This window comes from Callithrix jacchus, chromosome 8 (genome assembly GCF_049354715.1).
Source record: "Callithrix jacchus isolate 240 chromosome 8, calJac240_pri, whole genome shotgun sequence".
NCBI lineage: Eukaryota > Metazoa > Chordata > Mammalia > Primates > Cebidae > Callithrix > Callithrix jacchus.
Genome location: NC_133509.1, coordinates 88,513,563 through 89,071,349, shown reverse-complemented (window position 1 = coordinate 89,071,349; position 557,787 = coordinate 88,513,563). Strand labels below are relative to the sequence as shown.

General features: G+C 40.3%; 4 protein-coding genes, 1 long non-coding RNA gene and 3 pseudogenes across 20 annotated transcripts; 5 read left to right on the top strand and 3 right to left on the bottom strand.

Annotated features, from left to right (window-relative positions):
- Positions 1-17,611: 17,611 nt before the first annotated feature.
- Positions 17,612-31,730, top strand: GMFB (glia maturation factor beta). The gene is made up of 7 exons (XM_035260553.3): positions 17,612-17,721; positions 22,207-22,303; positions 24,036-24,085; positions 24,770-24,819; positions 25,282-25,364; positions 26,072-26,145; positions 28,027-31,730. Exons 1-7 carry the CDS (start codon positions 17,719-17,721, stop codon positions 28,096-28,098), a joined length of 429 nt encoding a protein of 142 aa, XP_035116444.1. The 5' UTR covers positions 17,612-17,718; the 3' UTR covers positions 28,099-31,730.
- Positions 31,731-73,825: 42,095 nt separating this feature from the next.
- On the top strand, positions 73,826-90,925 carry CNIH1 (cornichon family member 1). 2 transcript variants are annotated; one of them, XM_054239954.2, is made up of 6 exons: positions 73,826-74,036; positions 78,521-78,589; positions 78,833-78,880; positions 82,678-82,790; positions 84,985-85,128; positions 87,581-90,925. In XM_054239954.2, exons 1-6 carry the CDS (start codon positions 73,956-73,958, stop codon positions 87,606-87,608), a joined length of 483 nt encoding a protein of 160 aa, XP_054095929.1. In that variant the 5' UTR covers positions 73,826-73,955; the 3' UTR covers positions 87,609-90,925. The 2 variants fall into 2 exon arrangements, with proteins under 2 accessions (XP_054095929.1, XP_002753965.1); XM_002753919.6 differs by lacking the exon at positions 78,833-78,880.
- Positions 90,926-101,321: 10,396 nt separating this feature from the next.
- Positions 101,322-127,467, bottom strand: CDKN3 (cyclin dependent kinase inhibitor 3). Its single transcript, XM_002753918.6, has 8 exons — positions 127,381-127,467; positions 124,182-124,264; positions 122,438-122,493; positions 111,685-111,729; positions 108,497-108,719; positions 105,606-105,637; positions 103,594-103,697; positions 101,322-101,560 (listed from the first exon to the last, which is right to left on the bottom strand). Exons 1-8 carry the CDS (start codon positions 127,387-127,389, stop codon positions 101,474-101,476), a joined length of 639 nt encoding a protein of 212 aa, XP_002753964.1. The 5' UTR covers positions 127,390-127,467; the 3' UTR covers positions 101,322-101,473.
- Positions 127,468-127,617: 150 nt separating this feature from the next.
- Positions 127,618-503,864, top strand: LOC118144943 (keratin, type II cytoskeletal 8 pseudogene; annotated as a pseudogene). Of its 11 annotated transcripts, XR_013521223.1 has the most exons (13): positions 127,618-127,688; positions 127,957-128,003; positions 149,358-149,476; positions 149,557-149,685; positions 221,798-221,869; positions 252,459-252,566; positions 333,469-333,599; positions 334,298-334,406; positions 336,405-336,649; positions 337,706-337,790; positions 342,477-342,547; positions 435,245-435,322; positions 503,489-503,864. The product of XR_013521223.1 is annotated as a keratin, type II cytoskeletal 8 pseudogene, transcript variant X3 (transcript). The 11 variants fall into 11 exon arrangements; XR_013521224.1 differs by lacking the exon at positions 342,477-342,547; XR_013521222.1 differs by having other exon boundaries at positions 337,706-342,547.
- LOC118144944 (uncharacterized) lies at positions 148,108-155,129 on the bottom strand. The gene is made up of 3 exons (XR_004729911.3): positions 154,821-155,129; positions 153,079-153,214; positions 148,108-148,882 (listed from the first exon to the last, which is right to left on the bottom strand). It is a non-coding gene; the product is annotated as an uncharacterized LOC118144944 (long non-coding RNA).
- LOC118145178 (U2 spliceosomal RNA) lies at positions 312,581-312,658 on the bottom strand (annotated as a pseudogene).
- Positions 503,865-504,377: 513 nt separating the features above from the next.
- LOC118144942 (ATP synthase F(1) complex subunit gamma, mitochondrial pseudogene) lies at positions 504,378-530,305 on the top strand (annotated as a pseudogene). The gene has a single exon (XR_013521220.1). The product of XR_013521220.1 is annotated as an ATP synthase F(1) complex subunit gamma, mitochondrial pseudogene (transcript).
- Positions 530,306-543,991: 13,686 nt separating this feature from the next.
- BMP4 (bone morphogenetic protein 4) lies at positions 543,992-551,063 on the top strand. Of its 3 annotated transcripts, none has more exons than XM_035260550.3 (4): positions 543,992-544,058; positions 547,392-547,516; positions 548,618-548,941; positions 549,899-551,063. In XM_035260550.3, exons 1-4 carry the CDS (start codon positions 543,997-543,999, stop codon positions 550,753-550,755), a joined length of 1,368 nt encoding a protein of 455 aa, XP_035116441.1. In that variant the 5' UTR covers positions 543,992-543,996; the 3' UTR covers positions 550,756-551,063. The 3 variants fall into 3 exon arrangements, with proteins under 3 accessions (XP_035116441.1, XP_002753963.2, XP_003734050.1); XM_002753917.7 differs by having other exon boundaries at positions 548,565-548,941; XM_003734002.5 differs by having other exon boundaries at positions 543,992-544,267; positions 548,565-548,941.
- The last annotated feature ends 6,724 nt before the right edge of the window (positions 551,064-557,787 follow it).

Genomic DNA, 557,787 nt, shown 5'->3' with positions numbered 1-557,787 from the left:
TGGCTAAAGCATAGTGAGTGAGAAGGAACAGGGTATGTTATGAAGATGGAGAGATAGGTAGGGCTCAGACCATACAGGAGTCATGCCATTTTAACTACATAAATTTACACTAAGAACAATGAGAATCCACTGACAAGATTGAAGGGGTATGTGTGACAATCTATTTGCATTTTGTAGCAATCGCTTTGGCTATTGTATGCAAAACTAATTGGAAAGAGGCTAAGGCAGATACAAGTAAATATAGGGACATTAATTAATAGATTCTTTCAAAAGGCCAGGCAAGAAATATTGCTACCTCTGATTAGCAAAGTCATCAGGAATTGCAGCACAGTGAATTATTAACTGGAAATAATTTTATTTGTGAGGGACAGAAAATCAACAAAAATAGTATCTTAATGACCATAAAAGTGTATTTCTCTCTCAAGTGAAAGTCCAGTGGTAGGCAATACAGGGCCAATGTAGTGCTGCACAGTGCAAGGGACCCAGGCTTCTATTTCTCTCTACTATTTGCAGCTTCCATTCCTAAGATCACCTCATGATCCAAGATGGCTGCTCCAGCTCCCGCCATCAGGTTCATATTTCTGTTTGCAGGGAGGAGGAAAGGGTGGGAAAATCAGACACCATTTCTATTTAAGGATACTCTAGGGACACACCATACATCCAAATTCAGCATCATGCCCACATTTAACTGCAAGCGATGCTGGAGAACACGGTCTTTGTTCCAGATAGTCACGTGCTTTGCTACACTAGAGAGTCCTATTACTTATAGATGGAGGAAAAAATTAAAAGAGAATAAGCGTCTCTGTCATAGAAGTACATAAGACTTAATGCTAGATTGGACATGGCATAGGGAGAGAGGCAGGAGTTGAGGGTTCTGGCTTCTTCCCCAAGAAGAATGGATGTCTACCTTTCACTAAAATTGGATTCTAAATCTCCAGTCTCTCACCATTCATCCTTGTTCCCCTTCCCTCATCTTCTCCTCCTTACAAACACTAATCTTAGCCCCACTGAATTACCAATCTTCTAAAACACACTAGAGATATTACAGATGTAGATTTTCAAGGCGTGAAGCTCATACTCTTTGGGTGACCCATTCCAAGAAGGTGAACATAAAATTGCAATGACAAAATTAAGCATAAGGTCATAAAAAGGGCCCAGGCAAACTTAAACTTCCTTCACACTAGCATATTTTAACCTGCACCTTTACTTTATCACCAATATTAAAAATTATAAGATGCCATGGATTTTTAGGTGTGTCCTGACTTCAGAAAAGCTAAAATTTGGAGACTGGGGAGGGGGAAGAGGACACCAATCTTTAATTTAGTGAAATGAGCCATTTGCAGATCCCAGAATTGGCCGTGCATATTACTTCCCTTGTCTGGAAAGCCCTTCTTTCCTCCCTGTCCTTCTCCTGGCTAACTTTTAGTTACCTTTAAGGACTCGGTTCTGAAACTCCATTCTCCAGCAAGCCTTCCTGTATGCTTCCAAACCCTTGCAGAGATGCCTTTTCCAAAGCAGCCAGTATGTGACTGTATGGGAGCCCTCCTATTTCTGGTGTGAGCCTCTGCTCACTCCTGTATTTAGCCTGCTAGGTACCCAACTCTCTGAGCACAGGAATGACACCTAATTAATATTTGTGCCACTAGTACCTAGCAGATGTGGGGTAGTCACATTACTGAATTAATAAAGGAATGAAAGAAGCTTTTCTCCATGAGATTATTTGGAAGCACAAAGTATCTATATTAGGGTTTTTTAAAAAAAGTTTGACTCTCAGATGAGCAGGAAGAATGGCAGTTCTTTATTATCTCTAACTGATTTAGTTTTGCTTGAAACCCCACCCTAGACCTAGCGTGGTGACTGATGCTTGTAATCCCAGCACCTTGGGAGGTCAAGGCAGGCAGATGGCTTGAGCCCAGGAATTGAGACCAGCATGAGCAACATAGTGGGACCCTGTCTCTAAAAAATTGATAAGTTAACTGGGTAAGGCAGGAGGATTGCTTGAGCCAGGGAGGTTGAGGTTGCAGTGAGCTGTGATTGTGCCACTGCACTCCAGCCTGGGTGACACAGAAAGACACTGTCTCAAAAAAAACAAAGAAAAAAAAGAAAGCAGCAAGACCAACCCTGTCTCAAAGAAAGAAGAAAAAGAAAGAACCACCCACACCCCCACCAACTATTAGACAGGGTAAAAAGAGAAGACAATGTGAGCTTAAATTTATCAATAAAAAGTATATTAGGCCAGGCATGTTGGCTCACACCTATAGTCCCAACACTTTGTGAGGCTGAGGTGGGCGGATCACCTGAGGTCAGTAGTTCGAGGCCAGCCTTGCCAACATGGTGAAACCCTGTCTCTACTAAAAATACAAAAATTAGGTTGGCTTGGTGGCGGATGCCTGTGATCCCAGCAACTCGGGAGGCTGAGGCAGGAGAATCGCCTGAACCCGGGAAGTTGAGGTTGCAGTGAGCCAAGATTGTGTCACTGCACTCCAGCCTGGCTGACAGAGCAAGACTCCGTCTAAAAACAAAAAAGTATCTTAGACTCTTCAAGTTTAATTGCTCCTTTTAGGAAGCTGGTCAGGTTCAAGAAAATTTTTAGTCTCTCCTCTCTCTTCTCTTGATTCTTCTGAAGACAATATCTGATTGTACAAGGTGTTCATATGACCTGATGGTGGGGGTCAGGAAAATAAGACCTCAGTTCTGCATGACATCCGTAGATCCTCACTAAGGTGAAGCAGGTTTAATCTGGCTTTTTGTGGTACCAGGCTAGTCCTCACTGCAGAGATCCAAGGTTCTAGCCATTTACCTGTGATTGTAAAACCCTCATAAACTATGGCTCCTTAGCTCTACTAGTTCACCAGACTGCTCACCATCTCCAATGTTACTCACACTGGAATAGGTAAACATGTAGATTCTTGCGTATGTCACATGTGGTCTAGTGAGAACCAACAGTTATCTCAGGATACCCAATCAGGCTACCTCTGCCACTGAACACCATTGCTCTATGGTGTTCACACCACTGAACACCATAGTGCAGGTGGTGTGAAGCCAAATGCAAGGCCTCTCCTTTCCTTGAGGGAAAGTGGACTACCACCTCCAATCTCTTCAGTTTCTCCAGTACCCCACCTATTTGTTTTTAAATTTTGTAATTTTTCATTTTTGGAGATGAAGTCTTGTTCTGTTGCTCAGGCTGGTGTGCAGTGGAGCAGTCTCATCTCACTGCAACCTTTGCCTCCTGGGTTCAAGAGATTCTCCTGCTTCAGCCTCCCAAGTAGCTGGGACTATAGGCACCCACCACCACACCCAGCTAATTTCTGTATTTTTGGTAGAAATGGGGTTTCACCACATTGGCCATGCTAGTCTCAAATTCCTGACCTCAAGTGATCCACCCACCTTAGTCTCCCAAAGTGCTGGGATTACAGGCGTGAGCCACCACCCCAGCCCCAATACCCCATGTATTTGGATGCTTCCACTACAATCACCCGCCTACCCAAATTCCAGTCTGGAGGGAGATGGAGACAAACTGACTTTATTTTGTTTTCTGAGACAGGGTCTCACTCTTTCACTCAGGCTGCAGTACAGGGGCGTGATCACCACTCACTGCAGCCTCAACCTACTGGGCTCAAGTGATTCTCTTGCCTCGGCCTCTTACAGTGATGGGATTACAGCGGTGAGCTACCAAGCCCAGCCAAGTGACTTTATTTTAAATGCTAATCTGCCATGTAACTTCTGATTAACCCTGAGTCGAGAATGCCTTCAAAATATTTCATTGATGTATTACGCTTTATGCAGAAACGTTGCTGGAAAAGACGGTCCCAATCCAGATCCCAAGAGTAGGTTCTTGGATCTCCTGTAGGAAAGATTTTGAGGCAAGTCAAAGAGAACAGTGAAATAAGCAAGTTTACTGGAAACTACCCTGTTACGAAGTAGGAGTCTTCAGCAGAAGGAGAAACACTCCATCCTTTGTTAGTTCCTCTATACTTACAAGAAACTACAAGGAGCAATAATAAACTTGGAACATGCAGATATGCTGGCTAAAGGTAGGGGCTATTGGTGTTACAGATGACCATTAATCCTTCAACCTAAGCCTCCTCATTAATGGTATCTTTAAGTAAAGTGGGCTGCACTCTTAAGACATCTGGACATTCTGAAGGCTTTGTGGGAGATGCTCTGTATGGTCATCAATATTCTGCAATTATAAGTGATGGTCAGCTTGGATTGTGGCTACTTTCATACCAGAAGTATTAACCTTACAGGTGCCTTGTGAGTGCTTAGCTACTCACTCAAGATGGAGTCCCTCTGGCCACGCTTTATTAAACCAGAGGCCTGGAAAGCAGGTGTTTCTCTAACAGGAACACCTATTCATTGTAAGTTTCCTCCAAAACAACCCTCATTGCTGCAGAAATCATAGGCTCTGCTCTGACACCCATAGCCATCTACACATTCCTTCCAGAGCACATATGCTCTTTTCCCAAGATATAAACCCTGGGTCTGGGGTGTTGTAGTGCAGAGATCTAATTGTCTTGCGGCTGTCCAAGACAACATTTCTGTGTTTCCCTAATAAATCACACAAGACCAACAAACTGGATTTGTCTGGCTCCTTCTTTGGTTTCTCTGCTCCTTCAGACTTTAGGAGCTCCTCTGCATACGTGGCCATTTCACCAAGGGGAAAGCCAGAATGTGGATGTGATCCGGCACTTACTCTAGCCCTTTCTCCTCCCCACGCTCCAGCAGATCAGAAGCAGAAGACTTGCCTTCCTTCCCACTCGGCAGGTACTTCCCTGCTGTATGGCATACGTTAAATACCACTCATACTGTTGCCAAGGTCTTGATTTTGAAATGTTAACTGAACTGAAAAAATTTATAAAGGCTTTCTTTCTTGGTAGTGTCTGGCTTTTTCAAGATGACTGTGTTTCTGGAGATTCAAACATCTTATTTTAGAAATCAAAAGCTGCTTTTTTTTAATTTCTGACATCACAGTTCTATTTATTCTTTGATGCTGATAGATACTTCTGACTGACCAAGGAGAAGGTCTCATAAAAGAAAGGTGATTTTTTTTTTTTTGAGACAGAGTCTCACTCTGTCGCCCAGGCTGGAGTACAGTAGTGTGATCTCAGGTCACTGCAACCTCCGCCTCTTGGGTTCATGCTATTCTCCTGCCTCAGCCTCCCAAGTAGCTGGGACTACCAGTGCACACCACCACGCCTGGCTAATTTTTGTATTTTTAGTAGAGGTGGGGTTTCATCATATTAGCCAGGCTGGTCTTGAACTCCGGATCTCAGGTGACCCACCTGCCTTGGCCTCCCAAAGTGCTGGGATTATAGGTGTTAGCCACTGTGCATGGCCGAGAAATGCAATAAATATTAACATGTTTTTGAAAGTGATAATCTCCCTTACGTATTTGATGGAGCTGCCAAACCTTTCATTCATATGGTTTTTCTATAGTCCATATTCTTTCCTGGAAGGTCAGATTTATCTAAATTTGGAAATATCAATAGGTAGAAATATAAAAACTGTCCTAACTTTGAGTTTCAAACTTTGAGAAATGGGCAAATGGAACTCAATGTGCAATTTTGATATCAGGTCATAAATAACAGAAACTGTGAAAAATCTTACAGTAGTTAGGCAGAACCTAACAGCTTAACTCTTTATAGCCCACTGAACTTCCAAGTCCCTGAAGTTCTCCTGGTTTCAGATGTCGGGCTTCTATTGTCTATAACTGTGAAGTGACAGTTATAGACAAGGCTATCTGAAGGCTATCTGAAAGCTGCTCCAGCTAAGCTGACACTGATGATCAATGTGGTGTTTAGTCTGTGACCTAAAGCTTAGGACATTCATCTAGAACAGTGGTTCTTAGCTGGGAGCGCTCCTCCCTGCCACTTCAACATTTGGCAATGTCTGGAGACATTTTTGTTTGTCACAACTAGGAAGTTGCTACTGGCCTCTCTAGTGGGTGGAGGCCAGGAATGCTGCTAAACATCCTACAATGCATAGCGCAGCCTACTCACAACAAAACATTATCCAATTATCCAATGTCAATATTGCTGAGGTTAAGAAACCCTGGTACAAAAAATTCTGTGGTCCTGGGCACTTCTCACCAAAGCACTGTTTCCACCTTGGTCCAGGCATGTCTTTTCCTGGGTTACCAGAGTAGCCTCCTGAATAGTGTCCTTCTGCCCCTGCTCTCCACAGGCTATTCTTTTTTAAAAAAAAATATTCTTTTTTAAAAAAATACTCATTTAAGGCCAAGCACAGTGGCTCATGCCTGTAATCCCAGCACTTTGGGATGCTGAGGCTAGCGGATCACAAGCTAAGGAGTTTGAGACCAGCCTGGCCAATACGGTGAAACCTTGTCTTTACTAAAAATACAAAAATTAACTGGGCATGGTGGCAAGTGCCTGTAGTCTCAGCTACTCAGGAGGCTGAGGCAGGAGAATCTCTTGAACCAGGGAAGCAGAGATTGCAGGGAGCCAAGATCGTGCCACTGCACTCCAGCCTGGGTGACAAAGAAGACCCCCTCTCAAACAAAGAAGTATTTAAAATTTAATTTTTCATAATCCCAGCACTTTGGGAGGCCGAGGCGGGTGGATCACAAGGTCAACAGATCGAGACCATCCGGGTCAACATGGTGAAACCCCGTCTCTACTAAAAATTACAAAAAATTAGCTGGGCACAGTGGCGCGTGCCTGTAATCCCAGCTACTCAGGAGGCTGAGGCAGGAGAATTGCCTGAACCCAGGGGGCGGAGGTTGCGGTGAGCCGAGATCGCGCCATTGCACTCCAGCCTGGGTAACAAGAGCAAAACTCCGTCTCAAAAAAAAAAAAAAAAATTTCATTTTTCATTTATATACAGTAATGTTCACCATGTTCGCTGTGTACAGATATGAGTTTTTGCAGATGTATAGAGGTCATGTAAGTGTAGTCACAATCAAGATACAGAAGGGCAGCTCAGTTTTCAAAGTCTCTGCTCTGCTGTCTGAGTCTGCTTCTCTGATTCAGCCTGCTTCAGTCAGAGTCAGACAGTAAAAGAGAAAAAAATAACTAGAAAACTTGGGTGTCATTCTAGTCATTCTCCAGGTTTTGACTTCCTGTGGTGCAAGTCCTGAAGTTAAGGGAGTATCCCACCCTCTTGAGTACCCCACCCACTACAAAGCCTACCTTCTACAGCTTCTGATAGTTCATTCTCTTCCCAAGTGCAGCACCCTTGGGCCATGCTGTGTCCTGTTCCCCTGGACTGGAAGTATAAAAGACCAATAAACTGCTGTCGATCTCACCTGTCCAGTGTCAGGTGGAATGTGTTCAGCCATCCCCATAACCCTACGGTGGGCAAACTCCTTATGATCATTTAAGGAAGCCCTACGTGATCTAGCCCTCCAATCTCTACATGACCTCTTGTCCTACAACTCACCCCCAGCTCATTCTGCTCATCATTTGATTGCCTTCTTGTCCCCTAAAACAACATACACGCTTCTGCCTCTTGACCCTTGCAGTGCAGGTCCCTCTGCATAGGATGGTCCTCCAGATATCCACATGGCTAATTCCCACAATTTCAAAATCTCTCTCTCTCTCTCTCTTTTTTTTTTTTTTTTTTTTTTTGAGGCAGGGTCTTGCTCTGTCACTCAGACTGGAGTACAGTGGCACAGTCTTGGCTCACTGCAAGCAGCCTTGACCTCCTGGGGTAAAGCGATCCTCCCACCTTAGCCTCCCAAGTAGTTGGAACTACAGGCACACACCACCATGCTCACATAATTTTGTTCATTTTTTTGTAGAGATGGGGTCTAACAATGTTGCCCAGCTGATCTCAAACACCTGGACTCAAGGGATCCTGCTGCCTTGGCCTCCCTAAGTGCTGGGATTACAGGCATGAGGTGCTGCACCCAGTCCCCCTTTTTTATTCTCAGTTTCAAATATTGGTTCAGACATGACCTTCTTGGTGAGGACTCAACTATCCTATTTAAAACTGGAAATCCCTCCTCCTTTGTATTCCCAACCTCCCCTTTTCTATTTTTTCTCACATAACACTCACTAATCACCTTCTAACATACAGTATTGTTTGCTATGTTCTTGTCTGTCACTTCCTTGTTCCCATTAGAATGTTACTTCCAGGAGAAAAGGGCTTTGAACCTTAGCGCCTAAGAAGGATACAGAATAGGCCCTTGAAAACTATTTGTTGGCCTAGCGCTGTGGCTCATTCCTGCAATCCCAGCACTTTGGGAGGCCAGCGAAGGTGAATCACTTGAGCTCACAAGTTCAAGACCAGCCTGGGCAACATAGTGAAACCCTGTCTCTACTAAAAATACAAAAAATTAGCCAGGAGTGGTGGCACATGGCTGTAATCCCAGCTACTCAGGAGACTGAGGTGGGAGGATCACTTGAGTCCAGGAAGCAAAGGTTGCAGTGAGCCGAGGTCACACCACTGCACTCCAGCTTGGGTGACACTTTCTTATCTCAAAAAAACAAAAAACAAAAAACAAAACCAAAACAAAACAACAACTATTTGTTGAACTAATGAATGTGTGGGAAAACATAAAGAATGGTGTGAAAAGAAAAGAAAATTTCAAGACTTTACAAATTAATTATGCCAAGGGGAAAGTTCAGCCCTGGAAACTGAGTCACAGAACACAGATCTTTTTCTTCTCTGGTGCATGACTGTTGCTTCTTGACCTTTGTGTTGAGTTGTTATACATTAACCAGACTCCCTATTCTTCATTCAAACCTAGACTAAATGAGGAGATAGACACCCTTGTGATTGTTACCTCTTTCCAATAGAATGTTAAGGAACCCCTTTAGAGTGTAATCAGTAATAGCCAATCAAATCTTGTGTCTGTATGTTAGCCTTTCTATGGACCATGTTATAATTCCATTCAGCACGTCCATTTCTGCCTAGACAAATGAAACTAATCTCCATTCTTTTATGTCTGTGTCCGTGGACAGCAGCTACCCTCATTCCTTGCACTCGAATAAACTCTTAACTGGATCCTGATCTTCAAGATTATTTCAGATTGACGTGACAAACATACTAGCAAGGCCGCTAATTCAGAGAATGAAGAACTTTAAAAAATTCAAGCCAGAAATCATTAATCTACTTCTGATCTTTCCCCAATTTTTAATTAGACGAGTCCTTCCCTTTCTACCCTGATCTTGTCTTACGTCAAATCTTTTCATAAGATAAAGCACATTTCGTTGACCTCAACATAGCTTAGTACTGATGGATTCTTGAGTTTGCTACCTTGGTGACCTAGGGCTATTTTCATGGCAGAAAAGTGCTGGAAAACATGCTGGAACTTGCCCCTTACACTACAATAACCCAAGCCAGAATGGCATTCCCAAGCCTCATTGTAAGTAGACATGTATATTTTTTCTGATTAAATATAATCAATAGATTGAGTTCAAATAGTCTATATTCATTTCACACCTCCCATACAATAAATCACATTTCCATCAATTTGGCCTTCTTGTCAATATATCACTTTCTGTAGCCTCTGCCCGCTTCAGCCTCCCAAAGTGCTGGGATTACAGGCTTGAGCCACCTCACTTGGCCTATTGTCTTGTTTTGATCCTTTTCAAAGGCAGTTTATAATCAGCTATAGACTGATGGATACTTTTAAATATAGATCTCTGATACCTTTGGAGACTGGGTCATCAAAATAGAGGGAAAAACTTCCAGGGCTTTCTTGGAGAGCTAAGGTGTCAAATATCGAGCAGAACAGAAGTTAATTACACGGACTGAACTAATAAAAGATTAAAACAATCATTTTATGACTTTTTGCTTGAAATGTTTCTGATCTTTTTGTTTTTCAGAGTCAAGAAAACTTTTTTTTTTCTTTTGAGCTTTTTACAGCTTTTAACAATTGAGTAAGGTATAATCCTGTGAACAAAATTTGGAGCATATTTCTTCCTATCTGATTTCTCCAGAATTTGGAAACTCTTCCTGAGTATTCTTAACTTATGGCAATATAGTTATTTGCATAATTGCAATAAGAATCTATTTCTTTCATAACAGAACATAAATGGAAACACTGGTTATTTTACCAAGTCTTTCACTGAAATGACATGCTTTCAAATATAAATAGACCGCTTTAGGGAATCAAAGTTGACTTATAGAGCCCATAAAATCCCCTTAGGAAAACTGATCTCATAGTTTATGCAGTCCCTATAAAGGGTTCCCAACCCATGGTAAGTACGGAATGTCACTTTCTTTTTATTATATTTAATTTATTTATTTTGAGACACCGTCTTACTCTGTCGCCCAGGCTGGAGCAAAGTAGTCCGATCTTGGCTAGCTACAATCTCTTCCTCCCAGGCTCAAGCGATTCTCCCACTTCAGCCTCCTAAGTAGCTGGGACCACAGGTGCACACCACCATGCCCCACTGATTTTTTGTAATTTTTGTAGAAATAGAGTTTTGCCATGTTGCCCATGTTGGTCTCAAACTCCTGGGCTAAAGTGATCCACCCATCTTGGCTTCCCAAAGTGCTGGGATTACAAGTGTAAGTCACTGCACCCATCCACAAATGTCACTTTCTAACAGGCCCAGAGCTCCAAATTATCTTAGGATGTCCAGAGGAGAGGAATTCACCCAGTTAATACAGGTATTTGTAGCCCAGCCTACTCGAGGCTTTAAAAAGTCTCATCTGAGATTCCTTATGGAAAAAGTTCCAAATAAGCCAATTTAAAAGTGGTGGCTTGCTGTCTTCATCCCCCCCCTCCCCCTGTTGCCTACATCAGGCATTTCTCCATGTGTTATCTCTCCCCATCCTCCGCACACCGCCTTGCTGTCCCTCCCCTTCCTTCCCCTCCACTCCCCTCTGTGAGTGTTGTTCTCTTCCCTGTGCCCAAGTGTTCTCATTGTTCATCACTCATCTATGAGTGAAAACATGCAGTCTTTAGTTTTCTGTTCTTGTGTCAGCTTGCTGAGAATGATGGTTTCTAGATTCATCCATGTCTCTACAAAGGACAATAACTTGTCTTTTTTATGGCTGCATAGTGTTCCCTGGTGTATATGTGCCACATTTTCCCTGTCCAATCTATCACTGATGGGCATTTGGGTTGGTTCCAGGTCTTTGCTATCATAAACGTGCTGCAATGAACATACATGTGCATGTGTCTTTATAATAGAATGATTTATAATCTTTTGGGTATATACCCAGTAATGGGATTGCTGGGTCAAATGGAATTTCTATTTCTAGATCCTTGAGGAATTGCCACACTGTCTTCCATAATGGTTGAACTAACTTACGCTCCCACCAACAGTGTAAAAGTGTTCCTATTACTCCATATCTTCTCCAGCATCAGTTGTCTCCAGATTTTTTAATGATCACCATTCTAACTGTCGTGAGATGGTATCTCAATGTGGTTTTGATTTGCATTTCTCTAATGACCAATGATAATGAGCATTTTTTCACGTTTATTGGCTGCATATTTGTCTTCTTTTGAAAAGTGTCTATTCATATCCTTCACCCACTTTTGAATGGGTTTGTTTGCTTTTTTCTTGTAAATCTGTTTTAGTTTTATGTAGATTCTGGATATTAGCCCTTTCTCTGATGGGTAGATTGCAAAATTTTTTCCTATTCTGTTGGTTGCTGGTTTACTTTAATGATTGTTTCTTTTGCTGTGCAGAAACTCTTAAGTTTAATTAGATCCCATTTGTCTATTTTGGCTTTTGTTGCCATTGCTTTTGGTGTTTTAAACATGAAGTCCTTACTTGTGCCTATGTCCTGAATGGTGTTGCCCTAGGTTTTCTTCTAGGGTTTTTATGGTGTTAGGTCTTACATTCAAATCTTTAATCCATCTGGAGTTAATTTTTGTATAAGGTGTAAGGAAGGGGTCCAGTTTCAGCTTCCTGCACATGGCTAGCCAGTTTTCCCAACACCATTTATTAAACAGGGAATCCTTTCTCCATTGCTTGTTTTTGTCCAGTTTGTCAAAGATCAGATGGTTGTAGATGTGTGGCATTGCTTCTGAGGCCTCTGTTCTGTTCCATTGGGCTCTGTTTTGGTACCAGTACCATGCTGTTTTGATTACTGTAGCCTTGTAGTATAGTTTGAAGTCACATAGTGTGATGCCTCCAGCTTTGTTCTTTTTGCTTAGGATTGCCTTGGCTATATGGGCTCTCTTTTGGTTCCATATGAAGTTTAAAGTGTTTTCTTCCAGTTCTGTGAAGAAGATCAATGGAAGCTTGATGGGGATAGCATTGAATCTATACATTAATTTGGGCAGTATGGCCATTTTCACAATATTAATTCTTCTTAACCATGAGCGTGGAATGTTTTTCCATCTGTTTGTATCCTCTCTTATTTCCTTGATCAGTGGTTTGTAGTTCTCCTTGAAGAGATCTTTTACATCCTTGTTAGTTGTATTCCTAGGTATTTTATTCTCTTTGTAGCAACTGTAAATGGGAGTTCACTCATGATTTGGCTGTTTGTCTGTTATTGGTGTATAGGAATGTCTGTGATTTCTGCACATTGATTTTTGTATCCTGAGACTTTGCTGAAGTTGCTTATCAGCTTAAGGATGTTTTGGGCTGAGATGATGGGGTCTTCTAAATATATGATCATGTTGTCTGCAAATAGGGACAATTCGACTTCTTCTTTTTCTAATTGAATGCCCTTTATTTCTTTTTCTTGCCTAACTGCTGTGGCTAGAACTCCCAATATTATATTGAAAAGGAGTGGTGAGAGAGGGCATCCTTGTCTAGTGCCAGTTTTTAAAGGGAATACTTCTAGTTTTTGCCCATTCAGTATGATATTGGCTGTGGGTTTCTCATAAATAGCTTTTATTGTTTTGAGATATGTTTCATTGATATCTAGTTTATTGAGAGTTTTTAGCATAAAGGGCTGTTGAATATTGTCAAAGGCCTTCTCTGCACCTATTGAGATAATCATGTGGTTTTTGTCTTTTGTCCTGTTTATGTGGTGAATTACATTTATAGATTTGTGTATGTTGAACCAGCCTTGCATCCCCAGGATAAAGCCTACTTGATCATGGTGGATAAGCTTTTTGATGTACTATTGGATTCTGTTTGCCAGTATTTTATTGAAGATTTTTGCATCAATGTTCATGGATATTGGCCTGTAGTTTTCTTTTTTAGTTGTGTCTCTGCCAGTTTTTGCTATCAGGATGATGTTGGTCTCATAGAAAGAGTTAGGGAGGATTCCCTCTTTTTGGATTGTTTGGAATAGTTTCAGAAGGAGTGGTACCAGCTCCTTTTTGTATGTCTGGTAGAATTTGGCTCTGAACCTGTCTGGACCTGGACTTTTTTGGTTGGCAAGCTATTAATTGCTCCCTCAACTTCAGACCTTGTTGTTGGTCTATTCAGTGTTCAACTTCTTGGCTTAGTCTTGGGAGTGTTCAAGTGTCTAGGAATCGATCCATTTCTTCCAGATTTACTGGTTTATGTGCATAGAGTTGTTTGCAGTAATCTCTGATGGTGGTTTGTATTTCCAAGGAATTGGTGTTGATCTCCTCTTTGTTTTTTTTTTTTTTTTTTTGGAGATGGAGTTTCACTCTTGTTACCCAGGCTGGAGTGCAATGGCACGAGCTCGGCTCACTGCAACCTCTGCCTCCTGGATTCAGGCAATTCTCCTGCCTCAGCCTCCTGAGTAGCTGGGATTACAGGCATGCACCACCATGCCCAGCTAATTTTTGGTATTTTTAGTAGAGGCGGGGTTTCACCATGTTGACCAGGATGGTCTCGATCTCTTGACCTCGTGATCCACCTGCTTCGGCCTCCCAAAGTGCTGGGATTACAGGCTTGAGCCACTGCGCCCAGCTGATTTCCGTTCTTTTTGTATTTGCTGAGGAGTGATTTACTTCCAATTATGTGGTCAATTTTAGAGTAAGTGTGATGTGGTACTGAGAAGAATGTGTATTCTGTGGATTTTGGGTGGAGTGTCCTGTAAATGTCTATTAGATCCGCTTGGTCCAGATCTGTGTTCAAGTCCTGGATATCCTTGTTGACTTTCTGTCTTGTTGATCTGTCCAATATTGTTAGTGGAGTGTTAAAGTCTCCCACTATTACTGTGCAGGAGTCTAAGTCTCTTTGTAGGTAATTAAGAACTTGCTTTATGTATCTGGGTTCTCCTGCATTGGGTGCATATATATTTAGGATAGTTAGCTCTTCTTGTTGTATTGATCCTTTTACCATTATGTAATGCCCTTCTTTGCCTCTTATGCTCTTTGTTGGTTTAAAGTCCATTTATCAGAGACTAGGATTGCTACCCCTGCTTTTTTTTGCTGTCCATTTGCTTGGTAAATCTTCTTCTATCCATTTATTTTGAGTCTATGTGCGTCTTTGGATGTGAGATGGGTCTCCTGAATACAGCACACTGATGGGTCTTGACTTTTTATCCAGTTTGCCAGTCTGTGTCTTTTGATTGGGGCATTTAGGCCATTTACATTCAATATCAATATTGTTATGTTTGAGTTTGATTCTGCCATTTTGTTACTGGCTGGTTTTTTTGCCCATTAGTTGACGTGGCTTCTTCATTGTGTTGTTGTTCTTTACCATTTGGCACATTTTTGCAGTGGCTGGTACTGGTTATTTCTTTCCCTGTTTAGTACTTTCTTCAGTAGCTCTTGTAAGGCAGGTCTTGTAGCGATGAAATCTCTCAACAATTGCTTGTCTGTAAAGGATTTTATTTCTCCTTTACTTATGAAGCTTAGTTTGGCTGGTTTATGAGATTCTGGGTTGAAAATTCTTTTCTTTAAGGATATTGAATATTGGCCCCCACTCCCTTCTAGCTTGCAGGGTTTCTGCTGAGAGATCTGCTGTGAGTCTGATGGTCTTTGCGGGTGACTTGACCTTTCTCTCTGGCTGCCCTTAGGATTTTTTCCTTCATTTCAACCCAGGTGAATCTGACAATTATGTGCCTTGGAGTTGCCCTTCTCAAGGAATATCTTTGTGGTGTTCTCTGTATTTCCTGGATTTGAATGTTGGCCTGCCTTGTTAGGTTGGGAAAGTTTCTCTTGGATAATATCTTGAAGAGTGTTTTCCAACTTGGATTCATTCTCCCCATCACATTCAGGTATACCGATCAAGTGTAGATTAGGTCTTTTCACATAATTTCATAGTTCTTGGAGGCTTTGTTCATTTGTTTTCACTCTTTTTTCTCTAATCTTGTCTTCTCATTTTATTTCATTGATTTGATCTTCTATCTCTGATATCCTTTCTTCTGCTTGATCAATTCAGCTGTTGAAACTTGTGTATGCCTCGCAAAGTTCTTGCGGTGTGTTTTTCAGCTCCACCAAGTCATTTATGTTCTTCTCTAAGCTGGTTATTCTAGTTAGCATTTCGTCTAACCTTTTTTCAAGGTTCTTAGTTTCTTTGCATTGGGTTGAACATGGTCTTTTAACTGAGAAAAGTTTGTTATTACCCACCTTCTGAAGCCTGCTTCTGTCAGTTCGTCAGATTCATTCTCTGTCTTTTTTGTTCTCTTGATGGTGAGGAGTTGTGATCTCTGGGAGGAGAAGAGGTGTTCTGGTCTTTGATGGTTTCATCCTTTATGCACTGTTTTTTTCCCCCCCATCTTGGTGGATTTATATCCCTTTGATCTGGTTTCCGGAGGAGTCTCTGAGTAGACTTTTTCTTCTATTGAGGTTGGAGCTGTATCTTTTTTGGCCTTTAGAGGGCGGTGCTGGGCTCTCTTGAGTTCAGTTAGGTCGTTGGGTGGGTGGTCCTTCCCTCGAGTTTGTTTGCCCTTGGGATTGGCTCCGCCTTCCCAGTGGCGTCTCTCCCAGAGCTCGAGCTTGCTGGTTGGGTTCAAACTGGTGTATTTGCTGCCTCTCTAGCGAGGGCTTCAGTTTGAGTTCTGCGGAGGTGGGGCCTGCCAGGCCTTATGGTCTGTTTCCCTGCTTTCAACTCTGCCTCCCACTGTGGGACGGTCCAGCCCGTTGGCATTAGTCCAAACTTCCCCCCCTGGTCTGTGTGACAACTTGCCGCCCCAGGTGGGAGCCGCTGCTCAGATTTGCATAGACTACGGCACCCCACTGTCTGGCAGGGCTCTCGTGGGCCGTGGGTTTTATGAGGGATGAGGTAAGCACAGGATCCGAATTCGAGCACTGAGGGAGTGAAGTCCCCCCTCCTCCAAGTCTGCTGCACATTTCAGGTGCGGACACGCCACCCGCTCTTGATTCACCCGCTGGGTGGCTCTCACCCTGCGGCGTCTGCCCTGGGCTGTTTTCAGTGCCATATCAGTCCCACCGAAATGTTTGGAATTGTGAAGTCCTCTAGCCCTCTGCGTCTCATTTGCTGGGAGCTGCATTCCGGTGTTACCTTCTCTCTGCCATCTTGGCACCCCTCCCTCACTGGAGCTTTTTTTTTCATGCATCCCCACTCGTTTCCCACGCCACTACATTACTGCTAATAGTCATTTTACTTAAAGAATTCCAGTGACTGGCCTTAGGAGATAACCAAGGTTGCAGAATGTCCCACCTCGAAGGAATGTTGAACAATTGATTCACAGCCTTGTTGCCACAAACCAGACCCATTATTCATGACAACCCTTGCAAACAGATAATGCTGACCTGCATAATCTCCTAATTTGTTGTGCTCTTTCTGGAAAGTCGGTCAGGGAATTCTCTCACTCTCTTATGCTGCCTCCCTTATGCCCTGGCATAAGCTCCAATGAAACCTTGCCTGGAGAAAGTATTTGTCCTCAGGTCAATTTGCATTGAGAGACCAATAACCCATGGTCATAACAAAATGAGGTACTGCCCCAGGCAGTTTGTTTTATAGAAGGCACCTGTTGAATCCTAGAGCCTAAACTTTAGTTCTTCCAAATCACTTTCTTCATGTATTCAATACTGGACTTGTTCCACTGAGTCTGCATCTGGGACAAAGATTTCTGGATGTTCACTTAGGCAGTGGCCCATAAGAGTGCTCACGAAAACGCAAATCATCATTCAATCATACTTCAGTAAATAACTTGTATGGCGAAAAGAGATGGGCGTAGTGACTGACGCCTGTAATCCCAATACTTTGGGAGGTGCGCAGGAAGATTGCTTGTGACCAGGAGTTCGAGACCAGCCTGGGCAAAAAAGGAACACCCTACCTCTACAAAAAATTAAAAGATGAATCGGGTGTGTGGTGGCACGCGCCTGTAGTCCCAGCTACTCTGGAGGCTGAGGTAGGTGGATTGCTTGAGCCCAGGAGTTTGAGGCTGCTGTGAGCTATAACTGTGCCACTGCACTGCACCCTGGGCAACAGAGGCGGGGGGGGGACGGTGGGGGGGAATGTATCAACCGAGTACTAGATGGCGGCAGTGGTCAGAGGTGGGGTTCTGGAGAGGCTGGGAAGAAAGGAGGGGTGTGTCTAGATTTGGGGGAGATAAAATTTGGAAGTTAGGCTCCGGTCAGTACACACATTTACCATTGAAATCATTAGTGTCAACCGTGACCATGCTGTCAGAGCTTGAAGACTGTTAAAACGGTCTGGAGAACTGGCATGGCTTTTAAGTACGCACTTTGGGTTTGTTTATCGCTTGCAGCCAGGCAGAGCATCCTCCTCTAGAGGGCACGAGGGGGAAAAAAAAAAAAAGCAGGCGCTCGCGTTCTGGCTAATTTTGAGCCGCGCCTCCTGCCGTCCGCCATCACGTGCCGGCCCGCCAAAGCTGCGTTGATAGGTGGGGGCGACTGGGCCCGGCACCGGGCAGGAAGGGAGGCGGCTGCCGAGCCATTCTGAAAGGCGCCCGAGTGAAGGCGGCAGGCAGCTGACGGCCGGAAGGAAAATGGTGAGTTGCCGCTGGGAGGGCGGGGGCCGGAGGGCCGGGCGAGCCGGCCAGGCGGGCTTTCCTGATTTCCGGAGCGGGCAGCGGCGGGCAGCGCCCGGGAGGGGTCGGCGGCCGCTTCCTTCCTGGCGGCTGGCCAGTGCCCACAGCCAGAGACTTGGCCTCCGCCACTGCGCCTCAGGGCAGCATTCTCTAGCGGGGCCTGGGGTAGACCCGCCCAGCGGGCCATGGGACTAGGGTGCGGCCACGAGCCGGCGGGTAAGGGGGAGACTCGCCAGGCCCTTCTGAATGGAGAGCTTCAGCTTCTGAGCTGTAGATCGGAGGGAAAGGGGTCTGCCCCATCGGAGGGCTCCCCCAAATCCCGCTTTTCCTGCCAGGGCCGTGACCAGGTCCCAAGGGTTGGTGGGCTCCGAGCATCTTCCACCTGGCGGTGTTTCGGGGGAGGACTCGAATTCTTATTGAATTCTCTCGGCCTTGCCTAAGGCTTCTTTCTGTGTTCTCCTTTCCCTAGCCTCCCACAGAGGGTTTCTCATTATCTTTGCTTTCCTATGGCAGTTGGAAACCTTTCGACCCAAAGCTTTGGTCCCAGACCTTAAAGTAATTGTCAAAAGCTTTAGTTTTGTTGGTTCTGGGGGCTATGGCTTCTGTTCTTAACTGGGCTGGACCCCAAGCATAAAAATAAAGTGGAGAATTAAAATATATCGCCATCAAGGATCTTTTGATCTATTCCATCAGGTTTTTAAGTATGTGTAAATTTCATTAGAAACAACAACAAAACACTACTTTCTGACCATCTACTCAATTCCCAACCCACTTTTATCGAGTAGATCTTGTCATGGTCGCTGAATCCAATGGATTATTTTCAGTGTTCGTCTTTTCTGACCTTTCAGCTGCATTCCAGAGTGTTATACGCTCGTTTTTGAAGCATTTTCTTCATTCTTCCCCCTTGGCTTCTGTGATACAGAACTCCTCCTACTTCTATTGGTCTATTTGTCTTGCAGACTATTCTCGTTTCCCTGGACAATACTCGAAGGAGTCCCAGGCTTTATCATAATCCATCATTTTCCATCCTGTATTCTTTATCCTAAACTATAGCTTCATTTACCACCTATTTTCAGATTACTTGTAAATTTGCAGCTCAGAACACCTGGCTTCTGAGATCCAGTCCAGATCTATATGTCCTTTTTTTTTTTTGAGATGGAGTTTCACTCTTGTTGCCCAGGCTGGTGTGCCATGGTGCGATCTCGGCTTACTGCAACCTCTGGCTGCTGGGTTCAATTCAAGCTATTCTCCTGCCTCAGCCTACCAAGTAGCTGGGATTACAGGGATGTGCTACCACGCCTAGCTACTTTTGTATTTTTGGTAGAGACAGGGTTTCATCATGTTGGTCAAGCTGGTCTCGAACTCCTGATCTCAAGTGATCCACCCACCTAGGCCTCCCAAAGTACTGGGATTACAGGCGTGAGCCACCACACCCGGCCCCAGAGCTATATATTAATATTTCAGTATTAAGTTAACATCCCCTGGGAAGCTTTTTCCCCATTTGGGCACCATTAAAGCCACCTCAGTTTGTAAATAGAACTCGTGCTCTTTCTCCTCAAACCTGGTCTCTGTCATTGTTCCTTAACTCAGTGAAAGTTTGTGTCATTCAATCTGTTATACAAGCCAGAAGCCTAGGAGTTATCTTGGTAACCCTTTTTTTCCTCACCCACACCCCACCCCCACCCCAAATTTCCAATCTGTCACCACCTCCTTTGTAGTGGTTAAGAGAGTGAGTTAAGATAGGCTTGCCTGGGTTGAATCCTGGCTCCACTAGCTGTGTAATTGGGGAAAGATGCTTATCCTCTCTAAACCTGTTTCTTGCAAAATGGGAGTAATAATAGTATCTGTTTCATGAGATTGTTTTGAGCATGAAGGGAAATCTATGTAAAGGATATAACGGTGTTTCTCTCATAGGGTCTGATACATGTTAACTATTACTAGGACTAAATTGGAATTTTTTTGCTGTTGAGTTGTTTGAGATCCTTACATCTTCTGGTTATTAATTACTTGTTGAGTGGAGAGTGCAGTTTTTTCTCCCATTCTGTAGATTGTCTCTTCACTCTTGTTTTCTTTCCTCTCAGAAGCTTTTTAGCTTGATGTAATCTCATCTGTCTATTTTGCTTTAGTTGCCTATGCTTTTGGGTCTTACTCAAAAAAAACTTTGCCCAGACCAATGTCCTGAAGCATTTGCCCAATGTTTCCTTCTAGTGGTTTCATAGTTTCACATCTTACATTTAAGTCTTTAATCCATTTTGATTTGATTTTTGTATGTGCTGAGCGTTGGGGTCTGGTTTTATTCTGCCTGTAGATACCCAGTTTTCTTAGCACCATTTGTTGGAGAGAGTGTCCTTTCCCCAGTGTATGTTTTTGGCATCTTTGTCTAAAATGAGTTGGTTGTAAATGTGTGGATTTACTTCTGGGTTCTCTATTCTGTTTCTTTGGCCTGTGTGTGTGTGGTTTTATGCCAGGATCATGCTGTTTTGGTTACTATTGTTTTGAAGTATATTTTGAAATCGTGATAACTCCAGCTTTGTTCTTTTTCCTCAGGGTTGCTTTGGCTCTTCACAGTCTTTGGGGTTCCTTACAAATTTTAGGATTGTTTCTTTCTCTTAAGAATGTCATTAGTATTTTGATCAGGATTGCATTGAATCTGTAGCTCACTTTGGGGTAGTATGGTCATTTTAGCAATGGTATGTCTTGTAATCCATGAGTTTGGAATATCTTTCCATTTTTGTATGCCCTCTTCAATTTCTTTCATCAGTGTTTTATAATTTTTATTGTAGAGATCTGTCACTTCTTTGGTTAAATTTATTTCTAGATTTTCTTGTAGCTATTGTAAATGAGATTGCTTTCTTGATTTCTTTTTCAGATCGTTTCTCATTGGTGTATATAAATATGTAATTTATCAGCTCTAACAGTTTTTTTTTTAATGGAGTCTTTAGCTTTTCCTAATTATAAGATCATGTTGTCGTAAACAAGGATAATTTGACTTCTTTTTTTCTAACTTGGATGCCTTTTATTTCTTTCTCTTCCCTAACTACTCTGGCTAGGACTCCCAGTACTGCGTTGAATAAAAGTGGTGCAATTGGGCATCCGGAACTTAGAGGAAAGGCTTTCAGTTTTTCCCCATTTAGTATGCTGTCAGCTATGCGTTTGTCATATATGGCCTTTATTGTTTTAAGGTATGTTCTTTCTATACCCAATTTGTTGAGGGTTTTTATCATGAAAGGATATTGAATTTTATAAAATGTTTTTTCAGCATCTCTTGAAATGATGTGATTTTTGTTCTTGAATCTATTAATGTAATGTATCACATTTATTGATTTGCCCATGTTGAACCATTCTTGCATCCCTGGGACAAATTCCACTTGATCATGGTGGATGATCTTTTTAGTGTGTTGTTGAATCTGGTGGTCTAGTATTTTGTTAAGGATTTTTGCATCTGTGTTCATCAGAGATATTGGCCTATAGTTTTCCTTTTTTGTTGTTTACTTGTCTGGTTGTGGTATCGGGGGTAATGCTGGTCTTGTAGAATGAACCTGTTGGTATTTTTTTTCCCTTCAATTTTTTGGAATAGTTTTGAGTAGAAGTGGTATTTTAAATCTTTGGTAGAATTCAGCAGTGAAGCCATCAGATCCTGAGCTTTTCTTTGATGGGAGACTTTATTACTGTTTCAGTCTTATTACCCATTATTGGTTTGTTCAGTTTTTCTATTCATGGTTCAGTCTTGGCAGGTTCTGTGTCCAAGAAGTTATTCATTGCTTCCAGGTTTTCCATTTTATGGGAGTATAGTGTTCATAATAGTCTCTAATGATTCTTTGTATTTCTGTGGTTCAATTGCAGTATTTTTTTTTGTCTCAGCTTTTATTTCTTTTGCACATTCTTAGTAGCTCCTTTTAATATCTCCATAGTTATTTAATTATAATATAAAATGTTATTGGTCTTAATTCTGATTATAATATGAAATGTTATTGGTCTTTATTCTTAGGAAGTTTTTTTAACACTTTCGTGGCTTGTTTTGTTTTTATCCCCTGTAATTGTGAGGGCGAAAACGAATTTATTAATTCTAAGTGTAATCAGATTATTTTCCTCTTCTTCCTTCACTGTATAAAAACAGTATGCTTGCTTTACGTTCTAACAGCAGACAGTGATTCTTGACTTTCCCCATATTCTTCTCTTCTTCTCCAATTCCGATGACATTGCACATTATTATGTGAATGGGTTTTGAGACATTCATTAGCTAAGGAGAAAGTTAAAGTATACTTTAAAGTCCTTTTATGTGTTCACGTATTTTACTTTAATGCCTTCACTTAATTGATATTTGTGAATGTCAGGGTGCAGTATAATGGTATTAGATATTATAACTAACATGATATATATTGTACATATAACATGTAATATATTGAAGTCATGGCATTTTATATGTATGTGTTTTTTCTTTTACAGAGTGAGTCTTTGGTGGTTTGTGATGTTGCTGAAGATTTAGTGGAAAAGCTGAGAAAGTTTCGTTTTCGCAAAGAAACGAACAATGCTGCTATTATAAGTAAGCTAAAAGTGATTGCCTCTAGGTTACATGTTCTTAGTTTGTTTTTAATCTTGTAGCTACATTGAATGAACTGAACCTTTGGAACGCAACCTTACTTCTGTTTCATTTCCCCAGCGCCACCTTTAGATCACTTTAAAAAATAAGTAATAGCTAATTCTAATGTCACAAAACAGAGGTGGATTGTCCCACCTTCCCCATAGTTCTCCTCTCAGCTGCCCGTACAGCTCTGGAGGTGATCATCTTGGTCACTTGGGTAATGAGGATTTCCATTTGCAGTGACCCATCCAACCCATCCTTCTTGGGGGACTGAAAATAGCCTGGCCAGGCCAGGCGCAGTGGCTCATGCCTGTAATCCCAGCACTTTGGGAGGCCGAGGTGGGCAGATCATGAAGTCAGGAGAGCGAGACCATCTTGGCCAACCTGGTGAAACCCTGTCTCTACTAAAAATATAAAAATTAACTGGATGTGGTGGCGCATGCCTATAATCTCAGCTACTTAGGATGCTGAGGCAGGAGAATCGCTTGAATTAGGGAGTTGGAGGTTGCGGTGAGCCAAAATCATGCCACTGCACACCAGCCTGGGCAACAAGAGGGAAACTCCATCTCAAAAAAAATAAAAGCCTGTGCATTCATCCTCAAACAGAAACCTTTGCCTACATCTAAAATGGCAAAGTTCAGCATTGTGTGCAGAGTGACTTTGTACATTATTCCAGTTGTAGACATGAACTCTGGTTTCAGGGAGAGTACTTTTAAGTGGCACTGTCTTCTGAAAATGGAAAAAGTGATTTGCATATTGTTTCTCCCACTGTGAGCTATATCTGACATTATGCAGATTTCCGTTGTATTCATAGGCAGTATTTAATATGTAGGTAGTGATTTAGAAAGATGAGGGAACTATGAGGGGGTGAAAATGTAAAACTCTAGAGACCATGCTTAGCAGAGATGCATCTGGCAGATGTGATTTAACCAGAGGTCGTGACAACTTGTCATGAATTCTGATTTCATTATAAATAAATACTACAACATCGACGTATAGTTCTTAAAAGTGAAAATGTGTGTTTGTGCCATTTTGCTGCAAAAACTGAAGCTATTTGAGATTATATTATATCTCAGGATTTACTGTGAAATTGGTACAAAACCAAACAGGGTCAACTTTGCCAGACTAACAGGAAAGAATAGAGGCATAGAGTATCTAAACTTATTTTGATTTAGCTTTGGATTACATTAGACATAGTTGAATGTAGCTATCACTGCTATTTAGTTATTCACTTTCTCAGAATAATAATACTGTGCCATGAAATTCTGACCTTGGAGAAGCCAGGAATTTTGAGGTTTCTCTGTTCTGATCCCTGATCAGGCACTTTTTCCCTCGTAGTTCTGATCATGTTGCATATAGACCAGTCTCAATCATAGTCACCCTTTCAGGCTTTTTCTTATTATCTAGGAAGTTGCATTTGAGTTACAGAGTTATTCATATATACAGGAAATGTAAGAAATTGACATAAAGTTCTAAATAAGCAAACTAGGTACTGGGAATTATGGGTAAAAGCTGACTGCTTGAAAAGCAAAGCTAACTAATCAAATATAAACTAAAACTGTGAATGAGTTATATACTTGTGTTTCTTGATGTTTTAATTTTAGATGTCCGAAAAAAGGCTAAGATTGTGTGGGTTGGGTGGCTCAAGGTCACATTAGAATCTCAGCTTACTCATACTCGATTTTTATTTTAGTGAAGATTGACAAGGATAAGCGCCTGGTGGTACTGGATGAGGAGCTTGAGGTTTGTTCAATGAACTAAATACAGTTTTATACTTAAGTAATTATTATTATTCAAAAGATGCTATATTAGTTACATGTGCTTCTAAAATGAGTCTTGGACCTCCTTTAAATACATGTTCATTATGCATGAAAGGCATGTGCTAATTGTGCAGTATGTTATGTTGCTAATTTAACTACCTTCTTTAAAAGCATTAGTGAAGTACCATTATTAGTGGTATAAGTTGGGGTTATATAACTAGTAAGAAGTGAGTCAACTTTATAACTTGCTTATACATTGCTTGACTAGTACTTAAAACCCTGCAATTTAAGTATTTAGTTTGTCAAAGTAAGTAACTAGAGTGAAAATAATTCAATTCTTTTTTCTGAAGTCAGATGTTGTTGTTTCCGCTAAAATATTGGCTTATGTCATTCAGTATTTCCTGACAGCTGGAACATAAGCATAGAATCTGCACCTCCCAGCCCCATATTTAGTTAATAAATAGAACTAAACCAAGTGGGCAGAAGGAGGCTTCTGTTGGATTGAGAATTTAGTAACCTGAGTTTATGTGTAATTTGATAAGATAAAATTTTACTTTGTAGCATGTGGTAATAAATATGTAACTGTTAGTAGAATGGGTGCTTGGTGTATCTTTTAAGGACTTATGGGTAAGAAAATGTTTGAAAGTTGCTTTCTCTATGGTGCCAGGGCATTTCACCAGATGAACTTAAAGACGAACTACCTGAACGACAACCTCGATATCCTTTTCTTAGTGCTTTAAAAGATTGATTTTCTTTAGTGGTCAGACTTGTTTGTGAACTCATTTGTTAAACACCTAAAAGTATCCTTCTGTGTCATAATCACAGTCAAATTAAAATATGTATGCTTATATTGGATTAAGAAAAATGGAAGGTTGGTTTATTTGTGGGATGAATAATTTTCTTTTTTAAACTATTTCCTTTATTATGTGTACGATAAAAATTGAGAAGAAAATAATCCATATTAAGCCTGGACTTTAAAAAGTTTTTTTGTTTGTTTGTTTTGCGAGATTATGTGATTTTTTTAACTTATCTTTGGGACTCCTTTAATTTTGTGGAAAGTTAATAATGAAGGTGTGGCCTAAAAGAATAGGATAGAAACCTGCAGCTCAGTAGCTCCCTGGGTGCTGGTAAATACCTATCTCAGAGCAGTAACTTTAGTTTCTTTAACTTGAGAAAAACCTTCATTGTGTATAGTTATAAATATCAACATGACGATGGAAGAGTTTCATATCCTCTGTGCTTTATTTTCTCCAGTCCTGTTGGTAAGTGAATTTCTTTAAATAATGCATATTTGGCTCAGATTCAATTCAGACATTTTATACTAGACAAATTTTTGCTGTTTTTAAAGATGGACAATGTTGAATGACTTAAATTGAGGACGGTCTGTGTCTGTATGTGTCCTTGCGCCTGTGAGCACGTATCCCTAGAAAGAATGAAGCATCGTCTCTTAGAACTTATATTCTTAGGATAAATTTCTAGATGTGTAATTGCTGACTCAAATCATACATACATTTTAAGGATTTTGAACCGTAATGACATTATAAGATATTACAAGTACTTTATTTTTATATTTTAGTCTTTTATCAGAAACTACTATCAGAGCAGATCTCCCTGCCCCACTGGTCCACTACCATCCCAAAACCTTTTATATTTTAGCATCCATAAAATTGATCTTGTTACTTAGTGTCAAAGTGAAGATAGCAGAAAGTTTTTACTTGTTTGCAGGGCTCTAAAAGTCAGAATCTACAAATGTCTAGAATCTTTATTTTTACCAACCTGTAGACTTATTTACAACTTAACTGTCTCTTTCTGTAGGCAGTGTGCAATGTAGGACTCAAAATACAACCCATATACATTCTGTAAACTCAATAGAAATCCAAAATGTGTCATTTTAAAAAATAAAAATAGTGATAACCCATAACTTTCTTAAAATCTGTGTCTCATTTCTACACTAATCTCTCTTTTCCAGGTTGTAAGCCTGAACAACAGATGATGTATGCTGGGAGTAAGAATAAGCTAGTCCAGACAGCTGAACTAACCAAGGTGGCATTTGTTTTTCACTTACTTGTTAAGATAATGTTTTCCTTTAGACTATAGAGCAATAGCTAACATAGTCAAAAGGGGTATTTTTAAAATACAGATGAAGTTAGTTAGCCAAAGTCTTTTAGTAACTGGAGATAGAAATGTTTGAACCAAAGTGTTTTTTGGATAAGTTGGTTGGAAGAAATCACATTCAAAATATAGGCAGTTTTAAAAAGCCACTGCAACTATTAAATCTACTGAGAATTATTTTATCTGCCATAAGATAATTTCTAATAGATAAAGGTCACCATTGAAGCTTCTTGGAGTCTTTTACCATAATCTAAAATGAACCAAGTTCTGTGCTGGAATTCAGTATTATGCAGTTAATTGTATTGTTTCCAAATATAAAATTATTAAGAATATTAATAAAGTTAGAACATTCTATATTATATGAGGACTTGCTTTTAGATTTAATATGTTCCTATTTTATGGTATTTTTGAAAGTTAAAGGTAAGAGAGGCACTTGGCTTTCAAACTTTAACTTCTTCATATTAGTTTGAGTTGAAAAATATACACTTAAGGTTTTGAAGTAGAATGTTATATAACTAAAACTGTATTAAATAATATTTCCTTTCAAGTTTTATTTTAAGAACAGTGTCAGTATTTTCTTCTTAGGTGCTTAATCATCAACTCTGGAAAGCCTTTAAGTGCCCTCTGCTATTTCCCCTTAGCCCATATGATCGTGACCACCACTTTATAGACATTACTTTTTCCTAATTTGTAACATAGGAACACTGGAGTTGCTCTAACGATTTGGGTGGTTAAGAAGGAGCTGTTAAGAGTCTCAAGTTGGGCCAGGCGCGGTGGCTTACGTCTGTAATCCCAGCACTTTGGGAGGCCGAGGCGGGTGGATCACAAGGTCAAGAGGTCGAGACCATCCTGGTCAACATGATGAAACCCCGTCTCTACTAAAGATACAAAAAAATTAGCTGGGCATGGTGGTGCGTGCCTATAATCCCAGCTACTCAGGAGGCTGAGGCAGGAGAATTGCCTGAACCCAGGAGGCGGAGGTTGCGGTGAGCTGAGATCACGCCATTACACTCCAGCCTGGGTAACAAGAGCGAAACTCTGTCTCAAAAAAAAAAAAAAAAGAGTCTCAAGTCTGTTCTAATCCTGGGCATGCCCTACAGTGCTGGAGTTGAGACATTACAGTTTACAAGTTACTTTTATAGTTAATCTTACTGAACCCTTACAACAGCTCTGTGAGATATTCTGTGGATAGGAAACCCAGAGGATGAATGAGTTGCTCAGGGTTGCATAATGGTAAATTTAAACAGAGCTAGGATTTAGCTCTGTCTAGGACTTATGATTCACATCTGGCTCCAAATCCCATTCTTTCTGCTGTAATATATTGTTTTTCTTTAGCCGTTATACTTTCTGGGCCTAATTCAGATTCTTGCTAGAGATTTGTGGCTAATCTCCAACCCCATCTGATATTTTGATTTGACATTCAGACTCCAGAAGACCAGCATATGTTCCTCAGTTCCGAACTAGATTGATTTTAGTTGTGTAAACTTGGGATGTCTTCAAGGAGATAAGATTTACAGAACTGCTCTTTTAGACTATTTGTGGCTTTGTGCTTTTGATTTTATGTATTTATTTAGATGTTAGTTTTGGTTTTATGCTGTTTTGATTGCTGTTCTTTGGTAACTGAGTACTTAGCATTTAAAAGAAATAAAGTACTACCTGAAAGGTATATCTGATTTACATAGGTTAAGTCATGACCAATATGAAAGGAAGCACAATTTGGTATTTAATACTCAAATATATAATGTGTTTGCCTTTTCTTTTTTTTTTTTTTTTGGAGTATCAAAGTATGACTTAAGTTTGTTTTTTTTTAAGGTATTTGAAATAAGAAATACCGAAGACCTAACTGAAGAATGGTTACGTGAGAAACTTGGATTTTTCCACTAATGTGAACTTCTGTGTTTTTAAAGTATTTATGTATTAACCTTACCATACTGGAACCAGACATAAATACTTATTTATGCCTAAAAATGCACTGTTACTTACAGTTTGTTTCCTGCAGTAAAGAAAAATTCTTCATTTGTGCAAAGTTTGAACAAAGAGGAAATCATCTTCATAGTAATGAAACTTTGTAAAGTGTTTCCTTATTTTGGTAATTGTTAGGTGGACTACTTTTCCCCAGGGACTTTTTGCACTCTTGTGACTAATTTCTATAACTTAAGGTTCAGAATTTGTTACTATTTACAGACACCATTGGAGAGTGGATATATTAGATTGTGAGAGACAACAGTTGCCTCGTTTTGACAAATACTGGATATTAGCAGTTTATTTATGAAAATAGCATATTATCACTTGTCAAGTCATTGAAATTAATTTGGGGTCAAAGACTTGAGTGACCCAGGATTGAGCCATGAATAATTTACTGTAGTATAACCTGCATTACAAGTACATTGATCAATTCTGTATCTTCTTTGGTTCCTGTATCTTTTTAATCTAGTCTAGAAACCGTGTTCCTCAGTCACTCTTTTAAGGTGGGGAAGTTAGATTTTATGATAGAGTTATGACTGCTAGCTTTTCTCCTTATGGAAAATAGCATCTTAGTCTTAGAAACTGGTGGATTGTAATAATCAAGGGCTTCATTCCTTTTATGTCATTTCTAGACAGTTTTGGATCTAGGTTAATAACACTTATTTATAAAGCACCTCTTAATGTCCTGTGAACACTTAATTATTTTAAATGTGTTAATACTGTGCCTTTGATTTGTTAGCTTTAAAGTTAGTTTAAGACTTTTACACTGCCAGTATTCCAGATTTGGTGAAATTAATACTTTTTTAAAGGGTCCAAATAAAATAATTTTCTAATGTGTATATCTGAAATTTGTAATAAAGTCAACTTCATATTTTAAAAATTCCAACTATCTGCTTGCAATGGTGAATATATGGCAGTTGAGAGTTATAATTTTGGGTATACTTGTGATTAGTTTTGTGCCATAGGAAAAAATTATCTTAAAACTTTGGCCATAGTTAATAACATTAACACAGCAATAGAAATCACATCTTATATCCTAAATGTCAGAAGATGTTCTGAACTGGATGCCTGAATAGTTAACTATAGCAGTCTTGTTAGATGATGGTATTCTTGGCATAAAGCAAGGATTCTGCTATTTGGCATACTAGTAAAAACAAATATAAGTAACCATTGAACATTAATTTGGTAATAGGTCTAGAGATTAAAGGCTAACTAAATTTTGTGAGTGAATTCTTATCTTAGGCATCTCAAAACTAGCAAAATTTAAATTTTGGCATGTTTTCCATTCATATGTTCTTTGCATTTTATTTTTGAGGTTTCTGTGAGAAGTAAAGATAGTTGGAATTTTCATGATATTGAATAGAACATCTTCTGTTCCCAACACTGTTTGGCTTCACTAATTTAGAAGTCAGGAAGCAATAGAAAGTTGGAGATGAGGAAGTGCTAGAGTAGGTGTTTGTTTTGGTTCTTGGAGGGAAATGATTCTTTATTCCAATTTCCAGAAAGACAGAGAGAGAGAGAGAGAGAGATTGAGAACTCACCCAGGAAGTTTAAGAATTCTTTAAACAGGTATTTTGATATTGGAGCGTAACATGCATATAATTCTGTAGAAATGCAAATGTAATTCAAGTGAGTGCAGAGTGTTTTTAATGTTTTTGAATGAAGGAAATGAGATTTTGTTTCACCTAGTTTGCAGGAATAAGAGAAACTAGTGCTGCAAGAATGTATTTTTTAAGGAACTTAATGAAGTTCCTTATTTTGTCTTGCATGTTTTAGTTTCGTTTATTTTTAAACTTGGAGGTCCTCCATAATGTCAGATAATATTAACCTGTCATACATTAGAACTTTTAGTTCTCCTACTCTCTTTAACAGGAGCAAAGAGCTGTGATAAACCATGCTTTTTTGAGCTTGTCTGACTCCTAATCAGTAACATGTTTTTTGCAAGACAATAGATTGAGGTTAGAGGATCAGTAGAACATTTTTATTCCATCTGTCCAATGGGGAGATTTACAAATCCCATGCTCTAAAGTGTTCTCAAACATTTGTATAGATTTCCCTTTCATCGTACTAGATTTTGCATTGTTCTTTTCAAGTTATTTCCTATTTAGTGTCTTTTTTCTACCATCCCCCAAATAATAACTCCAGATTTCATAATTCCAGTTTTTACATTCCGTATCTTTCTGGTACAACCATTCCCATTCAGCCTTAAATCTTAACCTTTACTTTTAGGCAGCAACTTTTTTCCTGGGACCCTCCTGTGTGGTCTTCTCAGTCAATGTTAGTTTTGAAATTGTTGGCCCTCCATAAGTTCTGCATAGTATCTAATGTCAAAATAGAACCAACTGGTAATCACAATATTATTTAATGTGGTTTCCATGACAACAAAAATACACATGAAGAAAACTTCTCAGGTTACTATGCTGAAATTCCAAAATGTCTGAGTTTTGAATAGTGATCACTTTGTTCTGGTATTCATGCAATTATATTAGGAAAAAAGTTGGTTGATTGTTTTTATTTAATTGACTTCTAAAATAAATGTTCAAATTGTCTAGTTCTAAAAGTTTACTAAATGCCTTGTGCAGTTAAACATGCTCTTGTTTAAGAGTGTGTTGCTAAATTTTTTTACTGTCATTACTAAATAATCTGTGTGGCAAAATGTGTGTCAGCACTTTTCCCTCCCATTTTATCTCCTATTTTCAGGAGTCAAATGTAGCCATAAACTGTATCCTTGTCTGACACTTTAGCTAAAAATTACCAGTTAGGGGAGTTTATTGCCAAATTAAATTTGGCTGTTTTCCCCCAGTCCATACTGATATTAAGAAAGGTGTACTTAAAAAATGTTTGGATTACTTTTAAAACCTGAGCAATGTCATTAATCCATATGTGGACTAGTGATGAATAGATATTTTCATAAGAGTTTAAATGCTGATATTTGGTGGAAGTAGAGAGTAACTCATATTCTATCAATTCAAATATTCTTACTATGGTTGCTTTCCCTGTTTATTTGATAGACTAATAGTACTGGAATCTATAGCATTTGAGCCATTAAAACTTTTGTGAGGATGTGTTTCAAACATTTCTGGACAAATCTTATTTTGTATTTCTGGAAGAGTGTAATAATCTTCTAGGCCACTTAAAACCAATGGTCCCAAGCTGAATATTCTTGAGAAATTTGTTTTTGTTATGCCATTTGACATTTCAAATCAGTGCTCATAGACAGTAAACTTGTGATCGAAATTGTATTATCTTGCTTTTTGAAGTATAATTCATATAAATATAATTACTTGAATATTGTTTGCGATCATTAACATGCCAGGGCAGTTCCCACTGATCTAGATGGTCCAATATAATCTCATTCAGGAGGCTTGAAACATTAATGGTTTAGTCCTGTGAATTTTAACAGTTCTCTGTCAACGTTCAACAAAACCAACTGGCACAACTTCTTAAGCTGTGGTTTCAGTCTCTGCTAGTTCATATTGCATGTTTATTTTGGACAGTTTTTTGTTAAGCATGGTGCTTGTACTGGTTTAAATAAAATGTTAACATTAAAAGACTTCTAGCTTTTCTTTTTTACTCACCCCTTTCCCCCTTTGGAGTTACTGGCACCTACCTGGCTCAGTTTGTGTGAGCCACAAGCTTTATCTGGACAAATTGAGAGGCAAAAGAAACAAGAGTCATTTGGCAGCTCGTGGAAGGAAAAGATAATGAGGCTATAAAAATTTCTAAAACTCGGTCTGATGCTAAAATGTAGAAAATGTCAGTGAACAATAGTAGGGACAGAGAGAGCTATTTCAAATGATGAATGCTTGCTTTCAAAGGGAAAGTTAGAATTAGGACAGCTGTGTACTTCCTAAGAAATCAGATTGAAGGGTTTTTTTTTAATTGAATATAGTTTATCACTATGTATTAAACACTGGCAACCCATCCTACCTTTATTACAAACTTTACCATATGGTATGTGTTTAATAGGTTAATACTAAATGAATACAAATCACTAACACATAGTTTTTAGTTTGCTATTTACTTCTGTGATAGTCACAATTTGTTATGATTGTGAAAGGAGTAGTTTATGCCTTCCTGTCTTCAAGAATTTCACAAGGAGGATTGGCCCAAGCATGGAAACATTTATATCTTTCTTATTTCTCAAATTTAGCCACCTACCTATTTAAACAGCTAGCTTTTAAATTTTTTCACCTTCACTAAAGAATATCTATTGTATTTTTGTCCTTTTCACTTTTCAGCAACAAAAGCATGTGTAAGCACTTAGCTTCAGAGCATGGGTGCATTCTTGTGACCACCCAATGGGTTCTCCTTGCCCACTGCCCAGACAGAGCCAATCTATTAAGACAGGAGAACTGAAGTCAAGAGTTTTTGATTCACTAGACCTGGCTGTATGGAAGACCTGAGTTTTATTGTTACCCAAATCAGTGGTCCCCCAGGTCTGGGATTGGAGATTTTAAGGGTAATTTGATGGGTAGGGGGTTGGGAAGTGAGGAGTGCTGATTGGTCGGATCAGAGATGAAATTGTAGGGGGTCAAGTGGGCTTTTCTTGGTGTCTTCTGTTTCTAGGTGGGATCATAGAACTGGTTGAGCCAGATTACTCACCACAGTCTCAATCCTGTGGTACTTCAGAACACAGAGTCTGCAAAAATATCTCAAGCACTGATCTTACGTTTTACGACAGTGATATTATCCCTAGGAATAATTTGAGAGGTTCCAGAATCATGCAGCCTTGACTGCAGTGACTCCTAGACCATAATTTCTAATCTTGTAGTGGCTAATTTATTAGTCCAACAAAGGCAAACTGGTCCCTAGGCAAGAAGGGACGTTTGTTTCACGAAAGGGCTGTTACCATCTTTGTTTCAAAGTTAAACTATAAACTAAATTCTCCCCAAAGTTAGCCCATTCCCAGGAATAAACAAGGACAGCTTGGAGGTTAGAAGCAAGATGGAGGTGGTTAGATCAGACAGACCTCTTTCACTGTCATACTTCTCTCATTGTTAGAATTTTCACAAAGGCAGTTTCATTTGCATGAGGGTACACCCTGCGTGGATACTGTTTCCTTGCAGAGTGTGTTAGCTGTGTTGAGGAGCCAGTTAGATTACAGACGTCACTGCTGAGCACTACGGAGTTTTCACAGATAATCCTCTTATCTTCTGCTTGAGATCAGCTTCCAGGCTATGTGAAAGCTCTGCTGAGGTTGCTGCCCTCTTAATTATAGGAAAGAAAGAATGCCTTGGTGGCATCCAAATGCCACCATGCAATGCATACAAAGCAGAAGGAGGGTGTAGGTGTGACTTCCAAAGTCACTGTTACAAAGTTAAGTATAGATTCTCTTACTCTGGAATTTAAGGCTCTTCATATTTCTGCCCATTTCTTATCTGCACTGGACAGTTGTCTTAGTCCATTTTGTGCTTCTGTTAACAGGATACCTGACACCAAGTAATAAAGAACAGAAGTTTATTTCTGACAGCTATGGAGACTGGAAAATGGAAGATCAAGGTACTGGCATCTGGCAAGGGCCTTCTGGATGTATCCTCACAAGAAAGGGGCGAACCCGCTCTTGAAAGTCCTTTCTCTGGTGGCGTCAGTCCAGTCATGAGGGCTTTTCCCATAAGGCTCCATCTGCCAACACTGTTGCATGGGCGATTAAGTTTCCAACACATGAATTTTGGAGGACATCTTCAGACCATAGCAACAGTTAAGGCTACATATGCCCACAACCCTTTGTTAGGTGGAAATGCCCCTGCACCTGGCTGTACTTTCCTGTTCTAAGCTGCCTCCCCACCCACAGTACACACAGGACTCTTGGTATTTTCAGCCCCAGCTAGTTGAACCCAAGGGCAGCCAACCTCTATGATGTTGCCAGGCTGGTATCCAACAAGTTATGCCAATCACTTTCTTGAGGGAGGCAGACAGCAGTGTGAGCTGACTAACCTTGAAAGAATGCCATTAGATGGAGAAGAGGGAAAGAAGATGCCAGGTGGGATAGTGTAGAATAAAGCAGGCCTGGCCGGATGTGGTGGCTCACACCTATAATCCCAGCACTTTGGGAAGCCCAAGCAGAAAGATTGCTTGAGCTCAGGAGTTTGAGACCAGCCTGGCCAATATGGCAAAACCCCATCTCTACTAAAAATACAAAAAATTAGCCAGGCGTGGTGGCACATGCCTGTAATCCCAGCTACTTGGGTGGCTGAGGCAGGAGAGTCACCTGAACCTGGAAGGCAAAGGCTGCAGTAAGCCAAGATTGTGCCATTGTACTCCAGTCTGGGTGACAGAGTGAGACCCTGTCAAAAAATATAATAAAAAAATAATCAGGCATGTAGAGAGTAGCTGGATTATGTTAAAGATGAAGCCCCAAATTGAGGAGCCCCACTCCCGCCTTTTAGGTTTCTAGAGCTCCTTTGATCCAAGACCACTCTTCATTGTCCCTTTTTCTGAGGCCTGGTTGGTCAGCTTTTTCTAGGTTCCTCTGCATGTCTGTCCCTACCAGAAGCCCTCTGTTACTTGTTAACATGGGGATGTCTGTGTACTTAACGTACAAAAGCACCTAACTTCAATGCTATGTCTGGTTTCATCTGCCACTGTTCCCTACATTTACACTAACTCCAGCCTAACCAAATGAGATGGTTAATTTTAGGTGGCGTCTGAGTGCAGTAGCGGAGGAAGATCCACCCTCAGTGTGGGCAAGCACCTTCCAGTCTGCTGGGGGCCTGGAGAGAAGAAAAACAGAAAAGGCAAATATGCCAATCTGTCCGGTAGAACTGAGATGCACTCTTCTCTCCCGTCCTTGGACAAGAATTCCAGGTTCCCTGGACTCTGGACTCTTAAGACTTATACACCAGTGGCTCCCTGGGTTCTCAGGCCTTCATCCTCAGACTGAGAGTTACTCTCAGTTACACCACTGGCTTCCAAGGTTCTGAGGCCTTCAGACTTGGCCGGAGCCACGCTATCAGCATCCCAGGGTCTCCAAGTTGTAGAAAGTCTGTCTTGGGACTTCTCAGCCTCCAGAATTGTGTGAGCCAATTCACCTTATAAATTCTTCCTATCTATCATCTATCTATCTATCATCTATCTATCTATCTATCATCTATCTATCTATCATCTATCATCTATCTATCTATCTATCATCTATCTATCTATCTATCTATCTATCTATCTATCATCTATCTATCTGTCTATCAATCATCTATTTATCCTGTTGGTTTTGTTTCTCTGGAGAACACAGACTAATACATCCTTTCATACAAACATGTCCTGAGCCTCATCTTCCTCCACCAACAGAAACACTTTTCTCCCAAACTGCTGCCGCTGCCTGCCAAAATCCCCAGCCTTCAAAAATCACCCCAAATGCCATTTAAACCATGAAGTCTGTTGTTTGCTGAACTAAATATAGTGCCTTCTTTAAAAAAGCAACAACAAAAAGAAAACTTTCAAACAACAAATATCATTAGAGAAAAATCAGAAAATGCAAATAAGCAAAATGAGACAAAAATTGTATCACCCAGAGAACTCCACTGTGGTTTTTGTTATCTTTCCCTGTCTCTGGAGGAATTCTCTGGTCTCATAGCTTTTCTGGTCGCACTTAAGTATTATGGAATTACACTCATTTTCTTTTCGGGTAACAAAAATTCCAGTCTAGTCCAATGTTAAAACTTCAATATCTGACTTTCTTTAAAGCTGTCTCCCTTGCCCCATCCTCTCCTCCAACCCACCTTCTTTAAAAATATGCTTCATGTTGGGAATCCACAGTGGGGAATGGGATGTGGTTCATCCCTCATTATTGCTCCTCCTTGCTTCCTCATTGCTGGTTGTCTTTGGTTTCTCTGGGGTTGGAGGAGGAGGGGTAACCTGAGAGAACAGAAGAAAAGATTTATTAGCCTGGTACAGATGTCATATGGAGTTGGTACCCTCTGAATGTGGCCAATGTCAAACACATTCTCCCATGAGGTGCTTTTGTGGGTTCCTTGCTGATTCCCTCACTGGGAATTTTGGCTGCAAGTCCCTTCACTTGGGTCATGCCTCCTCTGGCTAGTGGCTGTACAACTGCTCCTCCCAGCTCTTGGCATCTAGTAGTTGCCTCTCTGTTATAGTCGCCTTGTTCCTCCAGGCTGGCATCGCAGCCAGGGTCCATTGTTCTATTCCTTTGCAGTGTCTTAGTTCATTCAGGATGTTATAATAAAATACCTTAGTCTGGGTAGTTTATTTAAAAGTTATGGCTCACAGGCGGGGCATGGTGACTCACGCCTATAATCCCAGCACTTTGGGAGGCCGAGGCAGGTGGATTGCTTGAGGTCAAGAGTTCAAAACCAGCCTGGCCAACATGGATAAACCCTGTCTCTACTGAAAATACAAAAATTAGCTGGTGTGGTGGTGGGTGCCTGTAATCCCAGCTACTAGGGAGGCTGAGGCAGGATAATTGCTTGAACCTGGGAGGTGGAGATTGCAGTGAGCCAAGATCACATCACTCCACTCCAGCATGGGTGACAGAGTGAGACTCCCATCAGCAATTATGGTTCACAGTTCTGGGGGCTGGGAAGTTCAAGATCAAGCTGCTAGCAAAATTGGTGTCTGGTGAGGACCTATTTCTCATAGAGGGCATCTTCTGGGATCTCACCTGGCAAAAGAGACAAACAGGATCCCTCAAACTTTTTTTTTTTTTTTTTAAATAAGGGCACTAATCCCATTTGTGAGGGAGAGCCCTCATTACCTAATCAATTCCCAGATGTCCCTCCCCCAACACATTGCACTAGGGATTAAGTTTCAACCTATGAATTTTGGGGTGACACAAAAATTTGGAGGGGGCCCCTGCCCCCTCCTAAATTAATGTCCTCACATTCAAAATACATTTATTCCATGCCAATAACTCCAAAAGTCTTAACCTATTCTAGCATCAACTTTAAAGTCTAAGTCTCATCTGAATATTATCTAAACTAGATATTGATGAAATTCAAGGTAGGATTCCTTCAGAGGCAATTCCCCTCCAGCTGCCAGCTGTGAAATTAAGTCATGTGCTTTTAAAATACATGGTGAATTAGGCAAAGGATAAACATCCTTATTCTGAAAGAGAGCAATGGGACAGAAGAAAGGCGTAACAGGCCCTAGTTAAGTCCAAAACACAACTGGGCAAACATGAAAGTTTTAGGCCTGAAAATAATCTTCTTGGACCCCGTGTCCCAACTTCCAGACACACTGGGGTGGGGTTTGGGCTCCTAAAACTCTGGTAACCCTGCCTCCATTGCTTTGCTGGGATAAGTCAATGCAGCAACTGTCCTGGGTTGGAGTTACATGCCCGTGGCTCTACCAGTCAGGTCTCAGGGGTGACCCTGCTGCCTTGACTCCACTAGCCATTGCCCTAGTGAGGACTCTCTGCAGTGACCTCACCCCTGGGGCAATTATCTTTCTGGGCACCAAGGCTCTTTGGGCATCCTTTGAAATCTAGGTGAAGGTAGTCATGCCCCCACAGCTTATATACTCTGTACACCCAGAGATGGCCCTGTGTGGATACCTCCATGGTTTACTATCTGTGCCTTTCAGAGGGATGGTCTGAGCTTCAGCCACAGCTGCAATGGCCATGGAGTGCTGAACTAGAACATGAAGAGTAGAGCCCTAAAATTCTTCTGCCCTGGCCTTCTGGGTCTGTGATAGATAAGGCAACCTCAAAGGTCTCCAAAATGTTTTGGGGGTAATTATTTCATTATCTTGATGAGTAACACCTGGATCCCTTCTAGCCATACAATTCTTATCAAACATATACTTGGCCCTATGCTTGGCATTCTCTCCCATGGTTTTTCATGCTTTATAACAGGGCCAGGCTGAGAAATTTCCAAATCTTTGAGTTGTACTTCCTTTTCAGTAATGGATTCCATCTTTATTTTTTAATTTTTTTTTTGGCTCTTCAGGTGGAAATAAGGATTCCATCTTTAAATCACCTCTGTCTTCTCACATTTTACCACAAGCACTGAAGAGAATCTATGCCATTTCTTCTACACTATGCTTAGAGATTTCTTCTGCCAAATGTCCTATTTCATCACTCACAAGTTCTACCTTCTACAAAATACTAGGACATGAACACAGTCCAGCCATGTTCTTTGCCACTTTATAACAGGAATGGCCTTTCCTTCAGTATCCAATAACATGTCCTTATTTCTGTCTGAGACCTAATCAGAATGGTCTGTTCCATCCATATTTCTATAAATATTCTGATTATAACCACTTAGGTAATCTCTAAGAAGACTGAGGCTTTCTCTACAGCTCTTCTCATCTTCTGAGGCTAACCAGAATTTATCCTTGGGGCTACTTTCATGGCAAAGTACCTCAAAACTCTTTCAGTCTCTATCCAATACCTAATTCCAAAGCTGCTTCCACATTTTAAGGTATTTATTATAGCAGCACCCACTTCGGGTTTCAACTTGTGTCTTAGTCACTTTGGGCTGTTACAACAAAAAACCTTAGACAATTAATAAACAATAGAAATTTATTACTTACGCTTCCAGAAGCTGGGAAGTCCAAGATCAAGTTGCCAGCAGATCCAGTGACTGGTAAGGGCCCATTTCTCAAAGATGGCACCCTCCTATATGCCTTCATATGGCAAAGGGCACAAGGGGCTCCAAAGAATACACCTCTTAATATTATCACAGTGGGTATTAGGTGCCAATATATAAGTTGAGGAGGGCACATGTATTCAGACCATAGTGCCCAGGATCCATATCTGGCGCACAAAATGCATGCATCTTTGCCTTCTGCCATCAGGGAGAATACAGCTGTGGTCTCTACCATTAGGGTCAGCTCTCAGGTCTGACTCCTACTTATCTCCTGAGCTCCTTTTGTCCTGTTTTCCTCCAAGCACACTTTACCTGAGCCATGTTCAGTTTATTTTGTCCTCACTAGCTGTATCTTCTTACTGGGAAGATTGCCCACTCTCCCCTCACGCTTCCCCCGATATTTCTGTGGCTGGCTCCTTCATTCTGAACTGAGCTGTGTCTCATAGGGGATTTTCCCTATCTTCCATCCTAAGGTAGCAACACATTCACCAACACATCACATCTACATATGCTTTGTATTTCTACAAATGCTACATAGCATTTACCTTCATCTAAATAGGATTCTAATTTCTGTAATTGGTCCGATTGAGGGCTCTTAAACAGAACAGTGTAACAACATTGCTTTAGTTGTGTTTTTAAAAGCTGCTATTTCTGTTCTCTGTGAAACTTCCTTTTCCCTGTGGTTAGAGCCTACTTCATGATATAATATTTCCATAATATTCCAGTCAGTTGGTTGTTAAAAGTGCCTTGTCTGTTACTAAGATTCACTTCTGTTCATTTTAAAAATTCAGTCTCATATTTGATTCAAACATCTTCCCTAAGCACAGGCTAAATTTGTGGCTCTGGGTGAAGGGGCTGGGGAAGGCTATGTCCTCATGCCCTGCTCTCCTGTACTACCATGTTCTTATCTGTTGGTGTTGGGAAGGGGAGGAAAAAACAGGTTAAAGATTATGTAAACATGCAGATGTTGCTGGAAGGAAGGTTGCTATTCTTTTGGATGCTATTGCATTCTAACACTAGCCATAAGTTCCAAAAGTGGGGCAAATATCCAAATGATGGGTTTTTCCTAGGGAATATCTTTTGGATCTCTGGATGGCTTTTCAGGGTTTTTCTCTATACATGATTATTCTTTCTACAACTTTTGTTTTACTTGGATTAATATTTTTATCTCATTTTAGTTTTCTATGTATTAATTGCTGTTTCTTCCCAAATACGGTAAAATGTTTGTCAAATGCCTAGCAAGTTTTACCAGTGCTTCAATAAATATGATCATCTGTCCATTCATTTTTTCAACTTGGAGCTTTTCTTCCTCACCTTCCATCCTCCTTCTAAAATCTGGATGAATTGTTGTCTGAGACACAGTTGTCATCCTGAAGTACCCCTTACTTGCTTTCTCAGTTTGAGCCCCTTGGTTGCTTTCATTGTATTCTTTATCATATTGAAACTAATTCTTTATCATATCAAAACTAATTCTGCCGAAGCTCTTGGTACACGAGAGGTGAGCCTTTGTATTTCTGAAATGTTTCTCCTTCATACCAAAACTGGTTAGTGGTTTGGCTGGTGTACTGGATATTTTTGTTTTGCCTCTCTAGGACCACTTTCTGCCCTCCTCTACTCTGAGTTCTGCTCTCAGGAGGCTGAGCTTTAGCAGCTCTATTATCTGGTTCTCTTGACCTCTGGCTGCTGTTTGAGTTCAATCTCTAGGGTGGAATGGAGAGTGAGGACAGGATAACTGTTCTATCAATCACTCTATTAGGTCCTCCTTGGCTGACCAAAGATCTCTATTGAAAGTCACTCCCCCACTCAGGACAGCCCTTTTTCATGATCCTTCTGAATCTTGGGAGCCACTACCTCCCATCTTTTCTTGGGCCTAGTGATGATAACAGCTCTGCTCTTGCTAGCACCTTTGAGTTCAACAGTATTTCCTTCCCACTCTTTGGAATAGCCCTTTATCAAATCCTCCTCAAATTATCCTAATTTGAGTGAGTGTATCATCTCTTCCCTGCATATTAGATTCTAGAGTAGAAATCATTTTTCCTTGGAATTGTTAAAGGCATTGATCTTCCTGCTTAGCTTGCCATATGCTGTTAAGAAATCTGATGCCAGAAATCTTACACCAGTTCTTTTTGTTGTTGTTGTTTGTTTGTTTGTTTTAAGACAAGGTCTCACTCTGTTGCCCAGGCTGGAGTGCAGTGGTATGATCACTACTCACTGCAGCCTTGATCTCCTCAGGCTTAAGCGATCCTCCCGCCTCAGCCTCCTGAGTAGCTGGCACTACAGGTGCACACCACCACACCTGGCTAATTCTTCTAATTTTTGTAGAGATGGGGTTTCACCAAGTTGTCCAGGCTGGTCTCGAACTCCTAGGCTCACACAATCTGCCTGCCTCGACCTCCCAAAGTGCTGGGATTATAGGCCTGATCCACCATGCCCAGCCCAATGCTTTTGTAAATTGCCTTTTTTCTTCTTTCTGGAGGCTTTTGACATCTTCTCCCTATTTCTGGTATTCTGAAATGTCTATGATGAGACTGTTTTTATGCATTGTGCTAGATCTTTGGTGGAACATTGGAATCTGAAGATTTCATACATTTCAGCTCAAGAAAATTTGTTTCTATTATTTACTTGATAACTTCTATGTTATTACTGTCTCTTTCTAGATCTCTTATTGGTTTGGATTTTGGACCACTTGCTTTGATTCTCTAATTTTCTTATATTCTATGTTGAACTCTTTTGTTCTTATTCTGGGAGAGTGTCTTTAACTTTCTGTACCAATCTCCCTGTTAATTTAAAAATTTTAGTTTTTTTTAAAGCCATATAATTTTTATTGGTAAGAACTGACTGTTAAACTGAGCAAAGAAAATACTTAAAATTTATTTGTAGTCCATAAAATATTTTTTTAAATGCTTATCTATATTTTAAGAAAGGACATTTATCTTGGAATAGGCAACTAACAGAATCTCAAAACTTAAATTCTTTATAAATACATTTTAAAAGATGCTACTATATGTCCTGAAATTTATTTCTTTTTATAAAAATGGAAATATTTTAAATTATTAATGAATCTTTAGTTTAAAATAGTTTTTCGAGTTGATTTAAATTGTCTAAGAGATAATAGAAAGACGCTTATACAAATAAAGCATTTTTTGCTACATCTCTTTATATTAGATTTATTAGTATGTCAACAACTATATGATAAAAATTTTCCCAAGTCTGTCTATGTAAAATCAGGGAAACACTCAAACATTCTAACTCTCTAAGATATTTTATATAGCAGGTACAACATGGCAGTAAATTTCTACCAAATCAAATCAAATTTTAAATTAAAATATTTGCATTTTTATGTAGCAACATATGCTAGAAAATGTATATATCAACTTGATGGAATTATAATAGTTGATATGATTTAAGGGAAAATTATTTCAACAAAATTTATGATATGTAAAAACTTTAAAAGAAATTATTTTTCTTCTTTGCCTCTGCACATTGCATGATTTTTCAAAATAAAGACATTTTAACACTTCTATTCATTAATTAGAAGCACTACTTATAAGACACTTCAAATAAAGGTCCATTTATACAATCACAATACAATATAATACAAAATGATAGAACTTTGATGTGAATAAAGTTAAATTTTCTTCAGCAAATAATTTTTAAGGGAAGAATTGTTAAAAATATTTAATCTCAAAATAGTAAATGAAAACATTTATTTGCCAAGACAAATAAAGGATTGTGCATTAGTACACCAGTATTAAAAAACATAAAATCCATATCATATTTTTTAAATCCCAAGAAAAACTATACTTTATTGCTTCTCAGAGGTGTAGTCATAAATGCAACTATTTACATCCACATGAAGAGAGAGAATGGGAGGAAGCAAAGAAAAAGGAAAAGGAAAGGAAGAAAGAAGATGCATTTAAAAAAATCTCTTTGCTGAAAATTTGTTCCTAAAGATGAATGTGTGGGTGCTAAGAAAGTCATCACAGGTTAAGTTTACAAGAGCTTTTACTTGTGCCTGGACTGTTCCTTTTCCATAGTATCCTGTTCTGATTTCACATACACAGTATATTCTCTCGCTGGGTTTAGCATTTACTTATGATTTCTGCTTGGGCAAAGTGTCTTGCCTTTTGTTTGTTTTGGCTCTCCCTTCCATGGTGGATGTGCCTTTCCTCAAACATCTGGTTAAGTGGCAATTCATTTGGATTTGAGCTCTATGGACGAAACTGAAAGGTTAATTAGAATCTCTGTGTGAGTCTCTGTTGGGTAGTCTGCTTCTTTGTAGGGTGATCAAGCAAGAAATTGACTTTGGGGTGGGGACCCCTAACTACCAGCATGAGGCCTCTGTCCATTTTCATCTCTGATTAGAGGACATACTTGGTAGCATTGTGAAGGAACAGGAACAGGGAAGAAAGCAGAGAATTTCCCAGTTCAGTATAGGGACTTTCGTTTTATCACCCTGTTTTCAGTCTTGAATGTCATCTCCTATATATCTCCTCTCTATACCTGGTGTATTTCATTTCAGAACCTCTCTAGTTGAATTTCTCCAGAGAATACATTCGGAGAAAGTAGGGAGGGAACAGTTACTGGGCTTTTTTGTGAGTTGGCTTCAGCCAATGGGAGGTGAGAGTGGGAGGAAGGGAGATGTCACAATATTCCCCACATTGTTCCTTCCTCTGATGTAGGTTGCATTTCTTCTGTGGTTCCAGCTCAACCTACCCTGACTAGACCCACTGTGGTTCCAGCTTCCTCTGGGTGACCTTGGCTCGTGGGTTCTAATCATTCTGTCTCTTCCTTGGAAGGATGGTTATTTATTACTGTGCATCTGTCTTTGGGGTCTCGGCTCTTCCATTATTTGCTAATTCCCTATGTTAAAATGTTTTAAATCAATAGAGTAGTTTCTGTTTTTCTGGTGGGATTCTGACTGATAGGGGACAGATCCTGTATAAATGGACAATACTTCATATTTTGCCAAAAGTATCAAAGTTTTCAGTAATAGGTCAATTTCTAAACTCAAATGGATAGTGGCTCCAAAGACCTAACCAACTCTTTAGGCTATAAATAAGTGTAAAGCTAGCCTGTACTCCCAAGCTGGTATCACCCTTGTGTTGGAAATTTAAAAAAAAAAATATATATATAAGAGTTTGTTTTAGTTTTAGTTTTTTGTTTGTTTTGAACAGGCTAGTGCAGTGGTGACATCATGGCTTACTGCAGCCTTGACCTCCGGGGCTCAAGTGAACCTCCCATTTCAGTCCCTGGTGTAGCTGGGACTACAGGCACATGACACCACACCCGGCTAATTTTTTGTATTTTTTTTTTTGTAGAGACAGTTTCACCATGTTGCCAGGCTGGTCTCGAACTCCTGGGCTCAAGTGAACTGCCCACGTCAGCCTCCCAAAATGCTGGGATTACAGGCGTGAGCCACCATGCCCAGCCAGATGTTGCTTTTTAAAATCCAGTATTGATTTCTGGTAATATGTCAGATCCCCGAACACTAAGGTGTTACTTTGCCCACCAAACATATGTTCAGGTCTCAGACTTTTTAAAGTCTGTTATTCAAGAATGTTAGTCATCCTAATTTACCTTGGAAAATTGTCATTGCCTAATGTCTGGAGTGCACAATTTTTAAGTTGTTCTGTTTTTACTGAAGTGGAGGGGAAAAAAAGTGGTTTCTTCCTCTTTTTAAATAACTGCCATTTATTGAGTGCTTATTATATACCAGCCACTCTGCTAAGTGCTTTACATATGTTATTTCTTTTAATCCTGTAGCAACTCCACTGCCTGTCACAGTCACACAGTAGGAGGTCCATAAATATATTTTTAACATTTTAGTTTGAAAAAAGTAAGCATATTTCTGAGAATAGCATAATGAACTCCTCTGTATCCCCCACCTAGATTCACTGTTGGGAATTCTTCATGGAGATCTCATTTTCTCTACAAATGGAAGCACTGTCAGCCTTTCCAAGACTTTTCTAGACTATCTTTTCAAGGTTCTTTGACTAGTGAACAGCCTTAGAAAACAGTGTCTCCGTTTGGAATGAGGGACTGGTTTGTTTACTGTTCAGTGTAAGTATAATGTCTTGGCTGGGCTCAGTGACTCACATCTCTAATCCTAGCACTTTGGGAGGCTGAGGCAGGAGGATCATTTGAATCCAGGAGTTCAAGACCAGCCTGGGCAACATGGCAAAACTCTATCTCTACAAAAAAAAATACAAAAATTATCCAAATGTGGTGGTATGTGCCTGCGGTCCCAGCTACTCGGGAGGCTGAGGTAGGAGGATGGCTTGAGCCTGGGAGGCGGAAGCTGCAGTGAGCCAAGATCATGCCACTGCACTCCAGCCTGGGTGACAGAGTGAGACCGTCTAAAATAATAAGTATAATGTCTGTCTCTGTTGCAAAAGTGTGCAGGGTTGCTCGAAACTCATTATAAAAGATTGGGGGTTTTGGTCAGGCACCCTGGCACAGACCTATAATTGCAGCACTTTGGGGGGCCAACACGGGAGGATTGCTTGTGCCCAGGAGTTCAAGACCAGTCTGGGCAACATGGTGAAACCTCATTTCTATAAAAAATACCAAAAAAAATCAGCCCAGAGTGGTGGCATGCACCTGTAGTCCCAGCTACTTGGGAGACTGAGGTGGGAGGATTGCTTGAGTCCAGGAGGTTGAGGCTGCAGTGAGCCTAGGTCACACCACTGCACACCAGCCTGGGTGACAGTATGAGAGCCTGTATTAAAAATAAATAAATAAATAAATAATAAATGAGGTTTCCTAAGCTCAGGAATTCTCATCTATGACCTAACTACACTGAATGTGCGGTATTTAGTTGGGCCATTTTCCGTCATGCTGATGGGACATGAGAAGCGAGAGAAACTGATGTGAACAGAAGCTCATGCTTCTTGCAGTGCTGTGAATAATAAAGTCCTTAATCACTGACCTAGGAGTCTGATGTCTTCTGCCAGCATTCAAAAAACTATGGCAGGGCTGGGCATGGTGGCTCATGCCTGTAATCCCAGCACTTTGGGAGGCCAAGGTGGGTGGATCACTTGAGGTCAGAAGTTTGAGACCAGCCTGGCCAACATCGTGAAACCCCGTCTCTACTAAAAATACAAAACTTAGCCAGGCGTGGTGACGTGCACCTGTAATCCCAGCTATCTGGGAGGCTGAGGCAAAAGAACTGCTTGAACCTGGGAGGCGAAAGGCAGAGGTTGCAGTGAAAGAATATTGAGCCACTGCACTCCAGCTTGGGTGACAGAGCGAGACTCTTTCTCAAAACAAACAAAACAAGAAACAATGGCAGGCTAAATTTTTTTTAAGACAGGGTCTCGCTCTGTCACCAAGGATGGACTGCAGTGGTGCGATCTTGACTCACCACAACCTCAGTCTCCTGGGCTCAAGCAGTCCTTCTACCTCAGCTTCTGGAGTAACTAAGACTACAGGTGTGTGCCACCATGCCCAGCTAATATTTTGATAACTTTTGTAGAGACAGGGTTTCCCCATGTTGCTCAGTCTGGTCTCAAACTCCTGGGATTACAGGCATGAGCCAACATGCCCAGCCAGCAGGCTAAAGTTGCTAGCTTGAAAGTATCATGCAATCTCAGACCCTTTACATTTCTTCATAGTAACAGTTGTTAGCACCTGGCCATAATTGCACTCTCTCTCTCTCTCTCTCTCTCTCTCTCACTCCCATCTTCTTTAAGCCTGAACAGTTCCATTTTTCTTGGCCTTTCTTCACATCAACATTTAAAAATGGTACAAGCCAGTTCTTGTTTTTTGTAGTATGCCCTTTAAGTTTTTTGGGGAGGTTTCTTCATAATTAGATTCCGATTAAGCATTTCTTAGTAAGAATACTATATAAATATGTTCTCCTCAGTGCATCATATTAAGAGGCATGTGATATTAATTTGCCACATCATTGATTGATGACAAGTATTTGATAAATAATTGAATAAAACTCTAAGTAAGCATTATCTGCCCTATTTTAGAAACGAAGGCTCTAAGGCATAGAGAAATGAACTTGCTCAGGTTAGCAGAGCTACTGGATGGCAGAGCCAGACTCCAGGGTAAGTGGGACTGGACCCCAAACTGTGCTCTGAACCACATGGTGTTCTGCTTCTTTCTCACTTTATTTATTTATTTTTGAGGAAGAGTCTCACTCTTGTTGCCCTGGCTGGTGTGCAGTGGCATGATCTTGGCTCACAGCAACCACTGCCTCCCGGGTTTAAGTCATTCTTCTACCTCAGCCTCCCAGGTAGCTGGGACTACAGGTGCTCACCACCACATGGCTAATTTTTGTATTTTTAGTAGAGACGGGGTTTTATCACGTCGGCCAGGCTGGTCTCGAACTCCTAACCTTAGGTGATCCACCCACCTCGGCCTCCCAAAGTGCTGAGATTATAGGCATGAGCCACTGCACCTGGCCTTTCTTTTTATTTTTTAACATTTTTGTTTTTGTTTTACTTTTTAAAAATTGGGATAGAATAGACCTAATGTAAAATTTAGCATTTTAACTATTTTGTGCATTGCTGTGGGAATGTAAAACGGTGCAGCCAAAATGGAAAACAGTATGGTAGGTTTTTTGTTTGTTTGTTTTTGTTGTTATTTGTTTGTTTTGCTTTTTTTTCCGAGACGAAGTCTCTGTTGCTTAGGCTGGAGTGCAGTGAGTGGCACGATCTCTGCTCACTGCAAACTCTCCTCCCGGGTTCAAGCCATTCTCCTGCCTCAGCCTCTGGAGTAGCCGGCATTACACGCACGCACCACCACACCTGGCTAATTTTTGTATTTTTAGTAGAGACGGGGTTTCACCAAGGTGGGTTTTTTTTATGGTCGTTAACACCAGTAGTATTCACTACATTCATAGTGTTGTGCAACTGTAATACTGGGGTTCAGGGGTGTCCCCTCAGTTCCCCTGAGAGGACATTTCTCCAGGTTCTTGGTCAATCACTCCCCAAGAATGGATGAGGAGACAACAGCGCAGTGCGCAGTGAATGCCAGACTCAAGAAGTGTTGTAGAAAGTGATTTTATTTAGGTAGAGAAAGAAAAAGGAGAAGGGGAGAGAAAGAAACAGTCAACTCTCACACTGGGTGAGAGAAAGAAAAGCCGCTCTCACACTGAGTGAGAAGAGTTCCCAGAGGGGGAGAACTAGCGAAGGAAAGCTCTTCTCACACTGAGTGAGAGAATCCAGAAAGATGGAATCCAGGAGAGAAAATGTTATATTGGGATTTAGGAGGGCAAGACAAGCTTCCACGAGAGAGTGTGGAAGGGGACTCCAGAGGGAAGATCCAGAAGAGAGGAAACAGCTTCCACGATTTCGGGGAAGGGGCTCCAAACATGCAGTCTGAAGCAGTATGGAAGAAGGGGATTTTAATCTGGGAGGAACCCCACCTCCTCTAAGACCCTTGGCCAATGAAAGGAGTTCCTTAGAACTGCCCGCTGGAGTGATTGCCTCTTAGTTTCTTCCTGCGCTCTTGAAATTTTAAACATAAACGTTAAATCTCCCGGATGGAGAGAGATGGGAGGGGGGCATGGCGCTGGGAAGTTCTTGCTCTGAAAACTACGCTCCCTTGTGGACCCGGAAAGGGAACGCATTCCCTCACGACCATCACCACCAACCATCTTAAGAATTTTCATCTTCCCAAACTGAAACTCTGTACCCGTTAAATAGTAACGCCCCCTATTTCTCTCCCCTTAGCACCTGACAACAGCTGCTCTATCTTCCATCTCTGTGAATATGCCTATTGTGGGTACTTCATGTAATTATAAAATATTTGTGTTTTTGTGCCTGGCTTCTTTCAGTTAGCATGTTTTCGAGGTTCATCCATGTTGTAGCTTGTATCAGAAGTCCCTGCCTTTTTAGGGATAAGTAATACTCCTCTGTGTATCTATGCCACATTTTGTTTTTCCACTCACCTTTTGGCTGTTGTGAATAATGCTGCTGTTGGTGTACATCTGTTTGAGTCCTTGCTTTCTATTCTTTTAGGTGTATATCCAGAAATGGAATGGCTGGGTTATGTTTACTGAGGACTTACATGCAGAGGCTATCCAGTGGCAGTAAGCTGGACAGGAGAACCACTATTGTTTGTAAAAAGTATGCAATTTATATTGCATTTTTCCTGGTACCCTCCACCTAGCAACTTCCATTTAACCCAAAACAAAGGGCTCCAATCCCCTGTATGGCCTGACTTCCAAAGCATGGTTCAGGGATTCAGATGAATTATATGTAAGTCCATGTTTAATTTTTGTTGTTGTTGAGATGGAGTTTCACTTGTGTTACCCACGCTGGAGTGCAATGGCGCGATCTCGGCTCACCGCAACCTCCACCTGCCGGGTTCAAGCAATTTTCCTGCCTCAGCCTCCCCAGTAGCTGGGACTACAGGTACATGCCACCAGGCCCAGCTAATTTTTTTATTTTTAGTAGAGACGGGGTTTCACTATGTTGACCAGGATGGTCTCGATCGCTTGACCTCATGATCCACCCGCCTTGGCCTCCCAAAGTGCTGGGATTATAGGCATGAGCCACTGTGCCCAGCGAGTCCATGTTTAATTTTTTGAGAAATCATCCTGTCTTCCATATCGACTGCACCATTCTACATTCCCACAGCAATGCACATGGGTTCCAATTTCTCCACATCCTCACCAACACTTGTTATTTTGTTTTATGATAGTTACTGTAATGAGTATGAAGTAGTATCTGATTGTGGTTTTGATTTGTATTTTCCTAATGACTAGTGATGTTGAGCATCTTTTCATGTGTTCAATGACTCTGTCTCTGTTTTGTGGTCCGGTGTTATTGTGGTGTTGTATATGGGGATGGAGATAGTTCTTATAAGCCTGGGCTAAAATTTTTTTCAATCTTGAATGCTGGACACAGTGCTGTGCACCTGTAGTCTCAGCTATATAGGAAGCTTAAGTAGCAGGGTTGCTTGAACTCAGGAGTTCCAGACCAGCCTGGGCCTCATAGTAAGGTCCCATCTCGCTGTCCCTCCAAAAAAGAAGAAAGCAAGCAAAAGGCAAAAGAAAAAAGAAAAGACTGCTAGCAGACTAATTTTAAGATTTTCTCCCAGTAGGTACACTTTAGAGGAAAAAAGTGATTAGATAGACATTGTTAGTCTAGAAATAACAAGAATAACAGGAAAAGAAAGTCTGGTCAAAATATCCTTTGCTCTTAGTCAGCTGATGTTCAACATGGTGAATTGACAATGTTTCCCAGAAGTCTTTTTTTTTTTTTTTTTTTGAGATGGAGTTTTGCTCTTGTTGTCCAGGTTGGAGTGCAATGGTGCAATATCAGCTAACTGCAAATTCCGCTTCCTGGGTTCAAGCGATTCTCCTGCCTCCACCTCCTGAGTAGCTGGGATTATGGGTGCCCGCCACCAGGCCCAGCTAATTTTTTGTATTTGTTTTAGTAGAGACTGGGTTTCACCATTTTAGCCAGGGTGGTCTTGAACTCCTGACCTCAGGTGTTCCACCCACCTTGACCTCCCAAAGTGCTGAGAATACAGACCGTGGCCGGCCCTCCCAGAACAAGTCTTCGTGCTATTATAGTTTATCAGAAAAGTGTTTAAGTATTTTATCAGGAATGTACTGTCTCTATGAATTAAAGTATAAGAAAAAACTCTGACTCAGACCCAGTTTGGGAAAGTTTTAAAAAAAATCTCTTCTGTATATATATTTTAGTCTCTTACATATTTAGACCAGTGGTTCTCAAACTTCAGCTTACATCACAATCACCTTGTTAGACCCAGATTCCTGGCTTTAGCCCCAGAGTTTCTAATTCAATAGGTCTGATATGGAGCCTAATAATTTGCATTCTAACAAGTTTCCAGGTGAAGCAGATACTGCTTGTTTAGAGACCACACTTTTGAGAACCATTGATGTAGACAATCTTTAAAGACATGTCTTGGCCAAAAGGTGAGTCTAATTGTGTTTTTATGCTACAGTCACCCAGTCAATCACTTTTCACATTTCTGGTACAAATCAGCTAGAGTTTTAATTGACAGAATACATGCATGTACGGCAGATACACCTGGCCACAAGAACTCAAGCATCCCTTGAGAATGAGCCTATGGTCTAAGAAGAATGCTGACTTGGAATCCCAAGCTAAGGAAGGTGGGAATGGCCAACCCTAGATTCACTTCTTATCTGTGAAAGACATCTGAACCCCTGGCCCATGCCTTGGAAGTCAGTACATACAGGGGATCAAAGCCCTTTGTTTTGGGTTAAATGGAAGTTGCTACCAAGTGAAATGCTATATGAATTACAGGCTTTTTATAAACAGTAGCGGTTCTCCTGTCCAGTTTACTGCCATTGGACAGCCTCTGTATGTAAGTTCTCAACAAATCCCATGTCTCATTTACTGGCTTCAGGTCTCTTCTTCCATGTCTTGGACATGGGGTCATCTCTGTTAGTCACTTAGTAACGGTCTGGCATGACAATACATAATCATGATAGCAATCTGTGTGTTTGTATACCTATTGATATTTTTTCTTGAAGCATGTTTTCTGCTTTAGAGAAGGAATCTCCAAATAAAACCGCACCAGTGGCTTAGTTTCAGTGGTTAACTCTTCATGTAGTTTGTAAATGTAGACTTTTAAACTGCGTGTGTTCTGTGTGGCATGTTTTATTTATAAAGATGTTAATGGAAGGTGTTGATTAACACACAAAGATGTCTTTGCTCTCTGGTCACCTATACTAGAGCTGTATTAGTCAGGGTTCTCCAGAGAAACAGATCCAGTAGGACACACACACACACACACACACACACACAGAGAGAGAGAGAGAGAGAGAGAGAGAGAGAGAGAGAGAGAATCTATCTATTTGCAGAATGTACAGAATATATGCATATATTTATTAGAAGAATTGGCTCACATGATTATGGAGCTGAGATGTGTCATTATCTGCCATCTGCAGGCTAAAGACCCAGGAAAGGTGGGGATGCAATAGTAATCTGAGTCCAAAGGTCTGAGAACCAGGAGAGCCAATTGTATTAATTGCAGTCAAGGACAAGAGAAAACTCATGGCCTAGCTTAAGAAGGCAGACAGGAAGTAGAGGGGAAAATTCCTCCTCCTTCTGCCTTTTGTTCTATTAAGGTGTTCGATGTACTGGATCACGCCCATCCACATTAGGAAAAGAAATCTACTTTACTGAAATCTGCTTTAAAGAAATCTAGTTTACTGAGTCTGTGGATCCAAATGTTAAATCCATTGCCAACATTCTAGTAGACACACCCCAAAATAATGTTTAATCTGGGCACCCCTTCTCCTGATCAAAATTACCCATAGAATTAACCATCACTACAACCGTAAGATTAGTAAAGCTAAAGTATTAACTTCTATCTGGAGATTACCTAGAAGATGCCAAGGCTATTCTAATTCATTCTCTCTCTCTCTCTTTTTCAATCTCTTCCCCGCGCCCTTCGCCCTGCCCCGCCGCCCATTGTCATCTCCTTTAAGCCCAGAATTGGTAACCCTTCTCCAGTTTGATCTGCAGTATTTCTTAATATGGGAGCACCTTTCTTTCTCTGGAATCCTCACAGTTTGCCAATGTTTCCAGTGTTTCTGGCCCACCTGGAAGTAATATCCATGACTGCTTGTAAACTCCTAAGTCTAGAACAGATTCCAGACTAGTCCCTAATGAGAGGCATAAAGTGGGTTCTTTGTTCTTTAATAGTGGCCCTGTGCCAAATTTAATATTTTAGTGGACAGATTTTGTTGTCCCAGTTTTATTAACCCATTGATCATTGAGCACATAGACATGCTCAATGATCAGAACCTAAAAATGGCTTTATATAATATTATATATATAGTAGGTATATTCACATGTCATAGAACCTACCTAAAATGTGTTTACCAAAAGCAATTCTATGACTTTTAGCATATTCACATAATTATGCAGCCGTCGTCATAGTCAATTTTATTTTATTTTATTTTCAGATCTTCCGGAAAAGAGGCTTTGTTTTCTTTTCTTTCTTTCTTTTCTTTTCTTTTTTTCTAAGACAGGCTGGAATGCAGTGATGTGATCACAGCTCACTGCAGCTTCAACCTCCCTGGCTCAAGGAATCCTCCCACCTAAGCTTCCTAACTAACTGGGACTGCAGGCACATGCTACCGTGCCCAGCTAATTTTTGTTGAGATGAGATGTTGCCTTGATGCTCACTCTGGTCTCGAACTCCTGAGCTTAAGTGATCCTCCTTCTTTGGCCTCCAAGGTGCTGGGATTACAGGAATGAATCACGGTGCCTGGCTTCACAGTCAATTTTAGAACATTTTCATTATCCCCAAAAGAAATTCGCTGCTATTAGCAGTCACTCCCCGTTTTCCTTCTGTCCTCAGCCCTAGGCAAACATTAATCTACTTTCTATCTTTATAAATGTGCCTATTCTGTACATCACGATATACAGAGAGAAAATCACTTAAGTCATATAAACGGTCTTAGTCACTAGTTTCTTTCTCTGCTTTCAAGGTTCATTCATATTGTAATATGTCCTTTCTTTCTCTCTCTCTCTCTCTCTCTCTCTCTCTCTCTCTCTCTCCTGACAGAGTCTCACTCTCGCCCACCCTGGAGTGCAATGGTGCAATCTCAGCTCACTGCAACCTCTGCCTCCCGGGTTCAAGCAATTCTCCTGCCTCAGCCTCTTGAGTAGCTGGGATTACAGATGCCCACCACTATACCCAGCTAATTTTCATATTTTTAGTAGAGTTGGGGTTTCATTATGTTAGTCAGGCTGGTCTCGAACTCCTGACCTCAGGTGATTCACCTGCCTCAGCCTTGAAAGTGCTGGGATTACAGGCGTGAGCCACCATGCCTGGCCACATTCTTTTTTTTTTTCAGAGTCTCACTCTGTCACCCAGGTTGAAATGCAGTAGTTTGATCTTGGCTCACTGCAACCTCTGCCTCCCAAGTGCAAGCAATTCTCCTGCCTCAGCCTCCCATGTGGCTGGGATTACAGGCAACCACCACCATGCCTGGTAATTTTTGTATTTTTAGTAGAGATAGGGCTTCGCCATATTGGCCAGGCTGATCTTGAACTCATGACCTGAGGTAATCTACCTGCCTTGGCCTTTCAAAATGCCAGGATTGTAGGTGTGAGTCACTGCACCCGGCCCATACTTTATTCCTTTTTATTGCTAAATAATATTCCATCGTATGGCTAAATCACCTATTATTTATCCATTCATCAGTTGGTGGGTTGTTTTTATTTCTTGGCTGTTTTGAATAATGCTGCTATGGACATTCATGTTCAAGTTTTGTGTGGCCACATGTTCTCATGACTCTTGGGTGCGAAGTTGCTGGGTTATATGTTGCTATTATTTGGATATGGTTTGCCTGTTACCACCAAAACTCGTGTTGAAGTTTGATCTCCAATACTGCAGTGTTGGGACATGGGATCTACTGGGAGGTGTTTGGCTTATGGAGTGTATCTTTTGTGAATAGATTAATGTCCTCTAATGCCTCCCACTGGAGTGAGTGAGTTCCTACAGGAATGGATTATTTCCCAAGAGAACTGTTTGTTCAGTGGAACCTGGCCTCCTCAGTTTCACTCTCTTGTTTCTCCCACCTTGTGATCTCTTTGCACATACCTGCTACCCTTCTGCTGTCTGACAGGAATTAAAACAACCTGAGACCCTCACCAGATGCTGCTACCTAATCTTGCTAATCTTGGACTTTTCAACCACCAGAATTGTGGGCCAAAGAAACCTCTTTTTAAAATAAATTACCCAGTCTCAGGTATTCTGTCACACAAAACAGACTAATGCATATGATAACTCTATGTTTAACATTTTGGGGAACTGCCAGACTGTTTTCCAAAATGGCATACCATTTTGTATTTGCATAATCAATGTATGATATTTCCATTTTCCCACAGCCTTGCCAACACTTATTATTGTGTATCTTTTTGATTATAACAACCCTAGTGGGTTGTGAAGTAGTATCTCATTATAGTTTTGACTTGCATTTCTTTGATAGCTAATGATTTTGAGCATCTGCTTATGTTTATTGTCATTTATAAGTTCTTCTTTGAAAATAGTTGTATTCATATCATTTTTCCATTTTAAATTGTGTTATATGTTTTTTGTTATTGAGTTGTAATGGTTCCATATATGTGCTAGATAAAAGTCCTTTGTCAGATATGTGATTTGTAAATCTTTTCATTTTTTTTGATGGTGTCCTTTGAAGCAGAAATGTTGTTAATTTTGATAAAGTTAATTTATTTTCTCTTCTCTTGATTGTACTTTTGGTATCATATCTACCCCCAATGTCACAAAAATTTACTCATGTGTTTTCTTCTAAGAGGTTTATAATCTTAGCTAATACAATGATGTGTGTGATCATTTGAAATTCATTTTTGTGTATGGTATAGAGAAGTTCAACTTCATTCTTCTCTACATGGATATTCAGTTGTCTCAACTCCATTTATAGAAAAGACTATTCTTTCCTCCATTAAATTGTCTTGACACTGTTACTGAAATTCAATTGACCATAATGTGGGTGTTTATTTCTCGATTCTCAATTCTATACCACTCATCTGTGTATCTATCTGTCTTTATGGCAATGCCACACTGTTTTGATTACTATAGCTTTGTAGTAAGAGTCACACTTGGTAATGTAGAGCTGGGTGTGGTAGGTCATGCCTGTAACCCCAGCAACCTGAAAGGCTGAGGCAGGAGGATTGAGTGACTTCAGGAGTTTGAGATCAGCCTGTGCAACATAGTGAGACCCAATTTCTGAAAAATGTTTAGAAATCAGCTGGGCATAACAGTATGTACCTACAGACTCAGCTACTTGGGAGGCTGAGATGAGAGGATGACTTGAACCCAGGGCTTTGAGGCTACAGTAATCTATGATCACAACACTGCACTGCAGTCTCAGTGACCAAGTGAGACCTTGTCTCTAAAAAAATTTAAACAAAATAAAACAAAATTGGGAATGTGAATTCTTTATTGACCAGACTTTGAAGCTATTTCCTTCAAAGTTTGTCCATTGACTATTTAATTTAACTTTAAGTAAGCTGCTGGATTTTTCAGTTATCAGTGTTCTTATAATAAAAAGATGTTAAATTTTTAGAAAAATGCCTTGCCAGTTGTATTAGTCTGTTCTCATGCTGCTACAAAGAACTGCCCACAACTGAGTAATTTATGAAGGAAAGAGGATTAATTGACTCATAGTATTGCATGGCTGGGAAGGCCTCAGGAAACTTACAATTATGGCAGAAGGTGAAGGGGAAGCAAGTACCTTCTTCACAGGCAGCAGGGGAGAGAAAAGCCAGCCAGCAAGGAAGTGCCATATCTTTAAAACCATCAGATCTCATGAGAACTCCCTCACTGTCATGAGCACAGTGTGGGGGAAACTGCCCCCATGATCCCATCACCTCTCACCAGGTCTCTCCCTCAACATCTAGGGATTACAATTCAAGATGAGATTTGGGTGGAGACACAAAACCTAATCATATAATTCCACCCAAATCTCATGTCCCTTTCACATAAAAACCAATCATGCCTTCCCAAGAGTCTCCCAAGTCTTAATTTATTCCAGCATTAACCCAAAAGTCCAAGTCCAACATCTCATCTGAGACAAGACAAGTCTCTTCCACCTATAAGCCTTTAAAATAAAAGACAAGTTAGTTACTTCCAGGATACAGTGGGTGTGTAGGCATTGGGTAAATGCTCTCATCCCAAAAGGGAGTAATTTGCCAAAACAAAGGGGTTACAGGTTCCACGCTAGTCCAAAATTCAACAGGGCAGTCATTAAATCTTAAAGCTCCAAAATGATCTCCTTTGACTCTATATCTCACATCCGGGTAATGCTGATGCAAGGAGTGGGCTCCTATGGTCTTGCAGGGAACAGCCCCCTCCTGACTGCTTTCATAGGCTGGTGCTGTTTGTGGCTTTTCCAGGCACACAGTGGAAGCTGTTGTGGATTTACCATTCTGGGGTCTGGAGGGCAGTGATCCTCATCTCACATCTCCACTAGGCAGTGCCCCCGTGGAGACTTCGTGTGATGGACCTCACCCCACATTTTCCTTCTGGGCTGCCAGAGCAGAGGTTCTCCCCGAGGGCTCCACCCCTGCAGCAAATGTCTGCCTGGACATCCAGCCATTTCCATATGTCCTCTGAAATCTAGGCTGAGGTTCCCAAACCTCATTTCTTGACTTCTGCACACCTGCAGGCTCAACGCCATGTGGAAGCTGCCAAGGCTTGGGGCTTGCACCCTTTGAGGCAATGTCCTGAGCTATACATTGACCCCATTTAGCCACAGCTGGGATTCAGGGCCCCAAGTTCTGAGACTGCACAAAGCAGCCCTGGGCCCAATCTACAAAATCATTTATCCTCTTAGGACTCTGGGCCTATGATGAGAGGGATTGCCATGAAGACCTCTGACATGCCCTGAAGATTTTTTCCCCATTGTCTTGGCAATTAACATTTGGCTCCTCATTACTTATGCAAATTTTTGTAGCTGGCTTGAATTTCTCCCCAGAAGATGAGATTTTCATTTTCTATCACATCATCAGGCTGCAAATTTTCTAAACTTCTATGCTCTACTTCCCTTTTAAACATAAAGTCCAATTTCAGATCATTTCTCTAAAGTTCAAAGTTTCACAGACTTCTAAGTCAGAAGCAAAATCCCACCAGTTTATTTGCTAAAGCATAGCAAGAGTGACCTTTGCTCCAGCTTCCAATGAGTTCCTCATCTCCATCTGAGACCACCTCAGCCTGGACTTCATTGTCCATATCACCATCAGCATTTTGGTCAAAACCATTCAACAAGTCTCTAGGAAGTTCCAAGCTTCTCCCTATCTTCCTGTTTTCTCTGAGCCCTCCAAAATGTTCCAACCTTTGCCTGTTATTCAGTTCCAAAATCACTTCCACATTTTCAGGTGTCTGTATAACAGTATTCCAGTCCCTGTGGTACCAATTTACTCTGTTAGTCTGTTTTATTAAACTGCCCAAGACTGGGTAATTTATAGAGGAAAGAGTTTTAATTGACTCACTCCCATAAGGCTGGGGAGGCCTCAGGAAATTTACAATTAATGCAGAAGGCAAAGGGGAAGCAAAACACCTTCTTCACAGGCAGCAGGAGAGAGAAAAACCAGTGAGTGAGTGAGTGAGTAAGTGCCACACTTTAAAAACCATCAGATCTTGCAAGAACTCCCTCACTATTATGAAAACAGCATGAGGGAAACCACCCCATGATCTGGTCACCTCTCACCAGGTCTCTCCCTCAATATCTGGGGATTATAATTAATGATGAGATTTGGGTGGGGACACAAAGCCAAACTATATCACCATTCAGATAATTTGTTATATGAGTACTACTTAGATATTAACTACGTTGTATCATGTTTGGGTTACAGATTGGACAATAACACATTTATTGAAAATTGAAAAGGAGAGGCAAGTCAAATTTTAGTTATTTGAGTTTGAATTATGAACATATTACAGAAAAGGGTTGAAGTCTATAAATGATGCATTCTTTTGAATAAAATTAATATTCAATTATATAAGAATCTTGGACTTCCTTTGGGAATTTGCTCCAGGGTAATAGCAATTTTATCACTTGTTTAAACATTATTTGTGTACTTAAAAAAATAAATACTTGATAACCTCAGAGTGCCCTCTAGATAAACTCTGGATTGAGATCAAATTATAGTCATGCATCACTTAACAATAGGGATACATTCTGAGAAATGTGTTATTAGGCAATTCCATTGTTGTGTTAACAACATAGATTGTACTTATTCAAACCTAGAAGACATAGCCTACTGCACACCTAGGTTATACCGTATAGCCTATTGCTCCTAAGCTTTTAACCTGGATGGCCTGTTACTGTCCTGAATACTGTAGGCAATTGTAATACTGTGGTATTTGCATATTTAAACATATCCAAACATGGAAAAAGTACAGCAAGAATACAGTATAAAAGATAAAAAGTGGTGCACTTATATAGGGTACCCACCATGAATGGGGCTTGAAGGACTGGAAGTTGCTTTGGATGAGTCAGTGAGTGAGTGGTGAGTGAATATGAAGTCCTAGGACATATCTATACATTACTGTAGAGTTTATAAATATTATATGCTTTAGCTACACTAAATTTATTAAAACTTTTTTCTTCAATAATAAATTAACCTTAGCTTATTGTAACTTTTTACTTTATAGACTTTTAATTTTTTAAAAAATGTTTTGACTCTTGTAATAACAGCTGAAAATACAAAAACAAAACATTGTACAGCTATACAAAAATATTTCTTTTCTTTATATTCTTAGTCAATAAGCTTTCTTTCTTTTTCTTTTCCTCGTTCTTTCTTTCCCTCCCTCCCTCCCTCCCTCCCTCCCTCCCTCCCTCCCTCCCTCCCTCCCTCCCTCCCTCCGTCCCTCCCTCCCTCCCTCCCTCCCTCCCTCCCTCCCTCCTTCCTTCCTTCCTTCCTTCCTTCCTTCCTTCCTTCCTTCCTTTTCTTTTGAGAGAGAGTCTCACTCTGTTGCCAAGGCTAGAGTGCAATGGTGCAATCATGGCTCACTGCAGCATGATCCTCCTGCCTCAGCCTCCTGAGTATCTGGGACCAGAGGTGTGGCCACCATGCCCAGCTAATTTTTAATTTTTTGTAGAGATGAAGTCTTGCACTGTTGCTCAGGCTTGTCTCAAACTCCTAGGCTCAAGTGATCCTCCTGTTTCCATCTCCCAAAGTCCTGGGATTACAGACATGAGCCCCTGCACGTTTTTTTCTTTTTTCTATTAAAAACATTATTTTAACCTTAAAAACTTTTTTGTTAAAAATGAAGACACAAACACGCACATTAGTCTAGGCCTACACAGAGTCAGGATCATCAATATCACTATCTTCTAATTCCACATCTTGTCCAATAGAAGGTGTTCGGGAGCAATAACATGTACTGAACTGTCATCTCCTACAATAACACAATCTTCTTCTAGAATACACCCTGAAGGACCTGCCTGAGGCTTTTACAGTTAATTATTTTTATAAGTATAAGGAGTACATTCTAAAATAACAGTAAAAGATATAGTATAGTAAACATGTAAACCAGTAATACAGTCATTTGTTATCATTATCAAGTCTTATGTACTGTACATCATTGTATGTGCTACACTTTTATACAACTGGCAGGACAGCAGGTTTGTTTTCATCAGCATCACCACAAACATGTGAGTAACAGGTAGTGCTATGACACCTATGATGCCGTGAGGTGAAAGGCATATATCAGTCCCATTATAATCTTATGAGACCACTACTGTATATTTGGTCTGTCATTAACTGAAGTGTCATTATGCAATGCATAACTGTATCTGCATACTTTCTTTCCTTACAAAAATTATTGAAAAATATTTTTTGGAGCTGGGTACAAGTGGCTCACACCTGTAATCCCAGTGCTTTGGGAGGCTGAGCTGGGAGGGTCACTTGAGCACAGGAGTTCAAGTTCAAGGATGCAATGAGCTATGTTCACACCACTACACTCCAGCTTGGGGGACAGAGGGAGAACAAAACCCCGTCTCTCAAAAAAAAAAAGCATTAAAAAATGTTTTAAAATTATGAACCATATGGTAAATATAGAAATATAAAAATAGGGGAAAATTCTCATTGCACCCTTTAATCACTGTTATCAACTTAACATATATTAGTTCCCTTTCAATCTTTTTCCATGTATTTAAAAAAGACATTATGGCCGGGTGCGGTGGCTCACGCCTGTAATCCCAGCACTTTGGGAGGCTGAGGCGGATGGATCACGAGGTCAAGAGATCGAGACCATCCTGGTCGACATGGTGAAACCCCGTCTCTACTAAAAATACAAAAAATTAGCTGGGCGTGGTGGCGCGTGCCTGTAGTTCCAGCTGCTCAGGAGGCTGAGGGAGGAGAATTGCCTGAACTCAGGAGGCGGAGGTTGCCGTGAGCCGAGATCACACCATTGCACTCCAGCCTGGGTGCCAAGAGGAAAACTCCGTCTCAAAAACAAAAAATAAATAAATAAATAAGACATTATATATGGTATGTATCCAATTTCATATTATGAGTAATATAATATAAACATTCTGCCTTAAAAAATATGTGTAGTTAGTCTCAGTATTTTTGAGTGTATGTATCATGATTTACTTAATAATTCCCTTATTATTTGATAGTTTAATGGTTCAAACTATTGCTAGAGATATTTTGGTATTTTTTTAATATATAAAAAAGGTGTATTTTCTATACATAGGATTATTTTGAAGATGCTTATTATATTGAAGTAGACCCCCAGCTACTAGGGATAAGGGAGGCTTGCCAACACCAAATATTTTCATTTCTTTAAAGTATTGCCTAATTTGATTGAACCAAATAGCTGTCTTTATTTTTCAACTTGCTTTTCTTTGATTACTAGAGTGTTGACTGTTTCTTTCAGGTTTTTAAATCAATTACATGGTAAACAGTGTGATCCTGCCCTTCGTCCATTCATAAACTGGGGTTTAGTAGCACTGATTTTAGTGAGCTTTCAATGTACTTAACACTTTGTCTCTTTTTGCTGGTAATATTTCAGTTTCCTTTTTTATTTTGGTGTGTTATGTTTATAATTTTTATGTATAGTTGAATCTGTTGGTTGGGTATTCGTTGTTTTTTATTTTTTTGGGGTGTGTGTGTAATTTAGCACTTTTTAGTTCAGAAAGTATGCTCATGCTCAGAACTCTTCTGTGTTGTCATTTTCTGGCTAGCCTTGGATTTACTTAAGTATATGCTATAACTAGAGAATTTAAATTAATAATGTACCTCAACAAAGGTCTAACACCATTCAAACTATTTTTCTCAATAATTTGGGATGATTCCTTTAAAAAATACACAATTCTTACATGGAATGGGATCTTTTTCTGGGATAATTATCTTAATGTGTGGATAACTGTTGATTCTTGTGCCTCATCTGTACTTATAATTACCACAACTTTATAGAATCTGTTTCAAATATTGTAAGGCTAGTTTCTTTTCACCTTTCCTTATTTTCAAATATTTGTTTGGTATTTGCAGGTATTTATTCTTAAGGTGACCTTTAGAATAATTTTGTTCCAAATATCTTAAGGATTTTGATTACAATCATGGTAATATAGATTAATTTGAGAGAAAATGACATCTTTATAAACTTAAACCATGGAAAATCTTTGATTTTGGGCTTTTATTTTTCTCAATGAGGTAGTAAAATATTTTCCACATTGATGGCACACATTCCTGTTGAAGTTTTTGCTATTCATTTTACTCAAGCTCTTAAGATTGCCAGGAATAAAGATTCACTTGGGCAACTTTTAGTCTTGGGATTAACTATGAGATTAGTTATCATAGTAAAGAGACTGAAACTAGGGGTGGCTATACAGCCAAGCCTCATAGAAATTTGAATGTGGCCTGGGAGTTTTCTCGTTTTCACTTCAGATGCAGAAGTTTATTGATCACTTGTTATTAGGGTAATAAATCACTTCCCTGTCTAGTTCTACTATTCCTGCAGACAAATCACTTCACCCTCTACTTCATTTAATATTTTCTTCATCTCATTGCTTTGGCTTACTCAAAACTGACCTGCTTTCCCTTCACTCGGGTCCATTTGAGTCCTCCTGCCTCATCGCCTCTCTTGGAATATAAATCATCTTTAATACTTGTAGGCGTGGGGTGGTAATGGCTTCTGGTTATTGGGGCCACAGTGTACCGCACCTTATTAGTTTCCTCCCACCTTGCCCACACCTTTGCAAACAGTTTGGTGGATTGCAGTGTGGTCCATGTCTGGGCTGGTGCCTGCCTCCTAGACTGCCTAGGATGCAGCCAGGCTTCCAGAGTTAAGACTCCTTATAATGCTAGAAGTGAGAGGTGCAATTTCATTGCTGTTCTTCTGGCCTGTAGGCCTGAGAAACAGAAATGGAGTTAGTCTAATTGAATCAGAGGAAAATGGGTTCTTCTTTTAAAATCACAAAATTTTTACTTAAAAAAATTACAAATGTTCCTAATAATGAAAGTATATAAAAATTTAACGGCTAGGTACAGCATTTTACACGTGTAATCTCAGCACTTTGGGAGGCTGAGGCAGGAGGACTGCTTGGGCCCAGGAGGTTGAGACCTGGGTAACATAGCAGGACTCCATCTTTACAGAACACTAAAAAATTAGCTGAGCATGGTGGTGTGTGCCTATAGTCCTACCTACTCAGGAGGCTGAGGTGGGAGGATCACTTGAGCCTGAGAGATGGAGGTTGCAGTGAACCATGATTGCACCATTGCACTCCAGCCTGGGTGACAGAGTGAGAACCTGTTTTGGAAAAAAAAAAATTAAAGCATACAATTTAAAGGTTAATCACAAAAGAGTATAAAATTTAGAGATTAATGGCTGGGCACGGTGGCTCATGCCTGTAATCCCAGCACTTTGGGAGGCCAACGCAGGTGGATCATGAAGTCAAGTGTTCGAGACCAGCCTGACCAACATAATGAAACCCTGGCTCTACTAAATATACAAAAAATTAGCCAGACATGGTGGTGGGTGCCAGTAATTTCAGCTACTTAGGAGGCTAAGGCAGGAGAACTCCTTGAACCTGGGATGTGGAGGTTGCAGTGGGCTGAGATCGCGCCACTGCACTCCAGCCATAGTGACAGTGTGAGACTCTGTCTCAAAAAAAAAAAAAATTAAAGATTGACAAAAATAAAACATATATCCATGCGTTATTATCCAACCTAATTACTGCATATAGAAGCACTGAGAATGGTGCTCAGCATCAGCTGAATGGCACCTCTATGCACCAGGACATGCTGTTTTACCTATGCAGAAGTTTGCTCTTCTTGTTTTCTGAGCCAGATGAGGTACTAGACTCCCAAAGTCAAAAGGTTGGTCTAAATTGACATGAACAGGAGATGTAAGTGGCAACCAGACAGTGACAACAAACTTATTTGCAATGGTCTGAATGTTTGTGTCCCCTCCCAAATTCTTAGGTCGAAATCCCCTTAAGTGATGATATTAGGAGGTGGCACCTTTGGAAAGTGATTAGGTCATCAGGGTGGTACCCTTGTGACTGGGGTTAGTGTTCTTATGAAATAGGTTCAAGGGAGTTCATTTGCCCCTTCTGCCAGTGAGGACACAGCTAGAAGGCTTTATTTATAAATCAGAAATTGGGCTCTCACCAGATGCTGAAGCTGCCAGCTCCTTGATCTTGGACCTCCCAGCCTCCAGAACTATGAAATATATAGCAGCTTGAACAGACTAAGGCAAGATTGAACCTTTGACTATTATTGATTCTCAATGGCTTCCCGCTTTTTTCTTTCTGAGACAGGTCTCACCCTGTCACCCAGACTGGAGTGCAGTGGCACAATCTCAGCTCACTACAACTTCAATTTCTTGGGCTCAAGCGATCCTCCCACCTCACCCTCCTGAATAGCTGGGACCACAGGTGTGCATGCACCACTATGCCTGGGTAACTTTTGTATTTTTATTAGAGATGGGGTTTTCACCATGTTGCCCAGGCTGAAGACCTGGGCTCAAGCGATCCACCTGCCTTCGCCTTCCAAAGTGCAGGGACTATAGGTGTGAGCCACCATGGCCCCAGTCTTTTTTAGGAAGGCAAGCACATGCCTGTTGGGGAAGTGGCTGCTTCTGCTTAAACGTGGTTTTGATCTACTCACCACTTCCATTATTTATGGTTTCAACTTAGTCTGGAATTGCGAATACTCCTGGGCTCTGTTGACTGATTTCTCTTTGAGTGTCTCTCCACCTGTGGCCTTGCTCTCAGTTACTGAATGTCCTTGTATGTCTCACATTCAAACTCCCTGAGAAACAAAGGATCTTCATGTTCTGCTCAGGGATGTTGTATGGCAGATGTATCTGCTGAGGCAGAGCATCACGGAGGTGACCCCCATCACTGCTGCTGTGTCCTTGTTTCCGTCAGCTGGTGGCTTGATTGGCAGGCCCTGATGCAGCCTGGGTCCAATCAGCTGTCACAGGATGGTTGCATGGTCAGTCTTCCTCAGAAGATGCTATGAGTTTTGCAAGCCTTCATAACTTAATGAACTTCTCTTCAAGTTAGTGAATGTCTGAACATGACTTTGGATTTCTTTCTGGGTGTGGATAAATGTCTTTTTCCTAAATATACAGTTTTTCACTTGGGCTCTGAATCTCACCTCTTCCCCTTCCCCTCCTTTTTTTTCTGAAATGGAGTTTTACTCTTGTTGCCCAGGAGGGAGTGCAATGGCGCAATCTCAGCTCACTGCAAACTCTACCTCCTGGGTTCAAGCAATTCTCCTGGGATTCTAGCTGGGATTACAGGCTCTTGCCACCATGCCCAGGTAACTTATTGCATTTTTAGTAGAGATGGGTTTCATCATGTTGGATAGGCTGGTCTCGAACTCCTGACCACAAGTGATCCACCCATCCTGGTCTCCCAAAATGGTGGGATTATAGGTGTGAGCCATTGTGCCCAGCCAACCTTCTCTCTTTCCATCTTTGATTTTGCACTGAAGTTTTCTTTCATCAAACATATTGAGTCTATTGTCTTCTTGGCAGGGATTACTGTCACTTTTATTTATCCAAGCTGAACACCTTTATACCTCATTGAATCCTTAAAATAACTTTATGAGGTAGGTGTTTTTATCTTCCACATTTTTCAGATAATGAAACAGACTTTGAGAGGCAGAGTTACTTCTCCGAGGTTACTCTAGAGTGAGGAGGAGTGGAGCAGTGATTCTTGACTCCAGTGCTGCCCTTTTCACCCTCGGCAATACTTCCTCACAGTTGGTTTCAATGTCGATGTTTAGTTCTTCCATAAGGAACTGGTGGTGATAACCTATGTGGCTAGGGGAACAGTTTAAGTGGTAACTTGATTCTCTATTTTCAGCTCCTGGGGATCTCGTAGAAGGTCCTACACGGTAGTCTCATTTCCCACTTACTAGGCTGGAATTCAGAAGCCTTTATTATTCAGTTTTTAGGTTTTGATTATGTATGAGTTCAAAGTTAAAATTCAGAGTCTTTACGGATCAGTGTTTCCCAAAAGCTTGGTATCCGTCTTAGGTGCTCTGCAAGCTGCTGTCTGCCAGCTTAATTTAAGCCCATGCCATGGTTTCAATGTGTCCCCTCCAAAATTCGTGTTGAAACTTAATCCCCATAGTGGTGGTATTAGGAGCTGGGGCCTTTTGGGAAGTGATTAACTTACGAGGGCTCTGCCTTTATGAATGGATTCACGTTTTCTAAAAGGACTGGAGGGAACTAGCTTGGGCTCTTTTTGCCCTTCCTTTGTTTCCACCAGGTGAGGACACAGTGGTCCTTCTCTTCAGAGGATGCAGCATAAGGCGCCATCTTGGAAGCAGACAGCAGCCCTCACCAGACACCAGTCCTGCTGGTGCCTGGATCTTGGACTTACCAGCTTCGAGAATTGTGAGAAATACCTTTCTGTTGTTTATAAATTATTCAGTGTAGCAGCACAAATGGACTAAGACTGCCCAGAAATTGCTGCATGATGCTGTAAACTTGCGTTTGCTAAGGTAGGTCTAGGTTCCTATGGGGGTTCAACACTCACTGAGTTCTATGGCCCCTGAAAGCTGCCCCTGGGCCTGAGATAATGTTGTTACCATAAAAATGTGCCTCTGGAATGAGGGACGACACATATTAGTCACTCAGAGGCTCTCAGGTTCTGGGTCAGTGGCATACCAGAGTCTTTTAAAAGGCTGTTTGCAAAGGCTATAATCCCTTCCTAGCTCCTCTACCTCTGGGTATGTCCTTACGGTAAACCTCTGTAGAATGATGAAACCTGGGCATGACTCTGTTCCTTGCTACCCCAGTGAGCCTGACTAACTCACTCACAGATCAGATGGTAAAATCCTCAATAAAGGAAATTAGAGGCAGTATGTCCCATAGCATCATTCTGTTTCTTTCAAGGATTTCAAAACTTCTTTCATTCAACACAGGACATTCAGTTTACAACTTCAGGAAATCAAATGTCCAAAACTACCAAAAATAAGATTGAGTACTCCCTGGTTCTTAAAAGGTGGCTAAAGCATTTCTTGAACTAATTATTGGTGTTTTCCTCTTGTGTTCCTCTCTCCCTCCACGCTTTGACAGTGATCAATCCCTTCAGCCTTCCTTGCCTTGAGAATGTTTGCAGGAAGTACAGAGAGAGCAAGCCATCTGATCAACGGCTCTTCTTGCCTCTTGTGAAAGCCCTCATTTCCCTGAAGAGAATTTCCTAGGTGTCCCAGAGCAGGAGGGTGGTGAGCAAAGTTTTTGGGGGTCCAGGAGAAAGGAGAGAGTAGCTAATTTCCTAAACTGGCAAGGGATCAGAGAGAGAGATCTGTGAGTCCTGCAGGCAGTAGGGACCCGTGCCCTGTTCTGCAGGCTGTGGGGAGGCAGTGGCATCATAGGGAGGACAACCCTGGGGCTCCTGGAGGTACCAGAGTTCCCAACCTTGGCACAGACTCTAATATTTGCCTGTTCTGCCACAGTGGTCACATACATTTCCAGGACTCTAGTATGACTTTCAGAAGGGAGGCTGCCAATAATGCCGGAGACAGATTTTTTTTTACTAATCCACTGGAAAGGGAATTGGAGTTGTAATAAAGCTACTTAAACATAATAAAGAATATAGGCCAGGCGCGGTGGCTCACACCTGTAATCCCAGCACTTTGGGAGGCTGAGGTGGGCGGATCACAAGGTCAGGAGATCAAGACCATCCTGGCTAACACAGAGAAACCCCGTCTCTACTAAAAATACAAAGAAAAATTAGCTGGGCATGGTGGCATATGCCTGTAGTTCCAACTACTTGGGAGGCTGAGGCAGGAGACTCGCTGGAACCGGGGAGGCAGAGGTTGCAGTGAGCTGAGACTGCATCACTGCACTCCAGCTTGGGCAACAGAGCGGGACTCCATCTCAAAAAAAAAGAAGAAGAAGAATATAGTACCGTCTTGCCATAACCCAGCAGTTTCACTCCTGTGTATCTCCCCAAAAGAAAATATATATTCAGAAAAAAATATAAGAATGTATGTTATAGTTGTCCATAATAGCTCCAGATTAAAAATAGCCCAGATGTCTATAAATAGGATACAGAAACAAATTGTGATGTAATCATACAGTGGAATGTTACAAAACAATGAAAAAAGAAACCTTATGAAAACAACATGGGTGAATCTCAGAAATATGCTGAATGAAAGAAGCCAGACAAGAGTAACCACTATATAATGTCAGTGATATGATACTCTAGAAAAGGCCAATCTAGTCTATAATGCCAGAAAGCACATGAGAGGTTGCCTTGGGTTGTGGGTTAGGAAGCACCATGGTGGAATTTTTTTGGGTATTGTAAATGTTGAACATTTTGATTGTGGGTGGCTGAGTGTATAATTTTCCATACGCTCATTGACAGTGCCCTTGAAATGAGTAAATTTTATTTTCTGTAAATTATACCTTAATAAAGTTGATTTTTAAAAAAGAAAATGAACTGCTGATACATGTAGCAATATGGATGAGTATTGAAGAAAACCCCCAAAGATTTTGCTGAGCCAAATCAAGCCAGACACAAAGAATACATATTATATGATTCCATTTAGTGAAGCTGAAGGACCTGTAAAACTCATCTATGGTGCTAGGGAGCAGAAAGGTTATTGCCTAGGGGGTGGGTCATGAGGAAACTTTGTGAGGTGATGGAAATGTTCTCTCTCTTTAGGAGGAAGGTTACATAGGTGTATATGTGTATTGCAACTCCTTGAATTGTACACTTAAGATCTGTGCATTTCGCCGTCTTTATGTGGCTTTAGGAAAGACACAAAAAATAAGAACAATAGGCCTGGCAGGCTGGCTCACACCTGTAATCCCAGCACTTTGGGAGGCTGAGGCAGGCAGATCACGTGAGCCTGCCTCACGTGAGGTTAGGAGTTCGAGACCAGCCTGGCCAACAGGGTGAAATCCTGTCTCTACTAAAAATACAAAAAAAAAAAATGAGCTGGGTGTGGTGGTACATGCTTGTAATCCCAGTTACTCAGGAGGCTGATGCAGGAGAATTGCTTGAACCCAGGAGGCGGAAGTTGCAGTGAGCTGAAATCACGACACTGACTCCAGCCTGGGGGACAGAGTGAGACTCAAAAAAATAAAAAAATCAGCTAGGCACAGTGGCGGGCACCTGTAATCCCAGCTACTCAGGCGGCTGAGGCAGGAGAATCACTTGAACCTAGGAGGTGGAGATTGCAGTGAGCCGAGGTCACGCCACTGCACTACAGCCTGGGGGACAGGGTAAGACTCTGTCTCAATAAATAAATAAATTAATTAAATAAAAATAAATAAAAATAAAATTAGTGGGAACAGTGGTGGGCACCTGTAATCCCAGCTACTCAGGAGGCTGAGGCAGGAGAATTGCTCAAACCCGGGAGGCAGAGGTTGCAGTAAACTGAGATCATGCCCCTGCACTCCAGCCTGGGGAGTGCCTCCCAAAAAAAAAAAAAAGAACAATGCGACTTTTTTTGCATATATAAGATTGTTGACTAAGTCATTTCTGTACATTAATTCCCTTCATCATGGTTGTGTAACAGGCACTCCCAAGTGCAAAGGGCAGAGTGCATGACACAGCCACCAATATTGAGAAACCACATCCTGCTGGACAGCCTGAAGCTCTCTTCTGCATGCTGCCTTAACCCAAGGTTTTGGAGATGTATATAATAAGCAGAAAAAAACATGAACACTTTGTCAGCTCTGCCACATACAGAAAACAACTAAGAATCTCACATTGCTCTGGAGGGGGCAGAGCTACTTTTTCTCATAACTTGGACTTGGGAAGGGCTTGTCTTCTGAAGCCTTGAACAAACTCTGAGCTCTGCCAACAAGAAGGAAATGGGGGTGGGGTTTGGGGGCAACCAATACTTTCTGTTACATATCCCACTTTTCCCAGCTTTCTAACTATTCTTTTCAAGTAGTATGTCCCAGTCACATGCCCAGATCCATAGCCCACCCACGAACCGCCGCTAATTACCAGGTGAAATTGCTTCTTCCCCAAATATGCAAACCTCTTCTGGAAGACTGGGGACTGCTGGCCTCCAGTCTTCTGGGCCCAGGATTCTTTCCTCTTGCCTCATTATTCAAGGCAAGGGCCCAGATCCTCCAAAAGCATAGTGGATTGGATACGGCATTTGTAACCGGGATGAGATGTTCTCCTATTATTCTCCGTTTGTGGGAGTCCTCATGTTAGTTGGTTGAGGGTAAATTCACACCAGTGCAGAGCTTTCCGTTTATATTACCACCATGTCTCTAAGCATCCTACGCCCTCACTTGCTGTGCCCTCGGTGCGGGAGGAATGCTGGGCAGAGTGCCAAGCCTCACTCCCACCTGGATGATCAGTGGCAAAGTATGGCCTGCTGTCAATTGGCAGAGAACCCGAGCTGAGCTGCCAAGCAACTCCCTGGAATTTGGCATGGTGGTGCTTGTTCCCGTGGAGGCTTGCAAGTTTCTTGAGGTCACGTTCTCCCAACTGCTCAGCGCCTCCCCTTCCCCCTTCCTCAGTACTGGCTTTATCTAGTTGGGGGCTGGCAAATTTCTCAGGTGGGTATATAATTTTTTTTTCTGTGTTTTTCTTAGACTAGATGCTTTGTATTTACCAGCTTTGTTTTCCAGGGCTCCAAGCAGCTGACTTGTGTCTAGCTGTTCGGGTTGGAGGCATGGTTAGTGGGGGCAGTGATGGTAAATTGATGGAAAGAATTTGAACAAAGGAATTTGAGGGAAGGAGGAGAGAGAGAGAGAGAGAGAGAGAGAGAGAGAGAGAGAACAAGCATATAAATTAATCCTTCTTTGAAATATTATCCAGCCCCATTCATACATACAAGTTAAAGCAGGAACTTAATTCAGTCTTTACTGCAAAAGTACTCCCAGGGGCTAAAAGAACTGATGCAAATTCCAAAGAGTACAAGGAACTGTTTGAATACAGAGGATATAGATTTCTCACTGTTTATAATGGCTTTCCAAAATGTCAAGTAAACTCATTATTTTCCTCACTAACTACCTAGGTCTTGGTTGATCAAATTAGCCCTTTATCCTCATTAAAACGGGTGTATTCTCTAACAGATTGTAGCTGCTTAATGTTGTCTAAAATACTGCTGTTCAATACGACTTTCTGTGTTGGAGGTATCCTATATCTACGCTGTCTAATACAGTAGCCACATGAGGTTATTGAGTGCTGGAAATATGAGCACTGAAAATACGGCTAGGGTAGCTGAGAAACTGAATTTTTAATTTAATTTAATTTTTTACTTTTTAATTTAAAAATATTTTTGGAGACAAGGTCTCACTCTGCCACCCAGGATGGGGTGCAGTGGTGCAGTCATGGCTCACTGCAGCCTCCAACCCCAGAGCCACAAGTGATCCTCATGCCTCGGCTTCCTAAAGTGTTGGAATTGCAGACATGAGCTACTCCGCCCAGCTTAACCTAATTTAAATTTAAATAGTCACATGACCAGTAGCTTCTGTATTAGATAGCACAAGTCTGAAGTTTACCTGTGTGCTCTGGTAATATGTGAAGGAGGCTTCATCCCACTGCAGCTTCAATGACTGTGTGAATCAGTCAGTGCTTCACCTGGCATAGAAAAGGTGCTCGATAAACCATTGTTGAAATACCTAAAATGCTACCCTTGAAGAAAGGTGGTGGGGGAACCTGGTTTTTATGTAACTGCAGTAGTGGGGGTTGAGGCAGGCAAAATTCCTCTTACAAACCTCCTCTTCCTCCTCATGTGAAGTAGGGGTAGCCCCTTCTAATTAAGGGTGGGTCCCAGGGAGACAGTTTCATTCTATGAGATAAGGAAAATATACATTTCAAGTGAAGCTGGAGAAAAGCTTGTTGCCACAATGTAGGATATCTTGGTATCTGGTGATGAAACATCATTTCCCAAGTTGTAGATGGGATTCATTTAGATAAAGAGGGCTGGATCTCATGGTTTGGCTTGAGTAGTTCCCTGCAAACTCTCTTTCCTCTGAGCCCAGGAAGCTGCATCTGCCTTTCATTAGATTCTGAGTTCTCCTACACGAATATTGCCCAGTGCTGTGTCCTGCCATGCCTCTGTGGCCTGAAGTAATGAATTAAATCATATTTGCTTCCTTCCTTTCACCGGGGTATCCAGTTAATCAAGTTCGGCTGAGCTTGTCTCCCAAATACTATCAAACATGTTCACCCCTTTCCTTCCCAGCTTCCACTGCTCTAGTTCAGATCCATAGCAACTTTTGCTTGGACCATTGCTGTCGGCCCCATTTCCAAGCGAACACTCCTCTAATCAGGGTCATTGTGCATGGTTGGGCAGTTTGTGTACTGCACATAGGTGCCTGGGCAAGGAGGTTAGTGGGCTGAAGTGTAGCCTGTATTCCTATACTCTGGTGTGGGCCTCTGTCCAGCTGGCTAAAGTAACTTTGCAAACAATTTTATTGGATTTTATTTTATTTTTTAAAAAGAAATAGAGATGAGGTCTCATTACTTTGCCCAGGCTGGTCTCAAACTCCTAAGCTCAAGTGATCCTCCGGCCTTGGCCTCCGAAAGTGTTAGGATTACAGGCGTGAGCCACTGTGGCCGGCCAAAAGTAACTTTATAATTTGTATGTAGGTGCAATCCTGGTGGCACAGGCCTGCACTGTGCAATACACTAGCCACATTTTACTTAATTAAAATGATGTGAAATGTAAAGTTTAGTTTCTCAGTCATGCTAGAAAATTTACAAGTGCTCAACAAGGTCAAATGTGTCTAGTGGCGACTGTATCGAGCAATATAGGTATAGAAAATTTTCACCATCACAGAAAGTTCTATTGCACAACACTGGACAGACCCTGCTTCTAAACCATTCTACACAATTTGCTAGGTCAGTGATCTTTGATGTAAATCTAAACATGGTCTTCTTTTGCTCAAAGGCCTTCAATGATTTTCACTTCCATCAGTAGCAATCAGTCAACAGTTTTTTTCCTTTCAAAAATGGTTGTAATGGAAAGTTAATAGATTTTGAATCAATTTTGTGGGTTACAACCAGCATTAAAAACAAAAAAAATAGCAAAAGAGAGTAGAAGGAAAAGTACTTACAATTTTGTGAAATTTTTGTTTCGGTTATACATATATTTCTTTGTCTCTATATCTAGATTTCCACTTCTTCATAACTTGATATTCCGCGAGGATGCAATGAAAAAAAATCTATCTAGTTGCCTGTGGTGAGCAAAAAAATGGGAAAAATTTGGGCTCATGGGTTTTTTTTTTTTTTTGAGACAGAGTCTCGCTCTTGTTACCCAAGCTGGAGTGCAATGGCGCAATCTCGGCTCACCGCAACCTCCGCCTCCTGTGTTCAGGCAATTCTCCTGCCTCAGCCTCCTGAGTAGCTGGGATTACAGGCACGCGCCACCGTGCCCAGCTAATAATTTTTTGTGTTTTTAGTAGAGACGGGGTTTCACCATGTTGACCAGGATGGTCTCGATCTCTTGACCTTGTGACCCCCCCTCCCCCGCTCATGGGTTTTGAAGTCTGAGCTCTGTAACCCAGCGTGTAAGGTCCTCTGTGATCGGATCCCTCGCTAATTCCTTTCTAACTCTCGCCACTGTCTTGCACTTACATTGCATTAATAAAGAACTGCTGCTGGTTTCACCTGAGACACAAAGCTTTATTTTTCTTTTCTTTTTTTATCATCTCTGTGCTTTTGCTCATTCGGAACCGTTTCCTTGGACTTCTTGCTCATTCTGAACCGTTTCCTTGGACTGCTAGTTCTGTCTTCTTTTTGCCTGGAGAACTTCTGCTCATCATCTAAGGCCAACTTATGAAACACTTACAGCAGGAATTCTGCCTAAATGCTTCACAGCGGGCTGGCTGTCCTTCTTCGACCTTTCAGAACATCCCACGAACATCCGTTTACGGGGTTATAATACCGTAATTATTAATTTAGGTGTTCATTTCCGGCATTATACTAAGTTCTTTTAATGCAAGTACTATCTTGTTCGTATTTGTATCTGAAGCAAGAAGCGCGGTGCCTGGAACAAATTAGGCACTCATTCAATAAATATTTGTTGAAAAAATAAACGCGAGAAGGAAGGAAAAATCAATCAATCAACTGTGCGGATAATGTCAGTGCAACGCAGGCTCCGGTCATCAGAGGGCGCCAGCGCGGCTGGGCTGCTGCGCAGGCGCGCTGGGAGGGCGGGCGCCGCGGTGGCGGCGGAGGCGGCGGTCGTGGCTGGGGCCGGGGGAAGTGAATGGTTTTACCCAGAGGGCCCTGCGCCGCCTTTCTCCGCTGGCACCGGCGCCGCTCCCCGCTCCTCCTCCCCGGCCATGGCGTTCACGTTCGCGGCCTTCTGCTACATGCTAGCGCTGCTGCTCACCGCCGCGCTCATCTTCTTCGCCATTTGGCACGTGAGTAGCCGGGGCTAGGGGAAGGAGGGCGAGGCAGCGGCGCAGCCTCTTTTCGCCCCTGGCCCGCGGTTGGGGCCGCCACGGCCCCCAGGATCTGCGCGCCGGGGATGCGGCCGGGGCGGTGCGGACTGCGCGGCGAGGGGTCTGCGCGCCCTCTCTCTGCGGTCTGGAGGCCGTGGGTACTGGAGGAGCCGTGGCGCGCGGTCGCCGAGTGGATGCGCCCGCAATGTCTCGGCGCAGGCCGCGCGCACCGCTACTCCTCCCCGGCTGGGTGGGGCGGTCGCGGTCCAGGCGGCCCTTGCCGTTCCACACTGCCCTCGCACAGACCTCGGCCGGCCCGCGGCCCCGCGTCCTCAGCGAGGATGCCACTGGCGAGGTGGTACGGGGGTAGTGTGAATGTTTTCAGAATTTTTATTAATACCGACTGCCTTTCTTTTAGGGTTTCCACAGGACTCTGGCCAAAATGTAACCTACTTAGGGTGAATTTCCAACTCTACTTTTCAGCATCTGTTGGGTGCACTTCAAATAAAATCACTTGTTTTTCTTTTTCCAGATTGTTGTTTCCTGGTGAACTTTGATGCAAGTTGGATTGATTACTTTGTTGATTGCATGTTCACGTTTCCCCCTCAAATCATACTTTGACCGCTGGAGTTTCAACCCGCAGCCTTCCAAGCCACCCCTATAGTCAGGATTGCTTGATTTAGTAGAGGGAGTTTTCATTTGATTTTGAGATGCTCAGAAACCTTAAGCTTTTCTAGAGCGGTATTTATTTCTGTTACACACATCATCACTATTGCAGGGTGGAATCACAGTTTCACTGGTTCCTGTAAGGAAAAAGTAGTAAGTTCCCTGTGACATAGTTCCACAGAGATGTTTAAGAATTTCTGTTGCTCGAGCACAAAATTGAAAGCATTGGGAGCCCTCTGGGAATCAACATTCATTAAAAATTTATCTCATACTTGCTTCTATTTTCGCCATATTCCAGTACCTTCTGGAATATTGCTTTTAATTTGAATGAGCATGTTCACTCTGATGTAGATTTCAAGTCAGGTTTCATGATGTCCATAACAAGGATTTCTATGAAACATAAGGAGGGGCAGAATGATTAAATAGCAGCAGCGTCTTGTGCAAAAAGGTCTCCAGAATGGAAGGAATCACAAATCCATTTCTTTTTGCTAAGCAGTGTGATTGTAATTCTTTTAGGACCTGACTGCTTATTGTAATCAGGAATACTTATGTAGGCTATTAACTGTGTCAGAAATAACTGCTAACTCAGAATGTTTGTCAGTAGGAAACAGTACTTTGAAGAGCATCTTCAGCTCTGCTTTGGTGGAAGAACAATACGTAAAATAATTTGGGATACAGACTAGCTCATCCTTAGTAAGCCTCTGATGAAAATGTGTGGTTCCGTTTCATCTGTAGACATAGCTTTAAGTCACTTTCTGCTTCATGGGTGTTCCTTTTTTCTGGGATGAGGGATTCTTAGAGCTGTGGGGTAGCCTTTGTCACATTTTTATGTTTTGAACTATGTATTTGGCTTAAGGAAAACCTGAACTGCACTTTCAAAAAATGGGCAATTTAATTTCAACTTTGAAACGAATACTTGTCGGGGCAAAGTAGATAATTTTAAGTCGTGTTATAGAATTAAAAAAAATTTATACCACGGATTTGTGGAGAGCTTTTATGCTTAAGGATTTCTTCGTTCAAAGAATTAGTATCCTCTTGAAAGCAATTCTAAATAGATAGTTTTAATTTTTCTATTATCCATAAAACCTTATGTTTATTTTCTTAGGTAGTATCCTAGTCCATTTGTTTTGCTATAAAGGAATATGGGAGGCTGAGTAATTTACAAAGAAAAGGGGTTTATTTCCCTCAAGATTCTGCTGGCATTTGGTGAAAGCCACAGGCTGCTTCCACTCATGGGCCGGGAGCAGTGTGTAGAGATCCCACAGTGAGAGGAAGCAAAGGAAAAAGAGGGGGAGGTGCCAGGTGCTGTTTAACAACTGGTTATCTTGGGTACTAATAGCAGGAGAACTTACTTATTCCCTCCAAGATGACACCAAGCAATTCATGAGGGATCTGCCCCCTTGACCCAAACACCTCTCATTAGATCCAGCCTCCAACGTTGGGGATGAGATTTCAACCTGAGATTTGGAGGAGTTAAAAACCCAACTGTAGCAGGTAGTTGATGTACCTTTCAGAAGATTCATTTTACAGTTTTAAAATTACATTCCCAAAATCTTATTTACATTAATCATTGTATTAGAGAATGTTTTTTCTGCTGATGATTGTATTTGTCTATTTAGTCCTAATTCACATCTTTGATTCTCTGTGGAGAATAGAGTTGGGAACATAGATCGTTTGAAAAATTGAAAGTGCAGAAGTCATTCTTTAAAGATATGCATCAAATTGGAAGGTAGCCTGAATTTTGTACTTAGCATCTTTAAGGACTTATCTGTTTTATTGTTGTTATACTTCTGTGGGAAGTTTTGTGGGTGTCTTTGCTCAGCCACATAGCTGCAAAAATATTCGAAAACCATTAGTTTAGAAATCTGCTCAGAAGAGGTTCTTAAACCCTAGCCTATAGCACTCAAACAGAAGCCCATTCAACAACATACTTAAAAGATCCCTTGTGGCCAAGCATGGTGGCTCATGCCTGTGAATCTCAGCACTTTGGGAGGCCAAGGCAGGTAGATCACCTGAGCTCAGGAGTTTGAAAACAGCCTGGGCAACATGGTAAAATCCTAGCTCTGCAAGAAATAAAAAAATTAGCCAGGCATGGTGCCATGCACCTGTAGTCCCAGCTAATCTGGAGGCTGAGGCAAGAGAATCACTTGAGCTAAGGAGGCAGAGGTTGCAGTGAGCTGAGATTGTGCCACTGCACTCCAGCCTGGATGACAGAGTGAGACCCTGTCTTAAAAAAAAAAAAAAAAATCCCTTAAAGTCACCTGAAGAAAATGTCCAATTAAATGTTAGTATTAAATATGTGTTTTGTATTCTGTTAAGTTAGATCTTGTTATAGACAAGTACTTACAATTAGGATCCTTGTCTTGAACTTGATTACTAAAACGCACTGGAGATATACCGTGGCTGATGTCAGGTAGCTGACTAATAATGTCCATAAGTAATCAGAAAGTATTTTCTAATTACATATTTATATTTTTAACGTTTGCGTTAGGTGTTATTAGCTGAGGAAAATCCCTCCTGGTGAATGCTGTACGATTTTAATCCCTAGTGCTATTTTTTCACCCCCCTCCTTCCATGTAACAAATATTTATTGAGCACTTGATGTGTGCCAGGCACTATTTTATATTTTAGGCCCTGGGACATAATAGTAAATACAACAGTCTTGGTTCTTTCAGATACTACATTTTAATGTTTTATTATTTTCCTTCTATTGCTCTTTGGTTGGAGTTTTTATTAGGGTAGGTTGGTGAATTTTATAAAACTCTAGAAATTAAAAGAAAACATCTTTTTATGAAACTAAGAATTTTAATAGGGAAATAAGCAGTCACGTTAAAAGATGCAAATGTATAACTTTACTGATTACTGATAATATTGATCAACACCATTTTACAAATAAAGATACTATTCCTAACTCATTAGGGGAAAGGGTAGCTTAGGTTGTGTGTCCCTGGGGTGAGCGGTGTTAGCAACTAAAATGACTCTCCCATCAACTTGCTCCCTTTGTCTTTCTTTGACACCTGAATTGATGCCATAAAGTGGTATGTAGTCCCTATTTTGACTTGTAACGTACATTCTAGTGACCCTTGAGGTTGAAGTCACATTCCCCCAGCGTGTGGACAAAAGCATCCTTAGGAACCTATGTGTTTGCGCACAAATGGGAACAAATTGAAGAGTTTGAATACATCTCTAGTGTCCCACTGAGCACTGTGCCAAGGGAGGAGGAGCATGCACAAAGAAATAAAAATGGTCCTTCTCCCTGAGAGTGTAGAGGGGCAGCAGACCTGTATTTAAATACCACACTCCAGTATGAGAAAAGTCGTATCAATGGCATTATGGAGTCCTGTGCTATGTGGAGATGTAGACAAGGATGCAATTCTTCTGCCCAAAGGAGTTAGGAAAACCTACAGAAAGCAGTTGGCATAGGAAGGTTTGTTGTTTTTTTAGGATAAAGAGGAATTTGGATAAACAGTTGAAATGATTTTTCTACTTGGAAGATTATATCAAGCAGAGATAAGTTACAATAACTTGAGCAGAGGCATTGAAGATGTTGGAAATTGAAGATGTTTAGCCAGTGATACCATATCATTTTAGTGATACTGACATAAGAGTGTTTTTACTTCTTTAAGTCAGATTCTGGCTCTTTTTGTCATATATGAGTTTGCTGTAAATTGGTACTTGTGATGCTGGTGTACTTTTGTTCTTGTTTTATTAACTTTAATAATTATTTGAAGATAGGGCAGGTTTGTTTCTGCTTTTTATTAAAGTGAGTGGTCCTAACTGTTTTAATTTTGTTTTAGATTATAGCATTTGATGAGCTGAAGACTGATTACAAGAATCCTATAGACCAGTGTAATACCCTGAATCCTGTAAGTTATAATATAGGATTTATCTTTAGATTTTAAAAGTATATTTGTTTTTAACTTGATGTAATTTGAAAATGGCCCGTGTTCTCAGTAGCATGATGTATTTATACTTTTTGAAGTGGGTAGAATTTAAAAAATCTTTTTCCTGTCGTGCTTGACTATTCTGACTATTATTAATCTACTGGTGATCTTGTCAGCTGTCATACTAACATTCTTCCAATCTGCTTTTTACATTGTCGGCCAAAGACAGTTGAAAAGGTCAAAAAGATTAAAAGAGTCAAAATTGCATTAAAGGTGTGTACTGCTTTTTAGTTTAATGTTTTAATGCTCTATTCATTTCATGGGGTGGGTTGTATTTGTAACGTTTTGTTCAATGTGCTCGTTCATACGCCTGTTGAGGTTTATGATTTCATGAAATGTCATATTTTATGCAAATATATGCTTGCTGGCCCAGTCAAGTAGGGAAAGCTGTTAAATGCGTATGCATTTTTTATGTTATAAGCCATAGGCACTTCTCTATGAAATTATTTGGGGTAGTACTTGAAAGTTGGTTAACATAAAATGACCAGCAGATGGTGAGATTATTCTCGAGTTGTGACTTACTGTGAGGTGGTATGTGAGTGAAATCTTTAGTATGGACTTATCTGCCGTATCTAGTTTTATCTTTGGTGTGTATATTCTGGAATACATGAGTCATTCTTTCAGCTGATGTTTATTCAGAGCCTGTTAGGTGGATAGTTCTGTTCTGGGTGCTCTGGGATCTTGCAGTAATGCCATTCTTTGGACTTAGGGTCCCATAATTTTGTAGATAACAATTTGTACACAAATGTCTATGTAGTTATTTCTAGTGTGTATCTGCTTTATATTTCTAAAACAGGCCTGAATTACACTAAGTTCTGAGCCATCATGAATTTAGTGGTAATGTGGCTCCATTGTGCTTAGGGGTTTTGAAAAAAACGTATGTATGTATTTTTAAGTTTTGAGGTGGAGATCTCGCTATATTGCCTAGGCTTGTATCAAACTCCTGGGTCAAGGGATCCTCCTGCATCAGCCTGCTGGGTGGCTGGGATTACAGGCGTACACCAGGGTACCCAGCTTGTTTTTTATATTTTTGACTGCATTTAGGAAGATTCCCCTTTAGCCCATGTATTTGATTTTGCCTGATTGGTCAGGAATGGAAATGTTGTTTATAAGAAAGCAGTGGGTATGTCTTCAAGAAATAAACTACAGTAATTCAGCTTTAAAAATTACTTAATGAAGGGGAGAGTTTGTGTAGATTTTAGTTGTCTAGCATACTAGTGTACTAGCACTAGTGTGCTAGGGGGATTTTATTTGGAAAAGCATCTACAAAGTTAGTTTGCTACTTTATTATTGTTTCCCAGATAAACATGGATGGTGGAAGAGATTTCTAGTTAGAACTGTTACAGTAAGAGTTGATGTAGGTTCAATTAAAAGTATTAACTTATTAGTTGTTTCTTTGCTCTTGTGAAACAAGACATGAGATGAATTTGCCTTCTGTTGGAAAGTAGTGTTAATTGTAAAACATCTTAACCTAAGTAGTTGAAGTTGTTACCAAAAAATGAAGAAACTGAAATTTCCCCTTTTGATAGCTGTTTATTAATAGTATTCTATGCTGTTTGTCTTTTCATCACTTCAAATAACCAAATGATAATGAAGGTAAAAATACCTGAAATCAGATGAGGATTTACCTGGGTGCTGGGCTCTGTGCTAAGCACTTTGCCTAAATTTTTTCGTTTAATTCTCATGAGAATCCTGAGGTAGGTATATTGTTACCTTATGAATAGGAGAATAAACTGAAGCTTTGCCTGGTTAAAGCACTTTGCCGAAGGTCATACAGCTAAGATAGAGTCAGAATTTGAACTCAGGACAGCCTAATTTTTGAAGCTCAAGCTCTTGTATTTCCCTAATGTATTATAAATTTAAGAGGGTCTGGTTTAATTTTAACATGTAATGTGTGATTTCTGGCTTTCCTTAATGGAAGGATATTCTCACTGAGAAAAAGACATGTGCTTGGGACATCCAAATGCTGCAGTAGGTTGAAGGACGTTTTCATAGCAGCACAGGTTGTATTTTGGATAGGGTGCCGATAATTGGCTGAATAGCAGTGCATCTGACAGTTTTCCCTATTTAAATTTGTTTTGACAGTTCTGCCAAAGTATGGGGGAAGACAAATATCGCTATTTTTTAAATTGTGATCTTTAACAAGAGAATATTATGTTTTGCATGTTTAAATACTATCATTTCAGCCATATTTGCATGAGGTATATTTTTTCTGGATACTAGTTTCTATTTGAACCTTGGTTCCTAAGTGGAATACTGTTTGTGTCACTTACGGGGAAATTTCGTCATTAAAGAATGCTCGGAGAGGGTTGGTTTTTAAAGAGAGATTGGTAGTAAATGTTTCTGGACTCCTTTTGAGGAGAAGGGAGGGAATGACAGTTGTTTCATATTAGAACTGGTAGAGTTGTAGATTATCTTTATTAACACTTTTGTTAAAGTATATTAAGAGTGGGGTGGGGCGGTCATGCTTTCAAAATTATTCTTTCCATATTTCAGTCTGTAAGTATAGGATGAAACCTTGTTTGTTAGGTATCAGTTGGCTTTATAGGGCTGAAATAGGCTTGTTATATTTTAAAGACACTTCCGTAATTTAAGTTACGGTTATAAAAGCAACTCTAGTGGAACTCTTAAAATGTATATTTTTCTTGGTTGGTTCTGTTTATAGTCATTGAGTTTCAGAGTCCTATGACCATTTTCTTGTTTAGAGAACTTTGATCTTAAATAGATGCCAGCTTAAATGTTAGTTACAAGTTTGTATACATATGTACAGTTTATCTTTTATTATTATATTGCTTACGCTGTAGAAAATATTTGGTTAGTGGTGTAGATCAATTGTTTACCTGGATTTCATTTAAAATACTATTCATTAAAAAGTCCCCTCTACAGCTTTAAATTGGAAAGAGTAGTTTGGGAGTATGAGAAAATGGGCTCCAGTATGTAGTATGATTATATTTTATCTACAGCCATAGTATCCCCTCAGGAGTGATCTGATGATAATAAGTATTCATATGATTTCCATTTGGTATGAAGTAAACATTTGAGAAACTGACTTTGTAGCTGTGACTTAATAGGAAACTCTTTGGCTGAAACTTGCAATGAGAGGTTTTGGTGTTTTTATTTAACAGAGTCATCAGGCTGAAATCTGTAGGATGAGAAAGATAATTTAAAATAAAGCATTAACTCCTGTTCATTTTATAAAAAACATGTTACGTGAATTAATTTTTCCTCACTTAATATTACCTACTACCTACTTACTATGTTTTTGGGTTCTGAGTTTCTACTGGTCTTCTGTTGTATCTGTAGCATTTTGCAGGCGTAAAGAAACGGAAAGGCCATCTAAGAATGAGAACTTGGGAACCTGGAAAATCCTAATTTCATGGTTAAGAACCCAATCTTTTCCCTCCTACATTGCAGAAAGCAAATCTTTTACATTTGTGCACATTAGTGTTCTTCCCCCCATTGTGCTGAGATTATTGGCTGATTGGCTTTCCATAAAAAATGACTTCTGTGGCAATGTGATGTGGTTTGCTAAATATTGTGTATGTAGCATTTCTGGTTTCTTGAACACACTAATGTGTAAAATTCTAAAGGGGAGTTTTGTTTCTGTGAAATTTTTAATATGCTGCATGTGATCAGATATCTCATTTTTGTGCTTCTATTATTGATAAATGGTGGAAAGAAAAAGTATTCTAGTTGGCTGGCAAATTGTTTAACAATCTGGTTAGTAACTTTGTGTAATTTGATCTATTACTCTTAAGAATTTGAGCTTTAAATTTTAAGTTATATATCTTACTGTGTTAGTGCAAGCTATATGCTCTGGTCAGTTTGCTTGTTATCTTACTTTTGGTAAAAAATTAAACATGGAAATAAAACTCAGTAGCATCTTTTATTTTGGAGTCCAAGAAAATAGTGATTTTTCATTATGGAAACTTGGTTGCCACCTGCTTTCCAGATTAGCAGTTGACTTAATGACAAGGCATTTTGATAACTGGCTTGTGTTTTCCTTCCAGCTTGTACTCCCAGAGTACCTCATCCATGCTTTCTTCTGTGTCATGTTTCTTTGTGCAGCAGAGTGGCTTACGCTGGGTCTCAATATGCCCCTCTTGGCATATCATATTTGGAGGTAATATTTAGATATACTTTTAATATTTTTTTAAATTGAAACTTAAATATACTGTGGTTGATATGGTTATCTTACATGCTAGTCACCTACATAAAAATTGAAGATTAAACTGGGCACTGTGGCTTATGCCTGTAATCCCAGCACTTTGGGAGGCCGAGGCAGGCAGATCACGAGGTCAGAAGATAGAGAATATCCTGGCCAACATGGTGAGAGGCCCTGTCTCTACTAAAAATATAAAAATTAGGTGGGCGTGGTGATGCGTGCCTGAGGCTGAGGCAGGAGAATCACTTGAACTAGGGAGTTGGAGGTTACAGTGAGCCAAGATCGCGCCACTGCCCTCTAGCCTGGTGACAGAGCGAGACTCCGTCTCAAAAAAAAAAAGAAAAAAACAATTTGAAGATTAGTTGACATTTATTTTTTAAACAATCAAGTAGACGAACAAAAACTTAATATCTCTTACAGAACTTAATTTATTTGTTTTTTGAGACGGCGTTTCGCTCTGTCGCCCAAGCTGGAGTAGTGGCTTGTTCTTGGCTCACTGCAACCTCGCCTCCTGGGTTCAAGCGATTCTCCTGCCTCGAGGTGCTGAGTGGCTGGGATTATAGGCGTGCGCCACCCCACCTGGCTGATTCTTACGTTTTTCATAGAGACGGGGTTTCACTGTGTTGGTCAGGCTGGTTTCAAACTCCTGACCTCATGATCCACCTGCCTTGGCCTCCCAAAATGCTGGGATTACAGGTGTGAGTCACTGCGCCCAGCCAAGCTTACTCTGTTTATAAAGGATTTTTTTTAAAAAGTGAGGTATAACTTAAGGTGTTGTGCACAAGTCTGAAGTATATAGCTCAATGAATTTCTACACATATATACACACCTGTTAAACTACCACCCAGATCAAGATACACAATAGGTGTAGCCTCTAGAGCATTCACTTGTGCCCCATCCCAGTGAGTTACCCTCCACACTTCCCAAGGCCACTGACCTCTATCAAATTAGATTAGCTTTGCTTGTCCTTGAACTTCAGATAAGTCAAAATGTACAATGTGTGTCTCATTTCTTTGTGTTGATAACTAAATAAATTTTGTTATTTGTAAAAGATAATCACATTTTATAACTTCCATAGCCCTTGATTTTAGGAGATAAATACTGAATAAATATTTAGGAGTAAAGTGGTATCATGTCTACAATGGTCTCTGAAATGATTCCGAAAAAAACGTACTTGGCCGGGTGTGGTAGCTCATGCCTGTAATCCCAGCACTTCGGGAGGCCGAGGTGGGTGGATCACGAGGTCAGGAGTTCAAGACCAGCCTGGCCAAGATGGTGAAAACCCTGTTTCTACTAAAAATATAAAAATTAGCTGGGCATGGTGGCAGGTGCCTGTAATCCTAGCTACTCAGGAGGCTGAGGCAGAGAATTGCTTGAATCCTGGAGGCAGAGGTTGCAGTGAGCCGAGATCGCGCCACTGCACTCCAGCCTGGGTGACAGAGCGAGACTCCACCGAGGGCCAGGTGCAATGGGTCATGCCTATAATCCTAGCACTTTGAGAGACTGAGGCAGGCGGATCACTTGAGCCCAGTAGTTGGAGAACAGACAGGGCAACATGGTGAAACCCCCCTCTCTACCAAAAATACAGAAAAATTAGCCAGGCATGGTGGCAGGTGCCCGTAGTCCCGGCTACTTGGGAGGCTGAGGCAGAAGGATTGCTTGAGCCCAGGAGCCTGAGATTGTGGTGAGCTGAGATTGTACCACTGTATTCCAGTCTGGGTGACAGGGAAAGACCCTGTCTCAAAAAGAAAAAAAAAAAGTACTCAGAATGAGAAACAGAAGGTTAAAGCAAATGTAGTAAAAATGGACATTTGGAATATCTGGGTGAAAGGTTCTTACATCTTTTCTGTAAGTCTAAAATTATGTCAAGAAAGTAAAAACAAAACATCTATTTTTACAGTTCTTCCTGTTTTTCTTGGATTTCTCAAAAGGCAGAGACTAGATGAAACCTGTTTAGCTGTCTCATTCTGCTCATTTAGGGGCTCTACTTTTAAAATTAAGATGATAAAAGGAAAGCATTTTGCCAATAAGTAAAATAATGCTTCCATGTATGGACCACCTCTAGTAACAGATGTTTCAGAAGAAGGACTCCCTGTCTCATCTGAATGTTTGCTGCCCTTTCTGAATGCCTAATAGACTGTGTTTATTCCAGGTATATGAGTAGACCAGTGATGAGTGGACCAGGACTGTATGATCCTACAACCATCATGAATGCAGATATTCTAGCATATTGTCAGAAGGAAGGATGGTGTAAATTAGCTTTTTATCTTCTAGCATTTTTTTACTACCTATACGGGTAAGTTTAAAAGGTAAAATGAAATAAGATTTCACTTTGCTGTTTTAAAAGTTTGCAGGCATTATGGTTTGAACACCTTAAAATCCACTCGAAAAATAACTTAGTGTCTTAAGTGTGCATGGTGCACACAAGCAAATTCACACACATTGATTGTGGCCCAGCTGGTGCTTGTCAAGGCAGTAAGCCAGCTTGCCATCAGAGGCAGAAGGTTTGGTCAGGGATGCTGCTTCCTAAGTTTTCAGACACGTTCAGTCGGTAAAGGATGGTCCTCATTCTGCATGGAAGAGTGATGGCATTGAAGGATAGGATGTGTGAGTTTGTAGAAGTTTCTGCTTGTCTTCAGTATCTCTCCAGAGATTGCGTTTCTTTTTGTCCTTGTCATTCGTCATAAGTGGTGTGCTCTGCCCTTTATTTTCTGATTTGCTTGATGTCAGTCGGATGAATGAGAGTAGTAGTTCTACCTTACAGGGTGGTGCATTTTCTGATTTTTATCCTTTTTGTTCCTTTTCTTTTTTGAGATGGAGTCTCACTCTGTCGCCCAGGCTGGAGTGCAGGGGCGTGATCTTAGCTCACTGCAACCTCTGCCCCCTGGGCTCAAGTGATTCTCCTGCCTCAGCCTCCCGAGTAGCCGGGACTACAGGCATGTACCACCACGCCTGGCTAATTTTTATATTTTTAGTAGAGATGGGGTTTCACCATGTTGGCCAGGCTGATCTTGAACTCCCGACCTCAGGTGATCTGTCTGCCTTGGCCTCCCAAAGTACTGGGATTACAGGCATGAGCCACTGCGCCTGGCCTGATTTTTTTCCTTTTATACTCTGATGGACTCATCGTTGTTTCTTTAGGTTGGGGTTTTTCAACTTCGGCACTGTTAACAATTCTGGGCTGTGTGGCAATTTCCGTGGGAAGCTGTCCTGTGTATCATAGGATGTTTAGCAGCGTCCCTGGCCTTTACCCACTGATGCCATTAGCACCCGTCTGCCCTCCTCATGACAACTAAAAATGTCTCTTGACATTGCCAGATGTCCTGAGAGGCAAAATTGCCCTGGTTGAGAATCACTGCCTATAGGTGTGTTGTAGGTGCAGTGAAATGAATGCTTATTAGAACTAGAAAAGGACACTGTTAAGTGTGAAATTACAGGTTTCTTTAAGTTATATGAATATACTTTTACACATTATTTACATATTCTAGAAAATACCTTCTCATTTTTATTGATATATATTCAACTAGAGAGGGCTTTCTCCCTGATTTCAAAATATTTCAAAAAAAATCTGTAAACTTTAAAAAAATAGCAGCTTCCATTCCCTCTCTTTTTCATGACTTGAAAACTTGCTAGGCTAGGCTTTTATTCATATTCATATTTCTCTTTATACATAAGTTTCCATCATAGAAAAGGATGAATGGTTAGACTGAAATTTAGGAAAAAGCTATTTTTATGCTTTTAGAGGCTACTACTGTGAAAATGAGTATCCTTTAGAGCATATACAGATATAACTCATCTATGAGACAAAGAAATGCTCTGAAAAGTGAAATTCCATGTGTCATTTTAATTTCCTGTTAATTTTCACTTTGTAAGTTTCCATAGTAAATGTCTGGAACAGGGTTGGCATATTAATAGGCATGTCAAATGTATTTGTTGAATGAAAGAAATGAAATGATCGAATAAATGATAAAGTAGGAGATTTGCAGTTGCGGGAAAACGTTCACCAGGATACGGTAGCACCAGGACATTTGTTCTGTTTTAAAGTTGTCTATCAAGTTTGTTCAATTCCTTGCTTTGTATTTCTGTTTAGAGATTCATACTTTTTGAACCATGCCCGGGTACCTTTCCCATATCATTCTATGTAGAATGGCCCTTGGCAGCTCTTAAGCCTAAGTCAAATGGTTACTGCCTTTTATTTTGCTGTTTCCTGCCCCCCCTTTTTTTTAACCGCTTCCTAAAAGTTAAGCTCTAAGCTCTTGCTTAGAGCTTTTGTCTAGTGGGAAAGATCCTTGATTGATCATTCCCTTCTATATAATGGGGTTACATGTGGTACCTGCCTTCTAGGACTTCGTGGAGGATTAAGCAAGGTAATATGGATAAAAGACCTAACAGGGCCTGGTGTGAAGTGAGCCCTGCAGAGATGCTCACTCCTATTATTAGACACAACTGCAGAGCAGAGTGGTGTTTGGATAGCTTCTTTAAGCTCTGATCTCCCATTAAGCTTTCAGCTGTGCTGTTCTACTTGCTAAAACTGGAAAGGAAGTAGGGGACAACTACAGAACATGCGCTGAGCCAAGTCCTATGTTAGGCAAAAGTCCATAAATGCAAATGAAAATCACTGTGAACTTGTCATTAGTCTTTTCATTTTCTCTGATACTAGTTTGCTATAGAAAGCATATTTTCTCATGCTCTGAGTTTTTTTTTTTAATTAGGAGTATTAAAATTAACAGCTTTTTTCTTCTTTTCAGCATGATCTATGTTTTGGTGAGCTCTTAGAACAACACACAGAAGAATTGGTCCAGTTAAGTGCATGCAAAAAGCCACCACATGAAGGGATTCTATCCAGCAAGATCCTGTTTCCAAGAGTAGCCTGTGGAATCTGATCAGTTACTTTAAAAATGACTCCTTATTTTTTAAATGTTTCCACATTTTTTGCTTGTGGAAAGACTGTTTTCATATGTTATATTCGGATAAAGAATTTAAATGGAATTACATATAAATTAATATAAAATGATTACCTCTGGTATTGACAGGTTTGAACTTGCACTTCTTAAGGAACAGCCATGAATCCTCTGAATGATGCATTAATTACTGACTGCCCTAGTACATTGGAAGTTTTTGTTTATAGGAACTTGTAGGGCTCATTTTGGTTTCATTGAAACAGTATCTAATTATAAATTAGTTGTAGATATCAGGTGCTTCTGATGAACTGAAAATGTATATCTAACTAGTGGGAAACTTCTTGGGTTTTCTCATCTGTCATGTAGATGATTATATATGGATACATTTACAAAAATAAAAAGCGGGATTTTTCCCTTTGACTTGATACTATCCCTGTATATTGCATGAATGAGAGATTTCCCATATTTCCATCAGAGTGATAAATATACTTGCTTTAATTCTTAAGCATAAGTAAACATGATATAAAATATATATGCTGAATTACTTGTGAAGAATGCATTTAAAGCTATTTTAAATGTGTTTTTATTTGTAAGACATTACTTATTAAGAAATTGGTTATTATGCTTACTGTTCTAATCTGGTGGTAAAGGTATTCTTAAGAATTTCCAGGTACTTTAGATTTTCAAAACTGAATGAGAGAGAAAATTGTATAACCATCCTGCTGTTCCTTTAGTGCAATACAATAAAACTCTGAAATTAAGACTCACTTTCAGTGCATTGTTTGAGATTACAAATAGTATATCCTAAGCTTGCTTAATTCATAATAAGCTGTCATTTTTTTAAAAAGAGACAATTTTTAAGTGCCGAGCTCATTAACCTCTTTTGTCATTTGACAAGATTCATAAATGTGGATGGCATAGCATCATCATTTCTCTTACCAATTAAGAAAAATTATGGTGGCACTTAAAATATTTTACTTTTATTACTCCTTTTGGAACGGTCGGTTTTAAGGTAAAATGGCTTGCAAATTTGAGTTTTTGCTGATCCTTGTAAGGCAGGCAAATTATGGCTTGCATGTTTTCATAAGCATAAATAAATCTTGTGCTTTATTTGGGATGAGGAAGTTAAGGCAGTTGAAAATAGTATTAGTGGTTCAGAAGTTTCTTGAGAAGAGGATTGAAAGAAAGAGAACCAGTATATAGAAATTTTACATAATGATCAAGGGAGTTTATGGATGTGTTTGTGGAAATCTTACTCTAATAACTTGTTGGATTAGATGCTATTTTATTCTCTACTAGTGAAAAAAAATGCCTTATTTCAATGCTTTCCCATGGTTGGGAGAGAGTAGCTGTTAACTGTTCTTGTTAATGGGGTTGAGTATGTTGAGGAAGAGATGTAGAACCAGAAGAGTGAGGAGACTCGAACCGTTCCATAACAAGCAAATCTTTAAAGACCTTGTATTTTACACTCTGGCGAACTCCTTGAGGGATCTGACTCCTCATCAGTTCATGCAAAAAATTATTTGTTGAATAATTGCTGGGCTCTGAAGATTCATACTTTGAGCACAATCAATCATTCAGTTTCCAGTCAACCTAATTATGTCAGCATCCATTTATTTTTCTTTCTTGTTCACAAGGGCTTTTGATCATGAGAGACCTGGCCAAGTCTTCTGTAATCCTGATGGGTTTCCTGGGGCTGTTACTTGAGTATTCCTGTCAAAATATTTTCATGAACCTGCCTCTCTTAACAAGCACTACTTTCCTTCATAAGTGTTAACAAACATCCTTTTAATAATCTATTCCAGAATAGTCTCCAGGAGTAAGTTTATTGGTTGGAATTCGTGGAAGCCACTTTCTCAAGTTTCCCAAATTAGATATGTAGTCCTCAGCTGATTCCTCAAAGATGATTGACAGTGAAGTTCACCCATCTCTGTGGTAGGCTAGGCACGTAAGTGATTAGAAGATTGAGTACCTGCTGTCCTAATATCTACTCACTTTTACCATGTCAGTGTTTTATGAATTAGATCTCTTACCAAGAGAAAGCAGAAACAAAATACTTGAATCCAACAGTATCGGACTGGCTCTTTTTATTGCTCTAGATTTATTTTCCACATTAATCTCTTTGCGGGTCCTAGCCTATTATTCCTGCAGGTTCAGCTGAGGCATAGTTAGCCAGCTTGGGTTTATAATGCAGTTTGTGTTAAACATTCCCTGTGCATCAACAACTGTTCATTTAGGTACTCCTTTTTTTTCCTATTACACTTACTTTTGGTATTATCTGCTTATCTTTAAAAGCTTTCCAAAAAATTAGCCGGGCATGGTGGCAGGTACTTATTGTCCCAGCTATTTGGGATGCTGAGGCAGGAGAATTGCTTGAACCCGGGAGGCAGAGGTTCCAGTGAGCTGAAATCGCACCACTGCACTCCAGCCTGGGCGACAGAGCGAGACTCTGTCTCAAAAAAAAAAAAAAGCTTTCTATCTCTCCAAAACTGTTTTCCCCATTTGTGTCTATTTTATTGTATCTAGTGTAAAGCTGTGGTTACATCTATATCAACAACTTTTTGTTGCTATGCTATGGGTACTATAGATTTTCCTGAATTAAAACTCTTTAATATCATAAATGTAGTCTGTTCAGCATTTACTGAGTAATACTACTATATCATGGCAATATGGCCCCTTAATACTAAGGAGGTATATGGTAGAAACTATTTGAACACTCATCTAAATGTAATTAATGATACTTGGTGGTTTTCTCGATGCTTAATGATGTTCCTCACTTCCCATTCCAGGATAGGGGAGGGTTTGGTTCCAGGCTGTGGACAAACTGCTAATTTGTTTGAAGTGTGAATTATTTTTCATGGGAAAGGGAAGTGATAGGAAATGACCAAGGCCATCCACTTTTTACTTGTATATGGATTGAGTATTAGTAGTTTCCAAGCCTCCTTGATTGTACCATGAATGGACAGACTTGCCAGTCAAGTTCATGTACCCAGATAATGGACATGGAAACAAAGTGTACAGCAGTTTATAGTATATGTCTCTCTTCAAGCCAGTTCAGTATTTTCACCTTGATGATCACTCCTGCTAACAGTTCTTATAAAACCCTTCTCTGCTCCCCAAATCATTGTATTTTGAAAATATGTCAAATATTTACATAGAAAGGAAATAAAGTTGTGCTTTGAAATCAGCAAAGTACTTCCCTTTGTGCAATACCTCTCTTTTCCTTCTGTGTTTATGAATAGAGAGTTCATGGAATATTATTGCTGTGGTGCAAATAATGACTTCTGTGTGTCACTTGTACCGTGTAGGGGTGAGTTTTCACTTTAGGGGTGGTTATATCCTAAGAGTGCATCAAGCTCACTCAAATAATAACCTATATTTAAAAGAATATGTCTAGTTTACTTACTTATGTTATTTAACATCCATAAGAGTGCATCTCCCAATCAGTTGTATGATTGCAAATCAGAAATTTTGATGGCAAAAATATTCTAAAACATTCTGTAGGGCAAAAAAAATATTGATACTTCGTCTAGCATTGCTCATAAGAGTACTCATGTTCATCATTTTTGGAAACTATTAATCATGCCTTAAAATCATCTTAAGGTCCTTTGCTCAAACCAGTCGTTGATCTGCAGTATGACCAGCAGCTAGTAAGCCGGTGGTACCACCAGTATAGCTTAGAGGATGTTTCTGAATTAATGCCTAAGAATGATGTCAGAAGTAAAACAGTGGTTCTATTGCTAAATATGTCAACCAGCTTACTTTTAACAACTTGCTTTGAACTTCAGAGTTCTAAAGCTAAATGTCTAAAAAAAGTAACTGCAGCTTGTTCTGCTGATTTTGAAAATAGCGTTAATCATGTAAGATATTTGGGTTGGAGTGAAGGTCTTATCCTGCATTAATTTTGTTAATGCACATTGTAGGAGATGTAGAGAACATCCTGACATGTGTAAGAACTGCATCTCATAATTTTATTGTGTAGTGCTTTTTCTAAATATTTACATTTCTTTGGTTACCATGTTGATATATTCTGGAGAAGTAAAATTTCTTGAATGATTACTAGGCAGACCCTAAAACTACTAAGAGAAACAAAATGTAGTTAGCTCATGGTTTGTTAAAATCTAAGCTAACCTTAATGGTGCTGTACGTGCTGTCCACAGAAAATGCCCTTGAGTAGCCCTACCTTACTTCTTAGAGCTTATTTTGGTTTTGTGTTTAATAAAAACTGTCTTAAATGTTTCCTTGTGTCGTTTATGCATAATGGTTGAGTCTGTGTGTTAATTCAATTTCAAATGCCACTAGTTTGTGTATGACTAGGACTCTAGATTGTCTCTTTGTCCCCTTCCCTCATTGTTTTGCGGATATCATACAGGTTAGGTAGAGAAACTATTTCTCCCTGGAATGCTGGAATGATATGTTTTTTTTTAAAATTTTTTATTGCATTTTTGGTTTTGGGGATGCGCAGAACATGCAAGACAGTTGCATAGGTACACACATGGCAGTGTGTTTTGCTTCCTTTCTCCCCTTCACCCACATTTGGCATTTCTCCCCAGGCTATCCCTCCCCAGCTCCCCCCCCCGCTTGCCCTCCCCCTTTCCCCCCAGTAGACCCCAGTGTTTAGTACTCCCCTCCCTGTGTTCATGTGTTCTCATTTTTCATCACCCGCCTATGAGTGAGAATATGTGGTATTTCATTTTCTGTTCTTGTGTCAGTTTGCTGAGAATGATGTTCTCCAGATTCATCCATGTCCCTACAAACGACATGAACTCATCATTTCTGATTGCTGCATAATATTCCATGGTATATATGTGCCACATTTTCCCAATCCAGTCTATCATCAGTGGGCATTTGGGTTGGTTCCAGGTCTTTGCTATTGTAAACAGTGCTGCAATGAACATTCGTGTGCATGTGTCCTTCTAGTAGAATGATTTATAGTCCTTTGGATATATACCAAGTAATGGGATTGCTGGGTCAAATGGAATTTCTATTTCTAAGGCCTTGAGGAATCGCCACACTGTCTTCCACAATGGTTGAACTAATTTACACTCCCACCAACAGTGTAAAAGTGTTCCTTTTTCTCCACATCCTCTCTAGCATCTGTTGTCTCCAGATTTTTTAATGATCACCATTCTAACTGGTGTGAGATGGTATCTCAATGTAGTTTTGATTTGCATCTCTCTAATGACCAGTGACGATGAGTATTTTTTCATATGATTGTTGGCCTCATATATGTCTTCTTTTGTAAAGTGTCTGTTCATATCCTTTGCCCAATTTTGAATGGGCTTGTTTGTTTTTTTCCTGTAAATCTGTTTGAGTTCTTTGTAAATTCTGGATATCAGCCCTTTGTCAGATGGGTAAACTGCAAAAATTTTTTCCCATTCTGTTGGTTGCCGATTCACTCTAGTGACTGTTCCTTTTGCCATGCAGAAGCTGTGGAGTTTGATTAGGTGCCATTTGTCTATTTTGGCTTTTGTTGCCAATGCTTTTGGTGTTTTGTTCATGAAGTCCTTGCCTACTCCTATGTCCTGGATGGTTTTGCCTAGATTTTCTTCTAGGGTTTTTATGGTGCCAGGTCTTATGTTTAAGTCTTTAATCCATCTGGAGTTAATTTTAGTGTAAGGTGTCAGGAAGGGGTCCAGTTTCTGCTTTCTGCACATGGCTAGCCAGTTTTCCCAACACCACTTATTAAACAGGGAATCCTTTCCCCATTGCTTGTTTTTGTCAGGTTTATCGAAGATTGTATGGTTGTAGATAGGTTGTGTTGCCTCCGATGCCTCTGTTCTGTTCCATTGGTCTATATCTCTGTTTTGGTACCAGTACCATGCTGTTTGGATTACTGGAGCCTTGTAGTATAGTTTGAAATTCGGTAGGGTGATGCCCCCCACTCTGTTCTTTTTGCTTAGAATTGACTTGGCTATGCGGGCTCTCTTTTGGTTCCATATGAAGTTCATGGTGGTTTTTTCCAGTTCTGTGAAGAATGTCAGTGGTAGCTTGATGGGGGGATAGCGTTGATTCTGTAAATTACTTTGAGCAATATAGCCATTTTCACGATATTAATTCTTCCCTACATGAACCTGGAATGTTTCTCCATCTGTTTGTGTCCTCTCTTATTTCGTTGAGCAGTTGTTTGTAGTTTTCCTTGAAGAGGTCCCTTACGTTCCTTGTGAATTGTATTCCTAGGTATTTTATTCTTTTTGTAGTAATTCTGAATGGCAGTTCGTTCTTGATTTGGCTTTCTTTAAGTCTGTTATTGGTGTAGAGAGGAATGCTTGTGATTTTTGCACATTGATTTTATATCCTGAGACTTTGCTGAAGTTGCTTATCAGTTTCAGGAGTTTTTGGGCGGAGGCAATGGGGTCTTCTAGGTATACCATCATGTCGTCTGCAAATAGAGACAATTTGGCTTCCACCTTTCCTATTTGAATGCCCTTTATTTCTTTTTCTTGCCTGATTACTCTGGCTAGAACTTCCAGTACTATATTGAATAGGAGTGGTGAAAGAGGGCATCCTTGTCTAGTGCCGGATTCCAAAGGGAATGCTTCCAGTTTTTGCCCATTCAGTATGATATTGGCTGTTGGTTTGTCGTAAATAGCTTTTATTACTTTGAGATATGTTCCATCGATACCGAGTTTATTGAGGGTTTTTAGCATAAATGGCTGTTGAATTTTGGCCAATGCCTTCTCTGCGTCAATTGAGATAATTGTGGTTTTTGTTTTTGGTTCTGTTTATGTGGTGAATTACATTTATAGACTTGCGTATGTTGAACCAGCCTTGCATCCCCGGGATGAAACCTACTTGATCATGATGGATAAGTGTTGATTTGCTGTTGCAATTGGCTTGCCAATATTTTATTGAAGATTTTTGCATCTATGTTCATCATGGATATTGGCCTGAAGTTTTCTTTTCTTGCTGGGTCTCTGCCGGGTTTTGGTATCAGGATGATGTTGGTCTCATAAAATGATTTGGGAAGGATTCCCTCTTTTTGGATTATTTGGAATAGTTTCAGAAGGAATTGTACCAGCTCCTCTTTGTGTGTCTGGTAGAATTCGGCTGTGAACCCATCTGGACCTGGGCTTTTTTTGTGTGGTAGGCTCTTAATTGCTGCCTTGACCTCTGACCTTGTTATTGGTCTATTCATAGTTTCAGCTTCCTCCTGGTTTAGGCTTGGGAGGACACAGGAGTCCAGGAATTGATCCATTTCTTCCAGGTTTACTAGTTTATATGCATAGAGTTGTTTGTAATATTCTCTGATGATGGTTTGAATTTCTGTGGAGTCTGTGGTGATTTCCCCTTTATCATTTTTTATTGCATCTATTTGGTTGTTCTCTCTTTTATTTTTTATCAATCTTTTTAGTGGTTTGTCTATTTTGTTGATCTTTTCAAAAAACCAGCTCTTGGATTTATTGATTTTTTGAAGGGTTTTTTGTGTCTCTATCTCCTTCAGTTCAGCTCTGATCTTAGTTATTTCTTGTCTTCTGCTGGGTTTTGAGTTTTTTTGATCTTGCTCCTCTAGCTCTTTCAATTTTGATGATAGGGTGTCAATTTTGGATCTATCCATTCTCCTCATATGGGCACTTATTGGTATATATTTTCCTTTAGAGACTGCTTTAAATGTGTCTCAGAGATTCTGGCATGTTGTGTCTTTGTTTTCATTGGTTTCGAAGAACTTCTTTATTTCTGCCTTCATTTCATTGTTTATCCAGTCAACATTCAAGAGCCAGTTGTTCAGTTTCTATGAAGCTGTGCGGTTCTGGGTTGGTTTCTGAATTCTGAGTTCTAACTTGATTGCACTATGGTCTGAGAGACTGTTTGTTATGATTTCAGTTGTTTTGCATTTGCTGAGGAGTGCTTTACTTCCAATTATGTGGTCAATTTTAGAGTAGGTGTGATGTGGTGCTGAGAAGAATGTATATTCTGTGGATTTGGGGAGGAGAGTTCTGTAAATGTCTATCAGGTTTGCTTGCTCCAGGTCTGAGTTCAAGCCCTGGATATCTTTGTTGATTTTTTTGTCTGGTTGATCTGTCTAATATTGACAGTGGAGTGTTAAAGTCTCCCACTATTATTGTGTGGGAGTCTTAAGTCTCTTTGTAAGTCACTAAGCACTTGCCTTATGTATCTGGGTGCTCCTGTATTGGGTCCATATATGTTTATGGTCGTTAGCTCTTCTTGTTATATCGATCCTTTTACCATTATGTAATGGCCTTCTTTGTCTCTTTTGATCTTTGTTGCTTTAAAGTCTATTTTATCAGAGATGAGAATTGCAACTCTTGCTTGTTTTTGCTCTCCATTTGCTTGGTAAATCTTCCTCCATCCCTTTATTTTGAGCCTTTGTATATCCTTGCATGTGAGATGGGTTTCCTGGATACAGCACACTGATGGGTTATGGTTTTTTATCCAATTTGCCAGTCTGTGTCTTTTGATTGGTGCATTTAGTCCATTTACATTTAGGGTTAATATTGTTATGTGTGAATTTGATACTGCCATTTTGATGCTAGCTGGCTGTTTTGCCCATTAGTTGATGTAGATTCTTCATTATGTTGATGCTCTTTAGCATTTAGTGTGATTTTGGAATGGCTGATACTGGTTGTTCCTTTCTATGTGTAGTGCCTCTTTCAAGAGCTCTTGTAAAGTAGGCCTGGTGGTGACAAAATCTCTGAGTACTTGCTTGTTCGCAAAGGATTTTATTTTTCCTTCACTTATGAAGCTCAGTTTGGCTGGATATGAAATTCTGGGTTGAAAGTTCTTTTCTTTAAGGATGTTGAATATTGGCCCCCACTCTCTTCTGGCGTGTAGAGTTTTTAACGAGAGATCTGCTGTGAGTCTGATGGGTTTCCCTTTATGGGTGACCCAACCTTTCTCTCTGGCTGCCCTTAGTATTTTCTCCTTTATATCAACCCTGGTGAATCTGACGATTATGTGCCTTGGGGTTGCTCTTCTTGCGGAATATCTTTGTGGTGTTCTCTGTATTTCCTGTATTTGAGTGTTGGCCTGCCTTGCTAGGTGGGGGAAATTTTCCTGGATAATATCCTGAAGAGTATTTTCCAGCTTGGATTCATTCTCTTCGTCACATTCTGGTACACCTATCAAACGTACGTTAGGTCTCTTTACATAGTTCCACATTTCTTGGAGACTTTGCTCATTCCTTTTTGCGCTTTTTTCTCTAATCTTGGTTTCTCGTTTTATTTCATTGAGTTGATCTTCGACTTCTGATATTCTTTCTTCTGCTTGGTCAATTTGGCTGTTGAAACTTGTGCATGCTTTGCGTAGTTCTCGTATTGTGTTTTTCAGCTCCTTTCATTCATTCATATTCCTCTCTAAGTTATCCATTCTTGTTATCATTTCCTCGAATCTTTTTTCAAATCTTTTTTCAAGGTTCTTAGTTTCTTTGCATTGATTTAAAACATGTTCTTTTAGCTCACAAAAGTTTCTCATTATCCACCTTCTGAAGTCTAATTTTGTCATTTTGTCACAGTCATTCTCTCTCCAGCTTTGTTCCCTTGCTGGTGAGGAGTTTTGGTCCTTTGTAGGAGTCGCGGTGTTCTGGTTTCGGGTGTTTTCCTCCTTTTTATGCTGGTTTCTTCCCATCTTTGTGGATTTATCCACCTGTAGTCTGAGTAGTTGCTGACTTTTCGATTGGGTCTCTGAGTCGACGCCCAGATTGTTGATGATGGAGTCTTTCTGTTATGTGGTTTTCCTTCTACCAGTCTAGCCCCTCCACTGTACGACTGCTGAGGTCCACTCCAGGCCCTGCTTGTCTGGGGTGCTCCTATAGCAGCTGCGGATCAGTGAGGGATGCTACCAGTTTCTTTTTCTGCTATCTTTGTCCCAGAATGATGCCTGCCAAATGTCAGTCTTCTGGATATAGTGGGGTCAGGGAGCTGCTTGAGGAGACAGTCTGTACTTTATAGGAGCTCAAGTGGTGATCTGTGAGCTGTTTTTCATTCAGGGCTGTTAGGCTGCTACATTTAATTTTGCTGCAACAGAACTCATAAAAAAAACCCCTTTTTTTCCTCAGATGCTCTGTCTCGGGGGGGTTGGGGTTTTCTTTATGTGTCCGTTGCGCTGTCCTGCCCAGCTAGGAGGCAGTCTAGTCACTATTTGCCTGCCAAGGCTCCGCCCTGCTGGTGTGAGGTCTGCTCTGTTGCTGCAGGCTCTGCCCTGCTGCTGCAGTGTCCGCCCTGCTGCCACGGGCTACGCCCTGCGGCGGAGTCTCTCTGTTGTGGTGGGTTGCCTTGGCAACGGCAGGCTGCGTCAGCAATGGGAGTGTATCTCAGTAGTGGCGGGTTGCCTCAGTAATGGTAAATGCCCCTCCCACACTGAGCTGCACTGTCCTGGGTTCAGCTGTGCCCGCAGTGAAACTCTCCACCCGGAGCATTTGGAATCGCCGTTTTGTTTGTCCCACTGCCCTGGCCCAACCGCTGTTTCCCTGGAATCTCCTGGCCTGGCTCACTGTCCAAGTCCCGTTCAATCAGATGGATATGCCAATCTGCCCTCTCAAGTCTCAGATTGCCGGTTCAACAGGGCACCCGGACCAGTGCGCTTTGTGCGGAGTGCTGTGGAGCGCCACTGTGCTGCAGCGCCGGCCGCCGGCTGCACCGACCGCTGGCTGCACCAGCCAAAACCGCTTCGCTGGCATCCCACATCTCCTTTATACCTGGGAATTTCCCTGTTCTGTGGGCAAACAAAGATCCATCTGGAAATGCAGCCCTGACTCACCCTCCGCACGTTCACCAAGAACTTCAATCCTGGGTTGTTCTCACCGCGCCATCTTGAGTCGGTCTCGATATGTTTTTTAACTTAACTGGACAATTATATTTTAGTAGTGACATCTCATGTTTCTCTGTTATAGAATTGATGCTTTCCCTTAGTATTAAAGTAGTTTAGTCAAGCATTTAAAAAATTAAAAAAAAATTTTTTTGAGATGCTCTCACTGTCGTCTAGGCTGGAGTGAAGTGGTGTTATCATCACTCACTGTAGCCTTTGCCTCCTTAGGCTCAAGCAATCCTCCCACCTCAGCCTTCCAAGTGGCTGGAAGATGCACACCACCACACCTGGGTTAACTTTTGCATTTTTAGCAGAAATAGCGTTTTATTACGTTGCCCAGGCTGGTCTCGAACTCCTTGAGGTCAAGCAATTTGCCTGCCTCTGCCTCCCATAATGCTGGGATTACAGGCTTGAGCCACTGCACCTGGCCTACTCAAGCATTTCAAATGTAGAGGCTTAAATAGCACTTGCTGTAAAAATTGAGAGATGCATATACTTTGAAAATTCAGTTGATTATTAAAGTATTCGATTAATCCATGCCAATATTTTCTCTCCATTTTCCTAAGTATTCAGGAATAAGATATGTATTTATGTTGAGAGAAGGATAATATATGTGCTTCTCAACTTACAATGGAGTCATCTCCGGATAAACCCATTTTAAGTTGAAAATGTAAGTCACAAATGCATTTAATGCAGCTAACCTACCAAGCATAGCTTAGCCAACCTTAGATGGACTCATAACATTTACATCACAATAATATAACATAAAGCCTATTTTGTAATAAGGTGTTGAATATCTCAAGAAACACTGAATACTATATTGAAAGTGAGAAACAGAATGGTCGTATGAATACTTGAACTACAGTTTCTACCAAATACATACTTCTTCCATACCATGGTAAAGTTGAGAAATCCTAAGTTGAACCATTGTAGGTTGGGGGCTGTCTGTAAAAGATTTGCTAATGTAAATTAAAATGACTTTCTAAAGTTTAATAGAAATTGTGATTTTAAAATTGTATATGGTTATAATACCAAAATCATGAAGAAGGCCAATCTATTATTCTTGTGTACTTTAAAAAAATGCCTTTCTTGCTATAACTTTTGGCATTTATTATATGAGAAAAGAAATCCCTAGGTTACTTCTGGGATATGTGATCCTCCTACCTTCCTTAATATTCTCATAAAATGTTAAATTCTAGAAGCAGTGTATGTATAAAAGTACAGTCAGCCCTCAGTATCTGTGGGTTCCAAATCTGCTGACTCAACTGCAGATTAAAAATATTTGAAAAATAAAAAAGAATACAAATAAAATCGATACAGTATAATAACCATTTCACTTACATTGCATTAGGTATTATAAGTAGAGATGATTTAAAGTATACAAAAACTGTACCATTTAATATCAGAGACATGAGCATCCATGGATTTTGCTGTCGGGGGTGGCGTGGGGGTTCTTGTAACGAATCCTGAGGATACTGAGGGATGACCGTATTAACATTGATCTTATATTACAGTACATACTCGTGCTCTGAAGTTCCCAAACAGTGCTGGTAATTGTTTTGCAGTATTTTGTGTTGAAATTCAAGCAGGTCATCAGCAGCAAGAAGAGTACTGTGAGACAAAGTAAGACTTTTAGTCATTGTATGATTTTTCTTTTTTTTGAGACGAATCTCTGTTGCCCAGGCTGGAGTGCAGTGGCGTGATCTCAGCTTACTGCGACCTCTGCCTTTGCCTCCTGGGTTCAAGCGATTTTCCTGCTTCAGCCTCCCAAGTATCTGGGATTACAGTTGTGCACTACCATGCTCAACTAATTTTTGTATATTTAGTAGAGATGGGGTTTCATCATCTACTGAGGCTGGTCTCAAACTCCTGACCTCAAGGGATTCTCTCACCTTGGTCTCCCAGAGTGCTGGGATTACAGGTGTGAGACACCATGCCCAGCCAGTCATTGAATAATTATTTAAAAATGAAATTTTGATGTGGCAAAACTTTGTCTTTTGAAGTGCCTGAGTCTGCAGCCTGGTGGTCAGAGCCAAACACCCATTGGTTCACACTTGTAATTACCAGTAGCCAAGAGAGCTGTGTGACTACTGTAAGCCCTACTGAAACCACTGATTGATTGACTGTTAAAACAAGTGTGGCTGTTTGACACATTGTGTGATCCTTGTCTACAGCCCAAATGACTGTTCTGGGTAACTCAAAGTTGAATTTAAAGATGAAAAAAATTAGGTTTGATAGCATAGGGGGAAGTGAAGGAGTAAGAGAGTTGGAAATAGTTAATCTGTAGCTAAGTACTTTATGAAATAAATGTGAAAGGATTAAGCTCATTCTGTGTAGTTCTAGGGTGGGAAAAAAAATCAGAGCAGCTGTATTAACCAGTGAATTCCTCATCTCTGAAAATGTTCCAGCAGATAGTGGATACACACCCTTGGGTGTATCCAGCACTGGGAGGGGTGACTGGAAGACTCACTGGGAGGGGTGACTGGAAGGATCCTTTTCAGTTCTGTAGATCTATGAAGTAAAAAGCGGAAGCAGTTTTGGGAGGAATAGAGGGGGAGGGGGACATTATTTACAAGTAAGTTTAGGCACTCATACCAATCATCATACTTACTGCTTTGTCATATGCTACCCAGTGGTTACAAACAGTAAAATGAAGTACAAGTGCAGTACTAAATATTAAAAGGATATAGTCAAATATTTTTCCATATGCTTGTTTTCAGCATTACCTCCAGGTAAAATATACCAGAGCAACCGGTTCAAAAAGGCAAATATCATGCCAATTTTCCTATCCCTCTGCTATAAGAAATGAAAGAGACACAATGAGTTTTGTCAATAAAAGCTTTAGGAATATCTGCACATGTACATTTACATTCAAGTTGATGACACTTCATTGAAATGAAGTTTCATTTCAATACAAATTATGCTAGAGAACGCTGACATTTCAGACGTGGTCATATATGTGCTATTTGAAATTCTTCATCTTGATACCGATCTTGATCGTGAATCTCTTGATGACAGATATGCAGCTAATTTGTCCCGAAACTCATGAAGATAATTGTATTGCTGAAAAAAGTAAAGATACATTGGATTACACTGAGGAAAACTAGTTATCAGTGTGGGCACAACACTAGCAGGTATCAGGAATAAAAAAAATACTTGCTAAGTACAATTCTAGATCTTTTGGGGTAAGGAAGCATTGGCAGCATGGAGAAGTTTTATCTTTTAGTAAAGCCATATGGTAGTGTGAAAAACTTGCTCTAAAAGTCTCAAAAAATCCGAAGGTGAAATAAAATACAGATAGATGGATGGGTTATAAGTCTAAAATTCTTTCTCTCTTTACTTACAGGACCAAATAAGATTTACAAAGCACATAATGGCATTGTATTTGCTAACGTTTTCCCCCCTGCTAAGTAAGAAGGACAGAGCACTTTCTGTAGCAAGTAACTGGTATATTTAAGAGAATCCACTTCATTTATAGAAGCCCTAGTCATCTGCTTTTTGTGATGACATAATCCACTAGGAATAATTTTCATAGACTATTTTTTAAAAACAAATTGTATCACTAATCTCAGCAGATAAGCAAAATAAAAGCCTTGAATAATTTATCTGGAGTTTTAATAGCTTCCCAGAAGATATTCTTACTCTGCCAATCATTTCATTTCATACTCTTATTAAGAAGTGGAAACTGCATTGCTAACATTAGCAAGCCTGTTTGCCACAGAATGCTGACGTGATAAACTGATGTGTAATGTGCAATATTAAACACAACTGATAGTCTGTAGTATCTGCAATATTAAAGATATAAAACATGCATATCCATATTTACATCTGACCATGGCCATTTATTTTGTTTTCAAGAGAAGAAAGATGAACATTTTGGATTTGAAGCTTTATCTATTTATTTATTTACTGAAACAGGGTCTTGCTCTGTCACCCGGGCTGGAGTGCAGTGGTATGATCTTGACTCATTGCAACCTCTGCCTTTAGGGTTCATGTGATTCTTGTGCCTCAGCCTTCCAAGTAGCTGGGACTACTACAGGCGCATGCAACCACCCCTGGCTAATTTTTTAATTTGTAGCAGGGATGAGGTTTTGCTATGTTGGCCAGGGTTGTCTTGAACTCCTGGCCTTCAGCGATCCACCCAGCTCAGCCTCCCAAAGTGCTGGGATATAGGCATGATCCACTGTGCCTGGCTGCATCATTTGATTTTAACACTAGGGGAGTTCTCTGTTTCAGACCTGTACAGTGGAGTGGATCCTGCATGGATTGTCTTGTGAATGACCTTATTTAAGCCCCAAGAATTAGGTTGCTTGGTGAATTTATCAATAATTATAGTAATTCACTGTGAATAACACTGGATTAGAGACCTCTAACCCTGGGAAGATGGGCTCTCAAGTCTAGGGAGCTGCCTAATGGCCAGGATTCTTCAGTGCCCACTCCTCTGATGAGTGGACTCTAATGCTGAGGGCATGCTTCCAAAAGGAAGGTGCGTTAGCTTTACAGACCTACAAAATAAAGTGGAATCTGCAGAATTTTTTCAGCAACATGATTAATGCAGTATCCTTGGCATTGCTAGTGGAGTGTTTTGAAGTGTTAGGGGAACGTATATGTGGAAGATGTTCCCAGTTAGCCACAGCAAAGGATAATTAGCATTGCTTTCCTTTTTTTGTATTATAGTCATTCCTCTATCTTTAGTAAATGTTTTGTTGACATAATAGGATCTTCCTTAGATTTTTTTTTTTTTTGGCCAAGAATCTACCCAAAACCTATCAAGTTTATATTAATCATAACTGTCTCATTGTTCTAAGTGAGAGGGGTCCATTCCCAAAACTGGTGCAAAAACTGAGCAGTAGGTAGATCCTGGAAAAGTGAACCAGGAAGTTCAGAGTATTCATTATCTTGTTTGAAATACTCTGTGCCATTTTAGACTACCTGGATTATATTTACATGTAAAATTTTAAAAACTAAAGGCATAAGCAAGTGGTATTCACATAACAGTGCTTTGGATTTTCATTTCACTGCCCTTTTGGTTACATATGAATCTGTGTTTGTAACAGCTACCCCAACCACAACCAAGCAAACACTGCCCACCTCACCTTGATGGTCTGTATCGCCCCAGACCCTCTTAGGTCACGCAGGCTGTCTATGGCTTGCTCTGGTGATACTGTGTCAGACAGGTACAGTAGGAGACAAGCGGCCACTAATGGAACATGACAGAAAAATGTCATTAAATAATTATTGACAGGGTAGAGTATTTTATATTTAATAAGACTTCTGTTCACACAGAAGGCTGGTGTAATTGTTCCAAATAAATTAAAAGCCTGAGACTTTTAATGTGTGCTTTTGACAGTTAAATTATGATCTTAAATGACCATATGGTTGAATGAAAGTTGAACACTGGCTTCATTCTTTCATCCATTTTAAGTGTTCATCCATTCAGTGATTTTTAGTATATTCACAGATATGTACAACCATCACCACGGTCAGTTTTAACACATTTCCTCACCTCAGAAAAAAGTGTACCCTTTTACTATCATCCTCTATTCCCATCAGCCCCTACCCTGGGCAACCACTAGTCTACTTTGTTTCTGTAGATCTGCCTACTGTGAGCAATCACGTCAATGGAAACATACAATATTTTTGTGTGTGTGTCTGATTTCTCTTAGCATAATGCGTTCAGGGTTCATACATACTGTAGCATATGTCTGTATTCAATTCCTTTTTATGATCAAATAATATTCCATTGTATGGATATGGCATACTGTGTTTATCCATTTGCCAACTGATGGACATTTAGGCTCTTTCCGTTGTTTGGCTATGATTAATGCTGCTATAAACATTTGTATACAAGTTTTTGGGCATATACTTTGGAGTGAAATTGCCAGGTTATATGTTAATGTTTACCTGTTTGAGGAACTACTGCTAGACTATTTTCCAAAGCAGCTGCACCATTTTACATTCCCACCAACTGTGTATGAGGGTTCGAATTTCTCTACATCCTTGCCAATACTTGTTATTTTTCATTTTTTTAATAATACCTTCCTAATGGGTGTCAAGTGGTATGCATTGTGGTTCTGATGGGCATTTCCTGATGATTAATGACACTGAGCATCTTTTCATGTGCTTATTGACTATGTGTGTATCTTGCCTGGAGAAAGATTTATTTGGATCCTTTGCCATTTCAAAAATTATGTTGTTTGTCTTTGTTTATTATTATTATATTGAGAGAGAGGATCTCTTTGTCATTTAGGCTGGAGTGTAGTGGCGTAAACTCGGTTCACTGGTGCCTTGACCTCTTGGGCCCAAGTAGTCCTCCAGCCTCAACCCTCCAGGGAGCTGGGGCTACAGGCGTGCACCACTATACCTGGCTAATTTTTGTATTTCTTGTAGATTCGGGGTTTTACTATGTTACCCACACTGGTCTCAAACTCCTGAGCTCAGGTGATCTGCTGCCTTAGCCTCCCAAAGTAGTGAGATTACATGCATGAGTCACCATGCCCAGCCTATCTTTTTATTACTGAGTTGTAAGAGTTCTTCGTATATTCCGGATACAAAGCCTTTATCAAATATATAGATTGCAAATATTTTTTCCCATTCTATGGCTTGTCTTGTCATTTTGATAGTATTCTTTGAAACACAAAAGCTTTCTATTTTGATGCCATCTATTACTAAAGAAAATAACTATTACTCCAATGTGGCATTTCATGAGCTCTTTTTGTTTCTCCTAGTATGTTTTTAAAAATTTTTAAATTAACATATAGTAATTATCTTTTATATTCATAAGTAGTTACCCATGGAAACGATTTGGAAGTTACTGCATTATAACACTGACACAGGAAGAACATAAGAAAACGTTAAAAAATAAGAATGCAGGTGTTAAGGCTTGTAAACGATGTTTTGCCAGAATCCTCCAGAACAATGCTGAAAATACCTTCCACTACCACCCAAGCTTTCCAGGGAACACCATGCTTGGGGCCTTAAGTAATCCTTTGAGTCTTAGCAAACTTATATTGTGGTTGATTCCATTTTAATACAAAATGATAGTATGGTCCAGAAACAGAAGTTTGTCTATTTTGAAGTTAAAAAATAATAGAAGTAGATTTCTTACCAAGACAAGATCTCCCAAGTCCTCCATAACAGCTGAAAGGGAAATACAGTTTTGAAGTTTGTACATTTCATTCCATCCCTAGTTACAACTAAAGACTCACTCTTTCTGCCTTCTATTTATAACTCTAATGCCTAGCACAGTGCCTTAGGCACACAGCTTAATAAATCTTCTATTTGATGAATTCCTACTCATCGTTTAAAACCTCAAATTTCATTTCCTAAAATGCCTTTGTGCTCCTACAGAAAGGATCATTCTTCTGTGTGCCGCCTCTCCTGTCTTACTGCACTTAAATGGTAGTGTTGTTAGTTAGTTAGAAGCTCCTCGAAAGTGGGACCTATGCCTCCTTTGGTAGTTGCAGTGTGTGGCACACAGTAGGTGTAACTGTTTGAATTATGTTCCTGCAAAAGACATGCTGAAGTCCTTATCCGATACCTGTGAATGGGACCTTATTGAGAATTAGGGTCTTTGCAGGCATATTCAAGTTCAGATGATTAGAATGGGCCCTCATCCTAGACAACTAGTGTCCTTACGAGAGAACACCATGCAAAGACACAGACACGCAAGGAATGATGTGATGACAGAGGCATATTGGAGGGATTCAGCTGCAAGCCAAGGCCTGTCAAGGATTGACGGCCACCACCAGAAGCTAGGAAGTGGCATGGAAGGACTCAGAGGCGTGGCTCTGCTCTCACCTTAATTTCAGACTTACATGCTCTAGAAAATGGGAAATAAGAAATTTCTGTTGTTTTCAGCTACCCAGTTTGTGGTGCTTTTTGTTAAAATAGCCCAAGGAAACTACAAAATACAGTAGGCAAACAGTGATCACTGATTTTATAAAGGGAGGAAAATGCCTAGGCAGAACCAGTGAGGCAGCACTGGTAGACAACAGGACAGTGAAAAAGGTATACCCTGTGCTGAAGGATAAGCTCTATAGCTGTCTCGCAATGTGGGTCTCAAAGATGGCAGGACGGAGAGAAAATAAACTAGTAGCTGTAGGATACCTTTAAAAGCTCTGGGACAATGAAAAATTCCAGTTGTCAGATGCTTTATTTTATGAAAGACTAAAACATTCAGCATATGCAAAGTTACCCATCCACTGTCTATCCTGTTTGTACTCTGCACAAGCATCAGAGCATTTGGGTTGCCAGAACCTGCTAGAGTTGAATTTGTTGAGTTTCAGTTCACTAAACTGAGCTAGTTTGATTTCTGGAAACTCAGCCGAGGCTGCTTTCAAAAATTTATTTGGAAAAAAAAAAATCTCGAAATGGTTTGAAAAATAGGGCCCTATACTGGAAAATATTTTTCCCCAGCTACATCTAACAATCCAATACTATTTTACCTATAGGTATCAGAAACTTTCACATCAACAACTGGATCTATTTGAAATTTAGCTTTTATAAATAGTACTGGATGAGCGACTATGCTTTTTCATACAGGAAGATGGGAAACAATAGCATGCAGAATGACTCAAGTTTTTTACTGCATATTCTGCAAACTATATTTCTCTGTATGTCAGAGTTCAGTTTGGCCACAAACAGGTGTGTGTCCCCAAAGACCCTTGTACTAGTTGGTTTTCCTTCAAAACTGGTACTGTTGGCATGAGGCACCTGGGCTGTAGGTTTAAGGAGAGAAGTTGGCTGGGCTTGTCCTGTCATTAGGTGCCCTGAGACTTCACGGCTATTTGATATAATTTCTATACTTCTGACTCAAAGCAATGCCCTTAGGGACCTTGGGGCTTTTGAAGACACAAACTATTTAATACCCTACCTTGTTCCAGAAAGGATTAAGCAGGTTATTAGAATATGAAATGTACATTATGCACAGCAAAGGCCAGTTTACTCACCGTGGCTGGCTCTCTGTTGCTTTGTGTGTTTTCCTCTGGCGGAGCATCTACCGTTTATTATCCACAGTACCCCTTTGAATCTTTGCCATGCTAGTATCTGCTACCCACAGCCACTCTCTCTGGCCTTCCTTCAAGTTGCTTTTCTTTCCTCCTCATTTTGTCCCCTTTCCTTAACCCATTTTATTTTGTTTTAAACTTTCACACCAGCAACTTGTGTTTTTGTAGCCACTGACACACGATGAGAGGCCCTCTTTCAATTTGGTAGCAGAGTCAATCAGATGAGATTTTCAAGTCACATTTTTAAGACTGTTCATTGCTTACAGATAAGTTTTTTTGTAGCTAATTTGGAAAAATTGACTTTGTTCTTTTTTTTTTTTTTTTTGACATGGGGTCTCACTGTCACCCAGGCTGGAGTGCAGTATTGTCATCTTGGCTCACTGCAACCTCTGCCTCCAAGGCTCAAGCAATTCCACCTCAGCCTCCTGAGTAGTTGGGACTACAGGTGTGTACCACCACACCTGATGTGTTCTTTTGTATTTTTTTTTTGCAGAGATGGGGTTTTGACATGTGCCCAGGCTGGTCTCAAACTCTTGAGCTCAAGTGGTCCTCCCACCGCAGCCTCCCAAAGTGCTGGGATTACAGGCGTGAGCCACTGACCATGGCCAAAAAATTGATTTTCTTGCTGTTGAAAACAACTAAGCAATTGAAAAGCTAATAAGTGAGGTGGTGGTGGTGAGGAGGGAAAAGGAGGGTCCCAAAATTGCAACTAAAGGTCTAAGACAAAAGGAAAGGAAAAGAAAAGCTTGTAACCTTGTTTTAACAATTTCCAAATGTACTCATTTATTGTCCCTACTCAGGAAAAGTAGTAACAGCACATATTTGATGACTTACTCAGACATTGTGCTAGTGCTTTTCTAGTGCTTCATTACCTTTTAATCCTTACAACAAACTATAAAGCAGCTAATAACTGAATAGGGCCACAATAATTCCAGAAATCATTTTGACTGAGACATTTCTCATGTAGTATATGGAGAAAAGGAGAACGTACTGTATTAAGGTTTTTCGGTTATTTTTAAGGCAGATTGCAAGCTCCTCCATTATTTCACAGCAGCAGGCTATGTCAGGAGTCCCTCCATCTGCGATTGGATGATGATGGGTGATAATTCCACACTGCTGGTAGAGATCCAGAAGGTTTGGGACTCTATATTTTGACAGTTCCCCTCTGGTGCAGAAAACAAATATGTCTTGTATACCACAGCTCTTTAGTTCTTCTGCCAATAGACCAGGATACACAGAGGCACACACATAGAAAACATCACACATTTAAATACCAGCAAGAGGGAGAATATGAAGTTAAGTTTCTTAAGCCAAAGTAATACCAAATGACAATCTATAAATCTGAAGTGCCTACTGATACATCTGAATCAAAAGGCGACTAGAATTAAGCCTGATTTTACAAGTCAAAATGCCTCTTACTGAATTTCAAGATAAATCAACTGCTGTCATTGTAAAATTTTTTTTTTGAAATAAATACTGGTTTAAAGTAACTCTTAAAACACTTAATATTGAGTAGCAAACACAGTTGACTTTGTAAGAAAAAGAAAAAAGTGCTATCAATTAAGGAATGATAGATCTATGTTCAGTTAAGGAATGATAGCACTTTTTTTCTTTTTTTTTCCCACAAAATCAACCATGTCTGCTACTTCATCACTTTGCTGTTTGCTTGACTCTGAGTATTGTATGTAAAACCTCCAGCAGGGCCCTGGTGCCAGAGTGCTAGCATTCTCCCTCATATCTGCACTGTAACACATCCTCATGTATTTAATTTTATTGACTAGGTCTCCAGAAAATAAAACATGAACTGTATTAAACTTATGTGAACTAGCTAGTTTCATTATAATGATATGAATACTATAGGCATTCTACACACTGGAACTTCTTTATGGCAATATTCACTAGAGAGCATTTGGTTTAAAATAAATAATTCTGGCTCATCTGAGTGCCCCCAACCCCAGCCCTCTCCTGCCCCTTAAATCCAAGGACATTTAGCTATTTAAGTACAAAGTATTTTCTCATGAACCAATCCATGAGATATACAGTACTGTACATCTCTTTGCCTCTTCTACACATTTGGTAATTTTTATTATCCAGTCATTTTCCAACTTTCTGAAAAAGGACTGAGGAGGTATCTCAGGAGCTGCTGCAGGGAGATTCTAGGTCTCCCATAAAATATTTTGACCTGTTTTATGTACTAGATTCCATTTCAGATTTCATTGCAGAAAAAAAAAGTTTTTAGAAAAAAATTTGAAGCCACTTTTATAGAAAATGCTAAATGAATATGGCAGTCAAAATGTACAAGACTGACTTTGAGCCAATGATTTAAATTACACATATTTTGCTTATGACCTAAATGTTCTCCAAATGTAAATTTCCTAGCATGGTGGGTGTATCTAAAGCAAAAAGTTTTTATAAATACTACAAGGGTCAACTATCTATTAGGGTCTTTAAATCTTTCTTTGGTAGGTAAGGAATATATATATTTTTTGAGACAGGGTCTTGCTTGGCCACCCAGGTTGGAGTGCAGGAAGGCAATCTCATCTCAGCTCATTGCACTCTAGCCTGAGCGACAGAGCACGACTTGTGATCTGGGTACCATCTCAGCTCACTGCAGCTTTGATTTCCTGGGCGCAAGCGATGTTCCCACCTCAGCCTCCCATGTTGCTGGGACTATAGGCGCATGCCATCATGCCCGGCTAATTTTCGTACTTTTTGCAGAGACAGTGTTTCACCTTATTGACCAGGCTGGTCTTCAGCTGAGCTCAAGCAATCTACCTGCCTCAGCCTACCAAAATGCTGGGATTACAGGTGTGAGCCATCGCACCTGGCCAGGAATAAAGTTTTAATTAGCAAACTGATGTTCTAGAATAACCAGGAAAAGGTTTTAAGGTTCAAAAATTCTATACTGGTCAGAATCAAGCAATATAAACATTTTAATTTGCTGTACTATAAGGACATTGGTAGAACTAGTAGATTTGAGATATTCCAGGCCAATCAGAATAAAATCTTTAAAAAAATCCACATTTGTGGGCTGAGTGTGGTAGCTCAAGCCTGTAATCCAGCACTTTGGGAGGCCGAGGTTGGGGGATCACCTGAGGTCTGGAGTTCAAGACCAGTCTGACCAACATGGAGAAACCTCATTTCTACTAAAAATACAAAATTAGCCAGGCATGGTGGCACATGCCTGTAATCCCAGCTACTTGAGAGGCTGAGGCAGGAGAACTGCTTGAACCTGGGAGGCGAAGGTTGTGGTGAGCTAAGATGGTGTCATTGTACTCCAGCTTGGGCAACAAGATCAAAACTCTGTCTCAAAAGAAAAGAAAATCCACATGTGTTAGTATCATGCAATAAGTAAATTCCAAATTGGAGCAGATTATGAGGATTATTAGACTTGTGGCTATACTGGTATGAACATCCTTGAGCATGCAACAACCAGTTCCCACTCTGTCTTTTCCATCTAGATGCTGGTTCTCAACATTTTCCATCCAGGATTCACAATTTCACTGTTGACTTGGAGATCCCAGCTCAGACTTAATTTCTACTACCACAGTCAAGTCTGCAAGGAACAGCAAAGACCTGGGCAGAGCAATATATCAGTTTTCTATTTACATACTTGTTCCCCACCAACTGCTACCTCAAATGCAGTTTATATGTATAATACAACTACAACAAGTGAAAAGCAACTCCAGGCGTAGGTAAATGCTGAGTCCTCTGTGCCATTTCACAAATACCTCTATACATATTAGAATAAGTCTATAGTTTGAAACTTCACAAAATATTAAAAATTTATTCTTATATTAAAAATAAACTACAATTTGTTCCTTTTGACAGATTTTCAATGTTATTTAGGCCTGGAATCCTAGAACTTTGGGAGGCTGAGGTGGGCAGATCATGAGGTCAGGAGTTCAAAACCAGCCTGACCAACATGGGGAAACCCTGTTTCTACTGAAAATACAAGGATTAGCTGGGTGTAGTGGTGTGTGCCTGTAATCCCCGCTACTCAGGAGGCTGAGGCAGGAGAATCATTTGAACCCTGGAAGCGGAGGTTGCAGAGAGCTGAGATTGTGCCATTGCACTCCAGCCTGGGCAACAGAGTTAGATTCTGTCTCAAACAACAACAACAACAACAACAAAAACCCGAAAAATCCTATTAGTATGGTTGTGTGATATTACACCTACCTGTGTCTTTTTCAACATTTCTTCTAACATTTTTAAATTTACAACCTATAAGTAATAATAAAGCAAGTAAAAAGGTCAGCTTTTGGTCATATATAACAGGTATGTTTAAACACTTACATAGATAGCTACTTTATAAAGTCATTCCACATGATCATTGATATGTTTCAGTTCTATTTTGAATGTAAATGTCAATTTCTTCTATTTCTAGGAATATAATTACAGGGGTTCATCCTCATCAAGGATTCTGTATTCTGTGTCTCTTCTGTAACAAGTAACTGGTTATAGTCCTCAGCCTCAATTGTACACCAGGCCTTAAATTTTATTAAGATGGGAAAAGCAGAACTGAAGAACTGTGACTGCAGATATGGAAGCGACGAAAGGTAGATCTATGTTTCTTTATCTAGAGTCCACCATGAGGGCTTCCCAAAGTGTGTTCATCAGTGCTGACGGTCTGTGAAATTTCCTTATTTCTCAGTACAGAGAATGATGTGTAGTTGATAAGATACTTGTTCTAAATACATTGTTGGCATGGATGTAGTGAAAAGAGAACACTTTTACACTGCTGGTGGGAATGTAAACTAGTACAACCACTATGGAAAACAATGTGGAGATGCCTTAAAGAACTAAAATCAGATCTACCATTTGACCAGCAATCCTGCTACTTAGGTATATACCTAGAGGAAAAGAAGTCATTATATGAAAAAGATACTTGCATATACATATTTCTAGCAGCATAATTTGCAATTGCAAAAATATGGAACCAGCCCAAATGCTCATCAGTCAATAGCAGATAAAGAAAATGTGAGATTCCCAGGCAAGATGGCCAAATAGGAATAGCTCTGGTCTGCAGTTCCCAGTGAGACCAGTGCAAAAGATGGGTGAGTGGCACCTGGAACACTAGCAAGACAGAGCCTTTCATTCCCCTGGAAAGGGGGCTGAAGTCAGGGAGCCAAGTGGTCTTGCTCAGTGTATCCCACCCTCAGTGGAGCCCAACAAGCTAAGATCCACTGGCTTGAAATTCTCTCTGCCAGCACAGCAGTCTGAAGTCAACCTGGGACACTCGAGCTTGGTGTGGGGAGGGGCGTCTGCCATTACTGAGGCTTGAGTAAGTGGTTTTCCCCTCACAGTGTAAACAAAGCCACCCAGAAGTTCGAACTGGGTGCAGAACCCACCACAACACTGCAAAGCCACTGAAGCCAGCCTGCCTCTCTAGCTTCTTCCTCTCTGGGCAGTGCAACTCTGAAAGCCAAGGGCTTATACTTAAAACTCCCATCTCGCTGGGACAGAGCATATGGGGGAAGGGGTGGCTATAGGCACAGCTTCAGCAGACAAACGTTCCTGCCTGTCAGCTCTGAGAACAACAGATCACCCAGCACAGTGTTCAAGCACTCCTAAAGGACAGACTGCCTCCTCAGTTGGGTCCCTGACTCCCATGCCTCCTGACAGTGAGACACCTCGCAGCAGGGGTCAACAGACACCTCATACAGGAGAGCTCTGGCTAGCATCTGGCAGGTGCCCCTCTGGGATGAAACTTCCAGAGGAAGGAGAAGGCAGCAATCTTTGCTGTTCCGCAGCCTTCGCTGGTGATACCAGGCAAACAGTTTCTGGAGTGGACCTCCAGCAATGCCAACAGACCCGAAGAAGAGGGGCCTAACTGTTAGAAGGAAAGCTAACAAACAGAAAGCTTCATGGAAGCTGAACGACTGGCTCTTGAATGTTGACTGGGTAAACAATGAAATGAAGGCAGAAATAAAGAAGTTCTTTGAAACCAATGAGAATGAAGACACAACATGCCAGAATCTCTGGGACACATTTAAAGCAGTCTCTAGAGGAAAGTATATACCAATAAGTGCCCATATGAGGAGAATGGAGAGATCCAAAATTGACACCCTATCGTCAAAATTGAAAGAGCTAGAGGAGCAAGATCAAAAAAACTCAAAACCCAGCAGAAGACAAGAAATAACTAAGATCAGAGCTGAACTGAAGGAGATAGAGACACGAAAAACCCTTCAAAAAATCAATAAATCCAAGAGCTGTTTTTTTGAAAAGATCAACAAAATAGACAGACCGCTAGCCAGATTGATTAAAAATAAAAGAGAGAACAACCAAATAGATGCAATAAAAAATGATAAAGGGGAAATCACCACAGATTCCACAGAAATTCAAACCATCATCAGAGAATATTACAAACAACTCTATGCACATAAACTAGTAAACCTGGAAGAAATGGATAAATTCCTGGACTCCTGTGTCCTCCCAAGCCTAAACCAGGAGGAAGCTGAAACTATGAATAGACAAATAACAAGGTCAGAAGTCGAGGCAGCAATTAAGAGCCTACCACACAAAAAAAGCCCAGGTCTAGATGGGTTCACAGCCAAATTCTACCAGACACACAAAGAGGAGCTGGTACCATTCCTTCTGAAACTATTCCAAATAATTCAAAAAGAGGGAATCCTTCCCAAATCATTTTATGAGACCAACATCATCCTGATACCAAAACCTGGCAGAGACCCAACAAGAAAAGAAAACTTCAGGCCAATATCCATGATGAACATAGATGCAAAAATCTTCAATAAAATATTGGCAAGCCAATTGCAACAGCAAATCGAAAAACGTATCCATCATGATCAAGTAGGATTCATCCCGGGGATGCAAGGCTGGTTCAACATACGCAAGTCTATAAACATAATTCACCACATAAACAGAACCAAAAACAAAAACCACGATTATCTCAATTGACGCAGAGAAGGCATTCGACAAAATTCAACAGCCCTTTATGCTAAAAACCCTCAATAAACTTGGTATCGATGGAACGTATCTCAAAGTAATAAAAGCTATTTATGACAAACCAACAGCCAATATCATACAGAATGGGCAAAAAATGGAAGCATTCTCTTTGAAATCCGGCACTAGACAAGGATGCCCTCTCTCACCACTCCTATTCAATATAGTACTGGAAGTTCTAGCCAGAGCAATCAGGCAAGAAAAAGAAATAAAGGGTATTCAAATAGGAAAGGTGGAAGCCAAATTGTCTCTATTTGCAGACGACATGATAGTATACCTAGAAGACCCCATCGCCTCAGCCCAAAAACTCCTGAAACTGATAAGCAACTTCAGCAAAGTCTCAGGATATAAAATCAATGTGCAAAAATCACAAGCATTCGTCTACACCAATAACAGACTTAAAGAAAGCCAAATCAAGAACGAACTGCCATTCACAATTGCTACAAAAAGAATAAAATACCTTGGAATACAACTCACAAGGAACGTAAGAGACCTCTTCAAGGAGAACTACAAGCCACTGCTCAACGAAATAAGAGAGGACACAAACAGATGGAGAAACATTCCATGTTCATGGTTAGGAAGAATTAACATCGTGAAAATGGCTATACTGCCCAAAGTAATTTACAGAATCAACGCTATCCCCATCAAGCTACCACTGACTTTCTTCACAGAACTGGAAAAAAACACCATGAACTTCATATGGAACCAAAAGAGAGCCCGCATAGCCAAATCAATTCTAAGCAAAAAGAACACAGCGGGGGGCATCACACTACCGGGTTTCAAACTATACTACAAGGCTCCAGTAATCAAAACAGCATGGTACTGGTACTAAAACAGAGATATAGACCAATGGAACGAAACAGAGGCACCGGAGGCAACACAACATACATACAACTATACAATCTTTGATAAACTTGACAAAAACAAGCAATGGGGAAAGGATTCCCTGTTTAATAAGTGGTGTTGGGAAAACTGGCTAGCCATGTGCAGAAAGCAGAAACTGGACCACTTCCTGACACCTTACACTAAAATTAACTCCAGATGGATTAAAGACTTAAACATAAGACCTGGCACAATAAAAACCCTAGAAGGAAATCTGGGCAAAACTATCCAGGACATAGGAGTAGGCAAGGACTTCATGAACAAAACACCAAAAGCATTGGCAACAAAAGCCAAAATAGACAAATGGGACCTAATCAAACTCCACAGCTTCTGCACGGCAAAAGAAACAGTCACTAGAGTGAATCGGCAACCAACAGAATGGGAAAAAATGTTTGCAGTTTACCCATCTGACAAAGGGCTGATATCCAGAATTACAAAGAACTCAAACGGATTTACAAGAAAAAAACAAACAAGCCCATTCAAACGTGGGCAAAGGATATGAACAGACACTTTACGAAAGAAGACATATATGAGGCCAACAATCATATGAAAAAATGCTCATCGTCACTGGTCATCAGAGAGATGCAAATCAAAACCACATTGAGATACCATCTCACGCCTGTTAGAATGGCGATCAGTAAAAAATCTGGAGACAACAGATGCTGGAGAGGATGTGGAGAAAAAGGAACACTTTTACACTGTTGGTGGGAGTGTAAATTAGTCCAACCATTGTGGAAGACAGTGTGGCGATTCCTCAAGGCCTTAGAAATAGAAATTCCATTTGACCCAGCAATCCCATTACTTGGTATATACCCAAAGGACTATAAATCATTCTACTATAAGGACACATGCACACGAATGTTTATTGCAACACTGTTTACAATAGCAAAGACCTGGAATCAACCCAAATGCCCATTGATGATAGACTGGAATGGGAAATGTGGCACATATACACCATGGAATATTATGCAGCAATCAGAAATGATGAGTTCGTGTCATTTGTAGGGACATGGATGAATCTGGAGAACATCATTCTCATTCTCAGCAAACTGACACAAGAACAGAAAATGAAACACCGCATATTCTCACTCATAGGCGGGTGATGAAAAATGAGAACACATGGACACAGAGAGGGGAGTACTAAACACTGGGGTTTATTGGGGGGAAAAGGGGAGGGCCAGTGGGAGGGGGAGGTGGGGAGGGATAGCCAGGGGAGAAACGCCAAATGTGGGTGAAGGGGTGAAAGCAAACACACTGCCATGTGTGTACCTATGCAACTGTATTGCATGCTCTGCACATGTACCCCAAAACCTAAAATGCAATAAAAAAATAAGAAAAAAATATATATATATTTAAAAAAAAAAAAAAAAAAGGACACCTACACAAAACCCCATCTGAAAGTCACCAACACGGTGACCAAAGGTAGATAAATCCACGAAGATGAGGAAAAACCAGCATGGAAAGGCTTAAAATTCCAGAAAGAAGAAGGCTAGAATGCTTTTTCTCCTCCAAAGTATCACCAGTCCTTGCCAGCATGGGAACAAAACTGGACAGAGAATGAGTTTGACAAATTGGCAGAAGTAGGCTTCAGAAGGTGGAGGAGTGGGTAATAAACTCCTCTGAACTAAAGGTACATGTTCTAACTCAATGCAAGGATGCTAAGAACCTTGATAAAAGGTTACAGAAAATACTATCTAGAATAACCAGTTTAGGGAAGAATATAAATGACCTGATGGAGCTGAAAAACACAGCACAAGAACTTTGTGAAGCATATACAAGTATCAATAGCAGAATCAATCAAGTGGAAGAAAGGATATCAGAGATTGAAGATCAACTTAAAATAAAGTGTGAAGATGAGATTAGAGAATAAAGAATGAGAAGGAATAAACAAAGCCTCCAAATAATATGGGACTATGTGAAAAGACCAAACCTACGTTTGATTGGTGTACCTGAAAGTGACAGGGAGAATGGACCCAAGTTGAAAACCACTCTTCAAGATATAATCCAGTGGTACTTCCCCAAACTAGCAAGACAGGCCAACATTCAAATTCAGGAAATATAGAGAACATCACAAAGTTACTCCTTGAGAAGAACAACCCCAAGACACATAATTGTCAGTTTCATCAGGGTTGAAATGAAAGAAAAAATATTAAGGGCAGCCAGAGAGAAATGTGGGGTTACCCACAAAGGGAAGCCCATCAGACTAACAGTGGATCTTTCTGCAGAAACCCTACAAGCCAGAAGAGAGTGGGGGCCAATATTCAACATCCTTAAAGAAAAGAATTTTCAACCCAGAATTTCATATCCAGTCAAACTAAACTTCATAAAAGAAGCAGAAATAAAATCCTTTACAGACAAGCAAATACTGAGGGATTTTGTCACCACTAGGCCTGCCTTACAAGAGCTCCTTAAGGAAGTACTAAATATGGAAAAAAAAAAACTGGTACCAGCCACAGCAAAAACATACCAAAATGTAAAGACCATTGACACTATGAAGAAACTGCATCAACTAATGGGCAAAACAACCAGCTAGCATCATAAGGATAGGATCAAATACACATATAACAATAATAACCTTAAATGTAAATGGGCTAAATTCTCCAGTTAAAGGACACAAACTGGCAAATTAGATAAAGAGTCAAGATCTATCAGTGCTGTATTTAGTAGACCCATTTCATGTGCAAAGACACACATAGGCTCAAAATAAAGGGATGGAGTAATATTTACCAAGCAAATGGAAAGCAGAAAACAGCAAGGGTTGTAATCCTAGTCTCTGATAAAACAGATTTTAAACCAACAAAGATCAAGAGACAAAGAAGTGTGTTACGTAATGGTAAAGGGATCAATGCAACAAGAAGTGCTAACTATCCTAAATATAAATGTACCCAATAGAGGAGCACCCAGATTCATAACACAAGCTCTTAGAGACCTACAAAGAGACTTAGACTCTCACATAACAATAGTGGGAGACTTTGACATCCCACTGTCATTATTCGGCAGATCAACAAGACAGAAAATTAACAAGGATATTCAGGATTTGAACTCAGATCTGGACCAAGCAGACCTAATAGACAGCTACAGAACTCTCCACCCCAAATCAACAGAATATACATTCTTCTCAGCACCACATCACACTTATTCTAAAACTGACCACATAATTGGAAGTAAAACACTTCTCAGCAAATTCAGAAGAATGGAAATCATAACAACAGTCTCTCAGACCACAGTGCAGTCAAATTAGAACTCAGGATTAAGAAACTCACTCAAAACTGCACAACTACATGGCTACTGAGCAACCTACTCCTGAATGACTACTGGGTAAATAACAAAATTAAGGCAGAAATAAATAAGTTCTTTGAAACCAATGAGAACAAAGACACAGTGGACCAGGATCTCTGGAACACAGCTAAAGCAGTGTTTACAGGGAAATTTATGGCACTAAATGCCCACATGAGAGAGCAGAAAAGATCTAAAATCAATACCCTAGCATCACAATGGAAAGAACTAGAGAAGCAAGAGCAAACAAATTCAAAAGCTAGCAGAAAACAAGAAATAACTAAGATCAGAGCAGAACTGAAGGAGATCGAGACACAAAAACCCTTCAAAAATCAACGAATCCAGGAGTTGGTTTTTTTGAAAAGATTAACAAAATAGATAGACGACTAGCCAGATTAATAAAGAAGAAAAGAGTGAAGAATCAAATAGACACACACAAAAAAGGATAAAGGGGAGATCACCACTGATCCCACAGAAATACAAATGACCATCAGAGAATACCATAAACACCTCTATGCAAATAAACTAGAAAATCTAGAAGAAACAGATAAATTCCTGGACACATGCACCCTCCCAAGACTTACCCAGGAAGAAGTCAAATCCCCGAATAGACCAATAACAAGTTCTGAAATTGAGGCAGTCATTAATAGCCTACTAACAAAAAAAAGCCCAGGACCAGATGGATTCACAGCCAAATTCTATCAGAGGTACAAAGAGGAATTGGTACCATTCCTTCTATTCCTTCTATAATAGCAGTTGGTACTATTCCAAACAGTAGAAGAAGAGGGACTCCTCCCTAGCTCATTATATGAAACCAACATCATCCTGACACCAAAACCTTGGCAGAGACACAACAAAAAAAGAAAATTTCAGGCCAATATCCCTGATGAACACCGATGCAAAATTCCTCAGTAAAATACTAGCAAACCAAATCCAGCAGCACATCAAAAAGCTTATCTACCACGATCAATTTGGCTTCATCCCTGGGATGTAAGGCTAGTTCAACATACGCAGATCAATAAAAGTAATCCATTACATAAACAGAGTCAATGACAAAACCACGTGATTATCTCAATAGATGGAGAAAAGGCTTTTGATAAAATTCAACACCGCTTCATGCTAAAAACATTCAATAAACTAGGTATTGATGGAATGTATCTCAAAATAATAAGAGCTATTTATGACAAACCTGGCAAAAGCTGGAATGGGCAAAAGCCAGAAGCATTCCCTTTGAAAACTGGCACAAGACAAGGATGTCCTCTCTTACCACTCCTATTCAACATAGTTTTGGAAGTTCTGGCTAGGGGAATCAGGCAAGATAAGGAAATAAAGGGTATTCAGATAGGAAGAGAGGAAGTCTCTGTCTCTGCAGATGACATGATTGTATATTTAGAAAACGCCATTGTCTCAGCCCAAAAATTCCTTAAGCTGATAAGCAACTTCAGCAAAGTCTCAAATGGCTGGAATAATGTTGGAACAAATACCTATTTTTTTGCACAAAATCAATGTGCAAAAATCACAAGCATTCTTATACACCAATGATAGAGAGCCAAATTATGAGTGAACTCTCGTTCACAATTGCTACAAAGAGAATAAAATATCTAGGAATATAACTTATAAGAGATATGAAGGACTTCTTCAAGAAGTAGAAACCACTGCTCAAAGAAATAAGAGAGGACACAAACAAATGGGAAAACATTCCATGTTCATGGATATGAAGAATCAATATCATGAAAATGGTCATACTGCCCAAAGTAATTTATATATTCAATGTATTTCCATCAAGCTGCCACTGACTTTCTTCACAGAATTAGAAAGAACTACTTTAAATTTCATATAGACCCAAAAAAGAGCCCATATAGCCAAGACAATCTTAAACAAAAAGAACAAAGCTGGAGGCATCATGCTACCTGACTTGAAACTATACTACAAGGCTAGAATAACCAAAACAGCATGGTACTGGTACCAAAACAGAGATAAAGACCAATGGAACAGAACAGAGGCCTCAGAAATAATGCCACACATTTACAACCATCTGATCTTTGACAAACCTGACAAAAGCAAGCAATGGAGAAAAAATTCCCTATTTAATAAATGGTGTTGGGAAAACTGGCTATGGGAAAACTGGCTAGCCATATGCAGAAAACTGAAACTGGACCCCCTTCTTTATATATTACACAAAAATTAACTCAAGATGGATTAAACACTTAAATGTAAGACCTAAAATCATAAAAATCTTAGAAGAAAACGTAAGCAATACCATTCAGGACCTAGGCATGGACAAAGACTTCATGGCTAAAACACCAAAAGCAATGGCAACAAAAGCCAAAATTGACAAATGGGATCTAATTAAACTAAAGAGCTTCTGCATAGCATAAGAAACTATCATTAGAGTGAACAGGCAGTCTACAGAATGGGAGAACATTTTTGTAATATATCCATCTGACAAAGGGCTAATATCCAGAATCTACAAAGAACTTAAACAAATTTACAAGAAAAAAACATACAACCCCATCAAAAAGTGGGCAAAAGATATGAACAGACACTTTTCAAAAGAAGACATCTATACAGCCAATAAACTTATGAAAAAAAGCTCATCTGGTAATTAGAGAAATGCAAATCAAAACCATAATGAGATACCATCTCATGCCAGTTAGAATGGCTATCATTAAAGTCAGGAAACAAATGCTGAAGAGGATGTGGAGAAATAGGAACACTTTTGCACTGTTGGTGGCAGTGTGTAAATTAGTTCAACCATTATGGAAGACAGTGCAGCAATTCCTCAAGCATCTAGAACCAGAAATACCATTTGACCCAACAATCTCATTACTGGGTCTATATCCAAAGCATTATAAATCATTTTACCATAAAGACACATGCACATGTATGTTTACTGCAGCAGTGTTCACAATAGCAAAGACTTGGAACCAACCCAAATGCCCATCAATGATAAACTGGATAAAGAAAATGAGGCACATATACACCATAGAATACTATACAGCCATAAAAAGAATGAGTTCATGTCCTTTGCAGGAACATGGATGAAGCTGGAAACCATCATTCTCAGCAAATGAACACAGGAACAGAAAACCATACACCACACGTTCTCACTCATAAGTGGGAGTTGAACAATGAGAATATATGGACACAGGGAGGGAAACATCACACACTGGGGCCTGTTGGGGGTGGGGGGCAAGAGGAGGGGTAGCAATAGGAGAAATACCTAATGTAGACGACAGGTTGATGGGTGTAGAAAACCACCATGGCACATGTATACCTATGTAACAAACCTGCATGTTCTGTACACGTATCCCAGAACTTAAAGTATAACAAAAAATAAAAAACAACAACAACAAAAAGAAAATACGGTGTGGGTATATATATATATATATACCCACATCATGTAATACTACTCAGCCTTGAAAAGGAAAAAAATAATGGCATTCACAGCAACCTGGATGGAAATGGAGACTATTATTCTAAGTGAAGTAACTCAGGAATGGAAAAGCAAACATCGTATGTTCTCACTCATAATTGGGAGCTAAACTTTGAGGACACCAAGGCATAAGAATGATACATTGGACTTTGGGGACTTGGGGGAATGGGAGGGAGGGGGATGAAGATAAAAGACTACACTTTGGGTACAGCGTACACTGCTCAGGTATGGGTGCACCAAAATCTCAGAAATCACCACCAAAGAACGTATCTATGTAATGAAAAACCACCTTTTCCCCCAAAAGCTATTGCAATAAAAAATAAATTAGAAAAAATAAATATGTATTAATAGGAAGCCCATTACCGTGTTACCTACCTGGAAGAGCACATAAACCAAGAAACTGAGAACAATTCACTCTTGACAAAGGTAGCCTGAAAAGAAGAAAAATGTATCAAGTTTAGTTAAGTTTTTTAAAAAAATGTTATAAATGGGAATTCAGTTTAATCAATACTGTTGCTTGCCACTGAATAAGGGTGTGTTAAAGTTTTACAGTCGTCACAAAATAAGAATTCATAGTTAAATATCAATATGTTGGTCTCAAAAAGGCATAGAAAGACTGAAAGTTTTAAAACAGGGACTCATTTTTTTTAAAAAAAATAACATTATCGATGTTTTTATTGAAGTCATGAACTCCAATAACATTAAGATGTAACACAGTGAATAATGTAACACAGTGAAAGTGATATGCAATTCACTTAAGGATAGTCCAAGGATGTAGTTTCCAGTAATATAATTTTATCAAGATTAGAGTTTAGATCACTAAAGGAAGTTAAAAGATTATTTATTTAAGTCTTAAAAATGACAAGTTAGGCTGGATGTAGCGGCTCATGCCTATAATCTCAGCACATAGAGAGGCCGAAACAGGCAGATTGTTTGAGCCCAGGAGTTCGAGACCACCCTGGACAACGTGGTGAAACCGTCTCTACTAAAATAAAAAAACAAAAAACCATGTTAATTTAAATTTACCTTAAAGATAATAATGCCTAGATTGCCAGCAGGTAGAATACAGTATACTTAATGTTATCCTGTGGTATAGTAACTGAGGTAATTTGTATTAGTAATCTTAGGAAAATAAATAAAAAATGACTATCTGACAATTTTCTTCCCAGCATTTATACTAAATTACTATTTTAAGATGTTTTGGTAGAGCTTCCTTAAAAGATATAATTTCATATATGAAAACCACAGGCTACTCATTCTTTGTTGTAATGGTTTTTGGTTAAAAAGAAATAATGTCAAGAAATCATATTCTCAGTTTACAGTACTCAGGGCAGAGGATCACCTTGTCTGCATGTCAGAAGATGATTTAGAGGAAAACAGTAGGCATCATAAAAATACCACCTGACTTTGAAAAGTAGATGAATTTTGGTGTTTAAATGGGGATTTTAAGTGGAAATGAAAGGTAATACTATTTGATGGCAGGACAAAAGACCTTTAGGACCCTTTTTCTCTTCTGGCAGTAGGGATGGTGCTTTCTTAAGGAGAGAGATTACATTTGCAATGATGAAAGAAAGCATTTGATTGCTCATTCTAGAGAATCTGGTATAACCATAAGTTACTTGCCAAGATTAAAAGGTTGATTTTATGTAGAAACTTTTTGTTATTGCATTGATGTGGCTTTTATCTTAAACAGAGTCTGTTGATAGATGCATTACTGTGACATTACTTCTAACTGGTACCTAGGATTTGGCTTAATGAGAAATGACTAAACATCTCATCTCGTATTTGGTATACTTTTCTTTTGTCATAAAAGAACGAGTAGATTTTGGTACTAAATGAGAGATTATTTCATCCTACCTCTACTTCTTACTTACTTGCTTTTCCTAAGGTTTTCTCAATGTGTAAAGAAGGACCAAAAAAAAAAAAAAAAGAGTCTTATTCTATATCATAGATAATAAATGAATCATGGAGTTAGAATTATCCTAACTGGCTCTAAAGATTAGAATTATATAATCAGCAGGGGATTCACTTAATATTTTCAATATGTGAACTATATTCTACTAAGATTATGATGCAAATTATGATTTTAGCTCATCATTGATCAGAAATGCTAACATACCATGATATTTGAATTGGAGTCTGTTCATCTTCAATAGGCTCTTCATCTGATGAGTCAAACTCACTTGCTTGTATTGAACTAGGCTTCAAAAGAAATGTTATGTTAAATAACTGTAAAGAATTTTTTTGTAGTTTTAGGATAGCTAATCCTTGCTTAAACACACACTGAATTCGTATTTGCAATGCATTCAGCCATCAACCCAGAATATCCATATGATCAGCAATATTAGTAATAAATGACTGATATTTACTTTCCTATTAATAATTATAGTACTGGCCGGGCGCGGTGGCTCAAGCCTGTAATCCCAGCACTTTGGGAGGCCGAGGCGGGTGGATCACGAGGTCAAGAGATCGAGACCATCCTGGTCAACATGGTGAAACCCCGTCTCTACTAAAAATTACAAAAAATTAGCTGGGCATGGTGGCGCGTGCCTGTAATCCCAGCTACTCAGGAGGCTGAGGCAGGAGAATTGCCTGAACCCAGGGGGAGGAGGTTGCGGTGAGCCGAGATTGCGCCATTGCACTCCAGCCTGGGTAACAAGAGCGAAACTCCGTCTCAAAAAAAAAAAAAAAAAAAAAAAAAATAATTATAGTACTGCATAGTGGAAAGAGAGTTGGATTGGGAACCAAGAAATCTGGCTTCTGGTCTTGGTTCTGCCACATACTGTATACTCTCTGACAAGCCAGTTTATTCTGAATCTGTTTTCCTCAACTATAAAGTGAGGAGATTTATTCATTCACAAATATTTTTTGGCTACCTTCATTTGCCAAGCTCTGGAGATGCAAAAGATCTGTAAGATAAATAGTGTACCTTCAGTATGGCTGGAGAGACAGATGTGTACATAGATTACAGATGAAAGGTATTATATAAGTGCTAAAATGGAAGCAGAACTACACACTGTAGGGGAGAGAAGAGAGTGATCACTTATGGAGCTGGAGAAGGCTTCACAGAAGAGATGGTTCAGCTGGGTTTTGAAGGAAGAGCAGAAGGTTTTTTAAGAAGATAGGAAAGGCAGGGTGCAGTGGTTTACACTTGTAATCTCAGCACTCTGGGAGGCAAAGGCGGGAGGATCACCTGAGGTCAGGAGTTTGAGACCAGCCTGGCTAACATGGCAAAACCTGGCTCTACCGAAAATTAACTGGGCATGGTGGCACCCGTAATCCCAGCTACTTAGGACGCTGAGGCAGGAGCATCACTTGAATCTGGTAGAGGTTGCAGTGAGCCAAGAACACACCACTGCATTCCAGCCTGGACGACAGAGCAAGACTCTGTCTCAAAAGATAGGAAAGAAATTAAGACAAGGCAAAAGGGGAAAGGACTTGTGTATTGAGGAACTGTGATATCAAAATAGAGATGGAGTAGAGAAGATGAAGCTAAAGAAGTAGTTTTACTCACCCTTTTTCTGAAAAAATAATCAACACATTGCCTAGTAGTGCGGGTGGTGTACATGAACTAATCTGCCCCCAGTTTTATGAATCACTAGACTAGAGAGATTGAGATAGAGTTTGTATGCTGATCTAGGCAGTTGGAACTTAATCCTGCAGCATTTTGACAAGGAAGACTTCTACACTCCCTGTTGAAATTTTAAAGGATCAAAAGAAAAAGAAAAACTAAACAGAACAAAACCCATGCCCTTTTCTCACTCCCTAGTTGGAACCAATTGAAAGATAAGACATTGGAGAAGCAAATGGAGTTTTATTATTGTATATTAAATGGAGCATGCAGCTTAAACCTGTGGCCAAGTGGGCTTGTCCCTTGTTCACCCCAGCATTAGACAAACATATCCACCCAGTCACAGGAGTCCATGGACAGTCTGGGGCTCCTGTGTGCTACAGAGTGGACCAGAAAGCACCTTCTGTAGGCAGGCAGGTAGATCCCAAGAGAGAAGGGAAGAAAAAGTTGAGATACTGGTGTTCAGTTCCTTCCAAACTTAGGGATCAGATAACTCAATGGGGACAGGTGGAGAAAGAGGCCAGGAGTGAAGTACAGCAGATGTCCCTCCACATAGCAACATAGGGATTAGCAACTATAACCACCTAATGCCCTTTCTAGCTCTGAAGCTATATTCTACAACAGTCTTGGTACTGGAAGATCACAGCATTGCCAATTTAGGCTTTTTTTTTTTTTTTTTTTTTTTTTGAGACAGGGTCTCATTCTGTTATTCTGTTTCCCAGGCTGGAGGGCAGTGGTATGATCTCAGCTCACTGCAACCTCTGTCTCTGGGTTCAAGCTATTCTAGTGCCTCAGCCTCCGGAGTAGCCGGGACAACAGGTGCGTACCACCATGCTAGGCTAATTTTTGTATTTTTAGTAGAGATGGGGTTTCACCGCGTTGGCCAGGCTGGTCTCCAACTCCTAGCCTCAAGTGATCCGCCCATCTTGGCCTCCCACAGTGTTGGGACTACAGACATGAGCCACTACGCCTGGCCCTAAGCTATGGATTTCTGTTGTTTTGGCTGTATCTGAAGTATTATCATCAACTGCCCCCAAACGAAAGACTTCCAGTAGGTTGTCAACCTCGGTAGTAGGAAATACGGGTTAGGTGGGGGATCTTCAGCTCCTTGCCTGGATCTGCTTTTCCTTTTAAGCAGCTTTGATGATTCATATTTCAAATTTGTGTGACCCATTCACTATGCCTCTGCCAGCCATGTTTATTAATCCTAACAGAGCTGGACGTTTCCACTTCCCCAAGCCCTGTAATTCTGAACGTCACAAGAAAAGGGAAGCACTGCCAGGTGGCCCTGGGGCATGGTGACAGCGGTGATGTCGCCCACAAGCCGGGGCTTGGCATTCGTACTCATGGTTTCCCCAGTGGGCGCAGGGCAGCGCCCGGACACCCTTCGGGGCTGGGATATCGCGCCCACTCATCGCTGGCACTCAAGCTCCTCGGCTTGGTTTCCTCCGTACAATGGCGTTCGGCACTCTTTGGCTGGGCGGTTGGGAGGCTTATGAGACCCCGCAGGCGACAGGTGTCAGCCCACAGCAGGTGCACAGCGAATGTCCGTCTTTCCTTCGTCGGCCATCGACCCTGCTCCTTCGCAGCCATCTCTCGTGCCCGTGGGGGGCAGCGTCACCTCCCCGACCCACAGGACGGTTACGGACAGGGCTGCCAGGGCTGCCCTCCGGCTCCGCATCGGGTCCCCGGGAGAGCTTACGTCCCTGCAGCATCGCTCTTCCAAGCCCCAGCACTCCCGACTCACCGGCTTCATCGCTGGCCGCGCCACGTCGAGACCAGTGCCGCCTCCCTCCGCAGCGCCGGCGGCTCACCGGTACCTCGCGCCGAACCCGCCCCTCCCCTTAGCTCACTGGTTCTTCCTTCTGTGAGGTGGGCGCGGCGTCTTCCAGAAACCAATCAGATCCGCTTCTGCTTTCTTACTCCGCCTTCGGGTGGCCGACAGCTCGGGCTCTAACCGCTGATTGGTTCCTAGAAGACCTTTGAAAGACGCGCCGGAGGCGGGCCCTGCGAGACGTTGAGTGGCTGGAAGGATGCCCTCCTCCCGCCAGTTGGGTGAGTGCAGGGGCGGAGGCGGGGCGAAAGCATCAGAGGGCGGCCTTAGCTTTTGGAGGGACGCTGGAAAGCTGTGCTTTCTGATGGCAGGATGTCACCGTGGTCCATAGGGTTGGGAGTTTTTGTGTTTGTGACAGAGGTCTTACTAGGTTGCCCAGGCAGGCCTCGAACTCTTGGCCTCAAGCAGTCCTCCCGCCTCATTCTACGTTGTAGCGGCTAAGGTAGGGAGTTTTTGTTTAAGTTGTAAATTTTTTTCTTATTTTTTAAGGGCTTGATGAAGCACTGTATTGGATCGTCACATGACAAACACATCACGTAAGACTTTCTAATTATATCTACACATACAAATACTAGGGAAAAAAACCTAAAAACTCTAGAGTATAAACATATTTTACATGCTTGACGTTTTATTTTATTTATCACTTCAGTAGCTAGACAAGTGACAGTGTAGATCAATCTTCCTGTCCCCCAAATGGGAAGCAAATTATATTGTGTGAAAGGGAGATTATAAAATGCCAGGTAAGATAGGTCTAAGGGCCAGTGTTTCTACGTAATTAGCTGTAATATTTTAAAAAATTCTTGAGTATGTCCCTCCCTTCTCCAGTCCCTATTGAAGTAGCCATAGGAAAGGAAGTCACCTAGAGCAGATCTGAGAAAAATATGCAGAAATTTCAGCTCCTGATTCATGTTGGGAAAGCCAGTGGGTATACAGCTATTAGAAGAAATTCCTTAGTAAAGAAGGTATAACAGTTTGACTTAGAGACTGTATTAGTTAGTCAGGGTTGCCCAGAGGAAAAAAAATGAATAGGATGTGTATACATGCATTTAGAAACAGATTTATTTTAAGGAATTGGCTCCTGTGCTTGTGGAAGCTTGATGAGTCTGAAATCGGTTGGGGGGAGGCCGGTGTACTGGAGACTCAGGAAAGGCTGTAATTCAAGTGCAAAGGCTGTTGTAGAACAAAGAAGAGGCAATGTTGCATGTCGTCTGAAGGCTGTCTACAGGCGGAATTACCCCTTGGTCAGGGCAGGGTCAGCCTTTCGTTCTATTCAGGCCTTCAACGGATTGGATGAGGCCCATCCATATTATAGAGGGCAATCTGCTTTACTCAGTGTCTCCCAATTTAATGTAAATCTCATCCAAAAACACTTTCACAAAAACATCCAGAATTATGTTTGTCCAAATAATGGGGCACCGTGGCCCAACCAAGTTGATGCATAAAATTAACCATCCTAGAGATCCACAGAGATTTTCCATACTCAGGAAATCCTTTTAGATCCGTGCTGTTCAATATGGTGACCATATTGGCTGATTATCTCCCCAATCAAAGGCTAAATTAGAAAACTAAATTTTTGTGTGAACTCAGGGGCTACTTAGGAAATACCTGCCCTCTTTTAATATAGATCTGCTTCCTCAGACGAAGTCCTTAGGGTTCAGGAACAGGCCACACCCATCACATGTTTATAGCTATTGGTTTGATGTGTATGATTGCATTTCATATTAGAAATGGTCATGTTACTGTGTACAAGAGAATGTAGGTTGGTATGTATAGCTAGACATAGAGTCCTGCCTTTGAGCAAATAACCAGTATTTAAGGTGCACCTATGTTTTGTTTTATGGTTAGGATTGTAGACTCTTTAAGCAGAGTGGCACAGTTTTAAATATATTTTCATATGTTTGAAAGTAAACCAGGCTGGCCCCAGAAATTGTGAAATATGGTTGGCTGTTGGTTGGTGTTTCAGCCCTCATTCCTCATCTTTGACCTTCCCCTCTCAAAGGCAAGAATCCATTAGGCTGGGCTGGTGTGTTGGAGGAAAAGGGAATGGTGGAAGCACCTGCTATGCTTGCTTAGCTAGCACTGAGGGAAGAACAGTTCCAGAAAGTGGGTGAGCTGTGGAATGTGTGGGATGATGAAGCACACTCAGAAGGGTGCATCTGAATATGCTTAAAAACAAGGTAACCCTAAATGGAGATTGAGCTCTAGGGTGGGAACCAGGTTGTACCCTTGGAAGAGGGGTCCTTGACCAGGAAATTTGAAAACGGTAACAAAAGACCACAAAAAATAACTAACATCCAGCGTCACATTCAGTAGAATAAGCTCATTTAACCATAGGTGTCTTTTGTTTTATTTCCAGGTAGACCATTTAAACCACAGGCTTATTTCCATCCTAATCTCAATAACTTAGGCTCGGGATTTTATTATCAGCTGACCCTTCCCTTCCACTCTCCTCTCTTTGTCTGACTCTTGGATGTTGAGAATGCCCACTCTGCTCTATCGCCTGTCAGCCTTGTCTGTGGCCAGCTTCTGCTCTCTCCCTCAACCCTGACTCCAGCCTTTGCAGAGTGATGATGATGCTCTTTATTCCTGGCCTGGTCATTCACTGCCTCATGTCCCTGAGTTTCTGCTGTTTAAATTTTTGCAGCCCCCAAACCTGGAATTACCACTTTTTGCATTTTAAGAACAGCTGGGCTGGGTGTGGTGGCTCACGCCTGAAATCCCAGCACTTTGGGAGGCCGAGGCGGGTGGATCACCTGAGGTCAGGAGTTCGAGACCAGCCTGGCCAACATGGTGAAACCCTGTCTCTACTAAAAATACAAAAAAATTAGCCAGGCGTGGTGGTGGGTGTAATCCTTGCTACTTGGGAGACTGACACAGGACAATCACTTGAACTCAGAAGGCAGAGGTTGCAGTAGCCAAGATTGTGCCACTGCACTCAGCCTGGGAAACAGAGCCAGACTCCGTTTCAAAAGAAAAAGGAAAAGAACAGGTGGATATACTTCTTTACATGCTGCTGGGATTGGGATGGAGGGACGGGATAGAAAGGAGAAACGTGGATGGATAGTACAGTGGGTAAAGCACAAGAAGTGGCTGTTGGTGCAGCAAATGCAATCAGTTTATCTTTTAATTGTGTGTGTAGACAAGTAAATTATGAAAGACGTATTATTAATCTACATGTGTTATTTATAGATACTAAAAGTACAGCAAAGGGAAAAAAAGAACTTTAGTATTGTTATTTTTAAACAAATTTAACTGATTGTTTTATTTTTATTTATTCATTTTATTACTATTATACTTTAAGTTCTGAGGTACATGTGCAGAACGTGCAGGTTTGTTACATAGGTATACATGTGCCATGGTGGTTTGCTGCATCCATCACCCTGTCATCTACATTATGTATTTTTTTAAATGCTATCCCTCCCTTATCCCCCGACCCCTGCTATCCCTCCTCTAGCCTCCCACCCCTGCAACTGGCCCCGGTGTGTGATGTTCCTCTCCCTGTGTCCATGTGTTCTCATTGTTCAACACCCACTTATGAATGAGAACATGCAGTGTTTGGTTTTCTGTTCTTGTGTCAGTTTGCTCAAATGATGGTTTCCAGCTTTATCCATATCCCTGCAAAGGACATGAACTCATCTTTTTTTATAGCTGCATATTATTTCATGGTGTATATATGCCACATTTTCTTTATCCAGTTTATCATTGATGGACATTTGGGTTGGTACCAAGTCTTTGCTATCGTGAACAGTGCTGCAATAAACATACGTGTGCATGTGTGTTTATAACAGAATGATTTATAATCCTTTGGGCATATACCCAGTAATGGGATTGCTGGGTCAAATGGGATATCTGGTTCTAGATCCTTGAAGAATCACCACACTGTCTTCCACAATGGTTGAACTAATTTACACTCCCACCAACAGTGTAAAAGCGTTCCTATTTCTTCTCCACATTCTCTCCAGCATCTGTTGTCTCCTGATTTTTTAATGATCACCATTCTAACTGGCATGATATGGTATCTCAATGTGGTTTTGATTTGCATTTCTCTAACGACCAGTGGTGATGAGCTTTTTTTCATATCTGTTGGCTGCATAAATATCTTCTTTTGAAAAGTGTCTGTTCATATCCTTCACTCACTTTTGATGGGATTGTTCGTTTGTTTTTTTTCTTGTAAATTTGTTTAAGTTCTTTGTAGATTCTAGATATTAGCCCTTTGTCAGATGGGTAGATTATGAAAATTTTTTCCCATTCTGTTGGTTGCCAGTGTGCTCTAATGATGGTTCCTTTTGCTGTGCAGATACTCTTTAGTTTAATTAGATCCCATTTATCTATTTTAGCTGTTTTTGCCATTGCTTTTGGTGTTTTAGTCACAAAGTCCTTGCCTGTGCCTGTATCCTGAATAGTATTGCCTAGGTTTTCTTCTAGAGTTTTTATGGTGTTAGATCTTATGTTTAAATCTTTAATCCACTTTGGGAGGCTGAGGCGGGCGGATCATGAGGTCAAGAGATCGAGACCATCTGGCCAACATGGTGAAACCCCATCTCTACTAAAAATACAAAAAAAAAATTAGCCGGGCATGGTGGCATGCACCTGTGGTCCCAGCTACTCGGGAGGCTGAGGTGAAGAATTGCTTGGAGGTGGAGGTTGCGGTGAGCAGAGATTGTGCCACTGCACTCCAGCCTGGTGACAGAGCAAGACTCCATCTCAAAAAAACAAAAAATCTTTAATCCATCTGGAGTTAATTTTTGTACAAGGTGTAAGGAAGGGATCCAGTTTCATCTTTCTTCATATGTTAGCCAGTTTTCCCAATACCATTTTTAAAATAGGGAATCCTTTCCCATTGCTTGTTTTTGTCAGGGTTGTCAAAGATCAGATGGTTGTAGTTGTGTGGCATCCTTTCTGAGGCCTCTGTTCTGTTCCATTGGTCTATATATCTGTTTTGGTACCAGTACCATGCTGTTTAGATTACTGCAGCCTTGTAATATAGTTTGAAGTCAGGTAGCATGATGCCTCCAGCTATTTTTTTTTTTCTTTTTTTGCTTAGGATTGTCTTAGCTGTGTGGGAGCTTTTTGGTTCCATATGAAATTTAAGGTGTTATTTTCCAATTCTGTGAAGAAAGTCAATGGTAGCTTGATGGGGATAGCATTGAATCTATAAATTATTTGGGCAATGTGGCCATTTTCATGACATTGATTCTTTCTATCCATGAGTATTGAATGTTTTTCCATTTGTTTGTATCTTCTCTCATTTCCTTGAGCAGTGGTTTGTAGTTCCCCTTGAAGAGGTCCTTCACATCCCTTGTTAGTTGTATTCCTAGGTATTTTATTCTCTTTGTAGCAATTGTGGATGGGAGTTCATTCATGATTTGGTTCTCTATTTGTCTGTTATGGGTGTATAGGAATGCTTGTGATTTTTGCACATTGATTTTGTATCCTGAGACTTTGCTGAAGTTGCTTATCAGCTTAAGGAGATTTTGGGATGAGACAATGGGGTCTTCTAAATATACAATCATGTTGTCTGCAAATAGAGACAATTTGACTTCCTCTTTTCCTAATTGAATACCCTTTTTTCTTTTTCTTGCCTGATTGCCCTGGTCAGAACATCCAATACTATGTTGAATAGGAGTGGTGAGAGATGGCATCCTTGTCTTGTGCCAGTTTTCAAAGGGAATGCTTGCAGTTTTTGCCCATTCAGTATGATATTGGCTGTGGGTTTGTCATAAATAGCTCTTATTATTTTGAGATACATTATATTGATACCTAGTTTATTGAGAGTTTTTAGCATAAAGGGCTGTTGAATTTATTTTGTTAAAGGCCTTCCCTGCATCTATTGAGATAATTATATGGTTTTTGTCTTTGGTTCTGTTTATGTGATGGATTATATTTATAGATTTGCATATGTTGAACCAGCCTTGCATCCTGGGACTGAAGCAGACTTGATCATGATGGATAAACTTTGTGATGTGCTGTTGGATTCAGTTTGCCACTATTTTATTGAGGATTTTCACATCATTATTTATCATGGATATTGGCCTGAAATTTTCTTTTTCACTTGTGACTCTGCCAGGTTTTTGGTGTCAGGATGATGTTGGTTTCATATAATAAGCTAGAGAGAAGTCCTTTTTCTATTGTTTGGAATAGTTTCAGAAGAAATGATATCAGCTCCTCTTTGTACCTCTGGTAGATTTCAGCTGTGAGTCAGTCTGGTCCTGGACATATTTTGGTTGGTAGGCTAATAATTGCTGCCTCAATTTCAGACCTTGTTATTGGTCTATTCAGGAATTCAACTTCTTCCTGGTTTAGTCTTGGGAGGGAGTTAAGTGTCCAGGAATTTATCCATTGCTTCTAGATTTACTGGTTTATTTGCTTAGAGGTGTTTGTAGTATTCTCGATTGGTAGTTTGCATTTCTGTGGGATTGGTGGTGATATCCCTTTTTCATTTTTTATTGCATCTATTTGATTCTTCTCTCTTTTCTTCTTTCTTATTCTGGCTAGTGGTCTATCTATTTTGTTGATTGTTTTTTTAAACCAGCTCTGGATTAACTGATTTTTTTTGAAGTGTTTTTTATGTCTCTATCTTCTTCAGTTCTGCTCTGATCTTAGTTATTTCCTGTCTTCTGCAAGCTTTTGAATTTGTTTGATCTTGCTCCTCTAGTTCTTTTAACCATGATGTTAGGGTGTCAGTTTTAGATCTTTCTGCATTTCTCTTCTGGACATTTAGTGCTATGAATTTCCCTCTACGTACTGCTTTAAATGTGTCCCAGAGATTCTGGTGTGTTGTGTCTTCATTCTCATTGGTTTCGAAGAACATCTTTATGTCTGCCTTCATTTCATTACTTATGCAGTAGTCATTCAGGAGCAGTTGTTCAGTTTCCATGTAGTTGTATGGTTTTGAGTAAGTTTCTTAATCCTGAGTTCTAATTTGAATACACTGTGGTCTGAGAGACTGTTATGATTTCTGTTCTTTTGCATTTGCTGAGGAGTGTTTTACTTCCAATTATGTGGTCAATTTTAGAATAAGTGCAATGTGGTGCTGAAAAGAATGTATATTCTGTGGATTTGGGGTGGAGAGTTTTGTAGCTGTCTATTAGGTTCACTTGGTCCAGATCTGAGTTCAAGTCTTTGATATCTTTGATAATTTTCTGTCTTGTTGATTGTCAAATATTGACAGTGGGGTGTTAAAGATTCCCACTATTATTGTGTGGGAGTCTAAGTCTCTTTGTAGTTCATTAAGAACTTGCTTTATGTATCTGGGTGCTCCTGTATTGGGTGCATATATATTTAGGATCATTAGCTCTTCTTGTTGCATTGATCCCTTTACCATTATGTAATTCCCTTCTTTGTCTCTTTTGGTCTTTGTTGGTTTAAAATCTGTTTTATCAGAGACTAGGATTGTGACTCCTCCTTTTTATTTTTGCTTTCCATTTGCTTGGTAAGTATTACTCCATCCCTTTATTTTGAGCCTATGTGTGTCTTTGCACATGAGGTGGGTCTCCTGAATGCAGCACACTGATGGGTCTTGACCCTTTATCCAATTTGCCATTCTGTGTCTTTTAATTGGGGAATTTAGCCCACTTACATTTAAGGTTAATATTGTTATGTGTGAATTTGATCCTGCCATTTTGATGTTAGCTGGTTGTTTTGCCTATGAGTTGATGCAGTTTCTTCATAGTGTCAATGATCTTTACAATTTGGTATGTTTTTGCAGTGGCTGGTACTGGTTTTTCCTTTCCATATTTAGTGTTTCCTTCAGGAGCTCTTGTAAGGCAGGCCTGGTGGTGACAAAATATCTCAGCATTTGCTTGTCCATAAAGAATTTTATTTCTGCTTTGTTTATGAAGTTTAGTTTGACTGGATATGAAATTCTGGGTTGAAAATTCTTTTCTCTAAGGATGTTGAATAATGGCCCCACTCTCTTCTGGCTTGTAGGGTTTCTTCAGAGAGATCTGCTGTGAGTCTGATGGGCTTCCCTTTGTGGGTAACCTGACTTTTCTCTCTGGCTGCCCTTACCATTTTTTCCTTCATTTCAACCCTGGTGAATGTGAACAATTATGTGTCTTGGGGTTGCTCTTCTCAAGGAGTATCTTTGTGGTGTTCTCTGTGTTTCTTGAATTTGAATGTTCGTCTGCCTTGCTAGTTTGGGGAATTTCCACTGGATAATATTTTGAAGAGTATTTTCCAAGTTGGCTTCATTCTCCCCATCACTTTCAGGTATGCCAATCAAATGTTGATTTGGTCTTTTCATGTAATCCCATATTTCTTGTAGGCTTTCTTCATTTCTTTTTACTTTTTTTTCTCTAACCTTGTCTTCTCACTTTATTTCATTATGATCTTCATTCTGATATCCTTTCTTCTGCTTGATCAGTTCAGCTATTGACACTTGTGTATGATTCATGAAGTTCTCGTGCTGTGTTTTTCAGCTCCATCAAGTTGTTTATGTTCTTCTCTATGCTGGTTATTCTGGTTAGCATTTCATCTAACCTTTTTTTTCCAAGATTCTTAGCTTTCTTGCATTGGGTTAGAACATGCTCCTTTGGTTTGGAAAAGTTTGTTATTACCCACCTTCTGAAGGCTGCTTCTGTCAATTCGTCAAACTTATTCTCCATCCAGTTTTGTTCCCTTGCTGGTGAGGGGTTGTGATCCCTTTGAGGAAAAGAGGTGTTCTGGTTTTTGGAGTTTTCAGCTTTTTCGCACTGGTTTCTTCCCATCTTAGTGGATTTATCTACCTTTGGTCTTTGAAGTTGGCCACTTTTGCTGGGGGAGGGGGTGTCTCTGAGTGGATGTTCTTTTAGTTGATGTTGAAACTATTTCTTTCTGTTTGTTAGTTTTCATTCTAACAGTTAGGCCCCTGTGCTGCAGGTCTGCTGGAGTTTGCTAGAGGTCCACTCTAGACCCTGCTTGCCTTGGAATCACCAGTGGGGACTGCAGAACAGCAAAGACTGCTTCCTGTTCCTTTCTTTGGTAGCTTTGTCCCAGAAGGGTACCTGCCAGATGTCGGCCACAGCTCTCCTGTATAAGGTGTCTGAAAGCCCCTGCTGGGAGGTATCTCCCAGTCAGGATACATGGGGGTCAGGAAGCTGCTTCAGGAGGCAGTCTGTCACTTATCAGAGCTCAAGTGCTGTGCTAGGAGATCCGTTGCTCCCTTCAGAACTGCTGGGCATGGATGTTTAAGTCTGCTGAAGCTGTACCCACAACTGCCCTTTTTCCCAGGTGGTTTGTCCCTGGAAGGTGGGGGCTTTATTTAGAAGTTTCTGATGGGCTGCTGCCTTTTTTCAGAGATGCCCTGCCCAGCGAGGAGGGAGTCTAGTGACACAGTCTGCCTCCAGAGGCCTTGTTCAGCTACTTTGGGTTCTACCAGTTGCTGTGTAAACTTTCCGGTGACTTTGTTTACACAGGTGAGGTTAAGACCACCTACCCGAGCCTCAGCAATGGCAGACACCCTACCCCCTACCGAGCTCAAAGGTCTCAAGTTGAGCTCAGACTGCTGTGCTGGCTGCAAGAATTTCAAGCCAGTGGATCCTGGCTTGCTGGTCTCCATGGAGGTGAGACCTGCTGAGCCAGATCACTTGGCTCCCTGACTTCAGCCCTCTTTTTCATGGGAATGAGCAATTCTGTCTTGCTGGTGTTCCAGGCACCACTGGGGGTGAAAAAAAAAACTGCTGTAGCTAGCTTGGTGTCTTCCCAAATGGCTGCCTCATTTTATGTTGGATACCTGGGATGCTGTTGTTGTAGGCACTGGAAGACATCTTCTGGTCTGCAGGTTTTGAAGACTGTGGGAAAAGTGCAGTATCTAAGCCAGAGTGCCAGAGTGCTGGGAAAAGTCCTGAATAACTTCCCTTGGCTAGGAGAGGGAGTTCTCTGACCCCATGTGATTCCTGATGAGATGAACCTGGTACTCTAGTTGGAAATGTGGAGATCACCTGCCTTCTGCATTGCTCTCTCTGGGAGCTATGCACCAGAGCTGTTCCTATTTGGCCATCTTGCCAGAAATCAACTCACTGTTTTATTATATTTTATCCTTATTTTTTAATAAACATGAGGAGAATTAAGAAAAAATAGACATCTTAACATATGATAGGAAGCTAAGTATAAACATGTTACAATCAAAATTAAGATGCCTATCTTAAGCACATTCAAAGCAGCAAAGCTTTGTTTCAATTTGATGTTTAATGAACCTAGCATGGGTCAACCACATGAGATTAATTGTGAAGGAAAAGAAATAGAAGGTAAACATATACAAAATATCATTAATGACATGTGATTGAAAATTGTGACCAAAAATGAAGATGTAATTATAGGGATTTTATAGCATTTTAAGCTTTCTGGAATGGAGCCCCCATCATCCCATGAATAAATATGTCTTTCACACATTTGAGGTTAGCACACAAAAAAAACAACTTTAAATTTTGTTTTTATTTTTTTTTTTAAGACTGAGTTTCACTATTTGTCACCCAGGCTGGAGTGCAATGGCACAATCTTGACTCACTGCCACCTCCCCCTTCTGGGTTCAAGCAATTCTCCTGCCTCAGCCTCTCGGGTAGCTGGGATTGTAGGGCGCCTGCCATGACGATGGGCTAATTTTTGTAATTTTTATTAGAGATAGGGTTTCACCATGTTAGCCAGGCTGGTCTTGAACTCCAAACCCCAGGTGATCCACCTGCCTCAGCATCCCAAAGTGCTGGGATTACAGGCGTGAGCCACCACACCTGGCTGTTTTGATTTCTTATAAAGTTGTTAATTATATAAACACCTAATTGCTTTTGCCCTTTTGCCAGGCATGTCATTATCTCTGTATGTGTTATTTGGTTAATACAAAACTATTAATATATGTTTATGCTTCTTTGTTCTTTGCTTGTCTATTCCAAATTTAAGAAATTAGGCTAGGTGCTGTGGCTAATGCCTGTAATCCCAGCACTTTGGGAGGCAGAGACAAGGTGATCACTTGAGTCCAGGAGTTCAAGACAAGCCTGGGCAACATATCAAGACCCTGTCTCTAAAAAAATTTTTAAAAATTAGCTGGGTATGGTGGCAGGTGCCTGTAGTCCTAGCTACTTGGGAGGCTGAGGTGGGAGGTTCACTTCAGCCCAGGAGTCTGAGGCTACAGTTAGCTATGATTTAGCCACTGCATTCCAACATGGGTGACAGCAAGACTCTGTCTCCAAAAGAATTTAAAAAATAAAAAATCAAGGATATTGCCTCAGTGTGCCTGTGCTGTATAGCGCTGTTCTAACTGTAGATACTAGGCGGGGAGGAAAACTAGAAGAGACTGAGCGATGCTAGCAAAATAAACAGCTGAGTTGAAAAGACAGTGGAAGGTTAAGGAGGGCTGAAAAGAAGGAATAATAAATGAGGTAGAGAGGGTTCCTCTGGGAACTGAGGATTGGGATGATACCTGTAGCATCTGGGTCAGCAGATGCCCCTCATTCTTTGTGTTCAGGGGAGGCCCAAAGAACCAAGAGACAATTGCTGCCTCCTTGGGTGGTCAGAAAAGGTCATTAAAAGAAAAACTTATTATTTTTTTTTTATGAGGGGCTATTTATTTTTTTAATTTTTATTTATTTATTTTTTTTGGAGAGAAGGAAAGAAAAAAAAGGAGTGAAGGAGAGGAAGAAAAAGAGGGAGAGAGAATGGAAATGTTGCTTTATTCTAAAAAAATGGGTATTAATAATGGCCAATCAATGTTTCATTTAAACCAATGAGTAGGTGTGATGTGGTATTGACAAGAATGTATATTTTGTGTATTTAAAGTGGAGAGCTCTATAAATATTTATTAAGTTTACTTGTTCCGGATCTGAGTTTGAGTCTTGGATATCCTTATTAATTTTCTGTCTCATTGAGTCTAAGTCTCTATGTATCTGGGTGTTAGGATTGTTAGCTCTTATTGTTGCATTGATCCTTTTACCACTATATCTTTGTTGCTTTAAAATATATTTTATCAGATGCGAGAATTGCAACTCCTGCTATTTATTTATTTATTTATTTTTGCTCTCCATTTGGTTGGTAAATCTTTCTCCATCCCTTTGTTTTGAGTCTTTGTGTATCCTTGCATGTGAAATGGGTCTGGATGTAGCATACTGTTGGGTTTTGGCTATATCTTTTGACTGGGGGACTTAGTTGATTTAAATTTAGGATTACTGCCATTTGATGTTAACTGGCTGTTTTATCCATTAGTTGATGTAAATTCTTCTTTATGTTGATGCTCTTTACTTTTTGGTATATTTTTAGAAAGGCTAATGCTGGTTGTTTCTTTATATGTGTAATGCTTCTTTCAGAAGCTCTTGTAAAGCAGGCCTGGTGGTAATAAAATCTCTGAGTACTTGCTTATTCATAAAAGATATTATTTTCCTTCAGTTGTAAAGCTTAGTTTGGCTGGATATGAATATCTGGGCTGAAAGTTATTTTCTTTAAGGATGTTGAATATTGGTCCCCACTCTCTTCTGGCTTGTAGGGTTTCTGCTGAGAGATCTGCTGTAAGTCTGATAGGCTTCCCTTTGTGGGTAACCTGACCTTTCTCTCTGGCTGCCCTTAGTATTTTCTCCTTCGTTTCAACCCTGGTGAATCTAACGATTATGTGCCTTGGGGTTGCTCTTCTTGAGGAATATCTTTGTGGTGTTCTCTGTATTACCTGGGGTTGAATCTTGTCCTGCTTTGCTAGGTTAGGAAAATTTTCCTGAATAATATCCTGAAGAATATTTTCCAGCTTGGATTCATTCTCTCCATCACATTCAGGTACACCTATCAAACGTAAATTAGGTCTTTCTTTTCACATAGTCCCACATTTCTTGGAGACTTTGCTCATTCCTTTTTATCCTTTTTCCTCTAATCTTGTCTTCTCGTTTTATTTCATTAAGTTGGTCTTTGACCTCTGATATTCTTTCTTCTGCTTGATTAATTCGAGTGTTTAAACCTGTGCATACTTCTCAGAGTTCCCATATTGTATTCTTCAGTTCCATTAGATCACTTATATTCCTCTCTAAATTGTCTATTCTCATTAGGATTTCGTCAAACCTTTTTTCAAAGTTCTTAGTTTCTTTACATTGGGCTACAACATGTTCTTTTAACTCACAGAAGTTTCTTATTATCCATCTTCTGAAGCCTGATTCTGTTAATGGGATGTACTCGTTCTCCATCAAGCCTTGTTCCCTTGTTGATGAGGAACTCTGATCCTCTTTAGAGGGAGAGGCATTCTGATTTTGAGTATTCTCAGCCTTTTTATGCTGGTTTCTTCCCATCATTGTAAATTTATCCACCTGTCGTCTTTGTAATTACCAACTTTCAAATTAGGCCTCTGAGTGGACGTCCAAGTTGATAATTCCCAGGGCCGAAATATGAGCAACCCACTGTGCTGGCCAAAACAGCGGCGTTAAGACTGATGGTGCTTTTCTGCTTGGGAATCTCCAGTCTGGCTTCCTTCTTGAGTCCGTAATAGGCAACTCTGCCTTCCCGGAGCTCCAAACATCGGTCAGAAGGGGAACCAGTCCCGTTTACTCTGCACCAAGAGCTGCAGTGCCGAGGTGCCAGCAAAACTGCTGCACTGGCCACAGGAAAAACTTATTTTGAACCACAGTCAGGAATGTGTAAAGTTCAAAAAGAAAATATATACTTCTTAGTTAGCTGATGGAATAAGAATCCACATTGGACATAGAATGGAGCTCGGTGGTTGGGAAGAGTTATTGAGAACTAAGTGGTCTTTAACAATAATTAGTAACAGCTGCCATTTTTAAAAAGGATTATTATGTGCCAAGCACTGTTTTAAGATCTTTGTCTGCATCTTTTCCTTTAATTTACTTAGTTTTCTAAAGAGGTGATTCAAAAAGATGAAAGCAACTTGCTCAAAGTTAATGGCCCAGTCAGTAAGGGGTGGAGCTGGGAGCTGATGGAGGTAAGTTGACACTAGAGGCTGACACTCTTAAGCACTATGCTGTACTGAATCCCTAGGAGAACTTGGGTCTGTATCTTTTCTATCTGTGCTCAATAGGAAGTCCTCAGAACTTTGGCATAGTGACCGTATTAGTCTGTTCTTTCACTTCTAATAAAGACATTCCTGAGACTGGGTAATTTACAAAGAAAAGAGGTTTAATTGACTCACAGTTCAGCATGGCTGGGGAGGCCTCAGGAAACTTAGAATCATGGTGGAATGGGAAGCAAACACACCCTTCTTCACATGAGAGCAGAAGGGAGAAGTGCTGAGCAAAGGAGACAAAAGCTCCTATATAAAACCATCAGATCTTGTGAGAACTCACTCACTATCATGAGAACAGCAGTGTACGGGTAACCACCCCCATGATTCAATTACCTCCCATGATGCGTGGGGATTATGGGAGCTACAATTTAAGATGAGATTTGGGTGGGGACACAGCTAAACCATATCAGTGACTAAATGTCAGACTAGTAAACTGCACATATATTAGGTGATATGCAGAAGTTAATTAAAGATAAAATGGGTCTCATGGTAGAGTTTTACAAAAATCGAATCAAGGAAACTAGGGTGCAGTATCAGGAAGGCATAACTAAATGTGAAAGAGATCATTAAATTGATAACTGGATTAATAAATCTGTTTCAAGAATATCCTAATAGGACGGTGGCTGGCTTAAAGTTCAGAAAAGAGAACCTCTAAAAAATAAAATGGCTGTGTTTTTTCCTTACTTTCCCTGGGAGGAGTATGGCAGAGTCTGGTTTTTTACTTAACCAGGTTCCTTCTCTTCTTGGACACATAGCTAGACTGCATTTCCCTTGCAGTTTGGTGTCCATGTGACTGAATTCTAGCTAGTGGATAGGAGGTGCTGTGAGCCTCTACTGGGCCTGGTTTATAGAGAACCTTGCACAGATAAGCCTTCTTGGTTTTAGCAATAGCTTAAGTCAGAGAAGCAGGTGATCTTGGAAGCCTAGAAGAAAATACCTTGCACATTAATTTTAAGATGTCATTGATTGTAAGATATAACCCAACTTCTGCAATATTAAATGCTAAAAAAAAGTGAATCTTACTCAAATATGTGAATGGGGATATGTTGATCACTGGAAAGGTATATCTCCATTGTAATCGATATATGAACATTTGATTTATATGTTGAGTTCTTGTTGGTTTAGTTAGAATGCCTTAGTCCTGAAGGGTTTGATCAATAAGTGGTTTGATCAGTATCACTAGTATGTTAGCTCAGTTTTGTCTCTTTGTTCTCTACTGTTTGCTCAGCACCTGAAAAACCTCTTGCACACGAACATTTATTGGAGGAATGAATACAAAGTTGGAGGCTGCCTGTGGCTCCATGTCAGGCTCCATGCCTGACAAAATCAGTCAGCTCTTCTCAGACTTAGCCATGGGAAGGCTTTCAGATGGTGGCAAAAAACTCAGTGAGTCAGACATTTTACCTTAATGGTTGACAGCATTGTTGGGGGTTACAATCTTTTTTGTAAGAAACTTGAAGAAAAACTAAGTTCTGTCATATAGGTAACTAACAATTGTTGAAAAAAAATTAGAGAAAGGAGAAATCAACATAGAAGAGAAATAACTGGGATGGCTTTGTAGAATAACAATTTATTCAACACTGTCAATGTGTCAAGGGCTATTCTAATTTCTTTACATATTTACATAAATGGTGGTAGATAGAATTAATGACCCCAATCTTTGTCTCTCTTTGTTGCCACATCATTTGCCATGAGCTGCAGTTCCTCCCACTAATAAATTATATTTTCCAGACCCTTGACTTTAGATTTGTGTAACTTGTTTTGGCCATTGGAATGTTAGTATATATGTTGGGTTGTCCTCAAGACCACCCACAGTTGAATGACTTGCTAGTAGGACTCACATGACTCAGCATACATTCATATTCACAGCTATGATTTCTTAGAAAGAACACCAAGCAAAATCAGCAAAGAGAAAGGTGCATGGGGCAAAGTCCAGAGGGAACCAGGTCCAGAGTTCTGTCCCCAGGAAGTCACACAGGACATGACTAACTTTCTTAGCAACGAATTGTGAAAACCCACATGAAGTTTTGTCATAGGGACGGACATGTGTAGAAAAATTATCAGTAGGATCCCACGTAGTAGGGTGGAACCCACCTGCAGTTATCCCTGTTAGGAGTCCTGGGCTTAGCCAGTTAAAATTAACCTCATTAACTATAAAGGTCTATCTTAGAAAGCCAGACGGTTTCCTCCTTGAACTTCTGTATAAACCTTTTGTTTCTGAGGCTTTGGTGCAGTACAACTCTGGCCAGTAAGCTGGAGCTTCCAGGGCCAGGGCAGTTCCATGGTAGTAAAGGTAAACCCCCAAGAAGTACAGGATGTACACACTACCCCTTGAAACAGAATTTACAATTCTAGGGCATCCCAGACAGGACATACTTGGGCCAGGCAGGAAAGATGAACAGTGCAGTGCTGCAATGTAGCGCACTGCATCATGGTGAGGCCTCCCACTCTAGGGGTCTCACTCTAGTCCAGATAAATTCAGTTCAGTCCTTGGCTTTAGGGAGACTTTCTGAGACAGTCAGTTCCAAACAGCTCTGCTTGTCAGTGACATGGCTTCATTTGTCTTATGTGTGTGGACATTTGTAGGTGTGCTGTACGGAGAGCAAGGGGCTGGGTCCGGCCAGCTGTGGGTGCCACAGTCAGCACTGACCCCTTGTGGCCTTGGCTCAGGAGTCAGTTTGAATTCACAGTACCTACTCTGAGCTTGGAAAGGTGGCATGGGGAGTTTTCCCTCAACAAGAGGAAGAAGCTTCCAGAAACAGTTCTAAACAGATGTCATTAATGCCTCCCCACCCCTGCCCGATACTTCCCCAGTGTTTTATCACCCTTGTTACAAAATCAGTATTTCCCATTTCATAATCATTACTTTATAGTTTTTTCTAGTCACTTTTCTTTTTCATCTCATCAGACCCTTTGTCTGGAAGGTGATATGCAAGGGGACAAAAGCATTTTCACAGAAAAAAAGTTTTATCCACTTGACCAGAAAGGTACATCATGTTCAGGAATCAGTTAGGCAAGAATCCTGAAGTTTCAAAAAACTTCAAAATGATGTACAGAACCTCCCATCTCTTTTGTCCTGATCATTTATCTAGTGAGCAGCCTAGAAAAGATCAACCCCTTTCTGGAAACAGCTGCATTTAATAATCAAACTGCCTTCTCTGTTGTGTGTACCAGGAGAAAGGTGAGGAAAGTAGAGTCAGGTTATCAATTCATTATAGTCAACGGCAGCGAATCCATAACACAACAGATCAACAGATGTAAGACCTAGTGGGGCCTGGTAGTCTGATCTGTCTGGGTGGTGGAGGGGTCACTGTGATCCTTCCATCACAGTTGCCCAGGGTGTAGCTTTTGGCAGTAATTGCAAGTTAGAACACAGTCTGCAGATGCATTAGCAACACAGAACTGAAGAGCTCAATTTCAGGTGGTCCCATCAGAGAGTAAACCCTCTTCCCTGAGCATCTGTATGTGACCCAGATGGTCCAGCCAGCATCTATGATGTTTTCATAGCGTATGTCTGCACAGAGGAGTGTCTCAAACCTGCACAAGTCCTCAAGTTGAAGTCCTATTCATTGAACCTATGCCTGTTTTCAGTTGAGCACAGCTTGTCTGGAAGCTGTAACAGCTCATAACAGATAGCATTTAGCTTTAAGTCCCAGGAATTAGGATCTTTGATTTCAAAAATTAAAAAAAAAAAAAAAAAAGCAGAGGCTTTGCTTTGGCAGCAGCAAAGGCAAACTCTTGCAGGGGCAGACAGCTGTGTTCCAAGTCCAGGTGACAAGCAAGGCTTTTTTTTAGTCTTATGATAAATGTCAGCCCAAACTGACCTTCTTAAAATATGCACATCAGGCCAGAAATTCATCAGCCTTTCTAAGGGTCAGACATCTGATTTCAAGAGAGTTCATTAGCAAACTAAAAACTGGTCTTTAAAATTCTAAAAATGTATCTCTATCTGGAGATTGCTTCTCTTTTTCTAATGTTACCTCCTTTTCCCCTGAGGCTCTAATTGGCAAAAATAGTAAAAATCATTGGTTATGGAGACTAGCTCTGTTTTTACTACGGGCCTATTTCAGAGACATTGTAGATTCAAGTTTCAGATTGCCTCAATAAAGTGAGTTACACAAATTTTTTAGTGTCCCAGTGCATAGTTATATTTACACTATACATACTGCTGTATATAGCATTATGTATGTGCAAATACATTATGTCTAAAAATGTCCAAACCTTAATTTAAAAATACTTCATTGCTAAAAAATGCTAACAATCATCTGAGCCTTCAGGAAGTTGTCATCTTTTTGCTGGTGGAAGGTCTCGCCTTGATGTTGATGGCTGCTGACTGATCAGTTGAAGACTGGTTGCTGAAGGTTGGGATGGCCCTGGTGATTTCTGAAAATAAGACAGCAATGAAATGTGCCACCTAGATTGATCCTTCATTTTATGAAAGTTTTCTCTGTAGCATGTGATGCTGTTTGATAGAAATTTGCCCATGGTAGAATTAAAAAATTGGAGTCAGTCCTCTCAAACTCTGCTGCTGCTTTATCAACTGCTGATGTAATATTCTTATTCCGTTGCTGTCATTCTATCAGTGTTCACAGCATCTTCACCAGGAGCAGATTCCATCTAAAGAACCATTTCTTTTGCTCATCCATAAGAAGCAACTCATCATTCATTCAAGTTTTATCATGAGATTTCAGCAATTTAGTCACATCTTCAGGCTCCACTTTTTATTCTGGTTCTCTTGATATTTCTACCATGTCTGCCATTACTTCCTCCACTGAAGACTTGATCCCCTGGAAGTCATCCATGACGATCGAAATCAGCTTCTTCCCAACTCCTGTTAATGTTGATATTTTGGCCTCCTTCCACAAATCACAAATGATCTTTATGTATTTAGAATGGTGAATCCTTTTTGGAGGTTTTCTTTCTTTCTTTTTTTTTTTTGAGATGGAGTTTCGCTGTTGTTACCCATACTGGAGTGCAATGGCGTGATCTCGGCTCACTGCAACTTCCGCCTCCTGGGTTCAAGCAATTGTCCTGCCTCAGCCTCCTGAGTAGCTGGTATTACAGGTGCGCACCACCATGCCCAGCTAATTTTTGTATTTTTAGTAGAGACGGGGTTTCACCTCATTGACCAGGATGGTCTCGATCTCTTGACCTCGTGATCCACCCACCTCAGCCTCCCAGAGTGCTGGGATTATAGGCGTGAGCCACCGTGCCCAGCTTGGAGGTTTTCAACTTACTTTTCCCAGATTCTTCAGAATTACTACCCATGGCAGCTATAAGCCTTACAAAATGTATTTCTTACATAATGAGACTTGAAAGTCAAAATTACTCCTTGATCCATCAGCTGCAGAATAGATGTCATGTCAGCAGAGATGAAACCAATGTTCATTTCCTTGCACATCTCCATCAGAGCTCTCAGGAGACCAGTTCATTGTCAATAAGCAGCAATATTTTGAAAGGAATCTTTTTTCTGAACAGTAGATCTCAATAGTAAGCTTAACAAGCACCACCATGCCTGGCTAATTTTTAATTTATTTACTTTTTGTAAAGATGGGATCTTGTTATGTTGCTTAAGTTGGTTTTGAACTTCTGGCCTCAAGTGATCCTCCCACCTTGGCCTCCCAAAGCTGTAGGATTACAGGCATGAGAGTCACTGCACCAAGCTCTTTTTAACATTTTTAACTCATCCAAAACTCACCTTTGGGTATTTTTGGTCCTTTTTCCTCCCAACTAGAGGAAAGAATGAAAACCAAAGGTATCACCTGAGCTATACTTTTTTCCCTTTTCACTTTAGCCAGAATAGCTGAAAATAGCCAGGTGATCCAGTGAGTGAGTCTTCTTTCCTGGGGAAGGATCTATTATTTAAAAATCCCATAGGTAACTTTTAACTCATAACACTCAGCAGCTCAGCTGCTGTTTCATATTATAGGTAACTTTATAGCCATCCAGGCATTAAAGCTTTGTCACCTCCTGTCCCTTAATCCCTCCTTTAACCAAAGAATGCATTTGTCGTATTTCATTGAGTCAGAGTTGGTCTAGAGAATCCTGCTTGTGACACAAAATATATGTCAGGGAGATCCCTAAGACCACTTCCATATTTGAGCATTCACTAGGATTGACAGGACTCAGTATGCAGTTGCACTCATAGCTAGGAATTGTTAGAGTAAAAAGATACCAAGCAAATCAGCAAAAAGAAAGGGACATGGGACAAAGTCTGGAGGAAACTGGGTTCAAGCATCCACATATACTCTCCCAGGGGAGTCACACAGGATGTGCTTAATTCTCCAAGCAATAGGTTGTGACAACATGTATGAAACTGATACCAATAGGAGACAGGGAAATACTGGGTAGAAGAGGGCAGTTCCCTGGCAAAGGCCCCACTCTCAAGCCTAGATACCCACAGCCCTAAATGGGAGCAAGCATTCCTGTTTTTGTGCCCAAAGGTTGCCTTTTGGCCCTCCATGCCCCCCTATCCTGTACTCATATAAACCCCAAATCCCTGGCTCCAGAGGGAGACCAGGAGATGAACAGAGAGCAGAAGGATGACAGAATGGTGCATCAGAGAGAAGAGAAGGAACATCCAAACGCTGAGGAGTTTGACTGGGAATGGTTGGAGAGAGATCAGCTACTGCGTGGCCAAACTCCAGGGAAAGATCATCTTCCTGCTTCATCCCCCTTTCAGTTCCCCATCTTTCCCACTGAGAGCCACCTACACCACTCAGTAAAACCTCTGCTTTCACTGTCCTTCAAGTCCATGTGTGATCCAATTCTTCCAGAATGTGGGACAAGAGCTCAGGATATAAAAAGCTGTTACATTGGCTCTCTGTTCTTGCAAAAAGGCAGAGGGTCTACTGAGCTGATTAACACTTAAGCTGTCCACGGACAGCAAGGCTGAAAGAGTGCACTGTAACACACACCTTCTTGGGCTCCTGCACCTGTCTGTCTGCATGTTCTTCCTCCTGTAAGGGGTTTGAGCAGCGATGGTGACCGAACAGATGAGCCACACCCCCGTTGCCATCCTGCAGAGGGGGTCAGGGGACTCTCCCGTTTCAAAATGTTGTCTATCAGGGAAACTCATTAGAGACTTGGTGACCAGAGTTTCTAGTGGGGGCTGATCATGCAGGCATGTTTGCCTAGCATGTACTAAAATTTCAGACTCCTGGAAGGAAAGCAGATCTTCAGGATAACATATTGTTTGCACAAAATGCTTAGATATAGTGAACATTTCTTACCAGACAATAATGTGAACTCTTCCCAATCAAGTACCCAGATACCAGCCAAGGGCAATCTTGCAAGCAGGTTTTTCTAAGTACAGCAGTATCAGGCTTGCTATGTTCTTTTCTGCACAGTATGATGTAGCGAAAGGTTAAAAAAGTTTTTGGCCAATCAAGCTTGTCCTTGTTTCCCTCTTCTGTTATGATGAGAAACACACTCCTGGTGTAGCCCACTTATCTGAGGAGGAATATATGACATATAGGAAATAAAGCTGGGTCTCCAGAAGACCTCAGTCAAAGTCAACCAACAACCCTGGGCGGTCTCCGTATGTGAGGAGCTCAGCTGAGATAGGCAGAGCTGTCCAGCTGAGTCCAGCTTAGGTAAGCTGACCCTCACTCAATCCTTAGGTGACCCTTATATCTGTAAGAATAATTGTTTTAAGCCAGCGTGTTTTGGGATGGTTTGTGGCAGTAGCTAAATGATACATGAATTTAACACTCCCAATAGCACTATTAGGTAATAATAATTATTATTATTATTGAGACAGGTTCTTCCTCTGTCACCCAGGCTGGACTACAGTGGCATAATCTCAGCTCACTGCAACCCCTGCTTTCTGGGCTCAAGCAATCCTCCTGCCTCATTCTCCCAAGTACCTAGGACTACAGGCACATGCCACCATGCCCAGCTAATTTTTGTATTTTTTTCCTTGCAGAGATGGGATTTTATCATTGTTGCCTAGGCTGGTGTTGAACTCCCAGTCTCAAGCAATCTGCCCACCTCAGCCTACCAAAGTGCTGGGATTACAGGCATGAGCCACTGTGCCTGGCCAAGGTAAATATTATGAACTTCATTTTATAGATGAGGAAACTCAGAAAACCAAAGAGGGAAATTAAGGTCCCATTTTTCCATAGTCCCACAGCTTCTAAGTGGAAGAGCCAGGATCTGAAGGCAGAATTTTGGCTCCAGAGACTGCATGCCTAACAATTGCTTTCTGCCATCTTGGAGCTTCAGCTGGAACTGAGAGAATGGCAAAGCCTCAGGTAAGAATAGGCACATCTTGTAAGGAAAGCAGTTGGGAGGCCAGCAAGAGAGAAGAGAAATAATTGTGTTAGAGAATCATGGAGAATCATGTTAGAACCTTCCTCTCCTACCTTTGTTTTGAATGTAATGTTGTGAAGGCAAGCTTTAAGATCTCAGGGGAAAAATGGAAAATAAATCTCAGAATCATGTTCAGAAAACCTCAATGATGATGATGATTAATAGAGACTGAGCATCTGCTAAGTGGTGGATACTGCTAAGCGCTTGTAGTAATCATTGGTGCTGTCCAAAAATACCTTCAGTTTTTCTCCAGGGCCCACAGTAGAATTTCACTTTCTTGGTTTCTGGAAGTAGAGATGGCCAACTGATTGACTTTAGTCCAGAGTCAGCAAACTACATTCTTCAGCCTGTAAGCTAAGAATGATTTCTACACTTTTTATAGCATCATAAAAAAATATGTGAAAGAGACCATATGTGGTTCACAAAGCTGAAACTTTTTACTGTCTGGCCCTTTACAGAGAAAGTTTGTTAATCCCTGTTGTAGTCAATACATTGACAGTGGAGTTGGCATGTGTCACATCCAGGTGGAAGCTTTTAAGAGCCAGTGTATGATTTTTTCCACTTCCTCTTTTCTTCTGTCCTACTTACAGAGAGAGGATCTCAGTCTGGAGTGAGGATGGCACAGGTGGAGCCTTTACCTGACTTGCCATGGACATGCAGTATGAGAAAGGCATAACATTATTGCGATTTTAAATCACTGAGGCTTTTCTTTTTATTACTGAGAAAAACCTAGACTATACTGACTTATATAGCACTTTACAGACATTTAATCCATACAATTGCCTTATAAGATATTATACCCTCCTTTTGAACTGTATCTTGGATCAGATAATTAGAACACATGAATACCACCATACTCCATATCATCATCATATCTCTCTTAGACTATTGTCACAGCTCCTGATGGCTTTTATGGTGGCATTCCTGCCTCTTATGGACTGTTCTTATTAGTCAGAGATATCCTTTAAGAATTATAATAGATTATTCCAGGATTTCATTTGTGGCAATGACTGGCTAGGTGGTTTGGGCTAGTCTTCCCACTTGATACAACCAGGGAAGCTGGATAAAAATATTTTAAAAAATGTTTCAAGGCATCAGAGAGCTACCAAGGAAGTGACAAATTATAGGGCAAAGATCTGGGAGGGGAGAGGAATGGAGAGATGTGGGGGTCTGGCATTTGTGGCTATTTGCCCCTAGTGGCTGGTTTTAATTCTGAAAGTGGAGCTGAAAATCTGAGAAGCTGCGTGGAGTTTTCTACGGACTCACAGTGCCAGTAGACAAAAAATTTGGGTTCAAGGCTTGTTGAAAAGGAGGGTCTTGATAAGCACCTGAGGCTTTCAAGTGGGACTCTAAAGGGCCACTAGGAGTAAGAGTGAATGAAAGTAGACCAGTTTCCAGAGCATCTGACGCCAGCTCTGAATCATCTCAATCCCTCTCTGCCTTAAGGTAGTCTAAAATGGCTAAAACTCCACAAATCAGCCTTGATTTATTATTTTGTTGGTAGTCTAGACCAGGGTTTCTGAACCTAAGCAGTACTGACATTCTGGACCAGGTAATTCTTTGCTGTGAGGGGCTGATCTGTGTATTGTAGGAGGTTTGTTAACATCCCTGGCCTTTACCCTCCAGATTTCCAGTAGAACCTTCTCAATCATAACAATAAAAATGGCCATTGCCAAATGTCCCCAGGAGGGCAAAAGGCAGATTCAGTTTATAGTGTGCTATATCTCTAGCTGTTACGTTGTGAATAGCACCAAAATGTTGAGGAAATGTTCTCTTAGTATGTGACAACTATTGTCCGATTCAGTGGATTTTGCTTGTGTCACTGACGAACAAATCCAATTCTTTGTTGTTTCACTTTTGTCTTGTTCATTAATGTGAATGAATGCGCCAGTCAACATTCATGCTACAGCTATGCTTGTCCATCACTTAAAAGCATACAAGAGTTTGGCAAAAATCAACAAAAACATTTTATGAGAATCAATTGGCTATGTGAAATTTACGATAAGTAGTATTTGTACTTTTATTATTACCTGTAAATTGATTTATTTGTTTCAAAGAACTTTTGGATTGTTGACCCTCTCTGTTGTGTGGTTGTTTGCTATTTCAGTAATTTCTGTTTTTTTTTTAAATTATTTCATTTCTTCTTTTTCCTTAGTTTTAATCGTGTGTGTGTGTGTATGTGTGTGTGTGAGACAGAGTCTTGCTCTGTCACCCAGATTGGAGTGCAGTGGTGTGATCTTGGGTCACTGCAAGCAGCCTTGACCTCCTGGGCTTAGGTGATCCTCCCACCTCAGCCTCCTGAGTAGCTGGGACCACAGGCATGCACCACCATACCTAGCTATTTTTGTATTTTTAGTAGAGATGGGGGTCTCGCCATGTTGCCCAGGGTGATCTTAAACTCTTGAGCTCAAGCAATCTGCCCACCTCGGGCTCCCAAAGTGCTGGGAGGATAGGCGTCAGCCACCGTGCCTGGACAGTTTTAATATTTATTCTTTTACTTCTTGAGGCAGAACTGTGTAACAAGTTACCTGAAAACTTAGCAGTTAATAAAAACATAATCATTTGCTCATTTCCCTTTTTATCAGCCTTGTTCTATTTTCCTCTTTTCTTTTTTTTTCTTTTTTTGTTCTTTCCTTCATTCTCTTTCTGTCTTCCTGCCTTCTCACCTTTCCTTCCTCTGCTTAATTGCTTAAAATATGTGATTGAAATAAATTAAAGACTAAAGCAGGGGCGGTAAACTAACAGCCAACAGGCTGAATCTGGTCAGCACATCTTGGCAGCTTGTACAGTATTCTAATCATTGGAAAAGTCTACATTAAAAAAAAAAGGGTGAGGTGGCTGGGTTTGCTGGCTTCTTCCTGTAGTCCCAGTGTGTTGGGAGGCTGACACAGGAGGATTGCTTGAGGCCAGGAGTTCAAGACCAGCCTGAACAACAAAGCAAGACCCCATCTCTACCAAAAAAAAAAAAAAAAAAATTTGCCAAGCATGGTGGCATGCACCTGCAGTCATAGCTTACTCAGGAGGTCGAAGTGGGAGGATCACTTGAGCCCAAGAGTTTGAGGCTACAGTGAGCTATAGTTATAACACTCCAGCCTGAGTGACAGAGTTATATCCTGTCTCTCTTAAAAAAAAAGCAGGGAGCATGGGGGGGCTAGTTTTCTCTTAAAAAAATCAGATGTGACAGCAAAGGCTCTGTTTTTCCACATGGAAACAATAAGCTAGAGCTCTTTCTTTAATTCTCTCTTTTTAATTCCTGGAAAGCCCATTAGACCTCCTTTAGGCCAAATTATTTGTCCATAAGCTTCATCACTCCCTATTGCCAATTACCATCTTACCTTGCTTAATTCTGTTCTCAGAGTCCCACAGGCATTGAAGTTTGATGCTTCTGAAATAAAACTGTATAATCTTCACTTTTCAAATCAACAAGGGGAGTTCCTTCTCTTCAAAAACAGCCACCCTCCAACGAAACAACTGATATGAGAAAATAAAACCAAAACTGAAGGCAACGCATAATCAAGCAACCTCTCTTTTTACGTCGCACAGTCACATCTCTAGTTACTCTTATGAGTGGAGGTACAGGAAAGGAGGCAGGGATTGGTCTAATAAGCTACGCACTGGATAGTTCTGGTAGTTCTCCACAGTGGGTGGCCAGTACCCATGGGATTATTATGAAGCAGAGGGCTAACCACTTTCTGAATACCTCCCTATACATCTTCTTCAGGCCAGACACAATTGCATTAGTTAAGGTTCTCTAGATAACAGAATCAATAGCAGTTACACACACATACACACTATCTATCTATCTACCAATCTACAATAGATCAAGACATTTATTTTAAGGAATTGGCTAAAGTAATTATGCAGGCTTGGAGGTCCAAATTCTGCAGGGTGGTCTGGCAGGCTGGAGATCTCCAAGAGCTGGCACTGCAGTTCAAGCCCAAAGGCCGTCTGCTGCAGAGTCCCCTCCTGCTGAAGAATCCCCTCCTGCTTGGTCAATCTTTTGTTCTATTCACACCTTCAACTGATTGGATGAGGCCTAACCACATATGCAATCTGCTTTAATCAGAGTCCACTGATTTACCTGTAAATCCCATACAAAACACTCTCACAGAAACATCTAGAATAATGTTTGACCAAATATCTGGACCCCATGGCCCAGCCAAAACAACATGTAAAATTGACCATCACATGCATGTTAAATTTTGATTAATCTATTCCCTCAGTATTTTTTTTTTTTTTTTTTTGAGACAGAGTCTCACTGTCACCCAGGCCGGAATGTAGTGGCGCAATCTCGGCTCACAGCAACTTTCACCTCCCAGGTTCAAGAGAGTCTCCTGCCTCAGCCTCCTGAGTAGCTGGGATTATAGGTGCCTGCCACCATGCCCAGATAATTTTTATATTTTTAGTAGAGACAGGATTTCACCATGTTGGCCAGGCTGGTCTCCAACTCCTGACCTCAGGTGATCTGCCCGCCTCAGCCTTCAAAAGTTTTGGGATTACAGGCGTGAGCCACACACCTGGCTTCACTCAGTAAATATTATGAGCACCATCTATATCCCAGGTACTATTCAAGGTGCTGGGAATAGTGTAGTGAATAAAATAGCCAAGATCGCTGCTTTTTTGGGGTTCACATGCTCTTGGGAGAGATAGTCAGGTAGTGATATGTGTTATGGAAAAAAATTAAAACAAGATGGGGTCTGAAGAGGATGTTCTTCTAAATAGAAAAGGCAGAGAAGGCATCTCTGTGATGTCATTTGAGAAGCACCTGAATGAAGAGAGAGAGTGAGCCATGTAAATAATTAGGGGAAGAGTTTTCATTTTCAAGAGTAAGGAGGTGCAGAGCGTGGATGTGTCTGAGGAACAGCAAAGAGGCCAGTGTGGGAGGAGCTGACTGGGGGAGGAAGATAGGAGGAGGCGGCAAAGCAGGACCTTGTGGGGTCTTAAGAGATTCCTTTGTCGAAGGATCCAAGAAGAGGGTCCAGGTAAGTGAATTCACACCTCTGTATTGACACAGGGGACAAGTCCTTTCTGGGTGGGCTTCAGGATGTTGGGTACTCCCTCACTCTCTAACTCTCACCTTCTCCCCATTTTCCTAGGGTTGGCTCCCCAGATTTTCTTTTCATTCTTCAGCATCAGGTGTCTGCTCATTTCCTCGGAACCTACTGTCTCCCCCACTCCACTCCCAGTGATGAAGGAAATCCCAGTCCCTTAGAGTGTGGTGCAAATTCTGCCACCTCTGGTGTCAGCAGGATATGAGCAGAGTCTCAATCTGTTCTAGCTCCTGCTGACTCTGCAGAGAGGGGAGGACCAGCTCTGGTCCCATGGTAGGAAAAAGGTGGGGGGCTAAAGTAAATTAGGGGTGTTTCAGCTTCCATTTGTTCTATCTGCAGGCAGGGTTGGCCCAGGTTTTCTCTTTGGCCCATGACAAACACAATTCACCTCTGTGATGTAGCTGTTGTTGCTGTTGTTTTCTGGCTAGTCTGGAGCTGGCAAACTATGGTTGATGAACTCAAACCCATAGGCCTGTTTTCTTCAAGCTTCACACTCCTTTCTGCTGGAATTATCTATGGCTGCTTTTGTACTACAACAATAGTGATGAGTAGTTGCAACAGAGACCTTGTGGCTGAGAAGCCTGAAATATTTACTGTCTGGCTCTTTACAGAAAACTTTTGCCTTCCCCAGTCTAGCCTCTGAGAGATATATGCATTTCTTCTAATAAAGTCTGCTTGCAAAGCAGTAATTCTGGCCTTATGATGCGAAAGTGCTCTCTTCTGCTCAGCTTGGTCCCTTCATCATGGAGGGTCCCACATAAATAGACAAGACCTCTGGCTGAGCCATCTGGTCAGATGGCATCATAGTCACCTGATTTGCCTCTAATCCCCAAGATTCTCTCCTGAGAGGGAGAGGGGAGGCTTAAGTTCAGCCTGCCACACCTGTAGTCTTCAGTTAAATTTTTGGTGTATGACTCATGGCTGACAACAGAAATGTATGTGTTCAAAATAATGTGGAGGATTTTTCAAACTACCAGAGAGGAAAGTGTTAACACATGTTCATAGAGAAGTGAGTCTGTTGAGAAGTGCTCAAGGAGAAATTAAACATGATTGTTATCCATAGTTGTACTTGGATGTGCGTTTTACCACTAGATACATATTTTAAAAATATTTTGATATTAATGTGAATGGATTTGACATGTGTTCAGTAGAGAAGGCTGGAGTCTCAGAGTTGAATGTAATTTGGAGAGAACACACTTCCTCATTCTTGACATACCAAGTTTAAGAATTTCTTGTGGCCGGGCATGATGGCTCACGTCTGTAATCCCAGCACATTGGAAAGCTGAGGTGGGTGGATCATGAGGTCAAGAGATTGAGACAATCCTGGCCAACATGGTGAAATCTCATCTCTACTAAAAATACAAAAATTAGCCAGGCATGGTGGCGCACACCTGTAGTCCCAGCTACTTGGGAGGCTGAGGCAGGAGAATCACTTGAACCCGGGGGGTGGAGGTTGCAGTGAGCCAAGATTACACCACTGCACTCCAGGCTGGCGACAGAGCGAGACTCCATTAAAAAAAATTTCTTGCATGACACTGGGCATGGTACTACACTCCTATAGTCCCAGCTACTTGGGAGGTGGAGTCAGGAAGATTTCTTGAATCTAGGAGTTTGAAGTGTCAGTGAGCTATGATGGCACCACTGCACTGGGTAACAGAGTATGACCCCATCTCTAAAAAAACACAATAATTTCTCTTGTGATGACCGTCAGATACAGTTCATGTGGTCTGTAGTAGACATATGTTGTTTCCCCATTGCTTCTCCCTTTGGTGACTTGTCTCTCTCTTATTTCATGTGGTCTTGTTGGGCACATAGTTAGAACTCACTTGTAAATGTACCCTATTTGTCTGGTTGTATTATGGGTCCAGGAAAGGCATGTGACCCAGGCTACAGCATCCTTCCTTTTCTTGTGCACGTTGGTGTTGGATTGCCCCACATTGGGTGCCACTGTCGGGGTCACCACCTGCAGTGGTGTGTCCTGCAGAGCCTGACTCAGCGACAGATGAATAAAGTACACTGACACACAGATATTATGCTGTGACAGTTTGACTGAGTGACTGGCAGCTTACAGACTCCCTGGAGAGTGCTGTAAACAGTTGTGACCGCTGGCCCCACCACTCAGTAAGACTCACATTTATTTAGTAAAGTTTAATTGACAAAGGCTTTAGTCAACACCACTAGAGTAAAAGATTAAAGGACAGGTTCCTGTGTCCAAAGCAAACTCCATTAGTGGGTAATATTCCTGATTGTCTTCCCCTCAAGAGGGCCATCTGGCTCAAAGTTTGGTTTTAAGACCACATGAGTAAAGGAGTTATTCGGATAAACTCCCCCCATACCCTAGCTATTTGCTTTTCTTATTAACTAAATGTAAAGGGAATTTAGGCTGCCTTCAGCCGAAACTTCTACTGAAACTATGAAAAAAGCCTTAGGCCTTCCAAAAGGGTTTGAGACTATATTCTATATCTTTCTCTAATATTTTTTTCTTTAATATTTTTGCCACCACCCTGAGTGAACTCCCACACTTTGGTGGTTGGTGCTCTGACTTTCTTCTTTACCTTTCTAAGTTTTCTGCTTTACCCCAAGATGATGCTGAGTTCTAATTTGCACTGGATAATTGGAGTAGATTGTAAAATTTATTTAAAATATTCCTTAAATTTGAAAAATTTGATTGTATTTTATGATAGGAATAAATTGTGTTTTTATAACAATATCACTCGTCTCATTTACTCTACTGTGATGTGGCTGACCACTCCCCATCAAGAGGTGGAGTCCAATACTCTCTTCTTAAATATGGGCTGGCCTTAGTGACTGGTTCACCTAGTAGAATGCAGCACAAGGGACAAATAATAGGATCGATCAATCTTCATACCTGTTAACCAGCACCCAGCTCAAGAAATGGAACATTCACAGCACCCAGAGACTCCTTTGTGTCCCCGTCCACTAGCCCCTGCCCAGGGTAACGTCTATTTTCTCTTCTGATGCCATGACTTAATTTTGCTTGTTTGTGAATTCTATCTAAATGGAATCTTTCGTGTCTGGCTTCCTTTACTTCACTTTATGTTTGTGATATTCATTAATATTGTTGTGTGTGGTTGTGCTTGTTTGTTCTCATGGCAGTATTCCATTCTATGAATAAACCATAAATCATTCATCCAATATACTGTTGGGTCATTTCAAGTTTGGGGCTATTATGAATAGTGCTGCTATAAACATTCTTGTCTTTGGTAAACATATTGTATACATTGCTGTTGGGTATATCATAGGAGCAAAAGTATGTATGTTCATCTTCTAGTTGATACTGCCAAACAGTTTTCCAAAGAGGTTATATGAATTCACATTCCCACTGGCGCTGTGTTAGAATTCTAGCTCAACATCTTTGCTTGTGGTTTTCACTTTAGCTATTTAGTGAGTGAGCTATTTTGTTTCAAAGCAGTATTTAATTTCAAATTGTTGAAAGACTAACCAGTTGAATATTAGAATCAGTAGATACCATTCTTTAAGAGATTGCAAAAGCCCATAATTTTTAGGACTTTTAAGAAAATGTTCCTATATTACATGTCAGCCATGTGTAAATATTTTGCTGCATTATTTTTTAAATGCATGTATAATTGCAATGTTTATATTCTGGGAGTACATGCCTACTTTAGACCATACTGATATAAACTGAGTGGCTCCAAATTAAGAAGGTCCTCGCTGGGAACGATCCAAGATGGCCGATCAATAACAGCTTGGGATTGCAGCTCTCAGTCAAAGCGCAGAAAACTAGAGGATGCCACACTTTCAGACAAATTCTGGTTGCTCACGGAGCAGAAGATCCCCAGTGGAGGAACCACACGGGTCGCCAGCGCGACTCTTGTGGCCGGCGCAGCAGTTTCGCTGGCACCTCGGCATGGCAGCTCTCAGAACAGAGTAAACAGGGCCGGCTCCCCTTCTGACCGAGGTTTGGAGGACCCACATGGGTCCCCAGCACGAATCCTGAGACCGGCGCAGCGGCTGTGATGGCACCTCAGTGCGGCAGCTCTCGGTGCAGAGTAAACGAGACTGGTTCCCCTTCTGACCGATGTTTGGAGCTCCAGGAAGGCAGAGTCGCCCATTACGGACACAAGAAGGAAGCCAGACAGGAGAATCCTGGGCAGAAAAGCACCATCAGTCTTAATGCCGCCATTCTGGCCCTGGGAACTAACAACTTGGATGTCCAATCAAGAGACCTAATCTGAAAGTCGGTAATTTCAAAGATGACAGGAGGATAAATTTACAGTGATGGGAAGAAACCAGCGTAAAAAGGCTGAGAATACTCAAAATCAGAATGCCTCTCCCTCTAAAGATGATCACAGTTCCACATCAACAATGGAACAAGGCTTGACGGAGAACGAGCGCATCCCAATGACAGAATCACTCTTCAGGGAATGGATAATAAGAAACTTCTGTGAGTTAAAAGAACATGTTGTAGCCCAACGTAAAGAAACTAGGAACTTTGAAAAAAGGTTTGACGAAATCCTATTGAGAATAGACAACTTAGAGAGGAATATAAGTGAATTAATGGAACTGAAGAATACAATACAGGAACTCCGAGAAGTATGTACAGGTTTAAACACTCGAATTGTTCAAGTAGAAGAAAGGATAACAGAGGTCAAAGTCCAACTTAATGAAAGAAAACAAGAAGACAAGATTAGAGGAAAAAGGATAAAAAGGAATGAGCAAAGTCTCCAAGAAATGTGAGACTATGTGAAAAGACCAAATTTACGTTTGATAGGTGTAACTGAATGCGACGAGAGAATGAATCCAAGCTGGAAAATACCCTCCAGGATATTATTCAGGAAAATTTTCCTGAACTAGCAAAGCAGGTCAATATTCAACCCCGGGTAATACAGAGAACATCACAAAGATATTCCTCAAGAAGAGCAACCCCAAGGCACATAATCGTTAGATTCACCAGGGTTGAAACGAAGGAGAAAATACTAAGGGCAGCCAGAGAGAAAGGTCATGTTACCCACAAAGGCAAGCCTTTCAGACTTACAGCAGATCTCTCAGCAGAAACCCTACAAGCCAGAAGAGAGTGGGGGCCAATATTCAACATCCTCAAAGAACAGAACCTTCAGTCCAGAATTTCATATCCAGCCAAACTAAGTTTTACAACTGAAGGAAAAATAAAATCTTTTATGAACAAGCAAGTACTCAGAGATTTTATTACCACCAGGCCTGCTTTACAAGAGCTTCTGAAAGAGGCATTACAGACAGAAAGAAACAACCAGTATTAGCCTTACTAAAAATATACGAAAAGTAAAGAGCACTAACATAAAGAAGAATTTTCATCAACAAATGGATCAGCCAGTTAACATCTAATGGCAGTAACCCTAAATTTAAATCAACGAAATCCCCCAATCAAAAGACACAGCCAAAACCCAACGGCATGTTACATCCAGACCTGTTTCACATGCAAGGATACACAAAGACTCAAAACAAAGGAATGGAGAAAGATTTACCAACCAAATGGAGAGCAAAAATAAATAAATAAATAAATAAATAAATAAAAAGCAGGAGTTGCAATTCTCGTAGTGGATAAAATAGATTTTAAAGCAACAAAGATATAGTGGTAAAAGGATCAATACAACAACAAGAGCTAACGATCCTAACACCCAAATACATAGAGACTTAGATTCAATGAGACAGAAAATTAATAAGGATATCAAGGACTCGAACTCAGATCCGGAACAAGTAATCTTAATAAATATTTATAGAGCTCCCCACTTCAAATACACAAAATATACATTCTTGTCAATACCACATCACACCTACTCATTGGTTTAAATGAAACATTGATTGGCCATTATTAATAACCATTTTTTTTTCAGAATAAAGCAATATTTCCGTTCACCCTCCCTCTCTCTCTTCCTTTCTTTCTCTCCTTTACTCATTTTTTTTTTTCTTTCCTTCTGTCAAAAAATGAAATCAACTTGTAAACCTCTAGATCCAGGTCGGCAATGTCTCTCTCATTGCTTGAATTCCTTCCTTCCCTTCCCTCCCTTCCTCCCTCCCTCCCATTCCTCCCTTCCTTCCTTCCTCCCTCCCTTCCTCCTTCCCTCCCTTCCTGCCTTCCTCCCTCCTTCCCTCCCTAAAAAAAAAAAAAAAAAAAAAGAAGGTCCTCTAATTTAGACATAACGTCAGTGAGCACCTCACACTCTGATGAAAGAAACATTACCTAAGTTTTCCAAGCATCATAGATTGGTAATGAAATTAAAGTCACAGTTACTGTCCTTTACAAAATATTATTTTCTGTTTCTTCCTCTATCCACTATGTGAAACTGCACCCTCTCTCTCTACTCCTCATAGTAGTTCAGTGAGTCCTCCAGGATGGCCTCTGTATTCTCTGAGATATAAGAGCAAGGCATGCAACATCTTCTGGCTTTCCTTTGCTGGGGTAAAGTCTCCGGTCACTGCCCAAGCCCACTAATGTCCCACTCTACTGCAATGCCAGCTGTACTTTCTCTGATGCTGCTGTTAATGCTGGCACAGGATTTTGCTAATCCTTGCATCTTCAAGGTCCTGCAGAAATTTTAACAAAACAGATCTTTTTAGTTTCACCTGCTTTTAAGATCCATGGTCCTTGGATTAGAGGACACTTGTGCTGGCCACCACTGGGAGGCACCAAGACTCTTCCCTCCCCTCTGTCCTTGTCTTGATGTCACTGAACTCAATTTGTGTGCTTTGACTTTCTCTTCCCTTTGGGTGAGTTACTTCCCAGGAGTCCTGGGGCCTCTCCTGTAAGCAATCCTAGCAATATTACCTCACCCTCTGCCAGCTGTGCCCAGGCCTGGGTGACTCCTGAGAGCTTGGTCTCAAGCTGAGACTCATCGTGTGTCCTCATTGGCATGGGTTAGTCCTGGTTTATGACTGTTGTACTGACATAATTATTAACAGCTCTCCCTTTCCTCCTTTGAACGGTTAATTGTATATGGTTACCCTCTCTCAAGCCATCTTTAGGAAAATGTTACAGAAGTAAAACAGAATCAACAACACTTTTAGAATAGTCAAGAAATACACTATGTAGAGAAGAATTTTCACATCCGATGGCTGGAGTGAACATTGTAGTAATGTCCTAGCCTGAGTCCTGCCTTGCCTCTCAGCCCCTAGCTGGCAGCTACTTGGCTCCATCTACAGGCTCTGCTCTGCTCTGCTCTGCCCTGGCGGAAGACTATTTCTTCCTTTCTCAGAAGGAGCTCCTGTGATTGAAAGAGATCACAAGTGGGGGATTGAAGGAGTTGGGTGGGATGCTCTGAAACCCAGCCATAGGTTAATCATTGTGGTGGGTCTTCCCCATACCCTTGTGCCCATTTTTCCTAACCTGGCCTCGGCTGTGTTCTGGAGACAGTTTCTATTTCATTTGTTTCCTAGTTCTGAATGGGCCCTAATGGTCTCTTGCCATTTCCCCCAATCCTCGGCCTGCCTTGGACCTGGACTCTGGCTGTTGACCTCAGTGACACAGGATCTGCCATCCACTGCAGCACTCTTCACATGGCCTACCTTACCCTGTTGCCTCTCCCGCTTCCTCAAAGTGCAGTTTGCTCTTTTTGGAAGCTGTGCTGTAACCCCTCTTACTTGCATGTGGGGTTTCCACCAGGAAGGCAAGGTACTCTAGCAGAAAGGGCAAGAGCTCTGAATTCAAAAGACCTGATTCAGGTCCTACTTCAGCAATTAGCCATGTGTCCTTGGATGAATCACCTAGATACCTAACCTGAATAATGATCCCCTCATCTGTAGCAGGTAGAATGAAATTGCCACTTGAAAATGGACGAATTGACTTCTGAACTCAGAGAATTTCCGGCTGAGTTTGTTTGGTATCAATCAGTTGCCTGGGGCTGGGTTAATCTTTGGAAAAGTCAGATTTTTGAATTTGAGGAACTAAGGCTGTTTGTCAAGGATGCTGGGAAAGTCAGCTTGGAACCAACTTGGTTCCCACCTTAATTTTAGGGGAAAGTTCAGCCAGCTTCAGAAGCTGGGCTATTCACCTAGCCAATTGCTTCAAGCCCAGACAGGTCTTGAATCAGACAACTCTCACAGGAGAGTGTAACTGGCATCTTTTCCCATCTCATCTTGTTGGTTTTGGGAGTGAGATGAGATTGGGCAGATAAATTTGCCAGGAATGGAGAAGGGCCTGATACTCTTAAATCTCTGTCTTTCAGAAATACTTAGTTCATTTTATATTTTTTAATTTATTATTTATTTATTTTTTGAGATAGGATCTTGTTCTGTCCTCCAGGCTAGAGTGCAGTGGCACAATTATGACTCACTGCAGCTTCAAGCTCCCAATCTCAAGTGATCCTCTCACCTCAGTCTTCCAAGTAGCTGGGACACAGGCATGTGCCACCATGCACGGCTATTTTTTTTTTTTTTTTTATTTCTTGTAGAGACAGGGTTTCACCATGTTGCCCAGGCTGGTCTTGAACTTCTGGGCTCAGGCCATCTGCCCACCTTGGCCTCCCAAAGGCCTGCATTTACAGGCATGAGCCGCTGCGCCCAGCACTTAGTTCTTTTTAAATATAATCTAAAGTAAGGAGAAAGAGCCTTATTTTCATCATTTCATACTGAAGTACATTCAGAATGAGTTGAGAACCTGTATGTTATAAGCATCCATATTAATGACCAAAAATATAAAACAGAAATAGCAAGGCCATCCAGATAGTTCTGTTCTTCCTGGAATGGGCGATGGCAGCCGAGAAAAGCAGGATTTCAGTAAACATCTCCCTCTTGTGCAGAAAGCCCCAGTCTGGGATTCAAATCTGATTAAGTGAGTCAGGCTTACATTTATTACTGTATATTACACACATTTTTGAGCATTCAGAAGTGAGTGGTGTCTCTGTGGATTTGGCCAGTTCCTGGCAATTATGCACTTGGCTGCTAGTGCAAACCAGCATGCCAAACGCCTGGAATGATGATCCATGTCTGAGCAGCTTTCAGTCTGGGAAGGATGTTGTCCAAATACCATGTTCCTTCCCAAGGTGGCCAAATCCTGCTTACAGTTCTGTCCTTTAAATCTATGTATGCTGAAACTTGACCAGAAAGGATATGGCCACATCCCTTTACCCCTTTCAGCTTCTGCAGCAAACACCTGGGGGAACTTGCATTGATTTTGCAGCGTCTGGCAGCTGCTTAGTCCAGAAGTATTTTCGTGCCTAGTGCCTTAATCAGAAAATTACATTCTGAACCTAATCTGTCAGGTGGATTATTAGAAAACACTAACTCTTTCAGAGACTAAGTCTGGAAGCCTGGTGAAATGCCAACTGAGTGATGGTATTCTTTTTCTGAAATGCCCTTCTGGCTTTATTTGCATGGGTATTAGCCAATCTGTCCAAATTGTAGCTGATTCACACTTGTTTGCACTTTAGCAAATAGCCCTGTATTAGAAAGAGAGTCTGTCTCTTTGCATGCGCTGTACAGCAGTGAGTGCTGATAAAACCAAAAATTTCTAATAAATTTAGCAAGGACTGTCTTGGTATACAATTGGCCCTCTGTCTCCACTGGTTCTGCATCCACAGAGTTAACCAACCATGGATTGAAAATATAGTATCTGTGGGATGCAGAAACCACACATATGGAGGGCCAACTTTTCTTATCATTGGGTTCTACAGTGCTGGCTATGGGACTTGAGCACTTTAGTATCTGCTGGGGGTGAGGGTGACAGAGGTGGGGGTGTGTCTTGGAAGCAATCCCTTTCAGATGCCAAGGGATGAATATATATGGAGAGGTCTAAAATGTAGGCTCAGTGAGGTGGGAATTTGGTCTGTTTATCATTTGTTCAATGAATAAGTAAGTGAATGAGCTTGTGAGGCTGAGAAAGAAGGATGGCTTGAGCACAGAAGTTCAAGATCAGCCCAGGCAACACAGCAAGAACCTGTCTTAAAAATATAATAATGAAAAATAAATAAATAAGCAAATGGATAATTATAAACCTACCCTCTTCTTAATTACATAGTAAATGTCATCTTGTCCATTTCTTATTTCCTTTTCTATTTCTGACTTTCTTTTTATTCAATTTAGATAGAAGGCAGTTAAAAGCCTTTCTCTATGAAATAGGCAAATGTAAAGTGAAGATGCCTTGACTGGGGTCCTGTGCCCACTTGTCAGTCTTTTCACTTATCCCTCACTTCCTCCCATGAGCTTTGCTACTGTCTTCAGGAAGCAGCCCCGCTCCCTTGCTTTCTTAGCTGGTGGCCTGGCCTTCTATCTGCCCCTAAGATTCTATGTGGTCATGACAACACTCACCTGTTTTTTCCGCTAGTCCAAATGAGGCATCTCTTCTATAATAGAAACCCCTTCTCTTCTGTGGAACCTTGCAGCATTAGTTACTCTTCTCTCCTCTGCTTTTTTTTTCACTATTGGCTATTTGGAGTCTACAGAAGAGCTCAAATCTTTCCAATATTAAAACAAACAAACAAAAATAACACAAAAGCAAAACAAAACAACTGTCACACCCCAAACCAAAAAAATCGCACCTAGCACCATATCACTTTTACCTTCTCAGCCCAGTTTTTCAATAGAAAGATCCACATTCAGAGACTCGATTTTCTTACTTCTTTTTTATCCTTTGTAAAATTAAATAAGAAAAAGGTTTTTTTTGGGCCGGGCGCGGTGGCTCACGCCTGTAATCCCAGCACTTTGGGAGGCCGAGGCGGGTGGATCACGAGGTCAAGAGATCGAGACCATCCTGGTCAACATGGTGAAACCCCGTCTCTACTAAAAATACAAAAAATTAGCTGGGCATGGTGGCGCATGCCTGTAATCCCAGCTACTCAGGAGGCTGAGGCAGGAGAATTGCCTGAACCCAGGAGGCGGAGGTTGTGGTGAGCCGAGATCACTCCATTGCACTCCAGCCTGGGTAAACAAGAGCGAAACTCCGTCTCAAAAAAAAAAACAAAAAAAAAACCTTTTTCTTTTTTTTTTTTTCCAGAAGGAAAATGTAAAATTAGAAAATCAGAACTATGTCTCTCCTTTAAGAATAGAAACAAAATTTTTTCCCTTGCTAGCTAGATTTCTTAGGATAAGAATATAAATCGCAAATCAGATTGCATTTTGTTTTGGCAACAAAGGAGAAAAGCACAAGAACAATATTTTATTGTAAGAATTGTTTATAATCTAAGAAGCACTGGATACAATTCCACATGATTCCCTGTCCTAGCTCCTTTGCTCAGACAGTCCCTCTGACTGTCCTGCTGGTCTTTTGCGGGCTGTCTTCTAACTCCACATGCTTGCCTTTAGCTGTCTTATTGTTCCTGTGGTTTCAGATGCCAGCCATCCAGTGACTTCCTGATCACCACCTCTCGCCATCCTTTGTCTGTTCAGTTTCAGACTCATGTATATAAACACCTCCATCCTGGTCCCCAGGCAGTAAAAATCAAGGTGTACAAGACTGAACTTAGTGTCTCTTTCTTAAACTTGTCTCTCTTCCACCATCCCTGTAGCCCAACACCTGAGGGTCATCATAGCTCTTCCTTCCCTGTCACTGTCTGTATTTAATTGGTGACTGAGTTTTATTGCCTTTTCAGCTTTTTAATACTTTCTGGTTTGGTCTCCTTCTCTCCATTCCCAAGGTGATGGTTCATACCTTATTATTTTTCATCCTTTGAGTTTTCCACCTGCCTGCTTCCTCCTGTTCATACACTTCTCCAATGTTTTCTCCATGTGAGTATTTTGATGATGTTGAAGGGATTACTTTAAAATGTGTATCTGATCATCTCATTTCCTGTTGAATATGCTTTACTAGCTCCTCAATGCCCAGAGGATAAAGCTCAGACCTTTAGCATAGCATAAAAGATAAAAGTTTGTTACTTGTCCTCCCTTCCTCAACTATGCATCTTAGCTTTCACAGGGATCTCAGACTCAAAGGTCTACAGTGGAGGGTATAGTGGTGACTAGGTAGGGCTGCTGTGAACTAGAGGGTTCATAATTCCATTGAAAACGGTGAACTAGCTGGGCGTGGTGGCTCATGCCTGTAATCCCAACACTTTGAGAGGCCGAGATGGGCAGGTCATGAGGTCAGGAGTTTGAGACCAGCCTGACCAACATGGTGAAACCCTGTCTCTACTAAAAATACAGAAATTAACTGGGCGTGGTGGCACATGCCTGTAATCCTCGCTACTCAAGAGGCTGAGGCAGGAGAATCAAATGAACTCAGGAGGTAGAGGTTGTGGTGAGCTGAGATGGCACCACTGTACTCCAGCCTGGGCAACAGAGGGAGACTCTGCTTGAGAAAACAAACAAACAACAAAAAAACAAAAACAAAACAAGAACAACAACAAAAAAAGAGTGAACCATTGCTACAGACCAAATTTCCTCTCCAAAATTTATATGTTGAAATCCCAACCCTTGATTTTTCATGGCATTAGGAGGTAGAGGCTTTGGTAGGTGATTAGGTCATAAGGATGGAACATTTATGAATGGGATTTTTGCCATTATAAAAGAGATCCTAGAATTCCTTAGTCCCTTCCACCATGTGAGGTGCAGTGAGAAGACGACCCTCTGTGAACAAGGAAATGAGCCCCCACCGGACACTGAATCTGAGTGCCTTGATCTTGAACTTCTCGTCCTCCATAATTATCAAAAATAAATTGTTGTTGTTTAAGCTACAGTCTACAGTGTTTTATTATGGCATCCTGAATGAACAGCCACTCTTTGCCTCCAGCCAATTATTGGTGAGTGGGAATTTGGGCTTAGTGTGGACAAACTCACAACTTCTTTTTTCATGAGAAGCTGGATTTTTACATCAAACTTTCTGTTTAGTAAGTGTTAGAAACTAATTTTAAAACATTAAAAATCATTTAAAAAAATGAGACAGAGTCTCATTGTGTTGCCCAGGCTGGAGTGCAGTAGCACAATCTTGGCTCACTGCAACCTCCACCTCCTGGGTTCAACCAATTCTTCTGCTTCAGCCTCCTGCGTAGCTGGGATTAGAGGCGCCTGCCATCATGCCTGGCTAATTTTTGTATTTTTTGTAGTGGCGGGGTTTCACCATGTTGGCCAAGCTGGTCTTGAACTCCTGACTTTGTGATCTCCCTGCCTCGGCCTCTCAAAGTGTTGGGATTACAGGCATGAGCCACTGTACCCAGCCAATCCTTGCATTTTTTAATGTTCATTATCAAAGTGAAAAAGAAAAAAACAAGCATAACCTGTGTACCAGATTAACCATGTCTGTGTAAGATTGTGCGAGAATGATGCCCGTGTCTATAAGCTCTTTCTGAATTCTGATTCTTAGTCATGTGGAATTGCTTTTGGTACCCTAAATATGTACGATGCCTCCTTACCTTTGTTTTTGCTGGCTTTCTCTGTTTGGAATGTCTTCTTTCATCCTTGCACTCCTTCCATCCCACTCTTACTCCTTTTTTTTTTCTCAGTTATGTTAACTTTATTTAACAGGCTGGCAGTCTCAAAAATCTTCTTCATCAGATATTTGCAAAATTTTTGGCCTTTGAGCTTGAACCTGGAGCTTTACTCCATCTATAATATGATTTTCCCATTGTAGTGCATTATGAAGTTCTTCTTCTGCAGAAAACTGAACCCAACACAAACCTCTGTGAAAACCAGTTTCCTTGTCAAAAGGTACAATACACTTTCTTTTTTTTAAATCTGTTTTTTTTAATTGCATTTTAGGTTTTGGGGTACATGTGAAGAACATGCAAGATAGCTGCATAGGTACACACATGGCAGTGTGAGTTGCTGCCTTCCTCCCCTTCACCTATATCTGGCATTTCTCCCCATGCTATCTCTCCCCAACTCCCCACTCCCCACTGTCCCTCCCCTATTCCCCCCAGCAGACCCCAGTGTGTAGTGCTCCCCTCCCTGTGACCATGTGTTCTCATTGTTCAGCACCCTCCTATGAGTGAGAACATGTGGTATTTCATTTTCTGTTCTTGTGTCAATTTGCTGAGAATGATGGTCTCCAGGTTCATCCATGTCCCTACAAAGGACATAAACACATCATTTTTGATGGCTGCATAATATTCCATGGTGTATATATGCCACATTTTCCCTGTCCAGTCTATCATTGATGGGCATTTGGTCTTTGCTATTGTAAACAGTGCTGCAATGAACATTCGTGTGCATGTGTCCTTATAGTAGAATGATTTATAATCCTTTGAATATATATCCAGTAGTGGGATTGCTGGGTCAAATGGAATTTCTATTTCTAGGTCCTTGAGGAATCGCCACACTGTCTTCCACAATGGTTGAACTAATTTACACTCCCACCAGCAGTGTAAGTGTTCCTGTTTCTCCACGTCCTCTCCAGCATCTGTTGTCTCCAGATTTTTTAATGATCGCCATTCTAACTGGTGTGAGATGGTATCTCAATGTAGTTTTGATTTGCATTTTTCTAATGACCAGTGATGATGAGCATTTCTTCCTATGTTTGTTGGCCTCATGTATGTCTTTTTTTGTAAAGTGTCTGTTAATATGCTTCACCCACTTTTGAATGGGCTTGTTTGTTTTTTTCTTGTAAATCTGTTTGAGTTCTTTGTAAATTCTGGATATCAGCCCTTTGTCAGATGGGTAAACTGCAAAATTTTTTTCCCATTCTGTTGGCTGGCGATTCACCCTAATGACTGTTTCTTTTGCTGTGCAGAAGCTGTGGAGTTTGATTAGGTCCCATTTGTCTGTTTCAGTTTTTGTTGCCAATGCTTTTGGTGTTTTGGTCATGAAGTTCTTGCCCACGCCTATGTCCTGAATGGTTTTGCCTAGATTTTCTTCTAGGGTTTCTATGGTGTTAGGTCTTATGTTTAAGTCTTTAATCCATCTGGAGTTAATTTTAGTGTAAGGTGTCAGGAAGGGGTCCAGTTTCTGCTTTCTGCATACAGCTAGCCAGTTTTCCCAACACCATTTATTAAACAGGGAATCCTTTCCCCATTGCTTGTTTTTGTCAGGTTTGTCAAAGATCGGATGGTTGTAGATATGTTGTGTTGCCTCCAAGGCCTCTGTTCTGTTCCAGTCATCTCTATCTCTGTTTTGGTACCAGTACCATGCTGTTTTGATTACTGTAGGCTTGTAGCATAGTTTCAAGTCTGGTAGTGTGATGCCTCCCACTGTGTTCTTTTTGCTTAGAATTGACTTGGCTATGCAGGCTCTCTTTTGGTTCCATATGAAGTTCATGGTGTTTTTTTCCAGTTCTGTGAAGAAGGTCATTGGTTGCTTGATGGTGATAGCGTTGAATCTGTAAATTACTTTGGGCAGTATGACCATTTTCACGATATTGATTCTTCCCTACATGAACCTGGAATGTTTCTCCATCTGTTTGTGTCCTCTCTTATTTCATTGAGCAGTCGTTTGTAGTTCTGCTTGAAGAGGTCCTTTATGTTCCTTGTTAGTTGTATTCCTAGGTATTTTATTCTCTTTGTGGTAATTGTGAATGGCAGTTCATTCTTGATTTGGCTCTCTTTAAGTCTGTTATTGGTGCATAGGAATGCTTGTAATTTTTGCACATTGATTTTGTATCCTGAGACTGCTGAAGTTGCTTATCAGTTTCAGGAGATTTTGGGCTGAGACGATGGGGTCTTCTAAATATACAATCTTGTTGTCTGCAAATAGAGACAACTTGGCTTCCTCCTTTCCTATTTGAATACCCTTTATTTCTTTTTCTTGCCTGATTGCTCTGGCTAGAACTTCCAGTACTATATTGAATAGGAGTGGTGAGAGAGAGCATCCTTGTCTAGTGCCAGATTTCAAAGGGAATGCTTCCAGTTTTTGCCCATTCAGTATGATATTGGCTGTTGGTTTGTCATAAATAGCTTTTATTATTTTGAGATACGTTCCGTCAATACCTAGTTTATTGAAGGTTTTTAGCATAAAGTGCTGTTGAATTTTGTCAAGGGCCTTCTCTTCATCAATTGAGATAATCATGTTGTTTTTGTCTTTGGTTCTGTTTATGTGGTGAATTACATTTATAGACTTGTGTATGTCAAACCAGCCTTGCATCCTGGAATGAAGCCTACTTGATCGTGATGGATAAGCCTTTTGATGTGGTTGTAGTTGCAACTGGTTTGCCAGTATTTTATTGAAGGTTTTTGAATCTGTGTTCATCATGGATATTGGCCTGAAGTTTCTTTTTTTGTTGAGTCTGCAGAGTTTTGGTATCAGGATGATGTTGGTCACATAAAATGATTTGGGAAGGATTCCCTCCCTTTGTATTGTTTGGAATAGTTTCAGAAGGAATGGTACCAGCTCCTCTTTGTACATCTGGTAGAATTCAGCTGTGAACTCAAACTCACCTGTGGATCTGGACTTTTTTTCGGTTGGTAGGCTATTAATTGCTGCCTTAACTTCAGCTGTTGTTATTGGTCTGTTCAAGGTTTCAAATTCTTCCTGATTTAGGCTTGGGAGGGTGCAAGTGTCCAGGAATTTATCCATTTCTTCCAGATTTACTGGTTTATGTGCATAGAGTTGTTTGTAGTAGTCTCTGATTGTAGTTTGTATTTCTGTGGAGTCAGTGGTGATATCCTCTTTATCGTTTTTTATTGCATCTATTTGATTCTTCTCCCTTTTCTTTTTTATTAATCTGGCTAGCAGTCTGTCTATTTTGTTGATCTTTTCAAAAAACCAGCTCCTAGATTTATTGATTTTTTTGAAGGATTTTTTGTGTCTCTATCTCCTTCAGTTTTGCTCTGATAGTTATTTCTTGTCTTCTGCTAGCTTTTGAGTTTTTTTGATCTTGTTCCTCTAGCTCTTTCCAGTTTGACGATAGGATGTCGATTTTAGATCTTTCCTCACTTCTCTGGTGGGCATTTATTGTTATAAATTTCTCTCTAGACACTGCTTTAAATGTGTCCCAGAGATTCTGGTACATTGTGTCTTCATTCTCACTGGTTTCAAAAAACATCTTTATTTCTGCCTTCATTTCATTGTTTATCCAGTCAACATTCAGGAGCCAGTTGTTCAGTTTCCATGAATTTGGGTGGTTCTGAGTTACTTTCTTAATTCTGAGTTCTAATTTGATTGCACTGTGGTCTGAGAGACTGTTACGATTTCTGTTCTTTTGCATTTCCTGAGGAGTGATTTGCTTCCAATTATGTGGTCAATTTTAGAGTAGGTGTCATGTGGTGCTGAGAAGAATGTATATTCTGTGGATTTGAGGTAGAGATTTCTGTAGATATCTATTAGGTTTGTTCGGTCCAGATATGAGTTCAAGTCCTGGATATGCTTGTTAATTTTCTGTCTCATTGATCTGTCTAATATTGACAGTGGAGTGTTAAAGTCTCCCATGATTATTGTGTGGGAATCCAAGTCTCTTTGTAGGTTGTTAAGAACTTGCTTTATGTACCTGAGTGCTCCTATATTGGGTGTGTATATATTTAGGATTGTTAGTTCTTCTTGATGCATTGATCCTTTTACCTTTATGTAACGCCCTTCTTTCTCTTTTTTGATCTTTGTTGATTTAACCGTTTTATCAGAGACTAGAATTTCGACTCTTGTTTTTTTTTTGCTCTCCATTTGCTTGATAAATCTTCCTCCATCCCTTTATTTTTAGCCTATGTGTGTCCTTGCACATGAGATGGGTTTCCTGAATACAGCACACCGATGTGTTTTGACTTTTTATCCAATTTGCCAGTCTGTGTCTTTTGATTGGGGCATTTAGTCCATTTACATTTAAGGTTAATATTGTTATGTGTGAATTTGATTCTGCCATTTTGATGCTAGCTGGATGTTTTGCCCATTAGTTGACACATTTTCTTCATTGCGTCGATGGTCTTGGTATTTCGTACTTAGTTTTTGGAGTGGCTGGTACTGGTTGTTCCTTTCCTTGTTTAGGCTTCTTTCAGGAGCTCTTGTAAGGCAGGCCTGGTGGTGATGAAATCTCTCAGCAATTGCTTGTCCATAAAGGATTTTCTTTCTCCTTCGTTTATGATGCTTAGTTTGGCTGGATATGAAATTCTAGGTTGAAAGTTCTTTTCTTTAAGGATGTTGAATATTGGCTCCCACTCTCTTCTGGCTTGTAGGGTTTCTGCAGAGAGATCCACTGTGAGTCTGATGGGCTTCCCTTTGTGGGTAACCTGACCTTTCTCTCTGGCTGTCCTTAACATTTTTTCCTTCATTTCAACCCTGGTGAATCTGACTGATTATGTGTCTTGGGGTTGCTCTTCTTGAGGAATATCTTTGTAGTGTTCTGTATATTTCCTGGACTTGAATGTTGGGTTGCTTTGCTAGGCTGGGGAAGTTCTCCTGGATAATATCCTGAAAAGTGTTTTCTAGCTTGGATTCATTTTCTCCATCATATTCCGGTTACCTATCAAACATAGATTAGGTCTTTTCACATAATCCCATATTTCTTGGAGGCTTTGTTCATTTGTTTTCACTCTTTTTTCTCTATTCTTGCCTTCTTGTTTTATTTCATTGAGTTGATCTTCAGTCCCTAATATCTTTTCTTCTGCTTTGTCAATTGGGTATTGAAACTTCGTGAAGTTCTTGTGCTGTGTTTTTCAGCTCATCAAGTCATTTATATTCTTCTCTAAGCTGTTTATTCTAGTTAGCATCTCATCTAACTTTTTTCTAGGTTCTTAATTTCTTTGCATTGGGTTAGTACATGTTCTTTTAGCTCACAGAAGTTTGTTATTAACCACCTTCTGAAGCCTGTTTATGTCAATTCATCAGATTCACTCTCCATCCATCTTTGATCCCTAGCTGGCGAGGAGTTGTGATCCCTTGAAGGAGGAAGGGTGTTCTGGGTTTTGATGTTTTCATCCTTTTTGTGCTGGTTTCTTCCCATCTTAGTGGCTTTATCTACCTGTGGTCTTTGTAGTTTGTGACTTTCAGATGGGGTCTCTGAGTGGACGTCCTTCTTGTTGATGTTGAATTTATTTCTTTCTGCTTCTTTGTTTTCCTTCTAACAGTCAGGCTCCTCTACTGCAGGACCACTGGAGGTCTACTCCAGACCCTGCTCACCTGGGGATCATTGGTGGGGGCTGCAGAACAGCAAGGGTTGCTGCTGGTTTCTTCCTCTGCTATCCTCGTCCAGTTACCCACCAGATGTTGGCCTGCACTCTCCTTTATGAAGTGTCTCTTTGGGTATACAGGGATTGGAGAGTTGCTTGAGAAGACGGTCTGTCCCTCATAGGAGCTCAAGTGCTGTGCTGGGAGCTCTGTTGTTCTCTGCAGAGCTGCTAGGCAGGTACCTTTACATCTGCTGCAGCTGAACTCATAACTGCCTCTTTTCCCAGGTGCTCTGTCCTAGGAAGGTCGGCTTTATTTATAAGTTCCTGTTGTTCTGCTGCCTTTTTTCATAGATGCCCCACACGGAGTAGTCCAGTCCCAGTCTGCCAGCAGAGGCATTGCTGAACTGTTGAGGGCTCTGCCAAGCTGCTGTGTGAACTGCCTCGATAGTGGCAGACTGCCTCTGTAGTGGAGGATGCCCTTCCCCTCACTGAGCTGGACCATCCTGGGTCCAGCTGTGCTTGCTGTGAAACTCTCAATCCAGAGCATTTCAGATTGCTTATTTTGTGGGGGTGGTACCTGCCAAGCCAGATTGCCTGGCTCCCTGTCTCAGCCCCCTCCCTTTTAGTTGAATGGGTGGCTCTGTCTCTTCAGGCATTCCAGGTGCCAGTTGAAACAGCCGCCCTGACTTGTGTGAGTTTCTGTGCACTGACCCAGCACTGACTGAAACTGCCTTGCTGAAAACTTGTGGCGCTTTTTGGCCTGGGAATCTCCTGGTCTGTGGGCAGTGAAAACTTGTTTGGCAATGCAGTGAGCACTCACCCTGCCCTGTTCTTGCTGGGAACTGCACTCCGGAGCTGTTCCTATTTGGCCATCTTGGATTCTCCCCCGAATTTTCTCATTTTTACCTTGAGGCCTTGCCCTAAGCCTGAACACTCAATGTTAGTCACCATCACTTTAAGGAAAGATTTTTGGTGTGAAATCATTGAACACAAGTTTTTAATCTTCACTTTGAATTCTGAAGCCAAAAGTAATATTTGTGAAGAATACTTAAGGAATCGAGACTTTTTCCCCCATGAGCCACAGAAAAGAAGAGGAAAAGTGTAGGGTGGAGAGGTGAGGCAGGAGTTAAGGATCTCTGAGAAAGCAGAACCTTCTGCCCATGCTCATCCTGTAGTGCAGCACTGGGGAGAGCAGTGTGCTGATGAGGGAGAAAATGAAAAATTAGTTGGGCAGACAGCTAAATATGGGTGCTTGGTAAAACTCCTTCAAACCGAGAAATGGCCTGAAAAATCAAAGCTACAGGCACAAATAGAGCAGCCTTGGGAAAACTCAGGCTGCAGCTGCACAGATAAGGAAGCAAGGCCCAACACAGCAGCCTTTGTTCTTGATGTAATCAGCAGGCTCCCAGGAAAAAGTTTCCTTCCCTTTTCAGGCATGTACAGTGGGTGGGGCTTACCCAAAACATATCCACAGTTGTACAAACAAGAGAAGCTGCACTTTTTACTTCCCTAAAGACATGCCCACAGGTGCACAGATAAGGAGAGTTACACAGACAGCTCCACGGATAAGGGAAGTTACACATACAGCTACAGAGATGGGAGTTTCTTATAAAACCTTTTGGATTCAACTGCAAAAATGGCAATCCTTCTTTTGGGCCCTCTCTCCATGGTGGAGAGCTTTCTTCTTTCACTTATTAAACTTTCACTCCAACCTCACCCTTTGTGTCCACACTCCTTAATTTTCTTGGTTGTGAGACAAAGAACTCTGGGTGATACCTTACAAAGAGAGGCTGCTACACTGTCTGAAAGTCAAGAGGTGACCAACTGTGTAACAATGGACACTGAGATCCACATGGGCACATGAGGGCAGAGGGAGCTTGAGATGATGTCTAGGATGAGTTCTGGGGCAGCATGCCAGGCTCTGGAGCTTCCCTCCCACACTGGTGCGATATCCCACACAAGTAAAGATAAGGAGCATAGGTATCAACACAGTCAACAACCTACCTGGTTTCCTGTTCTCAGCAGAGCACAGTTACATATCACTCAAGAAGGGCTTGCAAATTAGCCAAGAGGAAGTGTGAGAGCAGGTGGGCCTGAAAGACCTGCACTTTTGAGTGTGCACTTTGTGGCTGGAAACCAGATAGGAATTCAGTTCCCCCAGCACATGTTGGCTCTGAAGGGTCATCATATCTGAGGACCAAACTGAACAGAACATCTCAGCAGATGCCAGTGTAAGACAGATGATGGCCACAAGGGAGGAGATGGCCTTCTCCAGGTGTCAGAGTGCTGCACAGGTCCCCAAGAGCTTAGAAATGAACTTGGGAAATGGAGGAGGAAGAGGAAATCCTGAATTGATTTTAAATTTGAAATGGCTAGTGTACCTGGAGTTAGCTAGGAGTGTAATTTCTGTCAGCAGTTGAAATTGGAGCTTGATAGAGATGAGGAGTGGCAGACCTACTAGCCTCTGTGTGCCTCAGTCGTTTCAGCTGACAAAGAGGGAGGTGGTCATAGTACCTCCCTGCGAAGGTTACTATGAGGGTTTTAAATAAGCTAATGTGTGCACAGCATTTAGGATGGTGCCTGGTACACAGCAAACATTCAGGAAATGTTTGCTCTCATTGTCTACAAAATACATACCTACATGCCACGAGCAAACAAACTGAAAACAAAAAGCCACAGGAAAGAGAGACATTGTTAGAAAAGCTTAACTATAGTAGTTCTGTGACATTGTTCAGGTGAACCAGGAAGTCAGACACTCTGCCCTTTGGAGCTTTCAATTTAAGACATATTCAAACTTCTGACACTCCCTAATGTTGCCAATAAAGCTAAAGCTGAAATAAATGTTGACTGCACACTAAGCATCAGCCAATTAAGATGACAAGGTCAGCTGGTTATTTTAGAAAGGCTTTGTAGAGTCTTTGCATCTGGGAAGTCACCTGGGATCTTTTATTTATTAATTTATTTTTTTGAGACATAGAGTCCAGTGATACAATCACAGGTCACTGCAGCCTTGACCTTCCAGGCTGAAGCTATTCTCCCACCTCAGCCTCCTGAGTAGCTAGGGCCACAGGCGAGAGCCACTACGCCTGGCTAATTTTATTTAGTTTTTGTAGAGACAATATCTCATTAGGTTGCCCAGGCTGGTTTTGAACTCCTGGGCTCAAGTGATCCTCCTGCCTCAGCCAAAGTGCTGGGGTTACAGGCATGAGCCACTGTGCCTTTCACCTGGGATTTTACCTTCAACTTTGTGCCTTTATGGGCTTGACTCAGTGTGTAGTCTTCCTATAATCTGACTCTCTTTCCTTTCCATATATATTACATGCAAAAATATTTTCTGTTCAGCCAACCTTTTCAGCCATTTAAAAGATGCATTGGTCAATGTGATAATAGCATATCATTTTAAGTGTGTTATTGCTAGGATTTAGCAGCCAAAATGTAACATATGATAGAGTGTTCCTTTAGGTCCTTGCCCATCTTACATTGCCCATCGTAACATTTTAGGATTGTTAACCATATTACTTTTTCATGTTTCACAGTACTGTACTTACGATTAGTGTCTATCAATGTCTGTTATCATACTGTCCTCTTGGCTTTCAGCCAGTTAATTATTTGTTGGATTGCTTGTCAGAGTACTGGCTGCCTTCCCCATTACACACTGCTGCCCCTCACACTGATCATCTTACTCTTCTGTTCTTTGCTACTTTCAGACACTGTTTTGCACTCATTATGCACGAGTTCAAACCTTAGTCCTGGGAAGAGAGCTGAGTGCCTGGTCTAATTTTTCAGCACCAAAACTAAATAAACAACAAAAAACTCATGAAGTCCGTTTCAAAATACACACACTGCATCAGGGAACAGAGAAGCTTTTTCTCTCATGCAAAGTCTTCTCCAGGAAACCACTAGACCAGAGGCCCCCATGGCGTGCACATGCTTGCTTTAGGTGCTTATGTTAAGATGATATTTCATTGGTTTTGGATGGTCCCTTCCACAGAACTCAGATGCTATGCTTCTTTCTATTTTAATAGTGGGGAAAAAGGATTGGCTTTTCATCCAAAATACTCATGCTCTTCTAGCATATTAAAATTCATTCGTGAGTAAGTCACTACAGTGAAGTACTTGGGAACCTCTCTATTTTAGAGTTCTGGGCACAAACACATTTTACAGTGTGCATGTAATACCAGGCTCATGTCCTTGTGTCCTCCAAGGGACAGGGATGACCTGGGTCATACACCAAACAGTGGGACTCTGGCAGTCTCTTTTAGCTTAGGCAGATGCCAAATCGAGGACCCAAAAGGAGCCTTCCAAAGGTCACAGCAGGTTGCTCTCAGGAAAAGAAAATCAATAATTTATTTTTAAGCAATCTCTTAGAAAGCCTCTGTAAGGTAGTTCTGTTTCCTTGTGAGCTGCTTTGGTGCCACTCACCACTCCGGAACTGCAGTATAGGCTACAAACTGTCCGGCTTCATAAGAACATGCAAGTGAGGACCCATGAGGAGACATCCATGTGCTTGTAAAGCACTTTGCTTCCCAGACTGCCTTAATTGAGGCAGGAGAGCCAACAGGAATGAGATGCCCCCCGTGGCTTGCTCTGCCGTGGACTTCAAGGATGCCGGCATGCCTGGGCCCTGAAAACACGGCGCGGTGCAGTTGGGCTGATGGAAAGTCCTGAACAGCTTGCTGAATTATTACTTCATTCTCGGCTGAAGCAGCAGGAGGCAAGATGATGAGTGAAGGAAAAAACCCATGGACTCCAGCGTGGGCTGAAGGAACCAAAACAAACACTGAGAAGACAGGCCAGTACTGAAATCTGTTTTTAGGATGGAGCGCGCAGGAATGTTTCACCATATTTTGTCTAAGGAACAGATTTCATTTTTTAATGCCTGTATTAATCAGTAGAAGCGGGACGGCAGGAAGGAATCCGTTTTCCCTCCTCCTCAACACCACCCGCGCGGCTCGCAGGGACATTTCCCCCCTTCCCCCTTCTTTGTACTGAAGGTGGCCTGGAAGTTTTAGAGGAGTGAGACGGATTCTGAACTCGCATGCCCTTTCTTTCTCCTTCCCCGAATCAACTTTTCCTAATATTTGGGACGACGAATCCACCATGGAGGGAGCAATAAAAGCATTTCACAAATGCTGATTTCCCATTCTTTAGGCAGCTCAGCCCTGCCTAACAGCTCTAATTTCCTGGACGAATAGCCCTCCCTCTCCTCCTCTAGCTGCTCACAGGCTTCTCTCTGGCTATTCTTTTTAAAATCCCTCCCTTGGGGAATTTTTAAAAAGCTTCAGATTTTCATGGTCCCATTAATCTCCCCATTGTTTTTTTTTTTTTTTTTTTTTTTGGTCAAGGCCTTCCTCCTAATTAGCCATTGCTCTTTCTTTCTTTCTTCCTTTCTTCCTTTCTTCCTTTCTTTCTTTCTTTCTTTCTTTCTTTCTTTCTTTCTTTCTTTCTTTCTTTTCCTTCCTTCCTTCCTTCCTTCCTTCCTTCCTTCCTTCCTTCCTTCCTTCTTTTTCTTTCTTTTCTTTTTTCTTTTCTTTCCTTTCTTTCTTTCTTTCTTTTTTTTTTGAGACGGAGTTTCGCTCTTGTTACCCAGGCTGGAGTGCAATGGCGCGATCTCGGCTCACCACAACCTCCGCCTCCTGGGTTCAGGAAATTCTCCTGCCTCAGCCTCCCGAGTAGCTGGGATTACAGGCACGCGCCACCATGCCCAGCTAATTTTTTGTATTTTTAGTAGAGATGGGGTTTCACCATGTTGACCAGGATGGTCTCGATCTCTTGACCTCGTGATCGGCCTGCCTCGGCCTCCCAAAGTGCTGGGATTACAGGCTTGAGCCACCACGCCCGGCTGCTTTTTCAAGTATGCCCATACTGCAGCTCAACTGCTGGTTGAGCTTCTCCTGGCCTCCTGCCACTGTCGCTGGACCTGTGGAGGCCAGTCCCTTGCCTCTTTGTTCTATTATTTGAGGGCAAAATAACAAACTTCTACATGTTTGTACTTTTCACTGACTTGATACCAAGTATTTTGATAATCACAAAGTGATCAAATACATGTTCTCTTCCGTTACACTATGAGATCAAATATTGATTAGCAGTGAGTGGATAGATGGATATTAAACACACGCGCGCATGCGCGCAAACACACACACACACACACACACACACACACACACACACACACACCCGACCCTCCTCCTTTTGGCCTATGGAAAATATTACTCCAAAGGGCAGACACACAGGTGTTGATATTTCAGTCATCCAAGAAAGCTGCCAATTTCACTTCCTTTTTTATATTTTCCTCCAGTTTTCAGGAAAGAGTTGGAGGAAGTAGCTTTTCATGGGTAGCATGAGCTGAAGGGATGGTGATTTTTCACTGTATTAATAAAAGTAGACATTGTTCCAGGCTAATAGTAAGCTGCAATCTAGACTTATAACTGTAGAGGGCGCTCTTGCCTCAATAATGATAGCATTGGCATTGTCACTCCAGGAAGCTGGGTGGTGAGGGAAGAGTATCCTTTTATTACTAAATATTTAATGGTGAAAGAGATAAGGTGCCTTTTGGAATAGATAAGAAATCCCTACTGTTTTATATTACTTTTTATAACATGTTTTCTTAAGAATAAGCTCATCTAATTTGTAGCCCCTGTTTAGTTTTGTTAAAAGTGCAGAGGCCTCCAACCAATGAGAATGAATCACTTCAATGTCTCATACCTTGTGTCTGTCCTGCTACTTGGTAATTGGTGCTTTGCGTGCTGGGAGCTGGGAGCAATCTTCCAAAAATGGCAAGTGGAGCTGGGCACTCCTTTGCAGAAAAGCCTTCAGTGGATTTCAATTTTGTTTAGCATGAACTCCCACTTCTTGCTGTACCCTACCAAGGCCTTCTTGGATATTGTCTCTTCGTACCCTTCAACCGCTCTTTCTCTCTTCCTTCCCAATGTCTGGGCTGAATCTGGGACAGCACATGGACCTTGCCAAGCGGGTCCACACTCTGTGCCATCTGAATTTGCTCTTCCATCTGCACGGTGAGCTCTTCCGTGCATCTCCCAAAGGCTGGCTCCTTCCCATTCCTCAGTCCTCTGGTCATAGAAACCCCTTGGAGGGAATATTTTTTGTCTACCTTGTCTAAAATAGGTCCACCACAGCCAGCTTTTTTTTAAAATTAAAAATGTATGATATAATTCACATAAGATTTCACAAAACACCATATTCACTGTTTTAAAGTGTACAGTTCAATGGTTCTCAGTATATTCACAATATTGTGCAGCCATCACCACTATCTAACTTCAGAACATTTCCATTGCCCCTGAAAGAAACCCCATACATTGAAGAAGTCATGGCCCACCTCAAAATCCTCCCAGCCCCTGGCATCCACTCATCTACTGTCTGTCTCTGTAAATTTGCCTGTGCTGGATATGACACACCCACCTCTTTTTAAATGGTAAAGCACCCTGTTTGTTTCCTTCCTGGCATGGATGTATTTATTCATTTACTTGTTTATCATTTATTCTCACAATCCATGAATAAGTTGCAGAGTTTCTTCACAATTCAGTCTGCCCACCCTTAAAGTGAGCCCAGCCTTTCATTGTAGGATCCAATCTACACGGTGCTGCAACCACTTCTGGGGCTACTGTGGAAGAGACTCCTTCCTGAATCAACTTTGCCTAAGCATGTCCTCCAAGAGCTCTTTAGGGTGCCATAGATTTTGAAGGATTTTCTGCTTTTCATTTGCAACCCACAGACTTATAACTGATGTAATCACATTCTTCAGAGTACTGAATGCATTTCTAGAAGACTCTTTAAGGGCAGGCTCTTGCTGTAGCAATAAATAACGGTAACCTTTACAGAGCATGGGCCGTATGTCAGGCACAGGGATCTGTGCCTTTCACAGGATTACAATCCTGTGAAATAGGTATAATTATTACATCCCACTTTAAAGATGAGAGAATTGAGGTTAAGGGAATTGGCACATTTTACTCAGCTGGTTTGTGGCAGAGTGGGGACTGGAGTCCTGGCAGTTAACCTCCAGGGCTCATGCTCTTAACCACTCTGCTCTTTTTTCAGCTTCTTAGACTTCAGTCCAGTGTTAGCATAAAGTGATGGTGTAATGTTTGGATGTGGCATATGAATATTATTGCTCCTGGTAAGATTGTTCACAATGACATCATGGACAAAGAAATGTTTCCTCAAGTTCCTAGTATAGCAGCTGAACAGCAGTTTTTGTTATATGGGATTCTTTTCTGCCCTTTCATTTGGGAAGTGACCAGCAAGGTATCCTGGGAATGCCCGGGGGCTGTGTAAGCCTTTGCACATGAATGAAAGGAAGAGGCATGAGATGGCAGTTCGTGCTTCCAGAGCAAGTGATCCTTGGAAGAACTTGGTTTCCTACAGGAGAGTTGACTCGCAGGAGAACGACATCTGAACAGCTTAGGCACATGTATTAGTCAGGGTTCTCTGGAGAAATAAAACTAATACAAGATATGTATTATGTTATATATGTATATAATATATATCATGTATATATGTAATACATATATATTAAGAGATTGATTTTTAAGGAATTGGCTTTTGTGATTATGAAAGTAGAAAGTCCCATTATCTGCAGGCTAGAGCACCTGGGAAGAGCCAGTGCTGCAGTTCAAGTCTGAAGGCTGTCTGCTGCAGGATTTACACTTGCTTGGGAAAGGTCAGTCTTTTGTTCCATTTAGGCCTTCAGCTGATTGAATGAGGCTCATACATATTATGCAGGGCACTCTGCTTTACTCAAACTCCACCCATTGAATGTAAATCTCATCCAAAACCACTTTCACAGAAACATCCAGAATAATGTTTGACTACATATCTGGGCCCTGTGACCCAACCAAGTTGATATAAACTGAACCATCATGGTGAGGTACTCAGTGCTCAGGTCCAGTTCACCTGGGATCTAGGCTACCCCCTACAAGGTGAGGGGAGCCTGGATCTCATCTACTGTAAGGGATGACTAGTCGGCTTTCCAAGGGTGGTTCTGGTGGAGAAGGATGTGTCTCAGCCATCTTGAGTTTTCCCAGAGACCAAGCACTTGCCAGCGACCCATTTTTGGGTTGGTCGGTTGAAGAGCAGATGACCCCGGAATTTTCTTGTTGGGTGGATCTCAGGGACTGATTATTCAGCCACAGAAGTCCCACTTAGTGCTGGCTTGAGCTATCTCTAGATTGCATTCATCAAACATCTATTGAATGTTTATTACATGCCAGTCCTCTTCTAAGTAGTGGGGATACAGCAGTGAACAGACAAAAATCTCTGTCCTCAAGAAATTTACATTCTGGGTGTGAGAAGAGACAGACCTCTAAAGAAAATAAAGAAGTAAAGTAGTATATTGTAGACCAGATAATGATAAGCGCTACAGGGAAAAACAAAGGTGCGAGGGGAAATGGGGAATGCTGTGGTCAGTAGTGGGGGAAAGGGGTGCTGGCAGCTTGTACTGTGACTAGGGTGGTCAGGGAAGGTCTCCCTGTATAAAAGGTGCCTTTTGGATGAAGAGCAGGTGATGAGGATAACGGGAGGAAGGGAACTCCATGCAGAGGGCACAGCAAGTACCAAGCCTCAGAGGAAGGACTGTGCCTGCTGTGTCTGGGGACCCCAGAGGCCAGAGGGCCTGGGACAGAGCCAGGAGGAGGAGCTTGGGGGGAAGTGCAGTCAGAGAGGAGCAGGACAATAAGGTCAGAGGGAGTGTGGCCCCAGCACCACTGTGTGGGCCAGGCTTCTAATCTGAGAGATCTGGAAGCCACTGGAGGGATTTGTGGGGAGGATAGACATGGTCTGGCTGCTCTGCTGGGAACAGACAGTGGGGTGTGTGTGGGAGAGTGGGAGGAAAGCCAGGCAGAAGCAGGGAGACTCCTGCTGGAATCCAGGGGAGGGATGGTGGTGCCAAGGACCAGCGTGGTGGGGAGAAGTGGCCGGGTTCTAGATCTACCTTGAAGTTCAGGCTGAAAGGATTTGCAGCCTAGAGTGAGGAGTGAGGACTCTGAAATGTGTGTGTGTGTGCGTGTGTCTGTTGTTGAACAGGGTGAGGTTTAAAATTTACCTTCCCATCCAGCCCTCTCCTGCACAACCTCACATCAAGGTTGGAAGGGGATGGTCCTTAGACTTTAGGATTTCTGTCCTCAACACGAGTGTCTGAGAACTGCCTTTGGGGGCTATTGTAGGAGATGAAACCAATTTGATCATAATGGGAGAGAAAACCCCTACCTGGCCCAGGGTGGATTTCTTACCTGATCACCTATCTATCCTGGTCCTTGGTGCCCTGCAGACATCTGCGTCCCATTGGCCACTCAAAGGAAATGACCTCATGAGCGTGCCTTTCAAGCCACACAGGGCGGGTTGGAGTGCGACATTTGGCCGGTCACTCTGGTTTACACCAAATCCAACAACTGTGGCCTGCAGATCCTCAGTATAAATAGCTGGAAAAGCCTGACCTTGACAAGCTCATTTCTCATTCCTTTCTTGTTACAGGTAATAGAGCTGAAAATGTGGTTTTAATTATAGCACTAATGAAAACTGAAAATCCAGACAGACACTTGATGAACTCTGCTGCGCTTTATATTACATTTGTGCTAACTACAAAGTGCCCAGCTGGGTGTAACATGATCCCCTTTCCTCGAGCATCCGCCTGACTGAAGCTGTATAATTGATGTGTACTTTGGCAGGAGGTCAGCTTAAAGGTTTTTTTTTAAAGATTTTTAAAAAAATCTTTAAGGGTATTTTGGGGAAAGGAGTAGGTTTATTACCTGGGCTGGGAGAACGTTTCTCTGGATTGCCTGACATGCTCCATCCCCATTCCAAACTTCATGTGGAGCATCCATACAGTTCCTTCAGGAGAAGCCCTGGCCTGAGAGAGTGACTTTAACTTGGAGCACTGTAACTTTGTTGTTGGCTGGTGACCTTACCACGCAGTTCTCCTCTCATTATTCCTACCTGGCAGAAGGACGTGTTCAGAGTCTCTGGAAGGGACAGGTATGGCAGCTGTGATGTGGAGCCTGTGCCCCGTTGGCTTCACTTGCTGGCCCTTGTCTACAGCATAGCCTCTCTCACCAGCCCATGGGCTCCTTACATGTAGAGGTGCTGGATAAAATACAGGACGCCTAGTTACTTTTGAATTCCAGATAAACAACAAGTAACTGTTTATTTGAAATTCAAATGTAACTGGGCATCCTATAGTTTATTATTTTGAATCTGGCAACCCAGCTCATAGACATTCTGTGGCTGGACAGGGTCTCCGAAGGGACTTAGGAAGAATTCCTGCCAGGACTTTCAGACAATGTAAGGTTAACTCTGCTTTAGCTAACACAGACCTTCATCCACATCCCATCAGACTACCACAGTACTCTCTTACCCTGCTCCTTAGGCCAGATAGAACACCATGAATTCACTTCCATGGTTCAAGATGATTGGAATTCATGGCATGGCCAACTTCAAAGACAATGAAACGTTCTGCAGAGACCCACTGGTGATCACGGTGTCTTTACGGGCTGGGAGTGTGGTCAAGTTACATAATCTCTTTCTTGTTTTGTTTATAATCTGTTTGTTTTTATTTACATTTTCGAGTGGGTAATCTGTTCATATTACATACAGAGGTTTCAATAAAATGTAAAAGTATACAGTAAGAAGTTGCCCTTTCCCTTTTCTTTCTTTTTTTCTTTTGAGACAGAGTTTCACTCTGTTACCCAGGCTGGAGTTCAGTGGCATGATCAGCTCACGGCAACCTCCGGGGTTCAAGCAATTCTCTGCCTCCTGAGTAGCTGGGATTACTAGTGCCTGCCACCACACCTGGCTAGTCTTTCTTTCTTTCTTTCTTTCTTTCTTTCTTTCTTTCTTTCTTTCTTTCTTTCTTTCTTTCTTTCTTCTTTCTTTCTCTCTCTCTCTCTCTTTCTTTCTTTCTTCTTTCTCTCTCTCTCTCTCTTTCTTTCTTTCTTTTTGTATTTTTAGTAGAGATGGGGGCTTCACCATGTTGGCCAGGCTGGTCTTGAACTCCTGATTTCATGATCCACCTGCCTCGGCTTCCCAAAGTGTTGGGATTACAGGCGTGAGCCACCGCGCCAGGCCTCCCTTTCCCTTTTCTTGTTCAGCCATCCAGTTCCTTCCCTGTAGGCAACACATACTTTTAGTTTCTTATTTTTCCTTCCAGAGATATTTAAGCATAGATTCACAAATAAGTATATATCCTCCCTCGTTCTGATTCCTCCACAGCTGTCTGCATATTGGACCCACTGTGCTTATTGCATTAAAAGCATCTTCTTTTCTTCACCTCCTATATCTTGGAGATCTTCTCATACCGCAGCATAAAAAACTTATTTTTTTAATGGTTGCATTGTGTGGTTGTATCATTGTTTGTTTATTTATTTGAGACAGAGCCTGGCTCTGTCACCCAGGCTAGAATACAGTGGCGTTGTCTCAGCTCACTGCAGCCTCGACTTTCTAGGCTCACGTAATCCACCCACCTTGGCTTCCCAAGTAGCTGGGACTACAGGCATGTGTCACCACGTCTGGTTAATTTTTGTATTTTTTGTAGAGACGAGATTTTGCTAGGTTGGCCAGGGTGCTCTTGAACTCCTAGGCTCAAGCAATCTGCCCGCTTTGGCCTCCCAAAGTACTGGAATTAGAGGTGTGAGCCACTGTGCCCAGCCCCATTATTCATTTAATCAGCCTCCTTTTGATGAACATTTATGTGGATTCCAATTGTTTGCTGTTACACACAGCAATGCAGTACATGCATCATTTGCATTTATGTGAATGTCTCAGGTTACATTTCTAGGTGTGGAGCTATTGGGCCAGAGCATATGCATACATTTGTGTTTGCTAAGTTGGTCTCTGTGTTAGTTTCCCATTGCTACTATAACAAATTACTATAAATACAGTGGCTTTAAACAGCACAAAATTATGATCTTACAATTCTGGGGGTCTAAAGTCCTCAAACCAAGATGTGGCAGGGCTGTGTGCCTTCTGGAGGCTCTCGAGGAGAATCTGCTTCTTTGCCTTTTCCAGATTCTTGAAGCTGCCTGCATTCTGTGGCTTGCGAGCTCTTGCTCCATCTTCAAGGCCAGCAGTCTGGCTTCTGCAAATCTCTCTTTCACTGGCCACTGCTTCTGTTATTACATCTCTGCTGGCTCTGACACTCCTGTCTTACTTTTATAAAGAGAATTATGATGATATTGATCTCACCTGAATAATCCAGGACACTTTCTCCATTCTAGATCCATAACTTTAATCACTTATACAAGTTCCTTTTGCCATGTAAGGTAATATACTCACAGGTTTCAGGGAGTTACAAGCATGTGGACATCTTTGTGGGGTCATTATTCAGATGGCCACATGCTCCATAGAGTTTGTTCCAATTTAAACTCCCAACACAGCCCTACTCACAGAACGTGCCTTCAAAATTTCTGAATCTTTACCAACCTGGGAGGTTAAACAAATGGTGTCTCCATGTAAATTTTACATAGCATTTTTCCTAATATGGGGATGGGGGGACCAATCCTATGTCTAAGAGTGACCTCTTTTTTGTTTTCTTTTTGAATTGTCTATTCAAATAATTGCTTATTTGTCTTTCAGGTTGTCAGCTGGAAAATGATTATGTATTAGTAATAGTAGATGGTGTTTCTGAAAAACAGGTTGCACATTTTTTTTTTACAGTGTGTCATTTTGTTTTCACTTTGCTTATAAAAGCTTTTTCACCATGTAAAAGGCTTTATTTTTTATGTAGTTGAATTTATCAAATTTATCTATGGCTTCTGGGTTTTGAATCATAGTTACAAAGACCTTCTCCACCTCAAGGTAATAAAAGAAACACTTTTTTTTTTAAGTTTAAGTAAATAGAAAACACAGAAAACATACAGTCTTTTTAGAAGAGGTAGAAGATACAGATCAACAACAAAAAAAGAAAAGCCATGTAAAGCATATATAGTATTCTGTGGTATATTATATGTAAGAGGGGCCTACAACATTGCACTGTTTGAATGTGAGGGCAAGTCTGCGGGTGGCTGAAGCTGGCCCTCATTCAAGGGTAGTTGAGCCTATTGTGAGAATCTCTTCCCAACACCCTGTTCAGTACCATCAATTTGGGAGTGGAACTTAATCCTACTGAGGGCGTTTACACTAAATACATTGGCAGAAGCTACAAATCAGAGCATTTTTCCCTAGTGAACTAGTTGTTAAACATTGACCAGCACACCTCTAGGGCTAGAGAACTTGTCTTAAAAGCTTTTTTAATAAAAAAAAATCCAATAACTCGCTTTACTTAGTTTTTTTTTGATAACTGAGTGGCTGTTGGTGGGACTAATGGGGATTGTCTGTGTGTGGGTAGGTTTAGATCAGTTGTGCTTCTGTGCGTGAGTGTTTGCAAACACACACATTTACTAAAATATCACATTCTGCATAAAGTCTGGTGACCTGCTTTTTTGTCTCTTTAATGGTATATTGTAGCTGTCTTTCTACCTCAATAAATATTTATCTGAATCATTATTTTAATGGTTGCATTTTAGGATACAAAATGATTTACTGCATTTTGACCAATCCCTTGTTGACACACTTATAAAATTTCTGTATGTCTCAGTCTCCCCCTCCAGTTGGTAGATGAGGCTACTGAATTCTCAAGGATGTTGGGATTATCAGTGAGAAAACTTTCAAAGCATGCTGAGAAATCCTCAGATAGTGAGATCTTTCTGGTGTTGGCATCACTCTTCTAACTACCCCCAACCAGGCAGGCCTTTTGGTGTAACTAGTTCAGACCCCTTAGAAACGTAAATTCTGGAGTTATCTATGTAGCAACAGCAGCTCAGGAAGGTCTGAGCTAACTAATGCCTGCACTAAAGATGTGGATCTCAAAACACAGAAGCCCTGCCATGAAACAGACAGGAAGGTGACAGTTAAGCCATAGATAAAATGACAAGGACAGAGTCCATCAACTCACTGTGAAGTTTCAGACAGGCCAGCAGGAATGGAGGATTCAGGGCAGGGGATAATTAGAGAAGATATTTTTGGGCTAAGAGACAAAGTGGAAATAACATTTCCTAAATAGCATGGACTAAAAAAGTGCAACACAATGATTCTTTCTCAGAATATCTTTTTTTTTTTTTTTGACAAGATCTTGCTCTGTCACCTGGGCTGGAGTGCAGTGGTGTGATCATAGCTCACTGCAACCTCATACTCTGGGGCTCCAGCATCCTCCTGCCTCAGTCTCCCAAGTCGCTGGGACTACAGGTGCATGACACCATGACTGGCTATTTATTATTATTATTTGCAGAGACAGGTTTCTGTATGTTGTTTAGGCTGGTTTTGAACTGTGGCCTCAAGTGACTCGCCTTGGCCTCCCATAAGTGCTGGGATTATGGATGTGAGCTGCTGTGCCTGGACTGAATATCTTTAATTCTGTGTTTTGGAGAATTTAAGAGAAATATGAGAAAGGAATGCGTAGACTGATTTTAGTGAGGAACAAATCGGACATTTTTTGAGTTCACAAACATCTTTGAACAACCACTGTGCCAGGCCTCAGTTTGATTTTGTTATATCCAGAACCACTGGCTACTGAGTGATGCTTTTGATGATGAAATACAGTATTATTCACTCAAATTAGTGCACAGAGTTATGTGTGATGTTAGTTGAATAATGTAATTGAGTGGGATTCCCATCTGCTAAAGGGAGGAAGGTGCTCTGAACATTTTCAACAAGTGCTAAGAAAGATTACTAATATGTAAATTTTACATTAGTGCCTACACTAAAGGTTTGAAAATACACTTTTGGTGTTTCCTTGACCTTAAGGACAAACAGGCACTGCCTGGGTGAAATAGCACAACCTACTCCGTGGTTTTGATTTCTTAAAACGTGTTGTTGCCACTGGAAGGCAGTATTGCTTAGCCACTGTGTGCATCCAAGACATTGGGGAGATCTAAAGATTTGTCTTGAATTTGCAAGGAATCCAATTGAGCCAAAGAAATGCTTTTCTGTATGCCTCTTTTCTGAACCTGGAAAGATCACGGGCTGCTCATGGATGCACCATCCTTGCCGGGTGTTTCCTTTAAGCAGGAGTGTTGGCTTGAATTATGTGAAATCAGCCTGTATGTATTAAGCTGGTGAGCCTTAATTCCCTTTGGTTTCCACGTTTCTCAATTGTAAAATGGGACCATAAGTCCTGGAAACCTAATAGCCTAATGCAAACACAACATAACACAACACAATAAAATAACCAAACAATGGTGGGGTTTCCAGAGAGTCACATGAAGAGACACAGATTGATCAACGGATTATAGACATATTCCTTCAGAAATCTCACTTTGACTGTTGACTCTCATTAGACAAAATTATTTCATGATTATCCTAGATTTTCTTTCCTGTCACCTACTGGACTCAGAAAAATTCTAGGCAAATAGTAGGTTCTCAAAGAAAACAGCTTTAACAGTTAAATAAATATTCTTCCTGCATTTTTTTCTCCTTATAAACAAATCTTCAGGTAGGGTTTTTGTTTAGAAGCACACTTCAGGATGTAAGTTAGGGAGCATTCTCTGTTGACTTTTTAATAGTATACAAACCCTCTTTAGACTGTTAATATAGCCCTTATCTTTGTACAGTGCGTTAAACATTTAAAGCCTTTGTATATCTTTTCTCATTGAATTCTCCTAACAGCCGGTGAATTTGGTAAAAGAGGAATCATGATTTCTATTTCGATGCTCAGGAAACAAGTTCAGGTTGAGTGATGCTCCCAAAGCCAATTAATCAACTTCTGGTTCTAAATTGTGCTTTCCCTCTTCCTCATATACACTAGGCTTGAACAAAGGCCCCTTCCTGACACAGGCTGTGGTGGGAAGCCTGGAATTATAGGCTTTTATTCACAGCATTTTTGGTCTCATCTTTCTTCCTCCAGTTCGTAGACAAGCTTACCTCTTTTTGGTTTTGTCAATAAATGGTCATCATTTTTGATGGACTTATGGTGTCACAGCATCATTTTTCACGGACTTATGGTGAATAGGGGGCTCCCTACGTTGAAAGCTTTTCTGCGTCTTAGGGGGCTTTATTCTAAAGAGTGTTTCTGCAGAGATGTCTTTTACCTGAAAGACTGTGGATCACTTTTCAAACGCGGAATTGTCTTATCTGAAATACATTTCTACCTGTGCTGAAAGACACAGGCATAATCAATGCCTTGATCATAGGAACAATCTTTATCAAAAGTACCTTAGATCCTGAAGAGCCTAAGGGTAAGAGAGAGAGAGAGGCCCTTTGCTGGTGTCAGAATGTGGTCAGGAGCTCAGCTCCCTTGTGGACCCAGCGCGATGGAAGGTTTCAGCAAACGCTTCGGAATCCCTCTAATCCCTTCCGTGTTTTCAGCATCAGGTAATTAACATATTTCTAGATGCAGGTCGCCTTAGTTCAATTGTTGCCTTTATGCCTGCAGCATCTTAGTTTTAGTGTCATTTTAAAAACTGAAAGCTGGAGTGTACCAGGTAGTGAATTAGTTAATGAGAATTCTTTTGTCTATTATACTGCTATCAATATAGATTGAAAGTTAAATTCACCCTTCTCATTGCCCTTCAGCAAAGTTCATGAATGAGGAATAGTCCCTCAGAAGCTGCTTAAAAAAATCAAAGTCAGACTTAGTATTAATAGCAGTATTCAGACATAGTTGGTAAGACCCATAAGGTAGGGTCCTTTAGCCTTGAATAATCCAGCTCAAAGCAAGGAGTTTTGAAAAGACTAGATGGATCACAGCTGGCATTCTTCTTTTTATGTTAACATTGTACCATGTTACTGAAGTCTCTCACATTGTGCCTATGTAATTTAATAATGTATCACACACATATAACTTTTCATTTAAAATTTAAATTTTTCTCTTTTTTGAACAGGGTCTCACTCTGTCGCCCTGGCTGGAGTGCAGTGGCGTGATCACGGCTCAAGTGATCATCCCAGCTTAGCCTCCCAAGTAGCTGGGCTAACAGGCATGCACCATCACACCCAACTATATTTAAAAACATATATTTTGTAGATACATAATCGCACATATTTCCCAGGCTGTTGTCAAACTCTTGGACTCAAATGATCTCCCACCTTGGCCTCCTAAAGTGCTGGGATTACAGGCATGAGCTCCTGCACCAGGCCTTAAAAATATTTTTAATTAAAGTTTTTACTGAGATAGTTTTAGATATACAAGTGGTTATAAGAAATAGTACAGAGATGTATTAGTCTGTTTTCATGCTGCTGATAGAAACATACCCAAGACTGGGTAATTTATAAAGGAAAGAGGTTTAATTGACTCATGGTTCTACATGGCTGAGGAGGCTTCACAATCGTGGTGGAAGATGAAGGAAGAGCAAAAAGATGTCTTACATAGTGGCTGCAAAGAGAGAATTTGTGCATGGACCTCCCCTTCATAAAACCATCAGATCCCATGAGATGTATTCACTATCGCAAGAACAGCACAGGAAAGACCCACCCTCATGATTCAATTAGTTCCCATCCGGTCCCTCCCATGACATGTGGGAATTATGGGAACTACAATTAGAGATTTGGATGGGGACACAGCCAAACCACATCAAGAGAGATACCATATACTCTTTACCAGTTTCCCCTAATGGTAACATTTTGCAAAAAGCTATAGTATAATATTATAACCAGGATATTAACAATAATACAATCCACTGATCTTGTTCAGATTTCCCCAGTTTTATTTGTACTCACCAGTGTGTGTGTATGTGTGTGTGTGTGCATATGTGCACATCTGTTTAGTTTCATCCAATCTTATTAAGTGTGTTCATGCTCCACCACTACTGTCTAGACCCTGAACAGTTCCATCACTGTAGGGATCCCTCATGGTGCTCTTCTATAGCCACACCCACCTCTATCCTACCATACCCCCATTCTTTCCCTAACCCTTGGCCACTACTAATCTGTCCTCCATTCCTAAAATTTTGTCATTTCACAAATGTTGTATAAATGAAATCATACACTACGTAATCTTTTAGAAGTAGCTTTGTTTTGAACTCAGCATAATTCCCTGGATAGTCTTCCCAGTTATTATGTATATCAATAGTTTGCTCCTTTTTTATTGCTGAGTCATATTCCATGGTATTAATGTACCACAGTTTGTTTAGTCATTTACCCACTGAGGGACATTTATGTTGTTTCCAGTTTTTGCCTATTATGAATAAAGCTGCTATGAGTATTTATGTACAGGTTTAGCATGAACATAGTTTTCTATCTCTAAAATAAATGCTCAACACATATAGCATTTTAAAGAGTAAAAGAAGGAGTAGAATTTTTATGCTATTTTCCAGAAGATATATTCTTCTAAAAGATGAATAATTTCAGATTGTGTAGAAACTCCATACTTGTAAACACCATGAATATAATTTCTATCTTGTCCTAGGTAAACAAAGTTTTTTTGCCTGAAAATAATTTGGATTTCAGTCAATTCATGTTGTGGCTATTTCATGGGGCGATGAGGTATTAGTAATTTAAAAAGCAAAAGGATGCACAGGGTGAGTTATCACCTCCTCCTTTGCCTTGCCACCTTTAAACTCTCCCAGTTATGTAACATCTTTCTGTGGCTATCGTAATACATTGTGGTTATTGGTTTTCACGCCAGACTCCCAACCCTGGTGATCCTTCAATTCCTTGATAGCAGGGATCCTGTCTTAATTATCTCAGTAATGCAGAATAGATTTTAAAAAAATTTTCTTAAAGAATGCATTCTCTTCGTGCATAGGCTGTTGTATAAATTATCTAATATATTTAATTTTCATTCAACTCATTTGATTAGGAATAGGAAAAATGTACCTTAATGTTTTCCAATTATGTTACTATGATCTTATATATGAGAAGGAATTCCTGATTAAGATCATGCTTCATAGAAGATTGGAGAGTACTTTAGTATATGTTAGGATGAAGGGAATTTATTAAGGAGGGAAGTGATATGATCTAGTACTTCACTTCAGAGGAACTAGATTAAAAATTCAGCTCTTCCCCATGGAAAAATTGCTTAATCCAACAGTAAGCCCAAACCTGCATTTTGTAGTGTGATTAGTATACATGTGAATGTAAAGATTCTCCGCATTTTGACAGTTGGAAGATATTTAATGTCATTGTAATTCAGGTTTATACAAGGGAGGATTTCAGCAACACTCTTTGGAGGCCATAGCTATCACAACAGAAAACGTATCAGAAATCTAGGTAATTTTATTTTTAGCATCAGTGGTTTGAGTTTGGTATTTGATTTTGAACTTCATAATGAATGTGGCATTCCTGGTATTACAACTGCAGCCTTTGTATGTAACCTTGCTTTGGTCCACAGTCAAGATGGTAAATCCCAACATTCCTGGAGCCCACAGTTAGGCTTTATTCACAGAAATTAATTCAACTTTAAAACATCTATATGGTAAAGAAAATGTTTACAAAGACTAGTGAAGTATGGATATAATTATATACCAATTTTTAAATTATAAATTTGAACTTCTTTCATATATCTTTTACAGGAATTTTTAAAGGTAACAATATCCAGTAATTGTCTCATGATCTCTCCTTTTGTGACCTCTACTATGGCGCTACACAGATATATAAAGCTACCAAATGGCATTTGAAAGATTGCAAAAATTACTGTTTGAATAATACGAAAATTCAATTATCTGAAGTAGTTCACACACTCTTAGGCTATCTCATATGAAAATTGTCTTTTCCTTTTAAATTTGACAAATTTTATATCAAGGAGTTTTTGGACATTTTCCTTCTGGGAAGACTAGAAAAAAATTAGAAACTCTTCCATTCTTGACATCTTTTCTATTATATTTTGGAGTGTTTATACTGGTAGGCTAATATGTGATATTATTTAAGAAGCAGCAGCAATTTATAGTTTGGCTGAAGTAAGTTCTTGTAATAATGACAGGCACGGTTCAGCACTAATCCATGGGGATCTATGCAACATGGCAAACAATACACTTCCCAAGACGTGTTTGAATTATGAATCGAGTGGTGGGCGGTCTCTAAGTTTTGTGCAGAATAGCTTTGGTGTGAGTTGATGGAGCATTTTGTACCTGGGATTCAAAACTTTTATGAAGGCCAATACCCTGAAACTCATTCAAGCAATAAATTCACTTGTCTTTGAGTTTACAAGGCAATAAACAGTGAAGGCCTTTGACCTTAACATTTACTGAATACATTTGCAGCAGTTGTGTTTATTGACAACTATTTATAGGGAAGCGTTGGGTACTGAATTTCCTAAGGGTTGGGGGTTGGGGTGACCAATTTTGCAGGTTTTTTTAAAAAAATAAAAATTCCGAATTTAATTTTCAGCTATTTTACAAGTTTTCCGTTTTGGAGTTAGGATTTAATTGTAACTGTGTATAAATCATGCTTTGATTATTTCTTTCCTTGATCAGGTTAGATATTTTTAAAGAAGACTCATAGGCAGAGGCTAACACTGGAATAAATGCTTGCCCATTAAATTCAACTCTACACTTTGAAAGTAGGATAGATGAGAATGATAAAGAATTTAAAGTTTTTTTTCTTCCCCCCCTCCCATGGATTCATTTTATGTTGTGAAGTAAATCACTTCTCTTCCATACAAACATCCAGTTGTAAGGAATGATAATATGGTGTCTCCCAAAGATGTTGGAAGAGTTTATTAATCCCAAACACATTGTGCATTTTGAGTTTCATGGATGAAGAACACAAAAGTAAATCGGGATCTTTATTATTGAAATAATTACTGTCATGGAACGGGCAGCCTGCAGCTCTTTGCTCTTCCTGAAAGTTGGGAGGGATCATCATTGTTCCACATTGCAGATGGGAACCTAGGCCATGGTAATCAGGAGTTTTGTTCTGGTTGGAGGGTGAGTCCGTGGTGATGGCTGAATTAGGAAAGATGTAACTGGGCATGAAGCAACAGTAATGGGAAGTGCCACTTTTACTCGAGGAGATGGTTCCAAGCCAAGTTTTCACTATAGACTCAAACCACAGTTGCTTCCCACCACAGGGGAACCCCTTTTGGTGATGCTATTTGAACATGCTTGAAATAGGGAGAAATTCCGTGCTGATTTCGGTGGGGTTCCAGCCTTGGAGAACAAGATGTGCTGATCATTATCTTAACATCTGGTGATGGTGGGAGTACCCGGGGGAGTAGTTAACAGAATCCATCCTTCTGGATTCCACAGTAACATTGACACCACTCTTAGTAGAGGAATTCTGCAAAAACTGCATTTGGCAGCCTTGTGTTTAGTTTAAAATATTTCAGCTCACAAAATTCTTCACAAGCTTTCTTAGCACAGAAGGAGCAAACTGCAAATGAAGTATGTGTTCTTTGGGTCGTGTTGTCACTTTTTATTAAATATTATGTATCTGTGGACTCACTGTATTGAGTTCTGGTCTGTATTTTTGCTTACTAATTTGTATCGGGCCTGCTCACATGTCTGTTTCAACAGGTTGTGAATATAAAGGCTGTTGCATTTGCCTGTTGAGGGGATAGCATCTGATTTGGTTGGTTTAGCTAGGTAAATCTGGTGTTACGGTGTTAGTGGCTAAGGTTCTAGTTAGCCCTGCCTAGAGAAAAAAATGTATTTCAATTGCATAGGATTCTTTTTCACAAATATGGTCATTGCTCTGGGGAGGTGAAGGGACGGTGTGGGTGACTCTGGACAATTCATTGATTAAACCCAGCAAAGTTCAGGGTAGATACTGATGTTGGAAATCAGTTGGTGAGATTAACTGACAATAGCTGGAATCATGTACCTTATAGAATTAAGAATTTTGCATTATTCTTTTCATATGATCAGACGCTTGTCATGTGGTTCTCCATAGTTGTATTCAGCATGAGTTTTCAATATGGTCATCTCACACTGAAATTAATTTCATCTTAATTTAGCCAACTGCTGGCATGCTTTGGGCCTGTAATTGAAGCCAACACCCCACACAAGGTTATGGGGTTAGCTGGGCAAAGAAAGTGGCTGCTTTCTAAGGTTATCATGTGTAATGCCTTTTTCCAGTTCAAGAGCATATCTTGTTTTAAACAACTTTTTGAAAGGAAGCCAAAGAAAAGATTGGCTCCAATATGCCCCTACCCGTCCTGTTTATGGGATACAGTGTTCCACTTCTTGGAAGAAGGTGATAAAGTGAAGCTGGCTTTTGGAGGTGCACAGGAAAATGTATTCATGTATTTAAATCCCACGCATAAGAGGAAATCCCAAAGGAAAAGAATAAAATAGGAAAAATTACAATTGGAAGATTGATTACTTTGTTATACTTAGTTACAGGTACCAAGGTAGGAGTGAGGTTCCAGTCTTTGTTAGTGAAAAGAGAACATTAGGAACACCTGTCTAACGGAAGACTAACTGGCATTACTTTGGATGGATTGAAGTTGGGACAAGAATATGAGAAATGGCATGGATTTGGAGGACTTTTATTTTCTTTTCTGTTCAGTCTTATCAAACATAAAGGCAAACAATATTTTCTTGAAAGCCAGAATTGTTATTATGATTCAGCCGATCTCACATGTTAACTTTGGGACACTCACCTAGAAAAACGGGAAGCTTAACTTCCTGAAAAAACTAGGAATTCCCTGAAACAACTAGCAACTTCCCAGAAAGTGGTGGACTCAGCCTTGTGTCGAAAACAAACAAACAAATAAAAAATTCCACGGGCTGCGGAAACCTGTTTGTTAAGCAGGGAAGGGAAATGCCCTTGGCCAGACAGTCTAAACACAGGAATGTCAGACAGGAGATCAGATCCACAATCGGAAGGGGAGAAGAGGCTGATAAGGCCTCGAAGAAAGCAGGTCAGTCACCAAAACTGGTTTCAGAGGTAAAGTGAGGAGGGCCAGGATGTTTATGATACCATCACATTGTGCTGTTAAATTCTGGCACATACTGCAGGAGCTGAGACTAAGAGGCACTATTTAAATAATGCAATATGTACAAACGGGAAGCCTCCCCAAATTGTGCTTAGCTGTGACATGAAATATATTATTTATTTGTTTATTTATTTATTTTTGAGATGGAGTTTTGCTCTGTTGCCAGGCTGGAGTGCAGTGGCATGATCTTGGCTCACTGCAGCCTCCATCTCCTGAGTTCAAGTGATTCCTCTGCCTCAGCCTCCTGAGTAGCTGGGACTACAGGCACATGCCACCACGCCTGGCTAAATATTTATTTATTTTTTAAAATTTTAGTAGAGATGGGGTTTCACCATGGCCAGGATGGTCTCCATCTCCTGACCTCAATATCTGCCTGCCTCAGTCTCCCAAAGTGCTGGAATTATAGGCATGAGCCACTGCGTCAGGCTGAAATACATTAAATTTAATGTGAAGCAATCTTCCCGGGAAGTAGCCATCCTCATTCTCATCAGGGCATCTTTTGTAGTCAGTGCCCTGTTGAGCAACATGTTAGTGTACAACCAGGGTTAGAGATGATCTGTATTTTGTTTTAGCTGTTTGTTTTTTTTTTTTGAGGCAGGGTCTCACTCTGTCACCCAGGCTGGAGTGCAGTGGTGTGATCAGGGCTCACTGCAGTCTTTACCTACTGGGCCCAAGTAATCGTCCCACCTCAGCCTCCCAAGTAGCTGGGAGCACAGGCCCCACCATCTGACTAATTAAAAATTTTTCTGTAGAGACAGAGTGTTACCATGTTCTTGAACTCCTGGGCTCAAAAGATCCACCTGCCTTGGCCTTCCAAAGTGCTGGGATGACAGGTGTGAGCCACTGCACTCGGCCAATAATACGTGTTTTGAACTCTGGATCTATGAAGCTTATTTCCATATGTTAATGGAGAGATCATTTTCATGCAATGGGGATTTTATATGGCATTACTTACCCTTCCACCAAATGTAGGCTTACTTCAATTATCCCCAAGACAAGACATTTACATGCTTCTCTTTCTACTTTAGTTTTCTTGGAAGTGTAACCTTTCTGGAGGAGATGGCAACTATGAACATTTCCCATGCAGTTGTGAGTTTCTAGGATTTCAGTTTATGGTACCAATTCCTGCCCTGAAACACTGGAACTTGTGGTCATAAAGATAAGCAATGAAAAGAGTCTCAAAATGTACCCCAGGTAACCGTGTGAGTGAGCCCGCTGGGGATACTGTGCAGGTAGCTGTGTAAGATGCTGTGCTGGGGCCGGGCGCGGTGGCTCAAGCCTGTAATCCCAGCACTTTGGGAGGCCGAGGCGGGTGGATCACGAGGTCAAGAGATCGAGACCATCTTGGTCAACATGGTGAAACCCCGTCTCTACTAAAAATACAAAAAATTAGCTGGGCATGGTGGCGCGTGCCTGTAATCCCAGCTACTCGGGAGGCTGAGGCAGGAGAATTTCCTGAACTCAGGAGGCGGAGGTTGCGGTGAGCCAAGATCGCGCCATTGCACTCCAGCCTGAGTAACAAGAGTGAAACTCCGTCTCAAAAAAAAAAAAAAAAAAAAAAAAAAAAAGATGCTGTGCTGATAGCCATGTGAGTGAGCCTCGCTGGGGATACTGTGCAGGTAGCCGCATGAGCGAGCCTTGCTGGGGATACTGTGCAGGTAGCTGTGTAAGATGTTGTGCAGGTAGCTGCGTGAGTAAGCCTCGCTGGGGATACTGTGCAGGTAGCCGTGTGAGTGAGCCTCATTGGGGATGCTGTGTAGGTAGCTGTGTTAGTGAGCCTCGTGGGGGATACTGTGCAGTTAGCAGTCTGAGAACCTCGTTAGGGATGCTGTGCTGGTAGCCGTGTGAGTGAGCTTTGTTAGGGATACTATGTAGTTGCACATTTTTGAACTCTTGCTTCATCACTTCCCATTTTGTCTTTGGAGGGCAGAGATATGCAAAACCACATGCTGGGGATTCACAGGAAGCTAAACTGTATTCCAAGGTGTTCTGAAGCTTGTTTTCAGCTAGTGTAAATGTGGTGTTCTTGACAGGGGAAGTGTTCAGGTGTCCACATGTGGAAGCCGAACATTGCTGCTGAGTGGGAATTGTCAGTAAGTGGAAATCAGAAGCGAAATACTTTAGCCTTCCTTCTTGTTCAACATTAATCTCAGGACTATGTTTATAGGCTGATTCCAGATGTGCCTGACTCCAAGGCTGAGTTTTCAGAGGTGACAGGTGGTGTTTACCTCCGCATAAGAAAGGTCAAATTGTGTCATAGATCGAAGGGCAAATGTCTGACTATCCCACGGGAGAGCCTGATAGATGGTTTGGTTGCAATTTGGCCCAAAAACTAGAGTGCTTACTCGCTGGAGTAGGGAAAATATGTCATTCTCCCTGGCTGCGGTAGAGGGCGCAGCTTGAAAGGAAAGTGCTACTGAGAGGACGCGAATGAAATAGGAGCTTTTAACTTGATGTCTACCGGGGTCATTCCCCTTGGTGCACCACTCTAAGCTGCTGGCTGACTCTTGGTGTTGTTATTCTGCAGCCACGGTATTTGGTGAGCTCTGCTTTTAGGAACACTTAATTAGTTTGACCTGCCCCACTGCTTCTTACATGAGGGGAAGCATTCCAGGGATAGAGCTTGAGACCAGTGCCTCTCCAACTTGAGAAATGCACAGACCTCTTTTAAAGGGACAACGTTGTCTTTGTGCATTCTGCTATTGACTACCATCCTTTTCTTTATTATACTTTTATGCATATAAAGTTAGGACATACATTCCTTATGCTTACAAAACCAGTACTATTCAAAATAATAATATTCATCAAATAGACTGGATGATGTCATTTTGGTAAAGCCTAAATCACTAATAGTAGAAGCACAAATTTGAGACTGAGCCCTATATTTAATTTGTATTAAATTAAAGGATTTAACTTCAATGATGCTAGTTCAGAAAATTTCTGTACCTGCAAGTAAGTTATGAGAAAAAGATGAATGACTGCCGGGCTTTGTTTACTAGTTTAAAAATGTCAGACTTCATATTAAAGCCAAGTTTTGCTGGAAATCAGTTTTTCAAATGCCAATTTGAATGAGGCATCAGTTAATGATGGAAAGTTGTCTTCCCATCCCTTCTGTCTACACTAGAAGGTACAATTAGCATTGAAGTGCATTGTAATCTGCATCAAATGAGTATTTTATTCAATGTTTATTAGAATTGGGGCTAGAAATATTTTTTGTTGGTTATTTCCTATCAAACTTTGCACATAGTGACGTGCAAATGTGGGGCCACCCAACACATTAGCTCCCACTATAAGCAGAATACAGACTGTTGTAGCAAAAGTTTTTTTGTGACTGTATGCCTATGTTACTATGAGCCTTCCTTCACCAGTGTGTTTAAATGTGAGGTACCTTGAAACTGCTGCATGTGGAGCACGTACCAAGGGAAGGCAGAAGAAGACACCAGGCATGGCCGTTCCAGACCTGGGCTCAATTGTAAGATACTAACAAGATGATTCAGAATCTGCTTATTTTACACATATGAGATTGTCATGGGGAAAAAAAAGTTCTAATGGAGCACGGTAGCCAAAAGGTGGAAATGACTCACTCATGTTCATCAATGAATGGATAAGCAGACTGTGGTGTATACACACACACACACACACACACACTCACACACACAGTTTTGAATATAATTTAGTCTTAAAAAGGAAGGCGATCCTGACACATTACAACATGGATGATCTTTGAAAACTTCATGCTAAGTGAAATAAGCCAGTCATAAAAAGACAAGTAGTGTGTGATTCTACCTATAGACGTTACCTAGGGGAAGTCAAAATCATAGAGACAGAAAGTGGGCTGGTGGTTTCCCGGGGCTGAGTGATAGGGGTATGAGGGTTAGTGTTTATGGACAGAGTTTCAGCTGGGGGAGATGAAAGTTCTGGAGACAGATGGTAATTGATGGTTGCACAACAATTTGCATGTACTTAAATGTCGCTAAATTACATTTAAAATTGGTTACAATAGTATATTTTACGTTGTATATTTTCCCACAGTAAAAAATTGTAACAGAGCAATTTCAGATTCCCAGGAATACTTCGGTCTGAGAAACTGCTTTGACTGTGCATGTCCCAGCATGGGCCAGGGTACCTGGGCCAGGGTGCCAGGACCAGGCCACTGTGCTTGGTGAGATGAGGAAAAAACATATCAGTGCCCCAGCTTCTCCTAAAGCTAAGGTTTATTCTGGGTTTATGTTTATGTTGATCCTTTCCTGGGGAGTGGAAGCTTAAAATCTTCTTCTTTTTGTGAAATGAAGAGAGCAGCAGTGGAATTTTTAAAATGTATCTATTTGACAAAATAAGTAGATGGGAACTCCCTGTTGCTACCCTCAATTAAAAGCTTATTTTAAAAAACTGATTAGTGAAACCCAGAAGTATGGGAACTGCTGCTTTTTAAAACTGGCATGTGGTCCTGTTATTTCTTCCCATTTTGATGGCTACACTTACTCAAGGTGCATTGAACAAGAGAAAAATTATAGCTTAGCATTCTAGAGCCAGATTCCACCATCTCCCTCAGCGGCCTTTGCAAAACATAAGGAACTACACAGATGTAAGCTGTTGCTAACTCTCTTTCAGTATTTATTGAACACCTATGGCAGGCCCAGGGAACAAAGATGAATAAGGTTTGGTCCCTGCCCTGGAGGAGCCCATGGCTCGGCAGGGGAGGCAGTCACATCAACAACCAACTCTAACATAATGTGATAAATTCTGTCATAAAGAGATGGACAAAGTGCTATGGGAGCATGAAGGTGGGGGTAGTAAAACCGAAACTTTATCCCAATGTTTTACAACTTTTATAGTAAGGAAATATATTGTCTAAGACTTGAAGTCAAACCCTTTTGGCTGAGACTTGGCCCATTTCCCCTCATTTTGACCTCAGATTAGAAAATGATCTTTGCAGCAGGATATGGGCATGAGTGGATTGGGAGTTCAGGGTTAGGATCTGTGACAGGCGGCAAGTTTGAGGGACATGACATTTATCAAACCTTGACTAGGTCAGAGGGAAGAGTTAGAAGCTCATGAGCTGGGTGAATCAGGCAAGACCCAGGGTGGCCTAGATTCCAGAGGACAGAGGAAGGCCGGAGGGCTACATGCCAAGCCCCTACAAAGACTCCGAGTGGCACAAGGGCAGGAGGGCAGCCAGCATTAAGAACTGAGTTGATCACTGAAATGAAGGGGATAACACATAGGAAAAAGAACAAAAGGCAATGTTTATTGAAGGTATAGTGTGCTGTAGGCTCTGTGCTGACATCCATTCTTTCATTTAATCTTCACAGCAATGCTGGGAGATTGATACTTGTCTTATCCCCATTTTCCAGGTGACATGACTGAGACTTAGCGAGGTTACTAACTTGTCCCAAATAAGTTAAGTAGATGTGCTAGAGGTAGAGCCAGGGCTTGACCTCAGGACTGCAGGACCCCAAAACTCATCTCCTCCAATCCAACCTCTCATACCAGTGCTGACACAATCCCAGCTTCCAGAGGAGTGTCTCCACCTGGATATTCCACCCCAGAGCTCAGGTTTAATGTGTGAAAGTGAAAATCATGTCTCTTCTGCTCACTCTAGTTAGCATCCACATTTCTCTTTTGTTAGACTTAAGATCTCAGCTTGTTCTTTTCTCTTCTCCTTTTTACTTGCCACATCCAGAAGGTTACCAAGCTGTGTTGGCATCCAACCCAAATTTTCCATTCCCGCTGCCATGGCAGCAGTTCAGCCCCATGCTGCCTCCCACCTGCTAATTTGTCCCGTGGCTACTAGTCTCCACTGTCTCCAATGGATAAGGACTCTGCTGCCAGATAAAGCTTCTTTTAAAGCTGAGCTCTGATTACATCACTCTCCACTTCGTTGAATATAATCTGAATAATAACAATGACTTTCTTCCTGTGGACTCAAAAGAATGTTTGGACTCCTTAGTTTGTCATGCAGGGTCTTTAACAGTACTCTTCAGCCTAACTTTCCAGTGTTAAATTGCATTAAGTTCCCCCTCCTCTTCTTTTATTCTAAGCAAACTCTCCTTGAACATACTTTGTGACATCTATGACTTTATTCATGTGGTATTGATTGCTTGAAATGTGTTCTCCATCACCTCCACCTGCTGACATCCTAAACAGTTGTTTAAGATCAGTTTCCAGCACCACTTCTTCCCTGAAGACTTCCCACTTTATCCTTGTTGGAAGTGACTTCTCTTTCCTTAGGATGCCAGTGGCACTTTGTACCAGGTAAGGCAATGGGTCCCATGCTGCCCTACACCTCTATATATACTTGCCTTAACTACCCCATTAGACTTTGACTTCCTGAAGACAGGGATTTTGTCTTACTCATATTTAGGTTCTCTGTAGGCCCCCACTTGGAGAATTCAAACATGTATTCATTGAAGGCATGAATGGAGTTAGAAGAGAGTGGTAGATGAAAGAATGGGGGAGCAGAAAGAAAGCTATAGTCCAGCAGCCTCATCACATACTCTAGATGCCCCTAGAATTCCTCCGGAATCGATAACTCCAACTTCGTTATTACTAGGATTTTGTTTTAGGCTTTGCGATGCTGCTATCATGTCACATTGTCTTCTCTTTCTCAGCAAACTATTGTCTTTTTATTCTGCTTTACTTTACCAGAAATGGCCCCATCTTTTAGGATTACATCAACCTCTTTCATCACTCCAGAAACTCATTTAAACTTATTTCAGGGATTTGGATTTTATTTATTTATTTAGAGACAAAGTCTTGCTCTGTTGCCAGACTGGAGTATGGTGGCACCATCTTGGCTCACTGCAACCTCTGCCTCCCAAGTTCAATCAATTCTCTTGCCTCAGCCTCCTGAGTAGCTGGGACTACAGGCACGTGCCACCACGCCTGTATTTTTGTATTTTTTTTTTTTTTTAGTAGAGACAGGGTTTTACCACATTGACCAGGATGGTCTGGATCTCTTGATCTCGTGATCCACCTGCCTCAGCCTCCCAAAGTGCTGGGATTACAGGCCTGAGCCACTGCACCCGGTGGACTTTATATTATAAAAATATCCTTACAGCTTTCTGTTATTTACATGTGGGGAATTTAAATTTGTGATTATTTGTCTTTGTCCCATATTCCTTATTTATCTTTTTACGAAGAGCAGGGCCTCTGTGTTTCACAACTTCGGGGACACTCTTTGCATTGTAGCCTCTGCATACAGTGCTGTCTGGAGTTGAGCAGTGCTCAGCCTGCTTAACCGTATGTAGCAGCGCTGACTGTGGGCCCATGAAAATCAGGTGCACATTTGGCTGATTTGTTTTCTTTAAAAATTTTATTTTTCCATAAGTTATTGGGGTTCAGGCGGTATTTAGTTACATGAGTAAGTTCTTTAGGGGAGATTTGTGAGACACGGTGCACCCGTCACCTGAGCAGTACACACTGCACCATATTTGTTGTCTTTTATCCCTCACACCCTTCCCACTCTTCCCCACAAGTCCCCAAAGTCCATTGTATAATTTTTATGCCTTTGTGTCCTCATAGCTTAGTTCCTACATATCAGTGAGAACCTACGACGTTTGGTTTTCAATTCCTGAGTTACTTCACTTACGATAATAGTATCTAGTCTCATCCAGGTCATTGTAAATGCTGTTAATTCATTCCTTTTAATGGCTGAGTAGTATTCCATCATATGTATATACCAGAGTTTCTTTATCCACTTGTCGATTGATGGGCATTTGGGTTTGTTTCACAATTTTTCTTTTCTTTTCTTTTGTTTAATATATATTTTATTGCATTTTAGGTTTTGGGGACTTTTTCTTTTCTTTTTAAAGGTCATTGTGGGCTCATTTGGACCTGGGTATCTCCAGAAGGGTCCGATTGGAAGCCATCTGCATGCTGGTTTCTTCACCACTCACCGAGTTTTAGGAAACCAGGCTCCTGTTTGGACATCTCACCCTTGTCTGGTCAGTTCCTCCCAATGCAGAGACTCCACAGACTGCGGATATGAGAACTAGAAGCCCTGGAAACCACTCGCATATACTATATTTCACCTTTGGGTATTCAGATTGGTACTGAGAGAAGAAAATCATTGGACTCCAACAGCATTGCCAATTGTGAAAAGTTAGTTGTGGCCTTTTGTGTCAAAATTATGTGCCTGTGTAAGCCCTGGGTACAATGGTGATGGGTCCTGTGTAAACAGAAAGACAAATAACACTTTATATTAGTCTGCTACCTATGCCTGTCAAGGCACCCAACTGCCAATTCATCAGTTGACTTCTCCTTGAATAAATGTAGCAGGCAGTATAATCAGATGTTTCCGCTTCAAGCACTGGAACTGCCTACCCTATGTGGGATGCCCAGCTTTCTGAATGCCATGACAACTAGGGACGGGGCTTTCCCTGCAGGGGAGTCATGGTGTGCGATTTTCTTGGAATTCAATGTGAGTTTGAAAAGAAAAATGACCCAGAGGAGGACAAGCAAGAAGAGACAGCCCATTAGCAGCTGAACCATATGACAGAGTAAAAAGCAACTTCAGAGCTGTCAGCGCAACAGCTGGGGGAGCATGCCAAGAAGCCAGATGCTGCTGCTGAAAGACCATTTTCCACAAAGCTTGGGCCTGTGATGTTCATCTCAGCCTCATGTGTGGCCCTGGGTGCGGGGCTTTATTGCTGGATAAAATAACAAAGGTAGGGATTGGGGGGAATTGCGTGCAGGCCCAAGGGCTGACTTAGAAAGTAAAGCAAGAGACAGCCAGAGGTGGGAATCTTGTTCATTACAAATCTACCCTGGTTATTTGAAATAGGAACTCTGAATGTACTCCCTCTGAAAACAATTTATTTGGACTACTACCTAACAAGTGACATATTTTAATTTGAAGCTAGATACTAGGTTGTTGAGATTCCACTGCTAGAGTCTGCTATGGAACTTCCTGGCTTCTGTCTGTGGTTCCAGGGATATACATACATGTGAAATCTTCTGATGTTGATTATCATCCCAGATAAGTGGAATTTGTTCTCATTTTACAGATGAATGAATCAAAAAGAATCTTACTGACTTAAAGGAATGCTAAGTGGTTTGCTTAAAGTTATTTCATTTGACATCTCTAGGAATAGAACTTCCTGAGTGCTGAAGCCTTATTCTCAGCATGTACTGTTAGCCACTTACCACCAGCCTGCATTTTCTGTGGCTCTTCTCCTCTCCTTGTCTAATTACTCAGATTCACCTGTTTTCATCACCTGCACTCTCCCCTCCACCCTACTCCCCTGGGCTAACAATATAAGAAATTAATATATTTTTTCATACCCAAGAGACTACTGGAGGAATCATTTCTTGACTTCTTAAAAGAGAAAGTTTTTTGTTTTTTTTTTTTAAAGCTTATTTACTGAAGGGGCATTTCTGGAAACAGGCAGAATAGATACTTACAAAATCCTTAGGCATGGGGAAATGCTTCATTCTGCATCAGGTAAATAGAGCAGTCAGAAGAGAAACTATAGAGAACAAGTTTTATGCATTTCCTGAAGATATTGCAGGGTAAGAGCACTTTGCCTTTATGCTAGGGGAGCTGAGTTGAAGTCATTTCTAGATATCTGGTCTTGGTTTTTATTCCCCTGACTAAAGGAGAGCAGATCTGGGATCATGTCAAGTATTGGACAATCTAAGAATCGGACACCTTGCAGCCAGCATGGAGTGTGGTTCTGCTTCAGACAGTGAGCTCAGGGAGGATGAACAGAGGAAGGGCTTAATCACAAAGGTGTGGTTGTGGTTAAGGGAAGCAGCAATTATGGAAAGCCTGTAGGACTGAGAGAGCAGCTACTGAGCCCTGAGAGCTATAGCTATAGCTGGAGTTGAGGATCTGTAGCCTTGGAAAGAATTCGTCCATTCCATTGAGACCCAGGAGGAAAGAAGCTAGGGGAATAAATATCTTGACCTCACTCTCCTCTTGCCCTCTGGTCTCCTGCTGATGCCTCCCATTGGCTGAACTCAGCTGGAAGCCAGAGGGCAAAGGGGCCCAAGTCTGAGTTCATGCAGGGCAGCCTTCCTGGGTATGAAACAGGGAAGAGAAAGATGAAGAGTGGATCTGGAGGGGCAAATGGGAGACACTTGGCATAGCTGGTGCATATATTGGGAGACACTTGGCATAGCTGGTGCATGATTTACATGAACAGTAAATGATTCCAGCTCTGTCATATTGGCTATTTGGGTGCTATTCACATCTGCTTGGGTGTGGCTTGCTTTTGCACAAATAAGGAATCTTTAGGCCTAAAAAAAAAAAAACAGACTGGCTTAATATAAATCTAACTGGAAGATATGGCTCAAAATGTGGCTAGATTAGTCACCATGGGTTTTTCATATATTCAAAGTTACTTGGCAAATGTATTTTTTTACAATGAGATTAGAGAGACACTTATTTACTATGTAAAAATCACCTCAGCCCATGGACAAGAACTGGAAGGAAAATGATGAGATTAAAAGCAAGTTCATGGTTCATGGTGGGAGTGGGGAACTTTTCCCTAATTTCCTTTGTTGCTATTTTAATATGGTTTCAAAATATATTTTAATATAGTTTAAAAGTAGAAAAGAAGCCACTAGTCCCCCCTAGATGAGTTTGTTTAGGTTTCTGGACAATTATACTGGCTATACCAAGTATCTTAGGTAAGAAAGATTTTAAACATCAATGTTTCTTGCTTGAGTCTTGGAAACTTAAATTAAAATCCATGTGAGGCTCATTTTAATAAAGCCCTCTAGGTTTTTAAGCATTTTTTTTTTACCCATAATTACTTCTGTTTTCTTTATAAGCAGTTTTACGGGGAGTGGAGGGGAGGTATTTTCCTTTACCCCTTCGAGTATCTTCATGCCCAGTTCCCAGGTCACTGTGGATGCACAGAATGAGACCCAGTCTCTTACTTGGCTTCATCAAAATGGGACATTCTATGCTCTGAGATCTGTCTTTTCTTTTGGGAGGCACAGGGAGAAAGGTTGTGATTACTGGGTGTGGGGCAGGGAGCCAGTGCTTTTTATCAGATTATTGCAGAGAGCAAGAGCCTCTCCACACTTACCTCTTCCCTGATGAGGAGGCTGCTGGGTGTCACGAATATTGATCAGCGTACAGAGACCAAATGTCAGACACTGTTTCTAGCACATAACCCTGAGAAGCAGAGACAGGCGGCTTTCCTACTCCTCTTTCTAACCACAACTGCAAACCTGACTCCAATATCTGTGGACTGTCATGAAAATGTACCCTGAGAAAAATGTTTTAGTTGAAAAGTATTGTTTCTGATCTCATAGACTGTGACCAGTTGACAAGTTATCTGAGCTGAACTGGCTCAGCGGCCTGGCTTCCAGATGTGAACCGGGAGTTTGGTTTTTCATTCTTCTCCCACCACCATCTGCCCAACAAAGACCAATTTTTTTTTTTTCCCAGAAGAAAGAAGTAGCTGGCTGGTTCCTGGCATCTATTTGATATCATCAGGTAGGGACTGTATCTAAACAGAGTTTTATTTCTGTGGAATAGAGATACCTACTGTTTTATATAAACTGTGGCAGGATAGTTTTCTGTGTTAGCTTAGTGCAGTGAGTCAGTACAGTCTGAGTCAGGATTTATCAGCTTCCAGATTTATGCCAAAATTTAAACATTAAAAAAGACTAACAGGACTAACAAGTAAAGTTTATTTGACTAAGCGGTTGCTTGGTATTCTCATCCTTGATGAGATTTAAAAAATTTTTTGAGACAGGGTATCACTGTGTCACCCAGGCTGGACTGCAGTGGTGTGATCTCAGCTCACTGCAACCTCCACCTCCTGGGCGCAAGTGATTCTCCCACCTCAGCTACCCCCCCGAGTAGCTGAGACTACAGGTGCACACCATGCCAGGTTGAAAAACAATTTTTATGTCTTTTGTAGAGATGGGGTTTCATCATGTTGCCCAGGCTGGTCTTGAACTCCTGCGCTCCAGTGGTCCGTCCGCCACAACCTCCCAAAGTGCTGTGATTACAGGGGTCAGCCAAGGCAACTGGCCTCCTCCTTGGTAAGAAATTCAGAGTTGTCTGAAACATCTTGAACATCAACTGTGCACATGGGTGGAGTCTAAGAAGACAAAGGATGGGCTCAAGCCCCAGCGAAGCGGGTGGCAGGAAACAGAATTGAGAGGCCTGGCTGTGGATCCAGAGTATCTCATGGGTTGTGTAAACAAGCCTACAGACTGTAGACAAGTCCCTTCTGCTTCTGTGTCAGCTTTCCAGCCCCTTTAAGAACTGGATTTTATTGTCCACATGTATATATTCTAAGCAGCAGGCCATGTGTCCATGTGGAGATGTCTCTACGTTGGGGTTTGAAGATTCAATTTAGGTTCAAAGCTTTCCCTTTAAATAGTCCAGTGAACTAAAGACAAGATAATGTTCTCTTCTTTCTGAAGCAGTTTGGAAAAAAAAAAGAAATGGATTTTTCTGTTTCCTTTTTTAATTTTCAAAAAAGCATACTAATTACTTACTCTGTCAGATGCTTGTGATGCTTAAATGAAAAGCATATCTGAAAACCTTAAACTATGATTGTTTTTATTCAAATTATCTATTTTAAAACTAGATTCTTTTCAGGTCCCTCTAGTCTCACTTCTTAAACCTTGAAATATAGAAAATGTGAACTCTAGGAAGGAAGCCCTGAAGAGAGTGTGTGAGACTGAGGGTCAGGAAAGGCATGCAACTCAACATCCTGACACTGGAAGATGCACAGAGTTTGTTGTGTCTGCAAAAATGACCTTTTCGAGGCACAGTCCACTCCATGTAGTTTCGTAAGGGTCAACCCTGAGGCCCAGACCATCAGAGGTGATGGAAGTCCATTTTCCCCAAAGGTTTCAGTTGCCCCCAGGCCAGAGTCAATGGACAAGTGCCTCCCACACTGGACTTTTTCTCAGGAGTATCTGAGGAAGAACTCCCTTCAGCTCTGCTTTGTTGCCATAGCTGTGCGGTGAAAGACCAGATTGAAATGCAAGGACAAGATGAAAACAATATGAATTGTTTCAAAATTGGAGACAAATGTAAACTAATATAAAAATAATAGCACTCCCTTGACCCTGTACCTTTGAGGTTTCCAGGGCCTCAGAACTCTCTAATGTATTGTTTCATGGTTTAATCTGCTTTGTATTTCTGAGTTTAGCAATGCTGGGAGAGTGGGGTCCAGGCCTCCAGGAACTTACACAAAGGACAGAAAACGAGGAATGCTTGGCGACATTAAAATTTTAAAATATTTTATGTTCTCGTATCCCATCATGAAAAAAATTATCCCACACTTGAAAAAATTTATACAGAAAGACTTTTCAAATAAATTAGTGTATGTATATACGTATTATATACATGTCACTGTTTTAGGATGGATTTTGCACATCACATTAGAATAATAGAGAAAATGTAATAGTAGTAAAGTGCAGTGGGGACTTAAGGTTGGTGATTTTCCTCCTTCTTCCTTCTGTTGCAGACTTTTTGCTTCTTAGTTCAGCTAAAATTGGTTTTTTGTCACACAACCAGGAAACATTGGGAACATTAGGAACGCAGATGCATTGAAGAGTGAGTAGAGTGAAATTTATTGGGTGAAAAGAAAAAGAAACCTCCCAGCAAAGCGAGAGGGGGTCCTGCTAACAGGCCCCCCCATCTCACAGATGGATTCCTGGACACCACAGATGAGCCAAAGAGGCCAAGCCCTTCGTCCTGCACAAGGCGTGGCTTCCCGTGACTCTACCTTGTTCTTCTGGTGTGCAGGCGTGTTAGAGATTCTCCGGGGACCCTCCCCCTAATCTGCCTCCTGCATCTGTCACTTCTTTCAGGATTTCTAATGTAAATCTGTAAGATAAACTTAAGGGATGGTAAAAAATTTTTTGATGCTTTAACAATTTGGAAATGAGACATATGTTCATCGTAACTTTGAAATTCAATTCATTGTGTGAATCAAGCACCTAATAAGTGCCAAGAAAAAAAAATAAGTACACAACTCAGTTCTCATTCCTAAGCAGCTTACAGTCTTGTCAGAGGTGGTTAGAATCTGGGCAGGGTGAAGCCTGGACACAAAACCCGAGCTGACAGCAGATGCACAGTGACATGTTGAGATGACATGATGCATGTGTGTAAATACAAAAGTGACCCAGTGATGCTAAGAGGGAAGGAATGCCAGAAGTGGAGGCAGAGAGGGACCACAAGGCCTTTGGGGAGGTTTTCTTCCCCTTACAGAAAGGTGTCAGGAGAACAGTTGTTCACTGCTAGGCTTGGCACATATGGAGGCCAAAGAGAGAAGCAAATGGTGTGAGCCACATTTCCTTCCTCCCTGGTGGAGGATGGTAACAACTGGAAAGACTTTCATACTTTGCTCCAGGAGACAACAGACCGCACTGATTTTCAGTGAACACATCATCAGGCTACCAGAAACTGTGACCGGATCCCAGGCTTCCAGGAGTCCATGGCTCTAGGAGACCATAAGCTGTGAGAGGACAGCAACTCAAGTGTTTTTGTTTATTCTCCCTGGATTCCCACAGTGGGGCTTTGCTTGTGGCCTGTGGTTGATTTCAGCTAGTTGAATTGCATTAGTTCTGATGCTACATTTTAAATGTGGGGTCCTGGGATCCTTCCCATCTTTCAGTTTAAATGTCATCACTCAGGGAGGTCTGTCTGGATTGCCCGACCTAAAGTGATCACAACCTCCCTTATTCTTCAGCACAGCATCCTATTCATTTCATTTATGGCACTTTTCACATACTGTTTATTGTGCTTACTAATTCTGATGAAGAGAGAAGCCCTCTACAACAAGACAGTATTATATGTCAGTAGTTTTGGAGAAAGAAAGTTAAAGTGTCAATAGGTTTTTAGCTCTCTTTGCACATAGCCTTCTGGAAGTTTACTTATGTTTGACCATAGGTCTGCTTCCCTTCCCTTACCGAGTATCGCAAGGTCTCCTCTTCTCCACCTGAGTGACTGGACCCCAAAGCCTTTCTCTGAGTGGTACTCAGAGCTCTTTGGAGTAATTTTGAGGCAGCCAGGCACTGGGGTGTGGTGGTCCCAATCTCTAGGCAGTGCGTACTCTTGTCTGTCTCCGAAAAGCCCGTCTCATCAATGACAAGAATGTATTTCAAATTCTGAGTCTATGGTTTCTTTCTTTCCACTTCAAGAAACCTGGTATTCAGTATCTGTTTCTGTTGCTGGATTGGACACCCATGAGGGCAAGGACCATGTCTGCTTTGCTCTTCATTATATTCTGAGGGTGCAGCATAGTATCTACCCCACACCAGCTTCTCAGTCAATATTGATCATTGCTTCTTCCAATTCCTACCAGGCACATTTGCCTCCCCCATCTCCCAACACCTGTTTAGCCCACCTGAATGTCCTGAATTTGAAGGGTAAAAAGGGAGTAGAGGTAGAGCAACTTCTTCTGGTTCTTCTACTAATTGGTAACAAGCTTTCTTTTGGGGGGTTTGGGGAAACAGTGGAGGAATACAAAAATTCCCAAGAGAGTCTTTTCCTTCCTCTCTGTCCCCAGCATGCAATCCAACTATTGCATTTAGCCTAGTGGCTATTTTTTTAAATCTGCCTGTGCTCCTCTGGAAGTCTCTCGCCCTATGTGGGCCGTTCTTGTTCTTGGATGCTTGGATTGCTCTTTATCTACTCGCCATCTGTGTAAGGGGATCCTGCCAAGATGATCAGATGTGAACTCAGCGCCAGAAACATTTTAATTAATTTATGGTGATAAAATGCGAAAAGAAAACCATTGAGGAAAGCTTGGGCCAAAGAAAATTAAACATAAGAGGAAACAGAGAAACTAGGGCCGTGCGGTTTTGGAAGTGAGGGCCTGGTTGGCAAGGAAGCCAGCAAACTCTTTCTTTCTCTTGCCCTCTTCTCTTGTTTAAGCAACACTTCAGAGGACCTTGTGTCAGGGACTAGAGGGAACCAAGGAGATCACTGAATAGCCTATCAGCCTGGACTTCTTGATTAGGGCACTTGAACATGGGTGCATAGGAAACATTGAGAGCAAGGCTGTAGGGTTGCAAGCCTCCCTCTATCAAGGGCAGCCAGTGTACTCAGGTGAGCAGAAGGGTAAAGGTTCTTAAGCTGCAGCTCTGAAAAAGCATCAGCATGTGTCTAAAGAAGTCGCTAGAGTAAGTTTGATTTCATTGCAGTCTGGCTTGCAGTACTTAGGGTAACATCTATACTGAGAAAATCCAAAAGAAAACTAATATTAGCTAGTTTTGTTTCTCCTAAGACAGCAACAGACCAGCAATGTTTATTTGTAGGCTCCTGGGTCTTTTGACTTATTTGAGATGTCAATTCAATTTAGTTTTCCTTTCTTTTTCTTCTTTTTTTTTGTGTAGGAAATACCTACTGAGGGTTGAAAAAGACAAACTTCTCAGTTAGTCCTTCCCATCGAATTTTAGAATAAGACAAAAGAAAATGCTTGGGAACCAGCACACAAGAATTTGGTCAAAATAAGACATTATTTAACTAATTAAATAATTTAGTTTCTAATTCATTTGGATATCACATATTCCTATAGATTTGATGGTCTCAATCTAACTGGTGCAATTAAAAAAATAGACTCTCGAAAGCAACTGGGAGAAGAATACAGCAGTCAAGGGGAAAAAAGGGAACACATTAGCTGAAGACAAAGAAACTAGAGAAACTTCTCAGTGACTTGAAGGAATCTATAGCACACATTACCTATTTGTCTTAATTAAGAGGGAACTATGTAAAATTGAATAAATAAATTTATGTTGAGCTTAGCAGTAGATTATTTATACAGCTGATTTAATAGGATAATAGAATTTTAGAGCTGTAAGGCTTCATACCATGTGTCTGAATCAGAACTGCCTAGAGAAGTTTTTCTTCTTTTTTTAAAAAATGTGTAGGATTGGGCTGTACTTGCTAGAATTTATGGGGTTGGCCTTGGGATGTGCATTTTGGAAAAGGTAGCAGGAGACTCTGATATGCATTCCCATGCATCCATTCATCACTTATGGAGTGCGTGCCAGGGGCCAGATACCATGGTGGGTGCTGGGAGAAAAAAGACATGGTCCCTGTCCTTATGGATGTACATTGCATGAGGGTAATATGTACCTTTTTATTTTCAGCTAAAGCCATGATTACTCAGAAAGTTCAGTGGCCCTTCCCCAGATCACTCAGTTAGGTGGTGGTAAACTGGAATGGAACAATACCCTAATTTCCCACTTCTTATTTCCATATTCTTTCCACTAACTACCCTTGCAGATTTTCTGATTATATTTTGTTTAAGCTTATACTGATATTCCAGTTGTACTGGAAGAAATAGCTGGGTCTAGATTTTAGGTTCAATTCCTTGCTCCACTACATATAAGCTTTTTGATATTGAGCAGGTGAATAACTTCCAGCAATCTTGATTTCTGTATTAGTTTGTTTTCATGCTGCTGATATAAACATACTGAAGACTGGGTAATTTATAAAGAAAAAGAAGTTTAATGGACTCACAGTTCCATGTGGCTGGGGAGGAGGCATGTCTTACATGGTGGCTGGCAAGAGAGAGTGAGAGCCAAGTGAAAGTGGAAACCCTGTATAAAAACATCAGATCTCTTGAGACTTATTCACTACTAAGAGAACAGTATGGGAAAACATGGGAATTATGGGAGCTGCAATTCAAGATGAGATTTGGGCGGAGACAAAGCCAAACCGTATCAGTTTCCTCATCTGTAAAACAGAATCATACTTACTACACACAGGTGGAGAGTAAGGATGTGAATATTTGATGAGGTCACATAAGCAAAAGAAGCTAGTCCACTGTCTAGCACTTTGGGAGATCTCAATTAGTGGAAGTTCTTTCGAGTTTTTTACAGGAGGTAACACCCCCAAAACTTACTGGGGCTTGTTGGGGTGGGGCATGTGGGGAGCCATCCTGGATACTGGCAGAGTGGCCAAGGGTGGCCTTACCCTTTGGAATAGGTCAAATCAGTGTGGGTCCCCTTGACATCAGCTGAATTCTGCCATGTAAGCAGCAGTGGTGTGCTTAGGATGCCCAGGGCTAGTCACCAGAGTTCACAGCAAGGCACTGGAAGCCTTTCTAGAGCAAGTCAGAAATTCAGAGCTAGCACAAAGCAGGAAATGAGAGGGAGCAGGCAGCCTGGAGACAAGGCTTAGAGTGCAGTGGCAGTGATTTCAGAAGACTCCCGCTAAATGCTTTCTCGATTTCCTGTGCAGACCTGTCAGCTTTGCCCTAGGGGCATGTTGTGGTTACATTCCCAGGTTGCCTGCTGCTGGACAGCTCAGCTTCCTCTGCCACAGCCTGAGTTTTCAGTGAGTTTCCCTGCCAGGACAGAAGTCACCACCCAAACTTGTTCCACATACCAGCACCAGATAATGGGACTGAGTCAGAAAGAAAGAAATGAGAAGAAATTGGATGGATCAAGGTGGAGGCATAGGTACCATAGCAGCAAGAATTAGATTTATAATGTACTTCTCCAAGCTTTTTCAAATCTTTATTATTTAAGAGAACATATGACCCCTTCTAGGTATACAACCCAGAGAAATGTATATATGGGTTCACCAGAAGACTTATAAAAGAATGTCCAAAATACCAGTAGGTGTAATAGCCCCAAACTGGACACTACTCAAATGCTCATTAACAGCAGGATGGATAAATACATTGTGTTATAATCACACAACAGAACGTTATGCAGCAAGGAGAATAAACAAACTGTAACTACATGAAACAACATGGTTAACTATCACAAACAAAATGTTAGTACAGGAAGCCAGATGTGCAAGAGTACATACAGTGATTCCATTTATATGATGTTTGAAAACAGGTAAAACTTACCTATGATGCTAGAAGTCAGGATAGTGGCTACTTTGGGTCGGTGATAGTGACTGGAGGGACATCCAAACTAGGTTTCTGGGAGTGCTGGTGATGTGACGTGCTGCTGCTGCTGCTGCTGCTTCCTTTTCTTTGAGGCAGCGTCTCACTCTGTTGCCCAGACTGGAGTGCAGTGGTATGATCTCAGCTCACTGCAGCCTCCATCTCTTGGGTTTAAGTGATTATCCTGCCTCAGCCACCTGAGTAGCTGGGATTATAGGCACATGCTACCATGCCCAGCTAATTTTTGTATTTTTAATAGAGACAGAGGGTTTTGCTATGTTGGCCAGGCTGGTCTTGAACTCCTGACCGCAAGTGATCTGCCACCTCGGCCTCCCAGAGAGCTGGGATTACAGGTGTGAGGCACTGCACCTGGCCCAATGTGCTTCTGTTTGATGTGGGTATTGGTTGCATGGGAGTATATGGCTGGAAAATTTATTGAGATGCATGCTTATAATTTGTGTCTTTTTGTATCTATATGTAGAGCATCAATGAAAAAAGAACATGATAATGTCTCTGCATCCTTATCCTCATAGATTGCAGCCTAGAATGGTAGTCTGCACTGCGGTTTTTCCATGAGTGAGAGTTAAGTAATACTCAGCCATTTTCCTATGTCTGGCCCAAAGTAGGCCCTCAAGAAATACTTGCTGAATAAATGAAGAATGGGTGCTACAGCACAGTTCTAGACAATCCTGACACCAGGCTGCATTCTTGCTCTAGATGATGGGAAATAAATTAGATTGAGAATAAATTTTGTATCATGATAATAAATCTTTCTTTTGTTGTTTAAAAAAAAAGAATGGTCATAAAAGCTATTAGGTAAGAACTCCAGGAAATTAAAAAAAGGCCTCATAGGGACATTTCTATTATCAGAGATTGTCCTTATCTAAAGCATTGTGGCAGACATTTAGGAGGGAAGTCTCATACCTCCTGTGCACCATCTGGCTTAAATCCACATGTGCATGCATGCAGGTGTCCTCACTGGCAGTGGAAAGCAGCCCAGACGTACGGTGATGGGGGCCTCCTTGTAAGGAGCAATTCCTCTATTCCACAGCCCCTGGGAGGCCTTCATCAGGTTCAGTTCAGCTGGATCTTTGATGTCATCTCTGTGTGAATGCTACATGATCATTTTCTCTTGGTCTTTGATGAACAAAATGTGAGGGGAGATGTTTGACCTAGGGGCACGGCTTGTGGCAAGACAGGAAGTGCCTCATCTTGTTGGGGTACATAAAAGGGCAATTAAAGGGTACCGCTAACTGGTACACGCCTACTCTCGGGTCTGCCAAGACTCTTTCAGGAAGTGTGACGGCATGAGCACAGAGCTGCAAAGAGGGCGGATCTGAGGCAGTGGCTACTCAGATTTCCCCACCTCCAGCCCGAGTGGAACCTTATTCAGTCCTGCACACCCTCTAGCCAAACCCGAAAGTCAGGAGGCCAGAAGTGTCGAGTGTTTGAGGGACCGCTTAAGCTACATAAAAGGCTGGATGAAGTCATTTTCCCATTAGAAGATTGTGGATGGGGAATATACAAACATCCATTCCAGCGTAGACCCAGTCTTGTCCCCATTAAACTTGGATTTTGCTTCCTTTTTTAAGTCCCAGGAAATATTATGCTGCAGAAGTCAAATCCAACAAATAGTACAATATTAAGAAATGTGTGCCTTTTGAAACCAGCTTCCAAAGATGGGACTCTTGTCTGTAGACAGCTGCCCTTCCCTTGGCCCCAGTGAGATGGATCAAGAAGCCTTGGTTTTAGGTTAGCGACTTCAGAACTGGGTTCTTTACCCCAGTGTTGGGTGGTGGTGAGCTAACACTCGGATGGAACCCCAAGGCCTCTGCCTGGGGTCTCGCAGACACCTGCTTCCCTCTAATGAGGAATTTGCCTAATCAGTTCAAGTAACATGGGTATCTTTGTTTTGCTCAAATGTCAAATATCAATGACATTTTCTCAGACATGAAGGGGTCAAGCCTGCTTTCCAAGGGCAGTCTTATTGAGAGGGTCTTGTGGAATCCAATCAGAGGATTGGACAACCGGCTCTTGGTGCTCGGGTCTGACGTCTCAGCCCTGGATGTCATCCTTAGAGGACAGCCATCTTTAGAATAAGAGTTGTTGTGGCCTCTCCTTATGCACTGCTGAGGGGCTGGGGAGACCAGCCTGAGGGGACAGGGCTGGGTGAAGTGGAGGGGAGCAGAGCTGGGAGGACAGTTGGGAAATGCAAGCTTTGGAACTGCCAGAATAGGCTGAAAGATCCTAGGTGTTGAGAACAACCAACAAACATATAAAATCAGCATTAAGCCCTGGCTCTGGTACTGATAACCCTTCCCTGCTTCTGCTTCTAATGCTGCCACCTCTAGATCCATTTTTAGGGTGACAAAATGGCTTCCCTTTTATCTATTTGAGAGAGAGAGAGAGAGAGAGAGATTGACAGAGAGACAGAGAGAGATTGGTTGTAAAAATCCCTGCAAATCTCACTATGTGAACTTGGGTAGGTGAATTGTCATATAGGTCCTTGAGACTCGATTTTCTACTCTGCTGTAAAAGGAAGGAAATCGGACTTTCTAATCTTCAAGGTCCTCTTCTGCATCAAAGTTCTGCATTCCATAGCATCTTCCAAACAGCTTCCCAGGGAGGCGTTTTCACCAGAGGCTAAAGTTAAAATCCAAATATGTTTCCTGTGAAGGAGAGTGTTGTAAGCCTCATTAACACTAACATCTCAGGTCGAATGTGTTTTCCAGATATACTTTATACATTGAGGATCCAGGATACAAGTTTGGCTCATTTATACTGGAGGAGAAAGAGAGGAACACTCTGGAAAGAGCGAACTGACGAAGGAGTTCAGGATTGAGTGACATTCTGTGGAGGTTGCTCTGCCCACAGTTTTATGTAAAAGATTATTGGAGGGAAATGCTAGGATTCCAGAGGCAGGATTTCTTTACTTATGTAACTGGCCCAGGAAGCCAGAATCCTCCAGGATCCACTGCTGGAAACTGAAGGCAGTCAGACTTTGAGATGCACCCCCAATCATGTCCATCTCCTGGTGCCTGTACTTTTTTATAATCACTCCCTTTTCTGTGTGGGCTGGACCTGGAATCTCAAACTTAATTCATGTAAGGGTGGGAAGGGTCTATAATATATTTGTTGTTATTTCTATATATACAATGTACTTGAAATTTTACCAATGAGAAACTATTTCAAACATTAATTATCCTAGTAAACAGGGTACTATTTTTGTTTAAAAAACCCAACAGCCTATTTCTGACATTGAATATGTGAATTTACATAAGTGGATTTACTTAAGTTTGGTTGACATATGGATTAGAAACATTTGTAGTAGCTGCCTCTGGAGTAAAGGTTTCCTAATGAGGATTTCTGCTGACCACTGCAGGTCTGTGCATTCTTGAGTAGAATGCCTTTCTTGAGCTCGGGCAGTCCAGCCCCAGAGTTACAGCGGAAACCAGATTACAGACACATACATGCAATGCCCCCTGCGCAAGCTGAACTATGTTAAAGCAGATTATGTTATGGCCAAGTAGTAAATAAGGGTAGGTTTGCAGAAGGGTCATAATTCTTGTTCACATGGATAGCCAAACCCTTAGTCTTTGGTTTATCTTTACAATTATTTATTTCTTGCCTTCTCATTCTCCATCTGGTGCCCTGGAGTTTTTCTGAGTTCTGATGGGAATAAAAAGGATGATTATAGTTCCCTACCACTCCAAGCAGGGTTGAGAAAAGAGTCGAGGGGTAGAGGGAGGGCCTGAGGTGGTGGAGTTGTTCCCACAGCCTTTGGATCACCAAGGATCCTAGGGCCATGCTGTTGGAGGTTGTACGTGGCAGCAGCCATGGCTCAGATGTGGTGGGTGTCCCAGGATTTCTGCCTGTGCCAGGCAGCTGGTCATGGTGCCCTCCATCTTATAAAGATACTGTTGGACTGGGCCACCTGAGCACATCAAGAATGGTCAAAGACACTCTGGGGCTGCATTGCCCTGGCTCAAGATCCCATTAATGTTCTAAAAATACATAGCCATAACCAAGTATAGCACTGGTACCTACATTCTAACCACTGTCCTTTTAGATGCTCTGCCCGACACCTTTAGAGATGCAGCTGCCAGTTTTATATTGAAGGTCTATAGGCTTCATTGTCCTTGGAGGGCAGTTTGGTGACCCAAGGCAGCAAACTTCCTTACTAGATGGAATTTGGGGATCTAGGCCTCAGGGAAGGTATTCCCTAGAAGCCCCTCATCAAACTACTATTAACTTGGTAGACAATGGAAATCAAGTATATTAGATTAACAAAATTTGCAAAATAAAAAGTAAATTGATCATAAGGCCATGACCTGTTTTCAGAACTGTTTCTTTTTCCAGTTTTATAGGCAATGGCTGGGAGCTGTCTACCCTAAGGTCTTCATCCACCCCGTCCCCACTGTCCTCAGCCATTCGTGAACATTCTGCCTTGCCTTATGGTTATTTATTCCCTTTCCTCTTGCAGACCAGAGTTTTTAAGCTAACTTTTTAGCATGTGCACTGTGGGTTTGCCACATGTGGGTGGCATAGCTGCCGTGCAGTGGCTCATGGGGCTTTCCAAGAGGCTGACAACACCCATGAAGTAGGATTTGTTCAATGAGCAGACATGGCGCTGCCCTGTGGGAGTGCCCCCAGTCTCTCGGTCCCTCACTGGACAGGATTCGCTTGGACTGTGCCCATGGAAAGATGTGTTCTTTCGGGCTCCTCTCCTCCAGGCTGAGTTTATGCTGACCAAGCTCCAATTGTATTTTGCTTTCTAGCCCGCCTGGGTGGGTAAGAAAGGAGCAGGTTTCTTTTGGGTGGGGAGGAACATTCCTTTCTTCCTGTGGGGAAAGTGGTATTTATGTTTCTCAGAAAAGAACTTCCCAAAGAATAACATATTGCTATATGCTTTGGATGTTTGGGTTAAAAAAAAAAAAAAAAGAACAATTTAAGCAATCTATTTCTACTCTAAAGTGCTGTCAGAAGGGTCAAGAGGGAGTACAACCTAGGAGAGCCTCTCTTCGGATTTAGCATGTGAAGAGAGCAATGGTGCTGAACTCTGCTTAAAATCACCTTGGAGCTTTTAAAAAAATACCAATGCCAAGTTTCACCCCAGACTGAATAAATCGGACTCTCTTGGTGATGAAGTCTAAGTCTTGGTATTTTTTTAAAGCTCCCCAGGTGATTTGAATGTGTGACCAAGGTTGAGACCACTGCAGTAGAGTATTGCATAGCTTATATTAGAGTGTGAGCTTATTACCTGAAGCTAAGTTAAAAAAAAATAAAGTATCAGTTATTTACTGAGTGCCTTCTCTTCATCAGGTGTTGTGCTGGGCACTTACCTTACATTAACCCAGAATCCCCACAACTGCTGGGCAAAGCAGGTGATGTGTTCTCTCTCCATTTTACAGGAGAGAAACTGAGGCTTAGAAAGATGAGCTGATTTGCACAAGATCACCTAGCTGAAAGTGGTAGAATTTGAGGTAAGGTTGATGAGATTCCAAAGCCACTAAACCCTGTGCTTCTATAAAGGACCCACTGAGGGGCTGATGGCAAGAAAGGACCACAGGCTTCAGCAGATAATGCATCTGTGGCTATGGTAATGGGCCGGTTAATAAAGACAAGCAATTTCAAGGTACTTTTAAGGACAAATTTCAAGTGTTCATCTGCCGTGTGCTTTCCTTGGCCCTTCCCTTGTTTCCTGCTGTGGCTATTCCCTATTCTCCTGTCATTTAGTGTGGCTTCTTCTGGCTCTCCAGAAGATAAGCTGTGCTAGAATATAGGGCATGTCAAAACCAAAATCCATTGTCTTTCTTCCCAAACCAGTTTCTACCCCTGTGAGCTGCCTTCTGCAAAGGAGCACCTCCAGTCCCACAGGCATGGCAGCCTGGAACCTGGAGCTCATCCATAACCCTTTCCCCATCCTGATGTCCCTACCATGTGGATTGCAGAGCTTGGTCTAGAGCCAGCTCCTAATGATTCAAAATCCTCCTCCTCTCTCTTGCCTATTGTCATTAGTCTTTCGGTCGTTCTTCCTTCTGTTTAATCATGTTATGACAGAAAAGGCATGCTACTTGTTTAAAAACAGAAGTAAAACATAGTGTAAATTTCTCTGAGTATGGATTTTCACAGTTTTGACTTTCAGAGACATGTTAATGTTCTACATATTCAAACAATGAAATCAAACCAGGAATTAGGAGAAAGTGAAAAAAGCATCCTAAAACTAGAAGAAAACTGAAGCAAACAAACTCCACTGTATTTCAAATGAATAACATAACCACAGTGAAAAAATGTGATTGAAATAACTTATGAACATGGCATTCAATTCTGTTTATGCTGTCTTGGATAGGGCGATGAGATGAGAATAACCAAGTCCTGAACTCTTTATAGTAGGTGTGCTTTTGGGAGAAACCATTCTGAGACTATTTTAGGTGTATTACAGGATTGAGTAGTGAATAAATTCGTTAATATTGTTGGGAACAAGAGTTGTCATTGTGGAATAAGAGAGGTACAAATGTGCAAGTCAAGAAAGAACCCTGTAGGAACTGATTGGAATTAGAGGCATTGGTGTGGATTCAAAATCATGTGTGTGTGAGTATCATGTGTAGATACATATATATGTATATTTCCCAGCTCTATCCACTGAAAAGGCCAAGAGGCAATGAAACTCCAGCAGCAATGAACACACCTAATGCCCAGATCTTGGTCTCTGATATCATTCCCCAATAAAGGGAAGCAGGGCTCCTTGAAGAAATGACTGATCCCCAGGCAGAGGCAAAGAAGGTATAAGTTGAACGTGAACTATCTTGTTATACCAAAAATAAAGAAAATTATAAAGGAAAAAGATGGAATGTATCACTGGAAGCAGCTTGAAAGGATTCTCACTGGTCAAGTCAGAGATAATTTGAGCACTTAAAGACAACAATGAATTATAAAACATGGAAGAAAAAAACCCCATGAGTCTATACTGATAATAAATAGACAAAGAGATCAGTAGAGAGGAAGGGAGGTCCCTTGCTTATAGTGGAATACCAAGTACCTACTGGTAAAAGTGTAAGGAGTGTTACAGTTGGAAAAGTCATCATTTTTGTGACTATCATAGTGAAGTTACTTCTGGTAAGAATCATCAACAGATGCCATCGTAGTCTGGGTTGCTTCAACATAAGCATCATAAACTGGGTAGCTATTAAACAGTGGACATTTATTTCTCACAGTTATGGAGGCTGGGAAGTCCAAGATCAAGGTGATGGCATATCTGATGTCTAGCAAGGGCCCTCTTCTTTTAGATGGATGCCTTTTTCCACTGTGGCCTCATATGGCAGAAGGGACAAGGCAGCTCTCCAAGCTCTCTTTTATTAATGGCACTAATCTCACTCATAAGGGCTCTGCCTTTATGACCCAATCACCTTCCAAAGGCCCTACCTCTTAGTATCATGACACTGGGGATTCAACATACTAATTTTGGGGGGATACAAACATTCAGACCATAGCAGATGCTAAATCTAGGAGAGAAGTTTTGATGAGGAACAGATGATGAGATGAATGCCTCCACAGTGGCCCTGAAACAGGGTTGGAAACTTGAGGCACCCAAAACATACGTGATGCCTCAAGTCAGACACCCAACAGACCATTCTCTTTCAACATCCATGTCATAAAAAACAGCGTAGTTTAGTCCCAAAATTTTCTTTTAAATTTGGTTTCTCAATGACTTTAAACCTTAAAGTAGAAGTGTACCAAGCAGACACCTCATTTTTCAGTATAGAATTAAGTTCTGCTGATAACGGATGGATACTTTCCACATTAATGTAAAATGTGAGCATGCATCTCAAGATAGTGTAATGCACTCCAGGAACCGACAGTGATATATTAAGATACTGATTAGAAGTAAAACTGATACATCATTCCTTACAGTGTACATGAATAGTACCAGTGCATAACAGTGCCTTTTGGGACTGAGGTCATTTATTTTTTCTCCTGGATATACTGTTTATATCATGTTCTCTCCCTCATGTTATATATTAAATTGTTTAATGTAAGCCATAAGAGAGCAAATGTCACTTAAAGGTCTTTTCCCCCTCTCTTAAAATCTGAAGAATCAAATCTTCTAAAGCAGGTGATCTGTCAGTTTTCATTCCTGAATGTCATTGGTACGTACAGCATTTCTTATCAGTTCATTTCACATTCCCAAATCAAATAACTATTAATCTACAACATCTGAGAAGAAAGACTGGGAGCTTCCTGGCTTTTATGTAGTCTACTTTCTGGGTCCCAAATGTGTGTCTGCAGGAATAAAAGCGTCCCTGAAGTTGGTGGGAAAATCAATTCATTATTACAAAGTTTTCGATGAGGGGAAGGCTGTTTAGAAGCAAGTTGATAATTAATAACCACTATTATTCCTTTTGGAAAATCTGCATGTGTGTGTGTGTGTGTATGTAGAGTGAGCATAGTGATATTAGGGTGAAGCAAATATATGTCTAAAAAAATAGAATGATACAAAATTAAACTCTTCTGTTATCATAAATACCTCTTCAATCTAGAAGTACAGCAATAATAATCACTACTTTTTGAGGTCTATGGTGTACCTGGCACTGTGCAAGAACTTTATATACATCATCTCATTTAATCTGCACCAAAATATATCCACTATGAGGTGATAATGATTATTCCACACCCAATCCATCAGCAAATCTTGTTGTCTCTGCCTTCAAAATATCCTCCGCATCTGTTTCCCAACACCCTTCCCTATGATCACCCAATCTTCCGTTCTCATCGATTGCCTGGATTACTGTTAACAGCCTCTTAATAGGTTTCTCTGCCTCCCTGTGGTCTCTGCGGTATTTGTTAGTGCTGTTCACACAATATTCCATCTTGCAGGCACATGGCGGGGTTGTATTCTCCTGATGTCTTTGAAGTCAGATGCCGTCAGGTGTTTGCTTTGGCCAATGAAATGTGAGTGGAAGAGACATATGTCACTTCCAGGTTGATGCTTTAGGGCCTGTACATGAGTGGCTGTGCTCTCTTTACTCTCTGTCATGCTGCTCCGTCCCCAGGTCCCAGGGTGGGGCAGAACCCCAGCCAACTTACAGTGGATGGAGAGTGTGAGTGGAAAAAACCTTGTCTTTTATAAGCCACTCAGAGTATGGTTATTTATTTATTTATTACAGCAGCATGATCTAGCCTATCCTGATTGATGGCTCCCTTTGTAGTCTCATCTTCAAACTACAACTGAAGTGGTTCTTTGAAACATCCATCAGTCTAAGCTGCTCAGAACTTCTAACGGTTTCTCATCACCATAGAATGAGACCCAAAGTGCTCTCTTTTAGGCTCTTTACTGGCTTTGACCTCATTTCCTACCAGTCTCCCCATTGCTCACTTTCCTCAAGCCACACTGGCCTCTTTGCTGTCACTTTATCATTCCTCAAATGTTCCTGCCTCAGGGGCTTTGCACCTGCACTCTGCTCTGCTTGGTGACTTTTGCCTGGATATAATGCTCCTCCTGTCCTTTATTCTGTCCTCTGTTCAAATGTCTTCTCTTTAGAGAGGCCTTCCCTAATCACCTTATCTGAAATAGCCCCCCAGCACTCTCTAGCTCCTCGCCCTACTTTATTTTTCTTTATAGCATGGATCAGTTGACCATTACATGACACTGTAGTCTCTATTTCTTTTTCTTTCTTTTTTTTTTTTTTTGAGATGGAGTTTTGATCATGTTGCCCAGGCTGGAGTGCAATGGCACGATCTCAGCTCACTGCAACTTCTGCCTCCCAGGTTCAAGTGATTCTCCTGCCTCAGCCTCCAGAGTTATAGGAGGAGTTATAGGCATGTGCCACCATACCTGTGTAATTTTTTGTATTTTTAGTAGAGACATGGTTTCTCCATGTTGGTCAGGTTGGTCTTGAACTCCTGACCTCAGGTGATCCTCCGGCTTTGGCCTCTCAAAGTGCTGGGATTACTGATTGAGCCAGCATGCCCGGCCTGTTTTCACCCACAGCTTGAGCTTACTATATAGTTATTGGTTCACTCTGGGCACTCAGTTAATGTGTAGAATTACTGTGAGCCCCATTTTATGCACAGGGGAAACTGAGCACAGAGAAGTGAAGTAACTTGACCAAGGTCACACAAGTAGTCACTAGAGGAGCTGTGATCAAGCCTAGTTCCCTGACTTTAATGTACTCATCAGCTGGACTTATTTCCACACAGCACCCCAGACTCCCATCAGCACATGTGAGTGCTGTATCCCTGGGCGACTAGGTCACCCAGCCACGCACTGATGAGGACTGGGGTTAGGATGAGTGGTTTTTAGAGATTCCACGCTCAGTTGTGGTTCATTTGTCTTATGGGTTTCATAATCTGTTTTCTAAGTTCATTTCCACTACACCCTCTCATTGTGCTAATGGAGAAGACTTGTCATATGCTAAATTAAAAAATCAGAGATCCAAAGGTCACTACTTGCCCTTAAAAGGAACGGTTTCTGCACTTAACCTTGAAAATGCAAGTGTCTGCTGTTAAGGAATGCACTTTGAGCACAAAGGTCATGGAGCATTTTGAGGAGGCCCCTGTCCTGGAAGTTGGGAGAAGTGCTTTGGCTGGGCAGGGCAGACTTGCTCAGGGCTTAGAGGAAAGAGCTGCCTCCCCACCTCCACTGGGCCTCATACTCACCTTGGAGCAGGGCTTCCCTACCAAAGCTGACAAGAACTGGAGATGCTGATAGAGAGGTTTGTCAATAAACATAAGGTTTGCCTGGATGATCAGCTAATCTCCAGCTGAAGTTTTTATTTTTATTTTTTTAATTTTTTAATTTTTTTAAGAGATGGGGTTTCACCATGTTGGCCAGGTTGGTCTCGAACTGCTGCCCTCAGGTGATCCGCCCACCTTAGCCTCCCAAAGTGCTGGGATTACAAGCGTGAGCCACTGTGCCTGGCCCCAGGTAAAGTTTTTATACAGTCTGAGACTATTGGAAGAAGCAACACCTTAAGAGTTCATCAGATCAGAAGAAGCAGCTTCTCCGCTCCTTCTGGAATCTCTCCCTAGTTCAGCCCGCCTGCCTCCACTCCTGCCTCCACCATGTCCATCAGGGTGACCGAGAAGTCCTACAAGGTGTCCACCTCTGGCCCCAGGGCCTTCAGCAGCTGCTCCTTAACGAGTGGGCCCAGTGCCCGCTTGAGCTTCTCCTGAGTGAGCAGTAGTGGCTTCCGGGGTGGCCTGGGTGCAGGCTATTCTGGGGCCAGCTGCATAGGCATGGGAGGCATCACCGCCGTCACCATCGACCAAAGCCTGCTGAACCCCATTAAGGTGGATGTGGACCCCAACATCCAGGCCGTGCGTACCCAGGAGAAGGAGCAGATCAAGACCCTCAACAACAAGTTTGCTTCCTTCATCGACAAGGTGCGGTTCCTGGAGCAGCAGAACAAGATGCTGGAGACCAAGTGGAGCCTCCTGCAGCAGCAGAAAACGGCTAGGAGCAACAGGGACAACATGTTTGAGAACTACATCAACAACCTGAGGCGGCAGCTGGAGACTCTGGGCCAGGAGAAGCTGAAGCTGGAGGCGGAGCTTGGCAACATGCAGGGGCTGGTGGAGGACTTCAAGAACAAGTATGAGGAAGATATCAATAAGCATACAGAGATGGAGAATGAATTTGTCCTCATCAAGAAGGATGTGGATAAAGCCTACATGAACAAGGTAGAGCTGGAGTCTCGCCTGGAAGGACTGACTGATGAGATCAACTTCCTTAGGCAGCTGTATGAAGAGGAGATCTGGGAGCTGCAGTCCCAGATCTCCCACACATCTGTGGTGCTGTCCATGGACAACAGCCGCTCTCTGGACATGGACGGCATCATTGCCGAGGTCAAGGCGCAGTACGAGGAGATCGCCAACCGCAGCTGGGCTGAGGCGGAGAGTGTATACCAGATCAAGTATGAGGAGTTGCAGAGGCTGGCTGGGAAGCACGGGGATGACCTGCGGCGTACGAAGACTGAGATCTCCAAGATGAACCGGAACATCAGCCGGCTCCAGGCTGAGATCGAGGGCCTCAAAGGCCAGAGGGCTTCCCTGGAGGCCGCCATTAGAAATGCTGAGGATCGCGGGGAGCGGGCACTCAAGGACGTTCATACCAAGCAGCAGGAGCTGGAGTCCGCCCTGCAGCGGGCCAAGCAGGACATGGCAAAGCAGCTGCGTGAGTACCAGGAGCTGATGAATGTCAAACTGGCCCTGGACATTGAGATCGCCACCTACCGCAAGCTACTGGAGGGCGAGGAGAGCCGGCTGGAGTCTGGGATGCAGAACATGAGTATCCACACGAAGACCACCAGCGGCTATGCAGGTGGTCTGAGCTCTGCCTATGGGGGCCTCACAAGCCCCGGCCTCAGCTACGGCCTGAGCTCCAGCTTTGGCTTTGGCACGGGCTCCAGCTCCTTCAGCCACAAGGCTGTGGTTGTGAAGAAGATCGAGACCCGTGATGGGAGGCTGGTGTCCGAGTCCTCTGATGTCCTGCCCAAGTGAACAGCTGCAACAGCCCCTCTCAGCCTGCCCCTCCCAGCCTGCCCCTCCTGAGGCTGCCCCAGAGCCCAGGAGGGAGGTTGCTGTGCAGGGGAGCGCAGGGAACAGGAGACCCACCTGACGTTCAGCCCTAGCCCTCAGCCCACCGGCGGGGAGTTTACTGCCTGGGGACCCCCCTTGCCCGTGCCTCCAGCTGCAAAACAATTCAGTTGCTTTTTTTTTTGGTCCAAAATAAAATCTCAGCTAGCTCGGAAAAAAAAAAAAAAGAGTTCATCAGATCAGTACTTTCAGAGCCTGGCCCGTGGACTGCCTGCCTTAGACTTAGCAGAAGTGAGTCTGAAATGGAGTCTTGCTGGGTCCCGCTCCAAAACTTCAGAATCTGAATTGTTGGAGTGGAGCTCAGGAATCTGCATATTTAACCAGCTCCCCAGGTGTTTCTCATGAACACTCAACTTTGGGTCTCGTTCAAACTTCTCATTTTATAGGTTTAGAGAAACTGAGGCCTAGGGATTTGATTCTTGTGGAAATGATTATGTCAAATTGCAACAAGAAAAGGTGAAAGTAATTTTCAGGGTAATATAGAATTTTAAGAGTCATCATTCATCTCTGTTTTTGGCACAGATCTCCTTAATAAAAAAAATAAACATTAAAACACAGGTCCATATATAAAGCATGTGGCAAGTAGAGGTTTACTCCAATATTCCTTGAAGTCGGTTTGTGGATTCTCTGTACCATTCTAGCGCTGATGACTCCTCTCCGAAACAATAGCTTCTCGTGAATTTTGCTCCAGTGTTGACTCAAAGAATTAAGGCTTCTAGGCGTTAGCTGGCATCTGGAAGAAGTGAGAGGAAGAACAAGAGAAGAAGAAAAAGATGTGTTAAAGCCCAACAGGTTATTCATCAAAATAAATATTGCGAAGAGGTTTTTTGGAGGCCCTTATGAGGCCCTTATTACATGAGGTGAGGGAATCGTGTGTAGTGCACTAGTAAAGTCAATGTATCCATGTGAACCATCAAAAAAAATTTTTTTTCACAGATATGAAATTAGGCTAAGAGCCTATCAATCAGCCCAGGAATGACTAATTATTGGAGAACAGACGATTCTCTGTAGTTTCTCCTTTGTATCAATACATGAAAAAAAAACCCTAGAATTTTGTGGTCAAATGTGGCTGTAAATGAACAGATAGGAGCCGAAGCAAATGGAAGCATGCCTCCATTCCTAAGGGAAGTTGGTGAGCTGCCCACAGAATTTGCTGATAAAGACCCATCTGTTAAAGTGGAGGAGCGTTGGCAATACATTTCAACCAGAGACCATAAGTGGTTATTTTTTCTTGACAGGCTTGTTGGCTTTTTTTTTTTTTTAAAGCCCAGAAAACTATTTGAGAATGAAATATAGATGATGATATTGGCTTTAAGTTAACGTTACACTTTTTGTTTGGAGAAAGAAAAATCCATCGACCCAACTTCTCTGGTAAACACTGTTGCGTGATAAATTGTTATGAGAGTAAAGTCATAAGGAAAACTCAGCTTCACAAATGACACACGTAGAAAAACAGCAGATGTCTGATGAAGTAAAGAACCGACTTATTGCCAAGACCTTGAAAAACAAAATTAATTTCCTTTCGTCTTTGATAATGATGATGTAATGTAGTTAATAGGAAGAGCCTGCCACGCTCAAGTAGTTATAAAAGGAGAAACGTTCGCCAGGCACCGGGTCAGTGCTATTACTCTCACTATGTCAGTCGCTAGATGAAGCAAGTGAAAGGAGCAAGGAACTTGTTTTGTGTTGTTTGCAATGTAACTGGACTTGGATTCTATTATGACTTTTAAGCAGCTATTTCATAAAGAGGTAAAAAAGCTGGTTATGTAAGCTGTGCTCTGATAATGATTTCAGTTATTTGAAGTCTTTGGAAGTTATTATCAGTGAAAAAGATACTTCACAAGAATAAAACAAAGTCGTTGATATTTTAGAGAACAATTACATTTCCATAGGGAGGAGAATGCTCAGATTTTAGGTAAATGAGGCATATGGCTGGTGCACTTTCCCACACGGGTGAAAATTTTAAGTACATACTCAGGAAAGCTTTATCCAACAATTACTTAAGCCCATGGACAATTTATAGGTGCTCTCTCCTTTCAGCTCCGGCTAAAAAGAATCAACACAAAAGCTAATTTTAAGAACATCTGACCATTGCTGGCATCTCATGTTTTAGGATGTAGAAACTGATGAGTTTTCTGGCTCCAACAAACTAGATTTAAAATCAGTGAAGCAACAGGCAGCCTAACCATGGTCTTGGTATTAGAATTGGCCCCATTCAACCACACATCTGAATTTGTTTTGTCTGTTATGAACTATGGGCCATTGGAACAACCTTTCTCTAAGGTTACTCAGAGTGTGAGAAAGTTAGATGTCTCTCTCTGGATACTTGGTGGCCAGAGGGTCAGAATATCAGCCATTACAAGTACCAGTGTGGTAAGGTTGATGAAGTTAGCCCCTGTCTCCAGGACATACTCTTTAATGTGCATTCATTTAGGATTGAAAGTATATGTGTGTCTTCCTTAGGGTCCCTTTTCAGTGATTCCACCAGCAGAAACTTGGCAGACAGGTCAGCAACACAACCTGGAGACCTCTAGCTTAATGCCCAGGCCAGAATTTTGCATTTTCTCTTGTATTTTGAGACTAGTCGTTACCTCTTTTGTCTGGGGGAGATTCTTCTCCCTTGAGAAAAGAATTTTGAAGAACTCATGGATGGAGTCTTTCCCAAATTCATGACAGATCTGTTTTCTCTGTTGTTTTTATTTTTTCTTTTCTGCTTTTAGACTATTTATATTAGAAGCACATTTAAAAATTCTTTGTTTATTATTTTTCTTCTTTTCTATTTACTTCCTCTGGTATAAAGTTTGGATTATCTAGGAGGGAAAACTGACAATATACTCATCGGCCTAAACTCTACTTTGCTATCATAAGAAGTTGCCTGGTTCAATGATGCTTCAGTAAATAAAAACAACAATAATAATAGGAACTGTTTATCAAGCTTGGTGCCCTATGTGTTAATTAGATACTTTTAAGTGTTCATCAAATTTTAATAGAAAAATGAGGTAGGTGTCAGGAATAGCCTCATTTTACAGATGAGGTAATTGAGAGGCTTGGAGAAGTTAACTTGCTCAAGATCACACAAACTCTTCTATGCTAAAACTGGGATTGCAAGGCCCATGCTCTTAATGACCAGTGTATATCATTTCTTACTGCTCCTCAGCATTATATTTTGTTTGCCTTTTAGTTACTTTACTCAGGAGTGAGACTTGTTCTGTGACATCAACACTGGCTATTCTCAACTGGCCTGAGAGAATAAGTCTGTGTGCACACAGGCTCTCCCTATTGTGAAAAGGTTCTTATTAAATCCAGTTGTTTGATTAATACATCATGGAGGCTGCTGAAAGTGTCCTTAGAAATATAGATCATACTGTGGAAACTCCTTCGCTATCATAATGCAACAAGGTCAAAAGTTGCTTTTTTGATTGAACTGGGAGCTCTGGATATGTCTTCAAAACCCCTCTTCTGGCCGGGCGCAGTGGCTCACGCCTGTAATCCCAGCACTTTGGGAGGCTGAGGTGGTGGATCACCTGAGGTCAGGAGTTTGAGACCATCCTGGCCCACGTGGCGAAACCCCGTCTCTACTAAAAATACAAAAATTAGCCAGGTGTGGTGGCCCACGCCTGTAGTCCCAGCTACTTGGGAGGCTGAGGCAGGAGAATTGCTTGAACTCAGGAGGTGGAGATTGCAGTGAGTCAAGATCATGCCACTGCACTCCAGCCTATGTGACAGAGGGAGACTTCGTCTCAATAAATAAATAAATAAATAAATAAAACCCCCTTTCTGCTGTGACTTCAGCTAGGGGATTCTTTGCTCAGTAGTCAAGCCCCAGAATAGGGAGGAAGGGAGCCTTTTAAGTAGAGCTGTAAATCTTAAACCCTTGCATTTTCACACAGAGTTAAGGAGAAAGAAGTAATAACTTGGGAGCTCATCTCACAGAAGACAAAAACCTAAGGGACAATTTGGTGCACTTCATGCAGAAATTGAGGGTGGGGGGAGGATTAAAAGACAGGGAAGGGACTAAGTGCTTAATAGGTAGATTCTAGTGATGAGTTCTAAGAGAGAAGAAAGGGTGAAAAAAGAGACGCAGAGAAAGCTGTCTACATGGTAGATATATTAAGAAAGAAAAGTCAGGCATCAAGATAAAAGAAAAATATCTGTCTGCGGGTTGGAAGATAATAAATTATTTCCTTGGATTTTCTCTAAAACATCCTGTTGTTTTCATAACTTTCTTGGAGTGGCAGGGTTGCTGATATAGCCATTATTATAGGCTAGAGAAATTAGGAATTGTACATTTTACTCTTAAGAACATTAGTTTTTTAGCCTTGATTTTGGTATAAGCTCACTATGAAAAAAGGAGGAACTCAGCTTATAGCTTTGAAAAATATAAGACATTTGTCACTGAACATAGAGCAGTACAAGTGCTAAGTCCCAAGTAATTGTGTTTTCATTCTCTGGAATGGATGGGGGCAATATGTGAAAACCCAGAAGAACTCACAAGAAAATTGAAGTGGTTGTATTACTGTCTTGCAAATAAATACTTGTCTAGAATGGGTACAAAGGGGTTGGAAAACAACAAATAACACCACACAATACCACACAAATGTATTTTTTTTCTTGCAGTATTGTACGTATACACAACCATGGGCTCGTTATCTTTACCATATTGATGTTTTGGGTTCTCAAAACCAAGTTGAGGTTAAAATCATAAGCTTTACAGACAGATGAGAGAGACAAGGTTCAGGTTTCAACTTTAATCATTATTTGTTCCATATGTTTTGGCAAATCACTTGAGACTCAATCTCTTCATCTCTAAAATAGGGATAATCTCCCTACCTCACAGGGGTGCTGTGGGGACTAACGTGAGAATATGTCATACACATTCTTGGTGAGGGAAGATGCTCACAAAATTGTAACTATTATCATTCCCTAGATGCTAAACATATCTAAGCATTTAAATATAAATAGGCAATTTTGTGTTTGGATTATTTCTCCCATTCCCTGCAAAGCCAGGCAGGTTCTCAAAATACCTGCACGCTAAGCAGAGTGCAAGGACATTAGATGCCTTCAATGCTCTTCAAGCCCTCGAAATAACAAGTCAGATATTCTGTAGCTTCTCTAGAGAAGCTGTACCTTTCTTCTGAGGAACACTGGACATTTCATTTATTCATTTGTTCATTGAATGTTTATGTAGCTCCTGCTGTGTGCTAGGCATTGCCTAGGTCCTGCACGTTTAAGAGTGCAAAAAATAGATAAAGCTTCCTCTTCGGGAAACTTATATTCTAGAAGGGGTAGAGAGCTAACAATGAACAAATAAGCACCGAAGGGGATTCCTTTATTATGATGGCACTCTAAAGAAAAGTCTCAGGGCAATATAATGATGAACAACTGACGGGGTGGAGGTGGAGGACTGATTCAGATAAGGGAAGGGGGGTCAGGGAAGTGTCTCGGAGCAGGTGATCATTGAGCCAAGATCTGAAAGATGAGAAGGAGACGGGGAAGGGCCTTCCAGGTAGGGAGAACAGCAAATGCAAACATCTGTAGGCAGGAAGGAGCTTGATGTGTTGGAGAAGGAGCAAGAAGATGATCGTGTTTGGAATGCGGTGAGGGAAAGGGAGCGTGCTGCAGGCTGAGGTCTCTGTGAGGGGACAAAGACAAGGAGCAAAGAATTATAAAGGGGCAGGGGGGTCACTGCAGGAAATATCTCCATGATCAGACTCCACTTAATTCCGCTAAAGCAGAAGTGTTCATGGTAAGCTGACTCCTTGCCCCTTAGACACCCAACAAAGAGAAGGATCAGGAGATAAAGTTAAAAGAAGAATCATGGGAAAAAAGAACATTAGAATTTTGGTGGCAATTTTACTTTAGAAAATAAAACAATATACAATAAAATCCTCATTTCCCCAGTCTTTCTGGTGGGACTGAGTGAAATGGAACCACTGTAAAGCTTCTGAAACACCTTATTTCAGCTTATCCTCAATATGGTCCTGATATGTTATAAATATTGTGTGTGTATATATATATATATATATATATATATATATATATATATATAAAGTTACCATATATTATATGTATTATATATATTTGTATATAGGCTTATATTTCTATTAAAGGCTCAAAATCAACTATATTTATTTCATATAAATTTTGATATTTTAAAAAAATAGAAGCATGTTATATGAAGTATAATATCACCTAGAAATAGACGCTGCTATGGTTTGCTTGTGTCCCCACCAAATTCATGTTTGAAACTGAATCCCCAATGCAACAATGGTAGGAGGTAGAGCCTAGTAAGAGGTGATTAGGCCATGAGGGCCCTCATGAATGAATTAATGTAATCATCATGGAAGTGGGTTAGTTATGAGTGGCTTCATTATAAAAGCAAGTGTGGTCCTCTCTTCCTTGTTTGCTGTCATGCTCTCTTGCCCTTCCATCTTTTGCCATGAGATGATGCAGCATGATCTCACCAGATGTTAGCACCAGGTTCTCAGATTCCAGAACCATGAGCCAAATAAATTTCTGTTCATTATAAAGTCCTCAATCTGTAGTATTCTGTTATAGCAGCAGAAAACAAACTAAGGTAGGTGTATAGACAGTATTTTAGCCTTAAATTCCCAAGAGTTTCTTGCCAATCCAGAGGTCATAGGCTTGATGGTTTCATGCTAGATGACATAACCACATAGTATTGCTCTTTAACCCTATTGGTGAAGGTGTGGTGCTAATGAGGCAAGGACCATCAGTTCAAACACCAGTGGTTGGTTATCCGTGTTTTGTTACAAGACCAAGAGTTCGTTTAGCCAGTTTCAGGCACATGTACCTGTGGCCATGCAGAGCCCAGGTTATAGTGTGCAGGGGACAGTGTAGATTTGTCATAAGCAAAGCCATGTGGGAGATCAGGCAGTTGTCTCACTGCGGCCCCCACAAGGACACCTTGAGCTGAGGCTCATTTTCTGATAGCAAAATCCTCTGATATTTGAGAAATCCTGTTGAAAAGCATATTCTAGTACTTTTCATTGGGCAAGTTATTTTCCCTTTGCTAAAATAGTCTTATTCACCTAATGTTTCCCTGACTTTTTTCAGCAACTTGGTTTGATTCCATTTTAACATAAATCTCAGCACACTATAGGACCTTCTTTAAGTTATGCAGTTTTGAGTGCAGGAAAGTAATTTTTCTTGACAGAAATGAAAAAAATGCCTTTTGGCTGGCTTGTGGGTTGTTTTTTTTTAAATTTGTTTGTTTGTTTCTACCTATGTTGGCTGAAGAGTGTATGGCTTGGCTTAGAGATTTTTTTTCCCCCCGCAAAGTCAATCAGTGGTGCTGATCAATCTTAGGCCAAAGACCTAAGTTCCATGCTCAGGGAGGCAGACCATTCCAGATGAGTTTACTGAGAGGTGTAGTATGTATGCATCCAAAGGCTCTTCGATGGTGACTTCTCATGGTGAACTACTTGAGAGGGCTGGCAAAGAAATCATTGAACACAGGTTCAAAAAGACAGTTAGCTCGTTACCTTTATAGAATCAAAGGCTCCCACCCCAAAAGATTGGTGCAAATCACAGCTTAGAATGGGAAGAGGGAAATGAATAAAATGAGTATATTCCTGCTGGAGGACAGAAATGTTAATTAATAATGTCAGGCTTCTTCAAAATGTTGCACTTGAAAACCAAGGAAGTTAATGTAAAAGCTACGCTTCCTGGAGGTCTCAAGATACAGGAAGTAGGCACCTGGAATCAGTGGGGCTGTTTCTACATCCCCGCTGATTCACTTTGTGATCCATTCTGTTAATTCGGTCAGGTTTCCCCCGACTTAATTCATGGAAATGAAAGAAAAAGGGGAAAGTGTTTAAAAAATAATAAGATAATTGGAGATGGGCAACATATGCATTTCTCTGAATAAAACAAGCATGGCTAAAACTATATAAAGCTTTGGATAGAGAAGACTGGGAGACGGCGTCATAGACGAGAGGCTGTTCCTCTTGGCTGAAATGGAAAATGTTGGGTTAGGAGAAAAGCTGCAGACGTATTTATCTCGGGTTGGCAGTTCATGTGCTGGTTCTAAAGTCAGATGCCTCTGTTCAAATTCCAGCATTTCCAATTACATCCATGTGACCAAGGGGGAAGATCATTAAGCTGTTTAGGACCCACATACCTCATCTGCTAAATGGTGACTACTTCATAAGACTCTTGTGAGGACTGAAAGAAATAATATAAAACTTGTCAAGTGTTTAGCTCTGTGCCTGGGAAATATGAACGCTCAATAAATGGTAGCTATCAATATTAGCTTATGCTTTAGAAGGAAATATACAAACAGCTTGGCAGAGAGTTGACATTCTTCCTTCAGGCTATAAATGTAAGGCTGACACACCTTGTCTGTATACTGAACTGAATCTATAGCTATTATTGTGCCCCAGGATACTGTTTTCCCTCTTGTCCTTGTTTTCTGTCCTATGTTGCTGGACTACTTCGCTTTCTCTTATCTGGATCCTACATCAGAGTGGGATAGTACGTTTCAGTGATCTTTGTCAAGCACTTCCCATAGATACTACTGAAAAGCTTAAATGGATGTAAATAAACATCTTGTAAAGGAAGAAGATACAAGGCTTTATTCCAAAAGGCTGGGATAATATATTTGATATAAGTGAAGGCACATGTGAGTAAACATGACATATTAGTTAATATTAGCAATCTAGACGGCCACATTCCACATGAGTCCCACTGACCATTTTAGCAATTCATTTTCCATGATGTCTCCCTTTCAATTTCATGGATTGGGGATTTAGGAAGCAAAGAAATAGTCATAGGAGAGTGATATAGAAATGAATAGAATTGATCTTTAAATGAATATTCTCATTGGTTCAAAAGCAACTGGTTATGTTCCAAAATGCACAGCATCCTTAATTTAGCTTAGTTGTACTTTTTGATTCATGGTTTCAGGGCCTTACTGGTGAAACACTTTTGACTTCTTTAGGATGAACAGTGTGAGAAGTGTATTAGTATTTATTTTACTTCCTAAATAACAAACTTGTTAAAATTAGATCTGCTTGCGTAGATAGCTTTCCAGTTGCTTCTTGACAACTTAGCTGTAGAGGAAGAACAAACTATTTTGAACTTCACACCATATCTTCACAGTTCTTAAAGGGAAAGCAGAGCAATGGACCACATGAATCCTGATGGCAAATATTGGATCGTTTTGTTTATTCTTCTGTCAAGAGTTTATTGATCGAGTGAGCTCTCCTGTAGCTTGGGAAGCCTTTGATCTGCCAGGGAGAAATTGGGTTTCAATTTTGGCGGAAGGGAGGGGAGGAGGTTGAGAAAGGATTTGGAATGTAATGGCCCTTGTTATCTGTAGTGGTTAGAGACACTTCTGACCTGGGCCAGCGCAGGGCTGCTGCCTGCGAGGAAGGAGGAGCGGAGGGAGGGGACAGCCAGCCAGAGTGAGTTGAAGGCAGGGCTCTGGCATTTTCAGTAGGAGCAGTACTTAGTTAAAGCTGCTGGAGTGATTTCTTGCTGCTAATAGATTTGTTTCTTTAGAGGCAGATAAGTAAAGGAAATGATGACTTTTAAGTGAATAGTTCCCCTGCACGGGGCTGGTTTGTGTCAGCTAGTGCAGTGGCAGGAAATACCAATGGGTTTTTATTTTTTTGTAACCCAGTGACAAAAGGCTTTGCTGTCTCCGCCCACGCCCCCAACCTTCCCACCGTTGCTCCTTCTTGCCTACAAAACCCAGACACCGGCCCTTGTGCCTGCTGGTGGAGGGCCAAGGCTTGTCTGAAAGCCGTTTAAGTAATTGCTCATAATTGCACAGGTTCCCTGGCTGGGCTTTTACCTCTCCACCCCTGAAATTAAAAGGGGCCAAAGATGTGTGACCTTTTTCTAATGGGATGGGTACTGGAACAAAGGAATTCAAGGAGGGAGCCCCAGGCCTTTATCAGAGCTCATCTATGACAGCTAAAGGCCTGGGGAGAGTCAGGATTGTCCTTTTACAAGTTGAAGAGGAAAAGGAGTGGGAGGGAATTCCTCCTCTATAAACGTCTCCATTGTCTTTCTTCCCCTACTCTGGATGAACATAAAATCTTTGCCTGATGCTCAACACCATTTATTTCTGAGAAGGTGATGGGTGCTACCTGACTGATAACACCTTGTGGCAGCTCAGGAGGTCTGTGTTTACATTTATTAGTCGCCTTAGATAATTCACTTAACATCTCTGAGCCCCAGGTTCCGTCTGAAAAATAAGGATAATGAGATCATGCTACCTGTCAGAGGAACTGGAGATAATATATGCCATTCGCAGTACTTGGCACCAAGAAATCCAATAAATGGTCATTGTTTCCTAAATGTAATTTACTGATGTCATTTTACTTACCTTGATTTGATTTCTCTGAGCTGGGAAGAGACAAATTCTAGGCCTTGAATTTTATGACCCAAATTAGTTAGAATCCACAGAATTTTAAATTCAGAACAGAATTTTAGGATTATTTTGTTCACTGCTTTGCAAACCTGGCTCTATATTAGAACCACCTGAGCAGCATTTAAAACCATTGATACCTCAGCCTTATATCTAGCGATTCTGACTTATTTGGTCTGAGGTAGCAGCTGATCAGTGTTTTTGTAAAGAGATTCTAGGTTATTCCAATGGGTAACCAGAATTGAAAGCCTCTGATTTTGCTGAACCACCTCATTTCACAGATGAGAAAACTGAGGCTGATATTCATTTGCTAATTCCTTTATTTGTTAACTTGCTGGTCTATCCATCCATGCATCGGACAACCAACATATATTGAGCATTTACTATGTGTCAGACAATGTTCTAAGCGCTGGTGATAACCTTAAGTGGGCTGATCTTGAAGGAGAGCATGAGGACCAGAGCTGAGACCTGGCAGGGGATAGTTTCAACCTATCAGTTGCTGGCTTGTTGCTTTAAGTTGCTTCTTTAGGTCAGTAAATGTCACACCTGGGGCGGCAAGGAGAAATTGGTCATTAGAGATGGGTTGCTGGTAGGGATTTGGGATTCTAGCCCATATGGTGTCTTCTCTGTGCTGAGATTTCTGTGATCATAACTGAATCCAAACATTGCAGAATATCATATACCTGAAGGCTTTGTAGGCCCCAAGTCATTTTCTCTAGGCTATCCTCTTGCCCTCAAATTTACCCCCTATAGTCAGGCACAGCTTATGAGCTTCAGCTGGATTCTGGGCCTGGCAATCCATTCTGCTGACACAAACAGAATGGAGACAATGTGAAAATTCTGTGCCTTGGTTTACGCTATTATAGTTAATGATCTGTCAGTATTTCCATTTATAAGCCGCTATTTTTGGGGACATATAACCCAGTCATAAATGTTCTGTCTGGGCTAAGCCTTGGCACTTATGATTTCAGCCTGGGAGCACATGTGTGTGTTGGTGTGTGCATGTGTTTTTATAAGGATATGAGGGAAAAAATAGGTTAGCCATTTTTAAGCAAAGGATGGTGAGAAACGGAGAAAAATATGGTAATTGATTGCAGATTCTCTTTTGATGCTGCCAAGACTAGAAAACTGCTGAGCTGCTTTTGCCCCCAGTTGAGGACATGAAGGGTTGAGATGCTATTCCATGCCTTAATTTTGTGCAAGTAATGTTAATTGACAAAGTCAACATCCATGTATGAAGGGTAAAATATGGACCAGGGTGACTTCTCCGAGCAGGGATTGACTCAAGGTCAAAGGCTATGGAGGCCAGAAGCCAGAGAATCAAAACAATACTCTGCAAAGATGAGTTTCTTTCACCTGCACCTGGCTCCTTCCCTCTTTCAGCCCCTCTTGCTCTTTCTCTCGTTAATAGGAGATGGAAGAGGTACAGTGGGTTCTCAGAAGCCTGCCATCAAGTTTTTGATTGTATCCATAGTTGTCATGGTGTGTGCTTGATGGATGGAGTAGTCTATTTCCTTTTGAATAGCAAATGCCAGAAAACTTTTAATAATTTGGATATAACATCATGTCATAACATAATGCATAAAAGCTACCAGGCTAATGTGAAACATACCAAGCTAATCAATATTTGTTAGAATCCAGGAATCAAACAATCCATAACATTCAAAATATTGTAAACCTCATAATAGCCATTTTGCACTCAAAACAAAACTCAAATCGTGTTGTGAGCTGCTTCTCCCAGTTTTTCCAGAAAGATGCTGTTGCTTGAAACCTAAGAATGACCAACCTTGAACAACAAAGAACAACGCTACTGGTTAGCAGAGTGACAGTTGGTTTTGTCCAAAGACATGCTTATGAATCAAAGTCTACAATTGTACCCTCAGACAAGAATCTTCACAACTGCTGATGAGCACAGACACCGGGACTGTCTTCATATTTACCTCTTAGAACCGTGATCAAGCCAGGCATGAAAGTTTCTAGATCTGCTTTCCCTCACAACAATTCAACAGCTATCTGCTGTGGATTCCACTGTGCATATGTATATGTATATATATGTATATGTGTACATATATATTATTCTTAAAAGCTGATTTTGAGACCATCTGTCTCAGGAAGCACTCATCTCATAGAACTTTCTCTCTTGCTCACTGTGTGTTAGCCACCCTGCTCATCTTTGTGTTCCTTGAACCCATCAAGTCCATTCCCTTTTTATGGCTTTTGTACAACTTCTTCCTGTGCTTGAAATGTTCTTCCCTTCACTCTTTGCATGGCTGGTTCTTCATCCTCATTCTAGTCTCAGCTCAAATTTCACCTTCCTGGCAGAGGCCCCCTCCTTTCCCTTTCACTCTATTCCACAGAGGTCAGCAAACTACAGACTGGGGACCAAGTCTAGCTGTCCACTTGCGTTTGTAGGACCCAAGAGCTAAGAATGGTTTTTACACTCTAAATCACTGAAAAAAAAAAAATGAAAGAAATATATTTCATGACATAAAAATTATATGAAATTCAAATTTTAGTGTTTATAAAGTTTTATTTGAACATAGCCATGCTTATCATTTACGTACTATCCATGGTTCCCTTCATGCCACAGAGGCAGAGCTGAGTAGCTATTATAGAGAGTGCTGGGCCCACACATATTTTCCCTTGGGCCTTTTAACAGAAAAAGCTTGCCAATATCTCTAATCTAGTCTATACTACATTTTTCATTTCCCTATAGGACTTGCTATTGATAGTAAATTATCTTATCATCTATTTGTTTGTATATTTATTTGTCTGTATCTCCCTTCTAGAAGCTCTGGAGGACAGACCTTTTCTGCCTTGTTCCTTCCTGTGTAGTGTGAGACATAAAGTGAGCACTCAAAACTTACATACCGAATGAACTAATGAACGGAAGGATAGGGTCCTTGGGGCAACTTATTGACTCTGAAGTTTACATCAGCACATTCACCCTTTGATTAATTCAATAACTGTTTACTGAATGTCTACTATGTAGCTTACCCATTAGCTTATACAGTCCATTGCTTTCATGGCCTCAAGTGATCCTCCTGCCTCAAGTTGACCCATCAAGATGTCTGTCTGTCCTGGGCTGCTGTGAAGTTAGCTCCAATGGGCTCAGCAGACTTCCCAAGTCATCAGACTGTTCCGACTCTCAGTGTCTATTGACTCTCACACAGGAGATATCCCGTGTGTTATATCCTCTCCCGATGACTGCATCAGGGTCTTGCATCACAGGGCTCTAAATCTTCTTGCAGGATGACCTATCTGCCCTCCCTCAGGAAGAGGCATCTGCCCTATTTTTGCTCATTCAAGCACAACCTTTGCTTCTGCTTGTGTCCCAGAAATCCTCCTCTCCCCACATTCCCATTCATCCGGGCTTGCCCCGGTGGCCTCCCACACACACCTGCAAATCTCGTTCACACGGCGTCGGATTCATCATTGCTGGCCTGGAAGCATGAGAGAGGAGGGCAAGAGTCTGGTGGCGCACACACTTCCCCTTCCTCCTCCTCCTTCCTGCCTTCCCTGCAGAGGAGTTCTTGTGAAGGAGCCTCTGCGTGCTTTCCCTGGATGCCTCGGTTACTAATGGTGCTTTTGGAGGAAGAGGATGTAACAGTCTACTTTTATATATTAATGTATCTCAATTTGTGATGATGATAGGAATATAATTACACTATGTGAGTTTACTTAGCACTTGTTACAACAGTTGAACAAACTGTGAGTTTACTTAGCAGTTGTTTCAACAGTTGAACAAACTGTTGAAAGATCTGATTTGAACATACAAAAGAGAATATGATTCATCTTTATGGAAGCCTATCCTCTATCTCATGTTCTAGGATAAAGTGTCCTTTTTTCTTTTTAAAATGGAATCTCATTCTGTTGCTCAGGCTGGAGTGTAGTGGCGCGATCTTGGCTCACTGCCTCCCAGGTTCAAGTGATTCTCCTGCCTCAGCCTCCTGAGTAGCTGGGATTACAGGCACCTGCCACCATGCCGGACTAATTTTTGTATTTTTAGTAGAGACGGGGTTTCACCATGTTGGCCAGGCTGGTGTCAAACTCCTGAGCTAAAGTGATCTGCCCACCTTAGCCTCCCAAAGTGCTGGGATTACAGGCATGAGCCACTGCACCCAGCTTAGTCCATTTTTATACTAAACTGGTTTGCGATTATAATAACCATACAATCTGGACTTTTAGGCCCATTTGGTTTAAAATATACTTTCCCATTGTAAAATCATAAACACGAATATTGAGTTAGTGAGTCTGGTGACTGTGAGATTTTAATAGGAAATGTTGATCTATTTTGACACTCTTTTCAGCTCTCGATGGGTTGTCCAATTCTCCTCTGGGCAATAAGGAGCAGGCAGAGTTCAGCCAGGGTAGGAGATGGCTAGAGAAGTTAAGGACCACTGTTAGGGCTTATGGGGAACTAAGAGGAAACTGACCTATCACAATCAGTTCGCCGATTTACCTAATTTATTAAGAGTCAGGGACTAAATCTCCTGTGTCATGTCTATCCCCTTTCTTGGTTCTTACTTTAAATATGGGCCTCCTTATGTTCCTGTAGAGCCTCCAAGAACACCAGAGTAGAAAGTTCAAATAAAGGGTAATGCCATTTATGTTGGCCACCTGGCAACCTCAAGCACTGAGAAAAGCTCCAGGCCCATGTGGGTGCTTCATAAACATCATTTAACGTTTAATGGAGGGAAGAGACTAGTAAATGTGCTCTTGGTTGGCAAGAGGATAGGAAATCTGATCCCTTCCTTCTGACACTTAAGCCCAGCTTTTTTTCCACACACAAAAACACATAATACAGCCAAGAAGAAAAGATGAGACACATATAGGTGGTTCAATAAAGCAATTCATAAGGAGAAAAAATAATTCCTGCTTTTGTTGTTAAATGGGCATTCAAAAATACCAACCCCACAGTGCCGAGGTGGATACATCCTGACATCATTAAACACAAGCCTTGAAAAATATACTGTCAAGTCAGGTTTGGACGGAGGGTAAAATCAGGGATGGTCTGGCCCTTCTTTTCTCCCTACCCCCATCCTTTGTTCCAAAGACCCCCAGGACTCATTAAGAGCAGAGCATCTTTATAAGTCCACGTGTGTCACCTGTGAGTCTTGTAAAACCCAGATGCAGATTCACTAGGTCTTGGGCAGGGCTGAGATCCTGCACTTCTAACAGGCATCCGGTGATGCCAATACTGCTGGTCCACAGCCCTCACTCTCAGTTAGTGAGGTCTTAGAGAACAAGTTCTTCAGTCTAAATTGCTTGCTTCCTCTTGGCCTGAGGTCCAACTCAATCCTGAGGCCAGGACTCTAAAGTGAGTGCCATTTTCCAGGGCTGGAGTGTTGGAAATGTGTGTGTGCTGTGTGTTGCTTGGGCTTTTTGCAGTCCTGCTTTTGGAGTTCCCGGCCAAGTATCTCCACAGCTTCCAGTGGGACTGAGATGCTCTTCATCTTCCCTGTTAGTTGCTGTGGTCTGTCTCCATCAGGCCCCGATCCTAGACTGGCAGTAGGAGCTGCTCACCGCTAGGTAAAGGCTCTGCCATGCGTTGGCTGTGAATGCTGGGCAAATTACTTGAATGCTTGGTCTCGGTTTCTTCATCTGTAAAATGGGAACAATAATATTGCCTATGTGATAGTGTTTGTAGGATTCAGTGAGTTAACCTAGGTAAATACGTAACACATGCCTAACTCTGAGTAAGCTCTCAGGGAATGTTGGTCAGTCTGGTCACATACACTGGTCTCTGCCCTTTTGATGATGCTTAAGAGGGATGTGTTGTTGTATGTATGACTAAGTTTTCATTATATATGTTGGCCTCAGGGAGGCAGTTAGGTGCACTGTGATTAGAAGATTGTGAAGTGAGTCACAATCTTCTAATCACAGTGATCTCAGTGGGCAAAGGACAGGGCTAGTCTTGGTTATTTAAGGTCATCTCAGGTGGCAGGTTCAGTATATAAACATTTGGGGAAACCCAAGAGACTGGCAACCACCCTAGCAGTCTCAGTAACAGTGGAGGACGTTCTAGATACACAGCTGTTGTGGTAGCAGGCATCTTATCGTCTCCCTGAAGCGACGCTAGTGCTCCCTAATGCTATGACTGGGTCTTACAGATGATTCTGATGATCTCTGCGTCTTCTATCATCACCTGGGTCCACGTTCTCGCTCTGGCATGAGTGAGAAATCCCTCTGCTCTCCCTCCCTCATGCTCTCTGCTCGTCTTTCCTATGTCTGTCTTCCATTCTGCTGCTGTTCTACTCACTCTCTTTCCTGATGTCTTGAGCTCAAACTCTCTGAGAGAGTATCTGATTTGGTTCAGTCAAATCCAGTGTAGAATGCCTCAGTGGAGCCCCTGCTGAATCACTGACCAGCATGTGGTCCAATCAGCTATGGCTAGCACCCCGTGATTACAAGGTGTAAGTCATAATAGTCCCTCTGGTTGGTAAAATAGGTGCAGGCACTTAGGTCATGTGCCATTTAAAATACTTTCAGCAGAAAATTTGATTCAAATGGCTTACAAAATAAGGAACCAATTATCTAATATAGTAATAGTCCAAAGGTAAGGTGTTTCTTGGGTAGGTTGTTGTTAGTTGCTTGTATAAACCTATTTTTGTCTTCTTTCTTTGCTTGAAGGGCATGGATTTTGTTTCCACACAAAAATATACAATTGGGAAAGAGTGCCCTATCCCCAGAGCCATGAGAGATTTTGATAAGTTTCTTTCTGTTCCTTCTGCCAGTGATTGGCTTAGGAAGGGGCATGTGACCCAGTTATGATCAATAAGACACAGAGGAACTTCTGGGAAAATTTACTTCCTTTTAAAAAGCAAACTTTCCAACTTAGCAATCCCGCTTAGAGGGAAATGAAAGCATACCTCCACACAAATACCTGTTTGTGGATGTTCATAGCAGCTTTATTTATAACAGCTCAAACTGGAAACACCCCAAATGCCCATTAACTGGTGAATGGATAAAAACTATGGTATAGCTATACAACAGAATACTGCTCAACAATAAAACAGAATTAAACTACTGACATTTGCAACATGAAAGAATCTCAAATGCGTTGTGCTTAATAAAAGAAGCGAGACACAAAAGGCTATCCTAATGTATCATTAAATTTATCTGAAATCCTTGCAAAGGGAAAATTATAGGGACAGAAATCAAATTAGTGGTTGCCAGGTTCTCGGGTTGAGAGAGGGAACTGACTACAGGTAGACATGAGGGAATTTTTGGTGTGGTGGAAGTGTTTTCTACCTTGATTGCAACATGACTGTCAACATTTGTCAAACTTATCAAACTATATATTTAGAAACGACAAATTTTACTGCTACTTTTGTATCCATAAACCTGACTCTAAAAAAGAGTGACATGTGAGATGAGAGGAAGCAGGCCCTTTTCTGCCTTTTGACAATGCCTTCAACATATATTATCTGAAGCTGAAGTGGCATCAGGGACCATGATGGGGAGCCATCCTGGAAGTTCTCACACTGAGGATGGTGGAGTGGGAGAAATTGTTGAGTTGCTAAATTAACCAGCCTTAGAATTGTCCTACTGATGGCAGCAGTGTCTTGTCTGGAGCAGCCACTGCCTTGGTGCTGACTGCAGTTGGGAAGGCACAGCTGGGATTGGGCACTCCATGGAGCTGGTGCAAGCTAGTGGGAGTAGGGACCAGGTGGAAGCCCCATTCCCTTCCAAGTTTGCAGGGTGCAGCTGCTGCCACCTAGCCACTCCTGCAGGCCCAGAGTCTCTGCACTCTTAGGGGTGGAAAGCCCCCCTGTCCCCACAGGCTCAGTAGTGCCTGATCCTGCTGCCTGGCCTCTCCTAGCTGCCTGTACCTGCTCCAATCTTGGAGCAAAGTTGAGGCTGAGCCTGGGTCTATTGCAACCTGGCCATGTGTGTGCATACTTGGGGCAGGACTGACATGCCTGTCGCCTTGGTCCCCCCAGATTTTGGAAATTAGTGAGTCCCTGGTGAAGCCCCACTTTCAAGCCAGGGACAGCCTGAAGCTGGGGGCTGGGCTAATGGACCAGAATGGGAACTTATTGTGCTTTTCCTGGGCCTGCCCATGGCCACCCCTGAACCAATCAGCATGCACTTCCTCCCCTCTAAAGCCCATAAAAAATCCCGGACTCTGCCAGACTCCAGGAGATGACCAGATGACCAGCTGTGGAGAGGAGCTGCCCACTGTGGGCCTCCTCCCTGCTAAGAGCTGAGTACTCATCAGACATACTGCCTATGAACAGGAGCTACCCACTGCAGGTCTCTTCTGAGCTGTTCTGTTGCTCAGTGAAGCTCCTTTCAGCTTGCTCACCCTCCACTTGCATGTGTACCTCATTCTTTCTGGACACAGGACAACAACTCAGGACCCACTGAATGGTGGGGCTAAAAGAGCTGTAACACAAACAGGGCTTAAACACGCCCCTTGCTCACCACATTTTGAGTGCCAAGGAGCTCAGGCCTAGGAGCTCCCTGAGCGAGGGCTGTGACAACCTTTCTGGGGCTCTGCGGTTCCTGGTGTCTCCAAGCTTCCGGATACTACTACCACATTCCCTGGTGCCAGCCATGGAAGCTACTTGTGTGACGCCTGGTCCAGCTGCAGTCTCTCAAGGATCCAGCACCCATATTGGTGCCTGGAGCTGCCCACCCTGCTGCAAATGGCATGTCTGGCTGTGCCAGTGGTTGGATCCCATGCTTGCTTGCTCACACACACCTTGCTGCTTTGTGCTTGGCTCACCCTTGGCAGGCTGAGATTTAAGCTGGTCGCATGGGCTGAGCACAGTCTGCCAGGCCAAGTGGGCAGAATGAGCCCAGCGGGCTCGAGTAAATACTCAGGCACAGGCACCACCAGCCACAGAGGTTTCCAGCTGATGAAGCAACACCCCAAAGATTCCGCGACACTACCTCTGACCTCTTGTTATATGAGAACATTAATTCTTTGTGTGCTTTCTGCCCAAAGCATCCCATCCTAAAAGACACATGATCTATGTGTAAAAGACTTCCTGCAGTAACTTTGCCCATCAGAAAGAGACTGCAGAAATGAAAGAAACTCACAGCATCATTGTCCATCTAGTACAATAATCTACACTCACTGCATATGGTGATTTTATTCATTTTATGTCTTGAATATCTTAGTTTGTACTTCCACTCATTACTACAAAAGTTTCTAGTTACATAGACAAATGGAACAGAATATAGAACCAAGAAATAAGGCTGCACACCTATAACCATATTATTTTTGACATACCTGACGAAAACAAGCAATGGGGAAAGGATTCCCCATTTAATAAATGGTGCTGGGAGAACTGGCAGGCCATATGCAGAAAATTGAAACTGGACCTTTTCCTTACACCATGTACAAAAACCAACTCAAGATGGATGAAAGAGTTAAATGTAAAACCTAAAACTACAAAAACCCTAGAAAAAAACTTGGCAATACTATTCAGTACATAGGCACAAGCAAAGATTCCATGACAAAGATGCCAAAAGCAATTGAAACAAAAGCAAAAATTGACAAATGAGATCTAATTAAGCTGAAGAGTTTCTGCATAGCAAAAGAAACTATCAACAGAATAGACAACCTACAGAATGGGAGAAAAATTTTTAAATCTATGCATCTGAGAAAGGTCAAATATCCAGCATCTATAAAGAACTTAAATTTAAAAGAAAAAAACAAAACAACCCCATTAAAAAGTGGGCAAAGAATATGAATAGATACTTCTCAAAAGAAGACATACATGCAGTCAACAAACATGGAAAAGAAACTCAACATCACTGGTCATAAGAGAAATGCCAGTCAAAACCACAATGATATAACATCTCACACCATTCAGAATGGCTATTATTTATTTAAAAGTAAAAAAAGTAACAGATGCTGGAGAGGTTATGGAGAAAAAGAAACACTTTTACACTGTTGGTGGAAGTGTAAATTAGTTCAACCGTTGTGGGAGACAGTGTGGCGATTCCTCAAAGACCTAGAGACAGACATACCATTTGACCCAGCAATCCCATTACTGGGTATATACGCAGAGGAATATTAATTGTTCTATTATAAAAACACATACACATGTATGTCCATTGCAGCACTATTCCCAATAGCAAAGGCATGGAATCAACCTAAATGCCCATTAATATATGCTGGATGAAGAAAATGTAGTGCATATACACCATGGATACTATGCAGACTTAAAAAGGAAGATCATGTCCTTTGCAGGGACGTGATACACGTTTACCTGTGTAACAAACCTGCACAGCCTGCACATGTATCCATGAACTTAAGATAAAAGAAAAAACAAAACAAAACAAACAACAACAACACAAGTTTCTAGTATATCTGCTTCCCTTAGTCCAGGAGTCCCCAACCACCAGGCTGCAGACCAGTCCACTACATGACCTGTTAGTGCAGTTTTCAGGGCCTTCTTAGAAATTAAGTATGATGGCTCAAGCCTGTAGTCCCAGAACTTTTGGAGGCCGAGGCAGGTGGATCATGAGGTCAAGATATCGAGACCATACTGGTCAGCATGGTGAGACCCCGTCTCTACTAAAGATACAAAAAAATTAGCTGGGCATGGTGGCGCGTGCCTGTAATCCCAGCTACTCAGGAGGCTGAGGCAGGAGAATTGCCTGAACCCAGGAGGTGGAGGTTGCGGTGAGCCAAGATCACGCCATTGCACTCCAGCCTGGGTAACAAGAGCAAAACTCCGTCTCAAAAAAAAAAAAAAGAAATTAAATATGAAAGTGAATACTTATTTAGCATAAGCAAAGATTACACATTTATAAGTGCTGGCAACTACTATATATATCGTAATAATGCAGAAAAGTAACTGAATATTTTATTGATTAGGTGCCTGACGTGCTGCTCTAATATGTTGCCCTCTACATTCTCCCTCCTTAGAATTTTACAATTTTGATAACTGAAAACATTTTTCCGTAGACTAACTTCTGGATGCTTACATTTCAAACCCTGTTTCTCTTCTGTTACCCACATACTTGTGCAAGAATGGTGAGTGAATGAATGAGAGAATGGATCAGCTTCTTGGAACTGGAACTTGTGTTGAGAACTAAGAAGCCCATAGTTTATGATTTGCAGATATATGCTTTTTTCTTTCCTACCACCCCTCCCTGCCCTCAGGTTATAGGCTGGGAGTTTCCAGTTAGACTAGCTAGTTTCTGATGATTCTGTCCATGGATATTTAAAGAAATTTGGACATGTTTACCCTTTTATTACAAATATAAATACACCCTAATTAGCACGGGTTGAAAGGGGGCTCAGAAAAGGGGTTTATGTCTAGTGAGTGGAGGAAAGAGGCCCCTTTGTGAAATCGGAACTGAGGTGAGTTGGCCCCATTCCCCAAGAAGCCAGGCAGAACTAGTAATGTGGAATGACCTAGTATCCAATGTGGGCACCACTGCCTGAGATCATCCGTCAGCTGCTGGAAGGAAAGGAGGTGAAACCTGCTTCATTTATTTTGAGACAGTTCTCACAGACAAAGCCCACACAACTCCATGGACAGCAGAAAGCATGAAGGGAAATGGGCTAGTGCTGAACCATGCTCCTTCACTCCCCAAAACACGGCACCCAGTCCCTGCCTGTCTCACCACCATCTTGAATTCCCACCACTTCCTCAGCCTGAAGCCTCCATCACCAACACCTACCTGGGAATGACCCAGGCTTGCTGCCATTGTCTGTAGCCACCCATCTCCTCTAGGATAAATTCCAAACCCCAGCTTTAATGCAGAGTTTCTCCCTGCCAGGCTGCCCTGCCTCTTCTTCAGCCCAATTGGCCTTGCACACGTTTGCACTTTGGAATGAGATGCTCTAGTTTTCCCCAGGTAACATGCTATTTCACTACTTGGTACCTTTGCTCAGATTGTCCCTCTCCTGTCTGAAATGCTGTAACCCTCTGCTTCCCTGGGTCAGGTCTGACTGAGCTTTAAGTTTTAGGGTAGATATCAACTCCTCCAGATGTCCTTGCTGCCTCCCCAAGTGCTTGCTCTCTGCTGTGCCATTACTCTAATTTTCTTCCTGTTCCCAGAAATTGGAACGTAGTAGCTGCTCCAGTGCTCATTTTGCTCTATTGTTTAAGAATATTCAATTCTGGTATAGAAGGAAACAAATAGAATGGATAAAACTCATGTTCAGCACAGATAACAAGTAGCCTATTGACAAATAAATTAAGTAGAACATGTGTGAATGCAGACAGAAAGAGGTGGAAGGACCAAGTAGTTACTAAACATTCACGACACACTAAATACACATGAGGTGCTATTGCAGGGCTTTTCCTTAGTTCAGCTAAAGATAGGGTCCTTGTCTGTTCCACGGCCACAAAAATTTAGGCTTGCAGATGGTTTGAAGGGTGAGTAAAGCAGGCTTTTATTGGGTGAAAAGGGGGTAAGAAGGTGGAGGAACAGGGATCCTCTGCAAGGCCAGAGTCCCTGCTAGAGCACTTCCCATCCACAGCTTAAATCCCAGGTCAACACAGGGACCCCCTCCCACCTAGCTGTCTCAGTACTGAGTATTTGTAATATCTTAATTTGAATCCCCATTGTCACACCCATTTGGCCCCATGTGTCTTCTACTTAAGAGGTACAGATATAATTCATGGCTGCTCAATAGGCTAATTGCCAAGTTGCAGCTGTGGCCAAGTGGACTTGCTCCTGGGTCTGTCTGATAGAGCAAATGTGCATGCTCTTGACCTTTGTCTGTTGGGTCCTCTTGCTCAAACCTCAACTCTGGCCCTCTCAATCATTCCATTGATGGAAAAGGCAGAACCCAGAATTTAAGTTGTATGGTTCTTCCACCTGCTTGCACTCTATCCTATGTGTGATAACGTACACCGTGTATTTTTCCCTTGCTACTCACTGTGTGCTTTAAGTTGACTAAATGAATCATATGATTTAAGCATTTTTATGCAGTCTGAGAGCCTTTTTGTTCTATGACCTCTGGGAGAGCCTGTTAGGAAGTGAACTTGGGGAACTACCATTTTGTCACAGCAATTTCTCACCCAGCACTGCTCAATGATATTTACCTAAGGAGGGATTTTATGAATGAACACACTGAATAATACAGAATTGTCTTTTAGGCCTCATGGACTCACAATTCTGCCTATCACAGGAAAAAGAGCTGTGAAAACCTGACTGCTGTTGCTGCCTTTTGTGCATCCAGAATGGCCTCTACTTTCCCTGGACAGGTAGGGGAGACTTGCAAGACTATAAATAGGGTAAGCAGATTAGGGGCAGGGGATTTCAATATGAAGAATGAGAACAGAAGCTGGGAATGCATGATAGGCAGGGATGTCATTTTCCAGAAAATGGTAGTGATGGGAAAAGGATAAGAAGAGTGGTTTATAGGCTGGGCACGGTGGCTCAAGCCTGTAATCCCAGCACTTTGGGAGGCCGAGGCGGGTGGATCACGAGGTCTAGAGATCGAGACCATCCTGGTCAACAAGGTGAAACCCTGTCTCTACTAAAAATACAAAAAATTAGCTGGGCATGGTGGCGCGTGCCTGTAATCCCAGCTACTCGGGAGGCTGAAGCAGGAGAATTGCCTGAACCCAGGAGGTGGATGTTGCGGTGAGACAAGATCGTGCCATTGCACTCCAGTCTGGGTAACAAGAGCGAAACTCCGTCTAAAAAAAAAAAAGAAGAGTGGTTTATATATCCAGAAATGAAGTGGAGCAAGGCAGGGAAGATAAAGAGAACTGTGAAATTTAGACATATACAATGGAAGTGTAGTGGGTAGGAGAGGGGGCAAAAACAGGGGAAGCTGGGGTGGAATATTGGGGTACTAGCAGTGTTCTGGGTTGTAGGGAAAATAAAGTATGGAAGTAAAGTTTGGGTTGGTAAAAACTCAAGAGGAGCTGTGGGGGTTTGGGATTCTTTGATTCATGAATTTATAGTAGAGAGTTTCTACTTTATTGATGTGTTGCTTCTGTTTGTGATAGGTTAATTCTCCATGTATAATTCCCCTCCCTTTTTTTAAAGTGCAGATGCTCTCTGTGTTATTATATTTTAAATAATACCTCAGTCTCCTTTCTTAAATTGGTTCCTTGAAATATAAGTAAGCAAATAAATACTCAAACAATTAAATGAAATTTCCCTCTATTGATGGTCTGTGACCATTCTGAAAAATAACATCTGCCCTCTACTTGGCTCCAGGGGATTTTATGAGCATTAATGACTTGTCTGAAAAGCGTTTCATTTCCTTGGAAACAAGCTTAACAAAGTGTTTTTCTCTCTACAATGATATAACAAGCCACTCATGCTGTGCTACTGATTTATAATAATTGAAACTTTGGTTGCTAAAAAGTTTAAGTACTTTGATGGTAGCTCAAAACAAAATCTTTAATATTTTTATATGTCTTACGTGTTTTAGGTGATAGATAAATAAATGGCCTTCTCATGACTTAAAAAAATATTTCCATGATATTTAGTCTCCTATCATATTTTAACTTGCTCTTACATCAGTTCACAAGGTCATGGACTTGGCCTGTTTTTTATTTCATGAACATCTGGATTTATAGTGAATGATTCATGCAGCCTGATACATAGCTGCCCTCTTTTTGCTCTCTCCTATTATCACTTGTGGAATTCGATTTACCTCCTACCCTGTGAGCTATTCTTTCATTTGAAACAATTTCCTCAGTTATACAGATTTCTAGTTTAAGGAATAATCATGATTAATTATTCCACTGTAATGGAAATTGCTCTCTGGAGTGGGTTTTCCCATTTTGAGAGAACAATCCATGTCATCTTTTGCAAAGGACACCATAAAGGACTGAGATAACAACAAAAACAATAATGACAACCACAACAAAGCCCAAAGCAGGAGATGGTCTCATATGAAATAGAGTGGAGGGAACAAAGTCAGAATCCTTAGATACACTTTTCCTGCTTTCCTTTATTTCTTAGGGCTCCTCACCACCTGACAAGTTATGTGCCTGTTGATGGATTTATCTTCCTCCCACTCCCTTAGCATATAACCTTCATGGAAGCAGGGAGTGTGTGGCCATCAGCTATAACTGTGGCCAGCGCATAGTAGACACTCAACAAATATTTGTAGAATTAATGAATAAAAGGTCCATCCATCCATCAGTCAGTCAAATAGCAAAAATAGTACATAATAATAATTAGAATTTATTGGAGGCCCCAGGTTGGATAGTGTCTTGCCAAGATTCATGGCCAGCAAGAACCTCAGAATGTGTTGTTATTTGGAAAAGGGTCCTTGAAGATCTAATTAGATTAAGATTAGGTCATACTGAATTAGTATCGTTCATAAATCCAATATGACTGATGTCCTTATAAGAACAAGCGAGGATAGACAGAGAGAGGGATGCACAGGGAAGAAGCCCACGTGATGATGTAGGCAGACTAGAGTTACACAGCTGCAAACCAAGGGATGTCAAGAGGTGCCAGCACCCAGCAGAAGGTAGGAGAGAGGCATGCAACAGATTCTTCCTTAGCACCGCCAAAAAGAGCCAGCCTGCAGTCACCTTGATTCTGGACATCTGGCCTCCAGAATTGTGAGATAATACATTTCAGTTATTTTAAGAATACTAATTTATAGTAGTTTGCTATGTCAATGCTAAGAAACTAATATAATCCCATTTTTGTCAAGTCCTAGGCAAGTTCCATTTACAGATAAAGACACTCAGGCTAAATGAGAAGCTCAAAGTCTGGCTAGTGGGTGACAGAGCCCAACTTTGTTCTCTATTTTCTAGCATTTCAGAATGTTGTCTACTACATGGTCAGGTTGGGGCCAGGAGTTTAGGGGCTTATAAAAAGATAACATCCCACCTTGGAGTAATTTCATGACTGCGTTTTTTTTTAACCACATTATGATTAGAGAAGAAAGTATGAAAAGGGGGTGTGTACCTTCTTTTATAAGAGGTATGTGTCCAGTGAAGTTAATGTTAATGCAAGTCAGCCAAAAACCAGGGAATGTATTCATTGCATTTCCAGAATTTCTTCTGAATCTGTGAAAATGGTGGCAATATCTACTTATGTTCAATATATACATGCATTCTCCATAAGCCTGCAGTTTTACCCCTAGACACATATACCCAACCAAAATGCATATGTATGTTCACCAAAAGACATGTGTCAGAAAGTTCATAACAGTACCATTGGTAGTAGTCTCAAGCCAGAAACTACCCAAATGGCCATTTATGGTAGCATGAAAAATAAATTGTGATATGTTCATTTAAAAGTAGATTATACTGCAATAAGAATGAATGAACTACTTTTAATGCTACAATATCTCACAAGATAATATGGAGTGGAAGAAGTTAGCCAACTAGAAAAAAGAGTATATATTGATTTATTTCATTTCTATGCATTTCAAAAATGAGCAAAATATGCTATAGTTCTAGAAATCAAGATAATGATTTATTTATGGGTGATTAGTAAAGTACTAATTCCTCAGTATTTTGTTAATCTGGGTGTTAGTTACATGCGTTTATTAGTTTTTTTAAAAAATGTGAGCTGTGCACTTACGATTTGTATATTTCTGTATTCCTAGATAATGCTTTGATAAGAAGTATAAAAATAATATGAAGAAAACTTACAAAAACCCTCTGCCATCCTGTTCCACCCCCACACTAGAATGGTCCTTCAGCTGTACCTGGAAAACTGCTCTTGGGATGCTGTACGCTCTAGCCAGTAGTTTCGTTTCCACATTGTTCTTTCTTCTGTATTTATGCTGTTGTCTGGCAGGAGAAATGGGCCTTTGAACATCTCCACACTCAGAAGAGATAAGGGACCATTTCTGAAAGTGGCAAATTGCAAGGACTCCTGGTGGCTTTTGTCACAGAGCAAAAGACAACCCATGTTTTTAGTGAACTATCAGAAAAGAGAAGTCTTCTGAGCTCAGGGAATAACTTTTTAAAATCTATGTTATTATTGTAGTTCTAGAAAAAGTATTCAGTCATAATGAGTATGGTTTTGAAGAAAGATAAGCTTTACCCATTTTTTTTCAACCAGTTGGCTCTGATTCTGAATTAGATTTAGTTGTTGAGTCTAAACTCCATGTAATATGATGGTGGTGAAGGTTAGGGAGACATCTTGTGCTTTCCACACACACCTCCTTTATATTCTCTGATGCTTGAAATTCTATTACTAGGAGAGCAAATCGTTCCACAATTGGAGATATAGAAGAAAGTAAGATGAAATATACCTGGGAAAAGTAGCTCATTGACTTTAAGCCACACTAATAGATCAAATAAATGATACCAGGGCCTTTCCAGATTTTGATAAGATGGGCAAAATTTAGAATGCTGGAGCCTCAAACAGGGGTAAAGAGACCAAAGACAGTATTAGTGCTCAAGGTAGGGAGAAAAGCTGTGGTTCAAAATGATAATTTCAAAATTCTGTGGTATGGATGGATGTGGGGCAAAAGATTAACCTCCCCGCCCCCCTTGCAAACCCTTTGTCTTGAACAAATGGGTAGAGTCAGACATTTGCCAGGGCAGTTCTGGTGCTATTAGAATACTTTGCAAATCTGGAAAGGCCTTTGTCATCCAGGGTAAGAGAAACTTTATCTGAGGTGGGCTGAGATACAGTTTATACCTTTCAAGGATAGCTTAATTGAAGGGCTGTATTCACCAGATGGCTCCTGAACCCCTAGCACCCAACCCCATCTCCTCTTCTGCCTGTCCCCTACTGGTCCTGACTTTCAGCCTGGCGCCGGGCTCCTTGGTGCTATATTCAGGCTACCTCTGCATGGAACTATTAACCCCATGGTAGGTGAAGATGAATCCCTCTTTGGCTGAGCCACTGAGCTCTCCTATCAGTACACATGGCCCTCAGGATCCACATCTGTGGATTCAACTAATCATGGACTGAAATGTATTTTAAAAAACAATGAAAAGTAATAATATGACAATAAAAATAGTACAAATGAAAGTACAGTATAACAACCATTTACATAGCATTTGCATTGTATTATGTATTCTAAGTAATCTAGAGATGATTTAACATATACGGGAGGATATACGTAAACTATAAGCAAATGCTGCACCACATTATATTAGGAACTTGAACATCCATAGATTTTGGTATGAGTGGAGGGTCCTGGTACCAATCCTCCATGGATACCGAGGGATGATTGTACCTTCCTGGGGATGTCTCAATTTCAGCATTGAGAGTCCTGTGTCCTGAGAAACCCCTCCTCAGTCCTGCGGAAGCCAAGATGGTTGGTCACCTAGTACTGCTAGATAAGGAAGCTCTATTCCCCAGGCTTGGCCCCTTCCCGGCCTGGTTTTTGAGATTTGGTCAGACAGATATGAACAGAAGTCAATAGGAATAAGAGGGTGAAGGTGCTTTGTGTTTGAGAAGGGCCAGCTTTGAAACACTCCCTAGGAGACATGATACTTTTCTGCAAAGTGACTTGAGTTCTAGGAATGGTACTTTCTCCCTACCAAAGCTGCTACAGTGTAATGTAACAGTAACAGCAACCACAGCTAAATTTAGCTGAGCCCTTTTTGTGAGATAGGTACTGTGCTAAGCCTTTTTCATGGGTCATCTTATTTAATTTTCAAAACAACCCAACCTTTACAGATGAGGAAACTGAGGCCTAGAGATGTGTACTTGACCAAGATCACTTGAAAAAGCTTGAAAAATCAGAGCCTTTAGCCCCTGGGGTCACAAGATGTAGATTTGATTCCCATGTATGTGTTTACCCATGTGTGATCTTGGGGATGTCACTTTTCGTTTCTGAGACTTATCTTCTCTGTGGAGAAAAATGTCCTCCAAACAAATATAAGTTAATTAAAATACCATATGTAAAAGTACTTGGCTCCTAGTAGTTTCTCAACAAATATAACTTTCCTTTTCTGTGTTTCTTCCATTTGTTGTCAATTCATTTCCCTCCCTGATGTTCTGATTTCCTCATACTCCCAAATACATTTTTTATACTTCTCGTGATACTTATCACGATGGCACAGTAGTATGGAATCAACTTTAGAATTACATAGGGCCAGATTCTGATTCAATCACTTTCTAATTTTGGGCCTGTTTGGGAAGTTAATTAACCTCTGTGAATCTTGGTTTCCTCACTTGTGAAATGGGAATAAGTGCTTTTTAAAAAATATGTAATAGATGCAGATATTTCTATTGCTTTTGGCACCCTGTGCCATCCTTACAGGGCCCATATCTCATTTCCACTGTAGAAGTAGTTCCTTGGGACTCAGGACTCATGCTGATAGTACATAATCATGTCTCTCTCTGTTGTTTAGCCTTTAGTCTTGTTACAAACAGAAACAAGAGATGACAGGACTTCAAGTGGAGTCAGGTATTATATCATCATCTGCTATGATCTTGGATGAATAACATCAGAGTTTGAACAATTTCAGAAATAGATTAGAAAGAGGGGAAAATATGAGTTTGTCATGATTTGCATCACTCATATTAATTTGGACTACATTTTCTATCTAACTAGGAGTAGAATGCAATGTATTAGCCTATTAAGTACCCATCAGTAGCTGTGTCTATCTCCAGAACTTTGTGCATTAGGTCTGGAAATCCCCAGCAAAGATTAAACATGGGCTTCCAATAATACAGCTTAGGATTTATGTCTGTTGGTTAGCACTACAGCATAACACTGTAATGTGGAGTCTTGATAATGCTCTAGTTCTCTGTCTCCCAAACAGAGCATTTAAGTGTGCTAGGCATTATGAATGATGCAAAGATGAAAAAGATACAGTTTGTACCTTTAAAGGATAGCTTAATTGAAGTGAAAAGCTAAGTACAGAAATACTTTTGTCAAATGTCAGTGTGACAAGCACATCATTATGTGCCACCTCTAATCACCCCAAGAAACCTTTTGTAGAGCCTGGGTTCCTTCTAAAATAAACAGGTGGTTTACAACTTTTTTTAAGCCTTGGTAGATTATAAAAATCACACAGGACTATATTCTGTATGGTCCTGGGTGACAGCTTGAGGTCAATTGCATATTTGAGTTTCCTAAAGACCAAAGGAAAAAAACCAGGCATGGTTTTGGGGATATTATTCTCAAGATAAAATTGAATGAGTTTAGGAGAAGTAAACTCTGTGGAGACTTGAAAGCAAATTCTACTATAGGTCTTCATTAAGAGGAAACTGTAATATAGTAGACATTGTCCCAGAAAGTATTCCTACACTAAAAACTACGGAAAGCTGTTATATGACTGTTTCTTATAGTGTCCTTCAATATAAGTCTAAGATGAAAGCCCATTTTAGCAAAGTCAACATAAAATAAGTATTTATGTTTTCTAAGAATTTCTGTATAAATATAATTTCTTAACAATATCTTAGATTCAGTTATTTGAATCAGGATCCTCATATTATATTTGGTGGAGGTCTTTACATCTTTTAAAATATACAACAATTTCCATTCTTATTTTTCCCCTTTGCCATTTAGTTGTTGAAGAAATAAATCATTTATTCTACAGAATTTCCTACATTTAAGGTTTGCCTGGCTGTATCCTCATGATTTCACTGGGTTTTAAATAATAATTACCTTATTTCCATGGTGAGAAGTTTTATTTGGTTCTTTTTCAAATATATCTGGTCTTTTCTTCATGTTAAATTGTCTCTTTTTATTCATAGCTTCAATTATTTGTTTAAAAATGTTAAATGTACTTATTTTTCATTTAGTATCTGACAGTGCAGTTATCTGAAGCCTTTATGGGTCTGGTTCTATTGTTTGTTGTTTCTGATGACTCTGCTTCAAAGGTACTTTTCCCCTGGTAGATTTTGTGATTTTGTGTTGTAAGTTCATATTTCTTGAAATTGTCTCTGAGGGAGTACTATGAGACCTGGGTTGAGGGTTTATTTCTCTGGGTGGATTTCAAATTGTCTTTGCCAGTTACCTTTGGGCATCATGGATTTGCGTCCACTTTAAATGATATTTTCTTTGAGATTTTCTGGGCCACACAGATAGTGTGATTTCTAACCACTAAGTCTTGTGTGTAGCCAATTTGGATTTATGAAATCAGAGAAAGAGTTTGTTGTTTTGCTTCTTTTAACTTATATATAGAGCCAAGGTTTCCTTTGTGCTTGCCATTGGTGGATGGACTCTCTGTTAGTTTACTATTTTCCTGAGAGAATAAACCCTAGTGAATCCTATGTGGATGGATTACCATTATTGTTTCCTATTCTGCACAATGACGACATCAGTGCTCTCTCACTTCTCTGCTCATGGCCTCCACTTCTTAGCTGGTCTTGGGCTATTTCACTTATTTTATAAAATGAATTAATATGTGTCTATATACTTATGCAATTTATATACTTCATAATTATATTGTATATTATACATGATTACTATCTGTTACATATAAAATAATATAGATATCATATTATGTAAATAATAGTGTATATATATATATATATATATATATATCTTAAGCATTTTTATGGTTGGAGGATTTCAGGATCTCTAATCTACCATTTTGCAAAAATGGAAGTCCTTGAGTCCCTGAATCTTCCATTGGATTCAGATCCAGTATGTCTGTGTGTTAGGCCTGAACTCTGGGAATCTATTAGGATCCTTTGAGCCTGTGAGTTATGGGGTTCATTGTATTCTCCCATGCTGACCCAGAATATGTTGCTAAGGTTCTCTGTTATCCTGACTAGAACTTATCATCTCACTTAACTGCCCTTGACATGGTCTCACTCCTAGTGAACTCTACCCACAGATGGGTGACCCTGCTGTTGAGTAAACAGACCTTCAGTTGCCCTGCCTGGCTTTCTGTTTCCTCCCTGGATCCTTCTCTGATGTCAACTGCCATATTAGTCTTCTTGATTCTGTAGATTGCTTGAACCTAAACTTGCTATGATCTTTGGAGAGCATATTTGAGCAGCCCCATTGTCTTCAATAAGCTCCAGGTTCTGCCACCTGTTTTATCTCTCAAACTACCCTTCCTGCTCACTCCACACCATGCAACCTCAAACATTTAACCTCATTTCTGGTACCAATCTTTGGGTATTCCCCAGGTTCCTTTGTTAGCCCTGGATTGCTGAGATAACAGCATGACAGGTACCCAAAACTTCTTGAGCTGTGTCGGAGTGATATTTGTGAAAAAGTATTAATACTTCTTGAATAAGCCAGCCAGAGTAATTGCTCTCCCTTGAATTTTGACGAACTTTGTACCACTCTTAAGGCACTCATTTACCTTCTCCTTCATGCTGTACTTATTTATATTGATGTTTAGTCTTCCTTGCTAGAAAATTAGCTGCTTAAGAATAGAACATAACATTGGGGTTAAAAGACCTGGGTTTGAATCCTGACCCTGCTATATTGTAGTTATGTGGCATCGGGCAAATTAACATCTCTTTGGTAATTATGGATGGAAGATTGTGGGCCTGTATCCCTTACCTTAAAGAGATGTTGTGAGGGTTAATGAAGATAACAAATAAAATCTCCTAGCATTGAACCCAGCACATACAAAATCAGCTCTCTAAATTTTATGTGAAGCTGATTTTCAAGCATTGAATGAATACTTGTTTGTGTTGTGCACATGGAGGTTGGTGGTGGGATTTTTCTATGAGTTCCTTTCTTTCTTTCTTTGGTGACTTACTTGAAGGCACCAGCTGTCACCTGGTCTTTCTGACCACACCAAGGAAATTTCTGCTATCTGCATAACCCAGGAGTGGGTGACCACAGAACTAGAGTGGCTGGAATGTTAGAATTGGGCTGAATCTTGGAGACCAGCTGGTTCATGTTTGTGAACCAGATTAAGATGTTAGTAGTCAGTGTTGACATTCACTCTTCATTTTATAATTAAGGAAATTGTATTCTCAAGTGGAGACAGATGTGGCTTGATTTACCCTATATATAGAGGTGGAAAAGGTTTGAATGTAAAGTGAAAGAAAGACATCTGTATTAGTCTGTTTTTATGCTGCTAATAAAGACATACCTGAGACTGGGTAATTTATAAAGGAAAGAGTTTTGCTTATTTTATTTATTTTTTGAGACAAAGTATTGCTTTGTCACCCAGGCTACCGTGGTATGGCATGATCCTGGCTCACTGCAACCTCCTCCCATGGGCTCAAGAAATTCTCCTGCCTCAGCCTCCCGAGTAGCTGGGATTACAGGAGCAAGCCACCACACCTGGCTAATTTCTGTATTTTTAATAGAGATGGGGTTTCACCATGTTGGTTGGGCTTTCTCAAACTCCTGACCTCAAGTGATTCACCCTCCTCGGCCTCCCAAAGAGCTGGGGTTACAGGCATGAGCCACTGTACCTGGCCAAAGCAAAGAGGTTTAATTGACTCAGTTCAGCATGGCCGGAAAAGCCTCAGGAAAGTTACAGTCAAAGCAGAAGGGGATACAAACATATTCTTCATATGGCAGCAGGAGAGAGAGGAATGAGAGTCCAGTGAAGGGGAAAGCCCCTTATAAAACCATGAGATCTTGTGAGAACTAACTCACTATCATGAGAACAGGATGGAGGAAACTGCCCTCATGATTCAATTATCTCCACCTAGTCCCCCACCATGATATGTAGGGATTATGGGAACTGCCATTCAAAATGAGATTTTGGTGGGGACACAGCCAAACCATAGCAATGTCCTTTTCGCAGATGTGCTGTGGTGACTATCCCTCTTCATTGAGAACTACTTTCAGGAAAAAGTAGAAAACTGTGTCGTTTCTTTGATCTATTCATTTGGTAAAAATGTATTGTATTGTATTTATGACTTTAAATGTGTCCTGTCTTTAAATACTGTGCAGCTAGTTCTATTATTTTGAAACCTAAGTACTTGGTAGCTGTAGAATGTTTATTCATTTGACAAATATTTGAGCTCCAGATCTTGTTCTTGGCCTCTGGAGAAAGTGTCAACAAAAACAAAAGTTTTGCTGTAATGGAGCAAAACATAGGTAGCGAAGGGAAGCAGAAAAATATCAGGTGAACATATTAACAGACTAGATAATGCCAGACCCTTGTAAGTGGCAGGAAGAACATATATCAGAATGGTATAAAAAAATGACTAGGGATGGAGAGCTTTACTTCATATTGACCAATCAGGGAAGACTTCTCTGAAGTGGTGATACTTGGGTGACATCTGAGTGTCACCTAAAGAAGGATCCAGCCATTTGGTTATCTGGGGATAAGAACATCCAAGACAGAAGGTACAGAAAACACTAGTCCTGAAGGTAGAGAGGAAAGTTCTGTGCATTGGGATGTGCAGAAACATGAAAGGCCAGTGTGTCTAGAGAAAGTGGTTCAGAGGGAGCCAGGGGGTCCAGTCCTGTGTGGCCTTGAAGGCCAAGAGAGGGAGTCTGGAGTTTTTTTTATGTGACACCACCCGTGGCTGGGGGACTCGGGGTTGTGGAAGCACTCTCAGGAGAGTAAGGCACTTATTTCAGGGACAAAATTCAAGGGACCAACCTAAAACTCAACCAACAAGATAAATTACAGTTTTTAGAATGGAAAGGGATGCAAAAATCTATGATGACCAAAATATCAAAGTTTCAAATAAACACAAGATGTGACCCTGCACCTAATTGATGTTTAGAGTGAGTTTCTCACTCTTCTTTCACTTTTCTCAGCTCTGCATGGGAGTGAGAAGAACTGATTTATATCTCTGAAGGATCATTCTGGAGTCTGTGGAGACACTGCTGGGAGCAAGAGGCCATACAGGAGTGCAGGATGGAGCCTGTCATGGTGGTGCCTGAAAAAGAGGGTGTAGGAAGAGATCAGGGGACAGACAGGTGGATTCCAGATATTTTTGAGGTAGAGACCACAGGACTTGTTGCAAAGCTGAGTTATAATATTGACATCCATAATTGCAATTGATTTGCAAGTTTCTGTGTCTGCAGTCTGAGCTCTTACATTTTGCTTCATGATATGGAGCAGTGGACTGAGCATGAGTATTTGTGGCAGAGCAGTTTCCTCACTTTTGCCTGCTTGGCTGACACCATTGTTGACTCTTCATGTCTTAGGCTTCAGCACAGCTTTTGGTGGCTGTGCTGACACTGGTTTTAGTCCACTGGGAACAGGCAGCACAATGACTTCTCACTGAGGCCTCCGACTCTACCTGGGGACTCAGGTGTTGCTCCCAGTAAAGCCACCTGATACCAGTGCATGCTTGGAACATGGGGGCCCAGTGACCTCCTCCCTCATGTTCCTCATGTCCATCTTCACAGGCAAGAGCAAACAGCCTGGCTCATGTACATCCTCCTGGCCCTTCCTCTCTATTCTGAATGTCTTTCCTCTGTGGTTAACTTTCCTCTGCTTCCTTCTTTTTCTAAACCCTTCTAGTTTGCTACTAGGAACTCTTGCTTCCTCATGGAGGAGGCTTTCCTTCCACTCACAGGGAGATCTGGCCCTACTGAGGGAGATTCCTCAGTAAAGATTGCTCATCCTCCCACACTTAGCAGAGATAGTATTGTATCTGTGCGCAATTGCACTATCCTGCTGTATTTCTTTGCCACCTAATTTTGGGTGCCAAAGTCCTTTTTAAAATCTCATTATTGTAAACTGCCCCCTGCATACTTACTGACCTTCTGTATCTTTTCTTTCAGTTAGACTTTAATTTACTCAGTTAGCCAAGGTAGAGACTTAACTTGCCTTCCTCTTCTTCACTCTGGGCATCTACTCCATGACACACCTGCTGATTTGCCCTCAATCCCAGCTCTCCATCCATTCCAGGAGCTTCCCACGCCTCTTCTGGATTATGGCAACAACCTTTCAAGCTGTTGTCTTTTATCTCAGGCACTGCAAAGCAACCTTCACACAGCTATCACAACTTAAAATGAAAATCAAAGTCATTTCCTTACTTAAAACTTTTCCATAGATGGAGTCTGACCTCAATTATCTATTCATATTGTGTGAGGGGCTATTCAGGTTTTCCAGGCTTTGGTCTCAGCCCCTATCTCATGCCACACATTTGAGAGACAGTTTAGCAAAACTGACTTTGTGATTCCTCCTTTGAGCCATGCTGTTCTTCTCTTTGGTACTGTGCTTCTGGGATCCCCTTTATCTAAAGCACCCTGCTGCCCCTCCTCACTGCCTGAATCCCACCCATCTTTTAAGATTCAACCCTTGCATTACTCCCTTCAGTGAGTTTTCTCCCACCTCTCTCCCCACCACCTTCTCAACCTCCCCAGCTCTGTACTTTCAGAACAGCTTGTAGATAGGCTCTTTGCTCTCACCACATTACAAGGTCCTCTTTTCTGTCTCTTCCACAGTCAGCGCAAATGCAGCACCCCTCTGTGTCAATTTTTTTTTGCCACCAGTTGTGGGTGCCGAAGTCCTTGTTTGATCTCATTATTATCTTGCTTCTTGGGGGCGAGGGTTGTGCTGTGTACATCTTTTTATTTCCTGCACTTAACATGTCTCCTAGCATTTAGCAAGATGCTCATTAAATTTCTTTGTTAAATGTAGAATTATTCCCACCTTTGTTGCTAACAACATGTGACCTTAATTAATTGAGCCTGACATTTCTGAGCTATAAACATGGATAATAGTGTCTACACTGCAGTGCTGTTGTGAGGATTAAAAAAGAATTCCTTAATTCAGTGGCTCACGGAATGCATGATTAGAAGTGTTAGTTCCTATTTTCCTTATTTTCTATCTGTTGAGAACACAATGCTAATATAGTAATAGCAGTAACACTAAAAATTATTAATTCTATTAATATAGTAACAGCTACAATGTATTTAGCTTACCTCTGCCAGATACTGTTCTAAGTGCTTCACTAATATGAACTCATTGAATCATCACGACAACCTTGCAAGGAAGGGGGATGTTACTATCCTCACCTTAAAGTTGAGAAAACTGAGGCATAGAGAGGCTGCATAACTTTCCCAAAGCCCCACAGTCATTAGTAGTAGAGCTAAGATTTGAACTCAGGCGATCTGGCTTTAGTATATGGTTAACCAGCTTATTAAGTTGCCTAATTTAATTTAATCCCCTTAAAAACAGTTTAAAGTCTTGTCGTCCTTTCAAAAAAAAGAAATTGAAGTCCAGAGGAAAGAGACTTACTCAAGATCACACAGTGAGTAAGTGGTGGAGTTACGATTCCATCATGTTTCCTGCTTCAGCAAAGCTTTCACTTGGGAATGTAAGCTTTGGTTGAAACTTTGCTAATATTAAAATGGACTTAAAAACATGAGTTAATACACTAACAATAACCATTCAAGGAAACAATCCCATTTATAGGAGCTATTAAAAATTATAATACTTAGAAATAAATTTAACCAAGGAGATGAAAGACCCACACACTGAAAATTGTAAAACATTGATGAAAGAAATTGAATAAGACACAAATAAATGGAAAGACATCTTGTGTGAATGAATTGGAAAAATTGATATTGTTAAAATGTCCATACTACCACAAAGCATTCTACAGAGTCGATATAACCCATACCAAAATTCCAATGATATTTTTCACATAAATAAGAAAAACAATCCTAAAATTCATATGGAACACCATAAGACCCTGAATAGCCATAGCTATTTTGAGAAAAAAGAACAAAGCTGAAAGCATCATATTACCTGACTTCAAAATGTAATACAAACCTATAGGAGCCAAAACAACCTGCTACTGGCATTAAAACAGACACACAGACAAATTGAATAGAATAGAGAGCCCAGAAACAATCCATGCATTTACAGTTAGTTGATTTTTGACAAAGATGCCAAGAAGTGGGGAAAGTATAGTTTCTTCAATAAATATTGTTGGATAAAATAGATATCCACATGCAGAAGAATGAAATTAGACCCTTATCTAATATACAAACATCAACTCAAAATAGATTAAAGACTTAAATGTAAGACCTGAACCCATACAACCCCTAGAGGAAACTGTAGGAGAAAAGGTCCATGACATTTGTCTGGGTAATGCTTTTTTGAATATGACCCCACAAGCACAGGTGACAAAAGCAAAAATAAACTAAGGAGATTACAACAAACTAAAAAGCTTCTCCACAGCAAAGGGAACAGTCAACAGAGTGAGGAGGCAATCTATAGAATGGGAGAAAATGCTTGTGAATAACTCATCTGATAAGAGGTGAGTATCAAAAATATATAAGCAACTCCAACAATTTAATAGCAAGAAAACAACACAATTAAAAATTGGCAAAGGACCTGAATATGTATTTCTCAAAAGAAGACGTAAAAATGACCAATATGTACACAAATTAGCCAATGTTGCTAATCATCAGAGAAATGCTACAATGATAGCATCTGTTAGAATGGCCACAATCAAAAAAGACAGAAAACGCTTTGGCAAGGATGTGGAGAAAAAGGAACCCTTGTCACTGTTGGTGGAAATTAAATTAGTGTAGCAGTCATGGAAACCAATATGGAGATTTCTAAAAAAATTGAAAATAGAACTACTATACGACCCAGCAATCTTACTTTTGGGTATGTATCCAAAAGAAATAAAATCAGTATGTCAAAGAGATAGCTGCATTCTCATGTTCATTGCAACATTACATGAGAGCCAAGGAATGGAATCAAGCTAAGTGTCCATGGACAGATGAATGGGTAAAGAAAATGTGGTGTATATGCACAATGGAATACTATCCCAGCCTTAAAAAGTAAGGAAATTCTGTCATTTGCAACAACATGGATGAACCTGGAGGACATTCCATTAAATGAAATAAGCCAAGGACAGAAACAAATACCACATGATTTCATTCATATGTAGAATCTAAAAATATTGATCTTACAGAAGCAGGGAGTGGAATGGTAGTTACCAGGAGCTGCAGGGTTGGAGAGATGTTGGTAAAAGTGTGTAAAATGTCAGGTAGACAGGAGGAATAAGTTCAAAATATCTAGTGTACAACATGGTGACTATAATTAATAACAAAGTATACATATTAGAAAACCTCATGTATATCATAAATATAATTATTATTTATCAATTAAAATTAGTTAATTTTAAAAGTTTAGAAATAAAAATTATGAGTTAGGCTATAGACATTATATTTAATGATAATGCATCATGATTAACAATAACAGAACAGTTTATTCACTGGGAGTTAGGAAATAAGTGACCCATCCTTCTGGGTGGCTGAAAATGGAGTGGGATAAAATCAGTATTTTATACATTGTTATTTAAAATTTAAATAATATCTCTAGCTCCCAATCAGCTAGAAATCGAGACCCTTTGCCGCCAGCTTCCAAGAGCTGCCTTAGTACAGTTCTGCTTTCTGAAGGAGGGAGAGGACCAGCCAAGGGACTCCATGGAGCTGCCGATGGGTTTTCCAGCATGCTTTCTGGGATGCGTTGTGGTGACTCGTTCCTGATATTTATGTGAAAGGGGATATGGCTGGGTTGCTCTTTTTCTCCTTGAGTTTTGCCAGAGGTCATCCTCACAGAAGTTGGAAGAAATGGGGTGTGTAGGAATTTAGGGCTGGTAAGTTATTTATTTACTTGACCGAATTTTAAAGGCTGAAAAGCCTTCCATGAGGTCTGTGGAATTCATTGTCATAAGAGTCAGTAAGTCGAGCTCTGTGGCTGTGTTTTCAAAGGACTGGATAATTTTGTGAATTTTGTGACCAGTGACTATTTGCAGTTAAGATTAAACCTCAGGCTTGGGTAAGGCTCGAGTCTGGGGAGAAGGTTGGTGGGAAAGAAACAATTACCTCCTTCTCTCCTCAATTCCAATCTCTGAATCCCAAGTTACACCCCTATCCCCCTATATATTTTGGAATAGAGACATTATGGGAGTAGAAAACCATCACAGAACAGTTAAAAGAGGAACATCAGAGGATGTTTCAGGGATGATTCTGCTACTCTCCTAAGTAGAATCCAATGCTGTCCTAAAGAAAAATTGAAAATAGAACAAGAGACCTGGAACATAAAAGTTGAACAATGAAGATTGTAATTATAATGATGGACTCCTTCAACTGACAGGTGGAAGAGACTGTAGAGATTGCCTGAATCCATCCCCCTTTTTTAAAAAATGAGTAATTGACATATTTTCATTTTTTGTGGCTATAACGTATCCTCAAAGTATATACTATATCATATGCACTCTCCTGAATGTTTATTCTTTTTAATCCTTGCAGCCAGTTAACGAGGAATTGACTAGCATTACCTACAATATAGATTAAGAAAACTGAGACTCAAAAAGTTGAAATGAATTGCTCGAGATTAGGTAGCTTAGTTTGCCTAGGCCAGGCACAGTGGCTCATGCTTATAATTCTAGCACTTTGAAAGGCAGAGGCAGGGGAATCGCTTCAAGTGAGGAGTCTGAGACCAGCCTGGGCAACACAGCAAGACTTCTTCTCTACAAAAAAATTTTAAAAATTAATTGAGCATGGTGGCAGGTGCCTGTAGTCCCAGCTATCTGGGAGGCCAAAACAGGAGGATCCCTGGAGCCCAGGAGTTCAAGGCTTTGGTGAGGTAGCATTGCACCACTGCACTCCAGCCTGGATGATAGAGTGAGACCCTGTCTCTTAAAAATAAATACATAAATAATAAATAAATAAAAAGAAAATAAAGTATCTGGCTTTCAAGGAAAAATGAATAAGAGACAGTAATAAAATAAAACCCTGTACTATCCTACCACCTAAGAGCAACTCCTGTTAGCACTTGGCATTTCACAGATATGGAAACTGAGGCCCAGCCTGCTTAGGTAACCTGCTTAGCACCCTGGTTTTGTTGCTGTTGTTCCACATAGCACTTTTCACAGTTAAGCAAGTAATGATTTGGGTAATATTTGTATCCCCCAGTAGGCAGTAAACTATGAGAAAAGGGATTGTTTGTATTTGTTCACCTTCGCATCCCCAGGGCCTGGCACCTGGTGGACTTGTTTCAATATTGCTGAATGAATAAATGAATGGACTGAGCTAAGTTTTGGCAAGTCCAGTGTTTTTCCTGCTCTCATCCACATTTTGTGACAGGAATTTGTTTTCTTTTGATCTTGGAAATGCACAAGTGTCATAATCTTGTCCCCCTAGGGAGCTTGACCTTCTGATGTCATTTTCAAGGCTGTGGTGAAATGTCACAGGGACATCAGGTTGCAGTGCCCTCTTTCTCCCCTTCTTATCTCCTCTCCTCTTTGTCACAGTGCAAAAACTTGCTTCTAGGTAGGTGCCCTTCTACTCCAGGAGGCAGGCTCTGAACCTCTCCTGAAGCCTCTGGAGTAACTGAAGGAATGTAGGCAACCCTGGGCCAGCTGTAGAGGGGCCTGCTGGCTGGGAAGAGTGGTCAATGAATGTGAGCACCTGGTGGAAATGGTCCTGTGTGTGACCCCTCAGCCTGGAAGGCTCCCCTGATATGAATTTCCTTATTGCAACATGCCTTGGACTATGCAGTGGGATTTTCAAGGGACTCCAAGAAAAACAGAAGGGGAATATGATGTTCCTAGTGGCAGTGCTCTCTAGAAGAGAAAAATTTTGTGATTCTCTGATTTCTAAATAAAATAATGCAGGACGATGGTAGTTTATGAAGGACCATCCATCTCCCAGGGCAAAAGGAGTGAAAAAATATCCTCTCAGAAACCCTTCGAGCCCTAGTTCACATGTGGCCAGACTTCAAGGGAATGCTGCACTGAGGATTTCTGTGCAACTAATTACATAAATACCAAGACATGTTGTCTCCCCCCAGACTAAAAGGTCTCTGGGACAATGAGGAGACTATGGCCCCCTTGCCCCCTTGTCATGCACATTCATGTCACAGGCCTCAGCAGAGAACTTGGGGTGCTTTGATGCCCAATGTGCTCAATTTGGTTTTAGAGATTTCCAATTCCTTGCACCTAAGCACATCTCCTCAACAAACAAATAGCATTGGGGCACAATTCTCTGAGAGGCTGTGGCTACTTAATTACCTCAACTCCGTGGTCTTTCCCACTCTTGAGAACATCACAGATACTTGGTAGCATTAACATTCCTGAAATTGTATTAGGCTGGCCTTTGTAAAGGAGTTGAATACTGCCTCATTAGCTCAGGCTCGTGGGGCATTTGTGTCTCTGACAACAGTTTAATTATGGACATTGTTTACTAATCAGTATTACATCGACAGACCAGAGGGCTAATCTGAAGATTAACCCAAGAGCGTGTTTGCGGTTTATTCTTTCAGCTAGTGAATGTAAGAGTTAAACAAACCTGTTTTTGTAGCCCTTGTTTTCCATAATAAGATTCAGGGACACATTCTGAGGCATGGATATACTTAAGGGATCTACATCGCTCTTCTTCAGTTTAATTTAGCCTGGTACAATTCAAAGAAAGAAATGACGGTTTTCAGAAATATTGAGGTTGGACAACCCAAAGATCTGTGGCAGGTGAATTTAGGGAACTGTCATGGACCTTTGTCTGTTCCCGTAAACCTCTGGGAGGCCATTTGGGATTCTTGGGGATGAATCTTCCAAAAAACTGAAAAGCAATTTAAAAAATTCCCTCTATACACATTTGCTTTCCTTTATCTGTAGTTGAAGATTCAATTTGCTACCACTTAGCATTTTAATAGCTGTGAGTACAAAGCATTGTGAAATCTCATCTGGTCATTCCAGATATATTCTGGAAATGTAGGTCTTATTCTGAGATATTTATATAAAAATGTTTCTGTGATGAGCAGTTTTGATTAATTAAGGAAATAGCCTTGAGCATTTAAAGACATAATACCTCTAACTTCTTCAATATTGAAGGCAGAGTAGCAGTCAGAGAATTCAACTTTCCAAAGTCAGATTTTGCCAAGGTAGAACGTGGGACACAAGGGTGAGTTTGTTGCCAGTGGAAGAGATCCAAGTTACCCCTAGTCGCCCGCAGTGTATCTGTACAGGATTGTAGCAAACTTCAGGCCTCGCTTCCTCAGAAGAAAGAATTCGACTAGAGGGCATAAAGCAGAAAAAGAGACCGAGGCAAGTTTCAGGGCAGGAGTGGAAGTTTATTTAAAAAGACTTTAGAGCAGGAAAGAAAGGAAACTTTGCTTGCAAGAGACCCAAGCAGGTGCCTGAAGGTCCAAGGGAGAAAAGAGAACAAAAAAAGGGGGTCTTTAACCTTGATCCTAGGACTTTATAGGGTTGCCTCTCTCCCAGGATTCTTTCTTAGGGTGGACATTCTGCCTGCACAGTGCTTTTCTTACCCTTGGGAATTGAGCATGCGTAGTATGCTTAGGAAGTGGTACGCATGCCCATCTAAGGCCTTCTTCATTGTTTCTGGTGGAGTGTACCTGGAAGACCATACTTTGCCACTGTTGTCTCTTAATGTGCATGTCCAGGAAGTTTCTTCTCCCTGACATCTGCCTTTAATTAATAGTTTAATATTAACAGGTGTGGAGCATCAGGAAATGGCCTCACCCTGGCATTGGCTGCCAATTTATCACTTTCAGAGAGGCAATGTGATAATAGCCAAAACATCACCCAACACTTTTAGTGGGTAGGGGGAGAGCCCTCTCCTGCCCTGCTTATGTCTTTCTACCTACCTGTAACAAGTTGAGGCAGAATCTTGAAGCCAGATCTCGGATTGTCCCTAGTGTCACGTGGGCTGGGTGGCGGGCTTCTGGAGGTGGACAAACAAGCCAGGAAGGGAAATGTGCTCTATTTCACAGCTACAGGCACACCTCTGGGCTGCCAAGCCTACCTTCACCTTCAAATAAGCCTTGACGGCGCTGTCCCTTGGGGGGCAGGATCCCCAACTCCATTCACAAAACTCCCAGAAACTCAAGAACACAGAATAATTCCACTATTTCTATTAACAGGAGGCTTGAATGCCTCGGTGGGCCTCAAGACAGCTTTCTTCTTACTCACTTGCCTGGGTGGAGACTGAAATAGAAGTGGGGTGAACATCTCCTTGCTCCTCACTACCATGAGCAACCATTAGGGTTAGACATAGTGTTAGAGACATTGAATATTTGCATAGCAGGACCAAGGGTGAAAGCTGGGAACTGGAGAGTCATGTCAGTGTGTAGGAGAGTTGTTTGCTCTAATATGTTTCATTTTTAAATTTTTCAACTGATTAGTAGTCAGCCTAAAAATATCGAGATTTTTCCATGAAAATCTAGAATTCTGGTTTCTCTTGAATCCTTGGTGGCTCTGAGAGGAGGGGCTGGCATTCTCAGAGGAGACGGCTGTCTGAGGCTGTGGCTATCCTGGATGCTGGCTGTGTTCTTGCCCATACAGAGTTCCCAGACTCTCCAGCTTCTCTGCCTTGGCCCTGCTCACACAGTTTCCTGCCTGGCTTAAGGCCAGATATGTCCATGATGAAATTCATGGGACCCAGGAAGTCCTCTCTTTCACAGGTACTGGCTTTGAACAATTAGATAATGTTCTTTCAGGCAAAAATGTCTTCTCTCTTTCAGAATGTACTCTTTACCCTTGACCAACACAGGTTTAAACCATGAAAGTCCACTTCTACATGAATTTTCTCTCATCTTTGCTACCCCGGGACAGCAAGACCAACCCCCACTCTCTCCTCCTTGACCTACTTAACATGAAGACAACAAAGACAAATGCTCCATTTCCATTGTATGATGTTCCACTTCCACTTAACTGATTGTAGGTGTATTTGCTCTTTCTTATCATTTTCTTAATAACATGTTGTTTTCTCTAGCTTACTTTATTGTAAGAATATAACATATGATACATGTAACATACAAAATATGTGTCAACTGACTGTGATATCAGTAAGGCTTCCAGGCAACAGTAGGCTATTCATAGTTCAGTTCTGGGAAGTTGAAAGTTACACACAGATTTTGGAGTGTGTGGTTAGGGTGGCAGTCAGTACCAACTAACCCCTGCATTGTGCAAGGACCAACTGTAATACTTTGGTGTAGATGTCCATTAAGTTACACATACCTTAGCAACCAATGTGAAATAATTTGTCAGATGATACCAAAAAATAGGAGAAGGGTAGGCGTAAAGGATAAAAATAGGAAGAGGAAGAGGAGGAGGAGGAGGAGGAGGAGGAGGAGGAGGAGGAGGAGGAGGAGGAGGAGGAGGAGGAGGAGGAGGTCTCAGTGAAGGGCCTTGTGCTCACTTAGTATTTGGGCTGAGGACAAAGATTGGGCAGAAAATACAGCAGAGCTCCCTCCCCTACATTCATCTGTTTGAAGCCTCTACCCAGGCACGTGAGTAACAAGAAGACTGTCTTGAGGCTCGCAAAGGCCTTGATGCCTCCTGGTAATAGGAATAGTGGAAGTGTTCTATGTTCTTAGGTTTCTGGGAGTATTTTGAGAGGAGGGAAAGAGTTATAGGGTCACTATAAAGGGAATAATTCTGCAGATAGTTTTGAGCAATTTCATTACATAAATCATCTCTATTTAGTCATCTGAAAGAGCAAAGAGGACTATTTTAACTTTGGTTCCTTTTAATTCTCCTTGCAATAGAAGTACTAAGGGTGTTAGAAGAGTGGTCCAAAAGTCAGGGAGCTAGAGTGAGGAGGGGAAGAAGAAAAGGTCTTGGGCATCCCCTGACTTTGAGTCCTGGACCCTGGCCCTAAAAGCAGCCACACAGGCCTTTCCCCACAGCCTTGTCAGCCAACATCCCCCAAACTATGTTTGTCCCACTTAAAATAATGAGTCCCAGAATCCCTTACTGGATTCATCCAATCCACATGCTGTGGTTCGGCTTTTAAGAAGAATAAATCAACATTTTAAGGCCTGCCTGGATTTATTGTAAACAGTCTCTCTCCACTAAAAATGGCCCACAGTGTGATTTGGCCCTGTGCTAGGACAGTGGCTCCATTTTGGAGCCACATTTGCCTTTAAAATAACACAGCCGTGAGCAAATGCACCTCGCTGTTGGCTGCGTGCATGTTTTCTTAGGGACTTGAAAGGGCTTCTCTCTGAGTCACCTTAGCTGCTCTTCTGAGTCATTTCTCGGGTTGAGAAGGAAAATGACAGCGAAGGAGTAATGCGGCCGGGTGAACGGCAGCCTCACTGTTGTTCTTGCCTGCTTTGACCTGTGACATGTGCTCAGATCTCCTCTGGTTTCGAGGAAATCCCTGGAAGGCGGTCTTCCTATCTACCAGGAAGGAATAGACAGATTTTTCTACCAGAGCAAAATGGTGTTCAGTGTGTACTGCAGGTTGCCCTGTAGCCTTTCCAGGACTAACTTTCCAAGACTGCCAGGCTGATCTTTAAGGCTGGTGCCAGGTGGAGGTGGCCTTCACCTGAAGTGGCCATATGCTCTTTAGCCAACACAGGGAGGCTGCCCTCTGCCTACTTACCCATGAAGTATACATCAATCTGGGGCTTGACTCATGGTGGAACTTGGGCCCTATCCCTGATCCCACTCTTTGCTTGTGATCTGGAAGCCCTCTCACATCCCCAGTTCCTGATAGAGGGGTTGCCTCTTTATTTGAGTACTACTCAGGCATATTACAAAGACATTACCTACTCGGTGAGATTTCTTATTAGAAATGTGTTTTAACAGTTAATGGCTCCCTGGAATCCTAATAAGTATATTCTTATGTTTGCTTCACTATTTGTTAGTTTGATAAATTAGGGCAAATTAACTTAATATTTTGAAATCTCAGTTTCCACAACCATATAACAGAGATTGCAACAGTGGTAACTAACTTCATAGGATTGATGTGAGAGTTAGATGAGATAATCTCTGTAAAGTACTTATCTGAGTACCTAGAACCCATTGCATATTTAGTAGAGGCTCCTATTATTATATCTTCATGAATGTAGAAATTAAGATTGTGCTCTTTTAAGAATCCCAGGGCATGACCCATTGCAAAACATCACAGCTACCACGAACATCTGAGTCTTCATAACTGGATCTGGGCTCAAGTCCTCCTGGCAGGTATATCACGCTGATCTTATGGCTGGTCTGTTTAGGCTAAGGGAAGAGCTTCCCTCCCAGAGGCACATGGGCATCCCCTAGAAAGGATTCCAAATTCTCCAGCCAGTCTTCAGCCAGCTCTTTGGACCCAGGATCTGAGGCTACAGTAGTATTCAGACTTCTTAAACTATTTGAATAGCTGCTTCCTTCTGCATCCAAAGCAGTGTACACATAAGACTCTTTGGCTAGTGTTCACAAGCTGAGTCAAATTCCAGGTTGAAGGTGAGACACAAAATAGCAAACAGAAGCAAGGCAGACAGGCAGGCACTCACACCTGGCTGCTAGGAATGAAAAAAACAGATGCCCGGAAAGTCGGGAAAAATTTGTCTGAACACAGAGTCTCATGGATTTACCATTATGACCCTAGCAGCTCCTAGAAGACTTCCAAAGTGAATCAGTGCCCCCTTAGGATTGCTTAAGTGGCCAAGCACCTGTGTGGGGAGCCACACCCAGCCATTCCTAAGAGGATTCTGATTTATGGAGAGAGGGATTCTGAGCTCAGCTGCATTCTTGTGGCGGGGATCAAAAGGGCTTTCTCACTGACCACAGATCACATCCCGGCAATCCTCCCCAGACAGAACATTCCTGAGAATGAATGTGGCCTTGACCACAGTCCATGGGGTGGAGAGAGACAGGGAGGGTACATACCTGGGAGGATGGCATTTGTAATACTCTAAAACAAAGGTTTATGTACCCCCCAACAGAGAAATGTAGATTTGGAGAACGTTGTACTCTCCCCTTCTTGCCTGGCTTAACCTGTTTAGTGGAAAATGAGCTAGACTGAATTTTCATCCTGGCAGATTACTTCACTTCTTTGGCATTTAGTTTCTTTGTTGAAATGGGAATGTTTGATTCTAATCAGAGGGATCACTTTTAGTGGTTTGCCATAGTCCTCACCATTCCATATTGTCTCATGTGTCTTGTTTCACGCCTTTATAGTACTTCTCTGACCCCATTAACAATTTGAATTTGTAGCCTCTGGACTGGATAACCTGTAAGCCTTTTCCCCCTCACTTTCCAGCTGTAACATTCTTGAAAATCATACTTGTGAGTAGACGATTTAAAATAACGATCAAGTTGAGATGTGTATGTGTCTTCTGGAACAAGGAATGGACACAGCTGGGACTGGGAGGGGGGTGCCTGCTGGTGGAGTCATGTCTGGCAATCCCAAAGCAGAAGAGAGTGCCAGCGTTAAGTGGGAAAACCTGCCTACGGGCCTGACACATCCAAGATACTCCACTGTTTGCTTTTCCAGAGTATTCTCAAGAGTTGGCTTGCTCACTTGTTCTAGGGCAGCTTGTCCCTGAAAGGGTCAGCAAAATTGTGCTTCCTCCTCTGATGGGTGTGTGAGCCTGGCAGAGAGAAGAAAGGGATGTGGGATTCTGGACTTTCTTCTGCCAGCCAACATCACTTATGAGAATTTCAGTTGTCTATGTCTGTAATCAGAAGGAAAAAAAAGTCCTCACTATAATTGGAGCTCTAAATCCAAATCCCCTTTTGGAAGATACTGTACCCAAAATGAGCTGGTGTAAGGCAGAGGGAGTTGCCCAGGCCTCCCTTTGGTTTTCTTCCATTCTTGATGAAGTCACAGCCAAGAATTTTGTTTGATGAGGAAGTAAATTATGTCATTTGTGTAGATCTTTAGAGAAAGCATCAGCCATATTTGAAAGACTTTTAACACAAATATTAATATTTACATCTGATCTGTGAGTTCTATTTGTGGCACAAGAGCCTGAGCTTAAATAAGAATCCTGTAGATAATCTGTAGAGTTTCTCCTGTAGAGTATCTCCATAATCAAGAATCTATATCAACTAATGGGCAAAATATCCAGCGAGCATTAAACAACAATATTAAACTCACAGATATCAGTATTAATCCTAAATTTAAATGGATTAAATGCCCCCAATTAAAGGCACAGACAGGCAAATTGAATAAAAAGTCAAAACCCATCGGTACGCTGTATCCAGATCCATCTCATAAGTAAGGACACACAAAGACTCAAAACAAAGGGTTGGTGGAAGATTTACCAATCAAAATAGACTTTAATAGTAACAAAGACTAAAAGAAACAAAGAAGGATATTACATAATGGTAAAAGGATCAATGCAACAATAGAAGTCAATGATCATAAATATATGCACCCAATATAGGAGCACCCAGATACATAAGACAAGTTCTTAATGACTTATAAAGAGACTTGGACTCCCGCACAATAATAGTGGGAGACTTTGACACCACGTTGTTAATAGTCGACAGATCAATGAGATAGAAAATTAACAGGGACATCTATGATTTGAACTCAGACCTGGAACAAGTAAACTCAGTGAATATTTATAGAATTCTTCACCCCAGGTCCACAGAACATACATTTTTCTCGGTATCACTTTACACCTATTTTGAAAGTGACCACATAATTGGAAGTAAATCACCCTTCAGCATTTGCATAGCATTTCACAGACTTAAATGAAATATTGGTTGGCTGTTAAAAAAAAAAGAAACCTGTAGATAAGAGGAAAGTTTATGCTTTAGTTAATGAGGGATTTCTCGCCGGCCGTTCCTAATGGACTCAGCAGTTGGCAATTATATTGTGCTGACAACTGGCCTTTCTGGGCTCCCTACGAATGGGGCCAAAAGAAGGGGTATGAGGGAGGGGGCTGGTAGACAAGGGAGAGTACTGTAGAGTAAGGAGAATATTATATGATAAATGACTCCTAGCTCACAGTATGGTATCCAAAACTCAAGAAAAATAATATTCTGAATACTGAACCTTTAATTGAGGGTTAGGATCTCACAAGCTGTGCCACTGGAAAAAAGAACAATGTATGCCTCTGCATCCACCATTTTCTTATATGTGTAAGTACATTTTTTTAAAGAGCTTCCTTTCTGCAAAGAGCTCATTGAATTAATGAAAGTAGGCTACCCTTTGGGGAAGTGGACTCTGATAAGCACCAAGATAGAATTCCTTGAAAGTTCTAGAAATCTTGTGGATTAGAAAAAACTATTTCAAAGCAGGCCTTGATGGTTGCTCATAATACAGCAGAGTGTCTATAATATTACTGGAGCTTAGAAAGACTCTGAATGTAGAGGAATCTTTTACTTTCCAAATAAAAATAGCTTTTAAAAAGTAAAATGGTTATGTTAACTTTTAGGGATATGGGTTAGTCACTTATCTAATTGTACCTGAGTTTATCAATGTAGTTATAAATATTCAAAATCGTCTACAATATAAAATGTTTTAACTTAGAAATACTGCATGTTCACTCTCATAGTTTAAGAAACTAGATATTTTATTAAAACTTTTCACCCATATCTGTGACATCTAGGCCTTCTTTCTGGCCCTCTAACACAATTTATCATAGCATGTGGTCCTCACCTCTATCTGTTTCAGAGACAGAGTGTTTGAATCTGTTTATCGCAAGCCCAGTCTGCCATTTACAGGACATTAGGGAATTATTTTGTTTTTCATTCATTTTCTACAGGTATAGTTGTGATCTGCACAATATAACCTTTACTCTATGACTTCTTAAAGTGTTTTTAAAAAAGTTCCTTTGAAATGACACATAGTTGTAATTAATCTGGGTGAAATTTCTTTGTCTCTCTGACTTTTAAAAAAAAACAGTTCTATCAGGTGACTTCTTTTTTTTTTTGAGACAGAGTTTTGCTCTTGTTACCCAGGCTGGAGTGCAACGGCGCGATCTTGGCTCACTGCAACCTCTGTCTCCTGGGTTCAAGCAATTCTCCTGCCTCAGCCTCCCGAGCAGCTGGGACTGCAGGTGTGCACTACCATGCCCAGCTAATTTTTGTATTTTTAGTAGAGACAGGGTTTCACCATGTTGATCAGGATGGTCTCGATCTCTTGACCTCATGATCCACCCGTCTCGGCCTCCCAAAGTGCTGGGATTAGAGGCATGAGCCACCGCACCCAACCTCTTATCAGGTGACTTCTATAAGTATTCTGAATTAGATTGTGTTTTTTAAATCTAATTATTTAATTTTTGATTAAATAATGTAATTGAGAGCATATCCCATAATCTAAAAGTATATATAAAGATGGAAATATAAGAATATGTACTTAAGGAGTTAACTTTGAGTTTAAAAAAAAAGGTGTCTAATATTTGGGTATCTATGTAGTATATATTTTAACATATTTAAATTTTTTATTGAGTTGGTTGATGTGGCACTTTGCTGTAATTTAGGCATAAATCATGCAATTAATTATTTACTGAGATCCACAAATATAAGTGATATAAATGTACTACACATGTATGTTGGGAAGAATTTTAATTCTATACGGGTCAAAATAAGTAAGAATGTCCTGGGGTTGAAATATTCATGAATTTGTTTAACAAATGGCTGTTTTTATTCTACATAATACAAATTTCTCTACCTAAATGAATTTCGTGGAACATCAGTTCCTTAAGGTGTTCTGAGAAAAAAAAAGACCAAATAGGGTAGAAAAAATAGATACTGGGTTCTTAGATACTCAAAGTGCACATTAGCCTGTTAGAGGCTCTGGAAGTCCTACTGGAAGTAAGTTGTTTTTAATCCAGTGTTTTTTTTTTTTTTTTTTTTGTAAATAGATTCCACTATGGAACCTTCCATACAAAGCAATTATAAACATTTTGTGAAACTAGAGTTGTATTTGGCACTCACTGTTTCTCTCTCGGTCTCTGTCTCTCCCTCTCTCTCTCTCCCTTTCTCTTTCTCTCCCTCAACCTTTCAAAAGCAAAGAGGGAGAAATGTGGAGCAGAGATGCCTCATAGTACCTAGGAGGGTGCCCACGTCCTTGAGGGAATAGATGCAGGCAATTTAAGGTGCAGCTGGGAAGAAGAGCAACATACAAAGTCAAGCATCGGGGGATATTTCCTTTGATAAGAGGGATCTTCTTATTCTGTGTGCTCGTTGAGGGAACTGGGTGTATTGGGTGTGCTGCACCAGGCTGCCAGGTGTGTATGCGCATGAGCCCTGGGAGCCTCCTAAGAGAGTCCTGGATCTCCTTTCCGACAAGGGAGACCAAGAAGTGCAGCCCCATCACTCCTGAGAGGTAGCCCTACCTCTGAGCAGGCAAGAGTGGTAGCTGAGGGATGGTTCCCAGGGTCTCATAAGGTGACATGACTCAAGTGATCTATTATCTTTAGACGAATCCCTCCTCCAACCCCGATCTCAAGAAAACTGATACCAAATTCCCAAAGAAAGGGAATTTTGGAAACCCTGTTTAAATGCATGGCAGACTGTTTTTTTGTGACTTAATGAAAATGTTAAGCCTTGTGGGTGGAGGGCCCTTTCCGTAACATAGGACAACCACCAGCCATGGCAGAAGAATGATGGCTTGGGTTACTCTACCCTGGGTGACTTCATCAGGCAGAAAGTGGTAGGAGCACAGCTTTAGCCAGGAACATCCCCAGCAGGCCAGCTGGGGAGTGCAGGATTACAAGGAAGAGGATGGACTCCATGTGACAGCGAAGAGGAGGACTAAAATAGTAGAGTCCTGGTGAGACATTGAGGAGATCCTTGAGCAGGGAAGAAGGTGCTGTGGACTGGATGTGCCAGATCCCACAGCTACACGTGTTTCTTCATGTAACCCTAAAACTGGTATATCTGGGCCAAATGTCATCTGTGGACCACAAAACCTTGAGCAACCTTTGGAAAAAAAAAACCCTTTGATTTTTGCAACTTTCCTGAAGATCTGGAATTAGAAGAGATGATCCCTGAATCGATTTTTTGCAAGGTTCCCCAGTGATGCTGCAGTGCATCCAGAATGAAGGACCCATTAATGTAAGGGAAGCACAGGTTTTGTATTAAAAACATTTCTTGGCCGGGCACAGTGGCTCATGCCTGTAATCCCAGCACTTTGGGAGGTCGAGATGGGTGGATCATCTGCGGTTAGGAGTTCAAAACCAGCCTGGCCAACATGGTGAAACCCCGTCCCTACTAAAAATACAAAAAAAAATAAAATAAAATAACTGGACATGGTGGCAGCCTCCTGTAATCCCAGCTACTTGGGAGGTTGAGGCAGGAGAATCACTTGAACCAGGAGGCAGAGGTTGCAGTGAGTTGAGATTGTACCATTGCAATCTTAAATTTCCTAAATTTTCTGTTGTGAAATAAACTTGGAGAAATTAAAACGCATTCTCTTAATCTCACAGACACTAACAGTTTATGAAATGCAGGAGTATTCTTAAAAATAATGAAATAACTGCACTTCCTTATCATAGTTTAAAGAACCTCTTATTCATACATTTGCTTGTAGACCCGAGTTCTCCCTTGTTCTCCTCCACTCCTTTCCCTTCCTTCATTTGTCATTGTTTGTCTGGGACTTTTCTTTGTGCTCACCTGCCCAAGCCAGGATCCAGCTCTGATGTCTGTGGGGATCTTTCCCATTTGAAGCTTTTCTTCCAGACTACTCAGAAGTGAAGTGATTTTTTATGTTTATTTTTTACTCTTGCTGGATTATCTACCCTTTGATACTTATTAAATAATCTTATGCTCTTCATTCCTGAGCCATCTAGCTAGAAATAGCCAGGGGATAATTTTCTATTTTTAATAATGTTGATGGCACCAGAGAGCCAGACTGTATCCTCAGAGGTCAATTTCATGCATGTCTTACCAGGCTAATCCATCTGAAGGGAGACTTTGACCAACAGGGAAAAACACTGCAAACTCCACACCTCTGATCAGTCTGCTTTATGGCAGTTCCTCTTTAGATTTTTCCATTTGAAATAAACAACAGTCTTATTTATTCTGTGTCATTTTACAGAACTTTTGGGCAAGGTGCTTGTGTCTCAGTTCCTCCCCCTCATCTGTAAAATGGAAGTAATAATGTAATAATACAAAATATGAACTATTTTGCAAAGAAGTTTGTAATGCAAGTGTGGCTGGTTTAAGTGTAACTTACCCAAAATGTGTTCATCATTTAAAATTGAAACCTGCACAGAACAATTTGATAGTAACTGCATTTTCAATGAGCAGCTTGAGGTCACAGTTCATAAAATAGTCCTGCATCACTTGGGCCGTTTTCTGCAGAATTTGTAAACTGAAGGGATGGAATGCTCTCCGCTGCGTAAATTCTGCATCTGCTATTTCTTACAACTGCCTTCCCTAGGGCATGAGTGACTGAAGCAGTGGAGTTAGTAGAGAAAACAGGTGTGCCTGTTCAAAGGAGGAATGTAAGCCCCTCTCCAAGAGAGATTCACAATCCAGGCATCCCTGTGGGCAGAGCTGACTGGTACAGAGGTGGCTCCTTGCATGGATTTTCCAAATTGAAGGTTGGCACATTCAGGGGAAGATTGACCCCTGTCTGAGGGATGGATGTATGCTTTTTCTGTGTGGTGTGGAGGAGTTCCTCTGGTTTTCATTGCTGAGATTTTGCCACTTTGAGTAAAGGGACTGTGCTTGTCTGGGCACATATCTTCAAAACTTGAATCCTAGAACTGCTCATCGGTGAGTTTGAATATTCGTCCCCTCCAACATTCATATGAAAATTTAATCCCCAGTGTGGTAGTATTGAAAGGTGGGGCCATAAGAGGTGATTGGGTCATGAGGTCTCTGCCCTTATGAATGAATGAATCCATTCATAGATTAATGGGTTAATGGATTAATGGGTTATCATGGGAGGTGAACTAGTGGCTTTAAAGCAGAGGGAGAGGGACCTGAGTTAGCATGTTAGCACACTCAGCTCCTCCTCACCATGTGATGCTCTGCACCACCTTAGGACTCTTCAGAAAATCTTCATCAGCAAGAAAGTTCTCACCAGTTGTGCCCCCTCGACCTTGGACTTCCCAGCCTCCATAACTGTAAGAAATAAATTCCTTTTCTTTACCAATTATCCAGTTTCAGGTATTCTATAATAAATAACAGAAAATGGACTAAGATAGTGAGTAAGGCACATCAGGAAAACTAGATTTTTATTTCATTTTGAAGCTATTTCTTTAAGACCGAGGTATAGGGGATGGCAAGTCACAGCTATAACACTAAGGGACCTTAATGTCTAATCTTAGAGGAGCACTACAGACTCAAAGGGATGTGCCCAGGCAAAGTGTCAGGGTTGCATTACCTTAAAGACAATAGGGTCTAGGTTCTATCTAGTTTTAAAATTAGGAAACAATTTTTTTCTGTACCTAGAAACTCTTTAAGACTAACTATCTTGTGCCCACGAAATTCAGAAAAGGTTGTGTAAATCAAAGTGATGACAGATGGGCTTATACTGAGAAATTATCTATTAAATTGACTAGACACTTTTGTTGGCTGGATGAAATATTTGTTTTCCTTTCCAACAATAAATATAACTGTTAAGTGCACTGGACATGTATACCAGCTTGCCTGGTACCTCTCTCTGTTAGAAGGCTATGGAGGAAGCTAAAATACAACCAAAAAGTTGCATAGTAAGCATGGAGTATGAGCTTGTCAATATTAATATCAAGTGCATCAAGCCGCATAATTTGATGCATCTACCTACATGCTGAATTCATGCTGAGCAGACTGGATATGTGAGCCAGGGGATCAAAACTCTTTCCCTGTCTGGTGCTGGAAGCTTCCTGTCACATTGGAATTAGCTCATTTTTTTTCTCTGTATTCTGATGGCAAATTCCTTTCTTCTCCCAGTGTTTCTCACCTATGTCTTATAGTTCTCTAGTCCTATCAGATTTTTTGGGAAAAAGGGGTTCTGTGGCTGAAAAATTCAGCGCTCTGTCAGTAACCTCATTTGGCAAATTCATTGTGTTCATTAGCACATTAAAAGTTGAGCAAACCTGTTTAACTTCATTTACACCCACATTTTTCAAACTTACTTGATCAAAGAATACTTTTTTTATGGAATATCTACTAGCATCTCGAGAAAGTAGGTGTTCCAGGGAATACTCTTTGGGAAGTGCTAATATTGGAAATGCCCAATAGCTATGAGTGCCACCAATTGAGTAAGAGGCATACTCTCTCTCTTCTTGAATTTTACTTGGATGACATTCAGGGTTTCGTGATTGCCTTACTTTTGTCTCCAGGTCCTGCCTGTAATGACAGAAGACAAAAAGAAACAAAAGAAACCAGGGAAAATCCAAAGAAAAATAAAATAGTCCTAGGGTGAAATCAGTTTCAGGAGTCTAGAAAGGCTGGCTTCTAAATTTCCTTCTAGTCCTAAATAATTGGGCTCTAAAGACTGGAGGAAAAGCCTTCAGTTATTTATGCTTTTTTTTTTCCTCCTAGCAAATGGAAAAAAATGATACTTTTGCAGAGTAGGTAAAGTGAAGAGTTTCTGAAAGTTGATGGTAGTCATTGTGTTCTCATTTGTAATGGCTTTTGAGCCTTAGCAGGTGACATAGTGGAAAAGGCCTGATTTGACATTAAGAAACCTGAGTTCAAATCCCAATACTGCCCTGCTATTACCTTGGACAAGTGACTTCAACTCTCTGAGCTTCAGATTCTTCTTTATCAATTCAAATGGGAATAACAATGTTCATAATGCCATTGTAAGGGTGAAATAATAGCATCAATATTATCCAACAGTGCTAAATATGTTTTCCTTGTTTCTTTCTGATTTTTCTAAACAAATGTACATACTAGATGCAACAGAAGCAGAAACTAAGGCTTAAGGAAGTGAATAGCCTGCTCAAGAACACACAGCTAGTAATGGTAGAGGTGGGATTTAAATCTAGGTACATTTGACCTGAAAGTCCATTTTCTCTGCAGTGAGGCTACATGCAGAGTTCCAGAGACTAGCACAAAAGTATATATTACATATTTTAAAAATATAATTTGTTTTCTTTCATTTTTAAACATAATTAGCCCATAGCCAAAAACTGGGCTGATTTATGTCAAGTATGAAACTATGAAAATAGGCAGAAAACATGACTCTCTAGGGAAGAAAAGTCTCAAATCAGATAAACCTTATACATTGTTTAACATAAATATTTTTAATTCGATCACTGTTCAGAAGGTCTGCATGATGCCTGGTAATCACTGCATACAGAGTGTTCATGTGCTATTACACTGCATTGAGTGCTCCATATTGGCAGACTATGTCTTTCTTCAGAGTGAATAGTTGTGCTCAGCTATCCTTTTGGTTGTTTACCATATTATGAGACCTATTTTTTCAAGGTAGAAACCAGAAAATGCATATGTCAGACTCCTTTGTGGCCAGGGGATAGGCCTGTGACTTTGGCTCCATGACCACATGGCCCATGAAACGCTCACCCAGTGAGCCAGGTGAAGAGATGGCTGTATGAGAGAGAATCATTCTTCCACTAAGGTTGATAGTGAAGTTAAACAAGGGAGGTGATGTAGTTTAAATGTATGTCCCTGCCATATCTCATGTTGAATTGTAATCCCTAATGTTGGAGGTGGGGCCTGGTGGGATGTGTTTGGGTCCTAAGGGCAAATCCATCATGAATGGTGTGGGCCATCCCTTTGGTGATAAGTGAACTCTCACTCTGAATTCACACGAGATCTGGTTGTTCAAAAGTGTGTGGTGCTTCCCATTTCACTCTCTTTCTTGTTCTTGGTTTGACCATATGAGATGCCTGCTCCTGCTTTGCCTTCCACCATGAGTAAAAGCTCCCTGAAGCCTCCCTACAAGCTGAGCAGTGTTAGTGCCATGCTTGTACATCCTCCAGAACTGTGAGCCAATTAATTCTTTTCTTTATAAATTACCCAGTCTTGGATATTTCTTTATTGTAACACAACAATAGCCTAATACAAAAAATTGGTAACAAGGTATGGGGCATTGCTATAAAGATAACTGAAAATGTGGAAGCAACTTTGGAACTGGGTAAAGGTTAGAAGAGTAGGGAGGGCTTGGAAGAAGCCAAGAAGATGAGAGCAAGTTTGAAATTTTTTAGAGACTGGTTAAATGGTTGTGACCAAAATTCTGATAGTGATATGGACAGTGATGTCCAAGCTGTTGAGGTTTCAGAGGGAAATGGAGTACTTATTAAGAACTTGAGCAAAAGCCACCTTTATTACGCCTTAGCAAAAATCTTGGCTGTATTCTGTTCAAGACCTAAGGATCTGGAAGTTTGAGCTTAAGAGTGATGATTCCCAGCACTTTGGGAGGCTGAGGGGGGCATATCACGAGGTCAAGAGATCAAGACTATCCTGGCCAACAGGGTGAAACCCCGTCTCTACTAAAAATACAAAAAAGTTAGCTGGGTGTGGTGGCACCCACCTGTGGTCCCAGCTACTCGGGAGGCTGAGGTGGAAGAATTGTTTGAATCCAGGAGGTGGAGGTTGCAGTAAGCCGAGGTTGCGTCACTGCACTCCAGCCTGGCGACAGAGCAAGACTCCGTCTCAAAAAAAAAAAAACCTGATGATTTATGGCAAGGGTCTCCAACCCCTAAGTTGCAGACCAGTACCAGTTTGTGGCCTGTTAGGAACTGAGCCACACAGCAGGAGGTAAACAGTGGGTGAGTGAGTATTACTGTCTGAGCTCCCCCTCCTGTCAGATCAGTAGTGGTACTAGATTCTCATAGGAGAATGAGCCCTATTGTGAACTGCACATGTGAGGGATCTAGGTTGTACCCTCTTTATAAGAACCTAATACCTGATGATCTGAGGTGGACATCCCCAAATCATCCCCCTTACTCCCTGCCAGTCTGTGGAAAAATTGTCTTTCAGAAAACTGGCCTCTGCTATGAAAAAGGGGAGGCCACTCATTTAGGGTATCTGAAAGAAGAAATTTCTAAGCAGCAACATGTTTCAAATGTAGCACTTGTTGCTTCTAATAGCCTACACTCAGATGCAGAAGCAAAGAAACTACTTTAAGTTGGAGTTTAAACAGGAAGCAAAGTGTGAAAGTTTGAAAAATTTTACAGTGTGGTCATGTGGCAAAGAAAAATCTTTTTCAGGAGAAGAACTCAAGCAGGCTGCAGAGTAACCACTTCTTAGAGATATTTGCATAAATAAAAGGGAACTAAGTACTAATATCTAAGACAATGCAGAAGAGACCTTGAAGGCATTCCAGAAATTTTCCAGGCCATTCCACCCATCACAGGCCCTGAGGCCTAGGAGAATTGAATGGTTTCAGGTGCCAGACCCAGGGCTTCACTGCTCTGAGCAGCCTTGGTACACTGTTTCTTCATCTAGGCCACTCTAGCTCCAGCCAGAACTCAAAGGGTCCTCCTGGGTACAGCTTGAGCTGCCACTTTGGAGAATGTGATCTGTGAGCCTTGATGGTTTCAATGTGGTGTTAAGCCTGTGGATGCAGAGTGTTGAGAGTGGACTCTCGGCAGACCCCACTTAGATTTCAGAGGATGTGTGAGGAAGTCTGGGTGCCCAAGAAGGAGCCTGCCACAGAGGTGGAGCTCTAACAGAGCTTTACATGAATAAAATCTCCCTGAGGCCTCCCCAGAAGCTGAGCAATGTTGGTACTGTGCTTGCACAGCCTGCAGAACTGTGAGCCAATTAAACCTCTTTTCTTTCTAAAGTACTCAGTCTTATGTATTTCTTTATAGCAATGCAAGAATAAACTAATTCAGGAGGGGGCAGTGGCAGAGCAGCTTTCCTTCAGTCCTAAGGGTCATAGGTACTGAGTGTGGGTGTAATCAATGTTTTCCTTCAAGGCTGTGGTTGAGCATCATTCCTAGTGGCGAGGCTTCAGGGTTTGACTCTCCTGCCCTTCTGGAGAGTCTTGAAATGCTTAATACTGTTTAATAAATTCTTTTTTCCTTGCCAGAGTGGATTCTGTTGTTTGTAACCTAAAATCTTCACTGAGACATAGTTTAATTGCAATGCCCAGCATACACTCAACAAATGCTTGCTAAATGCATAAATGGAGGGAAATCATGTAACTGGTGGTGTGTGTGTGTGTGTGTGTGTGTGTGTTGGTGGGCGAGGTGATCGCAATATACTTGTTGAATTTTCGGCATTGATCTTAATCCCTTGAAAACTATCTAGGGGTTTAGTATTGGGGCATTTGTTTTTCTACTGTGACATTGCAAACAATAGGAGCGCTGTGAATGTTACAGAAATCTTCTCTTCCTGGGTCCGCAAGGTAGGTGGTTTCAAAGGCAGGAGTTTCCCGGCTCCAGGCCTCCATCTGGGAACCAGACTTTTCGGGTGTCCGCGAGGGGCGTGGTTTCAAATGCAGGAGTTTACAGGATTCGCGCCTCCATCTGGGAACCAGAGGGGTTTCAAATGTAAAGTTCTTTGCTAGGTTTCCCCCATGTGCTAGGTAGAGAAATCCAGGTGGGCTCCTTTGTCCTGCAAAAGCCTGCAAAAGCTCTGAGAGGAGGGGGCTCTGTAACTCAAAGTTGTGGACCAAGCAGCCAATCAGATATGTGAGTCAAAGATCAATCACTCCAGAGGAAGTTTGAGAGAACTCTCACTGGACAAGAACATGAATGGGGAGGAAATAAGGGTTAAAACTCCTGCTGCTCCCTCCCTATAGGATTCCTTCTTTGGATCCCCTCCCATGATAGCCTGGGAGCTGTCTTTGTATCTATCTAATAAATTGCTTTTCTGCAAACCTCTTTGGGTCCAGGATACTTATTCGAATGGCAAACTCACTGTGCCTCTGGGGCTTGTTTCCCCATTCTTCAGGGTAAGAGAGGCCAAGAACCTCTTCGGATGGGGGAACTGGGAGCATCTTTGGACCTGTTACATTATTATGTCCCTTCTTCACCTTGTTTTTGGGGGCTCTTACTAAAGATATATGAATAAGTTTGTATTAGTTTTTCCTCCTCTGTAACTAAGTGGACAAGTTTTCTTCATTTCTGCTTGTCAGAAGGAAATTTGGAATATATGAGGCCTGAGGTCAACTTTTAAGTTAAAGTCGACATTTATTTTTAGTGAAGACTATACCTGCAAATTGCTGCATCCTTTGAGAGACATTAAACTGTGGGCCTCAGAGAGGCCCAGGATCAGTGGCTTATCTTACCATTTTTGTTTAATATTTTAAATGTACTTTCCTACTTAGAAAGGGTTATTTAGAAATTGGTCTAATTTAGTTTTCTGTCTCGTGGTGTTTAATTCAGGGATTAATTCAGCGATATCAGATCTTTGCTCGCAGCTTATTTTTTAGGCCCTAGAAGACCTCAAAGAATAAAGTTGTATAACTGAGTATCATATTAGATTTATCACAGAAATGATATATAAAAGGAGATTTATATGTTCAGTCAAATCCTTATTTGTCTTAGCAATTTTACAGTTCTGTTTGAGCATCCTTTGGTTTCTTGGTGCATGTCCTTGAAGAAGAGGTTGCAACTAGAAATACTATATGAAATCTATACTAAATAAATTTGGAATTCTACTCAAAAAGAGGCAGAAAGAGGCCAGTGAGAAGCAAGGAGGGAAACTGGATGGTTACATCCCCACCTCTCCTCTCTCTCAGGCCAAAAGGGAGGCTGACTTCCCTGGAGGGAGACACCCACTCCAGTGCAGTCCCTCCTGAAGCATAACACCAATGCCCTCCTCCAAGTGAGATGTCCGTATGGTGGAGTTTTAAGATGACCTTCTTTATAATTTTTTTGTGTTCAAACTTGTGTTAATTATGAGAAATTTCACCGAATAGAACGAACACACATGAAAGTGTTGTGAAGATTATTTTTCCCAAGGGAAAAAGGTGAACTGCTTTCCTTGTAATCACACATTAGGATGTTCTTAAGGATCGGGCTTATCGGGAAATGAAACATTTAAAAGATAACATTGACACTTCACTTAAATCTCACTACCAGCAGTGTCAAATTTTTGTGGCACTTCTCTTTGTCAAGAATTAAGGTTGATATGGCAAGAAACAGATTTTTGTTCTTAAAACAAGAGCCGCTAAGCAACCGCTATTATCTGTCTTTTGTTACCAAATTTTGGGCAGATAGTCACCAGATATGTATTTTGAGGATCGCTCTCATTTTTTTTGGTGCTTCGATAGCACAGTAATTGCTCAATATCTGTTTATGTCGTTGCCGAGCCATTTCTTCTCTCATTTTAAATCTGGCAGCGTAACTACAATTTTGTAATTACACTGCAGGGTCAGTGTAATGGGAAATTGTATATGACTGTGTTTATATAAGAAGTGCAATGGAAATAAATAGTAATGTCTAATATTTCTTTCTTGGCATATCTGAATTAGATTCTTGTTAATTAGTCATTTCTTTGGGTTTCACCTCTGGAAGAAGCCTGTCCTGGTCAGTGGTTGTCATAGAAACAATACTCTGCCTAACTTAGAAGTAGGCTGCTGATATTTAGGGTGGGTATGAACAAAATATGTTAATTTCATCCACCAGGATTCTAGAAGCATTAAGGCAACTGTTGTGCCAACACACTATTAATCTTTGTTTTGTGTAAGTGTGTTCTCTTAGTAGAGTGGGAAAAAAAAAGGAAATATCCTTTATATTTCAAGGATAAATTGTGTGTTGACACTTGTATTCTATCTTAGATTATAGAATAAGCTTCTTTTAAGGAATCAGACTTTTTATACCCCAAAGTGCTTGAAATGATGTATATAACTATAAAAAGTTTCGGGCCGGGCGCAGTGGCTCAAGCCTGTAATCCCAGCACTTTGGGAGGCCGAGGAGGGTGGATCATGAGGTCAAGAGATCGAGACCATCCTGGTCAACATGGTGAAACCCCATCTCTACTAAAAATACAAAAAATTAACTGGGCGTGGTGGCGCGTGCCTGTAATCCCGGCTACTCGGGAGGCTGAGGCAGGAGAATTGCCTGAACCCAAGAGATGGAGGTTGCGGTGAGCCGAGATCGCACCATTGCACTCCAGCCTGGGTAACAAGAGTGAAACTCCGTCTCAAAAAAAAAAATTTTCAACTTTGCCACTTCCTACCAGGATTTTACTTTGTGCTCTCCAGTAAAATCTGATTTTGAAACTAACTTGTATACACATTTTTTTTTTTTTGAGACGGAGTTTCTCTCTCGTTACCCAGGCTGGAGTGCAATGGCGCGATCTCGGCTCACTGCAACCTCCGCCTCCTGGGTTCAGGCAATTCTCCTGCTTCAGCCTCCCGAGTAGCCGGGATTACAGGCACGCGCTACCACGCCCAGCTAATTTTTGTATTTTTAGTATAGACGGGGTTTCACCATGTTGACCAGGATGGTCTCGATCTCTTGACCTCGTGATCCACCCGCCTTGGCCTCCCAAAGTGCTGGGATTACAGGCGTGAGCCACCGCGCCCAGCCTACACATATTATTATTGCAAATGATGCTACATACAGTCAATCCTCTGTGTCTGTGGGTTCCATATCTATGCATTCAACCAACCATGGATCAGAATTATTCAGAAACATTTCGTCTGTACTGAACATCTACGGACTTTTTTCTTTGTCATTATTTTCTAAACAATACAGTACAATAGCTATTTTCATGGTGCTTACATTGTATTAGATAGTATAAGAAATCTAGAGATGATTTCAAGAATACAGGAGAATATTTGTAAGTCATATGCAAATATTATACCATTGTATGTCAGGGACTTGAGAATCCATGGATTTTGGTATCTGAGAGCGGTCCTGGAACCAATCCCCTGCAGACACAGAGGGACAACTATATATCATATCATGTAATATGCATAATATTTTAGTATGCTCATGTTCAATCTATTTTTTGTGTGGCTATTTGTACTTACATGGGTACATGTGTATGTATTAAAAATGTAATCATGCTATGCTTGGTGTTTCATAATTTGTGTTTTTCTACAATACCATGATATTGCAAGTATTTTCTGTTTTATTAAATATTCTTTTAAAAACGTGATAATGCTCTAGTATAAGCATGTGCCAGATATTGTTTATTCAGTCTCTAAATGGTAGACATTTAGTTGTTTTTGAAATATATTGAAAGCGCATCTCTGATTATGTTATAGGAATAAGTTCCTAGAAATAGAGTTGGTGGGTCAAAGAGTATATACATTTTCACACACATTGCCAAATTGCCTCTAAAAGAGTGAAGTAAATGAAAACTCTTACTAGTAGTATATATGTATTTATTTCTCTCTATTCTTGTATATACTGGTTATTGCTACATTTTAAATCCCTAGTAATTTAACAGGTGGCAAAGGAAGTATCTTGTTTTTAGATTTGCATTTTTGAGGTGTGATAATATTATCTTCTGTGTTATGTTTCCTAGAAACTCTTAGTTCCTCCTATTTGGTTTAAAAGGAACAGACAATGTAGTTTTTGCATACACTGAAAGCTATGTGTACAAAGTTAAAGCTATGATTGAGGAGAGAATTCACAGACCTATGATGTCTGACTGTTGAGATTTTCCTGTAATAAATACAGGCTGCTTCTTTGGTTATATAAAATGGGCCACTTTAATATTATTTCTTAACGAAGATCTTAGAAATATACAGTCTAACTGGATAGGCTCAATGGAAAATTATGCGGGGATTTATTGGGCTGCTACCCAAGATATATCTGTGAGTTCAAGGATATGTTAAACTTGGCTGAATCCAGATACCAGATAGCAACATCTGAAAGGAACATAAAACCTGTCTGAACATATTTCTGTGTTCCTACTTTTTTCATAAGCCTTTGGCACTTATGTATGTGCACAAGCTTTTTAAGGTTGAAGTAAAAATATACACATCAATGTTCAGGTGTTTTTGGACAATATGCAAGCAGAGGCATCTTGAGATCACTTCTCCATCCCTGATTGCTTTTACTGTGGCCTCAAGAATGGGAAAAGAAATCATTATTCAGGTTTGTCAAATAATGAAATCATTGTAAGGTAGCTAGAAAATGTAGCTGTATTCTTTAAAAGCTAGGAGATCTATATCTTTGTTAGAACTTTGAGATGTCAACCTGCAAACCTCTGCCAGGAATCAATTGATGGCTCTTGAATCAGCAAACACCAGGATTGTATGAAAAGGGAACTATTCTTGCCCTTATCAAAACAGGTCTGGTTGCTTTCCTTGATCATTCCCCACGTCTCCACCAAAAGCAAAGCTAGTCCCTTTTCTATGTTCTCTTGTGCATGTTTCTATTTTGGCACCAGCTACAATGCATACCTTGTATTTGTATTTTCACCAGTCTGGTCTGCCCAGATACCCCACACTGTGAACTTCGTTACAGCAGGCCTTGTGTCTTACCCATTTTTATACCTCAAGTACCTAACATAGTACTTGGCACCTATGGGCACAAATCTATGCATGATTGTTCAGTGATGATTGTTCAGTGATAAGATTATCTGCTTCCAGCTACTCTGAATGTTGACCAGAAAGGCAGATTAGAGCACTTGGGAAGCACAGGCTTTGCTAGGCCTGTGTAGTTTAGGGAATCTGCTGTATTTCACTATGGACTCAAATCCTGCATCACCCTCAGTTTTCTCAACTTTGCTACTACTGAAATACCATAGAGGTTGTAATTTTAAGCAAAATCTCTATTGAGATGTGTTTGACAGTAATAATGGGAAAGGAGCAGATATTATGAGAATCTGGTTAAAATTAACATGCTGTGATGACTTTTAGTTTATCTGTAACCTCAAAGGATGGGGAAGGGACTATTGCAAGGAATTGCAAGCATTTCTGTTATTCTTTTAAAGAGATTGTTATATTCTATACACCCCAGAGCAGCCCTACACAGGGTGCCTCTTAAATCAGCTGGGGAATCTGAGTGATCTAATCAGAAAGTACAATGTCCTTAGTTTCTGTTAGGATTATAAGATGCTTTTTGTATAAAACTTAAAATTTTTAGTTTGGGTTTATCTGGGAAATATCTTTAATAGCTCAAATAACCAGTATAGACTAAAAAAAAGTTCATGGATTATTTATTTTAAAAAGGATAAGGAATTTTAATTTGAATTAGCTTATTACAACAATACTTTATTTGCTGCATTCATAAGGCTTTCAGATCGTGGCTATTTTCTGTTGAAAATAGTCAAAAAAGACTATTCTTTACACCTCAGCACATAAAGAGATTCAATAGATGCATATATTTATTTCAAAGTATCACACCTATGGGTGAAGAATCATTAAAGTTCAATTTAGGTGAGAAAAAATAAACTTTGGTTTATTTCTGAGTCATAAATATGCACCAGATAAATGTGACCTCCATGAAAACTAACTATATGTAAAAATTTCTCTACTTTTGTATTTTCGGTAGCCCATTAGAGAAAAAATGGCAAGTTTGGGGATTTTCTGATCATTTGAATAGGAAGAAAAAAACATTGGAGATAGGCACATTTTGTCTCAGTGTCTACTTTTTATTTGGAGCAGGAAAACTCTTACCTCACATCATATTACACAGGCAAAAATTTTGTGCCTCTGAGTCTGGCAATTGCATCACTCTATGTGTATTTCTTATTTTGGCTGATAGACCATTTAAAATAAATTCTAGGTTCTTACCACTTTTGCATGTGCTTTGATTTTTGGCGCAAGTTTATACTACAGCTACTAAATTGTAACTGTGATTTAGCCCCTCTTGTGAGAAGTCTGTCAGCTGTATTCATATGAGCGGTATGACTTTGGAGGAATAATTGTTGAACTTTTTAGATTGCCATTCCATTTTCATTGCAAACCCCTGCAATGAGAACTCTATAAGCTTTTAGAAAATTTTTTTGAGCAAGGACTATGCAAGAGGGAAGAAGTAGAATAAGAACAGATAGAGCTGATAAAAGATACCAGATAATACCTTAATTATTCAACAGGTCTTAGTCACTTTTAAGCCAGAGATACATATTTTTTTAAAAAAGAGAAAAATCCCAATTTTACTAAATAACATATGGAATCTAGACTATTAGTTTCTGATTGAGTTTTCTTTATCTTTTAGAATTCCACTTCCTATTTCCCATCCCTTGGCCACTGATCTCTCAATTAAAATAACATTTTTCAAAGGTAAAAATATAAAACATTCTTTATATTTCTGTAAAGTTTTGTAAGGCATTATGAATTATGGGTGTAGGTTATCATAAACTATGGGGGAAAATAAACTGGTACATTTTTTAAAAGGGGGGAGTTCATATTTTTTCTTTTTCTTTTTTTTTTTTTGAGATAGGGTTGCACTCTGTTGCCCAGGATGGAGGGCAGTGGCACGATCACAGCCAACTAACTGTAGCCTTGAATGTGGGGGTTCAAGGGATCCTCCAGCCTTAGCCTCCTGAATAGGTATAAGTGCATGCCACCTCTCCTGGCTAATTATTTATTTATTTTTTTTGTAGAGACTGGGTTCTCACTATTTTGCTCAGGCCGGTCTTGAACTCATGTCCTCAAATGGTCCTCCTGCCTCTGCCTCCTAGAGAGCTGGATTATAGGTATGAGCTGAGGAGAGTTCATTTCTGAATATAGGGTTTGATTCTGCCCTACTGAACACAGCATGAAAGCTTGGACTTTAAAAACATGTATAAACAGGGGAATGGCTAAATAAATTACGATGCATCTGTATTATGGAATATTATGCAGCCTTTGAAAAGAACGGTGTAAACATATCAAATCAGGGATAGCAAATTCAGAGGTTTAATGAGCCAGGCTGGATGTGGGGGTGGGGGATATGTGAGCTTGTGGTGCCCTGGTGAGTATAGGTCCCCTGGAAAGGGCAGCTACTACAAAGCTCCTGTTTCTGATTACCCCCATAGGAAAATTGGGTATAATGTGGCTGGATCTTTTCATTTTTTTTAAAAAAATTGAGAATGTCAGCTTTTATATGTTGAAAACAAATTCAAATAATTTAAAAAAGAATTTGTGAACTAGTTTACAACTTCCAGTCTAAATATACTGACTCAGAATGATGCCTGAAATAAATTATTAAATGAAGTCTAGCTATTCACAGAACAATACATATAGTATAATTTTTTTATTGAAACAAAACACTTTCCCCTATTACATGTGTTTATATGTACATATGTGTTTGCAGTTGCATGCAAAAAGGCCTGTAAAATATGCTGAAAATTACACACTTATGACTGAGGAGGAAGGTGTGATGTGTGTATATTTTCAAGGAGGAGACTGGGAGTGTTTAAAGGAGGTTTTTGCTTTTATTCTATATACAACAATAAATTGTATTGTTGATATTTTAAAAAAAATAAAAATGTTTTTTTGTGTGTGTGTGCCATCATGCCCAGCTACTTATTATATTTTTAGTAGAGATGGGGTTTCACCATGTTAAATGTTTTCTTTTATTGTTTGTGTAATTTCAAACTGTTTAAAACTGAGTTTTAATGTTCCATTACCATTTTAAAAGCTTTCTTGTATTATCCTTTTCAGGATATAGACCCTAAAGTAAGGAGAAAGAATAAAAATGCTTTGGAAGATATTTACTTCTGGCCAGGTGCTATGGTGGCCCATGCCTGTAATCCAAGCACTTTGGGAGGCTGAGGCGGGGGGAATCACTTGAGGTCAGGGATTCGAGACCAACCTGGACAATGTGGTGAAACCTTGTCCCTACTAAAAAACAAAAATTAGCTAGGCATGGTGGCGTGTACCTGTAATCCCATCTACTGGGGAGACTGAGGCAGGAGAATCTCTTGAACCTGGGTGGTGGAGGTTGCAGTGAGCCGAGATCATATGACTGCACTCAGGCCTGGGTAACAGAGTGAGACTCCATCTCAAAAAGAAAAAGAAAGAAAGAAAGGAAGGAAGGAAGGAAGGAAGGAAGGAAGGAAGGAAGGAAGGAAGGAAGGAAGGAAGGAAGGGGAAGGGAAGGGAAGGGAAGGGAAGGGAAGGGAAGGGAAGGGAAGGAAGGAAGGAAGGAAGGAAGGAAGGAAGGAAGGAAGGAAGGGAAGAAAGAAAGAAAGAAAGAAAGAAAGAAAGAAAGAAAGAAAGAAAGAAGGGAGGGAGGGAGGGAGGGAGGGAGGGAAGGAAGGAAGGAAGGAAGGAAGGAAGGAAGGAAGGAAGAAAGGAAGGAAGGAAGGAAAGAAAGAAAAGATATTTATGATATTTACTTCTTTGGAACGCAGTTAGATTCATTTATATCTTATGGCATGATAGTCTTTCAAAGTCATTGTTGAAATGGAAGTATTTCATGTATTGCTGTAACAGACTTAATTTTATAATTCTAAAGGAGTATCATTTTATTTTAAATGTATATTGGATTTGTTTTTTCATTAATAAATTGATAGCTCTTGGTCATTAGGTGTGTGTTTGGTCACCTTGATTGATAATGCAATGCTATAGTCTTGATTCTTTTTATTCTGTCAATGGTCAGAGACTTCTGTTAAGTATGGCTGTCTGGGGACTGTGTTTTATCAATCAAGTATTAGATGGATAAATTCATAACTGCTACTGGAAGGATAACTGAAAGTAAATAACCTATTAATTGTTGATTGCTCTATAATTGAACATATTATATAAATGTCTGTACATTGAAAAATTATTTAGCAGAACAAGTTATCTATTTCCTTGAATTTTCTAAAAAGAAGAAAGAAAGAAAAAAGCCCATATTACTTACATGAAAAATATTTGGGAAAACAAAACCATTTATTTCCAATATGAGGTGTATAAAATGGAAATTCCAAATGTGTTTTCTTATTTCTCTGCATTTTGCAATTGTCTATATGCTGCAGAGCTTAAAATTGAATGATTCATAGACAACATGGTGAAATGCTATGTAAGTTCATGCTGCATGTGAACTCTTGTAAATTGCAGTGCTGACATGAACTCAAAACCTTCATCATTCCAATTCATTGTTTGAAAACACATGTTTCAATACCAGAGTGGCAAAACCTCCCCAGACAAAAGTAGCTGCTCTGAATCTACACTACTATTTGTGATTTTAAACCTCTCCTAACAGTTAAATACTTAAGTGATATTACAATCATTCCTCCTGTTTCTTATATCGAATTGTACTGTGGAATTTCATTTAGACCTTTCCTCAGTAAAAAGGAAAAAAAAGTGAATGAAAGTATACCATTCAAAATATTAAAAATGATCTGGGGGAGAGATGGAGGATTGTTTCATTACCCAGGGTTAACTGAATAAGAGGGAATAAAAGAACGTTGTTGCAGCATTTTATTATCCACTCTCTAGCCTAATGCAGTCGTGGGACTCTTGGCAAAACTGCCGCTTTATCGTAAATGAACCGCAGTATGTTGCAGTACTGAAGTGTTTCGGAAGAACAGGCACTCCATTATTTTTGCAGAGATTACCTGCTTCAAGTGAAACCTACACGGAATCCTTTCTGACCTGTTTGGTATTGTGATATTGATAACCAGCCACACTTTCCAGCCCCTTATCTTGCCTTCTATGGGATAATCTTTTCTTCTGGATCTTAATTCTGCTAATAGCACCCTTGACTGGCTGCCAGACAACAAACACAGGCAGGTGAAAAATGAATGGCTCCAGCCTGACCGCTGATAACTTCCAAAGGCTTTTTATTCTCAGAATTCCCTCCAAAAAATACAAGATGACAGGATGCCTGTCAATCGCATTCCTCTTGCTCTGTTCTGCAGGCACCCACCCGCCCCTGGAAGCCCCCTCCCTTCTTACGATTTATTCCTGTAAGGGGATGGCTAATTAATCTCTGCTCTATTTGCTTTTTTCTTCAGTGAAATTTTACTTAAAAAAATTAGAAAGTAATATGTTTGTGTTAAAAGTGAGAAAACACACAGCAGTACATAAAGTAAAATGTTCTTTATAAAGTAAAATATTCTCTTCCTTCTTTATTCCTAATGGTTTTCACTGGAAACAGTTTGGTGTGAATTCTTCCAAACCTTTCTACATACACATAAACATATATATTTTTCCTTTTAATAACAAAATGATGCCATGCTATTCATGTTGTGTTCTTAATATATCATGAAGATCTTTTCTTAATACATACAAATATTCTTCATCCTTATTTTATTGTCTTTGAGATAATCCATATTTGGCATGTAATAGAATTCATTTATTTGGTCACCATTAAGCCTTTTTATTGTTTCCAGTTTTTCTATATCTCATGTGTAATGCATTTTTACTTTTCTACCACAGTTAGCATTTTTTTGTATTTTCACAATTGTCCAAGAATTATTTCTGGTTGCTTTTTTAAACCTCCATAATTTTTGTGTGTTTTGGTTTTGTGTTATTTTAACAATGAGGAACATGTGATATAGCTAAATTAAAGGTAGGGTTGGAGAAAGTAATTTCCCATATAACTGGTTAATATATGGATTTACCTTCTGTCATTCTAAGGTTTACCATAGTTTAAAATGAACAGAACGAATGTGAACCACAGATTCACAAAATCATTTTGGAAAAAATTACTTTCCTGATTTATTATCTGTGGAAATGAGTTATACAATTCTAAAAATTCAGAAAACCCAGAAGTTTTATTCTATAAGCTCAATATGCTACATTGTATAGGACTTGGACTCTGAAAAGTGCTGAAAACAGCTTACTGCCTTCCCTTTGCAGGAGGCTCTGGAAAGCTCATATTAGAGGCAGCACAGGGGAACAATGGCTTGTATACTCCAGAGTAAAATTTTGTACTCCTAAAAAATTCTCGATGCTTCTGTGACCCGCAGACCTGGGCACTGTATCTAACAATGTAGTGAAATCAGTCTCAGAATAAAACTCATTTGGTACCAAAGCAGTGATTTAGGTGGAACATTTGAGCATATGATTATAAGGTAAGTCTTACTAAGAAGGCCTGCCGTGATTAGCTTTGCTGGAATATATAAAAGTATCAACTGTTCCTTCAGGGAAATCATTTTAATAGATAACAGCATGTTGTACAATGTTTCATCAGTGATATTTAGATCTAAATTAAGAGCAGTTGTGAGATGGGTTGCCGATTTTTCTTGTGATAAAAGGGAAATAGTTCAAGAAATATAGACCAGATGTTATCTTAATCCAGACCTCATGTAAAAAAGCACACTATGGGACAGTAATAGTAGTCCATTCTACCTGTTTTTAATTTTCCTACTCTTAGACACCCCCTGTGAAAAATAGATTAAACCAACACATCATTTATGCATCAGTACTAGACTGGGGTTCACTCTGTATGGAATGTACAGATTGACGTTTGTAGCTAGCCATTGGTTTTTGATAAATGTTTTAAAATCTCATTTGGCAGTAGCATTTAAGAGCAAAAAAACCCTTAGACAGTCAATGACTTAGAAGAAAAGTTCACAGTTTGGGGATAGTCCAGACTTTAGTAAAGATTCTTAAATTTGTTGCTCTTTGAGCTCCAAAATCTATCATAAATTTATATGATGTCAGTATCAGAAACATGAGTAATAAAAAACTTCTCCTGATCCTGAAAAGTGCTTCTAGCTCTTTTGTATGCATCCACCTGTGGCCGTGTTTGCATCTGTTGGGTAGGGAAGTGTGGCTTCGTAGGTCCCTGGAGTGTGATATCTAGTGCCCTAGGTGGATATGTGGAGGGGATTGTTAAGGGTTCATTTTGCAGGAGAGGGGCTTTTCAATCATGCTTCTGTCATGGATGCCACCTTACGCGTCTCACCTCACCTCACCTGGGCCTGGGTTAATTGGGGTATTACAGGTTAAAATTTGATTCTAGGCAAGTCTGTGAAAGCTGTATGACCTGTGAGAGCTAGCTCCAGGGTCCCTTACAGCAGAAGATGGCTGCAGGGACCTAGCAGGTAGCCTAAGTGAATGAAGGATGGGTGGATGGAAGACCAGAGGGAGGAGTCAGGGTCATGGTAACCTGCAGCACATATTTAAGGGTGCAAGGGCTACTCAGCTTCAATTTTTGTTATCATTCAAGTTTGCTGGCTAATATTAGTACTTAGGTTTCTTTGTTTTCAGATAAATTGTAAATCTCCATTTTAATGTCAAATATTTTGATTTATTCTGGTAAAATATATATAACATAAAATTTGCCATTTTAGCTATTTAAAATATACTATTTAGTAATATTAAATACATGCACATTGTTGTGAAACCATCTACAGAATTTTTTTCATCTCTCCAAATTGAAACTTTGTACCCATTTAACAATAATTACCCCCAACCCATAGCCCCTGGCAACACCATTCTACTTTCTGTCTGTGAATTTGATTACTCTAGGTAGCTCATACATGTAGAATCACATATGGTTTCATCTTTCATAACCAGTTTATTTCACTTTGCATAATGTCTCTAAGGTTCATCCATGTCAAAGCATGTGTCCGAACTTCCTTCCTTTTTAAGGCCGAATAAGATTAGATTGTATGTATATATCATATTTTATCCACTGGTTCATTGATGGACACTTAGGTTGCGTCTACCTTTTGGCTATCGTGAACAACGCTGCTAGGAATCTCCTGGTTTTTAAAACATGTTGGCCTTGGGAAGCCTGTCTTCAGGCTGGATTGAGGTCTTGGGTGGCCACTTTGTAACCTGTGCCTTAGGAAAAGTGTGAGGCAGCCAAATCAGACTTTTCCTCGAATGGAAAGTAGCCATGTATGGAAAGGAATACTAAAGTAACAATTTAATGGAGTCCCCAGTGGTCCAAAAAAGTGAAACCAGACTGGGATCCTCTTCCTGGGTCTACTTTTTCACAGAGGGAGAATTTGATCATGGCTGTCTCCAGGCCTTGCCTACTTTCTGTTCTCTGGTGCCAAAGGGAGTCACTGTGCTGAATGGAACAATTAAGACAACCCAGGGTCCACTCCCTGGAAAGACCCTTCAGCTGCTGGCAAAACTCTTCACTACTTTTTTTTTCTAGGAGAATCAGTGCTCTTTTCAAAATGTGATATTTCCATTTTTATTTCACAACAGAGAAGCAAGTCTACGAAGTAAGAAAAATGAGCCTTTCGGGGCCGCCCACACAGCTCGGCCTCGGCAGGGGGAGTTGTTCCAAACAGCTTCAATAGGGATTACAACTCAGGATTTACATTTTTAAATAATTAACCTTCTGATCACCAATGACAGAGAGCATTTTAATGACCATTGTTGTTTTAATTGGAGTGGAGGGAAAAGCTTTAGAAAACTGCTTTTTCTTATCAGAATCTAGGCAAAAATGTGATTTTTGTTATTCTGAAGGAGTAAGAAAAATGACAAGTTTTCCTAACCCTAAATTATGTATGCAGATTTATTGTGATCAGAACTGTATCCCCAGTGCTGAATACAATGCCTTGCCCTCTGTAGGTGCTTGGTAAACATTTTTAAATACTGTACTTAACAACTGTGAGCAATTATTATTTGAAGCCATTAGAAAGCTTTCAAAAACGATGAAAACAAAGTGTGGGATGAAAAGTACATCTCAGTTTATGTGTTTTAAATATTCTTTCCAAAATCTATATATTTGCTTTTAAAACAAAGACTTAGCCAAAATTAGCTCTTAATGTAAAAAAGACCCCGTCAGTAGTTGCAGCAGGACATACAGGTTAATACTGAAAGAGTGTTATTAGTAATGACCAAAGACCTTTAGCCTCCTGTCCAAAATTCTGTTTTACTGTATAGAATGAGAATGTAAACTCTATCATGTTGGGCTATTTAGTAACTTATTAGTGCATTCATCTTTTCATCATTTGACAGGTGGAAGTAGTAGTTCAGTTTTTAGTTTTAATTATAAGGGATTCCAGATGTAGAATGCTATACAAATTAAAACCAGAGCTGCTCATATGTCTTTTCAAAGTAGGCTGACTTCAAGGTATCTGCTTTTCATTTCAAAATGTTATTAAAGCTATTACTAAGAAATTCATAGTCTTAGCCTGTTCCAATAATTGACACCTTTAAAGTGACTAAACAGATTTAGAATGTGCAGAAAAGTAAATTTGTCTTAGAGAATGACCCTAATCATCTATTTCCATATAATGGACAAATCAGTGTCTTTAGAACAAGCCTGGGAGTTGATGAATTAAGCTGAAGGGTTCCCCTCTTCCCTCACTGTTTCTCAGTTTTACTTTTGTCTTCCCAATTAAATCTTCCTTACAGATACTTGCAATTTAGGAGTGAAGATGGAATGATCTGTGTTTGCCTAAATTTATGGTTCTTCAACTTTATTTTAGCCCCAAGGAACAAGCAGAAACATTTTCATGGAAATGAAATAACCGAAGCCAGAAAGCTTTTACTTTCTATTTACTTTGATAAGCAATTGTGGGGAAGTTCTGTCCACAAAAACTCCATTACCCGTTTCCTAGCTGCTTGTTCACCGAACACCTACAAAAGCAGTTTCATAAACAGCAGAGATTTTCAGTAATTAGAAAGATAGCTGGCTGGGCAGCTAAATTAGAGAAATAACTTGTTTGGTGTAAACCGAGCCTGTTTCTGAGGCAGAAATGTTAGGCTTTTATCCTCTGGAGTGTGATTGAAAGGGTGAGAAGTTAATTTGGCAGCCTCGCTTCTATGGTTTCATAATGTTTCTCCCCACCCCCTCCCTCCAGCCCCAGCGAAACCCGGGGATTGCAGCGCTTTGCGCCTGCCCTCAGGCGAGGCAGGACCGTGACCCGAAACGGAACCCCTCTCCCCAGGGCACATTCTGAGCAGCAACAGCTTGGCTCAAGTGTTTCTTACGAACAGCCGTCGCGAGCACTTGATCTAAATCATGCCATTTCCTTCACAGCATGGCACAGTTAACAAGTCAGTGCACCAACACAATCTACAGATGGCAGTTCAAAAGGTGCGGGTCCCCCCAGCAAGATAAAGGGCAGGCAGTTCCAGGGGGATGCTCATTACGGGAATGCAGCCGGGGGCTCCGGAGGGGTGTGAGCGCCGAACTGGGCTACGGATGGGGGGCGGGCCCGGGGAGGGGGTACGTCAGCCAGCCCAACTCTGAAAAGGCATGCGTGTCTTAGCAAATCAAGTCAGTGTCGGGAGAGATATTACTGAAGTAAAGTGCAAACAGCTTGCAGGGAAAGGATACATTGAGCCTGGGCTGCGTCCTTCCGGAGCGAGTGGGCCGGGAGAGGAGTGAGGGTTGACAGGGTACGGCACTTACCTTGTTCCATTTATCTGCAACTCTGGCAAGTATAAGGCAATTTCCTGAGCAAAGCCTCCAACATCAAAAGCCATGCGGGGAGCTCCCGGCGAAGGCGCGAGTCCCCTGGCACTGGGGAAAGCGCCCCGATCCGCGGAGGGCCCCGGTCGCCTTCCAGATCTCGGCCTGCGCTACTCCTCGGCAAATTACATTAGCGCTAATGTCCAGCGAAGAATCTATGAGACATATTGGGCCTTTAGACTTCAAAACAAGCCTAAATTGGAACCACATTGCGGGAATACTTCTTAGCTAACATTTATATTACTTCAGTTACCAAATCCAGACTAAGTCCCCGGACTCGGCAGGGGAGGACATAATATATTAGGAAGTAAGAGGAGGGTGTTCTCTTCTGGTCTCCTTTCATGAAAATGTGCAAAAACTTGCCTCGAACTAGCGAGGAAGTGACTACAAGGCCTTAAAATGTGGCCGTCCAGCGGCAGATGTGGGGGTGTGGGGGCGCTCCCTGCCCTGGCCAGCCCCATCTGTGAGTCTGCCGCGCCTTGGGGGGCAGTTGCAGAACCTGGAGTCAGGCTGCGGGGAGCAAGGGTCAGGTGTCAGGCAGGCAGTTACACACCTAGAGCGAGATTCTGCAGGGCGCGGGGCACTGTTAGAGGGTGAGATCTCCGGAGACCCAATCAGCCTCGCCTATGCCGATCCTCGTAAGCAAATCTCTTTGGGAACCCGCAAGACAGTGCTTTACCACGAATTTCAGGCTCGGGGAAAAAGGAACGCTGCTGTGCTGCTCTTTTTGAATTCTGCCGAAGCAGCCAGTGAAGATTTTTCCTTTCTGCACTTATTTTAATGTGAGCATACTAAAATGGATAACATTCCTGCAGCTCAGAAATTTCAACAGCAGGACTGCCTAAGAGGGGGCAGATGGTGTCAGCGATACTACTTTTACAGGCTATACAGAAAGAATTCAAATTTACAAAGAGTGACTTTGGGTGATTCTGTTGTCCAGACTGGCATTCATGCCCCTGCCAAGCGGTTCCCCCATGAGCTCCTCTTCTCTTCCATTTTTATCACCCCATCCCCTACCCCCATGAAAAGAGGAGGTGTGGTGGGGAAGAAATGGGAAGTAAAGCTGGAGGGTATCAGCTGGACAGTGTAAAGTTCAGGTTAGGTGGAGGGGAGCTTTAGTTCTAGCTGCACTTTAGGGCACTCATTTCACAATGAGTCTCGCCTATTAAGAGCTCCTGGCACCATAATCCAGGAACTGCAACCATTGCCTTTATCAGGTTCCTGAATATCCTTCCACAAAAGGAGAGTTTTCAAAGTTAGAGAGTGGAAGTCAGTGGCCTCATACACTGCTATGAGCTTCAGGAATTCTCTCTCCCAAGTTTATTTTGATTTGGTATCTCCAAGAATTGGATATGACTTTGGAGAGAAAAAGTCATAATTATATATACCTGTAATTGAACAGTATTTTGTTGTTGTTGTTGTTTCATTTTTCTTTTGAGAAGAGGACTTGCTCTGTCATCACCCAGACTGAAGTGCAGTGGCATGATCTCAGCTCTCTGCAACCTCCACATCCCAGGTTCAAGCAATCTTCCCACCTCAGCCTCCCAAGTAGCTGGCACTGCAGGCGTGTGCCTGCACGCCTGGGTAATTTTCCCATTTTTTTTATAGAGATGGAGTCCCACCACATTTCCCAGGGTGGTGTCCGACTACTGGGCTAAAGTACCTGCCTGCCTTGGCCTCCCAAAGTGCTAGGATTACAGGTGTGAGTCACTGGGCCTGGCCTCAGTGTTTGTTATGTCAGAGGCCCACATTTGCATCCTGTACCTTAGATTTGTTATCATTAGGGAAAATTTCATTGACCATTTCTTTCTTGATTTTATTTGGAATTTCTACTAGGACATATAGAAATTATCAGTTGCTTCTTGCTTGGTGTTGAAGAGGCTATCTAAAGTACCTAAGCCGGACTCATTGGTACCTTGATGTCTAACATGCAAATTTATGAAAATTGGTCAAGGGGCAGGACTAACTCTGTTTCCCATGGAAATGAGCGTTGGTAATTTAAATAACAAGTGCTGACTTACTGTGGAAAATAGAAACAAATACTAAATGTGTTTACTACAAACCACTGTGAAGTACATACCGGGAAGACTAGAAAGAATGGAAATTTAAAAGACAAAAGAGTAAAAGCAAAACTCAGAATTTGCATCAAGTGAGTTTTACTTTTTAAACTATCACTTTAAGGATTAAGCATTTATACTAATGATGCTGCTATTGCTGAAAACATTCTTGGAAATGCTCATCTGAAATTACCCTCAGACCCAGCTTGCTGCTCCAACTAGAAAGCTACTCAAGAAATGAGCTAATTTGTTTTATGATGGCACCTTGCCTTTATCCATTTCCAACTCTATTATCCACTTTGACCATTTATTTAACTGATTCGAAAGACTTCATCCCAAATGAGCTCTTCGAATATCCGAATACAGCCTCCAAGAATGAACATCGTTTTTTACAGTGAGAGCATTCATGAGAAAGAGACCTCATCTTTGAAGGTAAGTCCCGAAGTGAACATGTATAAATGTTTTGAGCGGCCGAGCGCGGTGGCTCAAGCCTGTAATCCAGCACTTTGGGAGGCTAAGGCGGGTGGATCACGAGGTCAAGAGATCGAGACCATCCCGGTCAACATGGTGAAACCCCGTCTCTACTAAAGATACAAAAAATTAGCTGGGCATGGTGGCGCGTGCCTGTAATCCCAGCTACTCAGGAGGCTGAGGCAGGAGAATTGCCTGAACCCAGGAGGCGGAGGTTGCCGTGAGCCAAGATCGCGCCATTGCACTCCAGCCTGGGTAACAAAAGCGAAACTCCGTCTCAAAAAAAAAAAAAAAAAAAAGTTTTGAGCAAGGGAAGCACCATATTCTTTGTGCTATTAAAAAGTATGTTTATTATATTTTGTTCATACCTTTTAGTTAATGAAAAAGCAAATCATGAATCAAATGAAAGAATTGGAATAAAAAACTTCGAGTAACCTCTGACTTCCCCCTTAGGGCCTTCTAGTATTTACTACGCTGAATGTATCAGTTCTGATGTGACTTTAAAGTACAACTTTTTGTTAATAAGCACCAATTTCCATTGCATTTTTTCTATCATTTCCTCCTCACCAAAACAACAACAACAAAACTTTGAGAAATTTTGCAGTTCTATTGGGGTTATTGTTCACCACGATTTACCTTCTACATTCCTCTTCCTGTGGCCTGTGACTTCCCCTACCTCCAATATACAGCAGTGTACTTTACTGAATTGCTGAATTTGAGCTTGACCATGTGATGTGTTCTGGCCAATGGGAATGAGTGGGTGTGGACCGAGCAGAAACCAGTAGAACCGTAGCCAACCCACAGTCCTCATGAATATGAACAAGATAAATACATCTGTTGTAAGTCATCGATGTCTTGAGGTTGTTACTATAGCAAAATACAGATATACTGGATATAATTTTGTAATATATCTATACAGGCAGATAAAACTTAAGTTAGTGACGCCATAAAGAAAATCCTCAAATTCCCCAATTAATCAGGAAAAAGAATATCTAAGGAATCATATCCAGAACTCCAGATCCAAGTGTAATGGTTAAAGAATTCCACAAGGATCAAAGTTAGTGCATTATGTTTATTGGGGAAATATTTGTGAATAGAGGGTGGGCTGGGCATTTCCAATTATTAAAAATGAGCTGCAAGCGTCCAGATATCCTATCTGATAAACAAGTATTGGCACTTTAATGTGGTAAGCAGCATGGACTAGCAATAGAGTTTTCAAGACGGGCAGTGTGTATTTAATATAGGGGTACAAGTTACATGATGATTTCCAGTGGAGATGACCTGAGTATAATCATCAAGTTACCTATAGAAATAGCATGTAAACTTGGAGAAAGCAACATCAGTTCATCTTTTCCTATGTTTAGGCTTGACTTTAGTTCCTTGGGTTCAGGAATGAACTGATGCAGGAATCTCTGCATATTCCTATTGCCTTTCTCTGACTCCAGCCCGTCTTTTCTGGTTGGGCTATAAGTAAGTGATTACTATTTTACTTTGGTATAATTTGTAATTCCTTGGGCTGCTTCTTAACCCTTTTATTGTTTATCCCAAGAATACTTGCCTGTGGGGCTTATGGCTGCAGTGTTTACCCTGAAGTAACTTTGCCACGAGATATCTTTAATTATTATTTTCCCATCATTCTAGTATATCAACTTTGGAAACGAAAGACATCATTCTATTATAGCATTCTGTTTTTAGTAGCGGTATTTCCGTTTACAAAATATTGTAATTCTAGATCACTGAAAATGTCAAATAGGATTCCTCTGTGTGATGTTAACATCATTCTCGAATGGGTATTGGCTGAAGATTCATTTTATGAATTCAATTTTTTGCCGAAATAGACAATTCTGATGATCTGTTTAGAAATAACTCCAAGAACAGTTTTTATATTTTATTTTCACACTGAAAATCAGTCAGATTTGGTTCAGCCTCAAGGAGCATGCTTATGTAAAATTAAATGAGTGAGCTGCACTTCTTTGTTTCTAAATGAGAAATTAAAGGCAAAAACTCAAATATTATTGGACAGATCTCCTAGACTAGAGTACCAATTTTTTTTAGTCATCTATGATATCTCAGCCTGGGGGAATAGCAAAAACTTGGAGGTTTAAAATGAAACATAGCCTTCATCTCCAAGGCTTGATAGATGACATAGCTTCAGGGGAACGTCCAGGTTCTTTCTTGTGTGCTATTCTTCCCTTTAATAGATAAAAGACATGTTTTCTCTACTCTATGAAATTGAGCCATTTTGTGGCTATAAACCTAATGTTTAAGACTTGGGGCCAGGTACAGTGTCTTATGCCTATAATCCCAGCACTTTGGAAGGCTAAGGTGGGTGGATCATTTGAGGTCAGAAGTTTGAGTCCAGCCTGGCCAGCATGGTGAAACCTCATCTCTACTAAAATACAAAAATGAGCCAGGCATAGTAGTGCATGCCTGTAATCCCAGTTACTGGGGAGGCTGAGGCAGGAGAATTGCTTGAACCCTGGAAGTGGAGGTTGTAGTGAGCTGAGATCACACCATTACTCCAGCCTGGGTGACAAAGCAAGACTAGTCTCAAAAAAAAAAAAAAAAGACTTGGCTGTTGAACTGATATGTTCAACATTATAATAAACTATAATGTTCTGGGCTTACATATTGATAACATAAAAGGATTTTAGAAAAGCATCTCTTAAAATTTCGCTTTAACCCTTTGGGTTGAAGATGTTTATAGCCTATTAACTGGTATTTTCATTTTAGGTAGATGATAAGTTAGGCCATAGGAATTTGCCATTTTGTAGGTCAGAATTGTTGAATTTTGGCAATTTCATATGATTCAGTCTAAATATCAAAGGATGTTAAAGTGTCAAAACATGTTTATCAAATATGATATCCCGATGCTTGCAGTTCATTTTAAATGACTGGAAATGCCCAGACCACTTCTAGTCACAAATATTTCCCCAGTAAACACAACGCACACACTTTGATCCTTGTGGAATTCTCTAAATGTTTTACTTGGATCTGGAGTTCTGGATATAATTCCTTAGTGTTTTGCTTCATGTATGTAAAAGAGGCAAAAATATTTATTGCAGGATTGTTTGAATAATTAAAAACCAAAAACAATCTGCCTGAGGTTAGGAGAATGAATAGAATATGTTAAAACTACAAAGTGAATGAACAATAGCTACATCTATTAATTAATCTATTGTATTAGTCTCAGAGAGATAAGATTAGTGAATTAAAGCAACTTGAAGCCGGGCGTGGTGGCTCACACCTGTAATCCCAGCATTTTGGGAGGCCGAGGTGGGTGGATCACGAGGTCAAGAGATCGAGACCATCCTGGTCAACATGGTGAAACCCTGTCTCTACTAAAAATACAAAAAATTAGCTGGGCATGGTGGTGCGTGCCTGTAATCCCAGCTACTCAGGAGGCTGAGGCAGGAGAATTGCCTGAACACAGGAGGCGGAGGTTGTGGTGAGCTGAGATCGCGCCATTGCACTCCAGCCTGGGTAACAGGAGTGAAACTCCGTCTCAATAAATAAATAAATAAATAAAGCAGCTTGAAGATATGCAGTATGATACAATTTATGTAAAATTTAGACACACAAATAGTAATGTATACTGATGTGGATACATACATATTTAGTAAAATAATACCAATATTCAGGGGAAGGGCCACTGACCAGAGCAGAGAGGAATGGGCTTGGGGAGGTAGCTAATATGTTTTGTTTAAAAAGATCCAAAGAAGCCCTGGAAAAAATTAAGAATTTTTTATTTTGGGGGAGAGACATAAAGATATTAATGATATCATTATGTCTTCTGTGTGTTACAAATATTTTGTAATAAAACATTAATTTTAAAAGGCCTCTTTTAATGAAACCTGACTTACAAACCTATTGCCTTGTTTTGGAATCCTATTCTGAAAACTAAAAGTTGAGTACAAATTCTTTATTTCTTCTTACTTTTCTGACAAAACAATTGTACTTCACCACAGTAGCAGGTGGATGCTTTAGGCTGACTAAAAGAAAGTCATCTCCGTGGAAATACAAAATTTAAAAATCACTTGGTATTTTCAAACACAGTACTCCAGTCACCCCATTGCATCAATTTTCTTTTACTGCAGGAGCCAACTCTTTCACTTATTCTAACTTGCCTTTTGCATTTGCCTCAGTAGATCTGAGGCTTATGAATAATCAACATCTCAGAATGATGCGGAAACATTTTAGCTTGGAACTGAGGGAGAAAGTAAGCCCCTATTTCTATAACAAGATTGTATATTTTGTTCTTGACGTTTTGATGCAGTGTCAGCGGGAGAGCATCTCTGGCAAATTTAACCAAAATGGGCATTCCATGCAAATGCAGGATAACATTTCATAAATAATCTTCTATGAATGAGCAGGTCTTAGGGCTTACATAAGATGTGGCTCCTTGGCTCCTGTCTCTGAATTCTGGATGGACATCTTGAAGCTACTCTGGCCTCTAAACCAGTGTCTGTGTCAAAACAGGGGATGTATCAATTGGGTTATTTTTGGCATGAGGCAGCCAGAGAGCCTTGGATCAACTGGCTTAAACCCTATGGAGATGTATTGCTTCATGTTATGGAAAGGCTAGAGGTGGGGTGGTCTCTTGGGTGTGTTCCTTCAGAGGCTTAATGATGTCATTAAGAACCCAGGTTGTTTTCATCTGTATCTTCAAGCCCCCTGGGCTGGCTGCGACCTCAGGCTAGTAGCAGACAGCTGCATTAGCAGGAGTCTCATCTACTGAGGTCAGTGTTCACAGTCAATGAGACTTTCTTAGGAATGAGGAAATATTTTCTAGAATTTCCTAAAAAGCAAACTTTTCCTCACATCTTATTAGTCAGAGTTTGGTTGTGTGCTTATTTCTGAAACATTCTTAAAAGGCAGACTGGATTATCTTAGACTGGTTGAGCTTAGTCTTGGACCATGTTTCCAGAAGGAACATGGCTGTGCAGAGAATGAGTGGCTAATCAAAGAAAGGAAAAAGGAATAGATGGTGGGTAGACAACTAGCAGTGTTCGCTACTGTCGTCTGGCATGTGTCTGGGGTTATTTCTTTTACCATAATCTTCATTAGATCACTCTTTAAGATGCTGCACTGCCACTAAGTGTACCAAGTAAAATGTGTGGGCTTCTAGATCATCTTTGTGATGCTTAATTTTCTGCGGAATTTGACTGGACCACAGGGTGCCCAGATATTTGGTTAAACTTTATTCTGGTGATTCTACACTTGATCTTAGCCAAAAGGCTGAGAAGTGATATTCTGGGTGATTCTATAGGATATTTTTGGATGAGATGAACATTTAAATCAGTAGATTTCATGATGCAGATTCCCCTCTCTAATGTAGGTGGATCTCATCCAGTCAGTTGAGGGCATGAATAGAACAAAAGGCTGACCCTCCCCTGAGCAAGACAGCATTCTCTCTGCCTAACTGCCTTTGAACTGGGACATTGTCTCTGCAGATTTTGGACTTGCCAGCCTTCATGGCTGTATGAGCCAGTTCCCTAAATCAATCAATCTATTATCCATCCTATTGGTTCTGTTTCTCTGGAGAACCCTGACTAATGCAGTCTTCAAGTCCCCAACCTCCCTAATATCCAGTTATTCTGTCATAAGCACCTTCTATATAGGACCTGCCCCCTGCTTGGCAGGAATTCCTTAAGTAAAACTCAGCTCTTAAAAGCAAACGAAATTACAGAAGGAAAAAAAAATGTTCCTTTATGTAGAGGCATTAGCATATTTATTTCCATCATCTTAACATTTTTTAAAAAATTCACCTTGTTTATATTTTGGGAATTTTTTTCAGTGTACATTCACTTGCCCAATTTGAGATTTTAGGAATATCTTCAAGAATTTTCCAGAAAGTGTTTCCATTTTGGCAGCAGCCACCTTCTCTTTTTTCTTCCTGTGAGTCAGATGAGATACTTGCCACATTCCAAAGTACTCATTTGCTTTGTGAATGTGCTTGTTGTGGTGACCAGAAAATTTGTTGGCTGAGGGAAAAAAAAAAAACTTTTATTTTGTTGGATGGGGATGGAGGGATGGACAGAGGAAGAAGAAAGGAAGAGGCTTAAAGGAAAGAAGAGGAAATCCGTGGACTATTTTGAGTCTTCTGTAAAAGGAATAGAAGAGAGGAATGCTTTATTTTGGCTCCCAGAGAAAATTTCCCAGGCTTTGTGCAATGAAAATAGGGTCACCAGTTGTGTTCCCCTTTGTCAGTTGCATACCCCTTTCCTGTTTCTTTCTCCAAACACAAGTCCAAATTAAAATCCCAGATCTGCCTGTAATCCCAGCGCTTTGGGAGGCCAAGGCAGGTGGATCACGAGGTCAAGAGATCGAGACCATCCTGTTCAACATGGTGAAACCCCGTCTCTACTAAAAATACAAAAAATTAGCTGGGCATGGTGGCGCGTGCCTGTAATCCCAGCTACTCAGGATGCTGAGGCAGGAGAATTGCCTGAACCCAGGAGGCGGAGGTTGCGGTGAGCCGAGATCGCGCCATTGCACTCCAGCCTGGGTAACAAGAGCGAAACTCCATCTCAAAAAAAAAAAAAAAAAAAAACAAACCCCAGATCTGTGATCTTTTTCACTGGATGTGATAAGTCTCTCCTGCTGTAGGGAAGTCTGTTCTGAAGCAGGAGGAGCCCACTGCATTTGCCATTGAGTTTTTTCTATAACGAGACAGGCCACTCATAGTAATTACATAAGCCACCTCCTGAAGTCAGGAACTAGAAGGATTTTTTCAGTATTTGTTTGAAGGAGAGCAGATAAGCAAGATTTTTTTTTTTCCTCTGGTTTCATCGGGAATTCTTATAAAATATAATTTAATTTAAAAAACACAAACAGCTTTGTTTTTTCCCCCGAAGTATCATTCCTTCCCCATAACTGAATTAAGACTAACAAAACAAAATTGTAGCTCTTGCATTCTTGCCCCAGCCAAAGAACTTCAGTACCGTCCTCTTTGCTTTACTACCTCCAGTGAGAAGTGTTAGTGAACAGGTCAGGCCTGGGCCCCTACAGACCTCTTGAAACTGCCTCTGCTACTTCTCAGTGGTGAAACCTCAGTCAGATTCCTTAATTGATCTGAAATTCAGACTCCTCTTTTGTAAAATGGAGATAGTAATAATGTCTATCTTATTGGGTCCTTGTGAGATGCAGCACACAGTGTCTGTGACACCAAATGTGTTCAATCAAAGTTAGATACATACAGATCTATATTATAATTGTTACGTGAGCTTTATTAGGAGGACTGTCCTAATAACAAAACCGTAGTTTAGCACTGACTCTCTGCACTGTATGTCCTAAGGGAGTGCAATTTTGAATGCAAAAGTTGTTTCAGGTTCAGTTTCAAGAAGTCGTATTCATGGATGATTGCCTGAAAGATGTGGAATCCCTACTTTCATTAAAATATTGTAAATTTTACACTTGATCAAGTAAGACCATCAGGGAGCACTAAACCATGATTAGCTAGATACTATTCTCAACAGATCAAAAAGAGGGCAGAAAGAGGTTTGTCAGATAGCCAGGCAAAAAATAGAGTTTTAGTGAAGTAAAGGAATTAATGCTATCTCAACTTCTCAATGTTTATCTATTATGAGAAGGACTGCATGTATAGTATATCTGAGAAAGGCAGGCTGATATGGGAGTTGCTAAAGGGTGAGAGTTAGAAGACAAAAGAAAACAGTCTTAAAGGTAGTAGTCACCTACTTTAAAGAAGAGGAAAGAGGAGGATGTAACAGTGGTCTTAGTGGTGTAATATGTTGATTCAGAGTAAGAAGCAAACTGATAACATAATTTTACATCATAAGTAGTATCTGCTACCTAGTACACACTCAATAACCTTCCACAGGTGACTGAATGGCACACAAATTCCTGCTATGGACTCCCTAGTATTTGAAATATAAAATTATGAGAAGAGATTGCTTTATTTTCATGTTATACCTCTTAGGGTTTTTAATCTTCTGCCCAACATTGAGTATAGAATTTTGAGTTCTGCAGTTTGCAGTATAGGCCCCTAGAATAATAATTTGAACATTGTCATGACATTTTTCTCAGCTATCCTTGACCACACTGAATCAAGAAATTAATATTAAAAAGCAAAAGCAATTTCTTCTCTAAAGTGAAGCAGATCTAGAAAGGCAGCTGTATGTATTTTACTAGGCTGAACGCCGAATTTGAGAGAAAGAACTCAGTTGAATTTTAAGTTATTTGAAGGACTTCAAGCTCATTAAAAATGTTTTAGGTTCTGCAAAAGCCAAAATGTATTTTGCCTCAAGTGCTTTTTCTCTTGGCCTTTAAACTCTGATGCAGTTGAGGAGAAATTTAATCTGCGTGTTTGTGATTCATTTACACTTAACTCATCCCTGTGTGGTTTCTCAAGAGCTAGTTGGTGTTCAGTAATCTTTGGAGCCTTTTTTTTTTCTAGACTGGGAAGGTGAATTTTGCCCAGAGTAAATGAATTCAAACCCCAAAAGGTTCAGGTTCAGTAGGAAGCTCAGAACCTGTAAAGTTCAGGTTGATTCCACATTTACCAAAAATGTTCTCCCTCCTTTTCCTGTGGGGTTCACACAGCCCTTTGCCTTGGATTTTGCAGAAGTTTGCATATGCAGGTCCCTGGATTGATATTTGGCTATGCATTCTTGCGTATCTCCCTTTCACAGCTGCTCCACCCTCTCCAGAAACAAGAGATTCTTGCTCTCAAAAGACTGACTCTACCACTACATTCTTCAACTCAGAAGTAAAATTTCCTTTTTCCCTTCCTCATCCGCCCAGGGCAAAAATCCTTGATCCTAAACATACTTTCCTCCCATCTTTTAACATGTTGATTTCACTCTAGAAGGTGGCCAGAATTCAGCCTCCAGTCCCTAAATCCTTTTCTTACTATGCCCTTCTACCTAGAAATTCTGATTTTCCTTCTCAGTATAGGAGTTCCCGCTGCCCATGGTCTTTTTAAATTCTAAATTAATCATCTAAATTAGGTAATTATGTATTGGATGTATCCTATTTCTCCAGGGGTTCAACATGGACAATGCCCATTTTGCATCTCTTCGTAGCAGACATGGTGGACTGGCATCTCAGTCAGTATTGTTTTCTTCTTCCTTTTGGGCAAAGCCCTGACTTGTGTGGGGGGTGAAGGGGTCCACACTTTTACAGGACTCAGAAGTGAATCTTGATTGGTCTTAACCAATCATGATGATCCATCCTCTTTGTCTTGCTAGAGTATAGTTTAGAAAGGGAAAGGGACTGGGTTCCAATCCTGGCCAAAGAGATACAAGGGCTAAGTCTTCTGGGAGCTTCTGGGAAATATTTTCTCACTCTTAAAAGGGAACTCACTGGAGAAACAGCCTCTCTTTCTTCTGTCAATGCCTATTATTGTGTCTTAGATGTTCCTGATTCTGAGTGTGATGCCTGGAACTGAGCCAGACATCCTATAATCCTGGGAATAGCACATCTGAGGACAAATCTATTCACTGAGGGCTTCAGAGTACAAAGATAGCAAGGGTCTGGGACTTTTATGACATTGTTAAGCCACTAAATTCATCAAACCACTCTCTCTTAGGACTTCTAGCCATGTGTGATAATAGTATTTCCTTATTGTTCAAATTGTCCTGGGTTGGGTTTTCTCTTCCTTGGACCTGAAGGCTTTGTAATGTTCCCCTTGCTCCCCTGAATTAAATTCAGTAAGCTTTGGTTGGGAAAGTATTGGTAGTGTCTCAGGGTGCCAGCTTCTCCTCTACCCCTCCTTTTCCCCAGATGTAGTAACTTCTCTCCACCCCGTAGTTTACGACAGTGGGGGTTGTTCTTTCACTTTTTCTAACTCATCTATCTGAAATTTCTTTTCTGCCCCCTGAGCCACTAAATCAGTTCCTCCCTTTAAATCTTATCCTGCGACAGACCCTTTCTCGTCAGCATTTGATTAGCTCCCTGTGATAGCTTGCATGAAGGATGTTCTATAAAAGTGAATTATGCTGTACTATGTTATACGGCTCTGCCCTGGGGCCCAGTAGGAATCATGGGAAACACATGAGCACAGAGGTCAGAGGCACAGACTGCAGAGGAAGCCTGTGGAGGGATGGCAACATTGCGATCCTCACTGGGACACATGGAAAAGCTCCAGTAGTCTCCAGACTCTCTAAGGTATAAGCTAGAAGTAAAACACTAGTTTATGTGACAGCCTGGGAGCCCCAGGGATGAAATGAGGAGTTTCATCACTATAGATCATAGAATTTTAAATAAGTGTGATATTCCAGAAGCTGAAACATTCTTTGAAAACAAAACACACCATAAAAGCCCAAGAATGAGGTCTCCACTGGATGTTTGCCAGGTTCAAGCTTTGTTTCCAGTCTTCTTCTGACTCTAAGAGAGTCGCTGTGTATGATCTGGGGCAAGTTAAGGAGCCTTGATTCCTATACTGAAAATTACGTATAAATTTTAACTTGACCTACCATGATTTACCTAAGGGGACACTTTATAGTCACTGTAGAACACATAGGTAGCACAAGGGTGACACATGGGTGCATTTCAGGCTCTGATCACAACTTCTCCTTCTACTTCTCTGTGGCTCTTCCTGCTGCACTTCTCCCTAACCTTTTCCAGTTAATTAAGTAGTCTGCTTTTTAAATACAGAGTATTGCTCTGTCACCCAGGCTGGAGTGCAGTGGCGTGATCTCAGCTCACTGCAACCTCTGCCTCCTGGGTTCAAGCAATTCTCCTGCCTCAGCCTCCTAAGTAGCTGGAATTACAGGTGTGTGCCACCACATCCGGCAAATTTTTTTATATTTTTAGTAGAGACAGGGTTTCACCATGTTAGACAGAATGGTCTCCATCTCCTGACCTCATGATCCGCCCACCTCGGCCTCCCAAAGTGTTGGGATTACAGGAGTGAGCCACCGTGCCTGGCCAGTACTCTGCATTTTTAAACAATGTTTGCATTTTCTGTCTTTCTTCATTTGCTCACTTTTGGCAACTCTCTTTTAGCTTCTCCTAGCCATCGTACAAGCTTCAGACCACATGCCATTTCCTCCTTGAAACTTCCCTAATTCATGGCAGCAAATCACCCTGCCATGTGTGTACCTATGCAACAATCTTGCATGTTCTTCACATGTACCCCAATACCTAAAATGTAATAAAAAAAAGGAAGAGAAAAGAAAGAAAAAAAAAAAAAAGAAAGAAACTTCCCTAATTCTCCCAAGAGGAAGCTTTGGAGTCATATCTCGGTCTGAATTTGTCTCTGCTCTATTAACTAGGGATGGAGTTTTGGTTTCTTCATGTAAAGATTGGGGATAAAAATATTCAGGGCTGTGGTGAGACTCAATGAGTGGCACATAGTGGATCACCAAAAGTAGTAGCATATTTCCATCCTTACTAAAAGTAATCATTTTTTTTCTTCTATTGGATCTCCCCTACAACTTCTTTGAAATTCTGTCAGAAATTATATTTTAAAAAGTTATTTGTTGTCAGGCATGATGACTCATGGCTGCAATCCCAGCACTTTGGGAGACTGAGGTGGGAGGATTGCTTGAGCCTAGGAGTTCCAGATCTGCCTGGGCAACATAGCAAGACTCTGTCTCTACAAAAAATTTAAAAATTAGTCAGACATGGTGGCGTGTGCCTGTAGGCCTAGCTACTTGGGGGCCTGAGGTGGAAGCATCCCTTGAACCCAGGAGTTTGAGGCTGCAGTGAGCTGTTTTTGAGTTTGAGGCTGCAGCAAGCTACCTCTAAAAAAAAAAAAGTATTCCCAAATGATTCCCAAATGTGGACTGGTATCTCATAAAAAAATTTGTTCCTGGGTGTATGAGAAATGAGATTGATAGTTAAGATAGTTGAGAGTGGAGACAGAGTTTTTCTGGCATTATTTTCCCGTGGATCGTTTAATTTCACTCTTCTCTCTTCCTTTAAGCCAGTTTGATCATTCAAACCTGTGTAACTGGAGCCCAATATGAGAGCCCTTCTTGTATACCCGATCTTGTATACAATAGCTTTCTAACTTTCTGACTTTGGGCTCTGCTCCATTTCTTCTTTCACTCTCATGGCTCTTTTTCTGTTCCTGGCTTAGAGCCAGCTCCTTAATCTTGAGTTGGAGTGGATTCCCAGGTCGATCCTCACATGATCTCTTGAATGTGGTTCTGCATCTTCACTCAGTCTCTGCTTCTTGCTCCCCTGGACTCTAATGTCCTGCCTGATTAAGTTTCTGGAACCTAACCCTGGTGTAAGCCTTACCCCCTCCCCATCTAGAACATTCCTTTGGAGATAACTGTATGTATTTAAAGGAACCTCCCTTTTTTTAAAAAACTCATTTATACATATAAATAGAACCTTGCTTTAGACCATGTCATAGCTAATGCCTCGATGCTCCACTTTTCAGAATGAGCATTGTCAGGATGGTGAAAGGAACCATTTCTCACTTACGTCAACCCTTTTCTGGCTGCCCCAAAGTATAGACTGAATTATTTATTTCTGAGATTTAAGAAGGTAAAAATTTCCCTAATTTTTTTTTTAAATGAGATAGAGTCTTGCTTTATCACCCAGGTTGGAGTACAGTGGCACCATATCAGCTCCCTGTAACCTCCGCCTCCTGGGTTCAAGTGACTCTTTCTCCTAAGCCTCCCCAGTGGCTGGGATTCCAGGCATACACCATCATGCCCAGCTAATTTTGTACTTTTAGTAGAGATGAGGTTTTACCACGTTGGCCAGGCTGGTTTTGAAATTCTGACCGTAAGGGATCCATCTATCTCAGATTCCCGGTTTTGGGAACTCATGCCTAGCCAGTTCCCCTAATTCTGCCACTAATTTTTTTGTCATCTCAGATCATTTTGATGGCTTCACATTGCTTCCTCTTTTTTCTGATCATTAGATTCCTGCCTGGGTAAAAATAGCCCTCTCTGTTCCAGGTTTGGGCATATGGATTTGGATCTCCCAGTTTCTCTTTTGGTCCATCAAGGCCAAGTCAAATCATGACTTTGGGTCTTTGACCACACACACACACACACACACACACACACACACACCCTACTTTGTCTGGGTTAGAACCAACAATGACAGCAGATTTGGGAACACAATCACTCAGGATATTGTTTCAGCATGGATTCCACGTGAATCTGGGAAGGCTTCATTCTGCCAGTTTTGAAGTTCCAGGTCAATTGTCCTAAATTTCTACTATTTCAAATCCTCTATGATTGAATCTTAGTAATTCCTGCCTATTTAGTTTATCTGATTTAAAATGGTGAGTACAGTTTCAGGTGATGGTTTCTATCACCAGAATTATTTGAAAGCTGGTCTGGTTAATAGACTCTGGTCTTCCCAACAAGTTATCTTCATCTGTTTCCCTGGTTACTTACAGTCCTGCCTTGGATAGACTCAAAGCAAAATTACTCAAAAAGGGCAATTGCCTACTCTATCTAAACTACTGGCCTATTACTTTGCAGGAACTTCCATTAAAATACAGCCATGTGCCACGTAATGACATTTCTGTCAATGATGGACCGTGCATGTGATGGTGGTCCCAAAGATTGGAATGAAGCTGAAAAATTCCTGTTGCATAGTGATGTTCTGATAATACAGACCTTGTATAGGCCTAAGCTAATGTATGTATTTGTGTCTTACTTTTTAACAAGCAAATTTTACAAGTAATAAAGAAATTTGATAGAAGAAAGCTTATGGAATGGGGATATAAAGAAAGAAATTATTTTTATACAACTGTACAATGTTTTAAGCAAAGTGTTACTACAAGAGTCAAAAAGTTAAATTTTAAAAGTTTATAACTTTAAAAAGTTATAGTGAGTTAGTTTATTATTGAAAAGAGGAAAATGTTAAATAAATTTAGTGTAGCCAAGTCCACAGTGTTTATAGTCTATGGTAGTGTATGGTAATGTCCTAGGCCTTCACATTCACTCACCACTCACTGACTCACCTAGAGTGACTTCCAGTCCTACAAGCTCTACTCATGGTAAGTGCCCTATACAGAGGCACCATTTTTTAATCTTATATTCCATATTTTTACTGTACCTTTTCTATGTTTGGATGCATTTAGATACACAAGTGCTTACCATTGTGTTATAATTGCCTATGGTATTCAGTACAGTAACATGCTGCCCAGGTCTGTAGCCTAGGAGTAAGGCTAAACCGCGTGACCTAGGTGTGTAGTAGGCTGCACCGTCTAGGCTTGTGTAAGTACACTCTATGATGTTCATACAGTGACAAAATAGCATAGTGATGCATTTCTCAGAACATACCCCTGTCATCAAATGATGCATGACTGTTTTATGCCAGCTCCCTTCCTAATGGGCTACCAAGGCTTGCTTTCTTCTCAGTTACTTTCTTTTACCCACCTTTGAGATGGATGAGGTGACAGAAACAGCAATCACTTAAATTACCTAAGATTTTGCTCTCACCTGTTGGTGCAGGGGTCTTGCTTCTGTCTCCCAGAGATATTCCCCTAAGTGTCTCCGGGAATCCCTAGGGAGGGCCTCATACGTGGTTGCAGTCCAGCCCCATCCATTTTGCTGGGCAGTGCTGTGAGACTCAGCACTGTGGATACTGGTAGGTAGTGGTGCTGCACTGCTAGACGCCGTGTCTGCCACAGGATGGGGGTGGAGGACTTGCGCCTCTCCACCAGGCACTGCAGGCTCTGGGACACCACCACTGGTCTCATCCTCAACACCCTCTGTCGGGGTATCTGCTGAGCACTAGTATCTCACTGCAGAGGAAGCAATGGAGCTCTAGAACTGCTGAAGCTGCAAGATATATGATTTTAGACTGAGAAAGAATCCTCCTGTAGAGTTCACTCTGTCAGAGGGAGTCCTTAAGGGTTGGTGTGCTGCTTATGGAATTTAAAGAGTGAATCAGTCTTTCAATATTTAATCCAGGTCCCAAAATCCAATATGTGGCTCAACCAGAAGACAAACTCAAGTGACAGACATTATATTGCACCCAGAATTGCTGTTGCCTCACCAACTAAAGCTTTCTATTTCATTAAATCTTTATACTTGGCTTCTCGATATATTTCACATTAGCAAGATAGCTGTTCCATTTGTCCTACTCATTGGTTCTCCAGTATATCTGGGGATTTCCAAGGACGATGAAAGCCTAACTCAAAAGGACTTAAACAGTGAGAAATCTTCTTATTTCTCATTAGAGAAGGCCCTGTAGTCGGGCAGCAAGGCCATATCATGTTGCCTAGGTGTGTAGTACACTACACCATATAGGTTTGTGTACACTCTGTGATGTTCATACAGTGAGAAAAGAGCATAGTGATGCGTTAACATGGGGTGGCCTTACCAACTAGAGTTGGCAAGTCACAGACCCTGGTTCTTCTCATTTTTTTCTCTGCCACCTTCAGCTTTTTCATTGTATCCTTAGACTAATTCCCTTCAAGGTTTCAAGAGGATTATGATGTTTACCATTGTCTGACATAGAGGAAGAAGAGGATACTTCCTCATAGATATCTCTATGAACAAGGAAACCTTCTCAGAATTTCCCTCACTCTTCCCTCAACCCACAGCAGACTTCTCTAATCTCATTGGTCAGAATTGCATCTAATGCTCATTGCAAAACCGGTTCCTAGCAAGGGGAATGGAATTAGCATGACTGGTTTAATGAAGCACAGCGTATATATAGTGTATGGATTGCCCAGAGAAAATCCAGGGTTAGAAATTCGGGGTAGACTGTGGAATGCAGTTTGGAGATTTCTAAGAGAACCTAAAACAGAACTACCATTTGACTCAGCAATCCCTTGACTGGGCATATATTCAAAAGAAAATAAATTGTTCTACCAAGAAGACACATGTTCTTGTATGTTCCTCACAGTGCTATTCACAATAGCAAAGACATGGAGTCAATCTAGGTCCCATCAACAGAGGACTGGATAAATAAAATGTGTTATATATATACATTGTGGAATACTATGCAGCCATTAAAAAGAATGAAATCATGTCCTTTGAAGAAACATAGATGTAACTGGAAGGTGTTATTCTAAGTATAATAAATTAATGTAGGAACAGAAAAGCAAATACTGCATGTTCTCACTTACAAGTGGGAGCTAAACATTGGATGCACATGGACATAAAGATGACAACAATAGAAACTGGGGATTACTAGAGTGGGGACAGAGAAGAGCAAGGACTGAAAAACCATTGGGTATTATACTCATTTCCTGGGTGATGGTATCCCCCCACACCTCAGCATCACACAATGTAGTTGTGTAACAAATCTGTATGTGTACCCCCTGAATTTAAAATAAAAGATAAGAGTATAAAAAAAAAGGAAAGAGATTCTGGGTCATCAACAAAGTTGGCTACACCTGCACATGACCAGCTATGGCTTTATCCTTGTGCTTCCAACAAAAAACAAAGAAATGAACAAAATATTTAGTCTTTCCTGCACTCAACAACTATAGCTAAGTACAGCAGTTGTCTTGACTTGCAGAGAAACAGAGGAACTGACAACTTCCACCTTCAGGGACTTTGGAAGAAAATGCCCCACCTCTGGGGAACTGGGGTACTCTGGAAGGACTAAGGGTGGTCCTTCCAGGTCTGGTCAGGGACTGGGAAGTGTGTAAGGGCTGCTAGCCTCCTGGACATTTTGTAAAGCCTGAGCTTCACTGAGTTGGAGCTGGGATTCCTCAGGGAAGAGACAGAAGGAAGTCAACCTGCCGGGAGGAGAGGAAATGCTTAAGTGAGCAGAGCAGGAATGGGCTCTGAGGTCTAAGGTGGTTTTTATTATATATTTCTGGTTTATTTTTAGGAAGTTCAGGGAATTTCTTGGACTTAAAAAGGACATTTTTTTTTTGTACCAAAAAACAACTTTCTAAGAAGTACTAAGTATTTTTCAAATTTGACTCTCTCCTCACCGCCTGTGCATATCCACTCCAAGGAAAACACTACTTCCCCCTACCTGAAACTCTTGCTCTATGTATTTGGTGAGCAAAGTTTGAGTTCTGTATTCTATAAACTCTCAGCAGGATTTCAAGATTGACATGGTCTTGGAACATTAGGAATTTTACAAATTTCTTTTGCAATTTATGGAAGATAGGACATGCTCACATAAGAAAGGACTGGTCTAAGTGAACTAGCTGATACCTATTAATCTTTTAACATATTATATTGTAATCTTCTGCTTCTGCATTGGGTTTTTTTTTAAACTAGTCTTCTAAGAGCTCAGAAAAATGGTGACTGTGTAATAATTATAGTTTGTAAACATTAAACAGTGTGGGCTTTGATGTGAAACGAATAAATACACAAACCATGAAATCGTATCTGAATCTTGGCTTTACTCTGTTCTCACTGAGTGACATTCAGAGTTAATGAATTTGGAGCTTAGTATTTCTTATCTTTAAACTGGACACTATTCATTTCTAACACTTCCCCTGCCCCCCAGTATATTCTGTGTTCAACACATATTGGCTATCCTTCCTTCCCCATCAAATAATGTTCTGGCAACTGAACATACACTGTGTGACAAATGAAAGGACCCTCTTGATTTATAGACTATTTGCAAAGAAATGTGTAAACCAAAGATATTATATATGAAAAAGAATACAATTATGCATTTATTTATCATGAATAATGTCAACGTGGGGCTTTTATAATTTGGTGTATCCCAAGTTTTAAATCATTGAGTCAGTTTTATTGCTGAAAGAGACTTATTCTTGTCTTAGCCATTCCAACACTGTAGCCAGTATGGTCTTTCTAAACTCAAATACAATCAAATCATTTCCCTGCTGTAAACCCTTGAATGGATTCTTATTTTGCTTTGTAAAGCAAAAACCTATTTCTCTTGTTTACTATTCTAGTAACTCCAGAGCCTAAAAAAATGCCCAGCACATGGTAAGGTCAACAAATGGTTCCTGAGGGAGCAAACAAAGTCCAAAGTCCTTTTGCTGATACCTAAGGCCCCTGATGATGGGTCTTGCTGCTATCTCCCTTTCCATTTCCTCTATCCCCATCCCCTTTTAGAAACCAGATGTACTAAAATACTTGTGTTTTTACATGAGGCCATGACAGCCCTCTGCCTGGGCTGTGCAATCACCTTAGGTGCTGCTCCCCGTCCTCACACTACCCTCCGAGAATGGTAGCTCCTATAGATTCTTCATGGCTGTACATTAGATGTCACTCCCACTACTGTACATCCTCCTTTTGTGCCCCTCAGAATGGATCAGAAGCTCCTACTAGGGACTTCCATGGCATCTCCTATTTACTATTTTATAGCACTGATCACACTCCACTGAAATTGTTGGTTGTATTATCTGTCTCCTCCACCAGACTATAAATATTGCAAGGGCCAGGCCTGTGTATATATATATACTTAATAATACAAATTTATTCAATAAATAAATCAATGTTATGGTTCAAATCCATCATTTTATTCTTGAGGAAACTGAGGATCAGATAAAGGGGTGAACTGTCTAAAGGCACCAGCATATTGGCATCATGGGAGCGGGGCTTTGAATTAAGCTGCTCAGCTGTCCAGTGTTTCTTTGGCTGACTTGCTCTAATACCCAGCTAACATTGTCCCAGAAACTGCAGAAAAACTGTAATTGAATGTTTGAAAAATGTGGTTTAGAACTCAAATAATTACATAATTAATTCAAAGGCCAGATACAAAAGATTTTTTTTTTTAAATCCTCTATTATTTCAAATTATTCTTGTCACTGTTTTCCTCCATTGTCCTGGAGCTATTGAGGGAATGTGACATGATAGTGTATTCACTGTTGTTGGAGGCCTGGGTTTTTGTATGACAGCCAAGATGTAACTCCATTCCAGGAAAATCTGATGTTATCACTCAGGGTTTTGTTGCACTGAAGTTAAGACATCTTCTGCTGCAAGGATCCTGGTGGAAAAACATCCAGATATCAGATACCTTTGTACAGCAGTGCCAACTAACAGCACACTCAGTTAAAATGAGAGCAAAGGAAAAGTGGGATGGTTAAAAAAAAAAAGCAGAGGCTTTGAAATCTTGAAACCCTGCTTTGAATCCTACTTTACCGCTTTGCAAGCTTTGGCATAATATTTTCTCTGAGCTTTTGTTTCTTCATCTGTAAAATGGGGCTTCCTGGGGAGATCATCTAAGAACTAGCATGTATGAAGATCCTAATCCAGTGTCTGGCTAGAATGGGTCTTCGGCAAGTATTAGGTCTCTTCTCTCGTTTTGTAGAGATGCCCTGTCGCCATCACTTTCCCAATTCAGGTACTCCTGCAGAGCAAAGATCTTCATCAGAGTGCTCAGTCTGGGAAACTAGTCGGTGTTCAGTAAATATGGGGTAATTAATGATGGTAAAGGAGACACATTGTCACTGAATAGTTAAATTCTTTGCTTCAAAGAACCTGAGGTTACTGTCTCTTTTCATTTGTTTTCTACTGGGATATGGATTGAAGATGTGTTTGCTTATGTCTTCTAGATATTACCGTTGTACCTACATGTTATATACCTACATACATACACACTCTTCAGAAAAACTGCAGTCTGGTTTTATTACTATAATAGGATAAGATGGATCTTTGTAAAAAGGATCAAAGAGTCTCTCAACAGAATATGGATTTTTCCATTTTCCTTGCTCAGATGATAGAATTGGATTGATTTAAAAAGAGTGGGGTCTTCCATGAAGTGTCTGACAGAGTCACTTAGGGTCTACATCAAAATCTGGAAAAATTTGGCTGGACACCATTTAGGAATTGCTGGGGATCTCAGAAACATGGCTTTACACCTGTCAAATACTTTTCTTGGAGTAGTTTGGGAGTTTCCCTGGGGAAAATATTAATATTGACCTACTCTCTGATATGACAACTTATGGTACTTTCTCCTTATGCTAATACATACTGTTTTTGGAATGCACATTCTTGACATTTCATTATGTCCTATCTTGTATGTCCTCTAGGAACAAGGTTATAAATTTCCAACAGGGATCAGAGCTTTACGTTGAAGCAGTACTGGGACTTCTATAGAGTAAAAAATGTAATAGTGCATTAATTGGGTAGGTCACTACATCATTTATGGGTTTTCTTTTTTTTTTTAAACAAGAGCAAATATTCTCCCCATATTATAGATGCAGGAATAAAGCCTTGCCCAAGATCAAAATGCTTATGTTGGGATTACCGTGAAAATCTTGGCATATAGCTATTGTTTGAGGCCACGGTCTTGGCAGGATTCCTTTGGGAAATGTAGTAGGCATTATAATTTTAAGCCCAAACAATGTGAATTCTAATTTGTTTCTTCTCATTTAAAAAAAATGAATGTGGAAAGGAACACCTCTGATAAGCAATGAGACAAAGATATATCAGGCGAGGGGAAGAAGTGCAGAAAAACCAAAACCATTTAGTAAATGGATTGAAGCTAGCCAGAATTTCACTGCGTTTTAAAATGTGAGCCCAATATAACACAAAGGAATATGTGTCTTACTATGTCTTTAGTAAAGGCCATTTAACACTGGGAATCTTTCCAACAGTGTATTTCAATAACAGTAATCCTTCTTACAACATTTGGGGCATGCCACTTTGAAAGCTGATACTGTTCAGTGTCTACTGAAATTGCTCATTTGTTCTCTCTAAGGTGTGTATACGGATGACCATATAAATTCTCTTCCACATTGGGACATTTTTGAGAGTGAAAGGAAAAGCCATTAATAATTATGCCAGGACAGTAGGCATAAATTGAAACTATCTTGGGAAAACTTGAAAGATACAAAAAGTGACAATTATAGAAACATGGATTCTCACAGTGTATTTAGAGGAATTGTTATTTTATATATTTATGTGTATGTATTTAGGTAACCAAATTATTTAACTTACTGTGGTGATGGCATTGAGCTGAATCATCTCCACACTCTCAACTAGTCCCTTTGTAACTTAGACTTGCATCTGTAGGTCTGTTGCATACGTTAACCCACTCCAGGGCAAAGAAGATAGCAGGCCTACCCAGAGAACCCACAATCTTGCTTTCATCAGTTTGTTTATAATCAGTTTTAGATCCTGTAGGACCCTATCAGTGGGCTGTATGCTAGACTATAAGATCAAAGTAAAAACGCAGAGGGTTCTGAGCTTTTCTGTCAGGCCCCAGATTCTAGATCTGTCTTTATCAGTAACCAACTGTGACTTTTGGCAAGTCACTGTACCCTCTCTGTGTTTTGGTTTCCTTATCTCTAAAATGGGAGTAATACTATCTGATGTGTAGACCTCAAAGCTTAGTTGGGAGGATGCAGTGAGGTGATGTATGGGGAAGCCTTCTGGAAAGTGCTATACGTAGGTGAAATGTTATCATTGTAGGAAAGAAGGGGAGACATGAGATGTGAGGGGAAAACAGGACTTTCAAATCGAGCAGGCCTTGTAGATTAGGCTTGTGCAAACAAATGATGAAAATAAAGACAGGGAGAGGCATTGTACTCCCTTTTATTAATAAGAATATGGAGACTAGGAAAAGCGAGGACAGGGAGTGTGGCCAGCAAGCCCTAGGTAGACAGAGTGGGAGAACATCTATAAGTTCTTCTTTTATAACTATTTTCTTTAAAGCCTGAAAAGATCTCATCAAAAATGAATGTGTTTGAGAAGTACCCATGTTAGACTCTGAATTCTTAGGCTGTGGGAATATACTAACTCAATCTGATTGAGAGGATTGGCTTTATTTTGCAATCCAGTAGGCATCAGAATAACATACCTGCCTTTCTTGTTGAAATTTTGTCAAGATTAAACAAAATAATTTATGTCAAATTGTTTTTGATGAACTGCAAGATGAACTACAAATTACAGTACAAAATGATAATATGGTGACTCTATTGATGCTAGTTATTCTCATAACAGTTATATTTATTTTTTCTTCAAAATGATTACTGTATACATTTTTTAAATTACAAAAGTCAAACATGCTTATGAAAATTTAGATGTACCAAAAGGTATAATGAAGAAAATAAAAATCAAATAGAATCCTGTTACCAAGAGATAAGAATTTTAGTGAATGGTCATCCACATTTTTTGGTGTTTGTGAATAATTTTTTAAAAATAAAAATAGATTTGTTAATTTTTCACTCATTCTTTAAGTTGTTCACATTTACGTATTAGTAGATAGAATGCTAATCATGTAGTTTATAATTTCCTGAGGGAATCAAACAGACAGATGATTATCATGTAAAATGAAGAAAGCCACAATGGGGAAGCAGTGGATGCTTGGGAGCACTTAGGAGGAGCTTCTCTCCTCGACTTAGGGAGTCAAGGGAAGCTTCCTCGAGGAAGGGACCTCTAGGTTGAGACCTGAAAAATGAGTAGAGGTAACCAGACTGCAGTGGATGTTGTGGTGTACCACCAAATACCTCTTAAAGGACTGGGCCACTTATCCCCCAGGTGGCAGTAGTCTTGCCTTTGATGGCTCTTAGCTGAAGTCCTATCCAGGAATTGCCTTCTGCTGAAGGAAGCTGCCTTGCTCAAGGTTATGTCATTGCTACAGACAGGCAGGGTAAAAGGGCCACCTCCTTGCCTCAATTAGGACAATTCTAAAGGGCCATCCTAGTTCCAAACCTCCTCATAGGTTCAGCTGAGGCCTCAGTTGCACCTCCATGGCAATTTAACTTTCCCCTCTGCCAAATCCTGCTTCCCTTCTTCTTTATAGATGTTGTTTCCAAGAGCAGTGCCCAACAAAAATCCTGCACACAAACCCTCACCTCAGAAAAGGAAAAGAATGGTAATTATGGTGAGGATGCAGGGAGTATGTTACTAAAAGATGAAATGGCATGTTCAAGGCCTAGAGGTATTCAAGGAGAGAAAGGATTTTTACAAAGTCTGGAATGTAGGATTGAAGTCTGTGGGGGAGGGACATGATTCTAGAAAGAGAATCCAGCTCTTGTAATCCATGTTTTGGAAATGGGAAATTTGGGCTTTATTGTAAGGCCAATGGGAAACCCTTTAAGGTTATACATCATGGAAGAAACATGATCTGATTTCTGTTTTAGAAGGATCATTTTGGTTGCTCTGTGGCACCATTAATGCAAACTTTTGTTATTATGATTACTGTATTTTTTATTAGAATATTGGAGTGAATCATGACTCCTACATGTCATACATTTACAGAATGAATGACAAACTGTAAGCCCCCAGGCAAGTCATGTAATAAATACCAGTATTGTAGCAGTATTGTAAAAACTCAAACTCTGAAGGGATTCAATCACAGTGCTTCAGTCTTTTTTTTTTTTTTAACTTGGTTTACACTGTTTTAAGTATTTAATGAGCACTAACTACTTGCCAGAATGCACTGTGCTATTGCTGTGGAGGAGTCAAGCCAAAAGGTCCAAGAAGAAGGTTGTGCCTGTCTTCTCCATTGCTCTACCCACCGTAGTGCCTGACAAATAGTGAGGGATTAATAAATAAATAAACGAAGGTGGAGTCTCAGAAACATGGGCAAATTACTTAGTCCTCATGACCACAAAATGGGGATAGTAGTGGCTTCTGACTCTTCAGGTTGTTGCGATGGATAAGTAAGATAATGTAGATAAAACACTTAGTTCACAGGCTATTTAGCAAAAATCATAGTTACTGAAATCATTCAAGGACTATTGTTCTCAGTATTCTAGAAGTAAGTGAAGACCTTAAATGATTACAACCAAACTTCTGATATCAATTTCTCTTTTGTCCTCTTCACTCTGTAATATCACTTTGAAAGAAAAATATGATTTGAAACCAGGTTAAAAGATTATTCACTCATTACTTTATTCAATGAATTGGTTTTGAGGGCATCCAAGTTGCCAGATATAGGTTATACAGTGGGAACAGAACAGACGTAATCCTTGTTCTCATGGAGCTTATAGTCTAGAAGGGAGATGTTAAAAGAAAATTTCATAAATCATAAGAACCGAAGTGGTCTGCCATGAGAGAAAATAATAGAAAGAAGCTAATTTTGATATGGGAATCAGGTATGGCCTCTCTGAAGAAGTGACCTTTGATCTGAGAAGCAAGAGTAGGAGTTTCATTAAGAATAGGGATAAAGCACTCCATGCAGAAGGACAACCCTGTTCATAGACCCTGGGGTAGAAAAAAATGTTTGGTCCATTAAAAGGATGGAGAAAAAACCAGCGTGTCATAGAGGAGAGAGATGAGCTGGAAAGAAGGCGGGGACAGATCTTCAGGGCCTTTGTTGCCACATGATCTTTCTTTATCCAGACTAAAAGGATACACAAACTGACTAAAATCTGACTGCCCTCTATTTCAGAGTAAGTTCTTGATGCCTGTTAAATAGGAGGAAAGGTAAAACTGCAGTCTGAACAGTCACAGCTAAGTCTTGGGAAAAGTTGGCTATTTTTTCCCATGTAGTCATCATGATGAATGAAAAAGCATATAGCAAAGGTGCTTAGTTGTTTGATAAGAGAACTAATATATTTGCAGAAATATATTGCATATTGTTCTACCTACATTTCAAATAGGGTGGAACTATTCACAAGTCTTTTTCTGTTTCCCTCCTGCCCAACCCCCTTTTTTTCTTGCATTTGTTTCTTTCAGCAGAAACAATAAATGGGAGTAGGGGACAATTTAGAATCAAGATGCTGCGGTGGTTTCCGAGGAAACACAGGAGAATTTTGGGTGCCATAAGTGTTTGAGTAGTGGCTTGCATAATGGATTTGCTTAGAGAGGCCTCTCTCTCAGTGATTAGAACAACCTGTGTTCTGGAATACAGTATTTAAACAGCGAGATTGGCATTGTTATCTTCCAGGATGGTGAAGGTTTAATTAACATTTGAAAATGCTTTGAGATCTTTGGATAAAAGTGTTCTGGAAACATGAAGTGTTATTATCTTTGGAGTGATATAGGTCATGTGACACAGGAAGTGGCTTTGAAGGAAAGGAAAACCTTTCATCAGGCAAACTCCTTAGGGTGGTTTGAGCCTGTTTTGAGTGACTCAACATGCCCGTGTCATCTCTCCCTAGACTGTGAATGAAAGGAATAACTTGGCCTACAGCTTAGCAACTGCAACCATCATTAACTGAAAAGTTTAGTAAGCTTGTATGTTAAACACTCTACAAATTACGCGGAATCCTAAAGTATTTAGCACAGTTATCCTTTAATAAGCATTGAATAAATATTAACTGTTACTTTTATTATTAGCTGTTACTGTTATTATAATTTTACCTGTTACTATTATTGTTATAGTTGAAGAAATCTGGATTTTCTCTGAATTTAATGCCCTTTAACCAAAGAATTTAGTATTCTTCAGTGATAAACCAACTTTACTTTCATTTTCGAGTCTTGGTAAAGAGCAAAATAAATGTAAACTGTGACTATAGAGACCCTAATGTGAGGGCTACAGGAAGGGTTTAGTGTCTGGAACCCTTCCTGGAAGGTTGGCTACTTAGTCTTTTCCTTTCCCAAGAAAAAGGACCCAAAGCTGAAATTAGGTTTCCTAACTTTAGTTCCTTGATGGTTCCCCAGGGTCTTCAGTAGACAGGATTTCAAAGAGAACACTTTAAAGTAGTTCCAATTTATTTAAGAGTAGAAGTGCAGGATTTCATCCTGTTCCTTCTATTAACTTACGTGTCTTCATAATACTGCCTGGAAATATAGAAGATGGGACAGGGGTGGGGAGTGGAGAACAGGAATACGGTTCATTTGAAAAAAGTTTACTTTTGAGGAATATGTATGTCAAACCAAACCTGTCCATGTGTATTCGCGAAATTAATTTTGCCAGCTACATGACCCAGGGTCTTCATAAATATACAAATTTGTCTCAAGTATTATATATACACATGCACACATACATATATTTATTTATGTATTTTTTACACAGCAAAACTGCTTTTGAAGAACATAGCACAGGAGGGAAGGAGGGAGAGGGAATCAAGAAAATGTCGATAGCAAGAGGCTATCGACATCCAGCTAATGAGTCTAAGGGTGCAGGAGAGGGCGGGGAGCATGCTGGGAAGGCAGCTGCCCAGAGCACGCTGGGAACGTGGTTATCCGGGGCATGCTGGGAAGGCTCCCAGAACTGCTTATCCGGCTTCTGAGGGTGGGGAAGGTACCCCCAGGCGCAGGCACACAGTACAGTGGGGTCAAGCATCTAGCTGACCTAATTAAAAGCTCATTACAGCAGCCCATCCCCATTAACAGGCTGACCCACGTGCAAATCCATTAACACAGGAGTCTTCTCTGCTTCCCAAACCGGGAATCCCAGCCGCAGCCCCGGGGCCTGGAAACTCCGGCCAGTTTATTGAAGTGCCTTCCCCGCCTGTGACCATCAGGTACAGTTTCTTCTTGGATTACCTCACATTCCAGTAAATTAGTTCTATCCGCTCTGAAACATTTTAACAAAGAAAGCTCTCTGGTCATCACATGGGTAAAATAACAAGGGATAAAAGAACGTGTACTTCACCTAATCAGAAAGAACGCTAAATCTTTCTTGAAAATGCAGCCTTTCCTGTCCCGCCACCCTTTTCATTTATCTTAACACTGGTGGGATTTTGAAATTTTCGTCTATAGTCAGACTATGGTACAGGTCCTCCTTTCCTTGTATTTTATATAATTGTTGCCGACCTTGACAGAAGATCTCAAAACTTGTTAAGTATAAAGTTGGTAAATGATACTATTGTTTGGGAGGTGGAGGTGGGGCTGAGGGTGAGGGTGGGGGTGGGGTGGGAGCAGGGGGTTTATCTAGGGAAAAAGAAAAAAAAGGAAAATGCACCCTAACCAGGCTCAAATTAACTGAAATGGATCAAAGTAAACAGAGACATCTAAAAGCTTTTGTAAGTTAAAAGTGGCTATCTGTTGCAGGTCTTGCCTCATTAACCGCTGATTGAAGCTCTGCTTGGCCCTCTGGGATACCTAACACCCCAGGCCTATCACCAGATGAACCCGGCTTAGGCGCTCTTGCTTTTCCCTGTGTTGCTTTGCACAGCTCCTTGACCTCAACCTTCTCACAAATGTTTATCCTTCCTACCAGGCAAAGGGAGAATCTTACCGGGAATCTCACTTCTAGCCAATGAGGAATTTACAGAAAAGCGAAATGGAAGGAATCATTTTGTCATCTGTGCAAATCTGTATTCTGAAAGGTAGATGCACAGCTGTGGTGTTTTAAATAAGCCTCTGCACAACATTATGTAGGGGAGAGAGTCCGCAGTTTGTTTCTCCCTGGGTGTCGCCTCATTTTCATATGTATATGGTGAAAGGTGATGATTAGGCCATATGCTTTAAGATATAGCTATCTCTTGGCCCCCATGGTCCCAGCCCGTCACCAGGCCATTCAGCAGGGACAGGGAGCTGAAACTGAGAGGCTGTCTAGGAAAGGCAGAGAGAATGGTAGTCGGGGAGATCTGGGGGAGGAAGGGAGGGAGGAGCAGGGCTCTTTGAGTAGGACCAGATAGGTCTCTGTGTAGAGTAATATTACAGCTCTTTCTCTCATAAACAAGCTGCATGCCTGCTTCTAAAGACCCATCTGGCATAGCTTTGAGAATGGCAATAATTACAAGCTGATGATGGACATGGAAAAAAAGCCCCGCTGAGCTAACTCATAAGGAAGTACAGGCCAGGACTGCAGGGAAATTACAGGCTGAAAACCTTTCTAGTTTAGGCCTTTTGGTGTTCTTAATCACAGACTTTAAATGTTGTAATAAACACTGTTGCATTTTATTGACCAACTCCCATGACAGGCAAATCTTTTTCATTTTATTTTATTTTTACCATTTGCTCTTTGGAAAGCTGCTTGGTAGTATCTGCCTGTGCCATGCCAATGGGTCTTTTGCTTTTCTGCTCATAGGAAAATTAGGAAAACAAGAGTGACTTTTTATTTAGTTCCCAGAAATTTGCAAATTTTTTTCTACATTGTTCTCTGTGTTCTGTGGTTCAGGCAGACTTCCAGGCTCTGTGCTTAACTTATAGCTGTGTAAGATAATGGTCTGGTAGTTTCAGTCAAAAAGATTGAAGAGGATTACAAAAAGAAAAACGAAAAGTCAACTTAGGAAGATTAATCTATGATTCTATTCTATATCATCAAATAGTGTTTATGATATAAAAAGAAGTAAAAATCCAAGCTAAATACTATATTGTTAGATTAACAGAATGCTAAGTCCTGGCCTTGTTTTAGAGATAGATGGTCCTTATTTCAAGGATGGATTTGATATTGGAAGGATGATCCTTTTCAAAGTTTTGGAGCTTTTACAAGTAGAACTAAGACATTTTGTCCTCTCAAACATTTTAGACCCCTTAATGGAGCAAATACTTTTAGGAAATTATCCTAAGAAGAAAATGGAAACACTGAAAAAGAATTTACTTCCATGAAACATTATTAACCTCAAAATACACAGTTTAAATGTCATAGCAAAGGAAGTCTTCAATATAGCATATTACCGGTTGCTGTTATGAGTTTCACACTGTAATGAGGAAATTTATTCTAATTTAACATATGCTATCGGTCTCCATGAAAAGAATTTGATGTTCATTTTATACATTTTAAAAGTTTTAGTTTAGATACAATGAAGAATCACATGGATTAGGATTTTTATTGACCCTATTAACTTATACAAGTATATTCTTGTTCAAAATACACCTTTTTGGAATTTAAAGCAGAACATGTAAAGTTCGTTATTCTTTAAAGAACTAGATACTGCTTCTGGAACTTATTTTCAAGTCTTTCCTTCTGTGCCACAATTTCTTATTCATTTTCCTTAAAGACTTGTATTTTATTCTTTGTGTTTTGTATACAGTCCTTGCTATCCCAGATGGATTATTTAGTTCTATCCTTTGCATTTGATTACTTGTTCAAGCACATAAAGTTTTGGGGTCTATGAAGTTAAAGTAATGAAATGGTTGTGCCATGGAAATTTACCAATGTAAATTTAGTCTCTTGTCCCTTCCTAAGCATTGCTTTACCTGAAGCTCCCTTGTCAATGAGAAGTTATTTCCTTATATCTGTCTCTTTTCCTGTACAGGCTAGAATTGTTCCTAACAAAAGAAGCATGCATTGGTGAAAACTATATATTAAATGCAAGACTATTTGTCTAGTTTTCATTAGGTTGCTGAGTGAAAAGCCTTAATTCCTCTCTTTTCCCAAGGTACTCAGATATCCACGAAGTCCTCCTCATCTCGCACTATTATTTCTCTCACTGGGCACAATCCAGCTTTAAAGAATTCAACACTTACTGGTCTTCAGAGGACTGTCAGCAATGACAGCAACCAGGGATGCTGACATGTCTTGTTGTTTACAAAGGATGAGCACAAGGCCTTTTGGATGACTTGATAAGCCCTGCAACTCCTCTCTCACTGTTTCTCACCTCTCTGGACCAGCTGGCTTTGTGTGGTGAGCTAAAGATGCAAATACTAAAACTTGATCTAAACACCGACAAGTCAGCAAACACAGCAGCAAAGATAAAGCTGCTCAAGGTTATTGTGTAAATCGTGAAAACAGAAACAAGAATATTTCAGTCCCTGAATCCTTATATGCACATCACTTAAAACTGGATGGAAAAAAATCCTAGAATAGCATTAAATTCATATATTATTATTATAGCGTTGAATATTTAATCTCTGTTTCTCACATTAGCATCCTTCCGCTTCTCTAGAAAACCCAACCAATGCTATAGTTAAATTAAGTAAAAAGTTTTTTTTTTTTAAAGTATCCCGAATATACTGTTTCCTATTTAGGGAATTCAGAAATGTCTTGGAAATTATGCAAATGCATATGCTTTTCCTCATTCATACTTTGTAAAATGTAAATTTCTTTTCGGGAAGTTGGACCTCCTTTCTCCTTTTCTTTGCCTTTCAGTGTTGAACACATGGAAGAAAGGAAGGTTTCATGTGTTTATGTTGTATTTGGTTCAATGCTTTTCTTAAATGATATATAAATATAACTCTGCCAATGCATAGAGTTTAGGGGTATTGTCTTTCTTAAATTCTTTGTAATTGATTGAGACAATACCATTTATCTTCTAAAGGTGTCCGACTGTTCCTAGAAATGAGCTCTTCCAAGGTATGCATACAAAAGATTTTTACAGTAGGCTTTTCTGCTCCCCGTGCTATCTTTCTTACAGAAATGTAATTGCTGAAAATATAAGTGTATGCCACAGTCAACAAAGTGCCTTTTTAAATATTAGCAACTTAAAGCCCACATCAATCATGAAACTTCGCTTGACATTGACAGTTACAGAAAGGGATTTCATTTTGATTATGAGATAGAATCTTATGAGAATTGGTCACTGCTGACAATGTGGTCCACTTTTTCTGAACAGTTTTCATGAGAAATATGCTTAATCTTTACCGAAGTATCTGGCTGTAGAATTAGCTCCATTTCTAAATCACTGCTTCCTTGTTACTGAGTCTCAGATTGCTATTAAAAATGGTTATTCCCTTTTCACAGGTGGTGAAACTGCGATTTTCGGATCCATGCAGCTTTATGGAATATAGTATGGGTGAATTATGAACCCAGGTCTGTATGCTTCCAGGTAAGTTTTCCATTTTGCCATACTCTCCTGTGAACCTAGTCTGAAGGTGGAGTTCTAACTGGGACACTGAGGACAGAAGGGCCCATTAATTGAGACTTTGAACATGAGAAAAAGTGGAATGCAAAATAGCATGCTCACAGCTGTTTTCAAGCAATAGCACTGTCTAAAACCGCTAGGAATGAATAGACCTATGTGGCTAGAAATTGATGCAAAGGAAGAATATTCACTCTGGGTCAGTTTTTGAGCCTATAGAATTAGCTAATATTGTTGATTTTGCTCATGGCTGCCTCTCTGATATGTTGGAGGCAATTTCCATCTTCCTAACAAGTTAAATGCATGTTGTGATTTTAGCAGGCTAAAGTGTTAACTCTTGTTTAAATATCTATATTTAGCATTATTCATAGAAGTAACACAATTACCTTCTTTTCCATACAGAGAGCATGACTTTTTCAGAAAAGTATTCAAAGAATTCATTGGACCATTATGTTAGGGACACTTATTCATCAATACCGGATACAGATTTGATAAAGATTTGTGCTCTTATGGGATGCACTATTCATATACTATTATTATTATTATGGCCTTGAATATTTAATCTGTTTCTCACATTAGCATCCCTATCCACATATAGATTGGACTTACTAGTGCAATTTCTAGCAAAATGAGAATGTTACCAGTAATCATCACACAAAGGATGTCATGGTAAATCAAGGCTCAGAAAATGATATGCTACCCAAGGGATGTAGCATTGTGCTTCTACCCTGTTTCTTTTCAAGCCCAGTTACACCAGTTTCTTATTTAGTCTGGCTGTGGCATTCAGATATTTGTTCAGCTCCAGGTTTTGTTATTTCTGTTTTTTGTTTGATTCTGGCTTGAGCTTGTAGGGAGTTAATTGTGTAGTTTAAGGTCCTTCTGCTTCTAGCTCATCTTGAATCCATGTGTCATTTTCGTGACTGGGTTTTAAAATTTCTCAAATAAATGCATTGGTCTGCCTGCCTAGTGTTTGCATATTTTAGGCTTCTATCTGCGAAGAGAAGAGGCCATGAGATCTGCTAACACGCAAAAAAGAAGATAAAAGCATTTTAAAAAATGCCTTCTTGCACACAGGCCTGCTTTATAATAAACCAGAGCAGTGCAGGAATTAAGATGCTGTTGAAATGCCAAAGTGTTTCTGCCCTTTTATTACATCTAGGGTGATGAGGTCATGGCTTACTGTTTAGCTTATATGGTACAATTAAGAGATTCATTTCTTAATGTGATTCATCTCAGGAAGAGTTGACTCAGAAAAGTTTTAGGGGAGAGGCAAGACTCATAGGAGATGTAGAAAAATTATGATTTTCTTCTGGAAGTTCGAGTTCATTTTTTATTTTTATTTCAGGTAAGAATGAGGAGAGCTGTAATGAGTCTGTCTTGGATTTCTGGGTAACAGGGAGTTGCTGTTTTGAGACAGGATCTCACCCTGTCACCCAGGCTGGAGTATGGTGCTATGACCATGGCTCAGTGCAGCCTTGACCTCCTGGGCTCAGAAGATTCTCCCACCTCAGCCTCCCAAGTAACTGGGACCACAGACCAGTGCCACCATGCCCTGCTATTTTAAAACAATTATTTGTAGACACAGGGTCTTGTTATATTATTCAGGCTAGTGAAATTTGATTATTTAATGCTAATAAGGCTAAAGAGGTGGTTTGGGTTTTGGCTTTTTTCCTCCCCCCTTTGGAATTAGGGCAAAAAAGTGAAGTAAATATTTATTTTATTAAGATCTCATTATATCTTTGTTTGTAGACATGTTTAAATAAAATAGTATCTCAGATATATCATAATATCTGGCCAAGTGTGATGGTTTATGCTTGTAATCCCAGCTCTTTGGGAGACTGAGGTGGGAGGATCACTTGAGGCCAGGAATTTGAGATTAGCCTGGACAACATAATGAGACCTTGTCTCTACAAAAAATAAAAAAAATTTAGGTAGACATGGCAGCGCACACCTGTAGTCCCAGACACTTGAGAGGCTGAGTTCGGAGGATTGCCTGAACCCAGGTGTTGGAGGCTGCAATGAACTATCATTGCACCAGTGCACTCCAGCCTAGGTGACGGAGCAAGACCCCATCTCAAAAAAAAAAAAAAATATATATATATATATATATACACACACACACAAATATGTATTCATATAACTATGTGATATATATAACTTTTATATTTTGTATGCGCAGCTTTTTATTGTGTTGTTTCTTTGTCAATCCCTGATTGAGTTCTTTCAAATACAGCATTTAACTTCCTATTGCTGAAAAAGAGGTGGTTTCTCCATTTAGTTAGGGTGGCAGTTCTCAATCACAGTCAACCCCATTCACAAGTATGTGACAATACAGAAATGTTGATAAGTAATGGATCAGGCCATCTGTATTATTTTATAGAAGATTTATTCATGGGCCTCTGTTTGGACAGCATTTATTCCAATTCTTTCCTTCCCTGCAAGTTGTCCTTGATTATGATTCTCAGCTTGGTCTTTTATCCACAGTCAACTTTTAGTGAAAATTCCTAATTTCTGTACTGGTTAGTTTAATATAATAAATGTTTATGAAATTCCTGTGCTGTTTAAGACACCCTGCTGGGTACTCAGGATCATTTTTGGAGGGATTAACTACTGTCTCTGTCCTTTAGAAGGAAATGGAAAATTTTGCCGTAATGAATATAAGTCAAATTGGGATAAACACTGTAAAAAGGGGTAAGAAAGTATCATATGTGCCCTGAGGAGAGAGGAATTTATTTTGCCTAGGAATCCGGTAAGGTTGCTAGACTTGGTGACATCTGAAATTAGTCCTTAAAGGAGAAACGAGATTTTGAATAGATGAAGTGGGAGAAAACATGCTAAGTTGCAGAAGTGTGAAATCCCATAATAGAGTCAAGGAAAGGAGAGAGGTCTGTTTCAACTTGAGCATTAGCTGTGTGTGAGGTGTGTATAAGGAGAAAATGGCAGGTGAGTTGGAAAAAATAGAATATTTTCAGTTCCTGAGGGACATTGAACATTATGCTAAGAAATTTGGACTTGATTAATAAAAGAAAACAGAAAGCTAGTAAAAGTGTGTGGAGTGAGAAGGCACACCATGATTATAACTGGACTTTAGAAAGGTAACTATTCGGGGTGTTGAAGATCACTTGGGGTAGAGAGAAAGCAAGTGGAGACAGGGATCCATCGGCAGGCTATTATAATAATCCAGGTATAGGTGAAGTGATGTAGGACGGTGATAATAAAAGCAGAAGTGAGAGACATTCTGAGTCTAGAGCTGGATGTGGTGGGAATCAGAGGTATTCACAGATGACTCTGAAGTTTGCAGTTCATGCCATTAGTAAATGAAGAAACCATGAACTGAGAGGAAGCAGGTTTGAAAGAGAAAACAATGAGTATGTGTGATGTTTGTAATACACTGTGATTATACATATCATTTCTTTCTTCTTTTGAACTAGATTGTTACAGCCATTCTTTTTGGATTCCATTATTAGAATTATAGCCTATTTTGCTTTAAATGTAGGATCCTGACACTTTCTGATTCCTCAAAAGAGGGGAAGAAAAGTTATATCTGCTCTCTACTACTTCTGAATACATTCCTGTTTACTATGATCTCAATGTGTCTGTGAGGAAGATCTTGAGCCCTACTCAAGGTAGACTCTTTGACCTAACTCCCCTTTCTCTGGCCATGCTCCTGAGGATGAGACAATTAGAAATCCTCACTAATGCTTATAGGATTCTCAGAGTTAGACAGAACTGGCCTTTGTCAAGGTAAATTGGAGCCAAAGTGGATTCTTGGATCGTGTATCTCCTGCTGGTTGTGAAGCTGCCAGACCCCATCCCAGTGGGTGGAAATGGACACCAGCCCCCGAGGAAGTAATGGCTGTACATGGGCGTCTGCTACCGCTGCTGCTTCCTCTCCTTCATGAGGAAGGAAACCGTGGGCTTTCCTAGGCATTTTTCTTGTTCTCTTACACAGGGGAACTGAAGAGTCTTGGCCTTTGGAGTTTGAATAGTGAATCTAAGGCTGGAGGGGTTTCCAGAGAGCAGACAGTTTCCATCTCTGAACTGTTGTTACTTTCTTCTTCCACCCCCATTCCTGTGCTGTACAATTCATTCTATCGCCAGACTTTTAGTGTATAGTGTTAGCATGTCACAATGGAGAGCCTGGAGTTGAAAGCCCCTGTACAACTTCTAGGCAGAGAAACCTCAATGGAAGGAAGGAATTGTGCCACTGTGGTTTCCTCCTGCAAATAAAATTTAATTTGTAAAGATATTCAGACTTCTTTTTTTCCTTACCAGATTTGCACACCATATATTCAATGACAAGTCCTCTTGAAAGGTGGTGAGAAGTGTTACTAAAATTCCAAATATCTACTCCTCATCTGATAAAGCCATTCCGATGTTTGCAGTATGAATTTGTTTGCAGTTAGAATTCCCCACATTGACTACAAATCCCAGTCCACAAATTCAGCTCTGAATCTCTGGAAAACAGTGTGCCATGGGTAGATCGATCCAATTAGACTGTAAATTTAAGGCACCATGTGCTTTATCTGACTGAGCATTAACAATTTATTCAGCCCATTTTGCATCCCTTTTCCCACCCGAGCAAATTGAGAACACTACATTTGCTTCTTCATCTTTTTCCCTTCATGTTATGGCACAAAATCATTTCTCCAGTTCCAGTTCCTTTGATGTTTGCAACAGCAATGATGAAGAGAAAACACATCTTCAAAAGAGGCAGAAATATGGTAAGCATTGCCCACTGATAGTAGCTAAAAGGCATATATTAAACAACTACAGAATACCCAGCACATTGATGAGTCCCGTGTGGTGCAGAAAGAAACAAGCCCCTTCGGAGCTCACTGCAGACATATCTGAGTGAGGGAGGAAAGGGTTTGGAGCCCAGGAGTGGGAAAAAACGTATCATCATCTCATTGCTGGACTCTGATCCCTTAAAGTCCAAATTGAGGGGGAAATGGTCAGAGGAAAAGCATGTTTTCAGCCCCCTCCCATTTTAGAGACAGTCTAAGATGGAGATAGCAGGAGGGGAAGGATAGATATGGGATGGCCAACTAGTTTATTTGCAATAGGCTGGTTTTAATTCTTCAAAGTAGTGAGTTTGAGGGCAATGCAGTGCAAAAGACAACTTATTTATTTCATGTTAGATTATAAGCAACCTTGAAAGGCAAAAGTCCTCCTTTTTTTGACTTAAAAAAAAAAACAACCCTCTGCAGTATCCTCTCCAAAGGCAGCAGGTTAAGTGGTAGGGTCCAGCCCTCAAAGAAACTGCTTTTCTCCATTCTCCACACACTTCCATAGACAATTGTAAGTTGAGAGACAAATCCTCCATCAGACATATTTTCCTTGTCAAATCATGCCCATCCCACCTGACCGACACTGATAGTCCTGGGAGCCAATTCTGATGCCAACCTGTGTTGAACTCCTAGATGTGAGTGCACTTTCTTGAAGGGCAGGTTGGGCTAAAACTTGACCTTTGGGAGCTTTGAGAGGTGGGAAGAGGAGCAGAGGGCTGCCAGGGAAAGAGAGATTTCCTGGTTATTGCTATAGGGAGTCTGTTTACTTGCCTTCAAGGGTCACAGCCATCTGAATGGGCTTCTCTGGCTCTGCTCTTGGGTTTGATTTCAGAGGACTCGGTCCTGTGGAATTCCACTCCCCATCGACCCTCCCCTTACTGTTAGGTATAGGACTTTTATTCCACAGTTATGACTCAAGCCTTCCTGAGGAACACTGCAGCTTTCTTGCAGGAGCAGCAATTGGAAAGGCTGTTTTAAGTGGAGTTTACTGCTGTTGTATAAACCTTCATTTAAAATTGACTATAAAGTGTTTCTGAACCTGCCAAACATGCATTAAAATATTTTGCTCCATTTATGCCTATGTGTAACATTTGGTTTCTAAAAAGCTTTAATCAGTAATCTTCAAGTAGGAAGTTATTCATCTTTATTGCCAGTCGGTTCTCAGTGGTGGTCGTGGCAACAATCTTTTTATTGCTTCTGTGTTTAGTTGTTCTTTGACATGATAGAAGTCAGCTGCAGTTCAATGAGCTCACTATTTGTGCAACTTAATTGCTTGCTTCCTTCAATACATACTAAATTTTTCCTTTTATGAGCAGGGCTGTTGGAAAAATTAAGCTTAAGGATATAGCCATACACTGTTAATTAACCTCCTTCCCAAACACATTATTAGTAAAATAGGTCAAATAACTGCTGAGTGCTAAGTGTACTGTTACTAAGGTCTTCCTCAGCTGAGAAGTGAATCCTGTATTAAGTGGACAAATATTGGAGCATTGAGTATTTTCTGGAAGCCATGAAGACATAAGAATAATGCTTTATAACAGTATTCTCTGCTGCATCGTCTCCTATAGGTTGTATGTATGATTTGACTTTATTTGGCTCTACCATGATTTTAGCTTATTTCATTATGTCTGTGTGAAAAGAAATAAAATATTTCTTTGTGTGTGGTTTTTCTTTTTTTTTTGCTTTCTAGGTTATTGCTTCTTTTAAAAGGGGAACCCAAAATTCAACTTTCCCTTTTAGTAGTAACCACTGCTGTTAGTTTGATTCACAATTCTTAGAAAAATCTGGATGTTGCGAGGAAGTATAAATGCTTGTGATGAGTACAAAAATATGCTCAGTGAAGGAACTAATCTATCAAAATAGACTTATATAGAACTCTTATAATTCCTCTCCATGTCAGGATTATATTCAGATGGAAAATCACTTTAATTGCAGTGGTGAAGGGCAGATTGGAGCTTTACCAGCTTGACAGAAAATATTTTGATGTTTATAGACCAAAGAAAACATGAGAGTTCCCGAATTTGGCAGAAGGCAGGAAAATGTCAGAGTATAGTTTATACTTTTAGAAAGGGGAACACAAATGCAAAGACAAGTAAAATGGGAGCATGTGCCAGATAGAGCTAAAGGTGGACATTTGTGATCTCCGTCCTCTATCTGCAGTTCTATGTTTAGCCTTTAATTGGGAGTTAGTGAAGAGAAAAAGGAATCCCAACATCCCCCCTTAACTAAATGCTAAACCAATAAACACAATAAATTTCTTAAAAACTATTAGTTACAATCTAAATCTTGTAGACATATAGGTAGAGAATCCATATTTCTAAAATCATCTGTTCTGATAAAATCACTACCAAATATCAGTGGGGTCATTACTCTTCCAGTGTATTTGTGCCTCCGGACTTGGGTGTATTTTCTGCATTAAGATTATTTATTGAAAACCTTCTTGCAGCACCTTTTTTCCAATGTTGCTTCAGAATATCAGTGAATTGATGATATTCTGAATAGAACTGATGTTGAAATGGTAAACTTTGTGGATCTTACTTTGCCTACCTGCTAAAGAGGGATAACGACCCGTTGTCAGTCTACACTCCAGGGGATTGTTAAAAAAAAGTTAATTAACCCTTGTCAAGCGCCTGAAGGCCAAAGCGTTTTCCCTGTACCTTACTGTATCACATCTTGATGAAGGTTACAGGAACAACTTCATACTCATTCGTTGTGGGTTCTTTTTTCTTTATCTTTTTTTTAGACAGATTCTTGCTCTGTCACCCAGACTAGAGTGCAGTGGTATCATCTCAGCTCACTGTAACCTCTACTTCCCAGGTTCGAGTGATTCTCCTGCCTCAGCCTCCCAAGCAGCTGGGATTACTGTCATGCACTGACACCTGGCTAATTTTTGTATTTTTCAGCAGAGACAGGGTTTCACCATATTGGCCAGGCTGATCTCAAGTTCCTGACATCAAGTGATCAGCTCACCTCAGCCTCCCAAAGTGCTGGGATTACAGGAATGGGCTGCCGCGCCTGGCTAGTTGTGAGTTCTAAAGCTTATTCTCTCTTATCTTTTGCCTCGATGAGACCTAAGATGCAAATGGCAGATTGTTGACACATGGAAAATAGTTGAACCATCTGAAAGGTTAAGTATGGGAAGAGGGGCACTGCATTTCCACATGCCTGTAGATGCTCTGGTGCCTATCGTTTTTGTGCTGGTCCACAGACTTCAGGCTCAGGGAAAAGGAGACTGTAACTTTTGGTGAAGAAGGAGCTGCTATGAATCAAAGTCAAGGGATTGAATTAACGCTTTTTTCCTGTCTAACCAATTGGCGACGGCAAATTTCATACCTTTGGAAAGTTGAAAATACTTGTCAAGAAAAGAAAAAAAAGTGGAAGTCTAGGATTGACAGGTATGAGGAAATAAAGAATTTTGGAAACTTTCTGAGGCATTTAGTCTTTGTAATCATTTTTTGGTATTCTCACACAGAACCCTATTGCCAACCTGCCTGAGGCAAATTTGCATGTGTTAGGTTTAACTTCTTTTATTTTAACTTGCCTTTAAAGTAGCCAAACCTTTGCCTCCGCGTATGTTGGGTGGTGTTAACCCTTCATGAATTGACAGTGTGGTCATTTCATGGATTTGTCCACTATGGCTGTAGCTTTTCTACCAGTCATTGGTAGACTAATTAAACAAATCCCGGAAGGAGACCTTGGAGCCACGAAAATACTTTGTACAACCAGCAGGTGGCACTGTGTATACTACAGTGATGAAGAAACTGGGCTATAGGAGGCAAAGATGAAAGGGGGAAGGAAGAACTGGGATAATGAGATAATATAAGCTAGTCTACAGATCTTTGGGAGGTTAACAGGGCATCTTAGAAAGCTATAAACCAGTCTCTGAATGTGGAAGGCTGCCATGGATTTGCCTTGTAAGAATATTTCTCAGATTTTTAAAGCCTTTCCAGTGATACAATTGATATCTGCTTAAATTCTACTTATATGCTACTGCCCTGAGTTGAAAAACAAACCTGAACAGAATATTTTTAGGTAATTTTAGAATAAACGTTTACACATATTCTAAAACCACAGCATGTAAAACAGGAACTCAAGCCTGGTGTATATAAAATATAAAAAATCACATTTCATGCTTAGAGAATATTACTCAGTAAGGAAACAGGTTAATTTGATTTGTTATATTAAAGAAATAGTAAGGACATTTTCCTGACCTTCATTAGCTTTTGCATTCTTTGTCGTCTATGATTCTCTTTTCTTTAATAATTCATTTGAAAGAGACTTCTGTAAATCAACTTTTAGAACATACTTTTTGGGGTAAATTTTTGCTGCTTTGGAAGCTCATGTAGTGATTTATCTAGGTAATCAAATTGAATTCAGAGATGGCAATGATTATTTACTTCCAATTATTATTTACTTCTGAGATGGAAGAAATTGTCCATACTACCACAGTTCTCTTGTGAGGGTTGGTGTTTGTTTCTTTTTTCCTGAGCCGTCAGAAGAAAACTTCTTTTGTAGCCTAGACCAGAGGCAGAGGCAGGTCCTGAGAAGGAAATATAATTCCTGTCAATAAACATTTCCTAAGCTAAGGCCTCTTGGGAACACTGGCCTTTCTGTAGAAATGTAGACTTTTCTCCCTGACAAATTTATGCTCTCTGGGGGCAGATGTTTGAACTACTTTTCCTCTCTGCCTCCAGGGGTACAAAACAATTGTGTCCACATGTGGGTGGAGTCCATTGTTCCAGAGGAAAGCTGAGAAGACTGTGAATATGTGGAGGACTGTTCTAGAAATCAGTAATGGATTGATTATCACATCCTACCTGAGGGCAAGGAACTGAGGTGGAAGTGGGAAGAGGAACAACAAAGCTAGATGTAGGACAAGGTGGCAGGAATTGGGATCTGAGAGTGGCAAGTCAGAGTCTTAGGGTCCAGTTATAGTGACCTCAGACTCTTGCCCAAGTTCAGAACCTTAAATGTTGCAGCCTGCCCAGTCTGGTAGGAGCTGAGGCAGGCATCTGGCTGAGTTGCTCAGGGAGGATGCTATGAGTGGTCTCTCCACGTGACTGGAAAGTTTGACCAACTGAGGTGGACCTGGGATGGAAACCAAGTCACTATATATTCAGAAACAGGGATATTTCTGATTCATCAGGGTAGGCTCCTCTCCTGTTTCTTGGAACAGATTCCCTTCTTCTGAGTCTGGAGCCTGGGCAGTACTTGAGCAACAACAAGGAGCATAAGTTTCCTGTCACTTCCTCTTTGGCAGGTTGTGTCTGCAGACACTGGCTCCCATACCCCATAATTACTTTTTCACATTTTTTAATATAGTAACACATGGTTGGGCTTGTGGTGGGGGAACCAAGTGATGCCTCCAGGCCATGAACACTATAAATAACTTCAGGGATCATTTTATATGGTTAGGGAAGGAAGCAGCTTCTTTCTTAAGAAATAGCTCCAAGTAAAGAAGCAGGATTTAGGAACAAATAACTTTTATTTTCCAGAGCCCCTTTGCCTTTTCTGTTTCTCTATACATCAGAGATCTTATTGGTATTAATTTGTCTCAACAGCCTTTCTTATACCACGTTTCTGCTTAGAGTGGTGATTGCAGCCATCTCATCATATAGAGAAAAGTTCATACATTTTGTTTGTGAATGTGCAACTTTGAGCTATCAAGTCCATTTTCCAGGGTTTGCTTCTGACTGTGAATTCTGAAACAGGCACCCATGTGCAAGTATATATGTTGATTGAAGACCCATATTATTTGAAGGGACTTCAATAAGCAATCTAGAAACAGTTCCTCATGCCTCTGACCACATTTTTAAACCACTTAAGGGAACCCAATTTTAGAGCTTCCTGGAAATAGTAATTTAGGACATTTGTTGTAGAGACTCGTGTTTAGCAATCTTCATTGTTAAGAAGGTCTTCATTTTATATAACTTTCCAATGGATTTAAAATGTTTTGCTTCTTTATTCAGTGGAGGTTGACAGTAGCTTATTATGATTAGCTTTCAATAACTACTTTTTATATGTCTCAGTGACCTGGTATCCAAACTTGACATAATTTAATAATTAACACCTAAATAAGATCAACACTACTTTCTATTGAATAAAAATCTAATAGAAAAGTATCTGTAGCAAAAATATTCCAAAAACACTTTCTAGGTTTCATTAGAGTCGGTATGCTTTTGCTTGACCCATGTTTGTACAGATTTGATCCTCACAGTTCATTTCTAAGCAGAGCAAGTAGTTTGGATTATCTTTGCATTATATGTAATATTGCTCTATAATATATTTACAATTCAGGAAGGCAAAGACACTAGCCCAATGACAGAGATACAAAAAGGACCACAACTGTGGTAGGCATTAGAATCATGTTTCTCTCTTAGTGACATTAATTCACTGTAATAAAACTGTATCTATAGGCAAATGGACTCATTTTATTCCTTGCATCTTGTGTAAGAATTGCATAACCATCTGGGACCAGGAACAAAATGCAGTGATAGACAAGTCTGCAGGACTGAGGAGGAACAAACGGGACAGGTCTCCAGGGGAATATGTGAGGAAAATCAGAATCTATCGTCCTTAGTCACTCTGGGTCAATATTTGCCAGACTCACAGGGTACCTGGCACTGTGCTCCAGGTTTCCAATCTAACAAGCAGAGGTATAAATGTCTCCCTCTCACAGAAGGAACCGTCATTTTACTTCTCTCCTGAAAATGTGTTCTTGTAGACAGTGGTGGTTCCTTCATCAGAGGGCTGGACCTATAATGTCTCTGGCTTGTGTGCACCTAATGCTGTGGTGTTTGCATGACTGGGGAGTCACAAAGAGACTGCAGTTGAATTGTCAGTTCCAACATGTAATGCCGTTTGATGATTTTATTTTAAAAACTTCTCAAGTGCTGAGAATCTGATACAGCATATGTTTTGATGTGGTGCAGTGATAGCCACAGTATCTGTCAAAAGGAACCATGAGAGATGAAATAGCAGAGTACTTTTCTCTCATGATGTAGATGTAGCCATACTTGCGAAGGAAAAAGCGTGTATTGTTTCTTGGGCCCCATTCCCTAAACTCCTACACAAACCCTGTGGGATTAAGTAAGCTGGCACCAGTACTGCAAGTTCTTGTTAACCATATATGCCCCAAGGCTCTAACACAAACAATCCCTATTATAAAATAAGACCTTTACAAAAAACATTTTCAGAAAATACTTGTACCTGTTTTCTGCCATGCTGCATTTTTTGAGATGGTTACATGCTTACGTTAGGGCATGGCGTATCGCCAAAGCTAGAGGTCTGCCTGCTGAAGTTTCAATAGTGCTCATTATGAAGGAGAAGTTTCTATTCCTACCCCTGGAAGGAAAAAGCCACTCACAGATAAAGTGTATGATATGATTACCATTGCTTTAGATAACCACAAGTAGTACTTCCGACATGATAAGGGATCGTTTTCTATCTTGAGCTTACAGAGTTTAGACAGCCTTTTTAAGCAATGGTGGTGGCATTTTTGAAGGCCACTTGATTAGTTTGGATCCTGAGGGAGCATGAAGTTGCCATGCAGATAAAAATCAGCACTGGTTTCAGCTACCGTGGCAATTGCAGCGAGAGTAGGGGGGGCTTTGGAAAAGGTTCGGAATCAGAGAACGAAAGGCCCTAGTGACTTTGGCAGGGTTATTTAAAGGTCTTGTGACTAAACACCAAGCATATCAGGAACTGTGAGATAGTTCCTTTTCTTGTGCTGGCTTCATGATGGTTAAGCTCACTGAGAGAGCTAGAATCCTCAGTCCTCAGAAGGTATATCAGTGAGGCAGATTCAAATTAAAATAGGAGGGTTGGCTATCAATATCTGGTTTGCTGGAGGGAATATGAACAGGGAAATTACAGAGCTAATGAGAATTTAATGAGTTAAATTGTAGAAAGGAAATTAAGGGCCCATCCTGACAACTGGGCTATTATATAAGCCTAAGCCCTATTGTATGAACCTTTTACTATCCTCATGAAAAAACCAGGGATAACACTCTAAGATGAGCAATATTGTTAATTGGCAAAATAAGAAATGTTAGTTACTCCTTCCTGATACTTTGACAAGTAATTAATAAATGGACTGTTGACTACTACCTAAATCCAGAGGGGGGAAACCAGAGTAGGAATGGAGAATTTAAAATAAGGTCAAAGGCCGGGAAAGTGTTTGCATGTATGTGTGTATGTGTGCATATGTAGTCAAAAAGAAAAATTCCAATTCGGTATTATAACTTGAATGTTTAGTCTTTCCCAAGAAGCATCTGAAAGATCAAAAGAGGTCAGATGTACAGAACAGGCTTATTAAAATGTATTGGGATGAGTGTTTTGATGCTTTTTTTACCTTGAGACTGATAGGTAACAGCAAGGATCAGTATAAGAAAAAAAGAACAAGAGATTTAATTTCTTCAACTTTTCCACCCCCGTTCCTATGGTTCCACCCTGTGGAATTGCTGGAGGGACTTTTATGGTACTACCATTGCTAGAAGGATTGGATATGGTTGGGGGCTATCTTGGGGGGAATACTTGTCCTGGCTGTGTTTTAATACCTAGCATGGCACTCAAACTTATAGTTCTTGAAGAAAATTTCTGTGTTTTGAATGGTAATAGAGAAAAAGCTATCTATCCCCTTAACTTGCTATCTTCAATTTTCATTCCTTCATGAGAGATGTAATAAGTCTGGGAATTTCCCTCTTTGCTAGGTGGGGATGTGATTACCCAACTGTTGGCAGGGTGCTTGGGATTATCCAGATGGAAATGCTATTTAAGGGCTAGGTATTAGGGTTTCACTATTTAAAAATTAAAATGTCCCCAAATGAGCTTTATTTGTGTTTCTCTTAAAGTCCTTGTTATAGGAAGTTGCCCACAGAGGAAATGCAGCTCAGAGGTTTCTGGGACCAGCCATAGCTCTTGAGATGGGTCAGAGGCAGTCACCAGTCAGGGGCTTGGCCAACAGAACTGCTATGTACCTTTTCCAGTTTGTAGCCCTCCCTTTCGTTCCCAGAACTAAAAGACCCTCTCTGTCACATGGGAGACTCTCTGACCTTAGGAAATCAAGGTATCATGCCCTATGGCATGTGGAAGCCTTATATGCCTTTATGAGCTGGGTGAAGCCCTCATGGAATTAGTCTTATTAGGCAGTTTTCAGGTGCTTTTTAAGTTATATTTTATTTGTCTGTTTTTAAAAAGGGATATCATTCTTGTCACTTTCCATTCTTTAAATTTCAGCTCTTGGAGTTTTCTCAGTGAGAAGGAGACTCCCATCCTTTTTTTTTAAGGAGGGGTTTGAGAGCTCATCCTGCTCCAGGGTTATGGCAGATTTGCTGTTACTGTTGCTGCTTTCTTTTCAAAGTACCGTAGGTCACATGATGACTTCCAGGCCCAAATGGGGAGATGATGTGGATAAAAGTATTTAGCAAGAGATCAAAAACTGGGCTGCACTTCTAAATGGCTCGCCTTTTAGAAAAAACACCTTAGCCTCTCACCCAGATGTGGTTGTGGGTAACTGTCAATGCGGCACACAGGTGGCACAGTTGTCTTGCCATTTACTGCCTGATGCCTCGGCAATTGCTGCCAGCCCTTCAGAAATAGGAAATGACTAATGATGTGGTGGAAATTATGAACCAGGATTAATAAAACTTGAAAAGGAACAGTCTTCAGTGTTTGATCCTCCTTAGAGGAAGTTAAATCTGAGTCCTAGATTCTTTTCCCTGAGGTGTTCTTCTGACTTTTTCTGATTACTCGGTTGTAGTGGGGGTCTACGCTAGAGCTAGAAACAGTGAACCAGATGGTGCAGGAAGCAAAGTGCTGCTCCCATCCCTGAAGGTACAGACACATGTCCTGTTCTGCAGCCCATCTGTGAAGAGTCCAGTTAAAGGAGACATAAGCACAGGGCAAATATTTACCTTCTAAAGATTGAGATTTAGGCATGTTCATGAAGAACTTTCTGGAAAGATTTCATTTACTACCTGAGCAATTTACTACCTTATGCTTTCTCATTAAGGACAATTGTTTGGGTCTCCATAGATGTCAGGGAGTTGACATTTTTCTTTTTAATTTTGGAATCAGAATTTCTTTTTCTTAAGGCCCATGCCAGGCATTCTTTCACAATACTGTGGGCCTGTCTTCTAGTTTTCTTCTCCCCACATTCTCAGGCTCCTCTTTTCTGCTTGGGAAAATGCTATGTAGCCAAAAGGGTAAATGTACATATTGTTTTATAGATGAAGAAGGTAGTATAAGGTATAATGAAAAAAAAAATAAAAGAAACTTATAGGAGTTTAGTATTATCCCTCAATTTCACAGCTGGAAGGAGTTGAATTCTGGAGCCCAACTCTGGGGTCTGAACCCTCTACCTTCCTGTTTTGGACCTTCATCAAGATGACTTCCCCTTATAACTGAGCTTCACCAAGCTAATGCTAGCAGGATCCTTGAGGGCTCTTGGAAAACAGATTCCTTCAGGACCTAGTCCTTGGAATATGGATTAAAAACACTTTTCCTAGCTCCATATTTTCCCAAGACCTTTGTCTTATGCTACCCTAGGACTGCAGTGGACCTGTGGCACTTGTCTCTCTTCAGATCCTTGGGCCATCTCTGAGAGAGAGGTTGTGCATTTAAAATAAGACCTTAAATCTTCTTTTGGCTCTTGCTCCCAACTTTGTGGTCCTGTCAGTTGACTTTGTACAATAATGAAAACAAATGCTGTAAAACAGGATTTAATGGATAAACAGTAGTTAAAATGAAGAGTATATTTTCCCCTTGCCTTGTTATCTTAGCTATTCCATTACAAAATAAGAGGGTTAAGAAAAACCTGGTAAAACAGAATTCGAGAGCCCAAATATCTGAAAATACATTTCATTTAACAAATACTTCAGTGTGTTTTCTAATGGCTGATCCTTTCCCAGTGGATGGACCTACTGGAGTTTCCTCAAGTAGAAGGCCCTATCCTTGGCTACTGGGAACCCTAAGCATGATGCTAAGGCGTCCTCCATTGATCACAGCAATGAGAGATGGGAAGACAGCAAGGGTAGGTCTCTGAGTGTCCCTCTCTTGTGTGTGGACGTTGCTCTGGAGGCAGATAGGGCCTCCTATGACAGCTTAGAAGGGGAGGCAGGACCCTCTCTAGAGCTGAAGTGGAACCACCCCTAAAGCAAGGCTCAGGAGGTGCAAATGCTAGACAGCAGAAATTGCACTGTCCGGTAAAGCTTTCCTTTTTTCCCTTGTCTCCTCTCTCCAGGAAGTTCTGAGAAATTTTTCTCAGAGGAAATGGAGTGAAATGAGCTCTCAGGGCAGCCTTGCAAGGGAAAGCTTGTACAGGAACAGGATGGAAGAGGGAACTTGGATGGTGCTGAGTCGTTGTAGACAGTCAGACCTTGGCCTTATGCACTGCTGGATGTGCATGTGTGAACCACGGGTCTTCTCCAGGACCTGCTGGCAAGGCTACCTCCAGTTTCCTGTGCCAAGAGTTCTGATTCCTTCAGCGGCCTTGAATCCAGCTCTGGGCACAGTTGGCTCCAACTGCTGAAACTTCTGCCCAGTTCTGTGCTGAAGCCTTACACTAACTGTGGCTCCATGAGTGGGTGCCTGTCTGTCTTGCACTTGGTTCTGGCATTCTGCTTCAGCACTTGGCCAAAAGGCCAGCCACTGGGTTTGTGGAGCTGGATTTGCAGTGGCCCTTGACTGCTGCTCTGCAAAGGTTTTCTTTCTTCCCTTTTACATTGTTGTCTTCAGGCTGGCACTTGAAGGAGCCCAACGGGCCATTACAGTCACACAGTCAAACAAAGATCTTTTAAGAGAACAATCGTCATTTGTTTCCCAGTTGGCATTTCTGGAGATTTAGCAGGATAATCTTGGATGTACGTCAGCAAGCATGAGCAGGAATCATCTTAATCCTTAACAAGGCATACAAATGAATTGGGACCACGTGAAAAGTGTACAAAGAATTTCTCTTTCTTCTTTCTTCTCCTGAATTCCAGCTGTAGGGGCTTGTGTAATTTTTGTTGGGGGAGGGGGAGTTTCCTTTTGATCCAGTAACCTGATGCAGAGATGGGACTCCCTAGGGTTTCACCTTTGGGGATCCTCTGGGCACTTTGTGTATTCTAGCATACTCTTTATTCCCGAAGAGAGCTACTGCCCCAACTCCCTGTCACAGGCAGATCCCTTGAAGTCTTAGCTGGGAAACACAGCTTGGACTGTTCTAGTCATTCTTTTAAAGTCCTGACTTGAGTTAGCCTCAAAAAGGCAACTACTGAATTCCCAATTCCATTTGATTTTACAAAGGCAAATGAGCTCCCCACATACAAGGACCTCCAGCTGTTTCCTCTAAAAGAAGAGAGAACAGCAAGGATGTCCAAGAGTCTCTCCCCAACAGTTGCTTCCTCCTCAAGCATCTACCAGTTATGTCAGACCTGTCTGAGGAGACAGAAGGGGCAGAGGGAGAGGTATTTGTTGACTCCTTCACCCGCAAAGTGAGACTCCATGATGCCTGTGATACGAGTAGGTCCCTCTTTGAGGAGCTTGAGGAAGTTAGGCAGGAAAGGGAGGGAATATATGGAGCCAGCACTTTTCTCTCAGCAGTGCAAGAATTGTTGGGAACTTTTATTTTTCTTGTTTGTTGTTTGATCCGCTGTGCTCATTGATGTTATTGTTAAACCAGTTTCATTTATATGGAAATTTTTAAATCTAATTTGCATTTTCCAGGATTTTTTCTCCCCATATTTAGACAAATTAATTTTATCAAATAATATGACGTTTTAGTGATTCTTTCTTCCAATTAATTATTTTTTGAAGGTTTACTTTTTTCTTTTTGCAAATAATTAAATGAACATTATATATGATCATTTATGTGATTAGAAAAATTTATGATATAATCATTGTTTAATCCTGAGGTTGAAATCACTTTAGGTTTTCACTATAGATTCTGTGGCCCTCCAGCCTATGTACTCCCTTGGATCTATGGTATTTTCTGTGGTTGAAGACCCTCACTACAGATTCCTGGTTTTGTCATTTTCTCCCTATATTATTGAGTAGAAAGTGAAAAATCCTATGAGCTACATCTTTTATATTTTCCTCTAACTCTTCTCAACCCCTAGTTACAACTTCTAGTATTCCTAATATTAGTTGAAAGAAGAAATGATCACACAGATTTTTTTTCCTAAAACTTCATTTATTCACCAGTTATCACTTTGACATTAAGGAAACTTTTACTGACTGTTTCCAATTAGCTATAGTAACCTACAGGATTTTTACTTCATCTTTTGACCTCTCTATCTAACCAGAATCATGTAGAATTTTAGAACTAGAAGGCACTTTAGCATCTAGTCCTAGGATGTCAAACATGGTTCAAGTTGTTTGCTGGTCCTGAGCCTTTGGTCAAGACTGGCTGTCTAGAATGCTTTCTCAAGGATAACTCTGAGGCTGGGTCTGGGCTTAGTGGGAAGGACTTCTATGACCAATTAGTGGTATTTGCAAGAAGTATGGGCAGAAAGAATCATAGAACTGGTGATATCTATCTGATCTTCTTAGTTCTGATTAAATGCTCTTATTTTTTTGTTGTTGTTGTGGTAACTAAAGTCTGGAGCAATAAAGTGATTTTTCCAAGATCATCCAGTAAATTAATGGAAAACCAAGGACTTGAGCCCATTGTGATGGAGACTTTAAGTAAACACAGAGGAGTAATCTTTATCTTTTTTTACTCTCTTCAGTATTGTTCCAAGGGAACTAAAAGAAAAAAAAAGATATTACACATAAGAACAAATAATACAGTGAATGAGATATTAACAGATGGGAAACACTGGAAATACAGAAAATAGGTAGAGTGCTGGCTGTAGTGGCTCACACATATAAGCCCAGCACTTTGGGATGTCAAGGTTGGCATCCCGGATTGCTAGAGGCCAGGGGTTTGAGACTAGCTTGGACAACATGGAGAAACCCTGTCTCTACAAGAATTCTTTTTTTTTTTTTTTTGAGACAGAGTTTCGCTGTTGTTACCCAGACTGGAGTGTAACGGCACGATCTCGGCTCACTGCAACCTCTGCCTTCTGGGTTCAAGCAGTTCTCCTGCCTAAGCCTCCCGAGTAGCTGGGACTACAGGCATGCACCACCATGCCCAGCTAATTTTTGTATTTTTAGTACAGACAGGGTTTCACCTTGTTGATCAGGATGGACTTGATCTCTTCACCTCGTGATCCAACTGCCTTGGCCTCCCAAAGTACTGGGATTATAGGCATAAGCCACCGCACCTGGCCTTCTACAAGAATTTTTTTAAAAAAAATAGCCAGGCATGGTGGCTGGGACCTGTAGTACTAACTACTTGGGAGGCTAAAGCTGGAGGATCACTTGAACTGGGGAGTTCCAGGTTGTAGTGAGCTATGATTACACTACTATATTCTGCCTGGGAGACAGAAAAAAAAAGGAAAAATAAGGAGAGAATGTATGTTGTAATAAATAATAAATCTGGTCGTTGTCCCCAGCTCCTGTCACACAGCTGCAAAAAATACTTAGAGTTTTCCTGATAGGTATGTTATATTAATGAGGTGGCTCATTATGGGTTCCTAGGTAGCTTAAGGATGTGGGCTGATCATCAGAAAGACCAAGCACAGAATTAGAGGGTTGGAACTTTCTGCTAGCCCAACCTCCAGGGAGGGGAGAGGAGCTAGAGATTGAGTTCAGCTACATGGCCAATGATGCAATCAACCATATTTACCTAATGAAACCCTGAAAAACTTGGCATACTGAGGTTTGGAGGAGCTTCCTTGTTGTTAAACACATTGATGTGCTGGGAGCGTGACATGCCCTGACTCCAAGTGGAAATGGCATAGAGACCACATCTGGGACCCTCCCAGACCTTGCCTTATATGTGTCCTTTATAATAGAACTATAATTGTTAAGTTTGGTGGTTTTAGTGAGTTCTGTGAGTCATTCTAGTGGATTACGAAACCTCATGGGAAGTTGTAGGAACCCCCAAATTTGTAGATGGTCAGAGGTTTGGGGGCTCTAAGGACTTTATTGGTGGCTAGCACCTGATGTAGGCTTCATGTGGACCACTAAGAATCTAATGTTACTCCAGGTAAATGTGTCAGAATTGAATTGCAGTTTACCCAGTTAGGGTGTAAATGGAAAAGAAGGTGTAGGCTGAGGGGAAAATCAATCAAAAGTAAGTCAGTGTGTCCTGGAGAACCTCTGCAATGCTGTCCTTGAGGCACCAGAGCCTCAGAAAGGAGAGCGGTGTGGGGCTGAACATAGGGATCAGACCTCCTCAGTAACCTTTTTCTTCCCATGGTTCAGGTAGTTAGGTTTCTGCAGTAACCCTTTTCTTCCCATCATTCAGGTAGCTATGCTTTTGCAGTAACCCTTTTCTTCCCATTGTTCAGGTAGCTATGCTTCTGCAGTAACCCTTTTCTTCCCATTGTTCAGGTAGCTATGTTTCTGCAGTAACCCTTTTCTTCCCGTCATTCAGGTAGCTAGGCTTCTGCAGTAACCCTTTTCTTCCCATTGTTCAGGTAGCTAGGCTTCTGTTTCTCCCCACAGCATGAGACCCAGGGTTCTCTGGAGAAAATGTTCTGGTAGGTTTCTATATATGCAGTTGCTGAGACCATTGGAGGGTGGGATATGGGATTGAAAACTGGCATTAAATACATTGAGAAGTCTACATACTGAATTTTAGGATCCTCAGTCCTCATGTTTTATTCTACTCACAGAAGACCTGAAGCTAAGCTTATAATGACACTTTCCACAATTTCTAACCTCAAGGTGAGAGTAGAGACTCTTCTATGGAGAAACAGTAACAACTCCAGCAATAAGACCTTCTAATACTGATATATAGTGACTTCCCAAACATAAAGATGGGCTCACTTCTTGGTCAATGCGAAATGAAACCCACCAAATGACAAACCCCATTCACCTTCTCAGCTTTTTAATCCCTCAGTCTTAAACATGAATGGACAGCCAAGAGTCACCAGATGTTTGAGAAAAGAGGCCAACATTAGAGAGAGAGAGAGAGAGAGAGAGAGAGAGAGAGAGGAGAGAGACAAAGGGGGGTTGGGGAAAGAGAGACCAGACAAACAAATGAGAACCTAGAAGAAGAATCATAATAAGAAGCAAAATACAACTTCAGAAAACCCCCTCAACTGTAACCTTTAATACCCCCAGAAAGATGAGACAATATTGTAACAGAGAGAGAGAGAGAGAGAGAGAGCAAGCGCGTGCGCGCAAGGGCACAAATAAGACACTTACTAGCTATGAGACCTTGGACAAGTTATTAACATCTCTGAATCACTCACCAAATGGAATAATAATAGTACCTGCCTTTTTTGAAGATTAAATGAAATAATATATGTAAAGCACTTGGACAATGCCTGGCTTATAAGTGCCATTATTAGTTATTAAGAAAAGGCTCTTGGAAATGAAAAAATATAAAATTGATATAGAAGGGTTGGTAGGTAGAATTGAGATCTCTTAGAAAGCAGAACAAAAATACAAAGAAATGGAACATAGAATAGAGAGGATAAAATTGAAGGCTGAGTTCAGGATGTCAAGCCTAGAACATCTGTAAGTTCTGTAGAGAACAGAAAAAACAAATGAGAGGAGATTATTACATAAATAACAGAAGATGTCATAGGATGAAAAGTCACAGATTTCTACACTGAAAGAGCCTTCATAGGAGGGTAGAAGAGGCAGTTTCTTAGCAAAACAAGGGAGTAACTAAGAAACAGAAACCTGAGAGAGAGAGAGGTAATGAGCTCTTTAGTAAAAGAAATCTAGAATGACAGCTATGAAGTAAGCCAAAAGAACAAGAGAACCAAAATAAATCTGGAGAGAAGAACTCTGGGTAGAGGCAAGGGGTGGAAATAGAACTGGGAGTATGTTTGTGCATTTGGAAAAAAAATTGACAGATCAGTTTGAGCAAAATTAGTAATAAGTACAAGGAAAATTGAGCAGATAAAAATGAGGCTAAATTCTCATTGACCACTTTAAGAAAATGATTGTTAATGTCTAAAAGGCACAAATAAAAAAATAACAGCATAAGCCTTTTATTTAGAAATGTGGTATTGAACTTCTTCTTCCAGCCAAGATGTGGTAACAGGGATCACATGTATCCTCCTGTTAAAACAATAAAAATAACCTGGGCACCATATATGAAAAAAGCATGTTTCAAAATATTGAGACTCAGGCAAAGAGGGACAATTATCTCTGAGAAACAGGTATCAAATGAGATGAGCCCTGTATTTACCCCAGATTGCTGCCTTGAGAGAAATTTGAGATCATGGTGCAGGGAGGAGGAATGCCGGTAGATTCTGGTGGACTCTTGAGTTGAGAAAATGGAGCTGGGGAGGGAGGCCAGGGTGGCTGGATTTCTCAGGGAAGGGTACCAGAGGGAAGAACGCTCACCAAAGGAGAGCAACAGAGATCTGCAGCAGTTCCCTCAAGTTAGCTGGATGCTGATCAGTATTTGCATGTTGAGAAAATGAATCATGGTTGGGGAAAGAATCATTAGGAAGGATTAGAGGGAATGATTAAGAGTTTATGTTCAAGAAGGTAGAAGGAAAATTCAGCATTTTAGAGACATGGAAGATATAAAAAGACCCAAATTGAGCTTCCATAGGTGAAAACTGCTACATCTGAGATGAAAAATGGACCCAAATGGATTAACAGATTATATGTCACTGAAGAAAAGATGAGCAAACCCAAAGATATAATGATCAAAACCATCCAAAATAAACATAGAGAAAAAAGACTTAAAACAGAGAGCATCTGTGAGCTATGGGACAACTTCAAGTAGTCTCATATAGGCATAATTGTTGTCTCTGAGGGTTGGGAGACAAAAATATGTGAAGACATAATGGGTAAAAATTTTATCATTTGGATGAAAACTATAAACCCACAGATCTAAGAAGTACAACAAACCCCAAGCACAAGAAGCATGAAAATAAACTAGACCAAGCCATAGCATGATCAAGATATGTAAAATCTGTGGTAAAGGGAAAGTTTTAAAAATATGGACTTAAGTACCAAAAGAAGCCATAAAAACAGCTAAGAGTGGTTGACTGTGGGGAGCAGAATGGTGGGATAGGGATGGAGGAAGGGGTGAGTATTGCTGTAACATGGTTTTTAAAACGTGTGCATATTGTTTGAAAAAATAAAAGTAAAGAATAATGAACAAACAAGCAAAAAACTTCCCGTGATTGAAATACCAATACTTAAGCTGGAAGACAGAGATGCAACCAGAGGCCTGAGGCACCTACCCATGAGCATCACTACTGCAGAATAGGGCACAAAATAGAGTGGGGATTTTCACCAGCTGTTTGGGGAGTGAACAGTATGAAATTCTCAATTCCAGTTGTTGGTGGTCATCTTCCCGTACTGTCATAACTTCTTTTTTCTTCTGTCACCCTTCTCCAGGACCCTGGAGGGGGAATGGAGAGGTGGGGTACAGTTAAGTGTAGCAGTGGGGAGAGGTTTAAGGCCCTATCCTGGCAGTGATTCCAGGATCATGATTACTGAATAGAGGTCACCGAAGTAGTAACTGATAGAGCTGTCACTCCAGGTTTCTTCACATTGTTTTGTCTAGATGGTGTAGTTATCTCTAAATTTTCTCTTGGATTTAAGACTTGCCTTCCCACAGTCCATCCTTCAGATTGATCTTTATGAAATGAATCTAATCATGTCATTTTCCCTTCTTTAGATCCATTGTCTTTGAGACAGGTCTGTACTATATGGTCAGTCGTGCTTCTTATTTCCCATGCCTTCCCACTGGACTCTCTGATTCAACCTCATTGAGCTATTTTCAGCACCATCATTGTTCCCAGCCTTTTAAGACTTTGCTTTGCACTGGTGTTCCCTCTTCATGGAAGGTCTTCCCCCTCAGCAGTCTCTCCAACCCCATCTTCTTTACCTTACTAACATGACTTTCAGGTGGTATTGTGTATGTTCCCATAATAACCTATATTTATTTCATGTATGATTCCTATGTTTTATTGTTAGTTTATATCACTGTACCTCTAAATGGGGTCTATTGGAGTCACTGAGGTATTTGGTAAGCGTTAACTTTTCTGGGTGCCATTTTGCATGTACAAATATGAATCTTGGTTTATATGGAGGCATGAACCTTACCTTTTTATCACCAGAGACTACCACAGTGACTGACATAGAGAGAGTTCCCAGCAAATATGTAATGAATAAATGAGCAGGACGTCGAATGAATGGTGGAGCATGGAAAGAGAGAGGACGTTGGCGGGGAATGTAAATGATGTACCTGGAGTCTATGATGGGTAGCTGCGGTAAGTGAGGGCAGACCAGCAATTTTACTTCCCTGAATGCGGAAGTGAGGAGTTTGAAATAAACTCCTTAGGCAGTAGAGATCCTCTAAAACAATACTTTAAATGTGATGATTAAGGAAAACTGTCCAAAAGTGGCAATTAGCAGATTTGGGTTGAGAGAGGCTGAAAGCAGGGATGCTAGCATAGGGCAGAGGTGCAGGTAGAAGTAGTGTGGACTTGGTTTCTGGTAGGAGCAACGACTTTCTGAGGAACAAACGTCTATGCTTTGGTAACTGATTTTATCTTGGTAATGAAGGCAGAGATGAAATTCAAGAGGAGTCCAAGATTTGAAGCTCATATGTCCAAGAAAAACAGTGGGTTCCATAGTAGGATCATGAACACTGGGAGGGGAACTACATGAAAGTGGAGACTATGAGTTCCATTTTGGACTGTTGAGTTTGTAAAGCTATGGGACAAAGCACTGTATGAATGCTCTGCGATCACTCATAGGAGAAACATTATTGAGTGCCAAAGAAGTAATGCCATTATCTTTGAGACATATATAGCCTGGTGGGGGAGAAATAAAAAGCTATAAAATTACAATAATTGAATAAGTGTGTATAATATAGATTTATAGAGGAACTTTGATTTGGTCCTTGAGGAGGACCCATCACCCAAACAATGGACACTGTATCCAATGTATAATCTTTTATTCCCCACCCCTCTCGCACCCTTCTGCCTAAGTCCTCTAAGTCTATTGTATCATTCTTATGCCTTTGCTTCCTCATAGCTTAGCTCCCACTTATAAGTGAGAACATACGATATTTGGTTGTCCATTTCTGAATTACATAATGTAGAATAATTACTTCACTTAGAACCTTACCTGAAAGAGAAGAGAAGGAATGGCATTCCAGGGTTAGTGAACAGAATGAACAGAGCAGGGGTAAGAGGGCAGGATGGATTTGGTGACAAATTTGTTTGGTGCTGCTGGAACTCAGGTTACAAATGGATAAAGTGCTGGAAGATGAGATGAAACCCTAAATTGAAGACAGATAATGGGAAAAGCTCTAAGCCAAGAAAAAGAGCTTGGATTTTTCCTGTGAACAGTAGAGCGGAGGTGTCTAACCAGGGTGTGGCATTACTAGATTTTATTATTGAAGGAAGGTAGATTGTTCTACTAACAGAGTGGAGGCTAGATTGAGTGGGGGCTGGCTGGTAGTTGGGGAAAAAAGGGTTGAGCATTGTTGCAGTAATCTAAGAGGGTAATCATGACCTCTGGCCACAGCAGTGGTAATGGAGATGTGGAGTCTGCATTTGGTGAACAATTGCAAGGGGGTGGAGCATCCGGGAAAAGGGGAACCAAAGATAACTCTCAGGTTTCTAACTCTGGAGTTTGGGTTGATACCTTTTTCTGTGACAAATGGATAGGAAAAGTCCTAAAACTGCCATTACCTTGGAATGTGATTTTATTTAGAGGTAGGGTCTTTAAAGAGGAGATCTATTAGGGTGGGGTTCTATTACCTGCAACCCAAGGAGAGATGCCTCAGGAGAAGCCAAACCTGCCAACACCTTAATCTTGAAATTCCAGTCTCTAGAACTGTGAGAAATAAATTTCTGCTGTTTAAGCAACCTAAGCTGTGGCATTCTCTTATGGCAACTGTAGCAGACTAACAGACATGTTGAGTCTGAAATGCCTTGAAATATCTTGGTGGAGATGACATGTAGACTATTGGATATAGGGAGCTTAGACTAGAAAGAAAAGATTGAAATTTGAAAGTCATCAATAGATGATTAAAACAGACAATTTTACTCTTGTGAAATCTGACTGTGAAAGGAGTTGTCAAGTAGAAAAGAATCTTGGGGAGAAGATATTTGAGCCCATAGCTAGAGGAAGGGGCTGAAGAGACAGAAGAGAGTAGATGTATGATAGTTGCTGGAAAGGGCAGGAGAGGGTGGTCTCTAGAGCAGATGTGAAGGGTTAGTTTCGGTGAAGAGATAGGGGAGAATTAAGACAAGGTTAGGGCTACTATGTATAATTTCAGAGGTCAAGGGAGATCAGGTTTAGATGACATTGATGAAAGACAGCTGATTTGGGGTGATAGAAATAAGTGCTTCTATTAAATATGCAGCCACAGAGAGTTGTATTTTCTGTCTGTTCTTTCTAGCCATTAAGAGCTATGTCTTAACAGTTAGCATTTTTACAGCATTAAGAAAATTATTTTGAAAATTACATCTATATGCATAAATACAATTAAAAAATATATAAATGTGAGCATCATTTCTACCCTGTAACTCATCGTAGCAACTTGGCTTATAATTTTCCATCTTTTATCTACATGCTTGTGCAATCAAATGAAAACATATATACATAACTTGGAACAGAATAGAGAGGCAAGAAATAAGTCTGCACACCTACAGGCATCTGATCTTCAACGAAGTTGACAAAACCAAGCAATGAGGAAAGGACTGCCTATTCAATAAGCGGTTCTGGGATAACTGGCTAACCGTATGCAGAAGATTGAAACCGGACCCCTTTCTTATGTATATACAAATCAGCTCAAGGTGGTTTAAAGACTTAAATATAAAACCCAAAACTATAAAAACCCTGGAAGACAACCTAGGCAATACCCTCTGGACAGAGGAATGGACAAGATTTCATGACAAAGACATCAAAAGCAATTGAAACAAAAGCAAAAATTGACAAATGGGATCTAATTAAACTTAAGAGCTTCTGCACAGCAAAAGAAACTATTAACAGAGTAAACAGACAACCTACAGAATGGGAGAAAACATTTGCAAAATATGCCTCTGACAATGATCTAATATCTAGCATCTATAGGGAATATAAATTTACAAGGAAAAAAAAACATTAAAAAGTGGGTAAGTGAGGCTGGATGCAGTGGCGCACACCTGTAATACCAGCACTTTGGGAGGCTGAGGCAGGCGGATCACTTGAGCTCAGAAGTTTGATACCATCCTGGGCATCATGGTGGTACCCTGTCTCTACTCAGAATTAAACAAGCAAACAAAAAAATAGCTGGGTGTGGCGGTGTGTGCCTGTAGTCACAGCTACTTGGGAGACTGAGGTAGGAGGATCACTTGAGCCCAGGGGCAGAGGCTGCAGTGAGCAGAGATTGTGCCATTGTACCCCAGCCTGGATACAGCAAAACCCTGTCTCAAAAAAAAAAAAAAAGGTGGGTAGCAAATATCATGAACAGACAGCTTTCAAAAGAAGACATACATGCAGCCAACAGGCATGTATGATCAACATCATTGATCATTGGAGAAATGCAAATCAAAACCACAGTGAGATACCATTTCACACCGGTCAGAATGGCTATTACTAAAAAGTCAAAAAATAACAGATGACAAGGTAGTAGAGAAAAGGGAACGCTTATACACTGTTGGTGGAAGTGTAAATTAGTTTACTCATCATGGAAGGCAGTGTGGTGATTCCTCAGAGACCTAAAGACAGAACTGTCATTCAACTCAGCAGTCTCAGTACTGAGTATATACCTAAAGGAAAATAAATTTTTCTACCATAAAAACACATGTACATGAAGGTTCATTGCAGCACTATTTACAGTAGCAAAGATATGGAATCAACCTAAATGCCCATCAATAGTAGACTGGATAAAGAAAATGTACAGCCACATACAGTTGCTAACACCTGTATTCCTAGCACTTTGGGAGGCCGAGGCGGGTGGATCACCTGAGATCAAAAGTTTGAAACCAACCTGGCCAACATGGCGAAACCTCGTCTCTACTAAAAATACAAAAATTAGTGGGGCATGGTGGTGGGTGTCTGTAATCAAGAGGCTGATGCAAGAGAATTGCTTGAACCTAGGAGGTGGAGGTTGCAGTGATCCAAGATTTCACCACTGCACTCCAGCCTGGGTGACAGAGCGAGACTCCATCTCAAGAAAAGAAAAGAAAAAAGAAAACCGTAACAAAGGACAAGATCATGTCCTTTATGGTCACATGGATGGAGCTGCAGCCATTATCCTTAGCAAAACTAACACAGGAACCAGAAAACCAAATGCTGCATGTTCTCACTTATAAGTGGGAGCTAAATGATGAGAACTCATGGACACAAAAGGGAACAACAGACACTGGGGCCTACTTGAAGGTGGAGGGTGAGAGGAGGGAGAGAATCAGAAAAAAATAACTAATGGATACTAGGCTTAGTAGGTGGGTAACAAAATGATCTGTACAACACCATGATGCAAGATTACCTATATAATAAACCTGCACATGTACCCCTGAACCTAAATTTTTTTTAAAAAAGAATATACACGCATTATAAAGATACACCACACACACACACACACATACACACACATACACACACATTCTTGTGTGCTTTTTAGTCATCTTAAAATAAAACTAGGAATACATTTGATATGATTTGGCTCTGTGTCCCCACCCAAATCTCATCTAGAATTATAATTTGAATTGTAATCCCCACATGTTGAGAAAGGGACCTAGTGAAAGGTGACTGGATCATGGGAGTGGTTCCCCCCATGCTGTTCTTGTGGTAGAGAGTTCTCATGAGATCTGGTTGTTCGGTGAATGTCTCAGTTTCCCCTGTGCTTGCTCTCTCTCTCTCCCACCACCACGTAAAATGTGTCTTGCTTCCCCTCGCCTTTTGCCATGATTATAAGTTTCCCAAGGCCTCCTGGCCATGCGGAACTGTGAGTCAATTAAACGTCTTTTCTTCATAAATTACCCCATTTCTGGTAGTATTTTTATAGCAGTGTGAAAATGGACTAATACAATGTTATATTCAGTTTTCTGTGTCTTGTGTCTCTCAGAATACCTTATAAAAAATCACATGGTACATTTAATTGGTGATGTCCATAAGCATTATGAATTTATTTAATCCTTACTAATGAGATTTCAGTTGATTGGCTTGTTTTTTTATACACTACAGAAAAATACTACAATGATCATCTTCATTTCATGTTGTTGCTTTTGATAGGTTCCAAGGAATAGAATTACTGAGCCAAATTGATGTATGTCTTTTTAGTTTGAATAGATTTTGCCAGACTGCTTTGCTAAAAGGTTCTTAACATTTCTATCAGCAAAGTATGGGCACATTCTTTTCTCCATTAACCTTAAGTATGATATGTTACCCCTCTTTTAAAGTTCTTGTATAAACAATGCTCTATTGCTACTTTAGCTGCAGTGTGACAATTTTCTTTTTTTGTTGTTGATTTAATTCCATGGCTTTTTAAAAATCAGCCAGTTGAAATTTTCAATTAAAAAATTAAAGTACTGCATTCACATATTTTGAAAGTTGTAATAGAACTATAGTATTAGTATAGATGTAATAGTATTATTACATCTTTGATGATGATTATTATTATTATTATACATTTTTTATTATTATTTCAATAGGTTTAGGGGAACAGGTGGTGTTTGGTTACATGTATAAGTTCTTTAGTAGTGATTTCCAAGATTTTGGTGCACCCATCACCCAAACAATGTATACTGTATCCAATGTATAATATTTTATTCCTCACCCCTCTCCTACCTTCTGCCTGAGTCCCAAAGTCCATTGTATCATTGTTATGCCTTTGCTTCCTCATAGCTTAGCTCCCACTTATAAGTGAGAACATGTGATATTTGGTTGTCCATTCCTGAATTACTTCACTTAGAATACTGGTCTCCAACTCTATCCAGGTTGTTGTGAATGCCATTATTTTGTTCTTTTTAATGGCTGAGTAGCATCCCATGATACACACACACACACACACACACACACCCCACATTTTCTTTATATGCTTGTTGATTGTTGGGCATTTGAGTTAGGTCCATATTTTTGCAATGGGTAATTGTGCTGCTATACGCATGTATGTGCCAGTATCTTTTTTATGTGATGACTTCTTTTCCTCTGAGTAGATAGCCAGTAGTGGGATTGTTAGATCACATGGTAGATCCACTTTTAGTTCTTTTTAGTTTGTTTTTGAGACAGAGTCTCACTCTCTCACCCAGGCTAGAGTGCAGTAGCGTGATTGCAGCTCAATTCTCCACAACCTTTACCTCCTGGGTTCAAGCGATTCTTGTACCTCAGTCTCCTGAGTAGCTGAGATTACAGGCATGCACCACCATGCTCAGCTAATTTTTGTAATCTTAGTAGAGAAAGGGTTTTGCAGTGTTGGCCCCAGGGAGGTCTCAAACTCCTGGCCTCAGGTGATCTGCCCACCTTGGCCTCCCAAAGTGTAGGATTATAGGCATGCGCCACCATGCCTGACCATACTTTTAATTCTTTAAGGAATCTTCATACTGTGTTTCATAGTAATTGTACTTGCTTACTTTCTAACCAGCAGTATAAAAATGTTCCCTTTTCACCACATCCACGCCAGCATCTATTATTTTTGATTTTTTAATTATGGCCATTCTTGCAGGAGTAAGGTGGTATCACGTTGTGGTTTTGATTAGCATTTCTCTGATAATTAGTGATGTTAAGCATTTTTGCATATGTTTTTTGGCCATTTGTATATCTTCTTTTGAGAATTATCTATTCATGTGCTTAGACTACTTTTTGATGGGATTATTTTTTTTCTTGCTGATATGTTTGAATTCCTTGGAGATTCTGAATATTCAGATGTATAATTTGTGAAGATTTTCTCCCACTCTGTGGGTTGTTTGTTTACTCTGCTGATTACTACTTTTGCTGTGCAGAAGCTTTTTAGTTTAATTAAGTCCCATATATTTATCTTTGTTTTTGTTGCATTTGCTTTTAGGTTCTTGGTCATGAAGTCTTTGCCTAAGCCAATGTCCAAGAAGGATTTTTTCGAAGTTATCTTCCAGAATTTTTATGATTTCAGGTCTTAGATTTAACTCTTTGATCCATCTTCAGTTGATTTTTTCATAAGATGAGAGATGAGGATCCAGTTTCATTCTTCTACATGTGCTTGCCAGTTATCTCAGCACCATCTGTTGAATAGGATATCCTTTTCCCACTTTATGTTTTTGTTTGCTTTGTCAAAGATCAGTTGACTTAAGTATTTGGCTTTATTTCTGGATTCTCTATTCTGTTCAATTGGTCTATCTGCCTGTTACTGTACCAGTACTGTGCTATTTTGGTGACTATAGCCTTATAGTATAGTTTGAAGGTGGGCAATGTGCTGCCTCCAGTGCCTCCAGATTTGTTCTTTTTGCTTGGTCTTGCTTTGGCTATGTGGGCTCTTTTGGTTCCATTTGAATTTTAGGATTGTTTTTTTCTAGTTCTGTGAAGAATATGATTTGCTTGTGTCATCTGTGCTTTCTTTCAGAAATGTTTTGTAGTATTAGTAGAGATCTTTCACCTCTCTTTGGTTAGGTATATTCGTAAGTACTTTATTTATTTGTTTGTTTGTTTATTTATTTATTTATTTATTTCAGCTACTGTAAAAGGGGTTGAGTTGTTGATTTCTCAGCTTGGTCACTGTTGGTGTATAGCAGTGCTACTGATTGTGGATATTGATTTAGTTATATTCTAAAACTTTACTGAATTCATTTATCAGATTTCTGGATGAGTTTTAGGGTTTTCTAGGTATATGATCATATCATCAGTGATCAGCGACAGTTCGACTTCTTCTTTACTGATTTGGATGCCCCCTATTTCCTTCTCTTGTCTGATTGCTCTGGCTAGGACTTTCAGTACTATGTTGAATAGAAGTGGTGAAAGTAGACATCCTTGTCTTGTTCCAGTTCTCAGAGGGATTGCTTTCAACTTTTCTCCATTCAGTATAATGTTGGTTGTGGGTTTGTTATATATGGCTTTTATTACCTCAAGATATGTCCCTTCTATGCCAATTTTGCCGAGAGTTTTAATCATAAAGGTTGCTGAATTTTGTTAGATGCATTTTCTGTGTCTATTGAGATGATCATATGATTTTTGTTTTTAATTCTATTTATGTGGTGTATAACATTTATTGACTTGCATATGTTAAACCATCCCTGCATCCCTGATAAGAAACCCATTTATCTGATCCTGGCAGATTATCTTTTTGATATGCTATTGGATTTTGTTGAGGATTTTTGCATTTATATTCATAAAAGATATTGGCCTATAGCTTTCTTTTTAATGTCCTTTCTTGGTTTTGGTGTTAGGGTGATACTGGCTCCATAGAATGATTTGAGGAGGATTTCCTCTTTCTCTGTCTTTTGGAATAATTTCAATAGTGTTTGTACCAATTCTTCTTTGAATGTCTGATACAATTCAGCTATGAATCCATCTGGTCCTGGACTTTTTTGGGTTGGCAATTTTTTAAATAACCATTTAAATCTCACTGCTTTTTATCTGTCTGTTCAGAGTTTCTATTTCTTCCTGTTTTAAACTAGGAGGGCTGCATATTTCCAGGAATTTATCCATCTCCTGTATATTTTCTCACTTGTGCACATAAAGGTCTTCATAGTAGCCTTGAATGATCTTTGGTGTTTCTGTGGTATCAGTTGTAACATCTCTCATTTCATTTCTGATTGAGCTTATCTGGATCTTCTCCCTTCTTTTCTTGGTTAATCTTGCTAATATACTACCAATTTTATTTATTTTTTCAAAGGACCATCTTTTTTTTTCATTTCCCTTTTTCTTTTTTTTTTGTTTCAATATCATTTAGTTCTGCTGTGATCTTTGTTATTTCTTTTTTTTCTCCTTAGTTTGGGTTTCGTTTGTTCTTATTTCTCTAGTTCCTTGAGTTGTGACCTTAGATTGTCTATTTGTACTCTTTCAGACTTTTTGATGTAGGCATTTAATGCTATGAACTTTTCTCTTACACTGCTTTTTCTGTATCCTAGAGGTTTTCATAGGTTGTGTCACTATTATTATTCAGTTCAAAGACTTTTAAAATTTCCATCTTGATTTCATTGCTGACCCAGTGATAATTCAGGAACAGGTTATTTAATTTCCATGTAGTTGCATGGTTTTCAGGGCTTCGTTTTGAATAGACATCCAATTTTATTCCACTGTGGTCTGAGAGAGTACTTGGTATAATTTTAATTTTCTTAAATTTATTGAGACTTGTTTTGTGGCCTGTCATGTGATCTATCTTGGAGAATGTTTCATGTGCTGATGAATAGAATGCATATTCTGCAGTTGTTGGGTAGAATCTTCTGTAAATATCTACAAAGTCCATTTGTTTTAGGTTATAGTTTAAGTCCATTGTTTCTTTGTTGATTTCTTTTTTTATGGCCTGTCTAGTGCTGTCAGTGGAATATTGAAGTCCCCCACTACTATTGTGTTGATACTATCTATCTCATTTCTTAGGTCTAATAGTAATTGTTTTATAAATTTGGCAATTCTGGTTTTAGGTGCATGTATTTTTAGGATTGTGATATTTTCCCATTGGACTAATCTTTTTATCATTATATAATGTTCTTCTTTGTGTTTTTTTAACTTGTTACTGTAACATCTGTTTTGTCTAAGATATAAGAATAAGGAGTCCTGCTCAATTTTGTTGTCCATTTGCACAGAATATCTTTTTCCACCCCTTTTCCTTAAGTTTACCTGAGTCTCTTGAAGACAGCAGATACTTGGTTGGTAAATTCTTATCCACTCTGCCATTCTGTATCTTTTAAGTGGAGTATTTATTCCATTTACGTTCAACATTAGTACTGAGGTGTGAGGTACTCTTCTATTCATTGTGCTAATTGTTGCCTGAATACCTTGTGTTTATTTTATTTTATTATGCTATTGTTTTATAGGCCTGTGAGATTTAGGCTTTAAAGAAGTTCTATTTTGGTATATTTTGAGGTTTTGTTTCAAAATTTAGAATTCCTTTTAGCAGTTCTTGTAGTACTTGCTTGATAGTGGTGAATTCTCTCAGCATTTGTTTGTTTTAAAAAGACTTTAGGTTTTCTTCATTTAGGAGGCTTAGTTTCACTGGTTTCAAAATTCTTAGCTGATAATGTTTGGTTTAAGGAGGCTAAAAATAGGACCCATTCCCTTCCAGCTTATAGGGTATCTGCTGAGAAATCTGCTGTTATTCTGATAGGTGTTCCTTTATATATAATCTGATGCTTGCCTTACAGCTCTTAAGATTATTTTCTTTGTCTTGACGTTAGATAGCCCAATGACTATGTGCCTAGGTGATGATCTTTTTGCAATGAATTTCCTGGATGTTCTTTGAGCATCTTATATTTGGATGTCTAAATCTCTAGCAAGGCCAGTGAATTTTTCCTTGATTATTCCCTCAAATAAGTTTTCTCTTCTTCTTTGGGAACACCAATTATTCTTAGGTTTCGTTGTTTAATGTAATCTCAAACTTTTTGGAGGCTTTGTTCATTTTTTCAACTTATTTTTCCCTTTTTTGTCAGATTTGGTTAATTTGAAAACCTTGTCTTTGGAATCTGAAGTTCTTTCTTCTATTGTTTAATTCTCCTGTTGAAACTTTCCAATGTATTCCTTATTTCTCTAACTGTGTCTTTCATTTTCAAAAGTTGTGATTGTTTTTTTTATTTATGTGACTTATTTCTCTGGAGATGTTTCCATCCATATCCTGTCCTTCTAAAAAAAATTTATTTAAGTTGATTTTCACCTTTCTCTAGTGCCTTCTTGAGTAGCTTAATAATCGACCTTATGAATTCTTTTTCTGGCAATTCAGAGATTTATTCGTTGTTTGGATCCATTTCTGGGGAGCTAGTGTGATCTTCTGGGGGTGTTAAAGAACTTTGCTTTGGGGCCGGGCGCGGTGGCGCAAGCCTGTAATCCCAGCACTTTGGGAGGCCGAGGCAGGTGGATCACGAGGTCAAGAGATAGAGACCATCCTGGTCAACATGGTGAAACCCTGTCTCAACTAAAAAAATATAAAAAATTAGCTGGGCATGGTGGTGCGTGCCTGTAATCCCAGCTACTCAGGAGGCTGAGGCAGGAGAATTGCCTGAACCCAGGAGGCAGAGGTTGCAGTGAGCCGAGATCTTGCCATTGCACTCCAGCCTGGGCAACGAGTGAAACTCCGTCTCAAAAAAAAAAAAAAAAGAACTTTGCTTTGTTATGTTTACCAGAATTGTTCTTCTGGTTCTTTCTCATTTGGGTAGAGTATGTCAGTGGAAAGATCTGGGGCTCAAGGGCTGCTGTTCAGATTCTTTTCTCCCATGGATTGATGGCCCTTCCTGAGAGCCAGACTGCAGTGAGTTTTATTGCTCTTCTGGGTCTAGACACCCAGTGGAGCTACTGGGCTCTGGGCCGGTACTGGGGAGGGTCTTCAGAGTCCTGTGATGTCATTTGCCTTCAGGTCTCTCAGCTGTGGATGCTAGCACCTGTTCTGGTAGAAGTGGCAGGGGAGCTAAATGGACTCTGTGAGGGTCCTTGGTTATAGTTATGTTTAATGTGCTTGTTTTCTTGAATATTGATTGATATGGTATGGCTGTGTCCCTAACCAAATCTGATCTTGAATTGTAATCCCCATAATCCCCATGTGTCAATGAAGGAAACTGGTGGGAAGTGTTTGAATCATAGGGGTGGTTCATCCTATCCTGTTCTCATGATAGTGAGTGAGTCCTCACAAGATCTGATGGTTTTATAGGCATCTGGCATTTCCCTTGTGTACTTCTCTCTCTTGCTGCTATATGAAAAAGGTCCTTCCTTCCCCTTCCATCATGATTGTAAGTTTCCTGAGGCCTCCCTAGTCTTGTGGAACTGTGAGTCAATTAAACCTCTTTCTTTTATGTTACCCAGTCTTGGATGTTTCTTTATAGCAGCGTGAAAATGGACTAATACACTGGTTGTACTAGCAGTGAAGTTGTCGTGTGGACACACTCAGAACCCCTGGTTAGCCAAGATGTTACAGAGAGTGAAATTAGCTATTGCTTTCTCCTTTCTTGGAACAGGATTGGTTTTTTTTTTTTTGAGACAGAGTTTCGCTGTTGTTACCCAGACTGGAGTGCAATGCACGATCTCGGCTCATCACAACCTCCGCCTTCTGGGTTCAAGCAATTCTCCTGCCTCAGCCTCCCGAGTAGCTGGAACTACAGGTGCTCACCACCATGCCCAGCTAATTTTTGTATTTTTAGTAGAGATGGAGTTTCACCTTGTTGACCAGGATGGTCTTGATCTCTTCACCTCGTGATCCACCCGCCTCAGCCTCCCAAAGTGCTGGGATTACAGGCGTGAGCCACCGTGCCCGGTAAAACAGGGTTGTTCTTTTAGGAGTTGCTGTAATGACTTGAGTTGGTTAGCCTCCAGCCAGGAGGTGGTGCTTTCAAGAGAGCATCAGTTTTGGTGGCATAGGGGGGATACAAGCTTACCCTAAGGTCATCTGGATAAATATTTGGGTTTCTTAGGTGATGGGCAGGGCTATAGAACTCCAAGGAGATTATGTCTTTTGTCTTTGGCTACCAGAGTAGGTAGAAGACCGTCAGCTGAGGGGAGGGGTAGGCATGTCTGAGCTCAGACTCTTCATGGGTGGGGCTTGCTGTGGCCACTGTGGGGGATAGGGATATGGTTCTCAGGCTGATGGAGTTATGTTCCCAGGGAGATTATGGCTGCCTCTGTTGCATTATACAGGTTTCCAGGGAAGTGGGAAAAAGCCAGCATTGACAGGCGTCACCTGGCTCCCATATAGCCAGCAAGGCCATTCTCACTCCCACCATGCCCGGTCAACAGCACTGAGTTCATATCTAGGCAACCAGTAAGCAGAGCTGAGATCTTGCCCCAGGATTCAAGCCTCCCTGCTGAAAAAGCAAGCAGAGATTTCAGGCCCTGCCCCTCCCTGCCTGCTATGGCAGTATCTGCTCTTCCCTTTTATCACCATGCCCCCTCCACCCTGCCCCCCCACTGAATCTGCCCAGGAAAATTTAAACTTGGTTGAAATTATTACAGAGTTCCTCTGGAAGTTTCCTTCTCCTTGTGGTCCTTTCCCAATTCCACGGCAGCCCTCCCAAAGGACGCCTGTGAGATAAAGTCAGAAATGGCTTCCTTGGAGACTGGAAAGCTTAGAGCCCTGCCTGCAGGGCTCTTCCTGCTGCTTCTTATACTTTTATATTTTGCTCTGCTCTCTAAATTTATTTCAGCTCTAGGTAAGTTTAAATTATTCTCCCATGATCTGGATTTTCAGGTTCACCAGTGAGAATGTGTGTTTGGAGGCAGAGTTTTCCCCTCTCACGCTTTGGGCACTTACGGTTTTTGGCTGTCTCACAGAGTTTGTAGCAGAAAGCTGCTTTTTTCAAAAGGTCTTTGAATTCTTTCAGTTTTCCTGTTATGTTCCTATGGTATTTCTTTGAGCAGAAGTTCATGATGTGAATCTCTATCTACATGCTCTTCTGTTCATTCAAGTAGGAGCTACAAATTAGTCCTGCCTCCTGTCTGCCATTTTTTCCAGTTTCCAAGAATTTTCTTATTACATTTATTGACCATTTAGATTTGATTTTCTGTGACTTGTCCATTCTCAGTCTATACTATCTTTTGCCATGCAAAATTTTCAGAATATAGGGGTTTTTTTTAATATCAGGGTTTCCAGTATTGGTAAAGCCTCCCTAACCCTAGATTGTATGTGGAATCTCCTGGATATTCTTGTAAATTTTAATTTTTCCCCCCATTTATATCTTTTTCTATATTTGGAATTTGTTTTTGTATATGGAGTAATGTAGAAGTCTGATCTATTTTTTGCCTTCCATATATCGAGCCAGTTGTACTAGCACTATTGGCAAAATAATTCATCCAAGCCCATTAAATTGAAATGCCATTGTCATATGTGAAATCATCAAGTGCATAGGGATTTATTCCTTTATCTCAATTCAGATCTATTTGCCTACTCCTCTACCCATACCATGTTGATTTGAAATAGTGGCCTTACATTATGTTCTGATATTTGGGGAGTCAGTCATTTGTTTTCACAGTTTTCTTGGCTATTTTTAGACTTATATTCTTCTATTTATTCTTTCTGAAAAGAACAGCTTTATTGAGATACAATTCATACATCATACAATTCACCCCATCAATGGGTGCTGAGCAGAATAGAATTCCCACCTCTTGGTCATACTCTCCTCTCCCAGAACTTAGCCTCAACTCTGGACAGCTGGATACAGACTGAAAAATGCTGATGCTCTGTACTTCCTGTGAAGATAGCCCTCTGACTGGGATCTCAGGGGAGAGGGAGCTCTCTGCTCTTGGTTTTGTCAGTCTGGAGTGGAGTTTCTGTTTTCTGAGGTTATAGGGGAGTGGGAAGGAGCAGTCTTGCTTCAAATACTATAAAATATCTTAGTTCTTAACAAATTTTAGTAGATTTATTTGAGTAGATGTGTCTTCATTTGCTATATGCTCTTAGAGCCATTTCCAGAGACTTTAACTTTTACAAAAAAGTTTCCACCAGTTTTGTTGGGATGCAGGTCTTTGTTGCTCTGTGTAATGTCATGCCAGAAGTTGATCTCCTTATGTTTATTCTTGAAGCTGACTTTATCCAACTAAAAAAAGCCTGTTACAAATTCAGTTAGAATTAAACTGTATATAAATTTGGGGAGAAGTTGTGTTTTTTATGTTTTTGTACCTGAAAACAACATTTATCCTTCCAGTTGTAGAGATCCATATTTATTTCCTTCAGTGAGACTTGTTAACTTTATTCACATGGCTCTGAGGCATTCTTTATAACTTATTCCTAAGTAATTTAAAATTTTGTCATGATTGTGAATGGAATATTTTCTCCATATTCTTTTGCATGAATTTATTGGTAGTTATAAGTAAGGATGTTGATTTTACATATTTATCTTATATTCAGTCACTTTATAAAATTCTCTTGTTAATTTCAGTAGTTTTGATTAAGCTAGCATAAAAGATATATTTTTAAACACAATTCAACTTAACCTCAGCAAATGTATAAAAACTGTACCCCAAATTTAGAAATTGAGAAAAGCTTGAAATGTCTAAGTTTATGGTTTAATATTTCAGATATTAATGAAAAGAGGCAGTCATATGACTGAGGAAGCTGGCTGGGCTTTCATGACCACATCATAATTTTGTCTTCCTATTACAAAATAATAATCCATTGAGGTGTCTTAAGTTTTGTTTTAAGAAGACCATTTTTACTTAAAGCCAACAGTGACTATTACATAGGGATAAAAGAAACCTGATGACTGAAATAAAATAGAACATGAATTCTAAGGGTTCAGGCTTCTATCAGTTTACACATTCTCAGCCTTTTTCCTTCAGTTAATTTTTGGAGAGGTAAAACTTGCTTGTATTTGTTTGAATGAAAATATGTAATTGAAATTTCAGTGGCTTAGTGGGCATTTTCCCTGCCTTGGAGTTGGCCAAGATGCATTAGACAAATAGATCAACTACCAAATGGCAGTAATGAAGGCTTCTCTTCCGCTTTCCCTTCTCTCTGCTCTGCTTTTTCTCTCCAGTCCTCTCCTTTTACATTCCATACCCATTCCCACCCCAGTCAGGCACAACACATATCAGCAAATCTGCAGTTGAAGCAGATATCCAACCAAGGAAAGAGATCCTTTGTTTAGGCAACCACAATGTTACACTGACTCCCAGAAACACCCTTAGTTCCCTCTGGGATGGCAACCTTGAGGGAGAAGAGGGAGCCACCTCACCATGAACACTCTCTTCCCACAAACTTGGTCCTGTCTCCTTCTCTTTCATTTCAAATCTTTTTCCATAGACTAGGAAGGGAGGGAGTGGGTTTTGGGGTTTCATTTCCCAACCCTGAAGTCTCCTAGTAAAGTCAGTGGAAAGATACCTGATGCTGCTGTGGACAGCTTTCTTTAGTTTGTAGGTTTCTTTAGTTTGAGGAGGTACATACATAGGCTTTAATGACAATTCCAAGTCAAAAGGAAAAATGTTCCATGCAACATACTCAAATATCAGCAGGAAACACTTCAGAAGGTTCATGGGAAAGATGAATTTTACATTGAAATTTGTTGATCTTTCTGGCTTATATTTGGTGCAAAAGTTGCTGGGAGATTGGCAGTTTAATTAGGATTATTTGTTTCTCACAAACTAATACCATAATTTGAGTAAAAACAACAATACAAACACAGCAGTATTATTTGTTGACCCACATTTCTAATTTACCAAGTGCTTATGTTCTCATTGGATTTTCTCACATCAAGTCTATAATTAAGGCAAAGAAATGTATGAGTATTATAAATTTTTACCAGTATAAAACCATGGCTCAGTCAAGTTGAATGACTTTTCTAAGGTCTTGAAGCTAGTATGAACTGGAGTCAGGATCAACTTCTAGTCTAGTGTTCTTTCCACACTCTAAATCCCAGCTCAAAGGCAACCCCCAATAAAGACCTAGTTTGTCTTTAAGCAGCATTTTCAGTCATTAACTTAGTGAAAACTTTTAATAGGAATTAAGTGTTTTCATTCATAGCATTAACCTGTGCTTATGAGAATTAGGTGTTTTCACTCATAGGATTAACCTGTGCTATTCCATTGGCTCCATGTAATATCTTCCAGTGGCCTCTCTAAATTCATTTGCTGCCATTCTCTACCTTGGCCTGTATCACAAGAAACTGACTTTTATGGACTGAATCAATAAGTCATCTTGCTCTGTGGCTTGTGCTTGGGTTCCTTCAAAGGGGAGCACTTGCAGGAGATCAGACAATGAGAGGGGAGTGGGTTTGAGTATTTATTCTAGACTTTTTTTGAAGGTAGGAAGGTCTATTTTCTTGAATTCTGGACATTGGAATGAGAGTGGAAGATACACTACTTTTGGGATCTTGCTGTGGTCCTTACACTAAATATTCTCCCATGAATGTTGATGTTCAGAGCAGCCTCAGAAGTCATGGGTCAAAAATAATAAAGCCTGGCCCGTCTGGATCTCTGAAGAATGGTATAACCCCCATGCCCTGCCAATTAGATCTTATGTGAATAAGAAATAACCTTCTATTCAATTAGCCACTGAGATTTTTTTAGCAGTTAGCATTATCCTAATGACTACACTGCATCTGGTTAGTTAAGAGTATGTAGCATTCTTAAACAATAACTGTTTCCTTTAAAATACTGACATTCGCAACTCACGCAGCAGTGGGCTCCATGTCAGTAGTAGATTTCATGTTTTTTTGATTGTGGATTCATGACCTAATAGGTTGTGTCTAACAGTTTTAAAACATCCCACTAAATACATTTTATACCCACATGTGTAAATATAGACCTGCCCACTCTCCACTCAAGGACAGTCACTGGGAAAACTGTTAGTTTTATTTACAGTGTAATTTGGTAAACTCTTAATTTAAAACTGTCATCAAACTCTTCTGACCAGATTGATTATGCCATCTATCTTGTCCTCTTTGCTTTTTATAACATTCATGTCCTTCTTGGAGGGCTATAAGGACTGGGAGATACATCTTAACCTGTGATTTTGCAAGGGGTGGATTTATGTGTCCTTTTCCTTGCTTTGTTAGTTTTAATTTCCTTTGAGCCCATTAGCTTCAGTAAATTTCTGGCATTAAAAGTACCTATACCATTTGAACTCTAAGTCCTCATTCTTTTAACACACTCATTAGAGATCCTGGTACACAGTAAGTCCTTGTTATATGTATGTGTATCTCTATGTAGCTATTTATCCATCCGTTCATCTATATTTTGAAGCATAGTCACATTCTCTTCTGTCCCATGTGACTGCTCATTCTTGGTAAAGAACTATATCCAACCTCCACAAAGTACACAGTGGTTAGTGAACTGACTTATGGGATATTGTATATTTGAGTTGCTTTCCAGTCAACCCCCTTGTACTAATATTCTATTGCTGCATAACAAATTGCCACAAACCTCAACAGTTTCAAACATAACCGGTTTATTATCCCATAGTTCCTACAGACCAGAAGTCTAGGCATGATTTAACAGGGTTCTGTGCTCAGGGTCTCACAAGACTAAAATCAAGATGTCAGCCAGGCTGTGTACTGATCTGGAGACACGATTTGGGAATAGAGCACTTCCAGCCTCATTCAGTTTATTTGCACTATTTGTTTCCTCACAGCTGTATAGTTGAGGTCCTTGTTTTCTTGCTAGCTGTTGGCTAGGGACCAAGCTCAGAAACTGGAGGCCATCCTCAGATCCTTGCCATGTGGACTTCTCATGAATCCTCTCACTACATGGGAGCTTACTTTTTCAACCCAGAAAGAGAATCTTTCTTGCTTGGGCTCTCTGACTCTAGACCTTATTTATTTTACTTTATTCATTTAGTCATCCATCCATACATGCATACAGGGTCTTGCTCTGTCACCCAGGCTGGAGTTCAATGGTGCAATCTCAGCTCACTGCAACCTCTACCTCCCAGGCTCAAGTGATCCTCCCACCGCAGCCCCCCACATAGCTGGGACTACAGGCACATGCCACCATGCTTGGCTAATTTTTAAAACAAATTTTTTTTCTAGAGACAAGGTCTCCCTATTTTGTCCAGGCTGGTCCTGAACTCCTGGGCTCAAGTGATCCTCCTGCCTCTGTCTCCCAAAGTGGCAGAATTACAGGCATGAGCCTGTTCCTCCTCTAGATCTTCTTTTAAAGGGTATACCTGATTAGGCCAGTTCTATTCTGGATAATCTTTTATTTTTTTAACTGAAAGTTACCTGATTTGGGAGGTTAAGTACATCTGCAAAAATTCCTTCACCTGTGCCATATAACATGGTGTAATAATCATGGGAGTGGTATCTCATCACTTTTGCCATATTCTATTGGTTAAAAGCAAGTTACAAGTTCTGCATGTACTCAAGGGAGGTGGTTATACAAGGGTGTGAGCCTTTGGGGGTCATCTTAAAATTCTGCCTACAAATTGGTTTGTGTAGTGCTCGCCCCCCTACCCTGACCAGCCCTTGTTGACTACTTGGATAACAGGATTTTTATGAACATGAGAGGATATTGGAATGAGACAATGATGGATGCTAAGCTCTTTGGAAAGAAAAACCGTACAGCAGTGTGGTGAATATGAAAAAGCAGCCTCATGAGTACATTGCCTATACTAAACTCCTGAGTAGATTGAGGAGATTCTGACGTTTTCCTATAGAGAAGTTCTATAGGTGTTGCTGGTGATAAGTAAGAGCAGATCTCGAGATACAGTGGTGGAGATGAGAAGTCTTCATTTAACTGAAATAAGTAATTCTCATTGACTGGTTTCCTACTTCTGAAAGCTTAACAGGACACGTAGGAAAAGTCCTTAATTTAAAAAGACATCATTGTCCAAATGTAGGCTAGTGGTATTTTTGCTCTAGTTCCTTGAAGTTTTATCGAGGCCCACATTGAGAGGAGCCTCTAAGCACTGTGAAGTGTGAGCCCGTGTGTGTGCATTGAGGGAGAGTGGGACTGAGTAGGAAGAGAGGGCTTGCTTTTCTCAGCATTTGTTACTTCAACATTTAAGCAGCGAGGACCCTGAACAGAAAGAAAGATGTGAATAAATTCCTTAAAATGAAATATAAATTTGTCAGATTTGAACTGCTGGACTATTTAAAATACAACTTAAAAAAATACCACAGACTTGATTTTTTTTTTTCCCTACTGCCTACCTATAGGTATTGCTTTATACAAGAACTTCTGGGATTTTATATTCCAAGATTACCTCCAGATGGTCTGAAGTATTCTCTCTCAGCCATTTCCTAGTGGCATTTCTTTTCTTACCTGGGGAGAGGTACCACAGAGATCAATGCCAGAGGGCATTATTGAAAACATTGACCCAGAAGGCACACTCCAGGCCACTGGAAGCATCTGCTTCACAAATGTCAGGCTGGGAGACATCACCAGATGTTAGTATTGAAATACCATTTAGAAGACAAACACAGACTCCAGAGGCCAAGGGTCACCTAAACAAAGAGCCAGACTGGCAATGAGGATCAAAGTGAGGGCACAAAAACTAGATTCATGTGGCCATGACTCTTTCTGTGGTCTAGCTCACAGTTCATCAGACTTTCCAGAACTGTAGAAACTTTTTGCATTGTCTTCTGTGGCTTGGATCTAAGTCCTAGCTGGTGGACTGTTGGCTGGAGAGAGAGGTCAGGGGAGGCATCAAATGATAGGGCAGGCACAAATTTAACATACAGACATTCAAATAATTTCTTCTTTATGTGGGATCTTGGGGATCCATGAAACATAATTTAAAAAGTTCTATATCGGGGGATTTTTAGGTTGTCCCACCAATACCAAAAATTGGAATGAGGTTATTCTTTTTTTTTGTACCAAAGAGAATATCCTACTAAGCCTTTCTGAGAGTGAAAGGGTGGGTCTTCCTTCATTCATTTTGTTCTCTGTGCTTTTCCATGTTATTAGTGTCATTCAGTGTGGAGGCAAGAGGATTGTCAATAAGGTAGACACAGTGTATGTTTCTCATGGCACCTTCTTTTTATTGTGCCCAGTCACACATTCTTTATGCTTATGCATTTGAGACAAGACTCACAAATGATAACATCATGTAATATTTACTTGATTAGGTTCAAATTGGGAATGAGAGTTGGGCCAAGACTGAGGCTAAGAATAGAAAAAGAAGAATGAAGAAGAGATAGCTTTTTACTCCTTCAAGTACATATATTAAGACATGATGAGAGACCAGCAAGATGCTGGCTTGATTATAAAATACCTTGACCTCCAAGCTGGGGATCTGGAGACTTTTATTCTTTACATCACCAGATACTTTAATATACCAGGAATGGTGAATATTAAACTATCCTAGCTTAAGTATTCTGTTCTGTCTCTGGGCAACACCCTCCCCAAAACAGTTTTTGATATAGAGCAGATTTGTAGAGAATTATAAAAAAATTACTCACCCATTAAACATTTTTCACAGACCTGAAAAAGAGTATGAGGTGGTAAAATCTATAAAGTTGGCATTCTTCTTTTTTATTCGTCTGGCACAAATTGTTACTTGGCTCAGGTGAGAAGACTTGTAAGAGTGATGACAGTATAGTTAAATGTTTTTCATTTCAGTAGAATGTCTTTTTGAAGAATCTTGGACTTTCTATTTTTTTTTTTTTTTTTTTACTTGAGGGAAAGCTGAAAGATTTAACAGTTGTTGAACTTTCCAGGCACAAAGCAACAGGCCAGTGGAGGAGCTGAGACCAAAAATCCTCGAGTTTTAACTGACTGACTTCATCAGAAGAAATAAATGGCAATTGAGCTGTTCTATTCTAGGCCTTTGAGGATGAGGTTGAGCATCCATGTTTCCAGCCAGTTTCTGGACTGCTGGGTGACTGCTGGATGCTGGAGAAGGATCAAGAACTGTTTACCGTGTAGGGTACAGGGCAGGCATCTGTGGGTGCCATCAAGCAAGCTGGGCACACACAGTCACTACTTCAAAGCACAGATCTCCCTCTTCAAAAATGTGTAAGTTGTTATTCCAGAGGCCTAGTTGTCTGCTTTAAGCCAGAGAGGGCATTTACCTGTAGAGCATCTATTCACCCTGTTCTGGTAAAACAAAACAAACCCCTGAGTTTTCAGGGGAAACTGCTCCTTCTCCACTGTCAGACCACATAGGTTAGGTGGAACTGACTCCTCCTCATACTTCAGGACTGGCCACCCAGGAAATTACATTCTACTACATAGTGATTGGCTCAGGGATGGACATGTGACCCAATCAGAGTAGAGAAGACTCAATTCTTAGAGATTCTTTCTGTGGAGGTTGTTGCCAGGATGGAAACTGACCTGGAGCTTCTCACTTCCATCTTGCCATACCCCACCCCCACTTCCCTGGTGGAGGTGGGGAGCCTTTCTGAGAATAGAGCCTGGAAAGAGAAAAGCTGATCATGACACACAGAGGCTTCATGAAAAATTGAGCCCCTGGATTCAGCCATGAAGGAAGCCACAATACTCTTAGATTTTTTAAAGAATGAGCCAATCCACTTCTCATTTATGCTGAAGGCAGTTTGAGCTGTTTTCATTCACATACAACAAAGAGAGCCTGTAATTAACATATGTTCAAGCAGGGAGGAGACATGAAGCATCCTTTTCCTTTTTTCCACGTGTTCAGATGTATTAATCTATTTTACTTTTTAGGGAAATCCTTTATCTCCCTTAATAAAGGAGATAAAGCCAAATCCAGATTCCCTAAAATTATCACTGGAGGAAGATCACATTGGAAGGGGGGTCTTCACCCCTGAATTTTGTCTTCCCCTTGGTGATTTCTTGCTCTTCCTACTGCTGCCATTACACATTTAAAAAGCCCCAAATTGTTCTCTCCTCTTCATAAACACATGTCCAGGTTCTGCAAGGTTGGCAGTGGCAGGAGAATCTCCTTGTTCGAGAGACCAGCTGGACCTCATAACTTCAATGCCCGTTCTCCTGATGTTTGTCTTTCATTGATATTAAAAGAGTCAGCATGTTTCCTTACATGCTTATGTTGAGCAGATGAGGAAAATGGGCCACCCTGACCTCCTGCTTCCTTCAACCCACCTCATTCCCACCCAGAATTATGCACACAATTGCACAACCTCTCCCTTTCCTCTGACCATATCAAAGTCGGGGTGGACAGAAGGAGCAATTGTTGCAGTGACACATTTTCATGCTGCCCTGCTTCCTTTCTCCTCTGTTCCTGTTAGGTAACCCCTCCCTTCAACTCCTTATTTGAGGTTTATGTGCTCAGCTTGGCCTTGAGAACATTTTAGTGATTAAAGTATATAGAGTTGACTTTTCTCTTTCCAATAAAGGTTTGGAAAACATATTCCAACACAACGCTATTTTATTTTTCTTATACAGTCCCTAAGCCTAGTATTGCTTCATAAAAGAAACTGGTTGCAACAGATTGTTGTTAAGATACCATTCTCTGTGTTGAGGGTGGATGTGAGGTCATATGTGATATTGTCCACTTTAAAACATCTGGTCATGTCAATACAGACTCTTCTGGCATTTCTAATGTTGGGTATACACCAGTGGAGCTTTTTACAAAGAAATTGACAGGCTCTACGGAATATTTTGGAATTAGAATTTCTGAGGTGGGCCCAGTTACATGTACTTCGAAAAAGCTCTGAAGGTGGTTCTGGTGGACAGCCAGATTGAAAATCACTGGACAAAGAGCTCAGGACTTGGGGGGACTCAAGAGAGTAAACACTGTACCAAGCTGGTTTTGAGCTCATTTAATAATATGTAGATTCTTATTTTCACTCTCTACATATTTTGGTTATCTATTGCTGCATGACAAACTACTGTAACATTAAGTGGCTTAAACCGGTAGTGATTTATACTCTCGTGAATCTATTGTCTGGCAGTTCTGTTTTACAAGGTGTCAGCGGGGATGCTGGGTACAGCTAAACGGATTCAAAATGGCCTCAGTTCCAGCTCTGGCAGTTTATATACTTGCCTCTGGCTGGGACCTCAATTGGGGCTGTTAGCCAGGGTTTCAAGTCTCTTCCACGTGAGCCTCTCCACATGGCTGCATGGGTTTACTCACAGCATGGTGGTTAGGGGCTAAAAAGGTGCATTCTCTGAGACAAAACTCAACACATTGCCTAGCCTAGAGGTAGTGTGAGAGGAGATAACACCGTGGCTTGAATTTTAGAACTTCAGTCAATAGAGGTACCAAATCTCAATCTGCCATACTACCTTCTGGTATCTTCATGGTAAAGATTCTGTATGGTCCCAAAACATAAAGCATGTGGAAGTGGGTAATGATTTATCATATTTCTTATTGTCTGAGAGCTTTGTTGTCTGCTGCATTCTGCTTCCCAGACAATATTCTCCTTGTCACTTTTGAGCCATGTAGAGGTTAGATATACCCATAGGGTATGTTATTTATTATTTTGAACCATCTTATTTCAGTTTTTCTCTTCCTTCTTCTCCCTATGATATAGAGACTTAGGGTGAGTTTCCAGACTGGTAATGCTTGCTATGAAGTATTTTCTTCCATGTGGGTAAAACAACAAATATTTTAAAGCATAGATGAAATATTTATTTATTCCACAAACATTTTGTCAGTACCCAGAATGTGCTTTATTCTTTCTCACATTTCTTTCTCTCTTTCTTCTCTCTCTCATAACATAAAAAGGATAAAATAAATTGCAGTAGTAAAACATTGTCACCCACAATGATAAACACTGGTTACTAATTAACCAGTGCCTGGCAGATGAATGAAAAGCTAGTTTTATTTGCTGCTCAGTGAAGCTGGAATGACCAGACAGGCTTACCTTTTTGAGAAGACACTGGTGCTTATCGCATGTGGATTGCTAGTACTAGTAAGAGAGGGACTTCCACAACTGTGTGAGTACTAGTAAGAGAGGGATTTCCGGCCAGTTGCAGTGGCTCATGCCTGTAATCCCAGCACTTTGGGAGGCCAAGATCACCTGAGGTCGGGAGTTCAGGACCAGCCTGACCAACATGGAGAAACCCCATCTCTACTAAAAATACAAAAATTAGCCAGGCGTGGTGGTGCATGCCTATAATCCCAGCTACTCAGGAGGCTGAGGCAGGAGAATCGCTTGAACCTTGGGAGGCGGAGGTTGTGGTGAGCTGAGATTGCACCATTGCACTCCAGTCTGGGAAACAAGAGCAAAATTCTGTCTCAAAAAGGAAAAGAAAAAAGAGGGATTTCTACAACTCCTGTAACATGAGTCAGGTGGTGTGGTGCTCAAGAGCTAGTGAGTGAGGAACAGAACTCTAAAGTTTACTCTGGAGGGCAAAATCATAGTTCAAAATGAGCATGGGTTGTCGGAAGACAGAACAGTCTGGCTGTAAGGAGATTTTAAGTAAAAGGTAGGGGGTCTCTAGGGGATGAGATCAAGTAAAACATACTGCATAAACACCCTCCTCCAACAGTTGTATCCTTGAAATAAGGATAAGGAGGAACAATGAGAACATTTTGAAAAGATGAAGTCTCAACAGGGAATTAGATTCTAGAGGGTTGGGAAAAACTATTAACTCCTTTCCTATTCCTAAGCTAGAAGCCATCTCTACTTTTATTGTATTTATTTGTACCTTCTTTGGACATTTATCATTATTATTTTATATTAGTAATTACTTATACATCGTTACTTCTATATATGATGGCAAAATTCTCATCCAAACTATCTTTCTTCTTAATACAAGACCCTACATCTAGTAGGACTTCAGTTAACACTGGGTGAATGGATGCATACGTGAATTGGAACACTGTTAACTGTGTCCCCAGATCCTTCTCAATTCTTAACTGCTGTCCTATTTGAAGTTTTGGGGAAGGTAAGACACAGGTCACTCCAAGCAGATGGGTGCTATTTATTCGTAGTTGAAGCTTTTTCCTAAGTCCTTCTTGGTTTTCTTACTCTGTTGAGCTAAGATAGACAAGATAGAAACCTCAAGAATTCTCTTTACCACCCCTCTCTGATGTTGAAGACAGAACAGGATGAAAGCAGTCTTTTTCCACCTTCTCTTTCTTATTCTGGCTCCTGAGAGCTTTTTCCCCAAAACATCAGGTACCTTTCATCTCCATCTTAGTAAGCCTCAGCCAGCGTGGTGGTAAGAGAAGTCTTTATGAAGAGAATTATCACTGTTGTTTGTAACAAATGTTCCAACCTTGAGCATTTCTAGACTTTTGTGACCGTGTGTGTGTGTGTGTGTGTGTGTGTGTGTGTGTGTGTATACCGCGGCATGGAGAGTGATACAATGTACTTTCAGAATTTTTTAGTATATTATTTATGGCTTCCAAAGAATGTGGTACACATCTTTAAATATACATACACATAGATAAACTACAAGAACTCCTTTGGATGGTTGCCTGAGTTGCCACTGCCCAATCTCATTCTTAGTACAATACAACCTTCAGAGTAAAAATTATTATTCATTTGACTATACAGTGGACATATGGAAATATCGTGATGCCTGAAGCTTTTTAGCTGAAGGAGACTTTGAGCCAAATTTATTCCTGGGGCACTCATGTGTAAATCCTATATATGTGGCCTATACTGAGTAACCTGTTTACAATTTCTTTGTAAAAAGCATATGGAAGCCAGCTTTTGCCTTTTTCGGTTGGGAAGACACATGGTAACTAGCTGTCTAGATTTACAGATGTGGGTCAGCTGAAGCTGAAACATTAATGTACACAGGTAATGTGTTCCATATATACTACTCCTTGGTAGTTCTGTTCATGGTCAGAGGGATTTTTTGTTTTTGGCTTTTCTTGATTCAGATTAAATTATTATTACTTGCATATTTTTTGTTCAGAGCAAAAGTCTAAAGAGGTTACATTTTGTAGAATGATTTTGATATACAGTTTATTAAAAGTATTAACAGAACTTTGTTTTAAGGCATTAAAAAGTAATTATGCAAGGAAATCTGGTAACTAGGAAATTCATTTGTTTAAAAGATAATGAAGGGCTAATTAGCTGTGAATGTAATTATCTCAGAAAACATTACCGGCCTTCAATAGCAAGTTAGCTGTTCTAGAGCTAGTATATAGAGAGTTGGTCAGTCAAAAGCTGGAAGTCTTTTGAAGACTCTCAGCTAGTGGTTTAATCTTTCTAGTGGCTACTATCCGGGTATCATTAATTGTCATTCTTAACTCATCAAACACTAAATGTAACACAGAGACATGAAGTGAGCACATGATGTTGGAAAAATGGTGTCAGTGGACTTGCTCAGTGCAAGGTTGCCACAAACCTTCAATTTGTAAAAAATGTAATATCAGTGTAATACAGTAAAGTGCAATAAAATGAGGTATACCTGTGTGTGTGTGTGTGTGTGTGTGTGTGTGTGTTTAAACTAGACTGTTCTAGGCTGTTGAACTAGACCATGTTGTCCAGGTTCCCTGCCTTTTACTTAGGTAATATGTAAATATGTATATGCTTTTCTTTGGTGAAAATCTCCCCCTTCATTCTTTACGTACCTGGTACTTTTTCTTCCCTTTGGTGATTGCTACTTGGAGTGGAATAGAGCCTGGCCTAATTTAGAGGAGGGGATACCAGATTTTGTCTCATTTCAATTTTTTTAGAGGCTACAAAAAGATTAGCAAAAGACAGTAATCTGAAGTATGGTGTCAGAATTCATTAATTCCTCTAGGGTGAACCAGCTCTCTAATAATCCATGTTAACGGTACCTAGAAACAATGTGCTTATTCTACAGAGCACTGGGAAACAATCCAGTGGTCTGGCAAACTTCCAGAACAATCCTTCAAGGCCAGAGCTTGCATCTTCTTATCATTCTGGTAATATGGATCACCCAGGTTCCAGGGTGCAAAGGAGGTAATGAATGAATGGGTGTTTGCTACCTTAGAAAAGAAATGGAGCAAAGCACTTTCTGGACAACCTTTACCCTAGAGAGGAAGACAGTACCTAGTCTGCACTTTATTATGAAAAAGTCCCTTTCTGGAACATTTGTTTAAGAGCCCACTATCATAGATTTGCATTATTTCTAGGTGACAAAAAAAATGAGATTTATATCACCTTCTGGGTAATTATTTTGTTAGCTGAGGAAATAGCATATCATTTGCTTGTATTTAGGGCCACAGTTGCCTTTTACACTTACGATTTCTGGGCTGTAATTTCTATTTGGCCTTCCTCTTGACTCATCTTGTCTCACTTTCCCTTCGTTGACTATGCTTCAGCCACTTGGGAATTCATTCTGTTTGAGCAGACCAAGTTTGTTTCCACCAAAGGTCCTTGGTACTTGATGTTTTCTGTTTCTGGAACACTCTGTCCTAGATCTGCAGAAGGCAGACTGCTTCTGGCATTTTTGTCCCCATACACATTCACCTCCATGCATGACCCACTCAAAATTAGCCACCTCTCTATCCTCTGTCAGTCACTCGCTATAATATCACCTTATTTTGTTTTACCACTTTGTGTAACTTGCTCGCTTCTTTGAATACACATTCATTGGCTGTCTTTCCTGATAAGGGATGCCCACCATACACACCTTTGTATCTAGAGTGCTAGAACAGTGAATGGCATACAGTGGTGCTCAACAAATGACTTAACTGTATTTTAAATTAATCTCCACAGAGATTAATCACTTTCTGAGCAGACTTGCCTCCTTATAGCTAGAAGTTGGCTGTTAAGATTTCCAGATTTAAGTATCAGTGGTAGAACAAATAAAACAATATTTTGGCTGATTTTTAGTAATGTTGAGAATGGTCGCTGAGAGGGTAGGAAAGGGGCAAAAGAAAGAAAAATGCATTTGATTATGAGGTACTAGGGATTTTCTTGGTTCTACCTTCGTGGCAGGTTTAGAACAGATGTTTGTTGGAATGAAAACTGCCTTATTTATCCCCAAGCTATTTGGTCTTTTCTTTTATCATGAGTGGGCCCTTGTGTTGGGAAGGAACTGTAAGACTTCCTGCTTACTCCAGCAGAGACATCTGTTAGTCAAACAGACATTTCTCCATAGACTTCAAATGACTACTTTCTTCTTGTACAAATGGAAATATGCTGACTATAAGGAGGCCAAAGAAAAAAAAATTTCTCGTTGGATATCCTTATAAGGAAAGCATAAGACATGTGCTTATAATGTGCAAACAACTATTACTCTGAGAAAAAATTATTAACATGTACTAACTTTGATAAAAATAAAAACTAAATCATTTCCATTGATATAAACCGTTTGTTTCTCAACTGGGATATTCATAAGCTTCAATTATAAAATTAATGACAGATGCACAAGAAGTAATATATCTGGCTTCCACATGCATGCACTGGAGTTAGGCCTTTTAATGCCCATTTTAAGACTCTTCATTTTTAATAGGACTGAAGTAATTTTGAAACAATCACTTCTCGGCCTTTTGGCTAAGATCAAGTGAAGTAATTTTGAAATGATAAGCTTGTTTCTTTTAACCTATGCTATTTTATAACCTTTTCTGGTTTACATAACTCATTTGATCTGTACTGTTTGCCCCATGCTGTTTCACTTGTTCACCTTATACCTGTTCCCAGACGCTTCATTGTTCTGGGGATACCCAGGACTGTGGCCATGAAGTACCCTTTTGTAAAAAAAAATGAGCAGGGGCTTCTTTGCCTCCAAGATCATGTTTTTATAAATAATGACATTTCTTGAAGATCTGGATAGTAGAATAAGAATAATACACTTACTTAGTACTTCAGATTTTTTTATATGATAGAAAACACTTTATCTTAAACATATGCAGCCTCGCCAACGTGGCGAAACCCCGCCTCTACTAAAAATACAAAAATTAGCTGGGTGTGTTGGCACACACCTGTAATCCCAGCTACTCAGGAGGGTGAGGCAGGAGAATCACGTGAATAAGGAAGGGAGAGGTTGTAGTGACCTGAGATTGTGCCATTGCACTCCAGACTGGGCAACAAGAGTGAAACTTTGTCTCCAAAAAAAAAAAAAAAAAAAAGTGAAACATATTTCAAACATCTCTTTATTTACCAAGTTAAATAGTTCTTTTGTTTTGCAAAGAGCCAAACTCAGTTGCATGAGAGTCCAACTGAGAGAAGATAAACTGGGAGGTGTCCCAGAGGCTGCAGGAGTCCTGCCCTCTTTCAGGTGGTACATACTGATAGATAGCGCCAAGGTGTATCCAGAGAAAATTTTGTACAACTTGCACAATCAACGCAATAAGGAAGACTTATGCCTTTACTTTACAACCCTTTGGGGATGTATGAATGTAGAGAAAATTATTTAAAAATTTAGATAGTATAGGATAGGGATTTATTACTTGAGGTTCAGGAAAACCTGAGAATCCATGGATGAATCACTAGAGTCTGTTACCCACCTTGAAGTTATGTGAACAATTTGGTGTGCATTTTTGCATGGTTTTTTTTCATTGGTGGGGGCAGAAGGGTACTCAGTAGCTTTTGCCTGGTTCTCAAAAGGATATGTGACCCAGAAAAGGAATAGAATCAGGCAACAGAGCTACAGCAACATTTCCTAAACTCTTGTTTCAGGGAAATTAATGTAGTAGGTGATGCCATTAAGTTTTCATTGTGGTCAGATAAGCGTGGGAAACATTGTTTACTGTATTTCATCTATTGGAGATTCATGATAAACATCAGCTTATTAAAGGCTCTAAAATACCCTGCAGTAAAGAAGCCTGTTTGCTTTATTTAAGTAGCATTTACTTGACAGTAAGCCTGGTGTTTGTAGAATACCTATAGACATTCCATAGGTGCTAACTTTCCCTGGAGCTAAGTTTGAGAATGAACTAGACTGTGCTGCCCAGATTCCCTGTCTCTCAATGTTAAGAGCTCTTCTTGAATGCCTGTTGTTGAAAGATTCTTTCTTGTGTATTCTAAGATGGGTCTTGACTGATTAGAAAAATTGTTAAATTTGAGGATTAGAATGCCATCTAATTACAGGTCTGTATCTAACTGTAAGTCATTTAATTAATCCTCCATTGGACGACTGAATTATCTCTATAAACATCACATAAAATTATTGTTTCCACAACTTTAAAATCCATTCCTTGATAGAAAATTCACTAACCTCAAGGCCGTCACACCACTTCCAGGCTGTTCTATTCCTGATCTAGTTATTTCCCCTAGAGACTCATCTGTTTTTCACAATGATGATCCTTCAAACATTTGAAGAGAGGTGGCAGCAGCAGATCTTCTTGAAGTCTTTGTTTCTCTAGAAGGGCAACTTCAGTTCCTTCACTATTCCTCATAGTCTGGGGTCCCTCACATCCCTGGCTCAGTGAAAAATCCTTCACTGAGTCTCACACATGGCATTCTTTCACCCAGTCTGTATTCCCAAGGCAAATGAAACATTTAATTGAAAAAAATGTAAGTTGTCTTCAATCTACTCTTCAGGAATATTCACATGACTGTGTCTGGCATCTATGGTCACAACCATATATTCTCTGAGAATGAGCCTACACATTTGCAACTGGGTATGCGGTGCCGCTTTTGCATTATTTAATCCTGTTTGGGCCATGGTTGGTGGATGCAGAGTGGAGCTCTGACCCCAGCTGGGTAATTGGGCTATCTTTCCTGATGATTGGAATTGGGTTATGTTGATCCCATATACTCTCTTCTGGGACTAGAGGCTTGTATGGTCATGAGCTGTGGAGGCAAACAGATACTTAGAGGAGCAGATGAACACTGAGAGAGAAAGATGAGTCAGACATGTAAGGAGAAGCAACACTCTGTGTGTGTGTGTGTGAGAGAGAGAAAGAGAGAGAGAGAGAGAGTGAGAGAGAGAGAGAGAGAGAGAGAGAGAAACCTCTGGTCCTGTTTCTCATGAGGACCACTGGACCTTCAGCCTTCAAGTACCTTGTGATACTCCTGATTCTTAAAGTCTCCTTTTCTCTGTAGCTAATTTGAGTGGGTTTCTCTTGCCTACAGTAAAAATGTCCTTGACCAAAAGAAACTCCCAAATCTAAAAAGCCCTCAAGAGAATTCCACAGAGAAGAATTCCTTCTCATCCTGTCTTCCTGGAAAGAAGTTAATACCCATCCAGGAAGAACTGGATGGGTATTATTGCAGAGTCCTCATACCTGTCTGTTTCTTTCCATTCAGCACCTCACTCTACCTTCACTCAGTTTATGGATTTGTTCTACTTCTGTGCCTCTGTTTATGCTAGTTCCTCTCCTAGAATGCCATTCTTTGTCCTTTCAATCTTACCTCTCCCTTAAATCTTACCTCTCCTTTAAGGATGCTGTTCAATTAGTCATCTTCTCTGGAGCCCTCCCTGACCCACTCAGTAACTGCTTGTTGAATAAGAACAGCTAATCTGATTAAAGGAGTAACAGAATAGTACCACAAGCAAATGTAAAAACACTGTAGACTTTTAGCTAGATGGGAAGAGGAATTGCTAACTCAGCAACAATGAGTATACGGAATTATTCCATGAATTATGCTGAAGCTGTTATTATCCATCTTCACTCAAGGCAATGAGGCAGAACTTGGATCAAGAATGATTTGGGGCCATAGAAATAATTTTTTCACTTTGGTGGGATTCACTTTTAGAGCAGTTTTTCCAGAGATGGGGAATTTTTAAAACTTCTTTTAGAGATTTTTTATAGTAAGCATCTCTTTTGGACCCTTCTTAATAAGTGATTTATTGGAACTGTTTCTAGCTTTCACACTCTATTCTATAGTACTTAGGCCATAGAAGATGTTTTATAAATCTTTGTAGAATAAGGAAGGGGATTGATGAATACATCTTCAATCCCTTAAGTTGAACCATGAGACAAGTGAGAAACTGGCAGTTTGTTTTGGATAAATGCTTTATCTGCTGGTTGAAAGAGAGACTAAATATAATCCGATCCATACAGAAATGCATAGACATCTTTAACTTTTAGAGTTAGGCAACAAAAGCAGATTTAAAGTTCTTATAGGGACAAGCAGGCCTGACACTTAAATGCATGAGCCACTAAAAACAGCTACCACATTCCTGAATTGCTATGCTCCTTGGCTAGGGTAGCAGCATTCCAAAATCCCCAGAACACATCTCCACCATTGACCAGGGAGCCAGTCTCTGCTATCCACAGTGGTATCATGTCATGCTGAATATTTGAAAGCGGGAATCACTAGCTATTTATTTTTCTAGCTCATTTGGGACCACTGGCACGGTGCAGAGAGCAGGCAGTCCATCTGAGAATTAGCAGGAATTCAGCCCTGTCACCAGGTCTTTTAAAAGAGTAATACAGAGTGAAACGGAAGCTCCCTTCTATTCATCAGTTAAGTGATGCTTTATCTGTAGAGAGTGGGAGGAAATTGCCAACAGCAAAACTCACCTTGGAGTGCAAAGTGGTACATACCCCAGAGCTGTGGGAAGAATGCCAGTTTGGAACCTGGGGCTTCTCAGATCTGCACCTGTGGGAAGGAAACGACCAACAATGTTGGGCAATGTGTTCAAGTTGCCAGCTGAGAGCAGTATGCCAAGGAACATAGGGTCTACCTCATCATGCTTCATTAGCTTCCACTTCTCTGGGCATTAAGATTGAGAGCCGTGCTGTAATCGAATTCTCAATGTCTGTAGGGAGCAACAGATTCAGATAATTAGGCCAGCAAACTAAGATGATTTTCATGAGAAGAAAATGATTTTTTTCCATTTCAATTGGTGTTTATGCTTAGTCATTTGAACTAAGTTAAATCCTGAGAAAGCAATCTGTATTCACAGTTGAATGATTTATGTGTGACTTAGGAGATAATTGCAAAACTATTTCTAATCTTTAGTTATGAAATGAACTTATTCCTTTTATTCCCCTTACTCAAAGGTACTCTGGTCTGCACAATAATGCCAATTTGCAAAGTGTCAATAGGGAATAGGGATGATTAAAAGCTTTTCCTTTGGAATTCTCCACGGACCCTGATCAGATCCTGTGAACCTTCCCAGCCTGCCTCTAGATTAATCCACTGTCTGGTTTTTCTACTTATTCTTTTATACTGTGGTCTCTACCTTTGACAATTTAGCACTTTCTGTTCTGTTACCTATCTGGGAGAAATCTGAATTTCTGTCAGTGCTAATGAGAAACTTTGTCTTTAATGATTCTTATGCTTCTCTGGTTAGGGTTTTATTTAATTTTGCCAACTGAAGTATGTCCAAAGTACAGTCCAGCTTCTTAGGTAGGTCAAGTGCATGAAATTAATCAAATACCAAAGAAGAGATCTATGCCCAGACCCAGCAGGAATGCTCCTGACAATTGAAAGATAGAAAAAAAAAACCCATTCAAAGGGATAATTTATCCAGGGAACATAATGGGAAGTAGAGAGGTCAGGGGTAAGGGAGAATTTAATTTCAGAAATGATGTCCTTTAGACTGCAAGAGAATGTAAATGATAAAGTTTTCTGTTTATTCTCTGTGTTTTGCTTTGCTTTGCTCTTTGAACAACCAGGGGTGCTCCTTATGGTTAATCTATCTAGTGTCATAAAAACCTCAGGTAGAAAGCTGTAAGTAATGTCCCCATTATGGAGAACTAAACTTAAGAATATCTAAGCAAAGGAGTTGTAGGTGACTCTCAGAGTTGCCTGATGGCTGACTTTATAAAAGGAAATTATTTTGTGGTTATTTTCATGGGGGTGAAATTGAAAAAAATTTATGCTTACAACTCACAGAATTCCAAGTTCTTTGAAGACAAAGAGAATGTCCATTGTGTTTGGAATTATATCCCCAGGACTTAGTGTGATGCCTGGCCCTAGTGTATATTCATTAACTTAAGATATATTATTAATATTTATTTAAAATAGTGTCTGAATCAGAAAGCTTCATAAAAGTATAAGCAATTCCAGATTCAAAACACCACAACATTTTTATTGCTAGTTACTAATGGATGTTTGATAGATTTAGTCCTACATAGTGAATATATGTGACAACAACATTGGTTTTAGTATGTATTTCAGGGAATCCATTGCAAGACTACCAGGAAAACCTAATCAACAGAGACTTCTGCCATTCCGAAAGGTTCTCTTTACTGTGAGACATGTGTAGTAATATTTTTTTGAAATGAGCAGTTAGCCTACTCTTACCTATGATAATTGTAAGGATCAATCTATAAAATCTGGCTATAGGAAATAAAGATTTGGACACTGATCAAACAGTGCAGGGTAAAGACCACTAGTATTTACTTCCAGATATATAATCTTCATGGAGTCTCCGCTGAGACAAACTTGAGAATTCAAGCCTTTTTTTTTTTATTTCTGTTAGATCAGAACTTCATTGTTCAGAGTGCAAACATTGTCTTTTTAGCAAGATTTTAAAACTGGATCCTGATTTTGAATAATTCCTTGAAAAGGTTTCTGAATAGTAAATGTTTCTTCTGTATTTACCGAATGACTAAATGAATGAATACAAAGTAAGTCAACAAATCAGAGAATGTGTTGATGCTATTAGAAGGCAAGGAGCTTCATAAAACCACTACATATAAAAATCGCAAGGAAAAACATTTCTTTCAAGTTTCAGTAACTTTTAAAGTTTAGGTCAGTTACTTCTATTAGTTATCAGTAGCAGTAAGTAACTAATAGTAATATTATTAAGCACAAAAGACAACCTGGATATGTTTAGCAAAGTAATTCCTAAAAGGAAAGTTGAATGAAAAATCAAAGTGCTACATTAAGCCTCAAATGAAATCCATAAGCCTTGGCCAAGACTTTTGCTCACTTTTAGTCATAACTCTTATTATGAATGTCATTGTAATTTTAAGTGTCAGCCCACTTGCTGGGGGCAGGGATTTATAAAAGGGGCTGACCTCCAGGAGTGCAATATACTAATAAGAACATATCACAGATTTCTGGATATAGAACCACAATGCAAAAATATTATATAAAGGACAGTTTTTTCTTTCAAAAGAGAGACAAACCAGCTCAAAACCATACATAGGCACACACAGAACACCACCACCACAAGCTGTTGGTGCCATGCCAATTCTTAACAGTAGCCCTACGATGCCTAGTGTCCCTCTCAGGTTCACATTCAGGTTCAGGTTCAGGCAGAAGGAGTGGTATTAAGCAATGATTAGTGATCAGACAGTTGAGTCATGAACCATGCCTCAATTTGCACATTCCTTAAAGAGATGTAGCCACATGCACTGTATGCAAAAGAAAGCAGATGTAGCATCATTAAGCTCTCACATCAGGTTTTTATCATTCATTTTTATCATTGGTAATTACCAACATATTTATTTTTCAAATATGCTTTTTTGAATTAGATTTTCTTTGAGCCAAGATCAGAAATAAGTCATGCCAGATTTTTCTTTGAGGTGGTTTGATGATATCAAGTGTTGCTTTCTTGATTCTTAACAATTGTAAACACCTTTTTCTGCCTGTGACTTTAGGTTTGACTTGGATTGGGAAATGGGTGATATATGGGGCCCCCGATTTCCTGTGATTGCTTGATCACAGAAATAGCCCCCAAAATATGTAGTCTGCATATTTTTTCAGGACCAGAACCCATGGCTGTGGCCTTTGCCCACAAAGCAACCAACCCCCACAAATAGAAGTTAGTGTTTATTTAGAAATGGCAGTCAAAGGCATGGGAATGATGATTTGGAATTCCTGAATTTTCCCATGAATGAGATTTGTGTGAAGCAACCTGCCTTATCCCCTTTGCCTTCTCACACTACCTCAACCTAGGCCAGCTCTGAGTACTTTCATTGAGCTGAGTGAGATTGATCATCTAAACACAAAGCCAGTTTCCTTCAAGTACATAGGATTGGCAAGAATGGCTTTTCCAAGCAGTGGTTTCAGAAAACAGGTGCTGATAATATTCAAATTGTTTATGTTTTTAATAATGTCTTTGTTTCTCCTCCTATCCTAGTCCAGACTTGCTAATCCCCAGCATTTCTACTTTCCTGTAATGGACAATCATAAATTTCCAGAGAAGTAAGGGTCCCTGGGTCTGAAGCACAGTGCCGTTGTTTGTTCAAGATATTTGGAGACTGTGCCAAATGCATAACAAAACGTGGTTTATGGCCTTCATTTGGCATTGATTTGTGCTACAAAGCTCAGAGTATCATTTCCTCCAGAAGGCTTTGCGTTTTTAATGAGAGAAAATATTTCCAACTACAGAGTTCTTGAAGAACTTTATGTTTAATTTTTGAAAACAAAAATCTTTCAAAATAAAGCAGCTTAAAATTTTCTTTTCATTTAAGTTGTTGCTTTTAAATAGAGCCTTCAAAATTGTCTCTCCAAGTAGTGTTCATTTACTAACAGTCACTGGTGTTGCTTCCTGGGGGACACAAATCAACTTGAAGCACTGGCTATGATGTTACCAAAAAATATAGGAAAGTGGTGTCAAGAAACATTACTTACTGGCTTGTACCCTTCAGCTGGGCCTGAGTCAGAATTCTTCCACTGGCCTTGGGGGCCTCAAAATGGGTAAAGAAAAGATGAATCACGCAGATTTCAAACACAGATAGCTTTTTCAAAGAAAGAACTTCACTCAAGAGTGAGTAGAACAGCAGACTTATCATGTCCAATAGAGAGGACGTAAATATAATATTTTGGGAACTCCAGTGCAGATGAATTAGGATGAAAAATAAAAAGCAAGCTAGCTTCCTAGATAAGAGTAGAAACATCCACTGAAATAAAAAGGCCTAAATAAAGAGGATAGAATGGAAGGGTTTAACACTCTCCCCCAGAAAGTCACCTGTCTTCCAGAATATTGACTTTCCTCACTCAGATCCTTCCTTTGTCAAGAAAAACAAAACAAAGCTAAGGAACAAAACTATTAGGCCCGGCGTAAGTATTAATATTATTCATGCTTGAAAGAAAAAGCATGATTATGGGTGATGCCAGACCCGGTTTTCACTGGCTTCTCTAAAGGCTCTGGAAACTACAGATTATTGGGCCACACCCTCAAGTTTCTCATTTAGTAGGTGTAGGGTGGATTCCAATAATTAGCAATTTTCTCAAATTCCCAGGTTATATTATGCTGCCTGTGCAGAGACCACACTTTGAGAACCATTGTTCTAGCGTAACTCAGTAGTTTTGAGATCCAAGGAAATGGAAGCACATGTGTTTAGGGTAACCTTGTGTTTGTTTGGATTTATTCTCATATATGTGTCTGCACATGCAAACTACAGTAGAAAAAGCATTTGCCTGGATAATTCAGGCTCACAAATGACTTGCACTGCATTAAAATATTCTAAGCATAGGAAGTGTTTTCTGGGGGAGTAATGAGGGGAGAATTTCTGAATTACCCTATGACTTGCTTTATTGCCGGTTTTTGTTTTGTATATGTATAACAAAGTATTGTTTGCCTTAAAAGGAATCTGTCCACCTGTCTCTAATAACAGCTTTACTCTGATTTCCTGTTTGTGAAAGATCTGGAAAAAAAGTTGTGCTAGGAAATGGGAATGTGAATGGGCAAGAGGTTTTCTATATATGCTAGTTTTAAAATATGTCCTATTCCTATTCACATCTCTGGTGTCATTAGGAAAAGATCACAGGCAATCTGAAAATGAGTTTATTGTTACCTCAAAACTGAATGAACCCAAGAAATTCTTCTTACTTGTCTTCAGTCCAGGCTCTGACTAGGAAGACCATGGAAGAGGTCATGGAGAGTCTTAGAATTTCTAGGATGATGTTAGGACAGTTGATAAGTATTTTGTCCCACAAAACTGCACAATGTTAAGGAATTAAAATAATCTCAATGTTAACTTAAACCAACTCTTACTTAATGCTGATATAAAGTTCTTAACTCCTAATCTATTTCCTCTGCATTTCCAACTTTTGTTTTGTAAGCCTAAAAAACAAAATGTATATGATATACATTATCATTTTTGTTCCTTATTAAAGGCCTGAAAAGCAAGTCTTAGTGTGTGTGCTTTATTGATGAGGAAGCTGAGGTCACAGAGGCAAGCTAGTGAGTGGCTGACTGGGGAGTGGCACCCAGATCTTTGGGATCCAAAGCTCATGCAGATTAGATAAAATGGTGATGGGATAAAGGTGGTAAGAACTATCTCCCCAAAAGTTTGACTAAAAAATGGCATGAGCTTATAACACCTCCTGTGACTCCAATTGGATTTAATAGGGCATTACCTCCAGCTATCCATGGCTCCTTGATAACAGTTTCTTTACAAATCTCAGTCCAAAATTCCAGAAAGAGGGAATTAATTGACCCAGCCTAGATAGAACAAAAGAACAACCCAGTACAAGTATAGTTTCATTCACTCATCTCCTCATTAGGGCTGAAATTGGAACAAGATTCTTTTAGAAGAGAGTGGAGTGGGAGACAGTGATTGGCATTTCTAGGACAAGCAAGTATGGCCAACATTCACCTGCAAACCTCTTCCTTTGTTCCTTCCTCCATGAACATCCATATCTATTTCCCTGCATAGATGAAATGCTTACACTCCTTTTACTTCTTGCTCATCCACAAGGTACATTATATTTGAGTCTGTGATCAGCTTGGGTCATAGGTTACTGATGTATGTTAAACATTAAATATATAAACTTTGCTAACATTTGCTGCCAAAGTCGAGAAATGCTGCCTTGTAGCAACTACCAATAAAATAGGACAAACTATTTATACTTCTTTCATCCGGCCCTCACCAGAAACAAAGACTACTGGCCTTTGCATGAGGACGCTTGAGTTCCAGAGTCAGCCTTCTCTTTGACTATAAGCTGTTTGAGATAATTCATTGCAAGGAACATTTCCAGGTTCCAGGTAAAGGAAGTGTGGTAGCTGTGGAAGAGAGTCCTGCTCAGATTTCCCTCCAGCTCACATCTTTGGGATCTACTGCAACACTCACTCACACCAAGTTCATGATCCTGCAAAGCTGCTCCCAGCCAATGGCTGAGCATGCTGTGGATATAAGAGCTGGGCCCTTCCTGCCCAATGTGGGCCTCTTTCAATGCGCAGTTTTTGCTCTGGGGTTTCTCATTGGCCTGTCCTTGCTATCTAAGACCTTGATTGTAGTTTGAGGCTTTTCCTACTCAATCCAACTTCCTTCCTTTGTGATCTGAAGGTTTTTCCTGCCTGCTGCTTCCCACTCTCCCCTTTATCTTCCATGAGTATTCTCTTCAAAACATCTACTACAGGTTTAATTTTTCTCGATGTCTCCTTCTTAGAGAGCCTAAACTCACAGAGGATGTGAGAATTCAGAAGAATTTTGTGGTACTCAACTGTAGGAAGTAGAGCTGGAACTATTGGAAGGGAAACTTATTCAAACAGCAAGGGAGATGGTTTCTCAGATTATAGTCTCTGAACTTATAGTTAATTGGCATTAGTATAGGTTAAGTGACTAATTAGTAGAGGTTAGAATGATGCTGATCTATACAGTAGAGTTTTAGAGTTCCTACCAATTGAAAAATTACAGGACTATTTACATTTACAAAGTAAATAATTACATTTTATATGGAAGGGTTAATGTGACTTCCAAAGGTGCCTAATGTAAAACGGAATCACCAAGATGTTGAGAGAGCAGAGCACCTTTAAAAGTTTTCTCCATTTTCTTGACATCATAGTTCCTCCAGTTCTGAATGGAGGAACTTTCTAGTCATCTGTCATGAGGGAAAAGAGTTCTTGGGAAGTTCAGGCACCATATAAAACTTTGCAAATGGTGTTCTGAAACAAACAATTTTTCCTTACTTCCATGAGCTTTGAAGTTTTCTTTTACCAGCTCATTCATAGTTATGGCAGAGATATCAGGATAGTCAATGTGCTGTTGAGTGGTGGATTTTGGTGTAGGATGATCTGGCTTAGTCATTTTATTAGAGACCCCCCAACTATCAGAATTTTGAGTCTTTTCTTTTAGGCTAGTATATTTTCCCAAAGAAATGTTAAATATTTTACTGAATTATAAAAGCCTGGCTATCAGGCCTTGGGAATCATGTAGGGAGAAGGGTATATGTTGAATATCTTGAAGTGGGGGTTGGGGGTCAGAATTTTCATGATTCAGTAATTCAACTTTCACTTAATCCTCATTTCAATATGGAAACCTTTTCTCAGCTCTGTCTGTCATCCTGAATCTGGCCTCTCTGGTTTCTTGTTTTTTCTTTTTCTAGTGTGGTGAAAGTTTTTTGCTCAGATGTGGAAGAGAGTGTACCCTGCAACAAAGAATGAGAAGAGGATCTATAAATGTAGCTTCCTATGTCAACTTTTTTTTTTGGGGATAGAATTTTACTCTTGTTGCTCAGGCTGAAGTACAATGGTGCAATCTCAGCTCACTGCAAGCTTCTTCTCCCAAGTTCAAGTGATTCTCCTGCCTCAACCTCCCGAATGGCTGTGATTATAGGCCCTGATGCCATGCCCAGCTAATTTTTGTATTTTTAGTAGAGACAGTGTTTCACCATGTTGGCCAGACTGGTCTTGAACTCCTGACCTCAGGTGATCCACCTGCCTTGGCCTTCCAAAGTTCTGGGATTACAGGTGTGCGCCACCGCGCCCAGACCCTGTGTCAACTTTTAATGAATTCTCTTGTTTTAAGATACTGGTATTTCTTTTTTTTTTTTTACAGTTTGGTTGCAGTTGTTTTCTTTTCCATTCTCTTTGTTTATTTTAATGGGTGTATTTGTCCATTCTCGCACTGCTATGAAGAAATACCTGAGACTGGGTAATTTATAAAGAAAAGAGGTTTAATTGGCTCACAGTTCCACAGGTTGTACAGGAAGCGTGGCTGGAGAGGCCTCAGGAAACTTAGTCATGGCAGAAAGCAAAGAAGAAGCAGGCACATGTTCACATGGCCAGAGCAGGAGGAAGACTGGAAAGCAGGAGGTGCTACAGTATACTTTGAAATAACCAAATATCATGAGAACTCACTCACTATCATGAGAAGAGTAGGGAGGAAATCCATAATTCAGTCACCTCCTACCAGGCCCCTCCTCCAACTTTGGGGATTACAATTCAGCATGAGATTTGGATAGGAATACAAATCCAAACCATATCAGTGGGATTTTTTGCTTTAAAAATTTTTATTTTTTTAGAATGACATCTTTTAAATGTCTTAAATGGAAACAACAATTTTTATGTACCCCAAACATATTTATGGGGAACATAGTGATGTTTTGATACATATAATGTACAGTGATCAAATCAGGGTAATTAGGAAATCCATCTCATTTATCATTTCTTCGTGTTGTGAACATTCAATATTCTCATTCTAGCTATTTGAAACTATATGTGTAGTCATCCTATGGTGCTATAGAACACCACCTATCTATGGTGCTATCGAATGTATTTCTCCTATCTAGCTGTAATTTTGTATCCTTTAACAAATCTCTCCCTTTCTGAACTCTACCTTTCCTAGCCTCTAGTATTTTCTGTTCTACTTTTTACTTCTATGCACTCATTGTTTTTTTAGCTACCACATATGAGTGAGAATATGTGATATTTAACTTTCACTTAATATAATGTCCTCCAGTTCCATTCATGTTGCTGGGAATGATAGGATTTCATTCTTTTTTTATGGCTGGATAGTATTCCATTGTGTACATATACTACATTTTCTTTATCCATTCATCTGTTGATAGACACCTAGGTTGATTCCATATCTTGGCTATTGTGAATATGTTGCAATAAACATGGAGTTGCAGATGTCTTTCTCATGTACTGATTTCTTTTCTTTTGGATAAATACCTAGGAGTGGGATTCCTGGAACATATTATACTTCTATTTGTAGTTTTGTTTTGTTTTTTTTAGGACTCTCCATACTGTTATCCATAGTGGTTATATTAGGCTACATTTTCAATAACAGTGTGTAAGAATTCCCTTTTCTCTATATCATTATCAGCATTTATTTTTTGTCTTTTTGATGATAGCCATCCCAAGTGGGGTGGAAATGATAACTCACCGTGGTTTTGATTTGTATTTTGCTGATCTCCCATTCTCTTTGTTTGAGCTTAATATCTCATTTCTCTCCACTCCCTTTTTAGGTGAGATTTGAGGTGGAACAGGAGATAAATATATGTGTTCAATCAATCAGTCATGTTTAACTCAACATCCCCTCCCAGGAGCTCTGGAGGATCTGCTTGACAGCAGTCATTCCTCCTGGGGGGTAGGGTACAGGGAAGAGTCAGCTCTGAAACTTTAAACTATGTAAGGCTGTGAGATCACATCTAACTCCACGATTTGACCCTGAAGAGAATAGAAAACCTGTGGATCTGATGCGTATAAGTAGAGATAGCTACAGGCAGCTCACACTTCAAAGCACTTGACTTTCTGTATTGCAGCTGAGTTAATTTTTTGAGTTGCTTAGGATGATAGTATTGTGGTAAGATGACCTCTAAGCCACAAAAAAAAATTGCTAGCTTGGTTTTCTTTGGGTATACAAAAACCTCCTGAAACTTCAGGTATCCTTTAGTAATTAGTAACTTCTTATTCTGGTTAAGTTTGGAGAATGTTACATATGGGGAATTAATTAAGTAAAAATATTGAGAATAATGGAGTTAGAGGAGGAAAGCTAGATTTAATCCTGTGATGTTGGGTTGGAATTGGAGGCACGAATTCATGATTATCAATAGACAGACCAAAATATAAATATATAGATGCAAGTCTATGTGTATACACATGCACATTTCAATAAGCAGAGAGCTAAATTTGGATGTAACTCTGGTGTATGAGTGTGAGTGTGTATACATATACATATATCTGCTAGCCCTGTCTACTGAGAGATACTAGGAGCAGCAATATACCAATAGTAAAAGATACATTGGACCTAGATCTTGATCTTAAAATATCATTGCCCATTAAAAGCAACCAGATATTTTTGGGAAAATGATTTATTTTTGGTTTGGGTAGAAAAAATAAAAGAAGAGCCAGAACATCTTTTGATATCAGAGAGCAGGGGAATGCTGAAGGAATACTTGGGACATAAAGAAAGGACACAGAAGCCAGCTTGACTGGGGTCCCACAGGCCAACTCTGGGACAATTTAAACATCAAAGTAAAATACAAAATAATGTATTGTAACCCATGAAATAAAGTAGGAATCCATCAGTCTATGCTGATAAATACTGAATAAATAAATGGGGAAAATAAAACAGTAGAATAGCAACTAATAAATGTAGAAGGGAAGTCAGAGTTAGAAAACAGCATTTGGCAATTGTCATAGTAATAATCAATTTTGGCAGGAAACATCAGTGGCTGCTAGAATTAGTGGATAAGAATTTGATGAGAGACAGGATATTTACTTAAGTGTCAAACTATCTCCCCACAATATGTTTTAAAATTAAAAATGTAAAGGAAAAAGAATAGCTTTGTAGTAGAGAAGCCTGGCAAGGACCATCTTAATCAAGTGATCAAAGTTAACACCAGTAATGAGACAAATTAAAATTCTGTACCACCCAAGATGATGCAGTAAGATGAACATTTTTGTGATATATTCTTGCTAAAAATCATAACCTGAATTTAATCACTAAGAAACATCAGACAACCCCATTTAAAAGCATAGTCTGTAAAGTATAGTTAGCTGTCCTGTACTCTTCCAGAATCACAAGATCATGTAAGTCAAGGAATAGCTGAAAAATAGTCTTCATATTAAAGGAAACTAAACAGATACAATTATTAAATGCAACATGTGATCTTGGATTGGGCTTTTTGCCATAAAGCAGTGGTTCTCAAAGTGTGGTCCCAGGATTAGCAGCTTCAGCACCACCTAGGAACTTGCTTAGAAATATAAAATTTTGGACCTCATGTTAAACCCACTTAATCAGAAACCCTAAATTTTGGCCCACTAATCTGTATTTACTGAGACGTCCCAATGATTTTGATGCACACTAAAGTTTGAGATTTATTACTACAAAGTGCACTGCTGGGGCAATAGTTGAAACTCTGGAGTAGGTGGTAATTATATATCAGTGTTAATTTCCTGCTTTTCAGGTCATTGTAGGAAGTACATACTAAATTATTCAGGAGAAATAGAAAATTATGCTTACCACTTACTCTCACATGACTCAAGAATTGGCCAGGCAAGTTGGCTCATGCCTGTAATCCCAACAGTTTGGGAGGCCAAGGTGAAGGGATCACCTGAGCTCAGGAGTTCAAGACCAGCTTGGGAAACACGGTGAGATCTTGTCTCTACTAAAAATAGAAACCCTAGCCAGGTGTGGTGGTATGTGCCTATAGTTCCAGCTACTCAGGAGGCTGAGGCAGGAGGATTGCTTGAGCCCAGGAGGTCAAGACTGCAGTGAGCTATGATCATGCCATTGCACTCCAGCCTGGGTAATAGAGCAAGATCCTATCTCAAAAAAAAAAAAGAAAAAGAAAATTCAAGAATAAAAAGTTCTTTGTTATATATACAACTCTTCTGTATGTTTTAAAAGATTTCAATATAAAAATTTTTTTCAATGGGATGGGTCTAAGTTACAGATTTACTGTATTAGAAAGAAAGTTTGACTCATGTTCACTCTAATTGCTTTTATGTTAGGTCAGATGTGGCACTAAATACACAGGATGCATATTCCATTACACGTATGGTTAAATCTGCTGTGGAAAATAGTTTGTTCACCCCAAAACCATCTGTGTTTATTTTCAGGTTGAACGAACCCTAAGGTTAGTCACATTCTTTAAAACCATTTGATGAATGACACAATCTCTGAATCACATCAAAGCCAATATGGTTTCTTCAAGGATTCCCTATCAGTGGAAAAACATTTCTGCTCAATAGCATTTGCCTATCCATATGTGGAAAGAGTCAATACACAAAACTGAAAAATAATTGTTTTCAAATAATTGGCTAGATGACATACACAGCCCTCTTTCTCAGCTGCATTACTAATTGCCTTAATATGATCCGTGTTTTGGATTTTTTTGTTATTGTAGATCTTCGCAAGACTTTCCATTGCACAAAATTATAACACAGCAAGAGACAAATATAGCCTGAGACAAGTACATATGTTGGATTCTATTCAAATATGCAGGGCTTTATCTAGAAGGAAAAACCCTTTCAGAGTTAGAGAGGAAGTGAATCAGGCCCATAGACCTTGGCTAACCGATATGCAAACATCAGTGGTTGGTGGTTGTTTTTCTACTTTTTGTTGTCTACTTTGAAGTTTCTGTACGATATCCAAATATCCTGCTCCATTCTCCCTGGCGTTTTGGTGGTTCTGCATTTGTTCTGAGACTATGAATGGAGAGTTCCCTTCCAACTAGCAAGTGTTCCTTCCCCAGCCATAATCCTTCAGAAGAACTGAATCTGATCAGTTATGTCTCAACTGAAGACAACATTTGTTTTAACAGCGTTTATTTAGAACCTCCTGCTGGTAATGTCAGCACACAGATTGGGCAATTTCCACCAAAATAACTTTCAGGCTATTTGTACTCAATTAAATGTTTATTTAAAATTTCCTTTTGGTTTTTATTGCTATAAATGCATTGTTCATTTTTCACATACCACGCACTGGTTATTTAGTCTCAAGGGCATTACTTGTTACAAATTTAACAACTGTGACATATTAAAAACAACATTTAGGGAAAAAATTAGTGTTGAGAAGATGTGACCAGATGTTTTCATAGTATTTTGCTAAAGTGTCACTTAAATGCCAACAAGATTTTAAAAGGATTTTTTTTCCAAAGTATTTCACTATACCAACTTAACCAACCCCAAAATATGTTGCTATCACAAATATATTAGAAATGAAACTTAATTTTCATTTTAATCATAGTTTTCTTGAGTATATGTAAAATCTTTTCATTGTTATTTTTTTTTTTTATAAACCCATAGCAATTGAAAAAATTGTGACTATGCCTTGTGTTACCTTTGTGATCCAAATTTTTCTATGACTAAAATGGGGATGCTGGCTGGGCATGGTGGCTCACACCTGTAATCCCAGCACTTTGGGAGGCCATGGCGGGTGGATCACCTGAAGTCAGGAGTTTGAGACCAGCCTGACCAACATGGTGAAATCCCATCTCTACTAAAAATATAAAATTAGCCAAGCGAGGTGGCACATGCCTGTAATCCCAGCTACTTGGGAGGCTGAGGCAGGAAAATCACTTGAACTTGGGAGATGGAGGTTGCAGTGAGCCAAGATTGCACCATTGTACTCCAGCTTGGGCAACAAGAGTGAAACTGTCTTAAAAATAAAAATAAAAAAATAAAATGGGATGCCATCTTCTGTGATTGCTATGGAAATTAAGTGTAATACTATATGTGACAATTTTAGCCCAGTACCTGGCACATCATAATGACACTTTAATAACATTATTACTATTATAAACATTATTGATGGACTACACAGGGATACAAGCTGAAATATACCCACTAAGTGCCCTGGCACTATTTTGACTTACAGAAAGTGCAGTCTCCTCTGCAAGTCCCTCTGAGGCCCCAGTCTTTGATTGGGATTGTCAGTTGATACTAGGAAAAACAAGTCCATCTACAGGAAACTACAAAAGAAAGTCATCATTATTTTTACATAAATTGGATGGTAATTAGGTGAGAATTACCTGAGCTGAAGTCCAAATTCCAGAGCATTTAGAAATGAGCCTGTAGGTAAATACAACACAACAGAGACTGGACTCCAAGCAAAGAACTCCACGTTTTCTCTCCTTCAGTGAGAATTCTGTTGATGTCAGAGGGTTAACAGAACTTTTAACAGTTGACTGGGGCCCTGGAGTTTTCATGATTTGGTCCACATTCAAAAATATACGAAAATATAAAAGTCAGTGAAGCAAATGCTGTACAACAAAGGTTTTTGGGGGAAAAGGGATAAGCTTGATCCAGAAATATTTTGGAGGGTGGAGACATTCCAAGCATACCATTCTGTGCCTGTGCCAAGGGAACATGGGCACAGCACAGGAACAATGGTCAAGGCTGGAGAGCTTTAAGAGTACCAGGGAAATTTTAAGTGAAAAAGACAAAGAAGTGATGAATATCCATCCCTACCCCCACTTCTCTCTCACACACACACACACATTTCCCTAGTTACAGATAGAATTGTAAATTCTGAGTGAATTTTAGATTTACAAACTATGGATTCAAAAGTTTTGTGCTAAATAATTATAGCTGCATCTTGCAGATGTACACCTCTACTCTAATAACACATGCACATTGAATTGGATGGAGAGATTGGGCAAGTTCCAGTTATTACATTTCCATCCTAAACTGGAAATGACATTTTGTTGCTTTCCATTATCTTTGATGCTAAGTGGGTAAAACTGCCATAATGAAAATGTGTCAATTTTAAAGATACACATAAATATGGACAGCTTTTTCATAATCATGAAAAGGGAGTCACTTCTAGACATGGAAGAATATATACATTCCCTTTCCTAAATTCCTTGAATAAAGTGTGTGTATGTGCTTGTTTCATGGTTGTATTTTCCTCATCAGTGTTTGTGGCCCCTCAAAACATGAAGGGATTTTGATTTTGAAAAATCCCTCATTATTCCCAAGAACTATATTGGCTGTAATTTGTGGATGTAGTTGTATGTTTGCCGTAATTCATCTTTATTCTCTGTAGGTAATCTGAGGAAATGCTGAGGCACTTGAATACCCAAAAAGGACTAAAGATTTCTCAATATAAATTTTAGTCAAATGCCTTTCAAAAATACTTTGCAGTCTATTTCACTAAAGATGCATTCCCTGTTTTTCCTTGACTTTGATAATATATTTAACCAAAGAAGGGCAATTCAGTTTGTGCCCAAGAACCATTCAGGAAGTTGCCTGAAGATGGAATGACTCAGTGTTTCTCAAAGGTGGGGCACAGCTCACCTCAATCAGAATCACCTGGGGAGCTTTTACAACATCAGATTCCTGGGCCCCACTCCAGCCCTACTGAGTCAAGATCTCCCCGGGGTGGGGACTAGGCAGTTGCATATTTAATGAGCTCTGCAGTTGATTCTATGCATCTTAAGATGTAGAGGGTAATTAATAGTTTTGGTCATAAAAGGTAGTATTGTCTTCTGCTCTGAAGCTCCTCTAGCTTTGAAGAGAGGGTCAGTGGCAGATTGCCTTTGAAAAAAATTCAGTTTCAACAAACAGTAAGTCGTTTTCCCTCTGATCAATACTTTTTCCTAGCTGTATTTTCCTCCACAGGTTTAATCATCCAGCCTTCCTCACACAGAAAAGCATTTGGAGTGGAGCAGGTACCCAAAACATTTTACTGCTGGTCCTTACTTTATTTCTCATGCTGGTCAGTGTTGCTGGTCAGTGACTAGGATCTGAATTTTCAGGCAAAAAAAGGATACATACTAACAGCTTAGTCACCTGGTAGTCACAGGTGTGGGATAGACCTGAATCTCTGACAAAACCTATAGGACAGTGGTTCTTGAGCTTTACTGCGTTAGAATCACCTGGATTTAAAACTGCTGATGTTTAGGCCATATCCCAGACCAAAGTCATCAGAACCTCTGATGGGTAGGGCCCAGACATCAGCTCCCTGGTGATTGCAATGTGAAACCAAGGCCAAGAACCATTGTCACAGGGTATCTGTAGAAAGTGAGTTCTTTAGAACCCAGGGGAAGATCATGAATATTTTCCTTTACAGATGGAACTTTTCTGATCCGTGGTACACTCTAATAGGAGAAAGTTTAGGAGATCTTTCTTTACAGAGACTTGTTCCTGGGAGAGAATTTTCGTTTTTTCTGCATATTCAACTACCATTACAGGAGGCCCAATGTGGAAAACTAAAGTTTGAATGTTGGAGGTGTATAAAGTACATATGCATAGACACACCCGCAGTGCGTACTACCCCTTCCTGGCTACAAAGCTCTTCTACACCAACACTTCACTTTGTCTGTTTCAAGATAATCTATGAAATTTATCAGTCTTTGGCTCTTTGTTGTCTTCTCAAGAGCCAGTAACAGATCTCCAGTGAACTGAAACAAGGAAAGTTGTTTTAAACCATTGACTGCTTAATAAATTAGCACTAGATGGCTTTTAGTCTAATTTATCTCTGAGAGCCAGTTTCCCAGGGTATCAGAGCAACACCACAAGAAAAAATATTTCCATTAAACACCACAAAAATGTCTTTCCTGTGATACTTCACTGAAAGGGTGACATGTACGAGATTCTCAGTCACAAAACAGGAAAGAAATGTTTGAAAGTTAAATTAAAAAGTAAAGCACAGTTAAGATTTTATTGAGCTTAAACCCCATTCCTACCCCCTAAACATATAAATCTGTTCTGTGTTCTGTGTCTCCCACTCAGATGGGTGATAAATTTTGGATGCTGAATTCTTATGTCTCTAAAAATAACGTTTACCTAAAGTGAAGTGCAACATCTGGGTTTATTGGGGGAGCATGAAGTGGCCTTTCAGGTTAATTATTTGTATGGCCATGTTAGATTTCCCAACCCTGAACATGACACCAGTTTTGTTTCTCTTGGCCCCTGCCCACTCCAGGTAAGGAGTCTGGTTCCACTGATTTTCCCATAGACCTGCTTCTTAATGTGGAATGTCACCATCAGTGCCCTGACATTGAGGAAATCTCCTGCCTAAGTTGAAGGACCTGCTGTCCCTGGGGGCACCTTGGTTACTGTGAATCAAAATGTATTGAAGAATTCCCCAGTGCTGTCATAGAGTATGTCATTATAACAGACCCATGGGTCTCTGATGCTCTCAAAAGAATGTGTTTCTTTGCCCTCACCATAAAGGATATGTCTGATTGTCTAGACCAGAGAGCAGATTGAGATGGTCCATATGCATCCTTAGGGGCTGTCCAAATAGGAAAGATAGTGAGGCTGGCATCAGATTGATCATAATAAGAAATCTTTGCCCTTTCTAACCCTCCAGTCCATATTCCAAAACAAGCTAATACCATGGAAAAAGCAGTCTTAGGAAGGAATGTGGTGAGAGCAACCAGCTGTCCAGGGTGATCCTGGGAATTGATGGCCTTTTTTGGAAAAAAAAAAAAAAAAGCAACATCATAGACAGTCTTGAAATAAATTTTTAAAATCTCTAGATCTTTGTATAAATTTGAGTCCAAACATTTTCATTCACAACATAAATTTTTCCAGGCACTGACTCAAGACCTGAGAGTTATCTTTTCATTTTTCCCCTTTCCCTACCCAATTGTTTGTTATTCCTTCTCTTCATTTCCACTCTCTTAGCCACTAATTCACTTAAAGACCTTATTGCTTCAAATTGGTCTATTGTAAAAGACTCTTTACTCATTCCCAGACCTCCAGCCTTTCAAAAGTAAAGTCCATTCTATACACCGCCACTAGACAAACTTGGATTATTGCTTGCCTCATTTCACTTCTCTACTTAACTTTTTCCATGGCTCTCCCATTGACTACTGAGTAAGATTATGGCAGTTTATCATGTCGTTCAAGGCTCCAGCCGAAGGACACCCATCTACCCCTTCGTTTCTTAACTTCATCTTGCATTTTTTTTCTCACTTTTGTCTTATGGCATTCTCTCCATCTTGGCTGTCACTTACTCTCATCTCTTCTTGATAATACTAAAATCCAAGTCAGAAATCTCCCTTCTTCCATAAAGTCTTTACAGGGCACTTTAGTCAGAAGCTTTCTTTGCCGTCCTATCATTGAGCGTTTGATTGGAGCTAACTCTTAAGGCCTATAACATGAATTTTCTGTAGTGATTTAGGTCCCTATATTAGCTCTCTCAGTGAGTTGAAATGTCTGGAAGGTATAAACCATGTCTTTGTTTTCTCCATCATGCCTTGTACATGTTGGATGATGAAAGAGTAAACGAAAGAATAAAGGTAAATGCTAATTCCTTCCCTTCCTAATCATACTGAAAATATGTAACATGGAGAATAAGTCCTGCAGAAATCTCTGGTACATCCAGTTTTAGGGCAGCCTGAGCCTAAAGATGTGGATTGGTGGTGAGGAGATCTTGGCATGTCTGAGTTCAGGTCAGTTTCCAAAGACCACCTAAGTGATTAGAGGCTTATCTGAATAAATGGATCCTCCTGGATATGTGGAATTTCTGAGATGAAAGTGGGCAGAGCTGTGGGCCTGTCATAATAAAGCATGTATTTAAAAAATTTTTAACAGGAGATTATATAAGTATCAGAAAACTTGAGGCTCAAATCTGACAAATCTATGGTACAGGTGGCTCAGGAACTGTCTGAGCAGGGTGACCTTTGTCATGCTTACTCTAGAAACCTGGCTACAAGACTTTGGCAGATTGTGAGTTTATAGGTTGAAAGATGAAAGATAATTTAAAAGAAAAAAAGTACTTCAAAGGATTGAGATGTTGCAACAGATTCCCAGTCTTGGTCAGTGTGTTTGCAAAAGAAGGCTTAATACTGAAAAGTCGATTCTTAAAAAATAACTTGTATTTACTCAAATTATTTTCACAAGCAGAAATTATGGGCAAATGTGAACCATCACTTTTTATACATAACAGCTGCACATAACAGCAACGTAAATCAGACCCTTTGTTTTTCTTACATGCCATAGTACCATGACTATGTCATCATTAACAAAGTGAAGACATTGTTCAAAGAATTTGACAGGTAAAGGTAGATAAACTGGATAATTTAGGCCCCCATTTTTTTCTTTAATAGTAAGTATTTATATTTTAACTTGTCAATAATTACCTGTATTATCTCCTACTATCATTTTGCCTAGGTATCCCCAGTTTTAAAATTTGTAAAATGAGAACAATAGTAACTTTATCCCATGGGATTATAATGAAGATTAAATAACAAATATGAAAAGTGTCTTTAAAAAGTGTTTTGCCCTTTCTGGAGCACTGAGATATTTTTGCATGTTGTACATATGTATGTATTATTCAGATAAAACAGTGGGTTACTCTCTGGTATGTATTTAGTTATTTGATCCATGCTCCCCTTAGGATTGTTTAAAATTTGCTTAGATAGATGATGGATAGGTAGATATGCATAAATACATATATATATCTGTTTTAAATAAACATAATTTAATTAACAATCATCTTTATCAGATAATAAGCAATTTAGAAGTGAACCTGAACTAGGAGGTTAGGTTGAATGGATTTTATAGATACTATTTGTGTGGTTTTGAACATAATTTTAGATTCTTTCGATACTTTTAAAAAATGTCCTGTAATGCAGTATTCTCTAAGTGTGGTCTGTGGACCAATATTGGCCCATAATTTGTTCCTAGTAGCAATTTACTAAATTTTTCTTTTGCCTGAGTTTCTTGATTTCTTTTTTGGCACAAGCTCTTTGAGTTCTCATTGACTGGCGAAACTAGATTGTTGCCTGACACTTGTAGTTGTGCTGCTCCAGTGGCATTTTACCATTTGAGCATTCATTTGTTCTTTCACTCATTCCACAAGCATTTATTAAGCACCTTATTAATTAAGGTAATCCTAGCAGTAGAACAAATAAGTCCTGTTTAAGGTAATAAAAATGTATTTTGGCCGGGCGCGGTGGCTCCACCTGTAATCCCAGCACTTTGGGAGGCTGAGGTGGGCGGATCACAAGGTGGAGAGATCAAGACCATCACCATCCTGACCAACATGGTGAAACCCTGTCTCTACTAAAAATACAAAGATTAGCTGGGCATGGTGGCACGTGTCTGTAATCTCAGCTACTTGGGAGGCAGAGGCAGGATAATCACTTAAACCCGGGAGGTGGAGGTTGCAGTGAGCTGAGATCATGCCACTGCACTGCAGCCTGGTGACAGAGCGAGACTCTGTCTAAAAATAAAATAAAAACTTATTTGACAGACATGTCAGCATCTCTGTGGGTGTCCTGATCTGATGGCCTTCTGTGTTATCTTTAGGAAAAGGTCTCCTTCATGGCTCCATTCTCTTCTAAGTCCTAAGAGTTCTCTTCATTTAGATAGCAATGGGAAAAGAAATGGTGGGTGTATTAGAGTTCTCAAAAGAAACAGAACTAATTGTGTGTGTGTGTGTGTGTGTGTGTGTGTGTGTGTGTGTGTGTATAAAGAGAGAGAGAGATTTACTATGGGAATTGCCTCATGATTACAGAGGCCGAGAAGTCGCACAATATGCCATCTACAAGTTAGAGAACAGGAAAGGCAGGGGTAATTTAGCCTAAGTCTGAAGGCGGAGCACCCAGAGAGGGGATGGTGTAATTCTCAGTCTGAGGCTGAAGGCCTGTGTACCTGGGGAGGTTGCTGGTGAAAGTCCTATGATCTGAAGGCCTGAGAACCAGGGGAGCTTCAATATCTGAGGTCAGGTGAAGGTAAATATCCCAGCTCTAGAAGAAAGTAGGTGTTCATCCTCCTCTGCCTTTTTGTAGTATTCAGGCAGACCCTCAATGGATTGGATGATGCCTGTGAATATTGATAGATCTTTACTTAGTCTATTGGTAGAAATGCCAATCTCTTCCTAAAATAGTCTTATAGACACATGCAGAAATAATATTTTACCAGCTATCTGAGCATTCCTTAACCCTGTCAAGTGAACACATAAAATTATCAATTGAGGGGTATAGCCCCTATTAACCATTTCAGGAGAGATACAACATCACATTTGCTCACATTCTTTTTCTGAGGACAATTGTTTTCTCTTACCTCCATGCAAGGACACTGGGAAATACAACTCCTGGCTTTGTGAATACTTCTCAGCATTAACACTTCATTAGGGAAGGGGAGCAAAATGTTTGATGGTCACCTAAACCATTTCTTCTTAAACTATCTGTGGTGAAGGACCAGTTCTGTTTCTTGAAAGTTTAAATCTATCACAATCTGATACTTAAAAAATTTTCTGTAAAAATGAATTACTAGAAAAATAAACCAACAATATGTTATACAAGTCGAGTTTTAGAAATTATTAGATTCAGGCCGGGTGCGGTGGCCCACACCTGTAATCCCAGCACTTTGGGAGGCTGAGGCAGGCGGATCACGAGGTTAAGAGATCAAGACCATCCTGGCCAACATGGTGAAACCCCGTTTCTACTAAAAATACAAAAAAAATTAGCTGGGTGTGGTAGTGTGCACCTGTAGACCCAGCTACTGGGGAGGCTAAGGTAGGAGAATTGCTTGAACCCCAGAGATGGAGGTTGAAGTGAGCCAAGATTGTGCCACTGCACTCCAGCCTGGTGACAGAGCAAGACTCTGTCTCAAAAAAAAATTAGAAATTATTAGATTCAGAAGATATAAAACCACTGTCAAATTGTTACAGTTTCTCCACTTAGTTCATCACGGACTAGTAGCACCACTCATAGACCAGCACCATCCTTGGGCCACAGTTTGAGTAGCACGGTTCTAGACCCTGGAGTTATAATCAGTAGGTAACATGGGTTTTTATTTTCATATAGGGAAACAGATAATAAATAAGAAAGTTTTAGGTAGTGAAAATCTATCATGAAGATATGTGAATAGTAGCATGTGACCCAGTAGCTTCTGGAGAGGCCTCCCTTAGGAGGATCCTCATGATCAAGGTAGAACAGCAGATTTGAGAAAATGTATTCAGAACAAAAAGTTCTACCTTGTTGAAACTTAAGGTAAGTGTCATTTTCACTTATAATTTCAAAATTTTTACAAGGATTCAGAATATGGCCCCTTTATAAAAACAGGTAAAAAAGAAACATTTAAAAATCTTTCATTCCCTTTTCCTAAAACAGTATATGCATATTATTTTTATTACAGCTTTTTTAAGATATAATTCATATACCATTCAATTAATACATCTAAGTGTATAATGTAGTGGTTTTTAGTATGTTTAGAGATATGTACAACCATCACTATGGTAAATTTTAGAAGATTTTCATCCCCTCAAAAAGAAAACCTGTATGCTTTAGCTATCAGCCCATATCCTCTATTGTTCCTGACCCTAAGCAACCACTATTCTACTTTCTATCTTTATAAATTTGCCTGTTCTGGACATTTTATATAAGTAGACATTTCGTGTAATATGTGATATATGATTTAATCTTTTGTGACTGACTTACTTCACTTAGCATAATCTTTTCAAGGTCCAGCTGTGTAGCAGGTATTGGTACTTATTTCCTCTTGTGGCTAAATAATATTCCATTGTATGAATATACCACATTTTGTTTATCCTTTTACCAGCTGATAGACATTTAGGTTGTTTCCACCTTTTGGCTGTTATGAATAATGTTTCTATAAACATTAATGTGCAAGTTTTTGTATGGACATGTTTTCATTTATTTTAGTATATTCCTAGGTGTAGAATTTCTGGGTCACATGGTAAAACTGAGTTTAAGAGTTTAAGGTCCTGACAGATTACTCTGAAAAGTAGCTTCACCATTTTACATTCCCACCAACAATGTATGAGGGTTCCAGTTTCTCCACATCCTTGCCAAAACTTGTTTTTATCTGTCTTTTTAAAATTATAGCCATCCTCATGGGTGTGAAATAGTATCTCATTGTGGTTTTAAGTTGCATTTCCTGATGACTAATAATGTCAAGCATCTTTTCATATGCTTGTTGGCCATTAGTACACATTCTTTGGAAAAAATATCTATTCAAATCCTTTGCAATTCTTTTAAAATTGGGTTACTTCTCTTTTTATGATTGAATTTTTAAAGTTCCCTATATTATCTAGATACAAGTCCCTGAAAAGATAAATGATTGATAAATATTTTCTCCTTGGAAGGTTATCTTTTTGCTTTCTTTATAGTGCCCTTCAAAGCCTAGAAGTTTAAAATTTTGATGAAGTCCAATTAACCTATGCTTTTCTTTTGGTGTTTGTGCTTTTGGTGCCATGCGTAGAAAGCCATTGTCAAATGCAAAGTAATGCATATTTATACCTATGTTTACTTCTAAGAATTTTATAGTTTTCACTCTCAAGTTTAGATTTTTGATCCTTTTGAATTATTTTATATATATGCTATGAGGTTAGTGTCCAATTTTATTCTTTTTCATGTTATTTCCCAGTAGTTCCAGTGTCAGTGTTTGAATGTCCCCCCAAATTTATGTATTAAAAACTTAATCACCAATGCAACAGTGTTAGTAGATGGGGCCTATTCAGAGATGTTAAGGTCCTAAGGGTTCCATCCTTATGAATGGATTAATGTCATTATAAAAGGACTTAATGGAAGAAGTTCATCAATTTTCACCCTTCCACTTTCTGCTATGTGAGAACACAGCATTCCTCCTTGTTGGAAGACACGTTGTTCAAGGCTTCATCTTAGAAGCAGAGACTGGACCCTTGTCAGACAACCAAACCTCCTGGCAACTTGATCTTGAACTTTTCAACCTCCAGAACTGTGAGAAATGAGATTCTTCTGTTCTTTATAAAATACTCAATCTATGGTATTGTATCCTAGCAGCCCCAAATGTACTTTCAGCATCATTTGCTGAAAGACTATTCTTTCTCCATGAAATGGTCTTGATGCCCTTATCAAAAATTAGTTGACCATGTACACATGGATTTGTGTTAGGACTCTCAGTCTATTCCATTGATATATGTCTATCCTTCTGCCAATACCACATTGTCTTGATTACCATTGTTTTGAAATAAGTTTTGAAATTGATAATTGTGAGTCCTCCATTTTATTCATCTTTTTCAAGGTTGTTTTGGCTATTCTGGGTCCCTTGCAATTCTATGTGAATTTTAGTATCAGCTTGTCAATTTCTACAAAGAAACCACTTGGAATTCTGATGAGGATTGTGTTGAATGTACAGATTAATTTAGAGAGTATTGGCATCTTAACAACACTAAGTCTTCTGATACATAAAGATAGCGTGTTTTTATTTATCTACATCTTCTTTATTTTAATAATGACTTGTAGGTTTCAGAGTATAAGTTTTACAATTCCTTTGTTAAATTTATTCCTAAATATTTTTTGATGCTATAGAATGGAGTTGTTTTTTAATTTCGTTTTTGGATTATTCATTAAAAATGTATAGAAATATAGTTTATTTTTATATGTTGATCTTGTATCTTATGACCTTGCTGAAGTCATTTATTTAGTGCAATAGTTTTTTTAGAGATTCCTTAGGACTTTTCATTATACAAAATCATGCCATCTGCAAATAGAGATAATTCTACTTTTTTCCTTTCTAATATGGATGCCTTTTATTTCTCATGCCTTACTATCCTAGTTCAAACCTCTAGTACAATGTTGAATGGAAGTAGCAAAAATGGATATCCTTGTCTTGTTCTTGAGCTTAGGGCAAAGGATCCAGTATTTTACCATTAAGCATGATGTTTGCTGTGAGTTTTGTAGATGCCCTTTATCAAGTTGAGAAAGTTTCCTTCTATTTCTAGTTTGTTGAGTGCTTTTATCATGAAAAGGTTTTAGATTTTTGTCAAATGCTTTTGTCTATTGAGATGATGATACGGTTTTTGTTTTTTATCCTGTTGATATGGTGTATTACATTAATTGATTTTCAGTTGTTAAACCAACCTTGTATCCTGAGATAAATCCTAGTTGGTCATGGTTTATAATTCTTTTGATATGATGCTGAATTCCATTTGCTACTTTTTTTTTTGAGGATTTTTGTGTCTATATTAATAACAGATAATGATCTGTAGATTTCTTTTCTGTGATGTCTTTTGTTTCAGTTTCAGGGTAATTGAGGGTTTGGGTCTGTTAGAGTGAGTTGGAAAGAATTACCTCCTCTTGTATTTTTTGAAATAATTTTTGAAGGATTGGTATCAATTCTTCTTTAAGTAAGTGTTTGGTAGAATTCACCATTGAGACCAACTGGGCCTGGGCTTTTCTTTGTGTACTAATTAAATCTCTTGTGTTATACGTATATTCATATTTTCTATTTCTTCTTGAGTCTGTTTCAATAGTTTGTGTCTTTCTAGGAATTTTTTCATTTCCTCTAAGTTGTCTAATTTATTAGTACACAATTCTTCAAAGTATTCCTGTTTAATATTTTCTGTTTCTGTAAGATCAGTTGTAATATCTACTCTTTCATTTCTGAATCTAGTAATTTGAGTTTTCTCTATAGTTTTCTCAGTCTAGCTAGAGGTTTGTCAATTTTGTTAATCTTTTCAAAGAACCAGCTTTTAGTTTTGTTGATTTTTATCTATTGTTCAATCTACTTTAGATTTATACTAACTTAATTTCAGTGTGATATAAAAACATTATTTCTATATAGCTCTATTCTGTTTTTTTTCCTTTTTTTATACATATTATTGTATTATATTTGTTATGCATATTTTTGTTATACATGTTACTTCTATAAATGTTACAAACCCTAAAATATATTATTATAACTGATTTTATATAATTTTATGATTTTTAAAGAAACTGAAAGAAGATGGGAGAACAAGTATATAGTTATAGCTTTTGTTATATTAATCTTCTCATTTATCATTTCTGATTTTCTTTATTTGTTCCTGCAGGCCTGAGTCATCTGTGGTCATTTCTTTAGTCCAATAGAGCTTTGCTTACATCTACCTCCTTTGTGCAGATATTGGCAAATATATTACATTTCTATGTGTTTCGGCCCAACAATACATTTTTTTAACATACTGTTATACAAACTGTTTTTTTTTAATCAATTAAGAAAAGGAGAAAAATATGCATTTATTACTGTCTTTTCTTTGTTTTTTTTTTTTTTGAGACGGAGTTTTGCTTTTGTTGCCCAGGCTGGAGAGCAATGGTGCATTCTCGCTCACCACAACCTCCGCCTCCTGGGTTCAAGCGATTCTCCTGTCTCAGCCTCCCAAGTAGCTGGGATTACAGGCATGTGCCACCACATCTGGCTAATTTTTTGCATTTTCAGTAGAGACGGGGTTTCACCATGTTGTATACTGTCTTTTATAATTACATCATTATCTTTCTCATTTTTTGTATGTCGTACTTTTTAGTTATTTTGTATGTGGATTCTAATTCTTATCTGGGACTTTCAACCTGAAGAAATTTCTTTAGTATTTCTTGTAAGTCACATCTGCTGCTAACAAATTATCTCAGTTTTTGTTTATCTGGGAATCTATTCTGCCTTCATTGTTGCAGGATAGTTTTGTAGGATAGAAGATTTTTGTCTGACAGCTGCTTTTCTCTGAGCACTTTAAAAATATAATTCCCATTATCTTCTGGAGTCCATTGTTCCTGATGAGAAGTCAGCTGTTCACCTTATTGGGGTTTACTTATATGAGAATGAGTTAATTTTTGCTTTCTGCTTTCAGGGTTTCCTTGTTGTCTTCGGCTTTCAACATTTTTACTATAATATATCAATTTGTGGATCTGTGTTTATCCTACTTGAAGTTTTCTGGGCTTCCTAGATATATAGATTAATGTTTTTCAATAAACTTGGGAACTTTTCAGCTATTATTTCTTTGAATGTTTTTCTTCCCTTTACATTTCTCCTCTCTTTCTGATACTCACATTATGAGTATATTGATATCCTTAATGGAAACTCATATCTTCTAAGGCTCTATTTGTTTTTCTTCATTCTTTTTTCTCTCTGTTCCTCAGATTGTATAATCTCTATCAATCTATCTCAAGTTTGCTAATTATTTGTTCTGCCATTTCAAATATACTGTTGAGCTCCTCTAGTGAATTTTTAAATTTCAATTATTGTAGTTTTCAACTCCAGAATTTCCACTGTTTTTTTTCCTTATAATTTCTATCTCTTTATAGAGATTCTCTATTTGATGCAACATTGTCATCAGACCTTCCTTTAGCTCTTTAATTATGATTTCCTTTAGCTCTTTCAACACATTTATAATGGCTACTTTGAAGTCATTGTTAAATTTAACATCTGGTTGCTCTCACAGGCAATTTCTGTTTCCTACTTTTTTCTGGTGAATGAATCATACTTTCCTGTTTCTTTGCATGTCCCATTTTAAAAATAAAAACTGAACATATTAGATAATATATTGCAGCAACTTTGGGTACTGATTCCCCACTGTGGGGTTTATTATTGTTATTTGCTTGTGTACTTATTTAATGAGTATCTGGATTACTTTAATGGAGTCTATTTCCCCCCTACAGTGTAAAGCCTCTGATGTTGCTCCTCAGGGGACACAATCCTGGGTATGCCTACAGTTACCCTAAGATGAAAGTGGTTTTGGCAGTGCTTTCTTTGATAGTCTTTTTTCTCTGACTACACCCAGCTATTAAGCAGTACTAATTGCCAGCTGACTGCTCTATTGTTTTCAACAATGTCCTGGGGCATAAATTGCTTCATATACTAATTCAATTAAATCCAGGCTCCTTGGAAGATAAAGTTGCAGAGAGTAGTATTTGAGATTTGTTCTGACTCCTGTTGTTCTTCCCAGCTGTCTCTTTTCCCATTTGTTGCCAGTGAACTAACCCCCTTCAATTTAATCTGTATCTCTAATGAATCTATCAATCTCTTTCCAATTTCCTCTCTCCATGATTCCCACTATTTCTAAGAGTGCCCTTGGGACTAACCTCCACACTTTGTTGCAAATGAGGTACATTCCTTGGGGAAGAGATTTGGGAGATCTGGGAATGGGGTGGGAGGTGTGGAGACAATGAATTACTTCCTTCTGAGTGACAGGCCCACTTTCAGCGCTAAGTGCTGAGTGGATGGAGGCAGCAGACCCTGGTGTATTCAGCTTGCCTCCCTTGGCATAGAAACCCTGCCCCATGAGCTGTAGTTAGGACATTAAGAGCCCTGGTATTCTCAGTGGCACCATGTTCTTCATCCATGAGTGGGGTTTGGCAGAAAATGGGAGCTCCCACCTCACTGTTGCACTTTCCTATAACGTAGCCTCAGCAACAGGTTGAGGCTGTTGCTGAAGGCAGGATGAGAATTGCTGACATCCTTTGCCTCCTGGGAGAATAGCCTCTGACTGGGAGCTTGACAGAGAGGAGGCCTTGTATTTTTGACTACACCAAGTCAGGAGTGGAGTTTCTGTCTCATTGCTAGGAGGAGGGAGAGTATGATTCTTCATTGAAATCCTACAAACTCTTGCAGTTCTTACTGGGTTTTAGTAGATTTTATTGAGTTCTTCGTTTGGAAGTCCTTAGGACCATTTCCTTTAAGTGTTCGTTTTTTTTTCTAATTATAATTTTTACCAGTTTCACTGGAGAGTGGCTACATGGAGCTCCTTGTACTTTTATGCAGAAGTGGAAATTGTATATGTTAATTCTTTCATTTATTTATACCTTCACCCAGTTTTATTGAGTGTGTATTATGTGTCTGATCCTATGATAGGAGCTAGAGATACAGTGGTGAGGAAAACAGACTTGGAACTTCCTGTATAGTAGGCAAGTCAGACAAAGGCAAAACAAAACAAGATTAGAAGCACCTTGACAGAGGTTTCCATTAGGTTTTGAATGAATAACAAATAAGCAAATGAATTACATTAAATCATTAGAAGGAAATTATACTTAGTGAAGATAAAATAGAATCATACTGCTTAGAGTCTGTTGAAGAAGAGAGGGAAGCTAACACAGTGGTTGGGAAAATAGTAGGATGACTTAGATTAGGAAAAACCAAGAGCTGTAGGACCTGAGATCTTAAGGATGAAGACTTTTAAAGAAGTGACTAACAACTGCTTTTAGCACTGTGGCTGACTATAATTCAAGGTAAACAGCCTATGGAGAGAATAATTATGCATAATTTAGGGAAACATATTGCTTACAACATATAAGTTTAACTAAAATAGAGAATAATTACTGAAAGTGTACTGTATTTGGGCTTCTTTCATTTAATTCTCTCAATAACTTAATTGCTGTAAGCTATGGCTATATGACTATAATTCAAGGTAAACGGCCTATGGAAAGAACAGCCTTTAAAATGAGGCTAAGAATGCGTGAGTGATTGAGTGAAGTTACCTGTTACCAAGTTACCTGTTAGCTCCAGCTATCCATCAAAGAGCACCATACTGCCTTGAGTTAAAGGCAGTTAACTATTTCTTAAGATGTGTGCCTTTTAAACATTGTTTGAACTGAAGATTCCTATTATATGCACATATAAATTTAAAATATTGTAAGGAAATATATATTGAATTACAGTTTCTTTTTATTGTCTTTTCCTGGTTCAACAAATGTGTTGAATACTTAGTATGTGCCCTGCACTATTGACAAAATTAATATGATGGGCTCTTGCACTTAAGGATCACATACTATTTGAAGTAAATATTGGGTGGGGTAGACGGATAAACCAAATAAACTCTTATTAAAAATGAATATATTAAAGGCAGTCCAGTAATTGAGATGAGGACTTTTATTGTGGGAAAGGAGGGTGAGACCACAAATTAATCCCAGTTGGAGCTGCCCAACACAGCATATTTCACCTGTGTTAAGATCCCTAAGTGCAGTAGACTTTTCAAAAATGGAAAGCTTATTGCTTCTCAGGGATATCTCTCTGATTAATTGATTGCCTAACCAGAATTTCTTCCTTCTATTTTGGGTAATTGTGCACCACTTAATTATTTTTTCAATCCACGAACATAGTTTATCTCTTCATTATTTTAAACTTTGCTAGTATCTCTCAGCAATGTTTTGTAGTTTTCAGTGTAGAAGTATAATATATCTTTTGTTAGATTTATTTCCAGGGTACTTTTTTTGTTTCAGATATTACTGAAATTGCATTCTTAAAAAATTTTATTTTCCAGATTGTTATTGCTAATATGTAAGAAGGCAGTTGATTCTTAGATATTAGTTTTGTATTCTGTGACCGTGCTAGACTCATTTATTACTCTAATAGTTGTTTTGTAGATTCTCTAAGATTTTCTGCAAAAAAAAAAAAAATCTGAGAGTAGGAACAGCTTTACTTCTTTCTTCCAAGATTTTTTTTTATAGCTTTATTCCAAAGGATAGGTCTGCCAGTAAAATGTTGAATAAAATTGGTGAAAAAAAATTATTAATATTCCTTTTCTTTCTTTTAAAGCCGAGCTCATCAAAGAATAGTTACATTTCTTTACCTACTTGTGTGCTTCATTCTTTAGTCTGCTAAAATGAGCTTCTCTCTAAGGTACTCTATATTAAGCCACTTTGTCAAAGCCCTAGTGACCCCATTTATAGCAGAATCCAACAGGCCTTTCCTAGTTCTTACCTTTTCTGGCCCTTCCTATGCATTTATCCTTGTCCTTAGAGCTTTTACCTTTCTTGGTTTTCAAATCACTTACTTTGAATCCCTTTCAGCCTTAATCATGACTACCTCTTTTTCTGTTTGCCTTTTAAATTGTTTCCCAATTGTCACTTTTTGAAATAATTTTCTATCATTTCCCAGTTTTCATTCTGGATGCTCTCTTGGGGGCAAGTGCATTCACTCCCCAGACTGCAACTCAACATCAGTATTAGTGAGTTTCAAATCACTACTTCATACTGTACTTTATTCTCTATCTCCAAACTATTATCTAGCTGCCTAATGGATCTTTCTGCCAGAGTTTTCCATGGACACCTGTAACTTAATATACATACAACTTAGCTCATTATTTCTTCCTATGTTTAGCTTGCATCTTTTTTTTCTGAATTTCTACAAACCAGTGGAAATTCTTCACATATTCAAAACTATTTAATGACAGTCTTTGCTCATAGTATTCCTTGTGGCTGGAATGACAGTCTTTGCCCATAGTATTCCTTGTGGCCAACAGTTCTCCGCCCCCACCTTTAGCTGGTGCATATGTATGACTAAGTCATTTGCCGCTAAGGAACTTTTTCTAACTAGCTACACTCCACACTAGCTAGCTAGAATTGAACTCTGTACCTGGCATGGACTTCCTTCAAAATATCTATACATCTTTTTTAGACATCTATTTGTTTATATGGCTGTTTCCCTCTACTAAATTCAAGGACCTATGTCTTGTCTCATTTGTTTTTGTGTCCCCAGATCCTCCCATGATACCTGGCCCTTAGTTAATACTCATTAGGTATCTGTGGTTGTATGCATATTACAATAAAGCCTTAATCTAGTAAAGTATATCAACTTAGATGAAGAGAAATTAATATTATTATACCCATATGGAAGAAGATTGTGGTGACAGAAAATGGGTGATCGGTGACTGCATCTACAGAAGAGGTATACTCTGAACACTTTTCAGTTCATCTCCAAAATTTTTAAGGGAAGTGAATAAATGCCTCTTGAATAAATGCCAATTCTCCTTGCCTTAATTCTGTGCTGAACAAGGAAGTAGATTATGATTTAGCTTCTTATGTAAATCTGCCTACAAAAACAAGTGGAAACAAAAATGGACAAATTAGATAAACTGGGAATTTAATCTGTTGAGAAGTTTGAAGTCTCATTTTAAAGGAAGTAATTGGCATTTAACTTCTCTCGGCTTGGTTAGGATGAGTTGACTTCCCTAGTTCTTATCATCTCTTATCATCATCTAGACATCCTATCATGTCCGATATCCTGACAAAACTGGTCTGGTCTACACAGCTAACTCAGAGCTGGAGCAAGATCTCGCCTTGATCTGTCTGTGTGGCCACACTTTGTGTTCTTCATGGGATTTTCTACCTGAAGAACTTAAATTGTGTTTTTATCAAAGAGCTCACCAGGAAAACCTAAGGCTTATTTGAGTTCTGCCTAATATTATATAATGGGATTATTGATAATCTCTTCTCTAGCAGTTGTTGAGAATAAACTCTCGTAAGTTAGAATGAAATATGAAAAGAAATTAAAGGGATGATGAAGGGATGAGAATAATTAGACATGTGAAGGCCAAAAGGTATTGCTACAACATTAGCTATGTAGCAGCAGGTGAAAAGTAGTTAAAGAAACAGCTGAAAAAGTAGAGCGATATTAAGAAGAGGAGAAGGATAGATGGGGTAGAGAGGAATTCTTTAAAAACACATATTCAGTGATTTGTAATAGTGCCCAGTTTTCCCCAGCTACAAAGTGCTTTTTATGTGTCACAACAGATTCTGAAAGTCAGTTTTGACAAGGGGGTCTTCTAAAGGCATCACACTAGGCTATATAGATAAGGTAATTTTTTGACATTTGGTTTGGGTTTCTAATCCAGTATGAAATAGGATTCATTTATTCATTGAAGTGTTTATTAAACCTACTACATGCCAGTCAGAGACCCAGAAACTAGGGACATGATTATGAATAAGATAGAAAGGTGGCCAACAGATCAAGTTAACAGTTATTATTTGGTGTGCCAAATATAAGGAAATGTAATATGCAAATGGTGTTATCAGAGCAAAGAAGAAGGGCATTTCTTGGCAGCTGGAGAGGCTCCCCAAGGAAGGCTCCTTATTATACTGGAATTTCTAGGATAACAGGACATGATCTCCTCTTACTTACTCTGACATTCCTAGAACTAGCACAGTGCCTAGTATGTGATAGAAGCTGATAAAAATAAGTTGAATGATTGAACTCATCAAAACCCTTCTTTACTTCAGTTGCTTGGAGTGGAAATAATCCCAATGGAAAATATTGCCCCAAATCCTATTCTTTGATGATTAGAATTTCTTTATGAGAACAGATTTATCTGGAAATATTGATTAATCTGACATTTTTATTTCTTGCCCTTAAGATTTCACAAATACCAAAAGTTTAGTGCGAACTTCCAAGTAATCACTACAGCAAGAGTCAGTGAAATATGAGAGAAGTATTGAACATATCTTTTAAAAATTGTGGAAATAATCAATATGCAGTGCCAGTGGAAACACTGCAGTACAGCATAAATTGAACTTCAGCAACTCGAAGCAAGCACATCCTCCCATTTGAGCTCTTTCACAAGTAGCATTGCAACTGGATATTTACAGATACTTGAAATACCTAAAGACCACCTGATTATTATTTGTAGCTACTTATGTATACCAAGAAATTAGCTGCCAACTCTCCTATTCTAGTGGCTAAAGTTTGGAAAGCAGACAAAACAAAAGCTTCAAAGGAATATCCTTCATATTAAACCTCCCACAAATCATGTGATGAAGGTCAAAGAAAGTGAGTTTCAAATGAGAAGATTTAGCATTTTACTGCTTTTTGGCATCTGGCATAGGTCAGTCAATCTTTCTGAATCTGTTTCCTAAACTATAAAATGTAGATATCATGGTGCTTGCCCAACTTCATGGCATTGCTATGAAGATCAAAAGAGATAATATAGGTAATGGAACTTTGAAAACGGTAAAACTCAATATGAATATTATTAAAATAATATCGTGAATGGAAAATGGAATTCAAATTGCTGACCATGAACGTGGCCCGTGATTAACAAATATTAATGTTCCATATTCAGATCCAGAGCCCTTGACTTGTTAACAGTTCATCACAAGATACTGAAAAGAATTTCATGCTGGGCAAAAAGATTTAGGAATTGAGTAAAACAGGTTTTTGTTTTGTGTTTTTTTTTGTTTTTATAAAGCTAGTTCTCTGATCTATTCAACAACCAAAACCATGAGCACATATCCTTTAAAAGGATATCCTTTTAATGATTTAGGAGGCTTTTTAGGCTCTCAGGAGTTCTCACAGACGCTAATATGGAAAACTCGCTTACCCAAGAGGCTTGGTTGACTAATTAGACAATCTGCACCAATCTGGTGGCTCCAGCTGTCCAAATAAAACATGCCTTGATGGTGGAAAGCTCAGCGCAAAACTGGAAGGGGCAGGAACTGACACGAGAATAAAAATCCAGGGGAGACAGCCAGGCCGGCCGCTTTCTCTGAGTGTCTGAGAAGCAACATCTTTATAAGACTAAAAGAGTTTATTTTAACTATAACTAAAAGAAACTAAGTACCAGTTACCACTAGCAAGGGTGATCTTTATCTGTCTTTGTTGACCTGAGAGAAAGGGAAGGAATCTTAAAAGGCTCTAGCAGCTGCAGGCTCCTCACAGAGGACATCTCCCGCACATTTCTAAAATGTCTTGGATTTTTTCCAACCTTACCTTGTGTTAGAAGAAGTTGCTCATGGGAGTTAAATGCCCTCCTGTACAGGTGACCCCATGTAGGTGTCACCAACTACCCTGCATTCAGCAGAATCAGTGTTTTCCCAGTCTGTTTCTGGTAAAGGCCAGTGATTACTTTGTGAAAGGTTTTTTGGTCTCCTCCTGGCTTGGTTTTTTGGTCTCCTCCTGGAAGGCTCTCTCCCAGCACCTGTGAGCCCTCACCCTGAGAGACGGCTAATGTGCTAATTACCACGAACTCAAAAATGTAAGCTGTAAACAAATGAGAGCTGTGTTTATAATCAATCAGTTTTATGACCTTCTGATGGTGATGATATCAGTGGCGTTTACACTGGAAGACCGCACAGCGTTCTCCAGCAGCTGGCCGCTTATGTTGCTCTAGAGCGGAGGACGATGTGGCCCATTAATTGTAGTATTTGCACTGAAGGGAATGCTACTTGGGCCAAATGGCCAATCCTGGGTCTTAGGATTGCCAAATAAATTATTTTCAAAAATCTTAAAGTCAGTTTGGATGGTTTTCAAATTATCCATGGTTTGGGGGCCTATACTTACCCCCAAATGAAAACCCAAAAATGCATTCTTTCTGAGCTGTAACTTGATATATACATGATTTGAAGACAGCAGGGAGATACTAATCCCAAGGAGAGACAGGAGGGGCATTCATCTTTGGCCTGGATGCACAAAGAAGAGCTCTTCCCCTCTGATTTAGGGAATGACCTCTGGCACATCACGCTTCCTCTACTTATGCCTTGTTTCCCCACCTGAAGGCTAAGGTGGAGATGACTTGGCAGCAGATGCCTGCAGAACACTTTGTGATCCTAAGACCAGGAGGATCCATGCAAAGCATAAATATCATAAAACGTGGCAAGTGAAATGTTTACACCAATCTGTGGTTTCTGATCAAAGCCAAAATTGCTGGGTTCTTGAATGAAAACTTCTGGCTGCACATGTGAGATTTGCAACTGCCTTTGGCACCTATAAAATATGATTTGTGAGGTGCCGAACAATGTCCTGGGAGTCTCCAAAGCCTGCTTCTTTGGCATCCATATTCTTCATTCTGAGTCCTGCCAATGTGTGGAGATGTGGGTGCATGAACTTTGGCTGCATTTTGGGTTTGTTAACAGAGCAAAGAATTTGCCAGTGACGCCCCAGTGCATTTTGCCCCAAGTACCTTGTCCTTCATTTATAGACTCATGGGAAAACCAAGCCCATCTGTTTCTCATTCATTTACACTTTACTCATCAAAATGTTGGTTTTGGTTGGATTCCTTTGTTTTCGTTTCAAGAAACCTTTAAGAATGTAGAGTGGAAAAAAGATGGGTAATTAGCAAGAAGTGCTGAGGACCTTAACCTCTCTGTCCTGTTTTTAGCATTACTTATAGTCCACTGTGTGGTGACAAGCATTTTTTTTTTCCTACTGTCCCACTTATCAATTTCCCTAAGTTAGCAAAAAAGGAAGGAAGGAAGGAAGGAAGGTCTTTTTTGCTTCTGCTCCATAACCAAAGATTTAGAAACAAGCTAGAATCTGCAGGCTTCCATGAGGTAACAGTCATAGGATCCCAGATTTTGCCTTTCCTTTCTCAATCTCTTGTTTTTAAAGAGACAACAGCATTTTCTTAGGTTCATGAAAGTGAGTGGCTGGGAACTGTTTATCCAATCAACTTTAGAGAATAAGGTAAAAGAGTCTAGTATTCTTTTTATTTTTATTTTTGTCCTTTGTCAACTGCTTTTGAATCTATGAATATTTGTGAGCTGCAAGAAAAATAAATGCAGTCTATTTTCTGGCCTTTTGGGGAGTTTTATATCCCCTTGAAGTAGTTTTTTTGCTAAGTTTTAGTTAAAATCCATAGTTGCAGGCATTTTAAGTGGAACCAAATTCCTTTCTTGCTTACAGTTGTAAACTTGTTGATCTTTGGAAGTAGAAGTAAAGTTAGATTACATCCTGTCTCCCTCACCACCAGAAAAAAGCGAGATAACTCCCTCCCCAGTCCATAGTTTATACATTCCTGAATAACAACCATAATCCAAACTTTGTAGGAAGACAATGATAAATATCTCATTTAAAGAATGCATTACTGTTGATTATGTACTATATGTACTGTATAACTTTAAAGAAGGTTATTATTTAAAGAACAAGGAATTTACATTGTTGGATTATTAAGTTTTGATAGTGGTATGGCACTATTGTTAGGTGTCTCAATAGCATCTTATTACAAGTATTATTTTTAATGATGTGACAACTAGGTACCCTTATAACTTGGCAAATTTATTTCCATTTTACCTAGTAATAACTTTACTTTTTGTCATGTGTGCCAGGTGGTAGAAGACCAATATAATCTTCGAAACTTAACTAATTGAAAAAAGAAGAGCTTGCTGTTACTATGGTATTTAGGAAGTTTCAGAATTACTACTATCGCTATGGCTTTATGTTAAATGCCATTCAAGTGAATGGCAGCCTAGCAATGGCATTGAGAGCCTGTGCTTTGGAAATCCCATCTATCTGTGTTGAAATCTGAGATCTGCTGCTTAGCATTAACTAAGGCAACTTAGTAAGCCTCTCTGTTTCCTTATGTATAAGGCAGGAGTAATGATAGTGTCTCGTCTAGTGATACATTGATAAACGGCAATTTCCATGGTATAAATACTTGCACTGTGGCTGATTTCAAGTTGCCAACCAGAGTTGGGGAAAGATGAGCACAATCAGCTCTCGAGCGGGTGCAGACCATTGCCACTGCTTCACTAACAGCACCCAAACCTTACGGTGTTGGGAGTATCAAAGGCACTGCAGCATGTGAAGTGCTTAACTTGATTATAAGATACCTCAATTTTAAGAAAAAGAATTATTTAAAAGTAGATTTTTAAGGGAAAATATATTTATTGCCTGTATATAACTTGTTTCAGAAATGAAAAAAATAAAATGTTTGTGTTAAGATTGATGAAATAGTGTTTACTCTGTACTAGGTACTGTGCTAAGCACGTCTCATAGGTAAGAAGCCCACATCACACATGCTCTTAGCTTATGATTATATTTATTTGCTTATTAAATTAGAAGTACTCTCTCAAATGTGGACATCCTGGCCCTTCTGGTTCTTTCATTAGAAGTTTTGAAAGCCTCTCTGGCACATCTTGTATTAGTCTGCTAGGGCTATCATAACAAAAATGCCATCATCTGGTGGCTTAAACATCAGGAATGTACTTATCACAGTTCTGGAGGCTGAGATCCAAGATGGAGATGTCAATAGGTATGGTTTCTCCTGAGGCTTCTCCTTGGCTTAGAGATGGCTGTTGTCTTGCTGTGACCTCACATGGCCTTTTCTCTGTGCACACACACCCCTGGTGTATATTCTTCTTCTTATAAGGATACAAGTCCTACTGTATTAGGGATTCAACACATGAATTTTGGAGGGACACAGTTCTGTTCATAACATACTTATTCAGGCTGTGTATTAGTTTCCTGTGGCTGCTGTAACAAAGTGCCCCAAACTTGGGGACTTAAAACAACACCAGTGTGTTCCCTCACAGTTCTGGAGTCCAGAAGTCCAAAATCAAGTTGTCGTCAAGGCCATTCATGCTACCTTTGATATCTCTGGGGTAGCCTCATGTAGCTTGTAGTGGCTCTAGTCATTTCTTGGCTTGTGGTGGCAGCACTCCAGTCTCTCTCTACATTAGCACATAGCCTTCTCATCTTCTCTATTCCATTCTCTCATTTAATGACAGATATCATTAAGGTTAGGGTCTACCCAGTTAATCTATTAGGATTTCATCTTAAGATCTTTAATTCAATTTTATCTGAAAAGACCCTGGTCATATGCAGAGGTTCCAGGTGGACATATCTTTTCTGGGAGGCCACCATTCAACCCACTGAAGTCTGGTTAATTCACCCAATAAAATGCATGGGACAGCATATTGATTTGTATCACAACTAGTTATAGCATCAGTGTCTAGTAAAGAAAACTATTGGTGGAACGATCCAAGATGGCCGATCGCTAACATCCCGGGATTGCAGCTCTCAGGGAAGGTGCGGAGAACTAGAGGACGCCACACTTTCAGACAAAGTCTGGTCGCTCACGGAGCAGAAGATCCCCCAGTGGTGGAAACACACGGGTCGCCAGCGCGACTCTCGTGGTCGGCGCAGCGGTTCCGCCGGCACCTCGGCGCGGCAGCTCTCGGAGCAGAGTAAACGGGACCGCTTCCCCTTCTGACCGAGGTTTGGAGCCCCGGGAAGGCAGAGTCGCCTACTACGGAAACAAGAAGGAAGGAAGCCCGACAGGAGAATCCTGGGCAGAAAAGCACCATCAGTTTTAACGCCGCTGCTCTGGCCCTGGGAACTAACAACCTGGACGTCCACTCAAGAGACCTAATCTGAAAGTTGGTAATTTCAAAGACAAGAGGAGGATAAATTTACAATGACGGGAAGAAACCAGCGTAAAAAAGCTGAGAATAAAAAAGCTGAGAATACTCAAAGTCAGAACGCCTCTCCCTCTAAAGATGATCACAGTTCCACATCAACAATGGAACAAGGCTTGATGGAGAACGAGCGCCTCCTGATGACAGAATCACTCTTCAAGGAATGGATAATAACAAACTTCAGTGAGTTAAAAGAACATGTTGTAGCCCAACGTAAAGAAACTAGGAACTTTGACAAAAGGCTTGATGAAATCCTATTGAGAATAGACAACTTAGAGAGGAGTATGAGTGAATTAATGGAACTGAAGAATACAATACAGGAACTTCGAGAAGTATGCACAGGTTTAAACACTCGAATTGTTCAAGCAGAAGAAGGGATATCAGAGGTCAAAGTCCAAATTAATGAAATAAAACGTGAAGAAAAGATTAGAGAAAAAAGGATAAAAAGGAATGAGCAAAGTCTCCAAGAAATGTGGGACTATGTGAAAAGACCAAATTTACGTTTGATAGGTGTACCTGAATGCAACGGAGAGAATGAATCCAAGCTGGAAAATACCCTTCAGGATATTATTCAGGAAAATTTTCCTAAACTAGCAAAGCAGGTCAACATTCAACCCCAGGTAATACAGAGAACACCACAAAGATATTCCTCAAGAAGAGCAACCCCAAGGCACATAATCGTTAGATTCACCAGGGTTGAAACGAAGGAGAGGATACTAAGGGCAGCCAGAGAGAAAGGTCGGATAACCCACAAAGGCAAGCCTATCAGACTTACAGCAGATCTCTCAGCAGAAACTCTACAGGCCAGAAGAGAGTGGGGGCCAATATTCAACATCCTCAAAGAACAGAACCTTCAGCCCAGAATTTCATATCCAGCCAAACTAAGCTTCACAACTGAAGGAAAAATAAAATCTTTTATGAACAAGCAAGAACTCAGAGATTTTATTACCACCAGGCCTGTTTTACAAGAGCTTCTGAAAGAAGCATTACACACAGAAAGAAACAACCAGTATTAGCCTTTCTAAAAATACACCAAAAAGTAAAGAGCACCAACATAAAGAAGAATTTACACCAACACATGGATAAAACAGCCAGTCAACATCAAATGGCAGTAACCCTAAATTTAAATTGACTAAATTCCCAATCAAAAGACACAGCCAAAACCCAACGGCATGTTACATCCAGACCTGTTTCACATGCAAGGATACACAAAGACTCAAAACAAAGGGATGGAGAAAGATTTACCAACCAGATGGAGAGCAAAAATAAATAATAAATAAATAAAAAGCAGGAGTTGCAATTCTTGTATCGGATAAAATAGATTTTAAAGCAACAAAGATATAGTGGTAAAAGGATCAATGCAACAACAAGAGCTAACGATCCTAACACCCAGATAGGAGACTTAGATTCAATGAGACAGAAAATTAATAAGGATATCAAGGACTCGAACTCAGATCCAGAACAAGTAAACTTAATACATATTTATAGAGCTCTCCACTTCAAATACACAAAATATACATTCTTGTCAATACCACATCACACCTCCCCATTAGTTTAAATGAAACATTGATTGGCCATTATTAATACCCAATTTTTTTCAAAATAAAGCACTATTTCCATTTACTCTCCCTCTTTCTCTTCCTCTTTCTTCCTCTCCTTTACTTAGTTTTTTTTTTCTTTCCTTCTCTCAAAAAAAAAGAAATCAACTTGTAAACCTCTAGATCCAGGTGGGCAATGTCTCTTTCATTGCTTGATTTCCTTTCTTCCCTTCCCTCCCTCCCTCCCTCCCCGCTTCCTCCCTTCCTTCCTTCCTTCATCCCTTCCTTACTCCCTACCGTCCTTCTTCCCTTCCTTCCTGCCTTCCTCCCCCCCCCCAAAAAAAAAAAGAAAACTATTTGAGTAATCTTGCTTTTAAAAAACTTTTTGCAAATCCAAATCAGCTGACACTAGCTGTGGCTGAAACAGCTGAGTAACCACCTGATACATGGACCCTGCTATAATGTAGAGTTGTACCTGTGTTGCAACTGCCCAACTGGGGACTCCATTTCCCAGCTTCTTTGAATTTTGGTGTGGCCATGTGACAAGTTCTGGCCAACAGGCTACAAATGGAAATGATGCATGTCACTTCCTGGATAAGGTGGTTAAGTATTCTATATGCCTTGCCCATACTCTCCTTGCCTTTCAGGGCAACCTTGAAGGGACTGCATGAAGATTATATCTTACAAGATTAATGGAGACTGGATACCTGAATCATCACTTGGAGGTAAGCTACTCAGAAATGATGCCCATCAAAGAATATCCTTATAAACATTTGCATGAGTAGGAAAAAATAAACTTTTACTATATGAAGCCACTGAGATTCAGGAATTATTTGTTATTAGCAGTTAGCTTATTCTGACGAATTCTCCAGCTGGCATTACACTATATATGCACAATAAAACACATTTTATAGTCAAATTGTGACATTGATTCCTAAGGTACCCACTACATTATCTTGCCGTGGTAGGAACTATTCACAAAATAACATTGGCTAGAAGAAATATTTGACTGTCTGAAATAGATTCTGATTAGGAAATGCTATAAAGAAATGTTAAAAATTCTATCTAACTCACCTTAACTTTCCAAATTCACTTGTTTTCCCTGGAAGATAGCCAAGAATCAATAGGAATATTGAAAGATTATTTCATGGGGAGAATTTTATAATTTGAGGAGTAGTTACAATACAGTGGGAAAGAACCTAGCGTTTAGAGTCAGATGAATTTGTGTTTGAATCTCTGATATGCCACTTTTACTGTGTGGCTTGGAAAAACTATTTAATATTTATTTTTAAATTAATTAATTAAATTTTTGAGACAGGGTCTTACTCTGTAGCCCAGGCTGAAGTGCAGTGGCATGATCAGGGGTCACTGCAGCCTTGAACTCCTGGCCTTAAGCAATTCTCCCACTTCACCTTCCCAAAGTGCTAGGATTATAGTTGTAAGCCACCATGCCCAGCCAAATTATTTAATATGCTTTTTAAATTATTTTAAAAGCATATTAAATAATTTGGCTGGGCATGGTGGCTTACATGCTTTACCCTTTGTATTTACAAAAATGAGAAAAATGGCACCTGCTTCACACATGTGATTATTGTGAGGATTCAATAAAATAATGAAAGAATGTGATTGCTTAGCACATGCTCAATTAATGACTATGGCTGTTTTATTGTTTAATTGTTACTGATTGTGTTATATGCTTTCTGAAAATACTCAGGATGTTTCTGTTTCCACCACCAACTTCTGATTTGGCTTGACATTTGTGACATCTAGGTTGCCAGACACAGTCAGTTCTACCAGTGTGTTGTTTGAGATTAAACCATCTTAAAAGAGGCTCCCAAGCCTTTATATCATCAAGAAAATGGTCAGCCTCTGTGGTGTGTAATCTAGCTATGCTTTGAAAGGGATGGTGGAGGAGACAGACCACTAATACTTCCAGGGTTCATGACAACGTATACACCTAGGGCTCTGAAGCAATACCATACCATCTATGGTGGAGAATTATGTACTAATTGGAAATCAGATCCTTGTGTGTTTCTGGGTTCTGGTAGAGACATAGCACCTAAACATGGAACTTTGAGTGTACAAACAGCCTGAACTGTCTACCTTACTTGAGTTCTATCAGACCTACTAAGTCATAAATTACAATCCAACAGCAATCTACATATAGAAGTGGCACACCTGGGATTGAGCATGAGCAAGGTCAGAGGGCACAAGAAGGCTGCATGAGCAAGTAGTTCAGACTGCCATACCATCCACTACTCTTGCACCATTTCTACTCTCTCATCCTACACCTAGGGCTATATACATAGTCTCATATGATCAGTTGACCAAAAAAAAAAAAACCAAGCTTGGTTATGGATATATTGTTTTTTTATGGTGGTTATATAAGCAGGAATCCTTTCAGTGAACACAGCTTTGGGCAGTGCAGCACATCTTCCTCTTTGTATGGTAAAAGAGGTGGTCAAAGGAGTAAATATATACTGCCTCATGGACAGTTGCAAATGGCTTGACTAAATGGTCAGGGGTCTGAAAGAGAGTGATTAGAATGTTGAGGGCAAGAAGATATGGGGAAGAAAAATATGGATGGCCTTTGCAAGTGTGCAGTAAATGTGAAGATATTTGTACTACATTTCAGCGCGTGAACAGAATAGCTATGGTGGCAGAAATAGAGACTGTGCATTAGCCTAAGAGTATGGTTTCTCACTCACTAAGATTGATCTAGCTTTTGCTGCTGCCAAAAATCCAGCATAACAGCTACAAGGACCAATAGAGAAACAGCCTTGAGGTCTGGCTCAAGGAGAGCTACCAGTCATTTGATGCAAATTGGTTATATTGGACCCCTTCTACACAGAATTTATGTTGATTGTAATCAACACATGTTTTAGGTATAAATATGGCTTTCCTGTACCCAGGCCTCAACCAGCCCCACTATCTGAGGGCTCACTAAGAGTCTGATTCACAGACAGGAAATCCTGCCTGACAGCATGTTAGGTATCAAATTTATAACAAAGGAAATATGGCAGTGGTGGGGGTGTATGGCATTATCCCTGGTCCTGTCACATATTGCATCTCCCAGAAGCTGCCGGTCAGATAATGGGATAAAACAGCTTTTTGAAAGTGTAGCTGAGTTGTCAACTTTGAGATGATGCCATACAGGGATGGGGTGCCATCTTCAAGAATGTGGCCTTTATCAGATATCATGGTCTACCATGTGGTTCTGTATTCCTAGGTATAATATGTGGCTTCAGGAATAAAGGGGTGTTTCTACATATTATCCATTTATTGCCTCTCAGAGTTTCTGTATATTCAGTCCCCATAATTCTAAGTTCTGTTATCTAGAGGTTATGGTTCCCAAAGGAGAATGCTTCTACCCGAGGACACAGAAAAAAATACTATTAAATTGCTTTGTCTCTATAGATTTATAGCACAAAGAGACCATCAGTCAAAGAAAGGTATCATCAATGGCAGGGCTAATTGACCCTGGTCATTAGGTGGAGTAGGTTCAGGGAAGAATCTGGATCCTCTGAGTTGTCTATTGGTTCTCCCAGGCCCACTTTTGTTAGTAGTTGGGCAAATTCAGCAGTCATGGCCTGGAAGGCATAGTGATTAGGCCTTCAGGGTTGACTAGTATTCATCACCTGCTAAATGAAGAGCCCTTGGGCCCTGAATAAAGATACACCCAGGTACTACATCGAAGGTCTAGGGTGAGCCTCTGAGGCTTGCTGGTCTCGGGTGAGACTCAGCACATACCGGCTATGGTGGTTATGGGGCAAAAGCTCCTCTGCTTCAGAAAAGCAGAGGGAAAAGTGAAGTGGACTTTGTCTTGTACCTTAAGTACCAGCATGGCCACAGTGGGGTAGAAAGCCAAGTGGGTTCATGGGGTTCCTGATTATGGATCTTGACTTTTGGATGGCATTTCTGAACCTGCCCTAGGGGACAGAGGGAGACCACTTCCCTGAAGCGTGAGTCCCAAGCCAGGCAGCATTCATGCCAAGCTGACTTAAGAGACCTTGAGCTATAAGGGAACATCAGTGGTAGTCTGTTAGTACTCTTTATGGCCTGGGGTGGTACTGCCTATGGGACGAGGCTCCTCTGCCTTTGGAAAGAGGAGGGAAGAATGGGAAGGACTGTATCTTGTGGTTTGAGTGCCAGCCCAGCTACAATATATTAGAATACCAGATAGACTTCTAAGTTTTTTTCTACTTTAGTCCCTGACTCCAGATGGCACTTCTGGACCCACCCAGGGCCTGGGGGGACCTCACTACCTGGAAGGGAACGACATAGGGCTCATTTTGCCACCTCCTAATTGTAGAGTACCAGGGCCTTGAGTGAACACAGGCAGTAGCCAGAGAGTGCTTACATCAGGCCTTGGGCTAGACCCATTGCTGTGCTGGCTTTAGGTCTGACCCAGTGCAGTCACAGTGGTGAGGGCCATAGAGGTGCTTGTGTCACACCACCCCCAGCTTTAGATGGCTCAGAACAGAGAGAGAGAAGAGAGAGAGAGAGAGAGAGAGAGAGAGAGAGAGAGAGAGAGAGAATGTATGGTATGTTTGGGAGAAAGTAAGGGAAGGGAACAAGAGTCTCTACCTCATAATCCAGAGGATTTTTCCAGATCTTGTCCAAGACTTTCAAAGTGGTACCTCTATGAATCTGCAAGAATCATAGTGTTACTGGCTTGGGGTGCCCCCTAAAGCAGATACAGCTTAGATAACAACACCCAAGTCCTTTCAAATATTTGGAAAACCATCCTAAGACAGGTGGCTGCAAATAAGCCCAGATGGTAGAGACTACCTAGCTGTTCAATGCCCAGACACTGAAGGACATCTGCTAGCATCAACACCATGCAGGAAAACATGGCCTCACCAACTGAACTAAATAAGACACCAGACATTTGACCTTTTGGACAGAGAATTCAAAATGACTGAATTGAGGAAACTCAAGTTCAAGACAACACAGAGAAGGAATTTAGAATTCTGTAACATAAATTTAACAAAGAGACTGAAATAATTAAAAAGAATCAACCATAAATTCTGGAGCTGAAAATGCAATTGGCATATTGAAGATTGCATCAGAGTCCTTTAATGGCAGAAGTGATCAAGCAGAAGAAAGAATTAGTGAACTTGAAGACAGGCTATTTGAAAATACATTATTAGAGGAGACAAAAGGAAAAAAGAATAAGAAACAATGAAGCATGCCTGCAGGATCTAGAAAATACCTTCAAAAGGGAAAATTTGAGTAATTGGCCTTAAAGAGGAGGTAAAGAAAGAGATAGGGGTAGAAAGTTTATTCAAAGGGATAATAAAAAAAAATTCCCAAATCTAGAGCAAAATAACAATATCCAAGTACAGGAAGGTACTTAGAACACCAGGTAGATTTAAGGAGACCTCAAAGGTAGTCTTCAAACGAAACTTAATAGTCAAACTCCCAAAGGACAAAGATAAAGAAAAGATTCAAAAAGCAGCAAGAAAAAAGAAACAAATAACATACAATGAAGCCCCAGTATGTCTGGCAGCAGACTTTTCAGTGGAAACCTTACAGACCAGGAGAGAGTGGCAAGAGATATTTGAAGTGCCAAAGGAAAAAAACTTTTACACTAGAATAGTATATCCAGTGAAAATATCTTTCAAACTTGAAAGAGAAGTAAAGACTTTCTCAGACAAACAAAAACTGAGGGATCAATACCAGACTTATCCTACAAGAAATACTAAAGGGAGTACTTCAATCAGAAAGAAGAGGACATTAATGAGCAATAAATAATCTCCTGAAGGTACAGAACTCACTGGAATCCTAAGTACATTGAAAAACACAGAATATTATAACAGTGAAACTCTGGTATGCAACCTACTCTTATCCTAAGTAGAAAAACTAAGTGATGAACCAATAAAAAATAATAACTACAGTTTTACAAGACATAGTACAATAAGCTATAAAGAGAAACAACAGGCCTAGCACAGTGGCTCATACCTGTAATCCCAGCACTTTGGGAGGCTGAGGTGGGTGGATCATGAGGTCAGGAGTTTAAGACCAGCCTGGCCAACATGGTGAAACACTGTGTCTACTAAAAAATACAAAAATTAGCTGGGCATGGTGGTGTGTGCCTGTAATTTCAGCTACTCGAGAAGCTGAAGCAGGAATTGAATTGCTTGAACCCAGGAGGTGGCAGTCTCAGTGAGCCAAGATCATGCCACTGCACTCCAGCCTAGGCAACAGAGTGAGACTCTGTCTCTGAAAAAAAAAGAGAGAGAAACAACAAAAAGTTAAAAAGCAGGGGGATCAAGGTAAAGCATAGAGTTTTTAATAGTTCTCTTTTTCCTTGTTTATGCAAATAGTGTTAAGTTCTTACCAGGTTAAAATAATAGATTATAAAGTGGTATTTGCAAGCCTTATGATAACCTCAAATCAAAAATCATAAAATGAACACACAAAAAATATAAATCAAGAAACTATATCATATACCAGAGAAAATCACCTTCACTAGAAAATGAACTCAAAAAAATATAAATCAAGAAACTATATCATATACCAGAGAAAATCACCTTCACAGGCATGAAAGAACCAAGGAAGAAAAGACCACAAAACAACCAGAAAACAAATTACAAATGGCAGGAATTAAGTCCTTACTTATCAACAATAATATTGAATATAAATGGATTAAATTCTCCAATGAAAAGACAAAGATAGGCTGAATGAATGAAAACAAGACCCATTGGTCTGTTGCCTACAAGAAACACAGTTTACCTATAAAGACATGCATAGACTGAAAATAAAGGGATGGGAAAAGATATTTTATACCAATGGAAACCAAAAAAAGATCAGTACTGGCTGTACTTATATCACACAAAACAGATTTCAAAACAAAAAATATTAGAAGAGACAAAGAAGATTGCTATATAATGATAAAGGGCTCAATTCAGCAAGAGGATATAACAATTTTAAATATATATGCACCTAACACTGGAGCACTCAGCTATATAAAGGAAATATTATTAGTTATTATGTAATAATAATAGCTGGATATTTCAACACCCTACTTTCAGCATTGGAAAAATCCTCCAAACAGAAAATTTAAAAGGTAACATCAGATTTAATTTGTACTATAGGTCAAATGGATCTAACAGATATTTACAGAACATTTTATGAACATTACAGAACATTCATAAACTCCTTGTTACAGAACAAGGAGTGCAGAATACTCATTCTTTTTCTAGCACATGGATCATTTTCAAGGACTGATCATATGTTAGGGCACAACGCAAGTCTTAAAGCATTTTAAAAGTTGAAATAATAGCAAGCATCTTCTCTCATCACAATGGAATAAAACTATAAATTATAACAAGGAATTTTGGAAACTATATAAATACATGGAAATTAAATGATATGCTCCTGAATTACCAGTGGGTCAATGAAGAAATCAAGGAAGAAATTGAAAAATTTATTGGAACAATGATAATGGAAACACAACATACCAAAACCTAGGGGATACAGTAAAAACCGTACTAAGGGGGAAGTTTACAGCTGTATGTGCATAAATCAAAAAAGAGGAAAAGCTTTAAATGAACAGTCTAATGATGTATCTTAAGGGAACTAGAAAAGCAAGAGCAAATCAAACCCAAAATTAGGAGAAGAAAATAAATAATAAAGATCAGAGTATAAATAAATGAAATTGAAATGGAAAAATACAAAACAAAATATCAGGAAAATAAACAGTTGTTTTAAAACAAAAAATAAACAAAACCGACCAAGTTTTAGCCAGACTAAGAAAAAAGAGAGAAGATCCAAATAAATAAAATTAGAAATGAAGAAGGAGAGATTACAACTGATACTGCAGAAATTTAAAGGATCACTAGTGGCTGCTATGAACAGCTATAGGCTAATATTTTGGAAAATCTAGAAGAAATGGATAGATTCTTAGATGCATACAACCTACCAAGATTGAACCATGGAGAAATCCAAAACCTGAACAGACCAATAACAAGTAACAAGATCAAAGCCATAATAAAGAGTGTCCCAATAAAAACAAGCCTGGGACCAGACATTTAAAGAAGAATTAACACCAGTTCTACTCAAACTATTCTGAAAAATAGAGGAGGAGAGAATTCTTCCAAACTGATTCTGCAAGGCCAGTATTACCCTGATACCAAAACCAGATGAAGACACACCAAAAAAAGCAAACCACAGGCCAATATCTCTGATGAAAATTGATGCCCAAATCTTCAACAAAATACAAGGAGACCAAACAATACATGAGAAAGATCATTTAACATGACCCAGTGGGATTTATCCCTGGGATGCAAGGATGGTTCAAGATATGCAATTCAATCAATGTGATATACCATATCAACAGAATGAAGGATAAAAACCATATGATCATTTTAATTGATGATGAAAAAGCATATGATAAAAATCAATATCCCTTTATGATAAAAACCCTCAAAAAAGTGAGGAAAAAAGGAACACACCTCAACATAATAAAAGCCATATATGACAGACCCACAACTAATATCAACTGAATGGGGAAAAACTGGAAGTCTTTTCTCTAAGATCTGGATCATGACAAGGATGCCCACTGTCACCATTTTTATTCAACATAGTACAGCAAGTCCTAGCCAGAGCACTGGAACAAGAGAAAGATGTAAAGCTCATCCAAACTGGAAAGAAATTATCCTTGTTTGCAGATGATATGATTTTATATTTGGAAAAGCCTAAAGACTCCACAAGAAAACGATTGAAACTGATAAGCAAATTTAGTAATGTTGCATGATACTAAATCAACATATACAAACCAGTAGCATTTCTATATGCCAATAGTGAGCAATGTGAAAAAGAAAAAGATAACCCCATTTATAGTAGCTACATATAAAATTAAATTTGTAGGCATTAACCAAAGAAGCAAAATATCTTTATAATGAAAACTATAAAACATAAATGAAGAAAATTGAAGAAGACACTAAAAAATGAAAAAAATATTCTATGTTCATGGATTAGAGGAGTTAATATTGTTAAAATTTCCATCTACCCAAAGCAATATATAGACTCAATGCAATTCCTATTAGAATACCAATGACATTCTTCACAGAATAGAAAAAACAATTCTAAAATATATACCGAACCACAAAAGACCCCAAATAGCCAAAGCTATCGCAAAAAGAACGAAACTGGAGGAATCACATCACCTGACTTCAATTTATACTACAGAGCTATAGTAACCGAAACAACAAGGTACTGGCATGAAAAAACAGACACATAGACCAATGGAACAGAATGGAGAACCCAGAAAGAAACACATACACCTACAGTGAACTCATTTTTCACAAAGGTGCCAAGAACATATACTGGGGGAAAGAGTTTCTTCAATAAATGGTGCTGGGAAAACTGGATATCGATATGCAGAAGAATGAAACTAGACCTGTATTTCTTGACATATACAAAAATCAAATCAAAATGGATTAAATACTTAAATCTACAAACTCAAATTATGAAGCTACTACAGGAAAACATTGCAGAAAATTTCCAGGATACTGGTCTGGGCAAAGATTTCTTGATAAATACTCCACAGTGCAGGCAACCAAAGCAAAAATGGACAAATGGGATCACATAAAGTTAAAAAGCTGCTGCACAGCAAAGAATACAATCAACAAAGTGAAGACATAACCCACAGAATGGGAGAAAAATATTTGCAGACTACCCATCTGACAAGGGATTAACAACCAGAATATATAAAGAGTTCAAACAACTGCACAGGAAAAAAAATCTAATAACCCAACTGAAAAATGGGCAAAAGATTTAAATAGACATTTCTCAAAAGAAGACATAAAAATGGCAAACAGGTATATTAAAAGGTGTTCAACATCACTGATCGTCAGAGAAATGCAAATTAAAACTACAATGAGATATCTTACCCCAGTTAAAATGGCTTGTACCCAAAGACAGGCAATAACAAATGCTAGCAAGGTTTTGGGGAAAAGGGAACCCTTGTACACTGTTGGTGGGAATGTAAATTAGGACAACCACTATGTGTAGGTTCCTCAAAAAATGAAAAATAGAGCAACCATGTGATCCAGCAGTCCCACTTCTGGGAATATATCCCAAAGAAAGGAAATCAGTATATTGAAGTGATATCTGCATTTCTATGTTTGTTGCAGCATTGTTTACAACAGCTAAAATTTGGAAGCAAAACTTAAGTGTCCATAAACAGATGAATGGATAAAGAAAATGTGGTACATATATGCAATGGAGTACCATTCAGCCACAAAAAAGAATGAAATTCAGTCATTTGCAACAATGTGGATGGAACTGGAGATTATGTTAAGTGAAAGAAGCCAGGCTTGGAAAGACAAACATTGCATGTTCTCACTTATTTGTGGGATCTAAAAATCAAAACAATGACATTCATGGACCTAGAGAGTAGAAGGAAGGGGGGAGGTGGGAATGGTTAATGGGTACAAAAAAAATAAAATGAATGAATAAGTCCTACTATTTATTTGATAGCACAGTAGAGTGACTATAGTCAATAATAATTGTACATCTTTAAATAACTTAAAGGGTATAACTGGTTTGTTTATAACTCAAAGGGTAAATGCTTGAGGGGATGGATACCCCATTCTCCATGATGTGTTTATTTCACATTGCATGCCTGTATTAAAATATCTCATGTACCCCATAAATATATACACATATGTACCCACAAAAATTAAAAAATAATAAAAGCTTTTTAAAAAAGGTTTGTTTTATTTAGGGGATTCTACTCCCAATATTTATTTCAGCATGTGGGAATATCAAGGTGTGTAAATTTCTTCTCATTTTTTAAATTGTTTGTTTCAACCAGGAGAAGATAGGACAGATGAAACACCCTATACTTTGTTACATATGTTAGCTCCTAGTTCACATCAATATCCTTTACCTCTATACTATTTAATTTATAAATTTTAAAAGATTGCCTGAAACTGTACTACTGTTTCCCAGAAGGGACAATTGCTAAACATGAAAGAGAGGAGAGGACACACTCAGCCAGAGGCAGGCCCTCGTTCCAACATTAATGGACTTCTTGGAGGAAAGCATAAGTTATTGGTTTTGAGGTTGTTTCCACTGCCTTTGAAGGACAATTGAAGTGCTCATCAAGATGTGCCAAATGTTTATAGAGTGCCTCTTTGGATGAGTATCTGTTTTAAATAAGTGAATTTAAAGGGGCCTGTAACTCACTTAAATTACACCAAGATGGGAGACTGGAGACAGGATATAGCTTCCAGTTGAAATTCCTTGATCTCTGGTTTAGTCTTAATTTTATAGATAACAAAAGCCATCATTTGAAGAACTTTAACCAGTTGTGCTCAAATGGTATTCAGATGGGACACAAGCTGCAGGCTATACCCAAGCTTGTTGGTTCAGATTCATTTTCTTCTTAATGCAAAGGCTTGATGTTTGTTGGTCCAAAGAGTGCATATGGCTTGTGGCTTGAAAAATCTCTTGCACTTCTCTTTGTCCAGAACAAAAGTAGGGCCAAGAGAATGCAATGCCCTTATCACTGGCACCTGGAAACCATGGTGCTGTCTGTTAGGTCTAGAGAAATCAGCTGTAGAATTTTGGTGAGACCACCCCCCTTTCCTCCTTCTAAGGGAAGCCCAACTCATACTTTTCTGAGACTGGTCTCTCAACTCAGCCTAATGCCCTAGATTTGAAGCTCCAATGAAGTACCCACTTGGCTGAGGTGCTGAGAGGAGGCTGGGTGACTGTGAGAGATAACAAGGGGACTTTGTTATGGAAGATAACTGATGGAACAGTTAAGAGAAAGGAAGGCCTGGACGTGCAATGAGAAAAAAAAAGGACCAGTCTGAAATTTCATCATCCTCTGCCACTAAATGAGAAAGTAAAGACTAGTAGATGAAGAATGAGGACTAATGTCTAGACTTGTATCTGCTGTTACCTAAGTTTGTGGTCTTGGACAAGTCATTTAATTTTATAGGCCTTGATTTTCATTGTTGTAAAGTGAATTCAGATAAGAAAATCACTAAGGTCATTTTCATTTTAAGTTGTAAAATTCCCTGATTTTATTTCGAAGCGTATGCTCAAATTATATCTAATTTTATCTTTAAGATTTCAGGCACTTTTCATATTTGTACTGTAGACCTGTGTTTGCCTCTGTGTCTTAAATCTTAACAACGTAGCTTACTTTTAAATGGCTGCTCATAGCTGGGTATGGTGACTCACACCTGTAATCCTGACACTTTGGGAGGCTTGAGGCCAGAAGTTCCAGACCAGCTTGGGCAACATAGTAAGGTCCCATCTCTACACACACACACAAAGAAAAAAAAAAAAGAAAAAAATTAGCCAAGTGTGGTGGCATGCCTGTAGTCCCAGGTACTTGGGAAGCTGAGGTAGGAGGATCACTTGAATTCAAGAGTTCAAGCCTGTAGTGAGCCATGATGGCAACACTGCACTCCAGCCTGGGTGACAGAGCTCTCAAACATACAAACAATTAATTTTTTTAAAAAGTAACTGACTGCTTACTTCTGCCCTCTTCCACCTTGTACTCCAAATACCTATGGACATCATCCCCTTCACCATAGTGTTCAAAATCCACAGTAGGAAGATGAACACTGACCCGTGCAGGCCCTTCATGCCACCCAGGGGTTCTATCACATTGTCTTATTTCAGACTTTTCCCACTTCCTAGGCAACTCTTGTCATCTCTCTTCAAACCTTGTAGCCTTTCCTCTCATCCTCACTCTCAGCTGATGAATCCACTTCCTATTTTACTTTGAAAATAGAAGCAGTCGGAAGAGGATTTGTATACAATCCTGTTACCTCATCTATTCACTGTATGAATCTTTACCTTTATACTCTGCCTTTCCTCTTGTTGCAGTGGATAAATTATCTCTATGTCTACCTAAGGCTAACTCCTGTACTTGTGCACTAGACTCTACTCCTCTTGAGTACTAAAGAATACTGTTGCAGTACTTGTCTCCTCTCTCCATTGCATCATCAACATTTACCCTCTCTAATAGACCATCTCCAATAGCATACAAACATGCTGAAATTCTGCATATCTTAAATGAAAATTTTCTCTTTTCCCCACATTTCTCTCTAGCTATTGCTCTACTTCTCTATTGCTGTATACAGCAAACTCCTCAAAAGAGTTGTCTGTACTACCTATTTCCAATTTACTCCCTCCTGTTGTTTTTGAATCCACTCCAATGACTTTCTTGTCACCAAATCCAGTAGTTGTTAGTCCTGATTTTATTTGACGTGTGTCAACATTTGATCCCATTAACTACTCTTTCTTTCCTGAAATGTTGCTGTGGTTTTTTTCCTTAACTTGGGTTCCAGGAACCTTTTGGTTCTCATCGTGCCTTACGATGTTCCTTCTCATTTTCTTTTGCTGTGCCTCCTTTCTCCTCCACCTGCAAACATCAGGCTGCTCAACAATATGGTCCTTAGTCCTCTTCTCTTCTCCTTTGTGTGAACCCACTTCTAAGGTGATCTCATCCAGTCCATGATTTTAATTTCATCTATATTTTGATGACTCCCAAGTACATGTCTCCAATCCAGAAATTTCCCTTTAATTTCAGCCTCATTTAGTTAATTATCCATTCTACATGTACATCTGATAGGTACCTCAAACCTATTATGTTGTAACTACACTGCTGATTCCTCCCCCATTTCTAAATCTATGCATCACAGTAATTTGCAATTCCATTTCTTTCATTGCTTAGGCCAAAACTCTTGGAGACATTTATGAAAACTTTTGCTTACATTCCATTCTGTTGGTGTCTCTACCTTCAGAATTTATCCAAAATTTAACTTTTTATCCCCTGCATTGCTAGTTTCATGATCTCCTTGGTGTCCTTGCTTCTGTCCTTAATGCCAGTTATATTCTTAATGCAGCGGATAGAACAATCTTTAAAAACTTTAAGTCAGGTTATGTGACTCCTTTGCTTACAACTCTCCACGGTTTTGTTTTGTTTTTTAATAACAGAATCAAGCCCAGAGTTCTTACCATGGCTTACAAATGTTCCAAGTATTCTCCACTAACAACATCTCTCACCACATCTTCTAGCACACTGCCTCTCATTACCTCCTCTTTAGCTACACTGGATTCCTAGATATTCTTATTTCAGTGCCTTTGTACATGGTGTTCCCTTGGCTTGGCATAGTCTTCCCACAGGAACCTACAAGGCTCACAATTTCACCATGTGTGAAATAGCCACTCATTCGGCATTCCTCTCGTTTTGACCCCATTTAATTTTTTCTCCATAACATTTATCATCATCTGACATATGTCTACATAAAATTTCTTTGTTGGCTATGTTCTCCCAGTAGAGTATAAAGTTTACAAAGTCAAGATCTTACTCTATTCTGTTCATTGCTGAGTTTACAATGCCTATGCCTGACCATGGCACATAGCAAGTGCATGATATTTACTTATTGTATAAACATGTGAATGAATGAGGAAGTTCGGGCTAGTCCCATGGGTTTTGGAAAAACTGGGTTGGGAGAGGTGGATGAGAGGTATAAGGAACTGGTCTAGCGGGGAGCCATGTTTACCCATATGTTGTTTGTGAATATGCTGAGTCAAGATATTAACAGCACAGCTTTGCTAAAAAAACAGACAATGCTGGAGCTCAGGAAGGTAAATTCCCATGTTGTTGGTTTGATGGGGTAAGGCAAGGATGTACAGAGTCGGGTGGAATAAGACTTTTCTCCTTTAGTTAGCTGATTTACTTTCCTATTGGCCATGCCCTTAAGTATAATCATAATCCAGTAATATACATGTGCCAAAAGATTGTCTTACAAAGGTGCTTCTCCATTAGTTTATGTGTGTATTTTTGTGTGCACATGTTTCCAATAGTGTGCCAGATGACAGAAATTCAGAAACCACCATTCCAGTTGAAATCTGTAGTTCATTCAACATAGTAGTCCCTTGCCAATAGCAATCCAAAGAAATTAGGTCAAAGTAGATATGGACACTTGATAGCACGTTGTCATTTGTCAGGCTAGAGCTCAAACTCAAGCCAGCTTAAACGAATAGATTTTATTAGCTCAAAAATCTTCGAAGTTTAATGGGTATTTTTAGGTATGGCTAGGTTGAGGAACTCAATGAAATAATAACTTTGTATATATCTCTTGGATTCTTCTTTCCTGGGTTGGCTTCATTCTCAAACAGTCTTTCTACAAATTATGGCAAAGATAGTTTCAGGCAGTTCCAAGCTTATGCGGTCCCTAGCCCTACCACAGTTCCATGAAGTTGGCCAGGGCAGGGCATAACAAGCAGCATAGCAAGGCAAATCAATAAGTAACATTACCACTCATCTCCTGATGGCCATTTGTGAAGATGACTTATTCAGAAAGTTTAAATGTGTTTTTATTTCCTTGAAGTCAATGACATAGACTTTTCTCTTTTAAAATTCAGCTGTCTTTTATTACCATGTTTGTTAGAACCCCATAATGTTTTGTTTCCTCTGCAGCTCTTTCTGGCATAATGTTATTGTTCCTAAGAGCACTGCTGAGGCTTTGGAAATTTTAGACCAAACTCAGTTGAAATGATCATTAGCCCCTTTGGTGCTGCTGTCATGACTTGACGAAAATTATACAGACTGGGGCAACATCTCTGAGATCTGATGCAAGCAGTGTGGTCCTTTCCACTGAAACAGGCCTCACACCATCCATAGGCCCAAAGGCAAAAATTAGTTATGTTCTGCTCCAGAACGAGATATAGCTTGACAACAAACTCATGATTTAGGAAATCAAAAGATTCTGCTGGCGTTTCAGTAATGATGTTTGGGACTGGTTAATGCAAGTCCTTCAACATGGGCCTGAGACGTCACTTCCTCAGTCTGCTTGATTCAGGCAGTGGGATGGGAATCTTCACCTTGGTCTTAAAGCAAATGGGTCTCTGCTGGCAGAAAGTCACTGTTCTCCTCATCCCTAGTGAATCTTGATGATGACTCTCAGATGGGAGGTCAAGCAAACTGAATTAGAGATAAGACAGGTCAAGATTTATAGCTGCAAGCAGCAAAACTAATTCCACATATTTTAAGTGGAAAAAGAGTGTACAGTTGACCCTTAAACAATACAGGGTCAGGGATGCCAAGCCCCATGCAGTTGAAAACCCACACATAACTTTGGAGTCCACAAAAATGTAACTACTAAAAGCCTACTATTGACTGAAAACTTTACCAATAACATAAATTATCAATTAACATATATTTTGCATATTATATCCTGTATTCTTACAAAAAGGAAGCTAGAGAAAAGAAAATGTTATTAAGAAAATTATAAGTAGAAAATATATTTACTATTCATTAGGTGGAAGTGGGTGATCATAAGGGTCTTTATCATCATGGTCTTCATGTTGTGTAGGCTGAGGGGGAGGAGGAAGAAGAGTTGGTCATGCTGTCTCAGAGGTGGCAGAGGCAGAAGAGGTAGAGGAGGTGAAAGGAGAGGCAGGAGAGGTGGGCACACTGGGGGGTAAATTTTACTGAAAAAAATTCACATATAACTGGACCTGTGCAGTTCAAACCTGTGTTGCTAAATGTCACCTTATAAGGAAAATACTGGATGACCCACAAGATCACTGTGATGGATAGAGATCCAAATCAAGAAACTTGGCAGGGATATAGGTGTTATGGGTTGAATTGTGTTCCACCCCAACCCCAAAATATGGTAGACTCCTTATTCCTGATACCTCAAGGTAACTTTATTTGGTAATAGAGTCTTTGTAGATGTAATCAAGTTAAACCTGGTCATACTATATTAGAATGGTTCCTAATCCGGTGACTGGTATCTTTGTAAGAGAAAGGAACGGAGAATTACACACAGAGATGAGGAAGGGAGGAAGGCCTGTCAAGATGAAGGCAGAGATTGGAATTTTGTTGTCACAAACCAGGGAATGCCAAAGATTGCCAGCAAGGACCAGAAGCTAGAAGAGACAAAAATGGATTTTTCCTAGAGTCTTTGGAGCAAGCCCTGTCAATATCTTCATGTCAGATTTCTAGCCTCTAGAACTGTGAGAAAATAAGTTTCTGTAGTTTTAAGCTACCCAGTTAGTGATATAGGCATACCTCATTTTATTGGACTTTGCTTATCGGACTTTGCAGATATTTCATTGTTTACAAATTGAAGGTCTGTGACAACCCTGCACTGAGCAAGTCTCTTGGCACCATTTTTTTCCAACAGCATGTGCTCACTTCATGTCTCTGTGTCACATTTTGTTATTCTTACAATATTTCAAGCTTTTGTTAATTCTTGTAATATTTCAAACTTTTTCTTGTTGTTATATCTGTTATAGTGATCTGTAATCAGTGATCTTCAATGTTACTGTTGTAATTGTTTTGGGGAGCCATGAGCCACCCCCATGTAAGAAGGCAAACATAATAAATGTTGTGTGTTTTCTGACTGTCCCACTGACCACACTGACCAGCCATTTTCCTATAATATTGAAATGAGGCAAATTAGTAACCTCACAGTGGTCTCCAAGTGTTCCAAGAGCCACACATTTCTCACTTGAAATCAAAAGCTATAAATGATTAAACTTAGTGAGGAAGGTATGTTGAAAGCTAAGATAGGCTGAAAGCTTCTTCCACCAAACAGCCAAGTTGTGAATGCAAAGGAAAAGTGCTTGAAGTAAGGTAAAAATGCGACTCTGGTGCACACATGAATAAAAAAGAAAAACAGCCTCATTGGTGATGAGGAGAAAGCTTTAGTGGTCTGGATAAAAGATCAAACCAGCACATTCCCTTAAGTCAGAGTCTAATCCAGAGCAAAGCCTTAATGCTCTTCAATTCTGCGAAGGGTATGAGAGGTAAGGAAACTGCAGAAGAGTTGGAAACTAGCAGAGGTTGGTTCAAGAAGTTTAATGAAAGAAGCCATCTCTGTAACATAAAAGTGCAAAGTGAAGCAGCAAGTACTGTTGGAAAAGCTGCAAGTTATCCAGAAGATCTAGCTAAGACTATTGATGAAGGTGGTAGCTACACTAAACCACAGATTTTCAATGTACAAAAAACAGCCTTCTATTGGAGATGCCATGTAGGACTTTCACAGAGAGGAGGAGTCAATATTTGGCTTTGAAGTTTCAAAGTATAGTCTGACTCTCTTGTTAGGGGCTAATGCAGCTGGTGACTTGAAGTTGAAGCCAGTATTCATCAATGAATCTGAAAATCCTAGGGCCCTTAAGAATTATGCTAAATCTACTCTGTCTGTGTTCTATAAATAAAATAAAAAAGCCTTGATGACAAAGCATGTATGGTTTCTTGAGCATGTTTTCTGAGTGTTTTAAGCCAACTATTGAGACCTACTGCTCAGAGAGAAAAGATTCCTTTCAAAATGAGACTTCTCAGTGACAACACACCTGGTCACCCAAGAGCTCTCATGGAGTTGTGCAAGAAGATGAATGTTGTTTTCATGCCTGCTAATACAACATCCATTCTGTGGCCCATGGATCAAGGAGTAATTTTGACTTTGAAGTCTTATTATTTAAGAAATGCATTTTGTAAGGCCATAGCCTCTGATGGATCTGGGCAAGGTAAATTGGAAACCTGGAAAGGATTTACCATTCTAGATGTTATTAAGAACATTTGTGATTCATAAGGGGATGCCAAAATATCAACAATAATAGGAGTTTGGAAGAAGTTGATTTCAACCCTCATGTATAACTCTGAGGATTTTAAGACATCCTCCCCTGAAGCCACATGTGATACAAATAGCAAGATAACTAGAATTAGAAGTTGAGCGTAAAGACATTACTGGTTTTCTACAATCTCATAACATTTGAATGGATGAGGAGTTGCTTCTTATGAATGGGCAAATAAAGTGGTTTCTTGAAATGAAATCTACTCCTGAAGATGCTGTTGAAATGACAACAAAGGACTTAGAATATTACACCAACTTATTTGAAAAGCAGCAGCAGGTTTGAGAGGTTTGACTCCATGTTTAGAAGCATTTTAGTGTGGACTAAATGCTATCAAACAGCATTTCATGCTACAGGGAAACCTGTCATGAAAGGAAGAGTTAATTAATATACATACTCAATTTTTGCCCTATTTTCAGAAAGTGCCACAGCCACCCCAACCTTCACTTACCACCTTGACCAGTCAGCAGCCATCAACATTGAGGCAGGACCCTCCACCAGCAAAAAGTTTATGACTCTCTGAAGGCTCAGATAATTTTTAGCATTTTTAGCAATAAAGTATTTTTAATTAAGGTATGCACATTTTAAGACATAAAGCTATTGCACACTTAATAGACTACAGTACAGTGTAAATGTAACTTTTATATGTACTAGAAAACCAAAAAATATGTGCAATTTGCTATATCGTGATTCTTGCTTTATTGCAGTGGTCTAAAACTGAACTCACAGCATCTCCAAGGTATGCTTGTTCTTTGTTATTGCAGTCCTAGAAAACTAATACAAAGAGAAGCTAGGCAGCAGGCCTCAGCCAACATCACGCTCAGCAATAGTCTGCAGATGTGATGCCACAGCTAATGATGGTGTGACTAGCCTTACTGCCTTCACCTCTGTCCTCACGATGAATCTTCTGCTCATCTTATTTCTTGGTATTCAAGTTCTGGGCAGGAATGAGGAATGTCTAACTGGGTAAGGTCTAGGTCATGTGTCTGGCCAAGAGGGTTTGACAAGAGGAGAGAGAAACCAAAAAGCTGGTTAGAAAGTTACAAGTGGGTTCTTCCCCAAAACAGGAATAAGCTTCAGATAACAGGCAACCACAAAAGGTTCCTATGATATGTGAGAAAGCAGCAAATTTTAAATGTTACTGGTTCCTAGTCATAGTAATAATACTAGTTTATGAATGATTTGCTTTTTGACATAAACTTTAGAGATTGCAAGTTTATCTTTTAATATCCTTTTAGGTCCCTGCTAGAAGGCCAAGTATTATATATATTTCCACGATATATATATGAGGATATCACCATTTGTTAGACATCTGTGCAAAAAAACAAGGTGGGTGTATGTTGATGTAAAGGCTGTGCCACCACCAATCTGAGCAGACTCTAGAGAGGGCCGGAGACGCTGCACAGTGCAGTGCAGACAGAGTGCAGGCTCTGGTGCTGGGACCTGGCACTGTCACTTACTAGCTGTATGACTTGGCCATGTTTTAACCCCAGTTTCCCCGTTTGCCAAATGGGGAAAATAATACCTACATCAGAAGATTGTTACGAGGATTAAATGAGTTAATCCACATAAAGCACTTTGAATAGTACCGGGTATATAATAAGCACTCAATGTTAGCTATTATCCCCTTACCAAATTCTGAGAATTGGAGAGGTTGTCTTTGTTCCTTTCGGAGTAGCAGTTCTGAGTACAAAATTCCTTATAAACCAAAACACTATTCAATGAGAAAAGATCTTGGTATTTTTCTTTGGCCATCTGTACAAAAAGGAATGGAACTCTGGGTGTTTTACTCTTCCTGTCTAGAACCAAGAAACACAGATGGACCCAGACCTTGAGGGATGGGGATACATTGAATGCCTTGCACGTATGAGATGTTCAGTAAATATTTGCTGAGTGTACCAGGCAAGTTGAGCAAGGTGCTTCCACTGTCCTCTCCGAAGGAGCCTTAGATTGCTTGCCATATGTCCATTTCTTTCTGAAGGGTTCTTATATATAAATTATACTGTAGCCTAGTATAAGTCAAATCCTAACCAAAGGAAACCAATCCATAAATTCACCCTGCTCTATGACAGAGGTTGCTTTGTGCAAACACAGAGTCCTACTGGAATAGCCTACAGTGGATGGCAACTGATTAAACCAATCAAATCCACTCCTTAGGAATGCAAACCTGAACTTATAAGCAATCAGAGATAAAAAGTGCACAGAGTGAAGCCATCGCTTAGCTGAATCCATAAGCAGACATTTGAGGTAGAGAGAGAATTAGCAAGTTGGTTCTTCATTGGCAGCCATGGCAGAAATACAGACAGACGTGTTTAATGGAAAGCCTCATACCACTGCTGTACACAAGTATCTCACTTCATCCTCAAGAAAGCTCAGTGAAATAGTTGACATTGTTATCCCCATTTTACATGTAAGGACACTGAGGGTTAGAGAACTGAGTAACTTGTTAAAGATCCTCAATTTAGAAGTGACTGACTTGGGGCTCCCACCTGGACCAACCTAGAAGCAGAGGAAGAACAGCTGAATCAGCACAAAAAAACACCTGCAACTGAGGTGCAGCTACAGTCCCCAGGGCACCAGTGTAATTGATGTAAACTTTAAAATTTGGGATGCTCTTCCCTAAAGCACTGATTATCAAATGTAGCTGCACATTGGGAGTTTTAAAAAGACAGTTCCCTGCATCTCCCTGATTTAGTTGGTGTGGGTTGAGGCCTGAACTTTTAAAAGCTCCCCCAGGTAATTCTAATGAACAGCAGAAGTTGAGAACCACTGCTGAAACCTCTAATCAATTGTGTGAACACGTGATAAATGAGGAGCAAAGACATGATTTGAATGAAGACTGAAATCATAGATGTCAATAGGTAAGGTGAAATATGGATTTATTCACCAAATCTCAGATTAGAAGCACTTGAAGCTAGATAAAGATTAAGTATAGAATAAAATGAGTGCAATGAAATTTAATTATATAATATTATAAAAATTTAATATTATTATAATAATAATATTATTATTATATTCAGCCTTTTTCCTTCTCCTGCTTGCTACAGAGGACCTTGCTTGCTCATATTTTTTCTTTTCTCTGCCTCTGGATAGAGGTTCTATCTCTTGAGTGCTTTCATGGTGTTGGCTCATGAGGAAAGGGAGGAGAAGGGAAAAATATAATGTAGTGACCAGAGTAGAGTATTAAGAACTTTAGGGATGGGTTTGGAAAAGAATGATGTTAGTGGGTCTGGGGCTTTGAGAAAATGGGAAGAGAGTTTTTAAAAATACATGAAAAGGATAGGAATATAATAGATTAGAGTCTCATTAGCATCTCTCAACAAATGCAAGAAAAGCATTGAATTTCTTTTTAAAAATTAGTCTGGTAAAATATATACAACATAAAATTTATCATTTTAACCTCTTTAAAGTGCACATTTCGGTGGCATTAAGTACATTCACATTGTTGTGCACCCATCACAACTATTCATCTCCAGAACTTTTTCATCTTCCCAAACTGGAACTCTACCTATTACACATTAACTTCCTATTCCCCCTCCTCCTAGCCCTCATGATCATTATTTTACCTTCTGTCTGTCTGAATTTGATTATTCTAGGTACCTCTTATGAGTGGACTTATACAATATTTTTATCCTTTTGTGTTTGCCTTATTTAACTTCACACATGAATTTCTTTGAGATTTTGTTTTCCCCTCAGACTGTCCTTTTTAAAATAGGACCTGACTGAACAACGTGTATCTTGGCTTTATTAGGGCTGTGTTAGTGTAGTGCTGCTCTTCTTGAAGGGAATGAAACTTAGGAGATAGGCAGCCTGAACATAAAAATGGGCTTAGAAAAGATTGAGATAAGGCCATTATCCTTAGCAAACTAATGCAGGAACAAAAAGTTAAATACTGCACTAATAAATGGGAGCTAAGTGGTGAGAACTCATGGACACAAAGAGGAGAACAACAGACACTGGGTCATTCAAAGAGTGGAGGGTAAGAGGAGGGAGAGGATCAGGAAACATAATGGATGGGAACTAGGCTCAACACCTGGGTGATGAAATAATCTGTACAGCAAACCCCCATGACACAAATTTACCTTTATAACAAACCTGCACATGTACCCTGAACTTAAAATAAAAGTTAAAAAAGAAAGAAAAGTTCAGATAACTCCTTGATGGCAAAGCACACAGATTCTTCAAGGGAAGGTGGATGTCTGAGGCTGACAGCCTGTGAAGCTGTTTATAATTACTCCATGCCATTTCCTAACAAGGTAATATGTATTTTTGTTTGAGAGTGGGCTGTATGCTTTTCACCTTACTCTGGTTTTCAATTTCTTTTAAAACCAAAATACTGTTTTAACAACATCGCTCCATCTTTTTGACTATGGAGATGTTGGTTTATTTTGGTAATTAACAGAGGTGTTCATATGACTGAGACAAGATTTTTTTAAAAAGGAAATCTGCTTTAAATCTCATGGGTAAGCCTTAAAACAAGTCAGGCATTTCTGAATTGACTACTTATGCTTTATTCCACAAGTACTGAAGAACAGGAAATTAGACATTGTCGTTTTCTTTCATAGTGTTTTGGATCATTTATGATCAACCTATGAGATCTTTCAGGAAACAGTCCAAATCACTTGTCATGTACTTGTTGTCTGACTTTGGATAGGTTATCTAATATGTTGACTGTTAATATTTTTTCATTTTGAAAAAATGAGTGGTAATACCTACTAAAGAAGATTGTGAGTAAAATTTAAGGGAGGTAGAATCTTCATAAAAGGCCCTCAATATAGTTGTCATTGTCTGTGTTGACTGGGTACAAGGATGGTATATCTTTTGCAGTTATCAACATCTTTGGTAAAATTTTAGATTCAAAGGCAACAAAGTTCATAGGTATTGTTATATAAGATTTCTATTCAGATTAGTAGCACATTACTGTCTTAGGTTGGGTTCACTAGATGCAGAGCCTGAGATAGGGACTTGGCTGCTCTTCAAGAAAAACCTATAAGATAACAAGAGAAATAGGATTGGGAAGAGAAAGGAGCCAAGAAAGAATATTGCTTCAGATAAAGTCTAGACTTATAGCTTGACGCTGAGGGTAAGGGTGGGGTCCCCAGACAGGGGGAGTTTTGGAATATAAATCCTACCACAAGGTCATCTGAGGCAGCAGTTCAGGCTTTCCTTCAATGTGAAATCATTTTAGGACTCTAAAAATGTTGTGGAAAGTTTGTGGAAACATCAAAAATAGCAATTTGCTGTGATAAGTGTGTCCTGTAACTTTAAAATGGCTATGCAATAGATTCCCTTTAGCCACCTCTTAGTGATGATTCAACCAAAATAGCCCCACAATAAATAACAAAACATTTCTTTGTTCATGAATTTAATTACCATTTTTTAAACATCTGTTAGGTGCTCAGAACCATCCTAAGCACTAAAATTATGGCAAAACTAAAAAGTGCCAGTGGATATTTTTTAACTACTTAAAAAATAACCAGTTGAAAACAAAATAGAAATCATCATTTTCTACAGGCTTTTCTATCAAAAGAAACTAGGTTGCTAAATAAAATCCAGTGTTTATATTTTTTTAAAGCAATGGGGTGAGGGCTTGTTTAGATTTGTTCTTTACATAACTAGTTGAAACTTCAGAAGTAAAAGTTTCTTCAAGCAATTGTTGATTGGACATAAGAGCAGGGAAAATTTGCAGTAGCTGAGGTGGGGCTTAGGAAATTGGTAAATTGCAAATATACCCTTTGAAATTAATCTAAAAATAAGTGGCATTTGAACATAAATATGTTTAACTCTAATATCTATTGAACAATAGATACTTTTAGACACAATAATAAGGAATTCTTGCAGGAAAATGCAAAGAACTAACATTTCTTATTTCAACTCCTCAAGTTCTTGTCCTTGAGTGTATTTGAGAGATCACCCAGAAGCACATAGAAACAAAAGAAGAAAAAACCCATAAACTTCCACTAACTATCTTACTATTATACTAAGCCCATATTTGGAGATAATAATTTGCATATTCCACAGGGGCAACCTGGGAAATGTGTGTCTGTCATGGTTGTTTGTTCATAAGCAACAGAAATGAACTTTAGATAACTTAAGCAGAGGGAGAGTTTATTGCAAGGATATATAATCCTTCTTAGAATAAAAGAGAAAGCTTAGTCATCTGACTTGGAAAGGACAGAAACCATGGCAGAGAAGTCCTAGACCTAGGAGACAACAGTGAATGGTGGTCTGTCATTAGGACATCTCTACTAGAATGAATCTGCTTTTGGCTTTTTTTAGTCTCCCCATTATGTTTAAGAGCCAAACGTCAGGCAGAAAGTTATGTCACTGGCCTGGCAAAAAGAAAGCTGGGCACATTCATTCATTCATTCATTCAACTAATTCATCTGTTGGTCTCTACTACACATGCCAGGCACCTGAAATACACAGCTTGACTGACAGCATAATGCAATCAGTAGAGAAAGGATTATTTCTTTACCATAAAATCAAAGTGCTGATAGAAAAATGGGAATGGTTGCCGGGTGTTCAGAATGGCCAGTTAGCCTTGCGAGACCATTTCCCTTAGATCCACAGACATTTGTATGCTTGTTTTTTTTTCAGAAACATTATCTTCTCTGCTTATATTTTTTCTTGCCTTTGGGAACACATTTCCAAGTATCCCAAATTACTGGGCTGAACAGTCTAGCTGTGAATGTTCACCTGGCACCATCAGCCCTTCATCCACATTGGCTTCCTCCTGCATCCCAGGCAGAAGGGTAATCCCAAGGGCCCTGATGAGTGTTAACTCACTTTCCTTTTTCTCCGCCAAGCCAAATTATAGATTCCACTTTTCCCAGTCCTTTATTTTCTTCATAACAGTTCCCAGTTTCTGTTCTGTACTCTCATATGCACATTTACCTCAAGGTTCCATGTGAGTGTACAGTTCTCATATTGTCCTAATATTACAGCTTTAAATTCCCATTTTCATCTATCTGATGAAAAGGCCAGCTGACAAGAATGTTGTGTTGCCATGTGTTCCTTTTTCTTCTTCTTTTTACTCTGTTTTGTAGTCTTAGACTTAATACTAGTTCAAACAGAAAGATATCTTAATTTGGAAGTAAATATAGGGAAATGACTATATTTCTTAAACAGAGCTCAGTAGGAACTAAGGTAGAAAAAAATGTTCTTTTTGTTTTTTCTGCATAAATCATACTAATAGTCTTCGATATCAGAGCACTACCTAAATTTACCTTATTTGTTCATTCGTTCATTTTCTTTATTTACCAAGCCATTATTAACCACCTGCATACATTTGCCATGTACTATTCCTTCCTTGAATGGAGTTTGGCTTTAAAATGAACAGAGAAAAAGTGAGTAAGATAAAGGTTTCAGTGAGATTAGCATAAGCTGGTCAGAGGGGACCAGAAAGGAATTTGTATTGCAGTTTCTATGAGAGCTTTACTCTTTGGCCTGTATCATTGACTTAGTTTAAATTTCCAGGTTCTGAAGCAAAACTTAAAACAGCACTTAATTCCAGCAGCATAAACAACTTACCCTGCACCAGCTTTCCCACGTCCTGGTTCTCTGGGCAAAGAAGGAGATTTGTGGGCAGAAGTTCAAGCACTCCTGAAGAGTATGGCCATTCAGAGCTTGGCAGCTATGGCAATGGGGTGGTTATATGTTAAAAGCAGCAGAATTAATCCTGCAGTTGCTTTTTAATCTTAATTTACTGTTTGTATTTTAATTCTGTCCATTGATCTAATATTGTTTAGAATACTTTTTTCTCTTCCTCAACCAGACCAAGTCTAGGATCTAATATTGCATTTGGTTATCATGTCTCTTTAGCCCCTTTTAGTCTGGAACATTGTCCCAGCCTTTGTCTTTTATCACATTGACATTTTTAGTGGGTACAGTCCCCATCACCATCCCTCCCCACCACTGTTTTTAATAGAACATGACTTAGTTTTGGTGTATCTTACGTTACCTTGTGATTAGACTGAAGTTACACATTCTAGGCCAGGGAACTGCATAGGTGATGTGTCCTTCTCAGGATATCACGTTTGTTCCTCACTGGTTATGTTGATTTCAATGCCTTAGCCAAGATATTTTTCCAAATTCTCAACTTTATAAAACTGGGCCTTTTATCACGCCCCACCCCTCCACCCCAGCTCCCCACTCATGGAACTAATAAGCAGTCTGTGAGGTGGCACTTTAAAATGATGCAAATATCCTGGTTTTCATCAAAGTGTCCTGGTAGGTGTAGCATTCATTGATGAGTCTTGTCTGACCTAATCTTTACTATTATGGCTGTGAAATAATGCTCTTTCAGTGCCAGCACTCTTGCCACATTTATCAGGCAGCTGTTACATTTCACCTGAGCAATCCAAGGTTTCCTCACTTATGTAGTATTTACTATTTATTATTGGTATGGACTTGTGCATTCCTATTTTTTCAATGCTTTATAATTTCTTACTATACTTCTTATAGTGCTCAAATTTATATATTCTTATTTACGTAAAATACCAGGCAAATGAAGCTTTATGCAGCATACCCACATCCAATCAGATTGTAGCCCCTAAGTCTCTCCTATGTAGAAATTCTGGAGCCACCACTATATATATGGCACATATAAGACATACTTAGATATGTATAGATTCTTAGAAAACTAATAACGGGGACTATCTTGAGAGAAGGAGATTAGAATACAGAGATTTGAGGCTGGAGAAAAATTTAATATTCACTTGAGTAATATTTGAAATTTTTTAAAGGTACATATAATAAGTCATCAAAAATAAAAGGCTTTTTTTTTTTTTTTTTTTTTTTTTTTGCCGAGCCAGTATCAGCAAAGCCAGACTAACTTGGAACACATTTTATTTTCTCAATCATTAAACTTCTAAGTTCCATTTAAAAACTTTGTAGGTAGACAATCTCTACTATCTGAATAGTATTATTGGTGATCAGCTTTAAGTTGGGCATGTGTTTAAAGGCAGGCTTCTGATTCCAGGGCTGCAGATTCTGACCACTGACCCTGAGTTCTCAAATTCAGAATGTGATTTCCAATGCCGGTGTTAACATGGTGTAATTGCTGTGGAAATGCAGTACTGCTTCAGCCCTAAGCTCCATTCTATTAAGTTTTGCAAGCTGGGAGATGGGAGACTGTATGTGAGGTTATTAGACTGAGTGCTTATTTCAGCTGTTTTCTCATTTAGCTTCACTTGTCTAGGTCAGCAATGATGTCTGATAGGGTCCATGATGATGCTTTGGAATCTAAATAATTGCTGAGATGCCTATAATTAAGTAGCTGTCCTACCCATATTTTGGATAATTTAGAAAATTCTGTATAAATCCTCACACAACAGATCTTAGAATTTCTCTACATTTAAAACACATGGTCTCACCGTGGTAAGAAATTTCTGTGAAACTTGCAAAGCTGTAGACGCCCTGGCTTAGCACAGAGCAGTTTGTAACATACAACCCAGAGGCAATCTCCATTGTCCTACTCACAAGCAGCCTGGTGTGATTATTCCTCCATTAAGCCTATATGCAGATCACACTGAGCTCAAGCATAGTCTTTCTTTGAAAACAAAACAAAACAAACAAAAAAGGTGGCTTTCTTATAAACATGAGGAAGCTGGATACTTTTGAGAGGCTTTTGCATTTTGAAGCCTTGTGGTTTTCTTCATCTCTTCAATAATCATTAACATGCTTAATAGTTAACCTTCCAGCAATGTGAAACTTTATACCTGAGCTTTACAGCATCTGTCTTGCAATGCAGACCAAGTTTGCTGAGGCTGTTTTTATAAACACTGGTGGTAAAATCAGGAAGATGCGAAATGAGTGTGTACTCAAGTGCAGTTCACCCAACATTGTAGACCTTAAATTAGAGTGATGAGCATACACACTGCAAACACAGTTGTTTTTTTTTAACTAAATTGCAATTATATTTTAAATTACCTACAATTACCAGAAACCATCTCAAAGCTAGAAATTAACTTCTTAGGCACTGGTCCCAGCAGATCAGCTGTTAAGTGGGCCATCCTGGGTAGCAGACTTCCCACTCTCGTTTTCCTCTGCACGCAGCCTTGCACAAGCCAGGCAAGGTGGAACAGCAGGGCGGAGCCCGGGGTTCAGGGTCATCTGATAGGCGTTGGCCCTTGGAGTTGTGCAACTATATTTTTACAACTTCCCAAATTACAGTTTCATTCAGGTTCATGACATTTTCCTGAAATACTATGCTAGCTTTCTTTTCAAGAGTAAGTGACTATTTTATTTTAGATTTTAATTGAACTATTTTTATGCAGCTGGTTTTGTCATCTGGTATTTAGGGCAGGGAATTGGGTCCAGGAACCACTAGGACTATTCCTAGTTAGTCACTGTGTGACCTTGGTAAGGGCTCTTCTGGGCTTCGGAGTCCCTGTCAGATGAAAGCCTGAGCAGCTGGGAAAGAATTGGATGACCTCCCTTGGAGCACCAGCTATGGGTTGGAGGTTGGCTTAGGCTCAGGGCTAGATTCAGCCCCATCTCACAGTCAGGCCCCTCCCTGGTCTTTGTTGCCACCTTCCCTTTCTGTGAAAGGATGGGGGGCTTGGGACAGCTATTCCTTACGCTGCCTGGCTGGTACACAATTCAGCACATGGTTGACTTGAAGTCAACACTGTAGAGTACTTTGAAATGTAAAAATTTATACTTAGTACGTTTGGGAATGGATTAACTATTTTAAATCTCATGGCCTCTTTTCCTGGAGGAACTCGGAACAAATCCTCTCTTCCTTGATCCAGTCTCTTATCTTGAATTCACACCCCTAACTGTCTCCAAAATGGTTTTGCTGAAATGCTAAGCACTGCCAATTTTCTTCTTAAAATCCTTCAACATTTCCTCATTGCTAAGAGCCATGCTGATTTGATTCCAGCTAACTCCTCTGCTTCCCACTCCACACTTCTGCAGCACGAAATTTTTCCTATTTCTTTTTAATAGCACCACTCTTTTGTTCATTTAAGACATCTTATTTCATGCTGCCATTCTTTCTGGCCTGTTTCCTTTGTTACTTCTGCACTTGGCTAAATCACAAGCAATATTTATGCCTCTGTTTAGACCACACTCTCCAAAAAGCCTCTCTAGAAGCCCCTATATTATGGAAGATACTCCTTTTTAATTTACCTGCTTAATAAAGTTTATTGAGTGCCTATACTATGTAGTCAATGGTATTAATCAATGGGGATAATTTTGTCACCTCTAGCTATAGAGAAAAGGAGGAAGGGGTCCAAAGAAGAGGAATTTGATTTCTGGGTGCCTATAAGAGGGGTAGCCACATGGGTGATGCTCCTTAGGTCTTGTTTGGAAGGACCCATCCATTTTTAAGAGCTGGAGAAGGATGGAGCAGAATGAACATGGCTCTCAACCATTAACTCATAAAGTTGAAAGATACAATTCAAGCCCAAAGTAAAAGACAGGTTTGTGTATTCTTTTGGACTCCATGTATGTATTGAACTAACAGAAAGTTTGGTTAATAATAGACTATATCACCCCTCCTTATATCATTAAGGATGTGACACTAGAGTTCTGTTAAAACAGCTATTGTAAGTAAGGGATAAACGATAAAGAAGATTCATTTGATTATGCTGTGTCCTATAAATCATTTCAGTGATTTGATTAAGTAATCTTTCTTTAACCAAACTTCTGGGAGATTTCTGAGGGACAGACAGGTGTAGAATTAAAAGATGATAAAAGGAGGGCTAAAGTGTCTGCAATTACATTGTTTCAACAGGAATTTCTTTGGCATCAGTAGAAACTCTAAGCGTGACTCAAATTATTTTACTTACAAGCATCCATCTGGAGGCAAACAACTGTTTGTAGGGCCAGTGTTGCTCCAATTCTTGTTGGCCTTTCTCTTGAGGTCATGAGGTGGCTGCCATAACTCTAGACACTAGTCTATACCCAAGGTAGAAAGAAGGGGACACAGAAGGGGTGGTGCTTGCAGCACATGTCCTTTTATATCAGGAAAGAAAAACTTTGCCAGAAGGCTCTGGAGACATCCACTTTTACCTCATTGGGGATCGGACTTTCTTGCACAGACAACCCTCACTGCAAGAGAGCAGAAAAGCAAATATTTGGCTTTTCTAGCCTCTCTAATGGAGGACACCAAAGGAGGTGGATTTTCAAATGGGAGTTGGACTAGCCAACCCACGGCATCTGCTACCACGTTGTCCAGTGCTCTTAGAAGTCATCACCCTTCACTGTCATTTATCATTGTCTTGCTCTTTGGGACCCTTTTAAAGTAAAACCTGGCAAAAATATAAAGTTGTGTATCGTTTATAAATTCCATCAATTACCACAGCAGTGTGACTGCTGTGTCCAACAGGCTGTTCTGTGCTTGGAGAAGAAGCATTTGCCTGTGGTGTCCGGGAAAACTTTTGAATCTTGTTGTTTGGATAGATCTGGAAAAAGTGCAAATAAAAATGTCCTTGGTTTAACTTTCCACTCTTGTTTATTCATGGGTGCTTCTAAGAGCTTTTGCAAGTAAACCTTCTAAATTTTAAACTAAGTGTGGTAGGCAAACCATCTCAAAGTTTGCAGTTTACACTACTGATCGAGAAGAATAACAATCCACTAATTCTGATGAGGTAACTCATTAAAGGGCTCATGTGGCATAAACAAGGGAGGATCTAGCAAGTTTGCAATCTTGAAGCCACACCGTCTTCTCGTTGTGGTGATATATCCACAGACACCTCTCTGCTTCAGAAACACATGTGGGTAATAGGCTATTGCATAGATGGCGGAGGCATGCAAAGTAGTGCTTAAGACATGAGTTATGGACCCAGACTGCCTAGGCTCAAGTCCTACTTATGAACTGTGTGACCTACGACAAGTTACATAAACTCTCTGTGCCTTTAAGTGGGACTATAATAGTACTTAGCTATGTTGAGAAAGTTCCCCAACACACTATACACAAAAATTTATAAATATTACCTCTTATTATTATGTAATGGTGTTGTATAATGCTAATACCCACAAGGGCAAGTGGACATTTTGTTCTCTCTCTTTTCCTTCCCGCTGGTATGTACCCCTTCTGGACCCTTCATTGTTAAAAAAGAAGCACTCATACTTGTTAATGTTTAAATGCTCAAGAGCACAGTACTTCATTACTGTATGTATACTCTCATGCAGTGTGCATTATTGCCGTGAGTTCACAGAAAGGAAAGGAAATTGAGAAGACAGGTGAAGGAACTTGTTCAAGCCACACAACTTGTTTGAGTTAGAATTAGAGCTCAGGTGTCTTAGACTTTAAGGCCCACACTTATTCCCAATATGGCATTATTGAATTGCATTATAAAGTTTAAATTCGCTTGTATATGCATATTTATCTTTCTGCATATAGTTTTCTCATGCTCTGGGAAAATCTGCACAACTCACAATCATCCTCTTTCTTTTTTTTTTTTTTGATAACTGTTTCAGAGTCCTAATAAGGAAGATTCTCAAAGTCTATGTAGAGGTAATGCTTTATAAGCATTATCTTTACATAGTAAATTTTGGTATAGTTAGCACCCAGTAAATTTTACCTGCTGTATTATTATTACAAGAATCTATCTTTTCTGACAAAGTTTGAATGGAACTAGAGGGGACACCTGACTCAAGCTGCGCCATTTGGATTCTCTTTTTCATGAATTTGGAATTTTAATTCAAATTTACCTACTTTTGGTCACTTCACAATATTCGAAAACCGTTTGTATTTACATAGACACTTCTTAGAGTAAGAAGCCATACTTACTAAGCTCTAGGGATCATATCCATTTGAATCCTTTTATATGGCATCCCGTGGCTAGTATTGAAAGATGAGGGCCTGTGAAACTTTTGATGAAGACCTTGCTTGGCTTCCCTACATCAGAATATGTTACAGATAATTCAGTAGACATAGCATGCCATTGGAACCAAGTTGGTGGAAATTTAAAATCAGCGAAGTATCCCTCACACCACAAGAGTTGAAAAAGATATGGAATGCTGACCTGCAGAGAGGAAAATGGAGGAGATTAGAAAGGAAAAGCAAAGCAGAACCAAGAGGATGAGAAGTAGAGCAAGTCCTGCTGGGACACTTGTTTTCAGTTCTTGGTTCTGGTCACTTTTGAAATTCCTGTCCTCAGGTGTCTGTGAGAAACTCTGTATTGTTATACTTATTTACACATATTATATTTTGTTTGTTTAGCAAATGAAATGTAAGATGGAGTTGGTTTTTGTTACCAACAAGTAAAAAGGTCTCAGGAATGGATGTTGTTACTGACTGAAAGAAGTGTTTTAGATTATCTGGGGATTTTATTTATCATATTCTCTCGTTTACTTGCATAGATTAGAAATTGACCATGCCTAGTGCCATAAATTTAATTTTGGTACCCTAACACAGGCTTAAGAAAGTTCCTGCATTACTTTGTTAATTTCTAAATCTTCGTCATGGTTAAGAATGCCCAACGTTGTGTCTTATCAGAAAGTGTCTAGATCTTGGGTGTGTGTGTTGCGTGTATGTGTGTTGTGTTTATGTGTAGAATACCTGGGGTTGTACTTTATTCTTACGGAATTCTTTTTTGTAGAAAAAGAAAAAGCTCTAAACACCTTGTTTCTCTGAATGTGCTCAGCCTTGCCTGTGCCATTATCAATCAGTCAGAATCACACTGCAGCTTTCAGGACAAAGAATAGTCCAGATAGAGAGAGGATCCATCCTGTAGTCTCTCAGTTGCATCTCTGTTTGACTTCCAGGGCCAGATAATTCTGATGTGGGAATATCTAGATATTCAAAGTTTCACAGGCCCTTAGCTTTCAATACCAGCTATGAGATGCCATATAAAGAGATTCAAATGGATATGATCCCTAGAGCTTAAGTCTGGCTTCTTACTCCAGGGAGTGTCTTGGTAAATACAAAAAGTTTTAGAATATTATGAAGTCACTAAAAGGAGGTAGATCTTATGCAAATATAGGTACATCCTATATAAATATGGAAAAGACCAAGACAATTAGGTGAATAAAGCAAATTGCAGATTATACATAATAAGAGACATATACCTATGGATTTGTACCTTTTTAAAATATAGATATATGCTTTTATGCATAGAAAGTTTTTGAAAGAATATATGAACTTTCATTAGGATTACCTCAGGGGAGTGAGTCTTCGAAATAAATTTTTAAAATCTTTTATGCTGTTTTTGTTACCTGCAACCAAAAATGTTTCAGTGAAGAAAATTTGGTTGAGATGGATATTATAGTTAATGGCTGAAATAAGTGTTTTAGATTATCATTGTAAATTAAATAAAAATCGGGCTCCTCATTAAAAATGTTTAAACAATATAGAAATTTATAAAGAACAAAGAAATATTTCCCTTCTCCTTATTCCTCACCCAGTTCTGACCTAGAAAAGGGACTTTTACTTTTCATGCTACACTCCTCTACCTGTTTTGTTTGTTTGTTTTTACTATTATCATGTGTAACTTTCATATACAATAATCATAATTCACTTTTCCAGACCCTTATTAAGACTTATGGAATCAGAAAGTTTGAAGATAGAGGCTAGCCATATGTATTTTAAAAGAACTGGCAAGGTGATTGTGATGTATATTCCTATTTGAGAATCTCTGAATAGCTAGGTTCATTTTCTATATCTTAAATGTCAACATGACCTCAAAATTTTAAATGTTCGGTCATAGAGGGGGCCCCTATCTCTAAGACTCTAGGGAGATTTACAAGCATGAGTAAATTAAAATTTACAAAATAAGGGCCTATCCCATAATATTCTGAAGACTAAGTGGTTGAAGTGACTGTACTAGGTAGGAACTGAATCATGATTTCACCCTAGGCAAGGATAGCAACTATATGGCTTATATTTCTCTATTTTTCACTCCAGCGTCCATTGCAGATACTGCTAATCAATTCTCACACTCTTTCTTACTAAGCTTCTCCATAGCTCAGAATCATTTTTATCACTACTCATTATCCCATGTAACTGTCACCCGTCCTTGAACTGGCATTCAGATGAAATCTATTGTAGTGGCTTTCTGTTTGTGATATTTCTAGCACCTTTTCCCCACTTTTTCACAGTACAAAACCCTCCTTTCCTATGACTAACCCATTCCATATGGGTTAGATATGACTGACTATTCTACATCCAGCTACAGGAGTGGAAATATCACCTAAGTGGGCCTAATAAATCAGAACACCCATCCCATTGGCCACAGGGGTTGATACAGGGGTGGATACCAGACCAATAAATTATTCCTTCTTGGGACTTTCTGCTGGAGTTCTTTGAGGGGCATAACCAAAACAAAACATGTTTCTCTCTCCTCGTGTTATATAACTTATATAGAATTTGAGTCTTTAGCTTCCAAATGTCACTGGTGATATGGAAGGAACCTGTCAAAGGAGTAGGAAATGAGACAGAGCCCTGATATTGCCATTCTGATCCATGATTCAGATGTACTTGAAGCCACATTAATCCGCTGAATCCTCTGCTCCTGAGAGCTAATAAATTCTCTTAATTTGCCTACATTTGTTTGAGTTAGGTTAATGCAGCATGTACTCAAGAATTTTCACTAATTTCTCTTCCTTCTCCCTGGGTGTGAAACTCTGTTCCTGAAATTCTTTTCTAATTCTCTGTTCTATTTGTGAGCCTTCATGTTTCTGGATTTGGTTCCTATGATTGTAAATGGGACACTCAAAGGCCAGAAGAAGTCGGGGATGATTGCCGTGTTGTTGTTATTGTCATTGTTAAGGTAAAAGCAAGAAATGCCAATTGTAAATATATCCTATTAGGATTAGAATCTTGATAGGCAATGAGAAAAACTATTGACCAGAGTATGCATAGAAACATAGAATCTTAAAGGAAGAAGAAACAGAAGCAACTTAATATTTCATTTTAATAAGAGGAAGCTGGGACCTAGGTTAATCCGTTTGTCCAAGGTCACAGAAACAAGCCTGTAATCTGGGTCTTCCTGGCTTTATTTGGTGCTCTTTCACTGCATTGTGCTACCTTTATTCATACTGGGTCTAATGCACATAACAGAACTAAATATGATGTTCAGAATTTGCTATTGTCAGAGAGAGGAGGAAAATCAATAAGTAAACAATTAAAAATCAGCATCTAAAACAACTGCACTATAATAAAGTAGCACAAGCAATTAAGTAGATAATGTCAGATATAACCTTGTACTTAAATAAGTAAAAGTTTTTCTATCTGTGATTCAAAGTCCGATTTCTCCAATCTTCCAAATTGGTTGTCCTTACTCTTCAATATCAAGAAAAAAAATATGAATGTTTTCTTCCAACTCCTGCCATTCTAAATACATACTGATAGAATAGTAATTTCTTCTTAAGTTGAAGCACTCATAAAATAATTGTACAAATAAACTATTTGTGGGACATTTGCAAGTAAATATAGATTACTAGTCGTTCACAAAAAGTCTATATTTATATCTTGAGATTTTTTTCTTAACTCCTTGCATTCCTCAAGAGATATATGGCCTGTAAAGCAATGAATCATTTCATTCCAAATACATAGAATCATGGAATTTGGGGTGAGAGGGTTATTTAGAAACTGCTTAAGTCCAACAATTATTGATGAGGAATCCAAGACCCAGGAAGATTAATTGACTGTATATAACCTTGGACAAGGAACTATTATTAATCCTTCCATAATGTCACCTGAAATTAATTTTTTCATTATAAGTACCTAAGTAAAATTAAACTGTTTGAGTACTTAAGCTAAAATGTATTTTCTTATCTTTCCACGTCCCTTCTAACTGCCCTCTGAAAAGCAACAATAATTATTCCAAAAATCTTTTTTTCCTTATTTAATCTTTTATAGTCTGATGTTAGAGGAATACCATAATGCATATTCTTATAAAATATCTTTGTTTCATATACACTTAACTTTAAACAGTTGTGTATGTGTGGTAAAGAATTTGGTCAAATAGTGTCCCCATATTGATATGTACAGAATTCCAGAATAGTCTGAACACCTCCTCAGCATTGTGTTTCAGGTTAGTGGTGATCCGACTGATGAAATTAAGCATGCCAAACATATGAACAGCTTGGGTGAGGGTCACCTCAGGATGCAGCAAGCATCCTGCATCACCAAGCTTCAGAAATAAAGACTTAAAGAAGACCTCCCCTTATTCCATCTTGCAGGGCAAGTCAGGTCTTTAATGGGAGGAAAACAATTACAAAATACAGCATCTTTATCCAAGAAGAGTCAAATGGAGGAAACAGATGTCCATTATTTAATTCTGTATTTTCCACTCTTTCAGGTAAAAGAAAGGTTTGTGGGGAATTGTAAGGCTTATGGGTTCCAAGTTATTTATCTCCCAAGCCCCTGCTTTAGAACAGATTTTCATCCACAGAGAGGAGAGTCCCAGATCCAAGGCTCAAGAAAGTTTCACCAGTAGCTTCTAAGTGCTGCAAACACAGGTCTAGAGTTTTGGATTTTTTAAGAAAAGTTAAACTGCTTTTTCATTCTTAAGGAAACTTACATAAGAACTCAGCTTTTAACACCAAAAAGGCTTCTTTTTTGGACAGTGTCAATTCATTGTGATGTTTACTCTATGTTGTAGATTTTGCTAGATATGAGGTCTATATAAATTAAATATCACAACTTGGAATTTATTGTAATAGATAGCATAAGAGTGCAGTAATGAGTCTAGAAAGGTATTCCCTATAGCATTTATTATAATAGCAAAATGTTGGCATCACCACATGAACAACTATCGGTATGGGATTTGTTAAATAAATGTTTGTATCCACACAGGAAAGAACTATGCATCCATTTTTTTTAAATTTCCCATTGAAAATTGTTGTTTTTGTAATTTTCAACTGGATGAGATGACATAGGTAAGAAACTTCAAAATATGTGCTTTCGGAAAGCAGTTTTACTGGGGCAGGAGTTAATCATAAAATGCTTTCTTTCTTTCTCGTTTAAACTCCTTCTGGATAAAGAGTTTCTAGGCTGCAACAAGGCCAGCTGGGGTTCCCAAATAAGAGATTGTTTATTTAATGTTTGTAAGACTGACCAACATAAGTCATTAAATCAGGGAGGGCCCCAGCTGGACATAATTATTCTGTGTGGATGGAGACCTGGTAGACTGAATTAACTTTAGCATCTGCCAGGGCATCTTGTTGCAGACTGTATATTGTGGGATATTTGAGTCAGGACATTGAAAACAAAAGTCATTCATTTGGAAATAAAAATGAACCTATATGTAGGTTTGCTAAAAGCTATCTTTGTGCATATGTTGATTATGACAGCATGCATAATGGAGATGAGGTCCTCTTAAGTTAGTCATGGTTTATATTAATAAGTTAGTCAAATCTTGGATATCAGGAGAGAAGTGTCACTTCAGATTCTGGTCTCTGTTTGTTTTCTCCTTATCCCTCACATTTGCTGTCTGTCCTTAGACTTTATCCTTCCTGGATTCCTATCTTTTTGCTGAAGAATCTCTCACCTCCTTTCTGTACTTTTTTAAAGACCCGATTAATAGAAAAGTTGTATGCAGCTGCTGCTACCAGGATTTCACTATTCTCTTTTGACCGCTATAACTTGTGCATTACTCTACTCTGTGTGGGCATAGCAACTCTTGACTCATTAGTTTATTCATCAAATATTTATGGAGCACCTACTTTGTGCCAGGTCCTATTGCACAAAGAATAAGATTTGTTTTTTGCCCTTGGCACTTTATATCCCAGTAAGAGAAGCAGAACTTTATACTACTAATTCAAATGGAATGTAGTAAGTACAAGGATAAAGATATGAATTTAAAAATATATGCAAGGGGTGTGTCTGGAACATAGAGGAGGGACACTTAACCAGATTAGGGAAGGAGAGGCCTGAATAGCATCTGAAAGGATGAGGATAGGTAAGCTGGGAGAGAAGAGGTTCAAACAAGCATTGAACTCCAGTAAATGATATGTATTCTGACATACTTGGTGGAAAGAAGTGTACTGATATCTGCAACTGTGAGATGTGTTAAGAAATAAGATGCATTAAAACTAAAAGTAGGTAATGCCATTCAGGACATAGGCATAGGCAAAGATTTCATGATGAAAATGCCAAAAGCAATTGCAACAAAAGCAAAAATTGACAAATGGGATCTAATTAAACTAAACAGCTTCTGTACAGCAAAAGAAACTAGCAACAAAGTAAACAGACAACCTAAAGAATGGGAGAAAAATTTTGCAAACTGTGCATCTGACAAAGGTCTGTTATTCAGCATCTATAAGGAACTTAAACTAATTTACAAGAATAAAAACAACCCCATTTAAAAAGTGGGCAAAGGACATGAACAGACACTTCTCAAAAGAAGGCATACATGTGGCCAACAGTCATGTGAAAAAAACTCAACATCACTGATCATTAGAGACATGCAAATCAAAGCCACATTGAGACACCATCTCATACCAGTCAGAATGGCTATTAGTTGGGCATGGTGCTGGGTGCCTGTAATTCAAATTACTTGGAAGGCTGAGACAGGAGAATCGCTTGAACCTGCAAGGTGGAGGTTGCAGTGAGCCAAGACTGGGCCATTGCACTCCAGCCTAAGCAACAAGAGTGAAACTGTCTTAAAAAAAAAAAAAAAATTTAAAAAATAGCAGATGCTGATGAGATTATGGAGAAGAAGGAATACTTTTACACTGTTGGTGGGAGTGTATTAGTTCGACAATTGTGGAAGACAGTGTGGTGATTCCTCAAAGATCTAAAAACAGAACTACCATTTGACCCAGCAATCCCATTACTGAGTATATACCCAAAGGAATATAAATCATCTATGATAAAGACACATGCATGCATATGTTCATTGCAGCACTATTCATAATAGCAAAGACATGCAATCAACCCAAATGGCCATCAACAATAGACTGGATAAAGAAAATGTGGTACACATATATTATGAAATACTATACAGCCATAGAAAACAATGAGATCATGTCCTTTGAAGGGACATTGATGGAGCTGACGGCCATTATTCTTAGCAAACTAATGCAGGAACAGAAAATCAAATACCATTTGTTTGTAGTTATAAGTGGGAGCTAAGTGATGAGAACACTTGGATACATGGAGGGGAACAACACACACTGGAGCCTATTGGAAGGTAGTGAGTGAAAGGAAGGAGAGAAGCAGGAAAAATAATTAATGGATACTAGGCTTAATATCTAGGTGATTAAATAAATCTGTACAACCAACCCCAATGAAACACGTTTACCTATGTAATAAACCTGCATATTCTGCACCTGTACCTCTGAACTTAAAATAAAAGTTTAAAAAAAAGGAAATAAATGGATTGATGGATAGAAAAAAATTTTTAATGAAAACATGATAAAATCTTTATAATAAATGCTAATTGTAGAATATAGATGATGAGTATATTATTTGTAAATTTCTCAATTCTTTCATAAAAAATTTAATGATAAAATATCTGAAACATTTCTTTGAATAAGATGAACACTATATTAGACACTGCAGGATTGCACAGCAGGAATAGGAATGGAAACAATGGGAAGAAAAAAGGGCTGAAAAACAAAACTCAAAGTATCAGAAATGTGGATAATATCATGAAGTCTAATACAGATATACTTGATGTTTTTGAAAAATAGAAAAAAATGAGTCAGAAGAATTATTTAAAGAAATAATTACTGAGGCTGGGCGTGGCGGCTTACACCTGTAATCCAAGCACTTTGGAGACCAAGACGGACAGATCACCTGAGGTTGGGAGGTCAAGACCAGCCTGACCAACATGGTGAAACCCCATCTTAAAAAAAAAGAGGTTCTGGCACGGTGGCTCACACCTGTAATCCCAGCACTTTGGGAGGCCGAGGCAGGTGGATCACGAGGTCAAGAGATCGAGACCATCCTGGTCAATGTGGTGAAACCCCGTCTCTACTAAAAATACAAAAAATTAGCTAGGCATGGTGGCACACACCTGTAATTTCAGCTACTCGGGAGGCTGAGGCAGGAGAATTGCCTGAACCCAGGAGGCGGAGGTTGCGGTGAGCCGGGATCATGCCATTGCACTCCAGCCTGGGTAACAAGAGTGAAACTCCGTCTCAAAAAAAAAAAGGAAAAAAGAAATAATTACTGAAATTTCTTTCAAGATTTATAAACCCAAAGATGAGAATTACAAAGTAAACTATATCTCAGCACATCATAATCAAATTGTTGTAAACCAAAATAATGAGAAAAATCTTAAGAACAGATGGTGGTGGAGGGGAGATGTATTATAAAAGATTCTGTAATTGAAAGGAACAAATTGTAAGATTGACTTTTTTTAAAAAGCTTCACCCCCACACTGTTTAAAGATACATTTAAATATAAAGACATAGACAGATTAAAATGAAAAGGTTGGTTTTCCACTTGAGGATGTAGGGGGCTTGAAAGAATGTCACACCCAAATTTATGATTTTAAAAAGCCAGACAAACAGCAAGTTTGCTGCTTTTCTTGAACACATTAAAGTGCAGAAGTTCATAATTTGAGGAGAGACAAGGTTGGATGTGACATAAGCACTGGTTTACTGAGATTAAGATGCTACTCAGCAGTGGTAAGAGTAAGTTCAACCAGGGCAATCACTACATTGATGGAGGCTGAGTGCAACCAGCTGAGTATAAATCTATGAGAGAAGGTTTAAAGCTCTGGAGGGCTATAAATATAAGGAAGCCTACCTATTCTTGCCAGACTTTTCTCCATGAACCCACTGGGTGCTCACAGAAAACACTGGGAACATTTCCTTGTGATGCTGAAGTGAGGAAGAACAACAGCAACTGCTGTGAGGAGGCTACCAAACACTACCAGGACCCTCCTTCTTTATCTCCTTTTATGGAACAAGTCTTATTCTGGGACAGGAAGGACAGCAAACACTGTTTCTTGATTTGTTGAAAACCCATTGCAGCTTTGGGAAGAAATAGGAAAAAAATTCTCTGCCTCTGCAGGAGAGGCAGAAATACAAATTGGGCTGCAAATTAGTGAGAAGGACACTTCTGAAACCAAGAAATATAGTTCCTGCCTAAGACTGAGGTTTAATACAATAACTGGGAATGCCCATTCCCCTCTGCTAGACTAACAGGCATGAAGTAACAAGTAACTTGCAAGAGAGGACTCTCTTTAAGGCAAAGTGTAAAGGGAAGACCAAAGCTAAAGGGGAGCAGACACTGAAAACACCCATCTGGTAAACAAGTTCCCAACCCCAAGTAAAAGGTATCATTGGAGGATTTTGGATCCTGTGGGGGCACTGAGGATTATATGGCAACAATAAATCTCAAACACTCTCAATTTCTAATTAGATGAACACCTCATGGCTCCCTACCTATAATTTTGGAGGAAAAAAAGCTGTGTCCATTTCCAGGGATAAAAACCCATTGATCTCAGTTCTGCTGTTTCATACAAGATGTTGGCTTTCAACAAAATATTATGAAACATACAAAAAGACAAGGAAAAAAAATCTTCCAAGAGGCAAAACAATCATCAGAACCAGACACAGATCTGACAAGATATGTTTGAATTATGTGCCACTACATTACTAATAGCCTATTTACTGCGGTTCCTTTTACTCAATACAGCAGGTCTACCTTTCAATAAAAAATTACAAAGCATACTAAAAAGTAAAGCTGGGGAAATGGTGTGTGTCTGTATTCCCAGCTACTTAAGAGGCTGAGGTTGGGAGGATCACTTGAGCCCAGGAGTTCAAGGACAGACTAGGCAACATAATGAGACCTTGACTCTAAATATAATAATAATAAAAGATAAACAAACAAACAAATTAACAACCACAAAAAGAAAAAAACCAGTTTGAGAAGACCAAACAAGCATCAGAACCAGAAGTAGGTTGTAGTAAAAATGTTGGAGTTACCTGACCAGGAATTTTTTTAAAACTCTGATTAGGCCGGGCGCGGTGGCTCACGCCTGTAATCCCAGCACTTTGGGAGGCCGAGGCGGGTGGATCACGAGGTCAACAGATCGAGACCATCCTGGTTAACATGGTGAAACCCCGTTTCTACTAAAAAATACAAAAATTAGCTGGGCATGGTGGCACGTGCCTGTAATCCCAGCTACTCGGAAGGCTGAGGCAGGAGAATTGCCTGATCCCAGGAGGCGGAGGTTGCGGTGAGCTGAGAATGCACCATTGCACTCCAGCCTGGGTAACAAGAGCGAAACTCTGTCTCAAAAAAAAAAAAAAAAAAAAAAAAAAAACTCTGATTAATATGCCAAGGGCTTTACTGGGAAACCTTCACTAATTCAAACTGTTTTTAAATGCAAAAACAGATAGATAATATAAGCAGATATATTAAAAGGAATAAAAAAATGTTAGAGATCAAAACATTGTAACAGAAATAAAGAATGCCTTTGATGGGCTCATTGCCAGCCTTATGAAAGAATCCCTGAACTTGAGGATATAACAATAGAAACTTCCAAAACTGAGAAGCAAAGAAAAGAAAGATTGGGGGAAAAAAACAAACAAACAGAAAATCCAAGAACTGTGGCACAACTAAAAAAGATGTTAACTCTAGTAGAAGAAGGAAAAGCAGAGGAAGGAACAGAAGCAATAGGCAAAGTAATAATCAGTGAGAATTTCTCCAAATTTATGTCAGACACCAAATCACAGATCCATGAAACTTAGAGAGCACCCAACAGGATAAATGACCAAAGAAACCTGACACCTAGGCATATTATATTCAAACTTCAGAAAATCAAAGATCTTGAAAGAAGCCAGAGGTAATAACACAACACCCCTTGACAAGTAAAGGCAAGAATTATATGCAACTTCTTCTAAGAAAAGGGAGAGATCACAAATTACTAATACTGGAAATGAAAGAGGGGACATGGGCAGATCCCTCTTTAAAATGGACCATTAAAATGATAATAGAGGAATACTATGGACTAATATATGCTCACGAATTTAATGTCCTATGTGAAATTGACAAATCTTTGAAAGACATCTGTTAAAACCTACACAAGAAGAAATAGACAATCTGAGCAGGCTTATGTCAAAGATTTAATCAATAATTAATGACCTTTCTAAACAGAAAGCACCAGCCCAGATGAGTTTACTGTTGAATTCCACCATGTAAGGAAGAAATCTTAACAGTTTCTCTGCAGTCTCTCCTAGAAATTGGAAGTAGAAAGAATAATTTCTTTTTTTTCCTCAAACTTTTATTTTAGGTTCAGGGGTACTTGTGCAGATTTGTTGTACAGATAATTTGCATGTCATGGAGGTTTGCTGTACAGACTGCTTCATCACCTAGGTAATATGCATAGTATCCAATAGGTAGTTTTTTGATCCTCTGCCTCCTCTCTCCCTCCACCCTAAAGTAGGCCCCCATGTCTGTTGTTCTCTTCTTTGTGTTCCTATATACTAAATGTTTAGCTCCCACTTGTAAGTCAGAATATCCAGTATTTGGTTTTCTGTTCTTTTCTTAGTTTGCGTAGGATAATGGCCTCCAGCTCCATCCATGTTGCTGCAAAGAACATGATGTCATTCTTTTTTGTGGCTGCATAGTATTCCATGGTGTATGTATATCACATTTTCTTTATCCATTCAACTACTGATGGGCATTTATGTTCAGTCCATGTCTTTGCTATTGTGAATACTGCTTTGATGAACATATGTGTGCATGTGTCGTTAGGGTAGAACAATTTATATTTTCTTGGGTATATACCCAATCATGGGATTGCTGGGTTGAATGGTAATTCCGCTTTGAGTTCTTTGACAAATTGCCAAACTGTTTTCTGCAATGTCTGAACTAATTTACATTCCCACCAGCAGGGTATAAGCATTTCTTTTTCTCCACAACCTTACCAGCACCTGTTATTTTTTTGACTTTTTAATAATAGCAATTCTGACTGATGTGAAATGGTATCTCACTGTGGTTTTGATTTGCATCTCTCTAATTATTAGTCATTTTGAACTTTTTTTTTCTTTTTTCAATTTCAATAGTTTTGGGGATACAGGTTGATTTTGGTTACATGGAAAAGTTCTTTACTGGTAATTTCTGAGATTCTGGTGTACCCATCATCTGAGCAGTATACACTGTACCCATTATGTAGTTTTTTTATCCCTCATCCCCCTCTCAATCTTCCCCCTTGAATCCTCAAAATCCATTATATTATTCTTATTCTTTTGCATCATTGTAGCTTAGTTCCCACTTATAAGGGAGAACATATGATATTTGAGTTTCCCCTCCTGAGTTGTTTCACTTAGAATAATGGCCTCCACCGGGCATGGTGGCTTATGCCTGTAATCCCAGCACTTTGGGAGGTGGAGGTGGGCAGATCACCTGAGGTCAGGATTTCAAGAGCAGCCTGGCCCCCCATCTCTATTAAAAATACAAATATTAGCTGGGTGTGGTGGTGCACACCTGCAATCCCAGCTACTCAGGAGGCTGAGGCAGGAGAATCACTTGAACTCAGAAAGTGGAGGTTGCAGTGAGCCAAGATTGTGCCACTGCACTCCCGCCTGGGCAACAAAGCAAGATTCCTTCTCAAAAAAAAGAATCATGGCCTCCAGCTGCATACAAGTTGCTGCAAAAGACATTATTTCATTCCTTTTTATGGCTGAATAGTATTTCATCATGTATATATACCACATTTGCTTAATCTACTCATTAGTTTATGGGCAATTAGGTTGGTTCCATATTTTTGCAGTAGCAAATTGTACTGCCATAAACATGTGTGCATGTGTTTTTTTCATATAATGACTTTTTTTTCCCTTTGGATAGATACCTAGCAGTGGGATTGCTGGACTGAATGGTAGTTCTCCTTTTAGTTCTTTAAGAAATCTCTATAACTGTTTTCCATAGTGATCATACTAGTTTACATTCCCACCAGCAGTGTAAAAGTCTTCCCTTTACACCACATCCACACCAACATCTATTATTTTTTGACTTTTTAATTATGGCCACTCATGCAGGAGTAAGATGGTATCTCACTATGGTTTTAATTTGTATTTCCCTGATAATTACTGATGTTGAGCATTTTTTCATATGTTTGTTAGCTGTTTGTATATCTTCTTTTGATAATTGTCTATTTATGTCCTTTTCCCACTTTTTGATGGGATTATTTGTTTTTTTTTTTTCTTTCTGATTTGAGTTCTTTGTGGATTCTGGATATTAGTCCTTTGTTAGATGCATAATTTGTGAATATTTTCTCTCACTCTGTGGGTTGTCTGTTTTCTCTGCTGATTATTTATTTTGCTGTATAGAAGCTTTTTAGTTTAAATAGAACCCATTTATTTATTTTTGGTTTTGTTGCATTTGCTTTTGGCATCTTAGACATGACTTATTTGCCTAAGCCAATGTCTAGAAGAGTTTTTCTGATATTATGTTCCAGAATTTTTAAGGTTTCAAGTCTTAGATTTAAGTCTTTGATGTATCTTGAGTTGATTTTTGTATAAGGTGAAGGATGAGGATTCAGTTTCATTCTTCTAAACGTGGCTAACCAATCTTCCCAGTACCATTACTCAATAGGGTGTCCTTTCCCCAATTTATGTGCTTGTATGCTTTGTTGAAGATCGGTTGGCTTTAAACATTTGGCATTTTCTCACATGCTTGTTGGCTGCATGTATTTCTTCTTTTGTCTTCTGTTCATGTCTTTTACCCATTTTTTAATGGGGTTGTTTTTGCTTGTTAACTTAAGTTCCTCATGGATTCTGGATATTAGAACTCGGTTGGATATATAATTTGCAAATATTTTCGCCCATTCTGTATGTTGTCTGTTTACTCTTGATAATTTCCTTTGCCATGTGGAAGCTCTTTTGTCTAACTATATCTCATTCATCAGTTTTTGTTTTTGTTGCAACTGGTTTTGGCATCTTACTCATGAAATCTTTGCCAGATCTTCTGTCCAGAATAGTATTTCCTAGGTTATCTTTCAGGGTTTTACAGTTTTGATTTTATGTTTAAGTCTTTTTAATCTATCTTGAGTTGATTTTTGTATATGATATAAGGAAGGAGTCCAGTTTTGATTTTCTGCAAGTGGCTAGCCAGTTATTCCAGCACCATTTGGTTGAATAAAGAGTCCTTTCTCCATTGCTTGTTTTTGTTGACTTTGTCAAGGTCAGATGGTTGTAGGTGTGTGGGCTCTCTACTTGGTTCCATTGGCTACCTGTCTGTTTTGTATTGGTACCATGCTGTTTTGGTTACTGTAGGCTTGTAGTATAGTTTGAAGTTGGGTAATGTGATGCCTCCAGCTTTGTTCTTTTTGCTTAAGATCACCTTTGCTATATAGGCTCTTTTTTTGTTCCATATGCATTTTTAAATAGTTTTTCCTAATTCTATGAAGAATGTCAATGGTAGTTTGATAGAAACGGCATTAAATGTTTAAATTGCTTTGAGCAGTATGGCCATTTTAATGATACTGATTCTTCCAATCCACAGTCATGGAGTATTTTTCCATTTGTCTCTGTCATCTGTAATTTCTTTTAGTAGTGTTTTATAATTTTCATTGTAGTGATCTTTCATCTTCCTGATTACCTGTATTCCTAGGTATTTTATTCTTTTTGTGGCTGTTGTGAATGGGATTGCAGTCACAATTTAGCTCGCAGCTTGAATGTTTTCGTCGTATAAGAATGCTACTCATTTTTGTCTGTTGATTTTATATCCTGAAACTTTGCTGAAATTGTTCATCAGATCACAGAGCCTTTGGGTAGAGACTATGAGGTTTTCTAGATATAGAATCATATTGTCTTCAAATAGCAATCGTTTCACTTCTTCTCTTCACATTTAAATGCCTTTTATTTCTTTATCTTGCCCAGTTGCTCTGGCCAGGACTTCTAGTAGTATGTTGAATTGGAGTGATGAGAGAGGGCATCTTTGTCTTGTGTTGGTTTTTAAGGGAAATGTTTTCAGCTTTTTCCCATTCAGTATCATGTTGAATGTAGGTTTATCATGGATAGATAGCTCTTATTATTTTGAAGTATGTTTATTCAGTGCCCACTTTGTTGAGGGTTTTTAACATTAAGCAATGTTAAATTTTATCAAAAGCCTTTCTGAATCTATTGAAATAGGCATGTTTTTTTGTTGTTGTTTTTAGTTCTGTTTATATGATGAATTACATTTATTGATTTGTATGTGTTGAACCAATGTTGACTCCTAGAGATAAAGTCTACTATTGTGGTGGATTGTCTTTTGTATGTGCTCCTGGGTTCAGTTTGCCAGTATTTTGTTGAGGATTTTTGTATCTGTGTTCATCAAGGATATTGGCCTGAAGTTTGTTGTTGTTGTATCTCTGCCAGGTTTTGGTATCAGCATGATGCTGTCCACAAAGAATGAATTGGGGAGGAGTCCTTCCTCTAGTTTTTTTGGAGTAGTCTCAGTAGCAATGGTACCAGCTCTTCTTTATACATCTGGTAGAACTGGGCTGGGAATCCATCCAGTCTTGGTCTTCTTCTGGTTGGTTGGTAGGCTGTTGTTGTTGTTGTGTGTGTGTGTGTGTGTGTGTGTGTGTGTGTAGACAGAATCTCACTTTGTCACCTCCCAGGTTCAAGCAGTTTTTGTGCCTCAGCCTCCCAAGTAGCTAGGACTGCTGGTGCACTGCACCACACATGGTTAATTTTTTGTATTTTAGTAGAGACAGGGTTTCACCATGTTGCCCAGGCCAGTCTCAAACTCCTGAGCTCAGGCAATCTGCCCCGCTCAGCCTCCCAAAGTGCTAGGACTACAGGCCTGAGCCACTGATTGGTAGGCCTTTTATTTATTGATTCAATTTCAGAACTCATTATTGGTCTGTTTAGGGATTCAAATTCTTCATGGTTCAATCTTGGGAGACTGTATGTTTCCTGGAATTTATTCATTTCTTTCAGGTTTTCTAGCTTGTGTTAACATAGATGTTCATAGCAGTCTCTGAGGGCATTTCGTATTTCTTTTGGGTCAATGGTAGTGTCCCCTTTGTCATTTGTGTTTATCTGGATCTTCTTTTTTTATTAGTCTAGCTAGCAGTCTATATATCATTAATTTTTTCAAAGAATTAATATTCTTTGATTTTTTTCACATGGGTTTTTATGTCTCAATTTCCTTCGAGTCAGCTTTGATTTTAGTTCTTTCTTGTCTTCTGCTAGCTTTGGGGTTGGTTTGCTCTTGTTTCTCTAGTTCCTCTAGTTGTGCTATTGTGTTCTAATTTGAGATCTTTCTAATTTTTTGATGTTGGTGTTTAGTGCTATAAACTTCCTTCCAAACATGAAATAGTTTTATGAAAGACAGAAGCCAATTTCTGGATACCAACACTGTGGTTACGGCTGAAAAGCTCTATCGATGAAGCAATTACGTCTTAAAATAATGTGGGGGGTATGTGTGTAACAATTATATGTCAATGTAGGTTCATTGATTGTAACAAATGTACCAGTGTGGCGCAAGGTGTCAGTAGTAGAGGAGGTTGTGCATTGTGGAGACAGAGAGTACATCGGAACTGTCTGTACTTTCTGTTCAATTTTTCTCTGAACCTTAGCCTGCTCTGAAAAGTAAAGTTCATTAAAAAGAAAAAAGAAAAACCCAGAGATAACATATGATACAAATTATAGACTGATTTCATTTATGAACATCTCTAAATGTAAAAAAAATTAATTTTTTTTTACCAAGTAAAATTCAATGGTATGTTAATATATCATGACCAGTTAGGATTTACTATATAAAAGTTTCAGTATGAGAAAATGTATTAATGTAATTCTCTGTTAGTAGATTAAAGTGAAAAGCTTTTGGTCTTTTCAACAGAAGCTGAAAAAATCAGTATTCATTTATGATTTTAAAAAGTCTTTTAAACTAGAAATAGAAAGAAATATCTTTGATGAGGCAAAACTTATATTCAAGAACTGATAACATACTTAATGGTGGAAATATTACCATAATCAGGAATAAAACATGGACAGCCACCATTACCACTCCGGTTTTGGCCAATGTATGAACAAGAAGCTGGTATGAAAAGTACAAATGACAAAACTGACAAAAGGCATAAAGGACCTATAAATGACAAAACTGACATTATTTCACATGACATGATCATCTACCTAGACAATCTGAGGAAATAATCTCTATACAGAGAAAATAATTTATGTACAGAGAAACAAATTAATGTATTTAAAAATGAATATCAATTTATTATGATAAGAAATTTTCAAATTCAGCCGGGCGCAGTGGTTCACGCCTATAATCCCAGCACTTTGGGAGGCTGAGGCGGGTGGATCACAAGGTGAAACCCCGTCTCTACTAAAAATACAAAAATTAACTGGGCATGGTGGTGCGCGCCTGTAGTCCCAGCTACTCAGGAGGCTGAGGCAGGAGAATTGCTTGAACCCAGGAGGCGAAGGTTGTGGTGAGCCGAGATCGTGCCATTGCACTGCAGTCTGGGTAACAACAGCGAAACTCCGTCTCAAAAAAAAAAAAAAGATTTTCAAATGTAATTCTCTCCAAGCCATTAAGTACAACTTACAAATCTTTATTTTCTTTTTATATGTATAGAAAATAAGATCATTTTACTTTGTAAAAAATAATTTGAGTAACTTAAGTTTTATAGACTATACTCCTTAAAAATTAGACCTATTTACAACTTACATTCTCTTAAAGGAAATAAAATCCACTTATAAATTTTATAAATTTAATTTCCTTCAAAGCCTTAAAAAATGCCTATCATAATAAGAAAATCCTTTCTGTTACTTTCACAATTCTTTTAAGTCCAGTAAGTTAAACCTATAAATATAGTGTAGCTCACCTTGTTTAAACATTCTAATACTATTTTCAGATTTGGTCAAATTATCTTACACATTTTAAAATAAAGCCCTCATTCTAAAAGTCAATTATTCATACACATTCCAAATTGAAGTCACAAGGCTAATCTACCGAATAGCCTAATATGTCAATGTAGAATTCAGACTGACCTAAATTATCCTAAATGTAACACACACATATCAATAATTTAGATTTTATTTTCTTTAGAATGTATTACATTCTAAAATTCCATGAGATTGGAAACATACTACTTGCAAAGAGGACAGTTTTACCATTGCTAGCAAGCTGGGTTTTATCATCTCAAGAGAGCAGAGGTTACAAAATCTGAACCTGGGGGCTGTATATCCAGCATGATTCCCCCCTTGTCAGCAATAGAAACTATGAGCTCCTTTCATAGTTGCCAGGACAACAGAGACTTCAAGTACAAACCCTTCAGATGGGGTTCATTTCTCCTGGGTTCAAAGTACAAGTTACCCAATTCTTCCATCTGATTTAAGTCTACAACCTTCCACTGAGGTTGCTGATAACTCTGTTGAACTAATCTCTTTATTTCCTGATTGAATTCTGAATTCTTTACATAGTCTTTCCCTCTGATTGTATACAGAATCTTATAGATACTTAAAGAACATTTGCATATCTCTCACACCTTTGACTCTGAGGTAAAAATATCAGTCATTCTAATGAAGTCTGCCTAGAGAAGTAAAACAAGTCAATTAAAGGAGTGTTTAATAAAATGTCTGCATACAAAATACTTTTAGAATCTCGACACCAGCAGTTAAGAAATATAATAGCAATGGCAACAAAAACTATAAAATACCAGCACTAAACCTGTTAAGAAATGTGCAAAACCCATATAACAAATACTCGAGAACTCTACTCAAGAACATAAAAGATCTCAATAAGTGAAGATGGAAACTGGTGGGAAGGCTTAACACTGAAAAGCTGTCATATCATTCCCAAATTAAGAAGGCTGCTGAAATTCTCACTTTTATGAAATTTGAAAAACTGATTCTCAACACACCAGATTTTTTTTTTTTTTTTGCATTTTAGGTTTTGGGGTACATGTGCAGAACATGCAAGATAGTTGCATAGGTACACACATGGCAGTGTGTTTTGCTGCCTTCCTCCCCTTCACCCACATTTGGCATTTCTCCCCAGGCTATCCCTCCCCAGCTCCCGGCCGCCGCTGTCCCTCCCCTGTTCCCCTCAATAGACCCCAGTGTGTAGTACTCCCTTCCCTGTGTCCATGTGTTCTCATTTTTCATCACCTGCCTATGAGTGAGAATATGTGGTATTTCATTTTCTGTTCTTGTGTCAATTTGCTGAGAATGATGTTCTCCAGATTCATCAATGTCCCTACAAAGGACACAAACTCATCATTTTTGATTGCTGCATAATCCATGGTGTATATGTACCACATTTTCCCAGTCCAGTCTATCATTGATGGGCATTTGGGATGGTTCCAGGTCTTTACTATTGTAAACAGTGCTGCAATGAACATTTGTGTGCTTGTGTCCTTATAGTAGAACGATTTATAGTCCTTTGGATATATACCCAGTAATGGGATTGCTGGGTCAAATGGAATTTCTATTTCTAAGGCCTTGAGAAATCGCCACACTGTCTTCCACAATGGTTGAACTAATTTACACTCCCATCAACAGTGTAAAAGTGTTCCTATTTCTCCCCATCCTCTCCAGCATCTGTTGTCTCCAGATTTTTTAATGATTGCCATTCTAACTGGCGTGAGATGGTATCTCAATATGGTTTTGATTTGCATCTCTCTAATGACCAGTGATGATGAGCATTTTTTCTTATGTTTGTTGGCCTCATGTATGTCTTCTTTTGTAAAGTGTCTGTTCATATCCTTTGCCCATTTTTGAATGGGCTTGTTTTTTTCCTGTAAATCTGTTTAAGTTCTTTGTACACCAGATTTTTTTAAATAAAAGAAGAAAAGTTAAATGGAACTTGCCCTATCTAATGTTAAAGTATTCTAAAAAGCTGTAGTAATTAATGAGCCCCTATATAAAGATATCCATTGAACAGAACAGAACTTCTCCAAATAGACTAATAAATGAATTACAATTTGGCCTATAATAAAAACGGCATTTCTAACCAGACAGAGAAGTGTGAACTATCAATAAATGGTGTTGGAAATTTTTGGAAAAATATAGATACCTGCTTTATATTATGATAAATATCAGATGAATTAAAAACTTCAACTTGAAAAACAAACTGCAAGAGTATTAGAAGGAAAGATGAGGAAATATTTCATTGGGGTAAGGTCTTCTTAAGCAGCACACAAAAACTATTAATACATAAAGGAAGGGCAGGGCGCGGTGGCTCGCGCCTATAATCCCAGCACTTTGGGAGGCCGAGGTGGGTGGATCACAAGGTCAACAGATCGAGACCATCCTGGTCAACAAGGTGAAACCCCATCTCTACTAAAAATACAAAAATTAGCTGGGCATGGTGGTACGCACGTGTAGTCCCAGCTACTTGGGAGGCTGAGGCAGGAGAATTGCTTGAACCCAGAAGGCAGAGGTTGTGGTGAGCCGAGATCGTGCCATTGCACTGCAGTCTGGGTAACAATAGCAAAACTCCATCTCAAAAAAAAAAAAAATACATAAAGGAAAAAATAATAACTTTTTTCCATATAAATTTCTTCTCAATAAAATATGCTGTCTTAAAAGTTAAAAATAAAACACAAATAATAGGCTGGGAAAAAATATTTGTCAAGCGTGTAAATCACAATTAGTCTCTAACGTTAAAAACATCCTACCTGTGATGTTTAAAAGATGAACAAGCCAATGAAAAAATGTGTAAAGAATATGAAGAGGCCTTTAACAGCTGTAAAGTACAAATGGCCTCCAAACATGAAAAGATGGTCAGCCTTGGTCCTAATGGGGGGAATACAAGTAAAAACAACACTGAGATATCAGTTTCTACCCAGGAGAGTGGAAAAAATGTATAGCTTGATAATATCCAGCATTAGCAAGTGTGTAGGGCAACGAAACCCTCAGTTTGTCTTGATAGGTGTAATCTAAATTTAAAATAAGGCCAGGTGCAGTGGCTGATGCCTGTAATTCCAGCAGTTTGGGAGGCCAAGGTGGGAGGATCACTTGAGCTCAGGGGTTCAAGACCATCCCTCCTGGGCAACATAGTGAGACCCCCATCTCTATAAAATAAAAGTTAAAATAAATACATTTAAATCATTGACCTAAAGCTTTCATTTTTAGAAATCTATGTTAAAGAAATATTTGCACACATAAACAGATATGTTAAAAATACCATGGTATCACATCAGTAAAAAATTAAACACAACTTAAATGTCTATCAGAAGAATCATGGTTGGATAAATTATGAGCCATCACTATTATGGAATAATGTACATCACTGAAAAGCGAAATACATGTTCAGTGAAAACAAATATTATTGAATAACATGTATTATGAACCCATTAAAAAATGCAAACACAACTCATAATATACGTGGCTTCATGTCCACATATATATATAAAAGTATAGCGAAGGACTAGAAGGTTATAGGCCAAACTACTGACTCCAGGTCATCTTTTGAAAGGGTAGTTGGAATGGAATATTGAAGAAGAGGGTTGTTGTTATAGTTATCTGGCTCCTTTACTTCAAAAGTTGTTTTGCCGTCATAGCTTTTGGCTAAATAGTAAAATAAATCCATGCTCTTCTTGGAGGTTTCCCTGGCTTTACCTCTGAGCTCCTTTAGCAGGTAGAACAGACAAGAGGGAAGATGTAGCATCTGGAATTGTGTCCCTCATCTCAGCCGTCTTCGCTTGTGGGATTTTTGTGCTTTGGTTTGTTCGTTCATATATCTGTCATTTTTTCTTTCTTTAAATAGTATTTTACTCAAGCAGGACATATAAAGTGTTAACATTCATTCATCAGAGCTAGCCCCGCTCCCATATTCTGGATAAAAATTCAAGCAAGACCCATTACTTCACTGTTAGTTTAGGAAACAAAACTCCTACAGTCACTTTATGTCATAATCACAGTCTCTATTAATTGGTGAATAATTAATTGTCCAGTCCTATGTAAGAATCAAACTCTGAACATGTGTCCTGCTAAGTCATCTCTCCTCTCGAAGTTGAGTCCTGCTTTAAGTCTGGCCTTTCCTGGTGGAAAAGGTATCATTGTTCTTTTCCTTTTACCTGTGTGGTGTTTCTCCTTCTCTTCCAGATTGCTACACAGGGTCCAAACAGGGGGAAGAAGGAGAGGAAGCAAGGAAAGTTCTTGACTGTTTTTGTCATATGTTGGCTTCGTCATTTCTGAACATTTTAAGTTCTTCTATGGGCTGCATTAGGCACCTGGATAAAAAGCCTACACTGTATTATACACAATGCTACCCTCGCCCACATCCTCACAGCTGACTATGCTGCTTGCAGACTGTTTCCTTAGAAAAAGAAAGGAGGCTTCCTAGCTAGACTGGTGGCCCTGATTTATTTAGGGATGGACCCATTCTTTATTTACTTGAAGTTATGCCCTTGAGCCAAACAAAACAGGTATTTAACAGAATAACAAAAAGACATATCATGCCCATGAGGAGCTCACATGAGGAAATTGCCATATTGCCAGTTTATCATTTTTCTCACCTATCCTAGTGCCCTGTTATCGGTCCTGCCTCAAAATTCCCATGGTATTTAGATTTTGGACCAATTACTCTTATCTCTGATTGTGTCTGTCTTCACTTGCTCTCCAGTGTTTGCACTAATGTACGTCTCACCTTGTGTTCCCATCTAGAGGGGATGCTCCTTGTGGACAATGGCTGCCTCCGACTAGCTCAGGGCTGTGCACACAGGAACGCAAAACTTACGTGAGTCTTTGACTCCTTGTGATTTAGGATCCAGCACCTAGGAGCTCCAAAAGGCCTGACAACGTGTCTCTCCCACCTCCTTTTCACATGCTAATAAGAGTGATTATATCAACAACTACCTACTCTGTGCCCGTCACTGTACCAGACACTGGCAGTGATGTACATATATGAGGCCGCTTCCCTCATGAGTTTACATTCAGGGTGGCAGGATGGGAGGAACAAAATAAAACCAGCATCAAGTGAGCAGATGATTAAATAGAAAATTTATAAATTGTGGGCCGGGTGCAGTGGCTCATGTTTGTAAGCCCAGCACTTTGGGAGGCTGAGGCAGGTAGATCATTTGAGGTCAGAAGTTCAAGACCAGCCTGGCCAACATGGTGAAATCCCATCTCTACGAAAAATACAAAAATTAGCTAGGCATGGTGGTGGATGCCTATAATCCCAGCTACTGGGGAGGCTGAGGCAGGAGAATCACTTGAGCTTGGGAGGCAGAGGTTGCAGCGAGCCGAGATTGCACCATTGAACTCTAGTCTGAGTGACAGAGTGAGATTCTGCCTAAAAAGAAAAGAAAATTTATGTGGACATGCTAGGAAGGAAGTAAAAAGGTGATGATTGAGAATAATGGGTTGTGGAGGAAAATATAGATAGTAAGAAAGGACATAAAGGAAGGTGACATTTAATCTGAGACTGCAGGGATGAGCACACCATTCATAGGGTGAGGAGGAAAATTCCAAAGTAATGGGTATAGTCTCTGAGGCAGGAAGCAGCTGGCTTCTCCAGGGAACTGAGAGAGAAAACAGTGTAGTAGGAGAGGGAGACACTGCCACTAAGTGCAGTAATAGAGGAGCGGACCTGACTCAAGTCGAGTAGGGTCTTGGAGATCATGGTATGGAGTTTGGATCCTATTCTAGGTCTAAAGGAAAACCACTTAAGTGTTTAGGATGGAGGAGCCAAGTTACATTTTAAGAACCTTGCTTGCTTGCAGTATGGAGATTGGGGTTGGGGGGACAAGAAGGGAATAAGTAGAAAATGTTGCATTGTTCTTGATTGAAAAATTAAGATGGTGCTTCTAATTATAGTGAATGTATATAAAATGTAGAGAAATTAGTACTTTTTTATATAAATTGGAGGCAGAATTAGCGATATTTGCTAATGGATTAGATGTGGGCTGAGGAAGTTGGGAGAGAGAAAAGACATGAAACTGGATGTATTTCTGTGAGACATATAAGGAGAGATGTAAATAAGGCCATTAAATATGTTAGTCTAGAGCACTGGTTCTTCATCCTCAATGTGCATCACAATCAGCTGAGAGCTCCTTAACTCACAGACGGCTGGGCCCTACCTCCAGTGTTTCTGATTAAGAAGGGCTGGGTGGGCCAGGCACAGTGGCTCATGCTTGTAATCCCAGCACTTTGGGAGGCCGAGGAGGGTGGATCACCTGAGGTCAGGAGTTGGAGACCAGCCTGACCAACACGGAGAAACCCCATCTCTACTAAAAATACAAAATTAGCCGGGCCTGGGGGCAGATGACTGTAATCCCAGCTACTTGGGAAGCTGAGTGAGGAGAATCACTTGAATCCGGGAGGCAGAGGTTGCAATGAGCCAAGATTTTGCCATTACACTCCAGCCCGTGCAACAAAAGCAAAACTCCATTTCAAAAAAAGAAGAAGGGCTGGATGGGGTCTGAGAATTTGCAATTCTAAGAAGTTTCCAGGTGATGCTGATGCTACTGGTCCAGCGTTCCACTTTAAGAACCACTGGTTAAGACAGAGGGTAATTCTAGGAGTCTAGGAGTCATCAGCATAAAGATAATATTTAAATCCATGGAACTAGATGAGATTGCTTAATGAAGCTGTGCCAAGAAACAAGAGAAAGAGGCTCCAGGTTAAGTCAAGAATGGGTAGAGAAGAAAGACCCAGGAGAAGTAGGATCAGAGGAGTAGAAAGAAAACCAAGAGCGTGAAGTATCAGAAGCCAGGCAAAATGAAGGCCTCAGGTCCAAATTGATTGATGTTCGTGATAAATACTGTTGAGAAATAGAAAATTCTAAGGGTAGCTAGAGAGAAAGGTCAGGTTACGCATAAAGGGAAGCCTATCAGACTCACAGCAGATCTCTCAGCAGAAACCCTACAAACTAGAAGAAAGTGGGGGTCAATATTCAATATCCTCAAGAATTTTCAACCTAGAATCTCATATCCAGCCAAGCCAAGCTTCATAAATGAAGGAAAAATAAAATTTTTCATGAACAAGCAAGCACTCAGAGATTTCATCACCACCAGGCCTGCTTTACAAGAGCTTCTGAAAGAAGCACTATACACAGAAAGAAACAACCAGTATCAGTCATTCCAAAAACTTACCAAAAGGTAAAGAGTATCTCCATAATGAAGAATCTATATCAACTTATGGGCAAAATAGCCAGCTAGCATTAAATGACAATATTAAATTCACAAATATCAATATTAATCCTAAATTTAAATGGATTAAATGCCCCAATCAAAGACAGGCAAATTGAATAAAAAGTAAAAACCCATCGGTACGCTGTATCCAGATCCATCTCATAAGCAAGGACACACAAAGACTCAAAACAAAGGGTTGGTGGAAGATTTACCAATCAAATGGAGAGCAAAAAAACAAAACAAAACAAAACAGGAGTTGTTATTTTCGTCTCTGACAAAATAGACTTTAATAGTAAAAAAGACTAAAAGAAACAAAGAAGGACATTACATAACGGTAAAAGGATCAATGCAACAACAGGAGTCAATGATCATAAATATATATGCACCCAACATAGGAGCACCCAGATACATAAGACAAGTTCTTAATGACTTATAAAGAGACTTGGACTCCCGCACAATAATAGCGGGAGACTTTGACACCACATTGTTAATATTCGACAGATCAATGAGATAGAAAATTAACAGGGACATCTGTGATTAGAACTCAGACCTGGAACAAGTAAACTCAGTGAATATTTATAGAATTCTTCACCCCAGGTCCACAAAACATACGTTTTTCTCAGTATCACCTTACACCTATTTTGAAAGTGACCACATAATTGGAAGTAAAGCACCCTTCAGGATTTGCATAGCATTTCACAGACTTAAATGAAATATTGGAACGATCCAAGATGGCCTATCGCTAACATCCCGGGATTGCACCTCTCAGGGAAGGCACGGAGAACTAGAGGACGCCACACTTTCAGACAAATTCTGGTCGCTCACGGAGCAGAAGATCCCCCAGTGGAGGAAACACACGGGTGGCCAGCACGACTCTCATGGCCGGCGCAGTGGTTCCGCCAGCACCTCGGTGCCGCAGCTCTCTGAGCAGAGTAAACAGGTTCGGAGGACCCGCAGGGGTCCCCAGCAGGACACAGAGCCCAGCGCAGCGGCTGCGACGGCACCTCGGTGTGGCAGCGCTCGGCGCAGAGTAAACGGGACTGGGTCCCCTTCTGACCGAGGTTTGGAGCCCCGGGAAGGCAGAGTCGCCTACTACGGACACAAGAAGGAAGCCAGACAGGAGAATCCTGGGCAGAAAAGCACCATCAGTTTTAACGCGGCTACTCTGGCCCTGGGAACTAACAACCTGGACATCCACTCAAAAGACCTAATCTGAAAGTTGGTAATTTCAAAGAGGACAGGAGGATAAATTTACAATGACGGGAAGAAACCAGTGTAAAAAAGCTGAGAATACTCAAAGTCAGAACGCCTCTCCCTCCAAAGATGATCACAGTTCCACATCAACAATGGAACAAGGCTTGATGGAGAACGAGCATATCCTGATGACAGAATCACTCTTCAAGGAATGGATAATAACAAACTTCGGTGAGTTAAAAGACCATGTTGTAGCCCAACGTAAAGAAACTAGGAACTTTGAAAAAAGGTTTGATGAAATGCTATTGAGAATAGACAACTTAGAGAGGAGTATGAGTGAATTAATGGAACTGAAGAATACAATACAGGAACTCCGAGAAGTATGCACAGGTTTAAACACTCGAATTGTTCAAGCAGAAGAAGGGATATCAGAGGTCAAAGTCCAACTTAATGAAATAAAACGTGAAGAAAAGATTAGAGAAAAAAGGATAAAAAGGAATGAGCAAAGTCTCCAAGAAATGTGGGACTATGTGAAAAGACCAAATTTACGTTTGATAGGTGTACCTGAATGCAACGGAGAGAATGAATCCAAGCTGGAAAATACCCTTCAGGATATTATTCAGGAAAATTTTCCTAAACTAGCAAAGCAGGTCAACATTCAACCCCAGGTAATAGAGAGAACACCACAAAGATATTCCTCAAGAAGACCAACCCCAAGGCACATAATCGTTAGATTCACCAGGGTTGAAACGAAGGAGAAAAAACTAAGGGCATCCAGAGAGAAAGGTCAGGTTACCCACAAAGGCAAGCCTATCAGACTTACAGCAGATCTCTCAGCAGAAACTCTACAAGCCAGAAGAGAGTGGGGGCCAATATTCAACATCCTCAAAGAACAGAACCTTCAGCCCAGAATTTAATATCCAGCCAAACTAAGCTTCACAACTGAAGGAAAAATAAAATCTTTTATGAACAAGTAAGAACTCAGAGATTTTATTACCACCAGGCCTGCTTTACAAGAGCTTCTGAAAGAAGCATTACACACAGAAAGAAACAACCAGTATTAGCCTTTCTAAAAATACACCAAAAACTAAAGAGCACCAACATAAAGAATTTACACCAACGAATGGATAAAACAGCCAGTCAACATCACATGGCAGTAACCCTAAATTTAAATTGACTAAATCCCCCAATCAAAAGACACAGCCAAAACCCAACGGCATGTTACATCCAGACCTGTTTCACATGCAAGGATACACAAAGACTCAAAGGGATGGAGAAAGATTTACCAACCAAATGAAGAGCAAAAATAAATAATAAATAAATAAAAAGCAGGAGTTGCAATTCTCATATCGGATAAAATAGATTTTAAAGCAACAAAAATATAGTGCTAAAAGGATCAATGCAACAACAAGAGCTAACGATCCTAACACCCAGATACGAGACTTAGATTCAATGAGACAAAAAATTAATAAGGATATCAAGGACTCGAACTCAGATCCGGAACAAGTAAACTTAATAAATATTTATAGAGCTCTCCACTTCAAATACACAAAATATACATTCTTGTCAATACCACATCACACCTACCCATAAGCTTAAATGAAACATTGATTGGCCATCATTAATACCCAATTTTTTTCAAAATAAAGCAATATTTCCATTTACTCTCCCTCTTTCTCTTCCTCTCCTTTACTTATTTTTTTTTTTCTTTCCTTCTCTCAAAAAAAAAAGAAATCAACTTATAAACCTCTAGATCCAGGTCGGCAATGTCTCTCTCATTGCTTGATTTCCTTCCTTCCCTTCCCTCCCTCCCTCCCCATTTCCTCCCTTCCTTCCTTCCTTCCTTCTTTCATCCCTTCCTTCCTCCCTACCGTCCTTCTTCCCTCCCTTCCTGCCTTCCTCCCCCCACCCCCCCAAAAAAAAAAAAAAAGAAATATTGGTTGGCTGTTTTTTGGGAGCTGTTTCTTCTTCTTTTGGAAGAAAACAAGGCATTTTCTTCCCTTATTTCTTCCTGTCACCACTGTTAAGCATAATTATCGGCATAAAAGAGGTTTTTAATACCTATTTTTAGATTGCATTCCAGCCTGGGCAATAGAGCAAGACTCCTGTTGTCTCTCCCCCTTTCTCTTTCTCTTTCTTTCTTTCTTTTATAAAAAAAAAGAGAAATAGAATAAGAAGAGAGCAGTGAAGTGTCCATCAGTTTATCAATATTAGAAACCTGATTAGGAGCAAGTACTTTACAGACATTATTTCACCAAATCCTTCAAAAATCTTATTATATTAGTTCAGCTGGCCCTCTGTATCCATGGGTTTGTCATCCACAGATTCAACCAAGCGTGGATTGAAAATATTTAAAATAACAGCAGCAATAAAAATAATACAAAAAAACAAGGCTTAAAAACTCTTTACATAGTATGTAGTATATTAGTTATTATAAGTAACCCAGAGATGATTTAAGATACACAGGAAGATGTGCATAAGTTATATGGAAATGCTGCACAGTCATATATCAAGGACTTGCGCATCTGCCAATTTTGGCATCAGTGTGAGTCCTGGAACCAATTCCTAGCAGATACCAAGAGATAACAGTACTGTTGTTTCCATTTTATAATGAAGGAAACTGAGGCTCAGAGGGAGATTATACAGGTTGCTTGGGCAACAATGGGCCTGAAACTCAGATATTTTTTCTCCTAACATCCTAGGGAATGTGAAGATTGCTGCATCCTCCACTTGCTGCTAAAATGCTTATGGCTAGCCACCTTTGGCAAAACCTTGAAGTAGGTATCCTGCTCATTGCTCCCCAAGGCACCCAGTACCTGTGGCTGCTCCCAGATTCTTGGCAATGATGACCTCTTCTCTCCATGTTCACCTGCCTTCCCGGGGAGCTCTTCGTGCCTCCAAATAATTTCATTTGCTTCCCAACCTCAAAACCAACCTGGACTTCATTCCTTCTTAATAGCATACACTCCGCTGTGATCAAGTGATAATGGATGAAAGTGGTTGCTAATCGGTAACGTGCAGTAAAGGTTTAACAACTATCTTTCTGAAGGGAGGAAAAGCCCTGATTTGTGGTGTTTGATGATTGCAGGGTGCCGATGGCTGATTACAAGTGATCCATTTGATGTAACCATAGAGGTGGGGAGAGATGAACACAGTTGTCTCTCATGAGATGCTGTGAACTAGTTCCAGCACACCACTGGAATGACTTAAAACAATGATGTTCAGGTAGCATATTTCCTTTCTAAATGTGGCCTTCCAGAGACACTGCCTTAGCCACAGGTTATAGGGACTTCAGGCCATCTGCTCAGCTAGTGGAAGGAGATATCAGGAACATGCAGGCCTGTGTACACTCTTTAGCCATACCTCAAAAGCTGTCACCTGCTTCCTCAACGTCCAGTCTAGCTCAGGAGCAGAGGTATGATAGTTTGAAAGCTGGCATTTGTTACCTTCTCTGGTGTCTAGGGTTCAAGAATGTTCTTTTATGAGGATTACAGGCTTGTTCTTCATTGGTGTCAGCAGGTGTTTCTGATGGCTGGAGCAGGAATGAGAATTGGGGTCTGGAATAAGGCTTGCTGTCTCTTGCCAGAACGCAGAAGTTTATAGTGGAGATCAGACATACGTCTTGCTCATGCCCATATGCTACTCTGTCCTGGAATCTGAGGAGGCCACATCATTACACAGGCAGGAATGTCTGCCGAGGGCTCAGTCCTGAGGCATGAGGGATTTCTAATTACCTCATGTAACTTCCACTGGCTCTTACTCTTGTATTCCTAAAAGCACAGGCCACTGAATTGGTCTCCTGGGAGTTATGTGATGTGCTATTTTAGTGAATAGTGTTGTAGTAATTGTACCTCGTACCACGTAGTAATTGTAGTAATCACACCTCAACTCACCCAGTGAGTTGGTGGGGAGTGGGGACACATGGGAGGAAGCAGAGAAGAGGATGATAGCAGCAAGAGGCAAAACTTGGCCCTGCTGATGTGGAAGGGGGAGAAGATGGCTGTGAGAGCAATTGAAACTTTGCAAAAGGTTTTTTTTTTGCAGTCAGATTTTATGGCTGTGTGCTCTGCAAGTAGATACAGTTCATTTGGAAACAAATTGAGGCTCAAGGTCATATTTTTGGTTGAAAAATAAAGATGTCTGAGAATGAATTATACTTCAGCTTCAGGCTAGATGTGATGGCTCATGCCTGTAATCCAGAACTTTGGAGGCGGAGGTGGGAAGATTGCTTGAGGCCAGGAGTTCGAGACCAGCGTGGACAAAATAGTGAGACCTTGTTTGCAAAAACATAAAAACAAAAGATAAAGAATTACACTTGACTGCTTTTTAGGGAGCTGATTGCACTGTCAGGTCTTTGTCTTTATGGGCAGCTGGAAGGATCATGGCACTGGCCAAAGAGGCTTCTGGAAATATTTTATACCAGATATCCAATGCAGTGCTTCTTTTTCTGGGCAAATTCTCATTTATAGGATTGTTGTTCTTTGTATAAATTGCACAGACATAGATGTCCATGGGCTGCCACAGGTACTCATAGGATGATACTTGAAAGTCACACACTTTCATTCCAATGCTCTCAGGTGCAAATCTGCCCACACATGCATGCAGGCATGCAAATGTGTCAAAATAACGCTAATATTTATAATAATACTTTGCAATTCTATACTGCCTTTCATCTGCACATCTCGGGGTACTTTGCAAGCATTCATTAGTTCTCCCAACATTCCTCTGAGGAAGGTAAATATTATTATCCTCCTCTTTACAGATGAAGCAATTGAGTCAGATAAGTGATTTGCCTGAGGCTAGTTAGGGAGTGTGGGTGGAAATCTGAGATTAAGAGCTCAGAGTTCCTAGAGATGTCCATTAGGGAAGAAACCCAGTAGTGAAAACACTGAGGGCGCTGTGGCATGCAACACACTGGGATGTTGCCAGCAGTCGCATTTTCCTGTTAAATCTCTCACCATGGTAATAATAGCTACTACTTACTAGACATTTACTATGTTTGGGGTGTTTTACATATATTAGTTCCTGTGCTCATATTAAAACTAGTATTATCCCATGGAACAGATAGGGAATTGAAATTTGCAGAGGTGAAGTATCGTGTCCCAGATCACTTAGTTAATAACTGCCTGGGCTGGAATTCAAACCCAGATCTGTTTGCTTCCCAAGGCCGTGTTCTTGTCCCCAATACATACCTCATGCTCCTCTGAAAACTGCAGGGAGGTACCTTTCTACCTTTCCAAATCTCTTCCTTTTAGTCTTTGAGCCCTTATTTGTCCTGGCTGTTTACCATCAATTTCCTTGTCTTTGACAAAGTTTAGAGACTGATATTTACAGCATCTCTGATCTGAACAGATGAGTTTTAAGCACAGGAAAGGGGAATCACTAAGGTAAGAGGCATGAATCATAAGTCAAGAGAGGAAACTTAAATTAGTACTACTTTTTGCTTTGCTTATGTTATTTCTAGTGAAATAATACCACTCAGCATCCTTTATGCTGAACAAGGAAATACCACAAAAACAGAATACATATGGATTCCTCAAGTAAAAAGCCAAAGGACTTGAAGAAAAATGTAAGATGGTCTTAGTTTTCCTCTCATATTCAGACTCAGAGTTCTACTGCTTTCAGGAACTGAACTGAGCCCCAAGACTTTGATAACTCAGCTTTCAGTCAGAGTGGTATATCTCATGGGCTGGGGTAGCCATGCAATTTATGGACTTGACAAAGGATTTCTAGAAAGATCTGGAAGCCTGCAGAATAACTGCTGACATGGGAATGAGCTTGAGAAATGGTGTACCTCAGAGACATACCCAATGGTGGCAGCCTAGTCAGTGTGCAGGAGGTGGCTTGGCTTACCCTCTGGAGCAGCTCCTGGAGGGAGGAGTCATAAGAACCAGCATCAGTCCACCATTGCCCGGTTGAGAGTGTAGGGAGAAAGATACAGGAAGGGGCTCCTAAGATTCAGCCAACCAAACCAAAGCAGATAGGATCCGCACCTTTTGGAATTAGACTCTGAGAAGTTGGCTGTGTAGTTTGATTCATTTTGTAAGAAAGATAAGAAAAATCAAATTTTAATCATGACTCATTTGAAACTGTATTTTTCTTGGAGAAGTGAGAAGTAGCTTATAAAAATCAGAGATTGTTCAGGAATTTGAACCCAGATGACCTGTTTTGTTCAAATTCTTTTATAATTAGTTTAATTATAATCCCAGTGCCCCTTCCCACCCATGCCCCTTCCTCACACAATCTATACACAGTTTCTACCATGCCCTTGTTGTATATTTAAAAGCAAGACTTTAAAAAAATGATTACACATAGGTAGGACTTTCAGTGCTAAAATCTAGGGAGCACCAGGCAAACCGGGATGAGTTGGTTAGCCTAGTTCATGAGGATGTTAAACTGAAAGAGATCCAACACAAATTTTGAAGGCATCCAATTGTTTGAAACACTCCAAACTGTTAACAGACACATCCCCAAATATCAACATAAGCCCACCCTCCACCCTTCCCCATGGAAGAAATTAGCACTACACAATTACAGGTAGCCATAAACACTGGAAAACATTTAGGAAAAATCTAACATTAATTTTTTGTCTGTCTTCAAAGTCACAGAATAAAGATTCTGCTGGTGTTTTGGTTTTTCGTATGAAAGAAACAGAGCCAGGCCTATAATCCCAGCACTTTGGGAGGCCCAGCCAGACAGATCACTTGAAGTCAGGAGTTTGAGACCAGCCTGACCAACATGGTGAAACCCCATCTCTACTAAAAAATACAAAAATTAGCTGGGTGTGGTGGTGCGTGCCTGTGGTCCCAGGTCCTCGGCAGGCTGAGGCAGAAGAATCGCTTGAACCTGGAAGGCAGAGTTTGCAGTGAGCTGAGATCGCACCACTGCACTCCATCCTGGGCGACAGAGAGCGCCTCCGTCTCAAAAAGAAAAAAGAAAGAGAAAAACAGACAAAAATCCCACAATGTTCATTCTGTATACAGATATAAACACTTTTGAAAAGCGTTAAGTGGAGGCAGTCGTGGTAATAGGACTGTAATGGTAATTGGCTAGACGGCAGGGCCTACACCTGCTTTGAATGAATGCAGGGATCTGCAGAAAGCCGAGTCCGGTGTGGAATGGCCGGGTTGGGTGACGTGCTCCCATACTCCTGCTTAACCACATCATTAAAGAGCAGAAACCTCTCCTTGTAATCCTCTCCTATAGGACAGCAGGGAGTGTTAGCATACTTGGACTGCTTCACATTCCTTCTTGCCTACTTTTGAGAACATACTACATTTTAAAATCGTTGGTTTCTTTCATGTTTTATTTGACCCTATGTAATTGCATTCCTGAAGGAATAACAGGCCCCCCTAGTGATTTACACCCTGTATTAAATGTCAGTTTTGAAGAGACACAGTTAACAGTTTGGTTTAACCTTCTGCCTTCCCTCTCTCTATTAGCTTAGACCTGAATTTGAGCTCCAACTCTGAGAACTCTGAGGGAGGGAATGAAAAGGAGCTGAAGCGGCAGCAGTGGTGAAGGCAGCCTCTTAGCTCTTGCTCTTCTGACACCTTTCCCCTGAATGTAAAGACACTCCCTTTTTCCTTAGGCGATTTGTACTTACTGTTTACTTCTGTCCCAACACGGTGGTGTGGACGGTGAGTCAGAACCGCATTCTGCACTAACTGGGGTTCTGTTTCATGTTGTCACTCTGCTCCAGCCCCAGGGACACCAGCAATGACCATAAACCATGATTCTACCTCATCCATTCCGTATCCAATGAGTAGTGGGTTTGATGAAACTGGGCAGAGGGAGGGGGGAAATATTTTAATAATTTGCCTTATTTTATTTACATATTTAGTTGCTATAATGTTATCATCTATTAAAATTTCATTTGCTCTGGTAGATTCACTTAAATATATTTAACAATTGCTTAATTACCTGTTGTAATGTCATATTGCCTTTGTGTGTGTGTTTAAAATCCTGTGTTATAACCTGACGAGCAACATAAGCAGTCATTATTACTTTCAGGAGTTCATATAAAAACATGAAACAAAAAAGATTTTGTGTTAAAAACAATTGTCTACACAGAGCACACACTAAAGTCGTCCTCTGCTCTGTTCTGCTCTTCCCACCCTCCGGGTTTTTCTCCAATGACCACAGTCTACAAGGCTTGATTAGAAACGGCTGCAACTTTATACTAGGGAAGAATAAATTAGGAAGTAAGGGCAAGTGTGCTCGATTCTCTGCCCATACAAAGAAGTGGTCTAGTGTCATCATGTCAGCACCTGAGACCTTAATCCCCAACTCCCCCTCAGAGGTCACTTATAAGCCATTAGCCAAGAGGGAGAAAAATTACCCTGACTTGTGAGATTAGAAAGTTTGGCTCTTTATGCATGTATTTGTTTTGATCTTATTTCCATTTTCTGTTTTTGTTTTTGTTTTTTTGAGACAGAGTCTCACTCTGTCACCCAGGCTGGAGTGCAGTGGCAAAATCTCGGCTCACTGCAACCTCCACCTCCTGGGTTCAAGTGATTCTCCTGCCTCAGCCTCCTGAGTAGCTGGGAATATAGGCATGTGCCACCATGCCCAGCTAATATTTGTATTTATAGTAGAGACTGGGTTTCACCATGTTAGTCAGGCTGGTCTTGAACTCCTGACCTTGAGATCCACCCACCTCAGTCTTTCAAAGTGCTGAGATTACAGGTGTGAGCCACCGTGCCTGGCCTATTTTCATCTTTTTTGCTAAATTACTTAGGGTGGTTTGTAAAATGGATAAAATATAAAAATGAAGGAATCATAGCAAAGAGAAAATGAGGATAGGAGGAACAAGGCAATCTCAGACAAATGAGTACCTATGAAAGACAAGACGTTGGCCAAATGTTGAAATAAAGCACAGTCATCAATGATACCACTAATGCAACTAATACCCACTGCTAAAATGATATAGTTAACACAAGTGATAGCACCATTACTATTGGAAACCATTGAGAATGACAATTAAGGCTTGTGTTCCATTCCAGGTGACTCATATTTTCTAGTTGTCAGGTCCTGCAGAGGTAGATCCTATCTCCCAGAAACAATAGAAGAGAAAACTTGAAGTTCATCTTCCATTCACAAATATCTGTTTCCAGTAGACAGCTTTTATATTTGGTTATCATTTATAATTTTCTTAGTGCATTACTATTATTAATACTATTGTATTTTCATTATTATTCTTATTGTCAAAACTCTGATGACTATGGTGTAACACCTAATAATAAAGTCTGCAGGCCTAATATATTATAACCATATTTTATAATGTTATGGAAAGAGCCTGGGACAATGATTTTGGTCTTCTTTATTTAAATCATATCAACATAGAAAAAGACCATGATAATCTTCCTTGTGATCATGCGCACTTACAAAAATTCTCTCCAGAACGTGACACACTGTTTTTAGGAAATTTAAATTCTCACCAGGAAACCACTCATAACCATGTTATGAATGTGTACTCTAAGAAAGCCATCACTTGGGAACTTGAGAGAATCTATATCCAGTGCCAATAATTCCCAGATCTGTTTTTAAAACCCTCTAACCTCAAAAAACTACCTTCTAATTAGCATCAGACACAACTAACTGTTAGATTTCAATATGTGTGAAACTACCCACATAGCTGAGATTGCACACTGCGGGGGCAAATCCTGTCTCTTCTACTTCCCTGTTTGTGGAGCAGATTAGTTAACCTCTTGTAGCCTCAGTTGTCTTGTAGTAAAAATGGAGCTAAAGTAATAACTGCAACTCATAAAGTTGTTGTAGGGATTAAATGAGATAATGTATGCTAAGAGGTTAACATAGTACCTGTGTGTGAGTGTGTCTGTGGGTATGTGTGTGTGTGTGTGTGTGTATAGAGTGAGCACTGAAAAAGTGTCAGTTATGTTTATACACACTATTTTCCTATCTAAAATTAAAAATTTAAGATAGAAATATTCAACTTCTTGAAATTTCCCATTCATTTACTTATCTATATAATAAAACATATATTGCTTATATGGCAGGTATTGCTTTAAATATTTTTTAAATTTACTTATTTAATCCTTATAAAATTTTAATTTTTGTATACTGTTTAGAAAAGCCTTTGTACCTTATTTGATGACTTATTTTGTGATTTTGTAGAGCTGCTCATCAGTGCCAGTGTTTCCATCTCTTGGCCCTTGAAAGTTGAGGCAGAAATAAGACCACATAATAAGTGCCCTGTACCAGTTTGATATGTGATATGTAGAGTGAACCTATTCCTTTGTAAGGTGAATACTCATTATTTCCATTCTAAAATTACAGATTGTTATATCGTGGATTTTCTTAAAATGGTCTTTCTAGAGCAGGGTTAGCAGTTTGCAAAACTGATGAAAGCAATATTCTAAAATCTCTGCATCTGTTGTTTAAATTTGCATCTGATTGTGGTTGAGCATCACTTAGTGTGTTTATCTGGTGGAAAGGTTCATCTTCCATGAATTCTCTGCTTCCACCCTTTGCCCATTTTTCTATTGAATAGCTTGCCCTTTCTAATATTATTTATTTAATGTTATTTTAATATATTTTACAGATTTATTATATTTATATATTTAAACATTTTAATTATTAATAATCATTTAATAATTTAATATTATTGCTTGCAAGAATTATTTACCTATTGATACTAATCCTTAATATATATCAAAGAATGTGTCTTATTGTATATAAATTATATCTTATAAAAGTAATTATGTTTATTTTAGAAAATGCAGAGAAACAAAAGAAAATATTTTTCATAAGTCCCATAGCTAGGAACATCTATGACTATCCTTTTTAGTCCTCTTTCATGTATATGTATATGTATTTTTTATATGTTTTATAATCTGACTTTCCTTATTATCTATCTCTTGCGTGTGTTTCCACATTACTACTTGTCTACAATATAATTTTAGTTTCTGGATAGAATTCCATTATATTGCTGTATGATAATTCATTTAATAATCTATTTTAGACCATTTTGGCAATTATTTTTTTAAAAACTACTTGATGCAATTATATTAATTACTTATTTAATTAAAAATTTTTTTACAGACAGGGTTTTTCTCTGTCATCCAGGCTGGATTGCAGTTGCATGATCATAGCTTACTGCAACCTCAAATTCCTGGGGTCAAGCAATCCTCCTGCCTCAGCCCCCAGATTAGCTGGGACTACAGATCTATACCACCATGTCCAGCTAATTATTTTTTCATAGTTTTTAGAGATATGGTCTTACTATGTTGTCCAGGTTTAATTACTTACCCAATATTTGTCTCTTCTGGTAGACTCATGACTTTTACATCTTTCTGAGTACAGCTCACGAAAAGTATATAGTAATCTGTGACCCAACACTCACCTGTGTATGTGACATATGCATGTGACACACATGTAAGTGGAAAAAAGTCATGAAACAAAACTCACTTTCTGGTAATTTCTGTTCATTTCAATATCATTAAAAAATTTTTCTGATCACAATCTGCTAAATTTATTTCATGATCCACAGTTGAGCTTTCCTTCAGTGTGAAAATCAGTGCCTAAGTCACCTGTTCCAGGGGAACAGAGGCTCTGCTTGGCACGCAGGAGGCATTAATGCATTTATATTGAAGGAGCAGTTTGTCTTGCAACCTATGTGTTCATCCATGACAACTGGTTAAGCGACATGGTTACCTCTAAGGACTCTGAAGTCAGACTGTGAAGGTTTAAATACTGGCTCTGCCATGTACTAGCTGGTGACCATATGCAACTTACTTGACCTCCCTGTGCCTCATTTTCCTCAACTGTAAAATGAGGATAATAATAGTGCCTAACTCATGGGATTGCTATGAAGATTAAATAAGTAAATTTAAAAAACATTTAAAGCAGTACCTTTCACATACTAAGCAATACATTCTTATTAAATAAGTAGGTAAATAAATAATAAGTAATTTTTAGAAGTTGAATGATTAGATCAAAAGATATGTAAAAACTTAAGGCTTTTGAAATGCATAGGTAAACAATAGCCCATCCCTCTCTCCTCTGCTCCCTGCAGTTTTTGAACCAGCTTTTATTCCCACCAGCAATACAGACTTGTAAAAGTGATACCCTATGGTGATAGTCCCTATTTATCACTCACCTGAGAATGAGTAGACTGGTTATGAGTAAGAGTGGTAATGACTCTTTTAAGTAGTACAAGAAGAGAGGCCTCATCCAGTTGCTCGTGAAAAGAGGCATTGAAGGGCTGCCTATCAACGCTGGCAGCATCAGGGTAGGTGAAACCTCAGGGGTACTCTGCAGAGGGAGTGGGAGGAGCTAGCAGGTGCCTGGGCAGTGAGCAGAAAGGAGGAAGACTCACAGGCAAACGCTCCTCTCCAGGGCACCTCTTTCTTACTGCCATACTTGCCACTCTGCCACTTCTTGCTCTAAAATCCTGTCTCAAATCTGCAAGTATATAAATCCTATATAGTCTGTGTTGGTATGCTTTTCCAATTGATAAATTGCTTTGTGAAAAGCCGGCATCTGCCTGAACTACACACACAAGGACGCACACACACAGCCTGTTGTTTTCTGTTTGGTATTTGGAGAAATACATATCCAGTTCAAGTTCCAACTTGTCTACAAAAGTCTCCCCTGACAACTCCAGCCCAGGTGGATCTCTGTTTCCTCTGAGCTCTCACAGTAATTTTAGGCAGTACCACAATATTTAGTACTTAATTATACACTGTCTGGTTCTGGAATTGTCTCAGGGTGTAAGTCGTTTCCTCCTACTATAGGGTAAGTTCTTTGAAATCAATTGCTACGTCTTATATTTCTTTTGGATCCCTCGTTGGCCTGGCATGTAATAGGTCTTTAGTAAATAGCCAAAGATCAATTGATTGATCCAAGGGTACATTGCATGAGATTTGCATTGAAACAAAATTACATCAAGAAAAATGCTTGCCATACTTTACAACTTTCATAAAATAAACTCAAAATGGAGCAAGTATTAAAATATTTTAAAATCAAACAATAAGACTATAGAATAAAATATGGGTAGGTTTATTTATAATGCTGGAATTAATGAAATGAGCCCAGCCTTTCTAAACAGGATGCAAGCCTGGAAGCCATTAGAAAGAAATGATAGATAAATTTGATAACAAACATTTAAAACTTTTCTACAGCAGACTTTGTTAATTTGTGAGGATCTTGTACAAATCAAGATGATGAACAACCTTTCGTCTCCCCAGCCCAAATTTTAAGAGGGTGGAAAATGGTTAAATTTTCTTTCCAGCCTTTTCCTTTACTCATCTACAAAGGATCTTTCACCTCAACCAAGGATCTTGATCCTGCTCCTTCTTCACTTTCTGTCTCCTTAGCTGTGTCTTTCTCCTTTCTTCCCTTATCAGTTTTCCTTTATGGTCTGAATCTTGAATATTCAAAAAGTGAGGGGCTTTGTGGTAGTGTTCTAAGAAAAGAATAGCTTTTGGCTGGGCATGGTGGCCCACGCCTGTAATCCCAGCATTTAGGGAGGCAAAGGCAGGCAGATCATGAGGTCAGGAGTTTAAGACCAGCCTGACCAACATAGTGAACCAGCCTGGCCAATATGCAAAAATTAGCCCAGCATGGTGGCATGTGCCTATAGTCCCAGCTACTTGGGAGGCTGAGGCAGGAGAATCGCTTGAACCTGGGAAGCAGAAGATGCGGTGTGGCGAGATCACATCACTGCCCTCCAGCCTAGGCAACAGAGCAAGACTCTGTCTCAAAAAAAAAAAAAAAAAAGGATAGCTTTCTTTGAACTTACTGTAGTTGGCAGAAGTGTTAGCAAGTGACTTTCAGTGGGCATCCCAGCCACTTATGCCTTAAATATATCAGTGTCTAACGCTGCACGATTGTCAATAGTTAATGTCATTTTCTAAACATTATGTGGCTGACCTTTCCTGAGTATTGTGCTTTACCCAAAAGTCAGTGTATTAGGTGCTCCACTGAGAAAGGCTATTACTATTACACCACAGCATGTAATTTTGGAAAACTTGGAATATCAGAAATCATATGCAACACTTCATTTTAGGGTGAGAACTAAAGCATATGCAGGAAACAGAAAATCATATGCCAATTTTTAAATGTTTGTTTGCTTTCTAGTTTTGATTTTATTCAGAATAATAGAATCAAACCAGGAATGCATTTTTTTTTCTTATCGCCAAGAGAAAACTCAAGTCTTCCTAACGTTACCAAGCAATTGAAAAAGAACTACTGTTCATAGAGAAAATACTAAAGACAGAGGTGAATAGATGAGCTCTGTTGGATGATGTTATTGTGGATATTGTTAAGAAGGTTGGTGTACAAATAAGGAAGTCACTGAAAGTGATCTAGGTTAATTTTATTTCTTGGAGAACACATTAAAAAACATCATTGTTTATCAAGTGGAAAGAAAAGTTAATAGTGAGAGAAAAGCTTATCTTTTATAGAGTATAAGCTGTTACAAAGAATAAGGGGGAATTAAAACTACTGGGTTAGATTACCTGAGAGTATTCCCTTAGGAATGCCAAAGTCCTGACATTCTGATTATCTCAAAGAGCAATGAAAAGATATGAATGTACAAAAGTGGATGCCTTTGTTTTCCTTTGGGGATCCTTCAGTATATTCTGGAAAATGTAGTTGCCTCTAACCATTTTTATTTAGGAAATTTGGAATATAATTTTTTTTTAAGACTTAGTCGCTCTTGTTGTCCAGGCTGGAGTGCAATGGCGTGATCTCAGCTCACTGCTGCAACCTCCAACTCCCAGTTTCAAGCAATTTTCCTATCTCAGCCTCCCAAGTAGCTGAGATTACAGGCATGAGCCACCACGCCTGGCTAATTTTGTATTTTTAGTAGAGACAGGGTTTCTCCATGTTGGCCAGGCTGATCTTGAACTCCTGACCTCAGGTGATCTGCCTGCCTCAGGCTCCCAAAATGCTGGGATTACAAAAATGAGCCACCACGCCCAGCTGGAAAATAATTTTTTTAAATCATAAATACCACCAACCTTCAGCAGAGCTGTGGCTACCATGTTCTCTAGCATGGGCATCACTGGACTGTCGGCCTGGACTTTGCAGCCACAATGGATTCAAGTTTGAAATATGGCAACTTTGAAAGGTATTACCAGGTGATTAAAGTCCATCACAAACATCCAGAAAATTACCAAATCTATGCAAATGGTAGCCGAGCAAAACACAGCCGAGCTGAGAGAGACCTCAAATGTATGGACTGGGATCTTTGGCTCTGTATGAAAAAGCTGATATCAAGGTGCCTGAAGACAAGAAGAAATACTGCTTATTTGTGTGTCCTCAGATCGAGGACTGTGTGGTGCTATTTATAACTCCATTGCTAAACAGATGAAAAGTGAGGTTTCTACACTAACAGCAGCTGAGAAAGAAGTTATGCTTGTTGGAATTGGTGACAAAATCAGAGGCATGCTTTCTAGGATTCATTCTGACCAGTTTCTAGCAGCTTTCAAAGAAGTGGGAAGAAAGCTCCCTGCTTTTGGAGATACATCAGTCATTGTCCTTGAATTACTAAATTCTGGATATGAATTTGATGAAGGCACCATCGTCTTTAATTGATTCAGGTCTGTCATCTCCTATAAGACAGAAGGAAAGCCCATCTTTTCCCTTAATACCATTGCAAGTGCTGAGAGTATGAGTATCTACAATGATATTGATGCTGATGTACTGCAAAATTACCAAGAATATAATCTGGCCAACATCATCTACCACTAGTCCACCACTAGTGAGCAGAGTGCCAGGATGACAGCCATGGACAACACCAGCAAGAATGTTTCTGAGATGATTGACAAATTGACATTGACTTTCAACTGTACCCGCCAAACTGTCATCACAAAAGAGTCGATTGAAATTATCTTTGTAGCTCCAGCTCTGGATTAATGAAAATCAACTTCCATCCTTGGACAAGAGGTTAAGAAGGAAAATTCAGCCGGCTGATTTTGTTTTTAGTTTACTGCTGTCTTTGTCAAAAGAAACCAATTCCTCCATTGTTTGAATTACTGAAGACAGCAAGATATTTGTAAATTATCTTACAATAAACTTAAAAAATAAAATCATAAATATCATTTATCTTCATGCACTTGTATGCAAGATGAAAGGGAGTATGTATATGGTACATTTTGTCAGAATTTGCTGAAGAAACAGACACAAACATGATGAGTCATTGGTGAGTCTCAGGTGAAACCTGGCAGTGACCATACTAAATCTAAGTCCATTTTTCAAATGCCAAAGTGAGTTTCTGGTCTATGGATTAGCCAGACCCCTTAATGATTATTTCCATAGGGTTTCATTCATTTTGGTTAATGTAAATGCTCCATTATTTTTACTATTTGGAAGCTGGATATAATAATAAAAATTTAAATCTGATCTGTAACCTCTATTTAAAAGTATTTAAAAATAGTTCAATGTGGCATTCTGTCAATTGGGAGGTAAATGGAATTCATGAAGGCCAAAGAGGAGCAGGCTTCTCTTCCTGTGAAGGTCCATTAGCCACAAGGTATGGAACAGAGGGCAGATGAGAGCCATTAATAGCACACAAACCACAAAGAATGCCTGTGAGTCTTTTGAGGGGAAGTTCATTCTTACTTCAAATCAGAGCATGGTGGAAAAGAACGGGCTCCTGCTGTTTAAGGATTTGTACTCTGGCAAATGAGATACATATCTTGAAGATAGATAGTTAAATCTTTAAAAGGAACAGATACATTTTAAAAAATGGACTACAAACAATGGAAAGTGTATTCGTAAAGGAGTAGTCAATGGTGTTACTTATTTTCACAAATTTTACTGAGAGGAATCAAATAACTTTCTTTTGATTGATCGAGGAGGGTGTCATAGTTGGAGAGAGATTTTGGAACCTGGCAGAAGAATAAGAAAAGTAGTTTGTTTAGGATTCATCGCTATTAAAAAAATACTTTGTGACTGTGACTTTTTAAAGTATAAACAGAAGATTATTGTTTAAAAAACACAAGCGGATATTGCTTGAATCTATATTGTGTTAAAAATAGTTTTCATGTTAGTTTAAAAATTTGCTCATGAACAAATTTATCTTGGTGTTTGTAGTCACAATTTAAGCAATTGTTTGTGATGTATGTGGAAGAACTCTACATTCTAGAATAAAAGAGGATAACATGTTCTAGGGATGCTGGCCATTTAGACTAGTAATCTGACTCTCACCATCCAAGCTTTCTTTGGCCATTGAAGAGGCTGCAATATTGTCACATTAAGGCACAGGGACTGAGTAGGTGACAAAACTCAGAACTGGGCCTTGGTTGTGACCTGCCCCAATGGCTGCTTAAACAAGAAGTGGAGGACAAGGGTTTCCATTGCCCTACCCAGGAAGCTCAGGTCAAACCTGAAACTTTGGCTATATGATCTACATGCCAAGATACATGGTTACAACACAATGCTCATTGATAGCTTTATTACCTATTTTAGGGTGGGTCCCCTAAACTGGCATTTGGAGACTCCTGAGGAAGTCAGCAAATTCCTTGAAATTATAAGCAAAATTTGATATACAGATGAGTATGTGTGTTTTTCTTGGGCACAATTCATCAGAGTCTCAAAGGAATCGTAATCTGAACAAAAATGAGAATTACATCTCTAGAATTTTTCTAATGAGCAAGAGTGTATAATTTCTGGCTACTTGTTTTTAGGATAATTAAGTTGAACAATTTAAAACATGCTGTGGTTTCAATGTGTCCTTCAAAAGTTCATGTGTTTGAAACTTGGTCCCCAGTATAGCAATATTCAGAGGTGGGACCTTTGGCAGCCGATTATGTCATGAGGGCTCTGCCCTTGTGAATGGACTAATCAATTAATAGATTAATGGATTATTAAGGGAATGGGTTAGTTATTGTGAGAGTGGGTCTGTTATAAAACCCAGTTTGGCCATCTCTTATGAGCTTCTCACCATGCGATGCCCTGTGTTGCCTCAGAACTCTGCAGAGAGTTCCCACCAGCAAGAAGGAGCTCACCAGAAGCAGCCCCTAGACCTTGGACTTTCCAGTATGCAGAAGTATAAGAAAAAATTTCTTTTCTGTATAAATTACCTAGTTACAGATATTCAGTTATAGCAACAGAAAAAAGATTAATATAAAATTTTATTACATTTTCCTTTTTGTGTAATTTTTATTGCATACAAATACAAAACAGTATTTTTTTACCCGGAGATAATCTTCTCATATAGAAAAAACATGTGTGTGAGTTAGTTCATTGATTGCAAATGAAATGCTATTTTAAAATTCTGTTAAAATGGAAATGCCATGCCATACTTCAACATTCTATTTAAATTCTATTTTATCCAAAAGTTCTGCACATGTACCCCAAAACCTAAAATGCAATTAAGAAAAAAAAAAGATCTCAACAAAATTTTTCTCAGAAGGTAATGAAACCACAGTCCCCTCCCAACCCATCTTTAGGAAATATAAAGTAATCAAACTTTTTATAACTGAAAAGTATATTACAACTCTAGTTAACCATTTAAAATGTTTTTATTTAAAAGAGATCAATAACAAGTCAATGGAAAAGATAAAATGGAATTATGAAAATGCTCAATTAAACCTGGAGAAAACAGAAAGAAGAAAATAGAATCTAAAGCCAGGCATGGTGGCTTATGTCTGTAATCACAGTGAACTGGGAGACTAAGTCAGGAGGATTGCTTGAGGCCAGGAGTTCACGGCTGCAGGGAAACATTACACTACAGCCTGGTCATGATAGAGCAAGATCCTGACTCGGGGGGAAAAAAAAGTGCAATGAATAGAAAACAACTAGCAAGATGGTAGAGTTTATTCTAATGATACCAATAATCACTTTAAATGTAAATGTTCTAAACACATCATTTAAAAGACAGAATTTGTTAGATTGGATAAAATAGCAAGATCCAATTGCATGCTGTGTACAACAAACCCACTTTAAATTTAAAGATTTAGATCAAAAAGTAAAAAGATGGAAAAACATCCAAAATGAAAACATGAACTTAATGCAAGCTGGAGTAAATACACTAATTTCAGATGAAGTAGACTTCAGAATAACAAAAATTATCAGGGATAAAGAGAAACTTTATGTAATAAAAAGGAGTCAGTTTTCCAAGAACATACAACAATCCCAAGTGTGTATGCATTTAAAAATAGAGCTTCAAAACATATGAATAAAGAATTGACAGAAGTAAAGAAACAGACAGATACTACAATTATAATGGCATGCTTTAACACTCATCTCATAATAGCTGATAAAACAAATTGGCAGAAAACAACTAAAAATGTAGATGGGCCAGGCATGGTGGTGCATGCCTATAGTTCCAGCTATGTAGGAGGGTGAGGTAGGAGGATTACTTGGGCCCAAAAGTTCAAGGCTGCAGTAAGCTACTGCAGTCTAGCCTGGGAGACAGAGTGAGACATCCTCTCTAAAAAAATTTTTTTGACCAGCCTGGCCAAGATGTTGAAACCTCATCTGTACTAAAAATCCAAAAATTAGCTGGGCACGATGGCACACACCTGTAATCCCAGCTACTCAGGAGACTGAGGCAAGAGAATCACTTGAACCTGGGAGGCGGAGGTTGCAATAAGCTGAGATCACGCCACTGCACTCCAGCCTGGGTGACAGAGAGACTCCATCTAAAAAAAAAAAAACAAAAAAAATTAATTTTAAAATTACAAAAAAAATGATGACCTAAACAGCATTTCCCAGTAACTTGATCTAATTGAAATTTACAGACCACTCCACTCAGTAGCAGTAGAACACATATTCTTCTCAAGCACACATGAAACATTCACTAATATAAACCATATTCTGAGCTATAAAGTAAACCTTAACAAAATTAAAAGAAGAGAAATCACACTGTGTTAGTCCATTTTTCACAATACTGATAAAGATACCCTTTATCTGGGGAACAAAAGGTTTAATGGACTTACAGTTCTACATGGCTGGGGAGGCCTCACAATCATGGCAGAAGGCAAAGAGGAGCAAGTCACATCTTACACGGATGGCAGCAGGCAAAGAGAGAATTTGTGCAGGAAAATGTCCATTTTAAAAACCAACAAATCTCATGAGACTCATTCACTGTCACAAGAACAGCACAGGAAAGACCTGCCCGCATAATTCAATCACATCCCACCAGCTTCCTCCCACGACACATGGGAATTGTGGAATTACAATTCAAGATGTGATTTGAGTGGAGACACAGCCAAATCACATCACACATAGAATATGTTTTTAGACTGTAATGAAATTAAACGGAAACATAAAATAGAAAGATAACAGGAAAATCACCAAATGTTTGGAAATGAAACAGCATGCCCTCAATAATCCATGAGTCAGAGAGGAAGTCTCAAGGGAAATTTTAGCACATCGATATGAAGCTGGGACTTGATGTGGCATGAGGAAGTTGGCATAGCCTAGCACTGAAATGGAAGCAGGATCCAGGCCTTCAGGCCCCTTGTGAGATGTGGAATGAGATTCAGGCAAAGGTGGAGTTGTGGGTGTGGGTTGGGGCACTGGGATGGACGTGGAGGACATTAAGGACCCTTATGGTATTGTTTCCAGCACAACTGCCCTTCTTTTCTTCCTCTAAATGTTCTGCTTTAATTAACACAGTAAATCACTTCCTTGGGCCAGGTGGGTTAACAAAGGATACGGGACAGTTTGGAGTGGAGCACTCAATTCTGAGCTCTTTGCTTTTGATCCCTTTCTTCCAAACCTTAAAGTATCCCTCACTGCTTTCCCCATTATGTTGAAATTGTAAAAATTACAACTACAGTTTGCTATGAGGCAGACACTTTGCTAAGCATTTTACCAACATGACTTTATTCAGTCTTCACACACACACACACACACACACACACACACACACACCAAAAAAAAAACCTGTCAGGGAGATATTCTTATCCCCATTTCACAGAAGTGTAAACTGAGGTACAGAGAGATTAAGCAGGCACAGAGAAGGTGGGGAGCAGTGTCAGGATTTAACTCCTGTTTTGTCTGATTCTGAAGATTCTCAATACCCATCATAAGCTGCTTCCCACTGTGGATGTTGAGGATGTGGCTGTTAACTTTGTGCTTCTGGGTATCTTAAAAGACAAAGGTCTAAAATGATCTGACTGAGAAGCTTTTGTTTTCCTTGAGCAGAAATCTAGATTGTTAGGAATGCCCAAGGAGGGTTTAGTGAGAGTGGATGCAGCAATCATATTTAAGTAGAACCACTGAAACACAGATTTATAACATCTTCACTAGCGTAGGTCTAGGTTTAATCATCCATAGCCCTGCTATCTTCAGTGAGCCTGTTCTTTTGACTCTTCCTCAATGGGCCTCTGGAACCAAACACAAGGAGCATGGAGGAGAAACTCAGTTTAGCCATGTAGTTTTCAAGCTTGGCTTTCTGTAATCGCCTGTAAAATACTGATACCGAAAGCAAAATGAAGCATTTAAAAATGTGTAGTCATCCTTTTCACCAAGCGATAGAAATATTGAAAGAGGAAGAAAGGATGCTAACCTGCTTACTTGGAGAGAAAAGATATTTGTGTAGTCAGAAAAAGAAAAATATAAGACTGGTTGTTGATGGCATAAAATATAAAATATATGTACATTGCAACATGGTGTTTAAGCCCTCCAGCTCTGGATTCAGACTACCTGGGAGCAAAAACTGGTTCTACCACTTACTAACTGTGTGACCTTGGGTTTGTTACTTTAATCTCACTCTGCCTCAATTTCCTCATCTGAGAAATGGGGATAATAACAGTGTTTATTATTGTACAGGGCTATTGTGAGGAGTACATTATATATATTACATATAATACATATATATGTAGGAATAAGTGTTCAAAAAATTTTAATTATGATTGTTTGTCCAACACTATTATAGAATTAAAACATGTTTGGGGTAGGTAGTTCAAGGCCCAAAGAACTGAGGCGCAAAAGTGTTTACCCTCCTTTAAGATCCTGATCAAGTGCACTTCCTGAACTTTCAAGAGAAACTCCTTCCCTCTTTCTAAACTTTGGGTAAATTACTGGTTTACCATTCATTACATTTTGAGTATAGTTATTTGTATAGAAACATGTTGGCAACTCTTCGAGGGCAAGACAGGATCTCCTTCATCTTTCTCCATTCACCCTCCCTTACCTCATCCTGACCTGGAAAAACAAATAGCACTTAGGATAGTGTCTGGAACTTAGCTGGCACTAAATATGGTAAATGTTTGTTAAATTGAACTGAACTCAATTGAAATGCAAAGACTGGGCCCACCTAGGGAAAAAAAGACTGAAAGAACAAGAAGAAAACTGAGAGCTTGCTGCCATTTGTCATGCAGAAACAGAACTATCTTGCTTATATGTAATTGAATGAAAGGCACTCAACACTGTTGAGCTGTTGTGGCTGAAAGGTAACAAAAGCTTATTTGAGCCTGTTGAGGTGAGGTGGATGCAAATAATCCTTTAGGAAATATAGACTGGCCTTGTAACTTGTAGAAATTCCAGCCCCCAATTTTAGCAGGAGAGTCAAGCTCAGAGATCTCTGAGAAGCTTTTTATAAAATACAGCTTGTGCAGCTTTACTTGTGCAAATTAGTGTGAGCTAAAGGCAAGTGTTCAACAGACTTTACTGTGATTCCCCAGTTCATGAAATTCATAGGGATCAAATTTGACAAGAGTGTGTCTGACTTTGTTCTGTGGAAGCCCGAGCAAAGTCATGGAAACCAGATACAATTAGTTGTACTGCCATAGTCCAGAGACTCTGACCCAGGAGTTGTATTTGTCCTGTGATGTAAATACATTCATATGCACACACACACACTCATAGTCTCTCTCAAACACATACATACTCAGACATACACATTATTTCAAACACACACACACACACACACCCCACATTATTTTAATATGCAATCACTTCATTGATAGAGCTTTTGAGTAGTAACCGTGGTGTTGGTATCCATGGTTATTGGCTTCTGTCTTCCATAAAACATTTACTAGTACTGAGTGTTTTCATGTTTGGTGCCTCAGCTTTTGGTTCTCACCTTTACATTGTCTGTCAAGATCTCCTGTGAAGTGTTTAAAATGAAAATTCCTGGCCCCGCACCTTTAGAGATTCTGACTCAGCAGATGTGGGGCAGAGGCTAAGAATCTGGATTTGGCAGATAACCCTGGCAATCCAGAAGACTTGGTGTGGGTACTTTTTGAGGTCTAATAGGTCTACTACCTACATTGTACCATTGAATCAATGAGACTGGTGAGATTTCAGTGGCTTTGGTAACTCCAACATAAAAGTCTAGCTGAAAGGCTGGGCATGGTGGCTCATACCAGCACTTTGGGAAACTGATATGAGAGGATTGCTTGAGCCCAGGAGTTTGAGACCTGTCTGGATAACATAGCTGTCAGGCCTCCAAGTCTAAGCCTGGCCATTATAGCCTTGGTGACCTGCATGAGTACCTCCTGATAGTCTCCAGGAGCCAGAAAGTCTGACTGGATGGCCACAAATAGAAGTGAAACAACTGGTTCCTGACTCAACTGATTGGTCTCCCCCTGCAGACTTCAACCATTGTTCCTGCTCAGCCTTGCAAAAATTTCCCCCAGACATTAGGTTTCTCAAGACCCCACCCCTGTAACTACGTAATTTGCCGTACCCTTTCCTCTAATTGCAACCGATAACCCTTACCCTTATGGTCATGCCTGTTTGTAATAAATGACCCCTACCCTTGTGACCATGCATCCTGTGACACCTTTCCCCTCCCTAAGATAGATTACCACCTTTAGATGACCATTCCCCCAACCTGTAGTACCAATCCCCTTCCTACCCCCTTTGCCTAGTCCCCTTTCTGGGACTTGGCCTGCTTGTGCCCAAGTGTGAAATAAGTGGCCTCGCTGCCCACACAAAGCCTGCCTGGTGGTTTCTTTATTCGAGTGACATGCCTAACAGTAGCAAGACCTCATCTCTACTAAAACTTTTTAAAAATTATCTGGGATGGTGGCATATGCCTGTAGTCCCAGCTACTCAGGAGGCTGAGGCAGAATGATTGGTTGAGTTCAGGAGTGTGAAGCTCCAGTAAGCTATGATGGCACCACTTCACTCCAGCCTGGTCAACAGAGTGACACCTTGTCTCGAAAAAAGAAAAAAGAAAGAATAAGTCTAGCTGCAGCCTGTTGGTCCTACCCTGAGAGGCTCTGGTATGCTTCTCATGTCTACATCCTAAGAAGGGCTGTATTTAAGGGTGGGTCAGCATGCATAGTTGTACCAGAAATGAGCAAACAGCTCACTCCCTTGTTCTAGGTGTTCACACATAGTATTGCATTTGATCTTGGCAGAGAGACACCCAAATCTCTTGATAATGCCAAACCCAACATGTATTTCCCTGAACCATAGTTGTCTGCACAAGGTGACCAGAGTTTCATCAAATTAAATCTTTATATTAGGTGATATTAAAAATACTTAGCAACCAGTAGAGCAGGTACAAGCCCAGTCAGAACTGATGCAAATGTACGAGCCCGGGGGTTGTTGGCTGAGTGTAGAAGGTGCCCCTGCCCCACTCCAGTGACCCACCCACTGATAATGGCAAAGCACCCTTCAAGATGTTATCACATTAGGATTCAGGCCCCTAATTAGGGGTGGGAGGGAGAAGCAGGATATCAACTGCTCCCACCCAATTTACGGGACAAATGATAGTAATCAGAAAATAATTACCAAAAAATGCAAGTTCATTTTTTTCTTGAGACAAGGTAAGGGACTGAATTAGATTCGTTCCTATAGGAGCGGTGACAACTCCTCAGTCTGAACCCCGCCGCTTACAAACATGGGCTAGCAAGGGTTTCTGTGTTTATGAAGATAAAAGGTCTGAGGGCCAGTGCGGTGGCTCATGCCTGTAATCCCAGCACTTTGGTAGGCCAAGGCAGGCGGATTATGAGGTCAGAAGTTCAAGACCAGCTTTGCTAATATGGTGAAACCCCATCTCTACTAAAAATACAGAAATTAGGTGGCATGGTAGCACGCACCTTTAGTCACAGCTACTCAGAAGGCTGAGGCAGGAGAATCTCTTGAACCCAGGAGGCGGAGGTTGCAGTAAGCCAAGATGGTACCACTCTACTCCAGCCTGGGTGAGAAAGTGAGACTCCATCTAAAAAGAAAAAAAAAGGTCTGAGTATTTTATTTTATTTTTTGAAACAGGGTCTTGGTCTGTCATCTAAACTGAAGTGCAGCACTAGAATCATGTCTCACTGCAGTCTCAAACTCTTGGCCTTAGGTGATTCACCTTGGCCTCCCAAAGTGCTTGGGATCACGATTGTGAGCCCTTATGCCCGGCCTGAATATTTTAAATTACGACTGTTCTACATATCTGTGACAAGTGGTTGCAAAATCTTAGGCATCATTTGGTGATCACTGCTATGCTTTTTTATTTCCTAACTAGAAAGAATTTTCTTTCCTTCTGGGGCTCAGATGCAAATACATGGCGTGAGATTGCTGGGAGGTCCAAAAGGGTGACTCATGAAATCCCAGCTAAGCTCACAGTTTTGCCTGGATCCAGCCCAGGTCAGCTGTCCTTGACCTTCTGTCAGGGCCTGGAAGAAGCCCGGTGTGGAGTGCAGGTTGATTTTCTTTGAAGACTGCAGTTTAGAAAACGCTCTGCTCATCTGCAGGCTTCCTTCTTTGATCTTCCTATCTTTACCTTTTCAGCTGGTGGTTATATCTTACCTGTTCCCTACTGAATTTTCATACTCTATATTTAATTATTTTACATTTCACAGTTCCTGATTCTGTATTTTCTTATAAAGGTGAACTTTCATTTTATCATAGCCGTTTCTAGCCTCCCTCTTTTCCTTTTTTGTACAAACCATTTAAATGTAAAGGACTGTTGTCATAAGTACTACATTTCTGACTTAAAATGATTTCTGATTTAAAATCATGCCCTTCTGATGTAAAAGCCACACTGAATATGGCAATGCCTAATAACTATGCCCACAAGGTATTTAATGTAATTGGAAAATATTTTATTATGGCTTCACTTCCCTAAAAACATTCCAACATCATTCATTCAAGTAGCTAAAATAGAAGCTTGATCTTGGAATTAATTAGGGATTAACGCGAAATCTTAATTTTAAATGTATCAAAGGAAAGAAAACAATTTAGACCCCAGTGTACATCAAAGGATAATTCTATCTGGCAACACACAATGGCTTTGCAGCAGCCTAATCTCTAGCCACACCCTGATGCTTCCATAGCTACGGCACCACAGAAGCCACAACAACATCTTTAGTGCTATTCCCTCACGAAAGGAACTCTCCCAAAGCACTGTGGCTGGGATTTAATTCATTACGGCTGTTTACAAACTCAAAGCTAGTTATACACCAACACATTTCAAAATCTCCACTGACTCCACAGGTGACCTCTTTGGAAGTCATTGATGAACGGCCTTCTGATAGCTGTTACTGAACACTGATTGAACCCTGATGAGGATGCTGCCTTTGCCTCTGCCTTGCTTGCCGTCTCTGCAGTGGGAGAGGCTGGTAAGGCATGGGGCACTTGGCCGGAGGGATAAATCAGTGGCCACGAACAAGGTGGGAAACAATTCAGAGTCTAACAGCCAGCTGCATTCAGGGTTCAAAGTGGTGTCAAATGTCAGCACTTTGCAGCAGGGAGATTCCTATGCACATATCCTTTTCTGGTAGGCAGTCTTATGTGCATTTTTCTTCTTTTCACTTACTTGAAAACCTTGCACTGCAGACCAAGGGATTATGCACTAAGAGTGTTTCATTTTCAAATGTTTTTGCAGAGGGCTTTTGCCTTCCACCAACATTTCAATCATATACAGTGAGCTTCACTAGAAAAAAGTTTTTCATTTAAAATTAGAGTAAGCACCATAAAATCTAAAAGGATTCAGCATGCCTAGTTCTAAGAGAGAATTCTGAGTAATGTAACCATCTTTTTTTAGAGATCGAGTTCTACCAAAACACCGTCTTCCTAACCTTCCGTCAGTCTGCTTATAATTTGAGACTTTGGTAGGAAAGTGGAATTTAGGACTTGAAGAGCTAAATTTTTCCTTCATTAGGATACAGATGTTTTAAGTGTATCTTCCTTTTTGCCCACATTTACTAAAAGGCTATTCCTTCTTTTATTTCTTCTTCTTCCTTTTCCTCTTCCTTTTTTCTGATAAATATAACAGATACAAAATGGTAAACTTGTCCTCGGTAGGACTCAATTGAATTGCTTCGTCTCCAGTTTTGCTACTCTTGAGTTTCCAAATACTAAGCTTGAAGTGGCTTCCACTGAAGGATAGAATTGAGTTTCTCCTCAAAGCAAAATGAATATTGTGGAGTCTTTTTATTTTTATTTAAAAATACCTCTGGGACAAATCTCCTCTAACTGAGGACTAAAGCAATTACTAGAGCTGTAAACAAGGCCAAATTCTCCACCTCTGTGGACAGCCAGTTCCAATGGGATTCCCCTAACACTGGAAATGAGTTTGTTTGTTGTTGTTGTTGTTGTTTTTAATCTCTAAGAGTAGTTTTTCTGCTTAAATTGATAAACAAAAATATGTTGTTGGTGAGTGTTTTCCTGAGGATAGTATATCCCTCAAAGCATTTTTCCTAAGAGGGAAATGTTAAGCTCTTGATAAGTGAAAAATAAACTCTTGTTCTCAAAGATAAATTATTACAATGAGAACTTTTCTTTAACCTTAAAAATCTAATACTAATGTTTGGCTTTGCACGGTAGAGTTTCTCTAAACTGTTGAATGCCTTCCATGTTTCTCAGACCCTGGTTTGGTAAAGGACAAGGGGAGCATCTCCCGTGGATGAGTGATTTACCTTATCATTCTTTTACTGTAGCTTCAGAGATCTTTAACTCTTTAAGCAATGGCATTTAAGTCCTAAGAACACCCAGAAGCATACCTCAGGCTTCAGACATTCTCAGTTAAAAAAAAAAAAAATTGAAGGCCAGCTTGGGTATCAACAAAGCAGAAGAAAAAGCCAGTTGGTTCAATTCTGATAAGATTGGCGATCTGCGTATCAGGTAAGCTGAACTGCAAACAAGTGCCCTTGCTTCTACAGAGGCAGCTCTCCTCTTTCCTGGGCTTTGTACCTGGCGCATTCATTCTCTGGATATACTTACTGGCAAAAAATAAAGTTAGAGATATGTTGTTTCCCCACTGCCGTGAGCAATGGGGTTATTCTTTCACTTTTTTTTTTTTTTTTTTTTTTTTGAGACGGAGTTTTCGCTCTTGTTACCCAGGTTGGAGTGCAATGGCGCGATCTCGGCTCACTGCAACCTCCACCTCCTGGGTTTAAGCAATTCTCCTGCCTCAGCCTCCAGAGTAGCTGGGACTACAGGTGCGCGCCACCATGCCCAGCTAATTTTTGTATTTTTAGTAGAGACGGGGTTTCAGCATGTTGACCAGGATGGTCTAGATCTCTTGACCTCGTGATCCATCCGCCTCAGCCTTCCAAAGTGCTGGGATTATAGGCGTGAGCCACTGCGCCCAGCCTATTCTTTCACTCTTACAAACATTTTAAATCACATCTTCTTACCTTTCCTTTGTGTGTCCAAAAGAGGTTATCTAAAACTGAATTTTAAGTATCTCTAGGCTATGTCAAAAAAACTGGTAGAATCATCAGTTTTAAGGGGAATTTTTTGGCCAACAGTTTGTGGCCCTTGATCGAAATCGAATAATAGAAATAAGGAATGATTGGCCTCTGAAATGACACCCCAGCCCCTTCCAAAGGAAAGCCTTTTCTTTAAAAAAGGGAAAAAAGATTGTAGAAAAATACTCATAAGACTTGAAAGTCAGAATGCAGTTGTTCCTTTGTTAAAACTTTGCAAATTGGTCTTATTTTAAACCCTTTTATTTTAAAACCAATATTTTATATTTATAATATGATTTTAAAAACACCCTAAGCTAAACTGGTAAATTTAAAAGATAATGGAAAATAAAAGATTTTGTTCAACTTTTTTTCTTTTCCCATAAACTGCTGGAAGTGCTCCCTAGATTAAAAAAAGCAAATCTATCAAGTTAAAAAGCAAAAGTGTACCAGTATATGCTGTTTTAACTTTAGTGAGACAGTTCTTTTACTTCATGATTTTTTTTTGTTTTCAAATTAAATGAGGTTTGTATGTAATATTAATTATGAAAAGAATGTAAAAAAAAAAGAGAAAGGTTAGGAAGGGCAGTCTACCTAAAGTTAAGCAGTCCTTGACCTTAAGTGATACGATTATAGTGAATTTTTTTCTTTACTTCTAAAATTTTCATAGTTTTTCAATTTTCTATAATAAATACTTATTGCTTTTAAATTTTATTTTATTTCAATGTTTTTCGTTTTTATTTTTCTTTGAGGCAGAGTCTTGCTCTGTTGCCCAGGCCGGAGTGTAGTGGTACAATCATAGCTCATTGCGGCCTTGAATTCCTGGGCTCAAGTGATCCTCCCACCTCAGCCTCTGGAGTAGCTGGGACAACCAGCATGGGCCACTGCACCCAGCCAAACATTATAATAAAATTTTGTTTAAAGTATAAAAAGATTTTGATCATGCCTGTTTCATTCTCAGGTGTTTTAAATGTGAACTTTGTGACTCTGTTTCCTGTCTGCACCCCTCTGCTTACCGCTGGGCTGCATTTCTCCTTGGGTCACTTTTTTCTCTTCTCACTTCTATCCTACATGCTCTTTCTCCTTCTTCAGTTGGTATCACTTGTCTTAGAACTGAATTGGCTACTGAGCTCTGGGAAGCTTTTATGAAAAAGAGGCCAGAGGAAGGAGACTGGTGCTGCCTGGACCGAGGAAGCTCCTTAGAGATAAGAAGTCACAGAACATCTGAGCTGAAGAGATGAGATCAACTGCTTCATTTTACAGATGAGGAAATGAAGATCAAAGGGTGGCGTGACAACATGGCATTAGTCCTTGCAGCTTGACCGTTTGAAAAAAGCAAAAATCCTGGGATGAAGACCATGGAAAGCAGCAAACACAGATGTGTACTAGGAACACGCAGACGTCTAATGCGTGCAGTAGGAGGATGTTTCCAGAAATGTACTGCCATACATGTACCCTTACCTTAGATAGAGACACGAGCACGGAGAAATGTTTTTGCAAGAAATACAGTAGTGCTAAATGGAAAACATTGACTGACTTGAGGTCTCAGCATCCCAGAGCAAGATGGAGCACAGGAGCAGTGGCCACCATGTCTCAAGGGGCCACTACTCCAGCTGGTTATGGCCACCTAAGGATTCAACCCCAATATTACCTGGTTGTCCGATTTTACAAGGTAAGTGAGAAATTAAGGTTATTGTGTAAAATCCCCTGGTTTAGGAAAAAGAGGCCAGTATTGTGGCAGTAGATTGTGATCTGCTTGTTGAAACTTGCATGTAACACACCAGTCTTTGAGTCATATGAGCCTGTACTCTGAGACTATTGAAGGACATACTTCTTGCCATGTACAAGAGGCTGGGTATATGTCCCCATACTTCTCACCTCCACTTAGAAAAAAAGGCATCCCTCTTCTCCTCACAGAGCTAATTTATTCCTTCTGTATACCTAAAAATTGGTGAAACAGACTGCACCATTGCATTCTTTTAATTTCAACTCTTAAGAAAAATCATTGCTTTTTAAACAAGGACAATGACGTTTCAGTTTGGCAATCTAACCTAGAAATGATTATCAAAATTAGGGGTATAATGCTTATATGGTTCTATTTTCTTCAAATTTTCTGCAAAGAGTATTATTGTTTTTATAATTCAGAAAAGTTAAGAAACAAAAATCCAGAAGGCAAATCGAACAATATGTTTATTTGAAGAGTCAGATCAGTCATCAGGTAGTTTAAGAAGCCAGTGGCAAAGTGGAAAGGACTTCAGTTACAGAGTCACCAAACTCAAGTTTAATCCCAGTTTTGCAACTCATCCTTAATCTCTGTTAAATGAGTTTGGTAATTCCTATATATCAGGGTACTGTAAAGCTTAATGATAAGTTTTGGGACACATGGTGGATGGTGAATAAAAGGTAGTCATGGCTTATACGGTGACTTTACCTCATGTACCACCTACCATCAGATTAAGTGAGCTGTGGGGAACCCTGGTGAACATTTGGATCCACTGTGTTCATGAGAACACACCATCCTAAGGCAGACACACAGCTGAGTTTGTCTTTGTCTCTCCTGTTGACCGCCTCAGCAGAGCACCACACAACCATGTGGGGTTGTCTGAGACCTGTATAAATTCTGTGAGTGAGGTTTGAGTTTGGGGTTGGCTTTGTTTTGGGTGTTTTAAAAAGAATCACTGTTTGAATTTTTAGAGTCATTTATAAATTCAATTGCTTTTGCGTCTTTAAATTTTTTAAAAAGAGTATACATCATTTTGGGTTTTTTTTTCCCCAAAAAGAAGCACAAGAATAACCTTTTAGAATAAACTTGAATCTTGTTCCTAAGATTTTGACACCTTTACTAATGCTTTGCACACAGCAAATACTCAATAAACATTTGTTATATGTAATTAAATGCCCAGCCTTCCTGAAAAATGGCCATGGCATAATGAAATCTGATGTAACAGTAGAAGACATATTGCACTGAGTGAAGCTTCCTTACCCTCCAGAATTAAGGAAAATGCCAGCATCTTCAGGGCTAATTTTGTAAATTCTTTAACAAGTTTTATAATTAAAATTTTAATTTTAGTTTTTCTAGCCTACTAATAGTCTATCAGTGTTATGGTTTTGCAGCGTTTGAATTTACAATTTACTATACTAGCTTAATTTAAGAGTTTTTCTTCATGTTTTAAAGAAATACTGTTAAGACTGACTAAAGATCAGTGCTCCAATCTTCCTCCAGGGCTGCCGACCACTGGTGTCTGCTCTGGCCTCCATTGTCTCTGGCCTGGACTATTGCAGTTTGCTTCCAGCTGGGCTTCCGGTCTCATGCAATCTACTCATGCACATGGCTGTAGTCTTTCTGAAATGCCAAACTAATCCTGGCTTGTGACCTACTGGATAACAAGAGCTAACATTTATTGAGCATTTATTGTGCTTGGTGTTGTATAAAGCAGTCATTATCTCATTTAATCCTCATAACAATCCCATGAGATAATTCCCATTTTACAGAAAAGCAAAGGGAGGCTCAGAGAGGTTAAGTAAATTGTGCAAGTAAATTGCAGCTTATATTTGGGGCTTTATTCACCCACTTAATTACATACACCCCTCCCCCTCACCACAGACACATGATGGCAGAATACTCTAGGTGTGATGATACTTTTGTCATATGCTGTCTCTCCTTTCTGGAATGTTTTTGTTTACTTAATGCTCAGAGGGGTCCTCTCCACTGTGAAGCCTTCTCAGACAGCCCTCCAACTCTATACTTAGTCCCAGTATTTTTCTAGCATACCTATGTCATGTGTTGCTTTGCCATTGTTAGTTTTATCTATCTTTCTCTTTTATCAAATACCATGCAGACTGGGACTTAACCATATGGCATTTGTATTAATTTACACAAAGCCTGGCTAGTAGTAGATACTTAATAGTGTTTGTAAAATGGATGAACTGTGAGATCCTCAAAGGTATCTTACTGATATTTGTATCCCCAAACTAAGCTACCACACCAGACAGTCACCCTAGAAGGGATCCACATGATGTGGACAATTCTTCAAGTGTTCGTTATTGACAGTCAATGGCCTGAGGAACTCACTTTCTCCCACCACTCTGTATCCAAGCCCTCTCCTGCACGCTTCTCATTCTCTCCTGAAACTTCCAGCAACATAGGCCTTATACTGGAGTCATCCCTCATTTGTTCTGCTCCTTGGTCCTGCCACACTGAAACAGTTGCCAAGGCCTGTCGGTCCTTTCTGTGAAATGTTTCTCACCTTCTTCCCTTCCTCCCTCTCTTTATTGTCTATTGCTGCTCTCCTATTATAGGTGGTGGCTCTTCGATTTTTAAATAGGAAAGAACTGAGGGAAGGAATCACAGTTCAGTTGCAAAAGGAATTTAACACTTGTTTTGAAGGTGCCGTTACAGAAGAGTATACTATTTTATTAGACTGTGCGTTACAAATTAATAATACAGCAAAGTTCTATGTAAGTATACTTTACATAAATTGAGAAAGTGTCCATTGTATATATCGAATTATACATACATCTGTATGTGTAATGTAATAGATATATTTGTGATAGAGGTTATGCCGGGGGAGGCCCTCTTTATACAGCAACCACAAGAATTGTTTCTTACACAATTTCTTTGACTCCAAGCACTTTTCCTTTTGTTGCTGGATAAATCTTCCTAAAGAACAGCTTTAATATTATTGATACTCACAAACTCTCCCTGTTGTGAATATCAATTGCTTATTGCCTACTAAATAAGGAACATTCTGTACATGGACTTTATTGCTCTTCATGATATGGATCCCACTCATTTTTTTGACTTTATATTCCATGAGTCAGTATTATTCCTGTGTCAATCAGGAATGCCCTTGCCTGCAGGTAACAGAACATCTAATGTATGCTGGTTTATACAAATAGTGAACTATTTTTTTCTCACATAATAAGAAATTATGTTTGCTGTAGGGCTAGTGTGGGTACTCAATGATGGAGAAATGCTTCTTGCATCTCTCTGTTCATGGTCCCATCATATAGCTTTTATTCTTCTGCTTATCACCTCAGGACCTCAAGAGACACCTCCAGGAATCTCATCCACAATTCAAGCAGAAGAAAGGAGAGACAGCAAAGGGTAACAGTTTAAGGAAATGCTAATTGTGCCTGTCCTATTTTTAAGGATAAAGTAAATACTTTCTCACAATCCTAACCCAGCAATTTTCTGCTTATGACTCAATGACCAGAAGGGTGTCATAGGGTGGAAGGTGCCCGGGGGAGGTGAAGTTGTGGATAGAGGTGGGCTTGCCAGTTGGCAGCACCTGCCACCCGTCTCACGCTAATCAGGCAGCTCACTTACTTTATCCGCACCTGCCTTCCCATCATTTCCTCCACCTTGGATGATCTTTGCCCTACTCCATCCCTGCTTATTGAAGTTCTTTCATTTTAAAAAAATCCTGATAAAATACTGCTTTCTCCAAGAAGCCTTCCTTGACTCCTTCTAAACCACTCTTACAAAAATTTTCCTTCTGAGATCAACCACTGTTTGTATTTTGCTGTATATAGAACTGCTTGCATTGTACTATGGTTAATGTTTGTTTTGTCTCCTTGTCTACATTTCGAGGTCCAAGAGGACAGATATTATGTCCAATTCATCTTTGTATTTCCAAGGCAGCTCAGCACAGAGCGGTATTGAATAAGTATTGAATGGATGCATGCATATTCTGCAATACTGTATTCTGAACAGAAGAGTCTGCAATACCCTCCCTGTACCTAGAATGGCTCCTCTGATCCAAGTTAAAGAAGAACATTTGTAGTCCGCTGTGAATATTGGCTGCTGTCTTCTGTCCTCAGTTGAGGCAGGGACATCTGCGGTGGCAACCTGACTATTGACCAATACTTTTTATGTTCCTCTGTCCAAATGTGCAGCTGCTTCTGGGGTGGAAAAGTAAAGAAACAGTAAAAATCAGACAATAACAGCAATTTCAGCAGGAGATTTGTGAGAATATTAGGCTTAAGAACCTCAAAATTATGTTACAATATAAGGAATAATAATATTATACCAATTAATACTACTTATCAGGCTCCTTAAGCCAGACACTGCACTTTATATGCATTGTGCCATGGACTCCTCATAAGAACATACTTATTTATTAAATGAGAAAACCAAGACTCAGGTTAAGCAATTTGTGCAAGGTTACATAACTTTTATGAGGCAACACCAGGCACTCGCTTTTTTTTTTTTTTTGAGACCAAGTCTGATGCTGTTACCCAGGTTGGAGCGCAGTGTCGCGGTCTCGGCTCGCTTCAACCTCCACTTCCCAGGTTCAAACAATTCTCATATCTTAGCCTCCCAAGCAGCTGGGATTACAGGTGCCTGCCATCACACCTGGCTAGTTTTTTTAATGTATTTTAAGTGGAGCTGGGATTTCACCATGTTGGTCATACTGGTCTCAAACTCCTGACCTCTAGTGATCCTCCCACCTAGGTCTCCCAAAGGCTGGGATTACAGGCTTGAGCCACCGCACCTGGTCTAAGACACTCACTTCTTAGCCCAAGCCCTTGAGGGAAAGAGTATTAGCTTTCTTTTACAGATGAGGAAACTGCAACCCAGAGAAGTCATGTGACTTGCTCAAGGTGGGGCAGTGCAGTGGTTGAGAGGATGGGTTCTGGCATTGGACTGTCTGGCTTTGAATCCCAGGGCTACCACTTATGTATGTGCCAGTGGAAATTGTTTAGTTTCTGTGCCTCAGTTTTCTCATATGTAATACAGGGATAACAGTTACTTCATAGGATTCTTACAAAAACAAAGTAAGTTACATGCACTTGTAGAGACTGGTCTAGCACCTTGTCCCAAACAAGCACTTAGTAGCTTTTATCCAGGGCTGCCCTAGTCCATATTATATGGGGACATTTCTGGTGTGCTGAACACAGTGGAATTGTGCATTCAGCTGTGTTTTGGTGCTTCTGGAGAAAATAAACAAATATTCTGACTCCCAGTGGTGGGAGTCCTTACTCTCTAACAAAAGGGACCCCTAGGTTGCCTACCGATCAGAGAGTCATACCTTATGGATAGAATGGCTCTGCCAGCATTCCTCACCACTGCCTGCATTAAGTGACCTAGAGAATTAGCCGGCTTATGGCTTTGGAACAGTTTTGGAGAAGGACCTTTTCCTGGTTTGGGCTGAGTTCTATGGGGTGACTTTAGATATTTTCATGGTAGAATGCAATTTCATTTTGCCTAAGCCACACCTCTCTTTATGATAGCTAGTCTTCAACAATGGTCCCCCAATGAACCATGCCTCTTGATATTCACGTCCTTGCATAGACCCCTGCTATGTTAAATCTAGGCAGGTTTTTGTTTAACCAATAAAATATGGTTGAAGTAACATTGTGTGGCTTCTGAGGCTAAGTCACAAGGAATCTAAGTAGCCCTGTGTTCTTGGAAAGTTCTCTCTGGGGGATGCAGCTACTGTATGAAAAGTCCAACTACCATTAGACCACCAAGGCATGATAAAACCCACACTAGCCAAATTGAGAGTCCACATGGAGAAAAAGAGACATCTGGCCTCTCCCCAGCAATTTCAGCCATCCAGATGAGGGAACAAACACATGAGAGAAGTAGCCATCTTGAATATCTGGCCTACTTGAGCCTTCAGATGTCTTTTGCTACAGCCACCATCTAACTGCAACCAAAAGCAACCCCACCCAAGCAGGAAGTGCCCAGCTGAGCCCAGTCAACCTAGAGGACCATGAGAGGTGATAATAAATTGTGATTTTTAAGCTACTCTGTTTTGGGATTTTTTTATTAAGAAGCACCAGACAGGCCAGGCACGGTGGCTCATGCCTATAATCCCAGAATTTTGGGAGGCCGAGGCGGGTGGATCATGAGGTCAAGAGATCGAGACCATCCTGGTCAACATGGTGAAACCCCATCTCTACTAAAAATACAAAAATTAGCTGGGCATGGTGGCATGCACCTGTAGTCCCAGCTACTCGGGAGGCTGAGGCAGGAGAATTGCTTGAACCCAGTAGGTGGAGGTTGCAGTGAGCCGAGATTGCGCCATTGCACTTCAGCCTAGGTAACAAGAACCAAACTCCGTCTCAAAAAAAAAAAGAAGAAGAAGAACTAGACAATTGAAACACTCAGATTGTCCAAAGGTATTGGTACAGTTACAGTACATTCAAAACCAAACAGTAGATAAGGATTGAAAGCTGTTTCTTTTTATTAAATTTTGTGGTAAATATACAAATCAAGACCCACAAAAGTCTCTATGCAATTTTTGTAATTCTTTCCACTTTCCTGAAACAGTAAAAGGAGAAATGTTGGTCCAACACCACCTAATGTTATATTACATGTTTGTCTGTTTGATTGCCGCTGGTCTTCTCTTTTCACATGTAAATTAAAAGATGGTAATGCTTTTGTCTCTTTCATTTTCTGTATGGCAGAGCACCTGGGTTCTAAAAGCGAGTGATTTAAGGTAACTGATTGGAAGCAGCATCACTTTCATGACATAGTCTTAGATGTTACATAGCACCAGTTCTTCTGTAGCCATAAGCTTACCCGATGTGTTAGGCAGATTACTAGCCTTCTAAAATGTCCATGTCCTAATCTCCAAACCTGTGACTATATTACCTTACCTGGACTTTTCAGATGTGATTAAGTTAAAGACCTTGAGACAGGGAGATTATCCTGGATTATCCAGGTGGCCATAATGTAATCACAAAGGTCCTAACAACAGGGAGCCAGGAGGGTCAGAGTCAAAGAAGGACATGACATGCAGAAGCAAAGGGCAGAGTGATGCTGGCCATGAGCCAAGGAATGCAGGCAGCCTCTAGAAAGTGGAAAAGGCAAGAAAACAGATGCACCCTTGAGCCTCCAGTAAAAACGCAGCCCTGCTGACATCTTGATTTTATCCCAGTAAGACCTATTTTGGAATTATGACCTCCAGAATTTTAACAGATTTATGTTATTTTAAGCCACTAAGGCTTGGAATTTGTTATAGCATCCCAGCTACAGAAAAACAGATTCAAAAGGAGAAAACAAGGCCAAGCACAGTGGCTCACGCCTGTAATCTCAGCACTTTGGGAGGCCGAAGTGGGTGGATCACTTGAGGTCAGCAGTTTCAGACCAGCCTGGCCAACATGGTGAAACCCCGACTCTTCTAAAAATACAAAAGTTAGCCAGGCGTGGTGACAGGCACCTGTAATTCCAGCTACTCAGGAGGCTGAGGTAGAAGAGTCGCTTGAACCCAGAAGGTGGAGGTTGCAGTGAGCTGAGATTGCACCACTGCACTCCATCCTGGGCGACAGAGTGAGATTGGCTCAACAACTACAACAACAACAGTAACAACAAGAAAAAAACAGAGAAAATATAGACCCCCGTGCCTCAGTGGGAAGAGTGTCAGAAGTCACATTCAAGAGCATGTGGAATGGAAGATAGTGTTGCAGCCAGCTTTGAAAAATACAGTCTGCCACATTCTGCCAGTAATAGGTGGGAAATTATAGCTTGATATTTGTGGGTCTCAGTCTCATCTGTCAAATGAGAGGATTGAGTGTAAGTATTCCTAGTATTTTGGATTCTAAAGTTCCTGATCCTATGAGTGAAAGGGAGATATAGTAATGCCATGAGAATTCCTAATAACGCATGGCTGATTTTCTTAGTAATTTCTTGATACTCACTGTCATTTATATACTACTCTGAAGGGGATGGGTATGGGATGCCTGAACTAGAAAACCTCAGCAAAGTAAGCTGATGAATTCCCTAGAAGATAAGCCTCAAAATATGGTTTGTTCCTTTTGTTTTTGCAAAAATTCCTAATATGGGAAGGAAGGCAGGCAGTCAAGGAGGGAGGGAGAGAGAAAGGGAGAGGAGAGAGAAAGGGATGGAGGAAAGGAATACTAATTCTTTGAGACAGGGACCATTTCTTGCTCATTATTAGAATCAAATGCTAGCACCTGATGTGTGGTCTACCACATAGATGACCTCAAGAGAATGTTAAGTGAAAAGAAAAAGACAATTAAAGGTCTACTGGTTACATGCCTCACAGTTTTTTAGGGCAGCCCAAACCTTGGTGGGTTACCAGGTAAGAAGCCTTTTGCCATTTTACTTTGGAAGTTATTTCAATAGTCTTCTTATTGAAGACTATTTTATCCTAATAAAGGAAGTGTATGGTGGCTCACACCTGTAATCACAGCACTTTTGGGAGGCCAAGTCGGGCAGATCACGAGGTCAGGAGTTCAAGACCAGCCTGCCAATATGGTGAAACCCTGTCTTTATTAAAAATACAAAAATTAGCCTGGTATGATGGCGCATGCCTGTAGTCCCATATCCTCAGAAGGCTGAGGCAGAAAAATCGTTTGAACCCGGGAGGCAGAGTTTGCAGTAGCCAAGATCATGCCACTGCACTCCAGCCTGGATGTGACGGAGCAAGATTCTGTCTCAAAAAGAAAAAGAAAAAAGAAAAAAAGAAAGTCTCCTTTATTCTAACCTTGCCCTAAGCACAGGAACCAGAGTGATCCTGATAAAATTTAAGGTTGATCATGGTACTCTTCTGCTGAAAACCCTCCAGAGTCTTCCTGTATCACTTGCAATTGAAGCCAGAACCCATACCAGGAGCCAGAACTGGGATGAGGCCAGAGAGGTGCCTAGGGTGAATGGTTTAAGGAGGCACTGCTCTCAGGTGCGCATCCAGGACTTGTACAACCCTGGGAATGATTGCCTCCTTAAATTACATGCCCTAGATGCCATGCTTGCCTCACTTGGTCCCAGCACAGGCCCTAGAGGTGGTGGTGCAAGACATACACCAGGGAACGTCTCTCCTCCCTCACCTCTCTGATGTAATCTCCTGATATTCTCCCTTGGCTCCCTCCACTCAAGCACACTTGCCTCCTTGCTGTTTTCTGAGCACACCCAGCCCATCTCCACCTCAGAGTAGTCATTGGTCTTCCTTTTGACTGGACATTGTTTCCCCAGGTATCCATGTATCTGGCTCCCTCATTTCCTTCATGTCTCTGCTCAAATGTCACCCTTTCTGTGATGTATCACCTGACCCCCTGTCAAAATTCAACACCTTGGACATCTCGTTTTCCCGTTTCATTTTTATTCTTCATACCTATTGTCATCTAACATGCAATGGATTGTTCTTATTTATTTTGATGGTGGTCTGCCTTTCCTACTAGATTCCAAGACCCAGAAGGACAATGATTTTCGTCAATTTTTCACTTCTACGTTCCAGCACCAGTAACAGTGCCTAGCATAATGTAGGTGCTTGGTAAAAATTTGTCAAATGAATATGAGCAATAATTTGTCATATAATGTAATGGAGAATAAAGGTTTATAGGATTTTAGAGTAAACAGCAGCTTTACTAGAGGGATCAGCAAACTATGGCCTATGACCTGTTTTTGTATGGTTATGAGCTAGGAATGGTTTTATGGATTGAATAACAGGAGATGACATCAAATTTATATGTTGAAGTAACAGAACATCCAGCACCTCTGAATGTGACCTTATTTGGAAGTAGGGTCATTACGGGTGTAATTCGTTAAGATTAAATCATACTGGTAAAGAATGAGCCCCTGACCCATTACGACTGGCGTTTTTGTAAAATGGGGAAGTTTGGACATACATGTACACACAGGGAAAACACCATATGAATGTGAAGGCAGAGATGGGGGTGATGCTTCTTCAAGCTGAAGAATGCCAAAGACTAGACCACTAGAAGCTAAGAGAGAGACATGGAACAGTGTCTCCCTTTCAGCTCTCAGAAAGAACCAACGCTGTCAACACCTTGATCTTAGACATCTAGCTTCCCAAACTGTGAGACAATACATTTCTGTTGTTTAAGCCACCCAATTTGTGGTAGTTTGTTACAGTGGCCCTTGCCAACAAATGTAAATGGTAAACAATTGTAGAAGAAAAAGAACAGGGAGGAGGAAAAGGAAAAGGAGGGGGAGGAAAAAGACGAGGAAGAAGAGAAATAATGACAGAGACAGCATATGGCCCACAAAGCCTAAAATATTTACTATCTGGCCCTTTGCAGAAAAAGCCCATCAACCCCTGAAGTTTAGATCTCCTATAGCCCACATAACTCAGCAAGAAACAGAGGGCTCCAGAAATAAAGTCGCATATCCATGTTCATACAAATAGTATGAACTGGTTTTAGCTATGCCCGAAACCAGGCTCCCTGACTTCAAGTCTGTATTTTAAAAAACCACACCACAGCAATTAAAGCACTTTAACAAATCATTTTAGCAATTCCTCCTTGTTTAAGTATCAAAATATTGCTAAGAAGATGTTTTTGTCTATTATTCCAGCAATCTGAGTTCTATAGAAGCACACCATCATTCATAATTTTTTTTAGCAAAGTACCTACTATGATCCATAATTTTTTTTTTTATTTTGCTTTTAGGCCTTGACCTCCAGCAACTCATTATTTTTATGATACTGGTTCTCAAGATATAATTAAAACTTAATTATAGATCAAAAACAGTTGTCTTCCTGTTCTCCAGAAAATCCACAAACTGTGTAGTGTATAGTTTGCTATTAAGGATTTTATGCTAAAGAGAAAAAAAATAGGAGAACTGCCCATTAAACAAACCCACATGCCAGTGCTCAAGACATAAGAAAGTATTTAAAAGAAAATAGATCAGAGCTCATGGTAGTTTTTAAAAATTACCCTGTAACTCAGGAAGCCACAAAATGTTTCTGTTTTGTCTTTATTAGCTTCACGACTGGGTGCTATAGACAAAAGAGATATGTTCTTGCTAATTAACCTTGAGTAAGATATTCAGCCATTTGGTGATTTCAGTTTGGCATCTATTGGCTATACTAGATGATAGTTCTTAGTTCAAAGGGTTACTGGAAAAAGTTGCAGAAGTGGAGGACAGAGATGCTCCTTCCCTTCTAAGGCTGCCTAATTAGTTAAAGAAGCTAGATACCACTAATAAAAACACTATGTGTATACATTTTCATTAAGGTGCTAGTGACTCTGAACTGTGGAGGAAATGAAAAGGAAATGAATGGGTTAAAGACAGTTTTCCAGCAAAGAGTATATGAGAAGACTGACCATTTCCAGTGTGGCTGCTCTATTTAAAACTCCTGTACATTTGCACAAAATGCACAAGGAATCAGATTTACCTAAGTCTGAACAAAATTTGCTCTTTTTCTAATATTCCTCTATTGTAAATGGAACTTTATCTGAGATCAAAACCTGGTGTTTGTTAGCTGGGTGGCCTTAGGCAATTTACTTAACCTCTCCACACTTCTTTCCTCAAATGCTAAAAGAACGTTGGTGGTCGTGGTGATGAGGGTGGGCAGTGTGTGTTGGTGACTATAGTATATAAGCCATAAGGGTTTTATTTTTGAAGATTAAATGAGATGAAACAATATGACTGACAATGGTCAGGAATCCAAAGTATGTTGATTTCCCTTATAAGTATATGGTTGAAGAAAATATGCAAATATTCACATAATTACAATTATTCACATAATCGTTCATTTAATTATTACTAGCATGTGGAAACCCATCAGCATTTATTTTCATAAATGCCACTAGCCATGTATTTTGTGATCTGTAAACTGGTTTCATGTACACTCCAATGTTTGATGCTCACAAGAGTCTTCAGTGGGTAACTGGTGGGTAAAGTTAACATGGGTCGGGGCAGGGACTTAGGCTCCAGGCCACTATTGTGCCAGGGTCCTTTCCCCTATGGCTGTTGGCACTTAACAGAGTGAAGTTTCTGTTGTCTCAGTGATGAGTTAAGAACATTTTTCTGTTGAGTGTGAAAGCTATGTCCCACTGAATCAACGTTTTTATGTGTGAAACTTGGAGACATATCCCAATAGAAAAGATTTAGCCATGGAAACTTAGGCATAGTTCTGCACCCCCCAAGAACTTTTAAATTTACATAACAAATATCTGCATAAATGTCAGGGTTTTCACAGATCCCCTAAAATCCATCCAGGGATTCTTAATGAAGCCAGCTGGCAGACCTAAGAATCTCCGAAGAGATTAACTTAGTTTAAGTACAACAAACAAAGCCAACAATCACTTTTATTCACCCCTTGAGAATCTTAGTCCCTCAATCACCTGTTTTTTGTCCCCATTTTTCCCCCCTGGAATTCATCTAAAACTGGGGAAATAAAACTGGTTCATCCAAACTCCTTGGGTTCTAGCTGTAGAACTAGTCAGATGACAGAGTGCCACAGCACATTTGGGTGTAAACTGAAGGCGCGTTTACCTGTCACCTGTAGTTGGCATCCTAACATGTTGGAGGGGAACAAGAAGCAAAACTCGGATTTTCAGAATAAAAATCAAAATCCTGAGGAAAAACCTTCAAAAGCTATCCCTTTATGCTGAATAAAGGAAACTCCTGGTTTTGTTTTCTTTTTGTTTGACTGGCTTGCAGCAAGGCTGGAGCCCTTCAGGTTGTTGTGCAGTGATTCACTAACCCACCAGGGAATGAATGACCATCCGAAGCGGCTTCTGGCAACCTCACACCTCCTCCAGGCCTTACGAATCTCACTTTCCTGCTATTGCATCAACTTGCAGGTACCGCTGAGCTTGGCAAGTGGAAACAGCTCCTCACACAAACTCAGACATTGAGAGAGCAAGCTCTTTTCCTTGACTGATGAGAAAAGCCATCCTCTGCCACCTGGAAAGCCTGTCTTAAGATGGGAGGGGTAGTGGAGGGGGTAGCTAGTTAGGAAAGCAAGCTTAACAAATACTATCCCAATTTAATTTTCTGCGAGTATTATCGGGGCTCCCGTATCTTTGTTGTCCTGGCATTACCTTCGGCTTCACGGAGAGAACGTCAGGGAGCAGGGGCAAAATTGTCCCTCCAGAGCCTTAAGACCTCATGACCCTTTCGTTTTAAACATTTCATTCATTCATTCCGGGGATGGTCCAATGATTCCAAGTTCTGGTTAGGCGAGAACGCTTAGTGTCTCGGGAACCTCTCATGCAGATGGATGGAAATTTCGCGCGGGTGGCTCATCCAGGTTGCCCGGGCACTCGCTGTTTATTCAAGTGTGGGTCAGGTTAGCCACCAGGGGCACAAATCCTGCAAAACGGGTCTGAGAGCGGGGCGAGCTGTTGCAGGCAGGGAGGTGCAGCAGCCGAACTAAAAATAATCAGGGCAAGAGAAAGGCGGGAGGGCCAGGTTGGCGCGGTAGAGGTGGCGTGGCGGTGGGCAGCGCGCGGGAGGGGCGCAGTCAGGGTGACTCTCCACCCACCCTTCGCTGACGCGCGTGGAAGCTTACTAGGGCGACGCCTCAGGGACCCGCGAGGAGTGCCCCAGGGGAGGGCGCAGTAGCCGCCCCGCGCCCCACCCCACTGGAAAGAGCCTAGTTCTCACACCCCACTGCTCTCCTCCGGTGGCCCTGGGGTGTCGGAGGAGCACGCGGACGTTTCTAGGGTTTACCGGAGAAGTCCAGTCTGCGTCTAATCAGGGAGAGGATGAGGATAAGGAGCTGGGAAGTTGCCTTAGCTGGCTCGGGGAGGGGTGGGAGGTACTGGGGCTGGTGAGCCTCTTGCCCCCAGTGTGTTGACCCAGCTGCAGTCTAGAAAGACAACGAGGGACTCCGAACTTCCCATTCATTCTGCCTGGAGGAGGTGAGTGAAGGGTGCATCTGGGCTTCTCTCCAAGAGCAGGACTCCCTCCCTTCTTGAACCCCTCACCTCATACTTTACTTGCAGCCTAGCCTCTCAACACCTCTCTTCGATTTCTCTGACTCCTTGAAATTGAGTTCTCACAATCTCTGAGCCTGGCCCTGTGGGTGCAAGATTTTGAAGAGGGCCAAAGCCCTGCCACGCGCACTTAGCTCCATCTCTCTGCATCAGAGCTGGGATTCAGCTTTGGCGAGGGATCAAGACAGTCACTTGGGAGTCCCATTTTTTCTATCACTATCCTTTCCCCAGCCCGTCTCCTAAGCCCACGGCTCCCAGAACCTGGGGGTGGAGCCCATTTCTTTTTCTTAAACTGTTATCTGTTTTGGATGACGTTTTAGCTTCCTGCGTTTCTATCCTAAGAAATACATATCTGGCCAGTCCCCGTGGCTCACGCCTGTAATCCCAGCACTTTGGGAGGCAGAGGTGGCTGATCACCTGAGGTTAGGAGTTCAAAACCAGCCTGGCCAAAATGGTGAGACCCAGTCTCACTTAAAAGTACCAAAAAAAATTAGCTGAGCCCGGTGGCAGGTGCCTGTAATTCCAGCTACTTTGGGAGGCTGAAGCAGGAGATCACTTGAACCTGGGAGGCGGAGGTTGCAGTGAGCCAAAATTGCGCCATTGCACTCCACTCCAGCCTGGGCAACAAGAGCAAAACTCTGTCCCCACCCCCCCAAAAAAAAAAAAAAAAAAAGAAATGCATATCTGATGACCTTGCCATTTCACCCCAGAGATTGATGGTTAGCAGTGCCAGTCTGAGCTTCTTAGCAAGAGAAGCCAAGGAAGGGAAGAGCTGAGCACAAGTCTCAGATGCCTCCAGGAGCCTCTGTTCTGGCCCAGTGCTTACTAGCCCTCCCAAGAGTTTAAGAAACTTGACAAGGTTGTGCCAGACACCTCGCCTTCTACCTTGGGCTGCACTGGTCCCCAGAGGCCAGGCCTTCATTCGTTCTTGCAACTGTTCTTTCTTCTGTGGCCCCAGAGTGGATTTTCTGAAGCCACAGGACAGTTTCTCGGGTGCTGTGGCCACCAGAGGACCATAGATTAGGCTCTCCCTTATTTTGCCCTGCCCAACCATTCTTTAGAAAAAAAAGAATTTCTGTATCCATGCCCTGTCTGCTGTCCACAGTGAAAACATTGTATATTGCTAGTGGGCTTCAACTAATGGTCAAAGAAAATAATTTTTAAAAATAATTTCAAAAGTGTAGTTTCCATAAGCATTTAATTAAAAAATATACAATACAAAAAGGAGGTACCTGAATATTAAAGTATACAACTTGATGAATTTTTACAAAGTGAACATCAACAAGCATTTTGAGTTGTATATTACATCTATACTTAATTCCTGAGAGGATTTATAAATACTGTGCAATTATTCTTGATCAGAACATTAAAGAAAAAGGCTCCCCACCAAAGGGCTGTGAAATATGTGGACTACTAGTAAAAAACATCCAGGTTTTACTTATACAATGACAATTCCTTGGTTCATGTATCCCTTTGGACAGCTTTCCTTGAGAAAGACTAGAAAGCTTTTAGCATGAATTTAAGGTAGAATATTAGCTGGTATTCCCCAATTGACATCTGATTGGGGAACCACAATAACCGTTTGGTAGAGTCAGGTATCTATGTAGCTAGCACTCTGCCCTCGCTTCCAAGTGTCACTCATCCTATAGTGACACTTACATTCTTGTTCAGGTCACACTGTTCCCACACACGAGGGTCAGAAAAAGAGAATGAGAAGGATGTATGAGCACAAAACAGACATTTCAAGGTTTAATCTTTTTGATATCCTCTAAAAGAATTTATTTTCAAACAGCAACCCTGTTGCAGAATCAAGTGCATGCAGTTGACTACTTTTTTTGAAGACAAAGCTGAGAATAGTCAAAACTCAAATATCTGTCATTGCGTGCCAATCCTATCCTGATCATTCCTTAGAAAAAAAAGAATTTCCATATCCATGCCCTGTCTGCCATCCACATGTTAAACATGTTATGACATAAAAACAGTCTTTTCATCTGTCTGATATCACTGGGGGTTCATTTAGATTTCTCTGTCCATTTTGGATTTTATATTTTGAAGGATTTTCTTTAGAAAGGTTCATACTCCAGAAAGTAGCAAGGCAACAATTTAAAACATAGGGAACTGAAATAGTATTGGATTTTCTTTTGGTCACAAGAAAATATCAGCATTCTGTATTACTTAGTTTGAGTGAGGCATTATCAAAGGTTGACAACAATATTAAATGTTTAGAGAAGTAACAACTTGTGCAATTGGGTTAAAAGTTCATCTTTAGATCAGGGAAAAGAAAATGAGTTTATGTTTTAGCCAGAGGGATAGGGAAAACATTCTTAAAAGTTAGAAGTGTTAGGAATCCAAAAAATCAGACGGAAAATGCTTTTTGGACATGCCATTAAATCTCAGACTGTTAGTAAAAACTAATTGCTCAGAGTAGGTATGATTTTGACAGTGAGTAGTTACCTTGGCAGAATTGTGTTCATGGGTCAGATCTATGTAGACAAAACATAATGAGTAGACACTGGAGGTTAAGCAATTTGACTGATTTTAACTACCAGGATATACTGTCTCTGTATTTGGGGGCCTGAGAAAGACCTGTGAGGACCCTGTTCAAGCCTCACATTTTACAAGGAGGAAACTTGAACTCAGCAATAATAATCAGCTTCTTTCTCAAGATCACAACCTTTTCTCAGGAAAGGTCACATAAAAGTCTTACCCTAAGGTGGGCTTATGTAGTCATGTCAAGAAGAAACAGTTTTCTGGGTCTTGATTTTGTTTTGCTGTCTAAGAACCTGGGAAAATATCCTGAAATTCTTGGTAATAGCATGCTGCCAGGATGGAGCAGCAGCTGGTGCCTTGGCCTGGGGAAAGCTTCCAGGATAAGCTCCGGGGATCCATCCACAACACCACCCCTCACTTGCTCCCCCATCTGCAGGCCCAGGGAGAGGAGACAGACTGACCTAGTTTGGATTTGGGGTCCACCACTTTTTAGCTTTGTGACCTTGGACACTTACATAACCTCTCTAAACTTCAGATTCTTATCTGTAAGACAGGGATTTGATAATGGTTGTTGTGTGGGCCAGAGACATAGAGGGCAAATATATAACATATGATAAATATTAATAAGAGGAAAACTAATGTTTCCGGCCGATTTCAGAGATTGATTCCAATTCCAATGTCAAGTCCAATTCCAATTCCAATTGATCTATCTTATTGTGTCTCAAAACTTAGCAATGATTCTGGAAATTCCCTCCATAGATTCACCGGATACCTAATTGGCAAAGAAGGTTTGAAGACCTGATACGGTTCTTAACTGGGGATGGGGAATTAGGGACTACTATATCTATAGGATTATCTTTTCACTTGCATAGACCTACTTGGTGTGTTCAGGGCATAGTGATACTATAATTGCCATATTTAACAGTTTATAAAGCTCAAGCCAAGCATAGTCCATGCCTATTTAATGATGCCTTGGTATCAGCCTTTTAATGGTACTTAGCATAGAAAATGTAAGCAAAAAAACTTTTAAAACAGTAGCTCTCAAGCTTTAGTGTGCTTAGAATGACCAGAGAACCTTGTGAAATATACAGATTTCTGGTTCCAGATTTAGGACAGGGCGAGGCAATCTGCACTGTATCTACACTTTCACCCTACTCTGAGGCTTATTGTCCTGATAACATACTTTGAAAAAGGCTGTCCCAAGGGCTCGCGGACAGGCTATTGACCAGCTACTCTTTCTTAATGCTCTCCAGGAAAAGCCCAGCAAACAAATGCCCTCCATTCAGCAGTAGCACCATAGGAGCAATAGTTGCTCCTGCATTATGGTGGGTTTCTCCTCTTCATCAATATGCTTTAAGGGTACAGTTTCATTTGGTCTATCGACGACACTCTATAAAAATGTGAAAATTCACAGGTAAGCTTGAGCTAGGGAAAAGGACTGAACTGATTCTTCTCACCAACTCTGATCACTAGGCTGTGGTTGATTTAGCTCTCTAACCCACAAGTAATTTGTTTTTTGGCATGAGTAAGGGGGGAGAAGGAGGCGTGGGTAAAAGCAGTTGATAACAGATGGCTTGCACCCATCTAAAATGTGGAGAAAGAAAGCAAGCTGTCCCAAGAGAACTAAAGCTGAGTTCTCTTATCACATATCTGAAGATTCATATCAGGGTCTAAACAAAATATGTCAGGTAGCTTAATTGGAAACTCCCGGACTGTGAGTGTCACAGACTCATGGATGGGCCAATCAGTGGCCACTTTATTGTCTGGGCTGCAGCAAAATGAGACAATAGCTGTCATTCAAATACCTTTGGGATTAAAAAAGCCCCAAAATGACATTGGTGCTTTAAAATAAAATGAAGTCTTGCCTTTAAATACAACATATCGCTGTTGTTTCTGAGTTTAAATATTAAGAAACACTTTTTAAATGATTAAAACAATAGTGGTTGATTGAGGGGCTCAATGAGCATTTAATCTGTCTTTACTTCAGGTACTGTGCTAAAGGAGCACGCTGCCTGATGCTGCAGGAGGTTCATTAGGTAACTATTTAATGGAGTTTTAATTTTCTGTAGTTATTTTTAATAATTAATTGTCATTTTGAGTATTTGGAAGCTGGAGAGATATTTTGTCATTCTTTTGGGGTGATGTTATTGCCTGCCCTATTTTAATCAGAGGTTCTTAGAGGAGGTGGACTCAAGAATGATTTAAAATAAAACAAGATGGATGTTGGCTAAAATTACAATTAAATAATCAAATCATGTTCACATATAAAGGGAGCATGGAGATGATCTGGCCCAATCCTTTCATTCTGCAGATGAGAAAATGGAGACTCATAAGAATGAAAGGACTTGCCCAAAGCCAAGCAGCTTGTTTCCGTTGTTTGGTGCATTGTAAGGCCAGGAGACCACACTAGGCCTGGACAAGATGGCAGGACTTCTTGGCCTTGGTCTTACAGTCGCTTCTCTGATCTCAGGTATTACCCACCCTTTGTAATCTGTGTTCCACACTGGAAGTAGTTCTTGTTTTTTCAATATTGAAGGTGTATAAATGTAAAGTTTTTATAGATACGCCACTCAGAGACCTAGTAAATTTAGTAAAGACCTAAATGCTTTGTGGAGACAGTAGTGTCATGTCTGTCCCAGGGAAAGAAATCCAGGACAGGAAATGCTCAGTTCTCCAGCACTCCCCTGGCTACCTGGAGCTCAGGCGGTGAGCCTCAACCCTGCCCTAAAGCATTAGCTCTGGAGCAGAGGCTGTGATTTACTTCAGGGATCTGGGCAAGTCCCTTTAACCTGGTTGTTCTTCCCTTCCTTGTTTGTAAAACAGAGATGAGCCTGATAGCTCCCTCACAGCTCCATCAGAGGCAGTGTGTGAAATTAGTTACTGTTTGGGAAGGTTTAAAAGCCACCACATCCCACCTCCCTGCTAATATGATTACTAAAATGTTTTTATATGAAAGGGTCAATTCCCCATTCCCCCTTTTCCTTTAAAAACAGACCAAAGGGCATCTTTTCTTGTCTCTCTGTGGCCTAAAAGGTTATTGCTTCTGCGGTGATTTCCCTGGAAAGTCAGAGTGTCAGGATTCTGAGGTACACCAAAAATGAACAACAACAAAAAAATCAACAACAACCATAACACCACCAACAAAAATAACTGCAGTGCAGGTTCTTAAGAGGGCTTCTGGGCTAGAACCAGATTTTTCTAACTGTAAAAACGTGGCCCCAGACTGTCTGCAGGCCACCTCTTTAGGCCTGGGGGAGGAGGGAAGTGAGCTCCTTTACTGGGGTCTACCTGAGGGTCATCACCAAGGCTTTCCACAAAATGCACTTTAAGAATGTTTTGGAAGGAAATTCACCTTTTAAAAGCCGAAGAGGTGAAGAGGTATCTATCTCTGGCACACAGTTCTGCACACAGCCTGTTTCCCAACGTTTGGAAATCCTTTAACAGTTTATGGAAGGCCACCTTTTAAACCGATCCAACAGCTCCTTTCTCCATAACCTGATTTTAGAGGTGTTTCATTATCTCTAATTACTCGGAGTAAATGGTGATTACTCAGTGTTTTAATCATCAGTTTGGGCAGCAGTTACACTAAACTCAGGGAAGCCCAGACTCCCATGGGTATTTTTGGAAGGTACGGCGACTAGTCGGTGCATGCTTTCTAGTACCTTCGCACGTGGTCCCCAGGTGAGCCCCGGCCGCCTCCCAGAGCTGGAGGCAGCGGCGTCCCAGCCCTGACGGCAGCTGCGGACTCGGGCGCTGCCGGGGTTTCCGGGACCCGGGCCTGCTAGGCGAGGCCGGGCGGCTGGAGGGGAGGATGTGGGCGGGGCTCCCATCCCCAGAAAGGGAGGCGAGCGAGGGAGGAGGGAAGAAGGGAGGGGCCGCCGGGGAAGAGGAGGAGGAAGGAAAGAAAGAAAGCAAGGGAGGGAAAGAGGAGGAAGGAAGATGCGAGAAGGCAGAGGAGGAGGGAGGGAGGGAAGGAGCGCGGAGTCCGGCCCGGAAGCTAGGTGAGTGTGGCATCCGAGCCGAGGGACGCGAGCCTGAGAAGCCGCTGCTGCTCGGGCTGAGTATCTCGCCTGTCTCCCCGATGGGATTCTCGTCCAAGCTGTCTCGAGCCTGCAGCGCCCCAGTCCCCGACCCTCGCCCAGGTTCTCTGCAACACTTCAGAGGTCCCCAGGAGCTGCTGCTGGCGAGCCCGCTACTGCAGGGACCTATGGTGAGCAAGGCGACCTGGTGAGGGGAGTCAGGCAGAGGTCTAGGAGCCTCCTTGGAGGGAAGAAGCTGGGGGCTCAGGCTATGACCGAGGCAAAAGGTGGCCTAATTATTTTCTAATAGTGGTGCAGGAGGTAGGGATGCTGGCGCTGAAAGACATTTAAATTTTGGCTACTGCCCCTGCCCAGGCCTTCTCTGTCCAGCAGTCCCTGGGAGATTCCCACCTTTGGGAGGTGCGGGGCAGGAGGGCAGAAACTGGAGAAGCCCTTGGTAGGTGAACGTTGGAAACAAAAACTGTGGGGTCTTGGGCTGAACGCGTTGCCGGTGGGCTGGAGGTTGCGATCCTCGGACGGAAAGGGTGGGAGGAGGAAGGCAAGAGCCGGCTCTGAGGTCCGGAAAGAGTGAGGGGGCAGAACGACGTCGACAAGGGGAGCGAGCACCTAGCTGGAGGTGTTTCTGGGGTAGGGAGCGCAGTCCTGCTGGCCTCTGGAGAGTGCGCGCCGCTCCAGAGGCTTTGTCGAGGGGAGTGTCACCCAACCTGGCCCCCAGCTGGCGGGGCGCCCCGAGAGCTTGCGAACTGCATTTGAGGGACGCGCCTTCTCCACAAGCTATTTTCGTTGACTTGCGGAACCCAAGGAGCCTCTCCTCTATCATTTCACGGTGTAGGGTCCGTAGGGACGACATCCAGGATGCCAGGGGCTCCCAGGACACGTTCCTGTGGTGTCGTGTCCTATGGGGAGTTCCTGGCGGGACCAAAGGCAGACTCGCGGCCCTTCCTGACCCTCCCGGTCCGGATCCGACGGAAAAGGATCCCGTGATTCCCCGGGTCCCTGCAGACTTCTGCCAGCGGGAGTTGGTCCCGGGGCCTCAGACGCCTCCTAGGCACTGCTTTGGAGGATGGTTTGCAAGGATCGCAGTTTATGAGTTGAAGGCTTTGTGAGACGTTACACCCCCAAAAATACATACTTGGTAAACACCTCTAAACAGTTTTCGGCGTTAGGAAAAGATTCGGGAAGGGAAGTGAAGGACAATCACCCTGAGTTCCACACCTTTCCCCTAGGAAAGGGTGCTGGGGATGAAAGTTCTTTTGGCTTTTATCTTTTGAATTTAAAAATTTGAGAAGAAAAATGTGATGAGAGATGAATCCTGGTGAATCCTAAATTAAAAGACAAATCCCTCTTCTCCCTATTCTCTCAGTTGTAGAACCGCGAGCTCCCGCCCTAGGAGATTCCTCAGGGCCGAGGGTTGTCCGGGGATTCCGGGTGCCCGCCCCTTCCACGGTCGCTTTGCTCCGCGGGCACCAGGTTGCCTCCTTCTGCTTTCTCTACTTCTGGAGCTCCCCTCGCTGGGCTTTTTAAAGGGCTTCTGCGTCTCAAAACAAAACAAAACAAACCCTTTGCTATTCCCAATCCTTTCGCAGTCCGCCCCAGCGGTGGCGCGGGATCAGAACAGGCGAAAGCCGTACGCTCTTGCTGGGCGCGGACTGTCGCGCAGGGGCGCCCGCCGCCTCCGCACCCGGACCGGAGGTGTCAGTCCGCGCCGGGCAACCACGGCCGGGAGGGAGAACTGAGCTGCTCGATCCTTTACTCTTCTTCCTCAAAGTCTACCTACAAGTGCCCCCAAGAAAAAAACTAAGTGTGTGCATGGAGAGTGGGGCGGCAGGCAACCCGAACCCTCGAGCTCCGAAGCGACCCAAAGCAGCAACTGGGAGCAGCCTCAGGAAAGGGAGGCCGGGTAGAGTGGGCTTTGGGGCAGGAGTCGTGGGGCTCGGGACCCGGGGGCGACCTGGCGCGCCGGCCCCTGCTGAACGCTCAGTTGCGCCGGGTCGGGTTTTCCGAGAGGCCCTTGAGTTGAGCTACCCACGCGCGCGGCTGTATCTTCGATTAGGCAGGGCATCCCAGTAATTGCTTGAGTTGTGGGTAGGTAAAATTCTTGGAGTATTTGCTGCGACTCTGCTGCTGGTGCAACGGAGGAAGGAGGTGGGGGAAGGAAGTGGCGGGGGAAGGAGTGTGGTTGTTTAAAAAATAAGCCAAGCCGAGGCGAGAGAGACGCAGACGCAGAGGTCGAGCTCAGGCCCAAAGCTGTTCCCAGTTTTCTCGACTCCCGGGAACAAGGTGGGATTTCCTTTCTGCGCGGGGTCGGGAATTGTAAAACCTCGGCGACTTTAAGATCTGAAAACTGTGATGCGTCCTTTCTGCAGCGACGCCTTTCTGAATCTTCCCGGAGCTGCGAGTCCGGGTGGCGTCTGTCCCTCCGCCTGGAATGGCTTCTTCGCGGGTCTGCTTTGCCGGGGGAGACGGGCCGTGCAGCGGCCGATTCGGTGCGGGGATTCTCCGTAATGGTCCCGGAGCATACTAGTAACCGTTCCCCCTCACTTTCGCACAGCGATCACCCTCTAACACCTCCCTGCACCCCATTCCTGGCCCCATGCGTGACAGGGTTGGCAGCTTTCAGCCGGGAGCTAGATCGGTGGCCCGGCTCGTCCGAGCCTTAGCAGGCGTGACTGGCTGGGGTCACTGGCTGTCATTGGGAGCAGTATTTGGCCTCGCGGAGACCCTAGGGAGGAAGCGGCGGGGAGCGCGCTCGCGCACGCGCGCGTGTGTACACGCGCGTGTGCAGGGTCCCTCGGCGCTTTCCTTTTTAAGTGCCTCTCGGCGGTGAGGCTTTGGGGGGCGGGGGTGAGGCTCTCCCGACCCCGCTCCCAGCCCCACTTAGGCGGGGATAGAGCTGCAAGACGCAGCCCCTTCAGTGAGCCCCACATCCTCCGGCTTCAGGCTGCCTGGCCCGGGGCCCAGCCCAACGTACAGTGCGGAGAACCAGGTTCTCAGCGCGCTGCGCCCATAGCCCGGGAAGCTCGCCGGCGGCCGGGCACCGGCGGAGGGCTCTGCGGAGCGCCGCCGGGAGCTCCTCCCGGACCGCTGAGGCTCAGGCGGCGGGCGCGAAGGTTGGCCTCGCCTGGAGGGGGCGGACCCGCGAGGGGCCGGGGACTGTGAAGGAGGGGAGGGCGCGCGGGCCCTTTCACCGCCCTCTGCAGGAGGGGCCTCAGCGCTCACGTGACTCCGAGGGGTTGGAAGAAAAACAGAGCCTGTCTGCGCCGGAGTCTCATTATATTCAAATATTCCTTTTAGGAGCCATTCCGTAGTGCCATCCCGAGCAACGCACTGCTGCAGCTTCCCTGAGCCTTTCCAGCAAGTTTGTTCAAGATTGGCTGTCAAGAATCATGGACTGTTATTATATGCCTTGTTTTCTGTCAGTGAGTAGACACCTCTTCCTTCCCCCTCCCGGGAATTAACTCTGCCCTCACCACCCCTGCTCGCCGGCTGTCCCTCCCGTCGGACCTCCCTTGCAATGTCCACACTCCGCTCCCTGGCAGCACTGTCGCTCCCTTCTTAGCCCGGTAGCCAAGGCGCTCGAAGCGTACCAGTTCCTTTTAAAGTGCTGCTGGTGCACACTCGCCCTCTCTGGATTGCAAGAAAGGGGAGTGAGAGGGGGCTGAAGAGATGAAAGCCCGGGGTTATACCAAGAGGGCTAACCCCTCCCTTCTCCTACCCTACTTGCCCCGGGGAGCACCCAGTGTCTCCGTGGCACGTTCCCAGCCTCTTGTCAAAACTCACCGAGGTCTCCGGAACCGTCTCTCTTCCCTTCTCTGCGGGTGAGCGACCACGATCAGGCGCTTTTGGCTGGAGCATTTCAACCTGATCGCCGCAATAAAATAAGCCCTCAAGCCACTCGTTTAGTTCCCAGACCACCTTCTCGGATTCCGGACCCTGTCGCCCTCTATCTTCGCCCAGCCCCTGCCTCTCACTTTCCCGCCCTCTGGCTGCGAACCAACTGGAAGTTGTGAAAGTTGGGCTCTGAGGGTGGAGGAAAAGGGAGAGAAGCTGAAGGTCTAAAGTGGAGAGCAATGTCATTTTAATTCTCCCTCCCCCACCCCTTTTTACCCCCTCAATGTTAACTGTTTATCCTTGGAGAAGCCACGCTGAGATCATGGCTCAGATAGCAGTTAGGACAAAAAAAGATTAACAGGATGGAGGCTATCTGATTTGGGGTTATTTGACTGTAAACAAGTTAGACCAAGTAATTACAGGGCAATTCTTACTTTCAGGCCGTGCAGGGCTGCAGCTGGTGGGTGGGGGGGGGGGTGTGGTGTGGGGGAGAAGACACAAACTTGATCTTTCTGACCTGCTTTCCATCTTGACCCTCCATTTGTAGCCCTAAATGCATATGCAGAGACATCACTATTTCTCCCTATTTATTGTGTTTATTTATTCTCTAACCTTCCACCCCCTCCCCCTCCCCAGAGACACCATGATTCCTGGTAACCGAATGCTGATGGTCGTTTTATTATGCCAAGTCCTGCTAGGAGGCACGAGCCATGCTAGTTTGATACCTGAGAACGGGAAGAAAAAAGTTGCCGAGATTCAGGGCCACGCGGGAGGACGCCGCTCAGGGCAGAGCCATGAGCTCCTGCGGGACTTCGAGGCCACGCTTCTGCAGATGTTCGGGCTGCGCCGCCGCCCGCAGCCTAGCAAGAGTGCAGTCATTCCGGATTACATGCGAGATCTTTACCGGCTTCAGTCTGGGGAGGAGGAGGAAGAGCAGTTCCATAACACTGGTCTAGAGTATCCTGAGCGCCCGGCTAGCCGGGCCAACACCGTGAGGAGCTTCCACCACGAAGGTCAGTCTCTGCCCCCAGTCTGCGTGGGGGAGGGCTAGCAGGGCTGGCTACGGGGCAGTGAAAGCCCTCGGGAAGAAGAGTTCGGGTTACATCAAAGCCCCAATCTAGCAGGCTGAGGAACAGAGCTGCTTACCTCCAAGAATTTGCAGAGCTGTAGCCGAACTTATTTTTTGGAGACAGAGCGGGAGGTGTTCAGGGGAAGGGGAATGACAGCACTCAGACGTGGGCTCACCCCAGCGGTGTGTTTTTGCTATATCAAAGCCTTTTCTGCTGGATTTTCTGCCCGTTTTTTTCAAAGCACCTTCTGAATTTAATATTACAGCTGTGTGTTTGTCGGGTTTATTCAATAGGGGCCTTGTAATCCGATCTGAATGTTTCCTAGCGGATGTTTCTTTTCCAAAGTAAATCTGAGTTATTAATCCACCAGCATCATTACTGTGTTGGAATTTATTTTCCCCTCTGTAACATGATCAACAAGGCATGCTCTGTGTTTCCAAGATCACTGGGGAAATGTTTAGTAATACTCAATAGTGGAAGAGGGAGAGGGTGGCTGTGTGCATGTTTCCTCCTGCCTGTACTCTATTGGCCCCTCTTTTTCTTTACAACCACTTGTAAAGAAAACTGGACACAAAGCCAAGAGGGGGTTTTAAAAGAGGAGTCTGATAGTGGTGCCATACAGGAGTTGACACATGGAAATTATTAGAAATATCAAGGAGGCTGGTAGATAGTTTCTGTCTTTGGTGCTTGAGAAATGCTAGACACATTTTGCGGGTTTGCTAACTGCCCCACTTATATGCTCCTTCAAATTAAGGGGTATGCTTATTCCCCCCAGTAGGTTTCCCCCTGCATAAGCAGAATTCACCACTGATCATCCAACCCTGAGCTATCTCTTGACTTCCGTCTTTGAGAAAAGTTCATGTGCTTTTTCTTTTCCTCTTCCTTCCTAACTGTGCCTAGAACATCTGGAGAACATCCCAGGGATCAGTGAAAACTCTGCTTTTCGTTTCCTCTTTAACCTCAGCAGCATCCCAGAGAACGAGGTGATCTCCTCCGCAGAGCTGCGGCTCTTCCGGGAGCAGGTGGACCAGGGCCCTGATTGGGAACGGGGCTTCCACCGTATAAACATTTATGAGGTTATGAAGCCCCCAACAGAAGTGGTGCCTGGGCACCTCATCATACGACTACTGGACACGAGACTGGTCCACCACAATGTGACACGGTGGGAAACTTTTGATGTGAGCCCAGCGGTCCTTCGCTGGACCCGGGAGAAGCAGCCGAACTATGGGCTGGCCATTGAGGTGACTCACCTCCATCAAACTCGGACCCACCAGGGCCAGCATGTCAGGATTAGACGATCGTTACCTCAAGGGAGTGGGAATTGGGCCCAACTCCGGCCCCTCCTGGTCACCTTTGGCCATGATGGCCGGGGCCATGCTTTAACCCGACGCCGGAGGGCCAAGCGTAGCCCTAAGCATCACCCACAGCGGGCCCGGAAGAAGAATAAGAACTGCCGGCGCCACTCACTCTACGTGGATTTCAGTGATGTGGGCTGGAATGACTGGATTGTGGCCCCACCAGGCTACCAGGCCTTCTACTGCCATGGGGACTGCCCCTTTCCACTGGCTGACCACCTCAACTCAACCAACCATGCCATTGTGCAGACCCTGGTCAATTCTGTCAATTCCAGTATCCCCAAAGCCTGTTGTGTGCCCACTGAACTGAGCGCCATCTCCATGCTGTACCTGGATGAGTATGACAAAGTGGTACTGAAAAATTATCAAGAGATGGTAGTAGAGGGATGTGGGTGCCGCTGAAATCAGGCTGTCCTTGAGGATAGACAGACAGATATGCACACCACACACACCACACACACACACACACACACTATACACACACGTTCCCATCCACTCACCCACACACTACACAGACTGCTTCCTTATAGCTGGACTTCTATTTTTAAAAAAAAAAAAAAAAAAAAAGGAAAAAAACCCCTAAACATTCACCTTGACCTTATTTATGACTTTACGTGCAAATGTTTTGACCATATTGATCATATATTTTGACAAAATATATTTATAACTACATATTAAAAGAAAAAAATAAAATGAGTCATTATTTTAAAGGTAAATCATGGCTTTTTTCTCTGTAATCCTTTTTCTTTCCCTTCAGGCTCATCTCTTTTGAATGAGGTTTTTTTTTCTGTTGAGTTGAGTTGGAGGCTAGATGGAAGTCCAAAGGTGGTACCTGGAGGTGGTTAAGTTGTAGGGACAGGAAGTAAACTGTTGGCAAAGAGAGATGGTAATTGCCAGCATGAATTGTTTTCCATTTCTATTTAATGTTAACAAGGATGCAGTGTCCTCTCCCATCTGGATGACACATGCCTTGGAGAAACACTGGGAGGAGAGGAGTGTAGGTCTTTAGTCTGACCTACACTCCTCTCCTGTACATCTGTCTCACTCACCTGTTGAGGCGCATCAACACTGAGTGTGATGAGGTCTCAACTCTAGAAGAATGATTACCCACCTCTGTTTTTATGATACCTCAGGGCATCTCCAGTTATTCGGGCACCAATGTGATATTTCCAAATCAAAACTAATTTGTACACTGACATCTTAATGTGTGTGTGAAGGCATGTTTTTACTTTTTTTTTTCTCCACGGACTCTTTTTTTTCTCTAGGACTCTTGTTTTTTCTTTTGTCTTTTTTTAAACAGGTTCTCTCTCTGTTGCCCCAGGCTGGTCTTGAACTCCTGGGCTCAAGCAATCTTCTCTTTTCAGCCTCTCTGGGATTACAGGCATACACTGCTATCTTGTCTTTTTTTTTTTTTTGAACAAATAATGTGCCCTACCTTCAAAAAGTTTGATGACTACTAATTTAATATACCACATGGTAGAATTTTCCGTTGTTTTTTGACTTTTTCCATTGTCCTCTTTTCCCCAAGTGAAGATCCCAACAGATTGTGCTGGGTGGGGGTTGGCAATGGGGTCAGATAGTAAAGGGTCAGAATTTCTAAGCAGGCACTGTGAAGGTGTCCCACTATTATACAGCAATCTCTTGAGTCAAATGTCAACTCTCCTTTTCTCTTTGTGCTGCCTCCCTCACACCCTCATCCCTGCAGTTGGGTCAGAAAGTGGTAGATCTGATGTTCTGTGCCAGGGTTTCTTAAAGGAAAAAGCTCAATTTTTGGACAAAGTTAAAAAAAGGATGATGCCAACGTACTCTCAGTCAAGGGCTGCCAGCAGGCAGAGAAATGCCTTTCTGGAATGACGTGGATGTAGGGATTAAGAGGACCAGAGGAGAGGCCTTTGCTTTACTTGCCACCAACAACTAAATTAAGCTCTTGAATCTTGGTCAGTGCTGGCTCACTTCACGTGTGCATTTCTCAGCACATATACGAAATGAGCCAGCACAGACAGGATCCCTTTGGGGCAGAAATATTTAGTGTCTTTGTATGGTCTCTGTGGGGAAGGCTGATAGTGCCTTTCTCCATCATGAAAGTGCATTTCTCCATCATGAAGGTGTAGATATGAGCGGTAGTACTGTGGTTGCTGGCGGTGTGTGCACCCAGAGAATGTGTGTGGTGCACACTCCTGGCATTTGCATTCTTCTGTGTGTGGGGTATGCACCCTTGCATTCTTTTACACACACTCTTTCTTACATGTGCTCTTGGGAGTGGGGTGGGTGAAGCAGGATTCATTTTTGTTTTTAATTACTGAAGTCCTACACTCCTCCAAAAGGAGCAGCTTAGTGGAAACCAATAAAAATTGAAGCGGGGTGGTTGCCAAAACCCCAGCTCCCCGGAGAGCGCAGGTGGAAAGAAGAGATCAGAGCCCCAGGCAAAGGCAGCAAGACTCCACAGTTCCTCCAAAACTCCCCGCAAAAAGGGATCCTTCCCCCATCCCTCCAGCCCCCCAGGTCGCTGCCCCTTTGATTAATGGTATGGAGCTCAAATAAATCATTTAGGGAAGCCCATTATGGAGTCCCCTCAGGCATCCTCATTTTGTTTTGTCCAATTTCTAGCAACTTTCTGAAATGTCGATGTCATTGAAAAGGAACCAGTGGATCTCCAGCACTTGAACAAATTATCCTCGGGCCAGTACCGAGCCCTGTGGCTGTCCAGTTTCTAGCAACCAACCCTTCCCTCCATCCTCCCGTCTCCTACTGGCTTATTTTCAGGAATGGATAATGTTGTTTATTTGTTCAGCCAAATATTTGGTCTGGGGAATTTACCATGAAATTCTGTGAATTGCATATACCTAGTTAACAAAATAGTCCTAATGCCACAAATGTTAGCATGGAAAACAAAGAGCTATGGCCAGCGTTAACTCTTTAAATTCTGTTTGAAAGCTTAGTCCTAAGGCTCGGGGAGATTTAAAAAAAAAAGGTGGGGGGATGTGTGAAGATTATTTAATTTAGGTTTTGGTATTTAATATTTTTGCCTAATAGTGCAGTACCTTAGGGAAGTCGTAAGGTGATTCTCGGCGTTGCTTTTGGATCAAGCCTACCATTTCTCCCGCTTCATGTTTTTTTTTCTTTCTCCAGAGTAATGTTCCTATTACTTAAAGAAAGATGAGGAAGGAGGCTCGTCCTTGAGGAGTTCCGCAAAGTCGTAACCACAAACGAAGAGGTGCTTGGTCGATCCCTACCCAACCCTTAAACTGGAACCAGCTTCCTAGGAGCTTAAGATTAAAAAAAAAGAAAGAAAAGGAAAGAAAGAAAAAAGTGGGGGGTGGGGTGGGGAGGGACGCATTAAACATTCCCCTGCTTTCGTTGCATAATTCGCCCGGAACCTGCCAGGTGACCTGCTGACTTTGTTTTCTGTCTTGACCGTGCTTCGTTCCACCAACCCCCTCGCCGCCTGGCTGCGCCACACTGAGAGGGCTCCGCGCGGCCGCGGCGCTGGCAGACCCCAATAGTCACCCGGCCTTGGACAGGCGTCAAGATCCGGCCCCAGTGGCCCCGCCTCCCGCCCGCTCCGGCGCTCTCGGGCCGGGCGGCGGCGGGGGCACCAGGGGGCGTCTTCCCTGCGGGGGACCAGGGGACCGTGCTTGTGGCGGCGGCGCTCAGGAGCCGCGCTGCGGGAGTCCACCCCTCCCCATCCCCGCGGACTGCGGACTACGGGTCCCACCGCCGGGACCCACAACCCGGCCCGCTCCTGCGCCCTCGGGGAGCCAGGGCTCAGGTGAAGCTCTTCAGAGAAAGACGTATCTCATTATCGCTCTCGGGTCCTCGGGGCGGTCTCTCGGCAGATTTCACGTGAAATTGGGTCAAACGGCCGCGCAGAAGCGTGGAGTCTGCCGGGCAGGCTCCTCATGGTGGAGGGGCTTAAGAGGGGCCGAGACCTTTAGGAGTTTTGTGTAGAGGGCGGAGAATTAGCGGGAATGAGGGAGTGAGGGTCTCCAGCCTCCGAGCTCACGGTGGGCCTAAATACCCGGGTGGCTCAACGGGAGCGGGGACGTGGAAGAGTGCGAAACAGGCCCGCTGGGTGAGGGTCGGGCGTGCGACAGGCCCAGGAGGCTGAGCTGCTGTCTCGGGCCCCTTGGGGACGCGGAGAGCCCTGGGTCCTAGCTGAACTGCCGCCAGGCCCCCGCTCCCAACAGTCGGGGGAGGGAGGGGAAAGAGAGGCCACCGGTGTGCAAGAGTGGAGTTGGCCGACGGCTTTCAGAAATGAGATCCAAGCCCGTGATGCAGAATGACAGCGCCTCAGTTGACCTCCGCAGGGCCTCTGGCCCGGGGACTCACCGTGCCCGCCCTCACTCCCCCTCCAAAGGTGAGCCAGGAGGAAAAAGCTTATCCAAGGTCCAGGTCTCCTAACTATTTGTTATCAAAGATACTTCAGCACAAAACAAAGTTTACAAACTATTCACATACTGTCTTCTGAAAAAAAAAAGAATAATGCAAGTGCAACGTTGGTGACCTTACATCACCTGGGAATCAGAAAGTTGTTAGTATTCCCTAGAGGAATTTAGGATAACTGATGGACTGCCAAATTAGAATTGATGCAGCTATTCAGGCTTACCATGTGATACAAACTAGCACAAGTCTGAAAACTGTAACTGGAAATTAAATTCAGAGTGGTTAGAAATGTGGTCTGGGTGGGATTGCAAGGATCCCATTTCCCTATGCATTTAGCACCTAATGGGAGAATAAACAAACAGTCAAAACTGTAGTGCTCACCAGTAGGGAAAAGTGACTGGTATTAGGAAAAATGAATTGCTTTAATGTTAAAAAAAAAAAAAAACCAACCCAGGAATTATTTTAAAAAAGAAGTCAAAAGTTCAAGGTGTGCAACATTTAGTCAATTCTAGAAAAAAAATTTTAAATATTTTCTTCAGCTTGGAAACCATTTGAAATGACCATTCGTAAGTCACTTTATTTAAAGTATTAGAGCAAGTTCCAGTTGTTTCTGCTTTTGGTCTCTTGTCAAAATATTCTTTATAAACTGAGTGAAAATATAAATGTTATAGTATATGGTTCAGAAAAAACAATTCAGAAAATGCTATAGGATTCTAAAATGTTTACCTCAAAAATTTGAGTGAAATTTGAGGAAAAGAAGACAAGATGGAACAATAATTTGCCGAGTTGTGTTACTAATGAGAATTTCTGAAGTCCAGTTTTCAGTCAGTTTTGCCACATTTTCTAAGGAAAAGATCTCATTGATCTCTTTTAACTTTTTATAGCTTGATTTCTAGGAAAAATATATTTAAATGACTACAAAGTTTCCCCACCCCAAATCCTGGAACCTGGTAGTCCAGTGCAAGTAACTTCTAGTTTTGCAAAATTTCATTATTGTTACTTTAGCAATATATTTTTTTCCCGTTTTATTAACTGAAGTCCTCACTAGCAGGTAATTCTCTAAACAGGCCAAAGCACACTGATTGAGATTTTAATAGACTAGACTCAATAGTTTAGTCCTGTAATTACTTCTGTCTCCCTAAGTTACTAGCAGATGATCCCATCTTGCATATAGTTGTCCATGATTGAGTTAAGAAAATGTACAATTGTGTTCAACTCAAGCTTCTTGCTGACTTAATCTTTTAATCCTTGTCATTTGGTTTTAAAAGCAGTTTGGTTCTGAGGTAGGACCTGGGCAAAGAGGCCAAAGATATGTGCCTTAACAGAGATGGGGTGTGGTATGGTTGAGGCTATACCCAATGTTCCTTGAATTCATTTATAATTCAAATGTAGAAAAATGTGTATCTTTTGAGCACTGATTTATGTACCTTCTTTAATTGGTCAGTGAAAGCTGTATAACCCAAAGTGTTAACTTAGCTTCAGAAAGCTCACGGACCCAAGCGTTTAATGTCCAATTGCAATGTCGCTTTCTAGCTAGATGGACACAACTATTCTTTTCCTTCTGCTGTTGTTACTAAAATGTAGTAAAATGACATTCGGGTTCCTTTTTGAGAAAGTCAATTGATTTATAATCTCATCCTTCTAAAGCAACTGCTTAGGTTTTTGTTTTCTTTTAGTCTTTGTTTATATGCTTATGTTTTCCTATAGCATTTGTGTTCTCTTTTTCTTAATTTTGGAATAATATTATAACCTTAAGATTTTAAATCTTAATTGTATAGTTTATACATATGTCAATGTGAATCACCTCCACTTCTTTGAGAGAAAGTAGACTGGGTATAAAACTTAAAATGTTTAACCTCAAGCAATTTTAAGCAGTCTGGACATAGTATCAGGGCTGTGGGCACCGTGTCCAAATCTTATTAAGATTCTTACTGACTTCTTAAGGCTCAGCTTAAGCATTGTGGTCCCAGTACTAAACAGAATGCTCCTTTGTGTGATTTAAGTATTCTGAAAAGTGGGTTACCTGACATCCCAAGCTCAGACATTTTTGTTGACTGAGCGCATTGGAGGACTTGCATCCACATGATTTGATCAACTTGGGACTATGTTCCTTCCCTGGAGAAAGTCAGTTGCAACCTGGAGAAGGAAGGACATGCTTAAAGGCCTTAAAAGGCCTGTCTCATGCACTCAGAAGCCACTGAATTGAGCAATTTCTTATTGGACTCAATGTGTGTCTCTCATATTTTCATCCTTTGATTTTTTTGTTTTGTTTTGTTTTTTGCACTGGTTTTCTTGCTAATGAAGGGTAGTGGGAAAGGAAGGCAGAATTATCTAAATACAGCAATTATCAAATTGAAACCTATGCAAACAGTTAGGTTACTGGGTTCAGACTGACCTTGACACTTTCAACCTTCAGATTCCAATTGGTTGGGGTCAGGCACAAATGTCGAGTTGCTGAGTGATTTCCACATGCTTCTTTTGTGTACCTTAACAAGGGCAGACAAAAGATGTTTTTCCAGTGGGACTCACTCTTTATGAGGCCTGACCCTCGAAGGAGCAAATTAATCTCAGGCAATTTTGAGGTTTTAGGGCACTCAGAGAATTTTTAGAGCCTGGAGAAGTCATTTGTTCAATGGCACCTTAAAATAGTTAATTTACCTCCAAAAGGTGAGTTCCTTTTACTATCCTGAGTCTTTTACTTCCTCTGAGATCAGACTTGTTATTTGCATAGCAAAGCATTCCATTTAGCTGGAAGGAGGGGGTGGGGATTGTTAACAAGGAAAGTCACTTTTCCCACAGTCTTACAAAACTCAGCAGTGTGGTAAGTGGGTTTGATCAACATTTCCCCTCCCCTAAACCCTAAAACTTCAGACTGTTTTGCTCATTATCTATCTTGAAATTGACCAGCTTTTCCAGATCGAAGAGTCGTAGGATTTAGCGTATAGCTGCTGAGAGGACAGTTTTGCTAACATTGTTTGTTTTGGCAAGTTAGTACAGACTTGCAGGTGAAAACTCCAGCAAAACAAACAGCAGACTCCACCAACATCCCTC

Excerpts from the sequence above, each read along its gene's own strand:
- GMFB (XM_035260553.3), top strand. Across the intron at positions 25,365-26,071 it reads TATTTTCTCCAGTCCTGTTG|GTTGTAAGCCTGAACAACAG; the intron begins GTAAGTGAATTT and ends TCTCTTTTCCAG. Across the intron at positions 26,146-28,026 it reads AGACAGCTGAACTAACCAAG|GTATTTGAAATAAGAAATAC; the intron begins GTGGCATTTGTT and ends TTTTTTTTTAAG.
- CNIH1 (XM_054239954.2), top strand. The coding sequence starts at position 73,956 with ATGGCGTTCACGTTCGCGGCCTTCTGCTACATGCTAGCGCTGCTGCTC. Across the intron at positions 74,037-78,520 it reads TCTTCTTCGCCATTTGGCAC|ATTATAGCATTTGATGAGCT; the intron begins GTGAGTAGCCGG and ends ATTTTGTTTTAG. Across the intron at positions 78,881-82,677 it reads GAGTCAAAATTGCATTAAAG|CTTGTACTCCCAGAGTACCT; the intron begins GTGTGTACTGCT and ends TTTTCCTTCCAG.
- CDKN3 (XM_002753918.6), bottom strand. Across the intron at positions 105,638-108,496 it reads AACCGAAAAACCTTAATACA|CTGTTATGGAGGACTTGGGA; the intron begins GTACGTTCTCCT and ends TTTCCCTTTCAG. Across the intron at positions 101,561-103,593 it reads GGGCGATACAGACCATCAAG|CAATACAATTATCTTCATGA; the intron begins GTGAGGTGGGCA and ends TACTTTTTTCAG.
- BMP4 (XM_035260550.3), top strand. The coding sequence starts at position 543,997 with ATGCGAGAAGGCAGAGGAGGAGGGAGGGAGGGAAGGAGCGCGGAGTCC. Across the intron at positions 544,059-547,391 it reads GAGTCCGGCCCGGAAGCTAG|GAGCCATTCCGTAGTGCCAT; the intron begins GTGAGTGTGGCA and ends TATTCCTTTTAG. Across the intron at positions 548,942-549,898 it reads GAGGAGCTTCCACCACGAAG|AACATCTGGAGAACATCCCA; the intron begins GTCAGTCTCTGC and ends AACTGTGCCTAG.